The sequence below is a fragment of the Takifugu flavidus genome, chromosome 11, assembly GCF_003711565.1.
Source record: "Takifugu flavidus isolate HTHZ2018 chromosome 11, ASM371156v2, whole genome shotgun sequence".
NCBI lineage: Eukaryota > Metazoa > Chordata > Actinopteri > Tetraodontiformes > Tetraodontidae > Takifugu > Takifugu flavidus.
In genome coordinates this window covers 10,027,859-10,597,823 of record NC_079530.1, presented here as the reverse complement: position 1 = coordinate 10,597,823, position 569,965 = coordinate 10,027,859, and the positions used below count along the sequence as shown (strand labels likewise).

Here is a 569,965-nt window from a genome sequence, read left to right as displayed (position 1 = left end):
TTATGCCTGCTTCCTCGTTCCTCAGTCAGCTTGCTTCCTGATTGGCTACATTCTGTTCCACATGAAAACTCAGAGTCCTGACTGAAGAATTGTTGCTTTCCCCATAGACATGAAGGTTTTTGGACTTCAACTGTTTTCAGAGTTGATTAGCGGGGAAAAATAACTCCTAACACACCTCATGTCAGATCCCCTGCTATGTCAGAGATGACATCATAAATTTGTTTGGGTTGAAACCTTATCTTCTGCAGAGTTTTCTGACTGGTCTTCTGTAGATTCAATGTGCTGGATGTGTGGACTGTCCACATATGTGTTAAAGTCACACCTGTATTGATCCTCTTGGTCTTCGCTGTAGAAGCAGGAAGACTGATCACTGAGCCCCATGTCTTTCTCTGTTTTTTCCTCTGTGACATCAACAAAAGACTGCAGAAGAACCTCCAGAGGCACAATACGCTTCTGAGGGTCTACATCCATCATCTCCTGGAGAAGATCCAAAAACAGGTCGAGACGAGACTGTGGTCCTTGTTTATCCTCTTGTGTATCCTCTGCAGAGTTTTCTAATTTTCTTCTGTAGATTCAATCATCTGGAATTTTTGACTGTCCCCCAGATATGTGTGGAAATCAGTCCTGGTTTGATCTTCTTGCTCTTCTCTGCAGAAGCAGGAAGACTGATCACTGGGCCCCATGTCTTTCTCCGTTTCATGTTCTGTGACGGCTAAGAATGAATGCAAAAGAACCTCCAGAGGCATAATACGTTTCTGAGGGTCTACATCCAACATCTTCTGGATAAGATCCAAAAACAGGTCCAGACCAGTCTGAGGTCCTTGTTTCAATATAATTTTCTCGTTGATATCGTCAAAACTACTTAAATCACCTAAGTGCTTTATGGAAATAGCTCCTGTCTCATGCTCATATTGTTCTACTGTCTTAATTGACCATTTTGGCCTCGTTTTGATGTCTTCATTGAAAAAGTCTCTTGTTGCACTACCATTGTCTAGGACATGGTCTGGTGGTTGGCCCATGATATTGTTGATAAACTTTAGTATGTCGTAGGTGCTGTTGTATGGAATAAAACTAGTTCCAAGAGCAGCAACTACTAAGGTAATTCCCAGAGACCACATATCTATGGCCTCATCAAATGGACAGTTTAAGAGCACCTCCGGAGGGCTGTAACACCTTGTGTGAACACAAGTGCAAGAATTAATATTTCCACAAAACTGAGACCCACCAAAGTCTGCTAACTTGACCTTTACTGATCTTTCTTGACAGTCCTCCACCATAATGTTACTGAGTTTAATGTCTCCATGAATAATGCCGATAGTTTTCAGATGGTGCAGAGCTGTGGCCAGTTGATGTGTGATGGCTCTGACCTCTGATAAAGCAAGACCTCCGTTTAATGTTGGGCTCTTAATATCGCAAATGTAGTTCAATAGATCCAGATCTAGGAGCTCAAAGCTCAGACAGATCCCTTGCTTATCAAAGAAAAAGTTGTTAAATTTTACTATGTGACATTTGTCGGGATCCAGGCACTGCAACCGCTTCAGGATTTGAATTTCTTGGTCTGCCATTGAAATCACATCAGATTTACTCTTTAAGATCTTTACAGCCTCAAATGTGCCAGTTTTATAGTTGTAACACTTGACCACTTGACCAAAGGTGCCCTCTCCTAAGAGTTTAATTATTCGATGATCGTTTCCTAGTGGGTCATAGGTATGTCCTTGAATCTGAGAAGAAACATTATCTTCTGCAGCATTTTCTGACTTGTCTTCTGTAGATTCAATCATCTGGAATTTTTGACTGTCCCCCAGATATGTGTGGAAATCAGTCCTGGCTTGATCTTCTTGCTCTTCTCTGCAGAAGCAGGAAGACTGATCACTGAGCCCCATGTCTTTCTCCGTTTCATGTTCTGTGACGGCTAAGAATGAATGCAAAAGAACCCCCAGAGGCATAATACGCTTCTTAGGGTCTACATCCAACATCTTCTGGATAAGATCCAAAAACAGGTCCAGACCAGTCTGAGGTCCTTGTTTCAATATAATTTCATCTTTGATATCGTCAAAACCACTTAACTCACCTAAGTGCTTCATGGAAATAGCTCCTGTCTCATGCTCATATTGTTCTACTGTCTTAATTGACCATTTTGGCCTCGTTTTGATGTCTTCATTGAAAAAGTCTCGTGTTGCACTACCATTGTCTAGGACATGGTCTGGTGGTTGGCCCATTATATTGTTGATAAACTTTAGAATGTCATAGGTGTTGTTGTATGGAATAAAAGTGGTTCCAAGAGCAGCAACTACTAAGGTAATTCCCAGAGACCACATATCTATGGCCTCATCAAATGGACAGTTTAAGAGCACCTCCGGAGGGCTGTAGCACCTTGTGTGAACTCAAGTGCAAGAATTAATATTTTCACAAAACTGAGACCCACCAAAGTCTCCTAACTTGACCTTTACTGATCTTTCTTGACAGTCCTTCACCATAATGTTACTGGGTTTAATGTCTCCATGAATAATGCCGATAGTTCTCAGATGGAGCAGAGCTGTGGCCAGTTGATGTGTGATGGCTCTGACCTCTGATAAAGCAAGACCTCCATTTAATGTTGGGCTCTTAATATTCCAAATGTAGTTCAATAGATCCAGATCTAGGAGCTCAAAGCTCAGACAGATCCCTTGCTTATCAAAGAAAAAGTTGTTAAATTTTACTATGTGACATTTGTCAGGATCCAGGCACTGCAACCGCTTCAGGATTTGAATTTCTTGTTCTGCCATTGAAATCACATCAGATTTACTCTTTAAGATCTTTACAGCCTCAAATGTGCCAGTTTTATAGTTGTAACACTTGACCACTTGACCAAAGGTGCCCTGTCCTAAGAGTTTAATTATTCGATGATCGTTTCCTAGTGGGTCATAGGTATGTCCTTGAATCTGAGTAGAAACATTATCTTCTGCAGCATTTTCTGACTTGTCTTCTGTAGATTCAATCATCTGGAATTTTTGACTGTCCCCCAGATATGTGTGGAAATCAGACCTGGCTTGATCTTCTTCCTCTTCTCTGCAGAAGCAGGAAGACTGATCACTGAGCCCCATGTCTTTCTCTGTTTTCTCCTCTGTTACAGCAAAGAATGGATGCAGAAGAACCTCCAGTGGCATTATACGCTTCTCAGGGTCTACATCCAACATCTTCTGGATAAGATCCAAAAACAGGTCCACACCAGACTGAGCTCCTATGTTGCTTATAATTTCATCTTTGATATCATCAAAACTAATTCCCTCATCTAAGTACCTCAAAGCAGTGGTTCCTGTCTCTTGCTCATATTGTTCTACTGTCTTAATTGTCCATTTTGGGTTCGTGTTTATGTCTTCATTGAAAAAGTCTTGTGTTGTACTACCATTGTCGAGGACATGGTCTGGTGGTTGGCCCATTATATTGATGATAAACTTTAGCATGTCGTAGGTGTTGTTGTGTGGAATAAAACTAGTTCCAAGAGCAGCAACTACTAAGGTAATTCCCAGAGACCACATATCTATGGCCTCATCAAATGGACAGTTTAAGAGCACCTCAGGAGAGCTGTAGCAACTGGTGCGAGGAGAAATGTTAGAATCAATATTTCCACAAAACTGAGCCGTACTAAAGTCTCCTAACTTGACCTTCAGTGGTTCTTCTTGACGGTTCACCACCATGATATTATTGGGTTTAATGTCTCCATGAATAATGTCGATAGTTCTCAGATGGTGCAGAGCTGTGGCCAGTTGATGTGTGATGGCTCTGACCTCTGATAAAGCAAGGCCCCTGTTTAATGGTGGGCCCTTTACGTCATAAATGTAGGTAAATAGATCCAGATCTAGAGGCTCAAAGCTCAGACAGATCCCTTCCTTATCAAAGAAAAAGTTGTTAAATTTTACTATGTGAGATTTTTCGGGATCCAGGCACTGCAACCGCTTCAGGATTCTAACTTCTCTGTCTGCCAGTGTAATCACATCAGCGTGACTCTTTAAGATCTTTACAGCCTCAAATGTGTCATTTTTGGAGTTGTAACACTTTACCACTTGACCGAAGGTGCCCTGTCCCAACACTTCTAGTATTAGATGGTCCTTTCCCAGTGGGTCAAAGGGATGCTTTCTGCTGTGGGTGGAAACCACATCTTCTGCAGAGTTTTCCCAGCTTTCAGGCTGGTCTTCTGCAATGTTTTCTGAATTGTCCCCTGTAGATTCCATTGTCTCAAATTTCTGCTTCATATGTGTTAACGTCTCTTTAGATTTTATCCTGCTTTTCTGTGTGGAAGCAGCACAACTGTTTACTGTGTTCCTCCTCTGTGTCTCCTTCTGTTAAAACAATAAGCTACTTTTACCTTTTGTATGCTACCATTTCTGTTACAACACAGAATATTTGTCTTAAATGTTTGTCCTTTGCCTCTGATCTTGGCTTTTTATTTGCTGCTTTGAAGAACTAAGCACACTACCTTTGTTTTATTTTAGAGAAATGCTTTTTCAGAATTTTACAGGTGGTTTTACTGGTGGCATTGATCTTGCCAATCACATTTTTGTGACAACCTATCCATGTTCTATTTTCTCCCTGTCAGGGTCACATGAAAAAAGCCCCAAATTCACGTTTTTGGACTTGCGGAGGAGGCCAGGGATACACAGGTGTAACAAGCTAATGTCACCCCTGCTCAGATCAGACATAGGCTGGAGTACACAATCTACCCACTCAAGGATTTTCTAAAGAAATTTTTATTCATTACCAAATCCCCACACAAAGATAAAAACCAAGACATTGAACAGTTTTGATTATTTGTGGTGTGCTCTAATAATTTCAACTCATCACACAACACACATCAAGATTCTGTCCCATCATGAAATGTCACACGATCACACCTGATCCAACAAAATGAAGAATCATAGCAACAATCAGAAAATACTACAGGCAACATGAAAGAGTACACAAAAGAAAAGGGGCCATGCGACTGTTTTTAATGGAAAATGCCATTTATGCCTGCTTCCTCGTTCCTCAGTCAGCTTGCTTCCTGATTGGCTACATTCTGTTCCACGTGAAAACTCAGAGTCCTGACTGAAGAATTGTTGCTTTCCCCATAGACATGAAGGTTTTTGGACTTCAACTGTTTTCAGAGTTGATTAGCGGGGAAAAATAACTCCTAACACACCTCATGTCAGATCCCCTGCTATGTCAGAGATGACATCATAAATTTGTTTGGGTTGAAACCTTATCTTCTGCAGAGTTTTCTGACTGGTCTTCTGTAGATTCAATGTGCTGGATGTGTGGACTGTCCACATATGTGTTAAAGTCACACCTGTATTGATCCTCTTGGTCTTCGCTGTAGAAGCAGGAAGACTGATCACTGAGCCCCATGTCTTTCTCTGTTTTTTCCTCTGTGACATCAACAAAAGACTGCAGAAGAACCTCCAGAGGCACAATACACTTCTGAGGGTCTACATCCATCATCTCCTGGAGAAGATCCAAAAACAGGTCGAGACGAGACTGTGGTCCCTGTTTATCCTCTTGTGTATCCTCTGCAGAGTTTTCTAATTTTTCTTCTGTAGATTCAATCATCTGGAATTTTTGACTGTCCCCCAGATATGTGTGGAAATCAGTCCTGGTTTGATCTTCTTGCTCTTCTCTGCAGAAGCAGGAAGACTGATCACTGGGCCCCATGTCTTTCTCTGTTTCATGTTCTGTGATGGCTAAGAATGAATGCAAAAGAACCTCCAGAGGCATAATACGTTTCTGAGGGTCTACATCCAACATCTTCTGGATAAGATCCAAAAACAGGTCCAGACCAGTCTGAGGTCCTTGTTTCAATATAATTTTCTCGTTGATATCGTCAAAACTACTTAACTCACCTAAGTGCTTCATGGAAATAGCTCCTGTCTCATGCTCATATTGTTCTACTGTCTTAATTGACCATTTTGGCCTCGTTTTGATGTCTTCATTGAAAAAGTCTCTTGTTGCACTACCATTGTCTAGGACATGGTCTGGTGGTTGGCCCATTATATTGTTGATAAACTTTAGTATGTCGTAGGTGCAGTTGTATGGAATAAAACTAGTTCCAAGAGCAGCAACTACTAAGGTAATTCCCAGAGACCACATATCTATGGCCTCATCAAATGGACAGTTTAAGAGCACCTCCGGAGGGCTGTAGCACCTTGTGTGAACATAAGTGCAAGAATTAATATTTCCACAAAACTGAGACCCACCAAAGTCTGCTAACTTGACCTTTACTGATCTTTCTTGACAGTCCTTCACCATAATGTTACTGGGTTTAATGTCTCCATGAATAATGCCGATAGTTCTCAGATGGAGCAGAGCTGTGGCCAGTTGATGTGTGATGGCTCTGACCTCTGATAAAGCAAGACCTCCGTTTAATGCTTCGCTTCGAAAAGGACGACAAGGACACTGCCACTAGGACCCCTCTCCCAGCAGACCACCAACCCATCACACTATCATCTACCGCCGTCTACACAGCCCTCAGCCGGATCAATCCACGCAAGGCTGCTGGTCCTGATGGCATCCCTGGACGTGTGCTCAGGGCATGCGCAGAACAGCTCGCCGGGATTTTTACGGACATCTTCAATCTGTCCCTCGCCCACGCAGTGGTCCCGTCTTGCTTCAAGGCCACAACTATCGTCCCAGTTCCGAAGCATTCCAGACCAACCTGCCTCAATGACTACCGCCCGGTAGCACTCACCCCCATCATTATGAAGTGCTTCGAGCGGCTGGTCCTGGCTCACCTGAAGGACTGCCTCCCAACCACACTCGATCCACACCAGTTTGCCTACCGCAGCAACAGGAGCATAGATGATGCAGTCTCCATAGCACTGCACTCTGTGCTCACACACCTGGACAACACGAACACTTATGCACGATTGCTGTTTGCTGACTTCAGCTCAGCTTTCAACACCGTCGTCCCCTCCAAGCTGATCACCAAACTTGGAGACCTGGGCATCAACCCCTCCCTCTGCAACTGGACTCTGGACTTCCTGACCGACAGACCACAGCATGTTAGGTCAGGTCACAGCCGCTCCACCACCATCACACTCAGCACCGGTGTGCCACAAGGCTGTGTGCTGAGCCCGTTCGACTACACTCTATTCACCTACGACTGCAGACCTGTACATGGATCCAACTCCATCATCAAGTTTGCAGACGACACAACGGTGATCGGTCTCATCAGCAACAACGACGAGACAGCCTACAGAGAGGAGGTAGAGCGCCTGACCACATGGTGCGCTAACAATAACTTGGTCCTCAACACCAGCAAGACCAAGGAGCTCATCGTGGACTTCAGGAAGGCAAGGGGAGGCACACAGGACCCCATCCACATCAACGGGATGGCCGTCGAGCGTGTCTCCAGCTTCACGTTCCTGGGGACCCACATCTCAGAGGACCTGTCCTGGACCACAAACACCTCCAGCATCATCAAGAAGGCTCACCAGCGCCTCTTCTTCCTGAGGACACTTAGGAAGAACCAGCTATCCTCGGCTGTCCTGGTGAACTTCTATCGCTGTGCGATAGAAAGCATCCTGACCAACTGCGTGTCAGTCTGGTATGGAAGCTGCACTATCGCTGAGCACAAGGCCTTGCAGAGGGTGGTGAAAACTGCCCAACGCATCACAAGGACTACACTCCCTGCCATCGGAGATGTCCAGAGGAAGCGCTGCCTGCATCGAGCACGCAGCATACTCAAGGACTCCTCCCACCCTGCCCACAGACTATTTTCCCTCCTGCCCTCTGGGAGGCGCTACAGAACCCTCAGGACTCGGACCAGTAGGCTGAGGAACAGCTTCTTCCCCAGAGCGGTGTCCCTGTTGAACTCCTGCTGACCCTTACACACTCCACACCTCACTACACTACAGCAGTTTACACAACAACTCACTAGTTAGTAACCAATGTAGCTACTGTTTAAACCTGTCCTGCGCAGTCATGCACTTTATCATCTGTATACATATAAGTAATTTATAATTTGCACATCTCCTCTATCTTATGTAAATAGCTAAATAGCTCCTGCACTTATAGTCTAAGGCATTTAATGTAAACACCATCTGTAAAATATGTTTATAGCACAACCCGGTAAACGATTGTAAAAAATAACCGCACATACAGTATTTATTAAGTTATTATCCTCACTTGCTGCTTCTTTTGCACTTCTGGTTAGATGCTAAACTGCATTTTGTTGCTCTGTACCTGTACATGTGCAATAACAATAAAGTTGAATCTAATCTAATCTAATCTAATGTTGGGCTCTTAATATTGCAAATGTAGTTCAATAGATCCAGATCTAGGAGCTCAAAGCTCAGACAGATCCTTTGCTTATCAAAGAAAAAGCTGTTAAATTTTACTATGTGACATTTGTTGGGATCCAGGCACTGCAACCGCTTCAGGATTTGAATTTCTTGGTCTGCCATTGAAATCACATCAGATTTACTCTTTAAGATCTTTACAGCCTCAAATGTGTCATTTTTGGAGTTGTAACACCTTACCACTTGACCGAAGGTGCCCTGTCCCAAGTCTTCTAGTATTCAGAGTTGATTATCGGGAAAAATTAACTCTTAACATACCTCATGCCAGACCCCCGCTATGTCAGAGATGACATCATAAATTTGTTGTCTTGCACCAGCAAGTGATCATACTGCAAATATGACATTTATCACACCCCGCCCGATCATTGTGTGATGTCAGACTACATTTGTGTAGTATGATCCATAACCCTTACCTGGACCTGAGGTCGACAGTTGGCTTTTACACCTTTCTATCAAAAGAGAACCCACATGGGCACTGTGAGAACATACAAAATGCCGCAGTGGTTTCAAACTGTGAATTACCTTTTTGTAAGTCAACAGTGCCAGCGGCAATTGTGCCAACGATACAATTGCCGTTGGCAAGGTCAATACATTTTTTGATTCAACTTACAAAAAACTGATATCAAATAAAGCTACAAAGTAAGCTGTTTTATTATTATTATTAGCTAATGTTAGTTATTAGTAATTACCATTTTGAAGTGTTAGAAAAATAAACTCAAACATAAATATAGAGTCACTTACCCATGAAATTAAATATGTAACTAACAAACAGATAAATACAGAATCTGACCCTGACAAAAACCAAAAAAATCCCTTTAAAACTTATATAGGTTCTTTTTCTGATTTCTTTTTAATTCACTCTGGCCCTTCCATATTTTTAAGTTTTAGAACTAATTTAAAAGTAATTTAAATTCACTGAATTTAATATTCTGAACATCACAAATGGGCAATAAGGGAACAAAAATGTTATAACATTTTAGATAAAAGCTACCGCCTTCAAAGAAAGAATTTATTCATCATCTGCAACTGAATGATGATTCATCTCTGACATTAATTTGCATGTTCTTTAATTCCTAATGCATTCATTAGGTGGCACAGAATTCACTACCCCAAATAGGTAATACACAGAGAGAAATAATTATTGGGATTATGAAAAATCTATTCCTGCATAGCTGTGTTTTTTCTCCAATTACACTTTAATTAATATTCAGAAAATGCTTTGACTAACAAAACAGGTGGTGCAACTCTCCACTGCTGAACAGAACCAGGGAGCTGCAGCCTGTCACATCCAACTGTATTTTTTGTTTGGTTTGACTTTTAAAAAGTGAGCTTTTTAAATAGGTGTATTCCTTTTGTAATTCATTTATGGAGAGTTTTAATGTAGTAGTTAAATTGACGCAGTTCTTCCTGTGGTGTCTGGAAGTGTCTCAGGACAAAGCAGGGCAAGGATATCAGTGTCATTTAGCACCCCACTGAGAGAAAGGCACTGAACATGACATATGTTGTTGCCAGCCAAATTACCTGTTCCCCACATGTCTGCTGCAGCTCTGCAGGGGGCCCGCGAACAGCTCTTACACTGCAACATAATGATTTTGAAGTGGAGAAGAAAGGTTATATTACAGACTGTTTTGCCGATGAGAGAGGGTGGCCAAGTGTGAGAAATGGCAGGCAATGAGCTCAGGTAAATGTTCTCAGTGTCGAGTAGCTTGGCCCAAAATGGATCGGGCTGCTGTTTCCATCTGGAATCTCTGTCACACATGACAGCGCATGAAGCTCATCGACCCAATTCAGGCATTTTAAAAAGTTATTGTCTAATCTCAGTCTACCTATGAAGCTGCTTATCTCTCAGAAGCAGAGACAGGTAGTAGCTTATGGAGAGAGAGAAAGAGAGAGAGAGATCCAGACGAAATCCACACCAGTGTACACACATGCACACATTAGTATCTTTGTTGTTAGACAGCTCCATACCCTAATGCTAAAATCCCAACTAAATATATATATATATTTAGATAGATATATATCTATCTATCTATATATATACAGTATATATATACTGTATATATATAGATAGATAGATAGATAGATAGATAGATAGATAGATAGATAGATAGATAGATAGATAGATAGATAGATAGATATACACACAGGACAGCTAAAATACCTGGAGATCCCACAGGCAAATGGTAACCATGAGGAGGCAGCGAGGAGGTCAGCCACAGCTAAAAACTTACAGAGGTTAAGGCAGCTCCTCAGCTGAATGGTAAGCATAAGATCCAGGCCATAAACACCTATGCCCTGCCAGTCATCAGATACCCTGCTGGCATGATACCCTGGCCACTAGAAGAGATACGAGCCACTGACGTCAAGACAAGGAAACTCCTCACCATGCATGGAGGGTTTCACCCTAAGTCCAGTGTCCCGAGGCTGCACACGAAGCGAAAGGAAGGGGGCCGAGGACTAGTAAGTGTCCAAACTAATGTCCAGGAGGAAACAACAAGCCTCCGAGAGTACATCAAGAAGATGGCCACCACTGACCAGCTGCTGAGTGAATGCCTCAGGCAACAAAAGCCCACCAAGGAGGAGGAACCTGAGGGGCTATCATGGAAGGATATGCCCCTGCATGGTATGTACCACCGACAAATTAAGGAAGTGGCTGATATTGAGAAAACCTACCAGTGGCTGGAAAAGTCCGGACTGAAAGACAGCACAGAGGCACTACTCATGGCTACACAAGAACACCAGAGCAATAGTCGCCTGGGTCTACCATACCAGACAAGACCCCAGGTGCAGACTGTGTGGAGATGCCCCTGAGACAGTTCAGCATATCACAGCAGGGTGCAAGATGTTGGCACTGCACTGGACTGGAGGTCCCAGGGTCCAGGTGGTCCAAGATGGTGGTGGCCAATCAGCCTGACATAGTGGTGGTAGATAAACACCAGAAGACAGTGGTGATGATAGATGCAGCAATCCAAAGTGATAGCAACATCAGTAAGAAGGAACACAAGAAGCTGGAGAAATACCAAGGGCTGAAAGAGGAGATAGAGAGAATGTGGGGTATGAAGGCAACAGTGGTCCCAGTAGTGATTGGGACACTATGGGCAGTAACACCCAAGCTGAATATATGGCTCCAACAGATACCAGGAACCACATCAGAGATCTCTGTCCAGAAGAGTGCAGTCCTAGGAACAGCTAAGATTCTGAGCAGAACCCTCAGTCTCCTAGGCCTCTGGTAGAGGACCTGAGTCTGAAGGAAGGAGGCACCGCCCAGGAGGGGCAAGAGATTTTTTTGTCACAGCTGCGGGCGAACTCGCCCTTGTGTCCTCACTCACTCCGCGCACCTGAGGCAGATCATTAATTACGAGCCCTTTTAGTTCCCTGCGCTACGCTGCCTCCCTGCTAGATTGTCCTCTGTGTTTCCACATGACTCTCCAGTGTTTTCCTGCCTGCCTGTTTGACTGGTTCTGACCTTGCCTGTTCCTGACGACTCTGTTCTGCCTGTTCCCCGGTATATCCTGTCTGCCTTCTGTTCCTGTTAATAAAGCTGTGTTCAACTGAACTCTGGTGTCGCTCTTGGGTTCTCGTATGCTGCCTAACATTTTTTTACATACAGTATATTGAAGTGTTATAACAAAAGGGAGTGCTGCTGTACATAATAGTCTGGCCGTGATGTCACACAATACTCCATATATATGGCTCATATTTGTTGCTGCACTTGTGTTTAGGAGAGCAACCCTGCTGTGCAAAGGACCAGAGCTGGACTATTGTAAATTATTAAATGTGTATTCACACTCGCTCAAAAGCAGCGTTCACAGCTTACTCGGGAAACAAAACAAGGGTACTATATCAAAATGGTTTAGACTTCTTGCCTACTGAGACTTTGGTTTCCAATGGAACAGTGAACAGATGTGTACATTATAAATTTGTTGGGAACGATATATGGTGCTGAACATCCCTTTTAACCTGGAGATCGCCCTGTGAACTGCAGAGCAACCGCTGATCAAGGGTCATTATTCAAGGAGCCGAGAGGTTAAATGCTGGTAACATTGGAAAACTGACTTCAGCACAGGGTTCTACAAAGGCCTGTTTGGGGAGAACAGACATATTTTTTGACAAGTCCTCAGAGAACATTATTATGTGAGATGTAATCAGACTGAAGGAGCTTGGCTAACTTCACACAAATCCTCTGATGGTCCTCAGGAAACAACACTTCTTCATGAGTGGAACATTTTGCCCTACCTCTTTAGATGTGCAAATATTTTTTCTTTTATTATTTTACTGTATGTTTTTACCGTAAAGGCGAGGTTTGCTTAAACAACCCGAATCCCCCTCAGAACAATAACACTCACATTTCATTATATACGGAAGAGTGGATGGAGAAATAATGGAAATTTAGATTTAGACGCAAATCATAAATTGGGGATAAAATGACTTGACTATGTCATTTAAAGGAAGAATATTCTCTAAATGGCGTGTTTATGTATTTAAAATGCAGGAACCTTCCAGGTTAAATAAATCCTGCTGGTTCTTCACGTTCCTCCAGACAGCAAGTATCACAGACTGTCAGCTGTGCAGCAAAAACCTCATAAGTGAAATGAGCATCACACTGAGAATAACTAATTATTCCCTCCTGCTCTGTGTCCACGCACACGTGCACGCCGCTCTTCCTCTCTCGTGTATAGCAGCAGACCCCTTTAATGAGGTGCCATTGTGACAGGGTCACTTATTGCAGGAGTCTCTCTAACAGCCTGCTCTTGTCATCCAAAGACCCAGAGCTCAGTGAGGCCCTCCTGGGCTTCCACTGCATAGGACTGGACAAACTGGATGGATTTTTGCAAGACATATAAGGAAAGGGTGTTTTTCTAAATTAGCATTAATTCCGTGAATCTTTTTGCATATATAATTTTTATTATTTTTAAACTGATGTAATGGTCAGATGTGTTTTTATACCGTTATGTTTTCATCAATTTAACAAACGGCAGCTTTATTGCGCAATAGTCAACCAGATAAGATCTCACATTCAATATGACTACTGACAGTTTAATATTTAGCATACATAATAAATGTAACTATCTGCTCCGTGCCACCATAAACAAATGTCAGTGGGCCCCACCGAAATGATTGTTCAGTTTAAAGATTAATAGAAATCTATCAGTAACTTCAATTGAGGCGCAAGTAAATAGGGAAAAAATGAAAATAAATCGAGCGTGGCCATTTTAGTTTTATAATTTTACCAGCTGCTCATTTATTTCCACGTGATGCATTACATATTTGACTGAGACAAACATACCCTTCTGATTATCGACGCATATAAAATTATGCTATTAATGTAGCGCAAGATTAAATAAATAAGGCTGTAGTCGGTGATATTCATCCGCTTGGAATAGTGCCGCGGAATATTGTAAAACTGTTACATTTGTGAGGTAGAACTTTAAGAAGGTCACCGCATGCGTACTTGGGTGGATGTATTTGCTTTTTCTTTACCCCCCACCAAAAAAAAAAAAAAAAAAAAAAAAAAATGCAGGGAGTAAGATTTCGCTGAGAGGAGATTCTCCGAGGTGCTGGTAAGTGTCTCGGAGCTCATCCGGGGAGGAAACGAATGGGGTCACACCCGCCGGAGCCCATTGGTACAACGTCACGTTCACCGAGTACCCGAGCTAGGTAAATGAATTATGATGAGAGGAGAAGAGCAGGAGGAGGAGGAAGAGAGATAGAAAGCTGAGGATGCAGCTTTGGCTCCACACAACGTCCCCCAACTCGAACCACCCAGCCTGAGCGGCTCCACCCCGACGAAATCCAACTTCCACTGGTCTCACCAGCTGGCGCCGAGGAGATGCTTTGATTCGACCCCCTCGCCACATCCGCGCATCCTCCTCTTCCTCCTCACCCTCTTCTCTAGCGAGGAGCATCCCGTACACTGATCTTTCCACCCCCCACCCCCGCCCGACGAACAGGCAAACGGGCGGACTGACAGCAGCCGGACACGATGCGCGGGTCTCCCCGACACGGGACAGCGGCGGGATGGATGGTGCTGCTGAATGCGCTGCTGCTCTCGACGCAGCCTGCACACGGTGCCATCACGGACCATCTCCTGGTTCAGCTGCGCGGGGACGCACAGGACGAGGCGCACCAACTTGCAACTCAGCACGGGTTTCAGAGTGCAAGAAAGGTGAGGAGATGCGTGTTTGTCTGTTTCCCTCATGCGCAACTTTGATCAATCTAAATCGGAATCATATGGAAGATTATTTCAGTCAAAAAAATGACCCGTGTTTAATGTTTTCTAAAACCCAACGGTGCGGATCACTACGCCAAAGGCTCCGTTTTGGTTTGATTTACTAGGTATGAATACGTCATCTCCAGTAAATCGCAGGTCCTGGCCAGTAGGTTTCCCCACTGGCCTGTGGCCTCCTGTGGAGATTTATTTAAACCTCCAGCCAGCTTGGAGAAACAGGACAAGGCAGGTTTTCTGTGGGAGAAAATCACACAGGATGTTAGTCTGTTCTGTACAGGTCTGTTAATAAACGCTGAATTTCACTTCTGAGCTCATGCTTGACATGGATAAGATCATCTCTGGACACAAAAGATGAAGCTTTCTCCACGTTGCCGAACACGAGCAAGTCCTGACACGACAACGATGGCATTCCGATCAGCTCAGCTGATGTCTCACCAAACGCAGCCCTGCGCCACCACATGTCAAAAGGTCAAAAGATGCAAATCATCAGTTTAAGCTGGACCTGGGAAACAGTTCCACCGTCGGCGAGAGCGCGTCCACGTGAATAACCGTGTGGGTGAAATCAGCCCTAGCCTTAGTCCCCCCAGCAGAAGCAGGTCTGTTTACTGACGGATGCCTCCCCCCTTTCCTGCACTGAAAGAAAGCAAACAAAGAAAGTAACGGATTTTTTTTTTTTTGGGGGGGGGGGTTTAGCTGTGATGCCAGGGCTATCTCTATTCCTTAGACAGTACATCACCCCTCCCACCCCTCTATGCCCTGCCTTCCAGCCTCGCAGGTTATGTAATCGGCAGCTATATTTGTCTTTAATGGGATATGCATCATTAAACTATGTCTATGTCATTTGAATTAGCCTCTATTGTTGATTAATTGATGAGACTGAAACACAGAATCAGAGCGAGGATGGTTTCTCAGACCGGCCAGTATTCAAGTAAACCATCGTGAGGTGTAGATACATCTGGTGTAGGCATATATGTATAGATATTAATGCAGTATGCACCCTATGGGAAACAAATGCAGGATCCAGGCAGTGAAAGACAGAATGAATTCTTCAGAAATAAGAATATTTGTGTCCACAGCCGCGCCGTAAAAGCGTACGTTTTGAGGATTGACCCTGGTGCTTCTGAAGCATTCGGAGGGCTTTTATCTGCAGCTGGGGGAAGCTCTGGATGCTGCATCTCATTTGGCCGCCTTGGTGATTTATTACGGTTGATTTCAGCGCTCCTCTCCTTAAATAGATCCTCGGTGAAAAGCCGGTGGAATCGGCGTGATTGTTCTCACCTGGACAAATGACCCACCGGCCTCCTTCACCATCCAGCCAGCATTTTACGCATTTGCCTCTGTGATTTCTTGCCTCTCATCCTCACCTCTACCTCGGCTCCCTCTGTTTTTCTACCCAGCTTCCCTTCGGAGAGGGGCTCTTTCACTTTTATCCTCAAGATGCTTCAAAGAGGAGGAATAAGCGCAGCACGCACAGAAGACAGCAGCTCCAAAAAGACAACAGGGTAAGTGTCCACAGGAGAACAGAGCATGTTTCTCTGTGCCATGAACCTCATTTATTCAGCCTGGAAAGATCAGCGACAGGGTCTCATGCCTATCCTACATGTTGTGCATGGATCAAGACAGAGCTTTTAATGAGCTCTTTCAATTCATTACTCAGTCATTACCAACTGTAAACATCATATATCTATGTTATATTGATTTTTCCCTCTAATATATAGTTTTGAATCAAGCTGCCCTTGAGAAAAAAACGCTTAATTTTAGAGCTGATAAGTGGCGGAATGGTGGAGATGTGACAGCCTGCTGCTGCTGCTGTGGAAGCCATTCTTTATATTCTTGGTTAAAAGGGTCCTGGATTTATCCAGAAGGTTTTTTTTTTGGATGTTAAAGCAGGAAGGTAATTTGAGTGTGATGCATGCACTCATCATATGGAGTAAACACTGATTATTTATTCCTATGAGCACCTTCCAGTTTGCCTGATTGCGCGGAAGCAAAATGCAGCGAGAATCGCACAATTTGCTTTTTTATTTTTATGATTCATTGACATTATGTTATGACCCAGACAGCAATCCACGCAGCTTTTAATATGCCTCACAGAGATCAGACAGAAAATGTCATGACCGTATTGTTTGCAATATTTTCCATGAGCAGAGGGAAAATTTAACAAAGAGCTGTCAGATGAGATTCACGATGCCGAGAGATGGAAAAATTACTCTGTATTTATGAATGCTGTGCAAAACAAAGGCATGTATGCTTCTCACTGAGATTCAACACGAATCTGAGATAAATGTCTGTTCTAGTGGCGTCGTCTGATTGTTAAATGTCAGCCAAACACACAAAAAGGAAAAGCAGAAAAGTCCCCTTTTGAAAAAAGAGACAGACTAGTTATTGGGCGCTAAACCAGGTAAATCAGACTGCTTTGCTTGTGAGCTGAGCACATTTTGGGTTTTAATACTGTCCAGTGCTGGAGGCTGACAAAGTGGTGATCCTGCTGGAGACAATCAACTAACCTATCTGATTGCAGTTGTGAGGAGTGCTAATGAAAATAAATGCTAGCCTCTCTGCCAGGCTAATGCGGCTAATGGATGCGAGACAGCGAGGACATGAGCTGGTCTGTGTTCCAGGTGCTGGGTTTTAATCAGATGCTTGACATGCTCATATGCAGCACCACACTTATTGATTTGTGTGCTTCTCTGGAATAGATTGCTCAGCTCGTCTGATTTAATAGAGGCTGTTTATCATTTGGAAGCCTCTTCCCTCCATCTTTCTGGATGATGCAGGGAACGAGCCTCACTTTTCCACCTGTAACAGCGCAAAAGGTGTCTGCAAGGAGTAACAATCACAGAGCCTTTCGGTAACGGATGAGCTGGGGGCGAATTTCTTAGAATCCCCAAGAGTCCTGTTCTTTATCGACTTATCGGAACAGGATGACCCACTTCTAACTCCCCCATAGTTCTTCATACTTCTCTTCATCCCTTTCCTCTTCTGTCCTTTGCTTTTGAATAAAATATCTATTTCAACATTTTCAGCAAAACCTGGTCTGTTGTAGGTGAGATTGGGCGGGGGAGCAGCATCAGGGTCCACCTGCTGTGGTAGCAATGCTTGTGTGAATTCACCCCAAATCATACATGAAAATAAATTTGGTATGATGTTCTCACTATAGCTACTGCCACTTTTAATCTAATCTAATCAAATCCAAGCCATTTGATAAAACCTACAGCTCTATGCTTTAAGATGAAGACCCCACTAGGACAATGTATCTTTTTAAATAGCTGTCAGCTTTTTCCGCATGCAACTGTTAGCAATCAACAAAGGTCATGTGCGTAGCTCAATGCTAAATGGACTGAATTTACAGTGAAAGGGACCCGCATCGAGCCTACAGCATGTGTCACCAGAGCACATTCTCTAGTTGCAGCTGCTATGTGGAACCAGGAGCTATTCTTCTGTTGTGTTAGATAGCTGGAACAAAGACCTGCCTGGCACGATTTATCTGCTTTGTTGGCTGGAAGACATGTTGTGATCTAAAGCTACGAGGTTGCTAATTGATCTACAGATCACAGATTTGTAAACCTGGGGTGCTACCTCAACACGGCGCGTTCATTTCAAATTTCTGTCCACTTAACCACGGTTCTTTTTTGGGGGGGCAATGTCAAAATCTCCTCCTACAATCAATTTAAAATGAAGTGGGTGTGAAATAGGAAAAGGTGATTAGCAGACTCTTGAAATCTTTAAGAATGACTGAGTATCCCTGGTCCGTGACATGTGCTCGCCTGTGCAAGCCAGCAGGGAAATGAGGATGGTGTTTGAAGTGAACAGAAGCATTGTTAGACAGCAGAGAGTGATGTGATGGCGTGTGGTTACCGGTTAATGTTGTAAGTGGGCAGACTGACATGTTTTCTCTGCCGCGGTGGCGACTCTCCTGCCAAGAGACGCTGAGCTGAAAGTGAGGCTAAACTCAGGGATAATGCTAATGCATCCTCATGGGAATCCTATGGCGTTGTAAATGCTCCCAATTAAAACAAAAATCCAGAGCGAAAAATCAGATTTGAAAGCAAAAGACTCACACGTGAATCCACTTATTTCATTTCTCGGGCGGTTTTGTGTCTGAACGACTTACTGATACACTCATTTAGAGTGTGTGTGTGCAGTCTGATTGCGTAGAGTGTGCCGTAAAAGAGAGACCTGGATGAATTGACTTTGCCTGTTTTGCTACCGTGAGTGCTGCTCTGCTGGCTTATCTGTGATGGTAAACATGTCAGACAATGCCTGTTTCTCCACCCTAGATCTGCAACGGCAGAAGGACGCAGTCGCACAAACCCCTTGAAAATGCTGCCTTTTAGTATCAACAAAACCACCTTATTAATAACAACAGATGCAGTCGTTTGAAGATATACATTTAGGTGTGGTCTGGAGAACAGAATCAGAAGGGAGACAGAAAACAGCCGACAAGATCCCCAAGACCTCAGTGACAAGTGGGATTTTTGTTATTTTTTTCAATAAATGCCATGCTCGCACGCTTGTATTAACAGACTGTAGTAAATTGAATTATCTTGCCTCTCTCCTCAAGTGTAAAAGGCAACCGTCTGATTTGTCCTCGTGAGCGCTGACAGAAGAGAAAGCGCCATGTTTCTGGCTCGCATTTCAAAATGGAGCAGGAATTGAATAAAAGAAAAATTAGACAACACTCCATTATTAAAGACGCATAATTATTTTGGATGGCAGCCGCCACCTTAAAGGAGGCCCCGGTGTGACTGCGCGGCGTGCATCCCCGTCATTGACGTGCTCCTTCCTGTGTGATTTAAATGACACTCTCAGGAAACGTCTCACTCTAAACTGTCTCCAGTGAGTCAAATATGGAGGAAAAAAAGACTTTTGTGTGACGGTGAGAGCCTTGGCACCAGCTGCAGCTCCTCTGACTAGGAGATAAAGAGTGTCTGATATGAAGGTCCTTCCCCTCCCCGTGTTTGCCGATTTCCCGTGCGCGGTGCAGCGTTCACCGTGCACCGATGCCTGTTCGACGTGACCTCTTTGTTAACTGCCGGTTGTGACCCTGACCTGATGCTGCCTCCGCAGGTGAAGGATGTCTTCGAGCAAGAGGGGTTCAGCCGTCAGAAGCGAGGCTACAGAAATATCGACGACATTGAAGTCAACATGAGCGATCCTCTGTTCACCAAACAGTGGTATTTGGTGAGTAATCAGCCCGGCGTCTGCCTGCTCGCTGCCTGACCTTTAAGACCGTCCCATATTCTTCCACCTTAATTACACAGAAGCCAGGCATATTCTCTGTGACTCCCTGAATCAGTGCTATTATTTATTCTCTAATTAGCCCAACCAATACTGCCCGTGCCAGCTCATCAGCGCATTCACGCCTCCGCGCTTGTTTACTCCTGGCGACGGGGACATCGATAGAGCGGCATGCCTTCCCCCATTCATCAGGAAGATCAGAGGAACGTGGCATATCTCTGACCTTTACTTCGCATTTTGACCTCCTTCCCACCCACCAGCTGTATTCTCTCCCCTTCCCATACACGCACGTGCATGCACACACGCTCTTTGTAGTGTCTACTATGTAGCTAAAGAGTAGCTAGGTCACGGCAGGGACCCAACACAGGACCCCCACACCCTCAGGAAAAGCTGTGATTCATCACAATCTGACGTTAAAGCAGATTTCGGAGTTAAAAACACACAAACACTTCTTGTTTGTTGATGGAATTTCCCACTTGGGTGCCATGAGTCATGCATATCACTGTCATCCGTGACCAGATAAACACAGGCCAAGCGGACGGCACCCCCGGGCTGGATCTTAATGTGGCTGAAGCATGGCAACTGGGCTACACGGGAAAAGGCGTGACCATCGCAATCATGGACGATGGTGAGTATTAATTGCTTGTTTATGGCCCTTTTGATGCCCTTTGATGGCAAAGAATTTGTTGCATTTATTTAGTGAAACACAAAATTCTGATCAATATTTGATCAAATTCACCTTTCAGGCATTGACTACCTGCACCCAGACCTGGCATCGAACTATGTGAGTACACAGTTGCATTTCCTTCTTGCCGTACCGGTAAAGCTGGGGTGCACGTCGCTGGGCGGATTAACCGTAACAGGCATTATATTCGCCGCCCTTGGCAATGACAGGTGCTTTTCAAGCAGCTTCGCGTCTCCCTGCGCCCTCCCCTGAAGCTGCGGGGGCAGGCGGTCGGCCAGCCGAGCTGTTTAATGTTAATGCACACTGCGCTGTTCGGGCACAACGGCAGGCCGATCTGTCAGGAGCAGAGATAATGGCGGGGTAGTTGGCAAGGCATAATGTGACGCCGTAGCTCCAGAATACTGATAAAACTGTAAAGGACACGATGCATTGCTAGATTGAACAAGGATGGAAATAACGTTGTGTTACTTCACGATGACGTTCCATCATGTCCGACAACATGATGTCATCATCTTACACCCATACAAGTGCTATCTGCAGGGAAATCACAGGCGCTTAAAAAGAGTGAGTCAAACCCTTAGAAATGTTACTTGTATTCTCTATTATATCTCTCTATTATATATCTACTATATTTTATCTCTGTTATATAATTTTTTCACAATGACTCCCTTAATCTTACGCTAAGGTGCAGCTTTACAACACACTGCTCACATGCAGTTCTCAGAAATCAGCCGCGGTTCAAAAATAACACTCGGTCGCAGCTGGGGCATTATGCCACCGGATTGATGGATTGTGTGGTGTGTGTTTGTGGGAGTGTGTTCTGAAAGGAAAGATGCTACATATGTAGTCTGGTTTTGCCTCTGTTGTCATGGTGTTTCGCAGATCCACAAAGACCTCCTAATACAGAACAATAAGCTAAACAACAAGGCGAAACTTGGTGTGTTGATCACATTAGCAACGGTGTGCATCCCTAGGTGCTGCGTGAAGCTGCATTGTTCTGGCAAATATGCAGGGGTGGTGGTTGTTTCTACCTTTGTTGTGATGATCACACTTAACAGCTCCCAAGATAAACACTGATATGAGAAATTAACCTGGGGGGACAAAATCTCTAACTTGGTAGGCCAATTTCATGGTGAATTTATCTGAAAACACTTCAGCTCATATTCAGGTTAATAAAAACACCTCCAAATTCTATTACACCACAGAAATGAGAAATTGCGATCCGCTGTTCTGTTCACTGAAAACCACCATTGTGGGACTTTGATAAGGGACCACAGCAGCTAGGAATCATTTACTTTCTTCTCCATGTTTATCTCCTTGTTTGCATCATTCATGCATCAGTACGTATTGGGTTTCGCTGCCCTACAGCTGGAGGACTTCTGAGGGCCAAGAGCCTCAATCACAGAGGTTTTCTTCCCATCTTAGTCTCAAAGACAAGTTGTTTTGTGCAGCCATGATGCAGGTTGAGGATGTTTGTGAGGAGGATTCTCCTAAAATAGATTCTGGGAACGCTACGTTGCCACCTGCTCTTTTTCTTCCAATGTTTCTCTTTGCAAAAGTACGGTAGCTCCTCTCGGTGTTCTCTCTTGAAAGGTGGACTTTGTATGACTTCACCAGCATTTTGGAACATATCACATGATACTTTGCAACCTTTTGTCAGCTTATCTGAATTGTATACTCAAGGTTCTCCCTGCCAAATATTTAAATTTGTTGTTGATGATGAGGTAAATGGTTGTAGGACAGACACCAGACCAGTCAGGGCTGATTCTTACTCTGGAGATTGAATCGTTTTAAGGTGGAAAGTCCGCTGTTGTTGATGGTTTTTTTAAAGGCTAAGAATAAAAGCTGACCAAATATCTAATGAACCTAAAGTAAGATACTGATCAAGTAGAGTTTAAATTGGTCTAAATCATTCAGTACACTCTTCAAAGGTCCTAGTTAAATAATGAGGTGGCTGAAACAGGACATGATCCAGTATCCTGTTCCTCACTGGACACCAGAGGAAGATAAGAGCCAGATTAAGACACACACTCACACAAACGCACCGCCACCTCCGCACAGGAGAGCCGTGCGCTCATGTATAAAGAATGAACCATCCACAGTTCATATAAAATTCTGTGTGCATGTGTTAGAGCTGAAAGCAGATGGAAGCTGAGGTGAGACATTCAGGATCAATAAAATGTTGCAATCTTGTTGCCAGTTACATGTTTCACATAAAGTTTAATATATTTTAAATCCGGTCCTTTATCCTGCACCACATCGTCTGGAATGCATGCACTAAACCCCAAATGTGTCCTCAGAGCGGCTAATAAAATTTAATGGAAAATAAAAATAGATATCCACTTCAGCAGTTCCACTTTCCTCTAATGACCTGCTCCAGACTGCAATAATCACGTTCCTCCACTGGGCCAATAAACCTTTGCTGTTTTTGCCTGCTCTTCATTGGTGTCTGGCCGCAGCTTTAAAACACCCTCGTGGCTGTGCGGCGGAAGATACACGTGGGCCAAGTGTGTGTGTGTGTGTGGTGGTGGGGTGTAAAGGTCACAGCAGGCTGAAATCCCTGACCTTTGGCACACAAAAGAAAGAAAGACTAACCTTCATCAAGGCTGCTACGCCTGTAACACAATAGCTAACATAGATAGCGGTTAGCACTTCACTGCGAAATCTCCCTCTCCCCACTTTGGTCTCTCTTTTTTCTCTCCTTCTGTCCTGATTGATTGGTGAGCGCCTCCATTTGGTCCTTGCAGAATGCCGATGCCAGCTACGACTTCAGCAGCAATGACCCGTTCCCATTTCCACGCTACACAGATGACTGGTTCAACAGGTAAAGACCATCCATCCGTATCTGTTTGTGTGGACACACGTGTGCATGTGCACTCTCCGCGCTCCGGGAGCCCGGGCCCATCATCTTTTCTTTTCTGTTTTTTTTTTTAACTTCAGACATAATGGTAGGGTATAAACAGAGCTGCACCACAACATAATAGAAGGTACAATGGCCATAATTACCTTCTCTAACGGAGGAGATAAAGTAAAAAGGAGCACCAGTGAGAGCGGAGTCTCCTTTTATGGTGGCAGTGTTCACAGTGGTGACCTTCTGTCTGATAGCGCCTTATCTGGCCTCCATCTTCAATTCACACAGGGTGATCCACTGCCTCAGCTACACATGGCAAGGCGAAAAACAAAGCCTAAAATATATTCTCTGTCTTCCTGACCTCCTCCTCCTTTGCACACCTCAGTCAAGCGTGTGTTTGTATGTGTGTGCGTGTGTGTGTGTGTGTGTGTGTGTTTGCGTGGGAGAGAGAGGATGCAGTATTTGGGTTTGGCAGTTTAGCGGTTGCTGACTGTCGGGCTCAACTCGCTGGCTAATCATCTGGATGTTATAAATAGCTGCCTGGCTGTAGCAAAGGATGCTGGGAGAGAGGGGTTGCAGTATCTCTGTGGGGAGCGGAGGGATGGAGAGATAGAAAGACACCGCATGGCGCTTACGGAGCGCTGATATGTGCAAACACATCGAGCCGGTCTAAGATGATTGACGGACAAATGGATAATTCATGTGGTCTGTTTCACACAGACAAAATCTCTTCTTCAGATAAACTCATTATCATAGAAAAACAAATCTGTTTCCCATTTGAAAATATGATTTAATATTTAGCGCCTTTGTTGCCGTTTATGTAAATTCATGCAAAATCATGCAAATGTTCTCCCGAAAATGATTCTCTGCTTTTTACCCTCACCAGTCACGGCACACGATGTGCTGGAGAGGTGTCTGCAGCAGCCAACAACAACATCTGCGGTGTGGGAGTCGCGTACAGCTCCAAGGTGGCAGGTGTGTGTCACATTACAGCTCCAACCCAGACAGAGATAAGCATATCAATGAGCCGACGGCGGTGTCAGGGAAATTGTGGCTTGGATGGCGGTAGGGTGACGGTATCAGGTGTGGGATGAAGGCTGATGTAGAAGCTGCATGTCTGAGTCAGAAAATGGGCAAATATGGACAGAATCTGGATCAGTCTTTTACCGTTTGAAAACAAGCCCGACGCGTGTTCACGCGTCACTCTTTTAGGCATCAGGATGCTGGATCAACCCTTCATGACTGACGTCATTGAGGCGTCGTCCATCAGCCACATGCCGCAGCTCATCGACATCTACAGCGCCAGCTGGGGGCCCACCGATGATGGCAAGACGGTGGATGGGCCCCGAGAGCTCACGCTGCAGGCCATGGCTGACGGTGTCAACAAGGTAAGATGGCAATAAAGCTATCACAGCTATAATAAAGGCCGAGTTACTGTGAGTTTCTTTTCAATAAAGTAACGATTTTGTGTCCACTGGGGCGCCAGAAAAATGTGGAGGTCCGCTGTCTTTGTAAATCTAATTAAAACAAGGTGTCACATGGTGTCCAGTTCCTTTTTAGTGCTCCATGTGCATGCTGGGGTCATAAGAACATTTCAGTTTTGATGTTCTTGGCTCATCAACAACCACCTGAAGTGTATCGCTGGCGTTCCCATAAGTTGAAATCTCGGTTGATTTGTTGTGCACTCCATCAGTTTCCTGCTACTAGTTATGCTGTTCTAACCTACAAGTTCTAGTTGCTGCCTCAGATTTCCATTTACAACAGAACAGCCAAGAATCAGGCTGGTGAAGGTTCCTCGTCTCCGGCTGAGAAGGAAGAAGCTGTAATCTGCGAACAACCAATCAAGCCGCCACTCTGCAATCTGTTAGATTCTAATGATCACTTACAACGGCTACCAGCAAACCAACATCATGGGCACTGTGCAAAAAGCACATTATGTTAAATTAACAGTTGAGCCAGGCAGAGCGGCTTGTTGTTGGCGTCTAAAACACGACTGTGGTTTGGCAAATTGGCAGCGATAATTGAAATACACGGCGATGTGCAGTAAATTAAAGCACTTTGTTGTCTCCTACAGGAGACTGTAGCCGGCGGCTTACATTTACATCATGTTTGTAAATCAGGGGAGGATTTTTGCTGTTTGTGGCGACATCCAATCGATATTTAGACAGCTATTAAACAGACCAATGATTGGGTACAGTCTCTCTTGGGGACAGGACACACTGGTAGGAACAAACTCAATCTCAACTGACTTTAACAGCAACTTCTCTTTAAAAAAAAGGCTTTGATGCATGCTACACTTCAAAACGTAGAATTTGCACCATCAATAATGTTCAGAGTTCAGCAAACTTTCCAATTTGAATCATGTGATGCAGAACTGCTGCGGAAGTGTGGTGATGTAAATGAATGACCGCTTATTTTAAATGAATCTACTCCTTCGTTATTTCCTTTGGGTTACCTTATGAAAGCCGGGCTGACAGACTGTCGGTGTGAATTGTTTCGCATCAAGAGAAGCTGCACAGCCCGAGGCTCTGAAGTTATATATATTTGGTGTTTTTCATATGGTGTCAAAGGCAAATTGACTGTTTGTGAGTCGTTCTGATTTCTCGTCGAGCAACTACCAGGGAGCATGGGGTCTGGTTTGTTTAGCATTTATTTGCCATCGCTAACAACACACACGCGCCTCCTTTCAGTAAAGCAGAAGAAGAACTCGTACTCCCGGCTCTCTTTTCACTGGTAATATGGTCTTTTAACTCTGTGATGATGGCATCTTTCTTGTTAAGGGGCGTGGAGGCAAGGGCAGCATCTATGTGTGGGCCTCGGGAGACGGCGGCAGCTACGACGACTGCAACTGCGACGGCTATGCTTCAAGCATGTGGACCATCTCCATCAACTCGGCCATCAACGACGGCCGCACGGCCCTGTACGACGAGAGCTGCTCCTCCACCCTGGCCTCCACCTTCAGCAACGGCCGCAAGAGGAACCCAGAGGCCGGAGTGGTGAGTGCTCCACCGGGCCAAAGTTCCGCGTGACTGAAAACTTCTTCAAATACCATTTCGTCGAAATTAGTTTCAGTGGATTCGTGAGCTTTCAGCATTCAAAGAACATATATATTTTTTAAAGCTCATTTATAGCTTGGAGGAAAAAAAGATGCTTCCTTTCAATGCAGCAGAGAGTGAATCTGGGGCCTTTCAGGAAATTTGATGAGATCGTGAACCTTCAGACCTGGGAAGCTTTTATGCCGTGGATGCTGACAGGGTTTGATAAAAATGGACCCCATCTGTGGCAGGAGTCTTTCTATTTTATTATTTTGCTGGACGTCTGTCTGTGGCATTTTGCCACATTTGCTTGGAGCAACGGTATAATTCAACTTTAAAGCAGCATCTGTGTTTTTAGAACATGAAAAGCAAAATTAGGGTGATTGCAAGACTTCATTGGCTGCTATTAGCAAATATGCATTCCTGTATCATATCCAGCTATCATTCCTTCCACTTCTTAATAAAAAATAATAAAGCTGCTAAATCTGCCCTGCATGCAAATCAGATGCAGTTGGATAAAATTCTTGTCTGCAAACAGAGTTCCCCCCATGTACAAACTGGGTGACAGTGTTTGTGTTTGTGATTATGCAAATCACCTTTGGCTGTTGACAGAGCCAAAGATCCTCCCCAGGGTAGCCCAGTCAGTCTGTTGTCATTTCTAATTAGGCACTAAATTAAATAATTTATTGCTTATTAGGTGAAAACCAACATGTTTGCTCTTTTTCTGTGCTGAGCTTCAGTCTTTTATTATATACATATATACTCTATTTTTTCGTCAGACGTCTCTCGAATGTCGTAAATGATGAACATTTGCCCAAAGCAGCAGGACCGATCTCAGTAAATAAAGTGATTGAGTGAGGAAGTGGAGGTAATGAGATGGGGAAAGTGAGGGGGTGAAGGTGAAGAAACAGGAGGTACCACCTGATTACCCGGGAGATTCAACATTAAGGAGAGGCTAACAGGGTTGGAGATTTACCCTCCAACAGCCCAACAATAGGAAAAGGATGAAAGAAAAAGGGGCTGTGTGCAGCACAATCGCTCATGAAGTTCTGTCTGGTTCCTGGGTTGTTTCAGGCAACCACAGACCTGTACGGGAACTGCACGCTACGTCACTCTGGAACCTCGGCGGCGGCTCCTGAGGCGGCCGGTGTCTTTGCTCTGGCCCTAGAAGCTAAGTATGTGCACCGTGTCCGTGCAGCTCTAACGAGCCTCATTATTTATATCAGTGTAAACACAGTCGGATGAGAATACCAGGAACACATCAGCTGCCCTCTAAACAATGGGTGCTTTCAGCTGTGTTTTGTATTCAGAGCTGCAGTCTCAGACATTTACAGCATATCAATGTCACTGACTCCCCCCGTCAGTCTGCATTCTCATGACGTTTATCAATCCCTCTCACATTACCACAGCCATAAGTAGAGCGGGAAATAAAACACCATAAAAAACAAGGTCTCTGGAATCTATGTCAGTTTCTTCAGGAGTTACCACTTCCTGGATGCACTTATTGCGGCTAATGCAGGCTAACTAGGATTTCATAGCTTCAATGGGCGTCTAGAGTGGATTGTTCTGATGTCCTTGTGGATGATAAACAAAATGGAAACATTTGCATGGATGCAGACCCGCCCACATGAAATCGCATTAGTACGTCAAATCTGCAGTAGAATCTGAGGAATCGCTGCTCCTCCAGCCCCGGAGAGCCATTGCTGCTCCCTCCCCCGACTTCATTTTTCACATGCGAGCCTGTCAGGATTCTCCTGCCATTAACTGACACCGCCGAGTGGAGCTGAGCAAAGAAAGGCTGTTTGCTGTGCACACACGGTAATGATGCCGCTGTTAGGATGAACGCCTACTTGTCCCCTTTGCCACCAAATACCTCACGAGGCTGTTGGGGATGAGTGCGCGGCCTTTTTACTGCCCAAACACTCTCAAGCGGCGTCAAAGGGGGAGTCAGTGAGTCATTGGTAGCAAAGCTGTTGCCACCAGCTGGATAACGGAGGGAGATGCAAAGTCAACCACCTCAAAAGCACTCAGTGATAAATGATTTGTCTTGATTTCCCGCTCCAGCCCCAACCTGACATGGAGGGATATGCAGCACTTGTCTGTGCTGACCTCCAAGAGGAACCAACTCCACGACGAGGTTCACCAGTGGAGGAGGAACGGCGTGGGTCTGGAGTTTAACCACCTGTTTGGCTACGGCGTGCTGGACGCTGGGGGGATGGTGAAAATGGCCAAGGACTGGAAAACGGTGCCTGAGCGTTTCCACTGCGTCGCCGGATCCATCCAGGAATCCCAGTGAGTCTGTTTCAAATGTGACATTTCATTAGGTCAGAACACATGCTGCCATCTCGACAGGTTCCTGCCAAGATTTTAGAAAACCAAAAATACAGAGTAGGAAAGTCTTTCTCATCTAATTATTGGGCAATCCCACCACCGCCTAATTCAATTCCACATTTACAATGGGAGTGTCCTATTCATAACCCTGTAATTGCTGCGTCTGATGATCCGTCAGAGGAATAATGACATCGACTGATAACCTGACAGGTGGAAATTAGTTCATGTTTTCGGACCTGCCCACAGGAATGACTGATGACTGATGTTGTGTAACATCATTATAGTATGAGAGAGTATGGCAAGAGTATGGTTAGCCTATGCTAACATAGCTTGTTCTGAATGTTGCTCTGTAATTTGCAATTTTGTCTCAGCTTTGTCAAAACGAACAAATTGATCAGAGCTATCTCAATCAAATTGCACAGCGCACGGTGACCAAATTCCCCCTCGTCTTTATCCCCCAGTCTCAGAGGGAGACCTGGGACAATGGTGGCTGCTGGGGTTTGTAGGCTCAATGATGACAGAGTATTCCCATTATAAATCCACATTGCTATCATACTGAGGCTGCAGATGAATTTGTAATGACTCCCTCTCTTTTCAGCCCTCCCATCAGTTTTATTCTATAAATACTCAGTTTTGCATCGCCTTGAATCAATGTGTGGACAAAATGTGAGAAAGCCATGCTGCTTGCAGCATTTATTTAATTTTCTTGTGCTAATACAATAGCAGTCTGTGCTACTGAAGCTCCTTTCTAGTGTTGAAAATGATCAAATTACCGACTGGACCTTGGAGACAACAAATGGCAGAATTACCTCCATAGATCTCAAATGCAGCTGTCTTGTCAAGAGCTCCATCCTGGCAGCGAGGAGGAGATTTCAAGAGTCTTTCCTCTAACCTGACCCTGCCACTGTGCCAGCATGTGGGTAAAGATAAAAGCACACTGAATAAGATGCCCCCCCCCCCAAAATCAACCCGTTCCTTATTTCATTTTCTAATCACCGCTCCGAAGCCCATGTAGTCACGACTGCGTGCTGCGTGGGCGCTCGACTTGGCGTCTAAAAGGAGGCACCTCTTCTCACAGACATGTTGCTTTTATTGCGTCCCTGAGGATGACGCATTCAAACGGTGGTGGCTAGAGTGCCCCGACATGTATAAAAACTAAAATATCTGCTCTTAAAGGAGTTTATAGGTCTTTCCTCATTCAAAACCCCCACATTGCTGCCATGTTCCTCATCAGCTCAGTGTCGCCGTGGCAGCGCCACAGGGCTTGTTCTGCCTCTATTGCAATACAGATATAATTACAACAGGGCCCCCCTCTTATCATAATGTGTCGCCAGAGAGAAGCAATAAACACCATTAGAAGTGTTCACAAACACACTGCTCGGCACAGATCTGCTCTGGCCAGCTGGAGCTCACTTAGCCAGAGGAGAACTTTTATTTTACTTTAGTTTAATTAATCATAAACATTATCTGTCTGGATAATTAGTCTGGGGTCAAGAGTTCGTCCCATTTTTGGAGAGAAATGCGCAGTATAGTGTTGCATTTGGGAATGTTCTTAATCACCCCTTTGAGCTCAGTGGGACGATCGATTCCTCATTTCTCTAACAGGATGTGAGTCCACATGACTTCTTCGCACGCTGCGTCTCATCCCAGTTGCCATGGATGATTCTCGACCACCGCGATTCAGCCTTGGCATTTAATAACATTATTACGCCTCCACATATTGTTCAGCCACCCCTGCCCTGCTGTCCCTCTTTTCTTTCCTTCATCCTAAGAGATGAACAGCAGGTTGTCTCCTTGACCGCACAGCCAAGTCAATACAGAGAGCAGCTTTTACACAAGGTTCTGTACAAAACCATTCTCAGAAGAGAGAGAGAGTGCGAGGAAAATCAGCTTGAACTGTTTCCAGCACATAGTACATTCTATTAATTGCTGTTATTGTTCTTTTTATAATCATATGATTATTGTTATTATTTCTTGTTTAACTCTGCCTTGCAATGCCGCCCACGAAAGCTAGGTGGCACTAAATCACACATTCACAGAATCACTGATATAGGTGGATGGATTAATTTAAACTTGCAATATAATATTGTCTATATTTGGGTGTCTTGCAGCATTAATTATAAGATATGACCCGGCATCATCAATGTATTGTTTTGCTGTCTTTGTGAGAAGACAGTCACCACTGTTATTGTGACAGGCTGAAATTGAGGTCTGTCTTTGTCAGGTTTGGGTGGTTCTATAGGAAAAATAGGTCGAGCACTGTAATTAGTGGGGAAAAAAGGAAGACAGGACTGAGTGTGCTGCAAATGGACTGAAAAATCACTCTTTTTTTCATGCATTCTCACAGAGATGAATGCTGAAAGTCATTTATTCTGTTATTGCAGTGGTTCTGCCCCAGTATTTCCCTTCATTTTGTTCAATTTTGAGTCTGAAGTTGCCTTTTCTGCCACCCACATTTCTCTCTGTTTTCTCTCCTACCAGTAAAATCCAATCTGGCAGAAAGCTAGTGCTGGCCATCAACACCGAGGCCTGCCAGGGCAAGGACAACTTTGTCCGCTACCTGGAGCACGTTCAGGCAGTGGTCACGGTCAACGCCAGTCGCCGTGGCGACCTCAACATCAACATGACCTCCCCCATGGGAACAAAGTCCATTCTGCTAAGTCGAAGGCCCCGTGACGACGACGCCAAGGTGGGCTTCGACAAGTGGCCCTTCATGACCACCCACACCTGGGGGGAAGACCCCCGTGGGACCTGGCTTCTGGAGGTGGGCTTTCAGGGTAAGGAGCCACAGCACGGTGTCCTAAAGGAGTGGACCCTCATGCTGCACGGAACACAAAGTGCCCCTTATATAGACCAGATAGTACGTGATTATAAGTCCAAACTGGCCATGTCTAAAAAGGAAGAGCTGGAGGAGGAGCTGGACGAGGCCGTGGAGAGAAGTCTGAACAGCTTGCTGAGTAAAACCAACTGAAACCCATCTGCATGTTTGCCCGATCGTTCACCTTCCCATATTTCTTCAGCCTTGGTCTGTCCTGTAACTCCCATTGCCCCTTCCTTTCTCCGCACTCTTTTGCTTCCCTCTTTTCAACACCTGGTTTTGTGCATCTTAATCGCCCTCGCCTCACCTTCAATGAATGTCTCTTGTAACCCAAAGTTGATTAAGAATATGTAACCTTTCACCATCTGTTGTAGAAGAAAAACAAGCCGTATCAGCAGATTTTTATTAAACATCCCATAGAACTGTACTTAGAGCCAGACTGCTCCATCCTGTTCCACATCTCTTCTGCCAACTGTTGTACAGTTTGTGTGTGTAAATTATTTTTCTGTGCCATTCTACTTAAAGTTTAATATCTTGCAAATGATACAGTGCTACTTCTTTCTGTTTATATTTTTTTATGTGACATGCGCTGTTTATATTTAGAAGAATGGGAGTGAGTGATTCATTTGGCAGCCTGTGGTTCACAGCCCCTATTTCATTATCTTGGATGTATACTATAATAAATATATTCAGCTGTTTATTAAATCTCTGGCGTGATTTCCAAAAATGTTTTAACAGTAGACGCTCGTTATTCTAGTATTAATGATATGGACATTAGACTGAAGTCTTCTCCCACCCGGTGGGATGTATAGGCAATACACTCAGAGCGGGGGGGGCACGATTTAAAGCAGGGCTGCACAAATCCAGCCCTGGTGGGCCGAGATCCAGCAGGGTTTTCTGTCCAACCAGGCAAAAAACCTGACATAAAGGAAAGTGGATTTTTACTCTGGCATTCAGGCTACAAGCACACACTTATTATGGTGGCAGCCAGGTGTTGTTACTTTGTAACTAGATGCATTAATAAATAGTTAACTGTAAGTCTGTTTTAACTTTTTTTCAAATAATGATAAAAAAAATGATTTCAAAAGTAGTATTACAACCAAAAATGTGTCTCTTTAGAAAGGTTGAGGAGATTGGAATTGGTCTGTTGTTGATCTCAGCCCCTTAATGTGCCTTCATTGGAAGCCTAAAGCAGGGACTTCCTGCCATCTGATGCAGCTACAATGGAAGCATAACATGAAGAGCTAATATGTCCATGGAGAACAGAATAGCGGAGAAAATTACCTTTAATGACATTAAAATGACTTTTAAGTAGCATCCTTGCTTTGCTGACATATCCCTTCATTAATATTTTGGCTCATACAATAAGAAATATCATGTTAAAAAAACCTTTTCTGTGAATGTTATAGCTATTATTTTTGTTCCGACATGGTCGTGAATGTGAGTTCACACTATATGGTGTCTGTAAAGGAAATGCAAGCTGCACAACAAGGTACCAACTGATATTCCGTTTCATTTATTATTCAATAATTCAAAGCAAATTAATACACAGCAAAATGATGCTGAGGACAGGCAGTGGCATCCAATTAAAGAAATGATCTCAAAGGGGAAAGTTGGAGCTCTAAGACAGAGTTCAAAGGGTGGCACAGCTTTTTTTGTCTTTTTTTGCGTAAATTTGGACTTGTGGCATGGAGCTTTCCAGTTCGTTGTCCCAAGTTTTCAGACAGTAAAGGACTCATGAGACAGCATGAGTCGGGTAGAACAGCGGCGGCAGGATTGATGGAACCAGCAGAACGTATTCTGGACACAAGACCAGAGACTGCAAGCAAATGGAAGAGCGCTACGCATCAAGAGAGGAATGTGAACATGACTTGTTGTAGTTTTGACTGGGACTGATTCCATCCTCAGTGTTTCTTCTTGCTGGACTTCTCGATCACCGTCTCCACAACCATGGAAGTCTCCTCGTAACCTTTAACCTTGCGGTCATTTGAGAACTTCTCCACGGATTCCACCACCTCCAGCTTCTCGTAACTCATGCTTTCTGGGCTAAAGCTGCTGGAGCTGGTGGTGCTGCTGGAGCTGGAGCTGGAGCTGGAGCTGGAGCTGGTGCTGGCGACACGAGGCGCGGGCTTTGGAGTGGGACCACTGGGCTCACTGTCGTTCTTGCTTTTCTTGGGTTGCTTGTTGGCGGGGGTGGGATCTTTGGAGTTAGAGTTCGGTCCAGAGGGGGGATGGACTGGGCTTGGATCTTTGGGCCTTGGATCAGTGGTCTTGTTCTTTTCCTTGTCGCCGTTTGCATCCTTACTTCCTCTTTCATCCGAAGGCAAGTTGGGACTGAGGGGCCTTGGGTCGATCGTAGGCTGAGGAGGTGGAGGAGTTGGGGTGCTGTGGCCATAAAGCTCATATGGTGGCGTCATTCCATCTCGGATCGTGACAAAAATGTGGCCGGCTGATGGCGTGGAGGTACAGAAGCATGGGTCTGGGTAGCTGCTGTCACCGGTGACGAGGACGTAACGACCCTTGGTATAAAAATCAGCGATGGGCTCGGGCTTCTTGTACCTCCTCATCCTGTCTCTGACAATGTTACAAAGAGTATCAAAGGCTTTGCTGATCTGGGCGCCATCTGGGACGTCCTGCGGCGACACCCCAGTGAGGACAGGCCTCTGCTCTTTCCTCTTCACCCACTCCTCCTGCACTTTGTCGGGGCTCCCCATTGCGTCTGCAGCGGCGCCCCACCGTTCCTTTCCTCCTGGGTGCTGTCCATCACATCTTTTGGGGTCAGGTCTTTCTTCTTCATGACCTTCTTTGCCATAAACTTCTGCCGAGGCTTGATGTTGGTGATGTCCTGGATAGCCTGGGTGATATCTGGACACATATATGCTCATAGGTTATCCACTGCATGTATGAAGACACCTGCAACCACGCAGTAAATGTATTGAAGTTGCTAAAAACGCAGACTAGGAAAAGGATCACCAGTGGTCATGATACTGGAATGTTTGCAATAGATGAATTAAGTTTTACTGAGATAAAATCAGCTTAACAACACCACCGACACCAAATGCCTGAGACAGCAGCGCTAACACTGATTGTGCGCGTCCGCAGCGCCCAGCGCCCTTACCTCTCCCCCTGCTTGATGCGGCAGGCGTGTGGGTATAGTGGTAGTTAGTGGTGAACAGGGTAATGGGAGTGCCGATGATTGCCGAATTCAACCTGCAAGACAGAAAGCGATGAAATGGCACCTGCTCGCTTCGCCATTCAGGAAAATCTGCGGCAGATATTGACAGGTGGCTTAATTATTTTAATCAAAGAGCCACTAAGCAACTCAACATGATCCAAGCAAACCTTTGACTGGTAGTTGTTGCTTTAGTAGAGGAAATCTTGACCTGCTTTAAGACCTCATTAAGAGCAAACTACTTGTAATTAACAAAGAAGAGAATCTGAAGAGTACTGGGAAGAACCTCTCTGTAGAAAAATGTGTGGGAAACACAAAGAAACTGCAGCTGATCCAAAAACTGTACACAGCCCCAGCACCTCTAATCTGGGAGTGGAAGGTTACCTGTTGTCTTCGTTCTCGATGATCCTCTTGTACCTCTCCAGCTCGTTCTCCAGAGATGTCTGGTACATGGCCAGGTGGCGGCACTCACAGGTGAACCGCTCCAGGGCCCGCTCGGCCTCTTCGATCTCTTTCCGCAGCGTTTCGATCTGCTCGTTGTACATCTGTATTTCATCGTCGTAGCTCTCCTGTGTGTTCTTGATGTTTTGCTCCAGCATTGAGGTCTGACAGAAGACACAAGGTCATTTTAATCGACCTCATCCCACATGAATCCTCTTGGTTATTGAAGACATCGCTTATGATAATTACTATATTTACAAAATGAGAGGTAAAAAAAGGAAAGTAGTTTATGGTGCCGATTATAAGCGTAGTGATTGTGTTCAAAAGTCTCTTTGTGGTCTAATAATCGTGTTCTGTTACTGGGTGGTCGAGAGTGACATCTAGCGGTTATTGGGTATAACCTTCCGACGTCCCATATTAAAAGTCACGGAAAAAAATAATTTTGTTTGCAGATTACATCGGACAGAAGGTTAAACAGATTTATACTGTCAACTTCTAGGATCCAAAGAACAAACCAATAAAACACTGAGTTCGTTGTAAAAAGGTAATAAATAAGAAGCGTGTGGAACCTTGATGCTGGCGTGACCCACCTCAGTGTGCAGACGCTGCTTCTGCGCCTGCAGCTGACAGAGGGCGCTCTTGAACTCTTCCAGCTGACTCTGAAGACCCGGAACTTTCCTCTGAGCCAGGAGTTTCTCCTGCTCCTGCACACATTAAGCATCACATTAACAAAATCAAAAGGCAACAGGCCTCCAATGATGGTGAACCCACACTCACTGATCATTTTAAGAGGACGCTTCTGGTATTTGTGGATTGTGGGAGAAAACAAAATTCAAAAGTGACAACAATCGCTTTTCAGCGTGGTCAATAGGTGGCCCCTTGGGCTCTGTTTCAAAGCAACGACCCATCAGTGTAACTCTCTTCCTGTACCAATGGGTTCAATTTAGATTTTCTCTCTGACCTCGTTGGCTTACGGATTTGTGATGCCACAAATTGTTATGTCGGCTGGCCTCAGGAAAGAAAGACCACCAAACTCAATTACACTAGCTCATCACTTGCTTTCCCTCCATCCAAGCCCCGAGCTGAGGCTGCATCCGCCCAGCGAGGGTAGATTGACTAAAGCGTGAGGGTGATTCTGCTTTTTCAAATGTTTTCCAACTGTGGCTATAAAGGATTTGCATACGCAGCCTTTCTTCCTGGCAGTTTCTCCATTATGTGTCCTGACACTAACTGCTGGCCTGTCCTTGTGTTCTGAGGACAGGGTTGATTGTTTGCACACACACACATACGGATGCACGCACACATGCACACACGCACACATGCGTGCGCACACACACACACACACACCACACACACACACACCACACACACACACACACACAGGCAAATGCGAGCAAACAGTTCAAAACCCGGACAAAGAGACTGGGAATCTCATCAAACCTGAACACGTATGCAGTGGTGACACCAATGCAAACACTCTATTTGGTCTGAGGAACACACGCACGCGTGTGCACACACACACACACACAGGAACACTGTGACATTAATGACCTCACCTCAGAAGTGCCCAGTGACACATTGGGAACGAGAGGAAGTGTCTGATTAATTTGCTGCAGAATGTTGACATAGGTCTGGATCTCTGCAAGGTTCTGTGCACAAGATGAGAAAACATCAGGAGAAAGACAACAGGGGGAGAAAATGGAAGGTTCCGATACCCGCCTTGGAAAACACTTTATATGTTGTGTCTGCAGTGCCCTAAAGTATGAATTTATCTCAAACAAAACCCAGCAGCTTCGACCCAGAAATATAAAAAGTCCCTTCTTTACAGTACGATAACAGACGTGGCGACAAAAGCAATATTGGTGGGAAACTAAAAGAGGGCAAAATTGAACGAGCAAATCCAAAACCTTCCATCGGATTTCTTTCTTGCGAAGCCTTAATGCCATTTCTATTACTTCAGTTTTAGCCTCGCCTCTGTTTTTCCTGTCATAAATCTTCTCCCGCAGTGTGAAACAGCTACATTTCACCACATTCCCTTCGCCCAAATCCCAGGAAATACATTTCTCCAAACCCGGCAGATATAAAACATCTTATCAGCATCAACGGTGTTCAACAGAAAAGAAACGCACACATGCATATGGGTCCAACCCTAAAGTATATTTTCTGCTATGGATCAGGCTTCTAACGGCTGGAACCCTCTGGCCTGATAAATGATGTCATCATAAAGAAGAATGTGTTTCATTGGAACCACCGTTAACGGTGTTGTAGATGACAGGGATGAACCAACGCCGTTTCTCTCTTTTACTGACAGTATCAATAACCTCACCCGGAGCATCAGTGCCCATTTCCACCACATGCTCACGCACCTTTCCTCCTAACGATCTATTGATTTCTCATCCGTGATGGAGATTTACTTTCTATGATATTTACAGACTTGCTCACCACTGAATACCCCATTATAACCTTTATAGATGAGCTCTTTGGTCACACGCTGTCCCTCATGTGATGAGTTAGAATTGCAAATGTCTCCTGAGGGTCTTAATAGCGTCACCCAACTTGTTTGTTTTTACCGTGCTGCCATTTCATGTGGACCGCTTTTCGGCATTCAAGAGTTAAGGGTGGTGAAGCCAGCATCTATTATCTGTCACTGTGGACTGTGTGTGTGTGTGTGTGTGTGTGTGTGGGTGTGTGTGTGTGTGTCGGTGGGGAGGGGGTCAGTTGATGACATGGAAAGACAGTCTAACCTACAGAGTTGGAGTAACTAATTAGTGTAATTGCTTATCTTTGGTCCGGGGAGGATGACGACTTGTCGGGAGGAGACATGCTGGAGGGGACAAACATGCTAAGCTCACACCGGGAGGAGTCGAGTTGAGAGGTGTATGTGTGTGTGTGTGTGTGTGTGTGTGTGGTGTGTGTGTGTGTCGGTGGGGAGGGGGTCAGTTGATGACATGGAAAGACAGTCTAACCTACAGAGTTGGAGTAACTAATTAGTGTAATTGCTTATCTTTGGTCCGGGGGAGGATGACGACTTGTCGGGAGGAGACATGCTGGAGGGGACAAACATGCTAAGCTCACACCGGGAGGAGTCGAGTTGAGAGGTGTATGTGTGTGTGTGTGTGTGTGTGGGGGGGGGGGGGGGTTACTGGGACCTTCTCTTTGGCAGGTCACAAAAGGCTTCTGAGGATCAGCAGGCAGGACGTGCACGATTTTATAATAAAGGATATGCCCTCGTTACAAAGTCAGTAGTGGCTATTAAAAAAAAGCGTGTTGCCCTCTCATGTCGTTCTGCACGCTTGGCCTAATGGCAACAATACAGCATTTTAGGCACAATGGCCCCTCATCAGGACAAACCCAAAGAGGATTTTTGTCATGCAGATGGCAGGGTTTTTTTCCCCATTTTCATGAATATTTAACTGTTTAATATGGCTGACAAGGGCCTCAAATAGGTTATTGTTAGACAATGAACAAAATATGCTTCATTTATTGCAGTCATGACAACTTTACAATATACTGTATTTGTTGTCTTAAGGGTAGAATATTTTTAACAGGACACTTTTTTCCCAGCAGCATGAATGAAATATCCTGAAGGGGATAAATAAACATCACTCACCTTCTTGTGTCTCTCTCTGGTGGAGTTGATGTCATCCTGCAGGAACTGGGACTGGATCTGGTACTCCAGGTTTCTGAGAAGAGCATCATCGGCCTCCTGCAGAGGAGAGGAGAGGAGGAGAGGAGAGGAAGAGGAGAGGAGAGAGAGGAGGAGAGGAGAGGAGAGGAGGAGAGGAGAGGAGAGGAGAGGAGAGGAGAGGGGAGGAGAGGAGAGGAGAGAGGAGAGAGGGGGAGGAGAAGTGAGGAGAGGAGAGGGGAGGAGAGGAGAGGAGAGGAGGGGAGGTGGAGAGGAGAGTATGGAGAAGGGGGAGGAGAGGAGAGTAGGGAGAAGGGGGAGGAGAGGAGGAGAGGAGAGGAGGGGAGGTGGAGAGGAGAGTATGGAGAAGGGGGAGGAGAAGAGAGGAGAGGAGGAGGAGAGGAGAGGAGGGAGGAGAGGAGGGGGAAGAGAGGAGAGGAGGGGGAGGAGAAGAGAGGAGAGGAGAGGAGAGGAGAGGAGAGGAGAGGAGAGGAGAGAGGAGAGGGAGGAGAGGAGAGGAGAGGAGAGAGGAGAGGAAGCATGGTTTCTATGCTTCTAAAAGCCTCCTACAGGTGCTCGTTTTTCCTCTGCTGTACCTTGTTCAAGTGTTCCAGTTTGTTCCGCAGCTGTTCTTGATAATCACATTCCGTTTTGTACCTGGAACATGAGGCAGAGAGAAGTTCAGAGAAACAGTGCTGCAGAAGTATGTAGATCTGCTCTGAATGATCTGTGCGTGCACGTGCGTGTGCACGTGAATTGGCTCAGTTGTTCAGGTCGAAGACAATCTTGGCTTAAGCAAAACCAGTTAATTTAGAACTACCGGTAAATTTAAAAAGAACAGAAATCCGATTTGAACTCTTTTAAGCCGAGATGAGGCATTGGTTCCCGAAAATCCTCACAAGGATAGAAGCACAAATGTTATGTGTGTGTGTGCGCGCGCGTGTGTGTGTGTGTGGTGGCCATGATTGCAGATCCAATGCCCTCATCTAACGCATCATGAAACAGTCGTGATTCCAAAGTGCCACAGATGGAACTTCCACATGTTGAAATCCAGCTGTCCCACCTACTAATTCTTCCACGACCGGTCGATATTCTTCTCAACGCATCAGTAATCAACGGAGGCTTTGTGGTGCGTGGAGCACTGATTTCAACAACCCCCCTCCCCCATCCCCCACGGTTTTTTGCATTGTGGAGGTGAAGGGATTTTTAATTTTTGGCACCCGTGACTCATTCATGGAAATCACTGCGTAGAGTTTACACTCAGTTTGTCTTTTTCATTGAAAACCTCTGCTGAACTCGCATATTATTGAGAAAAAAACAAGGAACCCGAAGAGAAAAAAAACAATGTGGCGGAAATGTAATCATTCGGAATTGATCCTTGGACGTAATCACCATTATTTCAATCCGGTGTCATTTTACTGCCTTGTTTCACAGTCTCAGTTAATAATGTCCAGATAATTAGTATTTACCTCTGGATCTGACTGTGGTCCACTGCCACCGCAGTCATTTGGTTACACTAGTTTAAAACAAACCCCAAGAACCTGTAACTTTCTGCCACTCCACCAGGCGACATTTGACCTTTGACACAGACCAGCCACCACCATCCGCCTGTTGCTGTCTTACTTGCTGGTGAAGTCATCCAGCAGGCGGCACGCGTCCTTCAGCTCGCGCTCCAGCTTGGCTCGGTCAGACAGCAGCTCGCGGGTCCGTTGCCTGTTGACGTCGATCTGCTCCGTGAAAGCTTCCTCCAGTCCGCTGGCTTCCTCCATCCGCTGCAGCGTCTCCAGCTGCTTCCGGAACACGGCGTTGCGCTGCTCCAGCACCCGCGCCCTGTTGATGTAGCGGGCGAAGCGGCTGTTGAGCTCCTGCAGGCTCTCCCAGCCCTGGATGGCGGAGATGCCTGCGGAGGACTCGGCGTCCGCGGTCTCCTCGTCGAAGACATCCGAACGCTCGTATTTTTCCTTGCGAACCTCGTGCAAGTAGCTGCTCTTGAACATGGTGGTCGGCTTCTCCTGCTGCGGGTTGATGGTGTCCCCAGAGTGCTCGGTCCCCTTCCGCACCTTTATTGTGTGAAAACTTGGGTGTTCACCCTCGGCTGTCTCATGTTAGACTGAACCCTGCACAGCACCGGCGGCTGGCGAAATACCCTCAAAACCTCCCCGCTGCTGCAGCTGCTGGTGGCGCTCAGCCTGGGACCTTCCAGTGGGTATTGTTGCCTTTGTGGCAGGGATTAGAGCAGTAGCACGGTTGATGACAAAGCACAACCACAAAAACAAACAATCGGGCGTCCCGCGAAAGCACTGGGTTGTCACATGCCATTATTTTGGTTCTTAGTCAGCTGCTTTCTGATCCCTGTATGATGCTGTCGATGGATGGCGGCCCGTCGCTGGACAGAGGGGAAGCTTCGTGCGAGGTAATGTGTGCGGACAGCAGGGACCTATTAAGAAGTGTTGACATATTTCGTGGAGAAAGCTGGAAAGAACAAGCGGTGCAAAATGCATTTGGTTCTCTGGTCTAAAAAAACCAACAAAAAAAACCAGCAAAAAACCAGCCCATAATAGAGAGATAAATGATCCATCCCCAGCTCGATCAAAAAGGCAAGCAGCCCTCTCCCTTTCACATTATGGTGTGAACTTGGATTAATGAATGCAAATTCCAGTCATTAACTAATGACTTCGCAAGGAACAAAGCCAATGGGAACCAAGACAGCTTTGTCTTCTTCGCAATGTGCTTTTGCCAACGTTCTGATGTTTCTCCGTGTGCCACCATTTCATCTTTAACATTTAATTAACAGGAATGTTCATAGAAACCAGAGGGCTAAAGGAACAGAAAGAGAATAGCTTCCTGAAATAATGGGCATTAGCTGCAAATCAAAGGCAGAACAACAGGCAACTGAATACATATATAAAGAAAGATACAGACAACAGAATCCTTTTATTGTCTTTTCATCCAACTACACGTCTATTTTGAATTTGCACGCTTGCGTGTACTTTCACTAGAGTCCTGCACTATTATTGTATTATTCCTCACTCGTTTTACCCGCTAGATGCTCAACTCTGACCCTGATCAGGCATCAATGTCAGTCACAGCCTTACCGAGTGTATATTTAATGGCATCTACGTGTTGTCCAATGATTTCTTGGACATGGACGGATTATCGCCTGGACCCCTCACAAGAGTTCCATGTACAAACTTGGTGAAAGACCTTTAAAAGAAGCTCAAGGTGTTCACTGACCTCGCTGCTCAAACTTGCAATCATACCTGTTTCCAGCGGTGCGTCGTCTCCGTTCTAACCAAATGTCAGTGGTTCCACTGCCACGTCTTCCTTCACGTTATGATCCGTGGCGCCAAGGCCAGGTGAAAAACAAGCCTTGACCTTTACGGATACCCCGATCCAGCAGACAGACAGGGAAAGATCATCCTGACCCTGGACGCTCACTAACCTGTTGCCGCACAAATAAAGGCAGAGAAAATTCAGTGGACCATCAATCACATCACTAATAAGTTAAACGTCTATGTGGTTCAATGCTGCTCGCTGGTTTGGACGCGTAGCTACAAATTCTCACCCCCCCCCCCCCATACAGCCCAAAACCCGGAGACAGATTCACATCTATTTATATTGATAATGTTTCACTGGTGCTTAGCTCCACCATTACACTGTCAGCCATGAATTACTTGACGCGTCCACCCGGTTGCAGAGGCTGTATATCAAAAGGTCTTGGGCTACATAACGTTTCATGCTTTAAAAGCACTGCTCCCCTTTTTTTCCATTCACATTTGAAGAAGCTGTAAATCCAGACCCAGGGTGAGATTAGAGAACAGGCCAAAGGTGGAAATGAAAACCTGGTGTTTATTCTACTGGGCCTGCTGGCCTAAAGAGACACATTCTGAATGAGTAGCCTCTGATATTTAGAGGGTAATAAAAGCTAACAGGAACATGCTGAGACTGATCTGGTCGATTTTGGTCTCGGGATTCTGTTGAAGCTGTAGAAAGCCAAGCATTGCTTTTTTTTTTTTTGCTGTTCAGCAACAATTAAACTTTATACCTTTTTATATAGATCCTTTTATAACTTTTCCTAAAAAACAGGGTACTGTTAGTTTTTTTACTGCGTAATCTGACTGCAGTTGTGCATTTACTGACCTATCTGTTTGAATGCCATACTTTTAGGACGGGCTCATATGCATAAGTAGGCCAGGCAAGCATGTGTTCCTCCACTCCTCACGGGATGGATTGACAGCATTTGGGGCTATATTGAAGGGGCCTCAATCAGCAGCTCAGATCCACCCACCGTGGTCACACCAAGGTAATTACGCAGTCTATTCCATTTTACGGGCAACATGACCCCATAAGACGGCTGCAAACCGGAGTTGACCTTTCATGCGTCACAGCGATCAGGACATGCTTGCGCCTTCTGCTTGTTGAGTCCTCGCATCGCGCACGCGCGTCCACCTCGCCCGCGTCTCCGCGTCATCGTCGGATTTTCTGGCTTGACGCAGAAGAAAAACGCGGACGCAACTTTTTCCACCCAGTCTTTTCCTCCTCTTTGCGCGGACAAGAAGAGGCGCTCCGAAAGGTAAGCGGCTGCAGCTGACGGCGCAGACGGTGATGGTTGAGGGAGGCTGATGATGCCTCCTCCTGTCTCCACCGGTGGAAGAGCTCAAGCAGAGATCACCCGGACGCGGCGCCGCACTTGTCACCAGGACAATGGAAATATTCATTTTAGCAATTAACGGGCGCGGGAAAGTGTCGGACTGAAAGTCTGCACAGTCTGCAGGTGAGCCTCCCGCTTATTCATTTCCAGCCAACAAGATTTACTTCTGATAAAGAAATCTGCTGTTTTAAAACTTTGTTTGGATGTGTTGTATGCGTGCGCTTGCGGTGATTTAGATTCCTAGTGTCCTTCTGCGGCGCTTAAACTGTTCAGACTGTGACTATAAAAGCTTAATACTAGGTGACAGCCCCCCCCCCCCCCCCCCCCGCAGCCTGTGAGAGCTGCATGAAGGTTCGCTTGGGGTATCAGCGTGTGCGTGCGTGTGTGAGAGGGGGGAGATGATGGATAGATGGTTGGTTGGCTGGTTGTGTACAGTCTAATGCATTTCATTAGAACCCCTCTAATTACATCTGGAAAATGGCTTAATTTATTTCGTTTTAATCTCAAATCAAACAAGATTGTTGAACCAAGGGACACTCATCTTTGTGCCTCTTGCTGTTGCTGTGTGTGTATATCACAGCATCCTGACGCAGGGATTACTGTGTCCATTTCTCAACAAACACAAGCTACTCGCTCATCTTTGGGAGTTGAAAAATGATTTGCAAAGTGCCCCAAAAAACAAAAAAATGATAAGAATGTCTTTACAGCAATAATACACTCACCACAGAAATGCCATGTGCTGGTGTGTTTGTCCTCTGTGCTTGGTTATTTATTTAGAAAGTGTCACGTTGCCATGAGTGAATAATGGCTTCACCCTTTGCGACGACTACTGATACTGAAATACTGAAACTCTCTTCCAGGTGAAATGCCGCTGCCTTTTCCAGGGATGAATTCAATTTGAGTCCTCCCTTAAGTAAATGAATAATTAAGCGGCCTCAAAGGAATAATTGCAGCCTTTATAAAAGTCATCAAATTTTCATTTGCCAATTTTGAAAGAGTGTGTGCGAGACATGGGGGACGAAAACATCAGCCGCACGGTCCCTGAAGCAGAGCTCCAGATGGGCAAGTTGGACCAGTACGTGGAGCACTACGATACGGATTACGGCATCCACCCTGACGAGATCCCGGACACCACGCAGGGCCAGGCCTTCTACGTGGCCACCATCGTCATCGGCGCCGTGCTTGTCTGCATCATGCTCGTCTGCGGGCTGGGAAACTTCATATTCATCGCCACTTTGACGCGCTACAAAAAGCTCCGAAATCTCACCAACCTGCTGATAGCCAACCTGGCCATCTCTGACTTCATCGTGGCGGTGGTGTGCTGCCCGTTCCTAATGGACTACTACGTGGTGAAGCAGCTCTCCTGGGACCATGGATTGGTGCTGTGTGCTTCTGTCAACTACCTCCGGACTGTGTCGCTCTACGTGTCCACCAATGCGTTGCTGGCCATTGCAGTTGACAGGTGAGTGCGTTTTGTCATATCTCTGAGCGTTCAAATCAATAAAACTGGTATTTTCTCATCCCTTTTATTTGGCTCTTATCTGCTTGCATCAGAGAGATCCATCCCAGAGCTGCTCTGTATTTCTTGGTTAGTACTGTTGGCTCTTAGCATGGTTCTCGGTTTGATTCCGGAGCTCACAGCCTGTTCATATGGAGTTTGTGTTTTTGCTGATTTTCTTCCATTGTGCCCAAGATTAGAATGAATGGAGACAAACACTGCCCCCCGGTATGAACACTGTGTCTGCCTGTGACGGACCAGTGACCTTTCTATGTCATATTCCTGCTTCCCAACAGGTAACCCCACCAGCGTACCCCTCTCTACCCGGACCTAAGAGTAATTCTGAAAAAAAAAGTCTCATAAAGGGGGACATGATGACTAACACCAGGAAGTGTTGTTGTAGGCGAAAGGGGAGCAACCTTGCTGACTGTTTGCATTACTGTTGGCCCAGATTGCCAGAATCTCTTTTTCTCTTCCAGTGAAAGATGTTTCATTTTGGTCTTGCCCGATAAAATTTCACTTTTTTCCCCCTTAGTCTCTTCTGAGTATTGTGCTGTTCATGCACAGTGTTTCAGACATTCTCCTGCTGAACATGTGAAGTTAGAACAATGGAAAGATCTGGATTAAATGAAAAGAAAAAGATTACATCAGCACAAAGATTCAGGGCCGTCCTTTTAATATATGCACCAGCTGTACATAGACAAAGTACAGCAAATGTGCTGAAATAGCTCAGTTGGGAGAGCGTTAGACTGAAGATCTAAAGGTCCCTGGTTCAACCCCGGGTTTCAGCATCTTATTAAGGGTTTTGTTTGCCTTGGCTTGCCTCACATAGTCCCAATATTGGAATTTTCTGCTTGAAAAAGAAATACTGTACCTTAAGCTTGGAAAAAAATGGTTACTCTAAAGTCACTCTTAGCTTCTGCATGAATGGATGCTTGACCCTCCCTCATCGGGCATGAAGCATTAATGATGCCCCATAAGGGACCTTTGCATTCCTCAGGTTCCCCTATTTTGACGTGATTTGTATTTTTGACATTTTACGTGGAAAAAAGCTTAAAATCATTACTGTTACACCGTGTTTTTTCTACCTATCCCAAAATCAAATTGAAAAAGGTACAGTATCATCAAAGTATTTAACATTTCGTTCCTGTTAAATAGTTTTGAAAATAAATGCATTTGGAGGTTACTCTTCTCGCTAACCGTCACCAACCAGGTCCACCCTTTGGTAGAAATTATGGATTTCCAATAAGGGTATTGGTTTTAAGATGATCAAATAGCTGCTCCTGGTTACCTGTGCTGATAAGATTACTGATGATTTGTTCACATGTTTGGACAGAAAGAAAGGATCATATGTACTGTAGTCATGAGACCACACTACTGAGTAAAGAGGGACAATTAGTCCCCAGTAAAGGTATTGGGCAGAGGAAAGAGAACCATGCTGGTGTGGGAAGAGTGTGAACATCATATTAAGAAGCTCTTAAGCCTGGGATTGAACCAAGACCCTTTTTGCTGAAAGGCTTTAGATTACACAGCCTTAAGTAGCTCAAAAGCCATAAAAATGACCCCTGAATGAATCATTCAGATCACTGAATAATAAAAGGCTGTATAATGAACTTTAATCTTCTCTGGGTGACTGAGAAATATTTGTTGAAGCTACTGACAACAGCAGTCTGTGCTACACATTCTGGTTTCACTGTGCTGCCATGTTTTTGTTTTTCCAGGTACATGGCTATAGTCCACCCTCTGAGGCCACGGATGAAGTTCCAAACGGCCTATTGCCTAATAACAGGAGTCTGGATCTTTCCAATCCTGCTATCGATTCCCTCGGCCTACTTTGCCTCTGTGACCAAGTACCCTAATGGCGGCAATTCTGAGGCCACTCCCAAAGTGTTCTGTGCACAGATCTGGCCTGTAGACCAGCAGGCCTACTACCAGTCCTACTTCCTGTTTGTTTTTGCGATGGAGTTCGTCGCCCCTGTGATTGTCATGGCAATGTGCTACGTGAGAATTTCCCGTGAGCTCTGGTTCAAGAGCGTCCCGGGATTCCAGACGGAGCAGATCAGAAAGAGGTTGCGTTGTCGCCGGAAGACGGTAATGGTCCTGATCGGCATCTTAACAGCGTACATCCTGTGCTGGGCACCGTACTACGGCTTCGCCATCCTGCGAGACTTCCATCCGACGATCATCTCCCGAGAAAAGAATTCGCTGGTGGCCTTCTACATCATCGAGTGCATTGCCATGAGCAACAGCATGATCAACACTTTGTGTTTTGTCAGTGTTAAGAACAATACGGTGAAGCACTTGAAGAAGATTGTGCTTGTGCGCTGGCGGTCGACCTACACCCTCAACAAGACCGTAGATGAGCTGGACATGAAGACGTCCTCTATGCCCATAACGGAGGAGATTGAATGCATTCAGCTGCGGTAAACCTGCAATTTAACATTATTATTTAAGATTTAAACCATCAGCAAGGTAGCATTCCACCCATGTCCTGCTAACTGCGACATATGTGTAATTAGGAGTCTTTCCCAGCAATCACCAGGAGAGAGGCAGGAATACGACCCATTTGGCGGCAGTTCCTGATGACAGGGTTTCTCCCGGCGGCTTTTCTGGATGTAAGGAGCTTTCCACTGATTATGCTCTGCTCCAACTGATGAAGTAATGATGCACTGCTGCAGCCGAAGCATCACAAAATGACGCAGATACTATGGGACATACATCAACCTTTTGATTAATGTCTCATTATTTGATGATTTGTGGTGAGAAAGGCTTCCCCTCATTAAGCACTGGGGTTGGGATTAGGATTGACCAGTAAGGCATCAAAGATGTCCCAAATTGTGTACTTTGAAATCATTGAGTGACACGTTGGTGTTTCAAACGGGCATGATAGTATGGATTTATTGAAAGCAGTTGACTTTAATTCTTTGGAATATATTTGGACTGAAGCCTAGACCACCAGGAAAGGTAAAATTAAACCAACGTCTCCACCAGATGCACCAGAAGCCACCGCAGCTGGGGGGTAATCTGCAGTAATTCCACCCAATATTTGGCTTTCCATAGTAAACAGTCACGTCAGTGCTGCAGCAAGTCTGTTAGCAAATAATGAATCCATCTTATTTTCAAAATAAAATACCTTACAGTGACAGTATACATGATAAATAATTAAAATAACAGAACATAAATCGTGTAAAAAAACAGTCATCTTGTAAATAAATGATCCACTCCTCAGATGTTCTGCAGAAAATTGCTGCTGCAACTGCAGACACGTGCACCACAGACCACAATTGTGTTGCATACGTGACCACTCAGAGTCCCATCTTGTGAATATTCAGAATACCAGATGCGATGCCTAAAAATGTGTTTGCATGTACAGTTCTTCTATGGAGATTTGGCAAGAATGTGCTTGTTTTGCATACTGTGACTATACTGTGATTTTGTAAAGTGTCGTGATTTGTGTTGATGTACAAATGGAAGAAATCCAACGAAAAACTACTGAGTTTTAATAATCACTGACTATCTGCCGTCTCTAATCTTCGTGTAGACAGTATTGTTGCTAAGTGTTGATATTGAAATCCGGTGACATATTCTGTTTTCTCTGACCTCTGTCTGTTTCTGTGTGTTGTTAATAAATATTGTAAAAACTGGAAAATTGTGGTTTTGCTTTCTGGAATCACTTACACCAGGTCTCCGATTCCGAACCGAGTGCTTTGCTAATAAAGTGAACAAAAACAAAAATACGTGTTATATGCAAATGTATTCCTCAGTTTTTACTGCAGTGGGAGCTGCTCTGACGCTGAGAAGATGTTGTACATTCGCCACAAAGTCACCTAACGATTGTCATTTATACAAACCCACGGCGGGAGTTATGATGTAATCATTTTATGATAATTTTCTCTGCCAGCTCTCAGTGTTCCGCTCAACAGGACCATCTCAAAGGTTATAAAAGCCCACAGTCACATCGGCCTTAATTCAGAGGTTTCTTCAGGAAAATGTTATGACGGTAATAACTGTCAGGAGGCCAGAGGAACGCGCTCCGCACCGTCATGATTATGTAAAATCTAAAGGTGAGCCTGAAGTGAGGTTGCTTTATGTCGACTGTAAATGGAAATACCTCATGTTTTTGGTGGATATTGTGCTCTGTGTTTCGATCTAAACCACCAAATTTATGGAAACTCAAATCCCTGAAAGGGTTAGGGTTATCTTGGTTTAATTATCACAGTAGCACTCCTATATATCACCGTCATTAGAAGTTATGAATCAGTATCATCTGTTGGAGTCAAATCCTAAAATAAATACTCCATCTGAGGACAAAGCATGATGGTGGCAGGCCGAAGGTAGAACCCTGAGGGACTCCATGTTAGTTGGTGTAAATTATGATGGCAGTACTGTTCTTACTACTGCAGCTTTAAAGTTCCATTGATATTCTATTGTTCAGATCCAAATCTCTGTCATTTGGTCATGTTTGTTTGTTGTTTCTCAGTCAAAAGGTAAATTCAAAGTGGAAGAACTTTCCAGAACAGCTGCTTCCTTTTACAGGGATCCAGTGAGTTAAAACAAAGGCCAAACAGGAAGTATAAGCTACACATCCTTTGGTGCTTTTGCCTTTACATCAGCTGTTTGTGACCACACCGAAATTAAATTAATGTTGCAGTTGAAGACAGAAACCTTATTTTCATAAATGCAGTTCTGATTTTAATGTCATCAACCAACTCAATTAAACTGACTAGACAGAAGTGTTTTCCCCCCTTATCTATCCATAATTAGAGTAATGCGTCAAGAGGTGATGCTGTACATGCAGTACAAGTGTAATTCATATTCTTCCTGCTGGCCAATTTAAATAGTCCATTTGAAAATATTAAATGATTAAATATAAACAAATTAAAAGAATGCTGGAACACAGAAGCACAGACTACACAATATTTTAGTTCAACCTTGTCCAAAAGTGAGAATATTTGGGTTTTTTGGCACTTTTTCTTTCTTTTTTTAATCACTGTGGAGAGATCAGAGAGTGTCATTCGTTTCCATTATGAAAGTCATTATGAAAGTCCATTATGAAAGTCAGTATAGACTGTTGTTGATTTAATTGACTTTAGATAAACTCGCAGCAGTGGGGTAAAACGACCATTCATATTCTGATTCATGCACATACGTTAAGGGGGTGCAGATCAGTTATGAATATCTGAGTGGTTGTTTCTGACACATTTTCTTTAAGCTGCTCTTCTCCTGAACACCACTTCGCACGCTGTGCATCACCTTTATTGTCTTATCTGCAGCTCAGTCATGTTTCCTGTGGTTTTCCCATTAGGCCCCGGTTAAGTGCGATGATGGCGTGTGAAGATTAGCGCCTGGTATGCTAATGTTCTCATAGACCATTGTTTAATGTTGGGAAATGCTTGATTTGCCACTGCCAAGGGCCATGCTTATTGTCCCCATTACTCTATGTCCTCTAGCTCCCGTGGGTGGGTTATAAGTGTCAGTTAAGGCTTGATTGTTTCCCACAATTTAATCACCTGAAAATGCTACAATTAGGTCAATGAAATGGGCCTAGATCGATCGATCTAGGTCCATAGATCGATCGATCTATCTATCTATCTATATCTATCTATCTATCTATCTATCTATCTATCTATCTATCTATCTATCTATCTATCTATCTATCTATCTATATCTATCTATCTATCTATCTATCGATCTATCTATCTATCTATCTATCTATCTATCTATCTATCTATCTATCTATCTATCTATCTAATGATAAGTCCTCCAGGAGGCCTATGGAGGGTGTACACCCAGATGATGTCATTGTTTATTCATTTTGATGACATGGCCAGATTAAAAAAAGTCAATTTATTGCTATTGCAGCCAAGAGTAAACACATCGTTTTGGTCACGGTGGAAACAGGCTGGGGACATTGTTCTTTTCAAGATATTTTTTTAATGTTATGATTTCATAAAATATCTCTGTGACATTAACAAAAAGCTGTTTGTCATGTTCAGCGTCTCCCCTCTAAAAAGCGCCTGGCGGAGGCTGGACATTAATCCCGTCCTTACAGAGATCAAACGGTTTGTCGGAGACAAGCCTTCCCTTAAATGGTTGACCCGTTTGACTCTCAAGGCAAGTGGATCCAACCGGGTGACGCTGTCCAGGAAAGTCTGGCTGATTTGAACACATCATCTCTTCTTTGTTAAATATGCAGACATGTGGCTGTGCTAGCAAGAAAAATACACCCACGCCGTATGTCTTCTGTTGGAATATGACTCTTTACACAACTTTACAACACACACACCAGTACAAAAACACACACCATTAACCTATAGATTCAAAAGTCTGCATTGTATGGGAGGGTTTTCTCTGGCGTTATCTCCTTTATTTTGACAGTTTCTCTTCACATTAGGGCCAAACTCACCCCTGAGCCGGACCTTGACTTTGGCAGAGCGCTGCCAGGATCAATGTGTAAGATTTAAGACGAAAAACTGGGCTGAAACTCTGGCAGGAGTGAAATATAATATTCCTGACTGTGTTTTCATCAGTATCTTGTCACCTCAAACCAAGAATGCTTCATGATTATGAGCCTTTTATGCCTGCTGACGGAGTGGCTCCCAAGTCCCTGGACCTTGAAGTCCTGCAGTTATCGATTTAGAGGCAAAATGATTGTTTGAGGTGTTTTGTTTTTTTTATCCCACGCTAACAGATTTTGGACAGTGAGAAAATATAATGACTTTGTTGTATATTTTACAGGCTTTATGTATGCTGAGTCCTGTCATCATCCTTCAGCAGGTAAATATGATATAACCCCCCCACCCCCCACCCCCACCCACCCAAATAAATCCATACGAAAACAGCAAAGCTGAATTTGAGATTAAGCTGAGAACCATATGACAGCGACAATTCCTCCAGCTGTCCACAACACGAGATTTTGCTCCACCGTTTCTGTAGGAAATAGAGACAGGGATAAATAATGACTCAATGACTTCACTTTGGGGCTGTTACAGCCACATCTCCCAGGTAGCGCTTGTGTTTGTGCACTCCCCCAGTCTTTTATGTGGACAGCTTCGCAGGCAGGCGGCATCCTGTGACAGCAAATCATTGACGGGTCATGAATAATGATGTGGTCTATGGGTTACACTGAACGGGGAACAATGCGATCGATACCCCTCCTTTAGCAGCTCTGAGGAACAATTGCCAGAGATCTCTGTCCCGTCTGCAAATGGTGTGATGATGACAATGAAAGAGATGATGCCGATGATGATTTTAACAAAAACGAATGGGGCTGCAGGATATGCGTTGTGGGGATTGATCCGACCACTTGTTGCACACGTGTTCCACCCCTCAGACATAGTTTCCAACCCCTTTACCTTCTCCTTCGAGGGTTCCTGATCCTTCCACTGAGCTCTACCCCGTCAAAACATCAGAAGTGTTACCTCTCATAAACTCCACCAGCATCTCCTCCACATCCCAGAATGCAGACCCACCAGGGCACAGACCTGTCCTGTCGCGTAATAATTAATAAATCCCCAACTCAACTTGCGCTTCTGTTGCGTCCTCACGTAGAAAAGTCCGCGGGAATGTACGAGGCGGCGTGAGGTGAGTGTTGATGTCCTGACCGACGTCCGCCGCCGCTTGTGTTGTCAGAGCACGTCAGGATTACTCTTGGATGACAGACAAACTGTTTCATGGATCTCCGGATAAAATTAGCATTACTCCGAGACAGGTGTCATCTCAATCTCAGCTTCAGAAGATTTAATGACTTGAGACTGTGAATGCGCTTCCCGACCTTTATGAATGAAATGCTCGCTGCAATCCGTGAAAACCACAGGAAAAAGGTAAAATCTGTGCAAATTATTACTCAGTTCTTTCGTTATTTTCGGTATAAGGCTGTGTAGTTTTTCATTTTTAGTTTAACGCATTTCTTCAATCTTTTTGTAGAAATGTTTACATTCTTCACACCGCACATATTTGTTTACTCTTTAGCACTTATTCTAGCTTTTCCAGTAGCAAATAGTTACAAATATTAATGACCATTTTATGTCCTATACATAAGCCAACGTAGCAACATAAAACCCAGCGAGATGTCTGTATGTCTGGAATGTTCTTTAACTTCTTTAAATGTGGACCATTTCTTCAAATCATTGATTTTTCTTCAAGGCACATAAGTAACGGAGGCGAGCAGGACCTTCAGTCGTCTTTTGTCCTCACCTCTTCTGGAAATGTGCATAATGATAAACTCTGAAAGACCTACAGAGACTGAGACCATAACATATCTGATACGCTTATACTCACCTTCTCCTTCATAAGAGCACTTTTCACACTCCTCTTCTTGCTGAATGTTATTGAAGGAGAACATGTTCTCCATCAGAGTGCTAAACACGCCGTTATCATTACGCATTAAAGCCAAGAGACGACCCCGTCTGTCTGCTGAATTTACTCACTGTTTTCTGCTTTATGTTAGAGGTTTGGAAGAGAATCCTGCTCCCTACTTCATGGTGATCATGATGAACAGTTTCAAGATGATCGCACCTCTGATTTACTGTGGAAAACATTGGACCAAGTTATGAGATTTAAAGTTCACGGTCTCATGTACATAAAACAGGCCCCATAAGGACAGTTTGAAATATTTTCACTACGTTGCGTCTAAATATTTTAATTAAATGCATTCTGGATGTATAGTTGCGATAATGGTGGCGTTCTAATTTAAAGTGAAGGCCAGGTATTTTGCGTTGATATACAGCGCTCCCTTCTGTTCAAAAATAGAACTGCATGCAAGCGAACAAAGAATACTTTTTTTTATCACTGAAAATTTGTCACATCAGTATACTCACCTTTCGTATTGGACTTGATCAGAAAGTGAAAATGTATTAAAGCATTTGACCAGCCTCTTAGGTACAACAATGATAACATTTAATGAGGTTGTTCTCGTTTTGGCATAGTTTCAAGGTTATTGTTGTAAGGTAAAAACCACAAGGTAAAAGTGAAAGTTTAAAGAAAACTAGCAGAAACATCCGCACGTCACTTCAGTTAATTATGCAGAGCGAGTCCACACACTGTCATGACAAATTAAGGTCATTCTAGAGTAGCTGCTTTTTGTCCCATTAGCAGAGCCTGATCTGGTCCCTGAATGCAGCACAGCTGCCTTTGGTGACAACAGTCTGACTCACCAAGGCCGTGCACGTGGTCACGCTCAGTGAAGTCAGTCATTTCTGTCACTGATAATATTCTCCACTTGGAACCGCAGTCTGACAGCAAAGTGTGAAGTGTCACGGGAACAGGGCGTCGCTGCCTGGTTTCAAGCATCTCTCACCCTTCCAAGCCAAGTAAAGTCTGGGCTATTGCTCTTAAGGACAGCGTCTTTTCTCCAGTCTGACATTAACTTTCCTGCTCATTCGGCAAATTAGAGCCATTCAAAATGTTGTTTTGACTTTATAGTTACAAACAGGCCAGTATTATATCGTTGTAAAGACTTGAATGTTTCTCAGACGGGTGAAAATTCTTTCATGTGTTTATATCAAAGCATGAAAGAATTTAGAATCACAATATTCATTCAACATTCAACTTTTTCTTTATACAGGAAGCACTTTAAGTTACAACCTCATTAAAATATTAACAATAAATATCAGAACTTTAACATAATTTTCTACATTTATTGCTCTGTTAACATTAACATAAAAAATCAATGCTCAGAATTTGTATAAATAAAGAAATAACACCTTGTTTGCTGAAAATTGACTATTTCCTGCTGTGGTAGAGTACTGGGTAACTTGCTGTTCATGTAACTGCTTTAAAGGTTTCACTGAGGGTTTTTGCCTCCTATTTGCCACATTTTGCCACCACCTGCACTGCTTTGATCCAGTCCTTCCTCTCTTCGGCCGTGGCGGCCTGCAGGAAGTAATGAACCTCATCGGAAGTGATGATCTCAAAGAAGTTGCCGTCAGCACCGTGTTTTTTGGCTGAAAATGAGAAATAAAAGAGCAGATGAGCTAAAGGAAAACCAAACGAAAGTCAGTGAGAGCAATCCAGGAGAACTTTCCCGTCCGCATTGTAACGGTAGGGGGATAATATGATAATGCCCGGCTTACCGTCGGGCACGAAATCCACAGCTGTGACCACAGAACCACGGAGGGGGATGGAGCCCAGAGGATCATCGTCATTCTGATGAGAAAGGAAGGAGAGCTGAGAACTGAGAAGGTCTGATGTTCCTGCTCTCGCCAGGACCGGCTGGCGTTACCTTTGAAGGGTCATAGTAATGCATGAATGCGGGGTCGTCCCTCACTATGAACTTCCGTACCTTCCAGTTTTTTATCCTGTGACCCTGTAATGAACAAAGTCTGTGAGGGCCTAAAGGTCGGGAAAGTCAGGGCCACATGGTAAAGTGTGACCTTTAAGCAGGAATATTCACCTGTTTGAGCAAACAACCCTGTTTCACAATGTTTCCTCTGAATTCTTCCTTCACCAGCACGTCATCATCGCTTGAGTAACCTTCACAGAAGAATCCACTATCGGCCTGACACACACACACACACACACACACACACACACACAGTCAGAGCTGAGAGGATGGTGGTTTGTGACCAAAGTTTTGTGTCACCAAATGCCTCTCTGACAAGTTTCCACAGCAGTAGTTTTGGTTTCTCATCGACTTACAAAGTAATACAGAGCATTTGTTTCATCTAAAAAGGTCGACTGCTCCCCGCCCCCGGCACCGTCCTTTGACAGGTCGCCCGCGGGCAGCAGGAAACCCTCGTTCATGAGGCCCGTCGCCAGCATCAGGGCCTCAGGCTGATTTCTCGCTTTCCCCTTCTCGACAAGCCACTCGACCACCGTTGCACCTGCACGGAGACAGGGAAGGAGACCAGGTGTTACGCAACAGCAGGGAAGAAGACGGCGTCTTTGGGTGTCACTGGAACCAAGTCAACAGCACCGGTGAAGCAGTGGTTGAAGACGCGTTTCTCCTGCTCTAGCACCAACTCTCTGACTCCATCGTCCTGGTCCTTCATCAGGCTGTAGAGCTCACTGCAAAACAAAAGGCAGAGGACGGAACCTCCTGAGTCCTGCAGTTTCCTGCCAATGTGAGAGCCACAGGAAGTATCTGGGTGGGTACTGTAACAACCTTGCATACCCTGATATATTTATAGAGGAGAGTGATGATGCAATTAAGCCAGCTTCACACTACAGTTACCCAAAAGCCAGACCGCTGAACTTCCACCAGTTGTGGATAAATGAAGTTCAGAAGTCATTTCAGTGATAAAAAAAGGGTATTGCACCAACTCTCAGTTAAAATACAGAACTGCCACTGTTCCCCTGCTTTTGTTTCACTGGAACTTTGGATGATTTTGCGGAACATACCACAGGTTGACGGTTTCCGGGAGGCGGATAGAGCGCCGTGTGGACTTCCTGGCAAACTTTTTGCCCCCTTGGATGCAGGTGAGGGCCCTTTTTATGTCTTTGACCCAAAGTTCTCTCTCCTCCACGTGAGAAGCTTGGAAGAAGTGATCGTGCTTCTTGTCCGTGGTAATCTTGAACACCAACTAAGGGAAGAATTATCAGCCAGTGACTTTGCTGCACCTCCACAAACCACCAACAGCTCAAGTGCGGCCATTCTATTTCAGTGGTTTTCACTTGAGCTGTGGAATCATTAAGGTCGAAACTGCTGCTGCCTGGTTAGCGTTGGAGGTTAACGAACCTTCTGCTCGCTCACATTAGCAATGGAGCTAGTGTGAAAACACAAGGCTGGAGAGTTGTTCAGCTGTGTGATGAGGACATGAAAGGAGGGGACTAGAGAAAGGTTAAGAATCACATGACCTCCAGCACTGACCAACTATGGCATCCAGCCATATTCCTCTCTGTGTTTGCCGCCACTAGTTAATTTAGATTTTCTGTATCCTGGATGGGTATAATCATATTTTCTGCTTACCAGCCTCTTCCCAAAGTCCTGGCAGGGGCTCAGGAGTGTGGCTCCTTTCAGTGGAATCATTCCTTTAGGCGACCGGTCTGTTTTCTTCTTGTAGAATTCCACCGCATCTTCCGATAACACGACCCACACTGGCTTCCAGGTGTTTAGTACAGTGCCCTGAGGATCAGAAACAGGGGTCAGGAATGTTGCTTGACAGTTTAGCAAAAATGTTATGAACATTGCCCCCCCCCCCCCCCCCCAGATCCGGATGGGTGCTGTGGTGTGATATCTCCTGCCCTGTCCATGAATGATCCACACACAAGGTTCTTCTCCTCCAAAACATTTCTCACTGGGTTGACAGCAGGAAATATGTCTTTCCGTGTGCTATAAAAGCACACGATCCATCTCTGCTGTGGACTTGCTGCGGCATCACTTTCACTACCCACACAGTTGTGGGTAGTGAAAGAGTCCTTTATTTTCTCTTATTCCTGTTCTCCATTTTCTGAAATACTTAGATCAGGACAGAATAAAATGCAGAAATCTGCCTGGTGCTTCATAGAAATCACCCCCTTTGTGCAACTCCTCTCCAAAGCACTTTGAGCTTCATGTTTTTTGGGAATTGTCAGCTTCATTTGGTTTCATGTTATTCCATATAAACTTAATGATTCCTTAAATTGGCTATTTTCAAGATGGCATCCACAACAAGCTCTGGGTGAGGCCCACAAATTATTATTACATAAATTACACACAAGAACACTAGATTTAATTGCACCACCCTCCACGATTTTGGCTTAATGTAACAACTGCACCCATTGATCTGGGAAGAATAGCATCGTATTTCTCATGCCCATAAACCCAATAACAAGAATCATCATCGGTGCTATAAACTAGCATCAGAAGCAGAATATCTCCCTTGATTTTGAACCAATATTAATATTATTAATAACTAGAAATGAGTGTTTTATGTTTACTCAGAACCTGTTCAATCATGAAACATATTGAAGAATATTTTAACAGTAACTTGCTGTAACTTACTCACATGTTTATTGTTTACTGTCAGAATATAGGAACGATGACCTCATCCAAACCACCTCTGTCCCATCTGTTAATCCAGGGGTGGGGGACCCCCGGCCTCCGGGCCGTATACGGCCCGCGAGACCATTTCTACCGGCCCGCGACGCAAGAATTTTATATTTTATATGTGCACTTATACAGTGGGACCGTTCGCTAAACTCCGCGAGCTGCGAGTAGCAGCGGTAGCGTATTTTTGCCTTTCGTATCCTGAAATTTCTTTCGTAACAAGAGGAAATATTTTCCCGTTTTCTGAGATAAAACAGACGGTTATGTTATGTCCGAGTCAAGGTCAGGGTTAGTGAACACAGCGTTTGATGTACGTAGTGGGCTGGACTGATTGACACAGACAAAAAATTGATGCATCATGGCGACTGTCAAGAAAAGGAAGGTGGATGCAGAATGCCGTGTATTCCAGGAGAAATGGACAATGATTTTTTCTTTGTTGAAGTAAAAGGCAAGCCAGTGTGCCTAGTTTGTGGCGAGGTGCTGGCAGTGATGAAAAAGGCAAATCTCGAGCGCCATTACAGCTCGAAACACGCTAAACTCGACAAGTTGAAAGGACAGATGCGTTTGGATAAAATTAACGCTCTTCATCGCGTTTGGAGGCTCAACAAGCAGCTTTCACACGACCATGTACCGACAGAGAGAATATTACGCGTGCAAGTTTTGTGATGAGTAAATTAATAGCCACGAAGCTGAAACCTCACGGCGAAGGAGAGTTCGTGAAGGAGTGCCTCGTAGCCGCCGCTGAGGTGCTCGCACCGGACAAAGTAAAATTGTTTCAAAGTGTGAATTTTTTTTCGTGGATAACTACTGAACTAAGACATATATTGTTATGATTCCAGTGGCTAACGGTATGTTTTTATGGTCAAGGAATCTAAATATGTAGTCAAAGTATATGTGGGACTAATATTTATGGTGGAAATCACAATATGCCAGGAATTGTTGCGCTTGGCAGAGGTCTGCGCTCTCCGAGTGCTTTCTAGTTGTTATTATTATTGTCTTTATCTTTCTTTCTTTTCATTTATTTTCTTGATTATCTTGTTGTATTGCAGTTTTGGTGAGTAGAGGCCTCGAACAGGCCCTTACGGGTCTCTTGCCTCAACTCTGCACCTCTTTTTAAATTGTTTTGTATGATCATGTAAACATATTTTACTTGTTTGTCATTTTATTCTATTTTTTTTGGTGATTTTATATGCATGTGTGCTAAATAAATAATTCAAATTCAAATGCAGCAATCATAACACAGCGGTTATAGACTTTTTTTCATCTTTTTTTTGCATCCCTAGGTATGTGTTCATAATGGTATGGCCCTCGGAGGACTTTATAAAAATTGAAATGGCCCTCGATATGAAAAAGGTTCCCCACCCCTGTGTTAATCAATCTACAAATCAATAATCAACCAACTCAAATAAATCAACCTAATGCAGCCCCAGATTTACATTAAGTGGGGAGGTAATACTCTTTATAGTTATGTCTTTGGTTGTCAAAGTACATCAAACAACCAGGTTCTTCCTGGTTTTGGATGCTTTTGTGTGTCACTGCTGTGAGTCACGGCGAGTTTGATGATCTCACAGTATTTTTAGCTTGAGATTCGGACAGAAACAGGAACTGGAGAACCCGTGCAGCTGTGTGTGTACATCTGCCGCCGCCTGTAGTCAAAGTGTCGGTGATGCCCAGCTGGGGCCCATCAGACCGCGGCTCGTCTCCAGATAGGTGGATAGCGACTCCGACTCCCTCCTCCAACTGTCGCCTGGATGCCCTTCTGTTGCCTGGCCGTTATTGCAGACGTTTGCTCCTTCCTGTCTCTGCTGAAACTGCTACGTCCTCCACCCAGCGTCCACTGGGAGACACTTTACCCTCCGCTCAGCCTGCTGACCAGCACTACACTGAACTTAATTACGCCCAACCACCAGTGCTTCTTCTACAGGAATGAAATACAGTTCTCTGAAGTACTGCCCTTTGTTTTGTGTTTTGGGACTGTATCTGTAATGTACCAGGGAATGCTGGGATACCTGTGATGTGTGTTATGTTATTGGTAGTCGAGTAAAGCGCCGTGTCTGCCGGCTGTGTGTTATTAGACCAACACACCACAAGTTCTGCAACTATTGTTGCAAATGTGTGACCCAATGTTTTCTGCAGTGTGTACCCGACTGCTTCAGCCCAATCACCGCATATATTACTAAAACCCACTAAAGCTTGTCAAAGAGGTGGACATGACTTAATCAGAAGCGTTTGGTCTCTTACCTTCTTCACCAGGTATCCTTCTCGGATCTCTTGTGGCTCCATTTCCCTCTGCTCTGCTGCTGTCAGGACTTCTGCCTGTTTTCAGACACTTCACTCAATGTTTCCTATTTAAAACTCCACCCACCTACACACACACACACACGCAAACACACACACACACACTCACACACATATACACACACACACACGCAAACACACACACGCACACACAGCACACACACACACACGCAAACACACACACGCACACACAGCACACACACAGGAAGTTGAGTCTGAGGGTGTGTCAAAATCATCAGCGGTCAAGTCACTTCCCCTTTGTGTCACTGACAGAAGCTTCCTGAATTCCATTATTATCATTTCATTATGGTACGCTTGCTCATCTACACTGTCAGTAGGGTTTCTGCTGGTAGAACTACTGTAGAAATTTGCACAGATCGGCTAAAAATCACACGGTGGAGTGCACGTGGAGCCAGATCAGAAGAAAAGGGATTCATGAGCGGCGGGTTGAGGCGTTCCCTTCCTTTGGCAGATCTTTTTCTTAAAACTTGACACAGATTCAGACTCTTCTCCTTTCTGAAGGAAACGCCAGCAGTTAACCATCCATCTTCTGTCACTTTCCCTCAGCGGGGTTGTTGGGGGGGGCTGGAGAGGTGGGTTACACCCTGGACATCCATTTGCACCTAATGCCAATTTCCATCCATCCATCCATCCATCCATTCTCTGCCGCTTATCCGGGGTCGGGTCGCGGGGGCAGCAGCCTAAGGAGAGAAGCCCAGACTTCCCTCTCCCCAGCTACCTCCTCCAGCTCATCCGGAGGGATCCCCAGGCGTTCCCAGGCCAGTCGAGAGACATAGTCTCTCCAACGTGTCCTGGGTCTCCCCGGGGGTCTCCTACCGGAGGGACATGCCCTGAACACCTCACCAGGGAGGCGTCCAGGGGGCATCCTGACTAGATGCCCAAGCCACCCCATCTGGCTCCTCTCAACGCGGAGGAGCAGCGACTCTACTCCGAGCTCCTCCCGGATGGCAGAGCTTCTCACCCTATCTCTAAGGGAGAGCCCAGCCACCCTACGGAGGAAGCTCATTTCAGCCGCTTGTACCCGTGATCTTGTTCTTTCGGTCATTACCCAAAGCTCATGACCATAGGTGAGGGTAGGAACGAAGATCGACCGGTAAATCGAGAGCTTCGCCTTTCGGCTCAGCTCTCTCTTCACCACAACGGACCGGTGCAGAGTCCGCATTACTGTGGACGCCGCACCGATCCGCCTGTCGATCTCCCGCTCCATTCTTCCCTCACTCGTGAACAAGACCCCGAGGTACTTAAACTCCTCCACTTGGGGCAGGATCTCCTCCTTTACCCGGAGAAGGCACTCCACCTTTTTCCGGTTGAGAACCATGGCCTCGGATTTGGAGGTGCTGATTCTCATCCCAGCCGCTTCACAGGCGGCGGCGAACCGATCCAGTGATAGTTGGAGGTCACGGGCCGATGAAGCCAACAGGACCACATCATCCGCAAAAAGCAGAGACGCGATCCTGAGGTCACCAAACCGGATCCCCTCAACACCATGACTGCACCTAGAAATTCTGTCCATAAAAATTATGAACAGAATCGGTGACAAAGGGCAGCCCTGGCGGAGGCCAACCCTCACCGGAAACGAGTTCGACTTACTGCCAGCAATTCGGACCAAACTCTGGCACCGATCGTACAGGGAGCGGACAGCCCGTATCAGCGGGCCCGACACCCCATACTCTCGGAGGACCCCCCACAGGACCCCCCGAGGGACACGGTCGAATGCCTTCTCCAAGTCCACAAAACACATGTGGACTGGTTGGGCAAACTCCCATGCACCCTCGAAGACCCTGCTGAGGGTGTAGAGCTGGTCCACTGTTCCACGCCCAGGACGAAAACCACATTGCTCCTCCTGAATCCGAGGTTCGACTATCCGGCGGACCCTCCTCTCCAGTACCCCTGAATAGACCTTACCAGGGAGGCTGAGGAGTGTGATCCCCCTATAGTTGGAACACACCCTCCGGTCCCCCTTCTTAAAAAGAGGGACTACCACCCCGGTCTGCCAATCCAGCGGCACTGCCCCCGATGTCCACGCGATGTTGCAGAGTCGAGTCAACCACGACAGCCCTACAACATCCAGAGCCTTAAGGGACTCTGGGCGGATCTCATCCACCCCCGGGGCCTTGCCACCGAGGAGTTTTTTAACTACCTCGGCAACTTCAGCCCCGGAGATACGAGAGCCCATCTCCAGGTCCCCGGGCCCTACTTCCTCACTGGAAGGCGTGTTGGTGGGATTGAGGAGGTCCTCGAAGTATTCCTTCCACCGATCCACAACATCCCGAGTTGAGGTCAGCAGCACACCATCACCACTATACACAGTGTTGACAGTGCACTGCTTCCCCCTCCTCAGACGCCGGATGGTGGTCCAGAACCTTTTCGAGGCCGTCCGAAAGTCGTTCTCCATGGCCTCACCGAACTCTTCCCATGCCCGAGTCTTTGCCTCGGCAACCGCCGTAGCTGCACTCCGCTTGGCACGCCGGTACCCATCTGCTGCCTCAGGAGTCCCACAGGCCAGTAAGGCCCGATACGACTCCTTCTTCAGCTTGACGGCATCCCTCACCGCTGGTGTCCACCAGCGGGTTCGGGCATTGCCGCCACGACAGGCACCAACCACCTTGCGGCCACAGCACCGGTCAGCTGCCTCAACAATGGAGGCACGGAACATGGTCCACTCGGACTCAATGTCCCCCGCCTCCCCCGGGACATGGTCAAAGCTCTCCCGGAGGCGTGAGTTGAAGCTCCTTCTGACAGGGGACTCTGCCAGGCGTTCCCAGCAGACCCTCACAACACGTTTGGGCCTGCCAGGTCTGTCCGGCATCCTTCCCCACCATCGGAGCCAACTCACCACCAGGTGGTGATCAGTTGACAGCTCCGCCCCTCTCTTCACCCGAGTGTCCAGAACATGCGGCCACAAATCCGATGACACAACCACAAAGTCGATCATCGATCTGCGGCCTAAGGCGTCCTGGTGCCAAGTGCACATGTGGACGCCTTTATGTCTGAACAAGGTGTTCGTTATGGACAATCTGAGACGAGCACAGAAGTCCAATAACAAAACACCACTCGGGTTCAGATCAGGGGGGCCGTTCTTCCCAATCACACCTCTCCAGGTCACACTGTCATTGCCAACGTGAGCATTGAAGTCACCCAGGAGGACGAGGGAGCCCCCAGAAGGGGCACTCTCCAGCACTCCCTCTAAGGACTCCAAAAAGGGTGGATACGCTGAACTGCTGTTTGGACCATAGGCACAAACAACAGTCAGGATCCGTCCCCCCACCCGAAGGCGAAGGGAGGCTACCCTCTCATCCACCGGGGTAAACTCCAATACACAGGCACTGAGCCGGGGAGCAACCAGAATTGCCACCCCTGCTCGTCGCCTCTCACCATCGGCAACTCCAGAGTGGTAGAGAGTCCAACCCCTCTCAAGAAGACTGGTTCCAGAGCCCTTGCCGTGCGTCGAGGTGAGGCCAACTATATCTAGTCGGAACTTCTCAACCTCACGCACCAACTCAGGCTCCTTTCCCACCAGAGAGGTGACATTCCATGTCCCTAGAGCCAGTTTGTGCAGCCGGGAATCAGACCGCCAAGGTCCCTGCCTCCGGCTGCTACCCAAAACACAATGCACCCGACCCCCTTGGCCCCTCCTGCAGGTGGTGAGCCCACGGGAAGGGGGTCCCATGTTGCCTCTTCGGGCTGCGCCCGGCCGGACTCCATGGGCAGAGGTCCGGCCACCAGGCGCTCGCCAACGTGCCCCACCCCCAGGCCTGGCTCCAGGAGGGGGCCCCGGTGACCCGCATCCGGGCAAGGGAAACTTGGCACCAATGTTGTTCAGCATCATTAGGGGGTCCTGGGCTACGCTTTGTCTGGTCCCTCACCTAGGACCTGTTTGCCATGGGTGGCCCTACCAGGGGCATATAGCCCCAGACAACGGAGCTCCTGGGATCATTGGGACACGCAAACCCCTCCACCACGATAAGGTGGCAGCCCAGGGAGGGGCCAATTTAGGATCACTATCTTTTTATTCAAGGGGAATTTTGCATCTTCACTAATGAACGATACCAAGTCTTTCTTTTCCCTTTTCTACAGATGTTAAAGTGCATAGGTTTGTGTTTTGTCCCTTTTTACTATTATTTTAGACCCGATATTCGCTCCTCTTCCTTTTACTGTAGATATCCACCATCATGACACTCTTACAGGAGCTCATTGTCCTTTCTTGTGTCGACGGCGAAATCATCTGGATGTGGGGAAGAGCTAAGATAGACAGACAATTCTCCACTGGGTATTGAACAGAGCAGGCAACACTGTTTATACTGACTGAGTCAGACAGCGTTAAAAGGAGGAACCTGGGTGCAGGAGGGGTGCAGGAGGGGTGCAGGAGGGGGGCAGGAGGGGGCAGCGCAGCGTGCAGGGGAGTGGACCAGAGCAGGCAGGCAGGTCAGTGCAGGTTACAGTCTTTGATCAGTTCTAATTGGAGCAGCTGGAGCAAAGCAAAAGCGAAAATGGCGACTTAAGCTGAAGGTTTATTCCCAGACCGTGTGAAAAACAAAGAAGAATCTCAATTTGGCTTTCTGTGAAAAGTGTGAATCGAATCTTTTTTTTTTTTTGCATCCTTCATTCGTTCTTCTTCATCTAAGCGTCTGTTTTGGGTGGCATAGGTGGCTCCTCAGCTACTCTGAGACGTGCTGCTGGAGTCTTCTCAGACTAAAACATGTGTCACTCTGTGCCTGTTCACACAAATTTTCCAGCACGACAGGAAAACTTCTCATTTGAGGCGTCAACTCGCAGATAACAGAGTGACACAGGGTTCAGTCGCCAACTAAACTGACTGCAGGGATGAAAGGAGGAGCTCTTTCACAGCACAAAGGGCCGACTCAAACTCCTCCAGTGCAGAAAGCGTGCTCTTCTCAGACTTTTGGAGGTTATAATCTAGCTGAGCCAAACCAGCCAAAAATGATACTTTTGATTAGCATTGGCGGGTTAGCTTGGGCTTGATTTGGAGCCAAACATAACACCCTTCTCTCTCCCCGCCTCTCACACAGAAATGAAATCCAAAACAACAAAGTCTGATGTCGACATTAATTCGCACTGTGGTTGCATCGGCCTTCTATTATGGGGTGTTCTGTCAGGGAGCTCAACTGACTGAGGACACTGCTCAGGGGAGCCTGTTCTGCCCTGGGATGTCACCTATGAGGTGAAGACAGGGAGGAGCGCATACATGCTCACAACATGCACAACCTCAGACAAACTGCATTGTGCAGCCTAAAATATTTGTTCTGTGTGAAAGCCAGTCCACACTGTGCAATACTCCAGGGAACTCACGGCAGTACTGAAATGTTATCATTGCTATGTGCAATATTCATATTTTATTATTCCAAATGTATAGTGACAGCTATTGCCATCTACTGTCCTAACATTTATGCAATACAGTATATATATTGTATTGTTACATTTTAATTTGTCATCTTATCAGCTTTTATGTAATATCCAATATTGTCCTGTAGGCGGCGCACGAATACATACAATGAAATTTAAGGCAGAAATCTGGAGGCACAAATAACAGAATGATGCACGTTTATTTTTCAAATATATTTGTGATTTCATGACAATCCCAAGACGAAGTATTATGAACATAATCTGATCTCCAAAACCTGCAGAGAGAGTCCCTATGTGGGGCTGAACACATCTATTGTGAAGTTCTGGCCCAATGATGGTGCAGGATCCAACATACAGGGATCATTATTGTTGGGATTCAAGCCTTAACTTAAAAAACCACACACACACACACACACACACACACACACACACAACACACACACACACACACACACACACACACACACACACACCATATCAATCATTAAATGTCTATATTACATAACATTAACGCTACGAATACTTCAGCAGAAACCCCACTTTGCCTTCATGAGCAAGTATAAAATTGGTTACTATAAAAGGCCACCATGACCATCAAAACAGATGTACTGTTAGAAATGCAGCACTAAATATTACAATCTCCTCTTTGTGAAAACGCTGTAACATTTTCATTGACCTCTGTTAACGCTGCATAGCATCATAAATAAAAACCTATTCCACCTGAAGATGATTGCTGTCTTTGTGTCGACGCTAACAGTGATGAGCATGTTCTGCACACCGCTCGAGCCATAAAAAGCTTTGCAGAAGATTGTGCTGTGTGGGAGCACAATGGGAATGGTGGGATGTGCAGGAGACTGAGGGAGCCATAGAAAAGCCATCAATACCCCCCTATTTTCAGCTCACTGCACATTTTAGCAGGATTATTGACGGTTCTTGAGATGTACAGTTGAGTGGGATGAAGATGTCACAATCCCTTGGCAGCCGAGGGAGAAAGAGACCGCAGTCTGGGGCAGCGAGGGGAAGAATACATTCTGCAGCTATTGTGTACAGCAAATGCAGAAGAATGAGCACGGACTGGCAATGTCACTGCTGTCAATATCGTGTCTCAGGGTCTGTTGTTGTTTGTTGTCTGTTGTCTGTTGTTTTGAAGGAGGAGAGAACACTGTATGTGGTTAGTTTACCACCAGGGATATTGTTCCAGCCTTTTCTTCCTGCATACATGCAGAGCCCCCCCCCCCCCCCCCCCCCCCGATCTGGCTTCCAGGTGAAAGAAAAAATACAAAAGATTAATCCCCTGCCACTGAAAAAATTGATCTACGGAGGCCCCTTGATGAAACCTGACAACAGCTGCAACATCTTTATGATCAGAGGACGTGTTCCGCACAGCCGGGACTACTGACATCGTGGAACGGTGAAAAATGGGGGAACAGGCGGCTAAAGGTGCCATTTAAAGCTTCTGGACTGTGAGAAGAAAACCAGAGAACCTGGAAGAAACAGAAGAGCAGGGAAAATCAGGTTCCAACACTGAAGAAGGAAAAAGTTCTGACACAGTTCAGGATCCAGTTTTTTCCAGGACAGGGCGTGACATGATCGACAACTGAACGCCCGCTCTGTCAGGAAGCTCTGAAAATGATGCCGCCTCGACAAGCTGGCAGCCACAACACTGCTGCCACAACATTAGCTCCAAACATGCTGCTCAGCTTCCCCAGGCTACAATGAACACAGCTGCAACAGAAGTGACCTGCTCAAGTGATTCTTTTTAAGGAGGAAACACCTTGATACCAGGTCAACAAGATACGTGGTGGAGAAAATCCTTTGAGCCTACAAAAGAGGACCTGAGCTGCTTAGAGGGTTTGTGGCAGTGGCAGAAGTTAGTGTGGAACAGGTGAATCTCACGCAGCAGTGTGGGAAGAGCAACAATCACATGTGGCCCGCCACCACCAGCGTCAGAAACAGGAAGTGGTCACATGCTTGTTCGAAGCGCACGACAACAGGAGCTACGCCACATCGAAAGTAACAGATTCAAGAATGATTTTCGCAGTGAGAAATGGAAACCACCACTGCCACCCACATGCCATTAACAGCCTAAAGGTTATTAACAAGCTTATTTATGCCCTTTTATAACCCTCTAGTCTCTACATGTAACTGCCACATGAGGTCAAAACTATGCTCATGTGAGCTTTTTGGGGGGGTTATTTTTTTGAGTTTTTGTGTTAAGAAGATAAATCTCATCTGTGTCCTTCAACCTGTTCTGCTTGTATGCTATTTCCAGCATGTGCGCGTGCACACACAATGTTATGCTACAGAAACAAGCGTCGACATGCTTGCAAGACCAGAGTGACTGATTCGGGAGCCTTCGGGAACCTTGTCTGAACCATTTATAAGCTATTGATTGGAGCCAGAAGCCACTGAGGAGGCCACTTGTCATCATCGGGCTTAAAGTGCTCAAGGCCACCTCAGTTAGGTTGCCCTCATGGTTTCTCTTGCATTAACGTAATGTCTATTTGATCAGTTGCCTGCACCTGTGGAGTCACTTTATAGTTTTAAAGATGATGCCGATGCTCGTGTTTGCAGCTCCAGGACCAGATTAATGAACAAATGTTGAAGTGCCTTGATTTTTAAAATAAAACGTGGGTGAAACTGCAGTAAATGTCGCCGGTCACCCTGGACACACACTGAAACACTGTACAGAACCAACACTGTTGGTCGAGTTAAACCGTGTGTGTGTGTGTGTGTGTGTGTGTGTGTGTGTGTGTGTGTGTGTGTGTGTGTGTGTGAGCACTGGCGTGGAAGTGATGTGGTTTGATGGGGAAGGCTGGCTCAGTCCTGCTGGGGAACAGAGGGGAGCAGAGAGTGAGAAGGTGCCAAAGAACAGACGGAGGCAGGATATAAACCAAATCCCTCGGGAGACTCCCAGAGACACGCTGGGCATTCTGAAGTCTGCCAGCGTTTCAGGACCAAGGCCACCGGGACGCGGGTCCAAAATTTGATGGAAGCACAGGGGCGGAAAAGAGATTACGCTCTGTGATAGACAAAGATCGGCTCGGGATTCAGACAGGGGCATGATGGCAGGATGGATTCACACACAAGTGAAGAGTTCAAGTCCAGAAGTTAACGATGATTCCACAAGAGAGAGGCAGAAACAAGGAGGAACAAGTGAGACAGAGACGCCCGCAGTCCAGCACAATCAGGAAAGATGGACCTTGCAGACACAATCAAGGATGAGGAAGAGGAAACAAACCACAATCAGAACACAGGAGAAAGACAACACTTAAAGAACTTAACAGAGAAACTAAGAGAGAAAATCAGGATAAATGAAGGACAAATTTGGAGCATGATGATGACAGGAGAAAGACAACACTTAAAGAACTTAACAGAGAAACTAAGAGAGAAAATCAGGATAAATGAAGGACAAATTTGGAGCATGATGACATCAGCATAAAACAAGGTGTCTGTTTTCACACCCCAAACAGGTGTTTTTGTCCCAGGAGCATGTCTTATGGTTTCATTTCCACCTTTCTTGGTCCATTTTAGTCTGTCTCATCTGATTTGTCAACATAAAACCAGTGCATTCTTCACCATTCTGCCTCTGCACGGCCCAATCCCGGCGGACTGGATCAGGGGCCATGATGAACTTGCATATGCTACCATTCCTTCCCCGCACATTGATTCAGACTCAGGAGTCCTGGAAACCTCATTTCCGCTCAGCTGAAATGATTTAGGTGCTCAGTTCAGTCAGACGACTCTGGATTAAGCCGAATACCTAATTACATATGCAAGTATTAGCAAAATTAGCTGAGCATCAATTTAACAACATCGAAGCAGGTTTGGCGTCAGGCTCTGTCTCAAGGTATTCATTCCGATGTGAGTCTGCCAGGAAAGGGAATGAACATTAGCCCCTCCTAAAGTGAGCAACGAATTAGAGCCCACTGGAGGATGCTAGGGAGGAGGTGGAATTGAGCTCTGAAGAGCGGAAAAATTAAAGGTCTGATTCTTTTGAAGACGCAAAAGAATTCCACAGAAAGAAGCACAAAGGAGTGGTTCATGCTAGTTTGGTGGAAGATAAGAGCTGAGGAGACACACGTAGGCTGTGAACTGCTTGAATAACTATGGAATCTTCCAGAATATCAGGATCAAACATTTTACTCATCAGTCCAAAGTCATCTGCTAGTTCCTGGGAAAGGGAGGTTGCCAGGATAGAATAGAGCAGAAAGGCCCAGCAGACTGCTCTCAGGCTGGGCCGGTGAGCACATCTGACTGGTCTCCCTGCTGCAAAAGAACAAACTTTGTCTGCTTTTGTAGCCGGATGTGCCCTGTGTCTAATTGTTAGCAGAGAATTCCCCTGAGACACGGAGCAGCAGATAGCTGGAGTCGTGTGCTTTCAGATGTCTGCCTGAACCAGCTCCGCAGGCTTCACATCGTTGGTCATTCGGTTATCAGGTATCACCAATGGACAAAACCCAACTGATTCCCCAGCTTCCCTCACGCAGGATATAAACCTGGTCAATCTGTCTCAGGTCTCGTCTCCAAGGCTGTTCCCTGGACCGCCGTGTCTACAGCCTCTTCTCGCCCTCGTCACGGTCAACTTAAAGGCCAGTTTGAACTTCGAATACCGAAACAACTCGCAGACAAAGCCCTGGAAAAACAGTCACCATGTAAGTCTGCACCAGTGCTGCACCTCTGAGCTCTTGCTCCTCGGAATACTGCCGTATTCTCCCTCCCACGCGTGTCCGAACATTTGGAAAGTTTTCAGTGCCATGGCCCGACCCTCAGCCCGTCTCCAACATCTAGTTTAGGACATAAAAAATGAATCAACGTCCATTCAGCCGTAGGGATCAGGGTCAGCCCCCCATTACCCAGGAAGTAAGGATGTGTTCGCCTCCAGGAAGAGTTCCAGCAGTGGTACGGTAAGACGTACGGGCTGATTTACAGCCGTTGGGCTGTAATATAGTTATTTTGTTACCCGTGCTGGTTCTTCCTGTCTGCATTTTAAACCAGTACAGTAGTAACAAGTTATAGTAACTCCATGAAGTAGCTTAAAGCTAACAAATAGCTAAAAAACTTTCCAGAGACCTGCATTTAATATAGAAGGGTTCCCCCCCCCCCCTTCCCCCAGCACATACTGGTTTAATTTGTTCCCAGAGATCAGTTGACTGTCATGCTTATGGTCTCGCTCATTACCAAAGCTTCAGTCAAAACACACCCGTCTGAGGACGCACGAATTAATGAATCCTGATCCCTTGCTTCCTCCTGTAGCTTCAAATCAGTCACAACATTAATATCGGTGACAACTGGAGCGAATAATAATGATCTTGTTCATTATACAATGTTCTCTGGTTCTGAGAACTCTGGGTCACAATTCATGCACATTTCTCCACACGTACCACCTGCTGCTGCCTCCTTCGTCGTCGTCGGCGATGAAAGACTCCAAGCTTTGGTTCCAAAATTTGGAAAATAATAAAAGTGGCGACTGGTGAGCGGCACCACAGGCTTTTGCTGAAGATCCTCTTTTATCTCTGGAGCATTTAATCCATTTTTGATGACTGATTAATTATGTAATTCATATGATGCCTGAACCAAGATGCAGGATAATTGGTATGATTTAAACAAGATGAAGCATTATTTCCAAATAAATGTAATCAACTATAATCATGTAATGATGCCAATACTAGTCATCAACATAATAATATAATCATCTGGATTTATGGAGCATTATTAATAACCCAGGATAGACGGGGGCGCTTCAAGGTTAAAACCAACAAAAGTTTCATGAAAAACAAAATGCCCACACATTTTCCGTTTGGCGATTGTTAGACTTCTAGGACTCCTACTGCAAGTATTCATAATGCAAGGAATTTTTTCTCCCCTTTTCTTTTTTGAGAAAAAGACTGCTGCTGGTTCACCGAACACATTTTTGAGGTCAGAACAGGACTTAGTATATGTGCGTTAAGTTCAGCTCCTCGTATGTGGAATAACAAAGGAAACAAACTTTAACTGCCTCAGGCTGCATGAGCTGCATCGTTTAGCCACCAATGTACACAGAATAATTTAGACGTGGAGTTGGTGTATCTTGCACTTCCTGGCGCTCCCACCAGGTCGTACAGTACAGTACAATCTCTTATTTCATCTGAAAGCAGCCTTCGTGCCAGATTGTCACTGATGGATGAAAATAACGGCCGCCAACATCGGATCTGTGCGGATGACAGCAGGCGATACAATCGGGACTGGAGAGGAAGGAAAAAGAATCCATCCTCCGGCAACATAGAGGCCGAGCCGATGCTGAAGGTGGGCCTGCCAGATTAAACGTGAATTATCAGAATAATAGGATCGTTATTGTGCGGCTCTGTCATGTTTTTGCATCCAGATTCGTTCCGACAGTTAAAAGCACAGTTAATATTTTATCACGGGCACACAGCAGTGAGAGCAGGGGGCATCTCTTCACCACATGCCACGTATTCAGCACGAGGAGGTAAAAAATAAAGGTGAATGGAGACATTGATTCTCTAATATCAGTTCTAAATGGCTGCATGTTCGATAGGCTGTGCTATTAAAAGTAAGAATATTACAGACTTCCTCATTTTAATATCAATAATGAGATTAAATGCAACTTTTTCCAGTAAGTAGATCTCAACTCCAGGGAAAAATGAAACTCTATTGTGTGTGATCCTAATAAGGAGGCACAAAAGCATATTTTACCAGCGATGCAGAGGGTGATAGGCTGGCTTGGAAATGAGTTGTGGAAATGTTTCAGAGGGCTGGAAGAAAAGTCAAATTTTCTATGTAAATCAGAGCTGAGCTCAGATGGATGTTTGGTTCTGGTGGTCTGTTATGAATCATTCAACGCTGCCGGGCGACGTCACTGCGACCCAGATCCTTTATACGCCAAACTCAGAGGGACGCAAACCCTCAACCTTTCCTTGCTGCGAGAGAGATTTGCTAGCCTGGCTAATGTCGGTCCATTTAGCGCCGATTCCCCTGGCGCTGTGTTATTGTTTGGGCTTTAACAACAATGGTGTAGCCTTTAAGTCTTTAAGGCTAACGGCTCTGTCAGACAACCAAAAACGGATTTGTGTTAGATTAAAAACCTCCCTCTCAGCCAAACTCCTGATTGCACCGGGCGGATGGAGTTATTATGATTAAGCTGCAGGTTTATGGATGAATGATTCCCACCTGCCTGAAAATCAATAAAGGTTACCTCTAAGAGCATTTTCACGATAGCCCGAGTTGCATAATAAGCTTTCTCAAGCTTCCACCTGGTGATTAATTGCATTCGATCCCGAAGTCGAGTTCAGCCATTTAGCATGGTAAAGAGAGACGTCAGCGTTGAAAATGCCCCTCTTAGATTCAAATGTGGCTCATAAAATATCCTGATACCTGAAATTCACTCCTGTTTTTGGTGTAACATTATGTAAACCTCTGATATTGTGTTTGGCTCAGTTGGGTGAGCGCCACATGCACACACACACACACGCACACACACACACACAACACACACACACACACACACACACACATTCTGATTATGACTCTTTTCTGATTTCACTGTCGCTCTACCTTCTTTTATTTATGCAGGCGCCTTATTTTGGAAGCCTTCATTTGTGCAGCACACTGCTTGTATTGAAGTGTAGTGCCCACTGGTGCATGCTGTGCCCTGCCGTGTTTGCTTTTAACTTCCCTGCACACCTTTGCTGGAATGCCCATGTGGACAGCATAGCATGTTGATGCATTTATTAGAATATTTGTGTTTGCTGAAGAAGAAGCCTGAACCTCCGTTGACCCTCCTGCCCATAGTTTCATAATCAGATAGAAAACCTTTCATTAATTAGTCTCAAACAAACGCAATATTTCCACATTTTGCCCTGGCAATCCCAGAGCAATTTTGTGTTAAAATGTGATGGTCAGACACAACACAAGATATATTGTAACTAATTATTATTTAGCAGATACATTACAGCACATTCAGAAACAGTCTTGAGCTTTTTCACTGTTAATTTACTTGAAATTAATTGAAATGACATGCAACATGTGAAGCAGGAATCTGTGAAAACTTTCTCTCAAATGGTTAGAAACCCATGAACAAAGCATCTCAGCTGAAACTGCCTGGCGGTAAATAAAAGTTTCCTCTTAAATCTGATGTGGGCTGCTAGTAGAAGTATTATTGGAAGTAATTCCAGACTCTTCTCACTCTTGTGTAAAAGAGCAGCAGTTATTTGTTCGTCTAGACTTTGGATACTTGTATTAATCAAGAACGCTTGCTTATGGTGGTCTGATGTTAACGTCAGACTGCGTGAATTTGTTCACTCATCTTACAGAGATTCGTAGAAATAACCGAGACAGATACAGAGCTCGCATCGGATTCCAGTCCTGACTTTCTGATGTCAGGCAACACTTTGGCTCTTAGAAACAAAATCGATTAAATATGCATCTCTTTGCTCCTTCAACATGAGCGTGTCCTGTCAGAATTTTCACATTTCACGGTTTTAGCTCGTTTCAGTGGATTAAAGTTACCAGAAATTCAAACGGGTGTGTTGGGTAGGACTTAACAGTGTCAAGAGCAGTGGGGCAACTAGAAAGGCATAAGATCTCTAACAGACCTTCAGATATCAAGCGAAATGGCACCGAGGTAGAAAGACACTGCTGCACAGCACGATAGAGCAAAACTGCGAGGCGTTCAATTCTGCTGCTGGCTCAGAGGGAGCGCTTTCCTTCCTAATCAATAAATCACAACAGAAGGAGGAGACCCATTCAGACTGATGTCCTCCAACATACAAACTATACACTATTGTATTGTGTCTCCAGTTGAACGGCGGAGTTGTGAAATTGTTGTTATTCAGACACATTTTGTTGCTGCATTTGATTGCGTTTTCTGTCACATCTTCCTGCACCAGTCAATAACCAGTTCCCTGCGTCCACGCCTGGATCTGGGCAGTTTCCTTTCATTGATTGCCATCAGCTGTCACAGTCCCCCCTAAATCACGAAAAACAGGTGTGAAAAACACAAGTGTGCCAGTCGGAGATAAAGATGGATACGCAGATACACATGGGCATGGCGACGTTTGAAAATGCTTCCCAGGTCAGGAAGACTCCTCAGGACAACTTTGGGTGGCGCCAGAACGCAACAAAAGAGGGAGAGAATGGGTGGCGGGCTCCACACGAGTAAGGGTTTAATCTGCGCACGGCGCCGCTCCAGTTTCGGTCGTCTCCGCATCCCGGATTGTGCTTGCTTTTTCACGAGTGTTTGGGGGTCGCCTCTCTCGCCGCAGACACGGACAGAATCTCCCAGCTTTGGGGCAACAGACGCGGGCAACTTTGTGTGAGCGGCGCTGCGCAAAGGAAAGTGAAGCAAACGCACCAGCTGAGAGTGCTGCGATTCCAGAGGAGCGACTCGGCGCCCAGGAGATTCAGACCCAGCTCACTTTGAAGATTAGAGGGCTGACAGCGTCTAAAGGACACTGAGAGCATGGATTAGGCATCTCAAGCTCCCCTACTTCTCTTCACTCCTACATCTTGTCCTCTGAGTATTTGCGCAATGACCTTTGGTGCACTTGGATTGCAGCGGGTACGCCCGTGAGGTAAGGAAAAAATATTAATTTTTTCTTAATGAGACCGGAGTGAACTGCAGGTATTAAGTTTTTTTCGGGCTATGAATCAACTCCGAAGACGTGCCAGCGCTTAATTGCCGCCTGTTACGCGCGCAGTTGCCGTCTGAAACCTGTGAATATTTCAGTACCAGCGAAAAGCACATGTACTTTTGACAGGTGGAGTATTTCTGATGGCGCTTTCATCCACAGGAAACCTTTTGGATGATCCTAAAATATCGTTCGGCTCTCGGCGGAGCTCAATTTGCGGGATGAGCCCCTAAAATGCAGCCAGTCAGTTCACGCATCGTTTTTTTTATGTGACGTTTTAACCCGCGCTGCTGCGTGACTGCATGAAGGCGACAAATCTAAGGCTTACTGTTGTCAAAATAAGTAATGAATTATTTGTATTCGCGCTGTTCCACGCTAATATGCGAGCTGGATATTCTGAGTAGTTTTCAGCTCCTCCAATACCGTAAATTAATTGTAGTCATTATATTTGGGACTGGAGAGATTTGCTTCAGACCAGACACAGCGCTTATTTTAAGAACCTGGGACAATCATTACAGGACAGGACGTATCGCTGCATCAGCTCTCAATAATTCATAATTTGTGGTTCACCAAAGGAAAAACGCAGCAGCAAAACCTTAAAATAGACGCAAGTTCTTGTGCTTTTGAAGCATGGAAGCCCACTTTCATCTGCCTCGACTGCAGAGGGTCCTTACACAATTATTCAAGCAACAAATGTGCACAAAAGCAGCACATGTCACATGTCTTTGATGGTATGAATAATGTAAGCCCCCCCATCATCAGTCCACCTCCTTCAGAGAGGTGCTCTTTTTAGTGAAGTTTTAACTCAACATTCCCACATTAGCTCCTCTGAGGACCACAGAACATAATCCAACCCTGGATTTGGCACATATCAACATTTGACTGTCTGTGTGCTTGTTAGAGCTGCATACTAATGTTTATCCAGCAAGATTTGTCCAGTGAGGACTCCACAGTCCTGCCCTTTGCACTAAAAACAATTCCTTGTTTGCTCCTTTCCTTGGATTCCTTTGAAATTGGTAATTTGAGGGCAGGAGGAGGAGAGCGAAGGGAAAAGCTTAAAAAAATAAAAATAAAAAAACATTGGAGGAGATCATCTCGAGTTGGAGTGCTTCTTTCCAGAAGGATTTTATAGTCGGGAGATTAGACGCACGTATGCTGGGGGGGTTATTAGAACCTTTCAAACCTCCAAACAGATCTTGTGTTACAAAGTCATGGATTTAAGCAGCAGATCAGTGTTGTGCCCAAGATGGAAATCCCAGTCAAAGTTGCAATATGTCGAGTTCAAGCTCCTCACAGTTGGTCCACAATGCAGCAGCTCACATCACCCTATTTCTGCCCCCCCCTTCTCGAATTAATTTTGTTTTTGTTTTTAAACCCTTAAATGGGTTTGCCACCCATGTATTCCAGACCTTCTAAATAATTAAATCTCTCTGTTGTTAATGTTTGCGAACCAGCAACAACTCACCGTCCCAAAAATGAGGCTGTGGGGGGCAATGGTCATTGACCATGACCATGCCCCCCCATCCCCACCTTATATACTCCTAATTCTTTAAAATGGACTTTTCCACTTTCACCCAGGTTGAGTCGTGTAGCCTCTGTCTTAGTTTGGTTTTGGTCTTTTACTCTTTTGCTTCTGTTTTTAGACAGGTTCTATTTATTGATTTTTACTGTATTTTACATGTTTTATGCACTCTGGGAACCTTGTGTTTTAAAAAATGTGCCATATAAATAAAGCAGATTAGAGTGCGGTGGGTAACATATGCAAACATTTTTATGCCCTACACATTTCTGTAAGTAGCGATACGGCCCTTCTCCCTGGAACGGGATATGAACTATCACTATTACTCATTTTTAATCCATCACCTCTGCAGTATTACAAACCAATACCCCAAACTAAATTTCAGATTCAGGGGGTCATTTCTAAATATATCTACATCAGACACATTAGACCTGTAACCACCTTTTGAAATTCAAAAATATGGTGGATTTATAAGCTTTTGGATGAGGCTTTTTGAATGTGTGAACATCTTTCTGATGTATAAATGGTTTAATGACTAACCTGGAGGACATAAATGACTCGGGGAGTAGGAAAAGGCTTCAAAATGAGAGAAATAAAATTATAGAGCCAATGTCAGGCCAGATTTGAATGGGTTCCATGTCAACTCCCGACTTCAACTGTATTTGTGCAATGAGGGATGAAGAGTAGCGGCTCAGCTCAGACATGCTGGCATTGATATTCTCCCTGCATCACTCACCATAGGCAGCCTATTGTCACGGCCTACTCAGCGGGATCGCGTGTGATGATTGAGGCGGAGAAGAAACCTGAAAGTCAGTATGGGAAGAAATTGAAGGTTAATTTTTTGAAGGTTACTGCCAATATTACAAACGTGAAGTCTACATGCAGGGCGTGCTTTAGCCGCGTGGAGGGAAAAAAACCAACAAAAATGATTGTGAATGCAGAATAATGGGAAAGTGGATTAATCATATTGAGATCAGTGGATCCTTTTCGAACTATTCGATCTAGATGAGCAGGTTGAGGGTTATTGCTATTTAATATTGCAGGGAATGTGAGCAAGTTATTGGTTCCCCAGTTGTGCAGGTTGGGGCAGCAGCAGACTCGCCACATGTGGTCGGGAGATCGGGGAGATTTATCTGCACAGGGGGTGGAGGTGCACCAGCCTACACTGGTCTGTCTGTCTGACACCCTCCAGTGTGTCCTGAAGAAGGTCCACAGCTGTGGGCTTTAATGGCCCTCTTTCAGGTAGAAGAGATCGATTCTCGGTCTTATTTCCAAAACTCATTGAACTTGGACTCATTAAAAATTGTTTTTCTGTAATCATGTTAGTCGGCGCTGACGCGCCTCCACCAGCTGCGGTTCGCCTCATCGACGCGCTCCAACATTTGAGGGGAGAGGAGCAATCAGACATGCAAGTGCTGCAGCTGAAGGTCCGCTAAAATGCTGAGCAGCTGAGGGGAGCAGGTGCTGTCGACAAGTCCTGACTGAGCAGAAAAGACCGAGCAGCTCTCCAGCGAGCAGCTTCATGACTTGGACGTCAACCCTGTAGTGACTCTGGTCTGTCCACTGTGGATTGTGTAGCGTGACATCACAGCGTGATGATGTAATGCGGGGGTCATGATGGGTCATTAAATCCAGAGATTAGGTTTATAAGTGGGGGGGATGTCTCTGAACACAGATGAGTGCTGAATGATGATTCTGGCTCAGGTCTTTATTTGTGAATTTTGCATGTTCCCCATGTGCCTGAGCGGGTTTCCAGTTGGAGGTTGACTCGAGACTCTAAATTCCCCACAGGGGTGTGCTGCCCACGGTCTATTCCTGACCACTGAGGTGGACACCAGCACCGACTCAGTGTTTCGCAGGAACGGGCTGCACAAGGAAACCAGCCTCAGACAAACATTTCATGCTGTTCAACACCACTGGAGTCATTTTCCTGACATGGCTCCCATATTATCTGAGTCCATCCAGCAACTGGATGATTGACAGGCCTTGACTGACAGTTAACCTGTGGGAGTGTGGGTGGGCTACACCAAAAAGCAAGTCAGCCACCCAGCTGGACAGCAGGTCACATAACCGAGTGGCCAATTATGTGAGAGGGAGACCTGTTAACCAGCTAGTGGGGACTAAACAGCGGCCCAGCGGGACAGGGAGGACCCGGTGTGCCAGGTGGCCAGTCCGCCCCTAGTGTTTAGAATAAATGGTGTTAAACAGAAGATGGATGGGTGGAAGAGAGATGCAGCAAGAAGCATCCGATACTGGACTAACTCAAATTGAACTGTACCGCTCAATGATGCTGGACACACTCCTCGCTCTTGTGTTAATGATGTATGTGACACCCGACGAGGTAACGGTTACAGTACATCGCAGCAAAGGACATCGAGGAAAAATGGGCGCGCCTTAATTATCCGCAACCCAGCTAGAAAGTTAGAGAATCAATCTCGGCAGCGGCCCCGAACGACGATAACCTTTGGAAGTGCAATGAGTTCAGAAGTTTTAGTTGCTCCAGTAAGCTTTCAGCTTCACCGTGCAGACTTGAGCCTCCCAAGTTTGCTGCTACTTGCCTTCCAAATCAATCTAAGGCATAAAAGGTCTGTACGCTAAGTAAGTTTGTGCCTTAAGCTGAATTGATTTCCCTTTAGGACAGTTGGTTCTGGTGTCAATAAGAGCATTAGTCACAGGTTTGCTTTTAATGGCTGTCAGAGTAAGCTGCTAATCATGATTAACTACTGTTGTGGTTTGTCTTTCGTACAGGATACAACACTGTTCAAATTTAAAAATGAAAAAAGCGGGTGGAAAAGGAGACGAATACAAACTGCAAGTGATGCATTTGGCATATGGAGGAATCTACATCAGTGTGTAGTAAAGAGGCAATTGCACTTTTTTTTTTTTTAGCCCCTAATATGCTTGCAGAAGCACTCTCTGCTTGTTCATATGTAATAAGCAGTATATCTTCTGTCATCCTGTTGTAGGCGTGGTAGTAAGAGTCGCATCAACTTAATAATTCAGAGGAGCTCGTGGCTGGCTGTGGCACACAGACAGAGAACATGACATCTGGGTGTTATAACTTTGCAGCCTTGTAGCGGTCTGAGCAGAGCCCGACTGGCTGCCGCGGCCCGGCAGCTGCAGCAGAACTCTGAGCCCGCGTCACTGGAGCGTGAAGGCAGGAGGTGATTTCTTCTGTGTGTAGCCATTGTGACAACAGCAATGGTCTCAAAATTAACATCGGGGTGTTGATACAAATATTAAAAACCCACTCATGCGTATAGACAGCACAGATTTACCCTCTGAGTTCCGCCCCTTGTCTTGTTCCCCCAGCAGGGCTGTAGGTGTGGCTTTTACCCCTCAGACGGGCTTGAGATTTTACTGCTGCCAAGGTTTTTTCAGCCAAATGTTTGTGGATGCTGGGCTCAGGACTGAGTCAACAGGCTCTTTGTGAAACTGAATTGAGTCATTTCTTTGACAGATGGATCATCAGTGATGAAAGACACCGTTTATTAACAGCACAGAAGTTGGACTGATTAGGACCAGGGCGCGCACCCCCGAGTGATGTCGCGGGCGCCTGTAACCAATAAAGGAGCAGACTGTGTTGGTCATTAAAGTTAATAATCCGTCAAACCACAATGACGACTTGTTGATTTTACCCGGCTGGGAGGGGCGACACACGTAGACCAGCCTGAAAGATCCGGAGTTTGACGTTTGTGATTTGTCCCTTTTTAGAAACGTCACCTTGGTGTCTGAAGGGGACGGATCAAGATTGACTTGTATGAATGCTCACTGAAATAACTATTTATTCCAACTCGTATCTGACACCAATACAATGAGGGGGTAGGAATTTCCTTAGCACATTGAAGCTCAACTAAGCATCAGCTGCACCATTTGTAAGTGCAAGATTGTGGCAGTGTTTTAATTTCACACTTGAGCAGGAGTATTTATCTGGCTGATGTGGCGGTTCACGCTGCCTGTTCTGTAACTCTGCTGTCAAAGACAATAACACAGAGCTTCTGTAGTCTGTGTTTTACATTTGAATAGTAAAATGTGCACTGAACTTAAGCTGTTGCATATCTAATACGAAATGTGGAGCCCTGATCCTGTCTGGGAATCTGGAAATCTGTCTCCGGTTTCTAAAGGAAACAGGATTTAATCCAGAAAATATGTATTCAAGCATAATTAGCTGTTACACACTAATTTTGGCCTCTTTGACCATCTTCCTCCTCCCAGTTTGAATAAATACTAAAAGCATGGTTGACAGTCAGACAAATTTATTTGTTTCCCAACAGCCTCATAAATATTGAATATTTATAACGAACATGTGAGTGTTTGACACATTAAAAGGAAATCTGTGTTGGTCTCCAGTCACATGTTGCTACTAAAATTACTGTTTTATGCATCCCCGGTGAGACCGTAATAAGCGCTGATAGATGAATCTGATTTTTTTGGAGGGGGGGGGGGGGGGGGGGTTGATTCTATTTTTTTCTTCCTGCAGTTTTCTTTGGCAGAGTTTATAACATCACTGGAGAGCAGATATTTGAAGTTTTATCGGGTGAAACAATTAATTGTGCCTGAATATTCCTAAGAACAAAAAGTGAATATTTTGTTCGCCTCGCGTGTCTCCTAAAGACGCGGACGCTGCAGGAGTCTGGGCTCGTTCCTGTATGAACACTGCTTCCCACTGTTGCCTGCACGCAGAGACGGACTTCATAAGACATCTTTGTCTTTTTTAGCTCTTTGATTGCAGCTCCAAAGAAATAAATCATCTTGCTTTGGCCCTGTATAACAGTCCTACATGTATAAGAAAAAGCTTTGATGTGACAAAGTTTAAATGTAACTAAGTGGGACAACTTTGTGTGACTTAAAAGCTTTTTATCTGTAATGTGGACGCCATCGGTTGCATGCTGGGAGTTGATCACAATACTGGTATCAGTAAAAGTTCCCTTTTTTTATTAAAAATGAATGTTTGATACCGTGCATTTCTCTCATAAAACCCCAACAAAACCCAATTGTGCTAAATGGAGCCTCCATGGTGGTGGTGCCACCTGCAGCTCCAGGTGGTGAGTGTGGGGTCACTGCTGCAGGTATGCTCAAACATCAATATTCACGACAGATTACACTACAGTGGTGCATCTTAATGGCTCATGAGGAAGAAATGTGGTCCTCAAGCACTGGCCAAGGCCAAAATATCAGTGCACAAGTAGGCGATCACTGATTATTACCATCTTGAGTAAAAGTTGGTTGGTTTATTTTTATATATTTATTTTTTTTGATCCATGACCAGTGATGGAAGGGTAAACGACACGGAATTGAAACCATTATTGGTAACAATGGCCGCACCACTGCAGATATGGACACGTGTAAGGTATCAGCAGTGAGGAACGTGTGGCTTTAAAACCTTTTGTTTAATTACCTCTGACATCCTGGAAGCTCTTACTGTATCTGCAGAGCGTTGATAAAGGGGCGAGTCGAGTGGTCACCTTCACCTAATTAACCACACTCTTTCTATCACTGCAGTCCCTGAAGACTTGACTAAAATATAATGGTACTTGTCAAAACACTGAATAATGTTTCCAGCTTCCTAATTAGAAAAGCCTATGGTGCATCCAGGTGAGCTGTGAAATGGAGCGCAGCGCTGGGAAGAAAGTAGGTACAGTAAAAGTTGTGTGTATGGATGGCGTTTGTGAAATGTGGCCTGAACAGGGACAAACCTGAGGATTTCTCTGCATCCCACCCAAATTGCATGCATAATCCTGCACCACAAGCAGGGCCTGCACTTATTTTTCCACCTTTTCTTTAAAAACCAGTTACCACAGGCCAGTTCCAGAGCAGACACACATGTGGCTTTGCTCCCTTCATCTCAATCAGGCACCTTTTTAAAAATTACACAAAAGTGGACAAAAGTTCACTCCAGAGCGGGTTGTTTATGGTTTTATGTGGTGAAAGGTTCACTGTTGCGCCGCTGCCTCATGATTCACAAATCACCCTCCAGCCAATACAGACAGGAAATGGATTACCTGGTTTTGCCTCTTTTTGGGACACTGAAGTGGATTTAGTCTCTAGACCACTGGTCCATTAATCTGCAGCTAATCAGCTTGGAATTGATCTACACACACACCTAAAGCATCAAACTTAACACCAAACTGTGTAAAAAAAAAAAAAAAAAAAGAAATCACTTCACTCTCCATCTGAGCTTTAGAAATACCAACACTCTGTCATGTGTGAACGTGCTGCTTTTGTGATTATTTTCATGCCAGGGCACATTGTTATTCCATATTACAGCCTCGCAGAATAGTAACACATTCTTATGACAGATAATGCAGGCGCTCTACTGTACCTCATTCCAGTTTTCTCTCTCCTCGCAATAATCACCGTAGCGCTTGGCTTATTTTGACATTTCATATCACACATTTCATTAATCTGGCCTTGCACGGAGCAGAGGATGCTGTTTGAACATGACAGGCTCGAGGGGATGCAGAAACGGGCCTTTTAATGAAGAGGGCAAGGTTTTAGCCTGGAAAATGAACTCCAACAAAGAGAGTGAATTGCTTTGAAGTTGGAGTAAGAGGCTCAATTAAACAGGAGAAAATGTCTGCACTTTACATTTATGAGCCTAAATCCTGAACCTCCAACACGCCCCAGATTTCTGCGGTGTCGTGCCTGCTGCATGAGGGCGATGCATCTTCTGCATGTGGAACATAAAAGCAGCATGTAAACGCATAGGGTCAAGGCCCATTACCTCAACAGTGAGTGGGAGTTCACTCAATAAAGAAAATGACCTTCTGGCTCGCTGAGAGTGAAATCTTCCTGTGCATGTTGCTGTAAACTCCCATCTCACTCCAGGGATTGAAAGTGCAGCTTGATTTCTTTCTTTTTTACAAGACATCAAAAAGTATCATTTCACCCATTTGTTAAGACGTTGACGGCACGATATGGCCTTTCCTGGGAACCGGCTCATCTGCACTCAGACACATAAATACGCCTCACACCTTCCCTAATAATGAAGCTTTGTGAATGATTCTGCTTTGATTCCTGTCAGTTTGCCTGTGTGTGATTCATTGACTGTTGTCGACATTTGGAAGGACCATCCAAGTGATGCTAAAGGTGTTTATCACCCCAGTTTTGTGTGCGATGTCCTCGTGCTGACTCTCGCCAGATTAAAGGAAAATGGCTGGACAGACTCTAAGACTGGACGTGAGCGCCGTTTTTGCATCAGAATGAAACTAAGATAAGCCGAGCGTGCGTATATTAAGGTGGACTGACGCCTTTTATAAAACGAGGACCTGAAGCTGCATTACTCTGGTAAATGGGTGTGGGGGTGGAAGTACCGGCAAGAGACGAGTAAAAAAAACACTGATTTCATATTTATGTTCCTAAATTCTCTCTAAACACAATTTCCACACCATCCTGCTGACAAGATGAAAGCCAGAGGATCTCCTGGAGTGGTTAAAAAGCCCAGCGGATAAACCTCGTGATATTATCATGCATTGCTTCATGTGTATTGATTCACTTTATTCTGCTTTGATGGATCTCTCCTTCCTTTGGCTCTGTGAGGGTTTTTATCAGAAGAGAGTCAAATCAAAATGTTCCTGATATGCTCTCGTCTCGTCTAATTCATGAAATCCCCCGACGGCTCTGGTAAATAACCTCCAGTGTTCCGGCGCTCATCAGACTTAAAAGTTTTCAACACGGGAACGATAATTTCCCGAGGTCCAAATTTCCACATTTCTTCTGGATTACCGAGTTACTATGATAATACGGACCTCTTGTGGGTGCATTAAGTTTGCTTCAGTGTGATATCTGGTGCTGCCTTTCTCAAAATATCCAAGTCTGCTGGGTCAAGACGATGGATACTTTACAGCAGGACTAATATTTGTTTTAAAGCCCCTTTGGGAATTTGGAGATAATCTTCTTCCTCCATTATTTGCTTTTTTTCCACAGTAGCTCCAGAGTTCTCTGGGTTAAAATGTATTATCGCCGCCTTTTTTACTTTAAGTTGGGGCGAACTGCAGACTTATTTATTTGTTTACCTATTTGTTTGTTGTGGCAGCAGCTGGGGATAGTTTGTTTTCTTTGTAGCAGGGATAGAGGGGGAGTGGCGAACAAAGCTGCAAGAAGGCTCTGGGTTTGTTTCCAGCAATATGGCCTTCTGTTTTGTCTCTGGTGTAGTCAGAGTGCTTATTTATATTTTAAACTAAAAATCTGTTGGGTTATTGGAACATTGAAGGTGTGTGGCAACACTGGATGGAAGGATGGAGCAGAGTTAACATGCTTGTTCACATACTTCTTTAAATGAACATAAGGACATTTTAATCAAAATAATAAAATTCATGCTGATGCTATATTGTGGTGGTCTTCTTGATTATTGGAATCGCTTGTGCGTTTGAAGTGGACCGACATTTGAATCAAATGGGGTTCTGTCTGGTCAAAGCGCCGTTAAATGCTCCATCTTTATGAAATTACACTAAAGAAAATCAGTTTCTTTTGGTTGACACTAGGTTGACTACTCAGCCATACTTTAAGATTAGATGTTTATTAAAATAGGCTCTTAAAATAGAGCATTTCAATGTGGAAAGCTAAATGCTAAAAACATGCTAGTGATAGTTTGTGAAACATTTTAAACATCTGGGTTGTTGATTGTGATAACATGCCAATCTATCGTGTTTTAGGTTCTCTGGACCTGGGTGAGCTTTTATGGATTTGTTAATGCTTATGCAATCCTACTAATTTTTGTATATTTAACAGGGCACCAGAGGTGTAAAATGTGGGTTAAGTAAAGCTGATTTTGAAATAAAGATTAAAACCTTTGAAACTTGGGCTACATCGCTGAGTAAATGCTGATTATCTATTAATGTAAAGCATGACAAGGAAAATCTACTGTCTACTAATATTCAAGAGGGATTCTTTTGTTAAACTTAAATTAGGGCTGCAGTATAAATGAAATACTGCAGGATGTTGTACAGGACGCAGGTTTAATGCAGCAATTTTTAAAAATAAATCTAGTCACAATTTCCTGCACTAATGGAAAAGAAAAAAACAAAAACTCCTATCAGCAACAGATTCACCATGGCAACCAGGGACAAGAAATGGCCGCTGGACCTTTTTCACACCACAGGAGAAAGAGGTTTTTCAGCACTTATGAGAGATATAAAGAGGTAGAAAGCACCGTGGTGAATAGACAGCTGACAGATGAGCCTAAACATGAGGGGGCCAGATCATTATTGACCTTGGCTGAAAAGTCAAGGAACTGAACAGGCATGACAAAAGTGCAGTTTTTCAAAGAAGGTATGAGACACATTTGACTGGAAAATAAAATATACAAATATTGTCTGCCTCTGTGAAAAAGCAGCAATAAAATATGAATCACAAACCTTAAATGGCACCTAAATGGGAGTCTCCAGCTCCAAATTGGTTTGGAATTACAGATACCTTTAAAATTGACTGCGCTAAGAGAAATTACAGCATTTTAATGTTAGCTCTTGTGACTTTATCAATGAAAAATACTTTTTTTTTCTACCTATGGCTAACTTTAATTCATTTTCTGAGCTAAATCTGACTTCCGGACGGACATTTAGACTATTGTGGCTGCTTTGCGGAGTGTTTTAATGGCTTTTTCTTATTAAAATGTTTACCAATGACATTTCTTGGTAAGTATAGTTGTTCCATAGTCACAAGCACCTTAAATGGATAAAAGTGCAGCTTTTAGCACTGCTGAAATAATTAATAGCTTTAGGTGTCACTTCAGGATGGGGAGACTCAGTATATTTGTAGCCAGTTCAATAGAGTGGTGGTGTATAGAGAAAAATATATAAGGTCTGATTGTATGTTGTTTTGCTGAACATTCCCCCAATATAAAAGTCACCCAAGTTAAAAGGAGAAGCACTTTAAAATATTCTATTTTGAAAAGTGAAAAACCCACAGCGTAAAATCCTTCTGGACCCCAAACGTAAATCACAAAATTGGCAAGTATTAAAATGCAAATCAGCGTTGTTGTTGTTGTTGTTGTTGTTGATCAGCACCTGCAGGACGTCTGGATGCTGCAGATTTTGTGGCGTTGTCATCTGACACACGGGGTTTGTAGTACCACCATCCTGGAGCGTGTTGGCAGCGTTGGAATACTCAAGGTTGAGTTTTTCCACACAGTCAACGGATCCACACAGCAGGAAAACAGTTATTTGTATTGTTTTAGGTTTTCACAACCATCTGTATCTGAAAGTGGCAGAAAAGAACAATCAGTCGGATCTACAGTTGGGATTGGCTGAGATGACGAGATGAAGCCATCCGCAGATGTGAGGATTAACATTTTTAACAAAGTTATCAGCTGCTTGGTGCAGACATTTATTTTGCTCAGCAATGAGCTTAAAGTTCGGAGAAAATTGGATATACTCTGGAGCGACAAAAGTTCAGGCATGTCACCCTTCCTCATTATCTCCATAAATCAGTTTCAGTTGTTTTATCCCTACTACACGTTATTGTCCTCATAATTGGCAAACCAGGTGTTCGGGCCACTCGTCTGCTGTAGCTAATTCAGTCTTTATATAGAGCTCCCGGTGACATTTCATCATGGACATTACATTTCTAATCAGTTGAATGAATCTGGGTTGTTGGATTGGAAAAGGGGAACTTTTTCATGGCTTAACAGTCAATGTTAAACCGCCTCAGTTCAATCAGCTGCAGGTCACCATGGTTGATATCAGGCATGTATTTTCATTTCTTTCTAGAGTCTTAAAGACAGAAATGTCCCACGCAGCAACTTCCAGAAGAACCAAGTTCCTCTGGTGTGGAGCCACAACCTCCCAAAGAGCAAAAATTGAGCATTTATTTTGAAGGGACAACCTGCTGGCAGATCTCTTTTCACGACAAATAAATTCAATTTTCTTGCTCTTTTAAAAAATATCGACAAATGAACCAGCAGTAGGGTCTGAGAAGCCTTTACATCCATTACCCCCCCCCAGTTTAGCTGCTATATAGTTCAACACAATTCAAACTGTCCATCTCGTACACTTCCTCCCACTCTCCTCTGCAGTTCCTTTGCTGATTCCCTTTGGCTTTTTCCTTTATCATGCTGCCTTTCTTGCCCCACTGCTGTCATTTCCTCTTCTCCCTCTCTCCCCTTTTCGCCTCCCTCTCCTTTGCTTCGGCTCCTTTTGAAGTGCTAAACAATGAGAAGGAGCCACACTCACTGTTAAGCTCACGGGGAAATCCGAGCTGAAACAGCACGGCGCATCGCCGCGGTATCTTTCTCCACGACCACAGGTGGAAGGAGGCGGAGACGGTGGCATCAAAAGTGCGACCGGCGTGCAGTGACAATAACAGTATCTGCACAGAGCCTTTATCCTCAGATCTGTCGGCTCAGCGGATGAGCACAGCATGGTTGGATGCTAAAGCCAATGTCCATGGCCGTCTCCGTCGTTTCCACTAGTGAAACCTGACATCTATCTGCTTCCTCTTAGGCTTCCTGTGAGACTATAAAGGCGTCATTATGGAGCCCTTTCATGTCGGTGAAAAGACTTTATTTTGTTTTTTTCACTTCAGAGTGTCACTGTAAAAATAAATGCACTTGTCTTGCTTCCACTTGCCTGCTGAACAACCACGTGGTGATGAATGCTCTTTATTACGGAGGAAATGGAGCAAAACCTGACTTTGAGAAGCAATCAGCGGCACGGCCATATTCTGTCACCCGTCGAGGCGCGTGACATGTGTTCATCCACTCCTGGAGGTTTACTCGGGGCTGCGTTTGGCCGCCTGTTCTGGCGCTTCCTGTCACCTTCACACATTCGTCTTTTCTGTCTACGTCTGTCTCGTTTTCAATAATTCATCAATGCCAGCGCAAGCTACACGGCGTTCTCCGTCTCACAGCGCGGGCTCAATAATTCGGGTCCCATCAGCCACCTTTAATATCAGCCATCCATCTGTTCTTCTGGGTGACATGATGAGTTCCACAGAGGGGTTTGTCAAATTTTACACATTTTTGTTTTACCTCATTTTACGGAGTTCATATTGGTGTCAAATTTATGCCTCCTGCCCAATGTTACTGTTTGCTTTATTGTTAGTGTTGATTTCAGATTTATTTATGGGCTCTTTGGGCTAAAGATGTTTAAATCATCTGCGTGTGGCTGAAATTTGCCAGATTTTGCTGGCGATAATTCATAGGATTAACATCAACGCCTTCATTTCACACAGCAGTTCTGTGTTTTATTGTATGATGGATGGAATAAAGAACAGGAAGGGAGAAATGATTGACATTTTTAATTTAGTCACCATAATTGCTGCTCTGTATTTGGCATCGTCAGGTGAGCCGCTCATGACCTTTGCCACCAAACGCAAATATGGAGTCAGATTAGAGCAGATTGTCTGTCAGGTTCACGCAGCAACTACAGTAAAAATGTAAATGATGGTTGAGACTACTGCACTGACAGCAACCATCATTTTTAATGTATTCACACCCGCTTGCAAATCTCCAGAGCTGCTTCAACAGTTTCCTGACACTTGTCAGTCACATTTCTGTGAGAGAGATTCATTTTTTTGATGAGAGGCAAAAATGCTGGTAAAGAAGTAACCACTAATTCAACGTTCTCGTGTACTGCCTCGTTTAAAACTTGGATCCTTCACACGAACACGTCTGACACACTGCATCTAATAGTTTTCCGACCGTCATGTTCTGCATTTCTGCCGCAGCGTCTCGCAGACGAGGAACTCGGGGAAATCTATTTTACCTTATTAATAGTTTGTGTGCTGACAGAGAATGTTGACTTTTAACAATGAAAAATGCGACTTCATACTGTTTGTTTGCGGATCAGTGTCAGGGCAAGATTTGAGTTTAGGTTAAATGAAGCACCAAAGTGGAGGTGTGTGTGTGTGTGTGTGTGTGTGTGTGTGTGTGTGTGTGTGTGTGCGTGTGTGTGTGTGTGTGTGTGTGTGTGTGTGTGTGTGTGTGTGTGTGTGTGTGTGTGTGTGCACGCTGACAAACACTTGCAACGCTGCAGAGTATGTTGCAACAATTTGTTGTAGTTGCATTTACATTTGTAATCCAATGAAGTTCTGCAGAATGTAATTTGATCGTGTAGAGTGAGCAGGCAGCCAGATAGAGGGGTGCCGTTATCTGAGAGCGGAATGAAATTGTCATGGCAACCAGGTTTAGGTAGGCGACATAAAAACCAATAACAGCCCATCAATATATGTATAGAAAGATAAAAAGGGGACCAACATATAGTCAATAAAGAGTCACCACACACAAGTCAGCAAGAGACGCATATATTATGGTGATGTGTGATGCATTCAGGGTCTGTGAAGGTCTGAGACCTAAGTCTGATGCATTCAGGGTCTGTGTAGGTCTGAGACCTAAGTCTGTAGACAGCGTGAGGTCAAATGCATTTGACTTATTTGATTCTCCTTAGAGTTGATGTGAGTCCAGGAACTTGAATCTGGTAGATTTTGGGTGTTTACTTTACCCGGATAAGACACAAAACCCGTGTTTCCAGTGTTGTCAGTCGTCTCACCTGGGCGCATTAGCCTTGTTCTCCATCCTGCTTGGTCAGTTCTGCTGTTATTCGGCTCTGACAGAGCAGAGTAGGACCTTCCAGAGACATACTGAAACGGACAGGATGGACCGTTGGGGGTTTAAAGCTTTGGTTTGCTATGTTTTATTGATGTCCCCAAGTTGATTTGCCCTGACATTTGCTGATGCTCCTGCTTCAAGCAGATCTCCTGCACCCTCAGTCTCATTATTGAGGGTATAATGTGTGTTCACTATTCTTTTAAAAGGTCACAATTATCTGTATTTATTAAGGCTGTTCAAGTCAAAAGACTGAGTTGCTGTTTTCTAAACTATAGGTTGTATGAATTTGTAGGGCTGGATCTTTGATTGATCTGCCAGGATCTCTTCTCTGCTGGGTCTTCAGCCAAAAGTATAAAAGCAGCAGCTCCCCCTGATCAGTAGTGACACCAGCCTATGCGGTTTACAGTGTTGTCTTTGGCCAGTAGATTAATTTGATTGAGATGTTGGATTGTCAGACTCATTGTGTAGATTGATTTCACTGGCAGACACAGAAGCTCGTTGCAAATTACGACTCGTGTGGATTTTCTCATGTTCTCTCTGTGACCCATTCATTCTGTCCCACTTCCCATTTCTTCTTGTGTAAATCATAATTCTGGGTTTGCATTTAGCTTTTTTCCCACCTTTCTGAAGTGGCGTCACAAGAAGTCTCATTTGCAACCCACACGGCAATGGACGGGTTCAGTTTCAGCATGAGGACGGAAGAACAAGAAGGATGGAGAAGAAAAGCAAGGGGGAAAATAAAGAGGCAGTGGTGCAGGAGAAGGGCACTGTTGGGAATATGTTGTACTCTGAGAGAGTGGCTGGAGTGGAACTGGGGCTTCTGCTCATCATTTAGCACGTACGTTGAGCACATCGGCAGTAGCTCAGTCTGTGGGGGACTGAGCTGAAAAGTGGAAGGTTCTTGGTTCAAGACCCCAGTGCACACAAAACATGGACGAAACATGTCCTCAGTGGTGCTGTGAAGGTGTTCTGGTAGAATGAGGATGTGCTACAGACACCTCTGAAGGTGTTTTAATAGGAGGGGAAAGTGTCAGGATGCCTTCAGAGCACCTACACAGTTCCCTTGAGCAATGTGCCAACCTCTAAATGTGCCCATATGGCCCAACTCATGTAGGGATGTACCCCTGCCGGCGTGACCAAAAGGGATAAAGCGGAGAAAGTGTGTACATCAGGCTCGCATGTTGCTAGATTAGAAGTTCAAGGCGAAATGTTGCACGGGTTAGCCATTAGTCACACACGTCAGTGAAATAACATCACTTAAGAGTCAGTAAATCAGGTGCCATTAGCAGACCGTTTCTTTGATATTGACAGGGAAAGAAGGGTGTCTGTGAATTAACCTAGTTCAAAGTTCTATAATGTACCATCCCCTTCCTACAGAGTCATACTGAATGAATCTACTTGAAAGAGTAATCGGAACACAATTCTTCATTTCTAAGTGGCATTTCACTCATTCCCAGTTTTATTTGGTAGCTTGTAGCAAGCAGAAATAATTTAGGCAGTGCTGTCATGATAGCGTCTTATTACTCTATTTATTCACCATGTTTTGAACAGTTGCTTATTAACGTGTGCGTGCATGTAGTTGTGAATGTTTTAAGGTGAACACTGAATGGATTATGAGAAGATAGTCATTCGAGCTACAGGCCTGTGCAAAGCGTAAACTTGAACTCCAGCCAGTAGGGGGTGCTAATGTAAGAACCATGCCAAACTTACCTGGTTACTGAAACAACACCTAAATAGTGATTTTTTTCTTCAAATCAGTGGTTTTATGGTGGCCTTTCTGACTAACATTCACAGCCAAATGGAACAGTCAGTTTATCCAAGTAACCTGCAAACATATCTGCATGTCTTGTCAGTCGTGAGTGGTCGGAGTTCCTAGAGTTCAAATTCACTTCATTCGTTCATCATTGTAAAGTTTTCCTCCTCCTTTGTGTTTGGCACATTCTGTCTACAGAGCTCTCGAAAAACCAGAGCACGCCATGAAAATTAAACCTCTGTCGCGTCACCCCCCTCAAAATTGTCCACAAGGCATCTTATATCTGATCCGTGCTGTTCGCACATGCACGACTTTAGAAAACCGAGAAAAAGGGGAGCTTTGGAAATGAATTGGTAGCTGCCCGACTGGCTGGAAATGACAGATGATGGAGTGATCTGTATGGATCAGAGCAGGCAGAGCCTTTATTACAGCTGGGTAGTTTCTGAGGCTCGTTGACTGAGAGAATTTTGGATTTGCCAGAGGGCGAGTTGCGAAAACAACCAACGTTCCCCGTCTCATTAACATAAATGATGTTTATTCATCTCAGAGGTCACACAAGTCGTTTTCACCGGTAACTAAGAAGAGTTTTCTTAGCTTTGCATCCTCTCTCCTCTCCACATCTTTATCTCATCACCATCTTGGTCTAATCTCCACATAGCATCTATGTCCTCAGTCTTATCTGTAAGTGCCAGACACAAGGGAATGCCATCTCAATGCGAGGGAGAGATAACTGAGTGTAAAAATAGGGGTGGTGGTGGGGGGGGGGGTTACAATTCTAGAGATTTAAATTAAAACGAGAAATCCCAGGGATAATATGCTACTACAAATCTAAAATCAAGCTTTGTCTGGGTCAGTCATCACATTTGAGAGCTGAAAGCCTCCTGAATGGAATAATTTATCCTTTTAAAACTTGAACAGAAAAAAGGTGCCAGTCCTATCCTACTTTGCAGTGACTGTGGTGTTTTGACTCTCTTTTCCTCCCCCTAACTTCAGAAGTTGAAAGACTGCTCTCCAGTTGAAGATGTCAGATACTCTTGTAGGTGCTAATGGACTCCTCAGAAGTTGCTCTTGGTTGTAAAAGTAATAACCTAAGCTAGCTGTCAAAAAAAGAGTCTCCCTTAGGTTGCCAAGGTGCACTTGAAACAGAAGAGAAAAGGTATGGCGCGGGAGAAAAGGGAAAAAATCTTTTAGAGGGAACATTTTCATTACTGCCGTAAGTATTGCTTTCTATAGCTTCTGGGAATCCAAGTAACGGGTCTGCTGCCAGCGCTCTGCTCCCTGTGTGTTCCAATTATCAAACCCCTTTAGCTTTAATGCCCTTGTGAGCTGCACACGGAGACCGACAGCTGAAGGTTACCGGAAATCAAGTCAGACAAAGAGTATGACTGTAATAACTATGCCATCGTTTGGGTTTCAGTTAGTTCCCTTTTTTTTTTTTCCTTTAAGCTGCAGTATCCAACTTTTGCACAGTCGCGTGGAAAGACGGCATAATTAAATGGTTTATTCACTTCTGCTTTGTAGGTTCCTCATCTTTAACTCGGGGAAAGATTTGATTAAGGGAGATAATCACGCATTTGTTAAATAAGCTCTGATGCTGAACTGGCATAAATATTGGTGGTTTCTTTAAAATGTGCATTAATATCTGAGTATTTTGTCTTTGTGTCCTGAAAACTGTGTTGGAGGATCAGCAGGACGACTGAAACTGACTCGAGGTTCTTCTTTCTTTCTCTTCGGTCTTTTCTGCCACTCAGATTTATGTTTAATTTGGTTTTCAGTTTGTAACATCTTCTTTTTTCCACTGCCGTGGCCCTTCTTGCTTAAACTACCAATTTTCTTTTCTATCTCTTCAACATTTCAGAATTTTCTCTGAATATTCAGCCAGAACGCAGCCTACACTGGTCAGACGTCTCCTGGGGAGCTAGACCATCAATGCGATTTTGGGATCCACCGTAATATATATGTGACAAGACAAGATTCTGTGTTATTCATTATTTGATGTATATTTGCTAACTTGTGTTCACTTTTTTTGCCAAGCCTGTGTCCTTAAAAAGGTCAAAGCCTTTGTCTCAGTTCACGTCTGAGTTGCTGCGACTAAAAAAACAAACATAACACAGATCTTAAGTGTTTTGAAACCCCCTGACTTATATTGAGTGTTGGCTTAAGTGGAGAGTACTTTAACAATGTTTGTTTGTGGAGATTTCCCAGATTTACCTGCACAGCCGCCTTGCTCATGGATTTGCCACTAAAAGCTTTTTCACACCAGGAATGATTCCTCATGCAGAAAACCCAGCTCGTAATAAAATATAAATCGACTCCAGGTTTGTACTATAAATACCGTGGCTCAAATCTGCAGGCAGCAAAGGTCATTTGCATAATCACTCACTTCATAACTCAACTGAAAAAGACATTGTCAGATTAGCTCTCAGGAAAACATCACAACATGATGTTTAGAGCAAACTACTCTGTTATTTTCAAATCCACCCTGCTGCAGCCTTCAAGCTTCTGGTCATGGATATTTATGTGATGAGTCAGCTGTGGCGTTCACGCCTCGACAGGCTTCTGATGGAACAGAACCCTGAATTTAGGGTTAAAAAATATTACCTTGTTGGTTTATTCTTCAGCTGAGCTCACATCAGTGCACCACTGTCTGCTTTAGATGTCAAAGGAATACAGTCTAAACACACCTGAACCCCTGCATGTTTCTCACACACACACACTTTCCCCCCTCGATCCCTGCTGCTGTGTCCCTGGTGCCCCACCTCTGTAAATAACACAGGCTGTCACTCCTCAGAAAGACATCCCCCCTCCCTCCACAACACCTCTTCAACCTGGACTTCCCTCTCGGCTCTTCTATTCTCACGAAGCAATTTTCAATTTTTATAACTGGTGTGTGGGGGGTTATAGAATAAAGGGTCGCAGTCAGGTCGCAGTCAAAGTTGGAGAAACAGACAGAACCGTGTGTGTGTGTGTGTGTGTGTGTGTGTGTGTGTGTGTGTGTGTGTGTGTGTGTGTGTGTGTGTGTGTGTCTGCGCGCGCGCGCGCATCACAGACCCCTCAGTATGTATAGGAAGCTGCACACATCAAGAAACAAGTTAACTATAAGAAAGCAGTGGCCATTTTTCCGAACTGTGTGCTCATAGTGGATGTTTGTTGAAAGCATCAGGGAAATTTGGTGTCTCACAAGACAAAAGGGGCAGATTATTGTTTTATCATATCAATCCTTAACTTTGTGTTTGGTATCTGGACCACTGCACATAACTTGGTAGCCCCATGGTGGGGGACCCATGTTAGTATTTCTATAAATGTATTAATTTTACAGAGATTAATCTGATAAAATGTACCCTGGTATTTATAATTTATAAATTTTGCACATATAGATTAATGCATGTATATGTGGGGGGTTGGAATCCCCACAGGGCTAAAGAGTGAACAGCTGTGAGTTCAACTACAGTCCAGCAGAATGATGCCTCAGCAGGAAAAATGGCTCAGTTAGTCCCCATGAAAAGCTGCGTTGGAGATAAAGCGTCCCTTTGGTGTCTGGGTCCTTCTAGCTTTTGATTTTTCTGTTTCGCATCACCCGCACAGCCTTTATAAGCTTGTTGAAATGTCCTTTCAAAGCTCAAGTTCAAACAGAAAGGTGGTATCAATGGGTTCCATAAACAAGCGAGTAATTCAGAGTTTCCTCCAGTACCTCAATGCTTCACTGTTGCATTGATTAAAGCACCCACCATCAGCTGAATCTCTTCTTTTAAGCATCCACAACACGTTGAGTAGATGTTAGTGTGAATCTCAGAGCTGTAAATTGATGGCCCTGAACGGTGCAGCACTCGATGTACCGCCAATGCCGTTTTTATTCATAGGTGAGGAAGCCTTTCACTCTTTCTGGTCATTTCTCTTTGAATAAAATGCAAACTTAAATAGCGAAAATGTAAATATTATCAAAAACGGATATATCACCGAGGATCACTATGTGTCTTTTCCTTTATTTTGTGTTTGGTTTTCTGCTGTAGTTGCATTTTGTCTCCCTGTCGCCTGGTTTCTCCCACTCCTCCTCTCATCTGATCCCTCACCTCCGTCTAACTGTCTCCCCCTGTCTTCCTCGTGCATTTAAATCTTCGCTAATAGAAATAGATTGGTCTGATTAGTGATTGAACTGTTACGTTATCATCAGTCACAGCTAATGTGGCTCTCTCAGAGGACCCTCAGGCTGGAACAGAAAAAGCCGGATCCTTCCACAACTCTGGGAATTCGGATGCCAGAACACACATTTAGATGCAATCGAGTTCAGTTAAACCATATTTTCCAGCTCTTGAAAGGGGGTACCAAAGGGACACGATCTCTTACACAACAGAAACTGCTGCTAGACAAAATTCAGGATGATTTACCAAATAAAACACTGCTTTAGTATGAATCAAAACATGTTTCTATAGCGTGATCGTCGCTCTCCTACTGATGAAACAACCCAGAATAGAACTGCTGCATTAATTCAGAAAAGTAAACACCACCCCGAAGGCACATGAATCTTGGTATTGGGGATTTTTCTTTTCTTTTTTTCTAAACTTGCTCTGTGATACTATACTTTTCTCGAGCAGCATTTGCCATAATCAGCCTGTTCTGTTGGGTGTGTTCACTCTGCGCGGCCCCTCAGTCTCGCCATGTTTGTGCCGCAGCAGAGATAAGAGCGAATTAGCAGGGGGCTGATTACTGGAGAGGTTCCTTCCTCATAACAAAACAAGCCCGACCAGGTCGAGGCAGCGATGACTTAACCTGGATTATGCCATCCTGCTCATCCAGGGCGGATGCAGAAGGGTGAAGGGCTCCTTTTTTAATAGTTTAACTGCTGCAGTGTATTCCGGATGCAGCCATTGTCTGACCGATTTGAATAGCGCTTTACGTTAGACACCATCCAATGATATTGAGGCCACATTTACTTCCTGGTGAAAATATTTCCATCAGAATTATGTACAGTTGTTATGGCAACCTCCAGTGACACCGTGTACCGTTTGTGGATGTCACTTTTCTGCTTTTCCTTTCACAGAAGCATGTAGGGAGTCGCCGTGGACTTGGGTGCCTATAATCCAGCCCCCTCCTTTGCACTCACCCCTCAAGTGACTGATTCAAAGTTTCAAACCTGCTTCGTCTCTCTGGCTGCACCCACCACATATCGGCGCTAATGACGCGCGGATTAAGGGTGCAGGTTTATTTCGATCATTAGCATTTTGGGTGCAACCTTCCTGATTTTCATCTACTACAGCCTCTACGCATGTGGCAAATTGTTCCGCTCTCACTAATTACCGTCTGTTTCTCTAGAGCTGTACGGAGCGGGGCATGCGGTAGAAATCCGAAGATAAAACAGAATTCTAAGATCAAATCCATTTTGCGTGGTTTATTACGCCTCTGCCAAGAGTTCGCAGCGATAAAATCACTCTCTGTACCACTGACAAAGAGACTTTATGGTGGAGAAACAGATGAGAATGTGGAGCCTGGGCCAGATTGATTGAGCCTCTGATAACGGTTAAGTGACTCCTACTGTGGCCCAGACGGGTAATTGTGCCCCTTTCAGCCTCTTGTCTTTGACTTTCTTCTGACCCACAGAGTTAGATGCATCACTGAAATTCCAGCAACATTTAGCCAGACACATTTGGAAAGGAATCTAGTTAAAAGCGACAGGCGGCTTTTTCTTAACGGCTTAGCAGAGGTATGCCAAACAGCCAGCGAGTGATACAAACCTGAACGGCTCAAGTTTTTCTTGATCAGAACGTCGCTTCAGTTGGTTCAGACAGCACAACAGATCACACTCGGAATTGAGAACTTACAGTAAATTTGCATTTATTGACCTTCAGTCAGAATTTAGACCCATAGATTCACCAGAATGCCATTGCAATTCACATGCAGTAATAAGATATTGATTAGTTTGACCTCCCTGACTTTAGTATAGGAAGGATTCTCTGTTAAATACAGTCACTGGGCCTCAGGGGGCGTCTCATGAGTTGGTCAAGCGCATGTCCAGCACATATGAAGACGGACAATAGACTTACAGTTTCACCTTTACTGACCGGTTTAATGAGATTACTCTCCACGCACGTCATCCACAAAGAAAGGGAGAGAGCGAGGGGGCGCTGAAAGGGAGCTGAAAATGTGCGCTTGGAGCGCTCGGCTCGTAAACCCGCCGTAGTGCGCACTGCTGAAGCGCATCTGACGGGTGCTGTGGTGTAGAGACCAGGCGTATGGATAGATTGCTGCTCATCCTGATGCGTTTTTCATATCTGGTATAAACATGGTAAGGCGCTACCTTTCTTTCGTTTGGGCTGGTCACTGCGTAATTTGTCGTTTGAGACCGCGGAGTTGTTTCGGGATGTGTGCTTCGCAGGAATTCTTCACCACATTACAGCTCAACAATTTCATTTAAGTAAGCAATCCGCTGGCCGTTTACTTTGCACCTCATCTGCGCTCCAATTTGGATGTTTCTCAAACGGAACGCGTTAACTTCTGTGTAATTACTTAGCCGCCCCGTGCGGATGACTGGCCGGTGTCGGTCTAAATATTTAATTGAAGCATCGCTTTGAAATGGAGCCAATTATCGCCTGAATGTCTGACTTTTCCCCGTCTTTACATGCGTATTCAAAAGAGCATTGCAGTGAACACGGTGAATACAATAAGTTCACTGCCAGTGAAACTGCTGCGCTGCGAGCGTCTTCATCTTTAACGCGCCCCCCCCCCCAGCTTTCACATACAAAAGTAATAAAGTTGAGATCCCGACGCCAAAATCATGTTGAGGTCTGCTCTTTCGAGACTTAATATGCCAAATGAGTGCTAAAGCCCCTGTAGATCAGCTCCTTTCAGTGTGGCACAGCGGTCGTCTGGAAGTGCAGTGGCGGTAAAATACCTGCTTAATACCAATTTTTAATGTTAAGTGATTTGAAGGCCAGAGACTGTTGTGGATGATTATGTATGCAGTTTCCTAGCTGGTTATAGAAATAACTGTGCGTACTCCCGGTTTCTCATTGTAGATTTTCCTCACAGTACAATAAGATGCAATCATTGCACAACAGATTCATATTTAACTTCTGGCCTTGTTAGGAGCCTGTGTGCCATATCAGTTATGTGACTCTAGCAGTTTTTATTTCAAGTCTTCTAGAACTCCGTAGATGAGTGGAAGCTGGTCAAACTGGCAAGCACACACTGGTTTGTTTGCAGTTTTTATCTCCATGCAAGCCAGTTCCCCTCACACGAAAGGTTTGTGCACACTGGACCGGATAAACTGGGAGGTTGGTTTTCGTTCGATCTCTCCGCTGTTGGTTCCTGGTATTCCGAAAGTGATTTTCTGGAGGATGGTGACATGAATCAGATCGGTTGTCATTCTATCCAAGGTAGTTTTCTCTGTCAACTGGACTGGGTTTCTTCTCTTGAAAACGTTTCGCCTTCTATCCAGAAGGCTTCTTCAGTTCTGAAATCGCTGGGGAGAGAGCTTGAAAATATATAGCGCCTGTGGACCATTTGCATGCTACTGATCTGGGTGGTCACCTGAGAGTCGTTGTGATTTTAGTGAGTTGCTGGCCGATCGATGGTGTGATTCCCCCCACCCCAGCCTTCCACATGTCCAGGTGACCCAGATGGTGACAGATCACATCAATGGTTGAGTTCATTTATGCGTCCAAGTTATTGCGCGGGTGAACGCAAAATAGAAATCAAACAAATACATCATGGCCAAATATTCCATTCTCTTAATTTCTACATAGGAGTCAAATGCAACTGCGAAATGTGATCTTACTGTAGCCGCAGAATTTTCTGTTATCCTTCCAGACACGATGTTCAGTAATGTGCATGAAATCATCTCGGTTACAGGCTCCAGCAGGTTTCTCTTGCACCATCTGTATTTGGATTTCCAATCAATGTTAGAGTAGCCAGTTACATTTCACAGACTCATTCATAATTCATAAAACGTGTCACAGCAGGTAGAAATAAGGTTAATTTGACTTTTACGCATGATGGTTTTCACTGATAAATTTATGTGTGTGATAAATATACTGCAGAATATCTGTTTTCAGCCAGTCTCAACAGGCTGTGAATTATTCCTTACGCGCTGATCACTTGTGTTGATGACACTTGGTGCTGTGTAATAACGACAGAAGCCTCCAAAATAGCTGCTGCAACAGACTCCCGTGACTATCTGAGGTTTGGTGCGTTGGCTCATCGGTTCAGGAGGCTAAACTAGTAACTCAGTCAGCAGTCAAGCCTCTTAATGGCTCCAAACAGCCCCTGGGTCTCTAAAGCCACTTTGTTTTCTCCTCTGCCTCTGGAACAGACCTCACTAATGTGAGTGCACCAGGGCTACACAAGCTGGAAGAAAGTGCTGCAGTTTCCAGGTTACATCATACTTTCATAGAAAAATCCGATAATGTATAGACGGGACTCCCCCATCCAGCTTCAAAATTGGTGCATTTCTCATGTGGTGATTTTCCCCCTTGTCTCAGTCCATGATGTGGTTATTTCTTGGGCTGTGATCTATGTCTGGCTTTTTTTGTCATCTTGTTCAGCTGTTTCTTTTAGTGTCTTGGTCAATCGCCCGGCTGTCTCCTTCTCACATTCATTTTGATGTTCCTTTTTTCGGGTGCTGAGGTCTTCCGATTTCTCCGATGTAGGTTTTATTACAGGATTCGCGTGGAATTCCGTGTACGATATCGCATTTTTTGTTCAGTGTTTTTGTGCCTTTGGGTGTACAAGCTTCTGCTGGAGGTTTGAGTGTAGTTTTACTGCACAGTCGGCTGTTTTTAGACACAGGTCACACTGAGCAGATCACTTCTGAAGAGGGCTGAAGCTACAGCTGGATCTTGCTCACAGGTAGCTTTTATCTTTTACCTTTTATTACGCTGTAATTGATCTGATAATATTCAGGTGGGTTAGGTGAGGTGTTGTTACTTCATACACATAATTAATAATGATTGTTTTGCTGATTAGACATCTGTCTCAACCTGTAAGGCAATTACAGGTGGTTCCTCCACCATATGGTCGTCCGTCCATCCGTCCGTCCGTCTGTCCACCTGTCTGCCTGCCTGCCTGCCTGTCTGTCTGTCTGAGACGCAGCCACTCAAATGAGCCAGTATGTTATGTAATGTTTAAAGTCATTTCAATTAATAATGAACCAAAAACATATTTGTGTTTGACAGATTTGCTTTGGTGTCTGGAGAAAGAGACTACCCCTCCTAACACACACACACACACACACACACACACACACACACACACACACACACACACACACACACACAGCTGTTGCCTAAGCAACTGTACTGTGTGTGATGAGCAATAAAAAAAAAAACGAAATATATTTTATCTTCCCACCATCAAATAGAGTAACACAAAGAAGAGATTCTTTAATTTTAGATGCAATACAAGGAAAGATTTCTGGCATTCTTTCACTCCCGCAGTGACCTCACTGACAAATCAATTACTGAACTAGCTTCTGATTAATTTTCTGTGGGACTTTTAGCCTTAAAGCTGTGATCTATAGAGTCAACACTGTCTTGGACCACCCTATAATGATGATATATACAGTATATTTTATCTTTTAGGTCATTTACAAATTTGGAAGTGAGTTTATAGTTATCGCCCTCCAACCCTGATATGTCTTTGTGCTTTTCTATGAGACGTGTCTTTAATAGCCATTTAGTGGAACGATATAATAAGGTTTTTGTCTTTGCCAACTCTGGTGGATGCCGTTTGATTAATAGGAAGTCCTTGCCTTTCTTATGAGCTGCGGGGTTATACGATTTTTAGTGTCATGATGGAAGGCAGATCTCCCTTTTAAAGTTAAGGCTGAACTAAAGATGCTGTAAAATTCCTTAACCGAAGGGAACCACAATGGCACAGAGGAAAATAGCCGGTTGTGAATTGTTCTCACATCTAAGGAGCACCGACAGATGGCAGGGAAGCAAAGCCTCCAGGATGTGGCTCATAAATTGAACAGGGGACTAATCTTATCAGTAGGTGGTCAGTCTCCACTGGTTATAACAGGTTATCTCAGATGGAGAAGCTTGTTAGAGAGCTGTTTTTTCTCTACCTCAGCTTTATGGCTCTGCATCAAACACAATGCTCAGCAGTCCACACCTTCACAGCTGAAGGCGGGTCATATTCAGAGTGTGTGCTTTGCATTTATTTGTGCTTCACTTGCTTATTAGAGCACACAGGAGGAGCACACAGGGACCAGGGGCCTTCATTTAACTCTGGCCAGCTCTTGCTTTTACATTTGAATCCTCATCACAATTGACCACTTTGTTGGGCTAACATGCATCATCAGTGTATCATCATCATCGCCAAGGCTCGTTTGACTCCCAGGTGACTTCAGCAATGGGGCAAAACTACTTGACCGTTGGTCAGTGGCACCATGGTGCAACCTCAGCCCACCCTATCTCGTTCCATGCTGCAGCATCCGGTCCACCCAGAGCACTCTAGCAAAGACTGTACTGGATAAAAGATATGCATGTCGCACAGTCTCACATCTGACTGTGTAGAAACAGACTCCCATTATCAGACTGCATGAAATGGGGGGAAATTGGGGTAAAACGGTGTCGGTGAAGCCAAAACAAATGGCTAAAAAACCAGAAAAGAGCAATGAAGACTCCATCCTTGATTCTAAGAATATCTGTTCTTATTTGACAGTTCCCAGCCTTCTCTTTTGTTTCTAAACTAGTTGTTTATCAGAGCTCTTATTTAGTAAAAAAAAGTCCACATTGTGTGGTTAATAGTGACTATTTGACCCTCACCATTGTTTCTTATTACTCAGACATTTGTGTGTGAGACGTCTGAGACGATTCAAGGCTCAGTGTGCTGCCAGAGCAAAGAAATAAGAGCAATTGAGAAATGCTCTGTTCCTGCTCTTCCTCACGGTGTTTCAATTTCTAGTAATGCTCCATAAAAGATGCAGGGGGAGGCACTGCAGATTGTACGTCTATATGATAATGTCACACTTTTCTCCAGCTGGTTCCACGTCTGGAAGATAAGAATCTACAGAGCAAGAAGGTCGTTATCAGATCTGCGGATAAGAAAGGAGATCTCTTTCAGGTCTGTTCCAAGAGTAAAAGTCTGTTAGAGCTTTAACTCGCTTCATTACCACTGTAGATGTCATTGATGTGTTTTTTAATGTCCTCTGTGCAACATTTACATTTTCTTTAGGATTTAAGTGGGAGTTTCATGTGATCCTTGCTGCAGATTCTGGACATATTTTTAAACCCTCAAAGTAAAGCCTTTTAATATATGGAGCAGGGCTTTTTCAGTACTACAGCATCAGTAGAAGGCAAGATTATATTCACTTTTCCCCAGTTAATTAAACATCATGTCAGAGATGAAAAACAAACAAGTTTTTAGATGTGTGAGATGTAGCAGGCTCTTAAATAGAATATATAGTTAAAAAAAAACACATTCATTCCACTCTGACTAGGCAATATTCTTCGAACTGGGAAAAAGATTTGAAATTGGGGGATAAACAAGCATTGAACGAAACCAAAAAGGAATTTGAAAGTAGGGTCTTTGTATTATTTATTAGAGTGCGAGTGTGTTCCGGTTGTGAGCACTTGAGTGTGATCGGCACCTCGTCTGTGGAATTGATGGTGTTTCTGAGGCTCTAGTCATTTGAACAAATGCAATTAACAGAGCAACATTTGTTAATTTATAAAACCACCAATTTATTTTCCCTACTTTCCTTATCAAAGGTGGAGGCATTCCAGACGGGAAAATATGGGTTAGACCGATTATGCTCAGTGTTAATTTCTGTTAAAGCTAAATGGTTTTGTGCTACTTTATATTGTTTGTTTTTCCCAGGTAAAGCTGGTTTTAATTACTAAATACATCATTTGCATAATTGTAAATGCATTTACACTTCAGTGAGTTGCATGGTCCTAGTATGTGCTGGTTGGTGAGACCTCTCACCCGCAGCGTGTTTGCTGATTAAATCCTCAGGCTGGATGAAGGCATCCTCCATAAACACCTAAATCAGGATATTACCACAGAATCACTCATTTTAGAGTCATTGGTTGACTCTCAGCTCATCACATAATGATCCTGTGCTGTAATTTACAATTTGATGTGGGGAAAAAACTCTTTCATGCGCTCAGACCGACAATGGCATTGCCGTAACACCTGATAGAAGTGCTGGAGGTTGACCTCTTTGGTCCTCTGAGCCACCACCTGACCAGGATTCTGCACTTAACTAATCTGGAATGAAAACATGTCGGTATTTGTCAGCTTTAGGCTGAAATCTTACTCTTTTTGGCTCAGCGCTCTCCCATATATAACTCTCCCATAGCTTGCGTCCTGCATCACTGGTCTGCTCTCTGGCTGACCTAGGATGGGACTGGCAGGTAACACACTGACTAAGCACAAGCACCTCAAACGGGCCCATTTCAGGAAATGCCACGGCAACTTTAAGCGATGCAGCTGTCATTTCTTTTTAGAATCTGATTGGTGAAAAGGCTGTATTTTCCAAGTCGATGGAGGCCTGGAGAAAAGTGGCCATATGCTTCATCATGCAGATCCGTTTTTTAGCAGCTTTAATCAGTCGGTCAGTTATGCACTAGCCTTCTAAACCCTCCCTGCCAAGCTCAGCCATGTTGTGATCATCAGGGATGGAAGAAAATACTGGCATTGTTTAATGATTTACAAATTCACAGGCTTTTATTATTTTTTTTCTAAATTTCATCTGGCATTAGCTGTAAAGTGGTTTCTGTTGCCGAGCAGTGCTTCCTGTGACACAGATGTGGCTTTGTTGATGCTAAGAAGACAGATTGGAGTGGCCATTGCACCCACGTGGACTGAGGGTTTAGAGATTTAGAGCGCGGTCATGAGATGACTTAAGCAGAGGGATTAGGACCTCTGAGACCTGCAGCTCACTCGCTCACAATCATGGAAAATGAGAGTTTTAGGGGACCACCAAGCATGAAGTCATTAGCTGCAGCTGAATCCATTAACTTTACCCCACTGCCTATAGATTTACATTAAAGCAACTTTTCTAATGGTTTTTCAATAGAGTTACACTGTTGAAATGTGCTCAAATCAGTGATGCTAATTTTAAAAATGTGTATTTTCACAATATTAATTTCTTCACTTCAAAAGATGATCCCGCCGCTGCTTTTATTCCAGTTCCAGACTTCCGTCCCCAGAAGATGCTAAAGTATCCTCCGTGTCCCCGTTTCTGCTTTACCTTACAACCAAGTCTTTCGAAATACGTAACAGCACACTCATGTCTAATTTTGGATTTTAATAAGGTTCCATTCCACAATAATCCACCAATGGAGAATTGACTTTCTCTGGTTAACCAGTGTGGATGCGGTGCAGCCATGTCTGATCTCAGGGATGAACTGGTTCAATTCAGATTTAGTGGTCAAGGTCACTGTTGCATGGAAAAAAATAGTGAAAAATATTTTTGTTTGTTGGCTTCCCCTATATATTTATTTTAGATTTCCCCTCCTGTTCTTTAAGCGGTGTATGCTTCCAGTCACCAGTCCTCTGCTGGTGGCTCATCCAGAATAATAACTGCACTTTGGGACACAAAACCTTGTGTCAATCTTGATGTGGCTGCAGTAGGGATGTTCTCGTGTGTGTGTGTGTGTGTGTGTAAAGCTCTCAGTTCTCAGCTCTCATCACCATCACGTTGGTGTCACATTAGCATGCCTTTTCCAGAACGAGTGTGGTCGGATTCACATATAGCTGCACCCTTTTAGGAGTCGCAGTAGTGCCTTTCTCCAAAACTTCTTCAGAGAAAGTCGGAACACTTCTCAGGTTTTTTGCAAACTTCGCTCTTTCTTTGCAGCCGTGCTCGCGCGTTCGTGTTTACTCTTCTTCTTTATACTGAATTCCACCCAGCACCTTTTTTTTTTTCATCATTAAAACTGGTCAGGGAGGCTTTCTACATGCCATCTTATTCAGGCTACAACACTTTTCTCTTAGTTTTCAAATGCTGGGAACTCATGCAGACACCTTTGTAGAACAGTCTGATCAGCTATTCCGTTTTCAGCATTGCATTGATCCCCAGAATGAATTATACAATTCTTTCCTGCCGATACGCACTTGTACTTGTGAACACTTCCCGTTTCATTTCCTCTTTCCTCCCACTTCTACTTCGAGCGGACATATTTTTGTCCAAAGAGTCACGCTGCACGTGCAGCTGCGCTGCGTTCATCGCTGTTTACACCTTCCCAGTGCAGCGCCGCAGCAATGAGAGCACTCGTGTTCTGCATCACATCCTTCATTTTTCAAGAGCCCATAATGGTGTGTGCGCATTGTTTTGCCCAGTGAAACATCCCAGGGTTGATGTCTGTGTTTGGAGTCGGCCCAGTCTCGCCAAAGCAAGCCAGATGAAATACACCTCCAGGTGCATCGTTAGAAGGCTGGGAGGGTTTTTGGATCACCGCCATCACCGCGGCCCTCCAAATAATCGCTTGGTTATTAGAGTGTTTACATCAGATGGAGAGAAACCGGCAGAATTCATGTGACACTTCATGCAGAAGGATTTTAGAGAAGCGGCCATCACTCAAAGTCAGGACAAAGTGGTCTTCAGTCCTTGTTGCTCTTCAGTGCAGGCTTTAAAACTGGAGGCATCATAACTGAAATATTCTAATAATGTAGTTTGGTACATCATAGGAACATTAGTTTCTGCTACCTCAGATGTACAACAGCCATGTCAGCAGTCCTCTGCTAATGACCATACATTATTTTACTTTTGAGTCATGACTTCTGGGGATTCTTTTGATTATACCTGTAGGCGCAAGCATGTTTGTCGGCCATCTCAAGACATTATGGTCAAAATAAATAAATGGAAAGATTAAACACAGTGGGCAAAGACATCCACCTATCCTAAAATCTACATTCATTTTTAAGGGGAAGTGGATGTCTTTGCCCACTGTGTTTAATCTTTCTATTTATTTATTTTGACCATAATGTCTTGAGATGCAGTTGTATAGCTGAATATATACAATCATTATGGCATTATGGATTGGATTCACCTCTCAGTGCTACTACTTTGAGTTGAGAACATCTTGCTTCCATTTATTTTACTCTATTTGGAAATTAGACCAGGCTGTGCAGCACGGTTAAACCACTATGATGCCTATCTGTAGGTTATTTCTCCAAAAGGCATTCCTTGATTAAATGTGACTCACTTTGTTGAGACATTACAGATGCAGACTTTTGTTAAGTACCACTGAATTTGACACTTAGTGTTAAAGAGGTGTGCATCATTGCATGGAAAATGGAAAAACTAATGAGGTATAGAAGCCAGTTTCCACCTCATTCTGACTGTAGGAACAAATTAAATTAAAAAGCTTCTTTCTACATGAGTGCCTCATTCAAATCTACCAGCTACTAACCCAGGCTCAGACATCGGTGGAAGGCAAGTGAACTGTGTGTGTGGCTGACTCCAGACGTTTCCCTGGTGCGTGTCCAGCTGGGAGGGGACCCCAAGCAGAGAGGGACATGCTGGAACTTTTCCATCCCCAAGCTGCACTTGAAAAAGTACCTGCATGAGCCATGAGGAGAGGATAACCGGGGCTTACGTCCACACAATGGGTTGTAGCCAAGCACAGGTCAGCTCCTTAGCTCAGTTTAATCTCTTCCAACAGTTTTGCTACTCCTAAATGTTTCTTACGATTGTTTTTTGTACATATTCTTGTTTTAATGTGTAGTGAGTGGGGCCCTCTGAAATCCAGAGCTCATCATTTCAGATTTATTAACACAAAACAACTAATTTAAGCAAATATCAGAACATAAAAGCAGTTGTCAATAAGGGAAAAATCTAAGAGGAAATGAGCCAAACTGTAGAGTCCAAATTCTAAATGTCATTCTTTCCATTTTCTCTTTAAGCTTAGCTTTAAATAAATATGGTTCATGATACTAAACTATAGCTGGGTGATGCTGGGTGCTGCTAGCTCATCTGGGTGGTTTGACAAGATGGTGATGAGACATATTACATTTGAAATTTTACTTAGCTGACATTGATCCTACATTTTGCTCTGTCAGCTGTCCCGAGCTGCTGTCAGCATCCTTTCTGCAAAACCCACGACCACTGTGAGGATTAAACACCCCCCCATCCCCCCCCCCCCCCCCCCCCACACACACACACTGTTTTTGTTCATTCTTAAATGTACTCACACTTAGTAATAGTTGTTAAACTGGACACATGCCAATGCTGTCAATCATCCACTGTATACACAAGCAATGTTCAGTATAATGCAATTAAAAGTTACTTGTATAAAGTGATTATTGTACTTATGTAGAAAGTAATAAACAAGTTTAATAGTTATTTTGTATTTAGCCTCACAAAAATGCATCTTTTACATTATAAGTTCCCACAGTGGACAATTAATACCTCAAAGGGAAATTTCCTTGGCTTTAATTTATTTAAATGTAAATGTCTGTTTTGTTTTTATTATTTACGCCTAATCACAGCACACACGCAGCCGTGTTCTCCACACTGTGGCTTTAAACCAGAGAAGATGGACTTTGCTGGACTACAGTGGCTTTTAATGCGTCTGTGCATGTGTAAGCTTTCAGCTGGCTAGTGGGCAAACTGGGAAATGTGCAAGTAGCAACGGAAGAGAGTGTTTGTTCTGCTGCATTTGCAAGACAGAAGATAAAAATGATGCATATTCTTTAAATATTCCTTGCTCCCCTGACCTCCCGCCAAACAGCTCATGTGGGTGGACCTTTACCTGCAGAAAAGGTGACGGGCAAAGTAAATTGTTCCTAATTATTTCACTTAAATTGTAATAAGTAGAAGCTTGATATGGGAAATGTTGATTATTGGATGGGTTTTTTGGCCTGGCTGATGAACACATGATCTAAATCTTTACGATGTTTTCGTCAGCGAGCCATCTCTGACAGTCCATCAAAACGGAGAATGGGAACAGGAAGACACTGAAAAAGAAATCAATTGTGGAGGAAAAGGCGATCGAAGGAACACAGGCAGAGGAAGAAAGGAGGAGACGAGCTGTCTCTTCCTTCCACCGACAGAAAATCCCATCTGTTGACAAAGAACTGCATCTTTACTGTCGTTTTAATCCACATACGAGATGGCTTCACTCCTCTGTTCGCCCTTTTTATTTGCTTGGTTGTGAATCAGTTTCCTTTTCACGCCCGCACTCGAAGGAAACATTGAACCTGCAACAACCTTTAATATTACAGTGATTACAAAACAGCTAATTCATATGTTTGCATTGTTGTTGTCTTTAATGGGCAGCCATTACGTTGAAACACAATATTAAATGTGTTTTTATTTAAAATTCTGCTTCTTGGTCAGTAATCTCTTCAGGCATCATGTTTATTAAAATTGAAAGTGAATGTAAAGGAGTTGCAGTGTTCCCATAACAACCAAAAATAGGTTTGAAGAAGGCTTTTGAAAGTAATAATTATCCTCTTCAGGGTGGCTATTTGGGCAGGTCTGGGGTTTCTTATGTGAAAGGGATCAAAGCCGTCTTCCCTGGCCCTCTTAAGGAAGGAAGATGTACGTATGTGGGAAATCAAATCTTCAAAAATAACCCCACTGGGACCTGAGGAGATGAGAGAAAAGGAAGCTCGTGTGAAATCTATCTTGTTGCACTGTAAGGGTGAGAATACAGCTGTCTCCTGTTGTCCACAGAGAGTTCATAGAGGATGTCTGATGTCTGGGTTCTGCAGTGTAAAATCGGCTTCTGCACGTCTGGCCATATTTGTATGAGACCAAGTAAATACACCGCGCAATGTGTGTGCCAGAGATACAGAGAAAAGAGGGAAATCTCAGAAAAGAAAGTGGCTGGTCGAGTCCAAAAGTTTGCCAGAGATGCTTTGATCTGACGGTGTTGCTCTTTTCCTCTTAAGCGCAGCAATCAAAGTGGATTTTGCAGCTTATCACCTGTTCCGAGAGTTAGCCGTCTGAGGGGGGTTTGACATCTGCCGGCACGGAGAGAAGTGGGGAAAACCTCCCTGTCCCTCGCAGGCACAGGCAGGGAACGTGCTTGACATCCCTATGTGCTACTGGACAAGAATTAACATGCTGTGTGTGTGTGTCTGTCGTTTGTAGTTGTTTTTGACCAAACATTAATGGATTTTTTCCAGTAAAAGACTGGATCTGGCACCATTACGCTGACAGCATTCTTGCTCTCTGCTGGAGGATCAGCAGCAGCAGGAGATTTTTAATTAGGCACTGTCACATTTTTATTGGAATGCAGTTTTATTCCAATTGGAATTAATTTCTTCGTAGCCAATAACTATTAATTTTAAGAGATACAGTGAATCTACATAAAATGCCATCATTCAGGATGCACACGTTTACATAAACAGAAGGGGAAGAGGACCAGTAACAAAGGAGTCAAGGAGGGCAAGAGAAGACTGAAGTTGGCTGCTCAAAGTATGAAGTGTTGGGAGAAGTGACAGTTTGAGAGTGTTTTGTAGGGAAGTCCAGTCGTTTGCAGCAAAGCAAATTCAGCCCCGAGGCTGGGGGCAGAGAGCACAACGAGGCCACTGGTCAAGTTGTTATGGCAAAGGTGCAGGAGACATCTGTAGGTAGACTTAATGTTGGGCATTATCATGACATGTATACAATAAAATCCATGCTAGATGGTGATGATGCTAATCTGTTACGGTCTTAATTAGACACTAACGAGACTGGCACCTGGCCAGAGCAGTGACCTGGTGCACTAATTTTTGACCGCTCTCTCATTAGTGGCATGACAATAATGAATTCTTTCTGTTGGAAAACTATTCTCCTAACAACAGCCATTGAAATACCTGCTTTTGATAAGAGTAGCTCATCCGAATGCTTTGAAGCTTTGTCAATGCGACAATAATCAATGTTCAAATTAGCATTTAAATGCACCAGTCTTTATTCTGTTTTCTCTTTTGGAAAGGAACTTCCTTCATAGCCTGTGCACAAGCTACCTCACTAAACTCAATTACATGCCCATTATAGGAGCAGAGAAATGCTGTTGGAGGAAACTAAGCGTATAACTCAAAGCGATCAACTCTTTTTGCTTCTGAAACCATATGCAAACATAAATCATCCACCTGCTACCCACCTAAAGAGATTATCCTCTCAATTCTGAGACCCACATTACTCCTTAATGTCAGGTGGAGTAGATTATTAATGTAAGAGTGTTTTCTGTAGCCAGGTTTTTAGACCTTATCATATTTTGTTACGTTGCTAACCTACACTTCATATCCAAGAACAGCAGATTGAAACCAAAATCTCAGAATTAAGCTTTTTTTTAGGTTTTACTTGGATGATTAGAGACATTACTATGCTCCCACCCATGAAGCTCCAGTTTGTACAGTTGAACAGCAAAGACCTTTAGTTATAAACTCAAGGAGACAGGTGAAACTCTTCAGCGGACACAGGATTACATTTTTGGCTTCCGAAATATATTGCTTTGTGATATTGCCTGGGACAGCTGGGAAGCAGCTAAGGAATTTCCTTTTGTGGGTGACCTTTGTAGAAATGAGACGTAAGATGTACAACATGTCAGCTGTACCTGTTTCCCGAAGGTATAACTGCCATCACTCCCGAGCCCACAAAACATCCCTCAGACGGTTTAACTTCCAAATGAGAATCAGAAAACACAATGGGTTGTGTAACATGTGGCAAGAAACAATGTGTGTAGACTGGAGATATGAATGAATAATATTCTCCTTTTTCTCTCCTCTGGTCCAGGTGGGCAGGCACTAAGCCTTGACAAAAGATGCAACAGGGGCGATGGCTCATCGGGTGCCTGGGGGCAGGAATGGCAATTCTCTCTTTGATAAGCCACAGCTGGGGCCAGGACACAGAAGGTACGAACAGCCAGAACCCCCTCCGGCCTTCCCATGTTCACTTAACTCTGTGGTGCTTCTGCCAAAAGGAAACTGGTAATAAGGGAAAGGTGACGTTTGGCTGTCAGAAGAGCAGCCTGGAGTAGATTCTCCTTACAACAGCAACCAGTTTGCTGCTTATACAAGATGCGCCAAACAAGTGTAAATCGGACCTCTGCAGTGGTGAACGAAAGCAGTTAGACTGGTGCAGGAGTATCAATTTAAAGAATGGGTGCATTGTTAAAAAGAAAGGAGGCTGTGAGGAGCCTCAAGAAAAGACCAACACCTACATAAAGTATTGCAGAGGGCAGATAACAAGCCACTAGAGAACACTGGAGATCAGGAAGCTCAGCATTATGACACTCAGCTGTGAATGGAGCAGCCAAACTGATGTTTGTGTCTGCTGACAGTCACTAACAGCACGAGTGCTCTCCTCACATTCCTCATTTCAGTTCAGTTAGCCCCTCTCATTCCCGCTGCCAACACTTTGACTCCTGTTTTGTCAAATTTTCTTTTTGCCATTTTAAGGTAACACACTGTGGATTCCACTCAAAACCAAATTTGCTTTTGTGCAATTAATTGGAAGTCAAAGAACACACACTGCTGGGCTCGCGTATTCAAATGACTCAATCCACAGAAGAGCTGAGGTCTGGAGCACCACAATCCGACGTGTGCGTTTGATCGCTGCTGTGTACCAGCCTGTTTGGATCTCCACAAACTCCCCAGTGCACGTTTTCATAATGCCGACGGGAGGCAACGTGATCACATCATCAGTGACATGATGTTGATCAATAAATCACATCTGGAGTCTTTGAGGGTGTAGCTTTACTTGGATAATTAAATGTTCTGAGCGGCCATGCAAATAAAACTGAAATGGAATCTATTCACAGCACAGAGAGAGGAGCTCGAGGCCATCAAGTGTTTAAAGGGTGCTTATAAGAAGGCCAGATTCCAGGTTGTTCCTTTTCAGAGTAGTGATCCTTGAATAAAGACATCGGATTACTTGCCAAATTTAGAACAACATCATTGAATTGCTCTTTTGGTGTCTCTTTGTTGTTTTTTGGCTTAAAACTAACTTACCTCCATGTTATCTGCTGAATTTTAAGTTTTGCATCCACAAAACTGAAGATTAAAAATAACACCACTGAAACATCACATCCTGACACATCCCCTTTGTTAGTGTGGCACATCCGGGGTTGGTTTGATTGCTGGGATCGGAAGGACCACCGTAACAGTACCAAAGTACCAACACAGCTGCCATCGTACAGCTGGTTATCTGTCAAGTGGACATGCACAAATCCAGCTGTCTGCCCGTGCACATCATTCATCACGTTAAGAGGATTGTCCTTGATGTTTAATATTTAAATGAAGGCATCGACATTCACTTCAGCCCAGAGGTGATTGGGTTTGTTGATTAGTTCCTAATCGTCCAACAAGGTGGAAGCTTCTAAAGGCTGTTTCCATGAATGTACTGTATTCATGAATGAGTGAATGTGGCAAAAACAGTAAAATGTATTAAGGAATCATGCAAAATTCTAACAATATCCATCTGCCATCATAAGAAAGATCTCTTTTTTTCACCACCCCCCAGCTTATTATCAGTGAGGCTGCAGCCTTTTCAGTGAAGTGCTCCAGACAGGATTGATGACTGTCATTCTGGGTGCAAATGGGCTCTGATAGAAATAAAGCCACCAAATGACCCATGGTGTCATAACTGTAATGAGAAAGCAGAGAGTTGTTTTGATTTGTAATGTGGACGCCGATGTTGCCGCTCGGCATCACCTGGGGACGGACATTCGGAGGATGGATTTTAGCACATCCCTCATCTCACTTGGAATTCTCCTTGCGCCGCCCACCTTGGTTTGCCCTTGGCTTTCGGCTCTGTCAGCCTGTTTGTTATCAAATGAAAAAATCAACCAGAAATGTTTAGATGGCATTGAGTTGCGGAGGGCCAGTAAATTCCAGCCGGTCTCTTGTGTCTGTCAAGATTTAAATTAAGTACAGCAGAGAAGTAATTGTTAAGCTGTCAGCGTGGACAAAAATGCAGAGGACAAGACAATGACAACCGGCAATTTATTACCGAAGGTTTGGAGAGTTTTCATCCGTGTACCTTCCATTTGAGGTACAATTTGGGATTTCTCTCCTCTGTTTTGACCGAGCAAATGTTTGCCAAACTCTGTTTCTACACGCGGGTTTTAATGAACGTTAATAAAGGACGCGCCACAGTCTGAAAGAGCGTGGACAGATGCGCACTTAAATCCCTCTGTGGCTAGAATCCAGATGTCGGTCAAACACACATGCACGCACCCTTATTCAGACAGCACCGGGCTGCATTTGTGTGACGTGGAGATTAGCGACTATGCCTGCAGACAATTCTGACATGTGACATCAGCCCACCTTCCTCTCTCGCCCCACCCCTCCCCTCTCCATCTGCACATCCTTTCGACTACAATTGTAAATCAATTTTAGGGATTTTCCCGATGAGCCAGATGTGCAGATGGTGCCTGACTGAAGCAGAGGCCTGTGGAGTTGGGGGACAGAGGAGCGAACGTGGGGGAAAGTGGTTGGCAGGGGAGAGGTGCTAGTGGTGGGGGCAAGGGGGGGTAATCCACCAGCCTGCAGCCTGTAATCGGTGAGCTCTAAAAGGAAGGGAGATGCTCTTGACAAATCCAAACTCCGCACTGGGGGAGGCTGGGTGATGAACCTTTGACCTGCTGCCTTTACTGTGAACCTCAGGGGGAGTGAGAGGAAGCGCAGGAAGTTCTGCAAAGGATTACACCTCAGAGATAATCCCTTTCTTGCTTCTAATATCAGCCTCTAATGAATAACATGTTGCTGCAACAATCCTTTCTTAGCCATCCTCTCTCACTGCCAACACACGTTCCTTCTTCCGTATGCCTCTATTCTTTCCACTTTGATACAAGATCCTTGGAAAATACGCAGACGTAATTACAGAGGGAAGCTCTTCACAGGATCCTACATTTTATATAATGAGATTTGGAGAGACAGAAGAACAGAGGAGTAGTCGCCTCCAAACAAAGAAGCATTTCTGTTCCCACATTGGTTTTCAGGTTTCATCGTCACGAGTTGGAGGAAGTAAAATTATCACTTTTTTCTCTAGCTAACAGAACTCACAGGTAGTATTTTACCCCAAGCTTCTCCTGCTGCTGCAGTTCTCAGTGGTCAATAGTTGAGGCAATCAGGTTTTTCCAGATGCAACCAACAGGCACGAGCTCGAGGCCAAAGCAGCCGTTTTAGCCGGGAAAACACTTTCAACCTAAAATCTTAACTTGATCTGAGGGGGAAACCTTTCTGCCTCCACCCTGCTAGCAATTGTAGGAAATTCAAGGAGTTTTGATGTCACGATGTAAAAATCTATATCTGGCTGCTTTTGAAAAGGTTCATTCTGTCTCCAGGAATTCCAACCTTTCTATATCTGGCTGTGTGTCATGTTTAATTTGGTACCATTCAAAACAAGATATTCTGACAGGTTTGAGTTTGTGGTTGTTTTCAAGGCCAAAATGACCTTGATGCTGTGGTCTTTACATTGATTGTTAAAGATGGGTAATGGATCTGGGCTTAATTTTGGTTATGATGAAATCCATTTAAAAATATGTAAATATATGCAAAACCACCGATGAAATGAAAGTTTTATCACTGTCAAAGGCCTGATGCCCATATATCAGAGTGCAGAAACATTTAGAATATATGTGCAATGTACAGTGTCAGGCTTTTTTTCCCCCTGTTGGCATTTTGCTATTTACCTATAAAAGATGAGAAATTAGTTCCTCCTCCTCAATTACTCCATGGCCTCTGTCCTTTTGTCCTTTCTCATAAAGGTTCCTTTTCAGCATCTGTAGTTCTGTGTGCTTACACAAGTCTCCAGATTCCTCACATTGTTCACGCATTGTTGATCTTCTGTACAAATATCTGTTATCCTGGTGCTAATTACATTTAAAGATCGATTGCCCCAGTCAGGCGTCATGTATGTTCGCTGGTTGTCCTTCAAAGCTTCTTTTTTTTTTTGTTTGTTTGTTTTTTCTTGTTTCGATCTTAACTCTTCAGGAACAGAAGTTTGATTTATTGCTTGCTCTAAAGGTGCTTTCACTGATGAAGGCACAGGAAAGGTTATCGACTCAAGTGGCAGAAAAATATTCCTTTTGGAGCTAAATGTCAGCCGCCAGACATTATCCTTGTTGGGCCGGTTTGTAAAAATCTTCTTTCATTGTCATGACGTGACCGCCATGTGGGAGTTTCCGTTTTATCTCAATGTAATGTAGCAATATCCAAAACTAGCATGAAAAGCTCCGACAATGCTTTTCCCCATTAAAATGTAGCAATAAATATGTATTAATTTGGTATATTTACTCTCGGTACATTTGTTTTCATCTCTTATTAATCGATTAGGAATATATTTGTGTTATAGATGGAAAAACTATCCACACAGTTTATAATGCATGTCAGGCTCTTCGGTAAAGTCAAAGAAGTTAATCGCCTGATTAACTTCTATCTTAATCGGGTGATTAATGGAGAACAAACGCACAACTCCAACAGAGAAAATGAACGTGATGAATTATTCATATAGGAAATCTGATGTGTTTCGCTACTTTGCGGGTTTATGCAAAGATCCAACAGGTTTAATATTTTGTCATTCAGCGGTTGCTAATGAAGACTAATGACATTATGTTTTTATGTCAGTTTTAGGCTGCAACAAAGGTAAATGGTTCTTCTTGCTCTTGCTGTATTTGTAATACTATATAAGCACTTTTCTGCCTGTTGTTATCTTTTACCCCTTCAACAGCTCTAGATTTACACTTTAACACCAAGCATCAGCTCCTAAAGCAAGCTGGCTGTGAGCGCCTCTATCGAATCATGAATGACACATATGATGCGTCGTACTGGCGTCCCCACAGCTGCTGCCCTATTCTTTATATCTGTTGATGCACCTTGTAGCTCACTCATTCGCTTCTTTTATCATGCAAACATTAATAATTAAAGTGATATGTTTAATTTTGAAATGGCTGCTGCTAAAATCCCAGGCAGCCCTGAGCCTTGTTAAAAATCGTTAGAGCGTAGTCAGCAAAGCTGTCTGCTTCATTACATCCGTCTTTGAGCTCCTACGACCAAAAGCGTCTCTCATGTTCTCACCGTTGTCCTTGTTTCCAACTTGAAGCATCATTTTATTTTCTTATGAATAGAATGCAACATTCAGCCGCTAACTGACATTTATACTCAACATTTTATGGCTCCTCGACACATATCGATCAAGTCACCTCCACAGAATGAGCTGATGCACATGTCCAATAAAAGTAAGCCAGCAGGACTCTTCTCGTTGCCTTCAGAGTTGCAGGACTGTAACCTTTTCGTTTGAGCAGTGGGATTTGGCATCATGTTGCAGTTTTGGGCTGAAGTTGTGCTGCAGTTATGTGCAAGCCTTGTTTCTGCTCTGGTGGCACTTAAAGTGATAACAGTAAAGTTTTCAGGCTCTCCACCACTATTGCAGCTAACGCTGGATGCTACATGCAAATATATACGTTAATTGTTGCCTGGAAATGACAAAGCAGCAACAGGAAAATGAACTTAGACAGGTTTTACAAGCGCCCCCTCACCTGTACGGTGCTCTGTGTATTTACATATTCATCTTGATGCTGCTTGTATGAAAAACAAGTGCAATTCCATCTCCAGCAGATGGTTACAGGTTGTCTCATTAGTAGAAAACCCCTCAAAGGATGCTTTAAACAAACACTTAAAGAATTAGCAGCAGCACTAGATTGCGCTGACATTTGTTCCACGAGAATTTCACACGCGTGCGCATCGTCTAGCCGCCTCGTGCCGGCGGAGGGTTTTCACAGAGCTGCTCACATATGGAGCGGGATGAAATGGCTCACGAATCTAAAGCCCTACATGAACTCATTTTAATGACAAATTAAATTAGAGGAGAGACCGAAATGACATGCAGGAAATAGCGTGTTCCGTAGCCTCGGGATTTCATTACCATTTAAGTGCTAATTATTGTTTGTATCTCGACAGCCACATCACATCTTGAGGTTTGTGCCTCTAATTCATAAGAATTCTAACAACCACATTATAGCGAAGGCTCGGGGCATGCATATTTGATAGGAAACCTAGCCACTGTTCATCACTCCAGGTGCAACAGGTGCACAGTTGAAACAGAAGGGCGCTGGGAAACCCTATAGCAGGTGACTACTCATGTGGTGTCACTGGCCATGTGTCTTTTTTTATCGTGCCCCTATCTGATTGCTTGTAAGGTAAGAGGACTCTAGCTAACAGCTTGCTGCTGGCTGTCCGGGGTCTCACAAGATGCGGGATGAGTAATTTGAGAGAGACTGACGAGTGACGATGCTTGTCATTTGCATTCCAACACACTTTCCTTTTTTATTCGCGTATGATATGGCTTAATTTAGCTAAAAGAAGCATTTTAGTCCTCAGACTGATTAATATTTTCACTGCACTCCACTCCTCTCTTGTGGAATAATGTCAGCCAGCAGCTACTGGCAGAAGATTTCCGCTGGCCATATTTGCTGAAGCTGTGCACTTGACTAATATTTCTCTAGTGGAGAGTTCTAAACTACAGAAAACTGCCTCTCTTCTCTTGCATTTCTATCATTTCTTTCTTTTAAAAATAACAGTCTTTTATCTATTTTCCTGACAACGGAACTGTCTGTAAACCCTCGTTTCATTGCCTTTCTTCAATGCTTCCGCTTCTCTCCCCTCTGGTGCCACTAACCTGTGATCCCAGACTGGCAGTATGAGGGTAAGAGGTCAAACTTTAATTGTATGTTTCCCTTTTCATTTTTCTATAGCTCTACTACCTGACTCTGCCTCCATCACACCCTGCCCCCCTTCACCCTGCTGAAAGATGCTGAACCTTCCTCATCAGATGCAGAGCATGTTGCCTTTCATCACCTATTCCTCAACGTTAGACACCTCCTGTCCTCCTTGCTCCTCTGTCCCACCTCTCCTGCTGCCCCATCTGCTGCTGTCTGTCAATCCGCCAGTACCCGTGTCCCATGCGCTCATGCCGTCTAGCTCCTGTGACCCCCCCCTCGTCTGTGAAGTTGCTCCAGCCGTTGCTCCATTCATGATGTTGGCACGTGCTTTGGTCTTCCTGCGTGTCTGCTGTCACTATCGCACCGTTTGCTCCTTTTTGATGCTTGTGTTAGTTAATGTGTTTATTATATGTTGCATCAGTGCTGCTGTCCACCCTGTGACAAACTCTCCTATTATTATCTGGTTAATCGCTTTGGTCCAGCGGTCTCCAATTCAGTCGCAGATGGCATTTCTGTGACATTTTAGATCTGTTTTAAAGGTCCACTGTGTAAGATTTTTCAATATTTTTTTTGTTGGACTTCTCATTTACTGTAAGTTTCAGTAGCACAACACTAATATCTGTGTTTGTTCACTTCAAATTTAGATACTTCTGGAAACATCTATTTGAGTCTCTTCCATGGGTGCTAGAATTTTGCTCCAATATGTTTCTACAATTTTTAATACTTAAAAAAAGCTAATGTTAACAGAAAGATTAGCTTTTAATGTTGATGCTCAATTCAAAGGTCAGTGCTAGTTTCAAAGTATACCTGCAACCCACAGAAGGCCTCGGGGCTGAAAACACTTGGACGCAATAATGTAAAAATCCATTTGATCCCTCTTGTATGTTCTTCGCTGCCCCTGAGAAAGGATGTTAATGACAGGCAATTAATCCTTGCGATCTGTGTTAATATTTTACAAACCGGGTCTTTAGAGCTAAAGCCATAATTGCTTGAAGTTCAGGTAAATGCTGTGGGTGAATTAAACCCTCATCATTTTATTTGGGACAATTTGCACAGGTATCAAAGACTCCAAGAGTGTCCAACTAGGATTTGCTTTCAGGTCGTTTGAGCACTAAATCAAATTATGTTAATACTTTGTCAGTCATGTGAGTCTTAATATATAAGATATGAAAAATATATATATAATGAGGAATACTCTCCACATTTGGCTTGTAGACATTCTCAACTAGCTACTGATGTTGTTTTCTTTGTGTAATTGGATAATTTTTCTTCCTTCTGCCTATACAGAGTGTAAGCTGTCCCGCCCAGGCCCTCCTGCAACCATAGTAACCATTGATGAAGAGAGTCCCAATGGTATGTACCAACCAGTTACCTGCTTGCCTCCTCTCCTGCAGCATTCCACTTGTCCAATTGCTCCTGCATTCGTGTCATGGAGTGCACCGTTGGGACTGTTTGTGTTCCACAGCGAGCGCTTCGGTAGTGCAGAAGACCTTAATGCTTCCACTGCTGTAATTGTTTATTACTCGTGGCGTTGTTCTGCCGGCGCCACTGCTACATGGTTTACCAGACGCTGTGGTTGGACGGTTTTGATTGAATTATAATTGAAAGGTAAATAAATAGCTCCCGTTCCTGGTTTGTAGGTTTGTGCGCTCACGTGCCTGCATGTCTCTGAGTAAATTCAGATGCTATTTGGCATCCAGCGGCGCCATGGCATTCATTAATGAGTATTGTGCTCCTTGTACAGGTTGGATTTCATTGATTTATACAGTATTTTTTTGCTGCGCTCTTTCAGGCAAAAGTGTTGCTTCTCCATCTTTTAGTCATCTGCATCACTTTCCTCGCCTTCCTCTGCTTTTCCTGCATCACGGCTCCTTTTACAGGATCCAATCATTTGCCATCTGTTTTGTTAATAACTTGGGGTATTGGTTTGATTATGTGTGTGTGTGTGTGTGTGTGTGTGTGTGTGTGTGTGTGTGTGTGTGTGTGAGTGTGTGAGAGAGAGCGGGAGACAGAGCGCTGACTAGTGCTCTGGGAGGGAGGAGCCTTGTGTGCATTGAGGGAATGAGGAATGCATTTCCCTAAAAGGAGCAGGTGGGTGTTTGTCTCACTCGCTCTCCCTGTAGGTATTTGTACTGCAGGTTAATCGAGTTTAATGAGCAGATCACACTGAAGATTGGATCCAGAGGTTTGTTTCTGCAGGCGGAATACTATTTCACACATGCTGCTTTTTAGGCTGACGCTACTGCTGTTTTCAAGAGGAGACTGTGTGCATATATAGGTATGCACATTACATGCATATTTGAATCCCAAAAGCTCATTGAATGACAGATGAGGCATCCATTCATCAGGGTCTCGTGGTCTCGCCTCCTTCCTCCTCTGTGTGCAGCTGTGGTTTGAGGCTTTGATTGATCGCCAGGGGAATGGGTGTGATGGAGGTAGCCAAGCCTGCATCTGAAAGTCTCTCTCACTCCACACTGCTCTGTGTGAGGGATTTACACTAATCACCCTCATAAGGCACTCATTTACCTGGGATATGGGTCTCTCCTGGCTCCAGCATCCTTTTATTTATCTCCCCTTGATGAAACAGCACAGAGCCGGTTCTTCCTATAATGGAATGTAAAACAGCCAACCAGAATGATATTGACCCGTGCAATTATCCCTCTAAATGCATTTCATCGCCTCTATTCTGTCACACAGAAGCCATACAAACGGCACATAATAAGATTCATCTTTTTTAGTGTTTGCCTTTATTTTCATTCATGTCAGCAAAGGGGAATGCAAACAACATAATCACCCATCTGTCGTTCAGTGTTTGTTGGAGGTCAGGAAAGATAAGCAAATAAGTGTATAATCCTGCTCCTACTGGCTCCTTATGAGAGCAAATTTAGCCCCTCAGCCAAGAAAGCGTCGGCTTCCCGTTCAGACATGGCAGTCGAACGTGCCAAGTCACTATTTGTTTATCGCTGGCTTAGTATTCAGGGCAGAATCATATTTAAATCAAGAGTCAAAGGTCACGCCTTGGGTAAGGATAGATTCTGAAGTCCTCTGTTGTTTTTTTTAAAGATGAGGTTGGTGCTTTTCTATTCTTGAGAAAATAGAAACCAAAAGAAAGATTTCATGAGAGGACAGCAGCTTGCTGCCTCAGTTGGAGGGTAACATGTTTAATTTACCAGCTGCGTCTTCCGCAGACCCGCTAACGTGCCAAAAACAACACGTGGCATCACGCTCAGTGTGCCGACCAGCCTCATTTCCTATAGGCTGCTTTACTGATCCAGTGTAAATGCAAAATGATGTCGTCCAAATGGGCTGAGGCACTCTGGATATAAGGAGGGAGGTTTTATTTTGACGCTGATCAAACTACAGTGAAGACTATGTCAAACAATCTCTCCAGGCTTTTATTACATCTGCAAATTCCTGATTTGCCACCTGCAGCACAAAAAAGTCCCAAACTGTGCTGAGCAACATCTTATATATTAACTGTGCTGCTGACAGGCACCGATGAAACCTGCGTAGCACTGACCTCAAATGCTGTAAAATGGGTGGAATATGTAAGTGTGAAATGCGTGTTTGTCCTCTAATGTCACACATCAGAATATTTTTCCGCTGTCTGGGTCTCCCAGCTGCAGCTTTTCCAAGCATCCTAATCAGCCGAGGGTTTTACTGTGGTATCCATAGACGTGGGTTAATGAAACAGGAAGGCTTTTCAGACTACGGCCAATCAGAAACCTCACACGTCTGAGCAAACGACAGGGACAATACAATATAATGACATTAAACTCATAATCCTGGCTGGAAATAACCACACTGCCTCCATCAAAAGCAGGAAGCACTGCAGGAAAATGGGAATCAGCAAACATTTTACCAGAGATGCAAACTAAACAGTTTAACCGCATGTTGGTTTTTTTTCTGTGCTTTTTTTTTTTAAAGATGCCTTTTTTAAGAAGAAATCCTTTGTGAATATACTCAAAAAATACATGATTTTGGAAAATAAAATAACTGGAGAAAGAAATCTGTAGTTGATACAAAACCAAGATGGGCTGTGATAAACTGTACACACACACAAAATATAGCTGCAACAGGAAATCTAAAGCTAATGGACAGGGGGGAGCCACAGGGAAGTTTGGGTCTTCTCACCAGTAACTCAGAAGTAGTTAGGAACACATATGGAGCGTTTTATTATCCATGTCCTTCAGCCTCTGCAGCTGATATATAGAAGTGTTCAGTGTTTTATCTTCCCCTGCAGGTTGAGGCCAAATGATCTCATATCCAGGAGTTCAAGCTCTGCACCTCTCAGCTGTTAGAGATGCTCTTTTTATTGCATTTGTAGCCATTTAATGTGCATCTCTTTCCAAAAAGATAGAACTAAGCTGTGTTGTAAGTGCTGGGAGATTTACTGCATGGGTGCGACGCTCCACCCCGGATAAACCATTCACGGACCCCACCCACCCCCATGAGTCTCGCACGTTTCTTTTTGCACTCCTACTCAAGTGTGTTTCAGACCCGTGTCAGCTAAGTGACCTCAAGGGCTCGGCGGCAGCTCATCAAGGTGTTAAATGTGTTAGCAGTTTTAAGCAATTAATGGGATGAGGCAGCCTGTGAGTGTTTTCCTCAGCCACTGTGGACTCATTAGCTCCTCTCCTTATAGTTAATTCAATACCTCAGTCTGGTTTCATCACACAGCTTGTTTGTTTTCCTTATTTCTACAGTAAAACTCTGTAAATATTCTAAAAATAAAAAAAGAAACTCATTTCACTTTCATTTTAACCTCTGAGATGTAGAGCATATTTAGTGGGAAATATTTTCTTTGAATGGATGATTTCAGAATTTCATTTGAAACCTTGTCACATTTATCTGAATTGGCCTTTTTTTAGTTGTCCAACTTGTAATTAGATACTCTGAACTTTAAGGTGTGGCTCTCAGGAGAGACCACGAAGCTGCTCTTACTTTAATTAGAAATCTAATTTGTGGAGATGTAGGCAAGAACGTCAATAAAGAAACCTAATTTTCTTATTTCAAATTCAAGATGAATATTCTGTTAAAGATGTGGTGTTTGCTGTATTACTATATCACACACACATGCACACACACACGCACAGTTCATTAGCTCCAGTTCTGATGATTGCTGGATCATCAATCTATAATTAATGCACAGTTGAAGGCCTTGGATTGGGATTAGGGCACAGCACCTGCTGCTGGTGGATTATAGAGCAAATCAGGAGGGCGGGTCTTACCGTATTAATAAAGGACTACAGATTTATTTATATATATGTGTATATATATATGTGTGTGTGTGTGTGTGTGTGTGTCTTGCACCTGTCTTCTTTCCATGATGCATTTCCTGTTTATCTCTGGTTATATTTGTAGATAATCACTCCTGCAAAAGCCTCTTGTCCATCAACTAATTTACTTGAGTAGGTTTACATAATTGATTTTCTCTGCAGGGGCTTTTTACTGTTTAACAAAAATAGGTTGACTGTACCCACAGCAGAAACTAAAAACTAGCAGGTACCCAATGTTGACGTGTTTTAGTGAATCTCGATTGCCTCTGCATGTGCGTATATGGTGTATTTGTGTGTGTGTGTGTGTGTGTGTGTGTGTGGTGTGTGTGTGTGTGTGTGTGTGTGTGTGTGTGTGTGTGTGTGTGTGTGTGTGTGTGTTGTGTGTGTGTGTATCCTGATGACCTGTACTGGTGCCTTCCTGCCTCTCACCCAGTTAGTGGTGGGGTAGACTCCAGCCATCATGTGACCCTGAACAAGAATAGGCTCCTGGTTAATGGATGGATGGATGGATGTAGATAACCCATTATCTCATTTTAGTCAGAGTAATTGTGGAAGATAAATTGCATTAATCTGTGTTGCCGACCCAGAATACACCTCCTGTTGCCATGCCGCCTCCTGCAATACATTATCTCTAATAAGTCCACCAAAGGGACAGATATTTTTAATAAAAAAGATTAACTTGGAATTTAACTTTTCAGTTGCCATTTAGATGGCCTTTTCTCTCTATTATTGATGACAACCAAGTTCTACTCTCTAAGATGGTCCAGTTCTGGCTGGTTTTTGCTGGTTTCCTTTTATTTCCTAAGTTAAACTCATACATCTTCTCCACTTAACTTAAAATAAGTATGATAGATGTCTGGTCTGATTCTGATGTACAGTTCCATAAAGGATCGGTTAAGAAGGATGGCAGAGACATTTATTGCCCGGGACATCTTTCAAGATGACACTGAGTGAATGCACAACCGCTTGACATCAGGAACACATTACACATTAAATCTCTCCTCAAATGAAGCTCTAAAATGGCTGCGTTTAAATAAGATTCCATCATTCGCTCTTCACACATCAGCTTCAGGCAGCTGCAGCAGATTTCCTGTGTCATGGTCTTATTTACCTGCTGTGAAAACGCCGGTAAAATGCACTGCGTAAAAATATGCAATCCGAAGACTGACCAGCTTCAGCTTGGAAAGACAGTGGACATTATTTTGTGGATTAGCAGAATTTTCTGTTCCTGCTGAATTATTGTTGGCGGTAGTGCTGGGACCACCATCAGTGTCTTGACGTCACCGTCGGGCCTCAGTTCGGTTGCCGAGTTTCAATCTTTGCTGAAATGTGGGGCACATGTTGCAAGGATGGTTTCTGCCAGGCTGCTTTTGGAATTCAACAGGGAAGAAAAGTGTTGTAGGACAAACTTGTCTCAGGGAATTAATAGGATTGTCTGGAGAACAGTCTGGCAACTTTCATCATTTGCCGACCACGCTTTGTCGTAAGGCACCTCTGGTGTCAACATCTGCCCTGGCTGACCCCTCCATGGGTAGCTCTGGTACGTTCCGGCCTTTGCTGTGACCCTGTGTATTCCATCTGCATCCAGACATGTGGTAGCAGGATTGGACAATACACAACATTCCACATTCTGGACGCATATAATATTGTGATGTCGGTCTTCCTTCAGGAAATGCACTTTCGCAAAGACAGAGCTGTGCTGCCTTAGAAAAATGAGAGGTTTGTGGTTCACCTGAGGTTGAGCTGGATTTCAAAGATGGTTCAATGCCACTCCTTGTGCTCAGGGGCCCTTGTCAAGGCCCTCGAGTCACTGAGATCAGACGCAGACCTGCTTCTCAAGAACTGTGTTTACAGAATGAACCAGCTGTTCCTAGTTAACTCCCGCAGGCGCGCATAAATATACAGATGGCATTCCTGTCAAATTATATCAAAAGTTATAAGGAGCCATTAGGCATTTAAGATGGCAACAACATCCTGTCTATTCTCATTTGATGGTGGTTGTAAAGGAGCTCCCCTCAGTTGGCAATGGGTGTGTTTAGGCAGCTTCCTCAACAGTTGGAGATGATTCTTTTATTTATTTTTTTAAGTTTCTTGACTTTGTAGCACAGCGGTTGTTCAAGACTGAAGTTAAGTTAAGTTGTGTTTGGCTTTATAGTTTTTAAAACTGGATAGGAGGTCCATCCATCCATCCAATTTCCAAATATGGAATTTCTGGAAGCCGTTCCTATGGTGACATGGTCATAGTTTTGGTTTGCTAGTGACAGACCTAAAGCAAAGATGGTCAGAATGGCTCAGAACAGCCATGCATGTATAAATAATGTACCTTTTATATTTACTGATCTTTAAATAGATACAAGGCTCTCTGTGCCCTCTGTCTCAATACTATGAACAATATGTAATTTCTGACTTCAGAGCCTCACAAAGATGTGCTTCCAGTTACCAAGGCAGATGTATTTCGAGACAGCTGTGCTCCAGCTGAATGCAGCTGTAAGTGGAGGAGTGTCTTTTGACTTTTAAATTAAATCCCTACAAGATCCATTTTTCAGATGCAGTTTAGCACCGCAGAGACGGATAATTGCAGGTCCTTGTCATTACAACACAGACATGCATCACAGCCAGTCGGCAGCAAACAGGGAGCAGACTCATTAATAGCTGCATAAAAATGAGGCAAGATTATTATGATTATAAGGTAAGAGCCTCCATCTGTGCTCCTTTTAGAGTATCTGAGTGACTGTGCAACATTAATAAACACACTTTGTGAAGGGCTAAAGTACAAAATGTTGCGTGAAGTAATTAAAAAGCACATTAAGGTGCCAACACTACTTTAATAGCTTCTAATGTTAAGTAGAATCAAGTTCATTATCGCAAAATCAGACCTGCACATGGTTTATGTTCCATTTTAATATATGTGAAAGTTTACATTCTTGGTACCTTCACAAAGGTTTATTTCCAGGGAGACAGTTTGCATTTTATCCTAAAAATGACAAACATTAATTTTCAGACTTCGTTTTTGCTTAGAATTCCCTCCTGGTTATCATAAATTTGGTTAATCTTTCTGGACATTTCCAAACCTTCTGAGACACTCAGGAGGACCAGATGTCAAACCTCGATGACCGTTGCCAGCTGTGTTAACGTGCACTCGTTTTACTGCAATGTCTTACCATATAAATTACATTGCCTAATTGAATGTCCAGTTCCTAGAATGGGAGCCGTCAACTGTGTGTTCAGATGAGCCACAGAGGGTTTTTTTTTTTTTTTTTCCTTTTAACACTTCCTGTCTTATCACCACTTAAACAGTCACTCAGACTGTTTAAGCGTCCCAACTTTCCAGGGTTGGGATCCTCACCAACTTTTGTTGAAAGTGGATTCCTTCCTCGCCACAGGTACCGTCTTGGTGGAAAACATGCAGATAAACGGCCGTGCGCAGGATCCAGGTCGAACCATTTCGCTGATTCTGCTGGACAACTACGACTATTGGGTGATTTTGGAACCGGCCCAGCAGCGGCTGTATCTCAACAGCACAGGACGCGTTCTGGACAGAGACGTAAGCTCTCAATAAAAATAGATTTTTATGTCGCATTAAAAAAAAATCGCACTAAACTGGTGACGGTTATTGCACACAACCATAAACACTGTCGCTCGTCTGGAATAAGACTGGCTAGACTACAACAACAATAATAATCAATGACCGGTGATTATGGTTGGTGAACTGATGGCCATCATAATATCCTCAAAGTTCCCGCCGGCAGTTCTGGATTCCTCAGCAGTCTTCAGGCTGAGTTCCCTGAAGAGCTGGGTATCATCACACTCATTCATAATGCATTACCAGCCGAGACGATACAATTCATCATGTGAATTGCTTCACTGAACTCGGACTCCATTTCTTTCAGCTTGTTTTACGGTGTCGGTTCCCTCGCTGCCCATTATTGCAACTTGAGGTGATGAATAGAAAAGTCATTTATCTGCCACGTTATCCTGCTTTCTGTCAGAATATGGAATATTTTCCCAAATGCTCTCGAATTAAGCGCTTTATCTGTTCACGGTGGTGCAGGAGTGCATGGAATAGATATGCAGTATGGGGGGGACCGTTAGGAAGACGGTAATGAGAACATGTCAGGCATAAGGCCAATGACAACGACAGGGGTGGAGGAAACAATGGCAGGCGGCCTTCTCCAGTAATGAGAGGTGTGATCCATGCTGTGTTACACCAGATTACACAATAGGTCAAGATCATCCATGTTTCTTTATTCAGATTATGCTGAAGTGGCGCGCTCGCGCACACACACACACACACACACACAAACATGTTATCCTTGGCTTGTTGTGACCAGCCAATTGTGTGATTTTATATCAAAAACTAGAATTGGGTATAAAAAAAATAAGAAAATAAACCCACACCTTTTATAAATGGTGCTTTTATTTCTCTCTTCCAGCCCCCAAACTACATCATGACCATAGTGGTGCAAGTCCAGTGCACCAACGAGCTGGTTGGTACTGTTATTTTCCACGAGGTGCGGATCGTCGTGAGGGACAGGAACGACAACACCCCCCGCTTTCAGCAGCCGCGTTACTATGTTGCCGTCAATGAGGTAAGATGCATCTGTTGTTTTTCTTGTAGTGCCTGTACACCGAGACACTGTGTGCTGAATTCTAATAGGACATTGTGATGCTCTATCATTGCTGTGGTTTTGATCACTGCCATGAATCGCACCGTTCGAGTGGTCAGGCTTGTTTAATCGAGCAGAGAGGCATCCTTTCTGTGCTGAGAGTGAACAGTGAGCCGCACTTGACCCCTAACAGGCCAAACTCTCAACACTCCTGCACCTCCATCTTGCTTTGGCTTGCCTATTACTGCACGCTCCAAAGGTCCAGGTGCATCGCTGTCACTACCTGTTGCTGTCAGCCCAAATTACTGATAACAGAATTAGTCCCCATCGCTAACATTTCAGCTGGTTTTTTTGAGCCAATAAGGTCTCACACTGTTTTTGGATTGCTTGAAAAATGCCTCAGTCCTCATGGTCATCGCGTGTTCTACATTTATGAGTGTGTGTTATCGCAGCTGCCCCTGCACGAACATCACTATCTCCCTTGCACCAGCTCATCTGCCCACTGCATGGTCCTCCACTGAGTGCTCCAGGGAACAGCAGTCTCTTCCCTCTCCTCATACTTGCTTTTTGTTATTCAGCAGCGTGTGCATAAGTGTGTGCAGACCACTGCTGACTACAACATTTGCTCTCCTGGTTTTGTTTTATACTAATGGATGTCAGCCATAAGTGCGTGTAGATTCACCTTTGTTTCTCCTTCTCTTTTACTTTCTGTAGCTCACGCCAGTCGGAACAACGATTTTCACTGGATTCTCAGGGAATAATGGCGCCACCGATATCGACGATGGACCTAATGGACACATAGAATACAGCGTCCTTTACAACCCCAATGACCCGGTATATGGACAAGTCACGCCATGACAAACACCCTCTGCACCATTGTAAATTTCTTCAGCAGTCATGGCTTATTGCTCTCATCCAGCTTTCTTTTTATCTTATGTCGACTCTTGTGTCTCTCTTTTAGGAGTCCAACAAGACAGTAAGCGTTGGAAACACGCTTTCAGGGCACATTATCCTGGCAGAGAGGCTAAACTACGAGGAGAGGACACGTTACCTGGTTGTTGTCCAAGCTAATGTGAGTCAGCTGAAAACTCCCTTAAGCGTCTGGGAACTCCTGGTCTTTTTTCCCGTTATCAGGCTAGGTCGTGGTTTCGCACGAGCTCACTCTATTTTGCATGCATTCAATTTCGTGCTCAACGAAAGCTATTATTTATATTCTTTGGCCTGAACTAAAGACTTGCCCAAGACAGTTTTCTTGTAAAATGCATGTAGTTATATAAAATAAAGTTAGATGGTTTACATTATTTATATTACTTCTTAATCCCTCACCCTAATAATCCTAATAAAACATTAAAATGGAACATGTTCTGCAGCACAGCCGATCACTGCTCACCAACCTTTCTGTCTATTTCCTGCATGAGGGAGCCGAAGCATTGATCCATTAGCCCAGTAAGCAGAAAAGGAAGGTACCAGGACGCTTGCTGGAACTCTGCTCGACACTAAACATCTATTCTTTTTCCATGGACGGACAGACATGAGTGTTTATATCGGATTGCAGGTTCCCTATTGTGTGTCAATGGAAGGAAAGTTATATGGATTAAAATTCTATTGTTTTACACCTTCTTTTTCATGATAGCAATAATGAGGGTATTATGTATGCACCGTTTTGACAAGATATCAAAATTCCAATTTTGATAATCCGCTGTTTGAAATGAAAGAAAAGAGACTTTGAAATAAAGAAGCAAAGAATAATCATTGCATTGCACTAAGCTTCCATTATGTCCACTGCTGAGATATACGCTGAAGATCATCTGCAGGGCTCCGTTGTGGTTTTAACCTGATATTGATTTTAGCTCAGACTGTGTTTAGCCCTTCTGCACAACGCAGCAAACCCTCTGAGTTTAAAGGTAAATATTTAAAGCTTCTTTTTTTTTTAAAATTCATCCTCCAGGACCGAGCACCTTACCCGCCCAACAGGCGAACGGCTACAACCACCCTGACCGTGGACGTTCTGGATGGAGACGACCTGGGCCCCATGTTCCTGCCGTGTGTGTTAGTGAACAACACGCGTGACTGCAACCCGCTCTCCTACCGCGCTGCTATCCCTGAATTCACTGAACCGGTAAGAAGGTGGCCATCAGGCAGGTGCGAACACGCTGCTCCTCCAACAGGTCACTTTGACACGCCCGTCTCTGTGTGCGGGTTTGTGTCCTCATACATACAGCTCTGTCTCTTTCGCCGTGCCAGACAATTTGCATTCGTGTTAGCGCTGTGTAGTATTTGCCGTGTTCAGTGTGAACTGTTGCCACAGCTGTAATTGCGTGTTGCGTTAGCCCCTCTGCATAAAGGCAGCCCACCTGTCGCTCTGTTGTCTCCGTCTGCTCAGTCCATGAACATTTTCTGGTTAGGTGGGCCAAGAAATTGGAGTTAAAGGGCTACGGTGACCTTGGAAGATCATTCTACCCCACCACTGTTACCCTGGAGCCTTTCGAAAAGGCGGGAATGCAGAAGAGGCACCTGGCCAGTCATTGACCAATCACACAATACAATATACTACTATCAAGCTAATACTGGCTGTCTTTGTTTTACTCAAATTAAAGCATGAGTCTTCATTTTTACTTTCACTAAAATTTCAATATGAAATTGCTCTCACTGAGAAACTAGTGGAACCTCTGAGGTTATGGAGTTTTAAAATGACATCTCCACAATCACGACACAGTCAGAGGACAATAGGTGAAAGATCATTTGTTCTGAGTTTTTTTAATTTAAAATCCCTATCATGCATAATTTATGGTAAATCTCCTCTTCCCTCCCTATATCGTGCTCCTACAACTGCAGACACAAACAGGATTTTTCCACCAGACCTTTTCATTTTTACCCAATAGTTCTTGTGTGTTACTCTCCTAACCCATTTTCCTCATTAAAAGTGTTTTTCATCCGAGTTTATTCTGAATTGTCCTGCTGCCCTTGTTTTGCTATTGTGCACCAATCTGTTCAGTTGAGATTGTAATGATTGTACCATCATACCCATCAACATTGAGATTTCTCTCTTCATAATTGATGAGCTTGTTGTAATTAACCACGTTGGCTAGAGAGGAATTATTAAGTTAATCTGGTTTTATTTATTTATTTCTTTGGGGGGGATAAAACGTTGGCTCTGGAGTCCTCCGGATAATGACTGCTAGAGGAGGGTATTACAGCTAATCATCATTGTGCAGAGCCAGGGGGATTTGATTTAGCACACCTCCAGACATTGTAAAATCGAGGGGGGGTTTGCTCTAGAGCTGCAGGATCTAATGGGCGTCCTCAGAGGAGGGTTCCTTCTGCATTAGAGCAGTTAGGCATGTATGTGATGAGAAAGTTTAGCATGGACACACACACCGTCTCAGCTAGCCATGCCTCAGTATGCACCAGGAAAGTCCACAGTCATGACCAATTCTTGGCGTGAAATTAAAAAGAAATGCTCATTAAATATAGTGGGAGTACTTTGTTTTGGTCAGTGTTCTATAGGGATAATGTACATTGGAACTCAGTCCATAAAACTGAGATAAGCGATTCAATTTTTGCTCTGTTCAGTCATTTTGAATGTTTGCAGCCTTTTAAATTAAAGCACGGTGAACAGAGTACTTTTCTACTTATGTAAACAAGCTCAAGTGTGTCGGCTTTGGAATTCTCAGCATAGCACAATGCAAAAATGCGTGGGAGGAACATTATGCATGAGGATGAGCAGGTAGTTCTTCTGTAATAGCCGAACACAGCAGTGCATCAGTGTAGTCTTTTAATGGCTGAGTTATACTGTTTGTATCAGGAAAGCAGTCAAAATCATTATACGAGCCAGGGAATTTCGGTAGATAATTGACTTTTAAAATCAAGCACTTTGATTGTGCACCCATTAAAACCACGATTAATTATAATTACTGATGGATTAATACTAATGATGATGATTTTAGTTAGAGAACATCTTTTAAACCAACATACCGTAAATGAGAACAGCGTATGGAAACGGAATGCAAGCAATCAGTGACGACTCAGCCGTAAAAAATAACACTGCTGCCATAATCGGCAATTAAAGTGGGAAGACAACGACCCACTGACATCGATGACAAAACCACTATCAAGGAAAACACACTCATTAAATGATGGAAGTCAAGGATTAAATGGATAAAAATTAAAAAGTTATCAGATTCCAATGCCAGTAAAGTTTGTCTGTAAAAGTGGAGAGAAGCCATTTCTGAGGTGCCACTGAGCCTGATCCTCTTCAGCTTGCCGAATGACTGCACCACATCTTGTTGCAGAGCAAATTGAACCCACTGAACGTGACCCCCCCGATTCGTGCCGTGGACATGGACAGGAACATCCAGCCTCCATCCAACAGACCCGGAATTCTGTACTACATCCTGGTTGGTAGGTTTCTGACATTTAAATGCATCAGTAAATACATTGGTTTTATGTTTATGGCTGATGTTTTATTTAAAAAGGGTTGTTTTCCTTCTGGATTTTCTGTTTTTTTAGGTCACCCAGCCACATTTGCAGAGTATTTCTCCCTGAACAAAACCACAGCGGAGCTGCGCGTTCTGCAACCAATCAACAGAGACTTATATCAGAGGTTCACCCTCATCATCAAGGTGATTAAAAACATAATTCCAGTCAGTTAGCTGTATTTATGAGTTTGTTGTTGCTTAATTAAGAGGCAGCATGTTTGGTTTGAGTCGAAGATTAATTCATAGTGGTGCAGCCATTTCCAAAATGAGGCCATTGCGTTTCATCAGGAGGATCTTTGGAACGATGTTCACATAAATTCTCACATTTTCTGGACACAAATTACAGTTGCAATTGTTTTTCCAATGATTGTGCCACTCTCCTTAAATACGCAGTGGATTTTTACATGACAGACCAGCTGCTGCAATGTCTGATGGTTTATTCGTCGCTGCAATAATCGATCGTGAACAGGCTTTCGCTGTTTGCAGAGCAATTTACCGAACCCCAGCGCGAGGAGGATCGCCCTTTCACATTTAGTTAGTGTGTCCTCTGGTCGAGCAAAGGTTTGCATTGGCATTCACAGGTACTACATTGTTGGTCTGGTACAGCATCAATGTGCATGGATTATTTCATTTTAAGTAAATGACTGAAAAGTAAGATTGATCATCCAGCTGACCTTGCCTGATTTCATTGTACAATTGTGTATAATGACACTAAGGCTCCTTCTTCATCTTAGGGTTAAAGTTGGTATTATTTTCTCTTATACCAAGCAGACTTCTCTGAGGCTGTCTGACCAACCCCCAGACCTGAATAAGGATTAAGCTGCAGTCCAGTCCCATGATGACATCATATTGTCCCCAACTCTTCCTCTTTATCATTTGTTACATTGACCAGAATTAGAATATATTTAAGACAAGTCTCTGCGGGTAACACAGACAAAGAAAGGGGTTTGAGTTTTTAAAGGAGAAATAAAATGCAGTATGATGACATAAATGATGGAGTCACAGTGAGAGAGTGATGTCGGGGTGATACACGGTGACTTTTTGTAGCGGTCAATGACCAACAGGCTCGATGGGGGTCATTAAGCAATGGCTTCCAGACATAAGGACATACCTAGAAAGCTAAACCACCAAGGAATGTTGTAATCCCAGACCCAACCTTCCTGTCATTCTGTGTGTGTGTGTGTGTGTGTGTGTGTGTGATGGAGAGTTCCAGGCACCATGTGTTGTCTGCATTTCTCCCTCAGGTGTTTGTTTGGGATGCTTTGTTGGGCACCCCCCATCGTTAAACTTTTTTTTGGGGGGGGGGGCGGAGAACTGTGATGAAACTCCCCTGGCTCCGCAGAATTCATATTAGGGTAAAAATCCAAAGTCACGGCAAACAAGAGCAGCATGGCAGGTGGCCCCTGAGTCGATTATCAGTAAAACAACAAATTATTCTAGTGCTGTAATTAGTATTCTTCTACACGAGCCCTTTGAAAGGAGGCTAATGCGTAGAATTAGTTCCAGGTCATGGTTTGAACTGATGTAGCCTCACTCCACCGCTCCACTTTTAAGTGTTCCTGAAGCATCCCAGTAGCAGCGTATGTGCAATGATGAGAGCGGGTGCAGTGAGATGCTCACTGACAGACTTGGGCTATTTGGTTTGACCCCACCGAGACCTCCAGACACGACCTTTGGGGGGAAAAAGCTCTCTTTATTTTGCTGTAATAACATTGGTGGGGGTATAGCACAACTGGACTAATAGCTAGTTTGCAGCCACATCTGAAAAAGCCTTTTTGTACAGAACTGAAGAGAAATAGCTTCTACAAAACCTATTTCAGATGCAAGGAGAAACATGATTAGGGTCTGCATTGATGCTGCTTTGACCTGATGATGGGGAAGTTACACCAAAAACATACATGTTATGGTAACTGGTAAAATAGTAAATTTTAATGATGACAGCCAGTAATATTTCCCGTTAGCTGTTTCCTGTCTGTGGTCAGTCATTTGAAGAGGTAGCAATAGTCTAATTACAATGGCTTCCCTTTAAATCATGGTAGTTGTATTGAGTGCTCTGGTAGCTGCTGTTTAATCCTAAGTGCCCCCCAATTAAATTAAATCAATTGATCTTTTGGAATCAAATGACAGAGAGAAATTAGTCATTGCAAGAACGGGAGCAACTGAAACAGTTTTTCCCACATTTCTGTCAGTGTCTGGCTGGTTTTCAGGCAACTAATAGCAAGACAACACTGTCAAACCCTTGTTTTTAGGCTGAGCAGGACAACGGACACCCCCTCCCGGCCTACGCCGACCTCATCATCGAGATCCTGGATGAGAACAACCAGGCGCCGTACTTCCAGCTCGCCACCTATCAGGGATACGTGAGTGAGTCTTCGCCGGTGGGTACAACCATCTCAGGCAGCTCAAACCTGACGACGCCCCTGGAAATCATCGCACTGGACAATGACATCGAGGAGGTAGGTGGGACGCAACATTAGCACACCTGCGGTGTCTCATGAACATCGGCGCCAACACGCTTGAACATGTGACAGTATCAATCCAGACTGATGCTCATTCATTCCTGTATGCAATGACCTCATGACCATGACTCATTTTCCTCCCGTTGTAGCTGGAGCCAGGTGATTCACCTGTAGGTAAAGGGTTTGCTTTTGAGTGCAGTAACACACACACACAGGCATTCACACATGTGTCCTATAGGGATGTCCTATGGTGAAAAATATTGACTATATATTGAAAATAAGAGTTTTAACAGCTCCAAATTCCAGCTGTATAGACTGAGGCAGCTTTTGAACAACAGAAACTGGTAATTAATTGTTTTTGTTTTTGTTTCAAAACCATTCATCAATCAGTCGTTCATGTTTATTGTGGCATCCGCACCTGTCGTGCTTTAATTACAGTGGGTTTGAAATAAGCAAAGAATCCGCATTGTTGTCATAAAACAAATTTTGAGCCATTAAAAATCTTTCATTCATCTGAGGTAGACAGCAGATTGCTCTGGGACATCTCTATTGTGTTGTTAATTTATGCGTCACATTGGGGAAAGTGGAAACGCTTGTTGTTACTGGAGACATCCAGAATGTGCAACTTTGAGCAATTTAGGAGGGAAAAATTGACTTTCTGTTGTGCTTGGAATGATTTTCCCTATCGCAACATTTCATAACCGCTGAACTAAATACAAGCATGTCTCCAGTAATGATGGCCGTGCACTGACTTTTGTTTTCTAATGAGAGTGTGTGCGTTTGGTCTTTTGCTGTGCTGTGTTCTCTTTCTTATTATGCAGATTGCTTTTTTCGGTCTGTCTGGAGCACTTTGCATAACAAAATCCCACCGTCATTCCGTCTCGAGACCAAATGTATTGTGTAAATCATTATACACGTACAGTACATGCCGGACTCCATGTCCCCAACTCCGAATGCACTGTTTAAAATTCATTTAGTAACGATCAAATTGTTGAAATACTTTCAATTAATCAGATTTTGCGATCGTTTCTTGTTTTTGTATTATTTACATCTGTCCTTTCATTATTTTGGGAGAGGGGGTGGTTGAAGATTCTGTTAAAATAATTTTCCAACTTTGTAGTTATTTAACGCAGTTATTAAGACAAAATTAGGCAGCAGGTGCTCATTTGTTCACCAAATTCAAGACTTAAATGTTTATGATCTCTAATTAAGCGCTATTATACCAGAGGACCCAGGTGGCACAAGAAAACCTCGAGTGCTTTTAGGAAAAAAAACAAGTCAATGTCAATTAGAAAGCCAGGTAATACAATCAATCCCCCCCCCGGCCCCCCCGGGCGGACTGTTTACCAAACCGTCTCCGCGGGATTCATTGATGGTCAGGAGCCGAAGGTGGCGATGATAATAGACTCCAGGTTTATTTAACAGTTTACCCAACAATGTTTAACATTGCACAGCAGCTGTTAATTGTATTAACGCTTCCCGCCAGTTTTTGCACGTTTCAATAAGTGATTGATAATTGTGGTTTCCTCTGAAAGTGACCAGAGCCGCGATGGCGGCAGACATCATTGGCCGGAGTCGCTTTGCGGCGCTCCGCTCTTTCCTGCCGGCTGACACTGATTACCCTGCCGGCACTCTGGCAGTCGAAAATGTTGTCTTTGATACGTTTTTTGCAACCACACAGCTGCGACCTCAGAAAAGCCCATGAAAAACGCATCACCATGGTAACGCTTCTCTCCTTTGAAAACTGCTTCTCTTGCAAAGACAAAAGACCCGTTGGTGAAGATTTCCCTCGACAACTACGCCACGATATTTGGTGTGACTCCGACTGGCATAGTGCGCTACCTGAGGCTGGTTACACCTGTGGACCGGGAGAAGCAGATGGCTTACACGTTCACGGTACGACTCCACTTCTACCCTTTTTTTTGTGTCCTATTCTGTGTTGAAGGAGTCACACAGCAGGAGGCACCTCTAGGTATAAAATTGACCTGGCATTTACTGGGGATAGAGAGGGTCTTCCTGAGGTCTGAGATTAAGCCCTCCAAAGATCAAGACCTCATAATGTACGAACGTTCCGTCCTCTGTCCATCAAGTAAAGCTTAAACTTCACATGTTTCCTGAAGTTCAGTTAGAGCCCAACCTCTGATAATATCTGTGATGTTGCTGTTGCCGTCACGGCTGATGGGATGTGCTCGGCTTTGCCTTTATAAATCTTTTTCTTTTCTTGTAAGATCCAAACGTTTGTGTACAGTTATTTTGAAATGCTGTCGGTGATGGATGGACACGGATGTTGCCGTTTTGGCCTTGGTGTGATGCTTCACATTCCCACTTCTGATGCTAGACAAAGGCTGAAAAATTAACATAAGCTGCTTTACCATCACAGGGACTTTTGTTTGTGATTTTGAAAGACCAGCAGAATAAACTTTCCCTCAATCCCAAACTTTCCCTAACCAAGAAGGGAAGCTATAACAAGTGGACCGACGGTCAGATCCAGACCATATCGAGCATATTTGTAAGGAGGGACTTTAAATCAACAACAGGAAATGACTGAGTCCGTCGAGCTGGGAAAGTTAAATGTGAGACAATGAAATGAGTTCGGCATCAGGGCTTCGAAAGTTCATTAACCCCCCCCCCCCCCTTAATCCCACCCAAACCCCTCATCTGTCTGATTTGAATACATTTTCTGGAACTTTGAGGTGCAGAGAAATGCAAACAAAATTTTCTGGGACTTTTTTTTTACCCAGGTAAAAATTCCTGGCAATAAATGTTCCTGGAACTCCTGGTGGAAAGTGATTTAACTTGTTCTAGTATCTAAATGATTGCAGTATTCTCTGAAATGGTTAAGCCTGAGATGAGTCCATCGTTAACTTTTAAATCAGCTGGCGACGTCTTGTCTCCATAACCTTCATAAAAGCAGTGCCAATACTAATAATAGTTAGTAATAATTTTGATCATTTTGATTGAACTATTGAACTAAAGAAAGAGAGCATATGATCCCACAGTTTGTCATGTAAAGTCAATCATGTATTTACACCTGTTTTACTGCAGGGTGAATAACTAAGTGTGCCATAAAAACAGATGGTAATAACATAATTCATACGACCACATAATAAGCGAAGTAGTTTGCTCCTGACTGTCTGCAGTTTGATTTAGCAGCAGATCCTTAAATCAGCCTCTGCCGTGGCCACGAGCCATTGTTGTGCAGCTATTATATCACTCCTGTAAGAAGAAAACAATATTTTCTCCATTTAAATGCACAGCTCATAAATCAACTTAAACAAATAAACACCGTGCATATAGAACAAGGAGAAAATGGATATAGGGATGGTGGTACAAATGAAATGAATGGCTGCTTACATCGCAGGCAACCACATCTCAAACCCGCCTCATCAATTATGGACACTTTGACATCACACATGCCAAATGAGAGCGGGCCTGTGCCGTCACTTTGCTGCTCAGACAGTCAGCGATGGTGTGTCTCCCAGCGCTAACGGCTGCATTTCCCAAGTGTTTGATGCTTCATGATGAATTTCCCTCAACATATCACACAGCCTTCACATGCACTACATGACAAGTCTGGAAGCGATTTGACGTTTATGACAGACACTGAATGAAAAGTTTAGAAGCGTAATTACGACGCGCTTGTAAAGTAGCCCGGATGTTTATTTACCAAGCTTGTTTTAATTATTTTCCCCTAATGAGAATATAATGATCAGGATGCTGAAATTGCGGGATGTGAATTACATCACAATGAGGATAAGTAGACAGTGTATTGTTTTTTTTTGCAGCTGGAAGCCAACATACAGCTGTTTTCTTCAACTTTTAATTTGATGGGTAGGAGGCGTCTGACCAGCACAGCTGCACTATTAACAAACGTGTCAACAGAGAGCCGGAATGGTGGCTGTCATCCCGATTCCGCGATGAGGCTCGTTTAATTAAAATGGCAAAATTGATTTAACACACGCGTCAAAGCAACCAGTTCAGTTCGTTCAAGTTCTGAGATGATTATCCAGATTAAAGCTGAGCTGCAACAGAAGAAAACGCATCTCGGGGGACAAAGAGATCGTAATAATCTTCTGTCCATCAGACATTAAAAGAGAAAGGGAATGTTGTTTACATAATGATAAACAGCAGAGGGACCTTAAAGATTGCGCTCTTGCCTTTCTCTCGAGGTAATTTCCCGGAATATTGGACAAAAAAAGGAAAAACGCGTCCTTTTGAAAAGGGCAGCACTAAATCAATTCTCTAAAAACTGTCTGTGCCTTAGTAGGGAAAGCACATCGATCCAATTTAGATGAATATCAGACTGTAAAGATTGAAGTTTTCACATTTTGTGTTTGCGTGCAGAAAATGGCCGACTTTGTTTACAGCTATTTTGTGCGGCCGTATTGAGAGACACGCATCTGTTCTTCAGTTGTGTACAGGTGTACACGCACAGTAGTGATGACTCGGTGAATCTAAATTGGCTCTTGCCCTCGACGTGTTGAAAGGCTACATGAAGTCAACACGTGGTTGGACAGGACGGGATATCGAGGTCGTGCTGTATGTTATCAGGCCTTTTCTGTGTAACACCTTCACACCTGATTGTTGGGCTATTACAGTGTATTAAAACCTGCAAAATGTTTCTGTCCAGAGAACAAATTATAGAGGAAAAGCAATTTCCCACACAGAAAAGTACCCACCTTATCAGTTTAGGCCTCTTCTGTACTTTGTCGATCCGCTTGCTCCATTTTACTTCTCCCCTCCCACGTTCTGGAAATCAGAGCTGCGGACAAATAAATATAAAATACTGTCTTTTAGAAAGACACACAGTCGTGCGCTTAAACCCTATGCTCCTACACACCTTTCTCGTTTCCAGATGGTGGCATCAGATGGTGTCCAGCAGAGCACCCCAGTGACTGTCAACATCCTGGTCATCGACGCCAATGACAACACGCCCACATTCGCAAAGGCCTCCTACAATGTTGAAGTCTTCACCGACATGCAGCCGGGGGAAACCGTTCTCCAGGTAATCAATCAGGGATAGTGTCCACCTCCTTATACACGCTGGCTCGGCGTACCTCTCTTTGTCCCCATTGCGGCACACCTCGCCGCAGCGATCCCGTGATTTGTGGACAGGACCAGCATCCATGTTCAGGACAATCAAGTCTGAAAGAATGCTTCGTCCTGGGAACCGTGCAAGCACAATTTAGGTTAATCGCCAGATGATTTTCAAACTGGGGTTTTATTTTTCATAATTTAACCGGCTTATACAGAGATTGTTATTCCATGTTTTCGGTGCCTCCTCAGATTTAAAGGTTGTGGTTTTCTTTTAAAGGCCACTCGTATACATGAGGACGCAAGTAAGAATGCGGCTATGGCCTTTTGATTCAGGAATCCGTAAACCCGGTCTTCTAAATCACTTTCTTGTCTGTGTCACTCAGAACGTGGTCTCTCGGCACAACCGCTCATGAGAAAAAAAAGTCCAACACTCAAAAGGTCAAGTTTAATCTGTCTCGAATACCAGCTGTTTTGCCCTCTTCAAAATGAGGCCAAGGGTCACGGAATGTCTGCCATGACCGCTTAACTGATTTTGTAAGCCGTTTATGAAAGCTTTGCTGCCCCCGAGGATGCTGTTGCTGCCTATTTGCTAGCGGGGATTTTAGTTGCAGCTTCAGGACCCCGATTAGAAGTTTGAGGTCTTCTAAGATACAAAGCAACCAACATCACAAGGACTCTAAATCACAGGCAGCAGAGCACCCTGGTGAAGAACAAGCTGCAGTAAGCCCGGTTTATATATGTCATGTATCTAAAAAGTGTAGTAAATATATCAAGAATCCATTCTGATCTCACTGACATGTTTTTGTTCTGCGCTGTTTAACTTAAAAACAACCATGGCCACTCTGCAACTTCCTTCTTGATTAATTTGGTTAGTCGGCTCCAAACGCTGCAAAGCTAAAGTAATCTGGATCAAAACACTGGAACTAAATCCACAATCTGTACATATTCCATTTCTCCTGTTTGTGTTCCTAGCAGCTAAGTGTTTACATCAATTTACATCAGTCAGTGGGACATCACATTTAACAACTGTGTTATTAACTGCGTTTGTGATTTTTGCCATAATCGGCGCAATCAGCCTGAACAGTAGTCGTTACCAGCCATCTGGAGGTCAGGCTGGGACGTCGGCCGGATGCTCTGAGCGAGAGGACTGTTTTTGATTTCAGACTTCAAAGATGGGCGCTCGCTACCCGAACATAAGGCAGCAAAAGATTTGAAATAAAAGTGTATTAACAATCAGACTGAAGTCAGCCCTCAAGAGGAAGAACACGTTTTCTGCACTGCTTCACACTGTCAGACGAACTTCGAATTTCTTACTGAAAATCACAACATGCACTTGGCACTAACCTGTCTCTCTCTCTCTCTCTCTCTCTCTCTCTCTCTCTCTGTCTGTCTGTCTGTCTGTCTGTCTGTCTGTCTGTCTGTCTGTCTGTCTGTCTGTCTGTCTGTCTGTCTGTCTGTCTGTCTGTTCTGCAAGTTAACTGCAGCGGATGCTGATGAAGGATTGAACGGCCTGGTGACGTATGAGATATTGGCCGGGGCCCAGGGACACTTCATCATTAATAATCGCACAGGTCGCCTCACCGTGGCGCCAGGCGTGGCTTTAACTGTGGGACAGTCTTATGCACTGACTGTCAAGGCCTCAGACGGGGCTCCAGAAACACAGCGAAGGTGCTTTTTGAGTGTTATTTCTGTTTTCATAACACAATTACTGTGGTGGGCTTTTATTGGTGTTCTGGATTACAGAATCTTTGAATTCTGGGTGAATTACAAGTCTGTCCTTCTGTGGTCCAGTAACATGCATTGTTTATCTTGTCATTTACAAGCAATCATTTCCAGTAGAAGTACAGCCAAATAAGGCTGATTATTGGATTTTGAAATCTCATTTTGATGCATTCATGACCCTTCACAGGAGTTCAACGAAAGGTGTCTCACACAGCGCAGGAGTAAATAATCATCACAGTCTGTGAGCCTGAAAACCAGCAGGCTCATTTTTAGGAAAGTGAATGAAAATGAGGAAGCACACTGAATTTCTTTGACTCCACTGTCTGATCGCTGCGGCTCAGAAGGTGATCTAAGGAAATGATGCTGTCTAAAATGATTTTCATTCTTCTTTCCCGTCAGGAGCTCCATCACCACCGTCTACATTGAGGTTTTGCCACCCAATAACCAGAGCCCGCCGCGCTTCCCCCTCCTCACCTACAGCCTGGAGGTCAGCGAGGCCATGAGGATCGGAGCGATCCTGCTCAATCTGCAGGTGAGATTCTTTTCTGTAAATGAGTCCAAGGCCGCCATCCTCACAGAGGGTTGCCACATGAGCCGCAGCTTAAATGGTGCGTATTGTTTTCAAGAATCTGTTTTTCTTCCCCCTCCAGGCCACAGACAGAGAAAATGACCCCATCACTTACCGCATTGTGAGCGGAGATTCCCAGAAGGTGTTCAACCTCTCTGAAACGTGAGTCCCATGTTTCCTCCCCACCTCAGGCGTACTTGAGAGGGAATATAGACATGCGGTTTGAAGAGCTAATGAATTATTAATCAAAAGATAAAGTATACCGACTGTCCTTAAATCATACAGCGCGAGTGTGTGTGTGTGTGTGTGTGTGTGTGTGTGTGTGTGTGTGTTGCATACTGGACCAAAATTAGCTTTTCATTGTCAAAGTAAGGACATTTAATTCAAAGCAGGTTTTTGAGGGTTAAGACTTGGTTTTAGGATCCCAGTTGTGTTTTATTTTGATTTTCCCAGCATTTATTCATGGATCAATTTTAAAACAAGTTCAGACTGAAAAGAGTTTAAATTTGTTTCCATTTTCCCACACATCGAGTCTTGTCTCAACAAATATCTGGACGACTGTAAATTATTAATGATCCAAAGATTGAAAAGAACAGTTCTTCCTTTAGCTGCTTTATCTATTAGATCTAATAGAATTCAAAGTACCATCAACATTTTAGAGGTGGCTCATTTGGAAGATTTTCAGTCTATGCTCAGGTTTGTTTTTCTTGAATACTTCTATCAAGGTTGTAAATTAAGATTTCAATTCCTAAAAGCATCCATTCTTATTAACATTTATTAAGAAGGCAGAGGTGAGCAGCAAAAACAAACACAAACCCCTCAGAATTTAATGAGCATACAGTACCTTTGTTTTGTTATCTGTTATTGTGTTTTCAGGGTAGAATTACTTTCCCTTTCATTCCACACATTTCTGGAATAGCATTAACAGACTAGTTTAGATGATCCCTGCACAAATAGAGATAGAAACAAAGAAGCAGAGACAGAATAAAAAAACAGAGATATTTCTGTTTAGTGTGGCTCGTTTTTTTCCCCCCACATTCTCTCTGGCTTTTTATCTCTCGCGTTTCTTCTGCCTGAAAGGAGGAAGACAATATTTCTGGGTATAAAAGCACCCCAAATACTTCGGTATACCTCTCATCATCTACATCAGCATAAAAGAAAAATCACCTGACTCAGAGGCATAAAATATTTAAGTGGTCTGTGCTTTTTAACATCCCTTAAATAGGCGAGCAAATATGGAGGAGAGCGGAGACGTGTGGAGACTGAGAATGAAGGACCCTGCCAGACACGTTTCGCTCTAATTGATTAAAGCCTCTTTTGTTTGCATCCTCAGTCCCCTGGCTACACAAGGGCAAGCTGTGTCGTCCTGCCATTTGTTTCCTCTTAATCTGCCTCATTGTCTTTCAATCAAAACTAAATAAAACAGCGCCGTTGTTTTTGGGGAGACGTGTCAGGGAGGCTGCTGCCGTGGACGGCTCCCGTCTCCTGTTATCTCTGTGAATGAGCTAATATGATCACAGCCTGTCAGCGGCAGAACAAACATGAAAACCACACGATTAATCAAAGGATAATTAGCTGGTGCTCTTGATGAGTCCTGATCCAGTGAGGAATTTTGCTGCACACTCCGACATCCAGAGTGGCTTCAGTCGGGCTATTATGAATAATGAGCTCTCTGATGTATAACTCACTTTAAATGGGCCAGACCCCCCCCCCCCCCCCCCTCAAGAAGGGGGGGATGCTTGAGATTCCACCGTCATGTGTGTGAGCAGTGTAGACGACTCTGAGCGTGCGAGCCGACATGATGTAGGTTGAACACGTCACACCCTCAACGGCTCTTCTGCCCCCTCCCCTCTGCGAAACATGTGACACCTATAACACCACATTTTAAGTTTATATCTGGATTCTACTAAATTCATGTGTCAAATACTTAAAATGCCGGTTGTAGCCTGTTTGGTCAACTTGATTTCATAATTGTATCCAACTACATCAATTTGTATAAATTTACATCATTTTTAAAACTCTGGCAAAAACCTTTTTCAACAAGTCATCTTGGCATATTTAGAACTATAATAACTGAACTCGTGTCCTTTTCATTTATAGTATTATTCAGAAAGGGACATCTACCGCACAGCCTTTTAAAATGTTTTGCTTGCTTCAACTTAAAAAGGATGCCACCCTTTAATTCATAATTAATAAATGGAAAAAGAGGTAAAAATGTCACATAAACTGAAAAAAATAAAGAGGTTGTCTTTATTGGTACATTGAACCAGACATTTGGGTCATTACTTAAGGTTTTAAATGTCTAAATAGAGCTGCAGATTCATATTTGAAATTACTGTTTTTTTTCCCGTGTTCAACAAGACACAATCAGACTTGGAGATCAGCAGATTACCTGACCTGACCTGCGCTGCCGCTGCCGCCGCCGCCACGTAATACGCAGCCGAGCGTCTGCCGTGTTTGACAACATCCTTTTCACGAGCTGGTTCTGGGGACAGAAGGTCGTACATTATCAAACATGATCAGTGAACCTCTCAGACCCAGCTGCTGGAGCACAGCTCAGCACTCCAGCTGCAGGAAGGACGTGCCTCCCCCGGGCGGGCTAATCTTTCCTCTTTAATCATTCCGATCCTTGTCAGCATCGCCATCAAGATCACCCGGATAATCAGAGTAATTATGTCAGTCCTCATCCTCACATCTGTATTATTACAGTCAAGTCAGAGCCAGCTGCGCCAAAGTTGCCTATCTGAATGCCTGTCCAGAATAAATAAACTCATCAGCCATAAGGGAAGGATGGCGCTGCCGTATTTGACCGGTTTGGATCATTGTTTTCAGTTTCTGATCTCTGGGTGTATTGGATCATGCTCACCACAACATTGGATGAGTGACCAGAGAAGTAGATGTTCTCGGATCTCGTTGCATTACAACTAAGGCAGTAAACAAGGAGGCTGTCAGCGTCTGCTCTGACTTTAATTTAGAAATTCAAAAAGGGGCAGGAGGGAATTGTGATTGGGAATAATCTAGTGGTGCATTCAGATGTGTTCTTGCACAGCCTCTTCTGTCGCTGGGAAATTGGTTTATTTCTTTATGTATTAGTTTTGCCCGCGTGTGTTTGTTTACCTGTTGCTGCACCTGAAATCACATGTTTGACCATCATTTGGCATTCCATTTGTGTTGGAATACTCTGATGCCAGATTATTGCTTGTGACTGAGCAGGGAAGCTAGGTATTGTGCTGCAGAATGAAGACACACGTATTTATGCCTGTATTTCCTGTGCTGTGGGAGAATAAGTGAGTTTTTCTTGCTAAAACTCTGACCGCTGTCAGCCATGTTTGATGAATCCTGAAGTGAATTCCCTCTGACGAGCAGCCTTCTCTGTCACCCTCTGCTGCATCTGAAAATAAGGGCTTGTGCATGATTGTGATTCAAAGAAGCTGTTGTGTTTGTCTCCCCAAAGCGTCTGCTTGTAACACCTCCGTGTTGTCACCTCTGACCCCTCTCTACAGGATCGGGCTGTTACTTCTGGGGAAGCTTCTGGACAGAGAGAGCACAGATCAGTACCGCCTGATCGTCACAGCCTCCGATGGGAACCCTGGAGGGGTGAGACACAACTCTTTCCTCGTTGTCTTCCTTCAGAGCTGACAAACAACTGACTTTCTAACTCATTAATCTGGAAAAGGGGCTTAAAATACTGAACATCCACAACGCAGAAGAACAAGTGAGAGAACAGAAACTATATCGACCCCACTTGTTGCTTCAGAGAGGTGGTTCTTCATCCAAACCATCCAAGTCCCCCTGTTTCACCTTATGACAGTCAGAACCTCAGCCAGTTCTGACCATCAACCCTGGAGTTTAAAAGGAAATCGGCTGCTTTCAAGCTGTTTATCCCCCTCCTGTGCTTCAAAGTCTACACGCACGCAACACTTTCTTTTCCTGTTTTAATATGTAAAACTGCAGTGGATGGCGTGCTGGTGCAGTGGTCAGCACCTTTGCACTAACAAGATTATGGATGGATAATTAAAAAGTTACAGTATGTAATTTAGCTTTTGATGTTTTTACCCCTTAGAAATCCACTCGCATCCCATCCAGGTTCTGCCATCACTTCTCAGACAAGTCTAATGAAATAAAGCAACTATTTCCGCTCCCCTTTATTAATTAGTAAACAGTAAATTGCAGAGTCATCATCCGTCCGACTACTTCCTGTCACTGAGCTGTCTCTTCAGCTCATCGCGGGGAAGCAGCCCATAGCTGAACTAAAAGTGAATGCTGGCAGCTTCCCCTCCCGCCGAGAGTTTATAATCACATCAACCGTCGTAATTTGATTCTGCTCCTTCGCGGTTGGCTCAGGCTTCGCTGCCTCGATTCCAGACAAGTTTAGGTGAAACGTGGATAATAGCTAACGACATGAGGTGAGGGGCTTTGGTCGGCACGGCCGTGGCGTGCACGTGCAAACGCGCCGTGCTGGACGGCTCATTTTTATCTGTCCATAAACTACCGGTTAGTGAGAACTGGCATCAGCGTGAGCGGAGAGATGGAGGAGATGGATGGGTGGGTGGATGGGTGGGTGGATGGATGGATGGATGGGTGGATGGGTGGATGGGTGGGTGGGTTGTTATTCTACGAGAAAAAGACCAAAATCGTCGTGGAGTGTTTTGAGTTTTCAGCCTGGCCAGACGTGTCATTATTATGATTACGCGTCTCCGAAACTAAAACCAAAACAACCGCAGAGAAGGAATTCCAAACAGAAATCGAGATGAAGATGACAGTAACTAGGCCATTTCTTTCATGACACTCGGCTCAGTGCTGCGTCTGCCAGGGTAACTTCAAACAGCGCTCTCTAATGTCTCTCTCATGAAGACCGACTCCTCCCACCTCCCACCCAGCACTCCTCCCCCAAAGGAGACCACTTACAAAATTATTTGCATACAGATTCCCCCCAGTGCACCGAGAAACTCCCAAAGGTGCGTTTTCAACTTTAGTATGCTGATTGAAGTAAAGGGTTGAGATTTATCCCTAATTTAATAGTTATTGACTGTGCTGCCACTCATATGACGATGATTTGGAAATAAATGGACTCGTGTTATGTTGCTGGTTTCGATGCCGCTATCTTTCTTTTATCACTCTATCATGCTAATAGTCTGATTTATATTTAGCGGTGGCCAAAATGATTCGAACACCTGATATTTGAGAGGTTTGGGGGGGGCCTCTTTTGAATTGGCCAACTGGAAATACTTCTATTGGGAAATGAGGACCTCCTGAAAGTCTGAAGCTCAACCTCATGGAGCATATTTGGAGGGGAGATGGAAAATAAAAAGGGCAGATTTGTTTTAGATTTTGGTCTGAGTTGCAGAAGACACAAGAGAATGTTAGTGTTGAGGTTTTCAGGTAATATATTGAGTACGCCAGATCGGCATGCTGCGGTGCTTAGAGCAAGCATCTGCATTTTTCATGAACAATACGAGAGGAAATCCTCTTTTGGAGGTCGAATTTTTTTTTTTTTTTCAGATCTTTCAGGTGTTCAAATAACATTGGCCCCTGTTGGACATTGAAAAGAGTCAATAAAGAACAAGGAGAATCACAACTACATGTTTTACACCTACACCTTCAGAGGCGTGAAGGCTGTTGTTTGTGCTCTGCCGTCAGACTTCCACCACCACGGTCGACATTGTCGTCACAGATGTCAACGACAACGATCCCGAGTTTGACTTCGCCATACCTGTTAACTTCACCGTCCGCGAAGAAGAGGCCGACCTTTTTGTGGGCCTTGTGAGGGTGAGTGTGACGTCCGCGTCGCTTTCTAACGTCTGCTGACACAACAGTTGTCGCCTTCAGACGGCGGCGCCGTATCCCTGTTGTCTGAGTCAGTTCGGCACCATCGAGCAGCCAGAATTTCCTAATTAATGTAGATTAATTGGCCTGATGCCTGTCAGTAGATTAATCCTTGAATCATGACAGGAAACAGCTGTGAGGAACCGATACAGAACATGTTTACGATGTGCCAGCTAAGACAGGGAAAAAGCTGCCTTTTTTTTATCATGGCTGCAGATCCAGCCATCCAAGATTATTTTTTCCCTCTCCTATTTCCCTCAAGTCAGCCCAGAGCCTCAGCTGATTTCCACAGAACACCTTTATGGCACGTGAGAGCTGTGCTGTGACCAGCAGCAAACCCGCAGCCATTCTGCTCAGCGTTTCCATTGTTACAGATATTGAAAGGTTTTCTTTGTTCTAAAGCTGATGTGGGTTGTGTGTGCAATCAGAAGCATTAATTCAGACACTTCTGTGTGTATAGTTTCAGGAGTAATCCCTTTTTATGATATCAGGAGTTCACACTGTCAATTCAGACAAAAGCTTGTATAAAGGAAGTTTTTTTTGCCACCTTCAGCCTCCAGTCTCACAAATACAGCCAGCAATTAGATTAGGGATTAGGGGATTATGGTGTTCTATGCTCTTTGCAAGTTAATGAAGCACTTTTAGTTACTAAGTTAGATACTCAAAAGGATAAAGACAACATTTCATATACCACTTGTTGGAAAACTGTGGATATTATTGTGTATTTGATGTGTTCTAGGTCAAATAAATGTTTTATTTTAAATAAACAGGGCGGTTCCGAGTGCCGCTGCTGATCTCTTAACTAATAGAAAGTGCTGTTGGTGCTGCCAAGATACACCTGCGACATGTCTCGTGGCAAAAAAAACGAAACAAACGGCGACCATGGAAGTGTAGAAGGGCAGGAAGACAGGAGACATAATGCATACAAACCCAACGCTCATCTCCCAACGAAATGGAGGGATGACTGAGGTTAACCATCCTGGGTCAGGAGAGCACCACAGAGGCGAGGAGGCTTGAGAGGAGTCGGGGAACTCTTTCAGTTTGTCGGCCAGGTATCTCCAGAGGCCGATGGGAGCACGTATTAATCACCATACTGATTTTATCCAACTCAAATCTGGTTGATAGATACACTAGCAGTGGCAGGGAAACTAACGTGAACGCTCATAAGCTAGGGTTGTCTGTAGGCTACTATAGAAGTCAAAGTTGATCATATTTAGGGTTTACTCAACCAGTAGTGTAATAAATAAACAAAAAAGAAAAATCTTTACTATAATTGAATAATGATAATAACTGGTTATATACTTACTACAACTCCACTGGGTGGTGCCCCCTGTCCCTTATTTTCAGGAAGGTGGCAACCCTACTGCAGTGTGCATAATGCATAATGCTATTAAGCAGCTTAATGCTAGCCCTAATGGATTCTGGCTTATCCTGACAGTAACTGAAAACTGTTCACGGAGTCGTGTTCCAATTCTCTCTACGTTCTGTTCCAAACTAAACGACTCGTGTGAAAAATGCCATTTAGCATTTTGTAATCCAAATTTTTCAACTGCCATGTCTGCTCACATCTGTTACAAATTTGGTGGATTAGGCAGTTCACTGGGAGACACGGTGCGTTACGCACAAAGGTGTCACTACAGAATTTGATTACAGGCAGCAAGCAGTCAAAATTACTGATGTGTGATCGCTGCAGGAGTCTGTTCACAGGTGCCTGGATTTGTTTGCTCTCTCTGACCTGGCTATTGTAAATCTAAACGAGTGGTACAAATGTTTCACCTTGTTCTCTTGACTCTTTTTGTAGGGCTTCTTGTACAAGGTTTAATTCAGGCTCAATGGAACCTTTCTGAACACTCTTTTCTGTGCTTGATATATACTTTTGTGCTTTTTTTGCACTTTTGTGCTTTATGGTTTTAAACACAGAATCTCTCTGTGCCCTACGCTTCAAAAGAAAATGCTTTTCCTTTCTTTTTTTGTCGCAAATAAGGGCCTGAAACATTTACATCAGATTATTTTAAAAGCTTTTCTGGAGCTTTTAGTTCACTCTTCTCTTTTTGAGTTTGAGTAATTTAGTACAGCTTTTAGTCTGCAGGGAGTACACAAAGCAAGGGTGATTCCCCGCGTCTGTCTGTATGGACTTTACTTTAAATCAGCGTCAATATAAAGCCTCACTCTGTTAAAATAATAGAATTATCCCTTTTGTCTTCTCTTTCCCCTTATTTTGTGAAGTGTTACTTTGGAATGACATCATGTTCATGCTTTAATCTCAGTTATGTGAAAGTGATGTTTGAGATGAAGATCAGCAAACTGAAATGTTACTGGTGTTGTTGTTTATCGGTACAGCTGTGCAGCTTCTGTTCCAGGGGCTCAGACAATGCATCATATCAAAATGGGAACAGCTGCTGCATGCTCTGCATCACTTAAAGCTAATTAATCTCTGCCTTTGTGAATGGAAATGGGTTCTCTGTCTTTCTTATGTCGTCATCTACTCAAAAAAAGATCATCTTTTAGGGTAAAGTTTAACACCAAATCAAAGAACTGGCAAATAAAAGTCATTTTGATGAGTTGCATCATTTCTATTACAGAAACTTAATTGATTTTGAAGTTATTAATATAACTTTTTTGATCAGACAGTTCATCAAAGATAAACAGAAGCCTGGATTATCAAGTCATTAGTTTAACTCTGGATAAACTAGATATCAAAGTTTTTTATTCTGGTACCAGTAAAGAAGCCCTCTGATTATGTTGCTCCTCCTCAGGCTACAGATCCAGATGCGGGGGCTAACGGTCAGGTGGGCTACCGGATCATAAATCACCCCGACTTGTTTGTGATCAGTGCCAATGGCAGCATCTACACGAAGGTGCCTCTGGACCGGGAGCTCCGGAGCCAGTATGATCTTGTTGTGGAGGCGTCGGACGGGGCTGTGGATCCACGGCGGACCACCTTGACCCTCTCCATCCAGGTCACAGATATTGATGACAGCAGTCCGGTTTTCTCCCAGCAAAATTACGTGGTGAATGTTCCAGAAAACACGCCTGTGGGGACCGTCGTATTGAAGCTGAGCGTAAGTATGAATGTGTGCGCGCTTGCTTACATCCCACGTCGGTTTTCTTTTTATTTCTAATGCAGCACAGGGGCTGCAGTGCCACTCCTGACACCTGTTTGACTTGAGTCGCAAGCGGTTTGTGAGCTTACGATAGCAGGAAGTGTTTAAAATATTAAATGCTTTGAGACAAAAGCATGCAGACTGAAACACTCGGTGCCTTAGGTGAGGCAGACCGTACATGACAGCTGGTGTGGAATGGCGATCTTCCTGCAGAAAAACAGGAAATAGGTTAAAACTATAATATTTACAACAGACAACAGCCCAGACTTTTAGATATTTGCAGATACATTAGAATATCGACATCAGGACCTGTTTCACTTTCTTTTACTCCTCTGTGTGTACCTGTTGGCCAACACATGCAGCTGTCTATGTGATGTCATCTCGCTGTGACATCACCTGCATTCTTAGTTTTAATATTGTCTTCCTGCACAAATCAGTGGCACAATGGCTGACAATCATTAGTATTGTAATTTCTAACTAAAATGAAAAAATTCTTATTTTCTACATAATTATTCCCATTTATTAATTATTCAGTGATACTAACATCATTGTTCTGACAGAATGTGATAATCAGCTTTGTTTTTTATAGCAACCCAAACTGAGTTTGTATTCTATAACTTGTCCTGACCAGCAAGGACATAAATAGAAAAGTCTCACCTACCTGCTGCATTTTTTATTGGAGTGTCGAAAAACCAGGCAGGGAAAACAAAACAGGGCACCAGGCAATTGCGGATTTATCATGAGTGACGGTTTCCAGAGAGAGATTAAGTGAAAGACAGAAAGAGGAGTTCAGGCATGAGGTTTGAGGTTGAAGGGTGTAAGTGACAGTGGCAGCGTGACACCATTAATCTCCCTGACAACACATCTCAGCTCTAAACAGATGAAGTTGGAGACGGGGGAGAATAACAACAGCAAAGACCTCCTGACAATGCTGAACTCTCGTTACCTCTGACCCCGTCTTGTGGTCCCTGGAACTGGGACCTCTGTCTGTCCGTGGATTTTCTTGTGTTTATAATGTCTTTGCCAAGCTGGATTGGGATCTGAGCATGTTGGAGGTGTGATTTTGATGTTTGACTCTTTATTATGCCCCCCGCCCATTATACCATCCACATGAATCCCAGTAGCTAGATCCTAATGTCCAAAGGCTTGTGTGGATTTCATATTTGAAACCTGGCGCTCAAATCCAGAAAAGTACGTACGTGCAAAAAAAAATTAGATCCAAGCACATTTTTCTTTGTGCTTCCCAGCTTGGAATGTTCGAGTACCAGTCTCCTCCCTCGCCACACCTTGAATAAATGTGCAAATTAGTAGAAACGGGGGAGGATTCCCCTCTCTGCACCATCAGGTAACGGAACCAAGCCATGAGTTGTTAAGGCAGGAAGGGGAACTTTACTGATTGTGAGTTTGAGACGAGGGATAAAAAAAATCTTCTTTTTGGCTTCTGGAATTAATAGTAAAAGACGAGTTATATTCTGTACAACAGTAAATCATCTGCCATTTGGGAATTTGATACACCACTAACATGGTTTAATTTCTTTAAACATGGAGACATTTAGGGGCTTGTCACTAACTTTTACCACTGCCGAGTAATGATGCCAAACCCAGGCTCATATTTCGGGGGCACACATGCTCCACACCTGTCAGAGGGATTCATTTCAGGACAAATAAATGATTCATTTACCAAGAAGCCACCCATCCTTCACCGTGTCATCTTGTAGCCTGTTGCCACCAATGTTGGTCAGAACAACTGAGTCATGCATTGATCCAATGTTGGTTAATAGTATTTCATCACAGCTGATCTGTACACCGAGCAGTTGAAAATGCTTCCTGCTTACATAAACAAATTCAACTTGTGATGGTGCCTTTATATCAACGTGTACGATCTAATTAGGATAAACAGCTGCTGCAAATTGTACTTTTATGCTGGCCTGTTAATCTGCAGTGTATACTGGAATCTGGTGTATTTGGATAACTGCATGCCACACAGCTGCCACGGCTCGGCTCAGTGTCGACTGGCTCAGTCCCAATTGGTCGGCCAGTTCTCGCTGAAATGACCCCGTATCTGGGAGGCCCGTGTGGTCAGCACCTGTATGGCCACAGGTAGGGCATGGCTCCTGGCCATGTCACGCTCCGAGCGCCGCAGCAGCTCAGCGCACAGGCCCACTGAGGGTGGCCAACAACTCCAAAGTGCTACAAATGTGCCTACGCCCACCAGGCGATCGACGTGGAGGACCGCATGTTTCCATGGACATTTCCCTTTTGATAAATCTGAAAGTGAGCATGGGGAAAGTGCATTTGCGCTGTTTGCACATGAGGCTTCTGTAGTTTCCAAATAAAGCCTCACATTTGAAAGAAATGGTGATCCTCACTCACTGCACAAGTGACTAGTTTTAATGTTTTGGTTGGTTCTTGTAGACCTTGATTGTTATATATGCTGATTGTTGTATATGCTGATTGTTGTATATGCTGATTATTATATATGCTGATTGTTGTATATGCTGATTGTTATATATGCTGATTGTTGTATATGCTGATTGTTGTATATGCTGATTGTTGTATATGCTGATTGTTGTATATGCTGATTGCTATATACGTTGCGCCACTGTAATGATTTTTTTTTTTTAGATGACTGCACAGGATTTTTGATATTGGCTGTTTCTCTTTTCAAGCTCTAACTGTGTGACTTTCTGTTGCTCCTTTTTCTGCCTCCTCTCACAGGCAACAGACTCGGACCTCTTCTCCAATGTCACCTACCGGATCAGGACTGAGGCAGCCCGACAGCTGTTTTCTCTGAACCCTATTACAGGGGAGCTGGCTGTGCTGCAGACGCTGGATTTTGAGGACCTGGCAGCTTTGGGCATTGGGACCTCTTATGCTTTCCAGGTAGAGGCTGTAGACCAAGGAGGGATCATGCCCCCGGGGCAGGCAACTGTCACAGTCCGCATCACGGTAGGAGTCCCTGGATGTTCTATCAGCAGTCCTCTTTTATCTTCTCATCTGTCACTTGTAATGAATACAGGATGACTGTTAGCAGTCCTATATTAGCTCAACATAACTGGCAGTCTATAGATTACAATGGTAAAGATTCTAATGTTCTGTTATGCATCATAAATGCAGCAGAGGTTTTCTTTGTAAGACACACCAGGCCTCTCAAATATAAACCTTTGGCGGTGTGAAGGCCTTTTTTTTCCACAGGTGCTTGTTTATGGAGCCAGAGGAGTGAAATTGTGCAGCAAGTCTGCATGGCACCCCACAGGCACCAGTACCAGAACCACTCCCATTCTGCTCATCCCGCTTTCAATCGGAGATACTTCGGTTATGATGGAGATTGAATGAAAAGGGCTCCTGAAAATTCACCATCCCAACGGACTGTTTGACCAGCTAAAAAAAAATTTCTTTGGGAGGTTGTTCTGCACCGTTCCACCAAAACACCATAAAGTCAAATTTAAACCAGATTGGTTCTGTGTAAAAAATATTCAAATAACAAACACACACTTATTTGGGATCTTGAAGTTCCAGATACAAATATGAAATCCTTTGATGGAAGCATCCGCTCCTCAAAGCAGGATGAGTCGACTAGGAATGTTCTGGTGCACATACGCGCATCACATTTAAAAGAAATCTTTTAATGACTTGAATTTCTTTTTGAAAGATTGTTTTTTTTTTCAATTCTTTTTTTATTGCCAGCATTTTCATTTGCATGTCTTTCAGCGACAATGTCTCAATTGCGTGACTGCAGTCTTTATATTATGCTGGATAAGAGGCAGCTCTTAAAGTAATACAGGAAGGGCTGCCACAGCCAGTTTGTCCTCTGATAAGGACACACATTGTTGTGGTGTTCAAGCTGTCATACAGGAACTGTGCTGATAGGATGAGATTCAGAGCAGCTCCTTTATATAAAATGGCAGACATGAATTGGAATGAGCCTTATGGATTCTTCCTGTATTCATGAGGACTTGAGATGGTGCTGAGTCGGCTCCTTCAACATATAAAAACCTCCTGAGGGTTATTGAAGTCATTTCTGTTTGATTTTCCTTTGGATTGTTTTTCTGTTTCTTCTTTTCATTGAATGCCTTACAGTGACGGATGGAGTGTCCTGTGGGTCTACTTCCTCCCAACAGGTCTCTTATTTCTTCCATCCTTTTACTGAAAGTGAAAAGGTCACCTGAAAGACAGACACCCTCACGTGTCCTCGCATACTGCTGCTAATGTGTCAAAACAGTGGGGAAAATCAGCTGTCCTCCTGGATTAGGCCGCCGTGTTGCCGAGGAGTGTGCACCACTCTTTCAGGGTTGTAAACTGGAAGAAGGGATGAGGAATTTAGCAACAGTTTTTTATGGTATTAGAGATTTTAATTTCACTCATGAGCTGTTGACATATGTTTACATTTGCTTCAGATTGTCTGCAGCTGTTTAAACCCTGCAGTGGGGAGATTTATTTTAAAAAAAAAAGCACCAGCTCATTATGTGCAGAGCTGCACTTTCCAGCCAGCAGCAGCAGCAGAGCTACATTACAGATGCAGTAAAATAATCCTTCCTGGAATCTCTTTTCTTTAGGACATGAATGACTTCTCACCCGTGTTTAGCCAAGACCTGTACAAAGGCATGGTGGCACCCAATGCAGAGAAAGGAACGGTGATAACAACGGTGTTAGCGGAGGATCGGGACCCTCCGGTGAGTAAGAACCTTCGCAATACGTCACGTCTATATTTAATACACACAGCGCATAAAGTACAAGCTACAAAATTTAGGCAGATGTTTATCTCCTTATGTGATGTTTCATCCACATCCGGCTGGAGAATTTGCCACAATGAATTTTGAAGAGGCTCAGAAGGCTCTTATTTATAGACGGTAGCACTGCGTACATTAAGGTTCCTCACTTGGATGAGTCATTTATCAGCTCCCCAGATTTATTTATCTCTCTGAGCTTAGTGCTAAAAATGCCTCTTATAAGTACTTCTGGGAAGCCTGGATGTGACACCTTTTAAGACTACAAATTATGACTGGGGAAAACAGGATGGAAATGCCCCTTGTGACTTTTTTAGTCTTCTAAGAGTATGTCGACGGAATAAAATACAAATTTAGGGGTTTTTTTAACAGTCTTTATTCTGCATTCAGTAGAGTAGAAGCTGTTTTATTTGCTGTGGCATCAATCTTTCAGATTTCTCCAAAACAAACCACTTTTATCTTTTGTGTGTCTATTATTTATAGTTGTTTGTGGCTTAATTCTGCCAGAGTCCGGCCGCTCTTAATTTCTGCGAGACTTTCCATACGTTTCCCCCGCTGGCGGCATCACATCAGGGCTGGGTGACTTCGGTCGCGCTGTGTTGCATGTGAAATCTGAAGGATAATGCCTGTCAGACTGAGCCGTGGGCGGAAGTCACCTCACAGCGTCACAATGATGACAGCACGTCTTGCATTTTCCCCCGCTTTCCTTGTCTCATCTCCACCTCACTGTTCAGACTTGAAATGATCTCTTTAGCTGGGACTCAAATCTTAAGGATTTTAACAGGACTTAAAGGCAAGTCATGTTGAAGAGGGAGGCAAAATGACCCCAAGCTCAACTAAGTGGCACATCGGAGCGATTCTGCAGACATCTTTGACAGACAGGGGATTAGAATTTGAACCCAGAGCTGATGAACTAGCAGGTTATTGAACTGAAACTGGGAGCTCAAATGATTTTGTTGATGGGATGTCTGTCAGAGACTCCCCCCAGCTGAACAGAACTCAGGCCTGTTTAAAAAATGACATGCACACTTTGTCTCTAAAGTAATGATGCCGTAAACAAGAGCTCTGCAAATTAAAAAGTCGATTTTTAAAAAAAAATGTTTTTCTCGTGGCAACAGCCCGCAGGAAAAGGGGTGATATCGCCTTTTTTTATTTTAAATCAAGCTGTCTCCAACAACTTTTTCATTACCTGTTGGAAAACAAGTTGAAAAGCTTTTAGAGGTGAGGCCCACTTTGCAAGTCCCCCTCTGTGAATTCACTCTGATGGTTTTTGTATATTGTAAAGAGACACTTGTGTGAGGAATCCTCCCAGAGGATCAGCTGTTTCTACAGGTTTCACCTCATTTCTCTAGCCTCAGGATTTACTCCCTCCCTGGGGAGTAAAATCAGTGCAGAGAAGGCAGCAAACCTTATTAGACAGAAACCAATGGGATGAAGCTGCAGTTATATAACGTAAAGCGATGACTATTAATCAGAAATCGTGGTTAATGTCGTGAAGAAGGTACAGCGCTAATGTAGGTGTTTTAGTCTGCGAGTCAGTTTAACGGCAGTAATTCTATTGTCTAATGAAAGGCCAGAAACTTGAAGCACTTAATGTTTAACTATTTTAGAGACCTCTTGAAGAAAATGTAAGAAAGCCATTAACCTGCCTAATTAATTTAACTTTACTGTCTTTGAAAAGGTGAAAGGCAAACCGCTCTTGTTCTTCCCACTTCTTCATCTCCTTCCAGGATACCCCAGCCAGCTTTGTCCGCTACCGAGTGGACCTGGACAGGTCTCCCTACAGCGGCAGCATCTTTGATGTGGAGGAGGAAACGGGAAGAATCGTCACTAAGGTCAACCTCAACGAAGAACCCAGCGTCACCTTTAAGGTGAGCCCACGTGGTGACTGGAAAGGCCGTTGGGAAGTTTGTTTTCTCAAGGTACCAAGAAGAGAAGCTGATCTCGTTCATGGGGCCCAAAATAGGACACAGGAGGCATAATCAAGTTCTCCCAAGCTGTGAGAAGTCTCCAGACAATATATTTCTCTGCTCCTGTGGGGACCATATTACCGTAAGCCTATTAGTTGCTCTTTTGCTGCTGCTCAACTCTCCCTCAGTAAACCATTGAGGAAGTGCGCTCACAAATGCAGTCCCTATAATCCTGATGTTCGCATGACATCAGCAGAGATGTTCTCATCCAAACACACGTTGTCCTCCATCTACAGTCAAATATTTCACCTTAAAATATCATCAAATCATCGCTCTTCATAACCAAAACCTCCACGTACTCCATCAGGCTGATTGTGCCGACTCATGGTCACTCATGGTAACTGTCTATATAATGATGCGTATTGTGATACAGAGTGGGCGAGATCAGCTCTGCAGCTTCGCTTCCTCCTGCTCGCCAGTGCTTCTCCGTGTGTCCACAGTGATAATTACCTCCTATGTGTTCCCGTATTGATGTGCTGGCACATCTAAAATTCTGATCAGTGGGCCACTCGCTCAGCGATCACACTGTCAGTCCCAGTGAAGTCACTTCTTTGATTTGGGCTCCCGTGTTTCCTTTGCGCTGGACTGTTTCCCTTCCTCTGTTTCTTTAAACACTCACTTATGTTTATTCTCTTCCTTCCTATCTCCTCTGTCTCCGTGTCACCCCAGCTCACTACCGAGTTCTCCACACTCAATGATTGCAGATCAATACATTAGTACACGCTCGTGGCGAGTCCAGCAAGACGGCTCACAGCATCCCGTTTTGTCAGTCCGCCCGTGTTAAGATGCCAAGCATGTCTTCACCAGGCTGCCACTGGAGGGAAATGATCAGTGCTGTGCCTGGTCCAAACAGCGCCGCTGTTATCTAAGGCTTCACATTTGTTTCTGCTTCATTAGCTTCATCAGCCTCTTCTCTTCTGTGCCGCAGTTGTTTATCATCGCCTTTGACGACGGCGAACCGGTGAAGACCAACAGCACTCTGGTGGAGATCACTGTCCTCCAGCCCTCTCGGATCCCCATCTTCACCCAGGAGGAGTACAGGTTGGTCATCTCTGCACGCGCTTTGTCATTTGGGCTTTCAGGTTATGTGTGAAAGGAGCTGCAGGGCTTGTTCAGACCCTCATTTCAGGTTGTTTAATACTGTTCAGTTTTCAATGTTACCACTTTGTGAGTTATTGGGCCTTGAATTACCTTCAATGACCATGAAGATACAATTTCTTGTGCGTGCCTTGTCTGGTAAGGACGATAACTGTACTTTATTGTTCCCCGAACACTCAATAAGATTCTTGCAGGTCTTCTTGTTTGCCTTGCTTTCTTCCCCCTGCATGACTGATGAATCAGCTTTTAGTGTGAATATGCATTAGAGCTTCGGGGTGGATGCAGCTGATCATCGCTGCTATAAACATAATTTGTTTCTCTCTAAAGGCAACGGACGGCTTTCTTTGAGTTCATTAGTAGCCTGTTTTGACAATATTAAGTGTTTAGACCATCAAACTAGCAGAGAGGTGGGGGATGATGGAACAAAATCTATAGTTCTCTGAGATCACTGTTGTCTGCACATGTGATCTATGAGCGTACTCTTCCAGAGCTGATTAGAGCTTGTCTGAACTAATATTACTGAGGTTTATGGGCCAAACACTCATTTATTATTAAACCAGCCCAGTTTGCTTTGAGAAATCTGCCATAGTGGTTGGATGGGTTTACCGTTCTCTAGGAGATCCTAAACATTCACCTTATCTGTAGTGAGCAACCTTTGTGACCTTTCATCATATCTTTTCCGCTCTCACTGATGTTCTTCATTCTTTCTGACCACACCTTAACACGAGCATATCTTCAGGGGGGGTGTATCACACATATAGCATATCAACGGGGGGGTGTATCACACATGACCCAGCCGTTCGTCTGTGTTCTGACCTTCTCCTGTTGCTCACTTTTTATTTAATCATCCATAGTGAATCAGCGGTGTAGTTGCTTTCTGTCTGACACAGGCACACGTACACCAGTCAGGGACCTCTGTAAAGTAACAGTGTTAGCCGTAGCCAGTGACAGATCTGCCCTAAATTGTGAAGCATGAAAGCATTAGCCAGGCGCTGGAGCCACTTTTGGCTCTCCAACAGAGAGCATCCAATCTGCTCCCTCTCTGATGAATCGTCCACCTTATTCCTCATCTCTGCGTGTCTCTCCCAGAGGACGGTTCTGAGCAGAATTCATTCTGAAAACGTTAGCAGGAGATCTCATCTGTCTCTGTGATAGCAGTTAGTTATAGCAGCAATCAGGTATGCTATGCCTGCAGGTCCAGAGCACACAATTAAACCATCTCTGTGGGGTTTTGGCTGACTTAATGAATCCTGCTCCTGCTTTATAGTTGCTCACCTCCATCTGTCACTGGGAAATGAGGGGTTCCCAGTCATTGTTGGCTGGAATAGATGACTAACATTGGAGCTGCTACTGCAGCAGCGCACTATAATGTTCTTTGCAGAGACTTTGTGACCATTTGTCGAATCAGAAATACAAAAACATTTGTAGACATTTTCGTGTTTGACTACCCTCCAACTGTTTTTCAAACATGCATTCAGCAATGTTGTTTACCTCAAACCAGTTGTGGGTTTATGAAATGGTTTCCTGCAGAGGGAGGGAGTGCATTTACCTCAGCAATGCTTCTCACTTAAAGCTTCAGTCGGTCCCACCCCCCTTTTTTTCTCTTGCACATAAACACATTTTAAATGCTCACACATCACTTCAGACGGTGGAAGAGCGTGGTGATGCATTAATGTTGGTGTTCGGTGTCATTATTCACTATTCAAACAGAATTACATCAATGCGATGTGACAACCATCTTCCTGCATCATTATTAACGCTAATTACAACCAACTGTTTGGTAATGTGGCTGGTTCCCATCAGCTGCTGTGCAGTAGGTTTGCTCAGTTAACATTGTATTGGACTAATTGTGCGCTGATGTGAATGTTATTTTAGTAGAAATTCTGTTTTAAATGCATTTCTTTTAAAAACTGCCTAAATTCCATGGGGGAAAATATGGGAATCCAAATTGCCTGGAGTCCTTTGGTAGCATCATTTTAACAGACCCAATCCAATAATATCCCTGATCCCAACCCCAGCTTCCTAAATTATTAGTTATAGTTGCGCTCAGTTGTGTCTGCCCCATGAGACGGTGCTGATCGAAGTCAATCCTCTGCTAGGAGTTCTGCGATCGACTTTGTAATCCCTGATGGCTTCAGCTGTTATCTGCCACTTTTCAGGGTCTCGACTGTGACATCATCTGTAACAGCAACAAACTTCTGCTTTGTGTGTGTATGTAAAAAAAAATAACAAAAAAAAAAATACAATAACTTTCTACTAAAAGCTCGTAGATATAATGCTAACAGGGAGTCTTTAGTACTGAGTGGATGAAAATAGAATAAATGTGCATTTCCCCTTGAGAATGTGACACGTTCCCATTATGTAAATCCGCTCTTGTGTGCTGAAGCTAGATCATTGGCCTCGTGTTGAACGCCTGTGGTTTTCTCTGCTTTTACCTTTCTCGCAGCACTTCCACTCCTAGATCCAAATCACATGAGAATTTAGCCTCGAGCCTCTGGGTATTTCATTTTGCTCCATCCCAGCTCGACTTTGCCTGAGCGTTACCTCCTCGGTTTGGCTCGCCATGTCAGTTTACTCCATGTTAGCCTCTGAGATTCGAAAAGTCACATTATGGCATCAACAGAGCTGAATATATATTTTTTTAATCAGTTTTTTATTTATTCACACTGACTGACTCTAAGGCTTCATAATGACACCCCGCTGTGTAATTTCCTTTAGCGATCAGGTTGCGTCCTTGTTTAGATGTGCTGTTAGCTGTGCTGTGTGCAGAATGCAATAACATGACAAAAAGAGTAATTTACTGTTCCTGTTAGATGGCTCATCGCCTCATCCTCTGCTTCTGTAGTGTGTATTACCCTAAACTCGCTGTGTTAACACTCCAGTAAGGGTCCTGCACGCGGTTGTTCAGCTTTTTGATGTAGCTGGTCACTGGTGGCCCCCTTTAAATCTCCTTTTCCCAGGTCACAAGTGACAAGAGCCAAAAACCAGGAACAATACTCGATTGTCCGCGTAAAAAGACGTGACCTCAGTTGCAAGAACAGTTTTGTGGAATCCATTACATCTCAACACACAGTACAGTGTAATGCAGTGATTGCTGCCTTTTTCTATATTTGTCATATTATTTCTACTTTGGATGCAACACTGTTATATTAGCAGACCCATACAGCTGAGGGACAGCTATGCGTAGAACCGTTTTATCTGTCGGAGCATTTGTTCGGGACATTTTCAGTTCAACCAGAGTTCAGCACGGCCTCGTCTTAACATCAGAAATGCAGAAACGTCCCAATACATACACAATACCGACCTTTTACTGCGACGTTACCTGACATGAATCTATTGTTATAGTATTTCCATGCGGTCTCCTCCATTTACTGTAGAGCGAACTGCTGCCCAATCCAACATGACTTTTGAGTTTTTAAGGAGGTGGTGCTACAAATGTTAATGAAGCAGAAATGCAGCCCACCCAACCTGACTGCAGCACAAATGACCTTATCAGAAATGACATAATCAGTGTAATCTGCCTTCTTCTCCTTCGCTCGTACTTCAGCGAGGCCATCGGGGTATCGGAAACAGTGTTAAAATGATTCATATCATCGACTGAAGAGGAAACCATCCGGGAGTGATCATGTATTCTCTTTATGGCGGCGATGTCGCAGGCAGCAGATGTTGCTCCATACCTGCAGCATTAATATGCAGCCCTGCAATAGTCGAACACAACAACAGATTATTGAGCGATGCCCTTAGTAACATTGTTAGCACACCTTAGTGAGCGGTGTCACCACGGGTACCGTCGAGAGTGGAGCTGCTAATTATGTCATTACTGACAATATGGGGAAATGATTCTGCTTTATGACAGATGAACGTTACAAACTCACTCAGCATTTTCTTAGGGAAGCCTTTTAGAGTAGATGATTTCTCTTTTAGACTTGCCTGTTTAATTGGGTGTTTCCTGCGTTAATGTTCTGAGTATTTAAACACCTCAGAGTTCTGAAGTAGAAGAAGAATCATTCATTCATCCCACAGAAATTACCGGTACTGTTTTTACACACAAGATGCTTTCAGTTAATGAATGTGAACATACAGTGAACACCTGCACATGTAATCATTAAGGGAGAGGCCGGCCCTGTCGCAGGCACCCTGAGCATTTAAGTATTTGCTGCCTTGCTCAGGAGTACCTTCACAATCCTCTGAAAGCCTCCCAGCACCTTTACTGCTAGCAGCCTCTTTTTCAATTTTTGGTCCCTAACCGTGACTTGAACTGCTGCTGCTGCTGCTGCTGTGACAGAAGCAGCGACAGCAGTGCTCGTTGGGCATTTAAAGGGTTACTCTGAGCCCTGCTGGGGTCTCTCCCACACTGTCTGCATGTGTCAGGGCAAATAACCACAGGCTTACAAAATAAAACCCCAACAAAGTCAACCCTCTGCTTCTGCCACCTCATTCCCTCCGCCCTGTCTCCCATCATGTGAGCTACAGCTTGATGGTGTGGAGAGCATTCATCCTCCTGAAGGGCATGATTGATTTTCAACCGCAGGTTTGAATCCGCTGTAGCGAGCCTTGAAATTGTTAAAACCAGAAGTGCACTGACCTTTCACTAGCATCTGCTAAATAGGCAGACGTCACTCGGCTGTCTGAGAGACGCCCAGTCACATTTATTTCACCAATCCCAAATATCAGCTAAAAGGTCAATGTTGCAAGCCTGCCAAGACAAGCAGAACACGCTGGACTATAAGTCCTCACTACAAACCAATAGTAAGCATGTGTGGACGCAGGATCGCCAACAGTCAGACTGGCGCGGACATGAAGAGAAACACCGGCGAGGGGAAAACGTTAAAAAAAACAAAGCAGGACTCGTTTGTTTGCCTCCCAGTAAGAGACGGAGTGGTTTCCAAATCTTATAAATGCCCCACCGCGGTGCTCTTGAAGAAGGAGGGATGAGGAGGAGATCAAACTGGTTTTACTGGGCAGAATCCAATATGTGAGTCAGTGCAAGGTTTAAACTGAAGAAGCCTCTTGTTTAGCTGTGTAGCATTATGTAGCACACATAAAAGGAGGTGTTCATTTCTGAATATAATCAGGCTGCTGTAAATAAAAGAGCTGCTGCTTTCAAAGAATCCTCATTAGACATTTAGTGTCATTTTTCAATGAACATGCTCATTAAATATCGGTGCCATTCCAGACCTATCTATAACGCCTGCGTATGTGTTCTAGGTGACATGATTAAGGTTAGAGTTATTGTTGGGGCACAAAAAGACAAAGGGATTATATACTATTCTGGCTAAATTTATCATTAATTACTATAGCAATTTATTGTTGAAGTCAATGTATTTTCAAACAAAGGTCAAAGCTTTGAGACAGTAAAAACTCACTTCTAGGACATGTTGGCATATTAAGATTCTCTATTCTTCAAGTTGGAAGCAGATGTGTTTGTTCAAAATGTGTTGGCAAGTGAAAAAGCAAAGTCTTTATGACAATTTTATCCTGGTAAAATGAGGGGAAATGGTGCAAATGCTTTACAGACCAAATAAGAGTCTGTAAATAAGTATAAGACATTTTCAAACATATGAAGTGATTTTTTTTGTTTGTTTGTTGTGGTGACAAATGTTGTGTAAGAAAAGTTGATTTAGGCAGGAGCAGCAATTAGTCAGGCATGCAGGAAACAGAACCGTTTCACATTGTGAGCCCCAGCGACTGGCCCAGTCAGACACCAGCGTCCAGGCGTTTACTGGCCCAGGGCTGGAGGATAATATCATCCAGTGGGCTGACACGGCCCAGCCGGCTCATACTGTCCGCCAGAGCAGTAAATGTTGTACTCCTCAACGTCCCCCTCCCTCGTGCCCCTGAGAAGCTGTTTTGTGTTTTGACGGCCTCTTTCTTTTCCTGGAGAAATGCTCCAGTGTGACCACAACAGAGACGGTGGGTCTGCTGTTGCAAGATAAGTGATCAGAGGAATGGCTCAGAGAGGAACGTGATCAGACCTGTGGTTGTGATGACAGGTTCCCGCTTATGCTAGCTGTACTCCCTGTTACAGGTGTTGGATTCCAGAGATGTTTTTTAGCATCTGAGACTTCATTAGTAAATCCTATTAGCAAGTGAGAGTCAGCAGCCCATCAGGAGTCTGAGCTCATATCTGCACGTGCTGAATCTGGTTTGCAGCAGCGAGTCTTTGACTGAGCAGATGAGAGGTTTTAAGGCCACAATAGTCAGAGAGACCTGTTAAACCTCCCGGTTTAAGGCCATTCCCCGGAATCCACTTTGACATCCATCACATGTACAGAATATTCCATTGAGCATTAAAAATGTTCTTTGCCAAAAAAAATAGTCGGGATTTTTAAAGGCCAAGTGTTCTGCTATATGTTTGAAGATTTTTAAACTCCTATTTTTAGGGGCACTTAAAAGCAGTAACCTTTAAGATATGGCTTTAAAAAGTAAAAGAACAACATTAACAATGATGTCAATGGTCTGGATTATTTTAGAAAATGTGCAATACATATACATAATGACTATAGGTTTCACGGTCCATACAGTATAAATATGAACATTAATGAGGTCAGTGTCTTTCAATGAGACTGGTTTTAAAATGTTAGGCTGACTGTAGTTTATTCTGGGATAAAACTGTTCTGTGTGTTATTCTACAAATTGCTTCAGAGCTTTTTCATTTTTATGTAATATAGAAAGGAGCAGTTAAATCTCCCTCGCTCATACTAATAATAAGAATTTGGGGCTGTCAAAGGAGAATGCAGACTATTTATTCAGATTAATCACAGGGCCACTGTGGATTAATGTAGATTAATCACAATTAATTCTAGGCCGTTGTTAATTGTGCTGGATCAAATAAATATACCTGCTTGAAATTTGTTTTATTTAGCAATTTGTGCAACCTGTCTAAAGGCTGTTTCCATGATGATTTTGGTGTTCTTAGGATCCAGGCCAGACTTTGATTTTTGCTTTGATTGTTTCCTAGGTGGACATCACCCATGTGTGTGTGCATAGGCCTCCCCAACTGCTTGATTCATGTTTGGAGTGGCAGCCTTTTAAAAAGGACCAATAAGATGCGTAGAGATGTCCATCTTGATGGTTCTGCTGACAAATAGCATCATAGCACCAGTCCTGGCCAGTGAGTCAACACGTGCTGCATTAAAGTTCCAAAATACTCGAGAAACTAAATTTGTTATCCCCTTAAATATATCTACAATAATGGAGTAGACTAGGAACTGCCATCATTTGCATTACATTTGCAAGTATAAATACTGTAGATGAATATTTAGACACATGGGATCATCTGATTTTCAAATCAAGGCCATTGCAGAATGAAAGTGTTTATAATTCCCTCTGCAATGAGCACTGAGTGGTATGAAGAGACATTAGGGGTTATGAAAGGTGCTAAACTGATCTAAGATGAGCCCCGATTCCTCTCGACATCAGGTCAACACACCTGATTTCCAGAGCGTGCGTCCAAGGCCGTATGTTTTCCTGCCTCGCTGGATGTGATGGACAAGGCTCCGCTCTGCCCGCTGATGTATGCTGATATATTCAGCCACAGAGAAACCCCTCTCCTCCTATGGGAATAGAGTCCCTTCTCTGATACCCACCGAGTGAAGGGGGGGGCGCTGGACATTGCCACTCGCTTCAGTATTCTGTCCATCGGCACCACCCTGAAATCACAATACCATTTCCTGTCAAACTGGGTCAGAGCACGCACGTTGGTTCATTCCCCTCCTGCCGCGCCACCAGTCGCAGCATATGAAGCTTGGCCCTGGCCCCTGTGACAAAAGGGTCAATGAAGCGGCCCTTGGATGTTTCAGTGCTTCCTACCCAGAAGTGGAGCTCTCTGTCTTTGCTTTGTTAGTCGGAATACGTGTGGGAAGAGAGCAGCCGCAAACCGGCTGGATCATTTTGGCAGAAATTGGCTTTTATTTTCAAACCAAATGAATCCTCCCGCTGCTTGTTTACAGGCGGAGGCACGACAAACAAAGCGTCCCATGAATGTTTAGATCAATTTGTCACCTTGGCGACGGCTCCCAGTCATGTGAGTGTTGCCAATTAAGCGGAAGGCCACACTAAAGAAGGGAAAAGGCCCTTTTTGCTCTTTATTTGCAGGTAACATCACGGTCGCAGGAACCAAAATGAACGGAAACAATGCTTGAAAACAGGACCCATTATTGTCTAGATCATTGTAGCTTAACCAGCGATGCGTTGCAATTGTTTACATTGTCATCTAAATGAATCACATTATTTTACCAACCATGAAAATGCACCTTAAACAGGAGTCTCCTTAGTTTAAACCAACTGCTTTATTGACTTCCTGTTTTCCTGCTTCCTGCTGTTTGACTGTGATCATTTTAACACCACAGGCAGCCTCAAAGGGGCCGTGAGGGGCATTTAACCTTTTCAGAAAAATATTCTAATGAGGCCTCCTCCTCTAAAATGGTATGAACTGGAAAGTTAAGATGCTGTCGTTTGCCGAGGACACATAATCGTAACTCTGACAAAGAATCCTCCTGTTCCATGCTGCTCTGCCTGGACCTGGACCTGATGTGTCCTGTCTTATTTACTCACATGTCACCAATTAGCAAGTGAAAGACTCGGGGTTGGTTCAGTGAGCCAGGCTGATTAACCATTGTCCATGGTGGGGTTAGCAAGTGCATCTCTGTTATGACTCTTGTGCTTAAGACCTTGAGACAGGTGAAGACCTCCTTGCACCCAAGGAGATCCCTCTTTATACATCCCACCATTTCCCTCTCTGTGATATAGTGCATGAATAGCAAGGGGAAGGCAAGCTAAAGAGATCGTTGACACATTTTCAGCAGCCCCTGCACTGCACTATGAGTTCCAGACACCTCTGTCTTGTCTCATAAGCATCAGTGCACCATTAGCCTTGGGGCAAAGTGCTCCCCGACACCTGTGTGCCGCCCACCACTCTCAATGGCGTTCCGTTCACCTTGTCATGTTGACACCAGGGTTCTGCTGCAGCCTGTAGACATGTCAGCTTCTTATTCTTCTACTTAACTTTGATACAACAATTTTTTTTCTCATCCAAGGATGAAAGTACTGACGGGTGGGCTCTTCTCATTAACATTTATTACTATTCATAACGGCATAACTGACTTGTTTTGTGCTTTGACAGATGAATAATCTTCTTGAGAACTTTTTCTGGTAACATGGGTCATTTGTCAGTTCAGCACCCTTAAATTCTAGTGAAAATGAAAAATCGTAATTTTCCATACAGTTGGTTCTGCTGGACTGTCTTGTATTAGCATTAGCTAATGCTGAACCGTCTCATAAACTGACGTGAACCCACATGTTTGATCCACATGTCAGACAAATATTGAAACAGTTGACAGTTTATCTGATATTTCCCATATCCTTTAGAGGCCAACAGATATTGATCACCAAAGATGACAGCCTAATCCTGGACAGATAAAAAGGCTCCCAGAATTACACTCCTATTGAGAGAATAACTGCCGGTCCTCCTCAAATTGATCCTAGTTGTTGTATTGCTGAACCGCTCAGTGGGGCAGCATCTGAGGGGAGCCAGATATCTTTTGAGTGCACATTTTGATCTGGACGCCGGTGTGCGTGCGCACCTTTCTGTCCACATGTGCCCCATTTCCGCCTACACAGCTGCACGCTTGACATTCACACGCGGCTCCGCATTTATCTGCAGCTCACAGCCTTCAGCAAGAGCCGCTTTGTAGGGAAGTCATAACCTGTCAACTCGGCTTGTTCCCAACAATCACACCATGCAGCCCAACACTGCTGTCCCACACGCGGTGCTTTCATAACTGATCTGCACAGCAATTAACACCCAGATGGCAGTTATACATATACAACGGTCGGCGTTCCATCCAGGGCTCCCGCAGTCAACCTGTCATAGCGTCCTTGAGGAAGATACCGAATCCCAAATGTCTCCTAGGGCTGCCTGGTGGGTGTGTGAATATATCTGGTAAACTTTGACCCTCCTGCCACCAGTGCAAAGTCAAAAACACCTGCCTGTTTTTATACATCTAGCTTGTCTCATTGACAAGAGTAAAACTGTGCAAGCGGACGCCCAGAAGTTTTAAATTTGATTGTAGAACATGCAGATTTGGAAGGAATGATGCCTCTGGGTATTATGCTCAAACATTTCATAAATATTAATTCAATAGATTTTTTTTCATCTCTCTTATACACATCTCCTGTGAAACATAATAAGGTTTAGCATTTAAAACATTTCACTTTTCTCTCTGACCGAGAGTCCGCAGAACTTCACAAGCACGTGTCATGTGATGCCAGTCTTTTATTAAAATTCCATTTAAATTTGATTTCCATCCACCCTTTTTTATGAGCCACCACTAATATGACTCTTTAATTCGTATTCTAAATCAGGGATGTGGGTGATGCTGGAGTCTCTACCAGCAGCAGTACATGGACAGCACCATTCACCGAGGGGCTATTTAGTGTCTCCAATCACCCTAATGAACCTATCCCTTGGGGAAAAAAGAGGTCTTACTATTTCTATCCATCGATATATGCACATATATTACAGATTGTATGTATAAATCTAATGTTTTAAGTAACTAAATGTGTTTAGAATCATGAGGACTGCAGTGGCTTGTGGTGATTTTAAAATAACATGAATAACATGAAATTGAAGGGTACTTTAGTGTCCATGTAAAGCCTATGGTATATTTAGTTCTTTTTCCGCAAGCATTTGCAAGCGTTTTTCTCATTTTGACGTTCTCTTAAAGGATATAATGGCCGCATTAAGAAATCCCCTCCTCCTGTCCTCAAGAGCAGGATGGATTTTTGCTTCCGTCTGCCTCGGAGACTGCGCTTATATAGTTATTATCACTAACTGCCCTGTATTTTCCACAAAAAGGCAGCACTACACATACATCGTGCGGCCAGTTTCTTTGCAGCACAGCCTCAATAATGTAATCTCCCAGCATGGGATGCTATATCGCACTGCTTGGCAGAAGAGGGGAGTCATTTTCTTTTCATTCATTTTTCATGAAATGTCTTTAAGTGATATTTGTCTCTGGAGATAGGAAATAAAGCCCCCAGGGTGGGGGGTATATACAGTGGATGTCTTCAGCGGCGTCTCATAAGAAGCCTCCCTCTGCATGTCGATATTCTGCACCAATTGTCATAAGGTAACTTAGCGGGTTGTTTTACTCCAGTGTGGGGTCCAGACTTTGTCATTTATTGCCTCCGCATCTGTGCATCCTCTCAGTTGTGTCTTGTTTGGAACATTGTGTTATCGGTGTAGTGAAAATGTGCTGGAAAGGAGGAACAGGGACAGAGGAGGAGGTTTGAAGGGTCGATACACACCCTCGCCCGAGCGTCCGCCGCTCCAGGCTTGCGTGCGACTGCCTGGCTTCTTCCTTCTGCTGTTATACGAGGGAGAAATATTTCTAAATGCAAAATTGCCATGGAGAGCTTCTCCAACATGCCCACAGAACTCAATACGGAGGGCTAAAATTCAGACATGGCAGAATAGGGAAAATAAGTCACGCCAGGGTTTCACGAGCCGATGACGCCATCAGCTTTAATCAGCCGTCGCCGACACATGACCGAAGAAGGCTTCCCCGCTATTCACGGCAAGCCACAATCATATCTGCTGGATATGATTACCCACTTGTAGGCCTGACTCATCGGCACGGCTATTTGCCGTTAGTCTCACTCATCGAGGAAAGAAAAACCCCAATCTGTTCCATGCTTCGTTGTTTAAAGCCATTTTCAATTCCATCTCAAATTTATTTCTCAAGACGGGGAGATTTCGATGGTAAATGCTTAGTTTTTTCATTTTTCATCAAGCAAACTGTTGTAGATATCCAGCCAAACAGCCATCTGCTTCTGCCCCAGCATCTCTCCTCAGTCTGCACTTTCCTAAAAGATGAAGACAGTAAGATTCTTTCTCCGAGATGGAACAACCACAGCTGGTTACCGTGGACACAATAGAGCATCAGGTCCATGGGGGAGGTCCCTTGGGTCAGTAAGGATAAAGTGAAACCTTATTTCAGCTTCTTGAATGTTCCTGTTCTCGGGCTCGCAAGTCTGGGTGCAGCTAAGCTAATATGTAGTTAAAGGTTTGTTTTTGTTCACCATTTTAAAATGGGGATTGTCCAACGGAAAATGATAAAAGCTCAGGACTAATCCTTGACCCTCATGACTCAAACTGAGCAGAAAACGAGTTATGCTAAAGGAAAGTGTGTAGGCCAATAATTACACCCCATACTTGGCAGAGCTCAAACCGCTGGGAAAAGAGAGGTTAATTCATATATCAATAGTGACACACTGTGTGCACAGCAGACTGTTTTCTCTTCCAACTAATCTACATCAGTCACGCATGAATTAGGAGTGCATAATTAATAACTCTGAAATATCTTGCCTCGTTCTTCTGGAGACTTCTATCTTCATTATTTCAGGTTCTTTCTTTGATGCCAGGATGATGTCAGTAAACTCAAAATTTGTCCTTTTTTTAATGCAGGTTTCCTCCAGTGAGCGAGCTGGCTCCATTCGGCACCCCGGTGGGGACGGTTCTGGCTGCTGCTGTCAATCAAAGCATCTTCTACTCCATCGTAGGAGGCAATGATTTAGGTATGCAAATAAATGTTTATAGGACAGTTGTATAATGTTATTGTACATCATCGCACGCATTTTCTCCTTAAAAAGCGATGTTATTTTGAAAGGAAAATTGCCTTTTTGCATTTGTTTGTTTTCGTTTGTTTGGTTGCACTTTTTTCTTCCATGTTTCCAGCAATGTCGCTGGTAGGGATATAGCGTAAATATTTAAGGTGGTTCAAACCTGGCAGTGACGGAAGAGAACAGATCAGGTTTAGAGGGATCTGCTTAAAGTTTGCCCTTTTCCTGAGCTGCATCAAAGAGCTAAAGATGCCGACAGCAGAAGCATTAGCCTGACATGTGACAGGCAGTTCAAGCCCCTGTGAGATTTTCTGTGGATTCCACTTCAATGGGCTGGGTTTTGATGATCCACAGGCTGCTGTTTGTATGTATGTTCTAATAGGTTTGTCAGGTGTGTATTGTCCAGTTGTTGTTAAAAGATGGCACAAAGGTTGCTCAGACACAAGAATGTGCTTGTGAATTCATTCAAAGCATCAGAGCATCTTTTGTGGCACTGATATCTTCATTTTAATTGTTTAACAATGTCATTCTTGATCGTTACACTGCCTTGACTGCACGCCATCAAAATGTGACAATGTGCTTAAAATCCCGTTAATGATCCATCCGTGGAGAATTATCTAACACAACGCTAAAAGTTTTAATAACCAGCCAGTCTGTCCTTATCTCCTCATCTGCACTGAAAATTGCAACGGCTATGTCAGGATTTCCAGATCCCAACTCAGCATTCAGTATTCCGAGCCATGGCGCTGATTAGAAAACACTGATTACAACAGTATCGGAGAATCAAAGCTGCGCTGGAAAACCAAAGTAAAATAATCCCGTGAAGGACAACAAATCAATTCAATTCACAGGGCTGCATTTGAATATTGACCCTGAGGTGTACGTGTGCCCAGGAAGGAGGCAGTCTCACACACACACACGCGCACACACAACACACACACACACACACGGCTGCTGTTTACGCTCCCATCTTTCATTTCCTCATCTGCGCTTCCAGGTCATTTTCAGATCAACAACAAGACAGGCGTCATCTCCACAGCCAAACCTCTGGACTACGAAAATGTGACAAGCTACGTCCTGCGGGTGCAGGCGGACTCCATGGAGGTCGTCATGTCCAACCTGCGCGTTCCCTCTAAAAGTAAGGACACTCCATCCGATTAGGGGTTGAAAATCAGTGCCCAAACGATGTTTCACGTTACTCCAGGTGTTGTATTTATAGTGAATCCCAATCTCTCCGTGTGACTGATTATGATTACACGCAGCTTTTTATTGCTGTTTCTTTTCATCACTTATTTTTAGCTGCGTGTTTACCACAATTTTTATGCATAAAAGCATCGAGTCTGCCCCACGACTAGAACGTCAGAATCTCACAAAAACCCTACAGTAAACGTCAGTGGTACATCTTTCCCACAGCTTTCCAAATGACGGTTTTTAATTGCGTTTATACATAATACACATATTGTAATATATGTAAGTAGATGATCACTTAAAAGGTAAATAATATAATGTTAGTATTTGCTTTCATTGCCATTACGTAAATATGGAGCGTTACACAACCAGGAGGAATTATTGCACCGACAGAGCAATAATTCCACAAGAACTTTGGCAGTTGAAAATATTTTCCTTGATAGATTTCTTTGTTTGCTCCTGTTCCTCATTTTGGGGTTGAATTTAGAATGACTTCATTCTGGTGTTAATAAGTCCGGTTGCTGTGGCAACCGTCCTAGTCCCGCACTCACCATTTGTTCACCGCCAATTTTAATGTCAACAAACGTCTCGTCGGCTGAGGTGAGCTTTAATTAATTGGGCTAATTTTTAATGGCTCCATATTAGTTTGGAAACTTAATTACTGATGCTGTCATACAGAATATCCACTCTTCTCTTTTTCAGATTTATTTTTTGGGGGTGGGGACACACAGAGAGAGAGAAAGAAGGGGGCCTTGGGAGCATCTTAACGTTATTAACGTAGCTCCACTAAAGAGCGTCTGTCTCATTAGAAGAGCTTCACTTCAAAGCGTTTCTGCAGGAGATTTAATTTACCTTCTTTAGTCAAAATTGACCCAAGCTGCATTTTTGTGCACATCACCAACCTATTTTCAGTTATGATTGGATCTGCTTCAGAGACGATACTTAGGCTGCACCTTATTAAAATTGATCTAATCTGAAGAAATATGCTTAGATGTCTGCAGTGATGATTGGCTGTCAAGTATTTTTGAAAATAATTTCCAAGTTCTTTTTTGAAGTTGTTGAACAGCCGCTGGCCATAAAATGATTGTATTTATGTCACAGCTTGAGGTTAAAATATGCAGGATTTGATATTTGTGGCTTCAAATAAGTTGACAGATGTGTTAATTTAACACGTGGTGCTGGGGAAGATGTCAGTTCTGCAGTTTGTGCATCTCTTGTGATTTCATCGCCCTGGGGGTGCAATAAACCAATCACTGGATGAGTGAAAGCAAATATTATTTTTGGATTTCTTTGTAGCTCATGTTGCAGCGAAACTGTTCTGTTCTGGTTATTTCCTGCAGCTAACACAGCCAAGGTGTTCATCGAAGTGCAGGATGAGAATGACCACCCACCCGTCTTCTCCAGGAAGCTCTACATCGGCGGCGTGACAGAGGACACCAAGATCTTCAGCTCCGTGCTCAAGATAGTGGTAAGAAAGCTAAAGCGCCACTCCAGATGTGCACTTTGACACCTTCCCCGCAGCCATGGTGGGGGGTGTGATCTGATCCGCTCTCTGCAGCGCTCCCTCCTTCCTCCTTCACTTTCCTGCTCTCCTTGAGCTCTTCCACACGCTGGAGGGCTCACTCCGAGCTCAGCTCTGTAGTCCCCGTACGTTCCAGAAGCGGGTCTGGACAGCGTTCTGCAGAAGGTTTCATTTTGTCATGTCGAGTACTTTACTGGAGGCTATGTCTGCTCCTCATTTGTGAGTGGGAGTTATGGAAAATATAATCTTGTTTTTGTGCATAAAATCCTTCCAAAATCATTGCCTGCAACATCTACTTTCAGTTTCATCACTCCACCCTCAATGCAGGTGTGCATTGATGCTCTGGAAACAACCAAGTATAAGACACTAGTAGTTTTTCTGACGTCATGTTGATGAAAAGTGTGTTTTCCCTTATTAACCTCTGATTGTGCTCGTCTAATCCATCCACATTGTAGCAGACACTTGCTACAGAAAATACTAAATCAAGCTCTGAAATTATTGGTTGGAACTTGACCTCAAAGGAAGGAAGACTAATTGCTCACCCTGGAAAATACATTGGACATGATTTTCATGTACTGGTGATATTTTCTTTAATAAAAGCTTTAGAAGAGTAGGTGGTGGTTAAATTAAAAAATCTAATGTTGCTTTCTGATCTTTTGACAATAATCAAAAGGTAAATCCAAGAATATAATCTACACACTCTTTTATTGTGCAAAAGGAATCTATGACATTCATACTAACATTTATTCATTATTACGCATTGAGTGTAGTTACTTTAAAGAGAAAATGCCTCCACAGTGGCTCACCTCTGCCCAGACAGGTTGTGCACATGGGTTGTTTTTGCTCATATCTCATGTGTAACATCTAGTTTATTCAGCTTACGATGAATTTTAAAACACTTTATTGATCTACAAGGCAAAACTCAGCAACCCCCCAGGGCGGCTGCTCGATACAGCATAATCGGATTTGCATTCATGGTGCTGGGCATGAGAGAGACTCCAGGACAATGTGAGGCGAGCAGCAGACCTCCACTGCCCTCCGCTCCTACCCTCCCCGTCCCACCCACCCCCCACCTTCCATATCTTCATAGATATGAAGTGTAATAGGTCCAATCATAACCGTTCCTTTCCAGCCAGATAAATTCTGAATTCAGTGTTGCATGTGTTCAAAACCCCAAATCAAAGCATCAGAGTCAGAGCCTGATTAAAGTGCAGAACATCGTGGCCACGTGATAATTCCAGAGAGGTGAAAGCTCTCCTGGGAGGGCAGTCGTGAACAATTGAACTGATTTTCAGTCTACTATTACTGACATCGGGGCAGAAGGAAAAAAGGTTGTTTCTCATCGTTAAGAACGCTGTTACTTATCTTTAATTAAGTGGCGCTTGCCTTCAGTCTGCAGGATTAGACCCTAGTTTCTTTTTATCCTCTTTAGTTTTGGTGTTAAAGGAAGCAGGCTGGTGCTATAAATAGCAGGTAAGTCGAGGAACACAGAGTTCATAGAGTGATTTTGTTAAAAACCCTAATAAAAAAGTAAGCCTATTTAATAGTCTTGTAACTTGTAAAGATTAAAAATCAAGAACGTATCCCTATGTGCAAAGACAGAAATGCTACAGGCTGACTAAAAATATTATTGAACAGTGATCTACTTAAATAAAGCTCTGGGGTTAGAAATGAGCTCATCCCTAATCTTCATGTTCTAACCGTACAGAATCATGCCTCACAGGATGGTTACGTTATTCCAGAATTATCTCTGGCTCCATTTTATAGTTCATGTTGATCCATCATGCGCATTCCTAAAATTAATCAGAATAAATATAAATGGGCTGGGAACCATAATTAACACATTAAATCACTGATACATTTATTTATATTAGTAATGGTTTTACCCTTTGGTATAAATTCTACTTGAATATCGGGGTGGGGGGGGGGGTTATTATTAGTCTACAGTTCATGTTTGATAATCCTATTATTCGCGCATCGTTAATGATCCCGTTAAACATAACCAACAGCAATTTGACCAGCTATAGGCTACATCAGTCCTCATTATTTAAAGCAGTGAATTACATAGAAGCAATGTTATCAATATCCACAAGACACTTGAGTACACAACATATTAGATGTAACACCAGAAGCATCTCTCTAACTGAAAAAGCACCGCGGCGGGTGCATTTTAGAGCAGTCAACAGAGGGATTATTGCCTCCGCATCACACACACACACACACACACATACACACACTTTGAACCAGGGGCAAATTGGGGAGACGATTAACAGGACATTTTCCCAACTGCAGTGATTGAGGGTGCCGCCATCGTTGCTGTCTAGCAAAACCTGTTTAACATGCTGGTGTTAAACTGGAGGGGAAACATTTATTTCTAATTTTGGTCTATTTAAAATAATTGAAAAGCGGGTTTTGCTAAAGAAAATGGATTTTCCACAGAGAAAGTCAAGTTGTCCCCTGTGCTCTAATGTGGATGAGATGGTGACTAACAAATTTATTTCCTTTTTCGGTTTTGGATCCAAAAATGTTTAATGTCTTGGTGATAAAGAATGCAACATTTGAATCATTGTAAAAACAAAATACCTACATTGTTGACATAAAAATCAAAATTACATTTACAAAAAGAGGTTTGTGTGTTTGTTGTAGGGAGTACAAGGGGGCAGGCCAGACCCTGTATGGCCCACATACATATGCACTCAGTCAGATTTCTCACAAAGAATCCAAATTCTCCACCGTGTCCACATCTTCTAAATATATAAAACACATCTGTTTGAAGTCTCACATGTTGCCCTGAGAATCTCTGATTGAACGCTTCAATCAGTCCAGCAAATCAAAACCCCTCTTCTGCCTCTAATTTAGAATTGACACCAAAGCGCAGAATATTGGGTCAAGTGCTATCTATAATTTTCCCAGAACCAGATTCTTGAAAATATGACTAGCGTGGAGTGTTTGTACTTGACTTACTTAGGAATGAAGCCGGGCGCCTGTTTTCTCTGAAGATAATCTGCGGAATATTATCACTTCACACACTTCTCAATTTCTGTTGTTTCACTCATTTGGAGTGAAAAGGAGAAACAAACTGAAGTCAGAAGTCATATCTGAGGGTTTTGCATAAGTGTAGCCTGATAAACGGAAGGCTGGCAGCATCTCCGTGCCTGTACATGACAATGACTTGACCTTCTTTATCAACCAGCAGCTCATTAATGGGGCAAATCAGCCTTTTTCCTTCCCATTGACAGTTTTCCAGCAGTGGCTGGAACATCTCTGTACAAAGCTAGCACCTGTCTTTGGTTTTTTACGCACTGACAGTACTTCAGGGTTAATTAATGCGTCCTTTCAAAGGTGCATCCCTCCCTCTTTCCCTTCCCTGTCAACTGCTGAGGAAAAAAAAAATTGCTCCAATTTGTCATGTGTCGCTCGGACTTGCCCGCCCGTTGCGCGTCAGCCCGGACCTGGTTTGTGCTGCAGAGGCCACAGATGTGGGTGTGTTTCCAGCACAGACAGACTAGCATTTACAGTAATGATGCTAAACCTCGATGTGTTTGAACTGAAATAAAATGAAACATCCAGACTTGCATTTGTTTGCTGAGCCATGTGTCCCAAAACCTCTCAACAGGCCACTGACAAGGACACCGGGAATTACAGCGAGATGGCGTACCGCCTGATTATTCCGCCCACCCAAGAGGGCCAGGACAGCTTCGTCATCGAGACCTACACAGGCATCATCAAGTCGGCCATCATGTTTCGGAACATGCGCAGGTCCTACTTCAAGTTTCAAGTCATCGCCACCGACGACTACGGAGCAGGGCTCAGCAGCAGTGCTGAAGTGGTGGTGAGTGACCAGGGAGGTGGGGGGGGTTCTAAACAGTTACTGAACCTGCTCAACAGGTAGAGCAGCAGCTAATCTTGATGTGGTATGGGTGTGAGCCTTGAATTCCATCAACCCCTCGGATGTCATCGGTTTATCAGGTTTGGATCTATCAGAAGAAACTGCAAAACACTCCGGTGTGCTAATTGTTAATTAATTATAGTTGTTCTGAACGTGGCCTCTGCCCAGCTGATGAGCCAATTACAGTCCTGTTTTGATGTGCGTTGACATCGTGTACGGCCGTAAGTGTCTGACTCATCTCTCTGCTCTTCTGTCCCTTAATTATTTTCTTGCTCACATACTCCGATTGGCCTTATGTTCCCCCCCACCCCCCGCCTCTTCGCGCGTGTCTTTCCTGGCTGTGGGCAGGCTTATTTTTTTGTTCCAGTGAAATATGCCCGCTAACAAGCTCCTAACGAGACAGAGGGAAGGTCTGGGACATCACCTCGCTATGAGAGGGAGCAGAGAGTGCTTAACCACGATGCTCGTTAATTTTCAAGGGGGAAGCCTAATTTCACGGGAGCCGCTTGGGAGATTAGGCTCCCCAACGCCGAGGCAGCGGCCCGTGCATTTGAGTGCAGCCTCAGACTCGGGACCCGTTTAGTCTGCTGCGTGACTCTAAAACAAGCAATTAGTTGTCATGTTTGGTCCTCAGAAAATCAGCATTTAATTCTGGGAACAAAACATGTTTTCTATCTTTTTGAATATCATTCTGATTTGTCTCCACTCCCTCAGGTTTCTGTGGTCAACGCCTTGGACATGCAAGTTGTTGTGTCCACCGTGCCGCCCACTTTAGTGGAGGAGAAGAAGGACGAGCTCATTAGGTGAAACAGTCAATAACTTGTAATTCATGTGTTTATTGATAAATTGATTTTATGCATGGAAATGAACCTCGTGCACATTTGCCTGTTTAAATAAGGGTCATTTTGTTCAAGGTGGTAACTCTTTTGCATTTGAAGTACTTTTTTATGTTTTGTGTGATTCACCTGTGCCAAACAACTGCTGAAAGGAAGTTGTATTTAATTGTTAAATGCAGATGAAACTAGGTTTGACATTGCTTTTCAGCCCCTTATTGTTCACGAAACTTGTTTTCATTGGCCTTTTAGGCACACTACATTTAGTCCAATTAGTTGATCTAAAAGGCGAATTAGGAAATAGTTGTTTTGAATAACTTAATGTCTCACTCTAATACATGATTGTGCGTTTCAGGCTCTAAAACCCAACATATTCACGTTAAGTTGTTTGCACTAATGCCATGTGAGGGTTCTGCGATGTTGCACAAGGGTGTTCGTCCCCCCTCACAAAGGCAGACAGCTATATATGCATAACTTGTCTTTCTGTTGGGTTCAGTATTTTGGAGCGCCACGTCCAGGACCAGATTCCGGGTGCCAAGGTGATAGTAGAGTCCATCGGCCCCCGTCGTCACGGCGATGGCTTTGAGCTAGAGGACTACACTAAATCCGACCTGATGGTCTACGCCATTGACCCCCTCACAAACAGGGCCATCTCTCCCAAGGAGCTCTTCAAGTGAGTGGTTGAATAGAGCAAGAATTAAACCCCATCATTTGTTATAAAATGGCTTCCTGATGACCCCTGGCGTGCCGTTTGTCTTCCCTCCATAATTCATAAGCCGCTTGCTCAGGTTCCCCTTCGTCCACATATTCACGCAGCTCCTGCAGGTGCACCACGAGGCACCATATTTTGGGCTCGTTGTGTTTTTCTGTTCCCTCAAATTCCACGCTGGAAGCCCTGGACTCACCTTCCAGTCCTTGAGGCTCGTGCTCCCGCTTTTCTGCAAAAACAGGCAGTTGAGGCAACTTAAAGGGAACCTCCATCAGAGCATGAGACACAAGTCAATAGACAACAGCCTCACTTCACTCCACCTCTTTGCTCCCCTGCTTATCTCACATCGGGCTGTGCGACACCATCTCGTCTTTGTTTCTGTTTATCTCTGGTTACCACCAGAACCACCAGTTCCATGTTGTGGGCCCCCGCCTCTGTCTCTGATTTCAGGTCATTTGCAAAGGCTCCGCTCAAACGCTGAACTCTGAATGCCCCACTCTGTGTCCTTGACTGTTTTCTGCCTGTTCTAATCAGATGCCCAATCACAGTGAAAGGAAACGCCTCCCTCAAACCTAAATAAGTTCTAGCTGCTGTAATCAGAATTAGCAGCTGTTTAAAATGCAAAGCTTGCTTAAAAGATATCATCTTCATCCGTGCTTTATTATAAATATGCTTCTTTAGATGGAGATACTCTTGTGCCTATCATTGAGAGGAGCACTGCTTTTTAAGCATGCAGACCATGTTTGACAATATCAGCGGGGGGGAGATGGCTGGGGGGTGTAATTGCATGTAGTTCGGATCAGAGGGAGGAAGAAAAGATCAACAGAGGGGGACGTCTTCAATGCACAGCCCTTTAGAGCACTTTGAATACGACATTGTCTGCTGTTTGTCAGAGGAAGCCGCTGATACCCACCTGTCTACTTGAATAAATGTGCTTTTGTGACATAGATGTTTGTCTCTTTTGTCCCTTCAGTCATCTACAGGAACGCACTGCACTTTTGAGGATTTTTTTTTGCAGTTTCTCAGATCTTGGACTTTTTCTCCTCTTGTCCCTGGTCGCAGATTTGCAGCGGGGGTCAATTTTTTTTTAAGTTTTTAGCTGTTTTCATTGAAAAAAGGCAGTAAAATAAAGATCGCTGTAACTATTGTTGAACGAACAGTGAAAGAAGGAATCTGCTCAAACTAATAAGTGATGACATCTATGGATTTATGAGCTGTTTGCTGAGTCTCTTGTTGGCCCCCCTCTGCTGACAGATTCCTCGATGGCAACGTCCTGGAAATCAATAAGGAGTTCCAGCCGTATCTGGGGGAAGGCGGCCGCATCCTGGAGATCCGCTCCCCCGACATCGTGGCCAGCGTGAAGAAGGCCGCCCAGGCCGTGGGCTACACGGAGGGGGCGCTCCTGGCCCTGGCCATCATCATCATCCTCTGCTGCATCCCCGCCATCCTCATCGTCATGGTCACCTACAAACAGTGAGCAATCTCCTGGCTAATAATCAGTTATTTCAGCACTCGATTAATCATATTTAATTTGTTGTCAGAAAGTTATAAAGGACATATATTTTAATTACGTTGACCATTATTACGGGAGCTATTGAGCTGGAGTTTTCACCTTCACTGACTAATTTATTGTTGCAATGTCTGGTATGCCGGCAGCGCCTGGCTCGTGCCCACGTGCGTGCCGCTCTCCCCCTCCCTTCATCTGTTATCGTCAGCCTGATTGCGCACTCTGCTGGGCTAATCTCCCTGCCCGTGCTCCATGCAAGCAGATTAATTAACACTCATTTGTGACAAACATCTACAGCCAGTTGTGAGCGCCACACGGCGTCTTGATGCTACTCAATCATCTTGGCGTGGCGCTCGCACGTTTCATCTGCGTCTGTCCATCCGTCTGTCTCTCTGCCGCTCACGAAGCCGCGATGCGTTTGATTTCCCGTTAGAAAGATAAAAGAAACCATTGCTCAAGTTCTTGTTCCCCCTAATCGTCTGTATGCTGAAAGTGAGCTGCGAACAATGTTGGGGGGACGCGTAGTCAAAGCAGATGGGGCGGATTGGTCGCACATAGACAAATACACGGGCCAAACGAAAGCAGACGTCTGGCTGGTGACATTAGACCAAACGCACACACATGCAGTCACAGCAGATGGCACTTTGTTGTGATGGCTTAAAGTCGTGTCAAAGGAAAGGATTTAGAAAATCATTTTCAGATTTCTGTCTGCATAATAGGAGCCTCCAAACAAGTCCTGCTTGTTTATTACAAAAAACAAGTAGTAATGAACACATTGAGTATATTAAGCTGTAATTACTGCCCAGCATTATAGGCATGTATGGCAATTAAGCTATTAACGGTATCCATCACTGTCATTGAAATTAGACGGTGGCTGGGCTTTATTAAATGTGTGACAGCAATGCACTGAAACTCATGTCGACAGCCGTGAAGAGAGTTCAAATCTAGAAATCTTAACACAGTCTGCACAGATCACATTTGATCTTTGACCTTCCCATTTATGCTCAATGTCACCAGTTGGTAATAGTTTTCCTTTTGATATTTGTGTTGAATGTGGTGAACATTAGCATCATTTTCGAGGGCATTTTGGCGAGGTCTGAACCGCCTTTGGTGATCGGTTGTAATCTGGCCATACTCCGGCGAGCATGCGTGTGGTTAAATTGAAGGAATTCCCTTAAAGCATTCCTCGGATATTTTTGTTCACAAGGAGGCCGCAAAAGGTCAATACAACAAGTAAAAACTCTTCATTTCCGTCGTCCCTGGCACAGAGGTACGAACATAATAAACCATGTAGTGTGGAGGAAACACCCAGACGAATAAATGTTACAGACGTCTGTGGTCTGTTGAGCTTCACATCAATAATATCTGTTAAAAAACCTGATGTTGCAGTCTTGCCTAACCATGCTTTATTTTATCTCCCTCTGCCCTCCCCGACTCCTCTGCTTGTCACTGAATTCCAATGTATCACCAGATTCAAAGAGTAAGTACTTTTTCTTTTTAATATTCTACACCTGCTATCTCCTTTTCCATCTCCGACTTGTTTGTAAAGTATAGTTCCTTTCATTTTTGATGTTCATTAGTTATTTAAGAATATGCAGAATGAGTGAGGCCCATGAGCAAAATGCACAAAGGCCTTTTAAAGTGGCGGCTGATGTATCTTTTAGATTAAGGAATAAATGTTTAATTTAGCAGAAGGATCTCCCTTCGTGTGGAAAATGCCATCCACTTAGAGACAGCTCAACCTGGATTATCACAGAACTTTGGCCTCCTAATCACTTTCATTTTCCTGGTTTTGCTTCAATTTTCCCTCATCCAAAGATTATTCTACTGATTTATTTTGGATACAATTTGGACACTTTGCTTCCAGTATTTGCAGTGTTAGTTGGCTGATTGAAGTTCTGAGTTCGCTGGGGAAGAGCATTTAAGTTGTGAATGATTACACCTCAAATTGACGACCCATTGCCAAATGTCCTGTTGTGTTTTACAACCCCCCGTGGTTTTTAGCCGCAATTCTTTTTTTCCACAGTTCTTTTTCTTGAGAAGATGAGATGATTTCACGTGTGACTCAGAAAGACAGACTGTAAATGTGATCTATGGTTACAGGCGACAGGCAGAGTGTGCCAAAACTGCCCGGATTCAGATGGCTTTACCACCAGGAGGGAAAGCACCTGCAGCCGCTGCCCCCACCGCAAACCTGTATGAGGAGCTGGGCGACGGGAGCATGTGAGTTAACACTCTGCCATGATTAATATTCAGCCGTGGTAAACTGCACCCACCTGCTCTTCAGCTGATTTTAAGAAAGTCCAGTCTGCCTCTGTGTTTAATGCTGGGAATGCTGCTGCTTTTAGGGGTGTTAAAAAGGAATTTTCTGTTACATATGGAATAGATTAAGATGTATGTATGAGTTAATGGAATTTGCTGCTGTCCTGAAGAGCAGTTTGCTGTCAGATTTTACTCTATGAATATAATCTTATGCATTAACTGATTACTCCGAGAGCTTCTCTCAAGGTAGGAATTTGACCTTTGCTCAACATTATTATTGAAACTTTTTTGCTTTGTACGTGCCTCTTATTTCCCTGTGGGTGCTGAGGCTTGGTGGTCTTTATGTTTGACCCTCAGCATAATCGTGATAAAAAACAACGCTGAATGATGTAATGTCCATAGGTGGACCTTAGATGAGGAAAGGACGCCAGGTTGGGGTCAACTCTTTGCTGTTGTCATGTAAAAGTCATAGTAGCTTATTGATTGAAGTGAGTTTTATGCTGCCCAACACTGACACAAAGAGCCAGACAAACGGCCAGGTCTGATGCCATTTGAGGTTTGGATTTGAATCCCAGTTAGAAAATTGTTTGCACTATCATGGAAAGATTTTAAATCCCCGTTTAAGCTGCTGCTCTCAGGCAAAAGCCACCAGGAGACATCATTCAGGCCCTCATCAGTCTGTAGAACTGAACTCCATATTCTATTAACCCCACCATGATGGCTGAGTGTCAGCAGAGATGGCTGCAGTGTGTGTGTGTGTGTGTGTGTGTGTGTGTGTGTGTGTGTGTGTGTGTGTGTGTGTGTGTGTGTGTGTGATTGCAACAGTCTCTCTGGCAGGGATGGCTGCAGTGTTGCCCTTCAAAAAAAAAATCATGCATCATCCAATTTATTCTTGCTTCTTTTTGCTGCTCCTGTGTTTTCATCTTACCATTTTTCATGTTTCCTTTCTGTTGTGGCTTCAGATTTCAGTAAGTAACAACAGCACATATACAGAACTACCACAGTTTTGATTAGAAATACAGCTTCTTTCAGGATATTGTCAGTATAGTTTCATAGTGCGCTTCATCGGAGACTAAAACCTTTGTATGTTTTAGATTGTTTGTAATGTGATGTTTGTAAATAAAAAAAAACCTTTGTATTTTGTAAATGGGGCAAGTTTTAGGGCTGTAGAAGCTTAGCATCCAGTACTGCTGTTGTGTCTTAGTTCAGTTTGCAGGATTTTGTTTTGTGCTCTGCTGCTCTCGTGTTCTCCTGTAGTTTTCTGGTGTTTTGACTGATTGCACCCATGCAGCCGCCCTCTGTCGATGGCAGTTCTTTTCATTGTATTGTTGGACTCGGGCCCAGGCTGTAGGCGTCACAATTGCATTATTTCATCAACTACAGCAATTTGTACAGTAGGTCGTCAACATTTGTCGGCCCTCATCACTTACACAAATATATATATATATAATATATATATATATATATATATATATATATATATATATATATATATATATATATATATATATAAAGCCATGTCATTTAAACCAGTCTGAGGAACAGTCAGAATCAGTCAAGACAGGCTAATGATAGCGCTGCTTCTGCTTCGCTCGAATTTAGTCTTTCGACTTTTATGTTTAAAGGTTTTTTCTTCTTCTTCACCTCCTCTTTTACTGTGGCAGGGCTAAAAAGTCTGTCATTGAAGAGGCAGAGCGCCAACGGCTCCTTAGCACATTCGCCTGTCGCGCCATCACAGCCCGCAGCAACGGAGCGCTACAGGTTAATTTGCCCAGGTCGGAAAGCAACGTGACGTTCCTTTCCGACTGCAACCCACTCACCACTCGCAACCCCCTCTATGATGACAGCAGTCCCAGCAGCCCTGATGTCTTTGCACAGAGGCGCGGCTTGCCTGAAAAGCGATGGACCGCCTCCCCTTCCTATTCGCCCGGGTCGGGGGGGTTCAGATCAGTGCCTGCTCGCATTCACAGTGGACTGCCGGGTTGCGAGGGGCCAAGGAGGCAAGCTCTTATGGACCCAGACGGTTGGGAGGCATCAGAAGCCAGGAAAAGGCTGCAGAGTTTCAATACACTTCAGCTAGGAGACAGCACGGACACCAAGCTGTCCGTCCGTCAGCAGGCCAAGCAGTTTGAGCAGAAGGTCATCCAGGATCAAACCCTCAGGCAGAGCAGAGACTCCCCCAGTTCTCTTTCATCCATCATTTTCAGGAACAGAAACAGTGACTCTGTAGTAGAGCTGCCCTCAGAAACCCTGCTCTCCATCCTGGACCACAGCACGGCAACTGTGGGCAGGGACGCCCCACCAGTGGTTGTCGTATCCCAGGGTGACGAAGCACGCCCCCAGAGACCATCCCAGCTTGATATCAGGAGGTTCAGCTCCAGTATCGGCAACTTCATGGCACTTCAACCTTGTCAGATCACGGTGGAAATGATCCCAGACCCACCAGAGGATCCTCCGCCTCCCCCTCCAGAACGGCCACCTCCCTCCTCCCCAAAAATGTCCCCTCCTTATAGTCTGCCATCTACCCCTCCTTTACCCTCCCATCTCCACAAACCCGAGTGCCCCCTTCAGCCGCCTCCTGGATCCAGCAGCCAGGGGTCCCCCCCAACACCACCACCGCTCCCCCCACCACTCTCCCCAGCGAGCAATCAGCTGTGCCAGCTTCTCCAGTTTGTTCCAGCATCTCTGCCGCCGGTGTCCTCACTGCGTCCCGTCTCGCAGCGAAAACACCCCCCTCCTCCTGAGTCATCTCAAACTGACTGTGGGAGGAAAAAGGAGCTCAAAGGGATCCTGAAAAACATCCAGAATCTCGCTGACATAGAGAGGTCCATTGCCAACATGTACAGCCAAGTAGACAAAAACTACAAGGTGCCCAAGCTTCATCTTAAACCACAAGTGACTGAAGAATCCGAAGACACCGAAAGTACTCAAAGCTCGGATCCCTGGGATGAGCAGAGCACCACCAAAACAACCAAATCCACTTCCGCAGATGACTCAACAATTACGAACTGCGCTGAAAGCGAACCACGTCCCCTGAACGCGCCATCAGAGAGCCAATCGAAACCAAGCCCAGACTCTGCTGACCTGAGTGACTCCCAGTCCACCGTGTTCTGACTGCTCCTCATCCACACTTTTCCTTATTTCTTGTCATATTTCTACTGTACGCCTTTTTGTTTGTGTTTCTGCTGATGCTTTTTACTTCCTACCTTGTGTGAAAATCAAATTTCGCTGTCATCTGCCAAGAAGCATGCTCAGTTCCGTCACGCTCGCTGCTCCTGTTGCTCACTGGCTCGCACTGCAGCAGGAAAGAGGCTTGCATACATTGTCAATTTGGCTCCATTTGTTTCCAAGTGTTCACTATTTCAACTGCTACAAGGTCTAGGATAGCGCTAAGTATGCCCCAGAGTGGGCAGATTAGTCAGTTTCTCATGATATAAGTATGTGATTTTGGTTTGCAACACTAACATTAACATTTCATAAGCAAATCCACTTTAATTCAATTAAATTGAACAGCAAGTGATATAGCTAGCGATCTTACAACCCTGGGGTCTGTTTCTTGCAATTTACTGGCTGCCTATGTCTGATTTGAGTTAGTGCTTAGTCTTCCACGTGAAGATAAGAGGCTAGATAGTTAGGATACAGCCCCTTTGTGCAGAATCCAAATATGGCAACAGGAATAATGTGTAATTTTAGATGACTGGAAATTAGCATAGCTGTTAAGAATTTCCCATTGGTATGCTAATTCTGTGAAATCAGCTTCGGGAGATTCAAGGAGGATGATCACACATTAGTTGATTTAACATATTCAGAAAGTTGTTGCTGAGAATTAAGCTTTTACAAAGTATTAAAAAATGCTCTAATGTGCTTTTAACAGGAAATACACACTGCGATATTGAAATCACCATTTCATGCAAATAAATACGCCGACATTATTCTGCGCTTTTCCTCCTCGTTTCTCTTTTAAATGAACATTATCTCCCGGTTGGCTGTAACATTCCCTGGCAGGCTCGTGCTGGATGAAGACAGTCGAGCTCTGGGGGACCTGTCTATTCACATGTCTGTAGAGATCCTCCCAGCATGATGAAAGAGTCACTGTGGGGTTTAGCTACACGCTAGAAAAGGCTAATTAAAGAACCAATCAATCATTAACCGGGGCTGCTGCCTATGGGACTGTCAGCTACTGTTACCATTTCTTTTTCCAGCCTTCTGACCTCCTGCCTTCCCTGTTTGTCTGAGCTTCTCTCCCGCATCCTCACACTCTGCAGTCAGCCATAATACTTTTCAATCCACAGGCTCTTCTTCGTAATCCCCCCCATGGTTCAGAGATTCCCTTAACTTCTTACCGTTCATTTCAGTGGAACCTCTGGTTTTTGATTTCTGCTCTTCTCTGTCTTTCTCTGACTGCCCTTCATCTGTTTGTTTCACCCTCTGTGCCCAAAGGCAAGTGGTCTTACGATCCCTCCCTCCCCAACATTGTAATGTTCGATTCATCACACATTCCCCATGAGCAGATCGACAGCCTGCTAATTCCGTATTCCATGTTCACTACGTGGGGTAAACTCCTTTTTTCAAAAGGCTAGCAGCTCCATGCTGTGTTTTTTTTTTTTTTTTTTTTTTTTAACTCTTAAGAACAGAAGCCTCCATTTACACAGCTGATATTATCGAACAGTTATATCATGGCGAAACATCTTGGCAACACAAGCAGAGTGCAGGGATAAAAACAGGTTAAAAAAAGTAATAAGCATCAAGAAAAGTGGCAGTGATGCTGCGAAACAAAACTGGAACAAAAAGCACCATATGGTCGCAGACGTTCCGGTGGTCTGAATATTCGTGTTCATATGAAATGCTAAACTAAATCCTTTGTTGCTTCTGTGCGCATGCTGTGTCACAATCCAAGTTCATTATGTTTGTCTTGCATGAACACAATGAATCTGCTGGGAGCGGCTTCCTGGCACCTGCACAAGAAATGTGAAACAAAAGCCAGCTGATTCGCATAGACATAAATTAAAATCGCCATCTTTCCGCTATGCACATACATATTTTAGCTTTTAAAACCAGTTGATTCGTTAAAGTAGAAACCTGGAATCTCTCTCTCTCTCTCCTTCTACCGTCTCTGCATCACTTTTCTGAATCTTTACCTACAAGCCTGCTCTTCTGCAAACCACATATAGCTTCTGTCCTTGGGGGAGTTTTCTCTCGATGTCACATGAAGCAGTTGGAGCAAATAGACAGGGATCAGGATCCACTCTGATCAGCAGTTGAGCTGGGATGTGTGGCTGGCTCCCTCGGACCCTCCCCCATAGTAACAGATTTTAGATGTTGTCATTGCTCGGCCATATATCTGACTGTTAATGTCATCAGTATTAAAGGGCCCTGATAGGTTTAACAGGAGGATCTAACCAGGCTTTTCCATTACTCTGTTTCTCTTTGGGCTGTGCTGAAAACACTTTTATCCTCCTGAGCAGAAAAACCCTCATTTAAATGCAACACATAGGATGATGGTGAGGTTTGTGGAGGGAACCAGAAACTGTTTAATTACCTGCTTTGATCACTCTCCCTGAATCTGATTGTTTCCTGTGAGCCAAGATAGAATTATATTTAATAATAGTTTTCTTTGAGACTTTAATTCTTGTATTCACAAAGTTTTTTTTCCAGGTGAGGGGGAGGGAAGCATCAAACGCCACCATGATAAGATGGTGGCTTTAGGGGATCTGTAAAACTGAACCGAGAGCTGCTTATTCTGTTATTTAGCACATGAAAAAGCACTGTAAGTAACACATTGGTCAGCAGAATGTCGGCATTCTAGTCCTCTAGCTTTAGTGCTACTTTTATATGAAAATCCTGGAAGTATAGGTCCAAGTATAAACATTCATTGCTTGTGTTATTTCTCTTTTGTGCCTCCCACAGCAGACGAGGTTATGGCAGACAGGTAAGCCTTCCTTTCTTTTTTAAAAATCTTATAATTCCAGGATTGTTTTTTTTAATATATTCTTTTATTCTTATCTGCAACGCTGTTGATGAATACTAACAAAAATGGGATTTAGGCAAGACTTTCAAGCCTGACTGCATCGCTTTAATTTGAAGCCTGTTTCTGTTCCGCAGCGCTCATATTATACAGAAGATAAACGGATTTGTTTTAAAGAATAAAGAATCCCAGTAAAGTAAATTAGCTGTAATGCCAGTAATCATACGCAGGGGATCAAATGACCCCTTTTCCCCCATTGAGTTAATGTCATCCCCATATTTCCATTCGCTCCTTTATATGCGCAATCGGTGGCAATGTCCACTTTGTTCCCTGTCAGAACAATTCTGACATTTCAGGATCTGAACAAGGGATGGATAACTGACACTGTGCCTCATTTGTGCAACAGCTGGAGCTGCTCGTGGTCTCTCTCCTCATTGTTTGTGCGTCCAGAAACATCACTGCGACACATTTCTGTCAGGCCCCAGAAGGAACTCAGTTCTCTGTTCTGCAGAGGCACAAGGATAGAATATTTCCACAGAAGCTCCTTTAAAATATCCCATCCTTCCTTTCATTTTATCCCAACCACTGCGCCTGATTAAAGGTTTACATCAGTTTTAACGCTCTGGCTGCACACTGCATCTTTACATCTGAAGGATTTGTAGAGTGTACTTTCCGTGGTGTTTGTGTCTCTCCTGGACTTTTCCTTCCTTCCATGACCGTATCCTTCTTCTGTACTAATCTCTGGCAGCAACAGCAACTGCTGAGGCCATCTCTGCTGAGACCTGAGGTAGAAACTTCCCACTTCTCTTAATTCAAGGGGATTGTGCTCGTACTCCCAGTTTCCGCTGCTGCTGCTCTTCTTGTGGTCCGGCCTTCCTTCGAGCAGCGTTGAGTGATTTCTCTCTTTGCCTCCCTGAATCACAGGAATTCTCCATGGAGTCAGGTATCGACCCAGGCCAGGATTACTATGCGCAAGACTACTATAATTACGATCAAGGGTGAGCATGCCGCTGTCTGTCAACCTCGCCTCCTAACAGTCTTCCTTTGATCCCAGACACTCGTCTCTATTGTTTTGTTTAAAGAATTTACAAGAGCACAATCTTCCAATTCCTGCTGCTTCAGTGCAGCATTGAAAGTTAAACTCAAGTTTTAAGAGGTTTAAAACCTAACTAAGCATAATTTATGCAGCCATTTAACCTCCCTATTACCATCAAATGAGCCAGACTCAGACATCTAAGTGCGAGAGACACATTTACTTTGAGTTAATGGATGGGGGGGGGGGGGGGTTTAGACGTCCCCCTCACATCGTCCATATGCCGTGAAGAGGGGAAAATATGGAAGCTGGAGCTGAAACAGCCAATGAGAAAATGCTGTTCAACACTCCTGCTCTATGACAGATGACTTGTACCAAGCTGAGGAATTATCTTGTGAGTTTAAAAAAAAAAAAACACTTTAACACAATGTTAATAATAACACTCCTATTAAAGCTCAATAATTGAAATGGTTAATAGTCATTATGATACCTAATCAATGCAACCATAATGAAAAAACTGCACATAAACACATAAAAAAGTGGTTATTTTTACATTTATGTTGTATTATATTAGATAGATTTTAGATATTTTGAAATAGTTTTGTTGATTGCTGCATTTGTCAATAAACAACAAAGAAATTGAGTTTTAAGTAAATTATCTTTTTTTTCTCTTTAAGCCTCTTCTCGTGAAAGCCAAACATGCTGGCTAAAAATCAGCACATTTGAGGATAGTTACACAACTTAATGCTCAATGTCAAGATTTTAATCCTTCAGTCCTTCAGCTGTTATCATCAGCGGGTCTACTATCCTCTAGTTCTGTGTATTAAAAGCTCTAAAAAGATTATTTTTCTGCTTGCAGTGATTTCACAGAACTGTAAAACAGTTACATACTGCTACTGCTGGCAGTTGAAATAATATCGAATTCTGGACTGAAATGTGATCTTGCAACAGCTGATTGTTTCTGATGCTATTTTAGGTATCACTGAAAGAATATAAATATTGCATCCCATATTTATTCAGTTATTCTGAACATGTAATGCAATCTCTTTCAGATATGACCTCCCTCAATATGGCAGTCGAAGGAGGCTAATTACACCTATGTATGATGAATATGGAGAGGTAATCATGGAGGATGATGGGTATTATTACAGCCCTCATGGCCCTGAGGTATTATGTTTCCATATATTTGAATTTCACACTCTGTAACTATGTCAAAATTTCAATTATGGACTTAATAGCGTGTGTGCCGTGTGCGTTATTCTAACATCATCAGGCCATATAGCAGGTTGTTACATTAACTATGACTGTCCTAGGGTCGAGGCAGAATGAGAGGCCGCGGTGGCATGCGAGGCAGAGGCCCACCAAAGAGAGTTGCTTTTAGGGATGTCCCACCACTAGATGAAGTCGATCAAACTGAACCGGCGGAACAAGCTGAGCAGTCAAAGGCCGCCAAGAAACTGAAATCTGTGATGAAACTCAGCAAACTTCTTGCTGCTGGCAAAATAGGGCAGGGATCTGGCGCCGGTCCTTCTGCACCATCTCCATGGAAGAAAGCCAAAATGTTAAAGTTGTTTGGAACCAAGAAAAAGGACAAAAATTACGCCAAACTGATGTCCGCCCGGCGTATTGACAGTGAGGAGAGTCTGGCTGATGGACCGGCACTTACAGGACCGATTGACAGCAAGTCGGAAACCCGGAGTCGGCTTGGAAAAGCTCTAAAGAAAATCAACCTGGGCAACAAGTTACAGCGCCGGCGGAAATCACAGAGTAGTGTGAGCCATGACTCGGTCACAGGTAGTGAGAGAGATGAAGAAGCCTCACAGGCCACCAGCGAGGATGACAAGAAGTCTAAGGTGTCCATTAGCGTCACGGAAAGTGAGCAAGAAGCAGGTACAAGTGGGAGCGGCAAAGGGAAAGGCTCGGATGAAGAGTCCTCTGAGAAAAGCAGCGTTGACAAAGATTATCTGAAAGTAGATTTAGACCGGGATGATGCCAATGAAAGCACCGTGGATTCAGAGGAAGAGCCCGATGAAGAGCCAGAGGATTCTGAGGAGGAATCCAAATCTGAAGGAGATGAAACTGAGAAGGAATCTGTCAGCGAGAAAGATTCTGGGACTGAGAGAGAGTCGAAGAGGTCATCGGCTACAGAGGAAGAGTCGGGAACAGAGAGAGAGTCAGAGTCCAGGAAGTCATCGGCCACGGAGGAAGAGTCGGGAACTGAGAGGGAGTCAAGGTCAAAGAAGTCATCAGCCACGGAGGAAGAGTCGGGAACTGAGAGGGAGTCAAGGTCAAAGAAGTCATCGGCCACGGAGGAAGAGTCGGGAACTGAGAGGGAGTCAAGGTCAAAGAAGTCATCAGAAACAGAGGAAGAATCTGAGTCAGAGAGTGGCTCAGGAACAGAAGAAGACTCTGGGTCTGAGAAAGACTCAGAATCCGAAGAAGAAAAAGAGTCGGGAACGGGAACAGAGAGGGAAACGAGCACAGAAAAAGGATCACCTACAGAGGCAGACTCTGAGGAAGATCACCAAGAAGATCTAGATTCAGGGAGCACCAGGGAGAGTGGCTCTTCGGCACGCTCCTCCTTGAGATCATCAGCGACCGAAGCCAGCAAAAGAACCGGTGCTTCAGCCATTAGTGGCAGCGGGACCACAGGAAGTGAAAGTTTGAGTCGGACAGACAGCAGCCGGACCAACGGTGCTGCATCTTTATCTGGCTCTAGTGCCCGGTCATCACGGAAAACCAGATCATCAGGAAGTGCAGTAGTGTCAGAAAAATCTAGCGAAGAGGTGAGTGAGGCAGAGTCAGGGACGGGGACAGCTAGCGATGCTGAGTCAGGTTCAGGAAGTGAAGGTTCTTCATCTGGTAGGTCCAGCCTAAAGAGAATGTCTGGCACTGAGTCTAGTGGAGGGCTTTCCCACAGCAACCAGGTGACGGAGCAGAGTTCCCTGGGTAGTGAAGAGAGTTCAGGAAGTTCTCGCTCAGCCAGTGGCAGCAGGCGTTCCAGGAAGTCCTCGTTGAGTCATGGATCTGAGGACACAATCACAGAAGAGGTTGAGGAGGAGGACGAAGAGTCAGAGTCTGTTGAAGAAAGCAAAGAGTCGACCAGTGATGAATCCAAGAGGTCCAGCATGGTATCTGAACACCCTGGACCCTCCACCGCCTACAGCGGACCCCCCTACAGCTCAGAGATCAGAAGCATCAGTGGCACCTCTATGGAGATATACGGCGGACTGTCTCCCATCACCGAGGTGGATGAAGATGCCATCTCCTCTGACAAACCTTCAGAGAGTTCTGCCTCAGACACTGGCAGCACATCTAAGAACTCCGGCGAAACAGAAGCAACGTCAGATGAAGATTCAGAGTCTGAAGGAACTTCCTTCTAGAGGAACATGTTTACCAGTGACATGTAAGAGTGTGTAAAATCGATTACCCTTGCATGAGAGTGAAGGAGGATATCTTTTCTTGACAGGAGGCCTCAATCTTCCACCTTTTCTTCGGCTCTTCTCAAGGGCAGCCTGGTGGTGTTTTCTGCTGCAACACACCAGCTTTGTACTTCTGCCTTCATCTCCGTGACGTCTCTTTAGAGTGTTTTATGCTTTTTCTTGAATGTTTTTGTCTCTTCTGTGCCTCTTCTGCTGTAGTTCCTGCTATTACATATTATTTTTTTACTTTAACACAATTATTTTCCTGGAACAGCAGCACAGATGGCGGGGAGATAGAGTTAGAGATTGATGTATTTATCTACTTGTTTACAGCTTGACTTTCTCCTGTTACACCGGAGGAGCTACTCCAGTCGTCAAAGTTGTCATTGGCTATAGAAGTATTTACCAGAGAACAACCATTGCACATTCACACTACATTCTATCGGCATATGCTTAATGATGTGACAGAATTATTGATTAAATACTATTTAATAATTGAAAAGTCGTAATTAGATTAATTACAGTGCCCCTGTAGCTTCATTTAGATGAATCACAATTAATGTGCATTTATTATCGTGTCATCTCGTTGGGGCAAGACAATATTAAGTGGAAGGTTTTCATATTCCACGTTGAGCCTATGTCGGTCAGTCTGTCAAAGGTAGACTTACTGTAGCCCCTGATGTTCTCTGAGGGTGCTTAGAAGTAAGCTGGGCATCTCCTACGTACTTCCAGTGGAATCTGCCACTAATGTTTTCTTCGCCTCATGTTAGGCCAGAAATATTTGGGTCAAATGAAACCTTCCTTCTGTGCAATCTGCTTTTCCTTGGGTTTCCTCTGTCAGGCCTACTTTTGTCAATCCGCAGATCCTTCTGAGTGTACTTCCTATAGCTGTTTGTGGAGATCTTCGTGTGGGGAAAAAAACTTCCCTTTCCCCAAAAAACTTGCATGACTCTTGTGTCAACAACGACCTCAATGTGGATATGTATTAATTCGGTCTTGTTCTGTCTTCTCTAGCTTGGAAAGAAACGAATTATGCTGGTTTTAGATCGAGAAAAGGAGAATAGCTCAGCAGGAGAGGAGAGCAATACAGAAATCCAGCGGGACAGACTCCCCAACAGCCACAGCACTATTAACGGGAACATCTACCTCGCACAGAATGGCACTATCATCCGGACTCGGCGGCTGCCCCAACCAAACAATCTGAAGGTGGGCTCTCCGTGCCGGCTTGGTAAGCAGTTTAAAAAACTAGAGAAGCTGGGTGTGACGCTTGAAGAACCTGCTCCCATCAGTAGCATTGAGAGCCCAGGGAAGGACACAGAAAACGGAGTAGGCGTGTGTGTTCCTGCTAATATGGACATCACAAACAAGCAGTCCTCCTGCGGCTCCATGGGAAGGACCATCACAAACCTGACAAGTTTCGGCTCCAAAAATAACATTACCAAGGTCTCGATTGACAGCAACAGCAGCCGGAGCGTGAATGAGGAGCAAGAGACTCATGTTGACAACCACAAAGACGGGCACACCGAGAGCCACACTGAGCCCCCAGCGACGGACAGGGAGGAGCTGTGGATGGGACCCTGGAACAGCCTGCATATACCAATGACAAAACTGTGACCGGACCATGGGTGACATGGACTCTCCTCGCATTCTATCGTAACTGTGTTTGGATTCATTTCAAATCAGATTGTGTGCCTCAAGAAGAATAAGACCTTCACAGAGAACTTTGTCCAGCTGAAATCTAGTTAACCATTATTTTTCGTCTTATCTTTAGTGGTGCAGCGTGAGAGCGGCGAGTGCCTCAAGGACAAAGATTTTTATTTGATGCACATTTGACTGAATTTTTCTTATCATTTAAAACAAGAGGGTTCTTTCGAAGGTTTTCATAGTTTGCTTTCTCTTCACTGCCTTGTCATCCTTTACATCCTGACAGGATCACAAAGAGATTTACAACTGTCTCCTTATCACCCTAAAGAGAATCTGCATTTAACAAAGAATTTGTCACGATTGTCTCTGAAGAAGGAAAAGATGCTTATTTTGCTATTGACTTGCAGAGAGATAAAGATTGTCACAGATAATTTCTTGTTTTGAAAATTTCTGAAGAATATCTAATATTTTTTTGTCTATTTTGTATCTAACGCAGATGGAAGAATTAGATAGGGTCAATGGTGTCATCGCTGTATTTCAACAGTGAGATATGACTGTATGATCATAGTGTTTTTATATGCACATTTGTAACCTGAGAATGTGGTATTTTATGCCCCTTTACATCGTGCAGACCCACTTCGTCAATGATAATTTAATGAACGATACATCAGGAACCCACAAAGGACTACCAAAAGAAATGTGCTAGATTCAACAATAAAGATCTAACTTATTTTAACGTGCATTGTGGAGCATGCTTTTTGTGGGACTAGGTCTGACTCGTGTCAAGGTTTTTTTTAAGTTCTTCAGCTGATTGGGTTGAGCTACTAGAACTTTAAATGCAAGCTAATAGAAATTTATGGTTATAAAAAAACTAGTCCTTGAAAAACCTGAAACCCATGGAAGTGGAATAGTTGAGGTTGAACCTTTTGTGCAGATGATATTTTTTTTCTTAATTGTCGGCACAAGCTGCGAAACGATGAAAAACATATCGGTGGAAGTCATTATAGTTCAAAGAGGCAGCGGGCGATGCACATCTCGTGTGGAGCCTGTTCGTTTGTTCTCTGTGTGATCAAATGCTGACAATAGCACCTCCACACTGACATTCGCCAAAAAAGTGTCCCGCCGTCAACCAAACTCTGAATGTCAATCAATTTCAGAAGACTTGGGGAAAGGAGCCAGAGCCCAAACGGTTCAAAAGGCTGCTCAGAAACTGGGTCGGGAGGGGAACATGTTCAGGGTCCTGAAGGATCACTGCGCACTTCTGCGCTGGGAAAATACATCCAAATACATGTATGAGGGTCACTTTGAATTGACCACCAGGCAGGTCTGTTTATTTCTGACAGCAGAAGCTTCTTATTCTTTTTTTTTTCCATGTTTATCATCAAGACGTGCCAACTGTCCTGCATCCAAACAGAACAGCACTCAACATTTGGAGCATTGTGGAGATTATCTTGAATCCATAAATAGTCCAAAATGGGATAAAGTAGATAAGAAACGCATCAATTTGTAAATTAACTTCTCCACACAAGGGCTCAAATCTTGAGTTGAATATCTTTTTGCATTAAATTGGATTAAACCTCACCGCAAAAATCATGGAAGGGTTTCGACTGAGCACGTGGGTCTGGCTCCGTCCATTATTTAACTTTTTGCCCAGATGCGTTCACTTAGTAGATTAAACTGCTAATAAGAATGCGCACGGGGCTCGGCTAATGGATTTCTGACCTGAAGAAATCTATAATCTAATGTCTGCTCAAATGGGATTGACTCTAAATTTACATTTAAAATTTGGAAAGACTCTTGAGACAATAAAATGCAGCACATCCAAACAAAGGTGACGATGCCGTCCACGTGAAGGGTATCTGTCTGTGCAGATACAGCTAGTAATGCTGACTATTAATGACAATTTTAGAGTCCAAAGTGTGAGACCTAGAGTCTCACAAGACAAATTTAATATTCGTGCACATCCAAAACAGATTGCCTTCAGCAACAACTGAAGAAGCCTTCTGGACAGAAGGCAAAACGTCTTCAAAAGAGAAGAAAAACAGTCCAGTTGATAAAGAAAACTACCTTGGATTACTATGACCTGGATGATTGAGAATCTACAAAGATTGCCTTCAGCAACAGACATTTTAACTAAGATAATTTAGCGACCAGGGCTTCTGCCACCCCCCCATTACACACACACACACACACACACCCATCCAAGACCCAGCAGAAGCTCATTATTTACTCATCCACTGATAAACATGAATTAATAAGATGGATTGTTTGATGCAGGCTCCCATTTTAAATGCTCTGACTCTCAAGCGCCTCCTCAGCTTTACCTCATCTGACATCAAGACGTCAGAATCCGCCGAACTGACTGAAGCCTCTTCATGTCTCCAGTCTTCACGCAACAAATCTGTTATGTAGCGCCATCATGAGGTCAAAAGGCTTTAGTTTAAGACGGATGTCTGCAAAACTGGGAAGGTAAATAACATAAATACATTAATAGAAATGTATCATAATGATAATCATTAGCACAAAGCTGCGGTGTGAGGCGTTACAGATGCCTTCCACTTGCTGTTCCGCTCAGTTAGCGGCCCACTGATTTTCCGGAAATCATAGTGAGCAATGTGTGCTGCAACACCCTCACAGCAGCCTGTAATCAACAAATAGATGTCAAATTATCACAGCTCTCCCAAGGTTGCATATAAAGTGATGATTTATAGACCGAAAGGTGCGAGTTAAACAGCAGCGCGGGGTCACGCTCTCTCTGTAGCTTGTTAGAGTTTTCTCTTTCTAATTGGCCTGTCGAGGCCCCCGTTCTCAGCCCGAACTTTAATGAGGCCTACAAGCTCTCATTCATTCAGACACGGCCAAAGTTTCTCTAACAACTGAGCAAAGTCGTTGGTTTTCCCGGCGAAAGCGGCAGCAGCATCAAACGGAGTCGTAGCTCCTGATATGTTAACATCCAATTTGACAGGGAAACGAAGAGGGAGCAACTTCACAGAAATCCATCAATAATAAATCACCCCCAATGAAATATTCATCCTGAAAATTAAAACTAAGACGTGCACTCAAACAGAAACTTTGTTAATATTGGTATTATTTTTTTTATCGATCTGTCTCAAGCCCACAGTCCGCTTTTGTAGCGGCACAACAGCTGTCATTGGCGTGCCTAAAGGTTAAAGGTCAAAAAAGGACCCGCGTCTTTCGAGCTGACGCCACGTTCAAGGTCAGTAAATAAAGTCATTAGCAATCGCTGAATTGACACAATTAATTGTAGTTTTGAACCCGGATTGTTTTTTCCACCCCAAAACACTGGACCCCCCCACCCACCACTGCACCAGGCCTCATTTCAGCAATGTTTTGCTGACAGGCGTATGACTCATTTGCTGCGCTCAACTGGCAAAGTGTGCGGTGAAACAAAATGAGCTCATCAATAATTTTCGAGGCACTAGTTTTGAAGCGCCGATTCCCCGAAACCGCGGGAACATCGCTGAGCAAACAGGATTAATACCCCTCCCCCGCCCCCCAAGTTCGTAAAGAAGCAGATTAAATTCAGATGGAACATTAATTCCGTTCACTTGGGAATGTTTGGTTTTTTTTTTCCAGGTTCAGATAAGCAATGTTGTCATTCCGGGTCCACCGGAGCCTCCTGAGATCCATCTATTAGCATTGCCTACATCGGATATCCTGGCCTACAGAGGGCAATATGGTAATCTACTCATGAGTCATTCTGAAGGAGATTATGGCAAATCCACAACGGAGGGATGAGAAACTGCTTTCTAATGCCTTTTATAATACCTATCTGTCACCATTACTTATTGCGTACTTAGACCTGCAGGCAGCGCTCTTCATTTCCTCCTGGACTAAGCTGAAATGTATAAATGATCAATTTCACCATCTCTGTCTTAATATTAGAGGTCAGATGTTTGCCCAGTGAAAAATTCAGATGATATGAATAAAAGAAATATTACAATACCATGCTGCCATACAGAAAGCTGAGCCCAGAGGCTGTTGCAGATGAAATGACGGCCTATGGTGTTCAGTAAAGTCCATATTTTCACTCATTAAAGTGGATCAGCTCAAGCCTGTGGGAGAGACCCAGGTTTGTTGCTGAGGAGCCACTTCTGAGGGTGTCTTTATACCACCAAGGGCACATGAAGGTCCTTGTTATGTAGGAGAACAACTGGTTTTCCCAACCACATCATACCTGCCGCCTCTGACATTTGGCTTTCTATGTTTTGCTGAGAGAAGTGAAATGTGATAACCCAGAATGTGCAAAACAGATATAATCCGTCTTCTGCCTCCTGGTTGGGGTCACGGGGGTTGTTGGAGAACGTCCCTGTGGTCGCTGCGCAAACATCAGCTAAAAATGTGAGGGTTTGTGTGCGGCCAAACCAGTTCAGCAGTAAATTCTGCCGTTCTCTTGAACATCCATTCGTTAAATAACCCAGAAGGACCCGTGTGAACGGCAAAGTGGAAGGCACAGAAGGGTAAATGTGTTGTTATTAATGTGATGTGACCCAGAAGCAAGCACGTATGTTTGTGATAGTCTTCCACCCAAGTCGTGCTGCTTTAACATTTTCATTTCTTATCAGGCGTCATGGTAACGCGTGGCTACTGAGATTAAGAGTGACACTAATGAGAGTGCTGAGCAGAGTTTGGGTCACGATCTCGAGCAAAACGTGCCGGACAGAATTTTTGAGTCGATACAGATCCCACGTCTTTTCCTGGAAGAGACATGAATTTAAAACTGGAAATCTCTGCGTGTGTTTTGCGATCCGGCGCTGAAATCTCTGGACAAAACTTTATAGTAGCTCACTGCTTGAGCCATGGGATGTCAGATGGAGTTAAGCTAGTGTGTTATTTTCTTGTGTTCACGACTGTATTGTGATTACTGAAAGGATTACAGCGCCCTAATGATGTTGGAGCTTCCCGTAGAACATTAATCCTCCTGACACTGATGTTATTATTGAAGCTCCGGCCTCGCCCAATCAATGTTAAATTCATCACAGCTTCCCCTTCAGCCATAACTTGATTAACTACACTTAAGTCCAATTCATAAACATTGTGCGAATCTCAGCGGGGCCCTCAGAAGCCACTTGTGATCAATTTGGCTCTGTCCTCCTCAGTTTTTCGCCCGGCAGCTGAGACCCCTTTCAGGAGCGCACCTCCTTCACATTTCAGCACATGTGGGGATTGGTGACGGGAGCTCCTAAGGAGCGCGTTAAAGGTGGGATTCTGAGGATCAGCTTGGGTCCCACAGGAGGTCCCAGTGGAAGCATCCACACCATCCTGGAAGAATGATCACACGCCAACATGAACATCACCAGACGAACCTTTTAAAGACACAAAGACTTGGCAGCAGGCAAACGTCCATCTGATTAATCCTCCTCTCCTCCCCCTCATTGTGTAGAGTTAATATCCAGAAAGTGGGCCCTTTTGTAAAACATTTCATCAATAAATGAGGCAGCAGGGAGACGATGATAAATATTGTAATGGCTGTTTGCTTCTACATCTATTAGTCATTGTCACATTAAAAAAAACTACCTCACTACCTTTTTCAGATTTATTTTAAAAATTATTATTGGAAGACAAATGTCAGCAATGCACCCGAATCCGGGAGTTGGTCTGCCGGCCGCGCATGTGCGTTCATGGCCACAAGATGGCGCTTAATAACCACAGAACATCTGCTCGAGAGGAGAGTGGAAATGAAAGGATGCAACAGGCTCGGGAAGAGCTGGGAATAAATGATACGCTGATACAACAGTTATTTGTTTAAAGGATTGTATTTGAACACGATGCAATGGTTAATGTTTGAAGTAATGATTGTCTTTACACCATACAAGAAACAAAGAAATGTCATATTTCAGAGGTTCAAATGAGCTTACCTTACATAGTTTGTCCATTCTGTTGGTGATATCGGTCCACCTTTCCATTCATTTGATCATGAAATGGTTGAATTAGCATCAGCCTGTCATGTTGCTGTTGGGGTCTCTCTGATGACCCCCCACCCCCCTGTTTTCTTTCTTGGAGGGCCACATATCACTGCTATTTCCAGACAGTGATGCTTAGGCAGTGGGTAGATCCATAGTCCTTCATCATCTCCTCATTTCCTTCAGCTATTTAAAAACTGTGTCTCTCAAAAAACAGTCGCCCGATGACCACAGCTACAGTCATTCGGGGACTGGTTTTCCGGCTAATTCTGGGATATTAGGATGTCTTGTTTTGACATCTTTATACCTTTGTTGATCGCTGTATGTGCAGAGCGCGCGCCAGCCAACCTAATGTCATTTTAAAGTCCCTTCGAATGTTTTTAGGTTTCCATAACCATATATTGTACAACTTGAGTGCTTTATAATTTCCAGGCTGCACATTGTTATTTTGGAAATGTACTCGAAACCCAAAGTAAGGTTTAACTGACAGACGGAACGCACAAACACACACTGCAGCTCCGAGAGCGCGGGCCTACAACATCCCGCCCAAAGGTTATATTCTATCTGAAATGTTGGGTGTGTAGTAAAATACATGCTCCTTACTGTCTGGCTCTCCTAATGAAGGGGTGTGTGAGTGGTAGTCCTGTGTCTGTACCATGTATCATATCCTGCTCCATCACTGCGTACAAGGGCTCAGCATGATCTTATTCTATATCTGTGAGAGGATCCAGAGATGGAAGCAGGGCACAGTGCTACTTCAGGGACTACTTCAGATTGATGGTGTTAAAATGATTTGATCTGATTTTGTGCTCCAGTTGGTCTTTATTCTATTAACAGCACATAATGAAGTTTTCATAAAACCTGCCTGCCGTTATGGAGGCAGAGACGGCCCAATGTGGCCAGACTTGTCAGATTGTGAGCTTCCAGCACCCACAGTGTTAATGTATAATGTCAACGCAGGAGGGAGCCTTGTTAAAAAGCAATTAAGCCAAAATGATTTAAACATTGTGCGGTTTGGCCAGCGACGGGCCTCGAGGTACACGTCGTGTTGTTGTCTTAAAATGAGAATTTCACTGTCTGCTCACACTGAAAACCACTATTTGTGTGAGTGTAGCTCTAACCACACTTTCCCACAGCCGCCAAACCATACCAAACCACAGACTTCTGACTATGAACACCAAACACACACACACACACACACACACACACACACACACACACACACACACACACACAACACACACACACACACACACAGAGCAGTATTCACATGAGGAGTAATTGAGGGGTTTGACTAGTTTTTGGTGCATTAAAACAGTAGCTGTTTAAAATGACAGGGGGCTGCCGAGACATTTTTTGCATTGATGTCTGTGAGCCTGCTAAAGATGGCTGATTACTAAAAAGAGGACGTGGCATTCCGTAACTCTTATTATATCCCTCTTTATTCGGAGGAATTTGACTGAATCATAGCCATTTAAGCTGTTCCTGTAATACATTCTTAATGGCTCTCCTGATTGGCGCACTTAACTTCTCCAGTGATTTCAGGCACACGCCTCTCTGCAAACAGCGTCTCGCTTGGACGTTTGTGGCCCTCGACGCGACGCTGACAGCTGAGCGTCTCCCAGCAAGTCTAGGACTATGTCAGGAGCCTTAATTTTGGTTCCTGTGGCCCTTGTCTTGGGCAAAGATTAGTTCTAGGACTCAGGCAGACACATTTTAGCTGTTGGCAGATTGTTAGCTTACACTCTGTGCACAAATGTGCTCATCACAGCCAGACTTGCTTGGATGTGGTTTGGAACATCTGTGTGGTCCCCACTCCACAAGACAGACAGAGGAGAGACAGGGGGGGGGGAGTGGTGGGACCCCAGGGCTCCTCAGAAAGAAGCCCTCAGTTTTTCCATCACTGCTGCTGCCACTATACTGCCAGGGCATGGTATTAGGCAGATTAAAAATGGTGTGTGTGTGTGTGTGTGTGTGTGTGTGTGTGTGTGTGTGTGTGTGTGTGTGTGTCAGAAAGAACAACCTAAGGACTGTCTTTCTGCTTGATGACTGATGGAGCTGAAGGTTACGTTATCCGTGGAGCTGATGGCAGGGGTGGTAAGAGGAGCGTCGAGAGGAGGTCTGGTCCAAACTTGCGGTCCCCCCCCCCACCACCACCACCATCAACATCGAAAGCCCAGCTCCCTGCCTGCATGTGTGTGGCGCTTATTTACGAGCCTGTTTAACCACGGCGCGGGTCCTGTGGTGGACTGACACCAGATGACAGCAGCCTAAATGTCTTGCCCTTTAAATCCAGCCTAATGGCCGCTTAATGTTGTGGAGACCGACACTGGGATGGGCGCCAGGGGTCTTTTCATAGAGGCCCTCTGAGTAACACATCAGCTCACACATCTATGGGCCACCGTCCAGAGCCTTATTACTACCTGCTTCTGTGGCTGTGGCGCCACTGATTTAGCCATGGCTGGATGCAGAGGGACAATACGAGCATGGGAATATTCATCTATTGCCACCACTCCGAGAAAGATCTTGGATGTAAATGTCTTTTTAATATCTGCGTTTGTGGTGTCTGGGCCACTGTGAATACCCACTGGAGGCTTTGGCTGAAGAGCTAAAGTGCAGCAATTTAACCTGACGTTCAGGGTGCCTGTGCCTCGCAAACGTTGGATTCCCAATTCTGAACCTGCCATTTACTTTCAGGAGCTGAAAAATGGGAAGTCTTTTTTCGTTGTTTTTAATATTTCACGCTGTCCAGACGAGAGCAAAAATAGCTAGTCGCTCGCGTTTTTGCCCAAGTGTTGTGGTAAGTTAATGGCAGATGTGAGTGTTATTGGGCAAATTATATGCAATATAAGTGCAAACATGCAGTTCACACAAAAAAGCGACCTGCAGAAACACACCATTCATAACTGCGTGGCATTCTGTGTGGGCTCGCCAGCCGACGCAATTAGATGCTTTCTGAGAGGAAGGAAAGATTACCGTCCAAAAGCTTGCGCCTTGCACAATTCATGCGAAAAAGAGGCATGTTTATTGTGAGTCAGGCTCGGCCCGTCAATAATCCGCAACAAATCTTAGTTAGAGTCGCTGTGATCACACCTCAAGGATCTGTGAGAGGAAACACGGGTGGAGGGGGAGTTGGCCACAAATCCCATGGGAATCCATCTCCTCAAGAGAGTCCTCCCCTGAATCACCTGTTGGCCTCGCTCGCCGTTGTTATCGCAACCTCAATGTGTTGCTCAATGAATACACACACACACACACACACACACACACACACACACAACACACACACACACATACACACACACACACACAGAGTCTTCAATCTGCATGCTTCAGTCCTGTGCAAACACAGATCAGACTACCCTCTTTGGGCCGTGTCTCTGGCACTCATCAGGCTGTTTGTACTGCAATTTCCTCTCTGCTCTTATCCCTGTTTTGTCCACTGTCATTCCAGCAGGATTATGTGATGCTTTCATCATGCAGGGACATCAACTGAGGCAGTGGGGGAAATGCAAAGGAGGCATGTTGTTGTGCTCCCTCATCACTCATAGTGTTATCATCACATGCCATAATGAATGCTGCAGTCTGAGGTTATCCCTGGAACTAATTATTATTTTGTAGCTGCTCGCCTGTCCATCCAAACAAATATAGTCTTTGAGGAAAAACTTGTCCTCATTCCACCTTTTCCAACTTTGGATAAATGCTCCTCGTACGCGCTGGGTATTATTATCGAGAGTAAGCCTGTACTGATATTATCATTCTGTTGGGTACTTTTCAAGGCTGATGTTTTGAAATGTAACAGTATTATTTTGTGCTTTCACACACTTTTGTAGTAGTCAATACATTTCTTAGTGTGAAAAGGAGAAATGCTGTTTTTTTTAAATTGAGGCTACAAAGTTTGTTGGTCTCGTTTGAGTTTACCTTGTTTTTACATAAAAATCTTCTTATGTTCTTAGTGTTACTGACCTGGAGGAGTTCGCTAATTATTCGGTAAATCTGAAGGAGCGATTGCAGCAAAAGTAAGGATTCATCCCGAATAAATTATTATTGGCACTTTTGGAGGTAAAAGCTCACATGAAATTGAAGCTCACATGAAGCCTCATATATTAACATGAAGTAATCTGCTTTCTGTGTCCTATTAATATTTTCCTAAGAAAATGCTGCCAGCGAATATGCCAAATTATGACAACATCCTTAAGTGGAGTCGTCAGAGTAGATTTGCGTGCCGTCTAGACACAATCTGAGGTTTGACTTTTGTTTTCTTTTCATATTAGTCAAGGCTTTGGTGAGGTTAAGACCATTTAGAGGCAAAGCTTTGAGGCTTCGGTCACTGGTGGCTTTAATCTCAGAGGGAGTGGGGGGCTTCAGTCGACCGAGTCTTTGATGAGGAGCCCTTTGTTTCTAATACTGATGAGCTGTGAGTCGTCAGCACTGCCCAGTCGTTCCGCTGCGCTCTCTGTCTGTCACCTGCCTCCTGTCCCACAGCCTTATTGATCCCAAAACAAACAGTCAGTAAAGTTAAGCTGTGCTATTAAAGGGATATGGTATAGGCAGTTTAAGAGGGGAGAAATGAACCCGGTCAAACAAAATGGATTAATTTGTGCACAGCTGGAAAGAAACAGAGGTTGTTGACTGAAGAAACACGAATGTTGTTTGGGGTGCCGTCCTCTGTGTCTGAAGAGTGAGTGAAGACAGGTTATAGGAGACACAGAGGGCTCAGACTGGGCTCTTAAGGGGCCTTGAGACCTGAAGGATTAAGATTATGGGGGAGGTTCCCTTAAATGACTGATAGCACAAAGTGAGAGAGGGAGCAGGCAGGGCAGGGCAGGAGTCTGTGTGGCGGACCAGCAGCAGCTTTACTCTTCAATCAGCGAGATGAAAATTGCCACTCCTGTCAAAGTGGAGGTGTTTACTGAGAGTAGGACAAGGGAGAAAAAGAAATAAAGAGGGAGAGTTATGCAACCTGTAGGCCCAGAGGTCCCCTGGAGCACAGTTGCTGAATTTGGCCAATCAAAGCTCTGGTTGACAATTCTCTAAATTTGTAGGTGTGGGTGTAATCTCCCGTTTTTTTTATACTGACACAATCCCAAATGGAATGTCTCCTGAATACAGCTGGTAATCCAGCCTGTCACTGAAACAGGCAGAAAATATGGAATTGTCTCACGCTGCTTAGAGACTTTTAACCTGTAAAATGTCACACGTGACCTACTCTAAAATATAAATGTTTGCCTTTCTGAGGGGACTGAATGGAAGCCTGGCATGGTTGTGTAATATGGTGGGATCAGTGGTGATTTATGACAGCGTGGGCTCTTGTGGCGGCGGTGCCTGCAGCCTGTTTGGTGTCTGACTCGCCTCTATTGATTGGGCGATGTGATGGAGAGCCGTTGTCAGGCTTCGTCGTCACCGGTCAACAAAGACACAGAGTCTGTAAAATATGCTTTCCTTTCCAAAAGCTTGCTCTCTTTCAAACGCTGCCATCATGTTGTCGCCTCCATAATTTGGGGCCGTTTACAATTTGGTGTCACTGCGAAAGCCGGTATGATTAAATGCTCGTCCATTCGGCTTTTTAGGGAAGGCATATTTTTATTGCGCGTTCTCTGACGTCTTCATAATTCAGCCTAATCATAGGTTTGCGGTGCACCCGTGCCCTGTTTGTGTCTTTGTTAATAGCACGCATATGTGACCAATGACACGAGCGAACAGCTCCCTCAGCTGTAGCGGCGGTTAGACGTCTGCTCCTGCTCCCAAACGTATTACAGGGTAAACATGTTAGACATTGTTTGGTTGTTTAACTGTGGGCTTAAATTATAAAGCATCACTCATCATCATCAAACCAAACCTTCTGGAGAAGTGAATATCAGCAATATTTATTCCGACATATGTCAACATGCCTGTGGTCAGCTGCCATCGCCACTTTTATTTGGTCCTTTCATGTTAGCTGACTGAATTGCCTTTGATGTGCCGCGCGGATGTTGCCCAAAAGAAAGAAAAGAGAACTTTGGAAACAATTTGGTACTGTATGCTTTAAAAGGATTCAAGGTCCAGTTCGTCAGATTTGGTGGCTTCTAGCGGCAATAAAAGAAGAATGAGGACCTGAACACCGACTCCATCCACATATAGATTAAGTCCAGAGTTTGTTTCATATATACACAAGTATATTAGGATAATAAGGGGGAATTTTGACATTTTACCATGTTTTTGTGAGTGTTTGTGTGGGGTTTTTTTTTGGGGGGGGGGGACTAAAATTCAGATTACAGTTGTTCTGAGTAAAATGCAGGAAATAGAATGAAGTCATTATAAACTGCAAAAAGCCCGACTGACTATAGATCATTGAAATCTGTACACATTTATCTTTGAGGGCACACCGTGTTTTGATCATGCACTGATTAAAAAGAATAAACAACGCTGAGACTTTTAAGAGAACACTTCCCTCCATTATCATTATATTTTTATTGTTGCTTTTGTTTACAGAATATATATTTTACTGCGAGCCACTTGACACAGGCGGAACCAGCTGGGCACCACATGTCGAGTATCCTACTGTGACCTCTCCAAAGACAGGATAGAACTGTTTGCTTTCCTCCCCTGGCTTCTCATCTTCTCGTGTCTCTTTCTCTTTTTCTATCTGAGGGTTTACGCCATCCACTGTATCGAAGCGGCATCCATTATCAGAGGTCGCATTAAATGGAGGTTCAGGTGCTCTTTCAAGAGATCTGTAATGTGGAGTCGTTCCTCAGTCAGATAGAGGTTGATGAATGCTGAAATGCCTTTGGCCTTATCCTGTTTTTGTCGCAATGCAACCGCAGCCGGCCAAGCCCAGGGGAGCACGAGGAGGACATGATGTCATCTTGAATTCAAAGGGCTGCGCTCGGCTGCGTGCCATGCGTGTTTACGGCTTTTATGTTTGTCGCGGGTCATCGTTAAACTAATTAAATATTACTCACAATTCCAGCATAACTGCATCTGTGTTTGTGCTTGTTTGATAATTTCATAATTGGTCGACAGTTGATGTATTTTGTGTGTGGGTGTGTGTGTGTGTGTGTGTGTGCCGGTTGGTTGCTGATGGGAGGTTGGAGGAAGGGCTGCTCCTTTTCTTTTTAACTGCATGAAATATTTTGATATTTTGTGTTGCTTGTTTTGTCTCTATAAAGCACTTTGTGTTGCATCTTGTATGGAGTTCCATACAAATAAAGTTGGTTGATTGAATGATTAAATGTGGCCTGTATGTGCTGTGCTGTGTTAAAGGAATCTTGAGGATGCTGCGCCCCCTGCTGGAGGGTAGCAACTTTCTTTACTTTTATTTGATTATATAAAAACTCTAAGAAAGCAAAAAAAGTGCAATGAATGTTACACTTGATGTCCCAAATCTGGTCTAAGTATTAATAGTGTCAGGATAGACTCTGTTCTCCTGTTAAACTGTGTGTATTTACAGCGCTCTAGCAAAACGGCGACAACAACTTCCAGCCGTTGTAGTCGTTGTCGAGCACAGATCTGGTTATGATTAGTTTCACGGAGACAGTAAATCATGACGCAGCATGAGGCTAATTTGTGGTGGAGTAAAAAAAAGAAATAAAAAAAATCAGCCTGGCTCATTCCTTGAGGAGTGGCACAATGAATAAATGAATTTGAAAAAAAAGAAAATAGAAGTGTCTTAATGTAGGAAAATCATGGGAGAGAAGCAGTCATGAAAACAACTCAATTATTTTTGCTGCCAAATGAATGATGCACAAATGATTTCAAAATTAAAGGCAGCATCAGCACTAGATGACTAATGAGACCACCACGACTTGAGAACAGCTTCAGTGTTCCAGTAAATCTGGATATTCCTCAATATTCTTGGGCTGGTTTTGCTTGAGTTTTTGAAAACAGGTCTGTAGTTTATAGAAATGAGAAACCTCATTGAGAGTGCATGTGTGTGTTTGTGTGTGTATTTCATAAAAGCACACCTGTTCTGATGCTGTCCATATTAACACAAGTGCTCCTGTCTTAAAAACAACCACTTCTACAGCTTTGAGTCAGAATTTTCCACTCTTGTTGAGTCAGCATCAATAAAACATTCCTAAAATCCAGCACAAGTTATCCCGACCAGTTTAGAACAAAATAAGTTACCTTTTATTTTAGCTGTGAAACCACAAATTGGTCAACTCAACCCTTTAAAAATTCCCCTTTTCAGAAAGTCTAAGGGGCTATGGGATACCTAATAGGCTTTGTATAGACTCCTTAATTTTTCAAGACTCCCGTACAAGACAAACAATGTTTAGAGAAGTTCTCCGTCTGCCCCTTAATCTGTGGCTGTTGGGATGTTTTTGTCTCTGCTCTGCTTTTCAGTTTTAACTCCTTTGAATCTAGCTCTCTGGGTCAAATGATTCCCTGGCTTCACAGCAGTTCTGTGGTGGCTCCACTAATGGCGCTGTAATTTTGCAGCTCTTTGAAGTTCTCCCCGACCGTTGTGTTACCTGAAGTCTGCGTTTCTCTGAGGTTTTGGGATGGGGCAGGCTAGCTACCCTCTGCAGCCTAATTAAATGTAATTGCTCCATTTTGTAGTGGTGCCCGTGTGGAGAGGGGAAGCCTTGTAATAAAGGAGATTGCGTGAAGGGTCCGAGGATCACAGACGCCAAAGAGGAGCCACGAGGAGACGATCGGAGACACTTCCCCCTCTGTCGCCTCGTCTGTCCTGAGCAGACCTAGTCATTACTCCCTCCACTCTTCTCACTCTGGCTCTGTCTTTCCTTTCCTCTCTTGCACTCCTTTGCTCCTTCATCCTCTCTGTCATCATCACTCTTCCAGTCGCCGGCGTGCATCTGCCCAGCGCGGCTGTTTTGCACAACAATCTGCCCAGCGCTTCATCTGCAGTTTGCGTTTCTTGTTTTTCATCCTCACATGAAACAAGCGATTCATGTTCCTTCCAGATGAAAGGCGAATTCAGGAAGTGTTTGGTTATGATGTCTACGGTATTCCCTCAGGTGGCGTCACTGTTGTGGGTGCAAAGGCTGGAATCCTTGGAATCCTTCAGGCACCACTGGGACTCATGAACATGACTCAGACATTGAAATGGGTTGTTTAGCCCCCTGACACTGACTAGAGGAGCGACGGGAGACACTTTTTTTCCAGGAAAGAGGAGAGGGGGGGAAATTACAGAGCAGGAGGAAGACAACATGACACAGAGCGAGCGCCAGTGTGACCGTGACCCTGTGGGATGATAGAGTGGCAGGGGATGCGTGAGGATGTGTGTACCGTGGGTGCAAAGGTGACTGAGATCAACGGATAAGAAACGTCTACTCTTTTGGGGAGGTGCCAGAAAACCTCTCAGTGGGTTTCATTGACATTCCTCCTCGCCGCAGCACCACATACTTCTCATGCCTCAAGGTGTCCGGGCTTTAGCTTCCCTCACCTTCCTGCACCTCCTTCTTTACCCTGTGGTGCCAGTGCGTCTGCCACTCAGCCGTTAAGGCTAATGTGACACAGGCTGTGGGTCGCATTTCACATGACAACCCCCCCCCCCCAATTCATCTTCTCTCAACCTAACTCTACACCTCCACCCCATACTACCCTCATTTCCTTTCTAGCAGGCTGACCAGACCTGGGCCAGGAACCATACATTAGATCGGAAAGCGCAGATCAATAAAGGAACAGGATGCCAAAGCCATCATTTGGTGTTTTGTTGTCCAGGAAAGTGTCAGCGTTGTGATTTCTCTGCTTGTTAAAAGTGTACCTCTGTGTGTGTGTGTGTGTGTGTGTGTGTGTGTGTGTGTGTGTGTGTGTGTGTGTGTGTGCGCGTGTAGTAATTTCTAAATGTGAAATGCCAAACACTGAGCAGGGAAACATGGGGAGTGTGGTGGGGAGTGAGTGTGGCCAGATCGCACACATTGCCGGGCCTGCTGTCTCTCCCATGACCTCCCTCTGATGTGGCTTCCTTGAGAACCAAACATCCAGCCACAGTTGTTTCCATACAAAACCAAGCCGCTTTAGTTATCCCAAAGCTTTCTTTTTTCCTTTTTCCTCCCAAACTAAGCCCTGGGCTGCATCTGCGCGGCTCCTTTAGCCTCAAACTCCATCCTCGCTTGCTGCAAAACGTCACCGCCGTCAGCGTCATCCACTCAGGTATTCGGCTGTGCCGCACAGTCGGCCGCTCTGCTGCACCGCCGCATGCCTCTTCTTGTAAACACATTTACCAAAAATGATGCCTTCAGCCCTCGTGAACGTGCGCTGCAGCTCCATAAATCTGCCAAACTTATCACGCACCCGTTTTAAACTGGGGGTATACCCAATTAACAGTCTGCACCGTAATTCACTGTCTGCGCATTGAATAACTTCTCACTCCCAGTTCCCATTAGTGGCTTATAACTGCAGAGGTTCATAATTATACCATGAATTGTATACATGCCTGATTTGTAATTATACCATCTATATAATTATAGATGCAGGCTTCCTCTGCAGCCTGTTTTGACACATATGTTGTGAGCTGTTGCGATCAAAGCTATTGGTGAGTAAACGCTGGTGAGTTGGGGATTGCTGCAGATCTTTTGGCAACGATTTCACGTTGTTTTCAAACATGGTAAAAGCTGTTTTGGTGGGTTTTTAAGAAAAAAAATGGTGGAAACATTTCCACCTCCACAAGAAAGCTAACTGGATCTCACTTGCAGAGATTTATTCAGTTCAATGAGTAAATTGGTGGAGATCTCTTTCACCTAATCAGTGCATTTGTACCGAAGTGATACATTTGGATGAATGCCATTCATCCAGCAAGTGTCCGGAAGGAAAAAAAAGCAATGAAGGTATTAAGTGTAAAATTAGCATCACGTGGCTTTCATTTATGAGTTTATCACATCCAGATGGATTTTTAAGCGCGGTTAAAATTTCAATCTCTTTCAGTCTGTTAGCAATTAAACCACTCATTGAGCGTTCAACAGCCTGAGAAGAAAACTAGATTCAGTGGGACCCAAAGTAGGGAGAGCTGTTAACACCGGCAGAGACCACCCCTGGTTTTGACAGTAAATGATATAATACGTCTGTCACGGCTCAAAGTCCAACATCAAAGCGAGGGAGACAATACAACTGTAACTGGTTTTCACCCAGTGTGAGAAAACCAAGAGTGTTTTGCGGCACTAATCTCTCCTTTGGATACATAACAGTGCCGATATTTCTGCTGTGGTAAAACCCAGCAGATCAGGTGAAGAAGCCTTAGTGCCAATAAAGCGAGTTGTGAGAAACTGCAGATGTTCGGTGAGATCAAGAGAAAAATAAGACCCAAAACCACAGGAAGCACAAAGAGAATGCGTCTCGAGTCATCACACCACGTTAGTGTTGGCTTGGTCAGCATCGCTTTTTAAAGAACTGGTCGTACAACCTTCTACAATCCGGAGGCACTGACAAAGTTCACATAGTGGTGGAATCTGACAAACTGGCTCTCAAATGACTAAAAGCTGGAAGCGTTAGGGTTATACATAATGCTTTATGTCAGTCGATTGTTTGGCCTTGGGTTCTGCTGTATGGAGACTTACTCGCGAGAGCCCCAGTCTGTTGCTTTGAGCTGTCCATCTGGATCAACCCGGTTGTGCCAACAAATATTGAATAAAGAATTTAAATCACATTAATCCTGCCGACAAATGAATTGGGATTATCACGTTTTGAAATCCCCAATATCATATTCTCAGGGCAATGGAATCAAAAATGTAGTTTTGATTGGTAAAAAAGACCCATAACGTCACTTGTCTGGCACGAAATGGAGGCAAAGGGTGAAAATGGATTAATTTATCCCAAATGAAAAGGCAAAATCCTAATACCAATTTGTGACCAAGGAAAAGAAGGATTAGGAAATGGCATTAACATTTTACAAACCAAATAGCAGATTGAAGATGCAAATACAAATCATGCTCTAACCACATAATGAGCCGGTATGAGCACGTTTCTTTGAGATGACAAAGCTAATCCTGATGGTAACAAATCTGCTGTTTATCTTTCTCATGGTGTTCAAAGGGCGAAGCTTCTGCTCAGGTGGCAGCTAGCTCAAGGGGTTGAAACCAGCATTAAAGTCTCTTTTATGTCCTTTCGCTTTCAAATATTTATTTTCCCAAAAGTGGAACTGAAGTATGATTAGCCAGGAAAGGAGACATGTGTGAGACCAATTGGGCAAAAAAGGATTGTAAAGGAGGACTTGAAAGAGACGCGATGTCTCCGGTGGGGAGAGAGATGGACCGCTGAGCGCTGGTTAGCTCCGCAGGGGGTCAAGAGGGCAACATCTAAACTAAAAACAAAAATCAAATACAAATCGGCCTCTCTCATTAGAGGGCAGCGCACCATGGAGACTTCCTGGGTTAATAACTGGGATGGGGTTTGCATTACTTTGTGTCTCCACAGCAAGAGAGGAACACAACCCTTTAATACAGCAGCTTCAATTACACCACATCAGGAAAATGATGTCCCCTTAGATCCTATTAACAAAAATAATACTCAGAACACGTGTGTGTGTGTGTGTGTGTGTGTGTGTGTGTGTGTGTGTGTGTGTGTGTGTGTGTGTAGAACTGAGTTAATTTTGGCTCCTCCACTCATGGGACGGCATACCAACATCTGTTAAATCGCTGGTATTGATAATCATCACAACTACCGGCAAATTGTAGTGCCTTATCACACAACAATTAAGGAAATAAGAAACTTCTTAAACAGCCCCCGGTTGTCTCTCCCCTTCCTGAACCTCTCTCCCCCGCTGCACCCTCAGCTGCTCAGACATGTGCGGCCCCAAGTCTGGGGATGCTTCTCGTAGTGCCCATTGAAGGAAGCTATTTTGCCAAATGCCAAAGCCATTGAGTTGCTTCATATCCTGTCAGATAAGCAGCCACAAAGAGTTCTCTCTTTCTTCCTCTGGCCCCTGAGCTGTTCCGAACTTCTAAACATCCCACTCTCTTCCTCTCCGCTCCCCTCCTCCTTGATAAAGAGCATCGTAATGTCAGGAAGGACTCACATTCCTGGCGATGTATTCATATCTCTGAGGAGCGGTGCAAAGAGTGTGATGGATCAGAGGAAGAGCAGAAAATAAAGCGACGGCTGCAGATGAGAGGGGCAGCGGGGCGGGAAAGACGTGACGAGACCTGGGAAATGTCCTGTCTCTTTGTGTACATGCCAAAACATAAAGTTGTGTATATTTAAACGTGGCGGGGGTGGTGGTGGGGGGGAGTGCTGAAACAACCATGGCAGAGTGGCTGAGACTTTGATGGCAAATCACACGCAGACCACAGAGAAACTGCTTGGGCCAGTGTTTTAAAGCTGATTGCTGCAACATTTGGGTATCTCACAACCAGAAAGCGCCATAAAAACCAGCTCCAACCTGAGTCGTGAGCCAAGAGACTCGGAGTGCTACACAGGCGTTAATTGCCTCGATGCCCGTAACTTTAATTTACTTTTTATAGCGCTGTTGTTTTTGTAAACAGGTTTATTTTGAAACGACCGTAAATATGCGCTTGTATCGTAAGCGAGCGGGAAACCGGGGTGCTGTTGTTCGTTTCGGGTTGATGCGTGCAAAGACGCCAAAGATCGGGCATCTGCGTTATCTCACAGACATATGGTTTCTTCTCTGCTCCAAGAGCTTTTATCACTTTATTCTCACTAATTTTGTCCCATGCTTTGTTTTTGTTTTGTTTTTTTCTATTCCAAACCTGAAACTGATGTTACAAACTGTCTCCAGATGCTCCACCTGAGGACACGAGTCTGATTTACACCAGCTTTGCACAACGCTGCCAGAATCAAGCATGTGTGTACAGTCTTTATTTATTCATTTATTCAATAGCGAGCCAGTCTAGCAAAGCATGCTAATTCATTTTAAGTGCCCTTTCTTCTTTTAAGTACAAAAAGATGCTTTGGGGACAAGAGCTGAGGAGCTGAAAGCTAAGCTAATGGCGAAAAAAAGAAACCCATTAAAATTTGCTTCTGCTGTTGGAGGTGCAAGCATGCAAAAAAATATATGGAGGTAGATGTTTTTAAAACTCTGCTGTCCTCAGTTGAGCGAGTATCCTTTAGGTGTACATTCAACCCAGCCAGCATCGCTCAAACTACGAAATGTCTCCGCTTTGTGACTAAAGCAAATATTTTAGATTGTTGTTGTTGTTGTTTGGTGCTGTTTGTGCAATTATTTTGGGTTCCACCATTGAGAGACATGAAAAACCAAGTTTTGGATTGAAGTGTTTAAAAAATATGTTTTTGTTAAATGCTTTCACTCTGCGGGGATTAATAGCAACCACTGGGCTTTTTTCTTTTTCTTTCCATTCCTCCCACAATTAAAGCTGGACTCTTGCTCGTTAGATTTACAATCCCCAACATTTTACAGCTCATAACTGTCTGGAGTTTAATGTCATTTTATTTGCACATTTTCAATTTGTCAACATGAACATTTTTTTTTTCAGCTTGGCCTCCTCGCTGACTCTGCAGAAAAGTCTGCTATATGTAGCGCGAGTGAAAACATTGCTACATGTGGAGCCCTCCCAGTTTGGCTCCTATCAAAATGGCTGAGATGCTTGTGGCTTTGTGATTAAGCTGCTGCAAACCGCAGAGCCCGGGGAGAGTAAAACCAACGTTTAAACCAAAACCCAGATACAGGCAGCGTGGGCAACAACAGTGGCATATTAGTTCTTACCCAGAGACGAAACGTCCATCATTTGTGTGTAACCCGCATTCAGTCGATTTGGCGTTTTGACACGTGGAATGAAGTCAGGGAGGCTGGAGGGGGTTAGGCTAGCATTATGTAGTCATCTGACGTGCCTGCATTGTCTGTGGGAATTAAGATTAAATCTTCTGCCCAACGAGAGCCTTGCGTGATTAACGTTAGTTTGCAGCCTTCGCACTCTTGATCGCTTTCACGTGTTCTGCGTTTGTCCTTTTCTCGTGTGTTTTTCAATGCTGTCTTTCACATTCGGATCACCTGCCGGTTGAACTTCAAAGCGACCGACAACTGCATATCAAGAGCGCCATTACTTACCAAGTCCCTGTGAATCCCTCTGGGACCAGTGGGACCTTCACGAGGGGGAAAATAACCCATCTGTCGGGCAAATGATTCCATATGGACAAAAAGAGCTAGCCGCATTCTTGTGGAAATGAAAGCAGGTCCTTTAATCTAAGAGACATAATCAATAAATGATAAGCCCTGTAGCCGCAGGGCAGAGCGGTAGTTTGAGGACAAGTTAAGATTTGTGATGGGACAACAGGGGGCGGTGGGGGCCATGTTGAATTAAAACATTATGGATGGACTGGGGTTTGTTGCTTGGTAATCACGGCTTCCTATCAGCTCTTTAGATCACTTCCTGCAAGCTCAGTTCAGCCGTACTCAAGCGATCATTGTTTTATCTGGAAGGAATGCTAATTAGAGCTGTAGAAAAGCCAAACCTTGCCGGCATCACCGAAATACATTCAGTGCCCATTTTAAACAAGACAATACATGGTTTCACAACGGCAATTGTGTGAAGGAGACATTACACTGCAGAGCAATCGCTGTCTGACAAAGATTTACAACAGGGATTCAGTCTAAGAGATGGCTAATGATGAGTAAAGAAGGGCTAAAATGTAAATTCAGGTGACAATGGGTTAAACTGAGGCTAATGCATTTGCCCCGAGCTATTTGTGACGTGAAAGATAACAAAAGAAGGGCGAGGTGACAGATTCAAACTAAAAAAAAAAAGAAAATGTGTGACAATTTGTGGGAGCTGTTAATAAAGGAGTGGCCCAGGCAAGAGCCACAGGTCTGGAGCCCCTAAAAATAGAGATGCTTTGTTACCACATTCAGGCCATTCCAGACACAAATTATGACACCAGGCAGAGTTTAATTCTCCTTCTTTTATGGTTATTACTGAGAATTTGCTCTAACAAGCCCGGCAGCCTTTCAGACAATATATTATGGAAATATGTCCTCTGATGTTGGTGTTACTGAGCCAGGAAAGCAGCAGGTTGGGAGCTGCATTCACATTCTAATGCAATCCCGGGTCACTTGATAGCCATTTGTAAAACATCCCCTTAACTTCTTTTCTTTCCTTCAATTAAAATGAAATATTCTTATGTTTTAGGGGACACCTGTGGAGCCTGCTCAGCAATTAAAAACTATTTGGACGAGGACTCTTTTAGTCACTTTTTAAAAATGAAACGCCACCTAGTGGACACACGTCACGCATACAAAATCAGCGGCTGGCTTTACTGTCTTCACGGACCATCTCTGCGTCAGAAATTAGAAGATTTCATAACGATTTTCAAAACAGGTCCATCCGCTAACCCAAACCCTAAACACTAGCTTTGCTAATGTAGGAAATGTTCTCCTGGGTCGAATTAGTCAGCCGGAAGAAACAACCTTAGTAGTGCGACTTATGTGGGCGTGTTTTGGTTGGAGGACTTGTTGATACAATAGGTTCATGTGGTTCTCAACAACAAAGGCCTTTATTCTGCCTCAATGTCAACACTTCATTAACTCGGGGGCGAAATATGATGTGAACAATACGGATAGTTCTATATCTGCGGCTGCGGTGAATTTGTGGGGATTATGTATTGAGTGTCGGCTCAATATATAAGGAGAAAACAGAGAGAGAGAGAGCAGGAGAGAGACCTTACCTATGTGACTAAATGGTCCTAGTCCAAAATTCAGGCTATTTACTGTAATTCTCTTGGTTATATGCTTTTGAAGCTTTCCAGACAAGAATCACTGTCCATAAAACACCTTTTTGTTTCAAATTAACCTCGCTGCACAGTAAAACTCAGGGGAACGCATGCTCTGTGACCGGTCACAATGGATACGTGCGAGCCAGCATAAACAGGAAAACGACAGAATACCAAAGCAGGGGGCGACAATGGCAGCTGGCATTTTTCTTGCACGGATCGATGAAGTCTTCCTATTTAACGCTATAATTTGCAGTCCACGGCACCCATTCAGAGCTAAAACGGGTGCGCGCTAGCGTGGGCGACAGGCAGAAATACGCAGAGCTATTTTAAAACTGAAAACATATTGTGAAAGTGAACAGTTAACTTTGTTAGTGAAGAGAAAGAGGTGAACTTGACACTTGATTAATGTACTCTACATCCTCTGGGTGTGTCTTTTGTCAACTCATTTAAGGCTCCTCTGATGTTGGTGTGAACAAATCAACATTTAGATAACTTACTAATGTGCCGCTGAGAAGGCCCTCTGAAGATATCTACCTTTGATAAGACCCCCTGGGACCGACACTGTCCCCAGCTTAGCCTCATTCAGCAGGGGGAAAGACAATCCAATCCATTTGCCCCCCACTGTGATCAAAGCACTGTCCTCCTCCTTTTTCATTCTATTACCAAAGGCTCCACCTTTGCAAAGTCCTTAAACAAATGAGACTGTGCATCAGCCGTTTTTCCGCGGCAGGGTTGAAGGCAGTGTTTTTGAAAGGATGAAAAACAAGGAGGGACATTAAAGAGTCAGGTTAACGGTTCGGGGGCAGGGCAGGGTGGCATGAAAGGCAAGAAAGGCTCTGATTAAGGCCTGATGACTGTTAATGGGACAATTGTTGAACGGCTGGAGCCATTACTGGGTCTTTGTCTCGGAGGATGCTCCCCCGTTGAGCCGAGGTATGCTGTTGTGCAACATGTGAGGCTTTGGATGCCTCTGTTATTTTCCCCTGTCTCAGACAGACAGACTCATCTCCTGTTGAGGATGTTTTCTGAAATAAGGCATGGGTGCAGAGACACCTATTTCCTGCCCCTCATAAAAAAAGCCTGTCTGCTCAGAGAATACTGGATTAAGCATGGTTACCAGTAATGCACGCTGGGGCAGATGCTCGTACCGGCTTTTGCCAATCATCAGCTCAACTGCCAACATAAGTACTATAATGCAATTTTCAAAGTGCACGATTTCTGTGGTTGCCTATATTCAATCAGTGCTGCTAATTGACTGTGACTCCATAAGCCTGCCCTCTTTCAGTATCGTATAACTGGAAATATCTTTATTATTTACTGAATAGCGACTCAGTGCTTGTTAGTTTTCCACAGACTCCTTCGTTCTGCAATATACTTTTTTGACTCCCTTGAAAACTTCATGCATAATGAGTAAATTATATGTGTGAAGCGGCTTTGCGCAATGTGGTTGTGGCTGAGGCAGACTTAACATAGCAGCCAGGAGCTGAGCCAGCTCTGGCCCTGGCCCCCGTCCGAGCCCCAGCCCCAGGCGGCCAGCTGCAAGCCTGTGGACCAACCATAATGAAGAGTAGGCATTTTTATACCCGGCCGTAACTCCCCCCACTGTTTCTCTGGCGGAGGGGGGAAGACATTGCATATTTGGGATAATATTTGTATAAACAATTGGAGTGTTTGTTTGCTTCGAAATTGCTCGCGGCTGCGTAAATCTTCGGGATGTATCGCACAGAGAAATAGAGATGTAGCCACCTGAAGTACACAGGTGCCCGCGTGACGCTCCTGTACGGGCTGCAGTGGCTATGCTTAAAAAAAAAATGGCCAAAAGAAAACAACCTTCAATCCAAAGGGCATCCGAGCATATCAAAACACAGACCGTTGTGGTCGAATACCTCTTTACTTTAGATTTTGGTGCAGTTTGTTTCTGTGACAGGCAGTTACACAACATAACAGCACAACCGCTTGTTTCTGTTTTAGCCCAACACACGTACTGACCGTGGGCCTTAGCAGCCGAAGTCGGAGCAGCCGGGGTTCCTTCATGTGGTCAATGGCCAGCCAACCGTGGTATGACATCATCAGAGGGACCTGAGACCACAGAGGGGGGTGTCAGCTATAGATGGAAGGAACACCAGGATGGATCAAACCACTCGTTGCGGAGCCCTACCCCAGAAAGGATCCAGCTCTGTCTGCGAAAGAGACAGACGAGGGCCTTATAGTCGCCATACAGAGCTCCCCACCCACACATTTTCTTGTTAATGCTTCATGGACATCAGACTAATGTTTTCATTTAATAGTTGGAAATAATCCTATACTGTGTGTGCCCAAGGTTCCCAAGTCTCCAAGGCTTATTTCTATGCTTATTCTAGCTTGTTTAATCAGCCTGTTTCTGAGGACAGCTCTGATCCACACATGACCAACATTCAGAAGCTTTAGGTGAAGATCCCTCATCGCATATCAAATTTAAGCTTACTTCAGTTTGAAGGTAGCAAATGTGTCACTTCCACCTAACTAACAAACTGTGCTATGCATTCTGCCCTGACAGCTCCATTATCCTCGAACATGACCTGCCTAGTTACAAAAAGGCTTTTGAAGGTTTCCTGTTGCATTGATATCACTCAGAAGCAAAATCGTTGGAGCAAATCTGCCCCCCCCCCCGACCCCCTCCCCGTTCACACACTCCCCACTTTGAGCTTGAATGAGTCGTCTTTTGTTGAGCCATTATTCCCTAAGGACAGCAAGAGTTCCCTGCATTGCTCACTCATGGAAAATGTCATCCCACAGTGATGAATAGTCAACATTGTGTTTCTTTTCTCAGAAGCGCAGGCACCCAGAACTCGAACGTGCCGCTCGCGGAGGTGAGCCCTGCCGTGTCTTTCATCTAACCAGATGACACAGATTTCCCTGTGTGTACACAGCGTTTGCCCTTTCATTTGGGCTTCGTCCTGCTCATGAATCTGTTCGGACTGACGCATCTATCAAGCACAGCGATCTCAAAATACCACTGGTGGATTTGCCAGATTGAAGTGTAATTCTCACAGTCTGGAAGACAAATGGTGCAAAGAATGCAAATGGTGGGTTATGGAATATCAATCACTCAGACCTGGGTTGTTTGCATAAGTCCAAAATGCATATAATACATAAAAAAACAGGATTTTCTTTATTGATATTTGCCTTTTTATTCATGTTGCTTGCATGGAGGTTTGGTGAACTTACGTGTTTAGTTTTTAGTAGGTTACAGTAACAGGAAGATTCATGCCAACACCAGTGCTGATTCATTTTTTTCGTGGTATGACAACATCAAATGTTGGTTTGGATGCCATCGCGTGGGCGTGCACGCTGCTACTCTCATACCCCGCGATTAACTCCTCTGAGGTGGTATGTGTGTGCGTGTTTGTGCGTTTGCATGTGTGCAATGGCTGCGAGATGACATGTGAGGACATGATTGTGTGTCTTTCTTGCCATTGTTATTTTCGTTTCTCCGGGCTACACACTTTGTACCGACACACATGCACACACTGGTCGTCCGGGAGTTAGGGCACATGCCTGTGGCCTCTGGAAGTCTGTGGTTGAAGCAATGATGACAAGCTCACACACACAGATTCCAGGACCTCCACAAACATGACTTGGCTGAGCATTCATGTTTTATTGTAGGCTACTGCAGACAATGCTCCAATTACTCATAATTAGCCTGAAGTATACCGTAGACACCCATTTCATACCCATGTCTCGTGCATGCGCACAAATCCTTGTCAGTGCGTGTAGATGCCCAAAGGTTTTTCCTGCAGAAACGTGCAAAAGTCCCACTTTTTAAATAAAAGGAACAAGCATTTGAATGATTTTTGTACTATTATGGTTTTTTTTCATGGAAAAAATTACCATTAAGTAGTTGATAGCCATTTAAGAAAAATGGATTTATTTTAATGGTACCATTTTGAAAAAAGGCAGCAGAATTAGTCTAGAGGAGTGGAAAAATCTTAGAGTGAAGTGAAAGGTGCATAAATTTGGGCAGAGACTAATGACACATGAGTACGGACAATTATCCTTGTGCTGCACTTGAGTAAATGACTGTATCCTTTTGAATATGATCGTCTGACTCACTTTGGCATCACTGCAAATTACCTTTACTGTAGGCCGACACACAAAGAGGCTCTCTGACTCATTCAGGTATTAAGAGTGTCCCTTTTTGATCTGACACAAAGAATCAGGAGCAAAAGTACACTACTTTAACATGCCTTCTTCTAATCCAAATTGTTGTAATTAAAGGAATTCAGTTGTGTTTGGGAGGACATGTAGCATCCATTGCAGTGATGTTCACCCTAAACAGGATTTAAAAACAACTTTTTAAATGCTCTGGTGAGATTCCATGATTCCTCATGCAGGTTGAGTAAGGTGAAGTAATTAGAGGTTTTTGCAGGGGTAGTTTGCTGTCAGCTCTGCTGAGCTGATGTAGTTACTGTAGAAACTAGCCAGTCACACACTTTAGCTGGTCAATGCTCACCAGGCAAGCAACACTTTACCATCACCTTTTGTCAGTAGAACGTCTTTAATGTTCATCTGATAATACATCCTCTGGCAGGATGTATAAGGCTGAGGTTCCAGACTTAAATGCTCATGTTCTGATGTAAAATGTATTTAAAATGCTCTCTCTGACTGGAGGCCATTTCTAAGAACTTAGTCAATGTTGGACCTGTTTCTGGCCTAAGTGAGTTAAGTTAGCCAGGACTTTACAGCAGCAAAGTCAATTAGTTAAACTTCACGGTGATGAAATAATAAAGGATTCATTCCCAGAGACCTGAAAATAGCTAAGAGTGCATTTTGCACCTCTTCTGTTAACACCATTGATCAGACACTCATCAAAAAAAGAAGAGTAGAGAAGAACTGAGTTTAGCACACGTTTAATAAAACAAATATATTCACATTTATATATATATATAAAACAATTTCTTATAAAACAATATATAACACATTTACAAGGCATGCAGCACTATGACTTATAATACTTGTGTTGTCAGAATTCACTCAAATAAGTGCCACCTCCAGGATAATATTTACAATACAGTAATTTACTGCAATAACCGAGGCTTGAAGTTCCATAAAAAGAAACAAAACAGCTCTGCCTTTCAGTGCTGACAACATCAGTCGATCTTAAACTGAGAGAAGACCCTTCCTAAACTGCCCGCATCTCATCTGTTGCTGGGGAGAATGGATCAGTCCATATTGCAGTGATGCATCCCTCTGGGCGTATCAGTTTTCCATGAATCGCGCCTCATCCTTCCGGGCGCTGCGTCGGCAACTCTGGCAGGAAAGAACGTGTTTGGTGTCTGTGTGTGTGTGTGTGTGTCAGCATCTCTGGCGTATGAAAGGCTGAAAAGTGTTTGTCAGTGTTTGTGACCTGTTTGTTTTGTTAAGCGTGTGTGCTTGTGTGTGTGTCTTGTGAGCATGTGGTTCTGTCTCTGTCTGTGTCAACGTCTCTGACAGGTGTGTAGGTTCCGGGCTGCAGTCCTGCTGACGCTGTGGTCACGCTCGCCCCTCTCTGGTCGGCAGGTCATGCCTTCTCCACAGTCGCAGCGCTGGAAAAGCTCCAAGCCGTGGGTGCCTTTCCTACGGTGGCGTGTACACACCTGACCCTCTGTCAGCACGGGCTTACAGATGCGAGACCAGAAGTGCCTGGCGCAGCAAAGACCCTCGGAACAGTCTGCAGATCGCAGGCAAGTGTCTCCCTCCATGCCTGGCGAAGGGAAATTGAATGGTGAAACAAATTCGATCCCACAAACTTCAGTCAGTGTTTCTTTAACCTAAATCAGAGCGGTGCTGGCGGGAAGCTCACCTTTCATAGCATTGGGCTGATTGCCCTGAGCAGGGGGAGGCTTCTTAGTGTGATGCTCCTTGGTGTTGTTGTGTCTGTGCCAGCCAGTTGAGATGTGTGCATCTGCACCATCTATGTCATTTGCCTGGCAAACACCTGGAAAAGTAATTTTAAAATGAATAAAGGCAACCTTTGTAGACATTAAATAGACATAAGCATATACAGCCAAATAGCTGCTATTCACTTATTTCCTCTTGGGATTACATCTGTAGATTATCTCCTTACCATTGCTGCAGCGGTTTCCTGCGCAACACATCGAATCCCGTGCGCAACGCTTTCGACTCTTGCGGCATGGCAGACAGGCACCTTTGGCGTCATTGCAGAATTCATCACCTCCACAGTCACCATCTACCGTGCACACGCCTGACGACTATAATTTGATAGAAAGAAGGGGGTGTTATTGGACAGTTATGACAGTTTAGGTGAAACGCAAACAAACTCGTGCCGTGGCGCACAGAATTGACTTTTACGCATGGAATTACCTGCAAAGCATCTACGGATTTGTGACCAGTGCCACCCGGGGGAGAGGTGCGCGGACTCGGACTGACAGTGTCGACCACTTTGCTGGCAAAATCCGCGGGTAAATTCTTGATGGCGTTGGAGTTCATGGGGACCGTCCCTGCGTAAACTTCCCCAACGTATCCAAAGAGCGTGAGGTACACGGCAAAGAAGCGATGTGCTGTCGGTAGCTGCATGTTGAAAGTTCGCTGCGTGGAAAATAAAGTGGGCAGGAAAAGAAATCCTTTCTGACTGGCAACAAAGGCGACCAGGTCCAAATCGGCCTTATATCCTGAGTCCCGGAGTTTCCAGAGAGTTGCTTTCGAACGATGCTTTCGAAGCCTGCTGACTCTCGGTCCGGGGATGATCTCTTTATACATGTGGACCTGTTTGTCTTCCCGCCCCTCGCTGTGCACAACAAAGGCTGAGGGGTGGAATTTCAAAGAGAGCCCCACTGTACGGAAATAGCCGTCTTTTCTGCACATGACTGCATTTCACAATGTTTGTGTAATGATAATGACCCGCAAACTGTCCGAATGCCGATCACTCTGTGACGCACATTAGAAATCACATCCAAAGTCCCCCTGGACTCAGGTAGAAAAAGGTTATATTTTACAATCAAACTAATAGAATGACGCATCTCTTCATTGGAAGAAGTGTGGTTTTATTAAACGTGGTACGTTTTGTATGCAGACACTTGTACCCACCCCGCCCGTATTGAACATTTGTCATCACGTATTTTAGCGACATTTCTTAAAATGTATGTTTCTTTTTTTCTTAATTGCTTACAAAGTTTATACTTAAGTCTATTTCAACTGGATTGAGACAAATCTGCAAATCTCTCTCTGGTATACGTTTCAATTTGTGCTGAGACATTAAAAAAGCAAAATAAAGAGGTCGTTCGGTGCAAACTGATCATTGTTAAAATCTTTATTGCTGGTTAAAACATCAGTTTTCCTTCACAGTGTGTGTTTCTTTGTGAACCTTAAAAGCTGTTTGGTTACTGAAGTCTCTTTTGACATTCAAGTAGCCGTGTGAAGACGCTGATTGAAGTCACTTGCGTCGATTAACCACTTCATTTGATCCTTCTGATTGAAAAGGGGGGCAATTATTCTCCAAAGTGTTCTTGATTACACCAGTGGCGGACATCAATGTCTACGCGCACCATTAAGGGGTGTGAAAAGTTTACTGAATTAATGGACTTCCGTGGTGAGGCCTTTCAGGGCTGACTGGCACTTTGAGATTAAAGGCGGATTTGTCTCTGCCTCTGACCTGAAGGGCTCCAGCTCTCCAAGGGGAAAAAAGGTCATAATCAGTCGCAGCATTCGTTTTAAAAACTATGTAATTGACTTTTTTGCCTGTTATGAATGAAAACAAGCGGAGTGAAGCAAAATTTGCTCAGGTTCGGACAGGTGCGTACAAGTGCGTCTACGCGATCTTCCCGAGATCACAGCACAAGCACGTCATCTGCTGGTCACCCAGCCCACGCCTGAATGTGGCGCTCGGTGTGTGCGTGCGTGTGTGCGCGCCAGACACCTGACAAACACTGTAGCACTTTGCACGTTCGAATTACCGTATATCTTTTGAAGTGGAGCTTTTATCTCCACTTTGGTAAATGTCAGTGCCGGTAAGGTGAGCTCCTTTGATGCACTTCCACCCCCCTCACCCCCCCCTTTGATCACTCACAAGTGTCACCCTGTTGTTATGACTGAAGCCATTCCTCTGTCCTGCCCGCGATTTCTTGTGCAAACAAGCATTCCAGCAGGGAATCTGAATCATCTGATGAGCGTGACACCAAGGAGATTACACGGAGCTGATTCCTGAATCTTCATCAGTTCGGTCTGGGTTGTTGCAGCTGCAGACTTGCTGCAGCGCCCTCTTGTGGCAACGTTTCGAAACAACACCCTGACGCCTTTATATTCAAAAAACAAATGAGACAGACACTGCTCAAAAGTATTTTTTTTACTCTGTAATTTTTAAAAATCTCGCACGTGGCACTCTGCAAAATCAACTTACAGCAGAATTAACAACAAATCACAAGGCAAACATCTGGTAACATTGCAGAAGGCGGTCAATATAAGACTCCGAACCAGTGGTTTGTAAAGTGATGGCGTACATAAGGCTTTGCGATAAACACAACCTGCTCTTATTAAAATAAAACACGTGGTCTCTCGACAGTTGTAAGGTTTCCTCCATTCCACTATAGTGATTTACAAATGTGCGTCAGCTGATTGCTGGGGGCCAAAATATGAGGTGATCATTTAAATAAGGAGTTGTGGTCAGTGTGATCATACTCTCAGAGATTGTCAGCAGTGGTAAACAACAACCTTGATGGGTTCAACGGACGCTCTGAGCTGCAAATCATTCATGCCTTTCTACAGAAGATGGAGTCAGATGGTCCCGCTGAGGTATTGATCGACTGGATTATTGATCACTTTTTATTTGCAGCGATGGTCGTCATGGGAACATTTTCTTATGTATGAAGAAAAGCACGTCATTGCAGCTCTGTTGAGGTATGGCGGAGGTTTCAGAAACAATTTGTATGCCTGAAGATGGTTCTGTCAGCTAAGCCAACGGCGAATTCAAAGAAAAAGTACAGATTACTGAACCATCAGATGGAGAGAAGTCCCGTATCCGTGGTGATTAATGTGATGATTAATATAACAACAGGTGAGAAGCAGCCATCTAAAAGGACACGTTTCTGAGGTGTGTGTGTGCTCATGCAGCATTGAAAAGGACTTGTGATGTTCAATTTGTATGCCATTGATTTAAGGCACTTACATTTCAGATTTCATGTGGTGGTCTTTGGAGAGGTGATTTAATGGCGCTTGTATCTGCGGCGCCAAGATGTGCCTGTCGCGCAGCGGAATTATCATTATCATTTTCAAGTTCCGTAAGGTGTTTTGCTCCGATTGCGTAAGGGATCAATTTCCCCTCAGAGGATTTAAGGTTCCATGTGTTGATGGAGAATTTCACTAAGCACAATGCAACATGGTATCAAATAATATCCAACAAATGTTCACCCGAGTTTTGACAAATTTACACAAACCTCTAATTCTCGGAATAAAGAAGCCAGTTACGGAAAGAAGTTCATCACCAAAAAAAGAAAAAAAAGGAATCAAAATCAAACTCACTATACAAAAACAATAACCATACTGTCTTCTGACCACTACTTAATATAACTGATCAATAACAGCACCAAAAACATTGAAACCATGTTCACAGTTGTGTCAGAGCTGTACAGGGGTGGACAGAGGATGAGGCATTAGGGCGTAAAGTATTTAAAAGCGTGGTTAAAAGCTTTATAAATAACAGAAAAACATGTGTTACTTCAACTACTGAGGCTCAACAAACTACGACATCAGATATTCTCAGTCTTAAGTGCATAAAAACACTATAATTCATGGATCTTCTAGCAGTTTGTCAGCGTGTGAATTCCCTAATTTGAGGCAGGGCACTTAAAAAGTCACCTCTCTCTACCGGACGCACAGTGTTTGTGCTTTTCAAGCTAACGTGATGCGAGTAGTTTTCCTTTTCACGCCGTTGTGTCCGTGTGTGAGTGCAACTTTGAATTTAAAATGTTCTGTACTGCACATGCTGTTGCCGTCAGGATGCCGCAGAGTGAAATCTGCCACGCTCGGGTCAATCTTGAGCACTTGAAGCCAGTTTTTCTTGCCATCTACAGCGCGTTGACCTCTGTAAGGTCTCAGAGGTCAACATCGGCCTCTAGCTGCACATCAACAAACAGAAACCAAACAAGGAAGGACCCTCGGATATTGCCGAGTCACCCAGGATGATCAGCCTCTCCTCTGGTTGAGTGGTCCGTCGTGTCTTTGTTATCCCCATCTGTTGCATGTGTGTGTGTGTGTGTGTTTCTGTGACGTGTGTGTATCCCTGCACTTTCTTTGCCTTCAGAGCCAAGGGTGAGACAACACCGAAGAAGTGCTACAGCCGTCCCATTATAAATGCTTGATCCAGCGCCACAGTGATATAAAGGCATAACGGTGACCCGGAGGGTTTGCCATCCAACTTCTCATCTGTATGCACTCTTTTCTTTAATTGGAGGGTTTTTTTCTTTTTCTTTTTCCGTTTCAACCCCGCAGGCCAGGTCTTCGTGACGGCCTCCAAGCAAACTAAAGAAGGGAGAGTTTTGGTTGCTGAAATGGACTTCAAAAATCCACGTCCCAGCCAGAGTTGTCGTCCGGGGGCGGGTCTTCCTTGTCCTCTGGGAAGTTGTCAAAGTTGCTTATGTCGACTGCTGATGTGACCTGGTGGACGGAGAGCAGAATCGTTCAGAGAAGCTCAAACGGCAGCATCGGCGTTCCTGAAACCCCACTGAGGGGAAGGCAAACTCACGGTAGGGATGATGGGAGGTGTCAGCGTCCCCTTCTTCAGTCCCTCCCAGTTAAAGCCCTCAAACCATCTACAGCAGCACCAGTAACACACAGGCATTAAATGGCCACTTAAATATTTAACCAGACAATCGTATCATCAGGAGAAATTTTAAAAAACTTGTTGATTGACATGCGTACTTGTGCTTTTGGATGTCTTTGACACCATTTTTCAAGTTTCCTAGTCTTTCCGAAGGATTATCCCTACAAAAGATAAACAAATGAATATCTAAGGTAACTTCAGAGCTAAAGAAGATAAATGAAACAGAGAGGCTCACCTGCATAGCTTTTTGATAAGGTTGGCAGCATTTTTGGTAATTTTCTTTGGGAATTCAATCATGTCAATACCTCTCAGGATGATGTTGTAGGTTTTCATCGGATCGGGGCCAGAGAACGGAGGGCTGGCGAAAAGATAATAATTATTTACGTGTCAGTGTCACAACTCAGGTTATCTCCTTTAATCTCCAGTGACATGAGGCTGGGATGGGCTCCAGCGTCCCCGTCCCTGTGTGCACGTACCTGCCAGTTAAGAGCTCAAACATGAGGATTCCCAGGGACCAGTAGTCGGCTGAGATGTCGTGGCCTTTGTTCAAGATGATCTCTGGTGCTACATACTCCGGCGTCCCGCAGAAGGTCCACGTCTTCTTCCCAAACCCGATCTTCTTCGCAAAGCCAAAGTCGACCTAAGAAGAAAAAAATTCTACCTCAATTACTGTAACCAGAAGGAGGCTGTAAGAGGCGGCATCATTTGTTTGCAGAGAAAATCTGGTTCGGATTCTGCTGCTTTCAAATTACCAGTTTAGCATAGCCCCTGTGGTCCAGTATAAGGTTCTCTGGTTTGAGGTCTCTGTAGATGATTCCTTTGGAATGCAGGTAGGCGAAGGCCTCCACCACACAAGCTGTGTAAAACCTGGTCGTGGAGTCCTCAAAGGAGCCCCTGCAGAGAGCAACCAATGAGACGGACGGACAGACTGACTGACTGCTGAAATTAAACAGCTTTGCATTTGAAATCAGCCTTAAAGTACCGTAATTTCTGGACTATAAGCCGCTACTTTTTTCCTACACCTTAAACACTGCGGCTTGTGTGTAGCTGATACAAACGTATATTTCAAGGCAGCTGCATTACAGACACCGTTAGGAAAAAAAAGCATTTACCGGTAGAAAATATTTATGTTGCTGAGCGGATTAAAATAAAGAAAAGTTAAAAAATCCTGATGTGATAAAATTTGGATCTAAGGTCTCTGTATAAACATACAAGTGGAAAGAGTGGCTGTTGTTTCTTACCTGTCTGTCTGTCACTCGTCAGTGACTCGTCTCTTACGGTAATAAAAACATCTACCGGTACTGAATGTTTTGGATCTAATTTTTCATATTACTTCGTGGGATACCTGCGGCTTAAAACCCGGGGCTGCTTGTATAAGTACAAAATTGATTTTCTTTCTAAAATTAGATTATGCGGCTTTTAATCGGACCTAATGAGTTTCTACCTTCTTCCATACGCGTGCGTTGTGTGTGTGAGCGGATAAACAAACATATTCCATTGTCCCCATCACTTCCTTCCTAAGATGACAGCTACAACTAGCAGTGCTCCTCTGGCCGGGCATATAAAAGCATCAGGGCTCACTAGGTTTGAAAAGAGATGCTAAAAGCATCCACTTAATTGTTCCTGCATGTTCCAGGATGCCAGAAACCCAGAAAAAGGGGAAATTATAATACAATAGGCCCTAATTACACAGCCAAACATTAGACAAAACGGGTCAGGCATGTGTTTTCCTGCACGGTTCAATTTTCCATTTGCATATTTCATTACTCTACTCGTGCTCTGGTTCACTAGAGCTCAACGCCAATTAACCCGATCTCTGGACGGACTCAGAAACGTTTACGTTCCTCTCATTGTTGCCTAAGGCCTCAGATATCAACACCAAAACGGGGTTTAAACCAGCTTGTGAGTTTTGGATCCGTAATTTAGGAGAAGCGGAGCTCACCGATCTCGGAGGATGGTCCAGAGCTCTCCTCCTAAGCAAGCTTCCATCAGCATATAGAGGTACTTGCTGTCCTTAAATGTTCGATACAGCCTGCAACAGAAAATACTGATTCATTTTCTCAAGCTCAGATCATAAAAGGAGATGTGGCTGCTTTCACTGATGAAAACTGCCACGCGTAGGCCCCCGGGAGCTCCCCCGGTGGCATGTGCTTGTAACTTTTCCAGGCAATTTTTACTCTCGCAAACAGCCTGCAAACAGCCTGCAAACAGCCAGACTTCTTACTCTCCGGTATTGAAATTCTTGTCTTGGTGACACGTGTGATAATAAAGAGATCAAAGTCAAAACCCAGTCCTTGTCCAACCGGGTTTTCTGAACCACCAGGTCCAACCTTGGTTTCCACCATCTCCATGAAGCCTACCTAACGATGAAATCAGAGTGGGCCTCCTGCATGATGAGTTTCTCCGAACGAATGTGCTCCTGCTGTCTCGTGTCCACTATGTGCCGCTTTTTCAGGATCTTCATGGCAAAGGTTTTGTTTTCGTCGCTCTTGAGCTGAACCTGCAGTCGTCCAGGGATAAAGAAAGGTGACAGCCGGTTGTACCGTTTTTCCTTCTCCTTTTCTGGCTGAATCGATTAATGCCGGTGTCACGCCGCGGCGTCCCCTACCAGCTCGACGCGGCCAAAGCCTCCAACCCCCAGAGTGTCGATGATGTTGAAGTCGGTCAGGTTGAGGTTGAAGAAAAAGGCGTTCTCTGCTTCATACCTGTCAGGCCAGGAAGAAAGGGAGAATGTGGGAACAGGATTTAAAGATGACACGGCGGATAAAAGAAGAGATAATCCACTTTCAACATCCTGAGACGGAACATCCATCCGTACTCCGCTCATTTGTTTGCAGATATTACTGGATTGGTCTTGTGGTAATCTGTCAGGGGTGTTATTATCAAGGATGTGGAGATTTTGAGACGTTTGGGTTTAGTCCCGGTAAAGCTCTCAGCCTCTCTGGGAGCTCCCAGTTCGTCCCCGTTCAGACGCAGAACGGCCCCAAAGCAGGGCCTTTGTCAACTGTCAGCCCCTGGTGAAGATGGGCCTCGGCTCTGCCAAAGAACACCCCGCTGTTCTGCCATCGCAGCTTTTTGATAAGGTTCGTCCCCGCGTCTTCTGTATTATCATATGATCCCTTTCAACAGCGCGGCCCCTGGATCAGCGGGGCTTAGGACAGATCTGCAGGCAGGCGGCTCTTTTCTGGGTCACCCAGAACAGTCTGTCGCTGCCTCGTCCACCAAAATAGCTCAGAAAATACGTTTATCACACAATCCGCAAAAAAAGATGATTTGTGTGGACAGGCCCATTGTTCTGAGGGTCTAGTGAAAGGACCGTATGTCACGCCAAACTTAGACGGTCATCTGAGTTGACTTCCTCAAATACTTCCAGCAGTTTACTGTATCTACTAAATGGAACAATAAAAACTTTTTCCTAAGCTGCAGACCACCGAGTAAAGAGGTGCCATATGGTGGCATTTTTATGAGCACGGTCTTCGACGTGTCTTTAGAAAAGGGTCAAGTTTCTAGTACAGCTTTTATTGGTTTATTTTCGTTCAGAGGCACTACAAGCAGGGTGGAAGAATTGCCAGGTAATCCCCATGTCTTATTCCCTCTCCCCCATCTGGAAACTGGCCAAAATCCAAAGCTGGTCTGTGCTCAATAGACAGTCAAGTAAGAGAACATGAATTACTGTGTGTTAAGAACAGGATTACAATGATATGCCAAGGTGACTGACTGACTGACACATGGGCTCAGCAAAGGCCCAACAGACTGTTTTTGAAAGTTCTTGGAAACATCTTCTTTTTCAAACATTTTATAGAATCCTATGATAAACCCTCTGATGTTGTGGTTACATTTTAACCAAATGAAAAACTGTTTTTACAGCTACAGATGTAATAACTCATATCAACCAGCAGATGACAGCATTGTCCCGTCACACGTTTGAGGACAATGACGCAATAGTTTACGTGCCAAACGGCAACCACTAGGACAAACTATAAAATAAAGCTATTGTCTGCTCAATGCACAATCAACCTCTTGCACAAAAGAAAACATGGTGCTGGAAAACAGAAACCAGTTGTGGTTTTAGCACTATAAGTTTTAAAGACCAGCAGTGTACCAGCCACAGTCCCCCATCTTGCTTTACGTTTCAACTAAGTTTAAAAAAAAAAAAAAAACATGCTCTGAGGCTCCGAATGAACAAGAGAAGCAGGAATGAATACAAACAGATTTAAATTTCCATGCTCGTGGCTACAGCGTTAATGGAATTAGGGCGCAAACATCAACTTTGAATAGACGTCTAAACGCTGACCTTGACTGAAAACAAACTGAGCTCAGATGTGCTCTAAAAGGCTGCGTTCAGACTTGATTCACCGTGTGTTTATTTCAAAGCCTGTTAAAAATAAGGAGGGCTGCAGTATGCCGCCGTCCTCTGTGGGTCAAATATCACCCCAGTGCCTTATCAGCGAGCGGATGAGGTCATAACACAGTGACGTAATCCCCATGTGTCTAGGAGTGTATAAACGCACATGTCAGATTGAGAGCATGCGTGCGCCCGTAGGTTTCTGAAAACCTCATTTTGCTCTGCTGCATTCTTCTGAGTGCAGTCAGACTGGAGGCAGGACGGCATCTCTGACCTTCTAGCCCACTCACATCAAATGTCACAGTTATTAACCAGTGAAAGGGCGGTTTGTTGTCCTCCACACCTGCTCAGCACGCCTCATCTCCCCCCATCAATCTTCATCCACAGAGTTTTCTCGCAGGCTGGTGCAAGTCAATTACTTACCCAAACACGGGATATGTGAGCGCCACATGCTCCGATTTCTGAAGTAACATCAATCATCGACTTACTGACATCATTCGATACTCTATAACGCCGCACTTTCACTCTGGGTTTCTGTCGGCGGCTAAAGAAAATTAAGATTTCATTGATGCGGCCACATGACAGCAGTGATGGATGGCTGATATTCACTCTGCTCCGCCTGATACGATCAATAAAAATGTGCGGAGACACCCGACTGTCGCAGGAGTCTCCGTCTTTGTCTGCCACCCAGAGCGCTGCTGTACGCTTTCTGCGCGCTGCTCATCCTCCGTATCCAATTAGAGGCAGCTTTTATTGCCGTCGGATCCAAATTCCGGATTTCCTCACAAGACACAAATGTGTGGGGGGGGCAACAGACGCGTGCAGGTACGCCACCTTCGGCAGGGCGGCGGGGAGCGGGTAGACGGTCTGTTGCAGCCTAATTATAAAGAAGAGAAACTCCTCGGTCTGTCTGTCACAGTTATCTTCTCCTCTTTGCTCTGACTTGCTAAAGGCGACTTGGTGCTGAGCCCTCCCGGCCTCCCCGTCCCTCCTCGCTGCGTCCGTCCCTGAATGCACCCGTAACCACGCACAGCGTGAGCCAGGCCTGAGGCAAAGCCAGAGCGAGGCCGCCTGGACCTGAAGACGCCCATTTGACGACCAGCGTCTAGCACAATCGATTTAGTGTTCTTTTTAAGGAGCCACAGAAAATAGAGGAATCTCAACTCCACCAGAGAAAGAGGCGGAGGTCGTAACCTCTGCCCAGCAGGCATTGTGGGTATTATGTAAGCTGCTTAAAGGGACAATGCAACAACAAATGCATCTGTTCCAGAACCAAATGAATGGCAATGCCTCAAATAATAAATGATCTTGATCTGATTCACGCGCACTCAGAATGTGGGAGGGTCTTACTTGGCTTTGGCGTCAGCGTCCTCGTGGCCTTTGCTGGATACGTCCTCTAAACCTCCAATCAGGTGCTTGAAAGAACTGCAAGAAAGACACAAAATACCAGAAGACGTGAGCAAATGTGTCTCACACAGACACACACACATGCCCAACAAAACAAACAAACAGGTCACACTGACAAACACTTTTTAGCCTTTCCTACGCCTGAGATGCTGACACACACGCAGACACCCAACACCAAACACATTCTTCTCTCACATCTCACCAGTTTACCCTAAATACCTCCCATCCCTCCCCATAGAATATCGGTGTGATCCCAGTGCTGTTAACACTGTGTGTGTGTGTTGGGAACACCCCGGCGGTGGCTCAGCAGTCGGGAAATGTGATGTTTACATCCCAGAGTTAGTTTTAGTTGGCCGTATAGAGGGAGGGTTGGAGCGGCCTGCATCTGGCTTCCCACCTGTAGACGTGGAAGGGCTTTACGGCCGATCCTTGCCGCTAAATATGACACAGCTCAAATTATCTCCAGGATTCTTCACCTGAAGTGACTGCTGTTGCTGAGATTAGTGCGAATGAGTTAAGTCAGAAATAAACAGCTACATTATCTGAAATGAAATCCAAGCTGCATTAAGAGGAGATCTCACTTGACTCATTTTTCCTATGAGGAATTAAGTTCGGAAGGCAAAATCTCAAATATCCGAGCAGATTGACGGGGAGATTTCATTCAAAGCTCATAAAGCTGTCAGCCAGAAGATGAAACGCAGCACACGCTGTTGTTTACTCCTGTTGAGACCATAATACCTGTGAGCTGGGAACTGTTGCATCTGTTGTCAGCTCCCTGAAAACATCTTTTTTTTTCCTAGATCTTATCGCCGTTCCGCCTTTGCACATCCTTCTGTTCCAATGCCATTCCTGCAATTACTAGTAGCTCCAAACCGCCTGGGTTAACCTCCATTTACTACAGGCAGGAATGACAACAAACATTATAAATACAACTAAATATTAATGTGCAACATCTGCACCAAACTGGCCAGTGCCTGGACCGGCAGTAACCAGCTGAATGACAGGAGGAGTGAAAGGCAGTGGTTCATCACCTGGGCTAGAGGACCCACTCGCTATGGCCTCTTTTAGTGCTGAGGATGGCCCACTTGAGCCTGGACTGTTCCCTGAGGCCACAGGAAGGCTCTGAGTAAGCTGATACCATCCAACCCCCTGCTCCACCACCCCCAAATCTCCCATCTGTCTCCCTGTTGTCACTAAGCACAATCTTAAAGGGAACAACACGGTAAACATACCAATGAAATGTCAAACCGTGTTAGCGATATGTTAATTATAGGGGACATTTGTCTTCCCTGCAGCGTAAATGCTAACGTTTAAGTTCAATGGGTGTTTGTTTTTGTTTGAAAACCATTTGTAGGCGAATAATCACAGGTCTGGACATTGGAGGGGGGTGTATAGGGAATGATGTTGTTGCCCTTTATGAGCTATTAGCATTCCAATATGGCCCGCAGATGCACAAACATCCCCCGCCTGGTTTATCGAATTCAAGATCGTTCACTATTTTTAGGCAAACAGTTTAAGCCGAGCCAGCCCTGCACCATTAGTATTCTCCTACATTTATTACACAGGATAATTAACTTTGCTGATACTTACTCTCTGTCGATGACCAGACAGGTGACCGCCTCTGCCGCAATGACGTTGGCCGTCCTGATGTCCTCCCTGGATAAAGACATCATGCAAACATTACGATCGATGATAATTCAATCACACATTGCTCTACATTTCAGATGCTCCCTCAGAGCCGTAATGGCACAACAGCAGCCGCACGTCTCATTCAACCCCCATGCTTTCAACGACGAGGGCAGCGAAAACATGCGCCTCAACAGGCTCAGCCACTGTCATTACTCTTTATCGCAGCCGACGGTAAGATCGTCGTCCTCTGATAGCGACGATTCCTCAGAGTCACCCCAATCGCACGACTCCTCCGAATCCGCGTCCCAGGACGTCATCCTCGCCGCGTCCTCCTGGGTTCCTTTATGATTGTCTCTGCTTATGAACCAGCGTGCTGCCCTTGGCGACGGAGGACAACGTAAAGCCAGGAGTGGTGAGAAAGCTGGTACAAGAATGACTGTTACAGGCAGAACCCCGAGGTTTGTCCCATTGACGGATTAGCTCAGGTCCCATCTCTCAAAGCAGGAATACCTTTTAAAAAAGAATCATTCTGACTTTGAAATCCTCATAGAAACAAAAAAAAACACTGCAGTCAAGTGTTAACAGCCACTCACACTCTGTGACTCTGATCTGAACACCCACGTACGGCAGCCTATTTCAATGATCCGAGGTGAGAATTCCTTCTTGTGAGCTGCCAAACTCTTCGTGCCTCCCCTCTTCCAAACACACACATGCCTGACAAACTCATATGCATTTGTACTCCTATCTTTGTGAGGACTTTCATAGATGTAATACATTCCCCAGTCCTATATTTTTGTCAATTAGGGGACGCTGAGACACTGAGAGACACAATCAAGCTGCCATGCCATCGAGACCAATGTGGATAAAATACTACCTTATGGTCATAAACTCCCCAGCACACGTGCAACTGCCAACTAACAGCGCAGAGTTATGGAGAGGGAGTGAAGAGGGATGGGAGCAGGAGAGAGGAGGTGAGAAGAGAGAGGAGGAGAGAGATAAGTGCTGTTAGGTGAGCAGGTACTCTCAGGAGAGATGTGTCTTCAAGGGCTTTTTGAAGGAAAAGAGGGTCGCCCCCTGCTCTGATAGACCTCGGGAGGTGAGTCCACCATCGGGGTATGAGAATAGTCTGGATGGCCGTGCCTGTAGAGACGGTTCAGTGGATGAGGGTGAGGATTTCTAGTTACTTGAACTTACTGTGGGCAGCTATAGGTAGCCAGTGGAGCTTGACCAGCAGTGGGGTGATGTGTGTGTGTGTGTGTGGGGGGGGGGGGGGCTGGTGGGGACATTCATAGAGACATAAGAGAAGAGTTATATTCCAGCTAGCGTCACAGACGGGGATCAAAGGAAAGACCCTCCTAAGTAGTGATGGTTAAATTTCCTTTAAACTAAAAGAAAACCCAACTTTGATGGCACGCTGCACACTCTTCACCTACACCCTCACACCTGAGGGCGGATTAGAATCCCCAATCACTGCAAACTCTACATGCAAGCAGAATCCAGAAGGTTTGGGGCAGCGACCCAACACCACCTGAACACATCTCACCTACCAACCCTCCCGTGTGGTATTTAAATTCATGTCATGAAATACTCGAGCGCCCAAATGCTTTTCAGATGATGGAACATGTTCTGAGTGAGGCATTCGCGTGCAGGATTATTATTATTTGTTCTTATGTTAATACTGAGCAGCACCTCTGGCACACACAAACACACACACACACACACCAGCTTTCTCATACATAATGATGAGCTCAGGCTCCTTCTGTTACCCGTCTCATAAAAGGAAGTACAGTGTTTGTGTCATCAAATAACCACGGCGATACAGCGATACACGACCCTCGGGGGAACGGACAAAGCACCACTTATGTAAGCATAACTCATCTCAACCCTGAGCGCTCACGCTGGGCCAAAGAGGGCTCTGCACACGTTAATTGCGGCGCAACGAGAAATGAACAAGGGGAAACAAACCACAGCCACACTAAAGCAGCCGGGTCTGGAATGTTCTTCGGACCTAAGCAGGAGGTGGGCCGCGGTGTTGGTTACAACCAGATAGCTTAGATGAAACTTGTAATTGGATGGTGATCTGGTGTCCTGGGAAGGGGGTTAAGAAAATAACTACAGGCTGGAGGTGTGGCAGTAGCGCTGAGCTGCAGTAAGACGAGTAAAGCCGGGATCAGGTTGGGACAGGAAAGAGCGGGTGGACGCGGATATTCAGCCAAGTGTCGCAGCCTTACTTTAAACATGCACGTGGCTCCGTTGCTTGAGGCCTTGCAAAACAAAACAAAAGTACCGTTGCCTTCAGTTACCAGAGACATCAGACCTACCTTGGACCTTCGTGTCTTCCTGGAAGAGAAGTTTAAAACTCTGGCATGGATACAATTCTAGAGTTCTCCAGGCAATTAGCTGCACATTGTGAATTCTGCATTCACTTTCACCTGTTTTTACTTTCTCATCTTGACTGCTTTATCCCTTTCAAGGTCACAGGGAGGGTGCACATATGGACACTCCTGGATGAGTGGCCTGTTCATTGCAGGGCCCTATGCGATCATTTGTGGGTTCCATACCTTGCTCAAGGGTACCGTGGCAGTGCTCTGAAGGTGTTCTGGCACCTTCCCCTACTACCAGAACACCTTCCAAGTTTGGTCTGCACTGGGGCTGTAACTGTAACTGACTTGGTACAACAGAGGTTTCATGTTCCTCAACTTCCAGAACTGTGTGTAAAATGCTGTTGAAAATGCGAGGGAACACACGCTTAAAAGAGCACAATCAGAGGAACACTTTATTGCCTTCTTAAGTAGTATATTCACTAATGCAGCCCCCACAGAACATGGGATGGATGGATGGTCCTGTGTAGAACTGAACCCCCATTCACAGAGTACCTGTATTCACCCCAACATTTAATGCTACGGTTGGCCCTGCGTGGCCAGCAACACCCCACAATGCAGTTAAAGCATCAAACTGGATCTCATGTGTGTAGGAAAACTCACCAATACACATGTGAACTCAGAGGAAGCTTACTGATCAGGCATTGTAGCGCCGAGAGAGCAGTCTTTGATTTGTAAATATGATGTTCTCGCACATCAAAGGTGAGATTCTAAGTTACAGGGCAGCCTTTGAGGAGCCATTGAGTTTGATGAGCAAGGACACACATGCACAGTTCTAATGTGAAAAGGTGGCCAGCACAAGTGCTCTCTGATCAAAGGCCTGATTTTAAGATGGTCAGCAGCGCTGTCGTTCAAATTTGAGGCCCACTTGACCATCAAAGGTGGAGCCTTGATTACACCATGACACTCCAGGACAAAAGACATCCGTAACAAGCAACACGATAATGACGGCGAGCAGATTTTTGCGCTGACACGGTGCACATTTGAGGGCGAGACAAGATTGAACAAAGCACAAGATGCACTCAAAGGTGTCTTGTGCTGACAAACAACAAGAATCGTGTTCATAGAGCTGCAGAACGAAATGTGACGGCACGTTTGTGCTGAGGAGAAATTTGAGTGGAATCTGTAAAAGTGGAGTCAAAAGTATGGTGTTAAATCAGTGCTCCCCTCACGCAACGGCGTATTTTAAGGTCTCATTTCTGAGGAAAGTAAAAAAGTCTAATTGTAACTAGCTGGGGCCGCTGCAAAGGGTGGACCAGACCCCCCCACCCAACTCTCCTGCGTATAATTTAATATGCCCTCATCTTCTCTGTTTTTAAATTTTTTATGGTAAAGCTCAGCCATCTGTGCCATTACAGCTGATTACCCAGCTTCCATTATCTTCCCTTTGAAAGAAAAAAATATCTGGAATTCATTTTTCAGGAGAGCGCTCTCATTTAACTCAGATCTCCTTGAATTTGTGATATTATTGCATGCCCTTGAGGCAAGATTGATGGCCTGGGAGCTCCTGTGAGGCGGCTCCTTCCCTCAGTGTCCACAAGATGGCAACATCACCTCTATTTTCTTTAAACTGACTCTGTGCATGATATTATTAGGGGTAGGTCCATATGGTGGTGAATAGTTTTGTGTAAAAGAGACAGCTTCTTTTTGGTTTGATAAATCCTTATGTTCAACTATAAATGTCTCTTACATCAGCAATTATACCATCATACAAATGTTCACCACACTTTTGCATTCACCCAATCACAGTCGCATTCACAGACTGGTAGCAGAAAATCAATAAAACATCTGGAAAAACCATTTGTGCTCTCTTAATTTAGCTTTCGGTGGCTGCAGTAGATCATTATAACGCACAGTTGTGGTTAAAATAAGATACATGAGTGCTGTAAAATGAGCAAGAACAGATGGAGTAGATGGGTTGAAAAAAGAAAAGAAAACAAAAGAAAAGGGATGGGTGACAGTCAACAAGATAAAACAGGGAGAGGGAACCACACTGAAATTGGAAGAGGCAGATTTATTACACACATTCTTACCCTTGCAGAGCTTTCTCTCCGAACCAGTCTCCTTTCCCGAGGCTCCGCAGGTAGACGGGCTCTCCGCTGGGCGAGTCTTCCCTCGTCACATTAACCTGCCAGGAGCACCAAATGTGGGGAGAGGACACTTAACGATCAGCCTGACAGGCACTAATAAAGATTCATTTGGCTCTTCCTCCAAAATAACTAAATTTTAACACACGCACAAAACAAAGAAATCTGCAGGGAAACACAACTGATCACTTCATTAACCAGAGGACGTGCAAGCGATTGCACGCTCCTGTGTCAGAGCACAGAACAAATCAAAGCCTTGGGGCCTCAATACATATTCAAGAAAGTGAAAGGAGACAGTCCTTATTATCAAATGGAGGACCTTGTCTCCATTCATGCCTTTGAACCCCTGTGCTAACTTTATACTGGGCCTTCATCTTTTGTGGCGGCTAAAATCCTGTGTTAGCACGTAAGCCCCTTTGAGCTGGGCGACGGTTTGATCATCGCATACAGTCATGACAAAAATAATTACGGGGCGGGGGGGAACATTGATCGTCAGAGGCGAGAACTAGAAAAAGTACGAAAGGGGGAGGAACGTGAGCATATGTGTCCAGGCATCCACCTGCAGCGATGTTGATGCCGGACAAGGAAGTGTGTCACATGCACTCTGTGTCAAAGCTGCTGTCCATGGCGGCGATGTGAAACGAAAATGACTCCATTCCCATTTCCCCATCTCGCCACAACCCACGATGAAAGAGCCGGTGCTTCTGTCCCTCCGATCTCCCGCGGGAACGACGTACCTGCCTCCAAAAAGTACCAGGCCATCACTTTACTTCAAAGGCGGGCTGTCTTTTCCCGTGTTTGCTGCCCCATCCCGGGCTGAGAGGAGCCGATAGTTATGCTGGATGCTCACCTTTCCTTTACTGATGATGAAGAAGGTGTCTCCTCTGGCTCCCTGTCTAATGATGTACTCTCCATCTTCGTAATGTGTCTGTCAGGAGAGAAGGCCACAGAAGAATGCTTTGAATGTGCTCCTTTTTCACACCTGGTGACAAACTTGTGCTGAGAAAAATGAGCCCCAGTCATTCAAAACAAATGCTTCATTGGTTATACAGGCAAACCATCTCCGGCGCTCATCCGCCAACAACCAACAACTTCTTGAGCTGCGGCTGAAAACCTTGAATAAGGACAAACAGGAAATCAGCTTCTTTTCAAATGAAAGAATAACGTAAGTTGTCTATTCACTGGAAGTGGCTCGCTGGACAGGGTTGCTGGAACCCAGTGTCGCTTAAAATGAAAGAGAACACACACACAGACACACACACACGCCGTTCAGGACCTTGAGGACATCTTGTACACTGTATATAGGGGGCAGATGTGCCGTGGCCGGGGTCGTTTGTGTCAAAGGTCAGAACTGAAGCACAGTACTTGTGTGTTTCATCACCAACTCCAGCGAGGACAACATTTGCTTTTTACCTCTATTCCCCCCAAAGCTCGGCCTCCCCACATAATCTGCTTGACATTTCCAGGTTTGTCTCCTCGCATTCCTCACACCGAGCTGTGAATCACTGCTGAGGAGTGTCACTCAAACAAGAGCTTCTTGTTAATAATGGGCTGATGCTACAAGGTTTAGTTCTGGGTTATTTGTTCGACTGGCGATAATGTCGGCCATTATTTGAAGCAAGCGGGTCTCCTTGGAGAGGCAAGCAGGTAATAATAGTTCCTAAACTGGATATTAATTGTATTTGTAAAGAATAGGTCACGGAGGAGAAAGAAATTCCAACAATTATTCAAAGGTTTGCAGCAATTTCAGATGCTGCCACTTGTTGAAAAATCTGTCAAAGGCTCATTTAATGAGGTTTCAAAGAATTAATGTCTCCCTTGTCCAAAAGGGAAGACGCATTCGTCAGCCCAGTTAAAAGAATGCCGAGAATGTCCCGAACCCTTCAGGAACATTATTCTTTTCAATACAACGTACATGCCACCACGGGACTAAAACTTAATTACATTAACTCCTTAAATCAATTTAAGGCAATATTTAAAGGTCTTTCTTAAAGCACTTTTGCTGGCAGGTTTGTTTGAAATAACGCTTTTTAATTTATCTAGTCCAACTGAAAGAAGAAAAATGTCGGTATTCGAGCTCTGATTCAGTCATTCTGGATTATCCAGCTATTGGGGATATAGCTGGCGGGGAGTAATGTAGACAATTTTAATGAATTAAATCTAATTCAAATGCATTTAAAGCTATTGTTTGAGACTCTCTCTCTCATGAAGGTGGCAATAATTAATAAACATAAATGGTGGCACTGGGAATAAACCACAATTCTCAATTAAATCACATCTGGCATTAATTTAGAGGGAGCTATAATATCAGAAAATGTAAATGAGAAAGCTTGTTGTTGTGGAGACGTGCTGTAGGCACCTGCGGCAACCAGAATAACCGAAATGCACGAACAGCTTCACAGCTTCAACATATATCATCCAGAATAACAGCAGCAGCACCTCAGCTATAAAGCTGTTCACGACATCAACCTTTGTTTGGATTATGGTCGAATCAAATGTTCTGCAAAGCTCACATCTGTAGCTGTTTGATATCTGTGAGCAGCTAAATCGCTTCTTTCATTCGGCCTGAATAAACATGCTGGTCCAGCCAGCTGATATAGCTACAGCATATTGGGCGCAAACAGAAGTTTGAAGTTGGCGTATTTTAGTTAAAATGGTAAAGGCTTGATCGTTCCTTTGGATCCACATTAGAGACCTCCTGTTTCTCAAAAACAGAACCATAAATCCCTCAACCGGGCCTGTTTATTCCATTAATCTGCCAGCTAAAACTTTCCATTATCTTAGTTAATCTTCTGGAACGACCCTTGTGACCTCTGACGCCGCAATAAACTATAGTGGCCGTATGGAAATGGTTCCATGTGCGGGAAGTCTTTGTGCCCCTGGTATCATAAAGGTTTAAAAAATAATAATAAAAAGGAACCTTTACCTCCTCAAGGACATCTGCAAGCTTGCTCAGAATGTCTTCCTGCAGGCCTTGGAACGTGGGGACGCTGCAGGAGAAAGACAAAGCAGAGAAATGCATTCCCATATATGAAACAATCCTGAAGTCAAGCATGGAAGAAAGAAAAAAGCATCAGCCTTTCCGGGAATAACTTTTTCCTTCCTAATTTAACACAATGAAACCAGAGCTGTGATATAAGTTGCAGCAAAGCCGCATGAAAATCAATATTAGTCCACCGGAGTCCACATCACAAACAGCGGCTTCATATATGAGCAGCAGCTACAGGTTCAACACCAGTATGCTTTCATATCGTTCCACTGCCTCCCCGGCAGTCTCGGCGACTGTTGCACATTATCGCCTCTACAAAATAAAACCAGCCAAATGTTTATCAAAGAGTAAAAGAAAACAACGTGGGTGAACAAAAGCACGTATCTCCTCCGAACATCTCCTGTGTTTGTCTTTGTTTCCCCTCATTTTCCACACTTTATTACAGTAATCTCAGCCATCTCGTCTCAGCCTCCAGCCGCGGCGCTGGCTGTTGTGTTGATGTTTCCTCGACAGAAGCGCAGACTAATCAGCCCGGCGCTTGACGGATGAATGATGTTTTTGTATGGAAAACATATGGAGTTTCAGTCCCCCGAGCTGCGGCGTTGCCGGCGAACCGGCGGCTTAAACGTGTTACAGCAAATGGATTAATTATACAAAGCCGTCGGGGAGGGTGATATTACTTCTGCGATGTAGCGTGACGTAGCTGTGAGGTGGCATAAGTTCGCATGGTGGAAGCAGGAGGGGGTCATGTTTTGGCAGGATTAGATCATCTAAGCAAGCAAGTGGCTGACAGGTTAAGCCGACAGGCCACAAATCTACTGGTCTTACTGGTGTCTCACTCCTTGAATGGAGGATTTACATATTCACCCTCACTTTCTCATAATGTCTCTATATCCAGTGTTGATCTTTGTTCTTCTCTTGAGAGCCAATGTTGTACATAACCACCTCAGGACCGGGGATAGCGGATAATTATCAGTCATTAATGATAATTATTATTATTATTGCATTAAAATTTTTGAAATTGTAGCTGATTAAAAAAACAACTGATAATGATGCCTTTCTCTATTTAACAAGCTTTTACATTCCAACACTGCAGGGGGCGCAATAACAATCCAAGTGATGCCTCCAAACTGTGAGGAGAGCTGACCTCAAGATTTAAGAAAAAAGAACTTTTATGTCACCTAAAAACTTGTCATAATGACAGCAAGGTATTAAATATTCAATAAGGGTTGGGGGGGGTTGGGTGTTAACCCTCTGTGCTGTGTCAATTTAGTTACCAAAAAAATCTATGAGTGGATCAAAACTGCTCTTTAATTTTGGATTTAAAAAAAATCAAAACCGGAGGGGGGGGGGGGGGGGGCGTTTCCTGCTCCCATGTCACATGTTTACATTACGATCTCTTTGCATCCAAAAACCGCAAACACGGCATTATCACTAATCTTAACGGCAGGTAATTATCGGCTGTTGTTATCAGCTCAAAAGATTCCATATCGCGTATCCCTAATGAGGATTAGAGAGCGCGGAGTGGAGTGACGCGGGCCGACGGGTGTTTGTTCGTAAAGTGTAGCTCTTTAATTAGATCTGCTTCTAGGAAACAGAACAAAAATATCATTATCTGCAGCGTATGTTTTGAATTATCAAGTCAGTATAAATCACAAATATCCCCCAAGATACTCACTCATAAATCAAGCGCCGATCCAATCTGCTGCATGAGTATTATTAAATATTTACTTATCTGTCAGGCAAGAGGAGAAAGGAGGGAGCTATCATATGGCACATGCTTGTGCACGCAGCAAAGAATGCTTCATGTCTTTTTATAGAAACAACTAAAACGAGCCTCGGTTTAAGACAGGAGTGTTTGTCTGTGAGATAAGGGAGGGAAATATGTCTTTGCTGCTGCTGTTTTTGAAAGTCTGCAGTCATCTGAGAGCGTAGCGAGGCGGCCGGGGTCAAAGTTTCATTACCGCGGTGACCCCCAAATACCAGAACGTCACACAGCACTGGAAAAGTTGTAATATTCCACTTCCTTTTCGGCCCCATGGCTTTTCGCCTTTCAGGGTAGCCGCTGGGAAATGAGGCTAAATGCTGTTTTCAATGCAACCGGGCGGGTGAGTCGCTACCGGAGGAAGACACCGTTTCAGCCAGACACCGTGTCAGACCTGCCGCATCAAGCCTTGCAATTCAGCAAATATCTCCCTGATTCTTCTGATTGAGGCCAGTGATGCAAGCTCTGGTTGTTGAACTGTTGCAAAGCTTTGCTCCGGCCAGCCTACAGCTGGGGCTCTGCGGCCAGTTTCTCCAGATGTTTGAACAGCATGTGGTGAAAATTTCGGGGAATTCTCGCTTCAGATGAAGGAAGGATGTCGGGTCACAGTAGGGTGAGCATGTAGCTGAGAGCTCCTGTCTCGTGGTGAGTCCTGGTCTCACTGCTGTAGTTGAGCTAAAGAAAAAAGTTCCTCCTCTTCTGATGACGGTCGGGGTGACGGCAGAGCGGCCGGCTGATAATGACCTTTGTGTCTTCCAGGAGGCTGACTGGTGCGACATCAGGGAGCCAGATCACAGTTGGTTTGGCTTAAGAGCCTAAAGTATCATTCTTGTGTCCAAACCCTTAACACATCAGGACTGAGCTCACATCGGTCCACACTGTTGATATGTAGATTGCTATGAGCACTCCGTGAACAGGCTGTCGCTGAACATGAGGAAGACGCGTATCCGCCGCTTCCAAACGAAATAAAGACAGTCATCACGCAAATATCCAGGACCACATGGATCATTAAAGGCTTAAAATGAAGGACTGGGTGCGGCCACGTTTAGCCACGTCTTCCATCATTTCGCTAATGGATTATTGCCCTGAACATCTGATATGCTAAATGGTGGAAATGCGAATCGCTGGTTGTCTGCTGTAGCCTCGGAGACGAGTGATTTGTGAACTTGACAAATAAGCCGTGTTGAGAAGGTGAGAGGCTGCGGGAGGAACTTCTACAGTCAGCTACAATCGGAGTCTATATGTGTGGAAAACGTGGCATTCCTGCTTTAACTGCCCTGATGAAGACTAAAATGAAGGGCAATGAAAAGGAGCAACTCTGGCTCATACATGTTAACCACCACGCTGTTCCTCATCTCCCCTTCTGTCATATAGTTCCTGTGTAATGAAAAAAAAGAGCCTGCAGACGTTTTAAGTGATAATAAGGTTCTCCGCAGAGAGTTTAGGGCCACAACTCTCTAATACAGGAGCTTTATAAATGGAATAAAAAGCTTTAAACACCTCCAGTAAGAGGCCCGCTGAGGACACTTTCAGCAGGATGCATCGAGATTAACATGATCGGTGATATTTAATGATCTAAAGCATCACTGAAAGAGCTCACACGTGCATTCAGGAATTAATTCTGTTAATTCATTTGATGCATTTCAGATCAAAGGTGTCCTGAGGCCCCCGGTGCCTCTGCAGGGGAGGGGCCAGTGGCCCCGGACGCTCACCTTTTCAAAAACTCCATGTACTCGGTCTGCTTGATGAGCCCGGTCCTCATCATGATGGTCTGGAAACACTGCCGGTCGATGGCCCACAGCTTCACATTTGTAAGAGCTGGCGGAGAGGGGAGACATTAGCGGCGTCATTAAAGACAAATATCACCCTCCAGCAATCAGAATAATATAACAGCACATTAAACATGCCCTGAAACCTCTTTAATGCTCGATGCATGCATAATATACCCAACCATCTTGGTTGGCTTATTCACTTGCTTTTGATATTGATCTATAAAATAATTGTAGTTGCTTCACTCTGTGTGGAGGTGAACTTTAAAAATAACCTTTTGTGGGTTTAGTTAAATTTACTGTTGTGTTCTTGTGTCTTTACAGCTGCTGCCATTGGGTGGAATTATTTGTTATTATGCTTTACGCTTTGCTTCGGGCCAGAAAACTGACTTCTGGACACCATAATTTGAGATTGTTAAAGGGCAACAAACTTTCACATTAAACCCTGAGTGATAACGGTGCTGTTTAAAGTTTCACCTCACAGCACCCCTCACGTTATTCTGCACTATTTCCTTGGAATTAATGATCCAATTAATCATGTAGGCTCTGTGCAGAGCTGGAGGCATGAACTAAACAGTGTAGCACCCTCCACACAGGTAAGAGCTGGAGTTCAAGAAAACAAAATTGAACGGCTCTTTTCTTCACCTTTCAGCACTTTTCACACAGCACTTATCCCATCATGTACGACTGATGCCTGATTTATTGGGTCTTAACGTTTGTTGGTCTTTTTAGCCCCACAAATCTCCCCTTCCGAGGTTGTTTTTCATCAAAATATGCCTCGTTTCGACTGATCAGCGCTGTTGACTGCTTTCTTTTCAACAGAGCAACAGACTTCTGACCCACACATGAAGGATTTTAGAATCTCACATTTCACGGACAGCACTGGGCCGTGAATGCAGAAGCAAGAATCCTTCACCCTGGTAACAGTGACATTAGTTCCTGCCAGCAGAATCCAGCAGGAAAGTTGTTGTGATTGATTTATTCTTTAAAAATTCTTTTTAACTGGCCGCTTTGAGCCCCTGGGTGTTCTGTGAGAGAGAAAGGTTGTTTTATTTTGGGAAACAAGAATCAAGGCGACAGCTAACAGTTGTGTCAGGAGAAACGGGAGGCAGCGAGATTAGATGTAGCCGTTGGTTTGTGGAAAAGAACCCTTCGATCTACGAGACTCTGTTAGAAGATTCTGCGATAGACAAGCACAAAGATAAATCCCCTGATGGAGTCCAGACACCGCCGGTAGCGCCCATGCACCATGAGCGAGGGGGGAACACTGCCCAGATGGTTCATCGAGGACGGAAAACAGCAGCACGAATAGCACGAACTTTTTAGGCTTTGACAGGCTGGTGCATTCGGCAAGAACAGCTGATATTTCTTATATACATGATGTGGCACAAGGAAGTTAAATAGGGCCAAACCACCCAGAAATGTCCTCATTCCAGACACATCTTAAACAAGAGTGACTCAAAATTCCGCACAGCGATAGAATTGTTTAGACATCCTGAGATGTTCTCTGCTGTCCTCCAGCTTTACACCCAGTGTTTCAGTACCAGGTCTAAAAAATAAGGTCCTTATTTACAATAAAACCGGTCACCCCCTGTAAAATCTGTTATTATAAAACAAAAAACCCTGCTATACTAGGAAAAGCAGAAGACCAAAATGGGTCTGGAGAGAACTTAATACACCACCCATCTAATTTGTACCCCACAGCAGCATGAGTGGGAGGTTAGCAGCAGCTGCCCACTCTGCACTGTGGAGTGAAGTGGTTCAAGATGGAGCACGGGGTGCTGGGAAATAAAATATGGAGGGCGCCCGCAGCGCAGTAGGTAAGCATATTATTGGGAGGCCTGACTAAATTGCGATGAGACTCGGGGAGCCAGTTAGGCCGTAGTGAGAGTGCAGATGAATGTCTTAATGCTGTGTTGTCGGCCATTAGGTCCAGGTCTGGAGGAGGGTTGTGGTCCGCAGAGGAGACGTGCAAACGTTCAAGGTTTTTAGGAGTGGGTTGAGTGGACCGTGAACGCATCGCGAGCAAATGCATACAGGCATTACTAAAGCCTGTGTCGCATTTAGGTTTGCAGCTGAAAAGAGGTCAAAAGGTTAATAGATTCATGGACTGTGGGTTATTAAAACAATTATATGTCAGCTGATGCCTGTAGCCTGTATTATGGCATCATGAAGACGGGACAGAATGCATGCACTCGTTTATTCATTTAAAAACATTAACCTTCACCAGCAACATGAAACCAGTTTATTAATGTTAGCAAGTTGGAACGAGAAGTGGGTCCAGACGTCGCGGCACGTCAGTGTCAGGGCTGCACGAATGGCTTCACAGACACTCACATTTGAAGGCTACGGGGGTATTTTTGTGGTTTTTTAATGACGCGCCGTCTGTAATGCGACAAAGGAGAAAATGAAGGAGTCATGGCGGATTGAAAGAAAACTTGTTAGCTGCCTGTTTATCAACGTGAGACATTGTTGGCATGGAAATAAGGTTACATTTGGATGATGATGATGAACGTTAATAACAGCTGAACCCCAACAGCCACGCGGATTCATTTTTGTTCTGTTTGCTGACAAGTCTCAGCAGTTAATTTGTGAGAGTACAATCCGTCTGTGTATCATGAGTCACGTACTCCACAACTACTTTGCTCAGAGTGGTGACTAAAATGCCACAGAGAGCGAAATATGAGGCTGCGAGTGGAGTTTAAATTGCCATTAAATGCGCGTTAGCTTTAATAACCGCTTTAATGACTAATGTACAGTATGGCGCTGACCTTTAGGCATTTCTTATTGCAGCGTGTTGCAGAGCTCCATCAGTCCTCGGAACACCAACACTGAATATTTCTCTCAGGAAAAACCAAATGTCAACACCACAGCTTCCACTTTGCTGAGAAACACTCTCAACACAGGACATCAAGTGGACAGGTTGTCAGCAATCCGAGTTTCTTTTTGCCCCCGAAAGCTCTTCTAAATTGAATGTAACGCCACCTCAGAATAAAGAAGGCCTATTCATAGCCGAGCCGCCCACAGCTGAGCACTTTATGATTGTCATTTGATTGTGCTCATCCTTCCTTTCCTTCCTTCTCCGCAACACAACGATCGTAATCCATCACCCTGCAATTTATACCAATACAGCAGATCGATATCTTTGATCGTAACCACTGCAGACTGTACCGCAGCAGGAAAAAAAAACAATTTGTGTTTAAGGTCAGGGGAAACGGTGACGGATGCAGGTTTCCCACACAACAGATACCCAGGAGGGGGCCTGAATACGGTGGAAGGCCTCATTTATTAGTTTTAGTCATCGTCATAATTCAATGTAAGTGAATTTCAGCCACAGGAATTATGCAAATGCTCCATGTGTGTTTGTTCTTGTAATCTAATTTTGTTCATCAAATTAAAAATAAATATAGCTTGAGAGGTCTTCTCTCCGGTGACGAGCAAATGTTGATATGTGGGAGAATAAAATTTCAGTGGTGCTCCAACCTTGTGAGTTTATTCTTAGCCGCACACATTTAAGACATATGCAAACAGGTCGTTGATAAATTGAGGATTTTTCACTGTTTTCCAACTGTAACATTTTTGGGGGGAATTTATTTATGGACCAACAGCAAAATTCAAAGGGTGTTTCAGTCAAATGAGCCTGAAAATGTATCAGACCTGGAGAAACTGATATTTGGGATAGGGAAAAACATTTAAAAAGTTGTTTTAAGGTCTTTATCTGCAAGAATAACAATTAGAAAGGTGCAGGAAAAGAGAATTGCTGGATAATTGCAGTAAAGACTGATGCAGCGGTCAGGGATCAAAATGCCCCACGAACATGTATATTTAATCACAACTTAGGTGAATGAACGTCTCGGACATGTTTTAAATTAGTCATTTTCAGGGTCGTTCATGGTTACAGTTTCGCAGAGAAGCAATGCCTCAAACCTCCAGGCCAATAAAAAAAACACAATCCCTGTCGCTGGGCTCGTTAGGCTGTCTGGATAAAATCAATTACATTGATTCCAGGCGGCTCACAAGTCTTTCTACAAACCCCCGACCCTGGAGGTTTGCGTCCCTGCTGAAGACATCTGTCCCCTCACCCCCAGTACAACGTCTGCTGCTGCTGCCAGTCAGAGGAGCCGTTGATGTTGCTCTGGGTCGCCTCAAAGAGCTGGTACAGAAGACCGAAATGGTCGACAGCTGCGCGCTAAAGTCTCGATCCAGGCGGTGGTTTAACGGGGATTTGAGGCTCTGCATCATGCTGATTATGATTGGGCACATATCAAGTACTTCCATTTTGCACTGTTGAAACACTTACTTTCATTTCCAAAAAGCACCGCGGGGCCATACTTTGTTCGGACTGATCAATCACAGCGAGCAACAAAGTGGGAAAGGCGACATCTGCTACATCTGTATTCCGTGGGAAAGGCAGGATTAAAGCAGCATCGTGGACGGTTTTTCTGAGTGTTCTTACACGCGCAGAAAGCAAGTTCCCGCTCACCAACAACATTCATCTATCTGATGCAGGGAAATCTGTTTTTAATCCGCGTGCTAGCCCGCAGGCGCCCGAACCCGCGGTAATCAGATGGCCGAGCGTATATTAGGTACAGCAAAGTTCTCTCGCACCGGTAATCGAATCACTGTCACCCAGACAGGAAAGACGTGGAAGTATTCATCAACACGCCTCTGGACAATTCTTGGAACGACTGTAATTTTGACGCTCCTTTAGCACGTTAAACTGCAGCCTGCTGCGTCTCTGAGGGGGGTAATTACTGAGAGCGATCAGCGTTTTTTATCATCACTTGAAAACTAAATTTTTCTCAATTCACACACACACACACACACACGGTGACACGGACGCTTGAATGTCACACCGTCACGTGACCATCACTCCCTGGAGACTTCCTCCACAGCGTGCTTTGGAAAGCATCAAGGCAGCGATGTTGTCATAGCCATGAAGTGGAAGAAGGGAGTAATCTCTGGTCCCCCAAAGTCATTAATAACGTAAGCCGAGTGTGATTACATCGGAGCGAGGCCTTCAGAGCATGAGAAAGCGGGTCAGGTCCTTTACACCAGACGTTAGGAAAACACTGGAGGAATTCGCATCATGACAATACCAGTGTAAGACTTGGAACTTACAGTCTGACTCGGCAGCGTTGCCTGATATAGCTGCAGTTCAAAACAACACATCAATAATTCCGATGTCAGAGGACAGGTGTTGGTTTGCGTGTTGTGAAATGAAGCATCGCGCGTCTGTTGTCAGGGTGGAGGCGCTTCCTAATTGCAGCTTTTTGCATCTCGCTGAATGCCAACAAATACGACCGCTTGGCTCCATTATACACAGCCTTCAGCTGTCGGCGCCGCTAATTCTCACCCCCCTGTGGGAGAGAGCGCAGTCCATATAGTCGGAGCGATGGAAACATCCGCCCACCCGCCGAGCTCCTACATAGAGCACGCAGGAGCATGCACCTGAACACATCGGAATGCTGTTACGTTAGGTGTTGCTATTTTGGTCCCGCTGATGCCGAAGGTGCCTAAAACCAAACAAAGGCCGTCACTTAAAAGGGGATAAAACAACTAAATGCATGAGAGTCAAAATGTTTAAATTCATAAATCTAACAGAGCAGGGACGGGATTCTTTCTTTGTGTTGGAGCTGGAAACTTCCTGCCAGATGCTGATGGATTAGAAACATTCCCAGATGCTTTCCGTGTGTTTGAGAGTTCCATAGGGTTTTTAAAAAAAAGTAAATATTCTAACATCAACAAACCTCACTCTCAATGTTAATCCATCAACTGTGGCTGATCTGGGCTGGAGGTTTATTACAAACACACGCACACTTGGATGACTTGGTTATTATTGGGTATTTAATTATGCTGAATGAAGAACGGTTCATCCACTTTAGATCCCCAAGAGTAGGTTTTTCTAATACCAATCATCCCTAAAGCAGAAAAACAGTAAGCACCAGGCCTCAATCACAATATTAGATTCATTTATTCTTCTTTTTTGACCTAACATCAAAGAAATGAAAAAAGATTTATGCGTAATAATTTGAGCTTGAAAAAACAGGAAATGTGGAAAATAGAAGGTTCTCTCTGCTCCTTCCTCTGCCAAGAGGAGCTTAAAAAAGCTCAAAACACTTAATAAATAGAGTCAAACTTGTTTACTTCCTCTTGTCTTCTACACAGTGAAGCACCTTGGTGATGTCGGTGGTTAAGATAAGAGCGATGGGCGAACCCGGGGACGCCATGTTTCCTCCCGCGAGATGAATTGCACCTGTTGCCGTCATTATTGTGGTTAGAAAAGCAGCGCGATAAATTCTCTGCCACAGAGGAAACACGTTTGAGCGCCCTGATAAATTTGAGAGGGCAGGATGAACAAAATCACACAGAGGAAGTGTGGAGTGTTATTTTGGTTTTTTTTTATCAGCATGGTTTATTTTTAGCTTTGGGTGCAGGACGCCTTGTGGAGCGCTCAAACTCCCTCATTAGACGACTTAATTTATTCTTTTATCTACAGTCACATATCCTGGGAAGCAGGCAACACCATTACTTGGCACTTAACTCTTCCAGGGTTTGTTTGACAGTTCTTTTTTTTTTTGCACCCCTCAATTCTATTCTTAACATCATGTATGACTTCCTGGACACGTGATCACACTAGTGCTGCCTATGGGATAGCCTATGTGTGTATATGTTGCTTCTATTTATCTGCGCTGGGATTGATGTCGCAGAACATGATCAATGTAATTACACTATAGCAGCTTTTCCATATACAAATGTCGAACGATACTATATAATTCCCTGATTTAGTGCAACAAAAATGAGTCAGAATTGCTAATAAACACAAGATTATAGCAGTACTGGAACAGCGCTTCAAACAAAAAAGTAGCTTGAGAAGTAACCAGCAGAGAGGAGGAACCGGGGGGTTACTGGGGCCCAGGTCTGGAGGCAGGTTTATAAAATTAACTATAGGATTTCAAAATGTTTGAATTTTAAATTAGTGTGTGTACAAAGTGTCAAATGTTGACTGACTTGAAATGACAGGCTAAAGCTGAAGCGAGCCCCCTGGTGGCAGGCTGCAGTAGGAGAACCCTGCCTCACCAGATGAACAGAAACGGCAACGAAAACTACTCCGCAAAGGTTCCTTAAAGTTTGTGTCCCTATTGGAAGATTCAGGCAGGTTCAAGTGCCTGTTCTTTATAGTCGTGATTGACAGCCGAGCTCCGTTCGGCCTGGGCGAGCAGCCGCGTGAGCCAGAACCCAACAGTTACACATCAGCGCTGCGAAAACTCGCTCTGGCTCGACACCGCATGGACGAACCCTCAGGGTTTTTTTTTCCAAAAAATAAAAGAATATACGGCGTCTGATGGTATCCAAGGTTCATAGTCTGTGTTACAGTAGAATCCACACACTTGCGTCATACTGTGAATCGACATATTTTAAACGTTTAAGGTGACTCGTTAACGGGGCCTCATGTTGGCAGCGTGTTGCCTGCGTTGTTTCCACCCTGCTGCTAAACTCTGCTGTAATTCTGTCTGCCTGAGGGCCAGTGTGCAAAAATGATCTTCCTATATCACCCTGGTTTTTTTACCTAATGAGACCCCCGGGGAGCTATTAATGTCCATATTACACTATTTAGGAGGTGAACTCATTTTACAGCACTGGACCTGTGCGAATACGCAGCACTTGATGATGTTCTCGCCCCTGTTAGGACCACTGAGGGACATTTGTGTCTCTCTCTCGTCGTCCTGAATCCAGCAGCGGCTGCAGCCCTCAGACTTTGCTGTTAATATAACACAATCACTTCTCACGGCCTCTTTTTTTTTATTCCTTCCTCCCTGTGAGAGACTGCGGCCAAGTTCCCACAATCGATGGCTGCCTCCTCTAAACCAGTGAATCACCCCTGCTGCGGTTAGTCAGATCCCAAACAGGAGTCAGACCTCTCGCCGCGTTCCGTCTGCTAAGTTCACCGTGTTAGATTATGTGACCACAGACATGGAGTGGGGAATTCTGTCCAACAGACACGACACACTCCTGTTCCAGGGATTTTTTCTGTCTTCCTCACCATCTGTAAGCACCTGAGTAGAACTGTGCCAGGGACTGATCCCACCCTTCCTGTCTAAAGGATGGGAATGGTCGCCTCCTTGCTGCACATGTCTAAAATTAAAGACAGGAAACACAGGCGTGACATTTTGACTGGTTCATTTCCAGCTCGCAGCACCAGCAGCATCAAGCGTCCTTGTACAGCGTTACTGTAAATACTCCAACACACAGACTGGACGGTTGACATATGGACTTTTTCATTTTTCTTGACAGGCACGCAGGAATCTCCACATGCTACTATAATTCTGGGTCCATACATGTTTTTTTCCAATAAAAAAATCAAATGACGTAAATGCCCAGCTGCATTTGAAGAAAGCTTTTAAGGGTAAGATGTGATTTTGATGAGTGAACTCACTTAAACGTGTGGACGCTGACTTTGACTTTAAGATGCAGCGATAACCCCTCAGATGTTTACGTGCGTGAGCTGCAGCAGGGTTCTGTGCAGAGCTGATGGAGCCCTGCCATAAACCCACCTGAAGAGCAGCCAAAGCACATCAGCAGGTACGGATTTTAAATACCAGATTTCAAGGAGATAAAAGCATCGAGGCTCCAGAAACACCCTGAAGGACCCATCTCACCCTGGATATCAGCTTGTCCTCAGATACTTTTTAGGGCCATGAAAACAGACTAGTAATTGTATTGCAATCATTCATTTATTCATCCTTTGCCCAATGAAAGCCATCGATTCCATATTAGTAATTAATCTCCAGTGAGGACTGTTTCCCTCTCCTTTAAAATAATCCAGTTTATTCCAGTTTAATTTTAATGTCACCGCTTGTTATGCTGCCTTAATTGGTTGGTTGATTAACACATCCACTAGGTCAACAGCCCAGAATCTCATCAATGATATCCTGGAACCTGCACTGTGGTGCATTTACAACCATCACGGTGCACCATTTACGTCCACGTTGTGATTGTATTATAAGCAGAGTCTTATCTCTGAGTCTCCTGTCAGAGGAGCGGAGCTGCCCTGAAGCTTCGTTCCTACGTTCTGACTGTGGACGCCTGCTTTGCTGTCTGAGGACGCTTCTCTGACTGTTTTAACCTTTCAAGTCATGGAGAGCCCCAGAAGAGCCTCCGGCTCCCAGCTTGCACCTGCTCCAGATGATCAGGACCACAGCAACAGCAGCAGGGGCCCCTCGGTCCCCTCACACACACACACACACACACACAACACACACACACACACACCACACACACACACACACACACACACGCTGTGCAACCTTTCACACAATACTGACGAAAAATTCCGGAGCTTTTAACCAACCAAAAGCAGCTGCCCTGTCGAATACATCAGCTAAAAATACCAACAGTGTTCCGGGAAAACAGTGACTTCTAAATGTGTGGCGGGAGGGGGGCTTCCCTGTCCTCATTACCATGTTGCCGTTTCTTATTGTATGCTGGGAGCTGTGTTTCCATGGCAGCCATGGAAACAGAAATATTTTCCCCAGTCGGTCTCACTGGGATTGTATCTACTGGATCCTGTCTTCCCATCCTCGTCTCTCTGTCTCTCTTATCTGACTTCATTTGGTTATTCACTAATATTTGAATATCACGTGATGGACAAAGGAGTACGTGCACGCCCGTGAAGCCCTCAGTCATATCAAACCTATCAAACCTACTTGAGTTTTTTTACTACATTATAACTATCATCAATAATGAATTGTTTCATCAATAATGCTGTGAAAGCAATCAAATAGTGCTTCCATGTGTTAACTGTTTAAGTGCTTGTGAGCATCTGATGTGGTGAATGAAAGTAAATAAGCTGTTCAAAACTGTTCAGGATCATATGAGGCCACACCAGCCATGTTGAAGGAGGACGGTTTTCTCCAAGTCGAGACATGGGGACATACGGGACCAGGGACCAAGGACGACCCGGGGAAACCAGAAGGATGTGGCTCGCTAACTGACTGACGGATTGAAGAAGAGTCCGGAGACCTCCAGCAGAAAAATCCATCCCCCATCACAATAGCAGACAAAGCGTTGCCGAGTCTTTTCTGTCCCACCTGTTGCTAACATCCGATTGTGACCTCATCGCGCTCTTATCTCCCTCAGCTTCACATCCTCCAGCTGTTTACAGGCATTCACTGCAGCTGGAGTTTTATTACCCCTTAGACACACACACACACACACACACACACACACACACATACACACAGACTCACATGGACTGTACACTTGTGTAATTCAACAGTGCATCCCTGGCAACAGTTCAGAGGTGATTTGGTTAACTGGCTCACAATCCTTCCTCACCTTCTGGCATTATTTTCTGTGCAGTGTGAGCACTGTGTGGAAAAGAGAACACAGCTTGCAAATGTTCTCCAACCACAGAGCCACTAACTCCGAGTTTCACATTGGCCCCACGTTTGATTACATTTACAATATATCATCATCTAGATACTTACTGTCACTTTGATGTTTTCTGCCTGGTTAATGAGGCTGCTAAACATTGCTAATAATTGCCTATTTTAAACACTAGGGCGCGGATGTGGACCGAAACAGAAAAGGCACAGAGGAAATGGTTCATCAGGGAGGGATTTCTAATTAATATACGGAGTTTTTTTTTTTTTAATCATATTAAAATGCCAAAACCTTGAAATGAGGATTCCAAGGAGGATTTCTGGAGATGAGTTCCTAACAGATGACTATAGCTGAATGCTCATGGCAACTTAACGAAACCAGCAGCCTCTTATTAATGTTAACTGGTGTAACAGGCCGTCCCTCTCGCGAGGCTCCCAGTGTTTAACTGTGCTGTGTTTTCCAAAGAGCTGGACCTGTAACTTCTCACTCGCTGTCAAAATAGGTTCACTTACAGGACTGGGTGATTCCTGAGACTGAGCAGATGTCGTCTGCGGCACGCACATGCACACTCTAACGTGCACACGCGGCTTCCTTCTAGACTGATTAGAAGGATTTCAAGCCGATCTACCCAAGAAATCTCAAAGCACCGTGAAATAAAGTAGAAGCAAGAAAAAGGAAGGATTTGACTGAGATCAATCAGCAATTATTCCCATGAGAGTATTCACCAGTTATAATAGGTAGACAGAGTGTAAACCTCTGACAGCCGGGCTTTTAAAGGCTCCACGTTCACCAGTTAATGGTGCACGGGCAAATCACCCACCCAAGACAGGATCCATCATAAAGTGAGAAAGACTCAGGGTTTGCGGGGCTGCCGTCAACAGGAAATGAAAATCTGGACTTGGTTTAAATAAGAGTCCCTGCACGGATGGATGGAGGGGTGGATGGATATGAAGGGGTTCATAAGCACGTTTTATAACACTTCCTTTCACCAAAGTGTGTCAACGCTGCCACCACTTACAGTGGAAAAAGGCTGAGTTCTATTTTCTAAAGAGGGAGGGCTGAGGAAACTTAGTCTCAGCATCTACCTACCTACCTACCTACCTACCTACCCACCCACCCACCCACCCATCCATCCATCCATCCATCCATCCATCCATCCATCCATCCATCTGAGAGGTATAGCAATGCAGCCTTTTATTCTGCGTGCATCAGATGTGATCCATGCTGATGCCACGGTCAGGTTCCTCCACTGACGTCTGCCTTTCCACCACTATCATTAAGATGAAGCGGCAGATAATCAGTCACTGATTACGTTAGCAGGGGCTGGCAGCGGCCTCAGCTCCCGACACTCACAGCAACGTCGGGATTCCCGGCGCTCGTCTGCGGTTAATACGCATCTCCTGTCAGCAAATCATCACCTCCGTCGTGCTGAAAAGCTACGCAATGGCAGGACAGATTGCGGCCCGTTTTGACCCAGGCCTTTTGAACATTAAAGCCTTTTTCATGAATTACTGATTATCTCCTCTGACATTGTGAACTTACAGTTCCTTCACTGTCAGGAGCTGTTTCATGATTTTAATCTCGATGTCTTGGCTGCTTTGTATGCCCGCCCTGGATAAAAACATTTTTATCGCTCTGTGCTCATTTTGCTGTCACTGTCTTGTATTTATCATCTCTTTTGGTTCTCACCCTGGTTTCTTCTTCTATTCTTCTCTTCTCTTCTCTGCAGCATCCACATTTCTCTCCATGGTGCAGTGTAGATTTGATGGTTTCTGCAGCCTGTATCGCAGGCTTGTTTCCAATTCCAAACCCAAACAGTATCCATCGTTCTTTACTTCTCTGTGTCCCCTGATACTAAACACACAGACATAAATGGAGGAACTGCAAAGTCTTGAAGCAAACGCTCATATCGAACCTGGCCTTGCGCGTATAAAACTGGCAGAAGGCTGAAGAAAACAGACGGCAAACCCGGATACCTGCACATCAAAGCATTCATTATCATGCAACTGCTTTAATTAATACAAGGGAGAACTTCAAATTCAGCCTGATCCTGGAATGCATCTTCTCAACATGCACCTGTTAGCTGCACATCTCTCCACCCAACAACAACGCGTCAAAAACTGCAGAAACACACTACAGGGAATTTGAAAGAGCACTGGAAATGACGGCCTACACTGCAGGTTTTACATCCGTCATCATAACGCCCTGTGCTGTCCAACTTCCCTCCAGGTAATTTTTTTAATACCAACCGGGTTTGACAAGAGAATTTGCAGATTGTAAATTAAATTTGTGATTGCGATAAATTTGTGATTTGATCTGGCTGAACATTAGGCAGAGATAATGCCCGGCGTGATGAATGATCAAGATCCAGCCTGTTTCACATCTGTGATCTTTATAATGTTTGATAATAATTAGAACCCAAATGATGCCTGGAAGATACTAACAACACCAGGGAGGAAGGTTAGGGTTAGAGTTTGGTTTCTTAAAGTGTTAAATTTAGAATCTTTACATGTGCATGAAAGAACTTAGCTGTGATTTAGCATTAGCAATACTGATCTCACTTACAATCTCATATTACCTCCAGTTAGACTGAAGGTCACCAGTAAAAACTCTCCAATTTCTGTTACATTTGGGATTACGAATAAGAAAAACATATAGTCCTGGTGATGCAAGCTACGTATGCACTGACTCTTGTCTTCAATCAGGGCGCCTAGCAGCTCTTAATTGTTTCCGGCTCTAATAAGCTCTTCATTATCACTGTTAATGTTATTCTAGCGTTCCAGAGGACAGGTGGGCTCAGGCCGTACGCTGCTTTATGGATGGGTAGCCTTGGAGATGCGACGAATGCGACACTGGAGACGGGCTCTCCCACAGGGTTTCCCACACGGATGTAAATCAATTGCTGAACGTGATGCTGAGACCCCAGTGCACAGTTAAGAACTCGCTTAGATGCCATCAGCCTGAGAAATGTTATTTCAGAAGAACTTTTCTGTATATTCTTGTGAAGAGAAATCCATTAAACCAGCATCCAGCCTCACAGGCACAGCCAAAGACCCGTTTAGGCTGTAAACTCACTCATGGCCTTTCAGACCATTACATCATTTGTTCCATACACACTTTTATTAAGTACCAACCGTCTGATGTACTTCAAAAAAAGAAAAAAGCCAATGGAACACATTAAAAAAGGGTTGGGGGGGACAGTCCAGACACCCTGTCGCCTACTGGAGGTGGAATATTTCTTCCCGTAAGAGTTGGCTCATCGCCTAGCGGGCACTTGTTTCCATAGCAACTGCACCTGGGAGTTCTGTCAAGCTGGTCTGGTCATGGGACGAGAGACACGCCAAAGAGGAACATGCAACCCCAGCACCACCGTCATTGACCTCATTTCCAGTCTGCTCCGGCCCCGTCCGCAGCTCCGTGGAGACCCCTGCCCTCCGTGCATTCCGCACCCATTTTCATTCCGAGCAGGAGGAACACAACCAGTCCAACTAGGAGTCCACTTCCCACGCTTATGAACAAATTCCACATTCCGGAGCAACACAGCGTGTCCCATCTCACCTGTTTATTATTCCATTTGATATTTCCCTGCTTCGCTTACCCTCCTTTTTCATCATAACACACCGGCTTTTAACACATTTGGTGTGTAGTAGACCATCTGTCCTGTATTTCTGTGGCCCTTTCCAAGCTCCATTAAGCTGACTATCTAAATTGCCACCTACTAATCCAGTGTACATCCTTCAGAGCCGAACCTATCGACACACAAGAGAGCACTGGTGTTAAACCCTGACATTCAGCTCACTGGAGTTCTCACAAAACACTTAACTGGAGTGTTGTAAAAACATTGAGCGCCGATGCGTAGGGTTTCATCATGACCACTGTGTTCCCATTTATACAATAACAGCGAGATTCCCCCCCCGATAAGCTGGAGGGACAGAAACCTATAATCCTCTGTGCTGAGGGAACATTTTGATTATATATGTGTGTGGGTGTGCAGACTCACTCTTGACAGTGGCGGTCCTGGTGCAGTTGTAGAGAATAGCCAGCTCCCCGAACACCTTCCCGGGCCCCATGGTGCAAAGTTTCAGGCTCTCCTTCGTCACCTCCACCTTCCCGTCTGAAATAGGCACAGAAATAGAGACACCATTAAACATAATGTTATTCAAATTGCATTCGAATTTCCTCCTCTGATTTCCCAAGTGTGTGTGTGTGGTGGGGTGGGGGTGGGGGGGGGGGGGGTGTGCGCGTGCATGTGTGGGGCCTCCACTCAGTTTGGCGTGCACAACAAACAGGGTTTCAGTGATGAAATGTAGTGGATGATAGTTGTCTGAGGGCTTTCAATTCACTTTGAGGGGTGGGGGCATCTGGCCGGGGTGCTCTTGACTCAGTGGACTGGAAACGGAAAAAATATTATTTTCGGTGTCGTGTCTTGAGAAGCTACCGGGCCTCCACCGATGGCTGCGCACGAGTGTCGCATGCAGCAGCAACCTGAGAGAAACCGATTTAAAGCTCAACCCTGCCTGGCCTACAGGCGCCATATAGTTCATCATACCAGCATTATAAAGCTAAATCAATATGTGCTTGAACACGAAGGGCGGACTGATTTCCAATGCCACATTTGCCCTTTAACCTCAAGAATATAAAATATTAATGTGGCTAACACATAACAATCAATTTATGGAGAAAACTCAAGCCCCATCTGCAGTAAAACTGTCCAAAACATCTATCGGCACAGATCTATTTTTTCTAGCCTTGGCTTGCACCTGGAGCTTTACCTCTTTTGTCAAATTCTCTTGTAAATTAGCACAAGTTGCATCCGACTATTAGCATTTTTGTCTGATTAGTGCAATACCAACATGAATTCTCCAGAAACAGCAGCTGCTAGTTTTACAAACTGATGCATTAAATTAGGGCACGTTTCCATTTTGCCCAGTTCAAAAGCAGCCACCTTGGAACCGGAACCAGTTGTCTATCTGCTGCACAGGTGGCGTGGCTGGACAGCTTCTGTTTAAGAAGCAGCTTGTCCTGCGGTCCTGCGAGCGGCGTGTCCGCCCATCTGCGCGCGACGTACATGCAACAGATGGCAGCGCGGTGCCGGAAGCTCTTTTGAAGGGGGTTTGTGTGTCGGGGTGACGTGCGGTTACATTTGAATGGAGCCACGTTCATTCTCAAAGCTTCTGGCTCCTTCTCAGGGGGAATTACAGGCTGAGTATGCGCAGGTGCCAGTTAAATCCACCGCCCGCCAAGCGCGGCGCGGCACATTTAAAGGAGGGGCGCCTTATCTCACACTCCATTCTGCTGCAGTTTTACTCTGGTCAGTTCAGCTTGTGTGTCTGTAGCCTCTGTCCACTGGAATGTTTCCAACTGTTCACCCATCCACGTCGCATCTGCATAAACGCTGACCACTTCTGATAATAAGGAGAACGATGTTGGGAGAACGATGTTGTTTCCTGCTCGGTGAAAAGATGGAACAGGAGACATTTGTCTGATTGTGAAACTAAGTAGTTTGTCACGCAGTAGCTGGGTGATCTGGACCCACGTCATTGTTCCTGATTCCAGCTGCTGGAAGCATCTTATGACCTCCAATAACACATCGGTCCGAGCCACTTTCTGCTATCGACAGCGGTTGGAGGATCGCTCGCAGGGCGTCTGATGCGTAACAGTACTGTTCTTTACTATTTGCTGGTTTGCCTTATTCCTTGAATAATGCTGCTAACCAACTAGCGTGTGTGAAACTTTATTCCCAATTTATTTCAGGGCACAGAGCCGAGCTTCCCGATTAACATTCACATCTCTGAGCTTGCAAAGAGAGCAGAGTGGAAAGGCTGTCTTGTGATTATATGATGGGTTGTTAGCTAATTTGAGCTTTATTGTTGGCTTTATTGCTGATCTTAATTACAAAAAATGACAATGCAAACCATTATAACCTTCTGCAGTGATAACAAAGAGGCAATTTAGAGGTTTATTGCACTCATCCTTAAGCAAAAGCCTCTAACTGATCCTTTAATGATTTATCCAGATAACAGGTAGCATTTTAATCATACCAACACAAAATTGGCACCGTGGATCATCCCATGTAATCCTTGTCTCATGGAATTAAAATAAAAAGTCTAGTATATTTGATTTGATGGTTCATTTCAATCCCAAAAAGCAAATTCTGAGCTTGCAAATATGAAATGAACCCATTAAATGATTTTGTTTTGGCTTAGTGGGTATGATCTGAGGTAAAAAATATTATTGTAGACTGTAAGAGACTTCCATATTCATCAGCGTGGGGCTGTGTAGATAATCTCCTTCCTCCTGGAAGCATAGAGGGGGGGTAGCAGATGCCATTGTGTTCAGTCAAGCCTCATCAAGCAAGACTGTTTCTGGAAAATCGTAACTGTAGCGAGACAAAGATTCTGATTCATGGAGAACAGAAACCGAAAGAAAACAAAGCCCGCTTGAGACGGCTGATGACACATGTGAAAATGAGAATAAACCCAGAAGGGAAATGATTAAACTATCAAATTAGAAAAGGCTAAATCACTTAAACTAATCGGAAATTTTGTTCCTTTCATCCAGCCTTTAATCTCCTAAAAACACCTCAAATAAAACCAAATGACATTCCATAATTTAAAGCACACTCTTTTTTTGTGATACAATTAATAATAAAACCCCCAAAAAATGGTTCTTTCAAATGCCTCTTACAGGTTAGCAATGAAGAGAGAAGCTAAATAAAAAGAAATGGAACTTCACGTGGAGCCGATTTCTTTTCATTAGGGTGGAGAGCAGGAAAAGAGGTACTTGTTTACAAAAATAACAGCATGGTTCATGCCTATCACTGACATTATACAGTATTTAGGGTCTGGGCTCGAAAAGTCCATAAACATTAACTACTGCGCTTAGCTCCCTGCGAGGCTTCACTTCAGTGGCCAATGGAAATCAATGTGAACCTGGAAAATACTTGTTATTCTAACCAGGGAAGTGTGAGCAGAGCTGGGGGGCAAACAGAGACTGCTGATGAACTGAGGATTACTAGCAAGGTGCAAAGTGCCCAAAAAATATATGCTGGGGAAGGAAATGTCTTCATAGCTGCCTATAAAAGGTCAGAGATCTATGGAAGCATGCATTGCCAGGGGTTGGGAATGATGCCGGTGTCACGGCAGTCATGATATGAAGAGCTGGCAGTGCCAGGAAGGAAAAGAAGGTGAAAAGAAAGACAAATTAAAAGAAACACTTCTTCAACAGTATGATTTATTAGCCTTTTATCCCCAGGAATGCACCGGTGCGTTAAAATGTACCAGGCCTTTAGAATTCTGCAAGCTAACCTACAAAACTCAGGCCAATAAACATGTACAGCGTCAACTGAAGGACGAGGGACTTCATTAAATGATGTCTGAGCTTTGACATCTGCAAAATTCTGTTTTCAACTTTCCAGTACCTGCCTGGGGATTGTCTGTTAATGAAGCAATCAGGTTACGCAATTGACAGAAGCATTTTAGACTTCCAACCTGCTGAGGGATAATAGTGACCAGGATTTCCTGGAAAGTGGATAGAACAGCTGCCTCGTAGCACAAAGGGACGAAAACATGCATGTTAGGTTAACTGGAGACTCCAAAGCAGCAATGGTGTGTGTGTGGACTGGTGACCTGGCAGGGGTGTGTTCTCACCCGGGAAGAAGTTCGATGGATGGATGGATGGATGGAGGGAGGGAGGGAGGGAGGGATGGATGGAGGGATGGATGGATGGATGGAGGGAGGGAGGGAGGGAGGGAGGAGGGAGGGAGGGATGGATGGATGGATGGATGGATGGATGGATGGATGGATGGATGGAGGGAGGGAGGGAGGGAGGGATGGATGGATGGAGGGAGGGAGGGAGGGAGGAGGGAGGGATGGATGGATGGATGGATGGATGGAGGAGGATGGATGGATGGATGGAGGGAGGGAGGGAGGGAGGGAGGGAGGAGGGAGGGATGGGTGGATATTGAAGGTGTGTTTCTTACTGATTTGAGTGCATTTAAAAACACCCAGAAGAAGAGAATGACTGAAGAATAAATATTAGAAGAAGAAGAAGAACAAGTCCCAGCTTATTCAGTCACATGTAAAACAACACTTTAAGGATTCCCGGTCCCTCAGATCAACTCAACCTGTGGGAGCGGAGCAACATGTTTCCTTTGTAAACAAGCCAGGTACGGCGCTCTCAAGGCAACTGACCCCTTTGGTGCACGTCTGCCTCTTCGTGACCAGCTCAGGATAATTATAATATCACAGATGCAGATAAAATGACAGGTTTTGCATAAAGTATGAGAGCCGCTGAGCTGGGGTGCAAAGAACGCTGTAATTTATGCAAAGAAAAGGAGGTACAATAAATCTACTATAGCAGTTAATGGGATGAGTAGATCCGAGCAGCTTGAAGGTCGAGTGTTCGCCGCTCGCCGTTAGCAAAGAGGTACTTCGTTCTTCCCAAATTCACTCCAGAAGTTCTCATTAAATATTACTTGGGTGTTAAAAGCGAATAAAAAGCCTGAAATCGACTTAAAGAGGCCGTATTAAAGGTAAAAGCTTTACAAGAGGCTCATCTCTGAGCTGAAAGTGACAGATTTATGCAAACATGAATATCTTTGACCTTTGACATCGAGAGTAGACTTCTATAAATACTACTGAGGTTCAGAGGTCAGAAGCTCGACACGCTTCTCTTCTACCATTGATAGATTATTCCTCATGTTTTCAAAGTGCCGAAAAATAAACATCAAGAAACAGGACGTGGGGGAGTCGATCTCCCCGAGCGGACGACGTGCAACTGAGCATTTTCCACCATTTCCAGTTGAATTTGCCCAAACAAAACAAGAGAACTGTCTTAAATTCTTCCTTGGTGGAACACGAGAGGCGGGTGAAATATACCTTTATTTCACACGGAACAGATCTGCAGAATCGCAGCTTCAGTAAGGAAAAAATAAATAAATAAAATCGAGAAAAAACGTGAAGAATGGTGCCGCTGTGGGTTGTTCAAGGTCAAATAATGCTGAGACTTAAAGGCGGCGATGTTGCGCCTTCGTTTTTGAGGCTTTGGCAAAGTCAAAGCAGACGAAGCACGTGGTGTTTTCAAAAGCCAGCTCAAAGAAACAGAAAGAACTTTGTCTCTTGTGTTTCAAAAGTTTCACAGAGCTTCTAAAAAAAACAAGTTTTGTCTGGGTTTATAAAGAGCACAGCGTGACCCTGCTCCAAAAGACATGAATCAACAAAGCTCCCACACCAGAAAGTGAAAAATACCAGAAAAAAGACCTTCAAATAAATGCTGCAGCCCGTTCGAACCTTCAATACAGCACCATTACGCAGATATGAAGTATTTAAAATACCGTTGCCGAGTTTAAGGATTAATAATAAGATAAATGAAAGAAAAAGCTCCATGAAAATGTCTGTGATCAATGATTCATTAAATAACTCCACTTAGGAACAAAGCAGGCTTCAGATTTAGGAAAAACACAGATGTGGGCTGACGTCCCGGTCGAACCGGAGCAGGTCGCGGGCCCAACGGCGCCGCTATGAACCAGAGAGGGAAGGATGCATTTATTCATCGGGAAGTGACGAGCGTTGCCGTTTTAGAGGAACCTTGTCCTGTCGCCGCGGGCTGCAGGGATCCAGGCGGCAGCGTGACGAGCAGGATCCACATGGGACCAAATCACTGTTTGACTGGAGGAATGCAAACGATGCCTCCTCGCACAGCTGCGTCGAGCAGGTCAGCGCAAGTAAGTAGTTTAGAGACTAATTATGAAACATTGTAGATAATAGCCAACGTTATACACCTTTGGAGGATAGATTTAGATCGACGAGCTAATTACGATTTTAACGCAGCGTTTAATCACGATAAATGCAGAGTTTTAAACTGATTAACATCGTGAATAATTCAAAATACAGGAAGTGCACGTGTGCCGTCCTCAGCTTCTGATTATTTATTCAGCTTTACTGGCAGAACATACTTCCACCGCTGTGTTCCTTTCTGCTTACAGAGATAACGTAAATATTGATGCGGCTCCAGGCGAGCTGGACTGTCGCCAGCTATTTTACGACGAACGGACTTGAGAGCAAACTTTTGGCATTCCTGCAGTCCGTGCAGCCAGGCTGAAATGGGTTTCTAGGGTTGGATTTAACTAATTTCCTCTCGAATAATCTTACAGTAAATTTGGCTTACCTGGGTTCTCCTCTATTTACAGCCTAATTAATTAATTCACTCATTAATATATAGTTTGATCTTTCACTTTCATCCATTTTCATTCCGGGGAGTCAAATCAAATCCCAAAAATACATCTGTTGATGGTTTTCCGACACCTGTCAACACAGTTGGGGAGCAGTGTGCGTACTTATGGAGGTGGAGGAAGCAGCGTTCAATTTGCCTCTTTGTGAGTTTGTGTGCGTGTTTACAGAAAATTCCACCTCCTCTTTTAAAATGACATGAGAAGGACGTTCTGTAGGTGGGCTGCTCCGTGGGACGACATCAACCAATCTCGGTTTCTATCACCGGCTAACTATAGAGGGAGTAGAGCAAGGAAACGGCAAAAGAAAAGGGCACCAGCGTGGCAACGGAGCATTTATGTGATGAAAAACGGAGGCGCTTTACGCTTGTCTGCAGAGATCAGGCTCCATTCCTGCTTAAAAGCAGGGAGGCTTGATGAAGAGGGGATAAGAGGACGCCAGATGTTCGATGCGAGACACCACAGAATGTCACATCTGTTGCACCGAGACCACTCCCACGTTTAACGGCGGTAGCCTGCTGCAGGACGCCCTGCCATCAGCATGGTGGCAAATTGCACCGCACGTGAGGAAGCTGCTTCCGGTTGGAGGATGGCGAGTATCCTCCAGAAGGACGTTTTGTTCTGTTGTAGATGCATCCCACCTCTCCATGGAAGACACTTTCATTCAGAATGAGTAATTAGCCAGCTGAGGCGAGACGTTGTGCTTAAACGAACGTCTGCGGAGCACCACTCCTACCTGGTTTTATCCACGCCACTTCAACGCTCCACCGCCATCATGGCCCACGTGCTAGTGGTAGACTCCCTTTCACACCGTATAAGTCAGCTTCAAAAACAGCCCACAGAGAGACCTTCTTTCTGAGGTGCAACAGCAATGGGCTTGTTTTTTCCACCATCTCGTCCTGCTTTAATGGCACCGCAGGCCTGAGAAGCCATTTACAGGCTAATTTAGATTCAGAATATTTACATATATTTACATACCGGAGACAGCTAGCATGGGAGCTTTTTACAGGGGTCATTTTCTCCTTGTTTTCAGTTACTTGAGCACAACTGCTCAGTCCAGAAGACACCAAAAGCCTCATCATTGTGTCCATCATAAAAACTTTTGAGTTGCTCTGTTTACCTCCACTAACCACCTAATAACAGAAAAAAAGCTAAGGCAATAAGGGCTGAGAAGAGTGTCTCTCTCCGTCTGCGTCTGTGTGTGTGTGTGTGTGTGTGTGTGTGTGTGTGTGTGTGTGTGTGTGTGTGTGTGTGTGTGTGTCTGTGTGCGGGCACAGAAACACAGCTCACCACAGACAATTTTTCTTTTTCTCCAGCCAAATTGCAAGAGTTTCTTCTCAGAGGCAATCAGAGCTCGAAAAGAGATCAAAGAGATCCCTCAGCAGAAAGGGGAATTTAAAAGAAAACTACATCTCTGATTTCAGCAACATGTCACTGGAATTCTGTGGAGGATATCCAGCAGCAAGGGTCCAAGTTCACAGTAGAAACCAGCAACAGAGGCTGGAAAACCACCGACTCGGGACAGCAGAACCGATGTCTGCAACGTTCCCTTTACTTCTGCAGCCACGGTAATGCGTGCACGTGTGTGTTTGTGTGCACATGTCAGCCTGCAGGGGAGGTGAGGACTTTTTCCATCAGCAGAACAGCGCATGAACTCGTGCACTATCTTGTACCATCAAGTCCAAACCGGAGCAAACACTGCTCATTCAGTCACGGCAGACACACACACACACACACACACACACACACAAAAGTAAGGCTACAGAAGAGCACTGTTCATTCTTACGTCATAGCAAATAATGAAGTTTCAAGCATTTGCATCTGCCTTTCATCCGTCTTCCTTTGTTGTCCCTCCCTTTCTCTATCGTTCTCTCTATCACACACACACACACACATCTAAAACACTGAGGATTTGTCCTCCCTCCTGATTACAGCCCAGGTGAGCCACAAAGACCGAGGTCTCATTCACAAAACGAGTAATTAATTCTTCCTCCAACGTGCGTTCGTTTGGCCCCGTGAAGCGAAAGCAGAGATCAATGTCTGTGTCAGAGTTCAGGCGTGGAAACAAAGGCCACCACTCGCACCCATCACAGATGAGAAAGAGGCGAGCGAAAGGACCCGGGCGGACGGGTGAAAAGAAAGGGGGAGAAAAGATAGCAGGGGTGAAAGAGGAAGTGAGAGAGGACGCCAACAGGAAATGGGAAAAGATATTTACAGTTTCCACTTGGCGTCGATGACGCAAAACACAGGTGAGGCTATTTACACTATTTGCACATAAATGACAGATTAGGCGAAGTCATTCTTGGGAGAAGTATTTGATTTGTGCTCGCACTCGTACAAGGATGCTTTGAATTTCATTTGGCTTCTAATCGCTACGAGCCAGAAAGGAAAAATGTTTCCCGCAGGCTCGTCAAAAAAACAGTTTTGTGCTCGGGGAAGCTCGTCAAAGGCTTCGTCCTCCTGTATGTACCGTCCTTATAGGGTTAGATGTATTAATAAAATAGGTCTCTCCCTTCTCTTTCATCAAGATTTCCTTCAATAAAGTGCAAATTATTTAATCCAATTTCGACACTTGGGCGCGATCTCTGTAGAAAACCATTAAGCTCATAAAAACACCCTGTTAGCAAATTCAACATCAAGGCTTTTAAAAGGGACCCCCCCCCCCCCCCCCCGTCCCCGCCGTCCACATTCCCCCAGCAGGGCCTCTCGCTGGTGCGATGACGGGAAGAAAACTGGCAGAGACGCCAACTTAACGACCCTTTTGTCGCTCTCGCCTTCATGCTGACAAGAGCGAAAGCACCAGAATCGCCCGTGACACTCACAGCCAGGGTCAACTGTAACAGACACCAGGGGACAACACCTTGGCCTGGGTGTTCAAATGTCAGTCCAATTACAGACCTCTCACCCTGTCCCCTGGTGACGTCTTAATAAACCTCTCCACGGGGATGTTATCACGGGGAGGTCTAGTTATACATATATGTCACTCTCATGGTAATCACGCTGCAAAGGGTCACGTCCAAACAGTCTAACAGGAGGTTCCAGCGTTGACATACCTTCCATTAAATATCTACTTGATGAAATCTTTGGGGCCTGTCATGCCAAGATCTGTGTGGCTCAACGGTTTACTTTACTGAGCTGCATTTATTAAGTTGCCAGGCAACAATGCAGTTCGCTGTGCTTGTGCGCTTCGGTGGCCAACTGCCACTCGTTTCATATTAGCTTGCGATTATCGCTGCAAATGATTCACAACATTTACAGAGAAGGCAGCGTTTTTCGCACAGCAACGCGTAAGGAAAGGGACCGCTGGGCTTCTCCTTTTTCCCATTCACCTTTGACTTCCCCCCTCCCACCAGCCACGCCCAGCTGCCTCTAGTTATTACATCCGGACGCTGCGGTCACGGCGTCTCTTTGCTGAGCCTCGCTGAGCTCCGAGGGAGTTCTCCCAAAAGCACAATGAGAGGATGAGTCATCTCCAGCAAAACTGCTTTTAGACCTTCGATCATTCTGGCAGCGGTTCTTAAACGTCTTAATATCGAGGACCCCCAAAGTGAGACAAATTACCGCACAAACCCCCAGTTGATTTGCCCCGGGGTTTGTCATGCAGAAAGTGCAGGAAACCCGTCACCGAGTGCGACACACGCTTGTAAGGTAGGAACGCTGGGGAGGCCTTTTCCTGGCTAAAGCCCACTTTACTCTGTAAATAACAGAAAAATCCCACTGCGGTGGAACCACAACAAAGGTAAGATCATGTTCAACTCTATCTTTGTGTTGATTTCAGGACCTCAGCCATGAAAAATTACAAATGATTATCTTTCTGAAACATCAAAGTTGACACGATGCTCAAAATATGCAGGTTTGATATCTTCTGGACCAAAAACATGTGTGACAGGGAGCTCATCGACACGGCTGGTTTCTCCCTGAAAAATGGATTGATTTCTTTATCTTTGCTGGAATTTGGTGTGAAATGCCACCTGGGGTTCTTTCAGGAGTCAACTAGCTGGATATTGTGGTCGGACACAGTTTGAGTCACAACGTTTTAAACACTCCGAACTCAATGAAATCAAATCATCTCTGATTATCTAGCGTCTGTCACAATCAAAATTGTCTTTAGGTGCTTTTCAGAAACCCAGGGCCTGACCCTGACGAGCAAAAGTGGCTACGAAAACTCCTCAGGAAGAAACTTTAAGCAGGTCCAGGCTCATATGGGGGACCCTCCTGCTGATGGCACAACTGCCCCCCACCCTCAGGAAGCAATAGTGGCTTCCCTGTAATAGGAAGAAACCTTGAGCAGGACCGTGATCCCCTTCTGCTAACGGCAGGTCTGGATATTGTTTTTCATGTCAGGTTCAAGTCATCCACAACGCGACAGTCGATAAGATGCTGGCAGACTCCAAAGGAGGATATCACAAGATAAAATATTCCATGAAATATGTAAACACAGGCTTCTAAGTGTTTATACTTCCAGCAGCTTCGGCGGCTCAGGCTCCTCCTTCACACAACCATGCTCACCAATCTTGAATAAAGCAGTGGAAACAAAGAAAAAGTGCATTTCTCCTCCATGTCTCTGGAAAAGCAACAAAGCAACAGCTTAATCTCAGTCAGTCATTAAAGGAGGCCAAAGCCTCATTTCAGAGTCAGACTTCAGACCCAGAAATCCTTCAGTCTTTACTCGCTACAACTGGTCCCACTGAATAATGGCACTCGGGTCCAATTTGTTTTGTGAAAAACACACACTCCCTTCGGAGTATTCTCCAATCCCCCCACACGCTTAAAAATGGCCTACGGTGCATCAGAGATGGCAGCGAGCAGGAGAAGCCTGTCAAAGAACCGTCAGCGTGTGTGGGGGGGAACGCACGAGGCGACTCACGCTGGAACGTCAGCGCGCGCTCGCCCGCTAGCTCGACCTGCAAATTAAACTGGCAAAGACAGACAGGTCTGTCGGCATAAACAGAAGAAAATGCCTCCACTTAACCATCCGGCTCATTTCTTTTCTGCTTCCTGCCTGTTCATCGTGCCAGGAAGACACAATAGGAAAATAAACTATTAAAGTATCAACCCAAAAACATACGTTTATGACGCATGAACACAACACAACATTGTAAAACCCCAAAGCATATTAAACTTCTGTATACCAACATTTAATGGGTCCACCTTGGCCCATTCCACATTGTTGTGGGGGGGGGTTAGAAAAATGAAATCAATTCTCTTGTTATTGGTGTTTCTGGAAGAGCCAAGTCGACTGGAGTTTGGATCATTAATCAATACATAATCGTTAACAAATATTTCCTCGTGCATCAAATGATTCAGCTCCTCTCATTTTATTATTCTGACCCTGTTGTCTGCGTCGACACGTCTGCCCTGAAGAGATAAAGTTTGTTTTAATTTCTCCTGCTGACTTACAAACTAATCACCTTTTCCTGCAAATTAGGCAAAATTGATTGTGTATCTGTGTGGCTGTTTACTAATCGGAGTGTTAATGCCACTTAATTAGATCATTTAATCTCTACTCTGAAGTTAAGGATTAGGCTATTTGACAAGACTTCTCCTCGTAAACAGGTAGGACACGTGCACATGAGACGATATTTAACAACGTCTTTGGAGGAAATGGTTTACTTTAGAGAGGTACTTGATGGTAATTGAATGTGATTATGCAAGTTATTATCATCATCCACCACCTGTGCGGGTCTACGGGATGAGCCAATACAAATTTTCCCTATCGTCTCCATGGAAACGGGAGATTTTTTGTCTCATTTGGAATCAGTATATTTTCAGGAGGGCTGGCGTCGATTACAGCTCCAGCGAGTACAACTAAAAGAAAAAAACCCAAACATTCATTAGAGGAGCGACGGCCAGGCAGGCAGCCTCGTCATGGCTCCGGGTCGGCGCCAGGAAGTGTTCTGATTAGTCAGATTTTGTTAATAATCAGGCGCATCTCCAGCAAAAAAAAAAAAAATCATTTCAAATATCCTCCGATATCAGCAAGTCTGATCGGGGGAAATTAGGAGCAGTAAAATTAGATATTATAGTGGATCTAGGGGCACATTGCCTTGATGCTGTCATTTAATTGCGCCTCGTACGGCCGCAGGCAGGCGTAACGAACCAATGTCAACCCCACCAACAAAGCGTTAAGGATTAGCATGCAAAGGCTCAATGAGAAGTGACTGCTGAGCGCTCACGGCATCAACCATGAAGGCACATCATATACGTGATGCATTCGTGGTGGTGTCGAACCAGCAGCCATCCTGTCTGTGAAGTCAGAGGAAACGTTAGACATATGGAGCAAGGCACTTGTTCCATGTGCTAACACAGTTAGCCGCAACAAAGGGACACTATTGAGAACAAAAGCAGAGAAGAAGAGAATGAGGAAGAGAAAGAAAGATCAAAAATCTTTAGAAAAGTATGTTAAGCCATTAATGAAGACCGTTGCCGTGGGTAATAATTAACCATACATTTGATTTTAGTGACATCTGACCGCTGCTCAACTGAAGCCCCTTTTTTCCAATTACACCGCCGCCGTTTCCTCCATCACTGTCAGGAGGGAAATCACAAAGCCCCTTAACAATTATTTCTCTTACAGATTGGTATCATTTGCGCGGCTCTTTTTGCTACGCATGAGGAAGGGCCTATTCATCATGTCAGCGCGACACTTGTTCGTGCCCTGCGACGAGTCACCTCTCGCACAGTCGACTTCTTACAGCGTTTGGAGCCACGTGAAAGGAATCAGTGTCGCAGTTCTCTTTTTACCCTTGTGTACTTAAAACCAGTAAAGCGGCAGCTCCTTTTATTTGTGACACGAGCATTAAGACAAACATGCCGTAAGAGTCTTGACAGAATTCACAGGAGTTTGTCGTAAAAGGAGGTTTTACGTCTAAAACAAGGCAAAGATTAGAAGAGACGTCTGCCAGATTTGTTGTTTGGACTGATTTAGTGGTTGTGACACCATTCCCTCCTCCCCCGTCAGTCCGATGAAAGTTTCTAATACATATGCGAGCTGTCAAACAACCCACTACCCAAGAAAGGCATGTGCAACGTGCCGTGCTAACGTTTTAGCCAAAGTGCAGCGGCGCGTTGAGGGAGGGGAGGTAAGCAGAGCGATACGAAAAGAATCAAGAGGAAGAGCTTCCTCAATGGCTTCAAGCACAAGAAAGAGAAGCACCATCTCAACACCGAGCACGTGCTAGTCGGGGCTTCGAGCTCTGCTGCGACGTCTGATAAATGCAAATATTCGTCATTTCATTTTTCCATTCTTTCAACAGGGAAAACCGATATTTATCTCATGCATCTTGTGTTTAATCACTTTGCAAAGCCTCACTCTGCTCTCAGCATTTGAAAAGGGTTGCACTGATTTCTTTTGAAGGCCCAGTGTTGATCATTTATTAATAGTTTCTATAGAGATATTGTTGCCAGGCAGATGCTGCAAGTGGTAGCAACAACGTATTTATACCCACGTCTATTATAATCTAACATAACTCATAAATCAGCAGATTTCTTTGCCAATGAACACGTATTTTGGTGTGAAACCATCCGCTGAGGCGCCATCAATACAAACACAGACAGGCACAGCACGGTCCCCGACAAACGGGCTTATAGATGACATAATTGAAACACTACCGGTGCGTTAATTGATACGGAATTTCCTGTATGGTGAGTGAGTCATCCCATAAAGTGCTTCAGGAATGAACACGGAGAAGATCTGCTTCCTGTCTCAGTCACATTTAAGTCACCTCATAAATGTGACCTTCTTTCTTCTATACACCTTGAAAAAAATCCACCAATGTTGGAGGTTATGATGGCTTTGCGGGAGCGTACTGGCATCTGTATTTCTATATGTTCGTCTTCATTAGCGACCAACGTCAGAGGCCTCCGCTGAGAGAGATTATACCCTATGATGAGCAACTGAGGCAGGTCTCCCTGGGGTCAAATCTACTTTCAGACCTAATGACTCTCCGAGCATTCTAGGACAATATTGCATCTCAAATCATAGAGCACAAGTGCCCTTTACACAAATCCCATCAGCGCCACTGTGAACGGCGTCGTGCTGCTGCACGCCCAGCGCCACGGCAACAATGTTTTTTTTTTAAAATAAAGAAAGAAAGAAAGAAAACAGGACCACACGCTGAACCATGATCGCTCTGAGAGGATGGAAAATAAAGGAGGCGGTGCGCATGGCGGGGATGGAGATCACCAAGTGCTGCACTTGGGACTTTTCTTTCGTTGCCCCTCAGAAGCCCCTTTAATAATGCTGTTTGTTGCCATCCACTTCGTGTTTTCGCTGAAGTTCTGCTTTTGTTTTCTTTCCCTGACTGCTTCCTCTCTTGGTGCTTGATAGGGGTGTGTTTGTGAGTGTGTTCTACCTTCCATGACGTAGACCAGCGAGCCCACGTCGCCTTCCTTGATGATGCAGCTGTCTTTTCCATACTCCACAGGATACATGCAGTCCACAATCTCTTGGATCTGGGACAGCTCCAGGTTCTTCATGAAGTCGTTGTCCAAGATGGCCTCCTTGATCAGATCCTTGGACCTGCAGGACAGGATGAAAGGAAATTAGCATTTCTTTCATTGAATGCCCTGCATGCCCTGGATAAGAAGCAGGAATACATCCTGGACAGGATTCCCTGAAAATGTTGCCTTTTTGCTACACATTAAGACAAGTAACGAGTTTAATCCCAATCTAGCGAACACATGCTAATGTAGCGTCATTGGAAAAGTTTTGAGCCAACAGGTGAAGCAGAGACTCCTCCAAGCAAGCGTCGGCCATGTTGTTTCTCTCAGAGGGAAGCTTCAGGAGACGGGAAAAGATCTGACCTGATTTCTAACAGTGAGCCACTGACGCGGGCCATCAGCGGGCGGAGTCGGAGTCCTATGCGTCTGGTTTTGACTGCAGCAGCTGGATGAATGAGGTTAATAATATGTATCAAGGTTAATTCAACAAGGAACCCCCTGAAGCTCAAATAGCCCATTTAAGAAAATAGACCTCTCCAGATCTGCGTCCTGTCAACAGGACGTCTCTTTGTGCGGGGTGCCCTTTTCATGAGACAGATCACCTGAGGAGCTCAGAACCGCCACACACACACAGCTTCACCATCAAACCTCCAACATCTGTCATCAACGGAACACCAGCACTCCCTGGAATTCTGTGTTTTGAAACGGTCATATAAATGCCTTTCCGCTGTGTCCCGGGGCGCTGAACCTGTTTAGCTGTGTTCCTCTACGGCCCACTAAAACACCACAGATGGGCTCTCAGAACATTTTCCTTGAGCTGCACAAGTATCTGCACACAGCTGGCCTTGGACTCTGATGGTCCTGATACTTATGGCGCCAAATTACTATTGGAAATCAAAAACTGCTCCCTTAAATAGAGGGATGGACCCCTGTGGGGCATCTCTTATAGTATTTCTGGATGAATTTTCTCCTCTGAAAGGCCACTTGATACGCGTGGCTCTGACTGAAGCATCTTGGCCCTGCTGAGAACTTGAAGATGGGCCATTTCCTGTGCACGATCTCCAAAGTTCCCCTTTATCTCTTTGGGGAATACAAAAAAAGACAGATGTCACAAATGAGCCTCAGGTTTCGCGACCAAGCTGAACCGTTTATCGCCAGGATAATTGGAACGGTGCCGCTACGACATTCTGGGTCTTCCTCTGAAAATCAGAAAACTTAATGCTCTGAATAGGACAAGTGCTGCCCAATTTTCCATTCCCACAATCCTCCTTGAGATGTTGCTGGAAAGCTGCTACGTTCTGCAGAGTGAGAAGGAAGATCTCAGCTCTCATTAGAGGCGTGAATAGATTTTGCGATTTTAGTAACGATATTTTAAACTGTCGCAGGGTCCCAGAGCTCCGGCTCATTAAACAAACAGGAAATCTGACTGGACCCCATGTTTTGGGCCTCTTCCACGCCAATCAGACCCCCCCAGCTAGAGCCTCTTGAGGACAAACGCTGAGCAACGTCCACTGAGCAGACCCTTGTGAAAACATCTGTCTGCCGCTCCTTTGTGAGGATGATGTATTTGCCTTCATCCACTGGTAAAGTTTGGGACCGAGTGAGTTCGGCCTTCCTTAAAAGGAGAAAATATGCTCTTTTAGAAGGAAAAGAAGGGGAGAGGGGTGGCAGAAAAGTGGGACAGGCTAACGGAAATAAGAGGCCAACGGACGGGGAGTATGTGTTAGGGTCCTGAAGAGGATAAAGCGGATGAGAATGAAATATAAACAAAAAAAGACAACAGAGATTGGAAGCAACAGAGCCACTAAAGGGATGATCCAGCTGAGTTAGGATGGGTTTTTTTTGTATAAACCTCCACAGTCAGACTGTAAAGTCCCGTTATTTCGACCCGAGAACGATCAGAAAGCCTTTGGACCCGTTGTCACCTCAACACTTACAGGTTTAAATCCAGAAGTGCCTTCAAGCTGAAGGATAACCGTTTTTATACTTTGATGAAGCTCCAAAAATAAAATCAATTCAACTCAAAACTGTGAGGCCACTTTTGGATTGTTTTCCTGTCTCCAGTCTGGGTCTCTTTATGAAATCTCTAAATGGAGGCATCAGGATGGAGACGTGTGCTCTTCTGTCAGTCAGGCCAGCGTCCAGGTTAAATTTACAGGCAGGTAACGCACCAGAAAACAAACATTTCTGCATTTTTCCCACCTACAGACAGTATAGGAGAGTTCTTTCTCCCTGCACGGACCAATAAGTCCCGGTTCTCCCTCATCTCACCTGGAATTCTCTGAGCTGTGGTTGCTATCAGTGCAACAGTGACATCCGGGTCAGACGAGAGCGACCTTTCGCGCTGCACAATATTTTACAGTGGATCGTTTCAGCCGGGGTTCCCTGTTCTGATACCAGCCCGAGCAGACGCAATGTGGAGCGGAGAACTTCCAGCCTGCCTCTGACGGGTCCGATCCTCCGTTTTGTGAAGGAACTATTTAATTTTCCCTGGTAATTCTGTCGCCAGGATTAGTGACAGGCTTGTGTCACCGAGGCTGCTGATAATCTTGTCGAAAGACTGACAGTGAGGATAACATCAATTTCAGTCCTGTGTGTGTGCGTGTGCGTGCGTGCGTTTCAGTGGGTGGGTGCGCGCGCGCTACAGGTGCTACTACTGCGCAACACATACTGGAATCTGAGAGGCGACAAAGGTGACAGAACTGACGCTGCAGCGGTGACCAACGCGGAATTAGTCACGACAAAACAGCTGAATGTTACCCGTCTCGAAGTGGATTATTGATCTGGACACCTACTGTGGACTCTTGGGGTAGAAAGGTAGGGTGACATGGCTGAGATCCTGGATGTCAAAGGCAGTAGGCTCAGCCGAGATTGCCTGTCTCTTCGTCCTCTGCTGCTCCTGCAGCTCCGTCTGCTTGTGGACCTGTTGGGTTGCGGGTTTGATGACGGAGCGGTATTTGTCCAGCTCGTTTTGCAGTCTCTGGATGAGCTCGTCCTTCTGGTCTAGCTCCAGTTCCAGTTCGTCGATCAGCGCGTCCCTCTGGCGCAGCTCCTCAATCTTCTCCTGGAGCGCGTACTGGAGGTCGCGCAAGGTGCCCATTGTCAGCAGCGAAGAGCGACTTCCCGGTAAGTTTAATGAGAGGCGCCCAGTTTGGGATCAATCCACTCTCCTCTACTACACCGCTCACAAACTTTATCAGGCATGGACGTCTTCAGAGGCTCCGGCCCCCTCCTCTTTCCCTGAGGATCCCTCTCGCCTGCGGATGTTGGAAATTCAGGCGGACGTCGGATGCGATTGCCAAGGTGAGCGCGCCTCAACCACAGACACGCAAAGTTTGCTCTCTCTATCACGCTCTTTCTCTCTCCGTCACCGCCTCCCTCCCCCAGCGCTGTGACAACGGAGGACCGTCCTCCCCGGATGCGTCAGGCTCCTCGACCCAGAGAGAGCGCATGGCGAGAAGGGCGCCTACAGGAATCTGTGGCACAGTGCAGCCTGTCACCGGAGAGAGAGGCGCGCACGTCTGACATGAATAATGTGGTGTGGACGCCACTGCTGGAGGAAGCGTGTCAGCGTCCCTCCGTCACAACTCCCTGATAAATAATAAAATCCCAACCAAACCAAAAGCGACGCTTTAACTTAATGCTGTCCTTTAAGAGAATTTAATAATGGAAATAAGTACGATGCAGATGACATCATATAGAGATTAGAAAGTGGAGCCAGTGCTGGGGGCAAAGGATCCTGCACGTTTGTCAAGCAAGCGTTGCTTTACATGTTGGGCATCATGTTTGTGATCATTCTGGTGTCCGTGTGTCTAGATTTCATTTTGTGGGTCGTTTGAAGCTCAGTGCGACGCATTTTTGCCCCGAAAGCTCTGGACAAGAAGAACGTGAAGAATTCTAATGGGAAAAGGACCCGCAATTCCTTTGGACGTGTGTGTGTGTGTGTGTGTGTGTGTGTGTGTGTGTGTGTGTGGTGTGTGTGTGTGTGTGTGTGTGTGTGTGTGTGTGTGTGTGTCCATAAAGCAGACAACTGGAGTAATAAAAGATCACAGCTGCCCTCTTGTGGCGTGTTTGTGTAAAAGCCGGAAATCTGCATTTAAATTAATAAATAATGTTGAGCTTTTCAGACACCAGAAACAGTTAAAATTCTACCACAAGAGCGCACCTGCAGGTGGAAATGTCTGTTCATGTCTGCAGGTGTCAGTAAAATGACCATTCAAACATTAGTTCTTTGTCCCGCGCCCCATCAGAACTCTCCGGAAAAGCGCGACCCTGACCTGTGGAAAACTCCCTCGTCATGTGCTGTTTATTTAGGCTCTGTCAGGTCCAGCGTTACATCCACACCCCCTCTCTCCTGCTGTCCTTCAAAGAACCTCCGCGCTTTAAATTTCACCTTGCTGGCTTTCCAGCTCGTCCCCTTTCCTATGTAGATCAATAGAAACAGGATCAGCTGCTCGCTGCTGTAGTAATCTGAGCAGTACAGCCTGGAGGCTGGTGCCATGTTCTGATTCTAATGATGGGAGGGGGGTCACAGTGTCTCTGACCCCCACACTGCAAGCAGAGGCTCTCCTCTGTGTGCCAGAGGCCGGGGGGCCAATTTTCACCCATAATTACAGTGAATAATGATAAAAGTTCCCCCAGAACGAGGCCAGGGTGTCCTGATTACCCTGCGGTGACCGTCTCAAGGCCCCCCCGCCTTTTACAGGCTGGCGGCTGCGTAGATCATGATGAACAGCTTTGTTCTGCTCCAGATCTGGACTCCTCCTGCACAGACTAAAGGTGCAAATGACAAGATTGTCCGTATCCGAGAGTTCATTGACTTTGCAGGAAGAGACGTCGTCCATCTTTACATTTATGGGCGCCGCACTGACCAAGTGTCCACAAACACCCCCCCCCCCCCCCCCCTTTCTTTTTGTATCTCTGCTACTGACAGACAATTAACCTTTCCACAGGAATCATTCTTTTTCTCCTAATTAATTGTTATCTTAGTTGATATTAACCTCTGTGCTTCACTCTCAGGTAGCCTGGGGGATGGTTTTTCTCTCTTCAGAACTCTGTGTGCTTTAGCGTCTGCGCAGGGGAGCCGGAGTGAAGGTAAAGACTAATCCGTCCACTGTGTGCGCTTTATTAATGCAAATTGAGATTGCAAAAAGTCTAGCCTCCTTAATACAATTAACCTCCAGCAACTCCTGCATCAACTGAGACCACTATGTGTGATGTGTCGTGATGTGACGTCGGAACAAGCGGCAGCACAGCCTGATGGTGTTTAGCAAATATGATCTGGCTCCTAACTTTGTGGCTGGAGAAGGAAGCTGAATTGGAAAACAAAGGAGGCCCAACATGAAATTCACCAAATAAAGGCAAAACGCTAAAAGGAGCAGCTAGAGGTGATGAAGGAAGCATATGGTCAAACAAAGCCTTTTCTAATGGAGTATTAAATATCCTCAGACATGCACTTCGGGTCCTCAGCGTCCAGCTACTAAAAGCCAATAATGCATCGCACTTCCTCCTGTCTGTCTCCTGTGGGACTACCATGATGGATCTGATCAATTAGGAGCCCTTTCAGAAGCTCGCCTTGAAGCTGCGTCATCGGCCCCAAGAATTAAAGTGCTCGCCCATTCATGGGCAAACGTCTCCATCTCCCATTAAAGAAAAAACAGTGGGGCGGGCGAAGGGGGGCGAGGTAAAGGACCGAAAACAGACGTTGGAACAGTGATCGGCGAACTGTGCGTCTTAAAGTTGCCATCAACACATGTATAATCGTTGTAAATCCCATGTTTACGGAGCGGCTTCAAACACAACACGAACAAACAGGGCGCACAGATCTGAAACGAGGGCATCGACGTGCCGACGCCCTCCGAAAGAGTCTTACCAGTCGGACTTGGCATATTTCCGAAAGGTTTGCCGCGACAGGTCCTGGTGCGTCTGCGGCTCCGCGGAGATGCCCTGCGCCCTGCGGGTCCTCGGTCCGATAAGTTGCGCGCTGGGCAGAACAGACTGACATTTGTGCAATTTTCTCTTCAGTTCCTGGATCTCGTCCTCCCTGTCCGCCAGACGCCTCTCCAAGTCTCGTATCCTCTCCTCTTTAAGCAGCAGGATCTTGGTGAAGTCTTCGTCCAGGTCGCTCATGTCGAATTCGGCGTTAAACTTTTCCCGATTATTCCGCGTCGTGCGCCGGGATAAAAACCCAACCCAACCCCGGTCAACTCCCGGCACTCGCGGGGGTCGTGAAACAAATCTCTAGACGCTTGGAACGATGATGCTCCGTTGCTGCCCACTTGTTTGGTTCGGGAGAAACCAGCGGAGCTCTGGAGTGAGCCAGCTGAACGCCTGATGAAGCAGCGCCACGCTTCAGTCCTCCGAGCCTCCGGGGAGCTGCTGATGATCCTTCATTGAGAAACTAATTACAGCGGCTCCTTCTCTCCGCGGACGCAGAGAGGCCGTCAAAGCGGACACTTAAGAGCTGACAAAACTCCTGCAACACTGCGAACGCACCACAGAGGCAGCCCAACGCTGCTGCCGCTGTCAAATATTTGTTTACTATGCGTGCGCAATGCGCGCTGGGCGCATGTTTAACACCCACATCACCTTCACGACCTGCAGCCTTTTGCAAAAAAAATAAAAAAAACTATTGTCCCGCATTGGCCCAGAGTTCACTGGACAGTGGAGCCATTCAGTGGAGTAAGCACACATTACAAAAGGTATAAAACGCACCTTTGTGCTGAGATTCTGCTGCCTTAGTTGCGCCTTTTGTGCATTTGTTTATACTCTACGCGTATTTTTGGACTGAAGTCAGCCAACATAAACCAGACTATTGCTGTGGATTATTAAGTTACGTCCATCTAAAGTTAGATAAAGTGGACCGGTGTGAGGTTTTAACCCATCAAACCGCAGCATTTGCCCGCTTCTGCAGTGATTTTAATCACTTCCGTGTGAGCCGGAGAGAGTTCTGTAATAGATCAGGCCTGCAATATTAGTCATTTATATGCATCATTTGTCATTCCACCAGCTAAATCTGTTTCAACCCAATGGATTCAGTGAAGGGGGAAGAGGAAAAGGGAGCTCATGGGCACAAGGGGGGTGTTTCATTAAAATTCAGGGTTAAAAATAGAGTGTGTAGAGTTTAGTTCTGCTGGTGTACTGCAACATAACTCGCCCGTGTCTCCTGCATGTCTGCTTTTTCCCTCCCCTCACTAAAGATGAATGCTTGTTGCTACAGAACACGGCTGTGAGTTTTATTAAGCCTTGTTTGACATTTTCTGTTTCACTTGTTTTTTATATAATCTGTGGGTCCTTAAATGCAACAGAGGTGAATGTAGCTAGCCGTCACATTTGTGCTAACCAGTTTAACCCATATTCAGGGCTTCCCATTGTGATGCACGTTGCTCCACCTTTCTTTTCCTCTTTGCTGTGTGAGTGTGCAATCACTCCCCATCTTTGAATGGAATCAAAGGCAAGGTGAGTGCCGGCGTCGTGCTGTTATCAATGTGGAATACAGTGATTGCTGAATTATGTATGCGGCAGACGCCACGTCCATTGTGACGGCAGTAAATTGAGTGCCACCTTCAGCGACCCCGCGGCCACGTCCACAAAGAATATGGCTGCTCTCAGCAGCGCCGGTGGGATCGTCCTCAAGAAAAGGGCCTCCTGCGAAAAAGATCGGATCAATCACTTCGCATTGGGATGAGTTTGATCTTCGTGAAAGCAGCACAATCAATGGCTGCTATCAGCGAACACGCGCACTTATGACGTCACGGTTATTTGAGCATCGCCGGCCTAAAAGGTGAGTCGCACTCGGGTTTTTTTTCCTGTATTTACACAGGCTGAATAATGCGCCGCAGCCAGCGCGCGTTGTCACGGGTCATCTGCTTCGGATGAGGATAATGGATGCCGAGTTAACCTGGTGGTGCCTGGAGACGGCCGATCGCGGGCGCCGTCGAATTCAGAAGTGCTGAGGCGAGTGGACAAAGAGCTCCAGCAGTGTTTCCTAAGTGTCTCCGGCCACGGAGCGGTGCCCTCTCCTTCGCCTTCTGGGACGGATCATCTTACGGAAGGAAGGAGGGCAGACATTAGTCACTGTTTTCCTGTAACACACACACACACACACAGGAGTATCAGGAGCAACAGTAACACACACATATAGAGATTTACTTAACCATTCACAAAGCTGAAATCCCAGCGGACTCTCACACATGATCATCCCGTAAGGAAAGCTTCCAGGGATTACTGTAAGTGCAGCAGAGGAGGAGAGCTACTGTATATCTCACTGCCTCGGAGGACACCCCCCCCCTCCCCCCGGGCCCTTTGTGTCTTTGATACCACATCTGACTGTGCTCCTGGCGCCTCTGCTGCCGCCCCAGTGATCCCCCCACCAGCTGGCCCTGCCGTCCCGGGGGAGGCGGTGATGAGCGCCGGCGCGGAGGAGAGAGACGCACCGTCTGGGAGGGATGCTCAAGCTCAGGGGCAATCTGGGTCCGAATCAGCGCACGCCGCGCTGACTTCACGTCGCTGTAGTTTCTTGTTGTAACGTGATATCTTGTCCACAGCTGCTGATTGATCCCTCGCCACAGACTGCAGATGGAGAGGAGCAGAGCTGAGGAAATCAGGCAAACAAACGCAGAGATGCCGCTTCCTTCCTGCCCTCCTACGCTAACGCTCAGACAAAAATCAGAGATTGGAGAGCGCGCGTAAATTAGCATTTTTTGCAACAGGTTTTGAATGATTGTTTTTAACTTAAATTGAGCTGCATGTGAAGAGGTTTGTGATAGAGCATCCAGCATCTCAGCTGGTGAGATGTAGCTCTTATTTTTCCGTACACATAAAATCTTACCACCCAAGTGACCCAGGAAAGAACCTCTCTCCTGACCCAGAACCTTCTATGCAAAAACTAGCTAGCTGCAGGCAAACTCGCAGCGTTCCGCACTTTTTTCCCAACATCTTTAAGCCTGTTTACTTCATTTATAAAAATGTCATTTTGAAAATGGACGACCTGGCCCAGGCCCCTTTGAACATCTTTGCAGAAGACAAAAAGCAGCAGGACTTCAAATCAGAATGAATCTCTGGAAGAACCGCCGACAGACCCCCCCCCCCCAGCTCGAAGGACCCAACAGCACAGATACATGGAAAGGTGACAAATCTATGATATTCAAAACACAGGAAACACAAACTACACAGATTACCAGGTAAACAAATTCCTGCTTGGTGAACATGAGTGTGTGTGTGTGTGTGTAACATTTATACACACACACACACATATATATATACATTTATATACATTTATATATAAAGAACTCCCAGTAATAATTATCACAGCAGATTCTCCCGCAGGAAAATGTGAGGAGGAGAAAAACTGAGCTGTGAACCGCAGATGACAGGAAGTGTGAAAGTCGACTCAGCTCGGGGAAAAAAAACGTGTCTGTGAGGTGAACAGAAGTTCACGGGTCACAGGCTGGAATGCTACATTCCCGTCATCTTCCAGGTGTGCTCTGTGACTCACAGTGTTGATGCCCTCGGGCGCGTGTACCGTGGCTCTGAGAGCTCAAAACTCGTGATTTCTCCGAAGCAGCGGGGACGTGAAAGGCTATTTCTACAATTTCAGGGAAATTGAGGATGATTGCCTTCCTACTAGCGTGACCAGAATGGAACACCAGTGGGTAGAATCGATGTGCCTCGCGCCGCCGCACTCACGCCGTCCAACCGGTGAGGTGACCCTCGACGCTTCACACCTTTGTTATCTCCGGAGGCCTGTGGGGACTGTGTCCGTTTGTCTGTCCTTCATGGTCGACCTTCACAGCTCAGCATTAAAAAGCGAGTGCTGCGGACTGCCCGGCTTGAATGAATCCCCGCCATCACCTAAAGCAACATGTTGTTTGAGCCGTGGAGCGGCTCCATCGCCTCCTTGGCCGGGGGATAACAAATAGTCCCTCTCCCGCAGCTAGCTGTGCAGCCGCCGCGCTAAGAAAAACAACAAACGAGGCTTCGGAGGCCTAATGGATGTTTCTGTGTACAACGGCTGACATCGGCGGGGTCTTAATCTTTTCCTGAAATCCCCCCCCCCGGCGATTTAGATCTCCATCTCGGCCTCTCCGCTGGGCTGTTTGGATTAACAGCAGAACATGTTTGAAAAGGTCGTCACCTGTGACACATTGGCGCTGGAGCCCCGCCACAGACGATGAATGGCTTTTCCTCGGCGCTCCAAACATGTGTGAGAAAGAGGTAAACCGTGCGAGGAGGAGCCCCCGACGCTTGTGGAACAGGCAGTAAACACACCTGAGTGATGGGTCACGTCACAGGAGATCTGGGGCGCTGCTATCGGGCTCGCATGGAATGTGGTAATGGAAGCTAGGGTTTGGGAAGAGCGTTCCTCCTTCGGTGTAAAGGAGACCAGATGGAAACTGTCTGCCAGGCTCTGTGCTCAGGAAATCATGCAGCGTGCACACAGTTCACATATTTAGCAACGCGCAAACTCAGTGGGGACTTTTCACTGTGTTATTGTCTTTCATATTCTTATTACACGTTAGGCCTCTTTGATTTTCCTTTGTCTGAAAATTCTCTTCTGTGAAATTAACCTCGCGTACAAGCTGCCTTATGGCTAAAATTAGCTCGTTTTAACTCACTGGTTGCTTAAAACTGTGAGGGTAAAGATGATGTTTTGCTATGTTCCTAATGTCGACCTTATTCCCCGGACTTCCGAGGGCTCCCGCTTCTGCTGGCCCACATCGCTGCCCCAACGCCTGTATCCCATCAACCCATCAGAAACACCTGCATTTTAGCTATTAGCAATCATCATTTAAGCCCAATAAAGGGGAGGCTAACCCTGCTAGGTCCTGTATTCAGGAAATCCCTCCATCAAGGTCCCTGATCCTTGAGCCACACCACTACCAATGGATCATGGTTCCTATTCCCTTCTTACTCATCCCTTCATGGCAGTTTCACGTCTGGAAGACTGGTCCCGCTCAAGGTTTCTTCCTGTTAAAAGGTGATTTTCCTCCCAAGGTTGCTTCTTTTGGTTGGAAGAATCTGGGCTACATCAATAAAGTTGAACTGATTCGGATCAAAACTAGCAAAAACACCAACAAGAGTTACAATGGAAAATTTTCTCTCATCATCAAAGATCAAAGCATGGGATCATCACAATAATAATGCTTCCCTGCAGACGGAGATATCCAACATCACATTTGGACGCGCATGGGTTCAGTCTCTTCCATTGTCGCCTGGACTTCATGCATGGTTGAGGAGGCGTCAGCGCCGCGCCTCTTCGGTGGCAGTAAAAGCTTTTGTCTGCTCCCGTATCCTGATGTCAAGGTGAAACACTTCAGAGCTCTCACAGCTCATTCTCAGAATATTTATAAATCCAAACCCAACCTAAAAGCATTCTTCTCACAAGTGGATGTATCAGGAAGCTGTAAATAGCTCCCTGTGTGTTTGGAACATTTCACACATTTGGTACATTTGTAGAAATAAGCAAATACTTCATTTTTAAGCTAAATATTCACTCAGCAATAGTTATTACTAGATTATTTACGATTCCTGAGAATTTTCGCTTTTTTCTGTACCTCACTGCCACCTCGCTGTGCTCCGTTTCACACGTCTGAAAACAGACTGGCCTGTGGGAACCCCTGAATCCCTTTAGCACATGCCGGTCCCCGCGGGGCTCCTGCCAAAGCAAGCCAGCCCTCCCGAGGGACGAGCCGCGGCAGAGGTAGGAGGGTGCGCGGCGAGCTTGGCGAGCAGCACCGCGGCATACCTTCGCTTCAACAGCCTCATAAAAGCCTGAGCAGCTAAAGATAGACTCAGACGGGGATAAATCAGCAGCAGACCCCCAAGGCCTGAGGAGAAAGGGTCCTCCGATCTGGGGACATAGCTGTCAGTCATTAGGAGAATCTTGGGCGCGTCATTGAAATGACCCCCCCTCTTCCTGAAGGGAAAGGTGACCTCGTGCCTCAGCTGTGTGCCACCAGGGCCGAGAGGCTGAGATGTTCTGAAGCCGTTAGTGCCGCTTTAATGTTCGGATGATCATTACGCCTTTAATTTGCCTCGGCACCTTGGTTCTCCTCCTGGAGGCTCTGCCATTTGCGTCGCGCCTAAAGGGCCATTCATGGATGTTCAACGGGGCGCCGCCTGGAGCGTTTCAACGAACAACAGAGGGTTAACAACCTCCCCTCCAGAACCATTTACTGTCATCCTAACTGGAAGGCACCATAAAAATAGTGCTGGGAAGCACTTACGAGAATTCTCCTCTAACACTACCCAGAAACGTGAAAAGGTGCACGCGAGCGGGGCAAACGCACGGATCATAGAAATGCAACAAGCCCCGGCGGCGGCGTCCGAAGGGTCTTTGACTGACACCTGTCCATGTCTGGGCACGCCAACGATGGGGGAAGGACAGGCGCACGTCCCTGTTCCGGCTGTCACTTCGGAGAAAGAAAGAAAACGTGCCCACACTCGGCCTCCCAATCACATCCACTGGCGGCGTCCTCCTCCTCCACCTTCGCAGACAACAACGCGGAACGTCCTTTGTTCTTCCTCCAGATCGACGGTAGCCAGCACGCGCCCGCCAGGGTCACGCCGCTGAAGATGATTGACTGGCTGAACGCGACGCTTCTGCTTTGACGTCTCACTCTTGTCTTACTGACGGCGATGCTAACTCGCTGTCGGCTGCACGCGCGCTCCGCCGGCATTTGCATAACAATTACGAGACTGATTGATATTAGGCAGGGATCTTATCTGCGCCTTTGTTTCCAATTTGCACTCACAAGGCAGTTGCCTAGTAGCCAGCGACCCCCTCCTTGAGTCCGATCGACGTCAGGCGCCGCCTGAGGAGCTCACCCAGGCTAACGGCAATAACGTGGACGCCGACTGTTCATCTTCACGTTGTTCACGTGGAGATTTTAACAGGGAACGTTGACGCTCGGATGCCTCGAGGTTTACCGACTGTTTGTGTAGTAAATAAAAGCCGGTGGGGGTAAATCAGCCTGGAGGAGGGCTCGCAGACGTCTGCCTCACTGCTGCCGGGAAAGCACGGCGAGGCTTCATGCCGGCGTTTGCCGCAGTAAATCAGCCGTGACGGACTGCATCGCGGACGCCTTTTGACCCTCATCAAGGCAGCATGACGAGGTGGAAATGCTGCAGATGCAGCCCAGGCCCATCGCTCCCCGTAAGCCGCAGCAGGCAGCCCTATTTCTTCTTTTATTGGATCTTGAGTATTTGCTGCTGAAACTCCCCCGTTAAGCTTGAAAAAATGGCTAACGTGGCTGCATCCGAGGAGGTGCGAGCACAAAGAGAGAGGAATAAACGGGCTTTTAAATAGTACAATGGGGATAAAACGTTGAGTGAGGAAAGACATCAGACATCTCAAAACAACGGCGGTCTTAAAGATCCTTTCAGCGGTTGAGAACTCTTGGGTCGTGTGAGTCGGTCTGGAAGGAGATTAATGCGAAGCCAGAGGAGCTCCAACATTTGGCTCAAGGACACTTGAGCGGTATTTGGGTATTTGCTTTCTGGCGCTTTGTGCTCCGACCCTGTTAGCGCTGGAGCTCAGTGAACTGATGCCATACACAAGCACGACATTCAGGCGCATGCTGCGATTGTTCGCGTTTCCCATTTATGGACCAGTTTTCTTCTTTCAGGGGCTCCAAATGCAAACGGCGATGGACAAATTGGCTTTTTAGGGATCTGAATTTGTTTGGCAAACATTAAGGTTAGCTGATTTTACACTACAGATGACAGGGAGGAGGTCGTCTTTGCATGTCGAGCTGCGCCACCTAGTGGCTGTTAAGTTCCTGTTGATGTGGTCCTTGTGGACTGGCCCTTCCGGCAGGCTAATCAGGCTTAACCTCAAGTGTTAGCTGCAGCTGAAGCTCAAGGAACTCCTCGATTCCTGGGAACCGGTGTGCCCCCTGCTCACCAGAACATGGAAATTCACGACACAAATGAATCTTCCGTTCGGCAGAAACTGCTCAAAGACTCTCCGAGGATCGGGGGGGAGCGAGAAAAAGAAATCGGCGAGCTGAGTGAAGACGTCTCTGCTCAGTCTGCCGGGGGAGGATCGCTGCTGACAGGTGGCTCAGAGGCTGTTTCCATCAGTCGCCATAGTGCCCCCTCAGTTGGCGCCCGCTTGCCTTCACGTGGCGGCCACGCCGTCTGTCGGCTCTGGTCGGGACTCTGTTCTCTTACAGAAAGAAAAAGGTCATGTTTAGCATCCCAAGGTAGGACGGCTAGGATTTGTCCCGAGCGTCCATCTCCAGGTCGATCGCTGCCGCCATCTTTAAGCTCCCGCCCCTGGAGATATAATTAGAAGCCCGAAAGAGAGGGAGATCATTGGCAGCCGTAATAACCCTACGCATAATGACAATGGTGGTCAATGGTGGTCAATGGTGGTCATCGTCACGGTTCTGAAGTGCTGCGTCTCATCAGTCTTGAGAGCGAAAGTAATAGAAAAAGGTGAGGAAAATGAGCAGAGGCGTCTCTCCGATCCAATAAAACGGAATGTTGAAAAGATTGGCAAATGAGCGTGCACTCATGGAGTAGATAACCGCGGAGCGCATGAACGATGGGAGTGGGGCCACTTATGTGACATAATGACAAAAAAAAGAGAGCGGTATTGATTTGCCTCTCTCAGGAGCTGGTAGGGATGGTAACAGCACTGAACAGAAAAAAAGCCGTTCCTGGGATAAAATGGTCCCAATAAAGCGAATGTTGCTGTGTTGCTAGCTAACGCTAGCCAACACGACTATCAGGGTCCTCTGATAAAGGTCCAGAGACTAGACCCCTCCCCATCTTACAGCTCATAACATTAGCGAGAACAATTTTTCACAAAAAACCAGAAGCCCCGGCTTTCATCTCCATGGCTCCCGCCATTTTTAGGGATTTAATGATTCTATGGCCCTTGAACCTTTCAAAATAGATAAGAAAGAAACATTCAAGGTAAACTAAAGTCTTTGACGTTTGTTTCTTCTCAAGATGATAGTTTCTCCTTTTCTCTGTGTTTTTAGCTACAGTTAGCTCTTTAGCAGAATGGCGATGGGGGGGGGGGGGGGTTCTATGTCGCTGCTATGTCGACACTCGGGTGAGCTTCATAGTTTCCATGGGTCCCTGAATGATTTCTCTGCCCTTATAGGTCACCATAGCAACATATTCACCATAATCAGAATTTGGGAAGGAAATCCAAACAATATCTGAAAAAGAAGGAGAAAGCACCAGAAATATGGAAGGAAAACCTCCTCCTTCATGCAAAATTAGACCGGCAAGTGTTTTAGTCACTTCTGACCACAAGCCGTCCACACAGGAGGCCATTAACGTGGAGAACATGACTGTTAACATCACGACAGCTTTATTGGTCCGATCCCCCCTGAAAGCGCACGCTCCCCCGGCCTTCCATTAATAGGCAAAAAATCTATTTGCACTCCTGCGACATTGTCGTTGCGGGCTAAGTACGGTACCACCGCAGCGCTGCTGAAAATAGAAGTTTTTCATGACCCTACAAATCAGATTGTTGTTTCTTTTGGCTCCCCTGGGCCAAATGTATGGTAATGTGCCTTTCTAGCCATTTGACATGTATTTATATCACAGGTTGAGCCTAAATCCAAATGGATGAAGGAAGTTTGGAGCATTAGCAGCCTGGAACTCCAGACCAGAGGCCACCTTCCCACAAATTTACACATTTTTCACGTTTAAAATGATTTACAGGGAGTGATTTAAATCCCCGACACCCCTACTGGAAATGCAACACATGTGGCATTTGCACACCTGCATAATTTAACAATTCTTCACCCACATGACTCAAAAAGCCACCCTGAGAATGACGCCGTTGTCTGCTAATGCAGCCCGCCGACACTCGGAGATGTTTGGAGCTCAGAACCGCCCCCTCCCTCTCTTGATTTACAGTACTGTGTGTGTGTGTGTGTGTGTGGTGTGTGTGTGTGTGTGTGTGGGAGTTCAGCATGGCAGGCCACTCACTGGTGCCAGCAAGTTCTCCAGCTGGCCCAGCAGCCCGCTCCAAATATATAACTGAGCTCTATGCCCCTTTTCATCCCAGGAATTTTGGAGGAGCCTCTTTTGCTTTTATAGGGGGGGTTGGGGTGGATGGGGGGGGGTCCCATGGCAACAGTTTATCGGCAGCAGTTTCAGATCCAGTCACTTTGTGTCTTGTCTGTACTGGAACTGGTCGGATTCATTTAATCCGGGAGATAAAACCTGGTGGAATTAGATGACATCACCGCTTTCTTTCAACGTCATCTGCAGCTTTGAAGACGGTTTGTTGTGGTTTGGGGGGGGGCTCACATTGGTGGTGAGTAATGGGGTTTTGCCGAGATCCCTTCCAGTAAATTAACAGCATAATAGGGTCCCCCCCCTCTTTACTAGTGTTTATCCCGGAAACTTGTGTTTGGGTGACTGTAAACATACATGGGGGAGATTTGTGGGGGTTTATAGAACATGTCAGGCGCGCCTGCAGGAGGCGGGAGAACATGAATGCAGTGGAAACACCCAACTGCAGCTCCGATTCCTGCAGCTCTGAGTCCATCTGCTGGTCGTCTGGCGACACAGAGCAGCCAGAACGACCCCAAACCATTAATTAATGGTAATTAAAGAGCTTTCCGGTCTCCAATCTGAGGAACCTGCTGCGCTCATGTGTGAGGTTCACCCGACCAATCAAAACACATCAGTTTATAATGAAATTAACATTTAATGTAATGAGTTAAATCTCTTCTAAAAATGAACATATGCAATAATATTCGTACACACACCAAAAAAAAAGCAAAAGAGACATGTACATGATTAAGATACACAGTAATGATGCTTTTCTTCACATTCATGATTATCAAAGTTATCTTCTTTCCTCATTAATCCAAACACAATGCATCTCTCTCTCTCTCTCTTTCTCTCTCTCTCTCACACACACACACACACACACACACACACACACACACGCGCGCACACACACACACACACGAGAAGGATGCCAAATGATGGGAAGGATCACCTCGACGAGCCGTCACCCTCCGAGCAGCTAAAACGAGACAGGCTGGTAAACGTACAATGAAAAGTCCTGGACATCAACTTAAATAACAGTCATCTTCTGTTAGGACACCGTGATCCAACCAGACACCGACCGACGCCGTCGCCGCTCGGAAAACTCCCACTTGTATTTCGGGAAAAGCAAAGATTCAGGTAAGGCTGGCTTAGAATTTACATTCACGGGAACAAGACTGTTAACTAGGCGCCTCGGCGGAGACACAAGACACACAGTACTTGAAGTGTTTTACAATCAGGCTAAAAAGGCACTGGAAAAAAGTGACACCACATTAGATTCATACGGAAGGTTCGTCTTTGAAAAGGTAAAAATCTAAAAACACTTTCCTGGACATCATTGTTCATATTAAAAAATAAAGTTTGATGTACATAGTTACTTTTTTTTGCTCTTTGTCATAGCAAGGACAGGTAGAAAATGCAATTTTATTTTTTTTAAAAATGGGAAATGCTTATGGCATTTTGGTCATCAAATATGCATCTGAATCACATGATTTAGACAATGTATAAATTGTGGTTTTGCGACGTGATGAAAAACATGATTAGCTGGATCCTCATGGCCAAAACCAGAGAGAATATTTGAAATTAGCTTCAAAAATCTGCTACAAAAGCAGAAAGTTTATGTGGCTAAAAATGAAGGGACACAAAACAAAGTTAAAGTAGTGCTCCGTGTTGACACAAACGACGATAATGGGGAAAAAAAGGAAAACAATACGGACCAGAGGTGGAAAGAAAACATGGTGCTACATCTAATAGTGCCATCTCCCCTGGGCCTTGGGTCAGAACAGCACCCAGGAAAGTCATAATCACTGTCCACTTCAACATGAGATGGGGGGGGTCACTGTGTGTCCAGTTTGCTGTACTTCACACCGCGGCTCCACTGCAGCGACCGCAGTGACACCGGCAGCTGATAGTTCCTGGGGACCGTGCCGCTGACGTGTTCTTCAAAGTACTGGAAGAGTCTGTACCACCACACCTTGGAGAACGGGTTACTCTGCGCCGACCACCTCAGCCACTGAAACACAAGCAGCACTTCTTAACTTCTGTACCGTAACACAACATGTCGTGTTATCTGCTTCAGTCACCTGCTGGTTGGCCATGGTGTGGTACCACCAAAAGAGGCGTGTAGTGATGTAATATGCAACCACCACATCCACAGTATAGTGGTCGTGTGCCAGAAGGATGCAGAAAATTCCCACAGCGCTTAAAGTCCAGCAAAACCAGTGGTACCACCACAATCGCCTGGGCGAGTCTGTCAAACAAGGGAGGTTGCGAGAGTGAGCAAACAAAGAGCAGTAAAGATAATTCAAGTCAACGGGTCAAGAAAGGAAGTGGCGCTCTTGCAGTTCTTTCTGCAGCCACAAGGCGTCACTGCTGCCCAAATCACACAGGCCTCGTTCAGAACCTCAGCAAAGTATTTGATTATAACTGGAAATAACATTGGCCCCATGACAAGTAAAATAGCCCCAATTGTCCCTAATGCTAAACCAAATCAAAATTAATGGGATAATAACTGAAGAGCAATTGAGATTACGCAACAGAGCAATATGGTGAAATCTAGAAGTTAACAAGTAGATAGCGCAACACTTCCTGATAATTTACAAAAGTGCTGGCGAAAGGTGATTCAAACAGTTAGGTGTAAATGGAAGTAAAACCACTGTGTACACCTAAAACTGACGTATATTGACCCTTAACATGAACTGAAAAATGGAACTTACACTCTTTGATGAAGAGGTACGTGAGGGTTAACATGACGGTGTGGCCACTGTACAGATAATCCCCACACATGGTGTGGGAACCTGTGATTGATAAGCCCCCTCCGGCAATCATCTTCATGATTCTCCTCATCTGTGCCTCCCAGTGCCCAAGAAGCTGCAAAACAACACATTAAATCATCCCGGTTGGTTGGCGCAGGAGTACTTAAACCTCTCTGATCTGGAAATGGGCTCAGTGAGCAGAAAATTACATTATATATGTATAGAAATGTGTGAAATCACACAGGCGGGACAGCAGAAAGAGGAGTAACTGTGACAGAGGTGCTTTTCTTTATGACGTAGAGAGACGAGGCCACGTTGTCCAACGCTGAGCAGTGGTGCCCGTTTAATGAGAGTTAAATCTATTTGCATTGGGCAACAAGCTATAAAACAAGGGTTGGGTAGAACAGGGCAATAAAAACATCGTTACCCCCTTTCATGAGGCAGATGATCTCATCTATTCAACCCAGTGCTGCATCTAAAAATCACCACCCCTCTGGCTCCAACAAGCAGCTAAATTCAGTCAGTAGCTCCTAACAATAAGCAGCCAGTAACTGGAATTAGCATCGTTTAATATATCTGATTTTGTCTAAATTGGAATAAAACCAGTGTGCGCTGAATAAGAGTGTGCAGGTGCAATACCTTTGGAGAACATTTGAAGTGCATCCCGGGAACAGGCAGAGTGGTGATGTACATTGTGATACACCGGTATAGATAGAGTGTACCCACAATAAAAAAGAAGCGCCTCCCTATAATCGACCTAAAAAAGAGAAAATGATTGGCTGAGAGTCTGAACCCCCCCCCCCACCCCCCGTGTACGCAGACAGGACGTAAAGGTACCTGTGTTTGAGTAGAATCCACTGTATCAGCCAGAGTGCCACCAACAGCAGGCCGTTAATCTCACAGATGGAGAAGGCCCACTCCACCCTGTCAAACAGGTCAAAGAACTTGTCCGGCAGTGGTGGCGTGTGCTCCTTTGAGGGAACCCGTTCGTGGACCACTGAAATTGTAATCGTGGTGGTAACGAAACACACCACGGCGTAAATAAAAGCCCAGCCCGTCTTGCCCCACTCGGTTGGGAAGGAGGTGCGCGGCGTTTCGGCTGTCGGGATCTGGATTTGGACCATTTCCCTCCTGAAGTCCTTCATGCCCAACATCCCGTTTTGCAGAGGTTTGCTGGTTCCATTAGGCAGCCCGCCGACGTGCCCGTTGGCGTTCCCGTTTTTGTGGGCCTCCATGTTCATCTCTATCCTCAGCGTCTCTATCCGCTCCAGGAGCTGCTGTCCGCCGTCGGACGACACCAGGGAGAGCGGCGCCGTCTGAAAATCGAGGCTGTTGAGCCCGAGCAGAGCCGGGCCGTCCACCTGAGAGAGGGTATCGACGTACTCCGACATCCCCTCTCTGTTCAGCCAGTCGGAGACGTCCCGTGTCGACCATTGTGCCACCTTCTTCATCTTTGCCAGTGGGCAACGGAGAAGAACTGGAAGGTCCTCAAACTCAAGGGAACGTTCACGGAGGCTTCTCTGGTTATGAAGCAGTCGTAGAACCTCTCCGGTGTTGGCACATGATGGTCTCCTGCACCCAAAGGGAAGTCGGTCCGAGGGTGGTCGTTAGCTAGTGCCGCTCGACACGTCTGAGCTGCTCACCTGCGAAAATAAAGGTGGAAAGACAGGTATAAAGTCTGCAACAGCGTTATTCTTATTTTCTCTGAACACGAGCTGACTAACAAAACAAACAACGAGGGACCATGTGACGAACAACAAGTCATGGGGGTGTGGACGTCTGAAAATGGTCAATCCGTCTAAAGATATTGGGTTTGTGACTATATCCAACCCCCCTCTGGTCCTGACGCTGTGGTCGACGCTTAGAAAAAGCCGCACAATTAAAGCTGTGAACAAACTACAAGCCACAAGAGAAACGAAAGCTGTGGAACAAAAGAGAAAAAAAAAAAACCTGAGCAAAGTCAATAGAGGACAATAACTTATTTTATTTACTCGGCCCGATCAGCGTTGTATCTGCATTCCAACCTTCTCGTGTCAACATGAGGCAGCGGCAATATCAACTGGGGCAAGAGCCGACATCTGCTGCAGCTCACGCCCGTGTTCGGGGCAGTTGCGGTGGTCACGGGGCAGCTCTGCGTGAGTCAGGGGGAGTGGCAGGTACAGCTGCAGGCAAAGATGATCTATTACATGTATGTAAGCGGAGGAGGAGGGGGAGAGCGAAACGGACTGCAAGGAGGAACCCATAGCTCATGCTGAAGGTCAGCGTGAGCAGACACTCCCACATCTGGAAGGAGAGCAAAATGTGAGAGCAGGATGTGGCAGCAGTCATAGACACACGTGCGCTCACGCTCGCACGTCTAGCTCTGCATTAGACAAGGCCGAGTTTCTCTGCAGGTGTGAAGCCACAGTGCGAACGAGTAACTGAGCGCAAATGTGTTTGAAACGTGCAGCAACAGATGCTGTCACCGTTGCCTCGGTGACCTGCAGATAACAGGGAACGCGTGAGAGGCTCCGGCCAGCTCAGCAGACCTTTGCTCTACAAATCAGCTTATATTGCTCAGCAAAGGAATAATGCTAATGAAATGAGGAGAGGGAGAGTACGGAAATGACTGAACACAGTTCCCCAAACGTTAAATGGCAGCTCTAACCATGCATGACAAAAAGTAACCACTTAAGTCACGCCGTACACAAAAGATTTGGTATTGAAAGCATCAAAAAAATAGAGCCGAATCTGAAAATGGCCTTCTATTGTCAGGAGGTTACTTCCTGAAGAACAGTTCCTATTTACACTACTAACGTCGGTGCCAACAATGATTTAGTTGTTAAAGGAAGTGGCTGAGGGAGGCGACGTTCTAGAAGACAGAAGCTGGTTTTGGTGGGTCTTGGTTGTGTATTAGAGAGTGAAAGTTAAGCTTAATAAGCTGAACTTTGAGTCTTAATGCTGCTCGGCACAGAGTTCAGTCACTCGGGCGATAAAACAGACACGCTGCTGCCCTCTTCTATCAGCGAAGGAGCTAATTAATGCGATTCAACCAGACGTGCACGAAAAAGGTGTGTAGCAGTGATAACACATCCCCATTCAAAAGTATTAGAGTAGTTTGGATGTGACAAAACAACTCCTGCCAGGTTGATTTAAATGCCTCCGGGATTCATCGGTCAACTGCTGGCTAACAGAAGAGGGGAGCGCTCCCATTGGCTGATGCTGAGAGGTTGGAATACGTCCTGGAGATGTCACAGAACACCCATGAGTCCAGCTTTTACCCCATAAAAGAAAGGCTGATAAAGGTTGCTTCCTAAAGAGAGTTGAGGAGCATTTTCCTTCAGCTCCATGAACGCTAGCACTACAGACAGTATAGTTAGCATCTCGCCTACGGGGAGGAGGTGGACCACAACAATCTCCTTTAACGCCTTGAGCACCCTGTGGGCGTAGAAGGAAGGCTGTCGTCCCCCCACATCAATGGTCCCGAGCAGCCACATCTCACAGGATGGGTTGACTGAAGGAGCATGCAGGACGGGTCCAGAGCTTCCTTATCAGCTGTGGTACAGCCTGGAACAGAGTTGCAGAGGGGCATTTCCTGCTATACATAGAGATATCTACAGGAAGCGCTCACTCCAGACAGCAACGGCCATTACCAATGATGCCTCCCACCCTGCCCACCGTCCGTTTGTTCACCTGCTGTCTGAAGGCACTACAGGAACCTGAGGATGGGCCAGTATCTCCCCACGTCACCCACACTTCTGCTTGGATGTAAACCGCTTTTCATTGGCTGCACTTGCACCTGTGTAATGACAATAAAGGTGAATGAATCAATCATCAGAGCCAGAGAGGAAACGGATCCCTGAGAAATGTTTGGAGAGTTTTCTTCGGGTTAAAGTAAAGAGCTAACCAGATTAAAAAGGGCGTTGCAAAGGAAACGCTGCTCAGAGACATTTTCCCTGGTACGTTTCAGACTTAAGAGCTCCTGTCACACCTCGAGCTCCAATTTGCAACACAAAGCACCAAACCACTACAAAAGAAAGAAGACCCAAAACAGCTCTGAATATACACCAGCAGTTGAAAAACGGAAGCATTCTAACACATTCAGAACAAGAAATCTGACCGTGAGAGGAGAGACTTGAGAGGTGCGCGTCAACAGACCTGCTGAAAACCGACCGCCTGTGTTGGGATCGTGTAAAGAGGTGAAAGCAGAAAGAGACGGATCCCTTTACAGTGCCGTTACCAGCACAGATCACCTAACAAAAGGGCAAGAACCACTCTCACCTGTATTCCTTCACCCAGCTGTAGTAGGCAGCACATCTCTTCCATTTCTTTCTTTTTTTAAATACAGCTGACTGGTGAATCATAGTGAGGTTAAAGTGTAACTGCAGGTTTTCCGCAGCAAAGCAAAGGTGACCCAGCCGCTACCAAGAAAGGGAGTTGATAATTAATAACATCAGAGATGCAGATAAGGTAAACGCATAGCCGTGACTGTTGTTGACCAAGAAATCCCTTCCAGCTGGGCTGCACCCGGTCCAAACAGACATTAATGTGACCAGCATGACTGGAATGTCCAGCATTAATAAAAAATGCCAGCGGGCAGAAAAGCCTGTTGCCGCTGAGCACATTTTAAAGCTGCGCCATTGACAGTAATGGCAGATCAGAGACCATGTCCTGATTTCAATCACGTCTCCTTCAAGGACATTAAAAGGTACACTGACCAGCTCCCATCCAGTATAATGCTGCCTTAAAATAGGCCACAGCATCCAAGAATTAGGGCACACGCGAGTCTAGACTCATTAGATCTCACTGAAATATAGTAACGCCCCAATGCCCCCCCCCTAACAACACAGGAGACTCCTGGAGACCAGGAGGGACAAAAGACAAACTCACAACAAGTCAGGACACGAGACAAAAGGGAACATAATCTGCTTCTGACAGGAGGAACTCGCCATTAGGGAGTAATGCAAAGACTGCCCTCCAGACCAGTCATTTTGAACCACTACAGTAGTTTTGTCCGAGCAAATGGCTCAAAACGGCCTACAGCAAACTGTTTAGAGTCCAATCTTTCCCACCCAGCAGCAGAACCACCGGGACACCATGTGTTGTAGTAAAACTGCACACGTTTCTAATCAGGTTCCCATAATGGAGCTGTAGATTCGTAGATTTGTCGTAGATTCGGAAGTGATGAATCACCGTCAGGATTTGTAAGCCATCAATCATCACAACTGAATCATCAGAAACCTTCAACGGTTCTTTTTTCTAACCATCTACACAGGGTGGGGACGTATCCTGGAGACACCAGTGGCGTGGAAGCTCTTCTTGCAGCAGAAGAGGAAGTTGCTCATTGGAGAGTGTTGGTCAACGGCCTGGAGTGGTCAGATGAGACCGTTTTCCAGAGCCAAGGCAAATCTGCGCCTTCAGACGAGTCATTGTTTCCACTTCTTGAATGGTTTGGTTTTTCTGTGGACGCAGACCCAACAATCGGCCCCATTGACTTCCTCTGACATTTCGGGCCCCCGGAACAGCCGCTGCAGTCACGCCGCTCATGTCTGCACATTTTGCTTTCTCAGCCGCACTGGTAAACACACGTCTTCCTGTGGGTTCGGAGCCCTGTCTCTGCTGGCTCATCGTCGCAACACACAGCATGCCTTGTGGACATTGGAGCAGACGTGTCTAGTTTTTGGGGTCGCAACGCCACAACTGTGCAAACACGGACCATCGCGTCAGGGACGACGTGTCAATGAGCTCGGGACCCGTCCTGCATACACCTAAAATACGGTCCCAGCTCCGGGACAAACAGAGAAGTGACTAATAAGTCTGCCTTCAAAACGGGGCAAATATTAAGCTAAAAACAAAGCGACCGATATTGTTCCCGTCGCTGCAGACACACCTCTTACACACATATCAGCTACTGATGACACAGGTGGTTTAACCTGACCAAATTGGGCTTTTATTCACATTGAGGGCATGCCAACCACCGTGTATTGTGGCTTAAAGGCTTACAGGCTGCACACCTATAAATAGATAAGCAGGCGATTCAGTATTTTAGCTAGCTAACGTTAGCTTGCTAGCCGGGCTGTGGTTGTGTTCGATGCGCGATTTGGGGTGACCGTTAGCCTCATGGTCTGTGGCGGACCAATGTTTGGCTACATGTCTCTAAATCCAAAGAAAGAGGGATTTTCATTTAGTTTCACCTGACCGAAACCAAGCAGGCCCTGTCGGCTCGGGATAACGACAACGTTGTAATATTTTGGAGTCAAGAGATTAAATGTTTGAACGTGGGCCAGTGAATAGCATTTGTTTGCTAACGCTGCGTTTCGAGATAACTTTGTGTAGTGGTGAGGAAAAAAATAGTGTTTCCTGTGGAAGGTTTAACGTAACGTGACAAGGCTGTGAGTTTAGATTACAACATAAAGCATTAACCAAGAGTCAACTTGTCAGGACACTAGTTGTAGCGGGACTGTAAATAACCCAGTTGCAATACAAGACTGAGGGCAGCGTAGTTAGCTAGGTGTGCTCCGGACTAAGAAAATATAAAAATAATACGTGTGTAGTGGTGCTCTCTTACCTCAAAACGTTTCAGGGCTGCTCTTTAAAGTACAGCGTCTTCCACTGGAATACGGGTTTATTCCGTGTCGCTGTTTTCTCCTGGGCGGCTTGTGACTTGAGACACGGGGAGTTCCTTTTACGCCGTCACCAGCGCTGCCTTTAGGTGTAACCGGACATGTTACAACCTCCGCACGATCACAGTCGCCATAAAGGTTGGTGACATTCTGCTTTCAATCCCAATAGATGATGAAAATTCGCTGGTCGGGCATATATTATTTTGCGCTCGAGCTATGTAATAAGGCATAGTTGGAGACCAAAATGTTCTAATAAATCACGGGCTCTAGTCCCGGGCTACAGACACAGACAGCATTTGAATGCAGCAGTACGCGATGACGCAAGAATTCAGCGTGTCGACGTCTATAGCGCCCCCTGCCGGCGAAGGCTGGTATACAAAGACTTAATGGACAACGTAGAACCAGACACCGAAAGGAACTTGAAAGAGTCGACGTGTTTGCTTTGTTTGAAGCGATGAGAAAAGTTTAATATTCAGTTTTCTTACTTCTATTTTCTTCTTGAATGGGTGCAACTGTAACTAACAACTTGATAAGCATGAAAGTCTCATGTTTTCCTTATGCATGCTGTGCATCATCTTCTGTTTGGTGGCATGCCTTTTGGGCTTTAGTACCTCCTGCAGATGTCTCTATTGCGAAACGCTCAACGTAGCTAAAGTGAAGCTACTCCAGCAGCGTAGACCAGTGTTACGTGTCAGGGAAGTTGTTGGTGTTTCTCCCCTGACACGTAACAACCAGCAACACCAAGCAGTTAGCGTAAACCTTCCTTTTCTTTTTTTTATTCATATGGTTCTAATCTGATCTTCTTAAACTGGCCTTTTTGGCCCAAAAGGTGGTAAACAAACCAGTCTGGACTCTGCTCACCCCCCTGTCAATATAAGCATACTGCAACTGTTGAGGACAGTTGCTTTTCAAACCTTAACTTGGATTAATGATGACCACTTTTCTGTGGATATCTGCTGTCCTTCACGGGCTGACAATCTCCACTATTTTAGGTCATTTCGGGACTGCACAGGAATACGTTAACATCCCAACCATTGCCAAATATTTCAACACCAAAGGGAGGTATGAGGAAGTCAACCCTTATCTTATAGATGACAAGCTCTCTGTTAACAAGTCGGTCTTACCAGCTTTATCTGCAAAATGTCAGCCAATACACCTGACAGCGATCATAAGGCACGGCACAAGGTATCCAAATTCTAACGTCATCAAGAACATGCAGCAGCTCTACAGTATAGTTGTGCACAACGCCTCAGGTGAAGAGAGTTGGCTGAAGGAGCTCCAGAACCAGTGGACGATGTGGTACACCGAGGACATGGACGGTCGGCTGGTCCAGAAAGGTGTGGACGACCTGAAGAATTTGGCCGTCAGACTGTCGAAGCTGTTCCCCTCGATGATCTCAGAGGAGAAGCTCCGAGCCGGAATGATCAAGTTCATCACCAGCTCGAAGCACAGATGTGTCAACAGCACCCTGTCCTTCAAGGCCGGGCTGACCGAGCTGTGGGCAATCTCAGGTACCAAAACCATCCAAGATTTACCACTTTAGTATGAATGTCCTTTAAACATTTCCAGTCTTTTTTATTTCTTCCCAGATATGGAGGTTGGCTTCACTGTAAACGACACTCTGATGAGATTTTACACCCAGTGTGCCAGGCTTGTGCAGGAAGTTGATAAAAACACATCAGCCCTGGTGGAGATCGACAAATTCCACCATGGGTCAGACATGATGAGGGTCCGGGAGAAGATTGCAAACCTTCTCGGAGTTCCACACAGTCTCATCTCACACGGTTCAAATCTGATAACATGAAAATTGTTGTCCACATTTTTTTCTCGATGTTTTAAAGATTTCTCTAAATTGGCATTATTGAATATTTGCGTCACAGCACCTAATTTTTTTAAATTAACGTCATTGTCGGCCAGTAAACGGCCACTAGGTGGCACTGTTCTTTAGGTTTTGACAAAATGATTGAGGCGTTTTAAAATTGTACTTTTTTTTTAATGAGATAACACAACTGTTGAGAAAACACGAAAGGTTCCAGTTCATCGTGACATATAGTTGCATCCTTCACTCAGTATCACTTTTTATCTTCTATCTGCAGATATGGCCGAGACTGCCTTCTACTTCTGTGCTTATGAATTCACAATCAGGACAGAAAACTCCCCGTGGTGTCAGCTGTTTGATGAGGAGGGTGCAAAGGTGGGAGATATGAGTGGTCTTTAGATTAGGCAGTTCTATTGACTTGCATGTGTCATTTTTAGATTTATAATCAGAAATATCTGCCAGCGGGGCTGATCGAGCAGTAGGCAATCTCAGGTATCAAAATAATCCGATCGACACCTTCTTTAAATCCTCACATTTAACATAACCCTCCATTTACAAGATCAGTTCTTTTCCTCTGATCAATCAGGGCGATAACCCATTTTTATGGAGCACGATCGAGGTAAAGTTTCACTTGAGCAACTCCAAATCTATATTTTCTAGCATTGGTGCTTGAGAAATTTGTTTAAAGATTTAATCCTGTGAAAAGAAGCGGTCATGGATATGGAGTGATAAAATCCTCACACAGGTACAACATAAAGTGGAATTTTAGAGCAAAGATATATCAGCATATTTTTAAACCTAACAATATTAATTTGGCCACGCACACACACACACACACACACACACACACAAGTATTTCAATATAGAGAATTTAGATAAGAGTAGGCAGCATTTTGACATTTAAACCAAGAAGTGACACCAACCTACTCAGTCTAATCTTGTGACCGCAAACCTCGTCCTCTCAGGCTTTTATCTGTCCTTGTGCTTGTCCATATTTAGCATTATGTTATGTGATATTCTGCCTGTAACATCTTTAATCCTCTGCTTCCAGTTTTCTTTTTCAGATTCAGATTCAGATTCAGGTCCTTTATTGTCCCACACGGGGAAATTTACAGTGCAACAACAGCAAGAGCACGCAGAGAAAAATAAGATAAAATCGAATAGAGTAGAATTTGGAATATACAAAGAGGATGTATATTTACAATAATCCAGGTAAATGGATACTCGGCCCCTGTATACCTGTACATAGTACAGAGGGTGAATACAATGTACATATCAGAATATATAATATTCAGATTGTGTGGGCGTTATTTTATTTATTTTTCTTACCAAAGCATCTGCACACACAGACTCACTAACAGCAGGAAGAATCTGATTTAGTGATGCTCTGCTACCTTTAACGGGTCTTGTGGCAGAAGGTAAACTGTTTCTGTACCAACAGGTTATGGAGTACGCCAGCGACCTGAGAGAGTTCTGGAAGAGAGGTTATGGTTATGACATAGACCGCAAGGCAAGCTGTGTCCTCTTTCATGATTTGTTTGATCGATTGAACAAAGCAGCCACTGAGAACAGGTCTGTCAACACAATGGTTGGCTCCAGCCCCAACCGTATATGTGGATATTGTCCAAAAATATTCCTACATTCCAGGTCAGGCCAGAAGGTGACTGAAGCCGTGACGGTCCAGGTCGGCCATGCTGAAACCCTCCTACCGCTGCTCACACTCCTGGGCTTCTTCAAAGACAACAACAGGCTGACCTCCAATAACTACGCCGCCCAGACACGACGCTCCTTCCGCACCAGCCTCATGATGCCGTACGCCGCCAACTTAGTCCTGGTGCTGTACGACTGCGGCGACGATGACCTGAGGCTGCAACCGCTGCTCAACGAGAAACGGGTGGATTTCCCTGGTCTGACCACCCAGAAGGCCTCCATGCCTCGCTTCCAGGACGTCAAAGAGCTCTACAGGGAACTGCTCCAAGGCTGTGACTTTGAGAGCGAGTGTCGGCTCTTCAGAGCTCCAGCTGAGGGTTAGTGAGAGATATATATAATTATATCTACAGGGTTTCCCTCACTGGTGTGAGTTACGGGTCATGGGACAAATTCATCAATAAAAAGGTTTTGAAGTCCAGATGATTTATGTGTTTAACCACACTGATCAACATATTCTTTGCTCGTTTGCTTTGCATGTAGAGAAATGCGTTCTAGCTCTGTTAGCAGGAGTTTGGAAGGGGCACATTTATTATTTCTTTCTCTGCTATTGCTCCCACTGGTCTCCCAGTTTGTCCACCAGATATCTGGTAGAAGATACCACAGTAGCTTTTTCTTCCTGGCTGTCTATTATTATTATTATTATTATTATTATTATTATTAGTAGTAGTAGTAGTATATTGGTCTTATATTGATTCATATGGAGAACTTACATTTTAGAATCTATGGTACTAGCCTTTAGTACAGTAATAAACTATAAAGTAGGAAAGAAAGAACAAAAAGTAGCCTTTACTGATTGTTACATAATCCCAATAATTACTTGCCCAGTGCAAATATAACTGCCCCACCCAGTCTTTCCATGGCCTCCCCAGATATGATTGCACGGCTGATCTGGTTCGGAATCATATAGCTGCACTGTTGATGGTCCGCCCATAAACTCCCTCTTGGGCTTTTCAGGACAAACAAGCACTCTTTTCGCTGCCTCCATGACTACTCTCTTGGTTGTCGTGCACAGGAGTCCTCTGTTGGGCGCCTCAGGGGTGAGTCTGTGGGTGTCCCGTCTGTGTGCGCACACTTGGGTAATGCATGGAAAGCTTACATTGAACAGGAATTTGAACAACTGTTTTGGTTAGCATTAGGGCCACCGTAATGTAGATTAAAATCTACCCCAAAACAGTATAGATGATCTCCAGGAGGTCACAAAAAAGACCCTACAAAGAACTGCAGCCCTTGCTTGCCTCAGTTAAGGTCAGTGCTCATGATTCCACCTTAAGAAAGCGACTGGACAAACCTACTGCTGAACATTTCAGTTTTGCCAGAAACTGAAGATCCAAAAGACTTTTGGGAAAACTCTTTATAGACTGACCGGACAAAAGTCAAACTTATTGGAAGGTGCGTGTTCCATCCCATCTGGCATAAAAGGAATATCATACCAACAGTAATCTATGGTGATTGTAGTGTGATGGTCCGGGGTTGTTTACTGCTTCAGCATACGTGAAACATGCTGTTAAAAATGGATGAGATATACCATCTGTTTTTAACCTCAAGCTGAAGCACAACTGGGTTCTGCAGCAGGACAGCGATCAACACAAGTCCACCTCTGAATGGCTTAGGGAGGACAAAATGTGGCCTAGACTTTTAAAGGGCGGTTCTTGCTCCAACAGCTCTGCAAAGGTGAGTGGGTCCAAAATCCCTCCCCCTTAACAATAAATAACTTGATTTGAAAGGATAACAGTTCAAAGTCTGTGGCAGCTGAACAAATTACAGAAAACTTTACAAGAACTCTGATGTGCTGTAAAAAAAATGTTGCCTTTATTCAAGAAGACACGTCATAAATATGCAAAACCACTGACATGACAACTTTATGCTGCTTTTTCTACGAACTTTTCTCCGCAAAAAGGAAAAGGATAACACTGTGGAAATCGTGCTAAGGGCGCTGTGGTCGGACAAAGGTCAAAGTTTTGGGAGTCGATTCTGGGTCGTGATTGGCTGAAAAGTCGCCTGGGTCACCTGACGTCACCCAGCTCGTCACGGGTGTGCATTTGGATCGGCCATAGTTTTCTGCTATCGCCGGACATCATGAAGGCCCCCGTTTGGAAAGTTATCGTTCGATTCGCCGCCCTATTCGGTTTTTGCGCAGGTTTTCGATGCGACGCGGTCGCGGAGGAAAACCCGAACATTCCGGCGATCGCCAACTACTTCACCACCAAAGGGAGATACGAGGAGGTCAACCCGCACCTCATCGACGACATCCTTGCGGTAAACAGCTCTATTTTGCAGCCTCCGTCCGCGCAGTGTCGCATAATCCACTTGACTGCCATCGTTAGACACGGCACCAGGTACCCGACGGGCAAAAACGTCAAGAAGATGCACGATTTTTACGAGCTGGTGAAGAGCAGTGCCGGTCGGGAGAGCTGGCTGCAGGAGCTCCAGAACCAGTGGACGATGTGGTACACCGAGGACATGGACGGTCGGCTGGTCCAGAAAGGTGTGGACGACCTGAAGAATTTGGCCGTCAGACTGTCGAAGCTGTTCCCCTCGATGATCTCAGAGGAGAAGCTCCGAGCCGGAATGATCAAGTTCATCACCAGCTCGAAGCACAGATGTGTCAACAGCACCCTGTCCTTCAAGGCAGGGCTGACCGAGCTGTGGGCAATCTCAGGTACGACCCCCCCCCCCCCACACACACACACACACACTGTGATCCCAGTTCACCCAGCGGGTCCTCATCCCCTTCTGTTCCTCCCCAGATCAGGAGATCGAGCACACAGTCAACGACGCCCTGATGAGGTTCTTTGACCAGTGCACCAGGTTTGTGCAGGAGGTGGACGGGAACCCCTCGGCTCTGTCCGAGGTGGAAAGTTTCAAGCTGGGGCCAGAGATGAGGAGGGTCCGGGAGAAGATCGCAGAACGCCTCAGAGTCCCTTACAGCGATATCACGTACGGTGAGTGACAACCGGAGGTTCAGGTTCTTCCTGAGTCTTCCCCTCCATCTCTCTGTTAAATACGGTTCGGCTTCACATTGTTTCTTTATCACCCTGTCTAAAATATGATTTTGGCCGTTCAAAACTTGCAGGAACTTTACAAATTTCATGACTTGCCATCGCCTGGTTTTAGTTTTTTGTTGTTTTGTTTTTTAAACCACAGCGGTCGAGCTTTTTATGTGTTTATTTTCAAAACTTGGCACCACCGTTTTGTGTCCAGATTCGGCCGAAGCTGCGTTTTACTTGTGCGCTTATGAATTTGCCATCAAGACGGTGAACTCTCCCTGGTGCCGGCTCTTTGACCAGGTGGACGCGCAGGTCTGTAAACTTCACATTTAACTCTTCTCACCAATAAGCCGATGAACTTCACGTGGTGGATATTTTAATAAACGTGACAACCAAGGAGTTTATGACGATGAATTGAGAACTGCACTTTAAATATATAATAATATATATATATAATAATATAATGTTAATGATTTCACTTAAATAAAGTTTGCTCATTCTTTAAATCTATGTCACGCTTTCAGGCTTTGAGCTAAATTCTTTAAATTTGCCCAAATGTATAATCGGCTCGGCTGCAATAAAAGGCCTTTGGTGTTAAAAGAATCTCCAACTTTGAAATGTGGAGTCATAAGAGGACCACGGTTACAACATTGAAAGATATATCCTTTTTTATTTGCTAAAGGTGGAGTAAATAATTTTTCCATTCACTCCTGCATGAGCATTTGTGAAAACTGGTTTGACTGATAAAACTAATTTATCTCCCTCTGGGATGTGTTCTCCTCATTACCATAGTAACTAGCACCCGTGAGATCCAGTAAGAACCTATTAGAAATCATGTGACGTCGCCACGATTGTCCCTTTTTATTTATTTTTTTTGGTGTTTTAACTTGAATTAATAATCACCTTTTCTAAAGCAGGATGTTCTTCTTTGGTCTGGCTCACTGAGCTACAAAACCTTAACAGTAGAAAAGTAAATCACTGGCCCTGAAGGTTGGGAGCCTATTCCCTAAAAATCTTTTTTACAACTCACCCATTTTGCTCTTTGACAGATTATGGAGTACGCAAACGACTTGAAGCAATTCTGGAAAAGGGGCTATGGACACGATATTAACAGCAAGTCCAGCTGCATCCTCTTTCACGACCTGTTTAGTCGGCTGGAAAAAGCAGTTTCAGACCACAAGTATGTTTAATAGAGTTTTTGTCTTTAAATATCCTCCATAAATCTGCAGAGGGGCTGGAACGAGGCTACTATCCTGCTTCTAAATTAGCATCTGCTAACCAAAAATGTTAGCTCCCCTGTTATATCTCAAAATGAGATGTACATGCAGATACTCTTCCTTCTCTAAGTTACTTTAGGCTATAATATATATTGGGTCTCATTCTTTATCACCATGTTAAGAAATCTGTGGGTAATTGTCAAATTGTAATCTTCTACTCACCTTCCCAGATTCCACTGGAACTGTGGAGCACCGCTAGGCTGAATTCTGCTCAGTATCACTTTTACTACACTTTTAGAAAAATATTTGATTGTGTTGTTTGTATAGTTGATATACTTTCACAGGTAAGAGGAGGTATTTCATCTTGTCCTGCATGATGGTCACAGCCTCAAACCAACATCACCACCTTTTTGCCTCCCAAGAGGAACCATTAGCCTCCGACCATAGTGGCTTAAACCCCAGTGGTTGTGTGTGACATGTCTGTGATTGGGTTTCTCATCTTACCATAATGCCACTTGGGGCTATCTTTGAGCGAGGTCTGAATGGGGTTTGATTTGTCTGGGGCAGCACTGTTGGTGACCAGTAGTGGGTGTTGTGGGCCACCCACTACTGGTCTGTTCAGAAGCAGTTGTTCCAATTTCACTTTAACAGCCCTTTACTACCAATATTTTCCAGAAGTTTAATCTGTGTGGTTGTGGCATTTCCACTGAATGTCAAAGTTCTGGAACTTTTATTTAAATCTGGCTGATGACGTATGGGGGAGTGGTCCTTCAGCCTCCAATCTTTTAGCCTTTCAACTTTTCACTTACTGGACTACAGCTCGTATCTACTGTGAGCTAAAGGATTGAGAACCTACACAATTATGTGTCCTACATTCCAGGTCAGGCCAGAAGGTGACTGAAGCCGTGACGGTCCAGGTCGGCCATGCAGAAACCCTCCTACCGCTGCTCACACTCCTGGGCTTCTTCAAGGACAACAACAGAATGACTTCTGTCAATTACGCCGCCCAGACACGACGCTCCTTCCGCACCAGCCTCATCGTGCCGTACGCCGCCAACTTAGTCCTGGTGCTGTACGACTGCGGCAACGATGACCTGAGGCTGCAACCGCTGCTCAACGAGAAACGGGTGGATTTCCCTGGTCTGACCAACCAGAAGGCCTCCATGCCTCGCTTCCAGGACGTCAAAGAGCTCTACAGGGAACTGCTCCAAGGCTGTGACTTTGAGAGCGAGTGTCAGCTCTTCAGAGCTCCAGCTGAGGGTTAGGCAAAGAGAGGAGAACCTCAAACACATTCATTTTTACCTTATTATGTGCTTACACCAAAAGAATTCCACAGTCATAGACTAAAAACTGAAAATTGGAAGGAAATATTTAGGAATTTTACTGGAGTCATGACGCTCCACCATCAACAAGCGATAGATGAGTGGAGCTCTGATGTGCTTTTGGAATCCCAGAGATTTAAAGGTTTGATCTACTGGAAACACTATAGAAATGTAAGGCTCACCATTAAAATGTAACAGAGCAGGCAGAGACATGCTGAAAGACGTAAAGTTGTACGTGAAGGATTTTGCACCCCTTTAAAGTAGCAGTACCGTATGCAAGTTCTTGGCCAAAACCAGTATTGTAAATAGTGACTCTGCAAGATTCACAGTCTCACTTGGACAACTGAGATTATCTGATGTCTTTTTTTAGATGCAAATGTATGAGATGATATTGGATTTTAAAAGTCTTCTGACGTATGTGTAGCAGAAGGCAAAATAAGTCCTTCTTGCACATTCTGCTTCAGAAAATTGGCTCAATTAATGATTTAATCATTTTTTAAAACAATGTTTTTGTAGATTCTCTGCAGTTATGAAAAGCCAGTCCAAAACTGACTTTTTAAATTTTAATCTCCATAAATGTTGCTGCTACTAATAAAAGCTGCTTTTAAACCAGCCTGTGCAACAAAGCTAATGCATCACTCTGAGTTACCTGTAAAGCTACTTTCAGGTTTTTAACTTTTCTTTTTCTCATTATTTTGAACCTTGTGTCTAGTGTCCTTGTTACTTTGTTGCTTCCGTTTTGAGTCATGACCAGTGCGTAATTGATTAATGAACAATAAATGAACAAAAAACGTTTTTTATTTTAAAGAAATTAGAGAAACACTGACTTCATTTTCACCCCTTTTATGGATTTCAATTAAATATAACATACAAGGGTGCGTTCCCAAAATGCTTTCACGTGAACTTTACATAATCATCAGTGGTATAACAGTCTAATCATTTGAACTTAACTTTAATTCATTAATAACATGGAGTCCTAAAATGCAGTGGGATAAGTTCTCTTATCTATTTAGATCATTTACAAGTCGATCTAAGGTACATTTTTCAGTCAGGAATGACTGGCCCTGAGGATATTGAGAGGGTGCTCCAACGTGGAACATTTGCATTATATCAGAATAACTGAATGCATTCTGAATTCCACATAATTTAGTGCGGTTCCGCCCTGTCCTGTATGTAAAGGCCCCATGTTTGATCAAGCAGCAAAAAATGAAATGCAGTTCAAAAACACTTTTCCCAGTAAGGATTTGAATTTGTGTACACAGATTAGACTGAGGTCCCTCTGCATTGTAATAATTTCTTACAGTAAACATGAGGTGGCCCATCGGGATATTTGTCTATGCACATTCTGAAGTTCATAACTCTCTTGGCATCTGCAGCAGGTGAACGTGGCTATTTTAAAATAAATGCATCACTTTCAGTTGTAGCTCTAAATGATTCATTGGAAACAAATTTTAAAATGTTTTATACTAACTACACTGTAGAAATGAGGTATATTATATTTAATTGGGCACAGGACATTAGATACGATGGAAGAAGGCTCTTCAAAAGTAAAATTGATATTCTGGAATTTAAAAAAAAATATACGTGCGACTTTCTCGGGCAGAAAAGGGTTTTTATGTAGAAAAGAGGTTTAGACGAGCCCGTACACGTGTTTAAATCACTTTGAATTAAACTTGAATTCCAACTTTTTATGAAATTTGACCCTGGTGGTCCTCGACCCGCTGGCCACGCCCACAGAACATCAGAGGTTACTGTGAGGTAAGTTAGTTATAATTTAAACAAAAGACCACACAAAGTTCAGATAATCCAAACAATTAATTAAAAGCACCAAAGGGGGGGAAACAGACGTCTTTGAACCTCTGGCCGTTAATGAAGTTAGTACATTTATTTGATATAAGCAAACCACATTTAAACACTCCTAATATTTAACTTGCTTCAAATCCTCCGCAGCAGAAATTAAAAAAAGATCGCTTACACATCATTAATTAATCACCAGCAAAAGAATATGAAGCCCAGCCTTCGAGCTCCAGTCCTGGGCTCCGTCACGTCGTTAAAGTTGAACCATTGGCTGTTGGAAAGAAAAAATGTGCACATATCTGGGCCTCCTCCTCCTCCTCCGCCTTTAAACTGGGCTTTCAAGACACGTAGCATTCCACTAACCCAATGTTACGTGTCTTGGGAGCCCAGTTTAAAACCCTGTTGGTCTCAGTCGAGCAGAACTTTCGGAGGTGGTAGCAGCCCGAGCGAGCGCCGACACCTCTCCCATCCAACAGCCAGACCTCCGCGCGTCCCAGCCGCCTTCGAGTCGAGAGAAATGTCCGGAGCGAAGAAGCTTTGCACGGTGAGTAGATGCGGAGGGAAGGGGAGAGGCAGCGGAGAGACGGGGCTGAGATCCAAGTTGTCATCAGAGTCGCGTAAAGTTTGTGTGAGAGGCGCTTTCAATGGGCGAGATTCCAAATCCTGTCATTGATGTAGAATAAGTGACTTAAAACTCAAGATTCAAACTGCACCCTCATCGCTTCTCTTTTCCCCCCCTGACATCTGCGGTCGAATGGGGCACAAGAAGTTAATTTTTTTCCTGGATTTCTAGTTTACAAGTCTGATTTCTTTACTACCAGGTAGGACGGTGTCAGAGTCCACTCAATAGACCGGTTGCTCTTTTATGGAGGAATAAAGAAGCCACTGTGGTCAAGCTGTGCAGGCACGGGAAAAACTGAGGCTGATGCTGCACGGGAATGCTGCAAACCTCTGGAACATGAGGGGGTCTGCAGGATGGCCAGACCCAGTGGAGGTGTTGGGGCACCGGCCTGTCATGTGACTCACAGCCAGAAAGATCAATCACATTTTCCTATTTTTTTATATTATATGACCCTGTGGGCAGCGTCGACCGAAAATCTGCAGAATTACTGTAAAACGGTGATGCACAAGGCTAATGTTTTCTTTTCAAAGGTTGCCTCATCGCCTGACTCATTTTGTCCAAAAATTGACCATTTCTGCTTCGTCCATTGAGAAATTTCAGACGTATTCCAACTTCCTACCTGCGTCATCGACATTTGCAAATGCAAAACGTTCTTTTAAATCATCGACTTGACTGAACATTTGAGTTGAAGTCAGCCAAAGGCTGCATTGGGTGACGGGTTAAGACTGGAATATGTGCACGCCTTCTCATGCTGAAGAGTGTGTTGCAGAAAACATGTGATGCGACTTTTGTCGGCAAAATCTAAAGGTTAAATATTCATAATGACCCTTCTGCACTTCTGTCGTACCTCTCTCATAACAAGGTCTGTCCCAAATGTCTCATGCACAGTTTGTCTGTGTGGGGTGGAACAGTCATTACTTTTGGACTGTAGCTGCCAGGTTGAGACTGGACCTCTGTGAGGGTCTGTTGAGACAGGTTCAAAAAAGGGGGGGGGGGAGTTACAGATGGATGTGGGGAAGAAGGGAGAGAGGGTGCAGAGGGTGAACCAGTGGGTATGAGCATTGCCACATCATCACTGGGCTGCGGGCAGCACACTAGACACATTGTCCCGTCAGTCCTTTCCCTCCCTTCATCCCCTTCTATGCCTCCTTCTTCCACCCCTCCCCTTCCGAAGTCAATACTGCCCCATTTGTCCACGGCCTATCCCCACGCAGGCTCTTTGGGACAGTTAAACAAGCATGTCAAGAGTTTTCAATTACCAAGTAAAGCACTGTTGTTTTTGCACAGTTGTATATTTTATGCATATTAAGGCTGAGTTGAATATATTTGCACGGCCCAGAGCAATATTTGACATCCTGTTTGCTTTAATAAAATAGCCCAAAACACCAAATGCCCGTCCCGGACACACCTGTTCTTCTATTTTAGAATCTAGAGCGATCAACCAATGTGGTGTACCAGGCCCACCATGTCAGTCGAAGCAAGAGAGGGCAAATCGTGGGCACCCGAGGAGGCTTCAGAGGCTGCACCATCTGGCTCACTGGTAACACCGGCTGGCTGTTGGCCTTGTGGACACCCAAGGGTGGTTTCAATGGGAAACTGTGCTCACTGGTCTTCTCTCTCAGGTTTGTCCGGTGCCGGGAAGACTACCATCAGTTTTGCTCTGGAGGAGTACCTCGTAACCCATGCCATCCCATGTTACTCCCTGGACGGAGACAACGTCCGTCACGGCCTGAACAAGAACCTGGGCTTCTCCGCGGAAGACCGTGAGGAGAACATCCGGCGTATCGCCGAGGTCGCCAAGCTGTTCGCAGATGCCGGGCTGGTGTGCATCACCAGTTTCATTTCTCCTTTCAGCAAGGTCGGAAAAGAGAAGAAAAGAAGAGTTCGATCCCCGCACGGCTCCTGCTAACTGCAGTGAGATTATGTCATCTTTTCCTCACACAGGATCGTGAGGAGGCGAGGAAGATCCATGCAAGTGCCGGACTGCCTTTTTTTGAGGTGTTCATTCATGCTCCTCTCGAGGTGTGCGAGAAAAGGGATGTTAAAGGTCTTTACAAGAAGGCCCGGGCTGGAGAAATTAAAGGTTCGTTCATAATGGTGGCGCCACGTGAAAATGAAGCATTCCTTTTCAATACTCTGAGCTATTAAATGTTGTCAGGCTGTCCTGTAGGTCACGTAAGGGTTGTAATCTTTTATGTCCTTGTAATGTTTGGTTTTCTTTACACCTATTGTCCAGGTTTCACTGGAATTGACTCAAATTATGAGTCCCCTGACCGCCCAGACCTCGTACTGAAAACTGGTGAGCTCACGGTGGATGAATGTCTCCAGCAAGTGTTGGAGCTGCTCAGGGAAAATGTAAGTATCGCTTTTAGTCCTGATCTGTGAGGCAAAGGTGACTACCATTATGCTCTTTGTGTAGACTTTCTTCAAATATTCATCATGCATGTCAGAGGCTAATGTCTGTGACTGCTAACATTTGACCAAGTAAGATGTGTTACACAACAACTGTATACTCAGTGAGCGCTAGGGCTAACTGGTTAGCCAAACAAAGGGCTTTAACACTAATCTCGTATTTCTCTGGTCAGTCTTTGTAGTTCCTGTCTAATGTGGAGACTTTCTAGTGACAAAAGGAGGGGTTTGTAATGACTAGCCAGAGTCACAGACCATTGTGAAAACCAGTGGTTGAATGGTGTTTGGTTGCTTAGAGCAGATGACACCATTGAGCTCAGCAGGGATAGTGGGTCATTGCTGCAGCAAGAAATATTGATTCAGCTGAGAGAAATTAACGAAAGCATACGACACATATGTAATAAAATAAAGGTTATGGGGCCGAAACATCAATATTGAATCCATTGACACACGCTGAGAGTGCAAAGCAAAGATCTGATGATAAGGTGGAACGCGCTCTGCCACTTTCTGACAAGTGAATGTACACTATGTGCACACCCCATGTTGCACAATGTGCACACCTTGTGTTACACCTTGTTCGCACCCGTGTGAATAACCTTACCTGAGAGACTTGCCAGAAATTGGCAGAGTGTTTGTTTTTATTAATAGACAACATCGCGTACACACAGTCCACTGACCAGGCCCAAAGTTTGTGGAATAACGAGTTCCTGAAAAAGTGAATGTGTCAACAATCCCTTTTTCTTTTTTGTACCCTTCACTGAGGCATAGGTGACCCGCAAAATAAAATCCTGATAAGTCAGCACGAGGTTTCGAAACTTTCTACAGATGTTGTTCAATTTCGAGGAAAAGAAGTGACAATATAATAATACTGTAGAGAGTTAGATGGATTTTCTAATACTAGAATTTGAATTGAACTGAAATAAATACTTGCACACACACACATTGGTTTCGTAATCTTGCATGGTACTGCTTGAAATAATGGGAAATGATGAATGTGTATTTTTCAGGGCTGTCATGATTAGAGTTTTTAATCAGATTATTAAAGTGTAGCTGTGGATCAGTCATGATTAAGCAGATTCAAAGGTGTGCTCCCGTTATCCACTTTCTGTTTTGAATAATTCGTCCTGGCAGTTTAGCTGATAAGGAAATTGCAACGGTCGAGTCTTATTGCCTTACATTTTTTTTACTATTGCCGTATTGCTTCTGTCACAGCTTTGATAGTGTGTTCATAGCAAATTTAACAAGAGAACAAATCTTTGAGTTGGGCGTTAACATTAGCTTCTCAGCGTTTCTTGTTAGCCAAATGTAGTTTGAAAAACTACTACAAATACTGGCTAAGCATGTTAATCCCTCGTCAATCCCTAGAATGACTGATTCATACATAATTATTAAAATTAATAACCTTTAATAACCTTCTTCTTCCATAGTTTTTCCACATGTGACAGATTTGTCAGGGATTATTTATTGAGGATCATTATAAGATGGTGCGATAATAAAAGAGTGCATCATCATACATACATACATACATACATACATACATACATACATACATACATACATACATTTTTTTATGTCTGTACAGGATATTTTACCAACTGGGATAATGGAGGAAATCAACGAACTTTTTGTTGCTGAGAATAAACTAAGCGCTGCTGTGGCTGAAGCGAGCACACTACCCACCATAAGCATCACCAAGGTAACATCTCTCTGACATTAACATACATCTTTAAAAGAATGAAAATGTGGGTCTATACAGGATGTGTTAGGACGATGTGCGTTACAGTAACATACGTTAACATTCTGTCGTGATCCCGTGTTGAATCCGACTGATGAGATGTTGATGCACCTGTGGATTAGCACGCCGTTGTTATGTGGGGTTAAATCTGTGCGTCTTCTGGAGTTGATTGTCCCTGATTGTCTGTGATTCCTTTGCAGCTTGATCTACAGTGGGTGCAGGTTTTGGCAGAGGGCTGGGCGAGTCCCCTGAAGGGCTTCATGAGAGAGAGAGAGTTGCTGCAGGTCTTACACTTTGGAAACCTGCTGGATGGTGAGAGCCCACTGCACATTTATCCATGTTGTACTGCAGCTAGCAACTGCACCATGTGTCCCAGCAGCTTCAGAAGTAGCCGCCTCGCCCGTGCCAGTGGTTGCTTAATCCATGACCTCAGCACTAATGGCAAACTTCCTCTTCTCCTCCTCTGGCTCAGGCGGAACCATCAACCTGACTGTTCCTATCGTCCTGCCCGTTAGCACTGAGACCAAACAGAAGCTGGAAGGCTGTGAGGCCGTCACTCTGGAGTACCAGGGATCACGTGTGGCTATTCTCAGAAACATGGAATTCTACGCAAACCGCATAGAAGAACGCTGCGCCAGACAGTGGGGCACCACTTGTCCCCAGCACCCTTATATTAAGGTGATCAAGCGTATGACTCATAGATGAGTTCACCGGTCACATGATCTCGCTGAAGACAGCAGAGCAGTGATCCACAATCCGCATCGTCACATCGCTTTTGTTTGCCAAATGCAGTAGTTTTAACTGTGGTTCCGTGATGCTCACCTTGCACAGATGGTTATGGAGGGAGGCGACTGGCTGGTTGGGGGTGACTTGGAAGTCCTGGAGCGGATCAAATGGAACGATGGGCTTGACCAGTTCCGCTTTACTCCGCAGGAGCTAAAGCAGAAGTTCAAAGACATGAAAGCAGGTCACTAACTGTACCCGCCTTCCTCCTAAAGGAAGACCGTCGTGCACACAGCATAGGTGACGCTGGTGGGTGTTCCTCACAACCGTCGTTTCCTCCATGTCCTCCTCACCAGACGCCGTCTTCGCCTTCCAGCTGCGCAATCCCGTCCACAACGGCCACGCCCTGCTGATGCAGGACACCAAGCGCCGTCTGCTGGAGCGTGGCTACAAGAATCCTGTCCTCCTGTTGCACCCGCTCGGCGGCTGGACCAAAGACGACGACGTGCCCCTGGACTGGCGGATGAAGCAGCACGCCGCCGTCTTGGAGGAGGGCGTCTTGGACCCCGACAACACCATTGTCGCTATTTTTCCCTCGCCGATGATGTACGCCGGGCCAACAGAGGTAAGGGCCGGTACCAGTCTACTCTATCTTGGCCACAGCTTCCTCCTGATGTCCCCCCCCCTCCTCCCCCATTAGGTCCAGTGGCACTGCAGAGCTCGGATGATCGCTGGAGCAAACTTCTACATCGTTGGACGGGACCCTGCGGGCATGCCTCACCCAGAGACCAAAAAAGATTTGTATGACCCCACCCATGGAAGCAAAGTCCTCACCATGGCGCCGGGGCTCACCTCGGTGGAGATCATCCCCTTCAGGGTGGCCGCCTACAACAAGGTTAAGAGTGCCATGGACTTTTATGACCCTGAGCGGTAGGTCCACATGTTCAAGTCAACATTTTAGGCCGCTTCAACCCACAGGTCAGTCCGTCCTCATCACTTGTTCCTGATTTCCTTTTTAAGGCATTCAGAATTTGAGTTCATCTCCGGAACCAAAATGAGGAACATGGCTCGGAATGAGGAGAACCCCCCGGATGGATTCATGGCCCCCAAGGCTTGGAGCGTGTTGGTTGAGTACTACAGCTCTCAGAAGGACAAGTGATTGGCACGGCAGTCAGCCAGGCGGTCCAAAGCAGCAATCCACAAAAAAAGACAAAATCTAAGACTTCAGGAAGGGGATATTTTAAAATATTTTATGTATTTAGAGTAATAATCTTTGAAAGTTATCCTGCTCTTAATTATAAATATTGTTGTTGTTACTTTGGTAGTTCCACAGCAGACTTTTTACATTCCCATTAAACTGTGATTTATCTTAAAGCGAATATTAACTTAAGCTTGTATTTTAATAAATTAATTTGAACTTGAGATTCTTTGTTTTCTCATTATGTAAAGGAAAGAAACAAAGTCTTTTTTATTCTTGTGTCTAATTAAAAGTCATGTATGAATCACTCAGTCTAACTTTGCATTACCAGTGTATCACTGTGGACTTATTTTTATGGCCAGAATGGAAGTCAAATTTTATTTTTTATCACTACCTATATGTGCCTATATCTTGTATGAGTATAAAGGAGAAAATGATGTGAACTTGCCTTTTCCGTGAATGTTAAAATTCTTGTGTGCACACTTTATAAAATAAACAGATGTTTAGGGCCAATAACTCAAAAACACAACCGCATAAATGTGTGTATGATTGTCCATGTCCACACTGGCGATAAGATAAAGTTTATTTTTAATGTTAGCCATTACTGTCCTCACAGTGATATACCTGTCCAACTATTGTGTAGTTATCACCAGTTGTGCAACATACATCACATTGGTTTCTGCCTGTTCAAAGTTGATATTTATCAGTGAAATGAGTAAAGCCGAAGTTTACTGGAGGTCGGTGACCTGCAAGTGCACGACAAAAGCCACAATGCTGCCATCTGCTGGTGGGGTGGTGGAAATGATGCTTACCGCGTTAAACGGTTGCGTGTGATCTTTTCCTTGTTGTCTTTTGTGAAATATAGTCCTGATTTCACCTGTTGAGTAACTTTGGTTTATTTCTACTAACACGCACCCCAAGCACAATTAAGTTCTAGTTATTTTTCAAAAGCACGCTTGTGTGACACCCCTGGAGCTGCCGTGGGGAGTGACGCACCAGTGGCGGCAGGTAGGAAGGTGTCATTAAAGGTGTTTTATTTTAAACCGCTTCCACTCTTATGGCGAACGAAAGATGATGATGTTGTAGGAACACGATCCGTATAATTATGTGGTTTGTGATTTTTGTCGATGACAGACAGCATTTTGTCGATTTTTTCTGATCTAAAAAAATGCTTTAAAGTCTATAGCATGCACAATTAAATGAAAAAATAAATGACAAATACGTTGAATCGCATATTGAAATCTTGTCTCGATAAAATACTACTACTACCAATAATAATAATAGTAATAATAATAATAATGATAATAATCATAATAATGACTTCCGGGTTGATGAAGTAACGGTTTAACAGTGAAATTTGGTTGGAAACTTCCCTAATTACAGTCACACGTGATCACTTTGACAGAAGGGCGCGTCGCATGCGGACCCGTTTATATCCTTCCGCCGAAATCACGAAATAACTCGATTTTTCAAGTTGTGGTATTTTTACCAGCGAGTGCGTCACCAATCGGTTGTTAGAATTTTATAGAAGATATTAAGGCGATGTTTGGAAACACCGTCCGAACCGTCTCTGATTTAACATTGGGACTACATGGGTAAGGCGGCGTGATATGTGCTCTAAAATCCCAGCCTGCTCTACCTTCTTTTTTTCCTTCGGTGGAGGCCATGATGGGAGCCTGAGTTCAGCTGGAGCGAGAGGAACGAGAAAAGAAGATGATTCCCCGGGACGGAACTGTCAAACCAGTCTGTGCAGATTTCTGATTAGTGTATAGTCTATATACAGTCAAGGTGGAGCCTGTCACTTTTTTCAGATGTGCTTTTGGCAATCAGTCGATGACAATGTTGAACCGTTAGAAGGCTTTTTGATCGAAAAAGAACGCAGCGTTAGCCATTGTCGCTGGCTAGCTGCGCTAGCTGGTTAGCTAGCGAGCTAGCGACGTCTGGTTGACTGGATACGGGTTTCGGGAACCGGTGAGTTCTCTGTCCTCTCCCTGTCAATCGCGGGGACTGCGATTGATCCGGCGACTTGGACTGTGCCTGGCATTTAAAGGTTTTTTTTAAAAGGACAACTGCATGTATTTTATTCGGGGGTCTTTACCAGACGAATTGCAGGATCGGGAAAGTAGGGCCTGCACGGAGGAGCACAGCAAGGCCCGTCTTTATGATCCAGAGGAAGCCATTCTAATCCTACCAAGAGCCACCGCTAGTTCTGCTGGCTAGCACATCTTTGCGACCTGCAAAATTCGGAGAGCAGCAGCCAGCGACCGAAAGCGGACTCATTGACTGCGACACAGCAAACTCAGCAGCCGGTTGTAGAAACCCGTGTATTTCATCCATTACACCCAATAGACTCCTGTCACCTGCTACAATGGCTGCTATTATAAAAGAAATGGTCAGCCGGAACAAAAGGAGATACCAAGAGGATGGGTTCGACTTGGACTTAACATGTATCCTTCACCGTGGTGTTCACATTCAGGTTTTTTGTAACTCGTCCCCCTGTTAAAGCCCGATTAGACCTAAAAGGAACCCTGAATATCTGCGGAATAACATGAGGTGGCTAGCTTCGCTGCTACGTAGCTAGGTGGCTATTTGGTCAGACAGCGCTTTGCTGTCACCCAGCGTGTTTGAAAGATGGAGGATCTGTCAAACTAGTACGTATACCTGCCATTAATGTTACAGCTGGATGTGCTTTTCAACGCAATATTGGTGTGTGGAGTTGGGAAAGGGGGCATTTTACCTGTGCTGGAGCAGCTGCATTAATGTTGAATTGGTGGTGGTGAGAAGTCATTTTTATAGGGTATTAATTGAGGGCTATATGCAATATGTGGGGCATTTATCCTTAGATCTGTGTTCAAACTACCCAAATCAAGTGTGAATTGACGAAGCCACAAGATTGGGCAACAGTGCAGTGTTTTAATGGGCTCTTACTTATCTAATGTCAGCCAGCCCTCATGTTTCCTCTTTATTCATTTCTCCAAAGCCTTAAACAGAAAAGTCTAGCCAGCATTTCCCTGCGTTCGCTGGAGATTTTTTAGATGTGTTTTCCAAGTCGGCTGCAGAACTAATTTCTCATCTGCTGATAATAGTTGACCTGGTTCTGTGGTGTTGCTGGTGTTGGAGGAAACGATAAACTAGTTTAGCATTTGCAGAGTCTAACATGGTGTAAAGAGTGAGATGCGTTTAAGGGCGATCGGCTGTCTCTCTTCACTGTCTTTCCTCCTGTATTTTATATTTTGAGCCGTCAGAATAGGTACATTAGATGCAGCGCGAGCTGCACCTGAATTCTGTTTCCTTTTTGCGTTGCGTTGTTCAGAGGGGCCAAACTGCGGTTTGTTGCCTGTAATCAAATATTTGAACTTGCAAGTGTCCTCAATCATCCGTGGGAGCGTCCAGAATATTTGATTTTCAGCGTTATTCAGATGAAACGAGACACCCAACGCCGGCAACGGGAGCCGGTGCACGAGGGTGTCGTGAATGGAGAATAAAAATCAGTGATCCCGATAGTTTTCATATTAATAGCCAAGACCCACTCAAATATCAGCCCGTCTGGTTCCGAACCAGTGTGAAGATGCAGCGGGCCCTGCTGTGCACATCAACTTGGTAATCGTGCGCACGATTACTGTATAAATTTCTTAGTGGACACGTTGACCCGATTGTCTCTGCAGAGGCTGAAATGCATGCGTCGTTATATTTAGTGCTCATTATTTTTAGCGTGGGGATTCTTTAATGTCTCCTGGTTTTGATGCTGATGTGTTCAGATGTGTCGGAGGCATGACATTTCCAGCAGCGTCGCTGCTGAAACCCCTCTTTATTGAGACGCCGGCCTCCGAGATGAGACGCAGCGATGCCTTTTATCACTTTTGGCCCGATGTCGAGCAACAATATGGACATTCTGCAGTTATATAATCCAGTAGAACAGTTCTGGGAATTGCCCTTAAAATAGAGTTGCCGGTGATCTTGTATCGGTGTTGCGCTCCTGCTCAGCCCACCACCTCTCCCTTGCTCTTTTTCTTGACTCCCACTCTTATTCCGTCTCCTCCTGCTTGCCCCCTTTCCTCCGCTCTCCTCTTTTCCTGTTCTCCCCACCCCCTCCTTGCTGGTTCCCACTCTCTCTCTCCCCTCATTCTCTCGGTGGTGGATTTGGTGTACGCACGGAGCCGAGGCAGAGCAGGCTTTAGAGAGCCACCCCCCACCCCCCTCCTCCTCCACTCGGAGCTTCCGTCGGGGGTCCCGTATGTGCGTTTCCTCCAGCTGCAGAGACCAAGCCCCTGTGTTCTGGGCTGAGGCTCTCCTGGGAGCTGTGGAAGCTTTTTACACACATTTATAGCTTGACTGGTCTTTCTTTCTTGCTGGTTCCCGGGGTTAAAGTATGCTAGCATCTTAGCCTTCGAAAACACGTGTAGATCTGGAACCAGGAACCGTCGCTCCAGCCTGTTGTCGTCAGCAATTCCACCGCAGCTTTAAGCCCCGGGAAGATTATGCAAATTGCGGGAAAGACAATGTTGAACTATTTGTTCGTCCTCCAGATGGAGACGCTCCGCGTTCAAAATTGTCCTGTTAGCATGTTGCGGATTGCTAAATCTGTTCAGGTTGAGCGTCGCAGGGTTCCAGCAGACCTTGTGGGCCCAGAGACGCACAGAAGCAGTTTATGGTTTGACAGCTCCGTAGCAGCAGCGCGGCAGTGTAAATAAAAGCACACAGTCGCTTTCATTGTCTGCACCTCTGCTGCATTACGTCATGTTTTACAGTATTTTTCCAACTGTAGGTGTTCGGAAATTCGGCTTTTATTTAGGTGCAACAGCAAATCTGCTGGGTTTTAACACGCACAGATGCTTGAAAGTGCATAATCTCGCATAATCTCTCGGGTCACACTCTTTTTTATCTTTTTATACTGTCTAGTTTCGACCAACGCGTCTAATCGGTGTTATTAAGCTGGGATATCTCTGACGCCTCACACAGGAAGTGTCCTGTAGTCTGGTGAGGGGTGACATCCAGCAGCCACAGGTAGGCGCGCAGCTGTTCCTCGAGCTCCGGCGGCTCTTCACGCCAACGCGGGCCTGGCGGCCGCAGCCGGGGGTTAATCCGGGGGAATCTGGTTCCTGAACGTCGCGCAGTCCCACCAGAGCCGCTCGCATATCTTATTGGGTCCGGCCACTCAAAAGAGATAAGGCGAAATGATTTGCGATGGTCCCAATATAGCTCAGTTCTAAAAATAAACGCGGGTCAGGGAGCAGGGACTCGTCATGCTCCCACGTGTGTGTGTGTAGCAGAGTCCCCCCCCCCCCCCCCCCCCCCCGCTCGTCCTCTCCGCTCACACTTGGCTGTCGGGACCATCTGTCACCAACGCACGTCTCCACCGCCACCTCTGATCCATACGTCTCTGTTGACTCCGCCTCCTCTCAGAGAGCGCGGCGCATGTTTAAATTGTCACGTCGAACCTCCTTGACTCCTGCCTCCACAGATATCTATCCGAACATCATAGCTATGGGCTTTCCAGCAGAGCGACTCGAAGGCGTGTACAGAAACAATATAGACGACGTAGTACGGTGGGTTCTTCATTTTGGGCTCCTCTTCCCTCCCCAATCCCGGAAGGTTCCAAATAACCTCCTCTGCTTCTCTCCTGTAAACAGGTTTTTGGACTCGAAGCATAAAAACCATTATAAAATCTACAACCTGTAAGTGTGGCTCCGCTACGGGAATGTCCTTTTGTTTATGTAATTGCTTCCTCTGACGAGCTTGTGCTCTTCCCCCTTCAGCTGTGCAGAAAGACACTACGATGCTGCCAAATTTAACTGCAGAGGTAGGTCGCCCGAGAGGACGCCGCCCCCAGACGCCTCGCCGCCGTCCCCTCGCTGCCCTCACCCGTCCCACCGTTGCTTTTCTCCCTCTCCTCAGTTGCACAGTATCCCTTCGAAGACCACAACCCCCCTCAGCTGGAGCTGATCAAGCCGTTTTGTGAAGACCTGGACCAGTGGCTCAGCGAGGACGACAATCACGTGGCAGCCATCCACTGTAAGGCCGGGAAGGGGCGCACCGGAGTCATGATCTGCGCCTATCTCCTCCACCGGGGGAAGTTCGTGGACGCCCAAGAAGCCCTTGATTTTTACGGGGAAGTCAGGACAAGGGACAAGAAGGTGAGACGCCGCTTGGTTGGATGGATTAATGTGCAGGTACAGGACGGTCTGACCGGTGGCTCTGTGATTTCAGGGAGTAACCATCCCGAGCCAGCGCCGCTACGTCTACTACTACAACTACCTACTGAAGAACCAGCTAGAGTACAAGCCCGTGGCGCTCCTCTTCCACAAAATGGTGTTCGAGACTCTCCCCATGTTCAGCGGGGGCACCTGCAGTGAGTCACGCTCCCATTTCACTTGAACTCGGCACCAGGGCGTAGGCACGGGTAGCGGCGTTCCAACGGCACAGGAGCAGCGGGAGAAGGGAGCCGCGCGGCCCGTTAGCTGCCGCGACGGGCGCCACTTACAACCAGGCTAACGTGCTTACTTCCTGCACAAAAATCTGGCCTCTGAACAGAAAGCAAAAGAATAACTGCGCACGTATAAAGCAACTTAAAGGCAGGAAAGAGAAGAATGAAACAAAAAGCGGCCTAGCCCTCAAGTGCTAATAATAAATCCCTGTGGTTAATTTTAGTCTCGGGTATTTACATATCACTGCATGTTTGCTCGGAGTGTGATGAGTTTGTAATAAAGAGGTGTGTGTGTGCGCGTGTACGTGTGTGTGTGTGTGTGTGTGTGTGCAAACAGTGGCAGTTGTGTTCAGTGTTGAGACTCGCGGGTCGGAATATGCATGATGTTGCGTTTTTGATGTGCCGAAACCAAACTTTTAACACGCTTCTGTGACTTTTAGGTGGAAGTGGGATTTTATCTCCCAGCATGAGCCGCTTGTGTAGATTTAACCGTTAGGTTGGAAATCCTTCACATTTTCTGTTTCGGTCATGTTTTACTCTGCTTTCATTTTTCTGTCAATTGTAAACTAACTGTGAGGCCCCAAATGCCTCCCCTCCCTTCACTTTGACCTTTTTAAACCCTAACGTTTCCCTGTGCTCAGCAGCCTCAACTCTATTGATCCTTCTCTTTCCATCTCTTTTTTTGAGGAAAAAAAACAAAAAAGAGGCCCTATTCTGAGTTTGACACCTTGGTACGCAGAGCGCCCCCGACCCCCAGGATTAGTCAAAAGGAAGAGACCCGACTGTGATGACGATATCATACCTCATTTTTCCAGATTTATTACCTCGACCTCCACGATTCCTGCTCGACTCCCCATTTCTCCCTCTCACAACACCTAAGAAGTTGTGAAAACATGTTTAAAATGTCCGCCTCCACTCTGAGTCCACACGCTGTGTTCTGGTTGTGTAGATGTAAATATTTGTGTCGAGCTCTTGTGTCTGTGCCTGCTGTGCCGTCAGGCCCCTGACAGGCCTGCCAGGCCCCATTTGTGATGCTCTCCTTCTCTCTCTCTAAGGGGACAGTACCGTTAAAAACAGGAGCGAGCCGACCCCTCAGGGCTTCAAGAAAGGGAATTGGCATTGGGGTAATGAGCCTTTCATCCATTATTACTATTTTGACTGGTTTCCTTGTTTGTGGCCCCAGAGATCCACCAGGCAGAAGCATCCTTAGGATGCTATAGAGCTAGCGCACAGGTTAGCCTCTCCGACTCTGATACGAGGATCGAGTGTCGCCGACCACATGCAGCGCGCTGCGCTGTGACTGTCTATCAGAATAGGGTCCTGTGTCTCTGGCTCTGGGTCTCCTTGGGTGTTGTAGTTTGTGGTCTGCTACTTTCCCTTTCTGACTTTATTAGTTTGTAATCACTGAATGTGGGGTGTGGTAACAGCGTGCTGTGCCGTCTCCTCTGTTTAATAACACTGGTAAACCCTCTCCATTCACTCATCTGTCGCTCTTTTCTTGTGTGCTCTGTCCCGCATCACCACCCACAAATCTCACCACCCACCGTCCTCCTTTTGCGATGTCGCCGTTTTGTGCAGATCCCCAGTTTGTGGTGTACCAGCTGAAAGTGAAGATTCACACGTCGAACCCGTCTCACACGCGACGCGAGGACAAGCACATGTTTTTCGAGTTCCCCCAGCCGCTACCAGTTTGTGGAGACATCAAAGTGGAGTTCTTCCATAAACAGAATAAGATGATGAAGAAGGTTGGTCCAGTTGATGGTCGTGTTTGTGTGTTCAGACGATTTTATTTTTTTTGGTAATCGAGTTCTTAGCATTGCTATTAGCATTAGCGCGATCTGTTTACCCTCCCGCTTCCATGAAATACACATTTATGATATCATTTACCCTGAATTGTCTCGTCTCTGCTTGCAGGACAAAATGTTTCATTTCTGGGTGAACACGTTTTTCATCCCCGGACCAGAAGAGAGCAGGGACAAGCTGGAGAACGGGGCGGTGAACAATGCAGACAGTCAGCAGGGGGTACCAGCACCAGGTCAAGGCCAGCCACAGAGCGCCGAATGCAGGGAAAGCGACAGGGACTACCTCATCCTGACGCTCAGTAAAAATGATCTGGACAAAGCTAACAAGGATAAAGCTAACCGCTACTTTTCACCTAACTTCAAGGTAAAAAAAAACATGAGCTGGGAAAAAATGTTTTGTTTAAAATGCAAGAGACTGATCGCTAATTAATATTATTATTCCAGGTGAAATTGTATTTCTCGAAGACCGTGGAGGAGCCTTCAAACTCCGAGGCTAGCACTTCGACATCCGTCACCCCGGACGTTAGCGACAATGAGCCAGACCATTATCGATACTCTGACACCACTGACTCTGATCCGGAAAATGAACCTTTCGACGAAGAGCAGCACACGCAAATCACTAAAGTGTGAACTCTTTTTAAACAGGAAAAGAAGTTAAACACCAGAGAAAAGGAAGAAAACTTGAATATAAACTCAAAAGAAGAACCTTTGTCCCTTCCCTGCCCCAGACGGCAATAGAATATCATCACGTCAAATGCCAATTTTAGGGAAAAAAAAAAAAAAGAAATATCCTGACCAATATATTGTTTTGTTTTTTTTTTCTTCTTTTTCCTTTTTTTTTTTCTTTGGCACGGCCATGTACCATGTGCAAGGTATTGACACTATTGCCCCATGGGAAAAGGTGCTGTAGCTATAAAAATGTATTTATATATACATACATATGTATATGTTTATACATATATACATGCATATATAACAAACTTTTGTGTCAAAGACAATTGAAAGACTACCACAATCAGGAGATGGGAGTGGAAGTGTGGGAGAAGTTAGACTGATATAACTAGGACTAAGCTGCTCCTTCTCCTGTCTAAACCAAGGCCAGTGCTGCAGTCACTTTGTTTCACTCCCTCTCTTGTCCCCCTCCTCCCTTCTCATCTTTTACTCTCCTCCCCTCCATCCTCTCCTCCTCCTCCTATCTATCCTCCTTTACTGTGAATGCTTCTTGTGCTCTTTGCAGGCTGTCTCACGTGACTTTTGGTCTTTGTGCAGTGCAAACTGCATGTGGGCAGTGGGTTGGGGGTGGGCGGGGTTATGAAGAGGCTGTGATGATGTCTAAGGCATTGCCATTCCTGTTCCCATTGTGTATATGTTTAAATTATGCAGAACAAGGCATCCCATGTAATTGTTAATGTTTTTTTATCCTAAGATAATAAAAATATAATACATAAAACAGCAGGGAGACAAGTGTTTGCGGTGGTGGCTTGCATGTACTGGCACCGTGGTCTCGAACTGGTGCATCTGGTTTCGACTGTGACTTCCTGCCTTAAAGGTCAGGGCTTCGGATGGTGGGCGAGACCTGGCGATGGGTGGATTATTGAAAGTTCAACTGGTGGGAGAGAGCCCTCTTTAAACCGCTCTGGACCGGGGGGAGAAACCGGTGCTTGCGAGTTGTGTGGTTGTTCTGAGCAGAAGCGTTGGTGCCGTGCAACAGTTTGCAGGATGGGGCTCAGCGGCCTAATCCCTCGTCTTGCTGCTGTTTAATCGAGGTGATCCTACCTGAACCCTGCGCAGCCTCCGGCGCAGGACGGAGGAGCCTCATCCCGGATATTCCGCCCTGCCTGCCCGACTGCTGGCACCCGAAATGAGGGCCCAACGGGATTAACAAGCGCGTCCCTGTGATCGTGAGGCGTGACCCTGGTCAGACCGTGGCCCAGTCCCCGGAATCTCAAATAAAGTACGAGTTAAACATATTTATGTTAAAAAAAAAAAAGCTCCTCCCCCAGCGGCAGGCACTCGCATAATCCCCTTCTGCTCCATTAAGGCTCGGTTCTGGGCTCCTCGGTGTCGATAGAGACATCAAAGCCGACCAGCGCGGCGTCATGTGGGGCAGACGGCGCGCAGCAGCCCGGCTGCAATTGGCCGATCCGGGGAGGAGGGAGCGGCCGCCGGATGAATAATGGATGCGCTGCGCCGCTCTGGAAGCAGCGCCTCGGCTCTCGGCAGGCGAGACTGAGGGGAGCGAGCGGGGCCGGCTCCGGTGGAAGGGTTTGGGAGTCGGGAGTGTTCGCTTTTGATTGGCCTCATCTCGCATACTGACACAGCAGCATCTGAAATATTAATCTGATCAAAAGTCTGCCTCATCTCAGCCTTGAGCGGCGGTTCCGCTGCTTTGAGAGCCCAGCGTGGGCCCTCCAGATCTGGGGGAGCAGAGGGGGCCACGTTGTTGTTGTCTTGTGTGTTTTAAGGACAGTTTGCACATATTCGCATGTAAGTGTGATGATTAGAATCAAGAGAGGCAATTAAATGATTGTTCTGAAGAAGTAAGTTATTTATTACTCAATTTTAATGTACAGTTGACTTATTTTTTAAAAAAAATGTAGATGTGTTTTTTTGGAGCAACCTTTAATCATATTAACCTTGAGTTTGGTGGGTGAAGCTAAGAAGTTAAGGATGCAAATTAGCGCTAGTTTAGTTAGTCTGGCGTCGATGTTTGACAGCAGCGTCGGGCCCGAGGCACAAAAAGATTATTTTAGATTTATTCAAGTCCTCTTCCATCACATACATACTTAATTAAACTGCAGCCTGGATGTTCAGCCAGGCAACAAAAAGAAAGTTAAAATAAGTAAGCAAACAGGTGATTGAGGTTGGTTCGCTTGTTGACTACGAGTTATGAGTAACTAACATGGGTGACTGCCACCTGCTGGTACGGAGGGTTAGTGGCGCATCATTTTGGTTTCCAGATTAGCATACAACTTTCATATCAGTTGTTCTTTATTGAAATGATTTTTTCTTTCAAATATAACATGTCATGTTCCATATACATGGATGACGAATGGGAAGATATTCTTATTCATTTAGGACAATAAAGATGCGTCTGCCACAAACCACACCAATATGGCAATAAAGACTAAATAGAACTCAGCTCAACTCACGAAAAACAACCAAAAAGTAAAATAAGCAGTTAATTCTCTAGTGGTGAGATTGCAAATTGCAACCAAATGGTTTCTTTCTTTCTTCTCACGCCCCTACAAACCATATGCTGGCCCCACGATCAGTTTAGTAAATACATACACCTTGATAACTTTTCCTACATCTGTTAATAGTTTGTTACGGTGTCATCTCTTTTTTTGATGGCCTTCCACATTCCACATAATAAACTGCTGTGAAAAGACACAAATGATGGAGATTTAAGCCTGGTGTTATGGGCAAATCAAGGGATGGGCAATTGTGTTTGTGTGGGGGTCAGTCTGGCCCACAAAGAGAAGATAAGCCCAAGCTGGTAACCCCATTTCCCTTCCATCTGTTGGTCGCAGTTGTAGAGCATGGCTGGACTCACCAGGCCCTGGCAACCCATCCCCCAAGCCCTCTTTCTCTGGCTGACTGCACAGCTGTGTTGCGTTTTGGATTACGCCAAGAATAAAACAGGAAGTAGAAATTAAACAAAAGCTTAAACACACACGCAGACACAGAAACTCGTGCACACTTACACAGGCAGGGTAAGTCACCGAAGACTCCGCGGCAGCGCCAGTGACGGCCTGTGGAAAAAGTGCGCACCCTCGCATGCATGGAGCCGTCACACAAACACACTGCAGTATGATCGGAGTCATAATACTCTGCCTCCCACAGACTCACATAAGCCCAGGCAGAACCACAGGCATATCATTTCTCTGTGCCCACACTCGTGCTCACACATATGGTCGTTTTACACGCTTAGTGCCTCTCGGCCTCTCCTCCCCTCTTCATGGTGGTCTGCTGCGGCTGATGAGGAAAACGAGCAAACATGCTCCATCAGTCTTGGAGCATGCCAACGCAGTGACGCAAACGTGATGGTATTTTGGTTATGGGATGACACGCAAACATAGTAAAAAAAAAAAAAACTGACAGGAAGATCTGAGTTTAGCCACCATGGACGCTCCTGCAGCCGCTCTGCTGTCTCTGACCCGTTGCTACGGATCTTTTGAATAAACGGTGGCTGAAATTGCATCTCGCCTTTATTTTTCCAAGTGCACCAAACTGCGTTTTGCTGCGTGTTCGTGGAACGTCTCCGCCGTCAAATGCATCATCTCCCCTGAAGGCGACGGCCTTCGCTTAATCCGGAATCCGCTATCTCTATCTGGAAATGAACGGGAGGTTTCTGGGCCCGGCAATGACGTCGAATGAGGAAGCCGAACTGGGAGGAAGGTGGTGGATGTTTGGAAACATGTAGCTTAATAAAACAAAGCCGGGTTGGCTGGCAAGGTGCGCTGGAGCTAAGGCTCCACCGCCGCTTCTCGTCATGACTTGGACCAAACGTTAATGAATATACGGTAAATGGTTTCAGATGTTATTTTTACTGTCAGGACCTGAGTCACTTAATGAGTCACACAAGCTCTCCCTCACCCCCTCTCACCCCTCCTCCCCCTCTCACCCCCCCTCTCTGTGCTTTGTTGACATGGATATTCCAGCGTGCTTGTCAGTCCCTGTGTTTATGTGTCTTCATGAATAGCACTTGCACATGGAAACACTTACTGTATTGCTGTCACCCCTGGACACCCCTCACACACACACACACCCTTCAAGACTCACACACACAAGCAGTAATGGCCTCTGCAATCACCACAGGGCGAAGTATCTCCGTCATAATAGCAACGTGCACGGCCAGCAGCTGTCGACTTAAACATATCGTCTTGACCATAAAAATCTCTACGTTCATATATGTGGTAATATATGCCCGTGGCCTTAGACTTTATTTTGACAGGCTTTGTCGTCCACCTGACATTTTCCCCTGAAATCCTAGAACATACGCAAACCTCCCCCTGGAGCTGCCTCCCCTCCCTCGCTCCCCTCCCTCCAGTGTCATCAGGAGGGTAATATGAGGCACATGGATGCTGATGACAATCCCCTAATCCTCACGCTGATGACTGATCGTTACCCGCGCGCTGCTCATCCCCATCTTGTCCTCGCGCACCCAGACTGGGGGGAGGGGTTGGCGTCATCCCTGTCCCCTCCCCCCCTTGCTGCCGCCTCACCCAGCTGAGAGTCATTATCTCCCAATGAGTGACGTGAGAACGGCCGATGGACGAGGGCGATATTAGTGTTTGAGTTGGTGCAGGAGTTTGGATCTGCTGAAGGTCGACCGTGGGGAGGGCAAAAAAAGCGAAATCTGTGGTTCGTCTTCAAACGTTTCAGGTCTTTATCCTGTGTAACCCATAAGAACTCTAAACTGGGATCTAAAGCAGAGTCGCAGCGACGCAGCATCTAGTCTGACAATCTCCCAGACACCATTTGTATGCGTTATCTACGTTCTGATAACCGCCGTTTAACCTTCTTCAGGGTCACGGGGAGGGCTGGAGTCTATCCCAGCAGCCACTGGGTGAGAGGTGGGACCACACCCCTGACAGGTCACCAGTCCATCACGGGACACACACACACACATACACCATTCAGGAGACGATTTAGAGTCCTCCAATCAACCTAATGAGCATGCTTCACACATTGAAAGGAAACAGAGAGAGGTGTGTGTGTGTGTGTGTGTGGGGGGGGGGGGGTCTTCGGGCCTTGAAGCTATGCTGACCACCGCGCCGCCGCGCAACCGCGTGTTTTTTTTCAACTCTGCGGCGTGAAGCAAGGAGATGTTTTGTCTCTAACACTGGCTAGACCTTCAAATTATAGCTTCTAGCTGAGGCATCAAAGTTGATAATTAGGATGTGGACGTGTTATTATACCGTACACAGATTAAACAGTTTTACTTGTCAGCACAACGTGGTCATGGCTGTTGACGGAGCCACTGGTTTGTGCTGGGAATCACGACCAATCGTCTCCCTCGCCGCTGCGGACGGATAGAAACGTAGTCCAGTAGTAATTATCAAAGGGATTTTAACGGGATTTCAATAACTGCAGAGATAGGTAACAAAAGTAACTTCTTCTTCTTTTTTGGGGGGTGTAAATCCTACTTACTGAGTTTTTCTGGAGCTTTCAACCACAGCTGACAACTGAGCAAAATCCTTTCGGTTCAGCAGACCAAGTGTGACTGCAGCGGCACGAACCCCGACCACTGAATGAAGCGGCTAGGTTTGAGTGCTTATGAGCACTTTTCATTTCTCAGACAAAGAATCTGTTAATTGTTGTTAAAAAAAGTTGCCCAGTCTTGTTGTAGTGAAAACAAACAGCCACGTCGGCCAAATGCCAACGCCTTCCTTTTGCACCGAAACGCCGCGAAACAGAAGAATTACAGACCCGGGTCTATTTTCCTTCTCCGAGACTTTGTTGGTCTACTCATTGGGGCCATATGTTCTGTGTTTTCTTTGCATACATAGGATTCATTTGGCTTTTGTTGAAAGTAAATCGCCGCTTCCGCCCACATGCGCACACATCAGGAGGTGTTTGAGGTTAGAGTTTCTCAAAGGAGCTGAGAAGAACAGTTTAACATGTTGAGTACCGGCCTAATCTTGTTTACTCAGATGCAGTTTGCGAACGACCGTTCATGTATGTTAAATCTGACCTGGCACGGCTCCCTTTGCTGAGATTTGCAAGCTTGTCCCGCCACTTTCTGATTTTCTGCGTCGCTGGGTTTCATACACATGCCGGCGATGTTTGATAGCCTTTGAAGGTTTTCATGCTCGCAGGATGGAATATGGCGGCACATCGGGACTCACCACCTCTAACCTCCGCTCAAGTGTTGGCTCTGATGTAGACAGGGAAGCATCGGCTGCTTAGTTCTGCCTGATCGAATATTTGAACCCAAATATTTGTCCATAAATATTATGTTAAATATTTGTGACTTCTGGGTTATAATCTGGATGTCGCCCTACACTTCTGCCCCCATTTTGTTTCGCTGTATCTTACCTTCACCCCCTGCTCTGCCCGGCTTTACCTCCTTTATCAAGGCTCTAATTAAGGCTGCTACAAAGTCCACAAGAGCTGAGAAAATGGTCTGTTTATTCATAATTTTAGACCAGGACAAGGTTCTGTCTGGTTGGGGTGTCGAGAACAAGATACGAGAAGTCCCCGTGAGAACAAAATGACGTCGTGTTGTTCTCGCGTCCACGGGAGGGAGAATACACTTGCTACACATGCTGCACGATCAACAGCGTTTATTCCTGTATTGGCAAATTGCCAGGCTTGGTTCCCCTTCGGCCTCTCCTCTAGGATTCTACCTCAGCTTTCCGAGATTCCTGTCAGTGGATCGCTGAAGACAGATCAAAACCCTCCGCTGAGAGTAGGGCGGCTTATTTCAAGTTGTGATATATGTGGAGCAAAAACACTACCAGGGCGTCAAATGTTTTTACAGCCTAAGCAAACTGAGGTTTCCGTGCATCGAACAGTGCTTGCACGTACAGAGGAGACTGTCTTTTTTTCCCAAACCAGCGACATTTCCCAGGTCTTGTGGATGTCAGTCATGGGATTGGGTAAGCTTGGTCCATCTTCTCATTTTGAGCCTGCCAGTCAGCCGGCCACTCAACCAGCTCTGGAACAAGCCAGCCAGAGCTTTTTAAAGGGCCTCTGATTTGACAGAATCCCATGGGGGAGCAGGGGGGATTAGGATTAGCAGCTGTTTCCCCTCAAACGCTGCAGAAGATACGCCAGAGCTACACCACGCTGATGGCAAATTAATAGATGAATAGAACATGCGTGCGTTGACTCAGATAATGTGCTAAAGCTCCCCGTTTCATAAATAGCGAGGAAGGTGTCCTTTCCTTGAACTCGACTGTGCAGATCCGTTGTCACACACGCGCTGAGTAGCAGAGAGGGAGGCGAAGGCATATTGCGGCTGCGAGAAAGGTTTAAAACATCATTGCTTTAATCTGGAAGCACAAAGCCAGCGACAGATTATGCCTCTGCCTCTCAAGCGATTCTGCCGCAGATCCGGTTTAGATGACCCCCACTAACACCCTCAGAGACAGGGGCTTTTAACCCCAAACAAACACCCATAGTAAGCAGGCAGCAAATGAGAACACACGCGCGCACACACACACGCACACACATCCTTGGCATGCACAGCGACTGCACCCACCCACCCACAGCATCCAAAAACACACACGTGAGGTCATACGTGCAGGCTCACAGCCACAGACAATGACAGATAAACACGCAGGCTTATGTCAGTTCCACTTCCATCCATTTCAGGCTATTAAGCGGGACGTGAAAACCCCAAACTGTGGTACAGCAAACAGGTTCTGAGGTAAAAATGACACAGCTGCTGGTGCGGAACGACAGCTCACAATGCCGCCGTCTGTCAGGCCGCCACAGAGCCCACTTAAAGCTAAGATGACACTTGTGCGGCGCTGTCACGAGACGAGGTAAAATAAAGGCCAGTGTGGATTCGCTCGGTGCTTCAGACGCCAAACTTCCCTGCTAGATTTTGGCCCCCTGGCCGCAGCAACCTTTACCTGCCATCGGAGGTCTTTTCCTTACGTTTAAAGTGTAATCGCATATTAGGTGCATGTATCGATACGCTTGAAAGGCACCAGACTGGAGGAACTGCTCCACACTTATTAGAAATATTTAGTTCCTCTTTTATTTGCATTTTCTCAAGAATGAAAAATGATTGTATTTATGGAAATTCCTTTTTTGGGGGGAAGTATAAAAATTCATCTTCTGCCATGAAAGCAGTAGTGATTCTTGGCAACTATAAAGACTCTAAAGACTCAGTTAATGATAAGAATCACAATTATATACATTAAATCCACATGACAGAAGAAGGTGAAGCACAAAAATGGCCACTGCCGTTCAATAAAATGTGTTTTGTGGCCCAGATTAGTGCCCCAACAGTTGGCATCATAAACTGTGAATGTGAACTGTGAATTATTCCAATATTTCTGTGACCAGCGATCAAAATTGTGCCTGTCTGACATCATTTCACATTCTGTGACCACAAACGCGCAGCAGTATATGTTGTGCATGTGGTGACTTATTTTAATTCAGGTCTGAAGGGATCTACTGATATAGTTTTGCAGCCTGAGATCACAAATGAGCTACCCAAATGAGCTGCTCAGTTTCCTGCAGAAAGGGCTCAGGTCTAACCCAACTCCAACTTCCTTTCCATGATATTGAACAATGTTAACTCACTACTCACATATTCTCTATAATTTACAATATTTTCTTTTTAAAGAGGCAGCCTTATCTATATTTAACCGGGAATATGCATTATTTAAAGCTATTACGGTGAACTAGAACTTAACCTTTGCTTAGAGAGACTGGGGCGCAGCGGGCGGAAATGGAATGGCGGAGAAAGCGAGATACAGTCGAGAACAGGGGTGTAAAAGAGGAGCAAATCCACCGTGGTTCGCCGCAATATGCTCGAGATCTGAGGGATGAGTCAAAGAAAATGACGGAGGAGAAAAAAATACTCCTCCAAATATTAAACTCAGGTCCTGATTATAACCATCTTATCGTTTCTCAGTCAGCTGGTGGTAAAATGAGTCTCTGGCGTGACAGGGCTGCCCCCCCCCCAACACTTCCACAAGAACCTCGGACTAATTGGTCTGCAGGCATTTCTGTCTGTACATAGAGCAGATCTGGCAGACTTTTTTTCATACACTCTTTAAAAAAATCACCACGTTCAACCACTTGAACCACACGGAAAGTGTCCCCACACCCTTCAGTAACGGTAATGTGCGTCTGCATGTGTGTGTGTGTGTGCGCGCGCGTGTGAAATAGAGAAAAAGAGATAAAGAGAACGAGTGTGCAAGCACACCCTGATGTTTCCTGTCTCCAAATAAAGACTGATGGTTTCTGTGTGCATGTGTGCAATAATACACGTACAGGATGTGCACCTATTGACCAGGCCTCCATTATTTTAATTTTCACATCTGATATCTGCTTTTGCTCCCAAGAACACTGAGTTATTCAACAGAAAGGCTGAGAAACACACCTCACACACTTCACAACCACCGTCTGTGACATACGTGCAGCAGATAAAGCCAGATCTGACCATATTTAAGTGGTTAAAAGCTACAAGAAAAGGTCTTTTGTAACAGTGGCGTCGCCTGTGCGCCACAGTAAAACCCGGTTGTCGTACTCTTTCTGAGTGATTTCAGGCATAACCGAGACACACAACAAATAGAAAATTACAAAAGTGCTGAGGTTTCAGGTCTTCCTCTGTGATTTCTGAAGGGCTGGTGAGAAAGTGAGACAGTATCTGCACTGGAACACTCACAACTACCGCAAATATACCGAGTGTGATTCATCACTTCCTTCCTCTTAAGCACGAACGGTGCAAGAGCATACCGTTTCCATCACCGAGCCCCCACCTAGCTGAGTAAACACGCTGTAAGAAGGAGTGTGCTTCAAAATGTTTGCCAGCCTGCATCTCCACCTGCATCTGTTTTTATGACATATGGTCCATTTTGAATGTTGCGATTCGGCCTTTTCTTTGTCTTGCGTGGATGTGTGTCCTCACATCGACTGCATAACGACTACCAAAATGGGCAAAGTGGGACTGAAGTTTGTGACCTTCAAAGGGCTGTTTGAGGGTTAAGACCTGGTTTTAAGGTTGAGGTTACAGGGGCTACGGTTGGGCTAAGGAGCTGGATAATGCATTAGACCTATGAAACTCCTCACAAAGATAAATACCTGAGGATGTGTATGTGTGTGTGTGTGTGTGTGTGTGTGTTTGTGTGTGTATATACAGGGAGAGAGAGTCTCAAGGCAGCGAGTCCAGCGGTTTGCTACCCACGCCTTTATCAGTTCTGAGGGAACACTTTACAGGTGGGTGAGGTTAAAGTAATGTTTGAATAGAAATAGGTTAAAATAAGCTGTAGAAGTGAATGGAAGTGTGTGTAAAGGTAAATATAAAAGCCACCAAGGGAAACGCTGCACAATCTTGTGTGTGCACATGTGTACCGTACGTGACCCTCGGCAGAGGGCCTGCAAAGAGCCGCGCTCTCGACCTCTGGTGCCATCTGCCAGTGACGGAGCAGAAATGCAAATCAGATGCAGCCAGATAATACAGCACGCTCGCTCCCTCCATTAGAGAAGCCTACAGAAATAAAGTAGGTCAGACAGACCAGCAGCCAGCTGTGTGTGTGTGTGAGTGTGTGTGTGTGAGTGAATGTAATAAGGCACATGCGCCTCTCTTTGTGTGAGGAGACATCTTTACATGCACGTGGGGGGATGGGCCTCAACTTAGCGTTAAGTGTTCATAATATCCTCACTTGCGATGCCGAACGCTCACATGTAACCTAAAGACAAACAGCAGCTCATCCAGTCGGCGCTCCTTTAAAGAGGCGTGTGTGATGGTGCAGAAGGAGCTGGCTGAAAAATAAAGGCTCTTATCTGAGGCTGAAATTAGTCACAGCCAGCCAGGAAGTGATAGGGAGCGTATTAAACTCTCGAAAACGAACCACCCAGGAGGGTGATGCAACGCAGGGGCAACGCTGGTGTAATGCAGACAGATGCGTCTCCTTCTCTCATATCGCTGCGACGCCTTTGAATTATGAATGAGGCCCCCGTACACCTCTTCAATGCTGAAGGCTTCATCTGTTCGTACTCATAACCTGCTGAATGTTTTCAATCACGCCTCACGCCCAAACCACACAATCCTCACCGTTAGCTGTGCCGAGCGTCTCTGGTTAGGGCACACGGAGCCTTTGAGGGGGCTGCTCGGCTCTTTGTTTCTTGTCTGGCAACAGTCAAACACAAAGCAGACACAATCAGTTGCCTGGCGGTAGTTTTAAAGCCCCGCTCCTCCTTTTTATTTATTCGTGCGCTCCCGCTTCAGAACGGTGTGCATGCTTGTATTATTTCCAAAAGGCATCCCGCACAACAACCAATCACATCAGCCCCCTGCTCTTCTTTCTGTAAACTTGCAGCAATCCGAGCTGAATAATAAATGACTACATGCCTTTCAGAATCATTTCGAGCCTTCTATTTATAGATGCTTAAACATTTCCTTCTCCGGCAAACTTTGTGTTTTCTTTTTTTACCACCATCTGATTTCAGGCACAGATTGGAGATTCGGTCACAAGGGAGGGTCAATGAGTCTCATTTCCTGCTGTTTGGTCCTCTTTAACCAAACGACTCTGCACTCCCTGAATTCTGTGAAAATCCCGCTCGCGTTTCTTTATCACTGCTGTGCAGAGTCGATCCAGCGTGCGTTTATGTACACAGAGAAGGTGGTCAAGGCCAGGAAAGCTTTCTCCAGCTCTTTGGAAGGAAGGTAAAGCTGAAGGTAAAAGGAACACTGACATCAGTGTCATTTCCAAGGCCGAGACTCATTTAGAAGTTTTGGATTTTTCCAAACACTTTGACCTCTGATACTTTTGGGGTTACGGTCCATCCAAGTCTCAGCATCTCAAAGATGGGGGGTTTGAGAGAATCTTCGAAGTGAAGATATACCTGGATATCATTAGCAAAGATGGCGTTTCAGGGAATACACAAGAAGGTCCTTGTGTAGTTTTACAGCACGGAGAAGATGACATTTTTAGATATTCTTTTCTTGAGCTCCTTTTCCACTAATGTTTTCAGGTATATATATATATATATATATATATATATATATACCTTGGTGGAAGAAAAATCCTGGGAATTGCATGGTGTGTTTCCACCACACCTCCAAGTTCCAGAAAATAGATTGAAGTTTCTTCAAATGTTAATTCATTTGTTTCAGCACTTGTCCTCATCTAGCTCCTGTCTGCCTTAGACCATGTTCCTCCACTCAGCACACAGCCTTTTAAAATACTGGGGGCTTTCTTAATTCCTGCCTCACTTCTAGGTAGTTTTTTCAGGGAAAGTTTGTTGCTGGGGGAAAGTTTTTTCACCATGTACATTCTGTTGAAATGTGCTGAGGTTTATCAAAATCCAGGCCAGATGATACAAGTTCCTGCGCATGGAAAGGGGGCTTTGGTAACAAAGGTCACCCCTGAGTTCATAGTGGAAGATGTCCTTTCATTCAGTGGTTCAGAGGAAGGACAAATGGGTTATGGATCCACATTATAAGACAGAGGACAGGTAGAGGACAGAGCAGACAAGGCTGGAAATTTGACCTGGCCTGCAGACTTAACCTAGCCTCTTGTTGCTGCTATGATGAGCTAACTGGATTTCTCCTATACCAGCAGTCCCATTAAATCCATCTCTATGGAACATTCATCCAGAATTAGCCTTGTCTTCCCAACGTTCCGGAGAGGAATGCTCATCGCCGTTGCCGCTGCTCTCCTTTGTCTCACCAGACTGAACGAGGGACTCTCTCGGGCAAATCCCGCTTTTCTGTGTCCAGACGCAGGCTTGCCCACGGATTCGCTCAGCCCTAATTAAGCAGGATGAGTCGAGGGGAGAAAAATCTCTGCACGGACATTATCATCCGGTGGCAGCTTTACAGATTTTTGACTTTTCGTTCAGTGCGCGCGCATGTGTGTAAGCTGGCGCTGAGGGAGAGAAAACATCGACACATTGTTGTCGAGGGCATAATCCTCACTTTTATTAATGGCGGGAGTGAAAGAAACTCGCCACGTGTCCGGACGTGTGTGTCCACGCTGCAGCCCGTTGCACGGCCTTGTACGGTGCGCTTCAGATGTACAGAACTTGCTGTGCATCCCCCCCGAGACCTGCGTCATCGGCTCAGAGGTTATTTCCTGTAGCCGCAGAGCAGCATATCTCTTCCTGTTCTCTGTGTGCAGAAGCATCAGGACCCTTTTTTATACATTAAACAGAGAGTGAAATGAGGAACAAATGCTGAAGGAAGTTGGGCCGCGCTATCCATGAGACTTTTGTAGGTGAAGGTTTGGAAATATTTTACATAAATGCTTATCGCTGCAGCAGAATTCCTCTGGAAATATTGCTTCCCTGACAGAGACCCCCTGCAGAGATTAAAAGGTTAAATATGCTTCACGCCGAGCGCCAATCATTGGTTTTACTCGTAAAAGTCTATTTGTGTGCGTAAAAGAGTCCCTCAACCTCCACATTCCCAATTCTACCCTCCTCAAATGGTTCCTCCGGGCTCTTTGAACTGGAGCGGAAACAGAACAAGTTGGTTTGATGGACCTTTCTTTTGCTTAATGCCAGGACTGATTTCTGTTCAAACGGTTGGATCAATCAATAGAAGAAAATAGGTTAGACCAGTTTTGTATTGATGGTCGATACTGTGCATAAAACTGGAATAATAGCCAACAGAAAAAGTTACTCTTAATACAGGAGGATGAGTTTGATTGAATCGCTACTCAGGGTTTTTACTGTAATCAAAAATAATACCCCTCAACATTGAAAGTTATTAGGATTACCTTAATAAACACCCCACCAAAAAAAACCAAACAACCCACATTTGGGGCTTTTCCACTGTCATGCATGGCAATTCAATTTTCTGGATGTTTGAAAAGTGACGTTCTGTTGACCCACTTCCTATGATTATAACAAACAGGCATGTAGAATCAGGCATTAGGAAGAAGGTTGATAAGGACATATTTCAGCTTCATATACCTTAACCTGGTTATCATTCACTTGGGTATTTATTACTGTTATAAACACATTATAACAACAGGTAAAGGATAATTACATTATTACATGTGATGTTTTAGTGCCAGTGAACAGGTATGAATTCTGGAATCATAAATTTCAGTTTCTAGGATGAAAGTCACAAAACTACCAAAGTCAACGTCAATATTGGGACGAGTTTTGCATCAAAAACAAACAAATGTTCTACTTGTCTAGCAGCAAATTCATGTTTTTCAATGAGACTTCTAAGTGGGGCAACTGTACCGTCAGCAGACGGGTAAAAATGTGACTCCAGGACTACAAAGGAACAGAATTTGGTGTGCACAAACAACTGCATCCCAAAGGAGTTTCTCCTTAAAGCTAAGTTCTTATCCCTCGCATCCCCCCAAAAATATTTCTTTTTTGTTCAAAGGTAAATCTGTTGTCAACTCCAATTTGAAGAGATCAAACATGCTTGATGCTTTTGAGTCTAGGTGCAGATATTAATTTGTTAGTGGCACAAAGGAAAAGTGCTTTTTTCTTTAAAAGTGATGTCTGCCAGAAGGAGATTTGATTCTTTACTGTCGTGAAAGATTATCACCTGTAAAGAACCATGATCAGGTCCTTGTTTTTACCCCATCTGAGCCTTTACCCCAAAACCAAGATGGGTTCCATCAGTCGAGCATTCTTAGTGGTCTGACACGAGTTTCACCTACCATGTTCTACTTAGTGAGGCCAACAATAGGTTAAAAATAAATAAATAAAAAATAAATGATGAAAATCTTGTATTTTATGCACATTTAGGTGTAAAGATTCATGAAAGATGTCACACTTTTTTTTACACCTTTATTGAATATGTATCCCAAATAAAAGTTTGCAATGGTGATGTGTAATGGTGATAAAAAAAAATTTTGTACTATTTTTGACAGTAAGTCATTCCCTCTATCCATCATCTGCAACTTCTTTGTAGGGTAATAAGTCATTTTTAAAAAGTCCCAGTAGTGGAATAATACGTTCGGTAAGATATTTCACTGTTGTGTTTGGAACTGATAAAGTTATTTATCTTCCTCAGTTTGAGCTCCCCTGCAGCCGGTCCAAAATGCTACAAATGGAATTAGCGCCACCTAGTGGTAAAAATACTCATATATGTATATATAAATAACTTTTTGGTACTTTCTAAAGCATTGTTACGGTAGACACGTGGGTTCTAATGTGTTCGCCACAGTTGCATAAAAGGGAGTTTCCACAATTGCAACGTTCTAACCCCTTACATTTGGAACCATGCTCTAAATCCAAATGATAAGACTGAATTCCTATTGTCTAATATTATGTTACAGACTCCCAATTTGGGGGCTTGCAGTAACAGTTAGTGCAATAAATTGAATTCACTATTTAATAGCGTCTCCAGTGCCGCCTGGCCACTTCCTGTCAGTAGGGGAGTGCCGATATAACAGGAAATCTCGCACGAAATCTTCAGATACCAAATTGAGGTCAAGGAGCGTGTGTGGGCGCGATGGAAGCCGGTTCAAACGTGTCTTCTGGGTGGATTAAAACACTGATTTTGTGTTACGTCGCTGTTTCACTGTAAGTAAACTTCAGACGTTTGCTTGACGTTGCGTACTTAAATGTAACTCGACCTACATCCTGCAACCCAAGACAGTTCCGTCTCGAAGTTTTTATTTGGGAATAGATGACCTCGTTTGAGTTTAGTTTATTAGTTTTAGTTTAGTGTTAGGTTTTAGTTTAGTTTCACGTATATTTATGATCGATTATAGATTTAAAGTGTCGTGTCGACGGGCGGGTGTGGATTGACGGTTGTTTTTTTTTGTGCGTAGACGTAATCAAGTAGGTGTGTGTGTGTGTGTGTGTGTGGTGTGTGTGTGTGTGTGTGTGTGTGTGTGTGTGTGTGTGTGTGTGTGTGACATAATAAATAAGGTGAGTGGAACTGATATAAGATAGTCACAACAAAAGGAAACATGTTGTGAAACATTTTGTGTTGTGTACTTACTTGGGAATTCAACTCGTACTTTTACTTTCGGTTCCAGCGGCTTCGTCGTCCCCTCTTCCTCCCAGTGTGTCGATGGAACCTACAAACATGACGGAAGGGACTGCTGCCTGTGTGCTGCTGGTACGTCTGCATGGTGTCAGATTCATTGATTTGCATCTGATTTCCAGAATATGCAGGAGCGGGTTGACAGCCTGGTCTTACTGCTTAATTGGTGTACTTCCCAGTTAGGATCAGGAGCTTGCACAGGCTTTGAAATGGTTACTCTCTGTGGGTCGAGCTGTACTCTCAAAGAGATTTAAATGTTCAAGCATGTCCAATGTTGTGGCCACAGTCCCTGATTATCAGTTATGTAAAAGAAGGAACAGTGGACTGATCATCAGATTAACCTGGTTAGTTAAACCATTTCTATGCATCCTCATGCTGTAGGTCTCTATCTGATGGAACACTGCACCGAGACCCTGCAATATGGAAAATGTGAGACCTGTAAAGACGATACGTACAGCAGTGAGCCGACTAGCCAGATGTCCTGTGAGCCCTGCAGGTCGTGCTCACAACCCAATGGTACAGTAGTGCAACTGGGTGACACTCACTTCTGCTCACACTTTCTAAAGAAAATACATAGCTCAAAAATGCTTATTAATGTGATATAAAATGCAACATTGTTGTTATTGTTACAGAGCTTATGCAGTTCTGTCAGTCCCTCTCATGTCACTCTTGTGCTTAAAACATTTTTTTAGATAATCTGGAAGAGGATGAACCCTGCACTCCTGCCAGAAACAGAAAGTGTCGGTGTAGAAAGGACCATTATTGCAGCAGTAAACTGGAAATCTGTAGACTCTGCAACCCTTGTAGTATGTAAGTTCTTGCATCATCATTTATTACTGTTAGACTGCTGACATTTTTCTTTTTTTTAAAAAAAAAGACAAATACGTAATAAATTAGCCCTCATAACTCCACGTCATTCATACCTTCATCTATTTTGGTTCAAGATGTGAGCCTGAGGGCATCAAAGTAGCCTGTACAGCCAACAATGACACAGTCTGCAATGAAAGAGCTCCAGGTATGCTTTTGTGTAATACAATTAACTCTCTCCATAATTATGTTATTGTATCATAATTCCTTTATATAACCCAAATTTGTCAATACCTTTCTTTTTTAGATGGGCTAAGTGTCGGAGTTATACTTGGCATAGTTTTTGGGGTCATTGGTCCTGTCATTGGTCTTCTGATCGTGGTAGCTTGTTGGCATAAACGTGAGTATTTAATATAATGAGACCCACGGAGGGCGCTTGAACATCTCCGTCGATAGTTAGGTACAGGTATAACAGGTGAGTGTTATTAAAGTTGTTATGCGTTTTGTCTCCCTCAAAAGGCAGGAAACAGCAGTCAGAGGACATTACAACTATTAGGGTAAGTTAGCATCTGCTGTTTACTGTGCTACCATACTAACTTTCTCCTGTTTTATCTAACATCTGCTGTCTTTGTCGGTTACAAAAATACTTTTCTGTCTCTACTGTTGCAATAGCGGCTCTTTTCTATAGGAAATACAGGTCAGTTGTCTGAAATGGTTGGAGTCCTAGTTTGTGTTGTAGTCAGACGTTGGTGGTTTTGGTTTGCTTGTTTATTTGCTGTGTAAACGTGTTTAACACTTATCCTGATTTTGCTTTCCAGGAAATGGAGCCGTTAAAAGGTAAGAATCATCTGTTGATTCAATGGTTTCCACAGTTGAAAACCTGTAGATAATATCAGGTTGCATGGTAGAAACCTGTATTGAAATGCAATTTATGCAGACCCAAATATGAGGGGGGCTTTCAGACCTACATGCTAAACTGTGGTGGTGTTAACAATAAGTTAACATCTTATTCTGAAAATCGTAAATCATTATCTAGTAATAAAAAGGGAGTAGTTGGCATCTTATATTCCTGGAGAGAGGTGGGATTTTACTCAGTTCAGTATTCCACATGCTATTAAAATCACAATGAAAGGTGTTTGTCCCTTTAAGCGTGCTGAACTTTGTTGTAATAATCTTCCGGTTCTTTTCAGAAGTGGAGCTTTACCCTCACTTGCCTGACATCGCGGACATAATCGGATGGAAGGATATGAAAGATATCGCGATAGCAAGCGGTATAACACAGGTGACGATTGAGTCTGTCCAACTTAATCACCAAAATGACCACGAGGAACAGACACAAGAGCTGCTGAACCGCTTTAGAGAGAAGCATGGCCAAGAGGCTGCAAAGAAGTTGATTGAGTTGCTTAAAACAAAAGGAAAAAATAACAAAGCTGTCAGGGTTGAATCTCTGTTGAGACGTGCTGCTGGGAATGTTGTCTAATGGAAGCATTTTTTTAAAAACAACACAAAGAAAAAACTTACAAGCACTTTATTTTTAAGCTCGTACCAATTGCTATTGTCTGCCAATCCACCACCAGGCGAGTCCGAGTTAGGTCCTGGCTCAGACCTCTCTGGCTCGCTCTGTGTGGAGTTTACATATTGTGAGGGTGTTCCAGAGATCACCTGCAGATCAAAAACATGCACGCTTGGTTGCCTTGAGACTCTGAACTCTACTGTTACTGTTTTCACTTTTGCAGTATTTGTCTTCTGATTTGTTTTGTTATGAGATTGGTGCACATTTTTAAATGATTTCTCAACTCTAAAATGCTGTTAAATGATTTTAAATAAAAGCAGCAGGATTCAATTTGTGTTTCTTTTCTAAAACAAGGCAGACTGCAACAAGAGTCTCTTGCAATAGCTATCCTTGAGAAATTCTGCCATCCACTTATGGCACAACCACATGCAACTTGTTAACTGAAACTGCCTGACTGCAATAACCGCAGTCTTCTAGCATTAGCTGCAAGGGCTTCAGGATGTTTGCAAGATGTTCCCTCATTAGAAGTAAAGACCTTAAAATTGCATGAGTGTTATTAATATGAAATCTAGCAGACGTCTGGGTACTATTAACAAAGCCCGTTTTTTGTTTTTTTTACATTTTTAGTGTACCAATAACAGTGACGTGGTTGGCCTAATCACTCATGTATTTAGAGTTATTATAAAACAAAATATTAAGCTCATAATTTATTGAGGGAGTGTTGCAGAAGGCTCTTCTCAATCGCATTTTGAGTGCGTTCAGACCTCCGAGTGGGCGTGGTCTGACCGGATGGGTGGGGTTCACAATCCGGAAATGGGTGGGGAAATAAAGCGTCAAGCGTTCCCAAGCTTGCTCTCATGAGTTTGACGCATATGGTTTTAACAAAGCATTTCTCCATGGAGAGAACCCTCCACGTTCAGAAACAAAGACCAGTGCAAAGGTAAGGTCAACGATTTTATATACTATGTCTACTTTTATATCCTGGGAGTCTACAAGTTGATGTCCGCAAAACGTTTTCAGTCAGCGTTTTCCGTAATGGCGGGTCGCTGTTTTGTTACTAAGACAACCGGAGACAGCCTCAATCTGTGAGCAAAACAACGATGGAAAAACGTGCATTTTGCTTATGGATTGTGCAGTTTTAACTGTAATACGCCTGACATGTCTTCATCAACGTTATGAAAAGTGGAATACTTTTGTTGTTTAGCACATTTAACAGCAACACTTGCTTCTTGTATCTGACAGGAAGGATCCACCATAGATCTAAGATTTAAATGACCGTCTGTGCTGGTCTGGTCTCTCTGTCTCTCTGTCTGGGTGTTTGTTTGGACAAACTGAGCCATGCAAGTTTTGGAAAAATCCAAGTCATGGGAAGTTTCTCTGCCTGTATGACCTCACATACTCTGCAATTACACTGTAATTTTAAACCCTACCAACGACTAGTAATTCCACCCTAGAGTGAGATCATGATCCACGTGTTCTTTCTCAGTATTCTCACCACGTTATATTCCATCACCGTAAAGTGTCGTCGGTTTTAAACATTCATCCCATTTTCTCCACTATTACGATCTGCTAAGACGCAAGGGGCTTATGCAATTTCCTTTCCTGCACACAATATTGCGTTGCTTGGTGGCCATCAGGAAACACCCCGAGGGAGACGAGCCAATAAGGTTATTGCACATTTTTTAAAAGGGAGGGAACAGTTATTTCATTTTGCAGCAAATGTTAACAGGATGCAAAAAAAGAGGAACAAAGTTGATAACAAGCCTAATCTTACTTCCTTTCAGACTGAAACTAGCAAATGTGTCTATATTTGGCACAAAGACTGGGGCGGAGTTCAACTCTGCCAAATAACTAAATTAGCATTTGTAAAACTGTAATTTCCTCTCTTTCAGGGTCTAGGCTGCTGCCTTGTCATCAGCAGGGTGCTTAAATAAAATGAACTGAAGATGCAGGGGGCCATTGCACGCATGTGTGTGTTAGTGGCTGCGGCCATATTAAACCATCCCTTGCTCTCCCCTCAAGAGAACGCCACGCTCCATGACCAGGATGAGGAACTGATGGCTCGCATGCGGGAACATGAAGAGATGTTGGAAAAGGAGCAGGCCAAGCTGGAGAAAGAGTTCTCTCAGCTGACACCAGAGCCAGAAAACATCAGCTCTGAGGAGGAGTATAGCGGGTACTTGTGGAGCTCGGTGGTATTTTTAGTATTCCTGGTGATCGAGATGTTCCGAATGCATGGGGCCCATACAGAAATCACACCGTTTGGGGACGAAGACATTTATTCAGAAGGTGGCTCCCTCGCCCCCAGACTGAAGGCGTTGGACAAGGAGGTTCTGAACAACTTCTGCGACAAATGCACCTACACATCCTCCAATGAAATCTGGAGGGTGAGAGAGTTCGTGGAGGGTTTTGCTGACGACTTGTTGGAATCACTCCGGAGTGTGTGTGACAGGGATGACGACATGGAAGTCGGGGACTTTGTTGGAATTGGAAGCGTGTTTGAGTCTTGGAAGGTGTGCAAGCCCCTGATGTGCGACCTCCTGGTGCCTTTCTCACCTCCAGATCCATTTGCGCTGCAGTTCCATCTGTGGTGCAGCTGTTCCAGCAACGTGCCTCCGAACATGCAGGGCTGCGGCAAGATCAAGGTCTCCAAGTCTGGTGGGAACGAGGGCTGTCTCTGCGGCTCTGCTAACATGGGGGAGGACGTGCTGTGTCTCTTGCATAATGGGAACGATGTGCCCAGTGTGGAACGCAGTCCCGATGACCTGCTTTGCACCAGGAACACATCCTTCTTATCTAAAGATCAAGTCATGAAGTGGTTCCAGATCTCTGTTACCAAAGCTTGGGGACGCATCTCCCACAAATATGACTTTGAGGTCACTTTTCGCAACCTGGATGCTGCGGGCGCCCTAAAGGTCCGCTTTCATTCAGGGAAGGTTGTTGTATTGAACATGATACCAGTGGTTCAGCTGCAGGATACAGATGCCTACTTTGTCTCTCACTTTCCATCCGGTTCCGAGAGCCCCCCAGACCCCTACTGGCCTTTGTCTTTCGCAGTGTATGAGAGGAATTTGCTGAAACTGATATCTAAACGTCTACCGCAAAACTCCTGTCACTTACACTGCCTTCAGATTGTTACTTTTCTCCACAGAAAACAGGCAAGCCTCACAGGAAGGACGGCACTCACAAACTACCACATTAAGACTGTCCTCTTGCACTTGTTGCTGGGTAAAAGGGCCTCTTCATGGGGCACGGAGCACATGGAGAGCAGGCTTTGCGATTTGCTCAGCTTCTTGCATAGGAGTTTACAGGAAAAGAGACTGCATCATGTTATGATTGGGAACAGTAAGGTGACAGAACTCATCCACGTTCCTGAGATAATAAGTAGAGCAGAGCCCGTCAATCTGCTCCGGTGTCTGGTGCTGCAAGCGGAGCTTCATGCTCAAACACTTCAGCATTTCAATGAGATGCTAAAAAATGCACCTGCGCTCCTACAGGATTACACACCTCACTGGTCTAATGGTTTGTGCCTGCTTGGTGACGGGGTGTGAACCAGTTGTGTTATCCAAATTATCCGACTGTTGTACTGAACTGTTAAGAATATGACCTCCAAACCTCGCCACCTGTGCAACAATAGCTACTTTTTGTGCATAAGCACTGTGTGCATGTTGCTTCTTGAGCTCCTCTTCCAAGGTTCCTTTAAAACTGACTTTTCACCTCAGTCTCAAATGTCAGCTTTATGATTGTGGAGGTCTACAGACATGGATGATACAAGTCGCAAAAAGTAGAACGTATCATCCTCTGAAAGAGATCGAAATGTAGACCATGAGTCCTCCAAAGTTGTAGTTAAAAAAACACCAAAAGTAGTCCCTGTCTAATTTTTATCTCATTTTCATGATTGTATTCTTTACCTTCCTTAAAATAATTCCATATTTAGAGAAGCATTTGAATAAAAATGTGTTTGAGGTGTAAAGGTTGGAGGATTGATGGATGGAACAGCCTAGTTTACTGATGGACGCAGCAGTATTTCCATGAAGGTTACATTAATTACCTCAGCACACATCCATCTTATCAACAGTTAGAAATGTTAGCGCATCTATTTTCTGATATAGTCTTGTATACCAGTGTTCTTATTTGTAAGACAAGTTATTTTTGTTACCGTAGATATTCTATAGATATATTTATATGCGCATTATTTATTAGGAGATTTTTGTACAACAGATGTTGAGAAAAATTTATTGGATGCTGAAAATCTAGTTACATCTCAGTTCCGTTTTTGATAGAAAGACCAAGATGACAGAAACCATAACAAAAAAGACGGTTTAAGTTTTGGAAACGAATCATTTTTACAGGCCGTAGTCGTAATCAGGTTTGCCATCAGCGTATGTTTTGTAGAAGGCCTTGTGCGTGTCCAGACTGTACGAGGTAGCTTTGACCGCTGGGTCCTCATACATGCGTTCAGTCCACTTTGCCAGCTCAGGTGTGTTGTCAAGGCAGCTGAAGTTAAAAGGCAAAATCTCAGTATTTATCACAGACTGAATTGTAACGCGTTTGTGTTCTCATAGAAATATGAAGGTAAAAAAACCAATATGCTCTGAAACAATTAATCTGCTTTTTTGGTTTATTATCCAGCTCTTGTACTGTTTCAATTAAATGTATTTTCTCTGATTCAGGAGATTATTTCTTACCTCTTCAGTCCAAAGACTTCCAGCCTCTCGAACCACGGCCACATCATGTAGTCAATCATCGTGATGGAATCGCCACCAAAGTACTTGGTCTTCTTGTTAGCAAAGTCCTGCAAATGTAACGTAACACACATCAGAGTTGTGTACAGTAAAAACCTAATGTAATTATTGAGCTAAGTAATTCAAAGCACACAAGTGGGTGACTTTCCTTTATTCAAAAACATCTTTAGTTTTAGGGGACAATGATATTTCATTTTAAAATTCTAGACTATTCTCTAACCTACCTCATTTAATTTGGTCAGCTTCTCTTTTAGTTCAGTTTCCAGTCCTGACACATCATCTCCATTCTTTTTACCCATAACGATCTTGTAGAAATATGGAACTATCTGTGGACAGCAGGCACATTTAAGATTATATTCATAAGCATAATAGACTGCACTGCAAACTGGTATTCAGCCACATTTCTAATACCTTGGAAAAATGCTCCAGCATCATTTTTTGCTGAGCTTTACCAAAAGGTGTGGAAGGAAGCAGTTTCTTTTCAGGGTAAACTTCATCCAGGTATTCACAGGTGATCGGGGATTCATATATCACCTCTCCAGCAGGTGTTTCCAGTGTTGGAACGAGACCAAGAGGATTCTTCTGAAGGAACCAGTCAGGTTTGTCTTTAAGGTGAATGTTGATGGTTTCATACCTGCAGTACAGAAATGTATGCAGCCAAATGAAATCAGGACCACTGATGAATTTAACAATGGGAATAAAGATGTGGTTCAATATGGAATTACTTGATCCCTTTGGCATTCAACACCAATCTCGTCCTTTGAGCAAATGGGCAGAATCTCATGCTGTACAGTCTGATGTGGCCTTCAGGGACTGGACCTGGAGCAGGACTACCTGCAACAAATAAAGTCCATTTACCAATGTGATGATTATGATAATGTTCAATCCATTTATGCTGACTTGCATTATTATAACATTGTGCGTTGGTTGCTATAATTACAGGATGAAAAGTTCACAAACAAAATAGACGATCAAGTTGACTTATTGTTAAAAAAAATAAAAAAATCCTGTGCATATCTAATGTTGCCACATTATTGCACTATTTTCACATTACAACATCACTATTTTGCAGGAGAAATTAAATGCAACAAAAGTGAAAGACACCAGATCAACCTATCAGTTTGACCTTAAATTTAGGTCAGTGCGAGTACGCGCACAATTTTACCAAGTCATCGTGAGTCAAGATAATGACCTGGCCAACATCAGTATGTCATTTTAAAGGATCTCACCATTCCAAAGATATCAGCAATAAGGGCAAATTCTTAGTATATATTAAATTCAGCAGCTATTTACAGCTTTCATAAAATCAGCAAAACATATTTAATCGAACGTGTCTGCCATCTGTTTAAGTGGAAAGGTGCGCGCCCCTAATCAAGCAAGTAAAAGTAACAACAGCTTAATGAGGAGACCAAAAAAAGGCAGAATTCTTACCGTTAGCGTGACACTTTTCAGTGGACATGTTTGTTTCAGGTGGACTCTTAAACAGCAGAAATATAGACGGACGGACGGTATGCAGACAGACGGCGCTCCGCTCAGCTAAGTGCACACTCTTCCGGGTTCGGTGCCGCTGAAGAAGACGTTTCAGCCAATGGTGACGAAGGGTGTTTCCTCGAGACTGTCTGGTTGCCAGGGTTACCTAACGCGACCCTTCACTCCTGAGTGGCGTATGGTTTTTTGTTTGGTATTAATACATAAATGGATAAAAACGCGGTCTTGGAAATTAGGTATGTAAATGCACCAAATTATTCTAATTACCTTTCATTTGTTACACCATAAAAAGCTTATATTTCAATATTTTTGCTCAATTGTTAGCTTCCACGTCCTTTGGATTCAAGAGAGATGACACAGGGTTTACTTCCTGTTTTACTCTCTCCAGGTGGATCCAGGCTTTTACAGAGAGGAGTTTCTTCGAATTTGTCGACAACAAAACAATCTGCTATTCATATGCCAGTCATATATGTTTCCTGAACCTGGAGACTAAACTACAAAGTGTATTCCAGAGTTCTGTAAGAGAAATTGGTGCATTGACAGCAAATGGCAGCAAGAGGATTTTTGCTTTCTCAGAACAAAAGCTATCCCCATCAATATTTGTATACAGCTTTCCAGAGTTTCAGTTAAAGAATAAACTAAAAGGTAAAGTTGTGAAATGATTGTCTTGATAATTATAGAATATGGTAATCACCTTATACATTTGCAGTCTCAAAATGTATTATCACAAAGTGGTAAAAAGTAAAGTGCATTTCATTGCCAAACACGATGTATTATATTTTAATCCAGTAGGAAATACAATTAAAGGATAAATCTAACAAAGAAGTCCATCATTGCTGTTTATTCTCTTTACAGGAACCGCACCACTAGACTGCACATCTCTGGCATTAAGTGATGGAGGTCCCTTTTTGGGATGTTGTTCTTCTCTTCCAAACTACACCATAACAGTTTGGTAACCAACAGATCATGAGATGTGTTATTATGTGTTAATATGTTATTTGAATAGATATATTATAACATTTGTTTATGCAGTATATGTGGAGGAAATGTGCTCATCTAACATGGCCTTCTTGCAGGAACTGGGAAAAAGCTGAGCCAATTTGTTCACAACCAAAAGCTGGGTGTGATGTGGTTTCCTTGGTGTTCAACCCCTTAAACTGTTTCCAACTCTGTGCTTTGGGGACTGCATCCATCACCGTTTGGAATATTGAGAAGAGTACTAACCTTCATGTTCTGAAGCCCAGGTATCCAGGTTACTCAAATTGAATATATATTTTTTGATGACACAAGGTATCAAACCATATTACCAATGTCAAACATTTGTTGTTTCATATAATACTGTTTTGCAGGGTGATAGAGCTTCCAACAATTGAGGATACAGTTGATAAGGGACTAATGGCAACTTACCTTAATGAGAGTGACAAAGAAACCCAACTTCCTCCAATACCCCTCTTGGATGTAGGAGACAAGGCAAAATCTTTTCCATATCATTTATATCAACATATGTCTGCCTTAATGTTGGACTTTCAGGATGAAACCTTGTTGCCAGTTGCCATCAGTCACATAATCTATGAACTCTAAGCTGTTATATAATTCCAAATATGTTTACACAGCCTGAAGTCTGCACCAAAGCCAAACTGACCCCTGCTGCTGTCTGCTGGACGGCAACGTCAGAGCTTTATGTGACCTGTGCACAAGGCTTCCTGCTGCTCGTTGACCCCGAGAGCCTTTACGTCTCGGTGCAGTTCAACCCCTCATGTAAAATAAGCACAGACACAGTGGGGCTATTTTTTAAAGTTGGGTTACCAGTAAAAATGCTTTTAACGTCTGTATTTGTTGAAGCAGCTGCTGAAGCCATCCCTGAACTCAGACAGGACACCTTCCAAGGTTTAACACTTTGGAGGGATGATTGTATTGCTGTAGGAATGGTAAACATGTGTACTTTCATTTTTCCGGATTTATTATTTGACATAAAGCTAGACTAAGAAACATATATGCTGTATATATGCTCTACAGGAGAGCGCGGTGCACTGCCTGCGAGTCAAAGGAGGTCAGATTGAAATCATAAAAACGTGGCGAATTGAGCAAACCGTCACAACAGTGATGCACTCGCCCGACAATGAAATGCTGGTTGTTACTTCAAACAAAGTAAGAACCTGAATTTGCCATTTTTTTTCAAAAGAATGATTATAAGAGAAACCTGAACATTATTCAGGAAATTCTGATCTGGTTATTGTAATCATTTTTCAGGGGCAAATCTTCACGGTGAATCCAAATCGGTCGGATGAGATTTTGAAAATCCTGGATGTCGGCAGTGGGAGGTCTGTGGCAGCTGCTTTTTCCCACACTCCGACGAACATTTGTGTGGTAATTGTTGTTGCTCCAAAACCCACAATGTGTTGTGTCTTTTTGGGAATTTCAATTGTGTTTCTGCTGATTATAGTCAGTGAAGAATTCTGGAGAAGTGCAGCTGTGGTCCACAGATGGCCGCCTACTCGGCTCCCTGTCTCTTCAAACTGATGTGACATTCACCTCTAAGCACTTAGATCAAACCAAGATGTACAACACTGGCTCAGAAAGGACGAGAGAGGTAGCTTAAGTTCTGCTCTGTGTCTTTTCAGGTGACATGTGTGGCCTGCTGCCCTGTTGCGCAATACGCGGCTGTTGGAACAGCTTCAGGAGTCGTGCTCTTTGTTGACCTGAAGAGGGAGCAGCAGCCTCAGCTGATACACGAGGTCCATCTTGACCACTCTGTGGATCAGATAGTGCAAGTATCGCAATTCCCAAGCGTTTCATTTACTTCGTACAAATGTGTGTGGAAAAAGCCAAATGTTTGTGTGCCTTTCAAGTGCTTCTCTTTTACAGTTTTGATCAAGAGGGACACTATCTTTTCATCGGAGCCTCAGACTCACATGTCTTTGTTGTAAATGCAAAGCCATCAGAGGGGTTCTCAGTCCTAGGTTACACAGGTAGATACTGTTTATAAACTCATCTAAACTGATCCTACACTATAATAAAATGTTCAACACTAATCAATGCTGAGTACATAAACGTGAGTGTAATGTTAGCTTTTATGCAATATTCCAATTTGGTTTTTGTTTTCCAGTTGTGCCTGGTCCAGTTCTGTCTCTGTCTACTCAGTGTGTCAGGGATTGTGAACAAGTGAAACTCCTAGTTTTGTGTGCTGGACAGAAGGAGCATAATCAGAGTGGAAGCCTGCTCACAGTGCTTTCTCTGCCCCTGAGGGGTCTTGCAGGTATACTACAGACCCATTCACCTATTCAAAAAAAACCTGATTGTTGGCATTGGCTTTACAACATTAGATCCCAAACTTCCATAAAATAAGTTGGTAGTCAGAACAGAGTTAGAGTTATTTGATCGTACGCAGCCAGTTTCACCTGCAGCAGGACAGAGTTCAAAATGATAGAACTGAGGTGATGGATAAAGTGAAAGAGTGATGTCAGAAATTTATGTATATTCAATTTATGTTCCTTCAAGCAATGGGTCATAATTACAATCAGCCAATGCGAGTTGATTTATAACCAAAAATGAAGATTGTCACAAACAATATACTTTAAATGTTTGTAAAATAATGGACGGTGTTTTTCTGGTGTTTACTTGGCTTTAGGGACCTGTCCACCCAATGAAATGTTGTGTTAGTTGTTACCGTTCAAGCCTTCAAAGCGAGAATTCCAAGGATTTAAGCAACGCCAGTTAATAAAATTTAGCTGGACATATTTATTAGCATGTTTAGACATGTTGTCACTAACACTCTTAAAATGGGAGCTGAAGACTGAGTGGTTTCTAAAAACACACAGGTGTTTAAAGATCCTGGAAAACCTGTTTAATGAGATAGAATTTCAGATGAATAAATGTCTAAAGTGCAACAAAGAAGGCTTCTATAAGGGCTAAAGATTCAAACTGTGCTGAATACATCACAATTACAATGTATTTTAATTAGATATCAGTGTGAAAATTCTTAAAATTCCAAAATGTTGTGCATTTGCTTGTAATAGACGTTATGGCAGAGGTTACAGAATTTGTGTAAAACTTAATTTGTTGTGTATCAGGTAACAGAAGTTGTTACTTACAGGCTCAAACTGGAACAGTCCTTCAGTGATACCCTAAAAGGATGAACTATTGTGTTGTCCTCTAAAAGAAACCCCTTTATTACTGATTTACATTCTACTACAGTTATGTGCCTCGTGACCTACAGGTCCAGATTGTGTAGATGGGAATAGACGTTTGGCAGCTGACATCCTTCAAATATCCAGATATGAAGTGCCTCATCCAATTCAGACGTGTGTCCTCGGAGTCGGAGAGATTTTTGCTTACTGCCACCAGAAAAGAGCTCTCCAGCGCTTCCCCCTCCCTAAGGTACACTTCCACTTATTCTTTTCTGTTCTTACCTGCATGAAATGTTCATTTTCAGTGATATATATCGAAGATATTTGTCAATATTCTTTCCTTATTGCTGTAACAAACCTGTGACAAAGGTTCTCAAAGATTTATGCCATGATTCAGCTTCCCTGTGTGTTTGTTTTTTATATTCAGGACGCAGATGCTGCTTCCAGTGAGCGTATGGTCCAGCTGAAGCCAGAGGAGGAAGTGCAAGGTCATCCTTTGGGTCCTGCCTGTCTTACTCTGTCTCCTCACCATTTATGGCTGGCCTCTGTGGGCCGAGGTGGCCTATTACGTGTCCGAGAAACCACTTCGATGGTAGATCGTCTCACTTACTTCATCAAAACACTTCAGTTGTATTTGCTTTATATCTGCTGTCTGTGACACTGTTACCATACAGGACCAGTTTATTCAGCTGCAGTGTCATCCGTATGGCAGTAGCAGAGTTGGGAGCGTGTTGTTCTCTGCAGACAGCCAGACCCTCCTCACTGTCGGCTTAAATGATGGCGCTATTGTTTGCGCTAATCTAAGGTAAACAGAAAGCAGACTGTCATGCTTGTACAACACAGTAGAGGGAACTGTTGCTCTCAGTGATGATGTCACAGACAAAGTAACTGTTTCTTCCAAGGTAATGCTTAAATTGCACAACAAAATGGTGGGTTTTAAGCTTGTATTTTGATTTCTCAGATACACTTATTACAATATAAAGTAATGAGTCTCACACTGCAGGTAGATAGAGTAATCATGACTTTGCCCTTGAAACAATAATGATTCTGTCAATCGTGTGTACAGGATGAAAGATCGGGACCTTGGTAAGATGAAAAAGTCTGTGGATAGTCTTCATACAGGATCCGAGAAACTCAAGGTGAAGTTATTCTACTTTAGCAGTTGTGCTAAATTACAAAGACCGGAGGAGTTTGTTTTTATTCTTAATCCAAGACAAACGGATATTCAAATAGAACCAACGCCATATTTAAATTACTACAACTCATGAACACCATTGCAGCAGTGGGTCAAATACCGTTATTTATTTGTGTCTCTGTGTTATTTTTACATGTGTGAACTCTCTGTAGGCCAGTGCTGGAGCGACCACGGTGGATGTGACACGGGAAGAAGGGACTCTGCCGTCCCCTCCTCCCTCTCATTCCACTTGGCTGGAGAGCAGGCAAAAGACGGTCAGTGGCTAATAAACTGAAATAGTCACGCTTGAAAAGGAGCATAGCTTTTTAAAGATCACCCTCCCTCATGTAGTGAGTCTAAAACCTTTGTTATTTGGCTCTTAAAAGATCAAAAGTCAAAGGAGCTTTGATTACACTTATGTTACATTGCTCTTTATATATCACTGATATCGATGAACTTCAGTCACAGACAGGAACTATGGAGGGAAAAACAGAAAGCAGAGTAATATATTAAGAGAAGACATTTATTTCTGTTTGACTCTAAAACGGAAGGAGCACAACACATGTTAATCATGGCATTTGCTACTGTGTGTAGGATTACAGATGTGAATGTAACACAAGTATTTTTATTAAAAACAGTGCTGGTAGAACAGTTTCACACCATAATACTCCTACATCCATGTTTGACAGTAGCTACAGTTTTCTTTGGGGTTAAAAATCTCTTTTGATGCTTTGACCTTTAAGCTTTCCTCCAGGAGCCTCTAATCTAAAAGCCTCTCAGCCCCCAGTGATACAAAACATGCTGGACTCACACGCACACCTTCTTGTCCAGGTCTCTGAGCAGCATGATCTGCTCAGGTCAGACACAAAAGGAGTATAAAACATGCTCTGTTTAAGTGGGCTGAGGAAAGGAAACAGCTGTTATTAATCATAATCGCTCTGAAGACGACGCCGTGGGTGACAGCCTGAACCGATAAAAGTGGATGTGCCGGCAGATTTAGTAATAGTCTCTGAAAAGTCATCAATGATTATTGATATGCCTTTGAGATTGAAAATTAACCATAAGAGCCAAAAAACAATTAAAATGGTCATTAGCCAAACCCTGATACATCCTTCAAAATGGAGTGTTTAAGTTGATCCAATTCATTTTTTCCCCACAAATGGGGACCAAACAGCCACTGTCTAGTTGGCTTTTACAATATATCCACTTTCATGTTGAGTGATTCAATGTTGGCTAGCATCTAACTGAGGGTTGTGTTGACAGACGATTCTATACTATAAAGGCATAATGATCCCTAATTACAATTGTTAACCAATGTAATTGGTTCCACAGGCTGTAAAAGAGGAAAATGAACAGCAGGAAGCCATAGCAGCCACCCTGAGGAAGGACCTAGCACAATTGTATGCCTCGGTGAGTTTTATTGCCTATTTATTTGCTTATTTTTGTGATTAATGTTTCAGCTGAAGCATCCACATTTTACAGCACATGTCCTCACAAGTATCACATCGTTTGACAAGTTTGTTCTCTTCAGCCAGCTGGGGCCCTGTTTTTGTAACATGCAGAGCATCTAACAAAAGTTGTCACATAGAGGAGTGAAAATGATTCATTTGAAAACACCCAGCCCTGAAGGCTAAAAAGCCCAAAAGAAGAAGATACATTTGATATTTATCCTGGAGCACAAAGTTCTGCAGGGTGAAGTTTAAAGCCAAAGTATTTCCTGCATTTCCAGCTGCATAAGATGAGGCTTGAAAATGAAACCTGCAAAGAGATCGAGCGTCTGAAAGACAGCGAGTTTACCCTGGATCCAGAGGAACAGAGAAAACAGGAGGCTTTGATGGAGCAGGCGGTTAATCAGGTAACCTGCAGATGCAGATGAGAGTGCAAATAGATTATGTAAAGATGGAAAAGCTTCTCACTGAAACGTCATCATAGGTAAGAGAAGAAATCCAGCGGGAGATTGCAAGAAAGCGATACCTGTACGATGTCCTGAAGAGAGACTGCTGGGACTCTTTGAAGGTCAAAGGCAAGGCCATTAAAGTAAGATGCATTAGAAACAAGTGTAACATTTCCTATTCAGCACAGAACACCCTGATTTGTCCTATTATTCTATTCCAGGCCTTTCACTCTGACCTGGAGGTGATGAACTACCCTCTAAAAGAGAGAACGGAGGCAGACATGGCGGAGCTTCAGAGGGTTCAGAAGATACGGAAGTTTGAAATGGCTGTAAGCAAACTTGATCAGCTTTTCGTTACAGCCTTTAGTGCAGTAACTTAAGTGGTAGACTCACTGGGTTCAACGTGATGACACAAAATGGATTTCCCCTGTGCAAGATAGGAAATAATGAATGCACCACAGTTCCGGTTTTAAGATTCCCATGAGGACTATTGTTAAAATTACTTTATTTTGCAGTCTTGCATCCCCGCAGAGTCATTCTTGTTCTTTGGAATGTTTCCAGATGAATTCAGCTTTGTCTCTTTTGAACTCCAGCATATAGAAACTGTGACAGAGGAGGAGGAGGAGGAAGGCCAGGAAGCAGACAGTGCTGCTGTTATGGGGAGCTTCTCTGCACAGCTAGGATATTCAAATCCATACGTTTACAGTCAGTTCAGCCTGAGAACCACAGAGCAGAGAATCAACCAGATAGTTCTACTACAGGTGAGAGTGTGTTAGAAAACTGTTGTGCATGTGGTAATGTGAGTGAAACTTATTATAAATCTCATTATCTGAGCACAGGATGTGATTTATAACATCAAGAAAGGCTTCGATGAGGAGTTTGAGGCCTTGCACAGACGCAAGCTGCAGGAGATCCTTAATGTGAGAGAGAGAAACAAAGATATCCGGCGGATAATGGTTAAACTGGACATGAAGAGAGAGCTGTGGGAGCCTAGCCTGACTGACAGCGAGCAGCCTGAGAAGCTGTTCACTGTGGACGACTCTGAGGTTACTGACCCCCCTCTTCAAATATGAAACAAACAAAAAAAAGCTGGCAAATTGCACAGAAAGTTGGACAACGCCCTGCAAAACTATGAGGGAAACATGGCAAAGTCCTCTTTAAAAAAAAAACCTGACGCAGTGCTTTGCACCTTTGTCTGGTTGCAGATAAAAGCAGAGAAATACCTCACCCCAGAGCAGAAACAGGAGGAGGAGAGGAAGAAGTTGGAAGAGCAACAACGTTTCGCTGCCAGAGTATGCCGCCACAGCAAACGCCTTTTTGCTTCGAATTTGTTAATCTTTGAAAATGTGGCAAAAAACGCTTGATATATCTAATCTATTTTACTCTGAAAGGCGTCATTTCCCAACACAACCTTTTAAACATGATTTTCCATGGATTCCAGCCTTCAGTCATTACGTTCTTGTCCTTTTTTGTCAGACGGAAAACCTCAGAGAACTCGCCCTTAATGAGATGATGGGTGGAGCGCTGGAAGTGAAGCAGGAGGACATCTTGGAAAAGGTCTGAAACCATTCATACTTTTGATCAATAACAATCAGGTCACAGCCTTAAACATAACGTCATACCAATGATGCTAATAAAAGGATATATCAAATCTAAACACCAAAAACACTGATGATTCATCTAATTTAAATTCCTATGATGTACAAGAGATTCAACTGGTCTGAAAGTGTGTTAGGGGGATTTTTGTGCCAGTTGAATTAGCTAAATCAGCACGAAGGGCACATAGTTTCTATTGAATGGACTCCACAGGAAATACCTCCCCCAGAGTTTGTTTTGAGCAAACCTGACAGCCAATGGGACGAGGAGGAGAAAAAACGATACGAAAAGTTTGAAAAGAAAACTAAAGAACTCAACGAGGAGAAGGAAAAATACAAAAAGGTACGATTGGCTATATGGCATTGGTCTCCAGGGATCCGTAGAAGTCTAATGAACTCTAATTACAGTCGCTGGAGACTGAAATGAAGAAACTGCACACCATCAACAAGGACGTGACTGAAACCTTTGATGAGAATTTGAGGAAGCTGTTTGAGAAGAAAATACGCTGTGAAATGGCGGTTAACCAGGTGAGCCATGTATAAATGCGTCACGTGACGCTGAAAATACTACGCCAGCCTTGTGTGTTTTGTGTTATGACAAAATGGGGCCATTAACCCAGTACTTTCACTATTTGGGTAGATAGTAATTGCATCTCTTAATTAACAATGGCTCTAAGGCATTTTTTAAGGCACCTGTGTTGATGACCCCTCATAAATCCTGTTTCAATGTAATTTACAGGAAGAACTTAAGATTGCCTATCTTATGACTGCAGTGGAGGAAGAACAGGAGATGAACACCCGAGAGCAGGAGCTCAAGTCCAAACTTGAAGGAGTGGAAGCACACAAGGTCAGGAAACCTGAACATTGTGTCGTAACGAAGGGTTTTATTAACATCATTTACACTTCAGTCGACTGAGCAAAGGGCGTTTATGCCACATAAAAACGGCTTTTTATTTTTAATTTGATTTACTATGAGATTTCAAGGTTGACAGTCACAGGTCCTCATCCTTTTGTTGGTTCCTCCACAGCAAGAATGTGAGAAGGAGGTGGAGAGCTATGAAGAAGAAGTCAGGTTGTTTGGTGACATCTATGACAGGATTGTAGATGAAGACGGAGTATGTTGGCTTTTAGGACTCAGATCTTTTTCTATATGCTTTACACAGTTAGCTGACAGTGTGCTATATAATGTCTGTGGATTTTAAGGTCCTTGACAAGGACTTCAAGAAGGAGTTCCAAGATGTACCAAAAAATGTGATTAACACTCTCTATAAGCTATTCAAACGAAGACCCAGGTTTGTAATATTAAGTTCACTGTCATACAAAAAACATAAGCTAATGTCCCTTTTCATTTGCTGGGAAATGCTGAGCAGTTGTTGCACATTATCTCGACAATCTCAGGGTTTCCAAGACAAAGACGCACACAGAGAGCAACGCCAGCGTCTCTAAAGAGCCTCATCCCTGTGGCTCCCCGCAGCCTGACGAGCTGGCTGATCTGCTGCAGGCCATGGAGGAGCTGGACGCTCCGGAGAACACACCGAAATGCTTGAGTCCAGCGGTCTGGGAGAGGTTTTGTCTTTTCCGCAGGACTAAAGTGGAGAGTGAGCACAAGGTAACGAGGGTCGTGGCGAATGCATCACATGCGCAGTTGTGGGCGCTCTGTGTGTAGGTATGCACTCACAGTTTGGCGTTTTCAGGTGAAGGTAAACGGCAAAACATTTGCCAAGATGCAGGGCGTGCTGCAGAAGAAAAGAGACAAGTTGGAGACCGCAGAGCAGGAAATTAAAAATCTCTATGATGCACTTAAAAGGTAGCACATGGCTGTGTTGCTGTAGCAGCAAACAGAGGAGAAATGGCAGCAAAGGCAAAAACGCGACGCTGCCACTAAATATTATGCTCGTGTGTCCACATCTAGCCAGCACGAGGAGAAGAACCACTTCCTGAGCAACATCGTGATCCTGGTCCCTCTCAAGCAGGAGCAGGTGGAGGTGTCCACCGCAGACTTCCCCGCTGACTACAGCGATTCTGTCCTCTTAGATCGAAGCGTGGTGGAGCGCCTCAACGACACCATCAGGGTCGGTTATTGACCGCCACCTGACACAAACAGCCCTTTGAGGGACGTCGCTTATTAAGACGAGTCTGTGAACGTGATGTTTCTGGTCAGACTTCCGCAGAGCAGAAGATCAAGTCCATGGTGGAGTGCAAAGACTTCTGTAAGGGCATCATCCAGCTGCAGTGGGAGCACAAGAAGCTGAAGATGCAGATGGAGGATCTGAACAACAAGTGCAGGGACATCCGCCAGTTAAAACTCACTGAGGAGCAACGGGATGTAAGTGCAATTAGCTTCCTGCGAAACCCCGATGTTGTTTTATAAAGATTATCTCAGGTCCCATCGAGGGTTTTACTCAGAAGCCGCAACATGTGAGGATAATGGAGGATTTTACCACCTGTGTTTTGGTGGCATATCAGAAGTTTTCTACTTTAAGCAATGATTTGGAATGAAACACATCTTGGAATCGTTGGCTCCAATGTTACCGAGCAGATTATTTTAAAAATCTGGCCGCATCACATGATGTCTGATTGATACCATGCTTCACCACAGATGGGCATTCCTTGAAACAGACACATTTTTCATACTGGCTCCACTCACTGTTCTTTTCTTGTGCTTGGTATTGTTCAAAGATGTTTCCTAATATGCAGAGAGCAGAAGATCCGATCGCTCCTTCAGTATAGTGCACAAATATGCAATGAAGTCAAGGGCTCATTCATGGATAGAGGAGCAGCACCGCTGAAAATGAAGATGTCCTTAATGTTGCGAACACAGCTTTTACTCTTGTATTTTCACACTTCAGCAGCTTCAGTGGCAAAGAGGAGCCGCTGCAGCAAAATTAACGATTCTCCTAACATACCGGGCAAGAACACTAAGAGGGCAACAACACAATACATTGAGTTCAAATTAGTCATCGTCGTAAAGTCAGTGAACATGGCACAAACAAACGTTTCCACGTCTGAAAGCCAGATTCTTTTGGAAAAGGTTCAGGTACCAGTGCTGAGGTGTGGCAAGCAGCTTCCTGACATTGTGTAGGCCCTTGATAAAGCCTGATCTATAAACAAATCCATCCTGAGGCCATTAACGTTTGAACATTCTTGCTACGCACAACATAGAACGTCAGATGGATTTTATTTGGAATCCTCTCCTCTCTTTTCAGTACCTCACCAAGAAAGGCCACGGCAGTGACACAACTCAGCAAGTCTCCAGCGTGGAGAAAACGATAGCGTTCCAGGAAAAGGTGCTCAAAAGAAGCTGAATCGCGTCCTCCTAAACGCACGCTCGCCTTTGTATTTTCTGCAGATGACGGCTCAAGTGTGCTCTTTGCTTTCAGGTTCATCAGAAGAATGTGCAAAAACGCAAAGATAAAATTCAACAGATCAAAAGGAAGGCAGCAAAGAAGGTTTTGGAGAACGCGCAGCTGGAAGAGGACATAGCTAACATGCAGGCGGTTTTGCAGGAGAGAAGAGAAACCTACAAAGCAATAGGTAATAAACCACTTTTAGCCCTTTTGTAACATGTCAGTCTCCTTGGTCTGACTGTTGTGGCCTGTTTCGTAGCCCCAGAAGAGAAGGAGAGCGAGAGAGAAAAGCGCTACCAGAAAATTCTCCAAGTGAAGGACTTGAAGTCCCTCGTCCAAATAAAGGAGAAAGAGGTGGCGACGCTCCAGGCAGAAGTGGAGCGTTTAAGGAGGAGGAACTATCCTTTACTCGCTGAGCCAAAACAAATCTAAGGACAGCAGTGTTGGCAACGGTTTCACTTTCAGTTTTATTGACAGACCAAGAATCCGGACCCTAATTTATGCTCATAAAATAATCTCAATGTAATGCAATTTACAGCAGGAACAAACACCAAATACCAAAAGAATCGAACATTATGTTAACTTTCATATAAACATCTGCAGTAGTTGTGCGTGTAACTGTGTGTTTTGAGCTTCTATTCAGGAGGTAAAATCTTCCTCCGAACGATCAAAGTGCAGAATGCCTTCATCCAGACCAAAGAGGTCAATCAGCTCCGACAGGCTCGCCTTTCCTCCATGTATGGAGACGTCTGACTGGAGCTCCTGCAGCGCCGCCTGAGCGCAGCTCCTCCACTTGTCAATCAAGCTCTGGAGCTGCGTCGTGTCATTCTAAAGAGAGAAGCAACACGTGATTGGTACTTCCATGAAAGCGTGGGCCTCAACCACACACATTCTGCCCCTGTGGGTTCACCTTGCTTCTGTACATTTTAACCATCTTGAGCCGGCGCAGTGTCTCCGTCTTATCTTTGACCTCCTTCCTCAGCTGGCCAGGTTCATGCGCAACAGCCTTCACAGGAGGGTGCGTTGTTTTGGGAAAGGCTCCACAGATCATTTCACTCCCTGATTTCGTCACATTTCTGTTTATATCTATGACCGAAGAAGGGTTATTAACTGCATCCCGGTAATGTGCTGCGACTTGTCGGCCATCCTCCTCCTCCTCATCCACATGAAGACGTTTGGCCACAGAACAGGGAGATGTGAAGGAGCGTCTCGATCTCTTCAGCCTTTCCTTCAGAGAGGAACTGAGGTTTTGGGGATGCTGAAAATGTGAAGACAGATTTAAAACCAGGATGCATTTTTTTTAGTGGGTTTTCACATGTTATATAATATTTTACCCATCTACAATAGAATACTGTAGAGCTTTTGCCTTCGGCATGACTTCAAAACAAACTTTAAACCACAGTTCAACAAACCTTTTGTGTATATTCAGCGGGGCTTGAGTCACAAGGAGAACACACAGACCTAAATTTGGTTGTTTTTGGCGTGGTCTCCATCACTGAAACGGATTCGGACGCCTGCAAGGAGCCTCAAAACTAGGTTAGCCTGAGCAGCTAACGTTAACTCAGTCACGTAGCTTCTCGACAAACGCGAAGAAACACATACGTTTCAGGCGGAAAGGTATAACTTAGACTTCATTTTAGCACAAGTGAAACGTAGATATTAAAAACACGTTTAAGTAATCTTCATTCTTCCTTGTTTTTGCCGTTCAAGAAAACCTCTCAAAGCAGCGATTGGACGATATCCGGTGAATGGGATCATGGGAAATGTAGTTTCTTTGAACAGTCGTTAACCACATCTACGTTCATGGTGCATTTATCCTATTCATGTTCCTTTCATACTTAAAAAGCCAATGCTGATTTACGGAAAAGTCATTTTTAGCTCTAAAAGCACGTGTTGTGTTCAGGCATGTTTACTGGTTGCCATAGTTACCAGGGTTGAGCCAGGCTGAATCAACTCTTCTCATAAGTTGATTCACATCTCCTTTTTTTCTTACCAGTTTCAAACTGCGGGCTATATTTCATACTTCTACTCATCCCGGTGATATGCAGGGTTGTTTTTTTTGTTGCCAGGAGGTAAAATTTTTAAAGCGAAGATATGATCTTGCCCAGGCTTGAGAAATTCAGTAAAATCACATATTTCCCATCCCATCTCTATTCACCTCCATCTTTCCTATTTATATCCCCTTTTCCTCCTTCTCCATAGCTCTGCAAGGTAGCATTTTACTCACAAAGGTCTTGATTGCATAGTGGCTTGATTGTGTCTCTCACTGTAAGTTAGGCATTTAATATTAGACTGCCTATTACATTTACATTTTTGTCATTTAGCAGACGCCTTTGTCCAACATGACTTACAAACCCAGTCCTCGATGGCCACATCCAGCCGGGTTTTCTGTCCTACCAGGCTGAAAATGCATTCAGTGGGATAGAAAACCCGGCTGGATGTGACCCTTGAGGACTGGGTTTGTAAGTCATGTTGGACAAAGGCGTCTGCTAAATGACAAAAATGTAAATGTAATAGGCAGTCTAATATTACACACCCAGGGTTGGGGTAGCATCTCTTCATTGTTTTTGAAGAGATGCTACCCAAACATGATTATTTTTGGTCCTGAATAGGCCTATGTGTGTCATAACTGTACCAATAATACAAGTTTGTAGAATGTAGAGGCTAAGTGAGAATCCCAGTCAGAAACCCAAATCCGTACTCATATATTTACAGCCTAGTGTCCGGCATTTGCAGGGTCTTAATATCCACAAGTTGCAACACTCTCGCAAGCTAATATCTAAGAATTGTCTGCAGCTGATGGATAATTTCTATGTTCAGCATGCAAATAATGACATAAACTGCCTTGTTACCATTCGGCACAGTTTCAGTTATCTTTATCAGCTAAAAAAACAGGGGAGGGAAGTTAAGGTGAGGCATGAAGTTCCAGAAACATAACCCTGAATGTGACTGCATGCAGAGTTTTCCTGGTCAGCTGAGGACAGACACTCGTGACATCCTGCCACCGACGCTAATTTAGTGGAAATGTTAAAGAAGCAAGGCTTGTCTGGGTGCCCACATGACACACTGAGAGAAGACTGAGCATGGCATTAGTTGCCTACCTAACCTTTCTCCTTTTGGACGTGCAATTTCACACGGATAATTTCCAGGAATGCAGGTACAAGGACAACAAAGCAAAGCTGAGCAGACAGAAGTAGAGCAAGAGCCCTAAAGATTAAACCCAAGGGGCTAAAATTAAATTTCAGGTTTAAGACCCATAAACTGAGTATGCAGGTACAGAGAAAAATCCTCCTCTTGTCTGACCACACAAAAAGTTCTGCTTCCCTGGAATTTGTTCTGATTTTTTCTGACACTCTGCTTTTGAAGCTCAACAGAGAAAAGCTCCATCAAAGTCTAATACAAAAACCTCATTTTCATTTGTAGTGAACAACAAACACTTTGTGCCTGGTGGAGAACAAGTACCTGCACGCGGGAGGCAAACTAATATTCATACAACAGTTCTGGCGGTGCGGGATAATTAATGAGTGTTTACTGCAGGATAATCTGGTCTCTTTGCAATAACTTTCTGCTAACAACACCCAGTTTTTTCAGGGCATTAAACAAGTCTGCACTAAGACTGCTGTTATCTTCAAAACAGGCCGTTGTTTTTTTTAAAAAAGGGAACCAGAAAAAGCCAGATCCTCTCTCTCTATCTCCCTCTTTTATTGACCCCCGTGGGATCTGTTATTGTAAACCACCCCCTTTCCGTTAGATATGGCATCCTACAAGCCTGCGCACGGAGCAGATCCTCCTCTGGTACACTGTCCTTGGGGCCATTTGTTTTCCAGTTTGAGCGAACCGGAGTCATGCTCCCTGTGACTCACGCAGGGTGGGTAGATGTCCGCACAGGGTGTGGCGAGTGAGGGAGTTAAAGCATCCAATTTGAATCAAAAAATCAAAATGCAGAAATGCAAGTTAATTGAGGAGGGTGGGGAGGCACTGTTCTTATAGCCGCGGGTGAATCGACTATGGAAACGTTGCTATTGCGCGTTTTGAGCCAAAAATATTAATAATATACTGATCCCTCACATGGAAAACTAGCGTGCAAAGGCGCAGAAATCACTGCTATTCACTCTCATAGGCAACATTTGTGGTAAAATGCAGTTTTATGTAATAAGTTGGCTGCCTTTTTAAGGATTAACTATATGTTCCGTTTCCACTTCCAGAGCGCGCACGCTGCTGATGCGTTCCAGCTGGAGTTAACAGAAACTGCAGACCCCGAAGTGGCAGAAAAAAAAATCTACGAAAAGAATCAGAGACGGGGGGGGAAAAAAGCCCTTCTCCTCAAATTACTCCTTCCCACCCACCTCCCACCCAAACTTCTCCCGTTTCAATAGCGGTGCGTAAAAGCACCAGCGGGAGGAGTTCATCACTTTCTTTTTTTGACGGTCCACTGTCTGTGTTTGGAGAGGCGGCTGCCAACTTAATTGATTCCCTCGGGCGCGTCTTTTAAAGCTCTTCGTGCCGTCTGCTACACCTGCCTGCCAAACTGTGGCGCTGATGGGCGCGGCTGGGACCGCTGCCCAAACCTCTGTTTTTACTTGTCTGGGAAAGTTGGAGGAAAACGCACACTTTAAGAACATCCCACCACGGGGCGTCAGTGGCCTCATACAAAGACTTTTCCTCCTCTGTCGCTCCATCTCGGGACGAATTTGGACTGACCAGGCTGTTCGAAGGTAGGAAGATTACTGCAATAGTCTCGAAATGTAAAACAAACATAATTTTTTTTACACGGGATTGTTTGAATGGTTTCTTCCCACCTGGTTGTTGAAACTCTGCACTAACAGCTCCGGAACTTTGGTGACAGGCTCTCTCATTATTATTTGACATTTTCTTTAAACATTCTGTCTTCCTACAAGAAAACATTCTTCTTCCCTGCAGATTCTCTTGCTCTTTGTAGCATCTATAAAATTAGTCTGTTATGTGATATCAGGATAGTTCTACATGTGCTTTTGCTGCGCTATTTACATCTCTCTAAATATACTGCAGGACCTGGTCAGCCTAGTTTCCTGTTATAGAGGCTTACATTTACTGCGAGAATCAGGCAAAGAAGACCTGCACAAGTGTTACATTATAATAAACCTCACTTTTTTCAAAGCCAAAGTGTGTTAGGAACTTGTCAAATGTGTTTCTCCTTTTCTGGTTCCGAGCTTTATATAAAAGTGAGCAGTCCATGAATCATGTGGTTAAAGGTCCTTGGCTGGCAGGGTGTGGTGAGAAGATAGTCTCCTGGAGCTGTGCAGTGATCCCCTGGTCTGTTGTGCTCTTTTGTTAGTTTGGATTTCAAAGGCACAAAGCGAATAGAACTTCTATTGAAACCCACAGGTGACGTTTTGCAGCTTTTGTAGACTCACAGTCATCATTATTGACATTAAAAACACTGACGTGAGAGCTGGAGGTGATGTCGGGCCTCTTATTTTTGCCCCGAGTGTAATAAAGAATCTGCTTTATTGTCTTAAAATGGCATGATTTCATAGGCCCGGTGTTCCTGGAATGTCCAAGTCAGCAGATGTTTCCTTAAATGCCGTTTATTCCTCAGTTAGAATGGAAAAAGTAGACTTAACAACTTTTAGCAGCACAAGCGCGCTCAACGCTCTGCCATCGTCCCAGCAGATAAAATGGGATGGACGACTTAACGAGACAGATGGACATCTCAGGAGGCAAGTCAGAGGAAAAGGGTGAGCGTTCAAAATCCATGTGTCTGCATTTTAAACCATTCCTCTTATTTTAGTTCACATTCAGCGAAAGCTTCATCCAAAGCAACAATCACAAAGTTTCATGTGATACAGAAACATTTGTCCTTTGACGTCCCGCTGACGGATCGCCGTTGTTTACGTCGGTTAAGTCTGCAGTTAAAAATACACGAAGCTCTTGAGTTGCTGGGTGATGCTTTTGTCTGTCCTGTGACGGCTTTACTGCCACTAACATCCCGGCATGCTTGCACCACGCTCAGATTTCCACTTCTGCTGCTCTCTCAGGGCGTTGGGGTTAGGGTTAGGGTTAGTCATCCTCGGGGGTTTTCTTCAGCAGTCACGGCCGATTGTAAGCGGACACCTTAACGTCACCTCACGACTTCTGACACGGGGTGAAAGAACACCTAATTATATGCCCGATCTGAGAGCAGCAGCAGACCAGTTGCTTCCTCTTCCTCCGTTAAATTGCACATTTGTTATGGAAGATATGGACCCGTTTGGCGCCGCCCAGACTTTTTATGGTCCGGCCGCTCCAAAGATGAACAAAAGCCAACACCGGTCTTTAAACCTTGAACCTGTAACAGGCTGAAGTTCCAAAAATGGAAGGAGGAGGAGTGCAGAAGTGAAACTGAAATGGAATTGTCTTTATCTCTAACAGAATCCAACAACGTGCCTTCTGGTGGAAGAGGTTATTAAATCAAAGATCAGCACACAGTTTATTATAAACATTAAGATATCAACTCAGACCCTTTTGCTCCTTAAAGGGAAGAGATGGTGGTAAAACAGAACAAGTTGAGCGAGTTCTTTTCCTAACACTCCTTTTTAATCACTGCTTAATAACACCAATTTGCCCTTTGTTTTATTTGTTTTGTGTTGATTTCATCCAAAAATATTGTCAGAACAGGTGAGCCTTAATATAGGACATGATATTAATGCGCTGGAGCTGATAAATGTGTTAAAAGTTACTTTGCCATCATAAAATAACTTTTTGAAATCAGCTCGTTCCTTCAATTTGCCGACTCCTCGTTTTAAAAGGTCACTTCCTGCCCAGTGACATGATGGTCACCTGATCACCACACCAGGATGTTTAGGCACTTAATGAGTTAAGGTTAATCATTTAGCCAGTTAGGATCAAGTTTAAGGATGTTCAAAGTCTCTTATGGATTGAATCATGATCCAAAAACTTAATTATGCTCAGCTAAGATCAAAAAACATTTATTAAAGGGTGTTTTTCATGGTCTGATTTCCTTTTTTGTTCTTTTTTTTTAACCTGCATCATCTTTTCTGTTTGCATGAATGAACCAGATTTTCTTTTTTTAACCACCCAATTAAAAAAGCAAACTTCCTACTTTTCCAAAACCATCCATCTGTAACATTCCAATACAAATCATCTGTCCCATGTTTGACCCTTTAACAGTCAGATCGACTGATCCAGGTACTAGTCTCATCCCCCCTGCGTTGTTATTGCAAACCCCGGAATGTCCTGCACCTGTCAATCACTCTGCACACCCTCCAAGAGCGGTGTGAAGACTGTTATCATCATCACTGTTCTCTAACTTACGCTGTCCCCCCCCACCATCAGTTGTGAGGGAAACGATAACCTCCACGACCATCCTGACGTCTCTGCCGCCAAGTGAGTTCCTCTTTCTTCGCCTCACATTTGAGCAGATTATCTGTAGACGACTGGAGGGAAAGTACAGTAATTATTGTCCCATTATAGCTGTGGAGGAAGGAACCGGTGAGCAAGGCTGTTTTTGTTGTGTGTCTTCTCGTTGCTATAGAGGGAACCGGAGGATCCACTCAGCGGAATATGTCCGGCAGTGTGGGAGGGCTGGGACTGGAGAAGAATGTCTTCACGCAGAACAGCAATGGAACGTATTTCTCTTCATGTGAGGGCAAATTTCCACTCCACCTCTCCGAAGTGGAAAATCTGTGGTTGCGAGACCCTTAAAACCTTCACCGTCACAATCGTTTTCTGTCACTTATGGTTGATTATCAGCTGAGACAGACAAACAAACGGCGTGTCAGCGATAATGATGCTGCGGCTCAACATTTAGTTGTTTTTTCTTGGAATTTAGATGCCTTATTTTTCTGTATGGGTCAGTTTATGTGATTTAAATGTTATAAGTTAAGCATCTGCAGCTGATATAACAGATCAGTTAAACACTATCTTATTCAAAGATCCATTGTGTTCATAATCTATTTTCAGAAACTCCACTTATCGCTGTGTTTCATGTACTTTTAGAAGTGTTATTTCTATAAATATTGACACGGGTCCCCCTCCGTGGGTGCTTTGGCATTTCTACAGAGCCCTGTAATGGACAAACAAGCTAGAATTCAAACACAATATTTGTTTGGATTACTCGTCCTTTCACTTCCTGGCAGCCTTTGTGCAAAATGTCCTCAAGCCAGTTGACTGGTTCAGCAAAATTTTAAAAAAGTGTTGGAATTTATGCTCAACAAAGTCGGCAGACAGTTAATTGAGGATATCTTTTAGAGCGTGGCACAGTTGCTAAATACGGCGCAGCGCTGGTTTCCCTGGCGACGCTGCCGTGTCTCGGGAAAACACGTTTAAGTCACGGGCAGATTTGCGTGCACGGCTGAGAAAAGCATTTAAAGTAAATTAATGTCAACGCTTTGTGTCGTGCACGTGAGGGAGGTGAGGAATTGGAATTGTGTGACTCAGGAATATTCCCCCCTTGAAGTGTCAACACTGCAGACAGGAAACAGTCGCAGGAAATCCAAAACATCCCACGTGCTTTGTTCCTGCAGCCTCCGTAGGTGTGAGCAGCAGCTACAGCTCCTCGGGGGTGTACCTGGGAGAGGACTCCTCTGGAGGGGGCGAGGTGGGCCTGAGGTATGGCGAAGGGTACGGAAGCGGGAGCGGCGGCGGCAGCGGCGGCGGCAGCGGCGGCGGCAGCGGCGGCGGCGGCAGCGGGAGCTACGTGGTGAGCTCGGTGTCAAAGGTCAGGTCCAGCTCCTCGGGAGGGGCCAGGAGGGCGCAGGGTGCCGGCTCATCGGGAGGGGTGTCGCCAGGTTTCCGGGAGAGGAAGGTTGTGTCGAGCCGCTCGGGAGGTTACGATGGTGAGTGTTGCCTTCAGGAAACAGCCGTAAAGAAGGAGCCGTTAACATTTGTGCTGCTATTGTGCGCTTTTCTTCTAGGAAGTTCTAGTGCTAATTCCTCTCCTGAATTTACACGCAAAGATTATGGAATCTACTGTGAGTGGGAGCAGCAGTTTTCCTCATGATACACGTGTGTATATTTTGGTTTTTCCACTCTTTTGTCTGTTTTCTGTGCAGGCTCCAGCACCACAAGAGGGAGGAGTGAAAGCAGAGGTATTCAGTGACCCCCTCCCGCCCCCACCATTACTTCTGGACTATCCGGCTCCTTGTTTTCATCTTATTAAATTGGGATTTGTTTGTTGATTGTGATTCCTTTCTCCCCTCTCAGAGAGTGAGATCAGGGCCAGACTGCAGAGTGCCTCCCCGTCAGCCAGCAGATGTGAGTCCGAAGCCTCTTTAATTGCACTTATTAAAAATGAAAAGACAACATTTGAAAAGTTGAGCATTGTTGAGCGTTGATCACGTTGCTGCCAGCTCATCACCCCCCCGAGTCCTGTGCGGAGGCCCGGCCCCACCCTTGAGAAATTTTAATTAGTAACACATGCGCAGTTTCCTCAGACTGCTGGGTCCGTTTGCATTGTGCTCATGCAGGGAGGCAGCAGAGGGGTGGGTTTTGTGGTGGCCACAATGGCACATATGAGTCACTGTTTGCAGCGTTTCCCCCCCAGTTTGAAGCAGAACAGTGGAAAGTGGGAGTGTGGCAGCAGCTGAATGCTCCCCCTGCTGACGGTGGTGCACAACTGTCAGGATTTGCTGCACGGTCGCATTTTTTCTGTATCGTCAGCAGAGACGGACGAATAACAGCCCAAGATCAAGGCTGTGGGCGCATGCTTCTGACAAATGCTGTCTTAAAATGTTGAATTAAAGTCACCTCATAGGGGGTTTTACAGATCTGCTATATCAGATCAAGAGTAAGTTTCATTTATATTCTCATTAACATAGATTTTTATATTTATATTGACATAGATCCCCCTCACGCTATAATGCTATAATCAATGCTACAATCACATTTTCACTAACCTAAGAAAGGGACATTTTTAAAAAAGCTAATTACCCAACATCATTAGCCTGATATCAGAGTTTAAACAGATGAACTGAATGTCCAGAATATCTGTTGCACAGGGTTCTAACATTGTTTGTGCCCCTGCTGGCAGGGACTGAGCTGGATGACGTGAAGAAGCTGCTGAAGGGTCGCTCCAGCAGCGTGAGCCCCACTCGCTCCTCCAACGCCTCCATCACCGTGCCCGTCCCCAAGAAGGCCACCGTGGAAACCCAGACCATCTCTGTGGCCGCTCAGTCGGGTATACCCTTACTGGAGTAACACATTCTCTGCATGCACAGACGCCTTGCCTCCTCCTCTAAAGGGAAGGGCTTTAAAATGGGCCCCCTGTTTGTCCCTGCTGGGTATCTCGTTACATTCGCAGCCTTAGGAGGATTAGCATCTGGTTTCCAGGAAGATAAATCATTTGAGTGATTGCAGTTATCAGACCACACTTCCAGGTTCCTGCCTGACTGTTGTACAACAGCTGGAGCATTAAAAGATCCGGTTGACGTACAGATTCTGTGACATAGAAAAGCAGCAGTAAGAGAAATGCTGATGAATTCTGGAGACGGGGATGATTAAAAACCTGTTTTCGTCCTCTCCTACAGGTACGTCCTTTGACTCTGGTGCCATATCAAACGGCTTCAACACCATCGATTCGGGCCTGTACGACAACGCGCTGCTCTCTGGCCAGGTGGACGCTGGTGCGAGGTCAGGACAGTACGACGTCACCATGAAATCAGGCCAGTATCAGACTACACTGCAGTCCAGCCAGTTTGGGGGCAGTTTGGCGTCCGGCCAGTTCGATTCTGGTGTAAAATCAGCCCAGTATGACACCAGTCTGAAATCAGCCCAGTATGACACTGGTGCCAGGTCAGGCCACTATGACACTGGTGCCAGGTCAGGCCACTATGACACTGGTGCCAGGTCAGGCCACTATGATTTGAGCTACAAATCAGCCCAGTATGGCAGCGGCGTGAGAGCGGGCCAGTATGACACACTGGACGGCGTACTTCCTGCTTTCACTTGGTCCACCACCACCCTGCCCTCCGCTTCCACCACAGTGGTCGCCGGCAACACCAGCACGTACACCTACCAGGCCAGCAGCAACAACGCGGCCGGAGGATCCTCACCAGTCAGCCTCACGCTGCCCTCGTCCCTGTCAGGTGAGCGCAGGCAGCCTTCAGAAAAAGGGGGGTTCGGGGCCGTTCAGTGTACGTCAGCATGTTCTCCCTGGGGGTTTCCTTTGGGTGCTCTGCTTTCCAAAACCTGCACCTTAAACTCAACCCCTCTTGTGTCCAGTTTATGGCTTCCAGAACAATCTGGCTCCCGCCTCTGGCAGCGTGCTCACCACCAGTGGAGCTAACGCCAATGCTAACGTAGGCGGTAGGTATTTTTTTCTCACATGTTTTTAATGTTTAAAGACTGCTTTTCTAGCATGTTTATGTCTCCTGTAGGTTACGGCGTTCCGAAGAACATGTCATATGGCACCGGCGTCGCAAGCACTGGACTATCTACAAGTCAGTATAGATCGGTTAGGACTGGGTTAAAGCGGTAAAATCCTGATTTATGACTGCTTTTTTTTTTTGTAAATATCAGCCACTAGATCCCAAATCGATGACGTTTATAAGAGAGACCAGAAAATCCTGATGTCAGACAAGGAAAACGTGTCTGGCAAGCGGGAGACTGAAACACTGATTCTGGCGAAAGACAGCGGGAAGCAGTTCACCAGCGGCGGCAGCAGCGTGCACTTGAGAGGAGGTGAGCGGCGCGACTGCTGCCCCCTCCTGGACAGACAGAGCAACGCAACACAGAGGGATTTCTTCACCTCTTCCGTCACACATGTTCCTGTTCTGCTGCTCTGTAGCCACTTCACGCTAAAACAGCTTTAATTCTTTATGGTTTGCAGGGTCGGTGTCAGGAGATTCAATGAAAGAGAAGCTCTTAACAAACTACGGAGAGACCATGAAGCTGAAGGCAGACACCGGCAACTCTTACTGTGAGGACACAAGTTCACCCCCCACCCCCCCCAAAAAAATGCTCTTTTAAATTTAGAAAAATAACGATTCACTCTTTGTACAGATGGATCATCTGGAGTCGTCATGAAAGACAAAGCCACTTTTGCTGGTACGTTGGACCGGCCAGTGTTTACGTCTTGTGATGTCACAGTTTGACCGAGGTGGATCTTGGCTCTCTTTCAGAGATCCACAGGGACAGCGGGATCTTCGGGGGCGGGGGGCTGTGCTGCTGCTCCGACGCCTGCTGCTCCTGGTGGAAGTGGCTGCTGGGCCTCCTCCTCCTCCTGCTGCTCCTGCTGGGACTCCTGTTTGGGCTCATCGCCCTGGGTAAGGCCGCCTGGTGTGACGTGCGGAGATTTGATGGGACGGAATGAAACCAGGAATCATGAGATTTTCCATGCAGCTGCAGCCTGGGAGTGGCAGCAATAAAATGGGAGTTAGCTTTTACAGGCTGGTGAGCGTTATTTCACCGAGCTGCTAAGAGCTGCAGTCGGAGCTCTTTTTCCCTGGAAACTTGAGCCGCGGGCACAAACTTAACTGGCCGGGCTGGTGTTGGGTGTCGGGGGGGCAGAACATTGATGACGTCATGGACCTCCTCCTTGTTGTCCTGCAGGTTTTAGTCCAGGTTTTAGCTTATGTGATGGTACTGAGGGAAGGAACGAAGGGGAGCAGCTCAACTCCCGGAGTGTTTGATGACCTTTGATTGTCCCCTTTTCAGCCGAGGACGTGAGGAAGCTGAAGAACCGAGTGGCCGGCCTGGAGGCCGAGTCCTCGGTCGCCGCCGCTCGCCTCAGTCGTCTGTCCGGTTCTTCCACTCACATCAACACGCACGTGGGAGGAACCAGCCACACTGACCACAACGTGCACCTGGGCGCAGGAGGCGGGGCCTCAGGCACACACATAGGAATTACCACTGGCTCCAACGGTGGCCGTGGGACCGATGTCCTGGTTGGAGGCGGCGCTGGAGGCGCTGGTACCAGCTTGAGTGGCGGCACCAGCAGTTCAAGTTCCAGCTCCGCATCTGGTGGTACCAGTTTCAGTGGCAGTGGTGGTACCAGCCATTCAGGAAGTGCTGGTGCCAGTTTTGGTGGAGGTGCTGGTACTGGTCACAGTGGAGGTGCTGGTACCAGTTATGGTGGAGGTGCTGGTACCGGTCACAGTGGAAGTGCCGGTACCAGTTATGGTGGAGGTGCCGGTACTGGTCACGGTGGAGGTGCCGGTACTGGTCACAGTGGAGGTGCCGGTACCAGTTACGGTGGAGGTGCTGGTACCGGTCACAGTGGAGGTGCTGGTACCGGTCACAGTGGAGGTGCCGGTACCAGTTACGGTGGAGGTGCTGGTACCGGTCACAGTGGAGGTGCCAGTACCGGTCACAGTGGAGGTGCCGGTACTGGTCACAGTGGAGGTGCCGGTACCGGTCACGGTGGAGGTGCTGGTACCAGTTATGGTGGAGGTGCCGGTACCAGGTTCGGAGGAGGCGAGGGAACCAGCACCAGTTACAGTTCTGGCACCAGCTTCAGCAGCGGTACCACCTTTACTGGTGTCACTGGGTACGGAACTGGGGAGAGTGGAGGACGCACGGACCTGGTGGCTCTGCAGGTGCTCATCCAGCGCACGCTGAGAGCAGAAATGGAGTCAGAGGCCTTCAGAGGTACTGCACACACACCAACACACACATGAACACACACCAACACACACATGAACACACACCAACACACACATAAACACACACCAACACACACATAAACACACACCAACTCAAACATGAACACACACCAACACACACGTGAACACACACCAACACACATAAACACACCAACACACACGTGAACACACACCAACACACACATGAACACACACCAACACACACATGAACACACACCAACACACACATGAACACACACCAACACACACATAACACACACAAACACACACATGAACACACACACCACACACACATGAACACACCAACACACACATAAACACACCAACACACACATAAACACACCAACACACAGGAGGGTCTGAGTTATTTCCATGCTTGTTTTGCTCAGCTTTTCTAGCCACCTCCCTGCCGGGCCAGAGGGGACTGCCTGGACCAAAAGGTTAAATTAAGATAATCTTTGTTTCTTTACCTCCACAGACACAGTGTCGTTGTCATGTTTGTTTAATTTGTTGTTTTCTGTTTTGTTCTTTTCAGGCGACACTGGAGCTAAAGGTTTGGAATTAAAGTAACTTATTCCAAGAAATCTGCACTTTTGTGTTTGTCTGTGTGTCTGTGTGTGTCTGTGTGTGCGCGTGTGTGTTTGAGTGTGTTTGTGTGATCTCATTAAGATCTTTACTGGTTTCAGGAGATACTGGCTTCCCTGGACCTCCAGGTGAGGATCAATAACCAAGATGCTGCCTATTCTCTGTGGTATCATTATGTAATACATTTTGACCTTTGACCCCAGGGGTGCGGGGATATGCAGGCTCTGACGGTCCAAAGGGACAGAAAGGAAATCAAGGTACAGCTGACACCTTAAAGAGTGACTCAGCATGAACTACATGAATCCGGTGTTTTATTTCTATTTAATGTGTCTGATCAGGTGATCATGGACTGGACGGACAACCAGGTCTCAGGGGCCGCGAGGGGCCCCCTGGACCCAGAGGCGAGCCAGGACCTTCAGGCGTCGGACAGAAAGGTGACAAAGCCCGTGATGGACCTTTATCTTGTCTATAAATTCAAATGAGTCTTGACTCGGTCACTAAATCCCGGATGTGCTGGATGCAGGTGCTCCTGGAGATCATGGAGCTCCTGGTCCAAAAGGTGATTCTGATTCTCCATCAATACACAGAATTCCGTATTATAAGTGATCAAGGATCCATTAGGTATCAGTGGATAACATTTATTTTTCCTTTTAGGTGCACCTGGAGTTCCTGGATCACCTGGTCAGTTCCTGTTCAGTAGAGAATCACACTGATTCACCTGCATTCCTCTCACACACTCGCTGTTTTACCAGGTCAGCCGGGCTCACAAGGATTCCGTGGCGAGCCGGGCTCACCTGGCGCTAAAGGTCGGTGATGTTCCAGATGACTTTCTGGATTTTTAGAGTCCATCAGGCGAATGCAGATCTTTCAAACTGTTGTTTAATGAATGTTTCTTTTAGGTGACCGTGGCGATGAAGGTCACAGAGGTCCGAAGGGTCAGTGCAGCTCAGTTTAAGCTACAGTATCTAAAATGTGTGCAGTTCTCTTAGGAATCTGTCCCTTTCTTCAGGTGATGTTGGTTTACCTGGTCTGCAAGGGCCGGCAGGAGAAAAGGGAACCAAAGGATCGATGGGTGAGAGTCAGAACCTCCCAACTCTTAGGCGATATCATTGTTTGAGAGAGATTAGCGTCTCCATAAATAATATGACATTGAAGAGAGGTAGAGAACTGACATTGTAAGCTACTGAAGAGGCGCTGCCATCACATCATCATCATCATCTTCATCATCACTGTTCAGCCAAATTATTTAAAGAGATGTACAACTGGCTCCGCTAGAGGGCAGCAGAGAGCAGCCGAAGATGAAATAGAACAACACTGCCATTAATAGCTCTGTGTTAATTATAAATGTAACTATTTTTACCTTTTGTGTTTTCAGGTTATTCTGGAGTTGATGGCACCAAAGGATCAAGAGGTAAATAAGTCATGGTTATAATTAGCAGCAGCAGTTATGGTGCCTATATACATAAATTTTGGCCCTCAGGTGACCAGGGACCTGCCGGCCCTCCCGGACTGAGAGGCCCTGCTGGATCCCCTGGAGACCCTGGAGTTCCAGGTAAAAAGTGATGTCTACTCTCATTAAAACCTGCTCCTCATCTATAATCGATATCATCAGTCTCATGTCTCCTCCCCTGAAGGATCACCTGGGCTTCAAGGACCACCAGGTATGCACTAAAGAGGGCAGCATGAATCTGTTCCCCCTCTTTAATTCTCCAGCTTTCTGCAGTATAATTGACTTCAATCAGTTCAACAATGAAGGAAAACTCCTTTAATTTGTTGTAGGAATTGCAGGAAGTCCGGGAAGACCTGGCGCCAAAGGTAAACCCTATATTAGACGTTCTGCTGTCTACAAGTGTGTGTTTGGTGTGTTGATCGGATGTGTCCCCGCCCGTCTGTTTCAGGAGAAATGGGTGAAGCAGGAAGAATCATCAATGCAGGTAAGAGACAACCATCATCTCTCTGAAAATGCAAAGATTTAACTGTAATGAGGAGATAAACAACCCTCACTTTTATTTCCTAGCTGGATTGTCAACTGTTGGAGTCCCAGGACCACCTGGACCGGCTGGTCCTCCAGGCCCTGCAGGAGCTCCAGGATTATCAGGCACGATCCATCCCATTAACTCTTGACAGTTCGTCTTTATCAAGAGTAAAACCACATGTTTTTATCGTTTCTTCCTCTAGGTCCCATTGGCCCTGCTGGTCTTCCTGGTCCTGCTGGTAGGATTTTTAAATCCCAGAAAAACTCCCTATATGGGGCCATCGGATTCTCATAAGTTTTGCTTACAGGTGCTAAAGGTGAACGAGGAGAACCGGGAATAACCGTGAGAACGTCTGAAAGAATCAGTTCAACCAGAGCAGAGGGTAAGTCTGAGTACCAGGGTTAAGCACTGTGACGCCCCCTTGTGGTCGGGAGGTGTATGTATCAAGGGCTCCTCCCCATCAAAGCTGTCAAATTCAAACATCATCAAACGTTGCCATGGTAATGTTGAGTTTTGTTCTGCTTTAGGACAACTTTCTTCTGGTGGAGTTTCAGCATTACCTGGCCCACCTGGGCCACCCGGCCCTCCTGGACGTCCAGGTGAAGGACGCAAACCCACACACTCACACACTCCCGTTGTAAACTACAACATCATGAAATGTGAACTTGTTGCACTTTCTAAATATTGTTTTAAAACCTTTTTCATCAGGTGATTCAAGACAAGGACCACCGGGACCACCTGGACCTCCAGGTCAGCCAGGTAAACCACTTGCAATCCTCTGCTTCAAATACTATAACTTACAATTTCTCACATCTGATAATATAATTTCTATTATCAAGGCTATGGAAGACCAGGACCTAAAGGAGACAAAGGAGACCCAGGCTTCTCATCCAGCTCTGGTACCATCTAAACAGAACTTCTGTCTTTATGTGGCTTAGACATACGTTGGAATCCTGCTGCTCTTCTTACAGGAACATTTTACACGGGGCCACCTGGACCACCAGGACCTGCTGGTCCAAAAGGCTCATCAGGTGACCCGATGTTCTAAAGAACTCATTTACAGAACCTCTGACATCCCATTTCATGTTTTACTCACATGTGCGTCATTGTTTTAGGTTCTCCTGGACCAAGAGGATATCCAGGTACTTGTTTTTCTCCAGTAGCTGCATGATCATTGGAAGAATTCCAATAAATCTTAAGGCTAAGAACAGATATCTCATGTGTAATTAAGGTGATCCAGGCCAACCAGGAAGACCAGGAACCTCAGAGAGAAGTGAGCATCACAATGAATCACAAAGAACATGCTCATGTGATCTGTGTCCATCAGAGGTCATTTCTACTCTTGTTTGCATTTCTTCCTCACAGTTGCAACTTATAGTGGAGGAAACGGGATTCCAGGACCACCTGGTCCACCAGGACCTCAAGGACCTCCAGGACCACAAGGATTTAAAGGTAAAACTACTGTCAAACAGGAACTAGGCTTTTCACGGGTCAGTGTTTCATTATAAGACGTCTAATCACCAAGGTGTATAATGAGATCTGGGATTTTTTTTATTTTCTAAGGGGATCCTGGAGTTCCTGGAATCTCTGCTTCTTCAAGAGGTACTGAAAGTCACTGTCCTTTGAAGGCTGAAAAGCGCCGATGCATATCTTTAATTACTTTACTTTTCTCTTCCTCCATCTCAGTCGCCTCAGGGCTTCCTGGTCCCCCAGGTCCACCTGGTCCTCCAGGCCGGCCGGGCACTTTTGCTTCTTCTACTGAGATGCACCAGTACATCTCTGAATATATAAGTATGTTTGATTTCACTGATTTTCCTGAATTAAGTCATTTAGAGACTAATTTTTGAGATGTTCCATGCAGGTAGAAACAGAGTGGTTGGATCTCCTGGACCTCCAGGTCCTCCTGGGCCTCCAGGAATCCCCGGAACCTTCTCAGGGTCTTTGGAGGACATCTCGACCAGAATTATTGCGTACATACAACGTGAGTCTTTCTCAACCGCACTTCAAATCTATGTGAACGGGGTAAACATTAATGTCCTGTGGAATTTCAGGTTCAGGTTCCAGCCTCAGCATTGGGGTTCAGGGTCCTCCAGGTCCACCCGGACCTCCTGGACCCGGGTCTTTTACGGTCAACGCGCTCATCGCCATGCTCCAGAGTAAGTAAACATGCTGCAATGCACAATGTGGATCCACCAGATTAAACTGGTTATCTCTCTCCATGATCTAGGAGAGGATGTGAGGAGATATTTGTCAGGACCACCAGGGCCACAAGGACCACCGGGACCACCAGGAACATCAGTAGGAATTTCAGCCAGTTACAGTGTGGACGAAATTGCTACATACGTCTTCAATATCATGAACAGTGAGCACAAGCGGCATAAATCAGCAACGTATCCATGGAGGTGAAGCCTGGATCTAACCTATCAAACCATCTTTGTCAGGTAGAGGGATCGCTAGAGGTCCACCTGGACCACCCGGCCCTCCTGGTCCTTCTGGTCCTTCTGGTGCAGGAGGGGCTGGCTTCACGACCGCAACGATTGACTATTACGCGTTGAGCAGAAGTAATTTTACCAAAGAGCAAAGAAATTCAAGTTGACAGAACCTGACGCTGAGGTACCGTGTGTGATCTTGTGTCCGTGTAATCGCCTCAGATCCAGAGTTCCGCTCGTGGATCAGCTCTACAACACAACAAGGTCCTCCTGGGCCGCCTGGTGTCCCAGGGCAAGCTGGACCCCCCGGGCCTCAGGGACCACCAGGAGTGTCTGCCACCGTCTATGGGGCGGGAAGTCGTGGCTACAGTTTGGAGGACATTCAGCGTTACCTGCAGAGTGAGTCAGACAAAGATGATGCACACGATCAAGACCTCGTTGGGGGCTCTTGGAGGAACTATTTCCTTCCTGCACCATGCTGCTCTAGGATAGGATCTATTCTTGGATGAGAAGTGAGCGAGCTTTAGGGGTTTTGCTAGGTTAGCCATCTCTGCGAGTGTCACCCTTTGCTTTCATCCGCAAAGAAAGTGTTTTGAATGAATAATCACCATTTTCAGGCTCAGGGTTCAGAGGCGTTCCTGGCCAACCTGGTCCTCAAGGTCCACCAGGACCGCAGGGTCCACCGGGTAGCTACAGCGCAACACTGGCCTTCCCTCGGGAGAAGATCCGTGCTGAAGTTCAGGACTATCTGTTCAGTAAGGCTCTGTTATGGTGGCCCAAGCGATCCGTCTGCCTCTCCTCTACTTTGAAGCTGAGAAACAAATGTTCTCCTTCAGGTGACAATGTTCGTCGCACATTTATCGGGCCGCCGGGGCCTCCTGGACCGAGGGGTCAAAGAGGAGAGCGAGGAGAGCCGGGGTACCACCACAGCGAAGCGCAGAGCCTCGCGTCACATCGCAGCTCAGAACGCAGAGAGACCAACCTGAGCAGGATCTATGAGACCATGGACTACTCCACGGTTGCCAGGAGGGTCACCGACTACATCAGGAGTGAGTCCGATACAGTTTGAGTCAATGTTCGATCGGCAGCTCTAAAATGACCCTGGACTGTGTGACCATCCTCTAGGCCAAGGCATGCTGCAGGAGAATCAGGGTGACGGTCATCTGAGGACCTACTTACGGGTGCATCAAGGTCCCCCTGGTCCCCCTGGGCCCCCCGGCCCACCTGGTTACAGCCGAGTCATCGGTTCCTATGGAAACGTCACGGCGGACCTCATGGACTTCTTTAGAAGTGAGCATGGGTTCTCTGCTTCAGGGTCTAAATAGTCCATGTGATGTTGCGTCATCACGATGGGATCTGTGCTTTGTTGCAGCTCACGGCACCATCCCAGGACCTCCTGGAGGTCCAGGACCCAGGGGAGAGAGAGGGTACCCAGGACCCAAAGGAGATAAAGGTACTGGTGAAGAAACAAAGTCCGGCGGATCTTCTAAGACAAGCAGACTGAATGTTTGATGTGCCTACAGGTGATCAGGGCCAGCCAGGGTTACCAGGACTACCAGGGTCGTACACTGTTCAAATTCCTCACAGAGTGCAGAAGAGGCACGCAGGTCAGTCAGCGTCTCATCAACCCGCTTCCAGGGTCACAAACACGCAGCTCACTTTAGATTTGACCTTTTTTTTCTCCCTCAGCTGCAGACAGCGAAGCGGGTGGACGGTCAAAGAAGCATCTCCGTCGCACCAGCGGTGGCTAAAGGGCAAACATGCTAATGCGTTATGACTTTTACTGTTTTTTTTTTAAGGTTCAACTGTAGAGGTAGTCAATAAAGCTCGTTTCTCTTGCCATAATTAGGTAAATAAGGACAATCCTCTGAGACAGAAAAGCAGCTTTATTAGAACAATAGATTTAGCTGCTGGTTGGTGTTTCAGACTGAATTTGTTGCGTGGATGGGAAATATTTCCGATGCTAGCTTTTTTATTTGTCAGACTAGCTTGACTTGTAAGCATTTAACACATATTTTAAGCGCACTTTGAATATTTTGTCACTGCTTGTGAGTGTCTTCTGAATTTTTTGTATATTTTTTAAGATGAGGATGTAAAGATCTGTAGTGTCGTCATGGTAACCCTTAACTTCCCCCAAATTTAGCTTGACAGTACTGTTGACTTCTCCACTTATATCAAGAATACAAGTTATGAAACTAAAATGATCTGAAATATATGAAAGGTCCAGATGGTTTAGATGGTGACATCACAAATAATTGGATTGTATATATTGTGTGAGCGCACTGTAATCACTGTTTTTCTTTATACGCTTAAATGTTGGACAGATTAAATTATGATTATGTGTTCCTACGGTTTACATGAGTTCAAACGATATATTTGAGACCCACAAATAAATCTATTTTTTGACATCTGAGTTTTGACGTGTGTGACTAAATTAAAAAGCAAAACAAAACTGAAAAGCATGTCAAATAAACAGTCAATATTTTATTTACAACAACAAAATATGTCAATTTATAAGACACTTTAAATACATGTTTGATGATGTAACAAAAGGGGGCGGGGTTATGGTGTGATCTGCAAGACAGCCTAAAAAATAAAAATACAAATCCAGCATTCATAACAAAAAGCACTCTTCAATGTTAAGTTCAGCATACAGAAATGAATGTGCGCACGTGTGGCAAAGGAAATCTTGGTTTTCTCGAAATGTGCCCCATGGATGCTCCCAGAATACTGCGCCAGGCGTCTCCTCACGCTAAAATCCACGCAGCGACAGCGCGCTACCTTCCAACGCTGGCTTCAAGAGCGAAACATTCCAGCATCTATACATCAGGAACACACGTCTGGAAACCTAAATATGCCTGTGTGATATTAAAGACCCCGAAATAAAGGCTTGATGTTGGAAATGGGTGAGAAAAAGGCGACTTGCTGTCACAGGACAGTTCACGACTGCATATTTTCCTTAAGCGGTGAAACAGTGCAAATCAACAGCTTTACATTCCCGTACGGCTCAGTTCTCTTCAAACTGGACGACCAAATGATAATGTTTGCGACCGTTGTTGAAAAGAGCTCCCAGGAATTCTTTTGTGGACAACGGGGGGATTACGACGCGGTACATTCCTCTCGTTTTGAACTCTCCACCTGACGACGACGTTTCGGACAATACGCGCGACAGACGTGACACTTTTTGTGAGTCCAGCGGCTCGCGTACGTGTTTCAGGACGTTTTTCTTTAGCGTTGCTGAAATATGACGTGGAGTTTGGCGAAATCGTTAACTGTTAACGGACTGAAACGGCCTCTCTCGGGGCGTCGCTGCGAGATGGCGGCTCCGTATTCACTGTGAGCTTCAGAAGATCCAGAGGAGGGAGAAACAAGCGCGTGAGGCACTGCAGATCATTCACACTGTAGCAGGCTGTGTTTCAACCAAACGGAGCAGCGGGATCGGCCTTCGGGACCAAACGCACGCTTTCAAAATTTAAACATGCCGAGGGGAAAAAAAAGTGCATATCAACCGCTGGACGTTTCCCGTGGAGCTGGAGTGTAGGCACGTCATGCTCACGACTGGTGGGATCACAACAGGGGGGACATTTTTGTGTTTCATCAATGGCAGAGCGGATGTTGCTCCAGCGGGGAGTCCGTGCGAGCAGACTGGCGCCGTCAGGCTATAAGCCAGAGTTATGCAGGTTTGGGATGGGGTAGAATTTCGATACCCGACTCTGGGTGGTGGGGTTAAGGCATTCGGACTCTCCGCTCATTTTGAAGAAGACCTCCTGCTCCTGGAGCTTTCGCGTGAACTCCTCCTCTAAGGCCTGCAGGGGGCAGCAGATACAAATGACAAGAAGCGCGAGGGTTGAAGCGACTGTAGGAAAAGGGAGAGGCGGGTAAAATACCTTCTTCCTGGGCCTCAGCTTTTCCCTCCACTCCTTCATCTCCAGGCTGTGCTCCTCGTCCAGCTCCTTCAGCTTCTGCGTCTCATGTTCGATCAGGAGGTGGCATTTCTCATTCTGCAACACAACGCGAGGCTTTAAAGCACTAAAAATCAGTGGTTTCAGCATGTGAGCTGTTACTAGAGGACAGTTATTGGTGGCGTGGTGGCTCCAAGGAGCCGTGGCGTGCTTCCACCTGCAGCTGCTGCAGCTCCCTGATGTTGGAGTCACACTGCAGCTGCAGATCCCTCATCTGGTTCTCGTGTTTCTGGTGCTGATGCAGACGCTCGTTTTTCTGCCTCTTTTCTTCCTGACCAGCAAACTGAACCAAAGCACAAAAAAACCGATATTAACCCGACACAAAGCGAAAGGATTACATGCGACTACTGTTGCCTGTTTTCCGTGCGCTCAAAAGCCACTTTGCCGTTTTTGCAAGGTGAGAATTGTTATTGTTGTATTGAAATAAGGACGTAGTGAAGATTTGATGTGCCTTTGAGGCAACAAAGCGACGGTTCTATAAGTTTTTATAGCGGTGAGAAGCCATTTTCCATATATTGTGTGGGTGATTTCTGTTATTTGGCTGGGGAATAGAAATGAAAGGCGCGTGCTGTCTGCACCTGCTTCACACGCTCCCTCTCCTGCTCCGGGGTGATGGCGGCAGCGGCGTTGATGCGAAGGCTCTTCTTAAACATGGCCATGCGGGTCTTGGCCTCGCTGCGCTGGATCTTGGGCAGACGAACCCTCTCCTGGGTCTGCTTGTTCTTCATCTCCTCGACCAACCTCTGGTTGTAGCGCTGCATCTGCTCCATCTCCTACAACAGACAGGTGCAGCGTTTGTGTGGAGGCCCCGTTGAAGCCGCCCCCCCGGAGGCGTCCCTATTGACCCCTGACCTTCTCGTGCCTCTTCAGCAGCTGGTGCCTCTGCAGGAAGTACTGGTCTTTCAGCTGTTGCTTCAGCTGCTGGTGCTTCTCTTGCAGGTGGCGCTCCTCCAACTCCCACATGGCTGCCTCCCGAGCTACAAGACACATTCACACAGGGATGAGACGGGAGACGGAGGACATGTCCATGCTTGTTGAAAAGAGCAAAACAAAGAAACGGGTTCAACCAGCCCCAGTACGCTGTTTAATTTTTGTAAACTACATCAGGGCATCAAAGCCAAGATTGAAGCAAACGCCACCGCCTACCTCTCAGCAGCTGCTGCTTGTGGTTGAGACAATCTCTCTCGATGGTGGCAATTTCTAGTTTATGCTGCTGGATGATTTTCTTCAGAGCGCCATCTAGATCCTGTTGCTGCTTCTGGAGGAACTCCTGCTCCTGCAGATGTTCCAAGGGAGAGGAGTAAGAAGCAGCCAGAGGCCGTGAGCACCGTCATCATGATCAGAGGGACAGCAGAGAGGAAGACACTGCAAATGGCACGAGCGCCAAGCTCATCAAATCTAGAGGCTAACTAGTGGAAGGGCACCGAGATGTCACATGACTGACTGGAATCAGCAGAGGAGACACTCAGGATGGCAATGATCCACAATGGAGGTGAAGAGAAGAAGAAAGAGGAGTTAACAGTTCAGTATTATGTGAGACGACATTCACATCGACGTTCACATCTTCCACAGACCAGCTTAAGCTCATTTTAGAGGGGACACTGAATGACAGAGCTGTCGGTAGAAAAACCAAAGGCACATTACAATTACGGCCCACTTCTCCCTATTGTATGACATCATTTCATCATGCTAACGATGCGCTGGAAACACCATATATATAAAGACCAGATGTGGAAGACTGGTGGACTGGTGGAGGAGAAATACTGAGCGGGAGCAAAAAGAGAGAACCACTGCACAAACAGTGATGAGCACACAACAACGCCCATGCTTACATGTGTTGAGCTGTGAAACTGAAACACCACAAGCTGCCCTGCCGCCTATCTCCTCTCACATCTAAGTATGGGCCAAAGGCGGAGAGAAACGAGAAGGGGGGGGGAGGGAGGGAGGGAGACTTACATCCTGCATCTGAGCGTTGAAGAGCGCGCATGAGGACAACTGAAAAGACTGAACCATAACCTGGGCCACTGCCTGCGGAGGAGAGCACACGGCGCCACTCGCCCTGATCAGGGACAGACACACAGCAGGCCGACACACACCAGCGCACACACTCATCCCGCCTCTGTCGCGCGAAAACACCGTCCTTTCCCGTCCGCGGGCGTCGCGATGAGTTTGAAGCGCGCAGCCCGTTTTATTTCAGCGTGAACGTTAGGAGCCGGTGGTGCACGGTAACAGTTGATGACGATTATTCATGCTGGCAGCAGCTACAGTCAGACTTTAAAAGGAACAGTTCACCCCAAAAAGTTAAACAAAACCCCCCACATCTGTCCAATAAAGATGCGACACCTCTAACATTTAAAGCTACACATGTTCATATGCATCGTCACCTTAAGTGAAGCGTGCAAAATAGTTCACAAACCCGCAAGTGTTCTTTTTGGAGCACTCGGAAGCACGCGGCATAACGGTGGTTCCCAGATCTCAGGAAAGATGCACCACAGGTGCAATAAATGCACTACTGAGGTATCCGGTACGAAACACACATCTGTGGTTCAACACTTATTAACCCCGACGGGAGGACAAGATGCTTCTGATTTGGGGGGAACTTTCCCTTTAACGGCATCACTTTTATAGTTACTCTTCATGCTACTGGCTCAAGCGTGAGTGCAAATAACCTGACTGCAACCTTTTAAGTACAAGCCTGAACATGAGGCTGATTCGGAAAAGATGAGCCGAAGAACAAAGTTTGGAAATGATTTGAGCGCAGACATTCAGAGTAGAAACAGGTGGGTGTTTTTTTTAAACGCCAGGGTTCTTTAAGTACAGAAACAGAGGGCCAGTTGGTCATCATGCTGAATCAATCTGATAAAACACTCACTGCACAGACGGAGCAGTTTTCTTGACTTCCTTTGATATGAATATTTCTTTATGTGCAGAAACGAGAAGGTGACGACAGATTGGGAGAGAAATTGAGTGTTTAGTTGGACAGCAGGTGACAGTTTACCTCTGCGGTTCTAAGGAGCGACAGGTCTTCCTTTAAGAGTTTCATGAGTTCTTTTCTCATGTGTTTGGGCGACTGTCCGACTTCGTCTTTGACCTATGGTGCGTTTTCAAAAACGGGTTGATAATCTGGAAATCACCCAAACCCGACTGATAGGAGACATGCAGGGCTGCGTCCCGCCACCGTGATTTAAGAGGATCTGATTTAGGTTTGATTCTGATCCCACAGCCGCATCAGAACCAGTCAGAACTACACTTGTCAGAGCCCAGTTATACATTTGCCAAGAGAGAGGGAGATATCAACGATACATCGCAGAAGAGATTAGTGTAAAAAGGAGTTTCTCCCGTTGCATTAATAATGAGAGCGGCTGATTAGTTTGCCTAAATAAAGAGGAGCTGAGATGGAATCATTACCAATATCAAACAGTCAGTCGATGTGGACTGAATTTTTCTCTCGAAAAACAGAAATCTTGTAGACTAAAGGCTATTTTCATGAAGGATGTATGTGTATCAGACATTTAAAGAAATGTGATTTATGATCGCAAACCATTTGGAATCCATTGGTGGTGAAATATTCAGCGAAACAGAAATGCCAGGTGGAATTTTACAGACTCCCAGGCACGAGAACAAGAATTCAGGACATCTTGTGTGCAGCTGTTAGGTTATGAACTGAAAGATTCATCCAAGCGGATTTATTTTCACTTATATTTATATTATATTAAGGTTTTATTTACTCTAAAGATGATTCCATATCAGACACTCTTATTTGGAATTTCATTTCATTTTCCCAACATGGTCGACCGACCCTAAGACCAAAGCCACCTCACACATTCATACAAGAAATATTTGTTATATAAAACAGACATTTTCAATAAGAACACAAATTCTGCAATTAAAACAATACAAAAATGCATTTGCCTCACAATAATGCAGCTGAGAAGCCATGACGGAGAGAGTGGGAGAAGCATTTAAATGAAGGAAGTATGCACAGAGCGCTGTCAGCACCACCGCCACCAAGACTTCACCACATACAGTAGCTGCTGATTACTGTCTCAACAGAGCTGCTACAACCGGGGCGTAGGCAGAACACGTCGGTCGAGAGGACGCAGCACATAAACGATGTCAGAATTTTATCCTGCCGGCACTGTTTTGCTTGAGAGGCAAACAGAGGAGATTAATGACAACACAAGAGCCACAGTGAGCTGGAAGCGGAGCGGCGTCTGGAATTCCTGGCTCTCTTTGCATACGTGCATTATCAGGCAAAGAAAAGGAAAAAAGCACCAGACCAGAGATGATCTGATACACCCAGGGACACCACTGTCCACTGTCTGTGTTACTAAACACAGACAGTGGACATGTATGACATGCAAATTAAGATTAATCAACAGCCAGCCTACATGCAGCCACAGCCATGCATGGACATACCTCTTTTTTCCGGTTCTTCAGCATGTTCTGGAACTTGGACAGCTCCTTGTCTTGATCCGCTTTGATGCGTTTGGCCTCGTCACGGAGCCGGCTGGTGTGATCTTGTTCCAGTCTCTCGATGGTCTGCTTTTGCTTCTTTTCAAGATTCTCCACTTCCAAGTCATATTGACGCTTCTTAGCCTGGAAATGACAGCTTGGTGTTGGCTTTCTCAAAACGCAGCATCAGTAAGCTGTTGTGAAGAACGCCTCGGATTTTATCATTTATATTTTGGGTCAATTGCAGCAGGTTATAAAATAATCCCAATGTTCTCCAGCATGAATACTGAATCAGTCTGTCTCAGAGTAACTTAATGGTTTCGCTTAAACCAAAATGACGCTGTAGGACGGCCGTGCGGACTCACAGTCGTTTCCTGTTCAAAGCGTCGAAAGATCTGCTCCCTCTGCTGCTGCAGCTTGTTGCTGAGCTGCTGCTGCGCCCTCTGCTCCTCTTTCTGCAGGAGTCGCAGCTCTCGCAACTCTTGGCGCCTGAAAGAATCCACATTAAAACAGCAGTCGAGCCCCTGCTTTATTTTTATCTCCAATTCATCCGCGAACTGGTGACGCTGTGAGGATGTTACTCACCGCTCACTTTCAAATGTAATTGTCTTAAAGTGATCTTTTTAAACTCTCTGAATCAGCTACTAAAGCGATACGGATGAACAAGAGCTCTCGTATAAACATTCAGAGCAGGATGTCTTTAAAAGGCAAACTGGGACATGGCTGTAAAATAAAGTAGCATTTATCATGGGAGATAATCCACATGGGCCTTGCAAAGGCTACGGGAGCTGTGAACTGTCAAAGAACTAGGCCTCCATAGTAACCTGGCTACTAACATGGTGGTAGGCAGACAGGAGACAGGCTCACCTCAGGAACCTCATCTCCTCATTTTTGGCATCATTATCTGTCACTATCTTTGAGGTCGTTACGCTGACTTCCACACCGTCCACCATGAACTTGCGCGTCTTCTTCAGAGTCTTCTTCTGGCGCTTTGACTCCTTCCAAGAAATAGAGACATTTCAAGGATTTCAGGTGTGGTGATCACGCAGCGCTAATGAGCGGTGGTGGATGTAACCTTACCTGCAGAGATATGGAACTGCCTTCCTTGGTTTTGGTCAGGAAGCTGGAGATGGACAGATTGAGGTCGAGGCTGTTGCTGTCAGCGGCTGAACTGCTTCCAGAATCGGATTCCACATCTGGTTTGATCGTGGCAGGGCTTCCATGATCAACCTTGCTTTCGGAATCCGTCTCACTTTCGAGGACGGAGACGCCATCTTGGGAGGTGCTCTCGTCTTCGTTACCCTTTGCGGGAACGTACTTACACGGCTCCGAATCCTGCGCAGTGTCTCTGGCTTCATCGACAGACTCATTTGTGGATTCAGTTGGTCCAGAAGCCTCTGCTTCCACATCTGGTTCAGGCTGCTCCCTCTCCTCAGGAGCCTCATCCCTGTGGTTCTCCTCCAGCCGACCTTTTACGGGTTCCTGCTCTGCCAGAGCGTTGGTGGGAGTCACGTCCACACTGGCTGGATCTATTATATTTGCATCTATACTGTCTGCGTTTCTATCCAAGTTTGCTCCTTCAGCTGCATCTTCGGTTGGGTCTTCTGCCGTTTTATGCTGTGGCTCCTCCTCTTGAGTTTCTTCTTCCAGTATAATTTCTGCTTTTTCTGGCTTATCTTCCACTTGTTCTTCTATATCAGCATCTCTCTTTTCCTCCGACTCCTCAATCTCTTTTTCTTCTATTGTTATATGGGTGAGTCCCTCTTCCTGCTTTACTTCTTCACCATCTATTACAACACGGGCAGAGACGTCTGCATCCACGGCTGCTTCTGGACCTGCTCCTACAGTCTCAGCAGGAAGCCCCTCAGCTTGGACACCTTGCTTTGGTTCACTAGGACCTTGTGAGAGCAGGTCATGGCTGGGTACCGCATCCTCACCACTCAGTTCAGATGTTTCAGTAACTTTCTCCTCAACGCTCTTGTCAACTTCATCTGTTTGGAGCTGCTGGTCGGGACCTTTATCACCAGCGTGGTCCTCAGCAGACTTCTCAGTGACGGATTCCAGCACGGCGGGAGCTGCTGGGACTTTTTCATCCTCTGAACTGGCCACACTTACATCCGATGGCCCCCGTTTGTGACCAGGAGCCGCCTAAATGAGCAAAAATGAATGAGCATCCACGTGTTATGAGTGAGTGCAGGCGAGTACACCGATGAAACCATGTACCACAGGTGTGTCGGGCTCTTCCTCCTCCTCCTCTTTACTATCCTCTATCTCCTCAGTGACTTCAGCTTTGGCTTCAGCGATGATCTCTCTCAGAGGTCTGCAGTCAGTTACGCTGGCAACAAACGGATGCTGCAGACAGACAAGCACAAGGAATCAACTTCTGCATTCAGTATCTGATCTAGTAGCACGCTGCAAAAATGAAAACAGCACTTAGAATATGCAAATCCAAACAGGGGACAAAACAGCAATGAATGAATAAAGGCAGGAAACTCGCCTGTATGAGCTGCACGGAACTCCACCTATTGTCCACATTCTTATCGAGTGCCTTTCTCAGGAAGTCATTAAACTCTGGTGACCTTGAAAAAAACCCCCAAAAAAAGACTATTGTCTCACTACATAATCAATCCTACAAATCCCTTAATTGAGTGTAATTTAGTCAAAAACAAACAAACACTGAAAACGAACTACGCTTCACTCGTTGCCAGTGCAGCATCTCACCAACGGGAGGGGTGCATGAGTGTGGGCGGCTCAGACTTGGCTATTTTCAGCAGCACCCTCATAGGATTCATCTCATGGTTTGGCGGCTCGATCTGTGCCAGCTCTATCAGAGTCACCCCCAGGGACCAGATGTCAGCCTTGTAGTCATACGGACGATCTTTGGAGGTTTCACACATCACCACCTCTGGGGCCATCCTGCATAATCAGAAGTCAGCAAGTCTCTGATTAGCATGGAGCACATTTTGGATTCGGAGCAAGATTGTATATCAAGTCACGTCGTTTAACCAGAACAGAAATAAATGGAGGGGAGAGGCTAATGTGACACCTGCGCTTCATTTATACTCGCACTGACAGGAAGCTGGTTAAATACGGTCATCACACACCCGTCTGATTTAGTGCCACTGCACAGAAGAGGCTTTATCTCTCCTCCAATCAATTATTCTATACATACCATTATCACATTAAACTGGGACAATGCCCACTTTTATGCGTGCTGCATGACTCACCAGTAAGGAGTGCCAATAAAAGAGTCTCTTCTCTGCAGGGTCTTGGTATTTTTAGCAGACACCCCGAAGTCAGCTGAAAGCAGAATGAGATTACAACGATCAACTTTATGTGCTGTGGATTTATTGGGATGGGAGGTACTCTGACATTTCCCATAATTACAAGTGTCCACAAAGATGGCAGCAAAGCCTGCATCATTTCCAGCAGTTGAAGCACCTGCAAACCTTCAGAGCTGCCCTTGTTTTCCCACTTTTCAATCCTTCATTAAGTCCCCGGTGCCTGATGAGAATTATTGTTTGCCAGGCTGCATCATGACCCGCTGCCTACGGAACATGAATCATCGGGGGAACTAACGGCTCTGGATGCCACCGTAGCAACCTGAATGCTTCTACTTCTCAAAAATTACGCAACCAATCGCCGACTTCCGTACGGAGGAACCAGCGTATGTGAATAATAAATAATTTTATGAAATAAAACATCTCCCAAGCATCCATGGTACAGATGGTGCGCTTGGTTGCCAAACTACTGATGGCAAATGGATCAAGTGAGGGAATTTGGCTTCCAATATCATAAGCAGGAGGGAAATCGCCAAAGTTCTGTGGTCTAAATGTGATCTTAGCTGGAACATGAATGAGCTGAGCCTCAAACCATCCTCCACAAATGCTACAAACGAACATGCAAACGAAGAAAAAAACAAAACCGGAACTTACCCAGTTTCACTTCTCCATTCAGAGACAGGAGAATATTTCCAGCTTTCAAATCTCTGTGTATAATCTTATTCTCGTGTAGGTAAATCAAAGCCTCTAAGGTCTGCCTGCACACCACGCGGATCTGCGGTTCCGTCAGCGGTCTCTCCAGCTCTGTGGATAAACACATCTTGTTAGGTGGTTTTCCTAATACATTATTATAAAAGCAGACGGAGCCAGATTGTTATATCAACATGAAATACGACGACCCAGAAGCGTTCGGTAGCAGCTCTGAAGCCAGCAGACAAGTCTGACTGGACCGACCTGGGGAGAAGAGCTGTTCACTCAGACAAACCAAAGAGGAGAATATGACAAACGTTACTCGTGGCGCAATAAGAAAATCACACCTTCTGAGTTTTTCTAAGCGTACAAAGTGAGAACCTGCACATATTTGAAGCGGACTGAAATCTGAGCTGCAGTAATTACACAGTTGGAATAGGCTCTCCATCTGGACGAAGGGAAAAAACCCACACAAAAGGCTTTTGGAAGGGATGGAAGAAGAGAGCTGGCACGTGGAGATGAAGCAAAACACTCCAAGGCTGTGCCATAAGTTTCTGTTCCTCTCGTGAGTGTGGGACTTACCCAGCATGATGGCATCCACAGCACCGCCGGCACAGAACTCAATCAGAATCTGCGACAGTGGAGAACAGCCTTAACAATGTATACACAGAATGCACCACAACTCAGCAAATCCTCCTAAGTGCTTAAAGGGAATATAATATATGTGGGACAAAGATCTATAATATGGATTGATTAGGCGAAAGAGCCCTCTTCTCTGTGAAACAGCCACATATCGGTTGACCATAACATTCTTAATGGTAGCAGTTATAATGTAAAGCTGAATATTTCCCCACTTTAGCTGATGTAATGGATACTACCCAAGTACTTCACCTATATTGGGAACTTGTGAAATGGGATGTTAGACAAAAATAGCTGTCAAAATTACGGAGTGCAGTTTATTCAGCTTCGTCCAGTAAATGAAGAGAGGAAACCAAAGCTGTTGTTCTGGGTGGGGTGGGGGGGTAAATCTCATTTCTGCTGGAATTCTGATTCTGGCCTGATAGGAAATATGGTGAACACTACGCCCAACTTCTGCTGCTGCCTGTGCATCATTTCAACCTACCGGTAAATGAAATGCCAAACAGGTTTAAACTCTTAATTCTGTCCTTCTAAAATGTCAAACATTTGCTAAAGACGTCGCTCTATTAACTCAGTTACACATTGATCACGGCGCCTGGAGAAAAACACAGCCTGTGAGCACAGCTAAATTATTCACAGGCACTTTCTCCAGCCACAAAAACCTTTCCATTATCATCCTCTAGATGTGACCCATCCACAAAGGATGGTCACATGACACCACCTGCCAGGATCTAATTGTTCTGGGGCCTCTGACTGCACACAGAATTAGATTCTACTGAGTGTGTACAAACTGCCCAGGGAATCCACTTTACTCTGAAACAGCTTGTAAAAATGGTGGCTGCCGGATGATTATGAACTGGGGATATTTTATATGGACACCACAACACATAACAGTCTATTCACCAGATTTTCAGGAAGCGCAAGCAGGAACTCAGATACTTCCATTGCTATCAAGTTACAAATACATTAGCTAATGTTTGATCTGTATTATATGAATCAGATGTTTCTATGAGGCGAGTAGTACAGCAATGTTGCAGTTAAATAATCTGTCTGGGAGGGAAAAAAGTATTAAAGTAAACTTTTATATTATCATACTGGTGTTTTTCCATGCGTGACGCCTTTCCTGCTTCTGTCTCCTTCGCTCCACATCACCAGAACCACAGGAGGAGTGTCAACATTTGGCCAGGCCCTGGCTTCCTTACCCAGAGTTTGCCCTCGAAGTAGAAGGCATCCAGCAGCTTGACGATGTGATGGTGGTCGCAGGAGGCCAGAATGTCGATCTCCACCATGTAATCCTCCAACTCATCCTCCGTCTTTGTGTCGATGACCTTGGCGGCAGCGAGAGTCCCGTTCTGTTTGTTCTGAGCCTGAAAGCAAAATTGACAACAAAGGGAGTCATTTAATGTTCTTTTATTAATTATGGATAAAGTGCAAAGCACAGTTAAACACTTGTGTGAATAGAAATGATCCAGAGTGACCATTCAGCCGGTCTAATGAAGTCTAATATTTACAACAGGAACCCAAGCGGCACTAACGCGAGCCGATTTTGTCAAGTTGGCTTCCTTCTCCTCCTCCTCCCTCCCCTCCTCCTCTTTCGGTTTCCTCTGAAGCAACAACTAAAAGGTCAAACGCATTAACCATCAGCTGCTCCAAATTCATGTTATGTGACATTAAACTGGGATTAACAAATATCAAATAGATTTAAGGTTCCTCGGGATGAAAGTGGAGAAAGAAGCCAACCGTGCACACAATGTTTATGGATACTGACACAAACTTGGGGAGTTAAGGGGGAAAAAAAGGGCGGGAGAGTCTGGCTGGAGTGTCGCAGAGGCTGTCACACCCTATATTTACACAATTCTGACCTAATACACATTGTGTGTGAGTGTATTCTCTTAGTCCAACACAAATACACAAGCAGGGACATTAAATATTAACTTGATGAGGCAAAGGCAGATGTGTTTGTGTCGTGAGCTACTCAAACGAGCCCCCGACACCTCTGGGTACAACTCAAACTGTGTCAAACCTCCACGCCTTGATTTGCATTCAGCAGAATTTCTAAATGTGTCATCGGGTCAGGGACTTTTACCAACCCAGCTGCAATATGTGGACTCAGGATGGACAGAAAAAAAGATTCTGAAAGCATTTTTTCTTTGATCCACTGAAGAAAAAGGCCAAACATGACGCGCCGATCCTTCTCTTTGTCGTCTGGCTTCGATTTTCTTGTTAACTGGTTAAAGATGCTAACCTGTGCTGGTATAACAGGTGAATTACGCACGCGCATCCACTAATCTGTAGCCTGTTAACAAATACACGTGTTCCCTCTTTCAAAAGTGCGTGATCCAGCATTCTTATTTACTTTTTAGAACTTTGTCGGTGCAGATGTGCAGCCATTGCCTGCACATTATGTATTCCTGGCACCATAATGCGCGCTGCACCCCTGTGCACCTGTCAGAGACGTGCACGAAAGAGACAGTAGTGCTGCTCTGTCAACACAAACAGCACATCTCTCCCTTTTGTGTTCCATTGTTGCTCTGTTGGAATGAACCACACCTGACAGCAGCTGGACAGAGACTTTGGTGGCTTAAATCAGTCCCAGGAAGGTGTTTTGATCCGTTTTTAATCACAATAACACTAATAAACACCTCCACCAAAAGAACTTAAGTGTTGATTTGAAGGGCGCAAAGCTAAGATTGGACTTGTGGTTTGATTTAAGTGCTAATATTGAACTGATTTCGGTGACTGAAGGACCAGGTTCGAGCCCCGAGGCGGATGTGGAACGTTACCTTAAACACTTTGCCGAACGCTCCGTCCCCCAGCTCCCCGATGATGTCCCAAATTTCCTCCGGGTTGACGTCTCTGTGGACATTTTCGTACTGCTTTTTCTTCTTATCGGGCCCCAGCTTAAAAATCTTGCGAAAATTGAAGAAAGACATCTTTCCGGACGTGAACTACAGGGCGGTGGAAACGGTCTCTTCTTGGTGATTTCCGCCAAGAAAACACAGCGGTTCCTCCCGGGCTCAAACAGCTAACGAAATGACACCGTACGGAGGTTTAAAGGACATAAACACGCTGCTAATGGGGCCGTCCAGCCACAACAATGTTAATTAAAACTTCCCCTGACGGCTTCTCGTCATAATCGCATCATGGCTAGTTAGCTGTGTGCACAGGACGCTGAGGGATAACTGCGAAGTAGAGTTCACCCTTCCGCACAGGCGGCCGCGGACGCTTTTCTAACGACGAAACGGCAGATAGCGACATTTATTCACCCATATTCGAAGACTCATTCCGGAATCAGCATCACTAACTGGGCGATAGCGGATAAAACACGGAGAACAAATGTACATGCCTCGGTGTGCTGACCATACAGAAGTTAGCGGGTTAGCATCAAGGTAGCCGAATTATCCATATGTGTTTCCGGTTAAAATTTCAATATAAAACTACACTATAAGGCATATGCATTTGGACTCCAAAATAACTATCAGGATGCCAAACGTATTGTTGACGATTAATGTACAGAAAAACGTAATCAAATACACGGTTAAGTAAGTGGTGCAGTCCAAGTTGACACTTTTATTGCGCCACAATTAATTAAATCTGTCCCATGCTTTTAGTCTGAAATACGCACTTCCGCTCTGGGCAGAGCTGTCCCTCGTTAACTTGAGACCGTTAGTTAGCTGTATCAGTTTCCTGAGGACGTGCTGAGCGGCTCAGCCCCTCGGCCTCCACCACGCATGCTTGATGTGTCGCTACAGCCAAGCAGAGGAAAACTGTTAAAGTTCACGAAACATATACGTCATTCGCGCCCATACTAAATTATCAGGAGACTTGATGCGAATAAATGGTCGTTATGGTTGATTCGCAGTGCTTAATCTGTCATAAGGACCGGTGAATTGATGTGCAGTTTAAATTACTTGGCCCCTTCATACACGTGGGCAACATAATATCACAAGAAATGAGACAAGACAATCATGTCATATATAATATCTGTTCGAATAAACCGCCATGATTAAAAATAAAAACAGAAAGACACCTCTTTTGTTGCTTTTTACGGTAGATATCAGATTTTATGTTGTATGGCGCCCCCTTGTGGGGTGTGTGTGAAGATCACGTTGTCTCCATTCGTCGTGGTGCTTTCGCTTCTTCCAGCAGGAGGGAGTAAAGTCATTTACTGCAGGCAGAGATAAGCGCTGTCCGGAAATCCTTGGGAAACTGTATCATTGTAACAGTGGATATTTGCACTGGGTGCCAATTTAAACATACACGCAGGTTTTCTCTGCGTTCTGTGTCTGCAAGACTACAAAATTCATTTAAACTTCTATCTCAACCATTCCTTCTTTTTTAAGCAAGATCAAGTTAGGTTTATTTCCTATGAATTAAATGTAGTGGTGTGTAAGTCGTGAATGTTGTCCAAAAACGTTTCCCATCTGGGTTATCTGTTTGAGTGCGTTTCTAAAAAGGAAGCAGAGCTCAGTTAGACTTTCCAGCGCGTCCGTCCAGTCAGCTGAAGCAGGACCGCCCAGTTCATTTCCATTTCCACAGGCCCGTCTCCGCGCTGGGCTCCAACAGTCCAGCCCCTCTGGAGGGAGGAGAAGCCCGATTAAAGTCTTACTTTTGCTGCGTTATTATGTTCCACAAAGAGCCCAGAAGCGCCGACGCAGCCTGACATTCCCTCATTCCGCGGATGCGCCCGCGTCCCGACGGCGATGAAGCTTTTGTTGTGAAGAACTTGGCTTCTTTCTGAACTTCCTCTCAGCGCAAGTCCCCCTCGGGCTCCTGCGACTGTCCTGCCTATTGTTTGCATGGATGAGCAGCTCCTTTTGTAGCGTTCCGAGTGTTGGTGCAGACCGATCTGCTTTGTGAAGATGCAGCTCCGGACGGTCCTTGACGTGAATGTCGTGGATGTGCAGAAGAGAAGGAATCCCTCCAAACACTACGTGAGTTGCCTCTTTGCTCCATTTCTGCGAGCATGCTTTCGAAAAAGCTCCACAAGTATTCACCTTCCTGTTTAGAGCCACATAAGTGAGAATATTTACAATGAAGTCCACCTCTGAGTTCTGTATTTGGACCTTCTTTGACATGGCACCACCTATGATGGAGCTCTGGGCGCATCTGGCGCCGCCAACAGCTGGAAAATTCGGTTTGCGCGATGTTTTAGGCCCCGTTTTGGGTTGATGACGTGATAGTAAGTGTAATAGGAGCTGACTGTGTTTGTGTTCGGCTGTCATCAGCTGGTAGGACGAGATGGAGGAGTAAACAACCCTCTGTAATTGGCACTTCTGCAAATAAAACCCATCATGTCGTCTATGGGATCACATCATCCATCTAGATGGCAGCAGTTCCTCCTAATATACATGCATTCTTTACCACATTCTCTGTAGATATAAGTTTTTCACCCCCCCCAACACCCCTTCACGCTGTCCTCCTCACTGTCCACATCCAGTGGTGGACTGGGCCTCCTAATCTGTGACAGTTTGCAGGAAACGAGGCGCTAATGGTTACAGTTGGTCCGCCCTTGAATCCTGCCGCTCAGCCCACCGTCTGATCGCTGGTGCGATAAAGTGTATCTGAGGGACGGCCGCTCTTATCTCACAGAGGAGGATTTCTTTGCTTCTAGTGGCTCCCTCTATACAGCAATTGGCAGAAACGACCTGCAGATGTCTTTAACATGCAGCAAATGTCATGGCAATAAAACGAGACGTAGGGACCAAAACCATAGCTATCTATAAGTAGTGTAATATTGAGGTAATGTAAACCAGAAATGAGTCGTTTCAACACTTGAATGAAACATTTTGTAACAGATGTTCACGGTATTTCAAGCTAGCCTGCTAAAACTGCATAATACACTGGCGCTGCTAGCATACTTTGGCACAAAACAGGCCAAATGTTCTATATTAAGTGTATATTTCACATTGAAAAAAAAATCATGTTCTTTCTGCTGTACAGCAGTGGTTTTATGGTCTGCCGTCATGGTGATGGGCTACTCTGTCCCCACCCAAGCGTGCAGCCATGGTTTCCATCCTACTATTTGCATGAGCACTTCAATCCACTGAGGAGAACATTTCTCAGTGGGATTGGGAAAATCAATTAGCCCATCAGGTACAATTGGATTAATTAACCTGAGAGTTCGGATCAATTGCATCATCCATCTCCTGCCAAGAGAGGGGCTCCTGGAGGGCCACTAAAGGACGGGGGTTTCCTCCTGGGATGGAAACCGGAGGTGAGGGTTGACCGGGAAGAGAGGAGGAAAGAGAGAGAGAGAAATAAAATCTCATTATCGATGAGCTAAGCAACCGAAAATGCTTATCCGGTTTGCGAGAGGAAAGAAGCAACCCTTTGTCTTTTGTCCCTGCTGCTCAAGGGAGACTTCCTTCCAGCAGCTCATGGAAGCAGAACCAGAGTCAGCATGGCAGCCGCAGCTCGTTCGCCCACATGGAGCGGCAAAAAACGGAGAGAACAAGGGAATCTGGCCGAATCTGGCTGTAATCTCCAGTAATCTGTAATAATCTGCACATTAGCGCCGCCTGTTCCTCTGGGATTGTGGTTGCCCCGCCGTCCCCTCAGCCCGAGCGCGGCGTTGGTTGGTGCCGCCTGTATTTAATTAGCAGGCTGTTGGACAACATGTTCCAACTCGCTGTGCTGAGGATTTGAAATTCTGACTTGATGTTAATTTATTGCTCTATTTATGGCTCACATCGCATTTCAACCCCGCGTGTGGGCAGATTGCCGCCATGTGTATCGCACGATGTTTTATCCGTCGTCAATCGCGTCAGCGCTGAAGCAAAAAGCAGAATTAAACAAACATAATGAAGTGTTTTAAGTGGATTGAGATGGCAGCAAGCATCTAACAGCCTGAAATACCCGTCATGAGGTATTTCTCCATCCAGTGGCCCCGTTATTGACCCCTGGTGTCTCCCTCTTTAGTGCGGCGGAAACAAATGAACTATAATGAGTTTGCTTGACCTTTGGCGACCTCTGGTCGTTAAACCGGGAGGAAATGCACTTTGCGAGCGCCGTGGCGTTTTTAGATGAGGTCACTTCGCTCCCTAATGGACCACTGCGTGTCCTGACTTGTCCTGTCCTCTCCACAGGTGTACCTCATCAACGTCACCTACTCGGATTCCTCCTCCCACGTCATCTACAGGAGGTACAGCAAGTTCTTCGAGCTGCAGGTACGCCGTCACCGCCACGCAGACGGACGATCCAACCCACCGTGGTCCCTTTCAAGCTGTAAAACTCGACATTCCTTTGTTGACTACGCCCTGAACGCGTCTTAAACTCTTTGAACTTTGGGGTTTTTCTCCTCTGCTGAGCAGCTCAGTAGGTCTCTTAGCTGGAAACCTCCTGGATAATGAGGGCTGAGCGTGTTGCTGAAGGGCTCCACCGAGCCCTTTTGTCCACCGCAGGAGTGTTTCAGAGCTACCTTATCAGAGGTTTGACCTCGTGTGTGTCAGGCTTCAGCAGAGGAAGCCCTTTGTTCTCTGCTCTCCTGCTCACAGGCAGGGGAATTGCACCCTGTGCCTGATGGGAACAGGGCTCCTCTACTGTCTCTGTAAACACAGGGCTCCTCGGTGGATCCCTGCTGCCTGGGCGGGTTTGTCCGACCGCGGCGGCCCGTCGGGAACAACAGTCCGCAGCTGTCCACACAGGACGGGTGGGGTCGGGGTGTTTGATTCAGCTTACACGAACGCCGCCATAGAGGTGGAGGATGAAGCCAGAGATGACGTGTGTGCAGAATAAAGGAGTAAATCCATCCTCCAAAGCACCTGTGAGGATTGTCCTGAGCAGCGGTCCAAGAATGTCCTGGACATGATACAGGAAAAGCTGGAAAGCAGTCGGGAGTTGCAGGGGTGAGCAGTTTCAGAGACTCCCCCAGCTACTCTTGCTAATGCTACGCAGCCGTGCTGATGAACGCTAACAAAACACAGAGGGTTGGCGCGACTGACACCGCCAGCGTCGGCACAATGGCGCGTTTCATGTCCGCATCGACTTGGCGGTGGGAAAAATGCAGCCCCGGCGCCGGACAAGCGCGCTCTTGACCTCATCTGATAACCACGATTTCAGAGCCCAGAGCAGCCCGAGCTGAGGTCAGAGGAGAAGAAATTCCTTTCGGACATTGGCGATGACTCACGTTATTTCCAAACATCTGTCGGCGGTGCACAGCTGGACATATAAAAGCGCCTGTCAACAACAGGCGGATTTAGCGTTTGGCTCTTAAGCGAGAAGTATCCATTTCCACTGCCAAACGCACGTCAAGAAGCGCTTCAATGCTAACGCTTCAAACCTCCCCGGTGCGTTCAAGACGCGCCCCAGCTGTTCCTCTGGCCACTCAGCAGTTCTGGGATGCCAGCTCGGTTTTATCTTCCTGCTCAACGGGGCTTTCTGTGCCCCCACCGAGCACCAGGGTCAGTGACCAAAGAGGGATTTTGACCTGAGAAAACCGGTTTGGGTTCCTTTTCCTAGGTCAAACATCCCTTAGTCAGCATTTCTCACTTGTCTGGCTTCTGTTCTCCACACCTCCATTCATGAATAAAAGCAGAGAAAGGAGAAACTCCTGGAAATACTCGCCCGCTCCTGTATCTGGGCCGCAGGGAGGAAACAATCGCCACTCTGTTTGATCAGTAAAGACCTCGAGTATGAGTGTTGTTCTGGACCCGTGCAGGTTGAGCAACAGCAGCCTGGCGTCCTTCTAAGAAATCCAGAGCTGACTGGGGACTTTTGAAACCTCTGCGGTAAACATCTCAGTCAGGCAGATATCAAAACAGCTGGGGGGGGGATCAGATTGTTTTCCCACTCAGACATTCCTCCTGCTCAACTCCCCCCGTCTGACATTCCCGTCCGTAGCGTCTTTGTCTGATCAACAGCTCAGCATCCCAACCTACTCTTCCGAACACAGCCGGCGATTGTGAGGACGGCGTGGCGTTCAGGTGCCTTCTGTCCCCGCAAACGTGTCCGAAATGTCACGGTAGCGGGACATTTGATGCAGCGTTGGATGGCAGGAAAAGCTCCAGGTCGCATTATCGGCCTGCCACGACGGAGAAATCCACGTTTTCCCACCAGGATCCAGGATCTGGGATCCACGGGGATGAAATCACGCGACTTGTGAATTAGTGAAACGTGAGGAATAGGGTGTTTTGGTCGGCCATTGCCGTAGACACGCCTTTCACACCTGTCTCTAATGATCGCCGCGCGTCTCCCGGGAGGTTGACATCATCACCACTGCGGCGGGATGAGGAGCCAGAGCGTTCCTGGTTCTAACGTGACGACTGAACACTCCCGTATTAAAGGGAATAAGCTGCCGCTGTCGTTAGCCTGCGCTGTGCCTCACATGACGAGTCTGGAAACACGACAGGCTGTAAAACTCTGGTTGAGTGTGGGTCCAGAGTGCTGCGTCGTCACTGTTAGGGGGGTGAACCCGTGCTGCAGCGTAGCTGCGGCCGACCCGGTGTGAATGATGTGGTCCTTTCCAAAGTACATCTGCAGAAGAGAAATAGACGGGAAAGACGGGAAAACAAACCAGATCCGGCTGCTGGAACCCAGAAACAACAAGTGACGGAGCGGCCCCGGTTCTGCTGGTCCGCCCGTAAGATTCGGGTTTCCACGGAGAAGGTTCTCATGGCGTCCCTCTCCCTTAAGGAAGCACATCTGGAGCGAGGCGAGGCGGAGCTGCCAGAGGCGTGGCCACATCTGGATCGGCAGCCAGGGCGGTGATCTCATGATATCGTAGTAGAGACTCTTTCTAGGGTTGTTTTGGAAAGCACCCATCGCGCTCCCTCCTCTCTCCGCCCCGCTTGACCGATCCATCACATCCTCCGTCCATCCGCCATTTTGACCTCCCGTAAGAGGAAGCAGCTTTGGCTTCTTCCCAGTTCAGCGTTGGTGATGTAAGCGCGTCTGCAGATCAAAGCGAAGCTGCGTGTAGTTACATGAGTCAGTGGCCGCTCAGACGATATGTAATTACACCCCATGGTGAACTCTTGCCCTGGAACAAGGAGGTGGACTGTTCCTCGACAGCTTGAGGCCTCCTTCGTTCTCTTTCTACTCTATTTTTAAAAGATGATGAATTCCTGCCGCTTCGCCTTTTGCATTCCCGCACGTTAAACGCTGGTTTCCTTTGTGCCTCCCAGATGCAAATCCTCGACAAGTTCCCGATTGAAGGAGGTCAGAAGGACCCCAAAAAGAGGATCATCCCGTTCCTGCCAGGTGATAATTGACGCCAATGTGCCATTTTATGTTTCCTGGTGTTGCTGGAGCCTCTGTGGAAGCTTTATTTACTCCTCCGCTCCGCCCAGGCTGAATTACTTAGTGGTCGGCCATGTTGGTGGGAGGCTAGCAGAGACGGATTTGTCTAATCTGATCAAGTCATTGTGGAGCAGAGCGGAGGAGAGCAGTGAAGAGATCCTTTGTTTGACAGGCTGCTCTGCTCGAATGCTGTTTTTATCGCTCAGCAGGGCCGTCGTGGCGCTAACTGGATCTGCTCACATCCACCAAACAGCAGCACGGTTGTGCTCTTAAAAAGGGATTTAGATGCTGAAACACTCTCTGGGGAGGGGAGGGGGGGTTAAAACAAGATTAGAAGAACCTCAAGAGATTCTGTCCTGACTGCAGGATTCTGCAGGATGGTGTAAATGCTCACTCTCGCTCTCTCCTCAGGTAAAGTCTTGTTCCGCCGCAGCCACATCAGGGACGTGGCGGTCAGGAGGCTGAAGCACCTGGACAATTACTGCAAAGTAAGACGGAGGGCTGCTCTGTCCCTAATGCACATCGCTTTTCCTATGTGATCCCGACCAGAGTGGATGCATTTTGTGGCTCGTGTGTTTTGTTGGAGCACATTTTGCTGCGCTCCTTGCAGCATTTCCAAGGCAACACCACCACCACCACCACCCTCAACAGGAAAGCAGCTGTTCTATCTGCACTGGTCATTTCCTGTCACCAGTGTAAATAGGCAGCCGATAAAGGAAATGGGGGGTGGGGGGTGGGGTGGGGGGGGCAAACAGGGCCCGACCCACTTATGGTCAGTAGGTCAGAGGGGGAGTTTGGGCCAGGTGTGACATTCAGAGTGACCTTTAGAAGTTTAATGGTAACAAAGTTGGATTTTAAACACTTTTGGGTTGAAGCAGTTGATTTTTAATGTCCACCCAGCTCAGTTTAACCACCTGTGTGTGTTTTCCTTCGTCCTGCCGTCACTTCCTTCCCCACCACACCCACCGCACCTCCACCTCAGCGTCTCATCCCGCTGACTCTGCAGTGACTAAGTGTTACGAACTGATTACACACGCAGGCCAGGAAAAAGGGCTTTGTTGAAAATTCATACGACCTTTTGTCACCTCGCACGTAGCTATCGTAGCTAACTACTGCGCCTCTCCCTCCCTTTTCCGCCACAGGCTCTGATGAAGCTTCCTTCCCAGATTTCCCAAAGCGAGGAGGTCCTCAAGTTCTTCGAGACCAAGTTAGATGACCTCAACCCTCCCACGGAGTGAGTACCGGTCACAGAAATCATGAACTATCTGTTAGCATCAGCATCGTGATGCTGGCGGTGGGGGGGTGTTTGTGTGCCGACGTGTCTTGACCCAGAGGCCTGCTGCTGACGCAGAGATGATTGATGGGGGCCGGTTAAGAAGCATCGCCGTGTTCCATTAATAACAGTGTCTGGGAGACGACACCTGAGCCCTAAACTAATGCGTAAAGATTAGCATTGTCTCGAGAGTGACGCAGAGTTGAGTCCCAGATCAGATGAAGCTCTCTGGTTCATCATTTGTCACTCTGGGATCAAAGTCAGAGAGTGGGAGTAATTGCATAAACATAGTTAGGTGGTTTTTGTTTAAATTCTATTCTGATTTAGCAAGGCAGCATGTCTCTCAGCATTTCTTCACAATGGAATATTAGTATTCTTTTTCCCCCCACTTTAATTGATGGGTGTAAAGGAGGTGGTAGGCAGAACTCTCGCCAGGTCCCTCCACTGCTGGGCCCCCTGCATCTGACTCCCTTAAAAATTAATCCCACTTCAAAGTGAGGTCCTCCTCCGATCCCTGAGACGGAGGAGTGCATCTGAAGTTGAGATGTTGACATTGTCTGGAGGCCACGCCACCCAAGCGCTCAGTAATGTGAAGCAGACCTGCACAATGTTTGACTTTGCCTCACGGGAAAACAGAAAAGGTTATCTGGCAAAGCCATAAAGATACGTTTGAAATGATCTGTCTTTTAATGGAAAGCAATAACTCCTAATGAACTGGGAGCACAACTCTTTTATGAAACCTGGAAAATGTATTTTTTCAAGGACTTTGTCCTGATTAACACAAATCTCTGTGTTTATTTTATTATATTGTATCCCTTCTGTTAGGACTCAGCTGTATATAATCTTCATCTTGACTGCCATCTAACGGCCAAGAGAGGCCATTTCATGTATGAAACAAATTGACGTTACCTTATAAGACCACGAGAGGGAGCCAAAACACCACACCAGAATACAGCAAGCGAGGTTAATTTCACCTTTGTGGCCAAATGTTTAGACACTGAAACCGTTGTGGGTTTTATATTCTTTCCTTCCACACAAGTGGACAAAAAGATGAGGAAAAACACCAGTCATGTCGCCAAGTTGAATAAACACCTTGGAAGAAAAAGGGAAGAAAACAGCCATGTTGCTGCATTTTCATAACTCCATCGGTTAAAAAGAAGCACTTTTCAGTTATTAGCAACAGGGTGTTGTTATGCTTCTAACCAGATGGATTATTTCTTCATTAAAGGAAAAAACAGTCATCTCGCCTCTGCAGCCTCTAGTCAAAACACGTCAGGTCGCCGTTGGTAACAAAGTTCTTCCAGATGCACATAATGTACTTTATTGTACAGCTGCTGTAGCCGTCATTCTCAGGCAGGTAAACAAATGTGTGCACATGACAGTGCACAGACATGGACCTTTAAGCGGCATATGGACCCTCCTTGCATTTCTAAATCCATTAATGATCCAGTAATGATTTTCTAGGGAAAAAAATATCTCTTGTCCCCAAATCAGAGGTTACTCGAGCCACGGTAACATTCTTTGCGTGGGTCTTTTTGTTGAAAATGCAGAATTTGGATTTACAGGACGAATCTTAGTGGACGACCACGTTGCAAATGTACACAAAGCCAAAAGGTCAGCTAGATAATCCACTGACTTTCTTTTTTGCTGACCTCGACACCCCGACCCCCAGGCGTGAGGTTAGTCCTGCAGAGGTTAAATCCAGGTCATTTAGGAGCGACTGTAACGTATATACGCAGGAGGGCAGACGGGGAAATGTGAGCGAGCGACTAATGTCTCACATTCCTGCTGTAACAGACCAACCTTCAAAGAGGGAGTCGCAACCAGATGGTTGTTCTCAACTGGAAACCGCTCTCGCAGGATTGGGTTCATGCCCGGTTATGCATATCCATCCTGTGTGCATGGGCGTGCGCATGCTGGGATCCAAACTGTATGAACATCCTGTCAGCCGGAGTTCAGAATGAGCGCAGATATTTGAGTAATTTGACTTATTTTGGATCTGCTTACCTTCCCTAATCCATCAGATTCCACCAGTGGAAGCACAGAGCCAGAATTGTGTGTTCGGTCTCCTCCCGGGGAGAATATTATCCCAGCTCGGAGCTAAGGGTCACCAGCTAGCAGGGCAGGTCAGGCATCTACTTTATCCCTGTCATTTCCCGCCATCATTGGCCTCCACAGTGTTTCCTCAGTTTCATCCTCCCAGAATTTCAGAGAATTGACATGGATACCTTGAAAAACAGTTTTCCACATGCTTCATTGTTAATTGGTCCCATGTGCCGTCTTAATCCTGGACTGTTGCCAGAAAGTTGCAGCTTTTACATTTGGATCCCGGCTTTACATCCACCCTCTGCTAGCCGCCTAGCCGCTGTTAGCTGCTGAATGTGCAGAAATGATGCTCATCCTGATCACGTTGATCATTTTCGCCCCTCCTGCTGCTGGATTTTGCCCCCAGCTGCATGTCTTGGCATCCGTCCTCAGCTCCTCTCACCGAGGCGGGCTCAGCCAAGCGCGTGGACGCAGCAGCCGGTGCACAAGCTGCGCGGCGTGTGTGTGTGTGTGTGTGTCCACTCGGGCTCAGGAATCTTGAAATGTCGCCTCAAAAATCACAGAGTGACTTTTATTCAGCTTTCAGATTCCCCTTTTCAAACTACCGCCTCCAACATCTGATGCCTTGTTTGGTTTCTGTCCTTGACACATTTTTACACCCCCCTGAACCCCCCCCATCCCGGGTCAAGTTCTGCCGGCATTCCCTCCGAGGGTTTGGCTGGTCCTGGTGTGCCAACAGTCGTGAACACAAACCCAGCCTTGAACTGCTCATCATGTTGTCCTAAAACTCCGGGCCGACACGTTCTGACCATGTTTCTCTCCTGCTGCCTCTTTTCCAGGGACTGTGGAGCCGCCGGGAAACGCAAATCAGGTGAGGTCGCGTTCACTTTGAACACATTTACTCCAGAGTTGAAGTCCTCAGAGGCTTCTTTTATAAAAAGCTTCCCGTGGGGTTTTTTCCCCGCCTGAGCGTCTCTTCGTGGGTCGGAAGGCTCCAGTTTCTAAAGCATTAGCCATCAAGTGTGATCTCGCCGTTAGAGGACGCCCACACGTGCATGAGAAGAGAAACCCTTGCTGAAGGATCAGGAGCAGGATGCAGGAAAAGGGCGCTCCGGTCGACAGCTGTGCAGTCTGAAGACACCCGCATGCTTCCTAATTACAGCCGTCAGATCCCAAAACTCGCCAGTGCCTTGCTTCCTGCCGTCTGCAGCGGTTCCGAGCGTCGTCTCCACGAACGACCTCAAATTCAATTCCTCGGCGGCTGAGCGGCTGGAAGAATCAGAGATGCCCCCCAAAATGAAATAAGAGCCTGGATTAATTTTATTAAGTGTTCTGCGATATTGAATGTTTATGGAACCGGATTTCAGCTTAGAGGCATAATGGAAAACTCGCCTTATGTCGACCCCGCAGTTGCGTAAATCCAGTTAGGACAAGACATTAGAATTGTTTCCACTTCAAGCAGCTGCCTGGAACGTGCGTCATATACGTCCTGATCTTTTAGATCCTTCAGTAAAAGGGACACCGCCTCAATGAAGCTTATGGTTATTTGGAAGTGCTTCCCGTCAGGAGCCATCCATACCTGATCCGCGTCCTTCGCCATCGGCTCCGTCCTGGATATTAGCGGATAACGCAGCTCTGAGGTTGATTCTCCTTTAAAAGCTGGACGGCAGATACGTGTAGTGAGGCTGCAGTGATATTTGCAGCTCATGGTTGCCGTAATTACACGTCTCAGGGCTTCCATAAGAGTTCACCGAGCTTCCATAAGAGTTCACCGAGCCCCTGTCCCAAACAGGAGAATGAGCCGTTCACCACAAAACTGCTAGCGGTCAGAGGATCGAGAACGAACCCGGTACACTTCAGCGGTCGCAGGTTTCCCCGTTAAAACATTTTCATCACTGGCATGATTACTTTCGGTTAATGGCCAAATCACCAGGAATTCTCTGGTATTCCCTCTGGAAAGATGTGGAATAAATTATTATGACCTATGGAAGCTAACAGCCTGTCATTGTTGTACAGGATGTTGAAAAACTTTGACGCATTTCCACCAAAACTACCCGGGAAAGAACAAAAACGCCTTTTCCTTTTGACCAAACTATCCCTGGAAAAGTACCCAGAATCCAAGGTTAGAAGTAGCTGAAGGACCACACCAGTCAGCGGTTCAGTCCGTTGTTTTCCCGAACTTTGAGGTGCGGCGGACACACAAACCACTCGGATAAACAGGAACGTTTTAACCAGGTAAATAAATTCCTGGAAAGGTCGGTGTAAAAGAGGCCGATCTCATAACCTTACTGGTTCAGTAAAAGGCTCCCGGGATGATTGTGACAGGATGTCGGAGCAGGTCCGGGACCATCTTTAAACCGTCGCGTTCAGAGGCGGAAAACCACCAGCAGAAGATCCGAGCGGAGCAGGAAGGGAAGAGAGCTCCTCGGGGTGTAGTGCATGTGAAAAGCAGCTGGGGAGAAGAGGAGGTTTACGTGGCAAGTGGAAACCATTTTGGTGTCGTGCACGGAGGGGGGGGGGTGTTTATGTGCACAGACACGCCGTCTTTAATCCAGCTGCAGGTATCTGGACTCTGCGCACACGAGCTGGTGTCAATGCTGCACGACGTGCACGGCTGTCGGGAGGAAGAGGGGTTAATGTGTTGGTGGGTGGGACAGGAGCGCCGCGGAAGGACGGGAGTTCAAAGCGCTTCTGGGAATGGCGAAGGTGAACTGGGCATCAGCTGGAGAGCAGAAGGCAGACTCAGACTCCCCACAGTCGCAGGAAGAGCTGCGGTCGAACCTTTTTAAGCGGAATGTCGCTCGTGTTCATCGCGCTAAATAATCTGCAAAATACGGGAGCACAGAATGGCTGTGATGTGAATGTTCTGTCCCGAAGCGTCCGGGTTTTCCTGAAGATCCAGCGCAGTGATGCAGCGTGAGCGTGTCATGCATCTGTCTCACAGACAGCAAAGATCAGCTGAACCCCTGGTCAGAGCAGCATCAGAGGGGAAGCGTTAGCATATCACTTTATATACCATGAAGTCACTCGGTTGGCCCTGTCGTGCTAAGTGATGGCGAATCCAGATGACTTTAGGGAAACTTGTGTAGTTTTTGTTTGTGGCCTGCCCCTTCTCCCCCCCTTCCCCGAGCCACATACTTACTCAATGACACGAGTACATCTGCGCTACAATGAACAGCAGTCTTGTCTTCTTCTGTTAAAAAAAAAAAGCCAAAAAAATGGAGTCAAACATCTGCTGTTGATGAGCCAAACAACACTCGCCAAATTTAGGCCTCTGCTCTCGCAGCGTCGCCACAGAAAACACAATAAGACCACCGGAAAACGGTGCCTTCGAGCCGTTTCGGAAGAGGTGGGGGGGAGAAAAGGGGCATAAATGGGGAGGTTAGGTCTCCTGGGGTTCCCCGCTGTCATCATCCCTGGACGGAGCTGGTGACGAGCGGGAGGGGGGTGGACGCAGCCGGGACGTGTGGGAGCAGGAAGCACATGAATAAATGCAAGCAGAGGAGGGGTGTAAACACGGAGCGCGGCTGATACGCCTAGCGGTGCAAAGGCAAGAGAAAAAGCATCGGAGTTTTGAAGGTTGACGCGTCTGCAAAGCGACCCGCCCTGCAGGAAGGACCCAGTTAGCCACCGAGATGCTTTCAATGCGTGATTATTGGTACTAACGTGGTTAAAGAGTCAGAGCGTGTCCGGATTCCAGCTGCAGCTTCAGTTCCTGCGTGTGCTGTTGGAGGGGTCGTACACGCTCACGGTTACTCGCGCCGTAAGAAAACTAAGCCGCCGCTTGTGTTTACATGGTTAACTGGTGAAGTACAGGAACGGAGCCTTCCAATTGGCCGGGCTGCACGCTACAGTCGCCGCTCTAGTGTTTCAGAGGGGCCATCCCTCTGAGCACAGCTCCAGCCCCTTCATCTGGTTCTATTTAAGGCCTCAAGCTCAGCCTCTTTATGATTGGCGTACACAAACCTAGTTCCAGCCCCGACAGGGGAGAAGGAGGCTTTTTAGCAGATGGTTTATTTTCCGAGGGAAACCATTTCTTTCTCTCCCTCTACTGTCCTGTCCTCAGCTGGCTCGGCCTCACTGTCCTGTTACAGTTCCCTCAGCTTTCTCTTCGCCTTTCTCCCTTTCCAGGGCGTTCATGCTCCTTCCTGCGCCTCTTGACCCGATTTCAGCTCCGCGGTGCAGCGAGGATGAGGCTACTTTGCTAACACAGAATGGATTTTCCGCCTTTAGCGGCTTAACCCCGCGTTGCTTCCTGGAACAGCTCCACTCGCAGACTTCCAGCACCCCCGCTGGCCTGGTCGCGGGGCTGGGGAGGGATGCAGCTCTATGGCTAGACGCTCAGGAAGATGTCTACAGCCCTGTGAATATTGTGATTGGCTGAGTTCTACCGACAGAGGGGCCCATGGCGCAGCGGGCGCCCGGCAGCCGTTCTCGCGGACCTATGGCCGGCAGCTGGCTGACGGCGTGTTTTTTCCCCACCGGCCCAGGTCTGGATGCCTCGGACCCCATGCTCCTGGAGCAGTACGTGGTGGTGGCCAGCTATGAGAAGCAAGAGCCCGCAGAGATCAGCCTCCAGGCGGGCGAGGTGGTCGACGTCATTGAGAAGAGCGAGAGCGGTGAGTGATGACAGCAAGACAGGCCGCGACGTGTCCGATGCATGTCACACACACACACACACACACACACACACACACCCCTGTTCCCAACCCTCTAACCTCCTTTGTCCACAGCCGTGGGTTGTTGCTTTGTCCCATCTGGAGGCTGAGCTCTGGCCTGCAGTCAGCCCCGTTTCCCCCCCACTGTTGGTTTAGGCTGAGGGCCAGACTGTTGCCTTTAGCAGGAGGAATGTCTTCCAGCCTCGTATTAATTATTCCAGCTCGCTTTAATGGAAAGCCAGCCAGACACGCTGGATTTACAAATGCCAGCTGCGGAGAGCTCTGAGTCAGCTGTTTGACGCTGGAAAGAACGAGCAAACAAGGGCAGAGATCATGTTTGAGGTTTCGTGCGGCCCGATTTGGCAATTTTCAGTGTCAGCGGCGCGCTGATGTCAGGCATCACGTCACGATGCTCCAGGAACGCACATCTGAGGGGACGCAAAACAAAAGATCCGGAGCCGAACGTGTTGTTTTTAACGCCGCGTTGACCGGAGGAGGGCCCAGTATCGGGGCCCAGCTTTGAGCTTTAATGGCGTGCTGAGACAGTAAAACACTAATGGGACTCATGTGTTCTTCAGCGGGACGGAGGAAGCCGGGACCAGGCGAGGCAGAGGGTTCCACGATGGGCGTGAGAGCACGTCGACGCACGCCATGCTCGCCCCGAGGAAAGGGGGGGGGGGGACTCAAGAGACTAAGCCCTGCTTTGAAGGGTCACGTGTCGCGTCTTTGGGTCTTTGGCGTGTTTGTTTTCGCTTCTCGCACCAGTAGAGTCTCCGCTCGATGGGGGAGCCCGAGTGTGGCGGATATCCCGGTGCCGTGACGTCCTTTGACTGCTCCAGGCACGCTCCTGTGGTTTCCAAACACAGCAACACAGCCCCCACCGCCACCTTCCCTTCTTCCCTTTTAAGTTTCGTCCGACAAGTCGTGCGAGCCGGCCCGCGTTCTCCGTTCCCTCGTTGGTTCCTGACTTCCCTGGATCTGCCGCAGGTTTCTAGAAAGCGGAACAGCCCAGGATTAGTAAAGCACGGCCTTAGACCGGCTGACAGCTTTATTACGACACTTTCACACTCATCTAAAGTAAATACGAGTGCAGCTGCCTGAGGAGGCTGTTTGCAAACATGCCCCCGCAGGATGAGTACGGACCAGCTCGTTGCCGGGCCCCACATTGCCTGAAGTCCTGCGTCAGCACCGTGTGTTTGACATGTGGAATGGCGTGATGTGAAAGTCCTCGTAATGCACAAAGGTGAGCCAGCACAGCGGACCCGAGGTCGGGGAAACCGCACATTTGTGCTCTTCTTTTGTCCGTCGGCGCTACTGTACCACAGACTGCGGCTCCACTTTTCCCAACCTTGGATTAGATAATATGCGCCTTTCACAGCAGCGGAGAATCTAGGTCAGGCCCAGAAGCGAGCTCAGCTTTCTTCACTTTTCCAGCCCGCTGCTCCGAGCCAAGGTAGTATTTTCCGTCGCACCGGCAACACGATGTAACGCGTCGTGTTGCCGTCTAAAAAAGTGTTTTATGTCGATGCTTTCTGGTGTTTCACGCCGAGCACGAAATGAGCAAGAACCTAACTTTGGTGACGTTCAGTTGGGTGAAGAACAGGGGTGTAATTAAACTGGGCTTTATTAATTTCGTCCTCGCGCCCCGCGCAGCTGTTTTATTAGACTTCACCGGGGGAGATACTGGCTCAGGAGGAGAAATGGAAAAAGACATTTCCTGCCAGAGTTAGTGGCTCCGAGACGTTGGTTCATTAAAAAGGCTTAATGGATCCTCCAGGATGCCTGCTTAGTTTACGCTGTGCTGCAGCGACGCTACCCGAAGCTAAGCTAGCGGCCTCGTAAGCCTTTACAGACGCCTTTTGCGCGGCGGATGAAACGTCGCTCGTTAATTAGCCGGTTTGGAGGAAAGGAAAAATAATTTGCAGCCACTTGTGGAACTCTTGTACTTAATGCATCTGGTCTGGTCACACCTGGAGGGCAGCGTTAGGCAGCCGAAGCATCTCTCCACGGAGCCGCCGGGGTTCGACTCCTGTCTCCAGGCCAACTTCAGATCAGCGTCCGTGAGTTACAGTTTCCAGGAATGTCTGTCACCCGTGTGCAGCGCGTATCGCATGGAGGTGTGCATTTCAGGAAGAGATCTAAGTTTAAACTTTGACCTCCCTCCCCCCCCCGATAACAGAACTGGGGTTTAGATCCCATTCAACAGTCCCGGGAGATCCACAGTTGATTCCCAGCATGGGATCGGGGACATGAAAATAAATCCAGCCTTGTCGTCGTCCTCAGGCTGTCAACCGAGTCGTCCCTGACCTTTGCCCTCTAGGACCACCCTCTCAGCTCAACGGTGCAGTAAAGGTGGAGCGTTATGTGGTGCTGGTCCATTTTCCACCCTGAAGCTCTCCGAGTTGCTGTTTTTCCCTCCTTCCCTCCACTCGACGTTATTTGAGGAAACACGGGCAGCTTCCTGGCCCGCCAGCACGCTAACCTTCCGTTTCGCATGTACAATTAGGGAGATGTTTCCTTTCACCAAAGAGGAAAACCTCTACGAGACCTGTCAGCGAAGTATCGGTGACATGACGCAGAGACGGCGGCGACTTCTAAATCTCATTCCGGCAGATGGAAGAACCATCCCCGCCATCCATCCCCTCCATAATACTCCATAATTCAGCGCGCCGCCACTGACCATCACATCAGAAACTGAAGGGGCTCAGTGTGACTCTCGGAGGCTGGCGGGAGATCGAGATCAGCCGCCGTAGTGGTCGTATTAATAGAAAGATCGGCCCGGGAGCCATAAACGTAGCTTTGACTCAGGCGTTCATCACCGAGTAAAAGCAGTAGTTTAACATGTGGCCTCAGACTCTAAAGTAAAACTGTGTCTCCGAATCAGCAGAGCACACAAACGGTGGGCTGTGAACCGTGAGCGGATCCATTCAGGCTCAGGGGGGAGAAGGTTCCGTAGGTCAACATCAGCCCTTGAAAGCGGTGTTGTAACCCGCCCCACACACACACACTCACACACACACCAGCGCAGGTAAATAAAAGCCAGTGCTGTGTAGAAACGGGAAGTGTGTGCGTCGGCCTGGATGGGGCTCTTTGTGCGCTCCGACGCCGGAGCCTCTGTTAATAAACACAGAAGCTGGAAATAAATAGGGTAATAGAGTTTTCTCCCCGCTTTACGCAACAGTGGTGTCGGGTATCTGCAGGGCTGCTGAGCGCTGCATTCCTCCTCATGTCAGGCCATGAAAAAACCCTCTTGTGCTGCTGAGGCTAGATGTGCAGCCATTCCTCTGTGTGTGTGTGTGTGTGTGTGTGAGAACAAAGTTGTTGTTTCTCCATTTTTGTTTGTTTGTGGCGTTATACACATCGTTGTTGTTCTTTAGGTTTTCCAGTTAATTAAGCGTGTGTAGTTTGCGGTGTTGTTTTATAGCCGATCCCGACATTCCAGCTGAAACGTCGGAGCGCCTTACCTTAGTCCAGTTCTCTCGGAGCGTCGGAGAATCTGTTGTTGGTTTGTGAAAATGAAAGAGCGCTTCTCTGGCTGACAGCGTTTCCAGATGGCAGATGCTGCATGAGGGACAAAAAAAAAGAAAGTGCTGTTCGCGTCGGCGTGCACAGGCTGCTGGACACGAGAACAGCTAGAACAGCCTAAAGCTGCAGAAAGTCCCATTTGGAAAACACATTTTTGGCTTGATATTCCTTAGAAGTTGAGGGGTTTCGTCACGCAGTCACGTGATGTTTCACCTAGGATTAGCAGAAGGCTACAGCTGGATTAGCCTAGCTTAAACACTAAATGTCTGTATGCTACCGCCGACTTCAAAGCTCCGGAAGATACCAATTATAGTTTAGTGTGAGTTCTACAGAACCAGGCTGATAGCATCGTGTTTATTATTCATATACAGATGTTATAACCTCGATAAATAACAAAGTGTTGTTGATACAAATCTGATTTTTTTAATGTAACTGAAACACTTTTGCACTTCTGCTCTTAGCAACAAATAAATAAAACCTCTTTGCGGTCAAAAATGCACTCCTCAGCCCCAAGAGCTGTACCACAGCCATATAATTTTACCCACAAACCTTTGCTGTTTTTGTAAATGTGTTTATTTTTCTTCCAAAATCTGCCAGCATGGAGTTTTGCTTTTCTTCCAACCACCTAGTGGCCAGATCAGGAACTGCAAGCGTGTGGATTCGCTTCCTCAGGAAGCCCCTTTTGCCCTGTTCGTTTCCAACGTGCACTCGGTGATCGCTACTCAAGATTTTGGCTGCCTCCTTTCCCACTTCTCTGATTCAAACTGGCAAGAACTTTTCAAATGCAGTAAATTGTTGCGCCGCGTGACACAACAACAGAGCTGCAGCTTTGTAGTGACAACGTTGTGATCAATTGATCCATCAAACGTGGCTTCTTAGCCGTCCAATCAACCTGCGATGGTAATCTGCCCCCAGGCTGTCGCTTCAGGACGGGTCAAAGGGGATTTCTGTCATTTCAAGCGGGGTTCTAATCATTTTAACATCCGCTGGGCTTAAATCAGTCGTTTGATGCGAAGGAACGAAACAGTTGTCGTAGCATAACTGACAGATATTTTTAGAAACAAGGCCCCCTTTGTTCCCCCCCACATCTGTGCAGATAATCTCTGCCATCCACAGAGCGGATGGAAACCACATTTGTTTTCCAATTTATTTATACCGTCGGTTGTTTCTCCCTGCGACCGGCCATTTCATTTTCTCAGTTTTATTCACAAAAAAAAGTCCTGGGAGGAGGAAACGCAGAGAAACAGCTGCTCCTTCGTAAGTTTTATGTTTCCGATTAAGAATGCACAAATGATAATTCTGTCAAACAGGAATCACCCCCCCTCCCAGCCTGCATGGAGCAAAACCCCAGAAGAATTATGACAGCATAAGCTAGCATGCATACCTCAGATAACACATGCTAATAAAGAGGTCGCGAGCGTGTATGTGTGCTGTCACCTAAAAAGGCAAAGAAAGGATTATTTAACCGCCTGCTTTGAAACAATAAACACGCCCTCCCCCCTAAATCCCACTAAATTCACTTAAAAGTGGGACAAAAGTCCCCTCAAACGAGCGTGAGAGTTCCTTTTCTGTGTTTAGGTGGAGCTGATTTCTGGGTTCTTGTGACGAGAGACGAGCAGCAGGCTTCTCTTTCTGCCTCCCTCCTTTCTGGAATTGCAGCAGGTTTGATATAAACCCGACGCCAGGAAGGTTTTATTGCCTTTTCTCCAGCTTGGCTGAACTCAGCCTAAGCACCTGACACACGGAGGGACGGGTGAATCACGAAGGCCGCTGCCACCAATAACAGCGCCTGTTTGCTCGGAGTGGCGCCGCCGCCTGCGTGCACGTCCGGGCCGCAGTTAAACTGCAGCTTCTCGTGTTTACGTTTCTGGAAGTGCTGGGTTTGGGATAACTTGCCCGCCCGTGTTTGCGTCGGCAGGTGCCAGCCAGGCTTTTCTGCACCTTATTCTCAGATTCGCTTCTGCTGAGTCAGCGAGGAGACGACCGCCGCTCCCTTTTATCGGACGTGGATCCTCGAAGCCACGGCTGTCCGAGCGTTCCACGGCCCGCTGCATACCTGAGCTGCAGCCAGCGCGCACCAGTGCCAGAGGCTCACGGTTTTCCCCCGCCGACGACCCGCCCCGACCCCACGCACGGCGAGGCCGCCGCACGGCGAGCAGCTCCAGTCATTATGAATCCCAGTCTTTTTGTTTACGGCGCTTGGATGGATGCGGAGATCAACTAGGAACAAATTCTTCTGGCAGTTTTTGCGCGACATTTGTCAGCTGAGACGGATTTAATTTCGGGTGTTGGCGGGGAGTTTTCGGGGGACGGGGCGGTCTTTTTTTTTTGTAAACATCTCTGTAAATTTGTAAAACAGAAACAATAATATCTGCCTCCAATCTGTAATGACCTTCAATTTAATGCCTGGCTCATTATGATAAATGTCATCATTAAGGAGATAATTACACCATCATTTAGCCCGCGCAGATGAATTACACTCTCTTAATTGCTATTATTCCTGTATTACTGTCGTGGTTTGTTTATATTTTCCCTAGAACATTTGTGTAACTTCATTACCATAATCATCCATCGGACACGTCAGAATCCCAACATGTTTGCTTGCTCCAAGCTGCCGAAAGTACAGAAACCAGCACAAATCCGCTTTTTCCATGAGTAAAGAATTTAGTTTTAAAAACAGTGATGAGGAAACAATCGGATTCTTGTTTGTCGATAACTGAGGGACAAAAATAGAGGTCAACAACACGTAAACAGGCTGGACGACCAAACCGCCGCATTCTCGGGAAATTTGGGTCAGCGCACCATTTCTGTTGAAAACCGTGACTGGACCAGTAAAAGGGTGATGAAACACTTCCTGTCGCCTTCACGGCGCGTCCAAACAGCTGTCGGCCATGTTGTGTCCCGTCACCCAGAGGAGCAGCGGACGCGCCGCTCGCCGCAGGCCCGGCTCATTCGGTGGCCGCTCCGAGAGCAGGACCGCGCTCCCGTCGGCAGGAACGGCTGATGGAGCGCAGGTGGAACGATAACCCCGAGCCAGACGCCCTGATATCGTTGGCCTGCGGCCGCTGCTCCTCTCAGCCAATTAGGTTCCTCCTCTTTGCGGTTTTTATTGGCGTGTTTTGATTTACGCAATGATACCAGTGGACGGGCCAGATGTGTGAGCTGTTGTGTTTTTACAAGGGCGGATCTTATCACGGGTCTGAACTCGTTGGCCTTCCACACACACACGCCGACCCCTCGCTCCCGGCACCGCGATCCTTCTGCACGCCGTCACGCCACGTTGGTCGGCGTTGGCGTCCCCGCTGGGTCTCAGCCGCTCTGCTTCTCCCCGCAGGTTGGTGGTTCGTCAGCACGGCGGAGGAGCAGGGGTGGGTCCCCGCCACGTACCTCAACTCGCACAGCGGGACGAGGGACGACCTGGACCTGGGCGCGTCTAAAGCCGGAGAAGGTAAGTCCCCGCCAGGGTCCTCAGGGGTTTGATCATGTGACGCGGCGGCGCAGGCCTGCCGTCACCTTCCCCATGAACACCCCTGTCTCTGTCTGCTGGACGCCGTTGGTGTTGGTGGCGAGCGGGCCTTGGGTTTCTGTGGACGGGAGGAGGAGCGGAGCACAGCGCTGCTCTGTACCAGCTCCGTCTCCTGTCACCACCAGGAAGAGCGCCAAGGAAAGCGTCTCCGTCGGAAGCTGCCGGGTTCCACCTTCGCAGCGTCCTTTCCCTCCCGGGTTTCGTAGCTTGAGAGGCTGCACGCGGCGGATAAACCGGAGCGTGGCAGGCGAGCGTTGATGTTTTATCCCGCTGGATCCAAAAACCCTGATAAGAAACACACCCACCGCACAATTCAGACATATGTGAAGCCGAAGGCCGCGTCTAATCGCACAATCATCTCCGTATGCCTTTTCTAAACATCGCAGCGGCGGAGGCTCCGCTCCCCTCACACGCCGAGACTCCTGGCAAGGTCTCCTAGCAACAGGCAAATCTGTTGCGTCAGAGGAAACCTAATAAACCGCCGGAGCAGAGATTCCAAACAAATGTCAAGGCTCCACACATATTTTAACGCGCTGTAGTTGGTCTTTGTAGCGCTACGCTAGCTCTGATCATCACTGTTGATGGTAAAATGCCAGGTTTCTCCACGCTCACTTATCAGCGGAGAGATTTCCACAACGCGTGACCACACAGTCCCAAACACACCAATGAAGGGCTACGCCCAGCACAAGTATCTGGGATTTGTTGGGTTTTTTTCTTCTGGGAGGATAATCTGTCAGTTTAATCCGTGTTTGTGTGTCCAGTCCATCATGGGAAAGGCACGGAGCTCCTCCTGAGTCCTGAGTTTTGGCTCCCTCCGCGTCACCGCAGCGCCACCCAAAAGAAAGCACATTTCACGCCGATTAAAACCGTCCCGTCGGCACCTCCAAAGGTCGGAGGTCACCTGGCGTCATGCTGCGTCCGCTCTCGTTTTCTTTTTTTTCCTTCGGAAAGAAAGTTAAGAGTCAGGAACAACACTGAGCCTTTGGAACAAGCTGTAAACAACATCAAAAATAGATCAGAAAGTAGACAGCAGAGACCTGCATACAAGCGTTTAGACGATTTTGGTGCATTTTGATCATTTCGCTTTGTTTTAAGCAACATTTTTGAGGTGGGTGCTGCCAGCGGTGCAGACCAGGTCCGAGCCCAGATGGCAGAGAGCTATTTTAAATACTTTAACGGCCGAGCGTGCAGCACAAACAGACATATCTAAAACCATCGAGGCGTGTTCTGGTGGATGTTTTCCACATTTGCAACCCTCTGTTAAACTGTTCACCTGAACTCATAAAAGGTCGGTGGTTAATGACCAGTCGATCTGGAGCTGCCTCATTAGCATTTAGACAGTTGTGACAAGCCCCCGCAGTCGCTTCACCTACCGGTTCAGACGCAGACTCGCAGCTGGCGGCTCTATTAATTGGAAGGCATTCTTGCAACATCGGTGCATTTCCCAGAAGCTCCAGGATGGGGGGGAAACACATGCTAACAACATCCTGATTACAGGGCTTAGCGACTATACGCTGGTTTAACACTTCCTCTGTAACCTCCACCCCCTCATTTTAACCGTCCGCCATCTCATTCTACATGTACTGTAGCTAATAACGAGGCTCTGTGTCATTTGTGTAACATTTGTGCTCGTTCTTTATGTCTCTTGTCTGTGTGTGTGTCTGTCGTCTCCTCACCACGTGTGTCTGTCAGTTACTAAGCGCCATAAGGCTCATCTGAAGAGGCTGGACCGAAGATGGACGTTGGGGGGCGTCATCAGCCGGCAGCAGAGCCGAGGTGAACAGATACAGATGCTGCCCCCCCCCCCCCCCCATCCCCACCAGCACCGTCGCTCTCCGTGTTCACTGTGTCGTCCTCCTGCACACATGTTTATCATGATCCACAACCATGACTCACAACTAACCACTAACTATGCTAATATTGCTCACATGAAATTAGCCTGGAAAGCCAGAGTGAACGCAGCAGTGAGTGCGTTCGCCAGAAATTCAGGCTGGGCTCAAATGATGTGACAGAATTGTTCCATGAAAGCATTCTAAAAGAAAATTCAACCAGTATTCCCAGAACCACCAAACAAAAGTGGCCCACTCAGCTGTATGTGATTACATAATAGATTCTGGAACGGCCGGCGCTCCGATTTAAACCCAGATTTAGTTTCTGTTTTATTAGCAAAGGAGTCCTGGATCTAGTCTTCTCATAAAACTGTATTTTACTAGTTACAGGTTTTTGTTGCTCTTACTTTCAGATTGCAGCAGATAATCAAACGAAACAGATATAAAATTACAGAGAAAAGAGACATAAATTTACACATTTTCCTTCGAGCAAGGAAAGCCAGGTTTTTTTCCCCTCTCTGCAGATGGTATGATGTTGAGATCAGCCCATTTTTCTTGCTTGTCAGTAGATGTTGCTCTCTTGAGTGTGCAGAGAGATGTTTCCAACCCAGAACTCCTAAAAAAAGAGCATTATTTTGCTGATTCCTCAAGAATAATTCAGGAAACTGATGCGAGCGACGTCTGTTGTGGTTGAAATAACATTTGCTTCAGAGTTTCCCCTCAGCGCTCTGCTGGATATTGTTTAAGAAGAGGCTGGTGAGAGGGAAACGGTTCACCGTTCCAAAAATAAAGAGGTTAGAAGAGCCGGGCGAAATGAAAATAAAGTGCACAGAAATATCTGTTGAAATCTGCTGCTTCTGCATGTGAGGGGGAACTGCAGTCCCACACCCATCCCCGTCCCTGCGCGACATTTGGAATATGGTTGGAGAAAAGGAAAAAAAAAAAGGGAGAGAGAGCTCTCCTGCCAGAATGGCTCCTCTGAACCCTCTGGGAGGACAGCGAAAAGATTAGAGTCTCTTTATAAGCTGTTTCCCTTCATGAGCACACGTCACCGCGCTGCCCCGTTCAGACCGTAAATGCACTAATGACACAGGAAATAATGTCCCTGCTCCGCCCCCACCATGGAAATGTATAAATCAACATGGAGCCTTGGTTCTATGCTGACTCAGGAGACACTGGCTGTCACTTCCAAGGGCGCTATTAGCACGAGCTTAGCCTTATTTAGTAGCTTTGGGAACGCTGTCCTTCTACAGTAATGGTTTGTGACCATCAGCAGGGGAGGATAATGTCAAAGTTTGAGAGTAAATGGGAAGGTCGGGTAAGGAGAACGATGCAGGAATACCATCCAAGTTAAGCTCATTTAGCTCCAGCCGCACAGGTTCATTTAAGTTAGCGTCGAGCATCTGGAGTTTCCCGAAGCTGCGGCACCTTTACGGTTTGTCCTTCTCAAACTTTTCCAGGTCACCCTAAAGTTTGGATGAGGAGAAGGGGAGAATTGGACTGCAGGTTATTATTTTGGCTCTTCCTGTAACGATATTCCCTCTCACTGACTTTCAGCTCTCCTCGGGGATCACTTTGAGAAAACTGCTCACAGTTGGGACTGTTCAGCAAAAGAAATGTTCGCCCAAAAACTGAAACTTTGCTCGTTATCCCCGTATTTTCAGTCTATACGTGTTGGGTGTTTCGGGCTAAAACGCTGCCGCGGACCAATCAAAGACAGCGATCATCTGAACCCTCAACAGTTCCAACAGTTTTGCTTGAAACTTTCTTTATTCATCCATTTTCTTTCCCTCAATAATCACAGTATTTATTTTCTGGCTTTGGCAGAAGAGAAGTACGTAACCGTGCAGTCCTACACCAGCGAAGGCAAGGATGAAATCGCCTTTGAGAAAGGCGTGGTGGTGGAGGTCATTCAGAAGAACCTGGAAGGCTGGTGGTTCATCAGGTACATGGCGGCTTATTCGGTCGACATCTTACGTCTTTCGCCCCGAATCGTCTTCTCATCGCTCCTCTTATTCAAATGACTCCACAGGTACCAAGATAAAGAAGGCTGGGCTCCGGCTTCCTACCTGAAAAAAATGAAGGACGACCTCTCTCCCCGTAAGAAAGCGGTCACGGGCCCGGTGGAGATCATTGGGAACATCATGGAGATCAGCAACCTGCTGAACAAAAAGGCTTTGAGTGAGAAGGACGTGCAGACGGAGGGCGTCCCAGAGAGCCCCCAGGCGGCCAGGAAGGAGATCAGCCTGCCGATCCCCTGTGCCGAGTCCAGCCCCGCTAGTAACCCCCAGGAGGAAAAGAGCAAAGTGGAGCCTGCCTCCCCAGCTGTAGCCCGCATCGCCCCCCACCGAGTGGAGATCGGTAGGTCTCTGATGAAAGAATGCTGGGGCAGGGGTTAAAGTCCCCTGAGCTCTGGGCGCGTGTGACGGGGTTCGCATTGTTTTGCAGGCTCCCCGGTTCTCCGGCAGAAACCTCCCCCCCGAAGAGATGCCACACTAGTAAGGATATTTCCAGTTTGTGTCGTCCTATATGAGGTCGTTAGTTATGATCTTCAACATATCTGTTTTCCCTTCTTCAGCTAGTAACAAAAAATAAACAGTAAATTTAAGTGTTTACCAAGTGAATCTATCTAGTCCTTGGCAACGTGGTGTAGAATCAATAAATGAATCATGACTTTTGCAGGAATTCTGGCCCTTACCTTGTTATCTGTTTGAGGTGGAACTATTTTATTTATTCAAGAAGCCTTTTAGTCCAGCCAACTGAGTTCATGCACCCGCATAACTCCCAAAAGTCTCCTTGGACTCAGCTCGATGATCTGATTTCACCCCCTTGCGAAATGACAACTTGGAGACACAGCTGAGATGTTTAAAGAAATCTTTCCTTTTTAATAAAACACTGTTGATAATCAGAGGATGATGAAGTGGATGAGAGCTGAATTGCACGGAAAGAAAAGTACAGTACTGTGGAAGACGTGTACAGTGCTCGTGAGTCAGCTTCATAGCTGCTCTGACACGGTTGATTTACGCTTCCAGGGATTTCAGTTGCCTTCCCCACCGGAGCCCCCTACGGTCGAGGCGGAGTATTACACCATCGCGGAGTTCCAGTCCTGTATTTCTGATGGAATCACTTTCAGCGGAGGCCAGAAAGCAGAGGTAAGCCTCTGGTAAACAGGAACAGCTCAGGTCCAACTCCAGTTCAGTGCCTTCACATAAATATTTGCATTTATTTTCAATTCGTAGGTGATTGAGAAGAATTCTGGAGGATGGTGGTATGTTCAGATAGGAGAGAAGGAGGGCTGGGCTCCCTGTTCCTACATTGACAAGCGCAAAAAGCCCAACCTAAACCGCAGAACAAGCACTCTGTGCCGCCCCAAGGTTCCACCTCCAGCTCCGCCTGTCAAGAAGCAGGACTCTGTGGAAACGGCGCCCCCGAGCAGCCCCGGGTCTGAGGCTCCAGAGTCCCCCGTGTATCAGGGGAGGCCTGTTTACGAAGAGCCAGAGTATGACGTCCCAGCGATCGGCGATCTGGACCTGGAGTCCGAGTTTGAGTTTCTGAGGGGCGAAAGTTCCCTGGTGGATGGAAAGAATGAGGACACGTCCTCCGAAAAGGGATCTCACATGTCCTCCAAACCCTCTCCCGCTTCATCACTCCACAGCGCCTCCTTTAAGATGGGCGAGTCCTTTGAAGATGGCCACGACGCAGGGGGGGAGGCGGAGGGGGACGAGGAGTGTATTTATGAGAACGATGGCTTCCGGCCTTTCAAGGAGACACCTGAGAGGCAGTGCAGCAGGGATTCCAGTTCCTCCAGGACAAGTGTCTTCTCCGAAAGCAGCAAGACGGCCGGAGGCGGGCGGAGGGCTGGAGGTAGCAAGTTCAAGGGAGACTCGAACGGGAGCTCATTCTCAAACAAATTTGAAGAGGGAACCGGCCCAAAATCGGCCCTTGCTGAGTCCCAAAACAAGAGAGAGCAAGAAGAAAGCAAGCCAGTCTCCTCCACCCTGTCCTCCTCTAAATTAAAGCCGGTGGTGCGGCCTAAACCTCAGCTAGCCAAGACGTCCAGCTCGGAGCAAATGGACATCAGCTCATTGAGGAGGCAGCTGCGCCCGACGGGGCAGCTGAAGAACAGCATCAAAATGAAAAACGAGGACTCGGAGACAGCTTCTGTCATCTCCTCGGAGGATTCCTTCTCCTCTCAGAGCACCTCTGATCTCTCCTCCATCTATTCCAAAGGCAGCCGAGGAGACTCGGACCTGGAAGGCTGCGCCGTTTATCGCACCACGGATCCGTATGAGAAGGTGCAGGAGTCCGAGCTCAGCTTCCCTGCCGGGGTGGAGGTGGAAGTGTTGGAGAAGCAGGAGAGCGGGTGGTGGTATGTCCGCTGGGGCGATACAGAGGGCTGGGCTCCCACCTACTACCTGGAGCCCCTCAGGCAACAGGACGACTTTGCGGGCTCTGAATCCGAAGGATCCCCCTCCAAACCTGGAAGCCTCAGTAAGTCCAACAGCCTGGAGAAGAACGAACAAAGGGTCCAGGCTCTTAACAACATCAACCAAAACTTAAAGAAGGTCACCCCTCCCATCCCTTCCAAGCCCCCAGGCGGCTTCTCCAAACCCATCAGCTTCTTCGGCTCGCGGAAGCAGAACAGCGCCAAGCAGCAGGTGGTCCGGCCCCAGTCCGTCCTCATCTCCGCACCCATAATGGATCCTCCCAGCTCTCTGGGTGCTTTACGGAGAAACGAGTCCCTCAACTCCACGGACCACCCCCGCGTCAGCCCCACGGTGCGGCGCAACGCCTCCTTTGGTACCGCTCCACGCGGCCTGGTAGCAAACAACCTAGCACTACCCAGCAGGAACCGATCCGGTACCGGGAGCTCAGAATCCCTCGGCCTCGGCTCGGTGAAAAACTCCCTGCCCGTCTCCACCGTGAAACCCAAGCCCCACATCATCCACAACAACCTGAGGGAGATTTACGTCTCCATAGCGGATTACCACGGCGACGAGGAGACCATGGGCTTCCCTGAAGGGACCAGCCTGGAGGTCCTGGACAGAAACCCCAACGGGTGGTGGTACTGCAAGATCCTGGACAATGGCAAGCAAAGGAAAGGCTGGGTCCCCTCAAATTACCTCGAGAGGAAGCACTAACGCTCACGTGCGGAGCTGGCAGATCTCTGCACGTGCGCATCAGGACTGAACAAACAGATGCTTTTATTTTGTGAAGAGAACAAACCCTAAGACACTTGCAGGGGGGGGTTGAGATCACACCCGGTACCTTTGCCCCACCAGGACACGAGACGCCCGGTAGAATGAGACCACGGCCTGGAATGTGGCGTTCCTGGGCTTTACTGACACACCCGGAACAAAGAGTGACGGCTAATTTCCGATTCTTCACTCTTATCCTTAACTTGAACTAAGATGTCCCTTCGTGTCCGCTCCCTAAACTGTCCTCTGAACTTTTCTCCCCCTTTTTAAAATACATTTAAGCCTTAATGCATGTTTAAAACGACTCATTATACCGACGACGCCTTGAGCTGTTGAAATTAAACCGTTTTTCTTTTACTTTCCGTGAAGAAAATTCCAGTTGTTACCAAAGCTGCTTTGTGTTAGTCTCATCTTGGTGCTGCCTCTTTGGTTTTTATTTTTGCATGATTTAAAAAAGAAAGAAAGAATATCTCGTTATACTGTATGTGTCACCTTACGTGAAATATTTAATCCATTTAATTGTGTTATTTTGTCCCAGCAACACAAATTGTGAGCATCTCTGATTATCACAATTACCCCCAAATGTAAAAATAGAAACCACCCCGAACCTCGTTTTAATTTCTGTGGCGAATTGTCCAAAGTTAAAACCTCCTTGTCATTAAACAAAAGATATATTTATTCAAGAATTAAAATAATTTAGCTTATTTTATTTTTTAGACTTTTACTCATTTTAAAATAAAACATAAAAAAAAAAAACGAAAAAAAATCCCCACCAAACTGCCAAATCTTTCACGATAACTTTAAATTTCTGCTGGGCAGTAATTTTTCAACTTTTTCTTTTGACCATTCAGCTCCAGCCGTACTGGGATGCTCACGTTTGTTTCCTGTTACCAGTGTTACCAGTGGTGATAACTGAAGTAATTAAATAAATGCACTTTTACACTGCACCGGTGTCTCCCTTCTGTGATTTAACCTCGGCAGTTTTAGAGGTCAAGCTTCACCCGGAGCCTCTTTGATGTTTTCCTTTGTTCTACCGTTTCAAAGGAACCGTCCCAGAATTCCCAAAACTGACCTCAGTCAGAATCAAAGGAAACCTCTAAGACCTGTTTAATGTTTTCCACATATCCTTCATGTCCTTCATATCCCTGCACAGCATTCGATCGGGCAGCAGGATGCTAATAAATTAGCGCACGCTTGGTTGCGTGGTGGCCCTCTGAGCTGTTATGCATAGCGCACGTGCATGATGGTGTCATTGATCAGAATCCCTCTGCAGCTCCTGCCTAATGAGGGTTTTATCATAGGTCGTGTTAGACAGCGGGAGCTTTTAGTTGGGAACGACAAAGGGTTGGGAAGCACGGGTTTCCCCGACCTGCTTCCTGTCTCATGTTGCTTCATCTGGCTTCAGCTGAGAGGATCACATTGGGGTTATGTGTGCGCTCGTTGTCACCTCCAGCTACAATCAGAGGGAATCAAAACACTGATGCAGTTTTGCAGTGTCAGAACCTCCATATTGCCGACATATTGGATTTGGAAATATAATAGGATCCGCGGCCGACAGGAATTGAGCATGAAATATGTCTGTACCAGTGGCTGTTCCCTCTGTTGGGACCTTAATGCTCGAACTCGCTGGTTCGGAACTAAGTTATGATCATCTTTACAAACAGGCCTGCTGGCTGTTTGAGAGAGTGAAAGGATCAGCTTCCTTTCTACCCTACTGTGTGGAATTTCTGCTTATTTGTGCACGCCAAAGATAAATCACCGGAGGACGGCGGGATGAAAAGGAAATTCAAAGTGTGCGGGGACGATTGAATCCTCAAGTGTGCAGTCACTCTTTGGCTAGTCAGCAGAATTAATTATGATAAATGAGTTGATAAGGAATACAATTAGAGAATCAGGGAAGAAGAGTTTAATAACACAAGTGATTGACAGCATGGCCTCATGGTGAAAGGTTTGACAGACTGAGTTTATGTGTTTTACTTTAGGGTGAAAGCAAAAATCTCCGTGCATCTCCTATAACGCAATCAAATAAGTATGTTTTTATTTTTTCATGCGCAGAGGGTGCAGTGGCGGCCTCTGGCCTCTGGAGGGCAGCAGCACTCAGGCTCCCCTGGAAAGTTGACGCCATCAGAACGTCCAGCTTCCTCCACGCTGTGACCAGTGAAGAGGTGTGATCGTTCCCACAAATCTGGACCATGAACACAGTCGTAATTTTAGTGCAATCTCTCTTCTCCTCACAGTCTCTCCCTCAGTACTGGAAAACTGTCCGGCGTAAAGATTTTTCATCAGCATCCAAAGCTGAAAAGCTCCACGACAGCAGGCGCAAACTCCAAATCCTGACAGCCTGGCATTGGGGTTAAACTCCTAATCAATCGCCCGCTGCTCCGCCGGAATACAGATTCACAACGTTCCTAGACGAAGAACTTTGTCTGAGTGAAACAGAGACGTCACAAAACAGCCGAGCCTCTGAGCCTTGGAAGGCCGGGCGCCAGGTTCACCCAGAGGTCTGAGTGGAAAGTGTGTGCGCACGCATAAACCAGTGAGATCTACTGTATTCATATCACTGTCATGGACGCGGACTGTGTATTTGCCTCTGACATCTGGCCACGAACACCAGCCACCGACGCCTGTTTCATGTCGGGATGTCGTTGGCTGTATTTGCGCCTGTTGGAGAGCAGCATAAAACAGTGGTGCATTAAAGTCGGGCCCACGGGGGAGTAAATAACAGATGATGTTCGTTCCACATACCTTGGCTATAAACAGTTTCTCTGTGAGTTATAGCTGTTTACTAAAAGCCCTTCCCTTTGTTATTCATATAGTATACATGTGGAGGGGGCGTCAGTGAAGCGATACTACTGCCGCGTCCTCAAGCGTGGCCGCAAGTTTGGTTCTCGCCGTTGCACAATTTGGAGTGTTCCCGCGGTTCCGTTGACCGGTCGCAGTGGTCACTGTAAGAAAAGTGAGGCGCTGTCGTTCCTCATCTTTACAGCCTGGATTCCGAGCGAATCCAACAAGATGGCGGCCGAGAATGTCAAAATATAGGAAATGAATAAGAAAAGGCGCGTACATTCGCGGGTTCAGACTGCGTCTTTATTGAACAACCTGAACAGAAATCACATTAGGAATATTTTAACAGCTAGAAAACAGAAACTCCCAAGAAAACCAAAAGTATGAACAGATTTCTCATCAAAAAAAATATACAACGCTCACCTGGTCGGATGGCTTCGTGGTAGCTGGGCTGCAAATATTTGGTCACATTTAAACACACAGTTCTAACCGTCTGTCAACTATCAGCTCCTAACTCTAAAAAAAGATCTCATTTAAATACATAATCAGCTCATCACACACACACAACACACACTTTATTCCCTTTCAATGCCATATCTAATTATATGACACTAACACACAAAGTTTGACATTCTGGGGGGGGGACGCTTTTCCACTCTGGTTGATTACATCTGATTTTTCCAGTTAAGTAGCCACACAGCAAACAGGTGACTCGTGAATGAATACTGTGCTATAACTGTGCTATATTTAGCCCTTTTGTCCCTTGTTTCATCCAGCTCCACCTCCATTTTCTGTTAACCGGCACTGATTTCCCCAACCTGGAGCCCAACCTGGAACGCACTGTTCGTTAGGTCACGGAGCCGTTAGAGGTCAAACAGATGAAACACTCCCATTAGGGCAATTTAGGTTCTCCAATCAGCCAGTGGGTGGAAGCCGGAGTACCTGAGCAAAGCTCAGACGCAGGAAAAAGAGCGTTCTAAATTTTGATTGTAGAGTGTCTGAGTAGTTGTTCACAGCAGCTTGTGTGTTGTGTAATTACTGCCGTGATTGAAAGATGCCTAGAAATGGGAGCAGCTGCTTGATGTCGGCCGTTTGCATTAAATTATGCTGATGACTTTAGCTATCGGTAGCTTCTTGCTAATGCTGGCGCCTTTGAGACACGCTAAAGATCAACTTTGTGGTGTCAGACCTCTCTGAATCCTTGTCAATGGCGCGTCCACAAAGCTTGGATGTAACTCAACAGTTCTCTCCTCATCACTCCCATCTGCACCGTGCTCCTCAAAAGAAACACTGACTTTTGGGCAATTAGTTAGGAGGGCTGTTCAGCTCTGCTGGACCCTGAGAGAAAACCAAAAAAGGCATGTTTATCCCTGTGCGATGCATGAGAAAAGTAAAATATGCAAAATCTCACAGTGCAGGTGTGGCTCAGGTGCACCCCCCCCCCCCCCCCCCCCCCCACTGAAGACTGTGAGATGAATGAGAATGAATAGTTCATCAGTTAGCCAGCTGTCTAGCCTGCTATAACCGTTAGCCTTCTTTTCCAACTACTAACAAAGCTGCTCCTTCTCTTATGAAACATGATTTATTTGAAGTCAGACTGAACTTAAAAGTAATCTTACATTCCATGTCTAAAATGTACAACTGCAGAAATGAGAGTGGACAAGCGTACGCCCCCAATATCAAACTATTCCTTTATGTAAATATTAGCGTGTCCATACAATCTATCAGGTAACTAACTGCTACTATCATCTAATAAAATGGTTTATTTTATAAACAATTCTCTCAATTCTTCTACACTTTAGCCATATATATCATATATATATAACAAAGAGAAATATTTATAATAGCAGTGACAAAATAAATAAAAATATACAGTAAATGTTATGCCAGATCATTTTCTTTTAAAATATTCATTCACAATTCAATTTCTTATTAGTCGTATTTGGTCAGATAAAAAAAATATATAAGCAGGGAAAAACAACAACAGAATTCCAGTATTATGAAAGTAACCACAGTCTGACGCACACTGAAATACCTGCTGTATGTCCTCTATTTCCATAAGGTTGACGGTGAAATATAAAGAATATTTGGTCTGACTCTGATTACATCTTGCTTAATTCTTCTGGATAAAAAGTACCAGAAAAGGTCCGGAAATTACAAACTACAGCCCCACTGAAAGGTGCCGCCACTGACCGTGGCGCTCTTATTTCGTGTATATAAAATAGTGGTAATAGAAACGTTGGACCACAGATTTCCTGTGCTGATGAAGAGGCTTTTGTTTTAGAGACTTTCATGGCGCAGAAGCGAAGAATGCGTCAGAACCGTCCGTACGAAGCCCAATTTCCAGGCTTTCAGCGTGTTCCTAAACGACTCTTGTGCTTAAACAATGTGCAGACACACAGCAAAGTTGCCCCTTCCTCCCTCGTCTTCATCCCCCACATACAACATCCTCTGTGCTACAGCGCCCCCCCCCCCCCCACACACACACACACACTCCTCGCTGATTTACTTCCTCATTCGCCACCAGCTTCACCTTCTATGGTGACGGCGTTCACGCATTTTTTTTTTTAGACCCTTCGCACTTGCTCACGGTTCACAGAAGGTGTCCCAGGAAGGAATTCTTCACTCTCGTTTTCATACTTCATGGACGGAATACAGAATTTTCGGTTTTCCTTGATTTTGAGGGCGGGAAGAACTTCTTACGAGAAAATCAACCACCTCTCCTTCGCTACTCACCTGTGACCTTCTTTCTCCCTTTTAAGTAACTAGCTAGCAGCCATGCTATCACCTTCTGGAAGGTTAAATCTGTAGGAAATCACCGATTCTCCTCAACCGATGCAGAAATGGCGCTCTCTCTGTAGCCCAGCGCGACATTTTCACCACAAAACTAAGATTTAGCTCCTATTGTCTGGGCCGCACCTGAATTTTCAAGGCTCATAAGGTGGAGTACACACCAACACAGCAAGCAACAAGAACGGGATTTTCAGTCTTTTTTCCTTTTAGTAAAACAGATTTTACCCCGTGGGTGTGCACCCCGTGGGTGTGCACCCCGTGGGTGTGCACCCCGTGGGTGTGCACCCCGTGGGTGTGCACCCCGTGGGTGTGCACCCCGTGGGTGTGCACCCTGTGTAATATATGATTAGCTTCCTATCCTGCAGAGGTGAACACAGGAGCTTGTTTCCATTTATGAAAAGCAAGGAGACACTTTTGGCTTTTTTTCCACAAAATCACCACCAAGACAGCAAAAATAAAATGTTTTCATGCCGGGAGTCCTGCTGTACCTGCTGTACCTGAGCCAGACACATTAGCAAAGATTTCTGAAGGATAAGTTCATGGCTTTGACAACCTCTCCAGCCGGAAGTGACGAGGCCGACCACCAAACCTACGTGCTCCGATAGATCTTGATGATGTCTTTGATTGTCCTCCTGCAGATGGGGCAGCACGCGTTGGCCATTTTCTTGAGCTTGAGGCCGCAGGTGTAGCACAGACACATGTGTCCGCAGGCGTAAAGGACCGTGTCCACCACGTTCTCGTAGCAGATGGTGCACTCGTCGCTCCATGACGTCGAGCAGGACGGGAAGGTGGGGGACTCGGGGTGGCTGGAGAACGGAGAGCTCGGGGTTGTGCCTGAGGTGGGGAGAAAACAAACGGACATTGGAAAAGTCGGAAGTGTCACAGCTGTCCTGCGAAGGGAGACGTGGACCGACCTGTGGAGGACGAAAAGGTGCTGTGGTAGTTGGAGTTGAGGCTCGAGTTGAGGCTGGCGTTCAGCGGTATGTTGAGGTTGGGCTCCGACTTTCCGCCGCAAAGCACCGTGGGAGTGTTGGGTGTGAAGGAGGGGGAGCTGGGGAGGGACAGGCCTCGGAGGTCCGGGTGCAGAGACGAGCCTGAGGAGGAACCCCGAATCAGTGGTGTCATAGCTGCTAAGCAAAAGGTTGCCTCATTGGCGTCAATCACTCATCCCAGCCGATAATTAGCACACGGAGGACGGACGATATCCCGTCGCTTCCCCCGCCCTCACTCTGCCTCTTACGTAATCTTTGCGATCATCAGGCAGCTGCCTTGAACATCAACACTGCCTTTCTGTGTGGGGGAGGCGCGAGTCTCAAACCCACGGACCTTCTGGCCATGGAACCAGCATCTTCCGTGGTGCGTGTGTAGTTTGTCCTGTAAGATGTTTCCTGCGCTGCACCCCCCCCCCCCCCCCCTCCCATAACCACAGGCCCTGACGTCCGCCCTCGTGTCGACATCTCATCTTTTCTCGAAAAAAAGCGCCCGATTGTGATCTCATCTCCCTGGTAGGTTGACTTTGAAGCGACCTTGCCTTTGGACCGATCGCTGCGCTCGCCGGGTGGCTGCGGAGCGCCGGCGTTCCTTCCATCTGTCAAATTTCTCTAATATCGAGTGTTTGCATCCTGTCCCGCGGTCTGCTAATCCACGCTTCCCCACAGCGACAGTGCAGATGCCGCTCGATAACGCGGTGTTCTTTCGCTCGTGAATCTTTCGCGTCATGAATTCACTGCGAGCGGTTCTGTAGCTTCTGTATTTGTGGCTAAACTGGATGTTAAAGGGACCAGCAGCAACTTTTAACGACTTAGGAAACTACCATTCCCATCTAATTCCCATGTATGTTTCCTTTTCCACAGAGCTGAATGGAAGCACAGAATCCGTCGGTAATTATTCGTTAGCTCAGAATTACGTCAATGCAGGCGTCAGAGCGATAGCGGACCCACACGTTCGAGAAATGCACATTATCGTTTCCAAAAGTCACCCAAGAAATTGGGAGATCGCGGTTTCTAAGGTAACGCAGACAAAATGACCACGTGAGAGCAACAGACTCTCATCCGTTCCACTTCACAGGCTCGACAACACCCAGCCGTGACGAACTGTCACTTCCCCCGGTGCCTCCATGTTGCCATGGCAACTGGTGGCGTGAGGCTGAGGCGAGTGGGCGGGCGCCAATGCTACAAACGCGCTCGCCACAGCTGGAGTGGGTAATGAAATGAGGACTGCTCGCACCCGAAAGAATTGCAAGACAGAGGGGAGAAAATGCGAGTGGAGGACAGGAAGTGGATGACGGGAGAGGCGGCGCTGGGGGAGCTAGTGGGTGTTGAACTCACGGTCTTAAACCTCTATGCAATTACAATTTAATAATGCATAGAGGAACATAAGGAGCTTTATTAGCCACCCTCTCGAGCCTAAATACTGGGTGCTGGGAACCCACGCAAGACAGAAATAACCTTCCCGGCTCCAGTCTGGCTGATAACAGCAGAAAAAACCCCACAATACTGGAGGAGAGAACATTTGTATCGTTTCCTCTTGAGCTTCTCATGTGTCTTTGGGCCCGACGCCACCTGTGAACGGGGGCAGAACACTCCCAGTCCGTCTCCTGCAGTCGCCCCCCTCAGACGGCGCTGAGCACCAGCCATGTTAGCGCTCCGCCTTATGAAAAATGGAAAAATCCGTAAACCACTAAGTGCAGGGCTTTAAAAGCCGGAGCACGCCATTTTAAATATTTCAAAGTGCAGATGGATTTGCTGGAAATGTGGCGCAGCTGATTTGTCTCGTCACGAAAGACGCGCGTCCCTGAAAAAGCCTTTTTTCCTTTTTCCAACTAGACGATCAAAAACGACCATTGAAAGGACACTTAACTTCAACTACTTCAGGGATTAATGAAGCTCAAACTAAAGGAGCGCCACCATCTCATCAGACGCGAGACCGTCGCCTGTGATCGGCCAACACACACTTTAGCTCACACTCAAAACGAACAGATGGCTGAAATTCTGAAACGGAGAAAAATAATTTGCACGCGAATCCACACGATGGATTGATTGATGAAAGCCACGGCGCCTCCAGCCTGTGTTGGAAGTCTGCATGAGTGGAGCGGAACGGACGGGTCCAGAGACAACATTTGTGAAGGATGCAAATTCCGAAAAGGACGTACAAACGAAAGGTCTTCGCAATCCAGGCTGAATATAGGAGAATCACCTTTCCCTTTGAGGCCTGGATCGATGTTTACTCCCCAACTTTCTCGTTCAGGTTGACTCAAAAGCAGATTTTAGATCAGAAAGATGAATGGAACCAACCTAAAATCCTCAGCTGTGTGACGGTGCCGTGCAGCCCGTAGAGCATCCACAGGGGCCTGGAATTATCCACGTACAGCTGCATCCCTGCACTGACGCTGTTCCGGCTCATCCTCACCTCCCCTTCCGCGTTCACCATAAAGCCCAAGATGTCTCCGTTCTGCAGCGGCACGGCCACGCGGCACACCGCCCAGAATTCCTTGCGATCGACCAAGGCCTCCGTGTTAGCCGGGAGGTCGCTGGGTCTCAGCGTGGCCGGGTCACATGACGTCACCCCGTAGGAGAGAGACCCGGGCCGCGTGCCCACTGCCTTCACCTTCACGAACACAGTCTCTGAGCAGTGAACTGGACGGCTGGTGAACACCAGCGTCTGCTCGTCACCGCGGCGATCCGTCCGCGCCGCCGTGTGCTTGTCCAGCGCGGCGACGTGGACGCCGTGCACCGCGTGGAGGTGGAGATCTGTGTCCAAGTGGCCCGGCAGCAGCGAGCACTGCTGGGAGTTCTGAGAGTTCTGGGGCACGTGACACAAGGCAGAGCTCAAGGGATGCAGCTCTTCCTCGTCATCTTCCTCCTGTCGCTGCAGACTCAAGTCGCACAGACTGATGGAAAGCCGGGGGTCGTCGGCGTTCCTGCGAATGGAGGCCCGGTGGGAGGCAGCGAAAGACCGAGGACGCGTGCACTCCACGGGGAGCATCTCACTGTCTGCGGACACAAGAAACCCAAAAATGATATAACTAGCTGGTGGCTGAGTCTGGGTCAACATCATTAGTGCTTCATCATAGTCTTCAACACATAATATCATATTAAGCTGTGACCAGCAGTGTCACGCGGAGCAAAACCAAATGTCCTGTCCGCTAGGTCACCGTTGCCCCTCTGCATGTGTCTGTTATTTTACCTTCGCTCAGAACAAAGGACGGGCTTGGGCATCTCTGCGGTGTCATGCTTTAACGCAGTGATGCACGAACTGTACAACAAATAATCCTGTGTTTACATGCTAGGAAATGCGGCGCATGTGGGGATGCACCGTAGCTGCGGGCCAGCGGCTACATCAAAGCGAGGGAGACATAACACTTTTATGTAACACCGGGGAGATAAGAGGTGTGCACGAGGCCCCTGAAAAGACAGTGCAGTTCAGATGTGTTTGTGCCTCCCACTGTGTCTATAGCTCGGAGCTCAAACTCTCTTTTTTTTTTCTTTTTTAAACTTGTTTTCACTTTTTAAGTCATGCTGGTGTGTTAGCGCAGCGGAGAGCCGCCGGGGTCGAACCGCAGATATCATCATCTAATAAATCCAAACATGTTTTTCAGACGGCTCCTCACTCGTGATGGATCTTTGTACATGGTTAAACGTGTAGCAGTAGCAGGATTAGCTGTATAGAAGCATTTATCCAATGTAGCCTGTTCTTTGTGGCGCTATCGTCGGCTAAACAGCTGGTTTAAAGAGAAACGTATTGACTCACAAGCAGCCATTCTTCATCTTACATGCCCTTCCACAACCACAGCCAGCACAAACACATGCACACGCACGCTCCTCGACACACCGCCATATTTAACACGACCCTCTTAACATAGGCTAAAATTAGCCCGATTGGGACATGTGAGGAGAGCAGTGAGGGACAGGTCGAGTGATGAGTGACACCACGGCTGAGCTGCGTGGCTCTTAGCCCCCAATCTGCTTTGGGCTTCCCCTCCAAGAGTGGATAACGTGTGAGCGCGTGGCGGGGGAGGAGAGGATGAAAAATAGAGTAGGGTTGGACACTTGAGACAAAGGGCATACCTCCCTAGCTCCTCTTTATCACGCACAGACAGCAATCTCTGAGCAGACACTGATAAACTGCTTGTACTTAATTACTTCCTCAGTCAAGAGTGACCACCACTGAGACGGCAGGCGCTTATTATTAGCAGGCTTATCGTCCTCGAGGCAAAATTAGCTGACTCTGGGATCCGGGAGTCTTTCTGCTCGGTGTACTAGCTTGCTGCATTTCACAGATGATGTTTTTTGAGAGGCGCCGCAGTCAAAAACAAGCTGTGAGGGGACTCCAGCGGAGTCATGAAAAATTTCTACCTGAAATGAAAAAGAGATGAGGTACAAAGGAGTAAAACGAGATGAAACGGCGACAGATGAAAGCACGGGTCAAATAAATATGCATGACCCGTTCCTGGTTTAGATCCCGGCAGAGCATGACACAGAATTTCACACTTAAAACACCTGACGCCGACATATATAAAGCACGCAGCCAGTCAAATGGCGGGATAATGAAGATTAAAAACACAATGGACTCTATTTATTGCCCATTCCCCTCATGTGTGGCCCATCATTGGGAAATCAAGCTCATATTTTTAGCGTCATCCGCAGAGCTGGAGGGAAACTTTGGGGATAATAACCTGTCTGTTAGAGACACGGACGTGAACGCGTCGGTGGAAAACAAAGTGACAGGTGCAGCCGTGTTTACAAGCTGCATGGAGCTGGGATGTGACAGGGGTCACGCTGAAGGACACTGGACCTCCATGCTGCCCTCGCCGAGTCTCTTCGGTTTGGCCTGAGACATAATAGCAAAGTTTGGAAGTGCTCCACCTACAGGCACACAAAGGGAGATACCAGGTTTGGAATGAGGTCGTACGAGGACGTTGGAGGGTCACATTCTTTTAGACGGGGATGACGATCCTGATGCTCACCACTGGATGGGTTAATGGCATTATCCACTTCTGGATGCATATTCTGCAAACATTTCAAGTAAAAACTGTACAAACAAGGGCCACAATCAAATTAGGCAGGAATGTTGAGTTCCTATTACATCACTGGGGGAAAGGAAACCATTCACAGACATGTGAAAAGTAGAAACAATAAAGACTTTCATTTTTCAAACAAATCAGTAATATGAGGTTTATTACTGTAAGAAGAGCTAAGGATCGCAACAACGGATCCTTTGTGTCGCCCGCCTGTAAACACTGTTATTTAAGGCCGCTCTTCCTCCTCGGCCATTCAAGATGCTCTCTTGTTTTAAATCATAGACTTAGTCTATGCTTTCCTTTAGCGTTCTATTATTATGCTAAGTGAATTTCATCCAGGCAGGCAGACAACACAAGAGTGATGAAGGGCGCAGCTGAAAGAGTCCAAAATAAAGAGGTCCAGGCACTTCACCAGGAGAGGAAAGCACTCTTTAAACATACCAAACCGACACGGGGTCAGCAGCTGACCTCTTGACCTTGGCGCTTCAGCAGACACCGTAGCTGCGAGGGGAGAGAGAGAGTGGGAAAAGCCCAACTTTGGCTGGACCGCGTGGGGGAATTTCTTTGTTGGTGGAAGTGAGAAAGCAACCACACCAAAGCACACACCTGCTGGAAGAACCTGGCCTTTAGTCAGGTGAGACGTAAGCTCAGGGGAGGGGGTGGGGCTGCCACATCCTGAAAAACCTGTTCCTGGGGGGGGGGGGGGAGCAGGATGGCGCCGGAGACAGATAAGAGATATAAATGATATCTTTGCATCCCGTTTAACAGTCAAGGTGAACCAGGAAGTAAAGTCTGAAAGCTGTTCCAGCCAGAAAGAGAGCTGCAGAACACGATGCGGTTTTTGAGTTAACCCTCTCGTTTCATGTGAAAGCTTGAATGGACCCTATTCCTTTTTTAGTCCTGAACAGCTCCCACTCCAACAATGGCATGGCGAGTCGATGAGGGAGGCTGCAGTTTATTCCTTGGCCCGGCCAAATAGGATTAGAAGGCTTTGGTGGGTTTTAGCAAAGCTACAACCTCTATACAAGGTCAGCTGCACCGATCGGGTGTGCGTATGGTTCTAGATTTGTCCTCAGCATGCGTGCATGCCTACAGGGGCTGTGGAGGGCTCTGTCCAGAATGAGTGAAGTCATCTGTCACGAGGAAGGGGATTTGGAAACGTGGCTGTGTATCATCCCCAAAAGGAGAAGAGAGGGAAATGAAATGGCGACGATGAGCTGTCAAGGATTAGGATCCTGGTCAAGATAATAAAGGCAAGAACAGGAATCCCCTGAGCATCCGGGGTTCAACGGGGACATCACGTGTGGCATTTGGTGGAGTCTTTGCTGGTGGAAAGCAAATGCGACACCAGTTGGTGGGAATAGGCGGCAGAGGGATGGAGCGAAGGTGATCAGGCGGGATGGGTGCTTTCAAGGCCGCGTCAGATCCCCTCTGGAGCCGCCTGCTGTCCCTGCGGGCTGTTCCGGGTGTTTCCAGAGGACTCCTCCCTCCATAAGGTGTCTTCGTGGGGTTGATCTGACTTCAAACACATTTCTTTGATTAAGATTTATGTTGCTGCGTTGGTGCAAACAACACGGCGATATTTGCCAGAGACCAGTCCTCGGTGGTCTCCGACCATCTGAAAACAATTAGACTCGTCTCCGCAGGCTTCCCGCAGTCCGGCCCCCATCCTGAGATCCAAAGCTGACAGGTCCCATAAACCATTTCTACGCATTTCGCGATTCCACCTGGGCCCATTAAACCCCAGCTGAGGCGCGACGGGCCGTCCAGCGACATTTATTTTGCTTCAACACATTAAATAAATGCCTGGTTCTGAGATCACTCAAAACAGAATGCTTAAAAACACAAACCCCAAACTGGATGGATGCTAACAGATGTGAGCACAAGAACCACCCCGCCGCGTTCAATGGCAACACACCTCCTGCTTTCAACAAAGTTACCGAGCCCCTCGCCAAAAAAAGGGAGAAAGTCCACGTCCGGGGCCACGGTCCCACAATGGATTAGGCTGGATTTTACTCCACGAGCTGGACGACAAACAATTGTGAAGCAGCTGAGCCGAGCTTGTCTTGTGTCTGATGTGATGCAGCCAGACGACTGTTTTGATGCGTATCAGCCTAAGAAACTGTAGCTGTTAAACATGATTTAGATGCTTTATGGGCTGCACAGCGAGGTGGAACGATGCGTTCATTGGATACAAGGATGGTTCATTTCAGTAAAAAGCTGGAATTCCAAGGCCAACCTTGGGAATGGCTGCAGTCTGGCACACCATCAAGGACACAGATTCTGCAAAAAGCATCAAAAGAACCCCAAACAACAGAAATGGACCTTGGTGACACCGTTGGATGAGCACCTTCATCGGGCTTTTTACCCATACCGGTATCAGCACCACCCGATTGGGGGTCCGAGCGGAAAAGACGCCCGGAATTCCCACACGTCTTCCAACATATGAAAATAATCAGGTCTGTCATGTAAAAAAGACCACTTTTCATCAAATTTGTTGGTCCAATCAGCACGCCGGCTAAAGAAAGAGGGAAGGAGAGTGGGAATAATGAGCGACGGCATAGCATGAGTCATGGTTCGAGTCTATTTCTGCCAAAAGAATCCATCTCAAGGACTTTGCTAAATGTTTATAATATGGAAACATTTACCTCCCCTTCCCACCCCCACTCTGTCTGCTGTTGGCTGCAGCTGGAAAACTCTGATGGACGACTTTGCGTATTGTTTTTACCGTCCCGAATTTCCACTTTATTGTTTTTGGAGGCTTTGGCTGTAAGCAACAGAGCAGAAAAATCAAACATATTAGTAGCAAATCCATTTTTCTGTACTTGAGGGTAACCAGAGTCTTCCTGTGCTTTTAAGCAATAATTAAGAGAAGATGGAGTGCATTGTTTTGGTTGATTTCTCCATCCTGTCATCTGAAGTGCTCATCAAAATTAGGAAAAGCTGCCGGACCCGAACCCTGCATATCTCCACCAAATCTGTGACGACAAGTGAAACAATAGATTTGTAGCCAGCGAGCGCAGGCAAAAATAGACACAAAGAGAGGAAAAAACGACACAATCAGTCTCAAACGACCAAACGGGATCAGCTTTTCTCTCCCGCTGCCGTCCTTCTGACGAAAACACTGGTACGAATCAAAGGTACGGCGCTCTGCCGCCGCTAACAGGCGGTGCCACCTTCAGAAAAGATGTTAAATGATTTCAGAGAGTGCTGAGAGATCACAAACGTGCATGTGGAGTTTACAGTTTGTTCACACTGCTGGAAACTTTACAATGAGCCCCGAAACACACATTTCTCTGTTTACCATTTGAATTTTGAGTCATTAAGGTTGGTTTTGGACGCGGTGAAAGTGGTTCATTTCACTGTTATTTGATCTCACATGTGCTAACTGTTGCTAATTAGCACTGAAATATGTGCTTAAGAATAGGGTGAAAGTGATACGTGCTGTCAAACAATACAGTGAACACATAAAATATATGGAAAACAGTTTTACAGTCAGAAGATCTACAGCAGATTGCTTTTTAGGTATGAACAGAGTCATTTTGAAACGCAGCAATTACACAATCAGACACCTCCCATCATTCCCAGTAAAAAAGGCTGGGGTTTGTTGAATCAGGGGTGCAAAGTCACAACGAAATGTGATAAACACCAGTATAAACACCAGAACATGTGGATACCAACAGGATTTGTTCTAGTTTCTAAAATGCTAGCATGAAAAGCATGCATTAGGCCTGTTCCCTCACCATGATGTCCGTCTGCTATATTGCTAAGCAACGCCACACATAGCTGTGACTGGCGTCAACAACATCCCTTCTAATCCTGAAAGGCATCCAGCCTCTTGACAGTCTGGGAGCCATTTTAAATTCTCCTCTAATGACTTGAGACAGGTCGCAGATGACGCTAGCCGACGCTGGTCTTATGGATCGCTACCACGCTGTCAGTGAATAAGTGACTCATCTGACGCTAGTAAACAAACCCCATGACGGGCATCTTGCACCCAGCCAAAGATCCATCCACAGATGCAACGGGATCTGTCATACCTGCCCAAATAATGAGTGCTGTGTGGTGTCTCGGGGTTCACCCAGCAATCAAACACATTCTGTTCAGGCGGCAGCAAAAGCAGCACAATGGCGTTTTGGACTACAGAACTGTATATCAGTCCCATATGTGTTCTGCTTCAGGGAAAAGAAACTGGAAACACTTGCAAGTTATTTGTGACCTGATTTCTGCTGCTTTTACAGCCGACAGGAGGGGAAAAGTAAAAGAAAAAAGAAAAAAAAAAGCAACCGTTAAATTTTTGCTAGCAAAACAAATCCAAGCTTTCCTGTCAAATTTAAAAGCTGGTGGTGCTAAATGACGAGTTAGCCGGTGACGCCACTCTTTTAAGGAAGGCAGTAAACAGAGATGTTTGTGAAAATGTGGATGAAACGGTGCTTTGAAAAGCTGCTCTTTGTATGTTCCGACATATTATACACATGAGGGAACCTTTTCTGCCAGCAGAATTCACGCGGGGCACTTTGGTCTTTATTGACAGCTGCTCGGGTAGGACAGGCGCGGTGATGTAAGAGATCTTAGCTAAATTGCACGGGCAGCATTGTTGTTTTGGACATCCCCTGAGGCTTAGTTTGATTTCAGCAGATTAATTTAGCTTCCTTGCTTACGTAACCATCTCAGCTTTCAAGCTGTCTTGCTGATCTCAGGATCACCTTTGACTCCCAGCACGGGTGGGTAGCTGCTCAGAGATGAAACTGCACCGCTCTTGGAAAAGAGAACCCTCAGACATCAGCAAAACACCTGATCGCAGGAAAAGCGCCGCGAAACAGGCAGTGATTGACAGCGTTTCTGATGAAATGCGTCATACAGTCTTGCGGCTTCAGGAGACAAAAGAGAAATCAGATTGCGAGCATTCTTATGATACGAGCAGCTCTTCCACAGTAGATTATTAAAGTTATAAGGAAGGAAGAGGACTTCAGAGAGTGCTGCTTCCACCCCCAACCCTTCAACAAACATTACATAACGATTGAACTCGAACTCTTAAACGTCCCTCTTCTGTTGTCTATGCAGCAGAAGTTGCCGTTACATGAAGGAGACAGTGTCATCCTGCTTCAGCGAAACATCAGGGACTCGGTTAAATGAGGTCAGTCCCCTTCGGGACGGGGGGTTAAGGTTATCCAGAAAAACTGCAGGATCCACTTAAAACAAGACCCATCTGAAAATAAAACTGCAATAGAGGAAAAGCGTTTTCAAAAAAATAAAAGCCCATAGAATACATCTAAAAATATGTGATTTCTTCTCATCTCAGCTAGCCCACTCACTGCTAACGCTACTATGGAAACCGGTCTGTGTCATCTTCCCGGAGTGCTGGCGATCATGCTGAGATTTTCTGAATAAGACCTGATATCAGAATCCTCTTAGCACCACAGGTTTGCGGCTAATAGCTGCTTTCCTTCACGTCTGGGTAATTTGCCTGTTCGCAAACAGGAGGCAAAAACTGATGAAAATACTGAATGGCACATACGTCAACACAACCACAACACAACACAACCACCGGATTCCTCTGAGGTCACACACGACAGCAACACGGCAGAAATCTCCGTTATCAGCGATCATACGCTTCTCCTGGCTCTAAATATCAACTCAATTTGGGACGACGCTCCGATAACGTCAGCGGAGTCATAAGAGACGGATTATAAAAGAAAGGTTCAAATACGCGCCTCCGCTTTTTCCACCAGAACCCGGAAGTTTGGAGACTAAACCTGAGAAACTTGTGAGGATTTCACCCTCAAAGCTAAGCTAACATTAATGTGATAATAGTAATGTGTTTGTTAGTTCTTTAGAGTTTCACCGCAATCCAGGACCCTCATCCAAGCTGTTTTGGACACACACACACACACACACACACACACACACACACAAGCACACACACACACACACACACACACACCTTCTCGCTCCACTTGTTCTCCAAGAAGAAAACTACAGCAGATCTGTAACTCCAACCAGGGCCGAACAACAGGTGGAATTTTAGCCGCTTTATGAGCCGGTGCAGCATTCAATCAGCGCAAGCACCATTAAGAATCAAAAACGTGCACGTGTGTGTACGTGTGCCAACTTGGGGCACCGGTCTTTGATGGTTCTGCTTGCACTTCCAAGGCTGCAGTAGGATTCTGTGTTCCTCAACTTGTGACCCAGAGGAGGCCGAGGAGTTGGGCTCAAGCTCCCAAACAGAAGGAACTGAACAGCACAGTCGTAAAGGGCGAGACATTCTACAGGTCTGCAAAGACACCCCCGGACGTATCATGACATCATGCCTCCACTTGTCCATCCTCTTGAGATGGACGACACCCAGATAGTCACAGTCTGCTGCTGGATATCAAAGATCTCCCATCTGAAAATGGGACACTTCTTGCTCTCGGCACTGCATGAAATGAGGTTAAATAGGACTATCTGCACCGTATAGGAAGCTCATCTATTTTTATTAGGGGTGCTGACAGCCTCTATTCTCAGGGGAAAGGAGGACGGCAATTCTTGGAAATGGTTATAAATACGATAGGTGTCCACGAGAATCCCGATTTGTCATTTTTTTAAAACTCTGTTTTGTCTTAGAACAGTGTGGGGGGGTTTGTGAACGTGTCTTAGCTTGAAATCCAAAAATAACTGAAATTATTCCGCATGCCGTTTACCCCTTCATTTTAAATGTAATGATCCTTTTAACGTCACGGACAACTAAGAGGGCTTTAACGTTTTGAATCCGCAACCACGGCAGGAAACTGCAGCGCCGTCTTTGCAATCTCCAGGATCTTTTTCCATGGAAATATTTTGGCAGCCGGGAGAGGAACCGAGCAGCTGGTTGGAGCGTCCCCCTTCTTACCATCCGCGCTGGAAAAGCACCAGAAGCAGAATGGTTTCCAGTGGCCGAGAATTAGCAAAACAAGGCTCCCATTTTAGCGGAGCCGGAGGGCTGAGGGGGTTCGGCGCTACCGGGATGACAGACGATTTCAGTTTTTTTCCGTTTCGACGAGCTTGCTGACATTTTAGCGTGGCAGCATTTTTAGCGTTGAGCGCAGAGCGCTCGACAGCCATGTGCCACGACCCCGGCGCGGATAAAGAGGCCAGTGTTCAATTCCGGTAAACATCGTTTTGTAGAAAAAGACGTTTCTCCAAATGACTCACCGAGCAGCTGGACCCCCCTCGTGAGGCCGTAGATGTCAATGAGCGCCCACAGAGGCTCTGAGACGTGCACGCCGCTGAAGAACAGCATGGGGCTGGAGTTGTTGATTCGGTAAAACACTCTGCCCTTCTTGTCCACCCAGAAGGCGATGACGGTCCCCTCGTTGGAGAGCTCCTCCGGCAGCGCCTTGGCCCAGAAGCCGCTCTGCGAGACCAGGTCTGGGCAGGCGTACTTGGGTAAGGTGTCGGGGTTGATCCTCGACGGGTCTTTGCACGTGAAACCAAGCCGCAGGGCACCGCTCCAGCAGCACTGTTTTTTAGTGATCTGGAGGACATTTGAAGCCCAATTAATTTAAAAATGAACAAACACACCAAACAAGTGTTGCTATCATATCGTGGTCGGGGGTCCTTTCGGTCTGCAACAGTTTTCAAGGACATTAATTTAATAGTCACTCAGATTGCGCTGGCCAGACCACAACGGGCGTCCACTCTGCCAAGTCACCAGTGGGCTTCAAAACCCAGATAAGACCAGAAATTATTCGCGCCTGCAAACCATTTTTGTCTTATTTTGAAGCTCTTTTGACTTTCAGTCTTCCTCACATGGCAACACTTGCCCTGCTCGCTCACTTTTCTTGACATCGATGGCCCCGATAGGGGAAGTGGAAAGTCGTTCTGGGCCGCTGCTGCAGCTCGGGCCCACCCAGGAGCAGGGAGACGGCTTATCAGGCAAAACAAGAGGGCAAAGAAGACAGACGATGAAAGACGTGGACAGAGAGGAAGATGAAAAGCAACCGTATACTGGGGGGTGATTGTTCTATATTAGGCCAAACTGGGTCAATGTCAATCCAACGGTTTTACTGGCATAGCATTCTGTGATAATTCATTTGACCCCCTGCTCTAATTTCTCCTCTTCTCAGACGTCCTGATGCTAAACACGGCCCCAAATCGGCTTTTATCGTGGCCGGCCTTCGTTTTTGGTTTACCTTCAGCCGAACCTGCTCGTACACGGCGATGGGCCTGTTGCTGAAGGTGATGGCGTTGCAGAAGCTGGCCTGCCTCTTGACGGTCCTCTGGGACATGTCCATGACGATCTGCGAGCCTTTGGTGCTGGGGTGGAAGAGCAAGGGGACGGAGGACAGGCCCCCGCACGGCTGCACGGGCAGGCAGCGCTTGGGTTTGTGGTGGCATCGGTGGGACGTGGCGGGGCCGTTCAGAGTATCTGTGAGGGGGAGAGAAGAAATACATCATTAAATAAAGAGATTTTCTGACAGTATATGAGAGGAACACAGCAGGCGTCGCTCCGAGACACCAACAGAGGGGCGCTTCTGTCACCTTTTATTTCTATGCACATATCTTAGCAGCTCATGTAACATCCACTTTAGTGAAAATGCATTGCTACAATCTAATATTTCAGTTCTCAAGGTAGCGCAGTACAGCCACAAGGCTATTGGAGACACTATACCACTGGAATTACCTGCAAAAATGTCCTTGAGGCGGAATAAATATACAGGTAGAGGGGCAGAACCACCCACTTGGTTATTTAATAGTAGGAAACGACGCAGCCCTGGGGAATTCCAATAAAATCTAGTCATTTTGGTAAAAGAGGCGATGCAGAAGGTTTGTTTTTCAATGTTTTGCAGGTCATGACGCTAGACAAGGGAGGCAAATGTGACAGGACTGTTTAAAGTTGATGGTTAATAGCATTTGGGATCCAATGCTGCCCAGCAGGAAGCTACAGAGGCTGTGATATTTATATGTTCAGCTGGTGAATAAAGGGTATTCAGCCCTCTCATAATAGTAAAGTATGACAGCCATGTTATTATTCCCACTTGTGGCTCATGTCCTGTTGGGCAAATATAATAGGAGAATTAACTATAGGAGAATTTATAGGAGAAGGTCAAAGGTCGATGGCTCAAACCGCGTCTGAGTAAAACAAGAAAACACAACTGCACATGAAACATACCTGCTGTTCCATTCTTACTTAGAGGAAGTGGGAAAAACAGCAGAGCCAGAAACGAGCTTCTGACTCACAATGTGCAGGGTTTTTTTTAACACTTTTTCCCATGTGAACTTGTGAATCAGAGCTCATGGCGGCAGCGTTCCCATCACATCCTCTTCTCAGTTCTGAGCCGATAAAGAACATCACGCGCTTCAACGCTGCACTCACTCCCCCTCCATTAAAACCAACTCCCCTCAATTAATGTTTCCATGTGTGTCTTCAAAGTACAAAGCCAAGGTCACTGTGGTTATGTGAAGAAGGTATTTTCCCACAAACACTGAGGTTCTCATTAAACCAGATACTTAAGCAATGCAATCTCGTTAGAACTCTTATTGTGATGACACGGAAAGGTCACGCAGTGTCCGGCTAACGGAGCGCCATCCCTGCCGCGGGCCCTAATTAACATGTTTCGTCCTCGCTCCCGCCCGTGATCGAAACACCGCTGCAGGAAGATAATCGGGTCCGAGTGACCTTGGGAAGGTCACCGTGTGAATGAATCTTACACGCAGATCAATAAAGGCTGCCAGGATCATCCCTTCTGAGACCGAGTCTGCAATAAAGCCGTCTTTGTTCCAGGACAGAAGCAGACGCTTCAATGACCGAGGATGTTTATGTCCCCCTGTGGAGGTGAAATCTCAAATTCTGAAACCAGAAAGAGTCTTTTCCTCCGAATCACAACTGCCGAAGCCTCTGCCAAGTGTTCTGGACTCGGTGCAGTGGGCTTGTTAAGTCCTTCGCTTGCTCTGGTCCCAGCAGAACAATGTCCAAACTGTAGTCCGCGGACAACCGAAGCCATAACGAATGTTTTGACCACACTGCCTCCATGATGTCATGTCAGGGATCACGTCCTTGGGAACAGAACCAGGACTGTGTTGCTCTGAGCCCTCACACGTGCATGCAAATACATTTTGATCCCAACATTTTATCACTTGTTTTCCTGGTGAGAAGCAGCAGCATCATAAATAACCTGCTAGATAAAAACTCCGCACGTGATTTACTGGGAACGGTTCACGTCCAAATGGGCCGAGGAGAGCGCAGCTGCTGAAGTGTGTTTAAAAAGACCGCGCAACCGGACACAGAGATCCCTGCAAACATGGGCTGAGGCAAATATTAGACTAGCAAGCAATGCTGGATGAGCTAATGTTACCCCAACATGGCCGTCGTTCCCTAATGAAGGAGGACAAACAGTGCAGAGCAGCAGGGCGGCCTCGGCCAGCATCACCTGACCACCTCCCCACCACCACGTCGGGCCCAGGTCTCCGATGACGTTAGCGGCCCCGTCTCTCTAAACAAGCTGCATCCTTAAGAACTCAAAGGCAAGCACAGGTTTTTCCTTCCAACAAATGCTCCTGACCTTTTGCTCACTTCCATCCCAGTCCACAGGCCTGTAATTTCACCCACATATTCTCAAAGCTTAAGGCTTTTGAACGTCTTGCGGTGCCCAAAATAACCCTCACAGTGAACCAAACTGATGAAAAAAATAGCCTCTCTTTTATAATTCCTGATTCATTTCCTGTTGGTGAACTAGATCCCAGCGCAGGATGATGTAATGCACTTATGAATAAATCATCATTGTTGCTAAAACGCCGTCACACCAATACTGAGAAATGTTTTTCCCTCTTAACCAGAAAGCAACACTTAAATACTTTAAACAGCGCTCCAATAGTGCAATAATTCAACTCCTGTTCTGCAGGACGAGCTGAATGATTTATGAGAACATGCTATTTTCATAGCCCTGACAGAGGGGAAGACATCTCACGGCGTTACTTCACATCTATGGTTTTTTTGTTGTTTTTTTTTTGGGGGGGGGGGGGGGAGTATTAGAGAACATTCTCCATTCTCCATCGAGAGTTTAAATGCCAAATTTGTGTCTTTAAGATGAAAATAAACTCTCCAAGATTTTAATCTTAACTTTTCCAAGAGGCACACATTTATTAAGCAAAAATGAATAAATAATGAATTTATTGCTCTATTGCAATAATGACATTGTAACAGGATGAACTGTATTAAATTAGATAAACCTCTGCTCCAGTTCACCTGTTCACCGGACTAACATCACACATGCAGGAGCAGCTAAATCAACTACTCAGAAATGGCCAGAAAGTTGTGACAATGTTGGACAAGTTGCTGTGAGTCGTATTTGAGCGGGGATCAAATATTAACAAGGAAGCAAATAAGTTGGATGGTTAATTAGTTTGAGTTCCGGTTCGTCCTGTTTGGGAACTCCAAACTGCAGGAAACCTGTTTTCTGTCTGCTTCATATCACGGAGGAGTGGAAATCTTCACAGCGGACTGAAATCGCTCTCATCTTACTGAAAAGTGAGTCGTGACTCAGAGAGGCAGGTAAAAACTTGTCTACATTCAGTGTAAATGTATTTGGAGTTGCCAGGACGCCTACATCTTTGACGCGCACAGACGCGACAGCGCACTTGACCAAACTCGACTCCATCTCCAACTCTAATTAAACGATCATCCACAAACGCACGCGCGATGTCTCACCATAGAAGCTGTTCCTGGTGATCTGACCTCCCATGGCTGGATGCAAGGTGCGTTTACCTCCTCGTTCAGCTGGATTCGCCAATATTCACGTGCAGCCGCGCGTCCTCGCCGACTACATTATTCGGGCGCGACGCCGTCGACGAATGTTTCAGCGGCAGATCGCGTCCGTCCGGATCCTTGTCGATGCAAAGCAGCAGCAGCAGGCGACAGTCAACTGATCCATCAGCGCCTGCTCGCCTTCTCCCTCCAGTCGGCGCAGCAGCGATCACGCTGGAATTAACATAAAAGGTGGTGGTGGAGGTGGAGTCTGCACGCCGGAGCTACCAAAAAGGGCTTCTCATAAAGCCCTCCAAATCTGATATATGTGCGCACACGCGTGTAGGGTCTGCCCCAGGGATCAGCCGTACATTCCTGAGGGTGCAAACAGGTAAAGGTTCAACTCGACACCTGTTGCAGGGATTGTGCCCCCCCTACACACCCCCTACACAAGCACAAATCTGTGAAACCTGCAGTTGTTGAGGAGTTTAAAATGCATTCCTCTTCTCTGTGGCCAGTGAAGAGGAACTAATAGTTTTTATTGTCCCTTGTTTTGATCAGGTTACAGTATGCAGAGGGAGATTCTACGCTAAGCAGAATGTTTCAAACCGGAGCTGAGAAACCGACTCGGATCCATTTGGGATCTACGGTTTCCAACTCTGGAACGCAAGCGATCATGGGCAGCAGCGTGAGCGCTATCACCATCCACTCTGATGCCACATAGCAAGAAGGTTTTGGGTTTGAATTCCAGCCAATGTCCAGTTGAGTTCACTGGTGGGGCAAAAGTGAGCGTGCGTCCCGGCTTTTCCGCACCAGAGGAATAAACGTGTGTCCGGCCGGTGCACTACATGTCAGGGTTCCTCTGAAGTTCTTCATGCGTCTAGAATGGTTACCAGGAGCCGCTCAATATCTGCTTTGTTGCTGTCAGCGTTTACATAACGCGCGTCGACAGCCAGGCCTGCGAGATTCCATACTGGTTTGGAAGCACACGTTAGCTTCTCATGTTGTTTATAATGTTGTTTATACGGCCTGATTGTGGTTGACTCGACTGTCTGTGAGCAATTTACAATGACGGTAAAGCTGGAGGCTTCTCTTACAGAGCGTCCCCTTTTCTTTTTTTCCATAACAATTGGTGGAACGAATTTTATTTGTCACAGGAAAATTGAGATGAAATGAAAATATGGGAGCAAAACAACAAGGATCAGAACACTTTAAGAATCTACAACATCAGCCCTCGAGTCACGGTCACACATAATGGAGTTTGACATGCCACCTGATCGCACGGCGGTCTAAATCTGCTCGCTGGTTGTGTAATAATATTAGGGGGGAAATGCTGCTTACTGTGAAAGGAAGCTATCTTGTGTCCGATGGTGAGACTAAAACATGAAAGAAGGTGGCAAACGTGAAACTCTTAGCTAGCATCAGCTGCAAAACAACATTTTCAAGACAATTTTTGGACTGATTGTCACTCCAGGGAAGAACAAAGCACACTGACAGACAGTGAATGCATCACTTCATCTTTTTGTCTTAATTAAGATGTTTGTTAAAAAAAAAGATTTCTTTTTATTTTCTTGTTAAGTCTCTCGCAACATTCCACATCTCTTTTTCATCTTTTTGTGTCTCTTTCTCAATGTGCACTCCTGTTGTTATTACTGTTTATTATTTTTGTTTATAGCACTTTATTGGTTTTGCATCAATAAAGCTCCAAATTTTCTTAGAGCTAATGTTGCTAATGTCACATGGCCTTTGCCCCTGAGGTAATAATTATATAATATGTATAATATGTTACCTGTTTTGCATCTGGCTCAACTGTGTGAAATTTAAACATGGCTGTTTTCATCAACAATTGTTCTTGAACCTATTTGAATCGTTCACTCCAGCTCTCAAGTACATTACAAATCAGACGATCGGCTCCTCCCCCCGTAGATTATTTCTAGATGGGCGCCTGGCAGGCAGCAGCTGCCTGGTGGGGTTGCGCTGGCACCGGGCCTTGGTGGACATCTTGACAACTTTGTCTGAGGCAGCCGTGTGCATGCTTCTCGTCTGCGGGGATGATCCGCGCCGAACAAAAACACCATTCTACTTACTTGGACCCTTGCCCTGGGGCCATATGCAAAACATTACACAGCAACACAAGAGCATCATATGATCCTCAACAGGGGGCGTTAGCAGGAAAAAAAACCCCAGGCCAGCATTGGCGGTGGAATGAACAAGTCTCATAGCGTTTGAGAGAGACTGTGACTTAATGAAGATGAGGCATGAGGGTTTATTGGTCATGGGGTTGTCAAGGAACAGAAAAAATAACAGTTTATTTACTCAGTGTAGCAAAAAAGAAAGAATCTGAGAAAAAAGTGCATTTACCATAATATCCAAATATAAAATAAATCTATTAATTTTCCCTTTAATAGATAATTAAAGGGAGATTAAGGGACATCCCGGTAAAGAGCCCTGTGAGCTGGCCAGTACAGGTGCCTTTAGGACACCTCTCGAGGAGCATATTGTTATATCTGCAGTGTGGAGCCTCCTTTCCTCAAAACAAAGGAACGTTTTAGTTCATCTTCTCTCGGCCTAAGCACTGGCGGCCACAAATGTGTTTTCAGCAGTTTGAAGCTTAAGTTGTAAATCTAACGAGACTTTTGTTCCATCCGAGCCAGATTTTAATCAGCTGGGGTTCTCAGAGGTATGGAGGAGTGGAGCCATCCCTCGACCGTGGGACCGACGGCTTGTCTCTGCAAATGATGATGCGTTTAAAGAACTGAGGAAGTGTGAAATGACTCACAGGGATGGGCTAATTTAGCTTTAATCGGGTCTAATTGTCTCTTCATTAAGCCGAACAACAGCCGAGCAAGCAGATTTTGCAGCTAACAGCAATGTTTATTGGGAGCTGTTTGAGTCTCAGGTAAGGACATGATAGTTTCAGGACGGACATAAACGCATCATGTCACTTTGGGGCTATTTTTCTTATGTTCTCAAACACACAGGGCAGCGTGCTCCAATCAAATACATTTGTTATGAGGTATCTGTCCTTAGTTAACGCTACTTTTCCAGTCTGGTTTCTTGTTTAAGCTTGATATTATATTCATCTTCTCAATGTCCTTGAACCTTTACTTTGTCTTGTTAATCCCACCCTGACTTAGTTCACCTGCGCCCCCTCCCTTCTCCTTGTGTACTTAAATCTGTGCACGTCCCTCCATCGTTCCTGCATTCCTGCGCTGGGCCTGACTTGCAGAATGTTTATATTGTGGATTTAAGGTGACGTCAAGGCGTGCCTCCTCCATTTGTCCCGTCTTCAGTCATGGAAGCGGATTTAGTACCTGGGAATAGTAAAAATTTGAAACAGGTATAAATTCTGTTAGGATATTGGTGTTACACATCTGAGCATACTCAACTGCAGCAGAGGGACTTTTCAGGAAGTTTCTGGTCTCACCCGAAAACTCACCTTGATGGCATTTGGACCACATTCAATTATTTGCACAGCTCAAAGACACCAGTGTTGTGTTAATTAGCGAGTTTTAGGAATCCAGCTGGGTAGAGCCGCTGCTTTGTACACCGTTTGATCCATTTTTTCAAATGTTTGTATCAACGTTGGAATGAAGTTTTGGCACCCAAGCATTGGACTGTCGATCAAATCATTTAATCTCCCCACCCCACCCCCAAGTGAATATAATATTGTTCAAAAAAAAGCAACAACAGTCACCAAAACCCTGCTAGCAGAAATAATGAGGTATTCAGGGAAATGTGGGGGACTCCGGAGGTCAGCTCATTTATTTCTCCATCTAAAATGGCTGCATTAGCAGCTTGGAAAGAATACAAATGTTATTTATTGATTTCTTTTTTAAATTATTTCCCTGATGCGATGCAACATTGTCATTTCTGAAACATTGCTTCTCTTTCCTTATTCCCCACATCGCCAAACTGTGTATCTGTAAAACTTTGTTGGGTTAAAACCTGCTTTCAAGTGTACCATTATGTTTTTATGCTGTTTTAAGTCCAGGCTGTTTTTAATTTGTTTTATCACTCTCTATCTCTGTGTTGTCGCCTGTGCTAAAGTGAGCTTTCATGTCTCTATGCTGCCTTTACTTTGCGCACCAATCAATAACTTTGGAAACTTCTTTCCATGGACTTATTGATCAGGCTCGCTGTAACTTTTCATAAGTAGCAGGAAATGAAACAGAAACGCACAGGGAAGACTTTTGGCCTCTAAAATCGAATTGCGCTCGTCAAATTTCTGGGGAGGTGCGCGTCAGGCTACTGCTCAGGAGGCTTCGTTGGGCCCTCAGAGAAATCAAGCATGATTTTGGGAAGCAGAGATGGAGGTGGATTAGGAAACCTCATGCAGACAGAGCTGGAGCAGGACAGGCGCGCTACTCGGAGATTAGGGCCAAAAGTTCTGGGGTGCTGGACTGGAGCACTGAATACAGAATGTGCTTCACTCTGATGGTATTGTGAGAAGAGGAGCTCTAATATGCTTTGAGAGCTCTAACATCACTGAGATGTGCAGAGAGAGTATGGACAAAAGGCACAGGAAGGTAACTTTAGATATGGGAAACTCATCAACAACAAAAGCAGAAATAGACAAAGAAAGGGAGTTTAAAGGACTTAGGGGGGACAATGGATGGTGCATTCAATGCCTCTGTAACAGGAATCTACCCGCTGCTGCTGCTCCAACACTTTGAGGGCACTAATTACATGTTATCAAGTGTGGTGTGCAGGAGACGGCGCACTAACGTGCAGGTGAACTTGACTGATTTTAAATCCAACCTCGCCTTCACCAGAGCTGACAGATGGGTGGGGATCGCTTGCCTTTTTCCAGTACTTTTTTAGGACTCTCTCAGTTGCTACCAATTTTCCTTCCAAAAGGGGATGAGCAACCTTTTTGGGACTCCTGACAATAGCTGGTCTGTTGCACACGACTCCTCAGAGTAAACATGTCAACCCCACTGGATTCAAACATACTCATCTATTCATATTACGGTATATATATAAACTACTAATATTTTTCAATATATTCTGCATCAGGAACACATTTAGTTTATTGCATAGCTACAGGAACCCCCCCCCCCCACACACACACACACACACGAGATCTGTCTGCTTATAATCAGCTTCATCGACATTGTTTAAACTTCTTTGGCCACAGCTGGAAGGTATGGAAGGTAGCAAATGCTCAATTATAGTTCTTTCAAATTTCTTCAGTCCAAAAAGTATTAAAAAAACAAACCTCCCAAGGTTTTAAACAGAGCTTGTGCCGTCCGTGATGTCGGCCGCCAAGTCACGTACGGTAGCCCGTTAAAATATTCCTGAAAGCAGTTTTGTTCTCACTGGTGGTGTTTGTAATGTCCTTATCAATGTCCAGGTATGAGTTTGATCATGGAACATTAACCACATGAAAAAGCAGCTTTAGAAACAAAGCTTTTCATCATTTTCATTACTATGGGTAGCTCAGATGATTACAATTGATCCTCTCCCAGAGAGGATGAAATAGATGCCAGAGGAAACAGTAATGCTCATTACTACGGAACAGAGAACAGGCCATCACGGATTTCTGCTCAAAAGCAGTTGCATATAAAGGAATATTTCTTTTATTTTATGATGTGATGATATTCCCGTAATGTGTTTTATGTCTATTTTGGATATAAGTGCAACCATTAGATGTTGCTAAAGAGAAATGTGAATTCAAGGACCTGAAACGGCGCCGGATCTGTGCAGAAACGCAAGTGCACTGCAGATGTTTACGCTCGCTCCACCTCTGTTTGCAGGCTATTATAAACAGTTTCAACCTTCACTAATGTAGAGCCTGTAAAGCCTCGCCGGAGCACAAACACGGTGGAATGTTCACCGAAGTGGAGTCAAAAACTGGTCATAAATAAAGCAAGTTTATAATGAAACATGACATTTATAATCAATAAATATTTCAGGTGGTCCCTCTCTGCAGGATTTAGCCTGATGCATAATTAAAGCACTTTGAATAAATTCCTAATGATGTCATGACAGTAACAGATGTATACAAACACTGATTTACTCAGGAGGTGTTATTTAGGAATCCCATTATGCAGCTCAGTGATTGGATGAGAGCAAAGTTAGAGTACGGAGCCCCAGATGTTTGTTTTTTTTAAAATTAGGGCACCTTCATCATTGTTCCTAAACACAGACAATGACTGAATCTAAATGTAAATCGTGTTTAACAAGTAAAGGCAGTAGATTAAATTTTTAAAAAGAAACAAAGACAATCTTGTCCAAAATGCGATGGTGCTCTTGATAGTGTTTTCTGTGGACTGTAAATGTGTGCGAGAGGGCCAAAAATCATTCATAATTTCAGGAATTGTAAACAGTGTGTGCAAATGTCAGCGTAATTACCATATTTATTTGTGTTACTGTGGGCAGAATAATGATGCTCGGCGGTAAATTCACATTACTAAATGCACCTTTGTGACATTTAACTTAGAGTTGTGAAATTTTAGAAGGAAAATAAACAGCATGTTTAAGCCTCATTATTATTCGATTAAAACAGCTGTATGCAGGCTACGATGGCGGACCCGGTCAGCAATCGACGGGGTTTCCAGTCCACAAAACCACCTCTAGATTTGAGTGTGCACTCATATAAAATACACAGACATGCACTGAAGGTCTGTTTACATAAGAACCAGTCCAGCGAGGTGTTAGAAGAACCTCAGTTGGTGTGTTTAAGCAGAACCAGGATGTGAACTTGTGATCCGTTTTTAGAAGACGCATGCTCATCAGTCTCCATGCTCACAGTCATGAAAAGACCACAGTGTTTGTCACTGACAAACATGTTCAAGCATTTTTCCCCTTTCCAAAATTGTGTTTTCCATTCAGAGTAGAAAAGATTGGGGGTGGGGTGGTGGGGTATTCATTAGAGACCAGCTTTTTATGTGTACAGCCCTGCTTACAAATGACAGAGTTTATGATTTAATTAAGACGTAATCTATAGTGTAATTTGTTATAGAAAAACAAACCAATTTATTCAAATTGCACTAACTAAATTACAACCAGTTACTAAAAGGTTCGGGGGAGCATTTGAGTGTTTTCATCCCTCAAAGTACACCCTACAGTTCATTATTTTCATGTATTTCATTTAACCAAACAACTCGGTTCTACTGGGACAAACTTGATTCCATCAGGAAAAGGAATTTTTACAAGGGGCTTACTGGTCATGTGTGTCAGGCCACGGCGTGTGGGAATGTGGGTAACTTTCTGCTTGTTGTCTGGTTCTGTTTAAAGTTCTGTTCCATGACATTTCCTTGAAATTGTGTAGAATATGTAAAAAACACACCAATATTTACTCACCAGTTATGGATCGAATCTTTACAGTACGTTACCAGTGAATATTTCTGTGTGTGTAGGTGTGCTCGCTTTACTACATATTGAGTATCAAAATCCTTTCAGCTAGCAAAGCGGGTCCAACTTTGCTGGGGTCCCAATACTTCAAAAGACTGTTTGAGGGCCAAGACAGGTTTAAGGTTGAGGTGACAGTTGGGTTTGGAGTAGGGTTAAGGAGTTATTTGGAGTTATAGCTAGGGCCCTGGATAGTGTAACCTGTCTATGAAAGACCACAATGGTAGTAATGTAAGGACGTGTATGTGTGTGTAAATGTCTGGACGCGCCTCACTGGACAGTTCAGGGAATTACAGGAAGATCCATCCATCCATCCATGACACATGTTACATTATTTAGGAGTGATGATTTTTCCTCATGGCTTTTATCATTTCTAGCATTGGAACCTCGTGCAACAGGTTGCCCACAGGTATATCTAAAACCAGAAAACACTCCTGGCATCTTACTTATTTTACTCAAGTAACAAATAACATGAACATGAATTGTCATACTGCTATTCTTCCTTTCTTACATGAATCACAGAAGCAGAGAGGCATGGGGGGAGTTAATGTGGCACAGAGGAGGAACGCCGGGGCGTCTCTCTGGAGGGCTTACGTGGTGTCTCATACACCAACTTCAAATTTCTTTCCAAGCACCTTCTGGAGCGTACTGGCGTGCACACCTAGACAATGAAGTGGAAACAAACTTTATGAGCTATAGAGGATAAACAATGGCGGTTTCACAAAATATGCTGGCGTCTCCGGAGAGTCACCGCTGCGTCCTCATGGCGTCCCCAGGAAAATCGTTTGAAATATGGTGGGTTTCATCTTTTCTGCAGAGAAAATGATCACACAATAAAACAATCATTGACATTTGTTCAGTATATTTGTCCTAAAACATTATTGCCAATAAATAGTAAAAAGGAGTAAAAATACAACATTGTCTGAGGTTTTTCGGGTAAATTAATTATTGTGTGGAATGAACATCACGTTCTGATCAGCCAATCCATCAATAAGACTTTTCAAACATGTGAGAGGTGTTGATAGACAAGAGAACTCTTGAAAAGGTGTTTTTTCAGTCACGGAATGTAGCTTTAAGGTGTTTCTAGGTGAGTTATGAACACATAATTCATTCAGACAGCACGGTAGTTAATCATGGCTGGTGGGCGGAGCTGGAACCTGGCGGTCATTGAGATGCTACATGTCTGTGCGACGCCTCGGGCACGCACACCGTTCACACACACCTCGGGTCAGTTTCGACTCTCCAGCCACCCCAGTGTGGCTCGGTCTGTGGGAGGAAGCTGGCGAGAAAACCCACGCAGAGGCAGGGAGAGCGTGCAAACTCCACACGGAACGAGGGACTCTACAAATATACATGCATATATTCTTTGGACGGTGGGACATTTTATCCATAACATCCCTCATTAAAAATCATATATTTATTGCACACACAGTAATTTGAATGATTCCGTTTCTTGGTTTCACCGTTAACCTTCAGGACGAGGCGATTGTTTCCCCTTCAAAGTCAGCCGCTAACGGGAGCGAAGGACACTTCAAACCATCGATTTCTCCATGTGGCAAACAGATGTGCCGCCATTGGCTAATTCTTGCAATCATATTAACGCCACAGAAAGCTGAAGGCCAAGCAATAAGTAAATGACAGCCCGGCACCCCGCTGCATGCGTGAGCACGCACCGCTAACGTAATTTTCCCGCTCGGTTGCAGCTGCTGCACATCATTTCAGCGTGAGTTCATCATAATATAGAATCTAATCATTCTTAAAACCCCGGTGTTTGTACAGAGGCTGTTGTTTGGGCTGTTGCGGACTGTAGTCTGAAGCGCAGACTGTCCCCACCCCCCCCCCCCCCTCTCCAAACAGATGCTTCATCAAATCTCTTTATACATGGACGAGCAATGAAAGATATGTGCTGTCAGTCCGTGGCCTCCACTCAATGACTCCCAGTGTCTCTCACCATGATTGATGTTTTCAGTTTGCTCGTATGGGTGCTCTTGAGCATATGCCTCCGTTTTCTTCTTTTTTTTAGTTGTTTCTCCCTCGGAATTTCAGCTGCGACCGAGCCGCTAATAATATTTATTCACATTGGGTCTTTCGTCGCAATCGGCACGGGGCTGAGAAACATTAACCCCATGTGAAGTCTCCTCCACCTCAATTACATTTTTCAGAATTCTTCTTATCAGGTTATCTCTCTTGGGGGTTTTTGTCGGGGGGGTGGGGGAGTTGGGATTTGCCTGTTTCAGAAGGGGCCGATCGATGCCTGGACAAGATGGGAATGAATATGGCTGTTCTCTTCTGCTGCCTATCTGATGCCATCTGGTTCCTCATGACAACGGCCCATGTGCTCAGAAGAAATATAATATTCTTTCCCCCTCGGGGGGGTCACAACTCGTGTTCAAGCACCAGCCTCTTATCTGGGAGAGGAGGCAAACTACACAGACACAGGATTTTGGCTGTAATTGCATAACAGTTTGGTTAGGAGGTAGGATTTTGATATTGGTTATTAATATCTGTTGGACTCAGAATAACCAGTGGGCACATCAGCTGATATGGAGGAAAATGTAAACGTGAGACGACTCAACTGCTTTCTGAAGGTTTCAGGGCTGATTTGTGACAGATGACTCAGTTTAGTGTGATACAGTACATCTCCATCGCTGTTTCTGACAGGGAAGTGACATATATGATTCGACCTAACTGAACGTTATGCTCATCTTTGGTCGGTGGCATGTGTGGGCGGAGCTAAACGCACCGTAGTGGTGACCCTCAATAGGAAAACTGGGAGAGACTTTCACCATTTTAATAGCAAGGGTTCATGGGCTATGTTGCTCCTGGGTTCAGTGTATTGATGTGTTGATGACCAGTGTATTTTTATGTAGAGAGATTTGCCTGTGTCTGCCACCTTACACCACAGTCCAACAGGTTCAGCAATCGGTAGCACTACATTTATCCTTACTGGTTTCATGGCAATAAACTCCACCTATAATAGTTTAGATGCAGATGTGAGCCTAATTATTGTGCTTTTTCCTCCTGCGATTAATAATTTCGGTGTTTACTACTTGCTAATGTGTAATTAGATTAATTTATTAGTCTTAGCAAAACATCAATACACTGGATCTGGCCACAGTGAAAGACGGTTGATTAAGTGGAAGGACTATCTGAATATTTCAGTGTGCGTGTCCTCACATTCAGTAACTAATAACTACCAAAAGCCCTCATTCTACTAGCAAAGAACCATGTTTGGGAAATTTAGGTTACAATTGGGTTTACATTGTAGTGAGTGTTAGGGTAAGAAGCTGGGTAGATTATTTTCTGTGTCTCTGTCTGGTTAAGGCTTGCATCTATAAAGTCCCCACAAAGATAGAAATCTGAGTGTGTGTGTGTGAGAAACAAAATTTTCTACATTATACAGTTCTTAATGGGGGTAACTCTGTATTTCTCTCACTCTTCTTCCCATCTGTCTCTACTCACACTGCAAAGCTGACATCACCCCAACACACACACGCGTACATACTACCCCTATTACAGGCCCTATGGACACTCTGAGAGTGTGTGTATGAAGGAGAAATAAACACATGGAAATCAAAAACAGGCCTGTTTCTAACATTGATTCCAGCCCCCAGACAGGGGCAGAAAAGGTCAGTGGGGGAGCTATTTCTGTCCTTCAGTCAGCCAGTGCCGATGCAGCTAACTTTGATGATCCTCATTTCAGATTGTCTAAAAATGACTTTCAACAACCACAACTGTGGATGGGAAAAGGGCTGAGATGTCGCATCCCTCTAGCGAGGAAGCGTGGTTGCTGAAATCAAATCAACTCTTTAATTTGTTCAATTATTTGTGTCCCTGAATGCATTAGCACCCCAGTTATTAGACGATTGCGCAGTGAGTCAACTACTCTACCATCAACATTTTGGAAAATCAAATGAGAAAAGCTGTACTGAACAAAGAACAGAGAAAGGCGCTATTTAAAACCTTACAAATTCCTCCTTGCAACCATGCCACTCAGTATTTCTCTGAATAAACAGCCACCGCAGGGATGCGAATGTTTGGTATGGAATAATTCATGGCTGCTGTGTGACTGTATTTGCACACAGAGGACTCACAACTGTGGCAGCAACACCTAATGATGCCATCTGAATAAATATATCAAAAATAAACAAGGTCATGAATTACCAGCCTCTAATTGTATTGACTTTATTTTTGTGGCATTGATGAATATTTCATGTGGATTTTGTTTTTACTGTAATCATATTAACGAGAGAGTGCTTTTGCTAATACTTCTGCTCTATCTAATGACAATTAACATCTGTCTCTTCGCTCACATGCGAATGAAAAGAGGCTGCAAATGAGCAGCTTTTGCATCTTATCCGGTGCGCTGAAGTAAGGAGAACAGCGCCGTGTCCTTTATTCCTTCATTACCTCATCCTGCAGCTCGATTCTCTGGGGTGAATGTGGTCGAATTGGCACTCGCCTCAACCCAGTGATGTAGCTGTTATCTGCCACCCCCACTGAAATAGTCTTTCTTTGGTGGGAGCGGAGAGAATGCTGCGAAATACATGAACAAAGGAGTCCACCCGCGTGGTTTCAATTTAATGAAACTCCCTCCCAATGATCTAGCCCCCTCTAGTGTGTAAAACAAATGATCACGAAGGAGACTCCTGTCGCAGGGGTCAGGGCTCTTAATCTCTCATAAACTGCACGAGCACGTCACGCACGGACGGTGAGGCAGAATCGGCACGCTTTCAGAGAACTGCTCTCAGGTCAGCACCAGGCTACATCTGAGCCGCACGTTTCTGTTGTCTCCACATCTCAGCAGGCAATTTCTGCCATCAGCACCTCATGGTCTCTGCTGGTCCCAGTCCATCCGTGCACGCTGCTGCTCCCCCACATCAACCTCGTCCTCCTGATTCATAGCTGCAGGGCCTTCTGCACCACCAGGGGGCAGTGTGAAACAACCCAGCCATTAGCAAATTAGCAGGGGAGTCGCAGGAGTACTTGTTTCTCCACAGCAGTTTGCTGCCATGTTACTAGGGGGAAAAAAGACATTCAAAGCAAACAGGGATACATTTTCTCTTAATTCTACCCTTATACTGTTGTTTGTTTGTTTCTGTTTCCACTGTCTTTATCCCCCTCCCACCACCAAAAAGTAACTGGTGGCTATGTAGCCTGGAATATGTAAATCTGTTATGCACCAGCAACTCCCTGGGTGAAGATCACTTATTAAAAGCATAGTTGGAAGGGTTTATGCAAATTCAGTGAAATCAAAGGAAGCCTCTCTTTGGATTGTTACCTCGATGGATGCATTGTGGATTTGAGTCCAGTATTCCATTCCAGATGTGCTTCCAGAGACTCAACTACATTCTCGTCCCCTCTGAGCTCCTTTTATTGTGCATTAAATTGGTGATTTTAGGTTGCTTTGCATGTTGCTCACCACAACATGTTGCTTCTCAAATTGTCTGCGAAAGAAGAAGTTTCATTTCCCCTTGCATGGATTGGCAGACTTATCAGAGGTGTGTGTGTGTGTGTGTGTGGGGGGGGGGGGGGGGGGGGGGGGGGGGGGATAATATCCGCTGTGGCCGAAGGCTGCTGTGAAGTAGTCTGACACAGACACTGATTAAGCCTCTTGAGATCTGAAGGGATTGCGAGACTTAGAAAGAAAAGAGAAAGGAAAGGAGCGAAGTGAGTGAGCAAATGAACAATACTGCAAATTGGATTGGATGAGATGCAAGTGTCCTGTGGGTGTGCTTTATTTATTTCTTTATTTCATTTTTTTGCCACATTTGGTTCAGGTTGAACCAGCAATCAGTCATGCTTTTCTAACTCCAGACCGTCAGGAGATGGTAGTGGTGGTGGTGGTGGGGTGGGGGGGGGGGGGGGGGGTATAAGCAGATCACAGATCGCCAAAAGGAGGCAAGAATTAGATAATACGTATATGTTTGTTAGCAGGGAGTCTTTTGATTCCTGGTCATTATTGGGGGGGGGGGGGGGGGTCTCTGAATCAGCGATGCCAGCAGTCACGCGCTGATGGATCTAATTGGACGTCTGGACGTGCGCGCAACTTTCACGCAAACACATCTGCCTTCCAAAACGACCTCTGCCCTTTAGGTCACCTCCTGCCATGCTAATTTAGAAGGCAAAAGGTGAGTCCTCTGTGTTCCATATTTATACTTCTACATTCAATGAAGTAGACGGTGCAGAGGTCAATGTCTTCCCTGCAGGCAAAATATGCAGCCTCGGCGCTCCTGTGACGTGCATTCTTTTCTAAATATCACCGGTTGAAATGTGATATTCGTGCTTCTGAAAAAGACAAATGTGAAGCCTGTTGTGTGTAGTCAACAGTTCATATATTCAGTTCATATATATACTGTATATATACACACACACACACACACACACACACACACACACACACACACACACACACTATATATACTGTATATGTGTATATACTCTGTGTGTGTGTGTGTGCCGGCCCAAGCTTGCAGGGACAGGTATTCCATCCACACTTCACCTGCCTCCATGGAAGCAGTCACGGACATGCACCTGACTCAGGCACGTGTCCAGGCTCCCTCCAGAGTCTCGAGCGTGCGTTCGATCAGATACTGATCACCGTAACGAGTTGCCCTGATCTGTATCAGCTCACATCGTATTAAAGTGAAATGTTCTCCCCAGGGTAATGCTGATATCCAGAGAACATCAACAGTGCATGAGAACGATTCGCTCTTGTGGTGTTTTTCGTGTGATGTTTCCATTTGAGAGATTACATATCACTTTTAAATGCGACCCGCTGCTGCATGTGTGCGATGCCCTCGGTTGGAGACATATCCATTCAGACAGCCGCACTCCGGCGAGTCTGTGCGGGTCAATTCGGTAAAGTTTGGACTAGAAACGGGATCATTTGAGCACGTTTCAGCATTTAACCCGGGCATAAACCCCATCAGCGCAGCAGAGGCTGCTGCAGATGAATCCTTAATCCAAGCAGACACTGGGAAAGGGATTCACAAAGGCAGAGAAGGCTTCCAACAACACCCCCCCACACTGCTCAGCAGCAGGGGGAACATTCCCCCCACGTGAGCGTGGAAGGCTCTGCTGGTTCTGGAGTCTAATTGCAAAATTAATCAATTACTGAGAATAAAAAGCTTCTAAAAGCTGGAGAAATCTTTATACTCTCCTATGGGATGGTGCCTTCCTGTGGTTTTAGCCACTGGAAAAATGTCCCACTTCAATTTGACATTTGCATGTTTCCCCGATGTCACATAGGCGCTGCCTCATAAAAATATACCATAGCGTGGGGTTTTTTGGAATGCTGTTTATGAAGTTAGTCAGAATCAGCCCTGCATTAGGGCTGGATGCAGTTCAATAATGTCTCAGTCTGGATGAAAGCAGCCCTCCATAAAACACCATCAGAGGGCAATCGATGTGCTTTCATCCCCGGGACGGAAATTGCACTCATATGGCTCAGACTCTGTGAAGGTTCCCCCCTCCCCCACCCCCGCCGCCGCCACCACCTCCGTCAGAAGCCGAATCATTAACATCAAACTTGCTGGAAAGAAATCAAAATGTCAGATGGCTCCACAATCTTCAGGCTGATGAGCGTGGCCTCTATTTAATATACAGATCCACACTCCAAATATCCTCCTTGTTTTTGACTGTGCTGGACCTGCAGCGGTTAAATATGCCCCCCCCTTCAGAAGATGACTCCAGTAATTACAGTCTGATATTTTAAATAATGCTTCTGTTGCCCCTTCAAGGCCTGACTGTGGGAACAGGGTTAATACATGCTGCATCCATATTACAGAATTATTTTTTTGGTTTGAGCATAATTAACTGTAGCTTTTCTTTGTCCGGCCCCCCACGGCCCCCGACGGCCCCCGACCATGGCGAGGGGCTGTTTTTTGGGAAATATTGATATGAATATCACACCTTTATCCACATCCTGCTTCCATTTTATTAGGGGTTTAACATTTCTGCAAAAATATACTGTTTCATTCAGTTAAAGTGCTTCAGGGGAAAACTCTCCAGTCTTTGTTCTTGCTTTATATTCATCTTCTTTCTTTTTTTGGGGGAATTTAAGTTTTTTAAGTTCATCCTAACATCTGATCTCTCCCTCTTGGCATCTTCTTGGAAAAGCTCAAATAAGATTTAACAACTTTGGATGATAGCCACTTCAGACGAACTGGGCCGAGATGTCTTCAGGAGGAACCATCCCAGCATGAAACTTAGAGCACGTGACTCCATTTCCTGCAGCACGTCGCCGCCAGCGGCATCTTGAGCACCCCCGAAAAAAGGCTTTTCGATGGTTGTTGCTTTTTTTATTTGTTCATCCATTTCATTGAAACATATCTCTTTTTTTGAAGGCGTAAGATATACTTATTAATGATTAAATGCAACCCTGAATCAGTCAACGGTTCATCCTTCATCGCCTCTGGAAGACCAATTAAATTCTTGCCTGCGAAGATGCTAAAACCTGAGCAGGAATCTAAAACACCATCAGAATGTGTTGACAGCCTGATGATCTGAAGAAGCAGCCGCACAAAGAGGATGTTAATTTATTGAAAATGCCGTAGAAGTTCAGACAGTCGATTATAGCGCGGCGGCGTTTCCCCCTTTTGATCATCGGGAATTTGTTTTAAGTTGAATGTATGCCAAGGCCTCCTGTGAGGAATCCCAGCTACACAAAGACAAACCGGCTCTCATCCTCAGCAGCTCTCATCCTTTTGTTTTCTCCGCGCCAACATGGTCGTAACCGTCTGAAGCTCGTGTCACTTCTTCCTTGTGGTGGGAGTGCAGCTTTATTTTTATTTTTTTTTACTAGGTGTGTGTTCTATTGTTCTATTGCTCTGTTTATTAACTATTTATTCCTTGCAGCAATTAGCCTCTTACTTAATGCAGAAATCAAATAAAACAAGCTTGCACCATGTAATTTCCTCAAATCTCATACACGCCGAACACCTTATGATTGTTATTATGGCTCTTAAACCACATTTAACCTCAGCTGAGCTGCTTATTGCTAATTTCTTTCAATTGTGTGATTATGCTTGTGTTCACATTTTACTCAAACCTCTTATTATCCCTCGTCAAACATTCCTTGGCAGAGATTTCCAGTCTCTTGTCCAGACTTTTTTGTCTTTGCTGTTTAATACATCAACTTGTCCCCTAATTGAGAAGAGCTTCACTCAGAATTTAATTTCCTTCTCTTCTAAATTTAGTTTGAACCTCCGAGGGACTGCAGGAAAATCATTTGTAAGTGTAAAATAGTTGTTTTTCTCATGCTGTGCAGATGTAAATATAAATGTTCTCACTCACCAGTTGGACCCAGTCATCTTAGCGATGTTAGTGTAGCACAGATTCACTTTTGAAAGTTTATGGAAGGGACATCATGCAAGATCACGTCGTGCACTTTTAAATGTCATAATTAAACATAATCTACAGTATAATTTATTGTTAGTTTCTGTGGCAACATGTAGTGAAGCGCGAGATAGAAATCAAGACAACAAAAGGCAAAAGCCAGAGAACCAGAAGTTAAAAATACTCAGCAGAAATATACAGAAAGAAATGACATTGGTCAATACTCAAGTTCAATCATAAAGAACCTTAAAAATACAACAGGAAACACAAGAAAGCCCAAAAGAGGTAACAAACTGCAACCTAAACAGATTTTACCGCACATGCAACATCAACACAGCTGACAAAAACACATTTTAAAACCACAAGAATAATAAAAAAAAATGCTAAAAACAGATGGTAACCCACTCCCGAATCTCCATATGTCGCTAATATAGGGAATCATACCTTTGTGGCCTGGAAATGGCTCAGATATAATTTTACAACCAGGAATTTTCCGCTCCGCCACTATCCGACGTTGTTTTTAATATATCATGTCCCGCGCCATAATGTGAAGTTGTAACGCTGGAGTAAATCAGTCATAAACGTCTGAAGCAGAGATTTAGGAGAAGAACACAAAGAACTAATTGAACAGGCTGAGACATCGCCGTGACAAACGGCACCTTCCATCACTGCTGCAGCATTAATCCAGTTCCCTCTGAGTTGTGAGGATTCTTTCCAAATGTGTCAAAGACCTGCGCTCCTTGCAAAAACAAGTCAAAATCCATCAAGCTGGAGGCTTATTTTAGTCACGGTGCACATGCTAACAAGGTTAAAAGAACGATTTTCAATTTAAGGATCATTCACACATATTATAGGGAACACGTGCATCTAAAAAAAGCCAAAAAGTAATGATTTTTATTTATTTCTTTCAAATCCAAACTAAATTGAAGCTGTTAAAAAGTTCTGTTGCCTGTGATTCTATTACACTTACTTAAACAACGAAGAGAATATGATGGAATTGGTCTCCTCAGCTGAACACGTGAAGTTTTCCTGCCTCGTGCGTCACCTCCGAAGTTGACAGCACACCTGGATCTCAGGCTGCGGTCCAGTGAAAGCGACATTTTAAGGTCAGGAAATCTAAAGTGACACAGAGCAGTGTCTGGCTTTTCTGGGGCTGAAATATCAACACAAGTGCCAATTTAAACGACAGGTGCATTTTTTTGACAACCAGCGTGCTCGCCAGGGAGGCTATAGCCTGAGCTGGAGCCTTTACTTGTGCTTTCCCTCTCTGAAATGAACAGAGTGGAAATTGCACAATATCGGCCGGCTTGGACACAGCGGCGATCGGCGACGCGGTCTGTAAAGACTCCAGACTCACAGTGACCGAGAATTATCATATCTGGGGTTGGGGGGGGGGGGGGGTGCCCTTGCCCCTGGTTCCCTCCCCATGTTGTTGATAGAAGGTGTTATGTTATTCTGCACCACAGGAGAGGATATGACTCTTGTTAGAGCGGTGATTGAACACCCCGGCGCTATCTGTTAGCAGGAGAGCGGCCCGCTGCCACAGGCACGTCTTGAAGCAGTAGATTACTTGCTTCCACTCAGATGGTGGCTTTTTGCATGACATTAAACAGAAGCAGTATAAAACCTGTCTGATAGCATGCCCCCCCACCCCTTCCACCCACCCCCGAAGTGGGTGAGAGAGTTTGGCTCGATTAATCTGCTGCATCTCGAATCTCATCCTCAGTGATGGAGACGCGACCAGGAGTTGCTTCAAACAACAGATATCTCACAGGCGCGGCGGGCTAAACGTTGCTAATGTGTTGGGGAGGGGCGGGGGGAGGGGCTGGGGGGGCACCACATTGCACGCGCCCGAGTAAGACAACATAATCTGCCCTCACGGCGACGCCTCGGGTGAAATTACGTTTGTTTTGTGCTGGAGGGAGCGCTCAAAAGAGAAAGGATGGTGAAATATTCTCGTCAGGCGTAATGACTTCCCATTTGGACAGCTTAAGAACAGCGAAGGCTCATTCGGCATTCTGATAAGTTTCCAGCTCTCGCTATCACAGCGGGTCCGTGTGGACAAAAGCGGGGGAAGGAACAAGGGGAAAACAGGCAGAATTAACAGGATCAACTAAAAGTGGATGTTTTCAATCTGCATTGTTGAATATTTTTCATTTTTCAGATGCTTTTTTTTCTCTACACATTCAGTTGACACATTTGCACCACACATGCAGCGATGAGGTCTCTGGTAACCGCTGACAAGTCACAGTTACTCTTCTCCCTGCCTGTTTTCTCTAGCAGCTCCAGAGGGAAACGTCTGGCTCTGTAGATACTAAATGCTCTGCCATGTTTGCTAGCATGTGACAAACTTTCTCAACAGTTTGCCATTATGCCAAAAGCACAGTGGGTCTGTTAGAAAAAGTCCCCTGAAAAGATAAAGAGAATATTTTTAATAGACTTGAGGGACACACAGAGTTGGAAGATAAGGTGTTTTTTTCAAAAAATGATTTAGAAAGTAAATACAGAATTTATATTGTGTTTTAACGACTCAACATAACACAACATTTCACATTTCAAGTCTGCATTTGTATTTCACATCCATGTAGAAATTCCCTTTAGTGGACAAGCTTGTCACAAAAGTTACTGTCCAGTCGCACCAAAGCTCCCAGCAACTATCTTTAGCTTGTTGCTACCCTAGAATCAAAATCAAGATCGTCATTGTGATATTAAAAATAAATAATCCAAACTGGTCCTCAAACAGACCCTTGAGGAATGCCACGTTTATGAGCACAAAGAATCTTTAATTGTCTGCCATGAAAATCGTGGTGCAAATAAGTTAGTCTCTCTCTCTCTCTCACACACACACACACACACACACCACACACACACACACACACACACACACACACACACACACACACACACACACACTCAGAGGTAGAGAGAGAGGATCATGCAAATGATTTATCTACTTAAAGTGTGTCTGATTAGCTTCACTTCAGTAATTAGCTATCAGAACAAGTGGTCACTCTAACTAACTAATTAACAGACTGATGGACTGACTAAGACCTTTAATATAAACAAACTCTCTCCTTGGACCATAATCAGATTTATGGCTGTGCAACTTTCATTTTTTATTGTTACACTTAAAGGTCAGGATGCTCCACCATAAATCACAGTTGTGTTTTCTCCCGTCTGTGTCTGAAGGCATGAATGTTGCCACTGAGAGACATTTAAGGGCAGCCTCCATTGATTAAAACAACACAGTTGTGTTTTTAAAAAAACAAACCTGAATTTAAGATGTGTCACATTTATGTTAAACAGCGCTATAAAAGCTGGAGGTTCCTGCTGTTCCTGGCCTGTTCTCTCCTGGTCCCAGACTGGGCGGGACCGACCTGCTGTCGTCTCCCCCTCCTACATAACACACACCTGCAGCTCATTCAAGGCCAGTCTCCTCTGCCTCCCATCAGCTTTAACGGACCAGTCCATTCATCCGCTCCTCGCCAGTTTGTAGCAAACATGAGTTTATCCTCACAACCTGATTAAGGATGCTCCGCCCAGCCTGGGTACCCGCGTGTCCTCCCCTTCCACCCTCTGTTCTCAGAGGGACCAGTCACCAGCCTAGCTTAATATAACAAAGCTAACGCTGCAGAAAGTGTCTAAGACAGCGTGCATCACAGCTAACGGTCAGACATGGTGGCAGTTCCCACAGAAACGGCACTTTTCTCTTATTTGGCAGAATTCAAACTCTGATCTAGTTCTTCAGCTGAGCATACGAATGAGATGACCAGGTCTGGTTGCTGCTCATTTTTGAGGAAACCGAGAGAATCCATTAATTTTAACTGGTAAAACCATTATGAAATGAGCGCGCGGGACACACTAAATCGGCGTGATGAAAGTCTGTAATTGTCCTGACCGCCGGTTTCGGCATTGACGGGTTTAATTGCTGATTTTCAGCTCTCATTCGGCACCAAAAATACACCGACGGCAGGGAAAGTTTCTAGGACATTTCAGAAAGAACGTTGGCATCTAAGCTGGTCACACACACACTCAGGACGGCGCACGCGCTCGCAGACAAACACACAGACGCACACACAAGTGTGTGCCTACAGTGCAGTCATTGAAATTGAGTAGTCTGACTGAGCCTTGTGTGGGCTCAGTGACAGCGTTGATTAAACATTAAGGAAGAGATATAATGCCATTTTACCACTGTGAGTTATCCAACCTCTTTGTTCTATCACTTCATCTTTGCCCTTGAACTCAAACACAGCGTCGACTGACAGGATAGAGAGAATAATGACAATGAATTATGCATCAACCACAACTCGGAATTCATCTTCATCCAACTTCGGAAAGTCACATTTTGAGGACCTCTGAGTGTTATTTGTCACGCGGCTGACAGGGAACACCGTGGTTGGCGCTTGTAGGAACGAAGCCCTCATCCGCGGCTGCTGCTCTATTCCATGTTCTAGGCCGTGATCTTCACGCTGGGGAGGCGAGAAATGAGCCCGGTTCTGTCGTGTTCAGTCCCTTTCTGGAGTTGATGGGAACAAACTCCCCATTATATAGGCCCCAGTGATGATGTCACCCTGGTTCCTGGGACTGTTTGGTCTCCAGGTCTACAGTGTCTACAGCTCTGAAGAAAGAGGCTGCGCGTGTCTTTTTCTTTTCACATCAACGACAACAAAAACACGGTCGCGTTCGGACAATCAGGAGAAATTGCACAGTAACACTCTGATGTATTCAGAGTGTTATTTCCACCCAGGTTACGCACTTATCACTTTCATTTTGGCCCAGATATTGCTTCTGGGATACGTGTAATTTTCTCTGCAGGGTTTCGAATTTCCGGGATATCTTATCATGGGCGGTGCCCTTTGATATTATGAACTTTCTAGGACGATATGAGGAGTTTCGTGTGCCTTCTGCCAGCTGTGTAGTTCGCAGAGCTTTCACCTCAGAATGCTGCATGACAAATCTGTCCCCCCCCAAAAAAAACCATAGCCGGCTTCTTCCGCCATTTGGTGGAGCTGCAAATAACTGCGTCCTCACAGCTGATAAAATGAAATGTGACATTAGTGAACATCCTCAATATTAAAACCTCTTCCTGCGCAGCAGAGCAGCGTTTGCAAACCCCATGTCAGGAATATTGTTCAGGCGAAGCGCTATTTAATTAGCACGCCGACCTTTGTCACTTGGCTCCGTCTCCTTTTTTTTCTTCCCTCTTCATGTTTGTTTGCTTAAAGGAAGTCCAGGTTTTAAGACCATTAAGCTAAATGTTTTCAGGCTTTTCCATCAAGAAAGTAACCTTAGCTATAAAGCTAGGAACCGTGTAATGGGAAAAAAAGTGCCCCTTTGACTAGCAGTGATGGATATTAGAGTAAAACTGCGGTGCACGATGGCACGTACGATGGCCTTTTAATCTACCTGTGCATGGGGAGACCCTCTGGACCCAGGCTGTGCTTGATGAAGGTGGTATCATCCTCAATGAGAGACATCATTATCCAAAAGGCACCCAAATAAGACCAGTATTAGATTAAAACTCATTTTAATAGACTCCCAGTGAGCGCCAGAGTGCTAGTTTAATGTAATTGGCTGCAAGACTTCATGTGGAGACGCGCCTTCCAAATGTTAGGCAGATTTATGAGACGTGGCTCCTTTGCTGTTTTTTTTTTTTTAAATTCTCCTCCTTCCCATTTGTGTCCACGAGCTTTATTTGACCACTTTAATCGCTCCTGTACTGTGATTTCACGTGTCATATAAATGACTGGCACATTCTGTTTATTTTTCCCTCTTCCATCCATAATACATAGGGCATTTGAATCCCACTGGTGTGTGTAGAAAGAAAAAGAGAGGGAGTGAGAGAGAGAGAGAGCGGGAGAGGGGTGGTTTGCTAATGGTGTGAGGCATAAAGGCTCAGAACAAAGTGGCAGAAATACATACACATAAGCCCTGAGAGACCAGGCGCTGTGGTCTGCTGGATGGGAAGTGGTGATTGGAGAGTTTGGAGCTTAGAGAGGCTTTGGGCTGAGTTTGATCTGCTCCTGTTTGAGCAGTATTTACATATAATCAGCAGCCTAAGTACTGGTCCACGTTAACCTGACTGCAAGGTCGCCCAAATCACCTGACCTGGCCGTCTGGAAAGTGTAACTTTTGTCCCGGCTGCATCAGATGTCTTTTAATTCCGGAAAAGTCTGCGAGCGGCTCACAGTGCAAAACAGACTTAAAGGTTCATTTCCAATGCAGATCCTCAGACTAGAATAACTTACAGATGTGCACGCTGTGGTGCAGCATATAAATGTGGGCCCTGTACACGGAACACGATTCCTCTTTTAATATATAAACTGAATCTATAACGTGCTTCCATAATGGATAATCATCCTGAAATGTGGATCTTCGCCCATTTCCCTTTGATTCTTTTGTACCTAATGCAACATTTATAATCATTAACAGGCCGTGCTGGCTTGTTTGACAGAGGATAATTGCTTCAGAATCCCAGTATTAGCACAAAGATCACACACGGGGAGAGAAGTGATGGTTGTCCACACCAGGAGACGGTCAGAATTTGCAATTATTACAAATATTGAGGCTGGTGTAATGATTGAGAGGATGTTTATTTTCCAGTTTCAGTCCAACATGATGTGTCTACAGTAGAGTCGTCAGAGTCGGTCTAAATAAAACAGATCTCTCTGCCCTCTGGTCGACTGTTTAGCTCTAGTTTTCCTCTCATCTGCGCTCACATATAAGCATGAATGCATCGTTTAATGAATATTTCTGTCTTCGACCCGGAGGTAGGCAGCACCAGCGGAACACAAATGTCATCTGTTTTCGAGAGATTATTGAAAGAAATAAAAGTTTGCCGCGTGCTCCCAACTGATTCCTTATTTACTCGAAGGTGGACTTTATTTTGACACTTTTATTTTTTATTTTTTTTACATATTTGTCTCGCAGCAGAGCTTTATGCATAAGCTGCTGCTCAGAGAGCATGTCTCCTCAAGGTCTCCTGCTGGTATAGCACAGCAGAGCCAGGGTAAACAGGTGCCCGTTTTGAGATTATTCAGCAATTGAAAGGCATTGTGATCTGAACTGCACAGCCCTCCATCTTTCTGAGGAGTTTGTGGGCAAGGTTCACTTACAAGATTTGAAATTAAATATTAGAAATCTGTAGGAAATTGGGAAAAGAAACGGAAATTTCTCGGGTCTGTCTTGCAGGATATTGGTCCATCTCTGTTGAGACGGACGCCGAGCTGCACCTTTGCTAGCATCTTTTAGCATCTGCGTTTGCTGCTGGTTTTATACATTCAAAAATAAAGACAGCAGATCGATGCTGTTTAAAAAACATCCCTTCCCGAAGAAAACCCAATCTAGGCTACTTGAATGACAGCAACATGGAAAAAAATATGGCGTGAGAGGGGAAATGAGAGTGACTAAAGTAGAATAGGAGTGTCATGGAGAGAAGATGGATTTCTGGGCTCTCAGTGGAAAGCTGTCATAACAGGCCTGAGCAGCTGTTGTGGGAGCTGTTTGGATTCACGAGAAATATGTCACGCACACCTCCACTCCTCTGTGCAGGCCCAGGTGGAAATTCTGTCTAACTGTGTCACATTTCCATCTTATTGTAGTGAAAGGCACCCAACGGCGAGGAAGAGGAGCACAGAAGAGATGGGGCGCAGGGGAAAGATCCTTTAATTTAGTCTCAGAGGGAAGCATTAAGCCTCGATCCATCCCGAGGGGTGTGGGGGTGTGGGGGTGTGGGGGTGAACAGCGTGAAGCGATGGGGCCGTACATCGCCATTTCGCATCGCTCCCTTCCATCACAGCACCTCCAGCTCCGGTGATGACGAGTCATTTCTGCTCATATCCTGAAGCCACAGCGACGTTTAACCTGCCCGATTTGCTCTCAGCACAGAGGGAAATAAATGCGGGGGAAAGGCGACAACAGCGAGCCGGTCGGGGCTACAGAGACTAAAAGTCCTGCCTGATACACCTCAGCTCGTGGCCCTGCTGGAGACACTCTAAACTTTGGAAATTATTAATGCCCTCCAGACTCTGATACCCTCTGCCTGAAGAAGCCAATTATATCAGCCTCGCTAGCTGCTTGTGACAACAACGATGTTTGCTGCTCACGCTGGCAAAAAGCTAATGAAAGGCGATCCTTCATTTACTCATGATCACTTTTACTTCTCGGTGTTTTACAGGTTTTTCAAGCCGCTCTGCACCGTCACGGTGTGCATCCGTGCTTGCTGCAGGGAAACACAGCGTCTTTTATTGGTGTTTAAGATATGGGTATAGTGAGGGGGCTAAAGTTCCAACCTGATTTCCTCTGGGGAAACGATTCATAATAAATTGAAATAGATAAGCAATAAAAATGGGGAAAATCAAACGGCCCATTCATCACCACCATTTTGTATTAATTACAGAGAGAAGCACAGGCCTTGTCTTCTGAGGCTGCGCTGTATATTTAAAAGTATTTAAAACTAACCGATTCCTCCAACTTTTCCAGCTTTCTCCGTACTTCATTGGAAAGCAATGGTTTGACCTTCCGATCGCTTTAAAAGTCCCATTCTCCAGCTGCGGGTGTTTCGCGCGCCTGACTCCATTTCTCCTACGGGAGGCGCCGTCAGCTCAAACCTTCACCTCTACCTGCGTCAGATTCACAGCATGCGCCGGCCTGGCATTCCTGAAGAGCAGAGGTGCGGGGAAATGAGTGGAAACGCAGGCGATAATGACTCAATCAGGGCTGTTTATTAAGAACACGTGATCAAAAGATGTGTGTTGGCCGTGGAGCTAAAATCAAACATCAGATCAAATGCATGAGCCTAAAACAGCCGGTGCATCCGAACAAAGAAGTTATTTCCATGTGTATAAAACAATAGATGTATATGCAAAGTTGCTCCTTCCACGTTGACAAACGTGGGAGTAGCTGCAGCACAGTCGGAGGTCCACGGCCTGAGCTTTAGTCGCATTTTGGGGAGACAAATTGCAACGCTTTAATCCGCCACCCTCAAGTTTCAGGAGTGTTGAAGGATCTACGGTGGCTGCTGGGGAGCCAAATGTGTCTCCCACAGACGTATTTCCAGCCTGCAGGGCCAGTGTTGATATATTCAAATGAAAGTGACGAGTCACAGCTGATGTTGAATCTTGATTTCTGCTCAAGTCTGTTTGTTCATTCAGAGCAGCTGTATACCGCCACACGCCACCGTGATGTAGGATCCATTCCAATGGCTTAATAAATATTCTCGCCCCGAGTGAACAAGAACAGAAACATTAGTCTGCCGGTTCCGATCTCCAAAAAAACTACATTTCTTATCACATTAGAAGTTCTGCAAGTGGCATATTTCCAAGATTCTCTTACAGAAGTCAGCAACAGGAAGCCTTGTTGTCCCGACGAGACTTAAATGTTGTACGTCCGCCTCCTTTAATTATATGCTGAGGGAAAGTAAGTCACCCACTCAGTCACAAATCGGTTTGCTTCTTTACGGAGCCAAATAAATAAATACAACTGAAGTTTAAACACAAATGGAAAATGTTAGCCGGGGTGGGGAAACATCAATGCTTGTGATGGCTGCAACTCCAGCATTGGCCGCTGGAGGCGCTATTTTAATGGCTTGTGAACGTTTATCTTGCATTTTTGTTTGAGGATCTTACTTACAAATAAGTTACACCAAGTTTGAGAAAATGCAGTCGACAGGGAGTGAATTTAAGCCTTTTTTTCCTCCTTTTTTTTTTTTTTGCTTGTTCCAAAGTTGACAGTACAATATATCTTCATACGGGTCTCTGCACCTTCCACAGAGCGGCCGTGACAGATTTCTCACTTCATGGCAGACTGGTCAGTGCCGGTTTTTGATTAACAGCTGTAATCAAAAGCGGGCCCCTGTTTCTGATCCTCTCTGGCTGTCCACAAAAAAAGAAAAAAAAATCTTGCTGGATTTTGAGTCGTCTCCCACTTTAAAAGTAGCGAGATGGGCAAGAAACGACGCAAGTGGAGGTGAAGAGAGCAGAGAAGGAGGGAAGGATGGGGTGGTGGGGCGGAAATGTACAGAAGACAACCCAAAAAGACAAGAGGGAGACGTCTGTGCCTGTGTGCACGTGTGTGAATAAGCAATCGACCGCCAGTGGAGCCATAAAAAACCAGGAAGCAGCGAACGCATCACCTTTGGCTGGTTTGGAGGTGAAAGACTTTAGGAGAGTTCTGATTTAAAGCACCGAGCATCCGAGTCAAGCGAGGTGTAAATGCTGGATAAAACCCTTAATGGAGGAGGCCCGTCGTCCCCCTGGCTTCTCGTTTGTCAGCGTAAAATATAACACCCCAGTAAACTAATACGACCATTAATTGTTTATGATGTTTATGCAGGGAAAAAGGGGAGGACGCCTCATTCCAAACACGTACGGCTTCTCTTTAATTTGCCGCGTTAAGAAGCAAAAACTCTGCCTCAGTTCTAACGCTAACAACAGGCTGAATCCAGTCGGTGCCCTGTGGATTCTATTTTCCAGTTTTTGGCATGCAGACGCTGACATTTCTATAGAGACTATTTTCAGATTTTCTATCAAACACTGGGTGCCATATAAACATTGGGACAAAGTCAGAACAGCGTAAAAAAAAGAAATAATCAGTAAACTTTGGAAGGTGTCCAAAAAAAAAGGCCCCACATTTTTTGATGTACTCGTGTATAAATAGCTTCAACTCATTTTCAACCCCTTCGGATCAAACCAATCCAAATATACAAGCTTATTAAACTCCTCAGAACTTCCTCACAGTATTCAGAAGTTATAATTATTGTATTTTGTGTTTGGACCTAAAAATGGCTCCTTTTTCACCAGCATTTTCCAGGAACCTTTATGACCAGGGATTTATGTACTTGGGTGAAAATATTCCTGGTTATATATGCGTTTCCTGTTCCCACCGCACCGGAAATTTCCAGAAAACGTGTTCATGTCAGGCTGATGACACACGGGGGGGTTACGGTTGTCTAACTGTGAGTGTTGCTCTTCTTTGTTATGATGTTGGTTACGTTTCATCGGCGTTCCTAAAATTGTTTTTATGCGTTCAGCTCCGCCAGCTCCGTCGGTCATTCCACCGTAGACGACGCGCTCGCTACAAATCGCCAGCTCAAAGTCCCGCTGGAAGCCGTCTCCTGCAAAAGTGTTTAAAAGAGCCCAGACATTGATGCCCGTCCACTTGTCATAAGTCCTAACCCCCCACCCCCCATATGAGTTTTTTTCCCAGAGAAAGTCTGAGGTCGGGGGAGAGGTTTTTCAAACCCTGGCTAAAATGAAGTTCTTGAGGTGGAAAAGAGGCTATAGACTTGAAAAAAACCTGCACTTTACCATCTGCCTGCAGCTTTCCATTCTACTCTGGTACTGGCCTTCAATCGGAAATGTTTTTTTATTTTGTTACTACAACTGTACATTTAAACTACAGCTCCTGGTCTGAAGGTCTGAATCGACAATACTGCAGCTCTAGATTAGATTTCCTCCAATTTTAGAGATGTCTTTCAAATATATTTGGCATCTAGACAACTTCCAGTGTCAGTGAATAGTAGATCTACTAACACACACACACACACACACACACACACGCACACACACACACACACACACACACACACACACACACACACACACACACACACACATTCTTATACTTATATCTCTACGAGGCCTTTCATAGAAAGAATATTCTGTCTATAGAATACACAAATACACAAGCATGCACACATTTACACGTATTTTTCCTGTTTTTCCCCCAACATGCTGTTGCGTTATGAAGGCCGGCATAGATTTAAAAACATATTAGGGCCACAGCTAAGATGGTTTGGATGGATGGATGGTGTACAGTCCAGCCACCCATACGCTACCTATAGAAAGAATAAATTAATTTATACAGAACTCCCACAGCATGTTCTGATATCCTCAGCAGGAAGACACGGAAACGTCCTCAAGCAAAAGAAAAAGAAGAAAAAAAAAGCAAGGTCATATTGTGGTTTCAGGGAATGTTTGCTGTAGCTTTAGCATTAAAATAAACACGGATGCTGTGAGCTCAACTGCAAATGAGCCACATCTGAATCATTTCTACTTAAAAAGGTATCATATATATATAAATATTATAATATGTTGTACCCTCACATCACCTATGAAAAGCTTTATGATTGTGCAGCAGCTTGACGTGGCCTCTTTTCCGTCATGGAAAAATAAAGTTCTCTTTTGCAAACACTTATGTATCAAGCTCAAAATTCTCCTATTGCAGTGACACATGGGCAAAACTGGGTTAAGGCCTGAGCGGAAATATTCACTAACAACAAAACAAATTGTCCTTCTGCATAAAATTACTTTTTTTTTACTCTTTAATGGATACAGCGAGTATTTACAAAGTGGGTCAAAGGATTCCGGTTTGATACCGGCTTATTTTTCCTCTCTCTGGTGGCAATACATAAACATGCTTATTAAATTAACATTTATCTGTGTAGAATGAACAATATAAACTGGTTGCAAATGATGAATCTACTCAGATTAAAATCAAACAATAGCAGGCGATAATTTATCTCATAAATCATTTCATCAGAGACATTTTCTTTAAATGATCTGTCAGGATTTGTTGCCATTTTTGATGTGGATCCAAGATTATCCACGCTTATTAACTTCCTAGTTAATTGAAGGACAGTTGCAGAAGTTGCTGAATTTGGAGAGAAAAATAAAGCGGAGCTGCAGAATTTCAAGCCGGTTTGCCATTTTTATACATTTGTTCTTGGCAGCACGTAGCTTGTGAGGCAGTGGTAGCATACACGTTGCAGGCGATTATTCCCGGTGGATCGGAGGGGCGCGCTGGAATGACAAGCTTTGTTTCATCCAAATCCCTTCAAGTCAGACTTACTTTGTTGCCTGAATGTGGATGTTAGCTTTATTAGCTGAGAGCAAGCTGTTACACAAGAACAGAAAATGGACATGGGTGGCTGTTCTCAGTTTTAAATCATTTTAAATCATTCCAAATATTCTACGCTGCCAATTTGAATGCTATTGCTACACAGAGCTAAAGGCTCAGTAGTTGTACAAGGTCTTTTGGGGCCAAAACTGAACATATCCTTGAGAAAGTAAGTCTTTATTTCAGGGAAAAGTGGATGAAAAGGAAAAATCCTGATACTCTCCAGCTGTGAGTCAATCACAGCAGCTATTTGATATGCTAATTACATCAGCAACGTGACAGACTCGTCCCTGTGCTCACTGTGGACAGCAGCAGCCTCAAGAAGAGCAACATCAACGAGCGGCAACACAGCAATTCACCAGTGCAGAAGTGGAGTGTTTCCATTATAGTGTCCTAAACTGCTCCTCCTACTGTGAATTTAAAAAGCTTTTATTTCAACAGACAAAGGAAGCAGAAAGAAGAAGAAGAAGGAAAAACAAGTCTCTTTCCCTCTGCAATAAATGAAAGTTGCTCCTCTTAATGGCGCGGCTATATCCGACCGAGGAATGCGCCTTGTTGTTCCACTCCTGCGTTCTGGCGCAGGCTGTCTAGGTGATGGCCATTATGGCTCCTGCTGCTGCCAATGCCTCAACTCCAACAGGATCACTGGAGTGTTAGCCCTAACAAGCCCGGGATGCAGACAGCTGATGCACAAATGGGATTCTGTCCTGGAAGCTTTAGAGTTTGGCAAAAGGGAGTGGACGGCATAGCTAGCAGGAACTGTTTGAGTTATGTGTCCCCAAGTTGAGCTCATTACATCTGATGATCTTGCTAATGATCTACTCTTGGGAGGAGAGCGCATCTACTGTACGCCATTTCCGTCTCATCCTCTAATCTGGCTCTTTCTCCCATTCTCTTTCAGTTGGGCTCATATCTTTGTAGCCTCGGAGATGTTTGCTGCCTGGGAAGATGTGCAATATTCCTTGTTATACTTTAAGCATGTGAGGCACAACCACAGTGAAAGTCAACCCTCGGATACAGTTTTACGTTAAATTATTTGTGTGTGCGCGCGTGGTTGTGTGTGTGTGTGTTGTGTGCGTAAAAGAACAAACACTGAAATTTGCTAAATTGTCCGCAGCCCAAGGTTAGTGCAGATTAAAAGATGTGTCGCCGATGGAAAAGGAAAAGGTCCTTCCTCTCACCGATATGTCACGGTGTGTTCAAGAGCAGCAGACTCCATTTCAGCGGCAAAATGGGTAAACAAAGTGCGATCAGTCCAATTACCTCCTCATTGCCGAGGCGTCGTGGTAGGAATAGCGCGTGGAGGGACCGGAGTGTTTGGGGAGCGATGGATTTGCCTGAGCATTCTCTGGTTTGAATGTCAATTTGTTTCAACAGCTGCACCAGAAATAAGACAGAAAAAAACTGGAAACCCAAAAAAAAGAGCCTCCAAAATGGGACGGCGGTGCTGCCAGCTAACCTTGTGATTGCTACTTCCGTGTGCATCGGCTGCAGATGTGCACAAGATCAAGCGGCGCTGTCCTCAGCCCTGACCCCGTGTCAACCACGGCCCTTCCTGCTCTTCCTCCTCGGTGTGAGACTTTCAAGGACGGGGCCACAACACGCTCCACTACAGCACGTTTCAGCTCAGCGGATCTGCTGGAAATCCATCCACTCTCTGGGAGTCGTAGTTACGGATATGAATTCTGGACACATTTCCTCACTGAGCGACGGCGTAATATTTATCTCACTTTACATTAACAGTTTCATAATTGTCTGTCAGCATTGCCTGACACGTTAACGCAGCACTGCAGCTGAGTATCGCCATGTCCCGGGTTGGTTAACCTTTACAGAAAGCAGCAATTGGTCTCGTTATCTAAAATGGAATGCAAATGCTTCTTCTTCTTCTCCCCTTTTTTCCTGATCTTATGATGCAAAATGTAAATCCCTTTTATGGCTTCCCTGTTGGGAGCCATATTAATGTCCTGCGACCAAATTAAATCCGTTGTCTCTATTAATTAAAAAGTAGCTTTTTCTAACCTGCTCGTGGGAAAAATAGAGGAGTCCTACAAAATCCAAAGATGCCAAGAAGAAAAGCGTGTTTTTAGGGCTTTTGTTGGTTCGAGGGCACCAGAAGTTGTGAGGCGACAGAGGCGTTCAGAACAAGGCGCGTCCTTTTAGCCTAATTATAATAAAAGTCTTCCAGTGTCACCAGAAATGGAGTGAGTATACATAAATCCCCACGGCCCCGTGCATCAAAGTGTTATCAGAGACACGTCGGGCTTCTTTTTTTCATCAGTCGTCCAACCGAATTCCTCCAAAAGGTGTCCGCTGGTGCGCACGCGTGCGCGCGCGCGCGGCTGACAGGTGAACGCGGTGGTGATTGATGCAAACAAATGATGCTTATTTTTCCACCTCCTGTCGCTCCAGATGCAGAAATATTGCCACAGCGTGAACACTGTCTGTCCCGATGAAGCGCAAATTACTTTCGCTGTCAGTCGTTGCGAGTCAATTAAGTGAAGATTTGGAAAAGTTTTCCAGTTGCACAAAAACCCATGAAGCCAAATTAATTCAGAAATGTCGGCCATCAACAGTATGCATTCATTTTCTATATCACATCAGCATTTCTAGACGCGCCTGTGATTCTCCCCTCCTCGGTCATGAGCTCAAGACGTTCCCGCAGTCACTCTCCGTCGACGCGTCCGCCTGACGCGCAGCGCCTCCCCACCGGTGCCTCACTTTGACAAATTCCTGGATGTGAGCGGGTCTGCTGAATGGCTCCGTGCCACTAATGATTCCTTGAATACTTTTAAAGTTCCCCGGCTCTGTTTGATCTTTGCGCCCGAGAGCAGATTATCAGGTTGGAAAGGACGCGATGGGACCGTGGTCGTTTTGGAGTTTTTCTCTCCTGGCGTTCGCGTTACTGGACCTCTTTCCACCCAAGTTGCAGGGTCGGGCGGAATTAAGTTCTCTTAGAACAAACGACAGATTTCGTGTTGTGGCGACGCGGGTAAACAGAAAATCAAAAGTGTCGATCCAAGGCGACGATAGCGCAAAAGTTTTTAGCCCTTTTATTACGGAAACAGACGGTTCTCTGACACCGCGCAATGGGACTGAAAATCGGGCGCCAGACTGTGACAGCCGTGGAGAAAAGTGTAGAAATAGTTCTGGGGAGGCTCAGGTTGGAGCCACGGTGCCAGAAAACACCATTTCTGACCGAAGGGACAGAATAAAACGAAGTAAAGGTATGTCTGAGAATATGAATGGGGATACCAGAGGAGAAACGATGGCAAAGAAGACATTTGGGGAGACGATCCAAGCAGCATCCAACTCCAGAGCTGAGTACTGGCGGAACGGGGACGATGCCAGAGGGTCTAACCCGAGTCAAAATGAACCGCACCTGGACACCTCCACTTTTGCCCTGGCGGGAGATTCGGCGCACAATCAGGCGATGGTGCACTGGTCCGGACACAACAGCAGCGTGAGTTCCAGTCTCACCAGTAGGACATTAGAGTGCATGTGCATGTTGCTGTTTTGATTAGCTTTTTTTGTTGTTGCTGCTGCGTAAAAGCAATACTTTTTATTTGTTTGGGAAAAATCTGTCGTATTTTTACGCACGCGTATTTCAGGGCGCATGAGGAATTAAACATCCTTACCGGGGAAAAACCTCTATATGAGCAGGAAATAAATCCTCTTCTTTCATTTTCGTCTTTTTAAACACGCAGTTTCTCGCCCTGACGACGCGGCTGTTTGTGGCTCACGCTATTGTGCACCCGCAGGACGCATCCGCGCTCCTCGGAACTGCTGCGGAATCATTTATTTCCAAGTGTTTGCCATCTGAACTTTAATCAAGGAGTTCATTTAATACAGTAGATAAATGCATCTGACACCAGGCTCCTGGAAGGCGTAATCACAGCACATTAATTATTTATGAAACAATCAGCCTCTCGGGTTGGCGATGGTAGGTACAGTTTTAAAGGGACTTTACATCACATTAAATGCAACCTGGCATTTAATGTGATGCTGATGAGAACGTCTGACCTTTTGGCAAATGAACTGCGGCTTGTATTTGATGATCAAGTCTCACTTTGTTGATAACTGTCTGGGTGAACAAGGCAAAGCAGGGCCTGTTGTTGAGCGTGACACTAAAGGACAGGTGCAAGGGGACGTGCATCACCTGCATGGGTGCAAACAGACTTCGAGGAAACGGCCCCCTCCCTCTTCACACAGCCCGCAGCTCAGCGCAAAGACAAAGCAGATTTTATCTTTTACTTTACATGTGCAGCCCGATAAAGAAGGACGCAGTTGTTATCATACATAGAGATCTGCATAAACGGGGGCTTCCTTCCAGGTAAATGGGAACGCTCGGTCACGCAGGAGGCTGTGAGGCAGCCACGTTAATCCTGGGCCGCGTCAGAAGACGTGGACGTCTCAGAAAGCCTGCAAATATGGCATCTTTTATTTAGATAACCATATTTTATTAATCAAACAAAGCTGTTTGTTAAATGAATTCATCCCCTCTGAGGCACCAGGCTCTGGTCAGTGTTGGCGCGTCACGCCGGACAGAAATCCACGGTGAAAACGCGCTAAAATGCCCGGAGAAAGATGCTAGCCGTCGCTGTCTTCGCCGACAAAGGTCCATTGTGCTGCAGGACACTGCTCACTAGATCATCGCTGATGAGCTTGTCACCGCATCCAGTCAACATCTGAGATTTATACAGTCTGAATCTCTGCCCGCCCCCCCAAATGTTCCTCTGGAGCTGCAGCGTCTAAACCGATGATATTTTACGGCCGGGATTTTATGGCTCAAGACACATCAGATTTAAATGACTGATAATAAATCCAATCTAAAAGGGGACATTTGAAATGATATTACCTCATTTCTGGAGTCTGGGGTGGTTCTATCGAATATTCACTGGAGACTTTGCTCGTGATCGGGCCGGGATGTGAAAGGGAGGGGGCAGTGAAACGAGGAAAGATTTGGGAGATGATAAGAGATGCACCAGACCTTCACAGTGAAGATGTGATGAAAGACAGCGCCGCTTCAAACCTCCATTCTTGTTTTCTCGCGTTGGTGTTCTTCTGCATCTTCAATCTGTCTGGACTCTAAATGCAGCCATGCAATCGTTGTCTTTCAGTAAAAACCACCAACGATAGCAAATAAACATAAATAGTCTGGCTTTTATACCTCCTGCACATCAATACCTCAGTCCTTTGGCTCATATGGGAGGTTAAGCTGCAGGTAAACAGCCATCCCAGCACATCTGACACTCCAGGGATGCAGAGCCCCCTCCCCCCCTCCCCCCATACCACACACACACACACACACACACACACACACACACAAACGATGCAAAAGTCTTAGTGAGCGAGTCAGCCGGTGATCACAGAGTTATTGACAGTCCAATGATTTCAGGCCCTCCATTGACCGTCTTTGCGAGCTCCTCACTTGCTGCCGGCCAAACGGGGACGCCGGGCCAGAGCCGAGCAGTTAATGAGTGTTGTTATTGACATCACACACTCCGAGCTGCTGCCGCTGCAGAAATATTGGTGTAAATAATGTCCAACCCACGCGAACACCAGCCCGACCAAAGAGACGGTCCGAGGTGTGAAAATAAAGTGGACTCCCCTACAGTGTATTTTCCTTTGCTCTGGGACCGGGAAGGGCGCGGCTCTCCCGGGTCACCCAGTGGGAACGAGGCAGTTATTGTTGCACATAATCTCCTCGGTATAAATTGATGATAAAAAGGAGGAAATGGCGCAGCCCCGGGGGGACACTTGAGTTTTAAACCGGTTCATTAGACAGACAGCCATTCCATTTAACATGCCAGTGCTGGTTCCATAGAAGCTCCTTGATCCATAAAATCAAATGGAACCGGCTCCCAATTCACAGGAGCGTCTGACCGCAGTTTGTTGAGGGATGATGAAAGTTGCATTAAAAGGGAGGCGGTCTGAATTATAAAGCACTAATGTCTTTTCAAATACAATTACTTCCGTTATAATTCGGGATGTGTTGATTTGATTGGATGGACTGATGTTTGCCACTGGGAAAAGCGGAGCTGTATATACTTCCGTGCTCCCACCCATCTATGTCTTTAACTGGGCTGGACTTTAGGGTGTCGGCGCCGTGAGTCCGTTCATTAATCGTGCAAATCTCCAGCCTTCGGGGACGCAGCGTCCAACGATGGGGAATGTCGATTAAAAAAAAAAAAAAGCCCCGTGTGTCATCTGAGATGTAGAACTCCGGCTGCTACGGCAGCAAAAACAATTGTTCTAGAGCCTCAATGGGTATTTGTTGAAGATTTGTTGGAGAAAAAGGCGGCGGGCCCTCCCTCTTCCCTCCACCTCCATTTGATTTTATGGCACAGCAGATACATGCTTCACCCTCTATGTAGTAATAATTCAGTGAAATCCCGGTTTTTACTCCTCAAATGCCACACGCGGCCTTTTTATCATGAATCATTTGTGCTGGGAGACCATAATGCATCACATCAGCGGAGGGCACCGGCACTTCGTCACCGTTGAGCTGTATTTTGGCCCCACAGAGTACATCTGGAGCGGCGAGGAAGGCCTGTCGCCGGCGATACGCACCCCCGCCCCGCCACTGCTGCCTTTCTTCCTTCTTCTCTTTTAAAACGTGCACGGACTGATATTGCAATTTTAATCAAAGTGACAAAGCGGGCGCTGAATCATATTTGACAAAATTTGCATGTGATTAATTAGTTTAATAACTGCCACACAGTGGGGAGAGACACTATAGCCCTTGATTTCGTTAGGACAACAAATTTATGCTTTTTTTTTTGATTGGCAAAGGAATTCTGATTGAGGGAATCTTCGTGGGGATGGAGAGAGAAGTGCGGCCTGTTTTTAAATGAAGTTTTAATACTTGAAGGTCGCGGCTCACTTTCTTCTGACCTTTAGGCTCATCGTTCCTCATTCTGGGAGTAATTTGTGTTGAGCTGCGCTTCAAATCCTCATATTTCCTTAAGCAGCAGAGAGTTCAGAGCATTTAGAGCGTTTACAGTCACATCTGCAGACGAGCTCAGTCAGCAGCTTACAGGAAGTCGGGATTTAGCGTGGTGGTTTACAGCGGAAACCGTCTTTTATGGCCGGACAGACGGACCGAGCAACATGATGTGACACGAAATGACAGCACAGCACCACACGACACCACACGGTGCCGCACGCCGCGGCACGAAACATCACATGACCCCACTCCGCAGCACAATAGAACAGGACACAACGGCATGGCAGCGCAGCACAAAGCAACACAACGTGGTTTCAGCCCTCCCTCATCCAAACCTGTGACTCGCTCCTTATTTCGGATTGGTTGTTTTTGATGTTGACGGGCGACTGAAAAGAATTAGGGAATAACAGCACTTTCAGATGCGGTCTTTATCATTTTCAGCAGGTACGCCTCCCATTCAGAGTGGCTGCGTCCCAGCGTGGGCCGGTGCGAGCCCGTGAAGCCGGGGCCAGCAGTCACGGAGCTCTTCTTTTATCTTGGCACACTCTGATGGTTAAACGGTGCCCTTCATCATTGTCACTGATCACATTCTCACTCCTTTATGTCCTTCTCTACTTAAGATTCTTGCTCTTCTGTCCAGGCGTGATTGAATTCCACTTGATAGGCGAATACAAGACTTTCTAAATTTTTTGGCCGCCTCATACAACACTAAATTATGTAGAAATCCACATTCTTTAGTACTCAGATCTCAATTTGGACACTTTGACCCGGCGATAGTTGAAAGATGGAAACGCACCTGCTGATCTTCTGCTCAAATTTGCGTCATTGTGCCAAGTTTTCAAAGTTTCTCCGTCAGCGTTTCGCATGGCAGGAGATGAAAGGCACGCGTTCATAAATGATGAGAACAGATGCGAGCTTTTACGAGGCTTTGATGAGTTTTTAGGCAAACCGTCGGCCCCTTTGTGGGAAACTGACATGACATTTGGGTTTGTGGATCAGTTATCGGCGTCGAGCTCCGTGGCTCATCACCGTGTTCCCGCTCTTGCTCTTTTTACCGCTTCATTGTGCGTTGCTGCCTCAGGATTCACCAGATAGATAGATAAATAAATTCCATTTGCAAGATAAGGTCATCTTTTAAGTCTACGCCACCCAGTCAATAAGGGTAAAGAGTAAAAGCATTGTTGCGTGAAAATATGGTGTTGCAGAGTTTTTGTTACACCAGCTTGTGAAAATGTCACGCATTCAATGATCCCTTTTAAAGGCAGTAATTGGATCGCACACTTTCCTCACACACCTCATTGGATAAGTCATAACAAGAATTCGACTGTTTCTTTTGCAAAAATTACTTTGTTTTGGGCACATCAGCCTGGTTTCCTGCTAAATAACAAAGTATTTTGTGTTTTCATTAGTTGTCACCACTTGTTCAGCGCGATGGATCCCAGTAGCTTTTACTCACAATCCACTCATCCAATCTAATGAGGATTCAGTTAGCTCCACTGCTAACGAAGCTAACAAACCGTATACAACAAGGGAACCAGGCAGATCGTTGTGCATTAGTGCTGGCTGAGACTGCAAAAAAAAGTTAAATTCTGTTTCAGAAAACAATAAAATACTAAATATAAAACAATGAAAAGGTCCCGCGACAGTAAAATCCTTCGCCATATGTTTAAAACGCAGCACGCTGACTTTTAAATTGCACAGAACGTAAAGCTTGGTGAACTTTCCATCCGATTTGCCCTTGAAGGCCACATCTCTTTCATTCCCTTTTGTTCCGCCCACACAGAAGTCAACATCAGAGAAAAAAAAATATGGATCCAGTGTTTCTCAGCCTCGCTGGAGTGAGTTCATCAAACATATTTCATTGAAATTTCACCCTTAGCTTTCATTAAAAGAAATAAAACAGACAGATCGCCATCTTTTATCCCGCAATGGTGAACAGCACCCTTTAATGCTTATTGTTGTTAGGATTAGACAGATATAACATTCCCATAAAGCCTCGCTGTATAGGTTTATTTGAGGCAAAGCTCTTTTAAAGTCGACCCATTTCATTAATTTCCCCACATAATGGACTGAATTGATTGCTGGAACCTCTGAAGCTTGGAGCATCGGGGCTATATGACCGGAGCTCAGGAGTCGAGAGGACGAGCAAACATACTGGCGCTGCACACTAATGCACAGGGACTCTGGAGGGAGGTTTGCTTGATGAAAGCAGAATCCCTGGAGTATCTTTTCACTCACAAAATACAAACATTCAATTTAGTTCACAGATAATACGAGGAAAGAGTGGGCTCTCCCCTCCGCAGCCCCATTTCTCTTAAAAGCAGTTTGTCTTTACTGCTAAGTGCTCTACTTTGAAGGCAGCCTTTCATGGCTGCAGTCGTGCTGTTTTCTCCTCTCATTTGTTCAAATGCCTCAATACAGTCGGGATTTTGCCTTTGCTGCTTCGCTGCTGCAGACGTACTGTATGTAAATGTCCAGCCAACGCTGCGTTTCATGGTGTTTGCATCAGGTGATGTTTATTGGTGGTGGCGGTAGTGAAGGGGGGGGGGGGTCCGAAGAGGTCCTCTGGGGACCTGCGTCACTTCACCATTCCCCCCAACAACACCATCATCGAATTCTTACGATTGGTATTTAATCGTGGAAGCTAAGCAGTTTGTTCAAAATGAAAGACTTCCTATTAGAAATACACAGGAGGAGGCATCGATGGTTGTTCTCTCTATGGACTGAATGTATCTTTATTTAATGTAATAATTTATAAAAATTATTAAGAGTAAACTGACTCCAACATGCCTGAGCCAAACGCTGCACTTAATCAGACGGCCATTTTACTTTGGCACCAAAACGACATCAGAAAACTCTCCTTGAAGTCCATTTCAAAGTGGAAAAACCATCAGTACTTGCTAAAAAAAGCCACAAAAGGTAGTCTCAGTCTCTCAGGTGTTTGTGTGTTTATCCTGATTAAGCTGGAGATGATCCCGCCGGACGTGTGGTCAAACATAATTGACTGTTAATTGCTGGAAAAACGGGCATCAGAGAGTAATAAATGCTGAATAATGAGACTTCTTCCCAAATAGGGGACACAGAGATGGAATTCATATAGCTGTATAAGGACATAAGGTACAGAATTACCAGACCGATCCTTTTTAATTCTGTTGTATTTCAAATGTTTTGCATGGAAAAAAATAACACAATTAATTAATTGGTGGCCTTTAGCTGTGACAAGATGACAAAAATGCTCCTCTTCCACTTCCTCTTTCTTTATTCTGTGCTTTTAAACATGGACGGACTGGCTGTCCAATCAAACTGTCTTTGGAACAATGATCGTCCTTCATATTGGCTGTTAATGGAAAACAAAAACACTTTCCTGAAGGACGACTGTGCAGTCAAAGCACTAACTGGAACTGTTTTATAAAGTAAAATTTGTGTCTATACGGCTGAGCCTGCTCTTTAGTTGTCGGTGGACCAGATTGGCTACCAATGTTTGCAGAGCTCTACCGCCAGCTAACCTCTATGTTTGCGGTGCCTCGCTTTTGTTACATGCGATCACATTTTTGACTTTTAAAACATGCTCAAGTAGCTTGCTAGCTCAGGTTAGCATCTAGGATTTTGCTGTTTCCACCAGGAAGTGATACGTTGTTCGAGGCGAAGCCGTGCACAAGCCTGCAAGACTGACGCAGGAAGGAGCACAAAATGATTAAAGCAGAAATTAGATTTGAGTAATTGGATTAGGAATAAAGTGAAACATTACATGTGTGGGTACGTGTTTGGGAAAATAGATAAGGAAGTCTTTGGGAAGATACCCTAGTGCATGGAATCATTCACCCCCGGGGAATAAAATACAGCGTCCTATGAGTATTCGTGAGGATATAAATGTCTATCATTGTAGTCGTGTTTTTGTTGTTTGTTTTTTCACAGATGCTAATGATTAAAACATTCAGTATGCGTCGTTACGAGTCTAAGCATGAGCCGTTAGCTGTGTCGCTACGACGCGACTTACATCCTTTGCCTATATCGGGTTTCGGGATCCCCTGGAAATTAATTTAGATCCTTCGCTTCTCCCCTTCAGCGAGGCTGAAAAAGAAACTTCCTCCACACATCTGCATGAAAATATTCCTGACGTGCGTAAACGCTGTGGCTTCTTTTCATGATGCCGCCCCCAGAGAAAGGAAGAAACGCCGACCTGAAGGTGTGAGATCCTTTTTTCCCTTCACGTTCACCAGTGACTTCCCAATTACACAGATATCTTGTTCGAGGGGTGCAGTTTTAATGATGCTTTGCTGTTTGCTTAAAAAGCAACAAGTTCCATTTGAATTTCAGGCAGGAAGCATGAAAAGCCGCGCAGATCTACAGTCTATTTGGTTTTATGGACAGCCATATTGCAGTGCAGCGCACGTAGATGAATCGCATCAAAACTGTGAAGCCGCCATGGCGATGTTGAAATGCCTGTCGCATCTGACCAAAGCACTCTAAAAATTTGTGCGTTTCTCTTAAAAAGGGGGGCTGTGGTGGGGGTGAGGGGAGGAGAACACAGGTTTGGAATTTTTGAAGATCTAATTTGATCAGACGTGCTGTGTGTGTGTGTGTGTGTGTAAGGGACTGACATGTGTATGTAGTGTAGAGTGGATGAGGAACGGAGAAAGAAAAACCCTAATGTCAGTATGAGATTATGGGTGTAACTTCTTATGGATCTAAATTTGAGCAAGTGGGGAAAATAAATACAGAATAAAATGAAAGGAGGAAGAAACGGACAGTTTTAAACTGAATACAGACGGGATCTGAGATGGATGCTAAAAATTAAGGAAAAAGCAGCAAAGAAAGTGACAAGAATAGAATATTAGGGTGAAGGGATTACTAAACCCAACTCCTCGGAGGGTGAAAGCGGGTCTGGGGGGAAAAAAGGGAAAGAAATGATTGGTTGACTTTCCTGGGGCAAAGCTCTTTTTGCTCACATCAATAAAACATAAACATGAATAAATGCACTGCTTTCAGCCTTCCAGGGTCGTTACTTAATTTCATGTATGCAAGTGAGCAATGATAAGCCCGGAAAATTGTATTTACCTAGAAGGCTCAAAAATCACTCTGGAAGCCATTTCCTGTTTGTTTGTCTGCAATTATTTACATAAATGCAAGACTGCACCGTGAACTCTTCTCTCTTTTTGGCGACCATCTGGTTAGCGTGACTCGGAGGCCGCGGCTCCCTCCTGACTGCGTCCGCTGAAGTGCCGCCTATCAATAATGCTAAAGATGTGGGAATGCGACGTCTCTTGGCGATCTACGCCTGATGTAGCTACTTAGGGACAAATCATCCAAACAGTCATCTGCCTCACTAGCCCGCCGGTCCCCGAGGTAGATCCCCGCTGACCCAATTGAAGGGGGTCATTTTTTGTTAATGAGCCAACTGTGCAAACATGTTGACAACAGTTAAGACAGAACTCCTAATGGAAATTACAGCCCGGGTGCTAAGAGGCGGTTTGGCTGCGTTCTATTTTTAGCGGCGGGCTAAACTGTTGATTAGATTGGACGAGTGTAAACGGTTCAAACCTACTTTACTGCCGTGTAGTTTTACGCTCGCATGTTTGATACTGACGAAGAAAAAAGAAGGACAAATAAAGAGGAGACAAATGATTAGCGGTTTGGCCCAGTTTTGCCTCTGTTATCTGTTTTTCAAAGCAGGCAATTAGGGCCAACATCACAGCCATTTAACTAAGTCTGTAGACCAAATTGATTCAGACTCGAGCGCCGGACCTCGCAGACATGGTGCATTTAGTTATGCAAATGCTTATCTCTGCGTGTGATTGGTTAATTAACCTGTAACGCAGATAGTCCCAGTCATGCACAGTGGCTATTTGACGGCTAAATTGTGGGTCAATTGGGTTTTTAACATTTTCAAAGCAGACTTAGCGGCTCGTCTTTGTTTCTGCGTGCCTTGTGTGGCAGTTCTCCGTTTAATGACTATTTCTGCAGGTCCCGCGGGGTTAATGTGTTTAAACTCACTGTAATTGAGCTCTGCACCGGTCTTTGGGGATTTCTAAAATTCTTTCCCTCATATTACACCAAGTTCGGCTGTTATTATCTACCATCCCTGCTCTCCACTCTTCCGTGTCGTGTCCTAAAACCTTCCCTTCCCCGCCCCTTTTCTTTCCAGAGTTATGATCGTCCCCCTGGGAGGTCATTTATAATGCCATTGGACTGACAATAATTCGTTTGCACACCATTTCCCCGCGCCCTCGGAGCCTGGGCAGGCTTTTACGGTCGACATTTCTGTTTGCCCAGAAACACATTGTCCAGCCATGCTCACAATACATGCAAGGCCAGAGCTGGGCTTCCAAAACAAATGACGCAATATCGAACCAATTGGACATTTCCTTAATATTTGTCAGTGTGAGTTCTCAAGTGCGGGGTGAAATAAAGGCAGATTCAGGAGAGAAGGAGCGGCCCGCGCCACTTTTCACCGCTCAGCGAACAATTACGCTCAGATTTGCCTGTCATGTAGGTATATCATTCCACATGAGATACAAACACACTTCTTGACAGCTCACATGGGATTTTATTTTTTCTCTCCAGGTCCTGCACCCAGCAGACTGACACTTTTTTTTTGACAGGCTGAAGATGACTTGTCAGAGAGATAATGTACTATATGAGGCTAATATTTCATGTTGGTGAAATGATGAAGCGGGCGTTTATTCCGTATCGTTGGCCGCTGCAAGGTGACACGCGGGCAGAAGATGACACATTTAAGGGGCCTTTCTTGCTCTTTCAGGTCATACTGATCCTGACTAAACTCTTTGACTTCAACCTGGGGGCTGTTACGGAGAGCTCTCTCTGGAGGTAAGTCTGTTCCCTCCCTCCATCCATCTAAAGCAGCGTTCTCTTTAAACATTCATTTTGTTCACTATTCAGACTTCAGGGGGGAACTAGTTTAGGTTTCACCTCCCAGCATCGAAAATAAACCAGTTCACGCTCATTTGTTCCATTTTTTATGCACTGGGAGGCTTCTGCTCCACACATGTGGTCGCGTCGCTCCTGTCGGAATAAACGGAACCTTACGTGAACCAGTCACGGCCCAGATGTACAGCACTAAGACTGAGTGGGAGCTAATAACCACACTGATAACCAGCTGGTTAATCTCTACCTGAACCAGAGAGGATTCAGAAGTTATCCTGTTGGGCAGGAGGACTTCGCTGGGATGAAGAATAATTTTAAGTAAGGTGTGTTTGGTGGATTCAAGGTTAAGGTTTGGAATAGGAAAGTTGAAATGCCTGCAGGAGGGAAGTTGGGAATCGTGATTTATTACCTTCAATGTATGTCTAAAGGGTAAAAGCCAAGAACGGACTAGATGGGATCTGCACTGCGCCAGTTTAGTTCTTAAACCCTTGTGTTCATTAAATGCCATTTCAAAGCCGCAACAGAAGCACTGAAGCCTTGTCTTTATCTGGTACGGCAGTATTTGGCTCCATAAACAGGTCTTTATGATGTGGAGGCTCTTTAAACTACTGATTTAGCACAATGGCTCAGTCTGCAGGGGACTGGGTCTGGGAGTCACAGGGGTTCTGGTTGTGGACCAAGAATTGGAACGTGGAGAAGCAACTATGGTACCAATTTTCAATTGGGGTTGATGAAAGGTTACGAAACCATCTCCAGAATTTTATAAAAATGCAAAAGCATAGCCCCCCACACAATAAAAGTAATATATTCACGGAGAAAGGAGCATCCATGAGTGATTTATAGCGTTCATCCTTCGGAGGAGATGAGGAATCAAGTTACACTTGGAGCCAATATAAAGTATGTTTTAATAAAGCTGCATGAAGAGGTTGAGAATGAAGCATCGTCCTCCCGTGCTACCGTAAATTACACAACTAAAAGTTCAACAGATTTTTTAGTAAACTCCTTTTCTGTCAGTCAGCCAGGAACAGACAAACCTTTGGTTGAGGCAGAGACGCACCTTCCGATCCTCCAAGCCGGAACTTTTCTGATAGATTCTATCTTTGATTGATTGTCATCCGTAACCTTTTGTTTCGAAGGCAATTGACATGCAATTGCTACAGTGTAGCCGTGGTAATTCCACGCAGTGTGTATTGAGAGGTGAGTTACAGTGCCCTGTCAGGTCATAAATAAGAATGGAATTCATTAAGGATTATACCACAGAGAGCACAATCCAGCCTGATTAACCCCCCACCCCCCACCACCACCACACACGCATCTCCTCTGTAGCCTGCAGAGAACTCATTTCATTCTGAAATACACATAAAAAGAGACCATCAGTCCGCCAGAGCAGAGCTTCAAATTAATATCCGTTTCACCAGCGGCGCTGCTAAGATTTACACCCGACTTGATGCGTTTGGAATCTGTATTGTGTACAGGAGCTCCTCCGTCTTCAAGGTGTCTGTTTAACAGTAGCAGCACAAGTAAATTACCTCAGAGGAGTGCACGCAGGCTTTTAGGATGTTTATTAGGAAAGCCGAGACTTGGATGAAAAGGAAGCAGAGCGAGCGATAATGTAATAAATGGCTGGTGACAATAGCTTGGGGAAGGGGGGGGGGGCAGAACCCCAAACGTGAACTAGTCTGAGCCCACCTGGGGTGGCTGCAATTACAGCAGCTAACAGGCTCTCCTTCACCATCGGACGGCCCCGTTTGACAGGAGTACTTAAGCGAAACACAGATGTGTCGAGTGGCGAAGCCTCCGAAAACAACGTTGGTGCCAAATAGGACGATTCAGATTAATGCACAGGCAATGACAGCAGACACTCGCTGGATCTATCCAATTATACAGTCAAATTACATTCGGAGGCACTCAGGTAGAACTGAGAGTCCGGTGTGGTGCGGCGGAATATGAAGATTAGGATGACAAACACATCTAAGCTCGTAATGGAATGCGCGGGCTTGTAAAGAATAAGCATGTTTATGGGAGCGAGTCCTCTCTACTCTGCCGTGACAGAATCCACATCTTATTTTGTTTTAAAACACACAGCCCATTTATCCAAGGACTTCCTGTCAGCTTCCCCCATTATTCCGCATATGCCAGTTGTTAGACGCTGCTTTTAGCCGCAATTGTTGCTAATACGCAGCGCTGAAAGCATTATTTGGAGCGTAACCCGGCTGAAAAGACAGAGGTGCGAGGTGCTGAACATTTTTCAGAATATTTCGCCGTCAGCAGCTGGTTTTACTTGGACGGAGCTGAACACGCAAAGGCTTGGCTCAAGCTTGACGTGCATAAAGCGAACGTCTCCTCTGCATCATGTGTTTAGCAAAGCCATTTTTTTGCTGATTGGCAGCATAGTTGGGAGCAGGAAATGCTCTAATGACTAGGTGGACCCTTTTGATGCGGGCCCGAGCTTTTATTCCCCTCAAGAGGCATGTTTTTGTGCTGGGTGTCAAAATGTGGAACTTTTTCTTGCCTTTATTGCAGACATAAGCAGGTGTGTTCACCTTATCCTGTGTTGTAGCGTTTACTTACATTTCCTTTGTATGTATGTAACATACATCGATTTGTGTATTTCTCGACAGTGAGATATCACAATTGTGGTGCTTCCATTTGCTTTTATGGCATTTAGTCTTTTCTAAAATGATCGCCAGCATCCTTATTTGTCCATCTCCAGTTGATACGGGCACTTTTCTCCCGCTGGAACGCACATCTTCTCTTTTTTTCTAAAGCACAACGGGGAACAAAAACAACGCATCGCCATGAAGGCAGGTTCCCCCTGCAAGCAGATTTTCTTTCTGTGAAAGGCTGACTGGTCATGTGTGTGTGTGTGTGTGGGTGCGATCAATTTCAAAATGTATAGTGTGCTTCAGGGACGCAGCCACCTAAAGAATAACTGATTGGTAGTTAATGAGGTAAAACAGGCCAAACTATTGGAACTGGTGTGTAGAAATGTGATTTTTTTCACTCGTGTGTGTGTGTGTGTGTGTGCAGATCCAGCGATTATGGAAGCACCTACACCAAGCTGGCTGACCAAGCCGGCAGGACTTTGCTGAGCTACCTCTACGTCTGCCCCACCAACAAGCGGAAGGTCGGGATTTCTTTGTTCCTTTTATCTCTTTGGTCTTGTCGTTCACTGGCTCCATGTCGGATCGTATTCTTAAATAAATTACTTCCAAATGACAGTACCTTTCCACTATTCTGATGCTACATCCCTCGCCTCGCTCTGCGTACTCTAGATAATGATCCTCAGCGACCCGGAGGTAGAGAGCGCCGTGCTCATCAGCTCAGATGAAGGCGCGACCTTTGAAAAGCATCCCATTAACTTCCATATCCTGAGCTTGCTCTTCCACCCGGCGCAGGAGAACTGGATCCTGGCCTACAGTCACGACAGCAAGGTAGCGTTTGAGAGCAGCGTGATGAATCTGTCCCCCAGTGTAGCTTAATGTCGCTGCCCATTCACGTCTTCCTCTCCATAGTCTGACGGTCTAAAATTATCTCGCAGCTGTACAGTTCAATGGACTTTGGGAGAAAGTGGCAGCTGGTTCACGCCGACGTGATGCCAGGACGATTCTACTGGTAGGATCACGCGACTCCCTTGTGGATTGCAATTTGCATCGCTGATGTGTTGGTGACCCACTGACGGATGTTCTGTCAAAAACGCGTCCCTCCCCTGGTAGCTGGGCCCAAAGCTGATTAGCGTAGCGCACAGACCTGGAGGAATAGCCCTCCTGTTAGTGTAGCGCAGACAACACGCTGCGTTTGTTGTCGCCATCTTTTAGTAATCCGCAGTAAACACGGACGCGACTCCTTTTATCGCTGCTTGTCATAGAACATGTCAAAGTGCGTGTTTTTTTTCAAGCCCGTACAGAGAAGGACAATGTTTGGAGGACAACCGCTCTCCATGAATGAACAGCATGACGCCTGAATGAATGTGAATAGCGCAGCAGGTTTGTTTGCACTCCAGACGGCGCATTTTGTGTGCGACTGAAAATCACTTCTTCCCAATTATTATGCTAAATAGACTTTGTACTTTTGCAGCAACATGATAACGCACCTATTTGCTTTCTGGTAATGGGAGAAGCCGATGCTTTGTCATCCCTCCTCCGTTGATTCTCTCGCGAATTAAGATTAATCGCCGCTGCTGGAGCAGATTCTGGACAGACTGATATAAAAACAGCTAGCAGTGGGTTTCTCACAGCAGCGATGTCCACCTACAGTTGTAACACTCCCCTCCTCTCATTTATCCTTTTTTCTCTCCATTTACCTCCCACCATTTACCACCTCTTCCCTGTTTTCTCCTCCTCCTCCTTCTCCTTTGCAGGGCAGTAATGGGGCTGGACAGAGAATCAGACGTGGTCCACATCGAGACCCGCGTCGCGAAAGGCCGTGAGTGCCGCATTTCGGTTCACCGCAATGGTGAACCCGCAGGAACCTTTGCCTCTCATTTAGAGCGAGGTCAATGGCAGAATGAGACCTTTGGCGTGCTCCAGAATAGGTGTCTCCCAGCAACAAATGGAGGGTTTCGGCACATGGACGTCTCTTTAAACGGTCTCCTTTGTGTCATAGACAAATCTCAATTCCACTTTTCTAAACAGATCATCCAGGTAGAACAATTACTGGGAAATAAGGCCCCCTGCTGCTTTAGCCGGGCCCTTTTCTTTCACACAAAAGCCCATCGAAGTTGGAAACATTAACTCTGTTAATGTTGGATTTCATACTTGGTCAGCTGTATTGTGATGATTATCGTATATATCAGCTCAAAGCACCTTCAGGACTGAGTAAATTTACCTTATGCACCCCGTAACGCAGCTCCGGTGCATGCAAAGTGCAGTTTGAAGGTAAATGGGTGTAATTTACTTCTGATTGATTTCCTTTGCCTCTCTCCAGGGGCGCAATATGTCAAGTGCAGAGCCCAGCGATGCGCAGAAGGCAACAGACAGCGCCTGTTCCCAGGATACGTGGACACCAACTCGCTGGTGGTGCAGGATGAATATGTTTTCACGCAGGTCTGGAACGTAACGGATTACTTTGTTTCTTAATTAAAGGCAACATGGTGTCTCCAGCCCCCCCGTGAAAAGGCCTTTGTCGCTGTGAACTTTGATTTTATTCCAGGGGGGTTGGGGAAGGAGGTGTTTGTTTATTTGGGGGTCCCTTGTGCATCCAATTCATGCTTTTTCATCAAGACCCACATAATGGCTTTTCCTAACGCACCTGTTCCCCACTGGCCCACTGTGTGTTTTGATTATGTTTTGTCTCATTCGTGTCTCCGCGCAGACATGACACCGACGCTGAAAACAGCCAGAGAGCGCGAAAATAACGGGGAATAGATCGGTTAGCGTCCTTATTATCCCCCGCTCTGACTTTGACTCCAATTAGACAGAAGCAGTCAGGGTTGTTATTAGAAATTTAATTTTCAAATGCCCTCCACCGTCATTGATTTTGACCACGGCTAAGCCATTTATCTCCTCCGCTGGTCAGCCACGATGCGATTGGTCGTCCGTATTAGACTCTGACCAGGACAAAATCAAATGTCATTACTCTGTGGTTTGAACTTATATTAAATCATTTAAATCTCATTGAAAACACCCAGTAAATATAAAACAAGCACTGGGTTGATTTTCACCAGCAAATTAGTCCTTTTTAACCGAGTTCTACCTGCAGATGACTGAAAGCTTACCGCTGATTCTGATAGTTCCCCTCTCACTCCCCACAATTTGTGTCCCTGATTGGAACGGCGGCATCAGGCGGATGGAAAGGCGTGGGGGTTAGAAAATATCACGGCATGATTCAGAAATCACGACTCGATAAAACGCCCCAATTGGGTTTGGCTGGGACGATGCGGCGGCGGGAGACGCGGGAAAGATGCTGGTATGAAATGAGCAGGCGTCGTCCTGGCGGTGCTGCCCGTGTTGGCACAGACGACTTTCCCGTGACTTTCATCGCTCGGGGCGGCTGGATTTAACTTGACAAAGAGTAATGAGGGTATTGATTTGACTACAACGAAATAAGCAGTCCTCGACACCTCCGAAGTCTCCTGGGAGAGAAGCAACAGCCAAGTGCAACATCCTCAAAAATGTGGCCTGGGAAAATGCAGCCCATTGATTTTCAATAGATTATTCCATTAAAGCCCTGATGTAGTGCTCTGTATGTGTGTGTGTGTGTGTGTGTGTGTGTGTGTGTGTGTGAGGGGGGGAATGGGGATCCTTCTACTTGATTAGAAAATAAGCAATCAAGTAGCGTCGCTGTGCCTGTGCCTGGGAGAGTGCGGCAGCATTAAGATGTCCGAGACGCTCTGTAGATGTAGTCAACATAAACTTCGCTGACTCCTGTCTTCAGCTAATTGAGAGCAGGATAATGACGACTGCCGGGCTGGTAATTTCAGCCTCACGCGGGGCCACATTACCGGTTTGATCGAGTCAGTCATGCTTTGCGAATGGACGCGCCTCCTTCAGGAGACGCCGGTGTCCTCATTTCACACACTCAGCACATGGAAATTCCTGCACATTATGTCTCTAAAAGGGGCCGTTTTTCCTTCCGCACCACTTGGAAAAAAAGGAACTTCCCAAATGAAAAAAAGAAAAACTGAGTGAACTGAATCTGTTTTTAGAGTAAAGTTGTGTCCTTTGACTCCATCGCTAAGGTAACCAAGTCAGGACGAGCCAGCTACTTTGTTTCCTACATGAGAGAATCCTTCAAGAAAATGATGTTACCAAAGTACTGTCTACCAAAGGTAAGAAACAAATAGCCATCAAACAGGAAGACATGCTAGATTCTCGGGAATATGATTATCTCCAGTGTTTTCACTCACTTTGATTTTCCTTTTGTTGGGTAAAAAAAAGAAAGCAGCGGAATCAAATCATTTTGTCAAAAAGCACCATTAAAATGAGCCTCGGCAGCTTCACTTTTAAGTTGGCTCTGTCATTGTCAACCTTTTCCTCTTCATCTTTTTCCTCCCCCCGCGCACACAGGACATGCATATCATCAGCACAGACGAGAAGCAGGTATTTGCTGCCGTCCAGGAGTGGAATCAGAACAACACTTACAGCCTTTATATCTCGGACTCTCCTGGGGTGTATTTCACTCTTTCCCTGGAGAATCTGCGGACCAGCAGGGGACCCGCCGGCAACCTGCTGGTTGATTTCTACAAGGTGCGCTCGGAGCTCTTATTTTCAACTCCTGACTTCATATTTTTTTCATATTCAGGCCTTATCACCCCCAAAAACCTCATTGCGCAGCGCCCCCAATCGCATGACAAAATTGGCTTTGTGTCCCAGGTGGAGGGCATTAACGGCATGTATCTCGCCAACAAACTGGTGGACGAGCACATCAAGACTTTCATTACGTACAACAAAGGACAAACGTGGGCCCTGCTGCCAGCTCCTCCCACCGATGTGGCCGGAAATAACCTCAACTGCATTCTGGTGAGTGGCGCTGGCTGAACGGTGGGATTCCTCAGCAATAAACCATCAAATATTGGCCTCCCATCACTTGTGCTGGGAGGCAGTCTTACTGTAGCATTAACTCGCCGCTTCATCCCACTAAATGGTTGAGAAGATGCGGGGCAGGGATGGGTGTCGGCGTCTTTACTTACAGGGGTCCAGACTTTCCATTAACCTCAATGATTTCAATTTACTACCTGTTGTCACGTCAGGCTGATGAAGGTCAGATGATAGCTAATGGCATTATGTGGACTTGTTATTCTACTGGTCCGGTTTATCTAATTGGGTCAGTATGTTGTTTGGGTCCGAGCCGTGCGGCTGGAATGAGAGCAGGTATTCGGTCTAATTGGCGACCATTATGCACCCGCTCGCTTTCCGACCTCCCTCCGACCTCGGCCGGCTGAAAAGCCTTATTGATGTTTTTCTTTGTGCTTTTAGCCTGAGAGATGAGAGAAAATGATTTGAATCAATTTCGGCAGTTTTATCAGCACATCTCAGGGAATTTTAATTACATGCCTTGTTTGCTTTAGAATGAAACAATTTCAATGCCCTCTGCGTCCTCTCAGCCATTTTTCTGTCTTTTGAGGCGAACAAAGGCGTCTTTTGTTGCACAAACGCTCTGAAAATGTTTGCACTCTCCTGGCTAATTATATTCATGCCTGTAGAGATTCATCTGATCCGTAAAGTCTTGGGATCTGTTGGAATACCTGTTTTTTTTTCTTTTGTCCGACAGCCGTTCTGCTCGCTGCATCTGCAGCTGGAGATGTCGGAGAATCCCTACACTTCTGGACCCGTTACCAGCAAAAAGACGGTGCCGGGCATCATCGTGGCCACAGGTAGGGCTGCCTGAAGTCTATTAAAAGTGCTTATTTTGCAGAGATGCAGCCAGAATCCTAATCAGACAGTATATTTGACCCCTAAATCCCATAATATGGAGTAAACGCTCAGGCTGAAGTGATTTACACATCCTTGCATGGAAATGAGGACACGTAGCAGCAGGGAAATGATTACCTCTCTTCTCAGGGAATATCGGACCAGAGTTGTCCACCACCTCCGGGATGTTTATAACTTCCGACGCAGGAAATACCTGGAGACAAGTGAGACTGCACACATTCACCCTGAGACGATTCTCCCTGCTGTGATGTCACGAGTAATGAACATAATAAACGCTGATGCAGATCTTCGACGAGGAGCACAACGTCTGGTTTCTTGACAACGGGGGCGCTATGCTGGCGGTCTTACACGCCGCGACGCCCATCCGACACTTATGGTAAGTGGCACCTCCTGTTGCAATTACTGCGGGTACGAGCTTGCAGTGGACTATGGTACAGCTTCTCTTCTGATGCAGCTCATGATTACAGTTAATGTTTTCAACCGCCGACAGGCCCGGTCGGCGTGATAATTGTACCGACGCAGCGGCTTTCAGAAGTGTCACAGACATTTCCAAACAGAAGAGTCCGTTACAGCTTTGTGCGTGCGTTTGGACTTGATGGCTTGAGTGCTTTTATGTAAATGAAAAGAGCCGCGTGGTGGAAACACGAGAGTGAGAATGCCCTCATAAGTGCCCCGTATTGTGGGTGCTTTGTAACACTATCCGCTTTGATGTCCCCACTCAGTCCAGCCGCTGTCAGAAATGATTAATCTCGACGAAAGGCGATTCGAAACCCTCCCAGATCCATTTCTAATGTTGCCACCTGAGTCATAGCTCTCTTTTCTTGCTCTGCCGCCACCTTCGGTAACTTCACTTCGCCGAGGAACATTTGTTCTCGTGCTCAGGTTGGTGTCAAGATCATTTTTCACGCTGAGGAAAATCCAAAGAGCTTCATCCTTCAGCAGCCGCGACAGAGAATGACCCCCAATCTTTTATCATATTTGTCCGCATCTCGTGTTTCTCCATTTGAAATCTTAAGATGCATGCAGAGGGCGATACGTCTGGAGAGACAGACAGCCGTTGTTTTCTCCCTCTTTGTCATGCAGGATCAGTCTGGATGAAGGGAAAAAATGGGACCGTCATGGTTTCTCCTTGGCGCCTCTTTACGTGGATGGAGTTTTAATGGAACCAGAATCTGACAATCACATTATCACGTAAGCAGAAAAGGCTTTGCAGGTAGAGACCAGTGGAAGTGAGACAGATATCAGACTGGAAGAGTATTGGGCTTTTATGGGTTTAATCAAAGGCAGATCGAGCTTATTCTGGTAAAAAGTTTCATCAGAGGGAATATTAACTCGTCCCTCAGTCGGTTCTAAATTACAGATAACTGTTTTTTACTGCTTCCTGGCTGAAACTCCCAATTTTGTGAATCTATTCTCCAGATTTTTTGGACACTTCAGCCATCGGTCCGAATGGCAGCTGATCAAGATTGACTACAAGGGCCTGTTCAGCAGGAGATGCATGGATGGAGATTACCAGATGTGGCATCTGCACTATAAAGTAAAACTGAGTTTAGGCTTGATTTATTTGTGGTCAACTTTTTTAAAACTGAAAATAAAAATGCTCTGTTTTATTTGATTCTTTTTTCCTAATAGGGGGAGATGTGCGTGATGGGCGAAAAGCAAGTCTACATGAAGCGTCGACCTGGCAACCGCTGCATGCTAGTTCAGGACTACTCACGGCGCTACTCAGAGGAGCCATGCGTCTGCACAGCCTATGACTTTGAATGGTGATGACTCCCCTCCTCCCCACCTGTAACCCAGCCTTGTGGCATTGGTTGTCATCCACTCCATGTTTCCCAAACAGCTTCTTTACTTTGGAGACGGATGATCCGATCACCCTTAATTACAGCCACTTGGAAACCTTTGTAATCATCGACTGTAGTGTCAGTGAGCAGAAGTCCATCAGCTTCCATCTCCATCTTAGTATGCACAAATGCTCGATAACATATGACCACATTTCAAAAATCCAAGCAAATTTAAAACTGGACTTATGTATGAGAGAAGGCTTTATTGCGCTATTATGATGATGATTTGCATAACGCCAAGTGACTCATTAGAATTCGATTAATAATGAATGGCTAAATGAATTTTAAACATCTTTAATCCATCTGCCTGAAATTCTGTTTGATCGTGCTTGTCTGACAGTCATGTCTCTCGTTATGTTTTTTAAAACGCGCCACTGAAGCTCCCGCTGCGGACGATTGCCTCACCACAAAAGCTTGTTCTATAGATTATTTGAGTAGCCGCTTTTAAACTTCTACGACTTTATTCTTCTTCCCGGGCTTTTGGCAGCGATTACGGGTGGGAACGCCAGGCGGATGGGAACTGCGCTCCAGCCTTTTGGTTTAATCCCGACAGTGTGGTGAGAAGCTGCAGCACCAGCCAGAGCTTCCTGAATAGCACAGGGTGAGTGGTTGAATCTATCAGGAAACCGTCCGTTTCCAGCCCGCGCGTCGGAGCGACGCATCACTTCCTCATTTCATCCATTAAGTGGTATCTTCGCTGATCCTTTTGTGTTGAGGAGTTTTATGTTTGACATTTTGTGCTTTGAAGCTATCGGAGGGTTTTATCCAATAACTGTAAGGAAGGAGGCAGGAAGGTGTTCTCGCCCAGGAGGCAGGCGTGTCGGTCCAGACCGCCACGAGGCCTCCGGCTCGTCACCGGTCACGGAGAGCTGAGCGCCACCGTGGGAAGCAACGTTACCTTCATGCTTTACCTCGATGAGGTGAGTCACAAGTGGAATAACAGGTGCAAATGGGCTGGGTTGAAAGGTCAGAGGTCGGGTATTATCAGACGCCCTGGAGCTAACGCTAGAGGGTTATATAGAATAAATGATCATTGTAACTTTGTTTTCGTTGTTGTCCTTTGTGACATTTCTGCAACTCAATTTCTGTCTCCATCCGCTCATATTCAGCAACAGAGTGTTTGTGACAGATGTTGCAGGACGTCGCAGTGCGAGCACTTCGGCGCCGTCTGCTTCTCACTTCTGCGACTGAAATAACTCTAAGTGGCAGTGACGGGGTCCGTGTCTCGCCGCCTGTCTGCAGGGGGACTCTCTGAAGACCAGCATCCAGCTCGACTTCGGGGACGGCATCAAGATCACGTACTCCAACCTGAGCAGGACCGACGACGGCATCAGGCACATCTACCGAGCCACTGGGATTTACCGAGTCACCGCCTCGGCTGAAAACGAACAGGGATCCGACAGCAGCATGCTGTTTTTACACATCACCAGTACGGCAATAAAATTTAAAAAGAATCAACCCATCATTACTCAGCAGCAGCGCAGATAGCCTGAACCTCTCCTCTCTCCTGGATAGTCCCAGTCCCGCTGTGCTGAATTCAATTCCGGGCTTGTGCTACTTTAACGCGGTTCAAATTGCGAAACACACCTGGGCCTTAAATGTCCGTCCACTGTGATGCATGAAAGTGCTGAAATGTGTACATGTGGGTGCATGTGGGTGCATGTGGGTGCATTCACCTGCTCAAACATGCATGTCCCCGTGTTGCCTCAGGTCCGGTGGAGCGCGTATATCTCTCTGCTCCCGTTGTAGCCGTCAAAGGGAAGGAAGCTAATCTCACCGTGGTGGTTTGGCCCAGTCACACGAGGACCTTGACCTTTTTCTGGTGGTTTGACAACAGCTCCGAGGTGGGAACAACCTTCCCTGTCCCTTGTTCGCTTCCAGAATTTGGTGATGTTTAAAATACAATGTTTAAAATGTAGTGGCATCAGCCTCTCTGCTCCACCTAGCTGGGATGGCAGCTCTTATTTGTTTTTTTATTTATCCGGCTGTTTACTGCAGCAGCCAGCTCATTATAGAATATGTCAACGCATGCATGTCAAGAATATTCTATACTCACTTTTTTTTTTTCCTGAGAATTTCTCTGCTTTTCGCCTGTTTGAAATCCAGCCCATTATAACCTTGGAGGGAAGCGTGTCTTACACGTTTCAGAGGGAAGGAATAAACAAGGTTACAGTCCAGGTGGCTTCTGGAGGCACCATCATGCAGGATGCAAAAGTGATAACTGTTAAAGGTGAGCAGCAGGGACGCTCTTTAAACTCGTTTAATCGCTGGGCTCCGTCCACGCCGCCACAGTCTAATGGCTAAAATGTCACCGTGGGTGAATGGGAAACTTCGGGGGGCAATTAACATCTAGGTGCATGTTGTTAAAAGAAAAACGACTGCACGTGAGATCAATCAGGGAGGAATTCGGAGGGAGCGTTCAAGCCGTAACAAACCACTTTATGTTCCTCTCAGAGTTCTTCAGGTCACTGCTGCTGTCGTTCTCGCCGACTCTTGATGAGCACAACCCTGACATCCCGGAGTGGAGGGAGGATGTGGGGCGCGTGGTGCGGACAGCTCTGTCACAGGTACGTCATGTCTCCGTCCTTCTGAGATCTCTGCTGCAGCCAAAAGTCTGCCACAAGTGGCTTTCATGGCTATTAATCTTTCATCCCTGAGTGCAGCATTGAGATGACAGTCACAAATATTCCGCGTCTTTTTTGTAGACATGCAACTTTTTTTCTTTTTAACTTTACTTTCCTGACCAGACAGCGTCGTCTGGTGTCAGCTTGATATCTCAAAGTTTGGGCACAAACTTTAAATTCCACCGGTGGCGCCATGTTGTTCCCTCACTGCAGGTTTCTGGGATTTCTCCGGAACAGCTGCTGGTTTTTCTATATCCTGGCCTTCCCACCACAGCAGAACTCTTCATCCTACCTGACAAGCCCACGTCAAGTCTGCACAAGAAGAGCAGCGAGGAGGCTCTGGAGACGGTAAGAACGAAGACGTGCGGACATCTTTCCCACTTTTCCGCCATTTCCCAGGAACTTTTATTGCCAGTGAAACGTCAGGATACCTAATACGTACATTCTTCTTTTGTTTCCAGTAATTTCAGTGGAAACGATCTCCAATTATTTATTTTCAAAATTCTGGCTAAATGCTGAAAGTTCCTGCGGTGGAAAATACATGAATTTTGCTTCATTTCAACCTTTTCAACGTGTGTCAACGTGTTTGAATTCAAATTAAATTAAGGAGAAAGGAGAAAGGGCATGTCAGTTACAGCCCAAAATGTTGGTCAATTAAGACCTGTTTCCAATCGCACCGTTCTTTCTCTTGCCTAAAACAGATATCGGGCATTTTTGTCACTGCTCTGAACCGCGGCCAGGTCCACTTTGAGTTGAAGGCTGATGTCCACATTATCGTGTACATGACTCAACAAACTTTAGGTGAGTTTATTTCATTTTAAACATTTACTGATACTCTCCGAAATCTATTAGCATATATCTCAGTTGAATGTAGTTTTTAATGTACACTGAATAATCAGTCAGGTGTGACCTACAGTACGTGAAAGACTGCATCTCAGGGTGGTGATAGGTTTCACCGTAGGTTTTCCTCTGAGCCCGAAGCTGTGACACAGCGGCTTCGTTGAATCCAACCAATCAATGATGAGAATGACAAAGGGAACGTTTGGTATGCGGAGAGGAAAATCATCGGGGGGTCGCAGGGTCATTAGCATATCTCAAAATCGTGTCGATCAACCTTGCGTAGCTTTACCCTTTTCATCCACTCGCAGATCTGTCTTCATTTATGTCTGCATACAAAGGTCTGGGTTGCCTTTAAAATGATCCGGAAAGGTCACGGACTTCATAGTCTTCTCTGTAAAGGAGAGAACGATGGCGGCGGGGGGGAAATACTTTGAATATTTTGTCTCAGCACTTTGAAAGCCATGACTTTGCACAAGCGTGACGGCCCCCAGAGGGAGGAGAAGACCTCCTAAAGTTTCCCTGGTAGAGCCCTGAGGGGATACCACGCAGAGAGCAGCGCCTCACGCTGCACCTGCGTTTGATAAATGACGGCGGCGTAATCTGCACTATTTAGGCAGGGGGAGGGCTTCGGCTTCACCGGCGTTCCCAAGAAGTCCCATTTGTCTCGGGTGTTTGTCTTCCAGCGCCGCTCGTGGATTCGAACTTCATCCACAGCAGGTCGGCCATGCTGATGCTGCTCACCGTGGTGTTTGTGGGCTTGCTGGCGTTCTTCATCTACAAGTTCAAAAGGTCCGCTCAGTTAAGGTGGTGAATGGGCCGTTGCTCATCAGCCGTGCACTGACGAACGCATCCGATCTGCTCAGGAAAATCCCCTGGATCCACGTCCAGACCGAGGAGATCAACGAGAAGGAGCCGGAAGTGATCAGCACGGTCGCTCCCAGTGACATCATGTCCAAAGTTAAGCTCAGCGAGTTCCCGTCTCAGAAAGAGCTGATGGAGAAGGAGGTGGAGGCCAGGAGCCGAGGTACGCCGGTCACATGACCTTGCTGGTGGACGTTCTCGGGCATGCAGGTCGATGTAGACCTTCTCTTCAACTAGAAATAGGTCCCCCAGGCCACCGTAACATTGCAACCTTCAGCACCTTTCACTGATATACCCCCCTGGTTTAGAGAAGATGCTTAATCCATTAATAAAATACCAAATAAATACTCGTGGCAGCATTTATATTCAACTCGTGGCAGAATATTAATATCAGTTATACACCAACACATTAATATGGCATTTAAAGGAAGACTGTCTCCTCCAGAGGCCGTTTAATGTTTCATTGCCCTAAAAACACAACCCTGCCTCGCAAAAAACGGTGACACTGTTCCAGTTTTTCCTGCAGATTGTGTCTGAGAGAACGAGATGACCTGAAAATTGACACCCTGGCAAATTAAGAAAACATCAGTTTGACAGCACACGCTCTGTAAACGTAACCTGCTGACAGTGATGCACACACATGGCCGACACGCTGTTATTGTCCTGAACCAGCTGTTGGCCCTGGGCGGATGGCTGCTGTTAGACCAGCTTTCTATTTCTGCCGCAAATTTAAGGTTGATTATCAAAATGCCCTGGAAATCCTGGATCCTGATGACAATCCACGAGTCAATAATCAAAAAAAGGTTTATTTTCACAGAAAAATAGAGTTAAAAAATGAAAACTTGATTTTTCCAGCGCGGCGCTGGAATCTCAACTGATTTCAGTCGTTTTGAGAGATAAAAACAGACCGAACATCACAGAGTTGGAAATGCCAATATTCATTGGTGTTTGTGCTACTTGCAGCTTTTTTTACCCCATCTGTGTGTGTTTGCAGCTTACAGGTTGTCAGCTTGATAAGATGCATTTTTAATTGGCCAGTGATTTTTTTTCACCTGTGATTTGTTTTTTACGCATCATACACAGCCTGTTTTTCTAGTTAAATACCAACAATATCAAATGTTTTTCTTCCGTTCTCTGCTCTCTTTCTATATATATACTGTATTTACGCGACCAAACAGGTACTATTTCTGTATTTAACACATACATAGGAGCACCGGAGTATAGGACACGGGCATGGTAAAACATACTGGTACGCTAGCTTAGAACATGCATGCTAGCGTGAATTTATCAATGTACTCACGTGCATCATCTTCTGTATCTGAAATGAATTAAATGAATCCGAAATGGCTTTAGCAAAAGCCAAAAAGCATTTACAGATTTTGGAACCGCATTATAAGGTGCCTTATAGACGCGAAAATGGTATATATATTTTCCTGTTTCATTGTCTCGGGGCTGCACGATCACACAGGACAAGAAGTCACATTTGTAGGAACACAGTGCTGTTTAATTATGCCTCTGTTTTGCAGTCTAATTTCATTCAAACAGTCATTCCGCTCAAGTGCAGCTTCTCAGCCGAATGTTTTTGGAGATTAACATGTGATCTGCGGTGAGAGGGAGACCGTTTTCAGACTGTTAATAACCGATAAGTGGAGACGCTCATATAAAAAGCCTCATCAGAGGGAGCAGCAACAACCAGCCCAGTCCCACCACCATTAAAACCAGAGAGCTCTTCATGCCTTCATAGATGGATGGATGGATGGATGGATGGATGGATGGATGGATAGATAGATGGATGGATGGATGGATGGATGGATGGATGGATGGATAGATGGATGGATGGATAGATGGATGGATGGATGGATGGATGGATGGATGGATGGATAGATAGATAGATAGATAGATAGATGGATAGATAGATGGATGGATAGATGGATGGATAGATAGATAGATAGATAGATAGATAGATAGATAGATAGATGGATAGAAAGATAGATGGATAGATAGATGGATGATAGATGGATGGATAGATGGATAGATAGATGGATGGATGGATAGATGGATAGATAGATAGATAGATCGATAGATAGATAGATAGATAGATAGATAGATAGATAGATAGATAGAAAGATAGATGGATAGATGGATAGATGGATGGATTGATGGATAGAGGGATAGATAGATGGATAGATAGATGGATGGATAGATGGATAGATAGATAGATAGATAGATAGATAGATAGATAGATAGATAGATAGATAGATAGATAAATAGATAGATAGATAGATGGATAGATGGATAGATAGATGGATGGATAGATGGATAGATGGATGCATGCATGGATGATATATCTATCTATCTGTGGAATATGCTCTATGTAAAAGCAATTTAAATGCGATAAATCATGTTTCCCTCAGCAAATGTGAACTGACTGTCAGGTCTCCGCCAAGATGAATTTACTGCCGTGGAAATTAGATTCGCGTTGAACTCAAAGTCACTGAATCTAAAATACTGACACGGTCGGGAGATAAAAGTGCCACCTTGTGAAAGACTCAGTATCTTCACAGTCGGCGGGACCTCACTTGTCACCGCCGTCCCGTCTTATCGGGCCCCCATCAGTCGCCGGGGCCCCGCACAAGCACGGCGCTCCCCCAGAGATGACACGGAGCCTTCCAATGGAAGAATGCGTCTCTTTCGGGAATGAGATCCGAGAAGTTGCGCAGATTAGCCGATGTCTGATTTTAAAGAGTCTCATTTTAGACCAAATGAAGACGTCACTGTTGCCTCGTAGCAGCAGATTTCTTTGTGGAGTTTGCCGTTGCTCCGACTTCCTCCCACGCAACGGTTCGATTGAAGACTCTGTTTCCCGAATTCAAAATGATCACGTTTTAATCGTTGTTTTTTTGCACACTTTCAGGCGGAATGGGAAGAAACGTGGAAAGAATCGTGACCCGGGAGTTCCCAAACTGTACTAATGTCTAAAACAAGCACTCTGCTGAGTACTGTGAGTACATATTGTGTTACAGCCGTGCTAAAGTTGTTACGTTGACATCTCTTTTCTGTATTCGCACAGTGATACCTGCTGTTGTTCATGTTTTTCCACTCAGACCGGTAGAGTTAGTATCTACTTATAGATGTTTGACGAAGAACAAAGACTGAGAATGACTCTGGGGGCCTCTGCTTTGAGGGCAGTGCATCAAATTAAAACGCCGCACTTGTATTTGCATCCAGATACACTTTACAGTTATACAGTCATGACACGGCTCCTTCTAATTGCAATTTTCACTCCTTGACATCACAGGGAAGCATTAGGAGAATTTGTTCTCTTTATTTCCTGCTTCTGTTCCTTTTCGATGGTTCCTACTTCATTATCTGACCATCTGGGATGCAGCCTGATCTTCTGTGATTGGCTGGAGAAGATTGCTCTTTTCTCAAAATTGAATTAATACCTGGGAGGAAAAGAAGAGCTATAATGTGTCAAATATATTTAAGCATTAAATAGTATTATTATAAATTGGGTATAAAGCTTCACCGGTGAAGGAACACATAAGCCGTACCACATACAAACCCATCACCATCCCTCTAAATGAGCATTTAATCCATTACAAGATTTCTTTGCAGTTACGCAATAGTCGGTGTTGTTGTTAGCCTGATAGCCGACCTTTTGCTCAGAAATTAAACCAACAACCTATAAGACTTTGGCAAGTGAAGCTTTTTTGTTGCGTTTGGGTGGATTTACTCCCCTCAAATCGGAGGCCGTTGAGGCACAAATCTATCCGATCCGGAAGGTAGCGACTCGCACGCGCAGACGTGCACCTCGCTGCCGTGAATGTGAAACGCTGGAGAGCGAATGTATATTCTCTGTATGAAGACATGGTGCTTTCATTTTCTATCGCTTCATGACCATAGAGATGGAAGTCTGGCCTTAGGTGCGATGGATTCATGCTGAATAAGCTGTACATAGAATAGGACGGGATGTAAATCTATACAGTGTCTATTATATCAAGTCTCACAATAAGATCTATGTCCTTTTTATAGTCAGTTCCATTTTATTTTTTACAGTGGCATGCCCTAATTATCCGTGAAAGCGTCTACGACATTAGGGTCTGTGTAAATATATTCGAAATGGCTGGTTTACACTAAACACTAAATTATTAAACACCTTGTCTGATAGTATAGCTGTGCATATTGACAAAGGTTGTGCATGTTCTTTACTGTCCTATTATTTGTTTCTTTTAGTTGACAATATTGAAAAGTTGTGTTATCAATCTTATTTCTTACTGTGAGCAAATTGCCATTTTAAACTTGTTCAGAATAAATGTATTTTTATATGACATAGACCAACTGTGCTTGGTCTGTCTTTTGAAATAATAGTATTTTGGTGTTTGTGCGAGACCTCACTGTCCCAGCTCTCCCTGTATTAAATTAAAGTTAAATAAGTCCCTCTAATTACAAAGTTGCTCCTTTCTAGAGCAGTGGCCGTTACTTTTCCATGGACTTCCTGAGGAGGCGGGGCTTTGTGCTGGGGAACGCTGATTGGTGGAACACACTTGCAGCCGCTACGAGCGCCGCTTTGTGATCCGATCATTTGGAAAACGGATCAAAGAGGTTTCAAGAAGCGGCTGGATGAGGAGGTCCAGGCACTTCTGACGGTGTTGCTTAGAGCGAGAAATTCAAACGTGAAATAACCGAGGAAGCCTCGCTGACACGTCGGAGCTGAATCTAGGACGGACAACAACAGTCTGGATTGAGCCGCGGTGGAAATACTAATCCCACGCGTTACCAGGAATGTTTCCAGCCAGGTAAATAAATCCCTGGTAATAAAAGTTCCTGGGAATAGATGTAGGACTTACCTGAGACTATCAGACACCTTTAGGCCCAGTCAGACCCCCCCACTTCCTGATCTGGATCACCTGATCTCACGGCCGTCCCACAGCTTGCCTGCGAGGCTGTCCCCAGCTGCAGACAGCTGACATTTGCAACACAAGCGTGACAGACACGTTTCCATTTACCGTCTGTCGAGAAGCAGCAGAATGGATCGTCACGGATGGAATGAAGACCAACGTCAGCCCTCTGCTTCCCTCTACGAACAACGAGTCCTGTCTTTGCAAATGCCCGTGTGCACGTTTGCACGTGTGGGGGGACTATATCTAACTGTGGCTGGAGACGGACGTGCTGAGGCCTGCGCTCTTGTGACGCCTCACACGTGGCGGATGCTGAAACCAGGCGGGCAGGTGAGGCGTCATTTACGGTGCTGATTGACTCCCCCAGGTGATAAAAACGAAGCCGTAACGGCGGCCAGGCCGGGGCTGGAGGACGCCGCGTGGTTGACAAACAGCGGCGACGGTTGCGTTTGATTTCCCACTTCAGCAGCCTCCCATCACACCCGATCTTAATGAGTCCGGCAGCCATCAGCGTCCCGGGAGCGCAGCTCTCAATCTGCTCAGCGCGAATTAACGCGGCGGCCTCTCTGCGGCTGCCCCGGGATGATCGGTGGCGCGCAATCAAATTGAACGCTGACAGTCACTAATGGGCGATTCGCCGCCGCCCGACGCTGTAATGTAGCGCTCAATGAAAGGAAACATGCTCATCAATTTCACGCCGCGGCTAACACAATATTGCTGCGGGTTATTGTCGGCGGGGGCGGGGGGGGGCAGGTTTCTCATTCAAGGTGCGATTCCTGTCGCAGAGATCTTCCGTGATTGCATCCGTGGCTCTCCAAGAGAAAAGATAATTAATTGTTACCCTGGGGGGGGACTGGGATGACTCCAGGGTAGGTGATGATTTTCTGAGTCCACTCCCCCACCCCACCCCATCCCTGCCTGCTGGGAAAGAGGACAGATCTCACAGAGGCCTGACCGGCTCATTTCCCCTCCTAATCAAGTCAGTTTGCCGGCCACATACATTCAATCACAACAAGGGAGCATTTCGACAGATTGAAGGATGCACGCCAGGGCGCTTTGTGCCCACTTTAAGAACCAGTCGGGCTGCTTTGATGTTATATTTCTGCTTTATTCCTCGTCCGCTGTTGCTTCTGCGGGATGAAAAGGACAAGGAGCCACCGAACAATCACATCACTGCTAACGAACGAGCCGCAAAAGCGCTGAGAAATGAGACAAACACTGTAGTTCACAGCCGTTTTCCTCCTGATTGAAATGGATTTCAGCTTCCTTTAAGGGGGGGAGAGGGCGCCATGCAGAGATGTCTGTATTCACAGGTCGAATATTAAAGGGGGAGGGGGGGGACAAATCAAATACACAAGAAGCGCAGGAGTTTGCAGCAGTGTGGGATGGCGGCGCTGGTCCGATGACGGGCTCAGGTTTATTTATGCTTCGGGGCTCAGTCGCAGGTTTCCAGCGCAGAGATATGGAGCAGCCTCCAGTCAATTTGTCTTCCTGACATATGATGCTGACAACACTTACAAAGAAAAGTTTGATGGGGAAGAACTTCAGTACTTATCCCAAAGAGACAGAGGCTGACCAAAGCCGTGCGCGTAGGCCGGGCCTTGTTGACAGCAGATACGTCTTCTCTATCTCTGTCCCTCGCAGCAAAGGAGATGAACAAATCTGCAGCCTTTTGTCTACCGAGTCCTCGGAGGAGGGGGGGGGGCACGGAACAGACTCGCAGGCTCCTCTGAATCCCCGGAAACTCCGTGCGGAGACGCCTCTATCGCACTAGATAAACAGTCCCGAATAAATAAAAAGACAGGCTGCGTTTCGATGAACACCTTGTGTTGCTGTGTTGTCGATGCTTGTTGTAAAGGGGGGGGGGGGGGGGGGGGCAACCTTCACAGCAGGATCAGTTCAAAGCACAACAAGAACACGGGGGATTGTTCTGGAATTGGGTCAAGGAGCGAGAAGACTTTCTGGCAGATCTGATCACTTCGTTACAATAAACACGGTTCTTTTGGGTTTTGGGGGGTTTTTTTTCGGCCTTTTGAACAAAGAACACAATTTCATTCACAGGGGCAAGAATGCACGGAGACGATGCACCCAACCAATACGAGCATTTAAGTCATCAGCATAGTTAAATCATTCAAAAGTCAACAAAGAGAAAGTCAAAAAAACAACCAACTGTGTTAATAATAGCTTATTCACATGTGTTGTGACTGGTGTGGAATCAACGCATTAAAGAATGTATAAGTTTAGAGCTTCCAAAGTGACTCAGCTTGTTTCATTTTCCGTGCCCCCCCCCCCCCCGTTTACTCTTTGTTGTGGCGCCTGTTGAGCGACAGGCTGATACCACCAGGCTCTCCTCACCTCCGGGATATTGCGAGCCTTCATTCGATGCAGATCTGATCAGATTTAACGATTAAGCAGAGCTTAATGAATCTGCCTCCCGCGCTTTGATAAGCTGTTTTCACACAAAACTAAACTGCACAAACACAAAGACCCCCCCCAAAAAAGGACCATATTTGGAGATATTACTGTACAGCCCCTCTATTATTTTTACACACACGTTTCTATATTCAAGCCATAAGCAGCTGAGACAAACGACTTTTTACCTCCCCCGGTTACAGACGTTATTTACATAAAAAGATCAACGACTTTGCAAAAATACAAGTATTTCCAGTCAAAAAGTGTCCCTTTTGTTTTGTCAAGGGGGCGAGTATAAATCTGTACAGTCCCCTCAGCCGGATTAGGCAGCGCAGCGTGAGCCGGTCCGTCCATGCATGGGGAGGAAAACACTCGAGACCGCTCACTGTAACAGTGGTTTCATAGCTGGCTGCGAGTAACTGCCAAGGAAGATGTATTGCTCCGGAGTCGCTCATGGACTCCCGACATTAAAACACATGGGGCGCTTCATCGGGGAGCTTGATGTCTGTGTGAGATGGCAGGTAGCCTGACGAGGGAGGCGGAAAAAGAAGCAGAGAGAAGGAATTTTATGGAGCCATTTGCATTTTTTTTTTTTTTAGGCGTGCAAAACACATACATCTCAGGGAGGCTGATGGTTTATTCGCAGCCAGAGGTAAATCAGATGGAACCTCGCTGTGGTGTCCTGATGAAAATGCTTTCACTGCAGCGCCGCGTTGCTGATGCACTAATTATTTTATGGGGGTCGAATAATTCAGGGTGACATTTTCATCACTCTTATTTGATTGTGCTTCACTTACCTGGAAATGCCAATGGGGCAAAAATATATATAGGAAGAGAAAGAAGAGGAGCTCTGTCTCCGTTTGTCTTGTATTTATATGAAGCTCTGGCATGAATCGGCCCTTTTTCGCCGGGTTCGAAAGGGTTTCACATAAAAACGCAATCATTACCTCCTCGCAGCTCATCTGTGGTCATCTACGTCTGGGGGAGTCCCAGCATATCCAATTGATTTAAAAAAGTCAATATTTACACCCTTTAAAAAGCTAGCTTAATCCCTGCGGGCTGCGAGCAGCAAATTTCACAGCCCAGCTGGGGCATCTCGGCGGAGCCGTTTCATTAACGACGTTTTAAATCTCAGAACGGGACCTGATCGATTCCATTTGGACCTTAATGCAGTTCAAAGCTCAACGTGTCCCCCGCAAGGATGCTTTTTATTTAGATGGAAAAATATCACTTGATGCCACTGGTTGAGTAAAGGCTGCCTTCATTTTCCCCATTTTTGTTTTCTGCACTATCCTTCCCACCCCTTTGGGCTCTGTGGTGTCATGCCGGAATGTTGGTTTTGGAAAAATGCATCAATTTTCCACATCTTTGCAAATCATGCGGTGATTTGTGGAACTGAGAGAAGATAACGGCGCATTGGAGCTTTCGTGACCAAATATCTACCAAATGTCTTCAATAAAACAGAAAAAGACGGATCATTGTGGCAGATTTCCAGGTTCCAGGGTTGGGAATTCTGCAAGAAAAAGCACCGCAAGACAGGTTCCTTTATAACCGAGAGAGAATTTTACCAACTGACTTGTTTTGTTCCCTGAAATTCAATTTAATGCATGAGATCGTGGATATAAATAAATGTAAAAATAAATCGTGTTTTTTAATTTAAAAGCCCAGGAACGCGTCAGTTCTGGATGCAGTGTCGATGCGTCTTCCTCATTATCCAGATAAAATGTAAAACAGTGAGGGATCCTCGCAGCAGGAATAATCAGCACTTTTGACAACGATTCCTCGAAAAAACCACCCGGAAACGTTGGCTGCGTTCACCCAGTGGCGAATTACAGAGATTGTAAAATGAAGTTTATCTCCCAGGCCGTCTCCAAGGAGCTGGCAGACAGGAATGTGTTACTCGTGCGCTACACTTGCCAAGAATAACAATTAAATTTCATGGTTTTTGCTAATTTACAGTATGAAACTTAATTAAAAAGGTGTGAGCTGAAGCTCAGCAGGAGACAAACCTCCCTAATTTCATCATCGGCCGGTATAATTTTATGCCTTTAACGCCACAACAAGGAGCCGATGATCACAGATAGAGTTTCACGTCAGGTCTTGCTGGTTTTTTAAAGCTGTTTTGTTGTATCCTGGACATACAAGGAGATATTATTAACGAAGTTCAATGCAGCCATTTACGCCAAATGGGCTCCAGTCTGAGCGGCTAACGCTAAAGCTATCAGAGGAGAGGAAATGCTATTCAGCTAAGCCTCAAACTGCTTCTTCTCACCGCTCTAAACGCTTATTGGCGTTAACAAATAACAACGGGGAGCCGTTTCCGACCAATTACAAGAATGTGAGGAGCAATGGCGGAGAAGGAGCAGGAGCATTAATACCTCTGCTTTTTGAGTCCGGCTGAGCATCCACGCGCTCCAGCGAGGTCAGCCTCTCTCCCTCGGGGTTTGGGACGTCGATGGAGGTCACCGTGGGGATGACCTCTTGTTCTTTCTCTGGCTGTTCTGCTGTGTACGTGTTGATGCCTGGAATCTTCCTGTAGGTCATCCAGGCAAGCGAGACGGGAAAAAAAAGCCTTTAATAAAGAAGTTACTTTAAAAAAAACAAAAAACACTCTGTCTCTAATTCTTCCCTGCCCCCCCCCCCCCCCCCACTCTACTGCAAAAAAAGAGAGAGAAAATTGTGTGACAGCTTGAAACTGGGACATTTCATGTTCCACTGGGCTCTCATATTGTTCACCTCACTTTTCAATCACTTTTTCATCGCCTCAGATGCACCACATTCCTGCTGCAAACCACCGCAGCACACTTCTAATTCCCCCCCCCCTCCCCCCCCCCCATGTGATTTTCTCTCCGAGCTCTGGCATCCCAGGCAGCTTTGAAACGCCCGTCCCCATCTCTTAATGCTGTAATTACAGTTCGGAGAGTTACGTGACGCCTTTTAAGGAGCAAAAACCTAACGGGCGACAGCCGGGATGACACCGGGTTCTGGGTGATTGGCGTGGGATTACCCGGCGGGGCGGGGGCTGTTTACTATCCGCCCCTCACTGTATAATATATGTTGTCTCAGGACTTATCTCCTCAACCTTTCCTGCCATTCGGCAAAGGACGCCTCACCTTGACTGGCTGTGTTTAGCATTTCCGAAAGGTCAGCCCCTCGCATTGTCAGAGGGATGAATATTGATAACTACAGGATTCTGTCACCCGGTCAGCGCCGGGGGAGAATTGATTGGATTGTCATCCTCTGTAATAATCTGCAGATTGAGGCGGAGGGGGGATCGTCTCGTCCTGTGGGGCTGTTATTGCCGCGTGGCCATCCGGAGCCCCTGGAAAGTCCAGGCGGCTCGGCTGCTCGAGACAATAACGCCGCCTCTAAACAGGGTCGTTACAGGATACGCACGCACACCGGGCAGCGGATCTCATCGCGTATATGTGCAATAAGGCGCCTCCGTGAGCACCCGATATACTGTACCTTTTAAATTTATATACGACAAAGATGGCCAGGCCCATCAGCACCACCGACACCAGCATGATGACTGCGTGTGCTGCTGTGGACGCCGTCACTGGCGTCCACCAGAGGAGCTTTGAAGGAGAAAGCATGAAGGAGAAGTTAAGAGCACATGCAGGTCGAATGAGGGCAAAAAACCACTGCTAGCTTGTTGTGCTGAGAGATCCAGATGAGTCCCCTCAATAGCTAGTTTGCCTCCAGAACCACCGGCCAAATGTTTCTCCTAAATATTGACTGTGTTTGTTGCCGTGGACGCGGACTCACCCGGAGACAGCCGCGTCGCGTACACGTTGACCCGCAGGCCGGGTTTGAGTGTGAACTGGACGAGGTCCTGGTTCAGAGCACTTAGCAGGACCTGTGAAAGCTGTGAGCAGTGACAGAGCACAGAAGAGCGTCAGCGGCGGCAATATTTCACACGCATCAATATTTCAGCCCCAGTCATTTCATCCAACAGCCTGAATTATGAATCAGAATTTCCCCCCCGCCCCTCTCGCCCCTCTCCCCCCACCTCCCTTTTAAAGAGGAGCAAACCTCCGCGCCACACAGGAAACGCCCCCAACCCGACAACACTCTTAAAGGAGATGGAGACCCTACCGGGGAAAAAAGGGCGGCCTGTTGCGTGACGTGACGGTGACATTTAAAGGAAAATTAATCTCCGGACACACCCCCCCTCCCTCCCTCCCTCTCCCTCCCTCCCAGATTTTCTTCAGAGCAGAAAAAAAACTAACGTTTTCCTACAGAATCCTGATTAATTGCTGAAAGTCTGCGAGGCTAAACTGTTACAAATCACCCTTTAATATCATAAAAGTGCAGCCTAAAGTTTCCTCCCTACATTTGCTTCAAGTCCCCCCCCCCCCCCCCCACACACACACACACACACCTCTTTCTTTTTAACACCTAGATGAAGCAGTCCTTTAACAAGAGACCCAAATGTCTTCCCGGAGCCCATTTGTGTCCTCAGCCATGCTTCACTAATTCCATCTTTCTAAAATCTTTCCACTGGTTAAAATTAGACCGCACTACGCTGTATGAATAATTACTTTTTCTTCTGGTGGCATATCAGGGTCAGTAAATCTATTACACATTTTAATAAGATGCTCCAGCACGCGCGATCCCGGGGGCGCGCGCGCAGAGGTGCGCGTTCACCGGAGATGACAGGGGCGCGCTCCAAGATTTATTACCCCATTGTCTGAGGTTCTGCCAGGTAATCAGACAGGCTTTAGATAAATACATCTCTTTAATTCCCAGTCCAGGACGGATGCCCCAGTTGGTCTTCCTCCTCGATGGCGCCAATTACATGATGCATCAACGTAATTAAATACCTATTAACTCAGTTCAAGACGGACCGCGAGGCGGGAAAATTATGTTTACTTGTGAGACATTGAGGCTCTATCTGTTATGATGAATAAATGAGCTTGTCAAGCTGCCGTTTCCAAAACTCATTGCCATTATTGCATCATTTACATGTTTAATTGCTTGCGGGGACACGGCGAGGGATCGGTTCTGAAGATCCGGGATTATTCCGCCGCGGAGAAGTTGGAGCACATGGTTCCTTAAAATCACTGGTTGCTGTCCTGCGGGGCTTCATTTGCAAGTGTAAAGTCATTAAAACGCGTTTGCGTCGAAACGCGTTGGTCTTATTCGATGCTGTGATGGGTGGGATGAGTTTGCCATCTAGTGGCGAGATCGTGCATTGCAGTTCAAATATTGCAATTACAGGTAAAAGGTGTATTGCGGGGCTAAACATTAGAAATGCAGGAATTTGGTCAAGATGAATGAGCAATTATTTAAATCAGTAATCTGGAGACAGGAACCTGCGTGATAATGACAAAACTTTGACACACTTCTCTTGATCTTCGGCTGCTTTCAGTGAATGCACCACCTGCGACTTTTGCATTTTTTACACCCCAATTACCGGGACAATACACCCTTCGTTACAGCTGACCTTTACCCAAGAATAATGTGGAATTCTCCCCACCTCCCTGGAGCTGGCGGCATGCATTCGTTTCAGCGCAATATAAAAATACACTTTCAGAGACTATAAATTTCGCTGACTCTGGCAATCCATCACCAGGAGCGTCACGTCGGCCTCTATTTACGTCAACGTTGCCTTTATTGTTGCGTGACGATGCGGCGCCGACTTCCCAAATAAAACCGCACTTAAAACCGGCTGGCCATGCAACAATAATGTAACTCTGACAAAAATAAAGGCAGACATGACCCTCATTTTGATGTATCGCCTTGCAGAAACGCGTTCAGAGTCTCTAAAGTGTGGAGTGGAATGGAAAAAAATAGCTCTTAAAGAAGAATAATGCAAAGTATTTGACATTCGGCCTTTGGTAAAATAGATTTTCTATCATATGAATAGATTAAGGGATTGCTAAGTTAAAAAACAGTCACAAATGTGTACGTGCAACTTCAAGTGTGTGTGTATTGCTTATATGTAAGTATCAGGGTGTCAGCAGAGCAGGTCTGACGTCCTCGCAGGAGAGAATGTGTGGATGTATGGGCAGATGATTCACGTCAGTCCTCCAGACACACAGGAGATGTGCACAGAAGAGCGAAGACTCAAATGCCACCAGGTTTTAACTCAGAGAAGCAGCTTGATGGTTTGTAGCTGTGACCTTCTGCCTGCGTTATGAAACAACAGGGCCAAAACTGATGCGACACTGTTCCCCAGCGAGGAGCTTTAATTAACAGAGAAACCCTTCCTGTTGTTGACACCGTGGCTCCGACAGCAGCCTACCTGGTCCACGTGTGCCCGCCTCTCTTCCGCGCTCCCGTGCTTCACCCTCCTCTCCGGCACGATGAAGAGCTCGGCCGTGGTCGGAAACCCCGGGAGCACCGTGACCAAGAGCTGCTCCTCGCTGATCCCCGTGACCTTTAGAACGAAATGGATGTATATCTTTGAATCGACAACTTCTGCCCTGTTTTTGTTAGATCTGCCACGGGACGGACATCGAAGACGCCCCCCCTCCCCTGAATAATTAAGAAGTGCTGCTCCAGCTTCATGTCTCATTTTCCTAAGTAGCGGTGGATGACAGGGTAAAATGGGCAGATCTTGTCATGCATGTTCGCTCCCCCTGTCTGCTAAATGCCAAGGCTTTTAGAGCGTTTAATACCAACCAGGGGTCTCCTGTCACTTTCGTGCTATAAACCCTGGCGGTATCTAATCAGACAGAAGGTCACAAAGAATGTTTCATCCAGAGGGCTAGCGCAGGATATATATAGAGCAGAGTCTTTTATGTAACCTGCTGCTTTTTTTTGACATTCCTGGTGTCTTTTAAAGAGCAAACGGTAACTGTCACGGCTGTACTTTTACTGCCCTTTGCAGCCTTGACAACTTCCACTCGAAGCTTAGTCGTAGTCGGCGTCATCGCGGCTAATTATGCGCCGGTCACCAGCGCGCCACCTTGTGTACGCAGCTGCTGCTGCTGCCAGGCTCCCTCCTCGGGATGTTTATGACCCACTAGCTCCATTTCAATTCAACTTTGTTTACACGTCATCTGTTACTGTTGCTGAAGGAGCCACTGTTAGAAGGAGAAACCTTGAGCAGGACCCTCCTGCGGGTGGTCGGAGGATGGAGGAGAAGGGCAGACTGGGCAGCAGGAGGAGAGGAGGATGCATCCATCATACATGCAAGTACATTAGTCGTGGTCTCACTGCGCTCTTAAGGAGCGGAGATTTTTCCCGAAACGCATTAAAGTGTTTTGCATAAGGCGGCAGAACAGACCTGAACCGTGGAGCTCTTCACCACTCTGCCGATGTCCTCCCTCCACTCAGACACCCCCGGGTTCAGCTCGTCCAGATTAGAGGAAAACGCCAGAACATGTGAGCGGAAATATTCTGAAACCCACACAGAAACAGACTTCAGATCTTTCTCCTGTCCAAGCCGGATGCCTCTTTGCAGAGATCAGAAGCAACCCTGACCCCGAGGCGAAGCTCCAACACTCAGACTTCAGAGGCGCTACAGAGGCGCTAAAATAATTATCACATTTAGCGGGATTGCTGCACCAACGCCTTGGTGCTATGCTGCCGTTTGCCGCCTTCTGAAAAAAGAATACCCATTGATTTAATCAGGACAGAAGGACAGACGTATCGCACCATAAACCGCGATGGTCATTTGATCCTGCAGGACGCTGTTGCCCACTGAGGCCTGAACGGTGACCATGTGACTTCCCTCCTTGTTGAAAGTGGAGGACGTCCCTCCGTCCAGGGTCACAAAAGGCTGAAAGAGAGGGGGGAGAAAAGGAGAGAAGTTGACCGACTGACCACGCAGTCACTCGCTCAACGGGCTTTATTGCGAGACTCACCTCCGTTTTGTTATCGAACCACCAGTAGTAGGTGACGGTGCCCACGCTGCTGGGTCGCAACACGGTGGTGAAGTTGACCGCTTTGTCCTGGAGCACCACAGAAGGAGCCAAGAGCTGCACCACCTCCAGCTGACCTGCAAAAGCAAATCAAAAGGAGACAGGAGGTTACTCTTCCAGAGGAAACTGCGCTTGAGTCGGGAACAGTCTGAACGCAGACACAGAGAAGTAGGTTGCACTGTGAGGTAAGTGCCCGCGGCTATCCTCGCGCTGCTCTCCACCGTTAAAAATGTCGTAGTCGGTGTTCGTTATAATGAGCTAAATTTATACCACCCTTTTCCGGAAGCGAGGGGACAACAAATTACTGTGTTTTACACCTATGAGCAAAGCAATACTTCAACCGGTTGGATGGGTAGGGGGGGGGGGGTTAGGACCTTAATGAGCCAATTTGACATTAGAGAGGAGGCGTCGTGATGTTTGTCTCGAGTGGGGTTTTTTTCATGGGCTCACGAGTGTTTTGACCTATTTGAACGCGGCTAGCTCTCATTAGTGGTGATTTAGCGGGACGTAAAATCCAGATGTATCATTATTAACCCACTTTATGTCGAGCTAGATGAGTGTTGCAACTTTTTAAAAAATTTGATCTAATTTTAGTAACATCAGCAAAACAGGCTGCATTCGGGAACATTTGCAGGACTCACAGGAGACATGAAGGTAGAGCATCACCCTGTCGGAGCCCAGAGAGTTGGTCGCTGTGGCCGAAACCTGGTAGATGCCCACTTTAACGTAGCTGTGCTTGATCCCGTCATCAATAGAGCTCATGTTGACGTAAGAAATGGCCGTGCCGTCACCAAAGTCCACTGTTATACTTGTGGTGGCGCTGAGACCCTTCAATGGAGAGAAGCAAACGCAGTCACCCCACTGTGACCGACTGGCTCCAGTATTTGAATCAACACGTATGTGTGTTCCATTTTATCATTCTATAGACTTGAACAGGTTCTTGGAACTTATTGAGCGGTGTGAAGAGAAACCTCACGCGGGCGGGCCCTGCCCAGAGGTAAACCTGCTGCTCGACAACCCTCAGCACTTTTATTACAAAAAAAATCCACAATATCCCAGAGGGGCTGATTAAAAAGGCATGCGGCCAAAAAGCACTGCTGCTCTGCGTGTGGAACTGAAGTCAGCACCTCCTCCAGAAAGACCAGGAAAGTGACATTCCTCCCCAGGGTTGCTACCAGCGTTCCCTCGCTGGTGAGGAGCTGGAGGCCCCTGGGAGCCCGACTGGGGCACTTCTGACGCCTGGGGCTGAACCTCAGGGGGGCTCCCTCGGTGCAGTTGTTCGACAAAGCCCTGCGATATCTGGAATTCAGCCCAAAAAAAGGGAGAACGGGATGATGGGACATTAAACGCTGCTGAGGTGTGTTAGAAAAGGGGGTTTCCTCAGCACCCCCAGCTGATGTCGTGCAGGAAGGAGACAAGGCGGGCCTACCCGGTGGTGTTGAGGAAGGTGTCTCCTGTGGTGCAGTCTCTAGATGTCGCTGAGGGAACGAACCAGAACGCCGGAGCGCAGCTTCCATCAATCTGCCTCTCAAAGCCGTAGTCGCTGTTTATGTCGAGTCAAAAACAAAGCAAACATCTCCGCTGAGAAGTGCGCCCCCGCTCACGACAATGCGACCGCTTAAGGGGTGAGAAAACATCTCACGGATGACATTTGACGCTTTATGTGTCCAACCTTTGGAGGAGGAAAGACGCCGCGCACAAACTGTAATTACACACGGGCGACGTCAAAGGGGCCGCTCCTCTTTTCACTGTGACGGGGAGAGAAACAACAGGCTCGCTCGTCAGGGATGGCCAGTTTCATAAAGCTTCCAGTGATAAAGTTCTGTTTTATCCGGCGCTGCTCTTTTGGGGGGGGGGGCTGGGGGGGATTCTCTCATATCAAAGAGTTGAAAGAATGAAAAGGACACAAAGGCATAAAAAGTTCTGGCAAAGCTTCCATGTTATTATTCAGGAAGGCTTCTATTGTGTGTCTGTATGCAGTTGGACAGCAAGTTTCTGGAGTTTCTACATGTTTGCTCAAGCAAATACTTTGTTTAGCTCAATCGTTTAAATGGACCTTTTTTTAATATTATTATTACTTCAGACTGAATATTGATGAGCATGAATTTGTTCTCTGTGTGACCAAATAATTGTCAAAGTGAACTTCCTCCTTCCATCATCTATTTTTCCCTCAGCGGGGGGGCTGCGGTCTTTCCTGAGTGCTGGGAGGTGGGTACTTCCTGGACGAGTCGACAGCTCAGTGTGAGGCTAACATACAGGATGGACCCCGAGCCCGGGGGGTTTAAACCCGGGACCCAAAGTGAACTTCCTGTTACGTAATACAACTCCAATCCTGAAGTCAGTGAAGTATATTTTTCACTTCTGTGTTGTTTTACCAGCATATTCGAATCAAAACAAAAATCCAAACTATTTATCAGCAGTGACGATTCCGTTTGAAACTCATTTAGTGATAAACAGAATCAACCATCAGTTCGCCTGACAACTTGTGCTTCATTAAAAATTAAAACTACCAGGAAAAATTGAAGTGAATATTACAACAGGAGTGGCACTTTTTATTTATTTTTTAAATTTTCTTATGTTCAATGACTTCCTGTTAAAAAAAAAAATCAAATTTAGCTTCCTGTTATTAATTCATCCGACAAGCGCTGCCAGTGTAAAGATAAGAGAAATGACTTATAAAGCGCGAATCCTATCTGCTCCTGTTGGTTTCACTCCGCCTCCTGAAATTGATCAAATGTTGGATGCAGTGAAGTGAAAATATCGGGAGCGGAGGACTCACCACTCAAAATCCGCCTCTGTGCACGGGCAGGAGTCCGACATCTGGGAATTATACTGATCTCTGGCCTTGACACATCGAACATTCGCTTTCAGTTTTTGGAAGATTCTCTTCATTCCCATGATGCACGCTTCCCCCTGTGATGAATAATACATCACAAACATTGTGCCCGGTTACTTTTCTGCTTACATGTTTGAGCCCTTTTGCGTTTATTGTGCGACTGGCTTTGGTCGCCGACAGATGTGAGCCGCCAGCTGTTGTTCTCTTTGTTTGTTTGTTTGTTTGGTTGGTTGCTTGGTTGCTTCGCACGCACCTCGTTGTGTAGCTGCCACGTCACGTAATCCTCCGATGTGCATCGGTGTTGAAAAATGGACCGGAAGTCAATTTTGACGAGCTGCCACTCGGAACGGTGACTGAAGTGGCCGAAAATTCTGCAGGAAGGAGTCAGGGGAAACTAGGTCAGAAACATCTGGGACGTGGGAAGGAAGGGGAAGGAGCGTCACTCTGGGAGCAGCGCCAAAGATGGCCGCCATCGCCTGAAACCTCCGCTAAATAGCAGCAATTACGGAGCTGCTGGTTGATCTTACGTCATGATCAGGATGTCCTCTCCAGGTTCCCCCAGCACGCCATCCACGTAGAGCGGAGAAGAGGTGAAGCTATATTTGTCCCAGTTTCTGCCTTCATCAAAACTCAGCCTGAGGGGAAGAACAACGGTTAGATGACGGAGAGCCGGGCCACAATTAGACTTGAACCGAGCGAGGGAAGCCACAGCAGAGGAGCAGATCTGAGACCTCCTCACCAAATATGTCTAATTGGCAGCGGCGTGTGTCGGATGGCCACCAGAGATCCTCCTTGGTTCAGGAAGAAGATGCTGTACTCCTCCTGGAAGATCTGCAGAAGGGAACCGAAGTTTGCTTTCTCAATCGGCGACATCGCGCAAAAATAACACACATGTGCGCCAAATGGGGGGAACATAAGAGGGGTTTCAGAGGGCTGATGTCAGAGATGCGCCGATGGCACAAATCTCCGGGTTTATTTGTTTCATAAATAAGTCATGCGCGTATTTTGCAAAAGGCTGGCTGTCAAATCATCTTTGCTTCACTTCTTTGTTGCTGCGCTGAAGAACTGAGGAGCCGAAGCTGAAAGTTGGCGTTGAAGGCTGAGTCAGACTCCTACTTTTGTTCACCTATTCTTTCAGATTTTTTTCCCCAGCATAAAGGACTTTTTATTCCTCTCTTTGTCTCCGATGGAGGGTGAAGTTCAGAGGAGAGAAAACATTTATTACTGCAGAAAACAGCGTCGCGATCAGAAGGGACAAGGAAACGGAGCCAGAAAGCCAGAGCTAAGTGGAGCTGAGGCGGTACCTCTCTCCAGGTGTTCCCAGCGTCGGCCGTGATGAAAATGCTGACGTTGGTGTTGGTGAGCTCCGCTCCGACCACGCCTGAACACAGAGAAGGCCCAAAGCTCGTAATCCCAATTATTTCAAACGACAAAACAAATCGGCGCGGCTTTGCGAAAACTTTATTCCTCAGACAAAACGGAAGATGGAGATCGGCGCGGAACAGCTGCGGAGGAAAGGCTGATTTGATTTCAGTTTGTGGGCCGGGAACAATAGAAATGTAACAGGGTTGAGTGGTCGCGCCGACGGATGTGATGAAGGGAGAACAACAGATTGAGCCAGAGAGAGAGAGAAGAAAATAAAAGAAGTTGATGCTCACCTGATGCGATTATGATTCCGGGAGCCGAGTCTTTGCTGACAATGTTTCCTGAGGTGTAAGGATTCTCCGACACGTGCAGGTGCAGGTGCAGGGAACAGTGGGGCTGAGAGGCACGGAGGGGATCAGATTACACCAGATCGGAATCACCAAGATTGCTTTTCCACACTGTTTACCTCCAAACCCAATTATTCCCCAGGATCTCATTGTGTTAGGGTAAATATGCTTGTAGCAGGGTCCAGAGACTCCATGGGTATACAGGTGAAACACTTTTGATTGTGTTAGTTTCACCAGTTAATAATTACAGGGTTTGCAGGAAAAGGACATTTTGGTTAAATGATCCGTCCCTCCATTATCCATCCATCTTCTGTCTACTAACATTTATTCCCATTTAAGTCCCCCCCCCCACCACCCCCACCCCCAGGAGGAAGGAGTTCACTCAATAACTGAATTATTAATAGAAATATAAGATCAGCGGTAAGTAAATACAAGAACCGCTTTGTCACTCCAAAGATTCGGCTCAACAGGAAAACTATCTGATCTTCGGAATTCCACACATATCCTGTTTGTCCGTGACAGGATCGTATGCATGTTTAATGAGCAGACGAGGGCGTGACAAAATAAAGCCCACGCTGTCGCTCACCTGCTCGCAGTCAAGCTTGTTCCCCTGCAGATCAGCTGCAGGAGCCCGGAGAAGGTGCCAGTCTCTGCCCTTGTTGTACGTGATGTAAGTCTTCACTTGGTTCTCGACAACTTTATTTGACAGGAATACCCCTTTAATCCCGGCAACCTGCAGCCGCGACGGATGCAGAGAAGTGGTGGGAAAATAACAATAAAGAAGGTGGTGGGGGGGTGGGAGGGGGGGTGGAAAGACAACTGTAAATTATTCAGACTTAAGTCAAGCTGAAGATCCAGTTCAGACGGGAAGAGATCAGTGCTTCCAAGTGACTTTTGTTATTTATTTATTTCTTTTTGACAGGGAGCGCGATGCATCAAAACAGCACGCGCCGCCCAGAGACACTTCTATTTATGTGCACGCACAGATTCACACGTGAAAGCAGCCCGGTTCCCCCTCCATCCGGTTCGGGGAATCGTTCTGTCCGCGAAGGTGCGCCAAGGTCAACGAAGGGTGAGTGTAACCGGCGCTGATGGGTGTGTAAAACAACGGGATTATCTGACCTCCGGGGACACATGAGAATAATCTGGAACGATACCAACATGGAGTCACTTGCTCCCCTGCTGTGGGACCGGACTTAGATGGACGACGGGATGACCCAAAGAACGACCCGACTCAGCGTTGTGTTGTGCAACACAAATGTCATGAGAAAAGCTAATTAAAGCAGACAGGAAGTGGATTCAGAGTACACCAACATCTGTTCCATTATGGCGAGCACCCAGAAAGGAAATCAAGGCCAACTCAAGTTTCCTGGCTGCTCTGCCGGTACTTAAATTGTCCGTGTCTGTTAAATTGTTCATGAAAGCTCCCAAACTAAGGATTTAAACTTGTATGGCGCTTTCAGTATTGAATAAGGCTTTTTTATTTTCTCTTCATGTTTGCTCAGATGCGTCCTCAGAAGAGGAAAAACAAAGAAAAGAAGCACAAAGTCTGGTCAAACGAACGCGACCTTAAGTTTTAGTAAACAGCTTGAATTCACTGCTTTTTTCCCCCCTCCAGCACTTTAGAAATCAAAGTATTTGCATAAAAATTCTGACAGCACTGAACAGTCACTGAACTCATATTTTTATCTTGGCCTGAAGTTCAAGAGATCAGGGAGAGAAAATATATGTGTATTTTTATCTTTTTTTTCCAAATATCTGATTTTTCATTGCACTTTAATGAATCATTGAGATTGCACGCAGGATCAGAATATGCTTGATTTTAGTCACTCTATCTGTTAATTATGCTAATTATCATTAATTAACTGGACAAATAGACTTCGAGCCTGGAGGAATCTTAATTAGGCCAAAAACCTCGAAAGGTGTTGGACCTGTTCCAGGTCATTGCCCACCTCGTAGAGGTCGATCATGACGTTGCCTTCGGGTCCTCGACTGCTCACCACGCTCTCCAACATCAGAGTGAAGAAGAGCCCCCTGGACTCGGACATGTAGAGGTTATAGGAGTCGTTCTGGTGCCAGTCCTGAATGGCCGCCACCACCTGGTTGTCATCAGTGCTGATTATCTGGAGGTCCTGAATAAATGAAATCATTAGTCTGCGTCATGCCCAGATTACGATTTTTAGGGTAGTCATTTGAACATAACACAAAAATTAGTGTGTGGGTGTACGCACATTTGTAGCATATTGAGGACCAGAATGCCCATTGTACTAGCAATGTGGGGCCATTTTGCTGGGCCGCACAAATTCAGAGGACTGTTTGAGGGTTAAGATGTGCTTTTAAGGTTGAGGTTAGGTTACGGTGAGAAGCTGAGTAATGTGTATCTACAGTATATCTAGGTCCCACCAGGATAGAAATGTGTGTGTGTGTGATCAGACCTCAGGCTTTTCACTACAGCACAAATAGAGATTTTAATTTGACTGAATATGCTCAGCTGAGTGAAGGACATTATGGGATTTGTGTCACTTTAAATTGACAGAGACCAAGGTTAAATGCACAGATGGATGGGGAAAGTTGCCCCACTGTGAACCCGAAAGTTAAAACAGCAGCGAGCGCGGTTTCCCGCTAATATAAATGGCCTCGTTAGCTTAAAATATTCATGGCGTGAGACAGACGGGATGACAACTGATTACAAAAACAATGCGTGGAGACTTAAATAAACACCCAACCCGATCACATGAGTGCGGATTGCTGATTTATTTTGCGAGATGATGATTATGCGGGGTAAACATGGTAATGAATTTGTCTACAGATATCACTCAAACAATAAACTTTGTGAACGCTCGACTGCAGCTTCCCTTGTGCACGCCTGAATCAAAATTAGCAGTCCAGTCCTACCTTTGGCAAAGTATACTTGGGGAGCTTCATCGGGTAGAATGCGTTTCTTTTATATGACACGTAATGGACCGACTGGCCCCCTACTGGAACCTGGGAAAGCAACAAAGTGCTAATTTAGCTCACAGCATTTAAATATTCACAAACTTCAGCGAGCATATAAGAAGCTGTTTAAACCCCTGCTTTTGCTTCCAACTAGCCCGTCGTAATTTATGCCAGCATTGTCTTATAACACACGGCAATTTTAATTTGGCGTCGCCCTTTCCCGGGATAATGGCTTCTTTTGGTTAATGAACGACACTGTTGTACGTTAAGATGCGATCAAATGCTGCAAATGTACGGCTTTTAATTATCTTTTAATGAAGCCAAACCCGGCGGTAAAGCACAAATAAAACCCACCTGGATGAAAACGTATTCATCCTGGACCACCAGGGAATTGGGGATGATAAATCCAGGGAATGGCTTGCCCCTGTTTCCATCAGAGCAGTTCTGAAGTTTGCAGGTTATGTACTGTGACCCTGGAGGTAAACAGGAACAGAGGGCTGGAAATGTAAATACGTGATGCAGATAAAAAAACACACCTCCACTGAGCCGTAGATGGGGAATGTTGGAGGCCAGTTCCGGCTCTGACTGATAGATAAAGCAAAGGGCTGTCCCAGTGCGTTAGCATCAACCAAATGAGGCGGTCTCCCTGGAGACAGAGCATTAACACACGGGGCCTTGTGAAAGTATAAATGTGGCCCAGGAAAGAGCCAAGTCACAGGCTGGTCCGTGACAAATGAATGATCTTGATCACGCGAGGAGCCTCCATTCAGCCCATTCAGCCAACCTAAGAAGCATCTTTTATACATCGGCCGTTTCAAACCTTGATGGGCAAACCGGTGGTGACTTACGTCCGTCGGAGACGCTGATCTCCAGGTGGATCATCCCTTGATCCTTGTCCAACCCCAGTCTTGACCTGTAACAATGGGATTCGCAATTAGGTCAGTCCCACGTGTTTAGGGAAAGGAAAAAAAGAGGAGGGATTCATCTCTGAAGCCAGTTCTGATGTTTATTAATACGCAGCGAGTCCGTTGCAGCGTTTGGAGTCGCGTGTCAGAACAGAGGGATTGGGATGAAACGGCCCCCGCTGGCAGCAGGAATCACAGCGCTTTAGTTTACATCTTGAACTTTTAATGGGGCCGTCTGGAGGTGGGGGGGCACGATCAAGCCAATAACGCAGCAACTTCTCCCGTAAGCGCTGCCCTGCGGGCCACATTTGAGGGGGGCGGAGCTTAATGGGGAAGGTGTACTCGGCTATTTCATTCACTCTGAATGGCGATCCATCTCCGTGGCCGTTAAGTGCAGAGTGGCAGTGGTGACCACTTGTTGTATTAATAGCAGCTGTTGTGACAGAAGATGGGTTTTTTTTCATTTTCCATACGGCGTCTGAAGTATAATATAACCCCCCCCCTCCTGCTTCCCTCAGCACTCTGTAATTGCCTCGCAGCTCCATCTCTTTTAATGGACTTTCTGTCAAATACTTCATCCAATTCTATCAGTGAAAAGCAGCCATTGCTCTTAAATAAACTGTCCAGTGTAACACTCCGCCCCCCCCAATCGTGCTCCCGTCTCTGTCTGCCTGTGAAAGCGCCTTTTGTGAATTGTGTTTATCTGATTTTTCTTTGGAAATAAAGCGCAGACGAAGATAAAAGTCTTTCTTCTGCGACTGATGAGCAAGGCTGAGTGGGAGGTGCGTGGCAGGGGGGAGGGGGGGTGGAGGTTATTACACTATTCTCGTGCATATTTTTAACACCAAAACCTGTTTTTATGTGTTTTATTGATCATCTTCTCACACTCCAACTTTGATCCTGCAGGAATCTGAGACGCGGCTGTCTCATTTAGCATGTTGAATCAAGTCGAGCTTTCATGTGAATATTGATTAAAGAGGCTTTAACACTGCAAATGGAGGATCGGAGGCCCGTGAGTGCACCTAAACAGCACTCCAAAGCAAAGATCTGCATTCGCCTTGACGTTTTACATCCTCACTGAAATCTTTATCCTGCATCATTAGAGACTTTTATTTGATGTAAAACCAGATCTATGCATGAAACTTTGTCAGACTTTCCATGTTCGCCAAAAGTATACGGCTCCTTGTCCCGGTTTTACCTCAGGTGCTTTGTTTTAATGGCTCCCAGTTATTTAAAGGCCATGATTGTACAGTGAGTTATGTGTTTTTATTGCTTATTGTGTTGTAAATTACAGTGAAGCATGTGAGGTTTTACTAATAAATAATATTCCTATTCTTTATATGGGTCTCCAAACTGTGGATTCTTGGTGCTGGTAGAATTACAGCATTTTGTGTAATTATCATAATTAATAAACTCAAAACTGTGTCTGTGGCCATAAAGAAAGGACTTGATTTGTGTCGGCAGCAGGACAAAGGGGGGTAAAATTTGGCTTGCGTATTCATCAATGTGTAAACTAGAGCTAAAAACATGGTGTAAAATAAATAAATACACATTTATCAGCGCGACATATGCCTCCCCGAAAAACCCTGGTCTCACATTCAATAATTAAGGTAATGGGATTAAAATGTTTCATATTTCATTTACTCGCATTCTGAATTACTGCTGAGTGCCAGGTGGTTTTATCGTCTTTGGCACGGCCAAGCTCGGAATTTAACCCTCCAGTCTCACCACAAAAGCTGCTTCGTTAAAGTGCCTGAATAAATGTAAGTAAATATAAGTGAGGGAAGCAGTTGAGCAGCAGGACGGGCGTATTTAAACACTGGCAACGATGCCATCTGCTTCTTCAACCCTTACGACTGCAGGATATCTGAAAATAAAAAGGCATTTCGGATTCTAGAACTCCTGAGAATATTTACAGGTATTCATTTCTGGGTCTGACCTTCGGTGCCCTCCACCCCCCTCGTCGTGTGCCACGCACGGAGAAGCGGCACGGCTAGCATGACTATCTCCTACTTCTACCCCGCAGATGCAACTTTTGGCACATGTGGGAGATCTGGGAGTGAAGGCGGGATGAAGCCACGGCTCGCTGCGTTCCTCCATCCCGATCCCAGAGCAGCGGCATCCGATCTGTTTACGCTTTAGTGCAAACGCGAAAAATCACAAGATGCAGCACAGCTGGCCGCCCGGTAAATATTTAAATAAACACTTTTCACTGCTCGTGAAAAGGAATGTGTCTCTTTTTCCTCGCCACCCCTGCTCTTAGAGGATAGATGAGTCTCTCCGGACTTAATAATTGATAGAGGGTCGGGGCTACGATGGCTCTACAAGTTTTATCGAGAGCGTTCGCCGTTCCTTTGGTGTGAAGCTGAGGAATACAAGGCCGCATACAAGGTGGTACAGGACCTCCACAGAAATAACATCTTATTCTATTTTCTGCTTTCACTTGATTTGTAGCGTTTTGGCACCCAGGTTGGAGGGACGTCCTGCTTTGCCAAGGGGGCGGGGCCAATTCCCCTGACAAGCGTAGCCAAAAGTGGATACGGATGCTCCTCGAATGAATCAAAGCTGGGAGGAAAAGGCCCAGAGATTCAGACCATGGCTGAGTCACAACCTTCAGAGATGCTTCGTAACTGCGGTCTTGGCATTTTCACTTCAATTCAAGGTTGAATTGAATATCGTCCCGCGCGACTCCAACAAAGGCCACAGTTGTTAAAAGCATAGCGCAGCTTTCATACCAGACGAGTGAAACATTACTAATCTGATGTGGGTAATCTGCTGACTGACTGCTGCATGACTCACTGCTGCATTTTCCTCCATCCAAGCAAATCCCAACAGAAAAATCACGCTAATTTCAAAAGATGAATCGGCGAGGAGCGAGATCGCTTCTCTTCCCTCGGCGCCGAAAACACACACCATTCCATTCAATAATGCAGAGTTGTTCTACATGTGTCAATTATTGAACGTGTTTGGGGGTCTTTTTATGTCGAGTCTATCAAAATTTATGGCAGCGGCGCCGCTGAACCATTGACTGTTGATCTCACCAGTAGAATCTGTTGGGGACGATGCTGTCGTGCACAAGCTGCCATCTCCGCCCGAATTCAACAGAGACGTAGAGCTGGAAAACAGAGAAGCAGATTGATCAGAGATGTGAGGAATAATTTACTCCCAGCCAGAGGAAAGACAAGAGAATTACCCTGATTTATGTCCAGCTGCCATGTCAGGCTTTTGGAGGGGGGGGGGGGGGTCATGCTGACCGGTACGAGAGCGAGGGCATATTTTACATGGAAATACTACAATTCAATTCAACTTTCTTTATATAGAGTTTGTTGTCATCAAAATACTCTCTCGGTGCTTGAATCCAGAGCCTGACCCCCCCCTTCCCAAAACAAATAGCACAGAAGACTACCTTTCAACAGGAAGAAACCTTGAATAGGACCTCATGCTGAGGGCCCCGTAAATAAAAACATCCCATCATGACACCTCCATTAAGACAACGGTAGCGTAGGAGCTACTGAGACAACAGTGTAGCAAACTCACAAATTTGGAAGCGGGAAGTCAAATTTCCCTTCTGTTAATTGTTATTCGAGCACAAAAACATTCTGTTCGGTCCTGTCAACATGAGCTCGTTTGGATTCATTAATTATAGCTGTCGCATTCACACATGGACCTGGGTATCAGCGGTACAAACAGAGCTCCATGTGGTTTACTGTTCTAATCAGCCTCATTGTTAATGGGGACATCAGGAGACTTTGAAAGAAGGAATTAAGTGTTTAATTTGATCCCACTTACTCTGACGGTCCCCCTGTTACACGAATAATCGCTCATGTTTCTGCGGTCAGGTTTAACAAATATTATAATTCTGCCTTAGAAAAGATGTCATGCGTCCTCTATTTTCCCCATTTTTCTTGTGAATGGTTGTATCCTGGGATTCCGAAAGCCCATCATCTTGTAGCACTGGCCGAACAGCGGCCGAGCTAATCTCAGAGCTTTACAGGGATGAATTACACCGTTTCAGCTCCTCTTGGAGCTTTAAGCTTTTAAAAGACATGGCAGATGATCAATAAATATTAAATGAAACTGAGCCAACATTATTTTCAGAGGTGATGAAAGGAAAGGAATCGGTGTTGTTCGGCATCACCAAGAAGAAGAGAATAACCTGAGGGCAAACCTCTTTAGCTCCTCTGACCCTATCAATAGCTCTTGTCTAAGCTTTCATCTTTCCTCTACGCTCCGTTAATCTCTCCTCTCAGACCTCAGATGTCTGGAGAATCAAGTCTTCCAGCGACGACCCGGGGAAGTCGATCCGGATGATTCGGTCGTGTTGAGCAGAGCGGACAGCAGAGTCCTCGCACAGAGCCATACGAGGCGTGTGTTTGGTCTTTATTTATGCGGTCCGCGTGTGTTGGAGACTGGCTGCTGATTGTTTAAGCACGTCTGACTTGGCGCTGTCTGGGACTCATCAATTTAAAGTCGGCCGCCGCGGCGGCTGACGTGATCTCTCCCGCTGCAGCCTGGGTTTGAGCTTCAGGTGTCTTCACGCATGAAAAATGTACCATTTCCACTGTTTCCCCAGCTGAGACACTCATTTTGTTCTCACCCAGCATGTATGTCACATATACGGCATACTTACACTGGTCTACAAAGAGCAGACCAGGGCCCTTACATCCATCTAGGCTTTAGTACTGCCACACTTTAAATTGCTATTCTTGGCTTTTTTTTCCCGAGCATCTGTCACCTGGGTATTACCTTTTGGTCATGGCTATAAGCCAGGATCCAGTCCTCCTGCTCCGGGTGAAAGAGAAGACTGAGGATGTCGAAAGCTAAGCCGTGTTTCTGATAGGACGCCCCCTCGTCCAGGCTAATGAGCAGGCTGCTCTCCACCTCCGGGTCCGTAAGTAACATGATCTGAGATGAGATGAGAAAAGAGGCGGAGGGGTGGGGGGGGGGTGAGCGGTACATCTTGACAAGCATCAACCCCGCAGGGCTTAAATGTAAAGCTTGGAGGAGACGTCCAGGGCTTCTTTGTATGGAAACAGCACATTAATAATCACTGGCAGATATTTTTGTAGCACCAGTGGGATTCTTTTTTTTTTTTTTTGCCCACCACCTACCTTCCGTTTGTTATTCGGACTCACGTACAAGTAGCTCAGTATGACTTTTGGCCCGACCTTCTCGTTAAGCTTCTCGTAGGTGGTCCCATAATCAGTTGACCTAAAATTCAATTATAGGATAGAATTTAAAATAAGGTTTGATGTGGAGAAGGGAGCCACACACACCAGTTAAGACATAGGCCGTATCATTAGGCATATCAGGGAAGCAGAAAATTACAACAGCAGAAGTCATGAGGCAATTTGCTAGATGAATGGATTTTTTTTTTTTAATTAGGAGAATAAACAAGGATATCCTGTGTGCCGTGAGTTTAGAAAGGGGGAGATATGATTACTGTTGTTACTGATGCTCAGGGGTACAAATCTAATTGGGATATTTTTGATTTTCCAGCTGACTCAAGGGCACGTTTCGAAAAATAGATTTAAGAATAAGCAAAGGTAATAAAAGTTGTTGACTGCAGTCTTCGCTGGCAGGGTGGCAGGTGGAAATATACAGTATATAAGACCTGAAGCAGATGAAGGGTCTCACCTCCATAAGGAGCTCTCTGTTACTCTGCCGGAGTTGAAGTCGTAGTACTTTGTCAGCATGAGGATCACCTAGGAAACAGATCAAACAGGTTACAGGCTTCTAAGCGAACACGTCACATGTTTTAAAAGCAACCTGCTTTGACAGGTTTATTAAAAAAGTGAATGCGGCTGTGACGGCCTGTCAGTCTCACTGTCCTGCTTATAAAGCTGCAGATTCCCTCTGGATGATCTAGATCATATATGTATGCAAACAAATTCTGGCTCGGAGACCCAGAAGACCGTCAGCAACTGCTGCCAGTGATAAACCAAATGAATAAATAAGCCAACGTTGTCATTAATTCAGCACAAATGCAAAAAAAAAAAAAGGGTTCTATACAAAGAAATGGAAGTCGTGTTCAAATCAAGGAAATTATTTTTGAAGAGGGGCGCAAATAGGGTTCAAATGGAATGTGGTGTGTTGGTTTATGCTACAGCTTCCGCGCATCGTGCTGCTCTTTGGGAGTCACGTTCAGGGAGCTCCGAGTGTGAAATATTATTAAATCATCTGATTTATAAAGACAAACCGTTGTTCTGCGTGCGCTGCCTCCCATGCAGAGGCCACCACCCAATTCTCCCATCAAATTAACTCCTGTGCCACAGAATCACCAAAAACGATGAAAATGAAGACAAGAATCAGCTTTTCCTTTTCTCAGTTAATAGCTGGGGCCACATGTGTAAGAACGCTATACTCACCCCCCCCCCCCCCCCCCCCACGTTGCCTACGGCTGTGCGGATGCGTTGTCCTGCTAACAAAACAGCAGAGATGACTATTTTTATTTCTAAATTCAGGAAAATAAGAGCTACAGATTTGTTAGCGATGAAATTAACAAATGCTGACAAATTTAATTGTTCCTGCTTCTGCCCTACACGATCTCATCCCCGTTCCACCGTTCCATTTTCTCTTCTTGTTTTAAAATGCCGACGCCACACTTCGTGCGCTGAATATTAAACGAATAACATCCCGAGTTTCTTATGTGCTACGTGCTAGTAACGAGGATTTGAATTCTCATTTTATTTCCAAATTAACAGCCATTATTTTGTTAATAACTAGCTAAGAAAAGGCTAAGTTGTCACTTTTCAGAGCCCAGGAATGTACCCATAATTCATGTGGCCCGTTAAAACGGCGGCGGCAGGGCGGGCTGCTGATTCAGTCTTCCAATAACGTGGCCTTTGCACCTCACTAAAGCGATAGCCTCACGTGCATTAAACCCTGTAGCCATTGGAAAACCAGCACAAAAATACCCTTTCTCCATGGCAATTAACTTTATGCATTTGCTTGGGTTGGATCCAGAAATACAGTCAGATGAATTTTGCATCCATCTGACAGAGTTTCCTGTGTTCAAAGCGTGAGGTGCAGCCCCGTGGCTGCAGTTAAAGCATCAATACTGTATTCACTTTGTAGGTACTGCAGAGCCAGGCAGGTGTTTGAAGTTAGCATTGTCACGCAGGCCTCGGAGTTGCCATTTGAAATCACCGGACTGAGCCTCTTATTTCAATCTTACCCAGCTTAAATAATAATGCAAAGCACATTAGCATATTTTCCCTTTGAAACTGAACCAAACTGTCACATTTGATAGCAGTTAGCACATTATTTATACGCAGCTTGACTGCAGCGCCGCCATCATACCTCCAAACTGGATTATTTGTCATCCAAGACCTAGCAAATTGATTTTTTTTCCCCCACATCTAATCCTTCATAAATCTTGAACTTTGAGATAAATACACGGGAAAATGAATTATTTTTTTTTCTTTTTTGCCATTATTCAAGACTGAATGAAGGCTTAATAGTGTCTTAAAGGTCTTATGGCTGATGAGATGAAATGTGAAGGGAAGTGTGAGTCGCACCGAGGAACCAGAGCAGGAGGATTCTGTTATTAAAGGACAGAAACCTGAGACAAATTCACTCTGACTTACAAAACAGGTTTCCCCATCAATAAACCCAGCCACAGATTTCAGAGGATAACTCCTTAAACCCAATCACAGGTGATATTACACACGCGAGTTATTGATTGGAACATTGAGAGTATGCACAAATGTGACATATTGGAAGCTGCTGTTGCATGCTGGGATATAGTCCCCTTCAGCAATAACCCTAAACATGAATAAACAATGAAAGGAAAGATGCCTCTCTCTCCAAAATCTGCTTCTGAGGGATTTTATTTTTTCATTTCTTTTTTTCAGATTTCATTACAATCATCTAGAAACGTAATTGCACAGCAAACGCCGCAGATCTTCTCTGCAACCGGATTGATTTCGGCGAAAACAACGGCTGCTGCACTCGAACATGACACCAGTGCCAATGTTGCAAACTCTCCTGCAACAATGAGACACATCTTTCCTAAGGAAAGTATGCTTTTGCTGTTTAATCAATCTGGATTTGGCAGAATCCGCCATCTCCCTCTCAGCCCTGTTGCCAAGCTCCCAGCGCTGATTCCCTACTCTGCTTTAACTCATCATCCGTGACACGGCCCATCAAATCTCTGTTTTTACCCAACTGGGCGCTGCTACCAATTCCCCAATTTGGGATTCATTTGAAGTCCCTGTTTGACTGCGAGAAACAGTCCTGCAATTTTTCGCCTTGTCTTGTGCTCCATTAGTTTCCAAGGAAAATGTCAGTCTCTTTAATTGCTAACTGAGGTTCATTCGTTGCTAACGTTCTTTTCTGCCGTCTATGACATCCTCACCTACACAGAAAAGCCGAAGCATAACCAAAAAAGAAAAAGAAATGCGACAGAAAGAAATCCTTGCTGTGGATGTAAAGCAGAGCGCATATCTAAACCATCAAAAGCCAGTTGTCATGGGAGCCATTTGTATTCATACATGAAATGGACTTTCCACTGATTGTCATTAAGGTTTTAACGTCTCCACAAGGAAGTTTGAGTAAGAAATGACATGATGACAACCCTGTTGCGTTCGACAGCGTTCGGCAATTCCACGACCTGATTCACGGTCATGTGACCCACCCGGCCGGCATGCACCCCGGCGACACGCGTCAGGCGCGGGGGGCTTTCGTGTGCCACATCAATTCGCATCGTTCCATTAACGCGGGCAACATATCCTGGTGGAGCAGATGCCGCGTTGGAGCCGCCACGTTTGAAGTGGGCGCTGCCGGCTCGTCCGTGCGTGGCAGGTTGTGGCAGCTCTGCGCTGCGAAAGTGCGCCAACCCGACGGTGTCACTGCAGCACGCGCACGGAGGGGGGCCCTATGGAAGAAAGGGCGAGGTAGAGCCTGATAATTAATAATGAATAGTTACTCTTGAATAGCTGATCAAAGAGTAATGAGGTGCTGCATTTGGGTAATGATATGTTGATTTATGGCATATAATTCCTGCACTGCAACAGGAACTGTGCTGTCCTCTCGTGCACTGACTCAGGCAGTAAAGTTGGACAAAGTGTTAATAGGATATATATATACACACACACACACACACAGAGCTGAATACCTAACAGTCCTGCGAATATCACACAAAGGGCATTGTAAATGGGCAGGAAACAGATATTCTGTCTGAAAGGCTTTCAGGCTCACCAGCCAGTGTCTAACTTTATTGGACTCCTCGCGTCGAGCAGACGGCCCCGCGTGGAAGGACCCGCGCGGTTGGTAAGCCATGTGAAACGGCGGGCTCCCCGTCTCCGGCTTCTCCTCTCGCATCGTTTGCCTCTGTGCCATAAATGAAGGGGCCAGTCATTTCTGCAGCAGGGCCAGGATGACACGCTGAGCTCAGAGGCTCCGGCGAGCGCGGGGAGGGGGGCCAGATCGATGCAGGGGAGCTTTGACAGCCAGCAAAGGTTCTTCGCCTGCTCACTGCGAGGATGCTTGGGGTTTTTTTGTTTGGGTTTTTTCCTCGTTAATTTCACAAAACTCTCAGTTTTTGTGTTTTCTGAGACTCGGAGGTGCTCAGAACGATGGCAGAAGATAAGTAGGATGATGATGAAGTAAAAGCTCCCCGGACTCCCTGGGTATTTCAGATTTTACCTTATTCAATTTGTCTGAATATATGCTTATTCTGAATGGGAGGACATAAACAGCAGTCTGCTAAAAGCTTCGGTCCTTACAGCCTGCATTAAAATCATCATTTCATGGGAGACTTCTATTCACAGTCCTGCCATTATGTTGCAAACACGTTTAAAAAGCCAATATGGGTGTGGCCCATCTGTATTTATTCAGTCCCGCTGAAGGACGTAAGGAAACAGTTCAAATCATCAAATATGCTGCACAAGCACGACTGCACTGTTTCTCTTGACGAGAATTTAGGCGTGTCAGTCACCATCTGCATTAGTCGCCCATCTGCAAGACTTTCGAGCTGAATCCACACCAGCACCCCTGGAACGAGAGAACGCGCTCCGCCCGAGCTTTAGTCAATCAATGCACATAAGTGGAAAAGGAAGGTGACTAAAATCAAGGAAGTCAAGAGGCCCTACAGTAGCTGAGGTCCTGCTAACACCTGATTTTGTAGAAAAGTGTTCTGTGACAGTGGGTGATCTGCTGGGACTTGCAATTGTGAAGCTGTATCCGGCCTCGCTGCCAGAGCGGTGGCGGGCGCTGTCTCAGACCGACGGCAAAAACAAGCCGACCTTCACGGCCAAACATGCAAAATCGAACAGAAATCGAACTCTTTGGACCAGAACGTTCAGACAGATAACCTGCAGAATGTTGTCCGAGCGCAGTTTTACTTCTATCTGTAACTTGAATTCAATAGATGTTTGAAAACCTGCTGCATTCGTCTGCATTTCAGTGAAAAAATGGAAACGGTTGGAGAACATGCTATTGTGATTCATCGCCATGTCTCCCCAGTAACCTACACAAAGCTAGCGCCACCTACTGGCCTGGAATAAATCACCTTTGTTCAGAGTTTCTACCACTTGGCTTCATTCAGGGTTGTGTGTGTCAGCAGCACCACAACAGCCTTCAGGCATTTAACTTTCTGAAGAAAAAAAACAACTTCCTGCAAAGATTGTTTGTGCAAGACTAGCAAAAAAGCCCTTGATAGGTCAGACCTCCGCCAAGCAGCTCATTTCCTCATATAGCGACTTGTGCCCAGAGTATATAGTATATACGTATAGACAGGAGTAACAGAAGTCTGCATGACATAGTAGGTTGTCTTATGATCAAAGAGAGCCCCTTGGCTTTGATCTTTAGAACATGGAAGGTCAAAGTCCATCCGGAAACTGGAGCAGCACCAAAATTTAAGCGCCTTTTCTTTTGATCTGATATTTTTCATTGAATTCCTTTCACAGCTTTTGAACTTATTTCACTAACAAACAACAAACACATCTTGGTGCAGGTGGAACGCAGAAATGGGGCATAAATGCCAAAAACGAACAGCAGCGGCACCAGCACCGCAATCAGATGGGAAACAGTTTACTGTTACTCCTCGCAAACAATGTCTCCTTTAAAACGGAGCCGGCTCAGCGCAAAAAAGCTGCCAAAGAACGCAAAAAAAAGACAAGCAAGTGCGAATACCTGCCTGAAAAAAAGAAAGGCGCCATGATTGTACCATGAATAATGCATCGCTCCGCTCCAATCTAGATTATCGCCGCCATGGAAAAAAAATCTCTTTTTGCGGAGACAAAAAAATTCCGAGCAAAGCAACAGAGATGTAACGGAGCTCGCCAGAGAAGGTGTTGGTGTAGCTCGCCACAGGAACGTTGGGAAGGTTGGCAGAGTTGCACTCAGACAGCCAGAAGTTTGTGTGAAGTGCTAAGCTTGAAATACCACCTCCTCTGTTTTTATCCTTGCAGTGGAGACAATGTCACACCCGGTATCGTGCCAGGGAAAAAAAATAGATCCTTTGTCTCCGGCCGCCTCGGGCTGAGTTAAGGTTTTGGAATTCATATCGTTATGTATTTCATGAATTTATTTATGTCTCTTCAGCTGGATGTGTGATGTGCGGCGTCTGAATCAAAACCGTAGTGGCGCTTCACACCTTCACGGCCTGTCTGTCGCGCAACGTGCAAACGTGCCGCGCACACGTGTCAACGGGCTGTACGCAGGAAATTAAATCTGCAATCATGCTAGAAACATGCTAGAGCCGGCGGGCCCGTTGGCGTGACCATACAATAGGCTTTAATTGGAACAATCTGATGAAATTAGAGAAATTAGATAATCAGAAACTTCGTTACACGTTTCAGTCCGATTATCAGATTTATTTCAGCCTATGTTGGTACGTAGGGAAGTACATGGAGAACAGCCGATACGCTGCTGCTGCTCCTGCTGCTCCTACTGCTCCTGCTGCTCCTACTGCTCCTGGTGTTCCTCCTACTGCTCCTGGTGCTCCTACTGCTCCTAGTGTTCCTCCTGCTGCTTCTCCTGCTGCTCCTGGTGTTCCTCCTGCTGCTGCTCTCCCCTTTGTTCATATGCCACGTTTGTTGTCTTTTGTCTCCCGCCCATGCTCCCTTTTTCGGCGTTAATTAACAGCTCTGCGTGCATGAAAGTATCAGGGAGAAATCCCGGTGCGTTAATCCGATTTCTCATAATCGATCTGGCGTTATCAGATAAATCATGTCACGTTGTTTACGTGATCGCTTGAATAATCCGATAAGCCCAGAAATCGGATGTGATTTGATTTTTACGGCCGTGTAAAGGAGCCCAGTGAGGGGACGCCAAGCGAAGATGAATGGACTAGCTTGGGTTGCTCCCAAGGGTCCGACGGACACGTTATTTGTGACGACCGCCTATATCGTTGGCATTTATGAGCGCCAGTCTGGACGTCTTACATCATTGACAGAAATATCTGGAAGGTTCATCCTGAAGTCTGGTTAGGTTAAACATCAGCCCAGGAACAGACAGAGTTTAAAATACACTCGTCTTCCCGGAAGGATGCAGCCGACAGCACATCACATATGGAGCACACGCACTCTGCAGAGAAACTCCATATATTTGCAATATTTCTTTCCTGGGATGTGGCCTCTTACGCTCACCTGAAGATTAAGATTGATAATTGAATCCAAACGCAATATATCAGCAGAAACAGTTCGGCACTGAACAGCTGGTGCGCACAGATTCATCAACTCGGAGCGCATGTGTTAGGAATGGGCAAAGAGTCAGAATTCCTCCAGTGCTGGTCTTTCATGAACAAACGCGGCCTGACCATGTGACCACTATGTTGGGCATCACACGGCGTGAAACCAATTAACACCTCAGACGAAACCACTGCAGAACTGGTCGGTCTCCAGTTTGCTCGAAGCAGATGAGTTAATGTGTCACACGAGAGCTCGTAAAAGCTAATGAGGACTGGATTCATAAACAACAGGGGCTGATGGGGGAGTCCTTACGCGTGAAGTATGGGTAAATATGGATTATTTATACGTGCTTACAGTCAGCTCCGTGTGACCCGAGGCCGGCAGGATAGACCAGAGCACCGCAGCCAATCAGCACGCTCTCTCAACCCATTATCAGCGCCAGAGGAAATTAGCTGTTCAGTTCAAAATGATGTTAATTAAAACTTTAAGCGTAACTTTTGAAACGGTGCGCCTTCGGTCTGATGATGAGACAGATAGACAGAAGAACAGGAGTTCAGCCTCCGCTCTCGAAAGCCTCAACAAAACTTGCTCACCTTGCTTTTTCCTTCACCCCCCCCCCCCCCCCCCCCCCACCACCACCACCACCACCCCCCCAATCATCCTCCTCCACTTACTTCTGATTCAGCAAATGTTTCACAATGTCACACACACACACAAAAACCCAACAGTTAGACCCCCCCCTTCCTTTTTACTCCCAGTTCAGTCTTCCCGGTGGCAGCTGGGTCACATGTGGAGCAGACCGAGGTCATAATGACCATCGCAGCGGAGCCTCGCGTTTGAACCCGAGGACGTGTGGCTCCATGTTTACCTGGAAGCGCAGAAGAACAGCATGATGCCGATATCAGACAGCGGAGTTTAGCGGAGCAGCAAGGGCATCTTTCTAATCTAGCCGCTTTTCGGCAAATATTTTCGCAGCAGCTTAACGTTCTGCAGTGATCAGGCGACCGGATCTAAGAGCAACACAACAGAGAGGCGCTCAATGCTAATGTCAGTCAGGCTGAAATCTGGATTTCAACCGTGGCAAAATCAACACCTGCATAAAGGGAAAAAAAAAAGAAAACGCCTTAAGTGTGAAGAGAGAAGAGGTATTACGTCGGCTCTGCAGATGCTCTTCCTGTCAGATAAGGTTGTGTATTGATGTGGATCTGGCTGCCGAAGTTCTAATTCAAATCGCACCCAACCGCCTGATGCTCAACAAGCCGGACAAAGACTTTCCGCACAGAAAAGAGACACTGATTCACTTTGAAAGTTACTGCGATTTTGAATAGACGTTTTCTTTTGCACCTACACTGGTGGTTGAAATCACATTCCCCTCAGTCCTTGAACTACCAGAGTGGAACATTTGGCATGCACCTACGCAGCGCAGGCAGCGGGCGGGGCCTGTAGCGTATAGTGTAGCGAAGGCGAGGTCTCGAACCCTACAATGCCCACTCGATGCATGTAACCGTGCAAAAGGATTATGCAAAATCCCGCTGATGATGAATCACCAACGCTGGAATGTCAGCGTGAGTTAACCGCACTTTCATGTTTGATAATTACAAACACATATCCCCTCTATAGTTTTCTTAATGTTAAATCATCCGTGGATGCTAACTCCAGTGACTCTTTGCTTTATCGCTAACGCAGTTTTCTTTGTATTATCTTGCCCCCCCCCCCAGCTAAAATCCTGTTCATGGTGTTTCTGATCCATTTAATTTTTGCACAAATCTCCCATCTCTCACCCTCCACGCAGGCCTTGCAGAGTAGAACACACACACAACACGAACATTTCTGCTGCTAATGGTTACCTACTGTTTTGATAAAAAATAAAAGCATTATCATCCAAGGAACTCCGACGTGGTCGGACGCGCTAATGTTTATGTTGACTGTAAATCAGCTTGCAAACAAAAAGTCAGTCGCAGCAAGAAAGAAACAAGGGGGGGGGGCTGAAAATCTCCTGTTTAGTCAGTAAATATCCTCAGCTCTTGGTTTTCTTCAGTTTTCCGTGACAGTAGGCAGCAGTTTTGCTTTGCACACATGCTTTGTGTGGGGTTTTGGCCACGTTCAATGTATTTTAATTGCTCAACTCATTTGTGATTATTTAATTGTAACTCGGTACAGCTGCGGTCAGGAAAAAAGGAATGCTGCAATGTGATTTAGCCTTTCATTTACGCTCTTGTTAGCGCGCACGTCGCCCGAGGCCGTCAAATATCCTACAGTGACTTCACACAATTACACAGGGTCAAATGTGACCGTGGCAATCTGTCTCGCAGTCTGTCATTTCTGACCTTCTGGGTATCTTTGATTCCCAAGATCAAGTCCGGGGCCTTATGTCACGCAGCGAGCTGTTAATTTTAGCGCAATGACAGGACGCACCGCAAGATTAGAGGATGTCAGAAAGACGTGTGATGCTCAGATCTCCATCAGGCCAGACAGACACACACTCCTGCACATTCCTCAGCTCCTGCTGTGTGTTTGGGGGCACGCAGTTCCCATCCAACGTGACACCTGATCAAATGGGGGCAGGGGCATCTGTGTGTGTGTGTGTATGTGTGTGTGTGTGTGTGTGGGGGGGGGGGGTCGAGATGGGTTAGGGCGGATCCATTTACATTTGATTTTCCTTTTTATTTTAACAAAAGCGGCACGGAATCAGCCAAAATATAACTTAGCCTCCATTTTGGTGAAGGCATTTCGAGTCTCTCACTGTGGCCCAAGAACCACAAATATGGTAACTTTAATCCCCCCCCCCCTTCTTTTTCTATTGTGAGCCCATAGTCTCACCATTACTTTAGCACTACTGTTTTATAACGTTGGGATTTAAAGTGACATGTTTGCATTTTATTTAATCATATAACAAATTAGGTGTTTATGGCTGCATTATTTAGACAACGTGTTTATTTTTATTAAGGAGACCGAGACCACTTCCTAAATTTAGACAAATGATTTCATTCATGTGTTAACCTGCAAGCACACAAAAAGGAATTGTATGATTTACTTAGAGATTTATGCAGCGCATTCTGTGTTGAATATTTTACTTCTTTGTGTTTGCAGCCAAGTCTGCCTGTACCGAGTCAGCTCACGAGTGAATGTGGTGCATGTTTTCCGTGATGGCGCGAGGCACGTCCGAACGGCTCTGCGCCCTGCAACAAGCGATTTCCTCAGCCAGACCCTTCGGCGTCCCCCTGCATTCTCACTCTCTGACACATCAGATGAGCACGGCGAGACGTGCCAGTGAGCGCTGACCACAATGCGTCAAAGGAAGTCGCGCGTAAATTTGGAGCGCCGCGAATCCACTTACGCTGCTGTTCTGCCCGGACCAGTGCACCATCGCCTGGTTGTGAGCCGTGTCCTCGCTCAGCGCAAACGTCGAACTTGTCAGCTGAAACTCCTCCTGGTCCAAGAGCGAAGCGTCCTCCACACCCTCTGCCCTGAATCCGGACCAGGTCTCCGCGCTTCGCGCGCTTCGAGTTCGGCTCTTACTGGACCCAGCCGCGTCCTCGGTCACGATATCTGGCAACTGCTCCATCTCCAGGCTGCGGTTCTGTCCAACATCGGTGCTGTTCTCCTTCAGGTCCGAGTCACGCAGGGTAGAATCAGACGTGCGTAAAACATTTCCAGGCGATACTTTGGAGATGGAAAGTTTTTCCTTGTCGTTCTGCCCGTCCTCCTGAGGTGCTCTCGGGCTGTCGGCACCAAATTCCGGCTGCACTGTGGATGAACTTTTCACTGCGTGGTGCTTTTCGTCTACGCGCGGGTTCTCCCGCTGCGAAACCTCGACGAATCCGTCAGCATCTTCGAACGAAGCTTCGCCAGAATCGGTCAAATCGAGCTCCGAGACCTCCCAGGGATACGCCGTGATGAGGGTGAGCTGACACGAAGGGCTGCACCTCACCTCCGCCTTTGTTCCAGCCAGGATGGAAGTTGCGCTGAAAAGCCAAATCCACTCCAAGAAAATCGCGAAAAGCCAGCGACCCGGGCGCGTCTCCATTCTCGGTGATTTCTCCCACTTCAGATGCGTTAAAAACGTGCCATTGTCGCTCCTGAGCGTCCGCCCGTCATCACCTGGCAAAGTGGAGTTCGCGAATGTGCTGCGGGGAGGTGCGGCAGTGCGCGCACAAGTGTTCCAAGTACTGATGCAAACGATGCATCAGAGGAGGAGCTGGAGGCTGATTCCTGGACGACAGGAGAGGGGGGCTCCTCACACGCACCCGCGTCTCAACCTGACCGGAAAGAAAGAAAGAAAGCTGCTCTCCTAATAAAGTTCTATCGTCTGATTTGCGTCCCTGTCGGATTATTCTGTGCTATGTTCGACTCACTGAGCACGATTTGAAGGATTCTTATTTATTTGTTTTTGGTAGGGTATTTGCGTTCACGGGAAGGGAACATTAATGGCTCTGCCTGGGGTTGTCACTGTCTGGAAATGTTCCTGACAGCAGCTCTAGAGGAGTTACAATGAGGCTTCACATTTTCCATTAGCACAGGCTGGGGTAATCAATTAACAGGACTGCCAGTGTTTACTGACAATTATGCCAGGCCAGATATGTCTCTATGCTGCACAACAGCTCACAAAGGCATCATTAGCAGAACTCCTCCAATGGTGACAGGCACAGGTCCCCAAAATTCAACCTTGTTTTCTTCTATTTTTTGACAGAAAAGCATAATGGGGATTAAACCCAGAGACGAACAGGTGATCTCTTTTTAGATCTGCCATAAGAATGTAAATAAAGATGAACAGAGAGCCTGTTGTTGTGAAAAACAGGCGTATTTCTCTTTACTTTCACAGGCTTTCTAATGGTGAACCATTAGGAGAACTACAGCCTGTCCAAACACACTGATTAAATTCTGTTTCTGGGCAACATTTAGTCAATATTGATGAGGATGCCGTTGACTGGTGACTGATGCGGGAGACACTCTGTATATTGAGCTGTTCTCCCCATCGCTCTGAGCCACGACGTGCTCTTGTTCCGCATACGGGTCAACCGCACAGAGATGTCTTTCATTGGCAGCCATTAGTGATGCAGTGAGCAGGAGCTGTCTCAATCTGTTTCAGTTAGCCCCCTCCAGACAAGGGGAAACCAGTCTATAATGCAGACTGATGTCTGACTGAGAATTTCAATCACGGGGAACATTGGTTAAAAAGCCAAAGTTCCCGGCTGCAATGCAAACCTGGATTGCAGAGCAGCCAGCAGAACTCAGGAGAGACGCCGAATGTATTCATGTAGCCGGGACACCTACATGAAAGAGTTTTTTTAATCGGTCGTTTTGGGGATAAAAATGGCGCCTGACACTGTGCACTGATCGATGGAGGACTGTTGCTTGTCTGCTTGGTTTAGACATGGATGGTTGTGCTGGTGCAGAGCTCCAGAGAGGCTCCTTTATGCTCGTTTCCTTATTATAGTAGCAATCAAGAGAGAGCAATTGAATAAAATCCCCAATCTAGCACAGACATATATTTCATCTTGTAGATTATTCCCATTATTTGCTTGAAATAAATGCATTGAATATTTTAGCTTCTTTAAAGCAAACGTACACGTATAGAGTATTAATACTGTGCACTGTTACCGTGTCAGTGGTTGTAATCGAACATAGGAAAAGACATCAATCTTGGTCGCGTTTATACCAGGAAATAACTTGAATTAGCCTCTGGTTTCTGACAGACTGTCTGTTTCAAAAATAACTTGATGTGTGACAAGTGGGGGGTGGAAACGTTGGGTGAGGTAAGCTACAAGGATAAATGGAGAACATTTCAAGTTTCACATCCAGAGAGAGAACACTTTCCGAGTCCGCGTCCTCAATATAAAGGGTGATGAGGTTTGTCTGCTAACGTGAACCCCCGACCGGCTGTGGCGCTAATGTGGGACACTTTCCTCGGGTCACGTGACACCGCTAATGTTTCACTGCCTGCTGCACTGCAGCAGAGCAAGATCCAAGATTGGAGAAACTGAGCCAGGCGTGTTTTTTTGTCTTCTTTAGTCTGGCCTGGTGTCTGAAAGTGTCATTGTTGGTGTTCAGCAAGTCATCGCTTTGGTCGCTTTCGTGTCTTGATCCAATAAACGCATCGCTGAACACATGAAGACTCTCTTTTCCCCGCGCACGTTTACCTAACAAGGCAGTGGAATGTTTAAATAATTAGCTGTAGCTAGTAAAAGGTCAGAGGAAGAGAAAATAGTCTGCTGCAGTGTAACTTGCATTTGTTGTTCTGATATAAATCCAATAAGTAATTGTAACAACATTAAAATGATTTGGCGGAATCGTTGTGATTAAGCAGACGGATCTGCCGCTCTGACTTCTGTCACGTGCACCGAATGCTAACGGCTACAATCCCAGAGCTGTCTGTGCCGGAACCTTTGGAGCAGAAACCGTCCAAGGCGCTTGAAAGAATAAGACCAAGGTGCTGGACGTTGTCGGATTATCCGGATATTTGATTTATTTTTGTCTGAAAATAGCAGGCTGCTCTTTGGCTCGTCACAGGGATGACATCTTTATGGCGTCTGGTTCACTCTCAGCTTTCCTAATTACTCTGACGATCAGGCAGAAAAGGGGCATCATTCACGCACCATCTCGCCTTTTTACCCCGGCTGAAAAAAGCTCCAAATATCAGAGTTTAGTCATTAGCTCGAAATGTAGAATGTAATAATAGAGGCTGCACCGCGGCAATAGAAAAGTCCCTTTTCAGCCTTTCTAAAGCTCGGCGCTGCTGCGGGGACGTCGCTGCACATAGAGAAGGTGTGAGGACAGGGCTGTCACCTATGACTTTCATTTTAATTAGTGCGGAACGCACCAGGAGTGAAAAGCGACTTTTAATTATATCATTTGGCAAAAGGCGGTATAGGCTGCAGGTTAAATGCTCTGACCCCAGTCAGATGCTGAAAGGTTGTGGCTATCTGGAAGTTTAAAAAAAAGCACTGCATGATGTCACAGGATGATTTCAGGCTGTCTGAGCTTTTCACACGTGGTGGAATGAGATCTGCATCGATCAGACGACCCCCTACTACGCGATTTAACGGGCAAAAAACCCCGAACTGAGCGCCGAACGTCTGGAAAAAGGGTGAGCGTGGGATATTAAACTCACTGTAAAGGGCAACGACCTGCGTTTGAGGGATCATGACGTTATTGATGCATAACTCGGGTTTTTTTGGATCCAGCAGTCGTCCACCTGCCTTTTCCCATTAATATATGGAAAAGTTGGCCAACAATCCTGAATCTGTCCAGTGGTTTTAACTTACGGAAAATTCACACTCAGTTATTCCTCCACATGAAAAAGGCTGATTTTGTTCATACTGTAATATTTTCATTTAACAAAACACAACGGCCCTCACTGCCCACCTCGACCCTGCAGCATTTGTGATGGGTGTGAGGTGAGCAGGCCCCTGACCCACTGCTCCATAGATTCAGCTCTAGCTGGAAGCGAATTTATAATTTCAACATGGATGGAATACCCTCAGTTATGGTTCAAATGGCTTGCAGTCAGGTCTAAATGGCATCTTCTGAATAAATCCTGGCAGCACAATCAATGTAGGAGTGAGTAGTCAAACTCAGTAATGAGATCATTGGTAAATGCACTCTGACTGTATATTATTGCGAAATTATTCCGCTTTCGACACAATTTTTAACATTTCAAGACTTGATTATAATGGCTGAGAGGAAGTGCTAAGCACGAAAACAATTTTAGGCAACAGAAAGGCTTTCAGTCTGAAAAAGACTGCAAAATAAAACACCTGCTAAAGCCTCCCTGAGCGATCAAGTGGATTTTTTTTTTGACCACTCCTTTAATAACGTGTCTCCGCTTTGTTGTGAAGTTCAGGTGTGATTTATGAGAACCCGATTCGACTTCAGGTAATAAATTCTCAGGCGGTGGGTAATGGCCCCCGTGTCTTATTAGTCTTTGCAAAAGTAAACATGCTGAAAAATGATGACCAAGACATTTGTTCATTTATGAGACGTGCAGAGGTGATTCCCGGGGGTCGGCCTCAGGTGGTCCGAGGGAACGGGCCGAGACGAGCCGGAGCAACTGCGCCGAGGACGCTCAGCCCGTAAACATTCATATCGGGGAGAAATATTAACGCAGCAGGTCCGGAGTTCTCCTGAAATAGCTTGTAATTAAAAGTTTTTAAAGTCGGCTTTGATTGAAAGTTTGGACCCGCGTACGGAAGAGTTCCTCATTAAGCTTGCGCGTTTTCTTTTGATCCAATCATTTCAGAGATGATTACAGCAGTTTGGAGCTAAAGACAGAGATCCATTAAATCTTGATAGAAACACACTTGGAGACTGGATACCAGCGGAGCCGAGCAGGACGGCGGCGATGGCGATGGCGATGGCGATGGCTCGATAAGGCAAATAACGTGCAACAGTCAGTCGATGATGGAGCGACCTAGACTGGGGGAGGACTGGTGGACAGGATCATCCATTTTAACACATTGCAGAACTTAATCAGGTTCAACAGCCTCATTACTTTAGTTGTCACGGTGTCTCAGGTCATCACATCGATATCTTTTTGATACACATCAAGGTCTTTAGCAACATGGCATTTAGTGTGGCTCCTACTATGCCCAGATTGATGTTCTGTCATCTGTAGCTGAGTCACTAAAGCTTAAATTGGGTTTACTTTATGAGCATTTACTAGCTAGCGGTAACAGAAATGGTTTGGATCCCATCTATTCCATTTGCTTCCTCTTAATTTCCTCCCACAGACCACAGACAGCAGTTGATTGAAGGCATCACGCAGCCACACCAAAGGCTCACCGCAGTCTCTCACATTATTAATTGACAGCTTAAGCAGGGAAAGTGGATTATACAAATGTTGAATTGGCTCTTGTAGCCCACAGTTGCATTGCTCAGCGTCGTACCTTGAGCTGAAATTCCTCTTCAAGGGTTTTCCCCCACATTTCCTCCCTTTGGGAAGCTAGCAGTGAGTGTAGATTGTAAACCACACAACTTTTCAGCCTCCTATTTTGGTTTATGTTTCGGTTACAGGCTGCTGAGGCTTCTGAATATATGCTAAGCTTTACTGTTAGGATGTCAGGTGGAATCAGGGTGTGCACCAAGGACAAAGGGAACACATTAAGCAGCTTGAGATGTGGCATCTTAAGAGCATTGCTTTTGCTTAACTTACCGTTTCCTAATGATGGTGAATAATGCTGTGTTGTGCTGGCTCTCATTTAATTGTTGCTTTACATACAGACAATCAGATGGATTAATGAAGACTGAACAGTAATTATAAGCCAACAACCATCTAGCTATCGCCTGTGTTCCCGCCCACGGCTGCACGCGGAGCTTCTAAATTTAACCTAAATCTTCCTGGACCTGTGCCCTCTTTGTAACTAGCCTTCCACCGCCCTTCATTTCCTCACTTTAATTAACCGGAAAAAGTCACTTGAAAAGAAATGCTATTTAGAAAGAAACAGTTATTTACCATTAAACTCCGAGACACAGATCAATGCCTTCTTGCGTTGGCCAGCGGCTACTAATGAGGTCAGCAGAGCCCGCGCTCACTCGTCCGAAGGCCATCGCTAACTTGAAAACACTGAATTTTGCACAACAACAAGAAAGCGAGGCTGGCGTGGGAACGCCCACACAGTCCATCAGTAATTCACAAAGTGAACCATTTCATCCAGCTGAAGACCCCTCTTATTTTCAGGAATGTCATTTTTGAGTTGTATGAAGCTGCAGAGAGAGAGAGATATCCTTCCAGACATCAATTATTAACCAAAGCTTATATCGCAACCTCTTAGATCAAAACAGCAGGCTTGTAAGATACTACGGGGCATCTCATATATTTAGCGCTGCGGGAAAAACACCAGCTCGACGCAGAAAGGTTAGGCGTTTGAAATGTGATGCAGGCTCGTGAGTCTTTGTGATTTCCCTGACAGGTACATGCTGTGGCACAGGAACACTGTAGGGTATGAGTCTATCTTTGTACTTCTCCATCAGAGGCAGAGGATTTTGCACCAGCACAGAATAGGGTTCCTGTTGAAATGAATATTTTATGATATTGCTACCAGGCTATGATTGGTAGCACAGGAGCACATTTGCATTCCAAACTGCCTGTTGTGCAAAAAAATAATAAAAAAATAACTTTACGCACCCCTGAATTTCTGCGTCCCAAGGATGGAGCCACGAGGCAGGTAAAGGTATTTACTGAAGGTTAAAAGCCTGCAAATCCCACGTTCATTAGATCCAAATTTAGTTGTTGGAAGATTAGATTTCACCCCTGTTTCGTTCGGACTTTCTTCCTCATTGTGGGTACTTTTTATAAAGATACGATGCACTTTCTGAAGCCTTTATGGTAATATTCCTACACGGACTCAGGAGGGAGAGAGAAAGATGTAGGATCTGCTCTGAGGTTTGCTTTGAAGAAGACTGAAAATGAATTACAGTTACTCGTTACTGCTCTCAGAGCTGCCTCATAAAACTATTTCCTGCAAGGGAAACTTTTCCCGGGGGTCACGAAACTGTCAGCATTTATCATTACAATAAAGTTGTTAAATTTTTTGCATTTTCACCTAGCTGGAGTCTGTCTTACAGAATGGAGAGAAGTCTCGGCGTGGCTGTCTGAAACGTTTGCGAGATTAGCGTTAGCGGTGGCGCGGCCGTGTGTTTTGAGTCACCAGGTAGCTTGGGGAAGTGGTTTGATTAGGTTCCGAAAAAATTTGTTACTATTCTTTTCTACCTTAATAGGGACAAATATGTGTAGATTCTGACCAGTAAGCTCAGTTAAGTTAATCCGCTGAAGTTTCAATGCAATGATTAAAATTACTACTTTTTAGGGAGATTTCCAATGTAACAGACACAACACCAAGGTGATTCATCTTTGTGCTCGAGTCCAGCAGATGATGATGTGTTTTTAACGCTTTTTAATCTCTTTAGTCCCTCCCCCAGATATAGAAGCACTTTACAGTCTGATGCAACTTGAAATTACGTGGAAATTCACCTGAAATTCACCTGAAAACTAGCCTGTCTGTCTGTGCCCCTCCCGCATTCTGCGTCCTGATCCACGGAAACTGTCACTCTCCACCTTCCACCTTGTGACACAAACAGACTGGAGCCACCTTCGGGAACTCAATGCTGATTTGCATTTTGTATCAAGTTCTCTGGTCTGGTGCCAGCACGGGCATAAAAAGCTCTGCTCCCCAGATACCGAGGCCCTGATTGAAACCACGGGCAGAGCTCTCGCGCTGTGCTCTCTGTGCAGAGGGCTCATTAGCCAGAGAGACCTGTGTGCATTGTTCAAAGTCTGCAAAGTCAGCGAAAGAGCCTCTCCGCGCAGTCCAGACGGCTGCACATCTGGTCTGGCAGCTTCAGGGTGACCTGACACACACATTGAAAACTATTGGCAGCCAAACTGAGCGTTCTACCAAAGTCTCCTGGACGGCAGCAGCTGACGGGATTAGCGGCATTATCTCAACACACACGCTTCCGTGCACGTTCTGTCACGTGTGACCTCCGTGGCTGGTTTCCTCCCGAGCCGAAGCGTCCGGCTCCAAAGACGACCCGACGGCACCTGAGGGACGGCGCGTGGAAGGGTTTTCCTGAAGAATCTCTGAGCACAGACAGAAAGTGTGTATCTCCAATTATGAAGGTTTGGCTCTTGTCAAAGAAGTATGTGCAGCTCTGGCAGCTGGAAGGTCTGAGAAGCGGAGCTCCTGGCTTATTAGCTCAGTCCCTCCACTTCTCATTCCCAGTGTTTGATTATACAGTGGGCCCGTCTGCACTGCACCAGGCTTCACAAACCTGCACTGCAGCAGCGCCTGCGTTCATATTCTCCATCCGAAATCATTAAGTCAAAGTCACGAGTTCATAAACCACAGAAAAACAGAGACAAAAGACACAACGCGTACAGCGATACTCTGTTGGGGCCTTGTCAGTGTGCATTCTATTGACGTCCTTGTTTTATCCGGTTATGACATTTCCGAGGGCCGCCGAGCAGCGGGGGGGAAGGAAAAGTTGAAGAAAGCGGAGAGCGGTGATGCAGAGAACCACACAGAGAGTCTTTGCGTCAGCAGAAAGCATCTGGCTTCAGCTGCCCTTTCAAATGACACAGCTGATCAATGCCGGAGCGGCGTGCACATAATGGCGTTCGCCAGAAGATTAAAGCCTCTATTTGAGATCAATAATTTCAGCTCTCGCTCCTCCGAAGTCATGTGGCCACGACGGTGGCGGCCTGAGAACAGGGCTTTTTGCTCGTTTCATTAAAGTCCTGTTGGGATGCCGCGGCGGTCGCCCGTTGCTAGACGTCGCACGACTTTTAGGGAAAGCCGATATTGCTTTTGTCGCTCTGATTTCGTATTTACACCAACCGGGGAGGGGGGGGATGCTGTTTCAGCAGCTTGAGCAGATCTCCGAGGATCAGATCAACTTTGATCCCCACCCTTCCTATCAATCATCGCCCGGCTTGATTTCAGCATTCCCTGGGATTATCCTCTGGGTTGATATTACCTCTGAGCCGTCCTGAGAGCCAGTTTAGATGCCTTTTTTTTTTTTTTAAAAACACAAACTCTAAATTGTATTCCCGGGCTGCCACGACACCTCTTCAGAAAACTGCTAATTGGGAAGGCTCGGCTTATATTCTCTGTAGTCGGGGAAAGGAAGGGAATGAAAGACAAAGAAAAGAAAGCGCCAGGCTTCAACATCCCCAGCATCCCAGGCTCCACTGTCACAGCGCTGCTGCCGCTCCTCTGAGATTTGCTTCACATACAAAGACTCGCACATTCCTCCACTGAGTTTTAGTGGAGGTGTGAAAGAGGAGCGAGTTGTCAGGGCTGTACCAGAAATGTAGGTTCTAATTCATCTGTGCAAGGAGCTGCTGTGACGTCAATCGCCTCCCTATTTATGGAAGCATTAGTATTCAGCGTCGGGGTGATGACTCCGCTACTTTCTTAACGGCATGACCTCATCAACCGCTCTGTCTCTACTTTGTTGCGAATTAGGAAAAAAAAGAGGGAGAGAGAGAGAGAAGCATGTCACAAATGAGATACAGACGGCTCACATGGGGACGCTGTCGGAGTTCAGTGGCTTCTCAGAGCATTTTTGATGTGACAGCATTGGAAATATTGCCGACATCAGAGCTACAAATTGTTGGGCAAACTCTTCCTAACGATGGATTCCAGCAGTGTTGAGTTTTCCAGCGCTGTTAGCTCCCAAAAAGGCAAGGCCTCGTCACTCTCGATTTGATTCCTTGATTCAAAGGTCTCCAATCTCCTCAACTTGAAGATTTGTTCAATGAGATGGTGGGAAAAGGAGAGTCCGCCATTCCTGATGTGGAGAAGAAGGTATTTGGAGCCACTTTATGCCGCTGTTTTATGAATGAGGACATAAAGTCCAGCAGAAGCTCCCCTCCAGATGCACCAGGGCCCATTCCCACTTTTTTTGGAAGTGCAAGTTTTAAACTTTTTTCCTTTGCAAAATGAAATAATTAAAGCGAACGTGTCTAAACTCTCTGCTCTGAGAGGAGCTGAAACTTTTATGAGCACCATCCTGCTTTTTGAAGTCTGATGCAGGGAGCCGGGCCTTCTCTGTGGCACACTTTTCAGACTCGGTAAATAAAATATGATGATCACATGGGTGCGCTTAAGCAACAAAAAGAAGTGCTGTCTGGCTTGTTTTACACTGATAATGATCTTTTGTGCAGGAAGGGGTGGAAAAAACACGAGCAAAGTCTCGAATTATGTGCTTCGCAGCAACTTTGAGCATCACGCCCTGTGAAGACATCAATCAAAAGTTGGTCGTCTTTAGGTTCTGATCTCATTATTTCTGTAAATGAGAGTCATAACGATGGTTTAATTGCATTATGATTCACTCGAAATTGATTTTTTTTTCTTACCCATTGTGGTTTTGATAAAGTTGCTGCTAACCCATTAATTCTGCTCACGACATCAGTCACAACAGCTGTCACACAGTGGACAATAACAAGGCTAATATCATGCTCGTTCAAACTCCAGATAATTGAAATTAAGTATAAAAATGCAGTATTAATTATGCGGGGTCACTCGGTGGTAATGGGTTTAACTCACAGCCTAAAAATGACTCAATACATAGAGACTGCGTTGATGAAGCAAAGCTATGCACTTTAAATGCATTTTTAGCTTTGGTTTTGCACCCTAAGTGTGTCGCTCAAGGACATCGTGGGCTGGAAGAGCTATGGACCCGACTGTCAAAGCCATGATGAGTGAATCCACCACTTTACATCCCGAGCCAAGGCTGCTCTAAATTCATTTGAACCGTGGGTGCACGTACGACTTTATTAATGGTGATGTCGACACACTTTGGTCCATGACTGAATGATCTCAGCCTCTAATGGCCCTTAATTGCAATTTATTCATCCCTTTTGAACTGGAGCCTTGACGCTGGTCACAGTTTAGAAATGGTGGAGGGATTGTTATAAGCCTTTGTATTATTAAAGCACGCGGCAATTATCTGAATGGACTTATCTGACGGTGACTTTGCTTTCTAGTGCTGGATTGAGTAAAACTCTTTCCTTTGTCATGTACCTCCATTTATGAGTATATTCAATGCTCGTTCTGATGACGTTCTTGGTCAGCTATGGTTGCTTTATACATTTGATGCCAACATTTGTAGGAACACGATGTCACTTTTGTTATTGTGGACGTCAGACAGGACACTGAACCCACAACGCAGGAAAGTCTTTTCCAACAGGTTTATTACAAACCAAAAGAGCACCAAGCAAATCTTGCAGGTGTAGTCCAAACAAGGGAAGGCTGGATCGGCGAAACGAGGCTGAGCGTGGCTGGCGAGGATGGAAGCGAAGGCAAAAAGCAATCAGAAAAACAGAAATCCACTCAACAACACAATTACCAGCTGACGTTTAAATGTCAAACTGGCAAAGCACGAGAGGACGAGCCGGAGTTAAATAGCGCCGGACCTGAGCAGCTGACACGCAACAGGTGAGAAACCGGGTCGGAGAAATCTGCCTACCACACCCAGCCTGCACAGCTGAGGTGAACAGCAAAAATAGAACTGACCTCCACATCCTAACAACCTTTAGTTGTTTTACATTTCTCAGTGGATTTAAGTTGGCTATATCTAATATAAAAGTCTAAAATATAGAAATTACATGGGGGTAACATACATGTACATGTGGTGTGCCAAATGGAAAACTGTCATTTATGAGTAGGTTTTTAATATTTAGCTTCATATTTAGAAAAAAGGCAACAACTAATTCCCTCCCATTTTGATAAATGTCACAATATCTGAAAGTAAATGTGAAATGTAACTATAAATGTTAAATGTAAATGTTAAAGGTAAATCTTAAATGTCTCGCTGAGTGTAAAAGAAATAACATTCCACCTCAAACAACACGCAGCGCCCCTCCAGCACGGCTACTTTTACCTTAAATACCTTCTCTTTGCACTAATGTTACAATATTCGTGTATGGTAACAGTGCCACATCAAATAATACTGCTTGTTCCATAGCACACAGTTATTTAATTATTCAATCTCCATATTCAAAATTCGAGTTGATATGCAACTTAACATAAGCTGTAAATTAACTCTTACAGCATGTGTTTATAACCATTTGTAAAAAATCTATGGCAGAAATTGTCTGAACACTGGAGCTGATGCCCATGTTGTCAAATCCTGATTTGGGCTGGGCTTTGTGTGCTTTAACATTTACATTTGTATGGATATCTAAGATTTATATTTACATTTATATTTCTATGTAATATTTGTATTTATATTTAGAATATTCTAAAATAATATTTAAAATGCCTAATTTTTTTTAGAATATTTATACATTTATATCTAATATTTATATTTACATTTCACTTTTAGACTTTGTCACATTTAGCTAAATTTGAGAAAACTACTGACATTTTAACGGTTGGCATCCCATATGTACATGCCAGCAGACAAACTCCAAGGTTTGAGATCAATAATTTCATTTCTTTCTGACTTCGGCAGTCATAACGTGACAATGGCTGGCTCATAGCATGTCCCAGGAAGCATCGGCTTAATGAGCCAGACAGTAGCCAGACTAGAAGATGAAAGTACCTTTGGTGCAAGACATGAAGCCATTATCTGCCTGTTTTAGCTTAGCATGAGGTGGAAATGAGCCGCCATTAGCCTGTCCCTTAAGACAACATTGATATTGAGCTAACGAAGTACATGAGTTGTAATGACACAGGTTTGAGGTCTTTCGTGCAGGAGTTTGTGGGGGTTTTCCTGATTCTAACCTTCCCTCCCACAGTTCAACTGTTTTGGATAATTGATGTCATTAACTCCACCTTTGCTGCTGCAGCCTTGCCCTGGTCTTCCCATGTTTCTGCAGGAACTGTTGGCTCCAGTGACCTGTGCTGACATAGCAATTATGCATATCTCCATGTGTAGTCATGTGTAGTTAAGCTGATAATTGTCTGTAATTGCATTTGTGAATGTTTGTTTGCTCCTCTCGTGTCCGTCCCCCCTTCTCCTTCTCCTTGACATACAGTAGCAGGACGTTCCTCCAAAATGAGTCTGGTCTTTCTCAAGCTCTCTTCTTGTCCAAAGCGAGTTTGTCCCCCCTGCTGTTGCATAAACCTCCCCATGTCTTCAGGGGTTGCTCTATTACCCCTAACCCTGATCGGACAAAAGAGGAAATTAGAAATACCAAATTTATCAATAAGCAGCGATTTGAAGTGGGAAACATCGGTGATTTCGGAAGAGTGGACGAGGATGGGTGTAAGTTTGGGGTAACTTGGAGTCCAAAGCTGCAGGTGCTGATGAAGGCGACATGTCTGGCATTTACACGCACCGTTTAATTGAACTATCGCATAAGTATACGTGCACGGGAGTGCAATTGATTTATTGTCGGAATTATGTCGTCTCTGTCAGCAATTTGCACTCTTGCAGCTCGTTAGTGTTGGGTCATTTCCGGTTGACCTGCGATCGCAGAACGCAACAACAGGCCAGCAAATTAGCATTCCAGAGGTATCCTAAGTTCAACCGCTATCTTCTGTTAGCGCTCCCCTGTTTGCCATTTTTATACTTCCGGGTCAGGATTTGGTGCAGAGCTCCGTCACCTCGTCCCGTTTCACTCCGACCGGGGCAGGGGGAGTTTCTTTTTTGATCAGATTACCTGGGTGTGTGGACTCGACTCTTAAAAGTTCAATTTCATTCGAGCTAACACGTCTACGCGCACCTTCAGAGAGGAGGCGGCCCAGAGGGGGGTCGGACTTTTATCCCTCCCAAACCAATGGGCTCAGGTGCTCTGGATCACGATACAATCAGCTGCTGTGACCAACCTGAGAGGCGCCGTATTAGGAAGGCGTTTGCACACAGGCCATCACACCTGACACTAAATAAAAGGATTTGATTGTTGAATGCGTATCAGGTTCTTGACGTAAACCACAGCTGAAAGGGTAGAGCATGTACGCGCCGACCTTCCCCAGCGAGGAAATATAACGCTGTGGACAGAGCATGTTTTTTTTTCAATTCTTTTTGCTAGTTCTAGTCCACACGCACCAGCTGCCTTCATGAAAAGCACAAGATTGTTTGAGGGATAATCAAGTCAATCGTCAGGTCTTTTGACTCCTTTCACTGATTCTGACACTAAAAGGTGTTCAGGCTCTGTTTGCTATCCTGCAGCCCTGTTTGAGTGTCATTCCCTGATTGCTGCTGAAGAGCATAGAAAAGGTCTGGTTTATTAAAAATGGATGCATCACAAGTGGTGGCGGGGTAAAAAAAAATAAAAATCAATGGCGCAACAATGGAACACGGCCAGCGCAGACGCGGCAGTGACATCAGGGAAATCTCAGTCAGCAGCAATATGTTGAACTCATTAAAATGATTGAAGTTTGTCTTCAAAGAGCCACAGTTCAAATCCCAGGAGAGCAAAGGAGCATGAATCAGAGCTGAGAGAGTGAAGCCGCGACCTTTAGTCTCTCATTTAACCACATTGATGATAACAACCGGGAGCACCGGGTCTGTCGCCCTCGCATGGGAAATATTTCACCGCACGGATGGGCTTTCATTTCCATCTGTTGTTCATTATTGTGAATTATAGGTTAAGTAAAGCTCCCTCCAATTAGCTAATCATTCATTACATCTCCTGTTATTCTTTTTTTTTACTGACATCGAGAGCAGATGAAGGGAAAAGGTTGAGATACATGTATCTTTTTCTGATTGGAAGAGGAGATGAAATGATTTCAGAATTCAGCTCTGTTTTGGAAGGTGAAGGTCAGAATCTGGTCCAGCTGGTGATAGAACACGTTATTAGTATTCATCCACCGTGACCACTAGGCAGTTATAACAGCAACAATTGTGACGTCGTTAAATTAAATAAGTTCTGAATGTGGAAATGGGCCGCTGATGCTAAAGCGTAGAGTGTTGTTTCATTTGAATTGTGCCGAGAATGTTAGAGTGTTAGATGGAAACAATGATGAAGTCACAGTAGAAGATGAACAAAAACAAAAGCAATTGGCTATGGGATGGTATAGAAATCCTTAAAAAAATGGTCAAATGCAATGATTTATTAATTATTCATCTAAATGGACTCACACATACACGAATGAAATTGATCAGGCCCCCAAACAGCAGGTTTATTAGGATGGAACGCATGTTGTTGCATCAATATCTGCTGTTGTAAGTGCATCAGCTGCAACAGTTGCATCGTGAATAATGAAAACTTCCAGAATCTTGATATCGAATGCTTTCACACTTGGTTTAACAAACCTTTCAACGCAACAAAAAAAGTCATTAAGTCCCGTCTCACGCGTCCGCAACTCTGGCTAAGTTGCATCTGGCAGCTGCGGCCACAATAAAGTGATGTCTGGATTCACCGAGACTCCGTTTGCAGCGTCCTGAATGGATTCACCTTCCGGAAAAAATGTCACAGCAGCTCTGCCTCCATCTTGAGAGTCGCAGAGGTTGCAACAGCACTACGATTCCAAGCGAATATGCCAACGCAGGCAATCGCTTACTCATCAAATGTCCCGGAGTAAGATGAAACGAGCTGCTTAAACATTATTGTTAATGCAATCGGACATTGTGTTTAACGTTGCACGTCTATTTTCCGGCTCCAGAGGGTGAATCCAGCATGACTGAATGATGAGTCCTCCGTCTATCCCAGTTGACGTGGAATGTTAGCTGGCGGCAGGGTGACGGGAGCTGCGGTGAGAGTGTGAAGTTGTCAATAGATGCTAAATGGATATGGATGATGTTCTCTAGGTTTTATCACCTGTTGCAGGGGCCTGAACTGAGTCCAATCACCTCTCACTCCAGTTTTCCTGCTCGGCTGCAGAGGCCCGCCACTTTCCTCCCTCTGTAATCAATTGTCGTATTGACTCTGAGCAGTAGATCGGTCCCTACGCACCTACGCAGGTTTATTGAAGATTACTCTTCTCCATAATGAGGTTTGTTTCTCTCCCGGCCAGTGGCGTAAAGCGCCGCCCGAATAAAGCGCTTCTCTAAAGAAATCGAGTTTGTGTCTTTGTGTAAAAAACCATCAAACAATCATCAAACTGGCGGGCAGATTAGCACGAACACCGATGCACCCCTTCAAGGTCTCGGGTTACGTCAAAGCGAAATCGAGAACATCCTCTTTCACCTCTTTACCAGCAGTATTAGCAAGCCTTTATGGCTAACTCAAAAATACTGACAGCCTTTAATGCGATAGATTGGTTGTCTATAAAACTCCATCTTTACTAAAAATGAAAGATTGTCTTTTGTTGCAAGAAAGAGCCTTGAATATTCAGCGATAATCAATGAGACGCTCGGGAATCAGGGTCAAGTGTGAGCGGACCTTGCTGCCGACGGGCGCCACTGGTAAAAGAAAATAAGTTGAACATTCCGTTCAAGGATTAAGGGGAAAGAAAGCGCTCAATCATTTGTATCTCCGGGAGACGGGACGTTGGGTTTGACAGATCGAGACGATTCTTCTGTAAAATATCCAACGTTTCCGCGTCGCTGCTAACTTATTGTAGCGCTCATGTCGTCATTAAAAGTCAGTCAAAGCAACTTTTAATGATAGCTTCCCTTTTTATTCTCTCACAAATAACTCGAATATGATGATGTTTTTAAAGGCATGGTAGAAGCCATCTGCTGACCTAAAAACAGTGAAAGTTCTCCAGTTAATGAAATATTAAACTCCAATCAGCCCTGTGATTATAGGGCCCTTAATGCCTTCTTGGATTAAGAAAGGCAGGTGGGTCTGAAGCCGACAAAGAACAGACTTTTTTGCTAAATTCAATTAATTATCAATACTGATGAATAAAAAAAAATGAAGACTGCAAATTTAGATTCTCTCGTTGTAACTTTTAGAAGATATTAGGGGATTCATTTGAATCCCTGTGATGTCTGAGTGTGGGCTTTGTCCCACTGCAGGACAAGAACATGATTAGCATAAAAGCGAGCGTGCGCTTCCAATGTTCCTCATTTTAATGAAGTTTTCCCTCCTTTTCTTTGCCGCTGCCTCCCGATTCTTTCCTTAATTAGGAATTGCTTTACAAGGATTCCGAGGCAGCGAGATGTTATCTGGGATGTGCATCAGCGTCTCTGCTCCCCGGGTAATTAAGGTTCCATGTCACCTCAGGAGATATCAGGCTGGGAGACTCCGGTGGTGGCGTTGGTGCCAGCAGGGTGTGTGTGTGTGTGTGTGTGTGGGGGGGGGGTTACTCCATGTCCTCATCAGTGAACTTGTCTATTTTGATATTCTGCGAGATGCTGAATTAAATGAAAAAAAATGACCTTTTTTTGGCGCTTACACAGCGAACGTGCTGCACGGCAGGGTGACAGGCTGGTTTCTGCTTTACATTTCAATATTTCTGCCACGTCACTGCCTTTTAAATCACATTCCTCCGTTATTGCTGGGCCCATTTATAGCTAATCGCCCGAATGCCCAGCAAAATGTAGCAAATACGATAAGAGTGAAATAAGAAGTGTGCTTCCATCTATGATAATGTCAATAAAAAAAGGGGCGGGGAGGGGGGGTTCTATCCATAATTAAGTAAGCAGCTCATCCCAGTTGGCTCCATCACAGCAACAACCACAGTTAATTGCTTTGTGCCCGAGAAAGCCTCTTCAAGTGTGGGAGAATTTGGCCAGACAGCACTCTGAACTTCTTCCAGCAGAAAATGAGATCTGCCTGTTTTTTTACCTCTCAGATCAGAGCCATTCATCCTCTTTTGCACCGCGGCCAGCGAGGGCAGGCACTCAACCCTGCCTACTGGTCCAGAGAGCCGAGGGCGGTCCCGGGAGTCAATAGGGGGAGTCTGATTAACATCGCCCCCTTCGATTTGTGTGTTTCCAGTGAAAGAAAAATAAATGTTTAGGGAAGTGTCGGATGACAACAGCCCAGCGAGAGAACTGCACCAACACCTTTGCCCTTCGACTCAGACAGAGGCCTGATTCATCACAAAATATCGTAACAGCAGTGGTCTGCAGACGCCTGTGTTTTCACAACATTAAAGCGGAGAGAGAGAGAAGCAGAATGTTAATCTCCAGCGTCTGGTCCTGACAAGAGGCAGCTCATTCATCCCAGACTATCTCTGCGACTGCCGCCATCCTTCCACCGCCAGATTAAGGTGATGTGCGACGCGCATCAGCCTCTAAAACGTCTGTGTGATTGGATACGTGTTCTGAAGTGTCGCAGACTCTCGGCGTCGGCGCTGTTTGACGGCAGAAAGTCAGAAATTCTCCTTTGAAACATCTCTTGACTTGCCGATTGCGTTTAATTTGGCTGCGATGACACTCACAGTCATTATCTTGAGAGGAGAGGATTTGTTTTTGTCTTTCGCACACTGCTTTGCTGGATGCACACCAGAGATTTGCAGTTAAAGCAAACACCTTTTACAGAATAACCAAATCTTTACAAAACTGTAAGTGATCTGCGTCCCATCCCTGAGATCAGCATGTCGGACGTGTCCTCCCATCTGATGCACTGATGCCGCCAATTTCTGTGATCATGTCACCAGCTTCCCCTGGACCTGAAGAAAATCCCTCCTGTATTGAGGGCATAAAGGAGCATGTTTATGCTGGAATACTCATGAATGTGATATTTGAGGAAAGGATGGTCAAAGGCTTTTTGCACTGTAGGGGAGGAGGAATTTGAAGGAGAATTCAGGAATCAGGTGTCTTTAAAGGGATTTTTGATTCACCGTGACTGCAGGTTATTGTCACAAACTATCAATCTGATGCTTGAAAAAGTATCTTTTGCTCAATTCGAGGCAGCAAAATGTACAAACCTAAAGCTCGTAGACAGTTGCTGGCCGCTTTACCTGCCCTGGGCATCTTATTTTTTTGATTTTCCAGACAGATGGATCAGCCTGTCGGAATGTGCACTAAGAGAGTGAACACGGGAGTACTGACTGAAATTGAAAGACGCTTGTCTCTTTGTTTTATATTCGCCCACCTCCCGCTAGATGGCAGCGTAGTGCCGGTTGATCATTCACCCAATGACATCACTGAATCTTTTCCCTCTTTTCCACCTCTTTTCTGATGCTGTCACAGAATTATCACACAGACTGGGAAAGGATGACTGCAACAGTGAGGAAGACTCCCTGCCTGAGTAATTGAAATGAATCTTCCATCTTCATCAACCTTGTCCTTTGACCCCCGGAGGTCCCGCTCCAGGCAGGAGAGCGTCCTCTGGGTGTGGTTCTGTGATTGCAGAAAAGCTCAGGAAATGAATGTTTTATCAGCCCGTGCTAAGAAAACAACACAGCTGCAGCCAGGGAGGAGAAACAAATATCTAAATTTAACTCATCTGTTACTGCCAAGCCAAACAAAGCAGGCAATGGACAGTTTCCTGTCCTCTTTTACAAGACACGATTTTCATTAGCCCGATGAGGTCTCGCCTTATCGAGTGACCTCCATATCTGAAATCTAGAGTGAGAATAGTCTAGCCGTACTTGTTGAAACTGTTGGCCTGGATTTGTGGTGTTTACTCAGCCGTGGCCGGCTCAGGTTGTGCAGCACAGGAGGTGAGCAGCCTGTCCCACTCACTCAGTGGAAGACAGAACGTGGGAGGAGGTGCAATGTCCTACTCAGCAGCAAAATTTAGAACGTGAGAAAGACTCGGCACGCTGGAAATTGCAGCAAGTCAAATGTGCATCAGTACCTTCTTTAAAATGGAGTTCTGAGGAGCTTCTTTGGGGAAATTAACCAGCGGCAGAGCACAGACAGATACACAATGTCTGTGTCGTGGGTGGATGATTGTCCCTCCCATTTATTTCCAATCCAGTCCAATCCCATCCTAAACACCAGAGCCACAGGATCTCCTCTCAAACGATCTCTCGCCCGAA

The 569,965-nt window shown here is 45.4% G+C and overlaps 24 protein-coding genes, 4 long non-coding RNA genes and 1 other non-coding gene across 50 annotated transcripts; 18 read left to right on the top strand and 11 right to left on the bottom strand.

The window, feature by feature from the left end:
* The first annotated feature begins 13,887 nt into the window (after positions 1 to 13,887).
* pcsk2 (proprotein convertase subtilisin/kexin type 2) lies at positions 13,888 to 32,207 on the top strand. The gene is made up of 12 exons (XM_057047884.1): positions 13,888 to 14,478; positions 15,939 to 16,043; positions 19,612 to 19,725; positions 20,302 to 20,410; positions 20,529 to 20,566; positions 23,215 to 23,291; positions 24,205 to 24,293; positions 24,531 to 24,706; positions 26,099 to 26,314; positions 27,428 to 27,528; positions 28,418 to 28,645; positions 31,166 to 32,207. The coding sequence occupies exons 1-12, from the start codon at positions 14,296 to 14,298 to the stop codon at positions 31,653 to 31,655; spliced, it is 1,926 nt and encodes a 641-aa protein (XP_056903864.1). The 5' UTR covers positions 13,888 to 14,295; the 3' UTR covers positions 31,656 to 32,207.
* Positions 32,208 to 33,001: 794 nt separating this feature from the next.
* Positions 33,002 to 41,254, bottom strand: LOC130534024 (filensin). Its single transcript, XM_057047883.1, is given in 9 exon segments — positions 33,002 to 34,221; positions 34,224 to 34,367; positions 34,621 to 34,712; positions 35,059 to 35,279; positions 35,706 to 35,819; positions 36,672 to 36,764; positions 38,726 to 38,821; positions 39,337 to 39,397; positions 40,364 to 41,254. Coding segments are annotated over 9 exon segments (2,010 nt in total). The 5' UTR covers positions 40,738 to 41,254; the 3' UTR covers positions 33,002 to 33,406.
* A 1,778-nt stretch (positions 41,255 to 43,032) lies between these two features.
* Positions 43,033 to 48,538, top strand: prokr1b (prokineticin receptor 1b). The gene is made up of 4 exons (XM_057048219.1): positions 43,033 to 43,514; positions 44,252 to 44,853; positions 46,611 to 47,312; positions 47,409 to 48,538. The coding sequence occupies exons 2-4, from the start codon at positions 44,402 to 44,404 to the stop codon at positions 47,470 to 47,472; spliced, it is 1,218 nt and encodes a 405-aa protein (XP_056904199.1). The 5' UTR covers positions 43,033 to 43,514; positions 44,252 to 44,401; the 3' UTR covers positions 47,473 to 48,538.
* Positions 45,608 to 45,680, top strand: trnaf-gaa (transfer RNA phenylalanine (anticodon GAA)). Its single transcript has one exon. It is a non-coding gene; the product is annotated as a tRNA-Phe (tRNA).
* Positions 48,539 to 50,800: 2,262 nt separating the features above from the next.
* plek (pleckstrin) lies at positions 50,801 to 60,256 on the bottom strand. Of its 6 annotated transcripts, XR_008952804.1 has the most exons (12): positions 60,098 to 60,256; positions 56,798 to 56,953; positions 56,230 to 56,411; positions 55,805 to 55,944; positions 55,528 to 55,712; positions 55,283 to 55,387; positions 55,112 to 55,195; positions 54,963 to 55,035; positions 54,718 to 54,833; positions 53,319 to 53,416; positions 53,170 to 53,209; positions 50,801 to 53,090 (listed from the first exon to the last, which is right to left on the bottom strand). XR_008952804.1 is itself a non-coding variant. In XM_057048001.1 (10 exons), exons 1-10 carry the CDS (start codon positions 60,137 to 60,139, stop codon positions 53,414 to 53,416), a joined length of 1,086 nt encoding a protein of 361 aa, XP_056903981.1. In that variant the 5' UTR covers positions 60,140 to 60,256; the 3' UTR covers positions 50,801 to 53,413. The 6 variants fall into 6 exon arrangements, 3 of the variants coding, with proteins under 3 accessions (XP_056903981.1, XP_056903980.1, XP_056903982.1); XR_008952803.1 differs by having other exon boundaries at positions 50,801 to 53,209; XR_008952805.1 differs by lacking the exon at positions 53,170 to 53,209 and having other exon boundaries at positions 50,801 to 51,959.
* Positions 60,257 to 74,537: 14,281 nt separating this feature from the next.
* pcdh15a (protocadherin-related 15a) lies at positions 74,538 to 196,792 on the top strand. Its single transcript, XM_057047476.1, has 38 exons — positions 74,538 to 75,111; positions 111,656 to 111,774; positions 118,553 to 118,567; positions 119,871 to 119,936; positions 127,246 to 127,406; positions 128,296 to 128,451; positions 129,184 to 129,303; positions 129,431 to 129,541; positions 130,418 to 130,588; positions 132,762 to 132,870; positions 132,979 to 133,091; positions 135,197 to 135,403; positions 137,168 to 137,302; positions 140,262 to 140,411; positions 141,918 to 142,111; positions 142,565 to 142,697; positions 142,816 to 142,895; positions 146,237 to 146,330; positions 148,374 to 148,502; positions 151,316 to 151,621; positions 154,382 to 154,612; positions 156,220 to 156,336; positions 158,121 to 158,261; positions 159,289 to 159,401; positions 171,928 to 172,037; positions 173,080 to 173,220; positions 174,611 to 174,738; positions 178,409 to 178,624; positions 179,396 to 179,484; positions 180,011 to 180,187; positions 181,478 to 181,696; positions 183,202 to 183,210; positions 183,834 to 183,953; positions 189,900 to 189,921; positions 190,706 to 190,744; positions 190,882 to 190,955; positions 192,043 to 192,157; positions 195,427 to 196,792. The coding sequence occupies exons 2-38, from the start codon at positions 111,684 to 111,686 to the stop codon at positions 196,024 to 196,026; spliced, it is 5,202 nt and encodes a 1,733-aa protein (XP_056903456.1). The 5' UTR covers positions 74,538 to 75,111; positions 111,656 to 111,683; the 3' UTR covers positions 196,027 to 196,792.
* Positions 85,626 to 88,155, bottom strand: LOC130533790 (uncharacterized). The gene is made up of 2 exons (XR_008952673.1): positions 87,856 to 88,155; positions 85,626 to 86,881 (listed from the first exon to the last, which is right to left on the bottom strand). It is a non-coding gene; the product is annotated as an uncharacterized LOC130533790 (long non-coding RNA).
* On the top strand, positions 192,164 to 194,396 carry LOC130533789 (uncharacterized). Its single transcript, XM_057047477.1, has one exon. The coding sequence runs from the start codon at positions 192,316 to 192,318 to the stop codon at positions 194,371 to 194,373; it is 2,058 nt and encodes a 685-aa protein (XP_056903457.1). The 5' UTR covers positions 192,164 to 192,315; the 3' UTR covers positions 194,374 to 194,396.
* Positions 196,793 to 223,512: 26,720 nt separating the features above from the next.
* Positions 223,513 to 225,811, bottom strand: LOC130533854 (dickkopf-related protein 1-like). Its single transcript, XM_057047578.1, has 4 exons — positions 224,949 to 225,811; positions 224,692 to 224,836; positions 224,428 to 224,562; positions 223,513 to 224,328 (listed from the first exon to the last, which is right to left on the bottom strand). Exons 1-4 carry the CDS (start codon positions 225,447 to 225,449, stop codon positions 224,063 to 224,065), a joined length of 1,047 nt encoding a protein of 348 aa, XP_056903558.1. The 5' UTR covers positions 225,450 to 225,811; the 3' UTR covers positions 223,513 to 224,062.
* A 1,100-nt stretch (positions 225,812 to 226,911) lies between these two features.
* LOC130533853 (cGMP-dependent protein kinase 1) lies at positions 226,912 to 283,331 on the bottom strand. Of its 2 annotated transcripts, none has more exons than XM_057047576.1 (18): positions 282,699 to 283,331; positions 276,739 to 276,905; positions 262,157 to 262,270; positions 247,714 to 247,819; positions 244,174 to 244,237; positions 242,098 to 242,175; positions 241,194 to 241,288; positions 236,741 to 236,806; positions 235,094 to 235,168; positions 232,007 to 232,103; positions 231,759 to 231,898; positions 231,341 to 231,430; positions 230,151 to 230,292; positions 229,875 to 230,038; positions 229,634 to 229,756; positions 229,497 to 229,559; positions 229,321 to 229,387; positions 226,912 to 229,232 (listed from the first exon to the last, which is right to left on the bottom strand). In XM_057047576.1, the coding sequence occupies exons 1-18, from the start codon at positions 282,953 to 282,955 to the stop codon at positions 229,134 to 229,136; spliced, it is 2,007 nt and encodes a 668-aa protein (XP_056903556.1). In that variant the 5' UTR covers positions 282,956 to 283,331; the 3' UTR covers positions 226,912 to 229,133. The 2 variants fall into 2 exon arrangements, with proteins under 2 accessions (XP_056903556.1, XP_056903555.1); XM_057047575.1 differs by lacking the exon at positions 282,699 to 283,331 and adding an exon at positions 279,622 to 279,926.
* On the top strand, positions 279,989 to 280,450 carry LOC130533856 (uncharacterized). Its single transcript, XR_008952685.1, has 2 exons — positions 279,989 to 280,129; positions 280,214 to 280,450. It is a non-coding gene; the product is annotated as an uncharacterized LOC130533856 (long non-coding RNA).
* A 10,159-nt stretch (positions 283,332 to 293,490) lies between the features above and the next one.
* sgms1a (sphingomyelin synthase 1a) lies at positions 293,491 to 302,444 on the bottom strand. 2 transcript variants are annotated; one of them, XM_057047854.1, is made up of 7 exons: positions 302,159 to 302,436; positions 299,284 to 299,389; positions 296,449 to 297,254; positions 296,251 to 296,368; positions 295,573 to 295,726; positions 294,940 to 295,106; positions 293,491 to 294,869 (listed from the first exon to the last, which is right to left on the bottom strand). In XM_057047854.1, the coding sequence occupies exons 3-7, from the start codon at positions 297,060 to 297,062 to the stop codon at positions 294,693 to 294,695; spliced, it is 1,230 nt and encodes a 409-aa protein (XP_056903834.1). In that variant the 5' UTR covers positions 297,063 to 297,254; positions 299,284 to 299,389; positions 302,159 to 302,436; the 3' UTR covers positions 293,491 to 294,692. The 2 variants fall into 2 exon arrangements, with proteins under 2 accessions (XP_056903834.1, XP_056903835.1); XM_057047855.1 differs by lacking the exon at positions 299,284 to 299,389 and having other exon boundaries at positions 302,159 to 302,444.
* LOC130534004 (multiple inositol polyphosphate phosphatase 1-like) lies at positions 302,209 to 306,160 on the top strand. Of its 2 annotated transcripts, XM_057047853.1 has the most exons (6): positions 302,209 to 302,351; positions 303,206 to 303,724; positions 303,803 to 303,997; positions 304,310 to 304,407; positions 305,474 to 305,604; positions 305,680 to 306,160. In XM_057047853.1, exons 1-6 carry the CDS (start codon positions 302,315 to 302,317, stop codon positions 306,062 to 306,064), a joined length of 1,365 nt encoding a protein of 454 aa, XP_056903833.1. In that variant the 5' UTR covers positions 302,209 to 302,314; the 3' UTR covers positions 306,065 to 306,160. The 2 variants fall into 2 exon arrangements, with proteins under 2 accessions (XP_056903833.1, XP_056903832.1); XM_057047852.1 differs by lacking the exon at positions 302,209 to 302,351 and having other exon boundaries at positions 302,531 to 303,724.
* Positions 306,161 to 307,735: 1,575 nt separating this feature from the next.
* LOC130533521 (multiple inositol polyphosphate phosphatase 1-like) lies at positions 307,736 to 312,141 on the top strand. Its single transcript, XM_057047012.1, has 5 exons — positions 307,736 to 308,401; positions 308,490 to 308,684; positions 308,944 to 309,041; positions 309,779 to 309,909; positions 310,827 to 312,141. The coding sequence occupies exons 1-5, from the start codon at positions 307,819 to 307,821 to the stop codon at positions 311,209 to 311,211; spliced, it is 1,392 nt and encodes a 463-aa protein (XP_056902992.1). The 5' UTR covers positions 307,736 to 307,818; the 3' UTR covers positions 311,212 to 312,141.
* A 1,240-nt stretch (positions 312,142 to 313,381) lies between these two features.
* LOC130533520 (bifunctional 3'-phosphoadenosine 5'-phosphosulfate synthase 2-like) lies at positions 313,382 to 319,976 on the top strand. Its single transcript, XM_057047011.1, has 12 exons — positions 313,382 to 313,609; positions 315,113 to 315,227; positions 315,310 to 315,545; positions 315,632 to 315,770; positions 315,924 to 316,042; positions 317,679 to 317,792; positions 318,032 to 318,143; positions 318,304 to 318,509; positions 318,663 to 318,798; positions 318,911 to 319,179; positions 319,255 to 319,484; positions 319,575 to 319,976. The coding sequence occupies exons 1-12, from the start codon at positions 313,583 to 313,585 to the stop codon at positions 319,711 to 319,713; spliced, it is 1,842 nt and encodes a 613-aa protein (XP_056902991.1). The 5' UTR covers positions 313,382 to 313,582; the 3' UTR covers positions 319,714 to 319,976.
* A 1,279-nt stretch (positions 319,977 to 321,255) lies between these two features.
* On the top strand, positions 321,256 to 329,433 carry ptena (phosphatase and tensin homolog A). Of its 2 annotated transcripts, XM_057047013.1 has the most exons (10): positions 321,262 to 322,199; positions 325,214 to 325,298; positions 325,383 to 325,427; positions 325,509 to 325,552; positions 325,648 to 325,886; positions 325,960 to 326,101; positions 327,232 to 327,300; positions 327,755 to 327,921; positions 328,091 to 328,342; positions 328,423 to 329,433. In XM_057047013.1, the coding sequence occupies exons 1-10, from the start codon at positions 322,121 to 322,123 to the stop codon at positions 328,606 to 328,608; spliced, it is 1,308 nt and encodes a 435-aa protein (XP_056902993.1). In that variant the 5' UTR covers positions 321,262 to 322,120; the 3' UTR covers positions 328,609 to 329,433. The 2 variants fall into 2 exon arrangements, with proteins under 2 accessions (XP_056902994.1, XP_056902993.1); XM_057047014.1 differs by lacking the exon at positions 327,232 to 327,300 and having other exon boundaries at positions 321,256 to 322,199.
* A 14,570-nt stretch (positions 329,434 to 344,003) lies between these two features.
* fas (Fas cell surface death receptor) lies at positions 344,004 to 346,945 on the top strand. Its single transcript, XM_057047964.1, has 9 exons — positions 344,004 to 344,166; positions 344,628 to 344,710; positions 345,017 to 345,151; positions 345,328 to 345,445; positions 345,580 to 345,650; positions 345,750 to 345,842; positions 345,962 to 345,999; positions 346,261 to 346,279; positions 346,633 to 346,945. Exons 1-9 carry the CDS (start codon positions 344,096 to 344,098, stop codon positions 346,920 to 346,922), a joined length of 918 nt encoding a protein of 305 aa, XP_056903944.1. The 5' UTR covers positions 344,004 to 344,095; the 3' UTR covers positions 346,923 to 346,945.
* Positions 346,946 to 347,744: 799 nt separating this feature from the next.
* itprip (inositol 1,4,5-trisphosphate receptor interacting protein) lies at positions 347,745 to 351,623 on the top strand. 2 transcript variants are annotated; one of them, XR_008952793.1, is made up of 3 exons: positions 347,745 to 347,895; positions 348,848 to 351,178; positions 351,239 to 351,623. XR_008952793.1 is itself a non-coding variant. In XM_057047963.1 (2 exons), exon 2 carries the CDS (start codon positions 348,902 to 348,904, stop codon positions 350,504 to 350,506), a length of 1,605 nt encoding a protein of 534 aa, XP_056903943.1. In that variant the 5' UTR covers positions 347,745 to 347,895; positions 348,848 to 348,901; the 3' UTR covers positions 350,507 to 351,623. The 2 variants fall into 2 exon arrangements, 1 of the variants encoding a protein (XP_056903943.1); XM_057047963.1 differs by having other exon boundaries at positions 348,848 to 351,623.
* On the bottom strand, positions 351,176 to 353,270 carry LOC130534084 (glutathione S-transferase omega-1-like). Of its 2 annotated transcripts, none has more exons than XM_057047965.1 (6): positions 353,132 to 353,270; positions 352,426 to 352,534; positions 352,112 to 352,334; positions 351,925 to 352,026; positions 351,644 to 351,750; positions 351,176 to 351,452 (listed from the first exon to the last, which is right to left on the bottom strand). In XM_057047965.1, exons 1-6 carry the CDS (start codon positions 353,157 to 353,159, stop codon positions 351,302 to 351,304), a joined length of 720 nt encoding a protein of 239 aa, XP_056903945.1. In that variant the 5' UTR covers positions 353,160 to 353,270; the 3' UTR covers positions 351,176 to 351,301. The 2 variants fall into 2 exon arrangements, with proteins under 2 accessions (XP_056903945.1, XP_056903946.1); XM_057047966.1 differs by having other exon boundaries at positions 352,426 to 352,530; positions 353,132 to 353,268.
* A 22-nt stretch (positions 353,271 to 353,292) lies between these two features.
* cfap43 (cilia and flagella associated protein 43) lies at positions 353,293 to 365,943 on the top strand. Of its 2 annotated transcripts, none has more exons than XM_057047954.1 (38): positions 353,293 to 353,424; positions 353,577 to 353,833; positions 354,044 to 354,140; positions 354,265 to 354,432; positions 354,538 to 354,646; positions 354,802 to 354,946; positions 355,034 to 355,116; positions 355,205 to 355,336; positions 355,439 to 355,555; positions 355,632 to 355,709; positions 355,810 to 355,955; positions 356,054 to 356,157; positions 356,295 to 356,444; positions 357,405 to 357,565; positions 357,743 to 357,907; positions 357,990 to 358,120; positions 358,382 to 358,454; positions 358,663 to 358,764; positions 359,822 to 359,899; positions 360,219 to 360,344; positions 360,422 to 360,526; positions 360,605 to 360,712; positions 360,977 to 361,144; positions 361,223 to 361,429; positions 361,589 to 361,675; positions 361,860 to 361,940; positions 362,193 to 362,321; positions 362,387 to 362,506; positions 362,718 to 362,825; positions 363,007 to 363,093; positions 363,182 to 363,270; positions 363,377 to 363,587; positions 363,673 to 363,785; positions 363,891 to 364,050; positions 364,140 to 364,304; positions 365,185 to 365,265; positions 365,359 to 365,512; positions 365,585 to 365,943. In XM_057047954.1, exons 1-38 carry the CDS (start codon positions 353,396 to 353,398, stop codon positions 365,755 to 365,757), a joined length of 4,797 nt encoding a protein of 1,598 aa, XP_056903934.1. In that variant the 5' UTR covers positions 353,293 to 353,395; the 3' UTR covers positions 365,758 to 365,943. The 2 variants fall into 2 exon arrangements, with proteins under 2 accessions (XP_056903934.1, XP_056903933.1); XM_057047953.1 differs by having other exon boundaries at positions 354,538 to 354,658.
* sfr1 (SWI5-dependent homologous recombination repair protein 1) lies at positions 365,769 to 367,197 on the bottom strand. Its single transcript, XM_057047967.1, has 3 exons — positions 366,738 to 367,197; positions 366,236 to 366,583; positions 365,769 to 366,153 (listed from the first exon to the last, which is right to left on the bottom strand). The coding sequence occupies exons 1-3, from the start codon at positions 366,816 to 366,818 to the stop codon at positions 365,965 to 365,967; spliced, it is 618 nt and encodes a 205-aa protein (XP_056903947.1). The 5' UTR covers positions 366,819 to 367,197; the 3' UTR covers positions 365,769 to 365,964.
* Positions 367,198 to 369,660: 2,463 nt separating this feature from the next.
* Positions 369,661 to 386,308, top strand: LOC130534077 (collagen alpha-1(XVII) chain-like). Of its 2 annotated transcripts, none has more exons than XM_057047950.1 (55): positions 369,661 to 370,040; positions 370,978 to 371,042; positions 372,640 to 372,690; positions 372,839 to 372,946; positions 373,830 to 374,141; positions 374,220 to 374,276; positions 374,358 to 374,393; positions 374,509 to 374,559; positions 375,335 to 375,481; positions 375,831 to 376,388; positions 376,525 to 376,608; positions 376,680 to 376,742; positions 376,822 to 376,983; positions 377,132 to 377,221; positions 377,305 to 377,349; positions 377,424 to 377,567; positions 377,959 to 378,891; positions 379,295 to 379,345; positions 379,441 to 379,458; positions 379,592 to 379,618; positions 379,694 to 379,747; positions 379,829 to 379,924; positions 380,014 to 380,049; positions 380,145 to 380,171; positions 380,243 to 380,296; positions 380,390 to 380,425; positions 380,500 to 380,562; positions 380,866 to 380,901; positions 380,971 to 381,042; positions 381,125 to 381,151; positions 381,270 to 381,305; positions 381,389 to 381,424; positions 381,508 to 381,588; positions 381,669 to 381,704; positions 381,774 to 381,848; positions 381,994 to 382,065; positions 382,175 to 382,225; positions 382,306 to 382,365; positions 382,438 to 382,497; positions 382,582 to 382,608; positions 382,698 to 382,739; positions 382,832 to 382,918; positions 383,030 to 383,069; positions 383,142 to 383,257; positions 383,328 to 383,447; positions 383,518 to 383,622; positions 383,694 to 383,828; positions 383,908 to 384,027; positions 384,118 to 384,294; positions 384,513 to 384,650; positions 384,732 to 384,944; positions 385,021 to 385,185; positions 385,268 to 385,348; positions 385,419 to 385,502; positions 385,585 to 386,308. In XM_057047950.1, the coding sequence occupies exons 2-55, from the start codon at positions 370,988 to 370,990 to the stop codon at positions 385,644 to 385,646; spliced, it is 5,712 nt and encodes a 1,903-aa protein (XP_056903930.1). In that variant the 5' UTR covers positions 369,661 to 370,040; positions 370,978 to 370,987; the 3' UTR covers positions 385,647 to 386,308. The 2 variants fall into 2 exon arrangements, with proteins under 2 accessions (XP_056903930.1, XP_056903931.1); XM_057047951.1 differs by having other exon boundaries at positions 369,662 to 370,040; positions 382,175 to 382,216.
* A 51-nt stretch (positions 386,309 to 386,359) lies between these two features.
* On the bottom strand, positions 386,360 to 400,322 carry slka (STE20-like kinase a). 4 transcript variants are annotated; one of them, XM_057047955.1, is made up of 20 exons: positions 399,706 to 400,322; positions 398,125 to 398,289; positions 396,866 to 396,914; positions 396,248 to 396,397; positions 395,540 to 395,612; positions 395,034 to 395,228; positions 394,810 to 394,891; positions 394,536 to 394,664; positions 393,393 to 394,460; positions 393,180 to 393,310; positions 392,678 to 392,801; positions 392,277 to 392,456; positions 390,856 to 390,948; positions 389,814 to 389,885; positions 389,004 to 389,133; positions 388,710 to 388,834; positions 388,436 to 388,630; positions 388,015 to 388,140; positions 387,783 to 387,896; positions 386,360 to 387,701 (listed from the first exon to the last, which is right to left on the bottom strand). In XM_057047955.1, the coding sequence occupies exons 1-20, from the start codon at positions 399,853 to 399,855 to the stop codon at positions 387,555 to 387,557; spliced, it is 3,498 nt and encodes a 1,165-aa protein (XP_056903935.1). In that variant the 5' UTR covers positions 399,856 to 400,322; the 3' UTR covers positions 386,360 to 387,554. The 4 variants fall into 4 exon arrangements, with proteins under 4 accessions (XP_056903935.1, XP_056903936.1, XP_056903937.1 ...); XM_057047956.1 differs by lacking the exon at positions 389,814 to 389,885; XM_057047957.1 differs by lacking the exon at positions 390,856 to 390,948.
* An 804-nt stretch (positions 400,323 to 401,126) lies between these two features.
* On the top strand, positions 401,127 to 430,163 carry LOC130534080 (SH3 and PX domain-containing protein 2A-like). Of its 4 annotated transcripts, XM_057047959.1 has the most exons (14): positions 401,127 to 401,856; positions 404,011 to 404,091; positions 407,047 to 407,122; positions 407,573 to 407,649; positions 408,304 to 408,395; positions 411,320 to 411,351; positions 414,971 to 415,099; positions 421,998 to 422,111; positions 423,882 to 423,965; positions 425,846 to 425,963; positions 426,051 to 426,379; positions 426,467 to 426,516; positions 427,051 to 427,170; positions 427,258 to 430,163. In XM_057047959.1, the coding sequence occupies exons 1-14, from the start codon at positions 401,785 to 401,787 to the stop codon at positions 429,157 to 429,159; spliced, it is 3,276 nt and encodes a 1,091-aa protein (XP_056903939.1). In that variant the 5' UTR covers positions 401,127 to 401,784; the 3' UTR covers positions 429,160 to 430,163. The 4 variants fall into 4 exon arrangements, with proteins under 4 accessions (XP_056903939.1, XP_056903940.1, XP_056903941.1 ...); XM_057047960.1 differs by lacking the exon at positions 423,882 to 423,965; XM_057047961.1 differs by lacking the exons at positions 401,127 to 401,856; positions 404,011 to 404,091; positions 407,047 to 407,122; ... (2 more) ...; positions 411,320 to 411,351; positions 414,971 to 415,099 and adding an exon at positions 415,718 to 416,381.
* Positions 430,164 to 433,563: 3,400 nt separating this feature from the next.
* On the bottom strand, positions 433,564 to 452,762 carry LOC130534065 (E3 ubiquitin-protein ligase NEURL1-like). 3 transcript variants are annotated; one of them, XR_008952784.1, is made up of 7 exons: positions 452,481 to 452,762; positions 448,966 to 449,201; positions 447,986 to 448,307; positions 438,087 to 438,785; positions 435,708 to 435,887; positions 434,881 to 435,627; positions 433,564 to 434,849 (listed from the first exon to the last, which is right to left on the bottom strand). XR_008952784.1 is itself a non-coding variant. In XM_057047939.1 (6 exons), exons 1-6 carry the CDS (start codon positions 452,512 to 452,514, stop codon positions 435,383 to 435,385), a joined length of 1,716 nt encoding a protein of 571 aa, XP_056903919.1. In that variant the 5' UTR covers positions 452,515 to 452,719; the 3' UTR covers positions 433,564 to 435,382. The 3 variants fall into 3 exon arrangements, 1 of the variants encoding a protein (XP_056903919.1); XR_008952785.1 differs by having other exon boundaries at positions 452,538 to 452,718; XM_057047939.1 differs by having other exon boundaries at positions 433,564 to 435,627; positions 452,481 to 452,719.
* LOC130534066 (uncharacterized) lies at positions 448,084 to 450,179 on the top strand. The gene is made up of 2 exons (XR_008952786.1): positions 448,084 to 448,787; positions 448,900 to 450,179. It is a non-coding gene; the product is annotated as an uncharacterized LOC130534066 (long non-coding RNA).
* On the top strand, positions 452,706 to 454,042 carry LOC130534067 (uncharacterized). Its single transcript, XR_008952787.1, has 2 exons — positions 452,706 to 452,913; positions 453,078 to 454,042. It is a non-coding gene; the product is annotated as an uncharacterized LOC130534067 (long non-coding RNA).
* Positions 454,043 to 484,752: 30,710 nt separating this feature from the next.
* sorcs3b (sortilin related VPS10 domain containing receptor 3b) lies at positions 484,753 to 514,933 on the top strand. Its single transcript, XM_057047522.1, has 27 exons — positions 484,753 to 485,568; positions 495,815 to 495,882; positions 498,970 to 499,066; positions 499,215 to 499,373; positions 499,481 to 499,554; positions 500,300 to 500,364; positions 500,866 to 500,984; positions 502,619 to 502,708; positions 502,947 to 503,126; positions 503,253 to 503,399; positions 504,151 to 504,253; positions 504,441 to 504,514; positions 504,596 to 504,687; positions 505,395 to 505,502; positions 505,731 to 505,848; positions 505,944 to 506,077; positions 506,643 to 506,756; positions 506,904 to 507,075; positions 507,398 to 507,584; positions 507,866 to 507,999; positions 508,262 to 508,385; positions 508,610 to 508,722; positions 508,993 to 509,127; positions 509,481 to 509,580; positions 510,303 to 510,408; positions 510,483 to 510,643; positions 513,395 to 514,933. The coding sequence occupies exons 1-27, from the start codon at positions 484,963 to 484,965 to the stop codon at positions 513,457 to 513,459; spliced, it is 3,645 nt and encodes a 1,214-aa protein (XP_056903502.1). The 5' UTR covers positions 484,753 to 484,962; the 3' UTR covers positions 513,460 to 514,933.
* A 1,535-nt stretch (positions 514,934 to 516,468) lies between these two features.
* LOC130533817 (VPS10 domain-containing receptor SorCS1-like) lies at positions 516,469 to 551,018 on the bottom strand. Its single transcript, XM_057047521.1, is given in 28 exon segments — positions 516,469 to 518,319; positions 520,172 to 520,326; positions 521,262 to 521,329; positions 521,331 to 521,371; positions 521,562 to 521,661; positions 524,044 to 524,178; positions 525,031 to 525,143; positions 525,402 to 525,525; positions 525,611 to 525,744; positions 526,309 to 526,495; positions 526,795 to 526,966; positions 527,097 to 527,210; positions 528,447 to 528,580; positions 528,757 to 528,874; positions 529,031 to 529,138; positions 529,243 to 529,334; positions 529,808 to 529,884; positions 530,162 to 530,264; positions 530,802 to 530,948; positions 532,168 to 532,347; positions 533,111 to 533,200; positions 533,507 to 533,625; positions 534,001 to 534,065; positions 537,099 to 537,172; positions 538,804 to 538,962; positions 539,169 to 539,268; positions 539,695 to 539,762; positions 550,030 to 551,018. Coding segments are annotated over 28 exon segments (3,726 nt in total). The 5' UTR covers positions 550,720 to 551,018; the 3' UTR covers positions 516,469 to 518,260.
* Between the last annotated feature and the right edge of the window lie 18,947 nt (positions 551,019 to 569,965).

Excerpts from the sequence above, each read along its gene's own strand:
- LOC130534080 (XM_057047959.1), top strand. The coding sequence starts at position 401,785 with ATGCAGCTCCGGACGGTCCTTGACGTGAATGTCGTGGATGTGCAGAAG. Across the intron at positions 411,352-414,970 it reads CGCCGGGAAACGCAAATCAG|GTCTGGATGCCTCGGACCCC; the intron begins GTGAGGTCGCGT and ends CCACCGGCCCAG. Across the intron at positions 422,112-423,881 it reads CGCGTCTAAAGCCGGAGAAG|TTACTAAGCGCCATAAGGCT; the intron begins GTAAGTCCCCGC and ends TGTGTCTGTCAG.
- pcsk2 (XM_057047884.1), top strand. The coding sequence starts at position 14,296 with ATGCGCGGGTCTCCCCGACACGGGACAGCGGCGGGATGGATGGTGCTG. Across the intron at positions 16,044-19,611 it reads AGCTCCAAAAAGACAACAGG|GTGAAGGATGTCTTCGAGCA; the intron begins GTAAGTGTCCAC and ends CTGCCTCCGCAG. Across the intron at positions 26,315-27,427 it reads GGAACCCAGAGGCCGGAGTG|GCAACCACAGACCTGTACGG; the intron begins GTGAGTGCTCCA and ends GGGTTGTTTCAG.
- LOC130533854 (XM_057047578.1), bottom strand. The coding sequence starts at position 225,449 with ATGTGCAGAAAAGACGGCTATTTCCGTACAGTGGGGCTCTCTTTGAAA. Across the intron at positions 224,563-224,691 it reads AGGAAACCGCTGCAGCAATG|GTGTTTGCCAGGCAAATGAC; the intron begins GTAAGGAGATAA and ends TTACTTTTCCAG. Across the intron at positions 224,329-224,427 it reads TCAGCCCAATGCTATGAAAG|GCATGGAGGGAGACACTTGC; the intron begins GTGAGCTTCCCG and ends TCCCTTCGCCAG.
- fas (XM_057047964.1), top strand. The coding sequence starts at position 344,096 with ATGGAAGCCGGTTCAAACGTGTCTTCTGGGTGGATTAAAACACTGATT. Across the intron at positions 344,167-344,627 it reads TGTTACGTCGCTGTTTCACT|CGGCTTCGTCGTCCCCTCTT; the intron begins GTAAGTAAACTT and ends TTTCGGTTCCAG. Across the intron at positions 345,446-345,579 it reads CTCTGCAACCCTTGTAGTAT|ATGTGAGCCTGAGGGCATCA; the intron begins GTAAGTTCTTGC and ends TTTTGGTTCAAG.
- sorcs3b (XM_057047522.1), top strand. The coding sequence starts at position 484,963 with ATGGGACCGTGGTCGTTTTGGAGTTTTTCTCTCCTGGCGTTCGCGTTA. Across the intron at positions 485,569-495,814 it reads GGTCCGGACACAACAGCAGC|GTCATACTGATCCTGACTAA; the intron begins GTGAGTTCCAGT and ends TTGCTCTTTCAG. Across the intron at positions 508,723-508,992 it reads TGCGGACAGCTCTGTCACAG|GTTTCTGGGATTTCTCCGGA; the intron begins GTACGTCATGTC and ends CCCTCACTGCAG.
- LOC130534004 (XM_057047852.1), top strand. The coding sequence starts at position 303,142 with ATGATGACCACTTTTCTGTGGATATCTGCTGTCCTTCACGGGCTGACA. Across the intron at positions 304,408-305,473 it reads TTGATGAGGAGGGTGCAAAG|GTTATGGAGTACGCCAGCGA; the intron begins GTGGGAGATATG and ends CTGTACCAACAG. Across the intron at positions 305,605-305,679 it reads AAAGCAGCCACTGAGAACAG|GTCAGGCCAGAAGGTGACTG; the intron begins GTCTGTCAACAC and ends CCTACATTCCAG.
- plek (XM_057048000.1), bottom strand. The coding sequence starts at position 60,139 with ATGGAGCCACAAGAGATCCGAGAAGGATACCTGGTGAAGAAG. Across the intron at positions 55,196-55,282 it reads AGGGTTGTTTGCTCAAACAG|GGTCACAGGATAAAAAACTG; the intron begins GTGAATATTCCT and ends TGTTCATTACAG. Across the intron at positions 54,834-54,962 it reads TGTGGATTTCGTGCCCGACG|CCAAAAAACACGGTGCTGAC; the intron begins GTAAGCCGGGCA and ends TCTCATTTTCAG.
- LOC130534065 (XM_057047939.1), bottom strand. The coding sequence starts at position 452,514 with ATGGGAGGTCAGATCACCAGGAACAGCTTCTATG. Across the intron at positions 449,202-452,480 it reads CACCAGGAACAGCTTCTATG|ATACTCTGAACGGCCCCGCC; the intron begins GTGAGACATCGC and ends TCCCCCTCACAG. Across the intron at positions 438,786-447,985 it reads GAGGGGGGTCCAGCTGCTCG|ACAGTGAGATGCTCCCCGTG; the intron begins GTGAGTCATTTG and ends TTGTGTCCGCAG.
- LOC130533521 (XM_057047012.1), top strand. The coding sequence starts at position 307,819 with ATGAAGGCCCCCGTTTGGAAAGTTATCGTTCGATTCGCCGCCCTATTC. Across the intron at positions 309,042-309,778 it reads TTGACCAGGTGGACGCGCAG|ATTATGGAGTACGCAAACGA; the intron begins GTCTGTAAACTT and ends GCTCTTTGACAG. Across the intron at positions 309,910-310,826 it reads AAAGCAGTTTCAGACCACAA|GTCAGGCCAGAAGGTGACTG; the intron begins GTATGTTTAATA and ends CCTACATTCCAG.
- prokr1b (XM_057048219.1), top strand. The coding sequence starts at position 44,402 with ATGGGGGACGAAAACATCAGCCGCACGGTCCCTGAAGCAGAGCTCCAG. Across the intron at positions 44,854-46,610 it reads CTGGCCATTGCAGTTGACAG|GTACATGGCTATAGTCCACC; the intron begins GTGAGTGCGTTT and ends TTGTTTTTCCAG. Across the intron at positions 47,313-47,408 it reads ATTGAATGCATTCAGCTGCG|GAGTCTTTCCCAGCAATCAC; the intron begins GTAAACCTGCAA and ends ATGTGTAATTAG.
- itprip (XM_057047963.1), top strand. The coding sequence starts at position 348,902 with ATGCAGGGGGCCATTGCACGCATGTGTGTGTTAGTGGCTGCGGCCATA.
- pcdh15a (XM_057047476.1), top strand. The coding sequence starts at position 111,684 with ATGCAACAGGGGCGATGGCTCATCGGGTGCCTGGGGGCAGGAATGGCA. Across the intron at positions 135,404-137,167 it reads TGGACAATGACATCGAGGAG|ACAAAAGACCCGTTGGTGAA; the intron begins GTAGGTGGGACG and ends TCTCTTGCAAAG. Across the intron at positions 158,262-159,288 it reads AACCCAGCGTCACCTTTAAG|TTGTTTATCATCGCCTTTGA; the intron begins GTGAGCCCACGT and ends TCTGTGCCGCAG.
- LOC130533789 (XM_057047477.1), top strand. The coding sequence starts at position 192,316 with ATGAGAGGCCGCGGTGGCATGCGAGGCAGAGGCCCACCAAAGAGAGTT.
- LOC130534084 (XM_057047965.1), bottom strand. The coding sequence starts at position 353,159 with ATGTCCACTGAAAAGTGTCACGCTAACG. Across the intron at positions 351,751-351,924 it reads AGCTGACCAAATTAAATGAG|GACTTTGCTAACAAGAAGAC; the intron begins GTAGGTTAGAGA and ends TTACATTTGCAG. Across the intron at positions 351,453-351,643 it reads GAAGTCTTTGGACTGAAGAG|CTGCCTTGACAACACACCTG; the intron begins GTAAGAAATAAT and ends TTTTAACTTCAG.
- LOC130534077 (XM_057047950.1), top strand. The coding sequence starts at position 370,988 with ATGGACGACTTAACGAGACAGATGGACATCTCAGGAGGCAAGTCAGAG. Across the intron at positions 382,066-382,174 it reads CGGCCCTCCTGGACGTCCAG|GTGATTCAAGACAAGGACCA; the intron begins GTGAAGGACGCA and ends CTTTTTCATCAG. Across the intron at positions 385,186-385,267 it reads CCTCATGGACTTCTTTAGAA|CTCACGGCACCATCCCAGGA; the intron begins GTGAGCATGGGT and ends GCTTTGTTGCAG.
- LOC130533853 (XM_057047575.1), bottom strand. The coding sequence starts at position 279,926 with ATGGGCACCTTGCGCGACCTCCAGTACGCGCTCCAGGAGAAGATTGAG. Across the intron at positions 241,289-242,097 it reads TCATCATCAGTAAAGGAAAG|GTTAATGTGACGAGGGAAGA; the intron begins GTGAGCATCCAG and ends TGCTCCTGGCAG. Across the intron at positions 236,807-241,193 it reads GGAGAGAAAGCTCTGCAAGG|GGAGGACATCAGGACGGCCA; the intron begins GTAAGAATGTGT and ends GTCTTTATCCAG.
- LOC130533520 (XM_057047011.1), top strand. The coding sequence starts at position 313,583 with ATGTCCGGAGCGAAGAAGCTTTGCACG. Across the intron at positions 315,771-315,923 it reads CCGGGCTGGAGAAATTAAAG|GTTTCACTGGAATTGACTCA; the intron begins GTTCGTTCATAA and ends CCTATTGTCCAG. Across the intron at positions 316,043-317,678 it reads TGGAGCTGCTCAGGGAAAAT|GATATTTTACCAACTGGGAT; the intron begins GTAAGTATCGCT and ends ATGTCTGTACAG.
- slka (XM_057047955.1), bottom strand. The coding sequence starts at position 399,855 with ATGTCTTTCTTCAATTTTCGCAAGATTTTTAAGCTGGGGCCCGATAAG. Across the intron at positions 389,134-389,813 it reads TCAACGCTCAGATGCAGGAT|GAGCAGGAGTTCCTCCAGAA; the intron begins GTAAGTCTCCCT and ends GAACATCTGCAG. Across the intron at positions 387,702-387,782 it reads AGCTGAGGCCCAGGAAGAAG|GCCTTAGAGGAGGAGTTCAC; the intron begins GTATTTTACCCG and ends TGCCCCCTGCAG.
- sfr1 (XM_057047967.1), bottom strand. The coding sequence starts at position 366,818 with ATGGAGACCACGCCAAAAACAACCAAATTTAGGTCTGTGTGTTCTCCT. Across the intron at positions 366,584-366,737 it reads CCGCTGAATATACACAAAAG|CATCCCCAAAACCTCAGTTC; the intron begins GTTTGTTGAACT and ends TCACATTTTCAG. Across the intron at positions 366,154-366,235 it reads TTAAAATGTACAGAAGCAAG|AATGACACGACGCAGCTCCA; the intron begins GTGAACCCACAG and ends TTCTCTCTTTAG.
- cfap43 (XM_057047953.1), top strand. The coding sequence starts at position 353,396 with ATGGATAAAAACGCGGTCTTGGAAATTAG. Across the intron at positions 358,121-358,381 it reads ATTGTTTGCGCTAATCTAAG|GATGAAAGATCGGGACCTTG; the intron begins GTAAACAGAAAG and ends TCGTGTGTACAG. Across the intron at positions 359,900-360,218 it reads TAGCACAATTGTATGCCTCG|CTGCATAAGATGAGGCTTGA; the intron begins GTGAGTTTTATT and ends CTGCATTTCCAG.
- sgms1a (XM_057047855.1), bottom strand. The coding sequence starts at position 297,062 with ATGAAGAAGGTGGCACAATGGTCGACACGGGACGTCTCCGACTGGCTG. Across the intron at positions 296,369-296,448 it reads TGGATTCTACTCAAACACAG|GTCGATTATAGGGAGGCGCT; the intron begins GTACCTTTACGT and ends TCTCTTTTTTAG. Across the intron at positions 295,107-295,572 it reads GTACCTCTTCATCAAAGAGT|ACTCGCCCAGGCGATTGTGG; the intron begins GTAAGTTCCATT and ends CTTGTTTGACAG.
- ptena (XM_057047013.1), top strand. The coding sequence starts at position 322,121 with ATGGCTGCTATTATAAAAGAAATGGTCAGCCGGAACAAAAGGAGATAC. Across the intron at positions 325,428-325,508 it reads CATTATAAAATCTACAACCT|CTGTGCAGAAAGACACTACG; the intron begins GTAAGTGTGGCT and ends TTCCCCCTTCAG. Across the intron at positions 327,922-328,090 it reads AGAATAAGATGATGAAGAAG|GACAAAATGTTTCATTTCTG; the intron begins GTTGGTCCAGTT and ends CTCTGCTTGCAG.